The 484,669-nt window shown below is 35.6% G+C and overlaps 49 protein-coding genes and 10 long non-coding RNA genes across 101 annotated transcripts; 21 read left to right on the top strand and 38 right to left on the bottom strand.

The window, feature by feature from the left end:
• Positions 1 to 6,709: 6,709 nt before the first annotated feature.
• On the bottom strand, positions 6,710 to 10,735 carry LOC135794467 (uncharacterized). The gene is made up of 2 exons (XR_010548897.1): positions 10,513 to 10,735; positions 6,710 to 7,016 (listed from the first exon to the last, which is right to left on the bottom strand). It is a non-coding gene; the product is annotated as an uncharacterized lncRNA (long non-coding RNA).
• An 848-nt stretch (positions 10,736 to 11,583) lies between these two features.
• LOC135794920 (cytochrome c-like) lies at positions 11,584 to 12,213 on the bottom strand. Its single transcript, XM_065306407.1, has one exon. It carries the CDS (start codon positions 11,994 to 11,996, stop codon positions 11,682 to 11,684), a length of 315 nt encoding a protein of 104 aa, XP_065162479.1. The 5' UTR covers positions 11,997 to 12,213; the 3' UTR covers positions 11,584 to 11,681.
• An 86-nt stretch (positions 12,214 to 12,299) lies between these two features.
• On the bottom strand, positions 12,300 to 22,560 carry Msr-110. The gene is made up of 5 exons (XM_065306404.1): positions 22,283 to 22,560; positions 14,809 to 15,018; positions 13,507 to 13,922; positions 12,810 to 13,444; positions 12,300 to 12,747 (listed from the first exon to the last, which is right to left on the bottom strand). The coding sequence occupies exons 1-5, from the start codon at positions 22,379 to 22,381 to the stop codon at positions 12,656 to 12,658; spliced, it is 1,452 nt and encodes a 483-aa protein (XP_065162476.1). The 5' UTR covers positions 22,382 to 22,560; the 3' UTR covers positions 12,300 to 12,655.
• Positions 22,561 to 23,063: 503 nt separating this feature from the next.
• Positions 23,064 to 25,449, bottom strand: LOC135794921 (uncharacterized). Its single transcript, XR_010548978.1, has 4 exons — positions 25,375 to 25,449; positions 24,974 to 25,306; positions 24,661 to 24,763; positions 23,064 to 24,586 (listed from the first exon to the last, which is right to left on the bottom strand). It is a non-coding gene; the product is annotated as an uncharacterized lncRNA (long non-coding RNA).
• A 103-nt stretch (positions 25,450 to 25,552) lies between these two features.
• Positions 25,553 to 27,047, top strand: Alg1 (ALG1, chitobiosyldiphosphodolichol beta-mannosyltransferase). The gene is made up of 3 exons (XM_065306405.1): positions 25,553 to 26,345; positions 26,403 to 26,694; positions 26,754 to 27,047. Exons 1-3 carry the CDS (start codon positions 25,553 to 25,555, stop codon positions 26,962 to 26,964), a joined length of 1,296 nt encoding a protein of 431 aa, XP_065162477.1. The 3' UTR covers positions 26,965 to 27,047.
• hoip (NHP2-like protein 1 hoip) lies at positions 26,982 to 27,736 on the bottom strand. Its single transcript, XM_065306406.1, has 2 exons — positions 27,552 to 27,736; positions 26,982 to 27,443 (listed from the first exon to the last, which is right to left on the bottom strand). Exons 1-2 carry the CDS (start codon positions 27,552 to 27,554, stop codon positions 27,063 to 27,065), a joined length of 384 nt encoding a protein of 127 aa, XP_065162478.1. The 5' UTR covers positions 27,555 to 27,736; the 3' UTR covers positions 26,982 to 27,062.
• Positions 27,737 to 28,263: 527 nt separating this feature from the next.
• LOC135794013 (cytochrome c oxidase subunit 6B1-like) lies at positions 28,264 to 30,714 on the bottom strand. 5 transcript variants are annotated; one of them, XM_065305142.1, is made up of 2 exons: positions 30,475 to 30,659; positions 28,264 to 28,649 (listed from the first exon to the last, which is right to left on the bottom strand). In XM_065305142.1, exons 1-2 carry the CDS (start codon positions 30,572 to 30,574, stop codon positions 28,408 to 28,410), a joined length of 342 nt encoding a protein of 113 aa, XP_065161214.1. In that variant the 5' UTR covers positions 30,575 to 30,659; the 3' UTR covers positions 28,264 to 28,407. The 5 variants fall into 5 exon arrangements, with proteins under 5 accessions (XP_065161214.1, XP_065161215.1, XP_065161216.1 ...); XM_065305143.1 differs by lacking the exon at positions 30,475 to 30,659 and adding an exon at positions 30,150 to 30,298; XM_065305144.1 differs by lacking the exon at positions 30,475 to 30,659 and adding an exon at positions 28,757 to 28,885.
• A 4,983-nt stretch (positions 30,715 to 35,697) lies between these two features.
• LOC135794326 (uncharacterized) lies at positions 35,698 to 36,429 on the bottom strand. The gene is made up of 2 exons (XR_010548868.1): positions 35,933 to 36,429; positions 35,698 to 35,875 (listed from the first exon to the last, which is right to left on the bottom strand). It is a non-coding gene; the product is annotated as an uncharacterized lncRNA (long non-coding RNA).
• A 3,834-nt stretch (positions 36,430 to 40,263) lies between these two features.
• Positions 40,264 to 43,762, bottom strand: Xpd (general transcription and DNA repair factor IIH helicase subunit Xpd). The gene is made up of 13 exons (XM_065305444.1): positions 43,624 to 43,762; positions 43,462 to 43,561; positions 42,997 to 43,251; positions 42,704 to 42,937; positions 42,431 to 42,651; positions 42,043 to 42,176; positions 41,805 to 41,988; positions 41,409 to 41,754; positions 41,258 to 41,356; positions 41,024 to 41,203; positions 40,789 to 40,965; positions 40,524 to 40,733; positions 40,264 to 40,469 (listed from the first exon to the last, which is right to left on the bottom strand). The coding sequence occupies exons 1-13, from the start codon at positions 43,626 to 43,628 to the stop codon at positions 40,335 to 40,337; spliced, it is 2,280 nt and encodes a 759-aa protein (XP_065161516.1). The 5' UTR covers positions 43,629 to 43,762; the 3' UTR covers positions 40,264 to 40,334.
• A 214-nt stretch (positions 43,763 to 43,976) lies between these two features.
• Positions 43,977 to 49,211, bottom strand: LOC135793657 (alpha-tocopherol transfer protein-like). 2 transcript variants are annotated; one of them, XM_065304692.1, is made up of 5 exons: positions 49,140 to 49,211; positions 47,184 to 47,392; positions 45,264 to 45,485; positions 44,998 to 45,191; positions 43,977 to 44,518 (listed from the first exon to the last, which is right to left on the bottom strand). In XM_065304692.1, the coding sequence occupies exons 2-5, from the start codon at positions 47,383 to 47,385 to the stop codon at positions 44,147 to 44,149; spliced, it is 990 nt and encodes a 329-aa protein (XP_065160764.1). In that variant the 5' UTR covers positions 47,386 to 47,392; positions 49,140 to 49,211; the 3' UTR covers positions 43,977 to 44,146. The 2 variants fall into 2 exon arrangements, with proteins under 2 accessions (XP_065160764.1, XP_065160763.1); XM_065304691.1 differs by lacking the exon at positions 49,140 to 49,211 and adding an exon at positions 47,859 to 47,922.
• A 1,007-nt stretch (positions 49,212 to 50,218) lies between these two features.
• On the bottom strand, positions 50,219 to 51,970 carry LOC135793822 (uncharacterized). 3 transcript variants are annotated; one of them, XM_065304932.1, is made up of 5 exons: positions 51,834 to 51,964; positions 51,667 to 51,777; positions 51,031 to 51,606; positions 50,919 to 50,962; positions 50,219 to 50,862 (listed from the first exon to the last, which is right to left on the bottom strand). In XM_065304932.1, the coding sequence occupies exons 1-5, from the start codon at positions 51,877 to 51,879 to the stop codon at positions 50,857 to 50,859; spliced, it is 783 nt and encodes a 260-aa protein (XP_065161004.1). In that variant the 5' UTR covers positions 51,880 to 51,964; the 3' UTR covers positions 50,219 to 50,856. The 3 variants fall into 3 exon arrangements, 2 of the variants coding, with proteins under 2 accessions (XP_065161004.1, XP_065161003.1); XR_010548724.1 differs by having other exon boundaries at positions 50,219 to 50,962; positions 51,758 to 51,777; positions 51,834 to 51,970; XM_065304931.1 differs by having other exon boundaries at positions 50,219 to 50,962.
• Positions 51,971 to 53,446: 1,476 nt separating this feature from the next.
• Positions 53,447 to 54,632, bottom strand: LOC135794707 (transmembrane protein 208). The gene is made up of 4 exons (XM_065306077.1): positions 54,352 to 54,632; positions 54,148 to 54,300; positions 53,947 to 54,083; positions 53,447 to 53,803 (listed from the first exon to the last, which is right to left on the bottom strand). The coding sequence occupies exons 1-4, from the start codon at positions 54,355 to 54,357 to the stop codon at positions 53,581 to 53,583; spliced, it is 519 nt and encodes a 172-aa protein (XP_065162149.1). The 5' UTR covers positions 54,358 to 54,632; the 3' UTR covers positions 53,447 to 53,580.
• Positions 54,633 to 54,758: 126 nt separating this feature from the next.
• On the top strand, positions 54,759 to 56,787 carry LOC135794706 (palmitoyltransferase ZDHHC3). The gene is made up of 3 exons (XM_065306075.1): positions 54,759 to 55,297; positions 55,359 to 55,580; positions 55,635 to 56,787. Exons 1-3 carry the CDS (start codon positions 55,028 to 55,030, stop codon positions 56,004 to 56,006), a joined length of 864 nt encoding a protein of 287 aa, XP_065162147.1. The 5' UTR covers positions 54,759 to 55,027; the 3' UTR covers positions 56,007 to 56,787.
• A 196-nt stretch (positions 56,788 to 56,983) lies between these two features.
• LOC135794704 (probable cytochrome P450 305a1) lies at positions 56,984 to 59,593 on the bottom strand. Its single transcript, XM_065306073.1, has 7 exons — positions 59,280 to 59,593; positions 58,737 to 58,991; positions 58,169 to 58,675; positions 57,934 to 58,114; positions 57,762 to 57,879; positions 57,348 to 57,489; positions 56,984 to 57,287 (listed from the first exon to the last, which is right to left on the bottom strand). Exons 1-7 carry the CDS (start codon positions 59,365 to 59,367, stop codon positions 57,097 to 57,099), a joined length of 1,482 nt encoding a protein of 493 aa, XP_065162145.1. The 5' UTR covers positions 59,368 to 59,593; the 3' UTR covers positions 56,984 to 57,096.
• A 998-nt stretch (positions 59,594 to 60,591) lies between these two features.
• Positions 60,592 to 62,642, bottom strand: LOC135794705 (probable cytochrome P450 305a1). The gene is made up of 7 exons (XM_065306074.1): positions 62,468 to 62,642; positions 62,148 to 62,402; positions 61,580 to 62,086; positions 61,347 to 61,527; positions 61,165 to 61,282; positions 60,953 to 61,094; positions 60,592 to 60,892 (listed from the first exon to the last, which is right to left on the bottom strand). The coding sequence occupies exons 1-7, from the start codon at positions 62,553 to 62,555 to the stop codon at positions 60,705 to 60,707; spliced, it is 1,479 nt and encodes a 492-aa protein (XP_065162146.1). The 5' UTR covers positions 62,556 to 62,642; the 3' UTR covers positions 60,592 to 60,704.
• Positions 62,643 to 62,778: 136 nt separating this feature from the next.
• LOC135794702 (putative fatty acyl-CoA reductase CG5065) lies at positions 62,779 to 69,745 on the bottom strand. 2 transcript variants are annotated; one of them, XM_065306071.1, is made up of 8 exons: positions 69,609 to 69,745; positions 65,906 to 66,114; positions 65,542 to 65,850; positions 65,284 to 65,479; positions 64,639 to 64,834; positions 64,327 to 64,566; positions 63,409 to 63,666; positions 62,779 to 63,247 (listed from the first exon to the last, which is right to left on the bottom strand). In XM_065306071.1, the coding sequence occupies exons 2-8, from the start codon at positions 66,104 to 66,106 to the stop codon at positions 63,112 to 63,114; spliced, it is 1,536 nt and encodes a 511-aa protein (XP_065162143.1). In that variant the 5' UTR covers positions 66,107 to 66,114; positions 69,609 to 69,745; the 3' UTR covers positions 62,779 to 63,111. The 2 variants fall into 2 exon arrangements, with proteins under 2 accessions (XP_065162143.1, XP_065162144.1); XM_065306072.1 differs by lacking the exon at positions 69,609 to 69,745 and having other exon boundaries at positions 65,906 to 66,177.
• Positions 66,208 to 67,970, top strand: LOC135794708 (uncharacterized). Its single transcript, XR_010548937.1, has 2 exons — positions 66,208 to 66,519; positions 66,692 to 67,970. It is a non-coding gene; the product is annotated as an uncharacterized lncRNA (long non-coding RNA).
• A 1,327-nt stretch (positions 69,746 to 71,072) lies between the features above and the next one.
• On the bottom strand, positions 71,073 to 72,334 carry Surf1 (surfeit locus protein 1). Of its 2 annotated transcripts, XM_065305555.1 has the most exons (5): positions 72,186 to 72,334; positions 71,973 to 72,119; positions 71,601 to 71,920; positions 71,372 to 71,545; positions 71,073 to 71,311 (listed from the first exon to the last, which is right to left on the bottom strand). In XM_065305555.1, the coding sequence occupies exons 2-5, from the start codon at positions 72,099 to 72,101 to the stop codon at positions 71,110 to 71,112; spliced, it is 825 nt and encodes a 274-aa protein (XP_065161627.1). In that variant the 5' UTR covers positions 72,102 to 72,119; positions 72,186 to 72,334; the 3' UTR covers positions 71,073 to 71,109. The 2 variants fall into 2 exon arrangements, with proteins under 2 accessions (XP_065161627.1, XP_065161626.1); XM_065305554.1 differs by lacking the exon at positions 72,186 to 72,334 and having other exon boundaries at positions 71,973 to 72,179.
• Positions 72,335 to 76,319: 3,985 nt separating this feature from the next.
• On the bottom strand, positions 76,320 to 77,017 carry LOC135793474 (stress-associated endoplasmic reticulum protein 2). Its single transcript, XM_065304455.1, has 2 exons — positions 76,934 to 77,017; positions 76,320 to 76,799 (listed from the first exon to the last, which is right to left on the bottom strand). Exons 1-2 carry the CDS (start codon positions 77,015 to 77,017, stop codon positions 76,689 to 76,691), a joined length of 195 nt encoding a protein of 64 aa, XP_065160527.1. The 3' UTR covers positions 76,320 to 76,688.
• On the bottom strand, positions 76,320 to 82,034 carry pins (G-protein-signaling modulator pins). The gene is made up of 10 exons (XM_065304451.1): positions 81,895 to 82,034; positions 81,606 to 81,838; positions 81,275 to 81,553; positions 80,975 to 81,214; positions 80,649 to 80,913; positions 80,309 to 80,512; positions 79,829 to 80,177; positions 79,486 to 79,771; positions 76,934 to 79,427; positions 76,320 to 76,799 (listed from the first exon to the last, which is right to left on the bottom strand). Exons 1-9 carry the CDS (start codon positions 81,937 to 81,939, stop codon positions 79,373 to 79,375), a joined length of 1,956 nt encoding a protein of 651 aa, XP_065160523.1. The 5' UTR covers positions 81,940 to 82,034; the 3' UTR covers positions 76,320 to 76,799; positions 76,934 to 79,372.
• A 13-nt stretch (positions 82,035 to 82,047) lies between these two features.
• On the top strand, positions 82,048 to 83,616 carry Blos4 (biogenesis of lysosome-related organelles complex 1 subunit 4). 3 transcript variants are annotated; one of them, XM_065304454.1, is made up of 4 exons: positions 82,048 to 82,184; positions 82,803 to 82,904; positions 82,966 to 83,271; positions 83,335 to 83,616. In XM_065304454.1, the coding sequence occupies exons 2-4, from the start codon at positions 82,845 to 82,847 to the stop codon at positions 83,434 to 83,436; spliced, it is 468 nt and encodes a 155-aa protein (XP_065160526.1). In that variant the 5' UTR covers positions 82,048 to 82,184; positions 82,803 to 82,844; the 3' UTR covers positions 83,437 to 83,616. The 3 variants fall into 3 exon arrangements, with proteins under 3 accessions (XP_065160526.1, XP_065160524.1, XP_065160525.1); XM_065304452.1 differs by lacking the exon at positions 82,048 to 82,184 and adding an exon at positions 82,363 to 82,504; XM_065304453.1 differs by lacking the exon at positions 82,048 to 82,184 and having other exon boundaries at positions 82,513 to 82,904.
• Positions 83,617 to 84,747: 1,131 nt separating this feature from the next.
• LOC135794018 (F-box/LRR-repeat protein 16) lies at positions 84,748 to 89,654 on the top strand. Its single transcript, XM_065305148.1, has 5 exons — positions 84,748 to 85,768; positions 86,757 to 87,048; positions 87,116 to 87,311; positions 87,420 to 87,568; positions 87,648 to 89,654. The coding sequence occupies exons 1-5, from the start codon at positions 85,046 to 85,048 to the stop codon at positions 87,794 to 87,796; spliced, it is 1,509 nt and encodes a 502-aa protein (XP_065161220.1). The 5' UTR covers positions 84,748 to 85,045; the 3' UTR covers positions 87,797 to 89,654.
• LOC135794020 (uncharacterized) lies at positions 86,292 to 86,772 on the bottom strand. Its single transcript, XR_010548771.1, has 2 exons — positions 86,636 to 86,772; positions 86,292 to 86,545 (listed from the first exon to the last, which is right to left on the bottom strand). It is a non-coding gene; the product is annotated as an uncharacterized lncRNA (long non-coding RNA).
• A 333-nt stretch (positions 89,655 to 89,987) lies between the features above and the next one.
• Positions 89,988 to 91,057, bottom strand: Polr3H (RNA polymerase III subunit H). The gene is made up of 4 exons (XM_065305149.1): positions 90,691 to 91,057; positions 90,451 to 90,634; positions 90,116 to 90,384; positions 89,988 to 90,052 (listed from the first exon to the last, which is right to left on the bottom strand). Exons 1-4 carry the CDS (start codon positions 90,799 to 90,801, stop codon positions 90,002 to 90,004), a joined length of 615 nt encoding a protein of 204 aa, XP_065161221.1. The 5' UTR covers positions 90,802 to 91,057; the 3' UTR covers positions 89,988 to 90,001.
• Positions 91,058 to 93,643: 2,586 nt separating this feature from the next.
• LOC135793819 (uncharacterized) lies at positions 93,644 to 103,049 on the bottom strand. 4 transcript variants are annotated; one of them, XM_065304926.1, is made up of 7 exons: positions 101,913 to 103,047; positions 96,824 to 97,754; positions 96,010 to 96,228; positions 95,602 to 95,739; positions 95,429 to 95,500; positions 95,177 to 95,368; positions 93,644 to 95,021 (listed from the first exon to the last, which is right to left on the bottom strand). In XM_065304926.1, exons 1-7 carry the CDS (start codon positions 102,575 to 102,577, stop codon positions 94,980 to 94,982), a joined length of 2,259 nt encoding a protein of 752 aa, XP_065160998.1. In that variant the 5' UTR covers positions 102,578 to 103,047; the 3' UTR covers positions 93,644 to 94,979. The 4 variants fall into 4 exon arrangements, with proteins under 4 accessions (XP_065160998.1, XP_065161002.1, XP_065161000.1 ...); XM_065304930.1 differs by lacking the exon at positions 101,913 to 103,047 and adding an exon at positions 98,460 to 101,857; XM_065304928.1 differs by lacking the exon at positions 95,602 to 95,739 and having other exon boundaries at positions 101,913 to 103,049.
• A 3,165-nt stretch (positions 103,050 to 106,214) lies between these two features.
• On the bottom strand, positions 106,215 to 114,716 carry LOC135794478 (titin). 2 transcript variants are annotated; one of them, XM_065305783.1, is made up of 2 exons: positions 110,863 to 114,716; positions 106,215 to 110,711 (listed from the first exon to the last, which is right to left on the bottom strand). In XM_065305783.1, exons 1-2 carry the CDS (start codon positions 114,708 to 114,710, stop codon positions 110,654 to 110,656), a joined length of 3,906 nt encoding a protein of 1,301 aa, XP_065161855.1. In that variant the 5' UTR covers positions 114,711 to 114,716; the 3' UTR covers positions 106,215 to 110,653. The 2 variants fall into 2 exon arrangements, with proteins under 2 accessions (XP_065161855.1, XP_065161856.1); XM_065305784.1 differs by having other exon boundaries at positions 110,867 to 114,716.
• Positions 114,717 to 122,641: 7,925 nt separating this feature from the next.
• LOC135793465 (uncharacterized) lies at positions 122,642 to 123,590 on the bottom strand. Its single transcript, XM_065304440.1, has 3 exons — positions 123,283 to 123,590; positions 123,067 to 123,189; positions 122,642 to 123,001 (listed from the first exon to the last, which is right to left on the bottom strand). Exons 1-3 carry the CDS (start codon positions 123,438 to 123,440, stop codon positions 122,818 to 122,820), a joined length of 465 nt encoding a protein of 154 aa, XP_065160512.1. The 5' UTR covers positions 123,441 to 123,590; the 3' UTR covers positions 122,642 to 122,817.
• Positions 123,591 to 123,769: 179 nt separating this feature from the next.
• Positions 123,770 to 124,431, bottom strand: mRpS28 (mitochondrial ribosomal protein S28). Its single transcript, XM_065305792.1, has 3 exons — positions 124,213 to 124,431; positions 124,043 to 124,164; positions 123,770 to 123,982 (listed from the first exon to the last, which is right to left on the bottom strand). The coding sequence occupies exons 1-3, from the start codon at positions 124,429 to 124,431 to the stop codon at positions 123,832 to 123,834; spliced, it is 492 nt and encodes a 163-aa protein (XP_065161864.1). The 3' UTR covers positions 123,770 to 123,831.
• A 60-nt stretch (positions 124,432 to 124,491) lies between these two features.
• On the top strand, positions 124,492 to 170,193 carry LOC135794484 (uncharacterized). The gene is made up of 3 exons (XR_010548901.1): positions 124,492 to 124,620; positions 168,829 to 169,007; positions 169,157 to 170,193. It is a non-coding gene; the product is annotated as an uncharacterized lncRNA (long non-coding RNA).
• Positions 124,956 to 132,065, bottom strand: LOC135793914 (uncharacterized). The gene is made up of 7 exons (XM_065305042.1): positions 131,850 to 132,065; positions 127,490 to 127,799; positions 127,271 to 127,430; positions 127,038 to 127,214; positions 125,933 to 126,981; positions 125,654 to 125,863; positions 124,956 to 125,597 (listed from the first exon to the last, which is right to left on the bottom strand). Exons 2-7 carry the CDS (start codon positions 127,778 to 127,780, stop codon positions 125,463 to 125,465), a joined length of 2,022 nt encoding a protein of 673 aa, XP_065161114.1. The 5' UTR covers positions 127,781 to 127,799; positions 131,850 to 132,065; the 3' UTR covers positions 124,956 to 125,462.
• Proc-R (Proctolin receptor) lies at positions 133,292 to 140,543 on the bottom strand. Of its 2 annotated transcripts, none has more exons than XR_010548899.1 (7): positions 140,037 to 140,543; positions 136,772 to 136,916; positions 136,547 to 136,722; positions 135,564 to 136,120; positions 135,351 to 135,507; positions 134,715 to 135,186; positions 133,292 to 133,982 (listed from the first exon to the last, which is right to left on the bottom strand). XR_010548899.1 is itself a non-coding variant. In XM_065305791.1 (7 exons), exons 2-7 carry the CDS (start codon positions 136,906 to 136,908, stop codon positions 133,896 to 133,898), a joined length of 1,344 nt encoding a protein of 447 aa, XP_065161863.1. In that variant the 5' UTR covers positions 136,909 to 136,916; positions 140,037 to 140,540; the 3' UTR covers positions 133,292 to 133,895. The 2 variants fall into 2 exon arrangements, 1 of the variants encoding a protein (XP_065161863.1); XM_065305791.1 differs by having other exon boundaries at positions 134,957 to 135,186; positions 140,037 to 140,540.
• On the top strand, positions 141,450 to 142,773 carry LOC135794482 (uncharacterized). The gene is made up of 2 exons (XR_010548900.1): positions 141,450 to 141,560; positions 141,675 to 142,773. It is a non-coding gene; the product is annotated as an uncharacterized lncRNA (long non-coding RNA).
• ckn (CRK like proto-oncogene, adaptor protein) lies at positions 149,192 to 271,140 on the bottom strand. Of its 5 annotated transcripts, XM_065305788.1 has the most exons (10): positions 197,436 to 198,227; positions 173,334 to 173,524; positions 156,627 to 156,797; positions 154,075 to 154,259; positions 153,786 to 154,007; positions 153,487 to 153,699; positions 153,140 to 153,379; positions 152,610 to 152,780; positions 151,695 to 152,390; positions 149,192 to 151,576 (listed from the first exon to the last, which is right to left on the bottom strand). In XM_065305788.1, exons 2-10 carry the CDS (start codon positions 173,350 to 173,352, stop codon positions 151,268 to 151,270), a joined length of 2,226 nt encoding a protein of 741 aa, XP_065161860.1. In that variant the 5' UTR covers positions 173,353 to 173,524; positions 197,436 to 198,227; the 3' UTR covers positions 149,192 to 151,267. The 5 variants fall into 5 exon arrangements, with proteins under 5 accessions (XP_065161860.1, XP_065161862.1, XP_065161861.1 ...); XM_065305790.1 differs by lacking the exons at positions 173,334 to 173,524; positions 197,436 to 198,227 and adding an exon at positions 270,135 to 271,140; XM_065305789.1 differs by lacking the exons at positions 173,334 to 173,524; positions 197,436 to 198,227 and adding an exon at positions 263,663 to 264,108.
• A 1,460-nt stretch (positions 271,141 to 272,600) lies between these two features.
• Positions 272,601 to 283,248, top strand: mRpS9 (mitochondrial ribosomal protein S9). 2 transcript variants are annotated; one of them, XM_065305519.1, is made up of 9 exons: positions 272,601 to 272,753; positions 272,810 to 273,028; positions 273,096 to 273,269; positions 273,325 to 273,410; positions 273,464 to 273,708; positions 273,770 to 273,885; positions 280,532 to 280,694; positions 280,752 to 280,857; positions 282,602 to 283,248. In XM_065305519.1, exons 1-8 carry the CDS (start codon positions 272,697 to 272,699, stop codon positions 280,841 to 280,843), a joined length of 1,152 nt encoding a protein of 383 aa, XP_065161591.1. In that variant the 5' UTR covers positions 272,601 to 272,696; the 3' UTR covers positions 280,844 to 280,857; positions 282,602 to 283,248. The 2 variants fall into 2 exon arrangements, with proteins under 2 accessions (XP_065161591.1, XP_065161590.1); XM_065305518.1 differs by lacking the exon at positions 282,602 to 283,248 and having other exon boundaries at positions 280,752 to 281,138.
• wtrw (water witch) lies at positions 273,904 to 280,400 on the top strand. 2 transcript variants are annotated; one of them, XM_065305505.1, is made up of 2 exons: positions 273,904 to 275,340; positions 277,052 to 280,400. In XM_065305505.1, the coding sequence occupies exon 2, from the start codon at positions 277,064 to 277,066 to the stop codon at positions 280,034 to 280,036; it is 2,973 nt and encodes a 990-aa protein (XP_065161577.1). In that variant the 5' UTR covers positions 273,904 to 275,340; positions 277,052 to 277,063; the 3' UTR covers positions 280,037 to 280,400. The 2 variants fall into 2 exon arrangements, with proteins under 2 accessions (XP_065161577.1, XP_065161578.1); XM_065305506.1 differs by lacking the exon at positions 273,904 to 275,340 and adding an exon at positions 275,355 to 276,106.
• On the bottom strand, positions 280,866 to 283,057 carry ArgRS-m (arginyl-tRNA synthetase, mitochondrial). Its single transcript, XM_065305516.1, has 5 exons — positions 282,922 to 283,057; positions 282,284 to 282,737; positions 281,515 to 282,228; positions 281,111 to 281,459; positions 280,866 to 281,046 (listed from the first exon to the last, which is right to left on the bottom strand). Exons 1-5 carry the CDS (start codon positions 282,955 to 282,957, stop codon positions 280,896 to 280,898), a joined length of 1,704 nt encoding a protein of 567 aa, XP_065161588.1. The 5' UTR covers positions 282,958 to 283,057; the 3' UTR covers positions 280,866 to 280,895.
• Positions 283,249 to 283,726: 478 nt separating the features above from the next.
• On the top strand, positions 283,727 to 300,090 carry LOC135794293 (phosphatidylinositol-binding clathrin assembly protein LAP-like). 7 transcript variants are annotated; one of them, XM_065305511.1, is made up of 14 exons: positions 283,731 to 284,210; positions 294,315 to 294,457; positions 295,024 to 295,099; positions 295,417 to 295,437; positions 295,784 to 295,883; positions 295,943 to 296,258; positions 296,328 to 296,464; positions 296,760 to 296,877; positions 296,934 to 297,225; positions 297,302 to 297,394; positions 297,613 to 298,080; positions 298,218 to 298,434; positions 298,500 to 298,671; positions 298,735 to 300,090. In XM_065305511.1, the coding sequence occupies exons 1-14, from the start codon at positions 284,069 to 284,071 to the stop codon at positions 298,834 to 298,836; spliced, it is 2,397 nt and encodes a 798-aa protein (XP_065161583.1). In that variant the 5' UTR covers positions 283,731 to 284,068; the 3' UTR covers positions 298,837 to 300,090. The 7 variants fall into 7 exon arrangements, 6 of the variants coding, with proteins under 6 accessions (XP_065161583.1, XP_065161581.1, XP_065161582.1 ...); XM_065305509.1 differs by having other exon boundaries at positions 283,733 to 284,210; positions 296,712 to 296,877; XM_065305510.1 differs by lacking the exon at positions 295,417 to 295,437 and having other exon boundaries at positions 283,733 to 284,210; positions 296,712 to 296,877.
• Positions 299,914 to 303,829, bottom strand: IleRS-m (Isoleucyl-tRNA synthetase, mitochondrial). Of its 2 annotated transcripts, none has more exons than XM_065305507.1 (11): positions 303,527 to 303,829; positions 303,348 to 303,470; positions 303,134 to 303,284; positions 302,882 to 303,080; positions 302,714 to 302,824; positions 302,294 to 302,654; positions 301,900 to 302,136; positions 301,671 to 301,843; positions 300,974 to 301,616; positions 300,471 to 300,917; positions 299,914 to 300,341 (listed from the first exon to the last, which is right to left on the bottom strand). In XM_065305507.1, the coding sequence occupies exons 1-11, from the start codon at positions 303,689 to 303,691 to the stop codon at positions 300,123 to 300,125; spliced, it is 2,829 nt and encodes a 942-aa protein (XP_065161579.1). In that variant the 5' UTR covers positions 303,692 to 303,829; the 3' UTR covers positions 299,914 to 300,122. The 2 variants fall into 2 exon arrangements, with proteins under 2 accessions (XP_065161579.1, XP_065161580.1); XM_065305508.1 differs by having other exon boundaries at positions 303,348 to 303,483; positions 303,527 to 303,647.
• Positions 303,830 to 303,846: 17 nt separating this feature from the next.
• Positions 303,847 to 304,825, top strand: LOC135794297 (mitochondrial import inner membrane translocase subunit Tim29). Its single transcript, XM_065305521.1, has one exon. It carries the CDS (start codon positions 304,073 to 304,075, stop codon positions 304,670 to 304,672), a length of 600 nt encoding a protein of 199 aa, XP_065161593.1. The 5' UTR covers positions 303,847 to 304,072; the 3' UTR covers positions 304,673 to 304,825.
• A 1,213-nt stretch (positions 304,826 to 306,038) lies between these two features.
• On the bottom strand, positions 306,039 to 308,164 carry Vps45 (vacuolar protein sorting 45). Its single transcript, XM_065305517.1, has one exon. It carries the CDS (start codon positions 307,883 to 307,885, stop codon positions 306,203 to 306,205), a length of 1,683 nt encoding a protein of 560 aa, XP_065161589.1. The 5' UTR covers positions 307,886 to 308,164; the 3' UTR covers positions 306,039 to 306,202.
• Positions 308,165 to 313,188: 5,024 nt separating this feature from the next.
• On the bottom strand, positions 313,189 to 320,465 carry ltl (larval translucida). The gene is made up of 7 exons (XM_065304881.1): positions 319,571 to 320,465; positions 316,730 to 316,898; positions 316,272 to 316,667; positions 315,986 to 316,216; positions 315,664 to 315,885; positions 315,296 to 315,509; positions 313,189 to 315,235 (listed from the first exon to the last, which is right to left on the bottom strand). The coding sequence occupies exons 1-7, from the start codon at positions 319,969 to 319,971 to the stop codon at positions 314,358 to 314,360; spliced, it is 2,511 nt and encodes an 836-aa protein (XP_065160953.1). The 5' UTR covers positions 319,972 to 320,465; the 3' UTR covers positions 313,189 to 314,357.
• A 5,439-nt stretch (positions 320,466 to 325,904) lies between these two features.
• LOC135793806 (nucleolar protein 58) lies at positions 325,905 to 328,252 on the bottom strand. The gene is given in 4 exon segments (XM_065304912.1): positions 325,905 to 326,844; positions 326,847 to 327,847; positions 327,928 to 328,004; positions 328,076 to 328,252. Coding segments are annotated over 4 exon segments (1,686 nt in total). The 5' UTR covers positions 328,121 to 328,252; the 3' UTR covers positions 325,905 to 326,281.
• A 512-nt stretch (positions 328,253 to 328,764) lies between these two features.
• LOC135793808 (tubulin alpha-1 chain-like) lies at positions 328,765 to 331,191 on the bottom strand. The gene is made up of 2 exons (XM_065304914.1): positions 330,408 to 331,191; positions 328,765 to 330,225 (listed from the first exon to the last, which is right to left on the bottom strand). The coding sequence occupies exons 1-2, from the start codon at positions 330,408 to 330,410 to the stop codon at positions 328,876 to 328,878; spliced, it is 1,353 nt and encodes a 450-aa protein (XP_065160986.1). The 5' UTR covers positions 330,411 to 331,191; the 3' UTR covers positions 328,765 to 328,875.
• Positions 331,192 to 331,335: 144 nt separating this feature from the next.
• On the bottom strand, positions 331,336 to 332,210 carry LOC135793810 (large ribosomal subunit protein eL38). The gene is made up of 4 exons (XM_065304917.1): positions 332,009 to 332,210; positions 331,865 to 331,925; positions 331,660 to 331,788; positions 331,336 to 331,415 (listed from the first exon to the last, which is right to left on the bottom strand). The coding sequence occupies exons 1-4, from the start codon at positions 332,009 to 332,011 to the stop codon at positions 331,390 to 331,392; spliced, it is 219 nt and encodes a 72-aa protein (XP_065160989.1). The 5' UTR covers positions 332,012 to 332,210; the 3' UTR covers positions 331,336 to 331,389.
• Positions 332,211 to 332,527: 317 nt separating this feature from the next.
• Ubc7 (ubiquitin conjugating enzyme 7) lies at positions 332,528 to 333,743 on the top strand. Of its 2 annotated transcripts, none has more exons than XM_065304915.1 (5): positions 332,528 to 332,687; positions 332,871 to 332,945; positions 332,995 to 333,076; positions 333,136 to 333,254; positions 333,316 to 333,743. In XM_065304915.1, the coding sequence occupies exons 2-5, from the start codon at positions 332,903 to 332,905 to the stop codon at positions 333,573 to 333,575; spliced, it is 504 nt and encodes a 167-aa protein (XP_065160987.1). In that variant the 5' UTR covers positions 332,528 to 332,687; positions 332,871 to 332,902; the 3' UTR covers positions 333,576 to 333,743. The 2 variants fall into 2 exon arrangements, with proteins under 2 accessions (XP_065160987.1, XP_065160988.1); XM_065304916.1 differs by having other exon boundaries at positions 332,684 to 332,745.
• On the bottom strand, positions 333,744 to 336,963 carry Socs16D (Suppressor of Cytokine Signaling at 16D). 2 transcript variants are annotated; one of them, XM_065304910.1, is made up of 6 exons: positions 336,854 to 336,963; positions 336,521 to 336,687; positions 335,062 to 336,435; positions 334,818 to 334,986; positions 334,549 to 334,747; positions 333,744 to 334,420 (listed from the first exon to the last, which is right to left on the bottom strand). In XM_065304910.1, the coding sequence occupies exons 2-6, from the start codon at positions 336,650 to 336,652 to the stop codon at positions 334,210 to 334,212; spliced, it is 2,085 nt and encodes a 694-aa protein (XP_065160982.1). In that variant the 5' UTR covers positions 336,653 to 336,687; positions 336,854 to 336,963; the 3' UTR covers positions 333,744 to 334,209. The 2 variants fall into 2 exon arrangements, with proteins under 2 accessions (XP_065160982.1, XP_065160983.1); XM_065304911.1 differs by lacking the exon at positions 336,854 to 336,963 and having other exon boundaries at positions 335,062 to 336,254; positions 336,521 to 336,659.
• A 761-nt stretch (positions 336,964 to 337,724) lies between these two features.
• On the top strand, positions 337,725 to 340,184 carry Nop60B (dyskerin pseudouridine synthase 1 Nop60B). The gene is made up of 5 exons (XM_065304913.1): positions 337,725 to 337,886; positions 337,998 to 338,131; positions 338,210 to 338,426; positions 338,596 to 338,850; positions 338,913 to 340,184. Exons 1-5 carry the CDS (start codon positions 337,874 to 337,876, stop codon positions 339,809 to 339,811), a joined length of 1,518 nt encoding a protein of 505 aa, XP_065160985.1. The 5' UTR covers positions 337,725 to 337,873; the 3' UTR covers positions 339,812 to 340,184.
• Positions 340,185 to 340,532: 348 nt separating this feature from the next.
• On the top strand, positions 340,533 to 348,368 carry Mgtor (nuclear basket protein megator). Of its 5 annotated transcripts, XM_065304906.1 has the most exons (11): positions 340,533 to 340,698; positions 340,756 to 342,009; positions 342,077 to 342,505; positions 342,571 to 345,915; positions 345,979 to 346,286; positions 346,349 to 346,547; positions 346,608 to 347,060; positions 347,115 to 347,297; positions 347,365 to 347,618; positions 347,684 to 347,906; positions 347,964 to 348,368. In XM_065304906.1, exons 1-11 carry the CDS (start codon positions 340,533 to 340,535, stop codon positions 348,080 to 348,082), a joined length of 6,933 nt encoding a protein of 2,310 aa, XP_065160978.1. In that variant the 3' UTR covers positions 348,083 to 348,368. The 5 variants fall into 5 exon arrangements, with proteins under 5 accessions (XP_065160978.1, XP_065160976.1, XP_065160975.1 ...); XM_065304904.1 differs by having other exon boundaries at positions 342,571 to 346,286; positions 346,635 to 347,060; XM_065304903.1 differs by having other exon boundaries at positions 342,571 to 346,286; positions 346,626 to 347,060.
• A 496-nt stretch (positions 348,369 to 348,864) lies between these two features.
• Positions 348,865 to 353,033, top strand: Nbr (exonuclease mut-7 homolog). Of its 2 annotated transcripts, none has more exons than XM_065304908.1 (9): positions 348,865 to 349,053; positions 349,344 to 349,551; positions 349,606 to 349,958; positions 350,012 to 350,217; positions 350,283 to 350,814; positions 350,872 to 351,486; positions 351,666 to 351,896; positions 351,993 to 352,332; positions 352,470 to 353,033. In XM_065304908.1, the coding sequence occupies exons 2-9, from the start codon at positions 349,350 to 349,352 to the stop codon at positions 352,661 to 352,663; spliced, it is 2,673 nt and encodes an 890-aa protein (XP_065160980.1). In that variant the 5' UTR covers positions 348,865 to 349,053; positions 349,344 to 349,349; the 3' UTR covers positions 352,664 to 353,033. The 2 variants fall into 2 exon arrangements, with proteins under 2 accessions (XP_065160980.1, XP_065160981.1); XM_065304909.1 differs by lacking the exon at positions 348,865 to 349,053 and adding an exon at positions 349,119 to 349,290.
• A 353-nt stretch (positions 353,034 to 353,386) lies between these two features.
• On the top strand, positions 353,387 to 360,560 carry Pdp (pyruvate dehydrogenase [acetyl-transferring]-phosphatase 1-like protein, mitochondrial). 2 transcript variants are annotated; one of them, XM_065303976.1, is made up of 6 exons: positions 353,387 to 353,868; positions 358,679 to 358,820; positions 358,912 to 359,162; positions 359,222 to 359,435; positions 359,498 to 359,907; positions 359,980 to 360,560. In XM_065303976.1, exons 1-6 carry the CDS (start codon positions 353,614 to 353,616, stop codon positions 360,190 to 360,192), a joined length of 1,485 nt encoding a protein of 494 aa, XP_065160048.1. In that variant the 5' UTR covers positions 353,387 to 353,613; the 3' UTR covers positions 360,193 to 360,560. The 2 variants fall into 2 exon arrangements, with proteins under 2 accessions (XP_065160048.1, XP_065160047.1); XM_065303975.1 differs by having other exon boundaries at positions 359,498 to 360,560.
• Positions 353,885 to 355,992, top strand: LOC135793155 (uncharacterized). The gene is made up of 2 exons (XM_065303977.1): positions 353,885 to 354,355; positions 354,412 to 355,992. The coding sequence occupies exons 1-2, from the start codon at positions 354,320 to 354,322 to the stop codon at positions 355,894 to 355,896; spliced, it is 1,521 nt and encodes a 506-aa protein (XP_065160049.1). The 5' UTR covers positions 353,885 to 354,319; the 3' UTR covers positions 355,897 to 355,992.
• On the bottom strand, positions 356,103 to 358,352 carry LOC135793156 (uncharacterized). Of its 2 annotated transcripts, XM_065303980.1 has the most exons (3): positions 358,153 to 358,352; positions 357,151 to 358,089; positions 356,103 to 357,075 (listed from the first exon to the last, which is right to left on the bottom strand). In XM_065303980.1, the coding sequence occupies exons 2-3, from the start codon at positions 357,680 to 357,682 to the stop codon at positions 356,201 to 356,203; spliced, it is 1,407 nt and encodes a 468-aa protein (XP_065160052.1). In that variant the 5' UTR covers positions 357,683 to 358,089; positions 358,153 to 358,352; the 3' UTR covers positions 356,103 to 356,200. The 2 variants fall into 2 exon arrangements, with proteins under 2 accessions (XP_065160052.1, XP_065160050.1); XM_065303978.1 differs by having other exon boundaries at positions 356,103 to 358,089; positions 358,153 to 358,351.
• Positions 360,561 to 360,630: 70 nt separating the features above from the next.
• On the top strand, positions 360,631 to 363,598 carry Tom40 (Translocase of outer membrane 40). 4 transcript variants are annotated; one of them, XM_065303983.1, is made up of 6 exons: positions 360,631 to 360,753; positions 361,386 to 361,640; positions 361,747 to 362,009; positions 362,074 to 362,303; positions 362,372 to 362,559; positions 362,617 to 363,598. In XM_065303983.1, exons 2-6 carry the CDS (start codon positions 361,508 to 361,510, stop codon positions 362,754 to 362,756), a joined length of 954 nt encoding a protein of 317 aa, XP_065160055.1. In that variant the 5' UTR covers positions 360,631 to 360,753; positions 361,386 to 361,507; the 3' UTR covers positions 362,757 to 363,598. The 4 variants fall into 4 exon arrangements, with proteins under 4 accessions (XP_065160055.1, XP_065160054.1, XP_065160056.1 ...); XM_065303982.1 differs by lacking the exon at positions 360,631 to 360,753 and adding an exon at positions 361,077 to 361,235 and having other exon boundaries at positions 361,370 to 361,640; XM_065303984.1 differs by lacking the exon at positions 360,631 to 360,753 and adding an exon at positions 361,081 to 361,235.
• A 70-nt stretch (positions 363,599 to 363,668) lies between these two features.
• Positions 363,669 to 370,788, top strand: LOC135793158 (uncharacterized). The gene is made up of 7 exons (XM_065303985.1): positions 363,669 to 364,052; positions 368,762 to 368,849; positions 368,906 to 369,022; positions 369,081 to 369,260; positions 369,313 to 369,421; positions 369,486 to 369,582; positions 369,650 to 370,788. The coding sequence occupies exons 2-7, from the start codon at positions 368,809 to 368,811 to the stop codon at positions 370,024 to 370,026; spliced, it is 921 nt and encodes a 306-aa protein (XP_065160057.1). The 5' UTR covers positions 363,669 to 364,052; positions 368,762 to 368,808; the 3' UTR covers positions 370,027 to 370,788.
• A 1,889-nt stretch (positions 370,789 to 372,677) lies between these two features.
• LOC135793159 (uncharacterized) lies at positions 372,678 to 373,368 on the bottom strand. The gene is made up of 2 exons (XR_010548546.1): positions 373,227 to 373,368; positions 372,678 to 373,115 (listed from the first exon to the last, which is right to left on the bottom strand). It is a non-coding gene; the product is annotated as an uncharacterized lncRNA (long non-coding RNA).
• Positions 373,369 to 381,449: 8,081 nt separating this feature from the next.
• On the bottom strand, positions 381,450 to 415,433 carry LOC135793526 (ras-GEF domain-containing family member 1B-like). Of its 2 annotated transcripts, XM_065304527.1 has the most exons (9): positions 414,622 to 415,433; positions 414,016 to 414,541; positions 412,032 to 412,082; positions 384,903 to 384,962; positions 384,445 to 384,519; positions 383,680 to 384,375; positions 383,467 to 383,610; positions 383,196 to 383,398; positions 381,450 to 383,082 (listed from the first exon to the last, which is right to left on the bottom strand). In XM_065304527.1, the coding sequence occupies exons 1-9, from the start codon at positions 415,152 to 415,154 to the stop codon at positions 382,851 to 382,853; spliced, it is 2,520 nt and encodes an 839-aa protein (XP_065160599.1). In that variant the 5' UTR covers positions 415,155 to 415,433; the 3' UTR covers positions 381,450 to 382,850. The 2 variants fall into 2 exon arrangements, with proteins under 2 accessions (XP_065160599.1, XP_065160598.1); XM_065304526.1 differs by lacking the exons at positions 412,032 to 412,082; positions 414,016 to 414,541; positions 414,622 to 415,433 and adding exons at positions 385,248 to 385,999; positions 410,066 to 410,492.
• LOC135793528 (uncharacterized) lies at positions 410,647 to 411,572 on the top strand. The gene is made up of 2 exons (XR_010548645.1): positions 410,647 to 411,282; positions 411,346 to 411,572. It is a non-coding gene; the product is annotated as an uncharacterized lncRNA (long non-coding RNA).
• Positions 415,434 to 426,234: 10,801 nt separating the features above from the next.
• Positions 426,235 to 427,463, top strand: LOC135793529 (uncharacterized). The gene is made up of 3 exons (XR_010548646.1): positions 426,235 to 426,670; positions 426,952 to 427,033; positions 427,262 to 427,463. It is a non-coding gene; the product is annotated as an uncharacterized lncRNA (long non-coding RNA).
• Positions 427,464 to 473,425: 45,962 nt separating this feature from the next.
• On the bottom strand, positions 473,426 to 475,598 carry mof (males absent on the first). Its single transcript, XM_065305170.1, has 7 exons — positions 475,373 to 475,598; positions 475,191 to 475,288; positions 474,958 to 475,124; positions 474,680 to 474,896; positions 474,531 to 474,620; positions 474,333 to 474,473; positions 473,426 to 474,007 (listed from the first exon to the last, which is right to left on the bottom strand). The coding sequence occupies exons 1-7, from the start codon at positions 475,527 to 475,529 to the stop codon at positions 473,543 to 473,545; spliced, it is 1,335 nt and encodes a 444-aa protein (XP_065161242.1). The 5' UTR covers positions 475,530 to 475,598; the 3' UTR covers positions 473,426 to 473,542.
• Between the last annotated feature and the right edge of the window lie 9,071 nt (positions 475,599 to 484,669).

Raw genomic sequence — 484,669 nt, 5'->3', positions numbered from 1 at the left:
CTGTTGTTTATATCTGCGTCGGTCCCCCCTTTTATGTCAATTATACTTCCTAGATATAGGAATTCCTTGACCTCTTCTATTTCCGTATTATCTATTTGGAGTTTTAAGGTGTTGTTTGTATTTATACGCATTTCTTTTGTTTTGGCAATATTTATTCTTAGGCCAATTTTACTTGCCTCCCTTGCTAATGTTGTTAGCTGTCGGCTCACGCCTTCGAACGTATGTGACATCAGGCAGATGTCGTCGGCGTAATCCAGGTCGCTGAGGTGCGAGGTTAGTGTCCAGCGCAACCCATCCCTGTTCTGGTCTACCTTTGCTAGTATGTAGTCTAAGGCGATGTTAAATAGTAATGGGGATATGACACATCCTTGTTTTACTCCTCTGTGTATCGTAAAACTTTCGCTTTTTCACCGTTGTGTAACACACTGCAGTTTGCATCAGTGTAGAGTTCTTGCAGGATGCTTATTATCTTTGTTGGTACACCTCGCGACTTAAGGATCCTCCATAAAGCGTCGTGGTTCAGGCTGTCGAATGCTTTCTCAAAGTCGATGAAGGCGATGAATAGTGGTGATCGCCATTCTACTGATTGCTCGATAATTATACGAAGGGTATTGATATGATCGATGCATGAGCGATTCGGCCGAAAACCTGCTTGGTTCGGGCGCAGGGTGTTTTCTATAGTTTCCGCTAATCTTGTTTGGACGATTTTCGCGATAATCTTATTAATTGTGTTTAATAGCGTTATGCCACGCCAGTTGTTACACTCGGTCAAGTTACCTTTTTTGGGAAGCTTGATGATTAGCCCTTCTTTCCACTTGGTCGGAATCTTGTTGTTGTTCCATGCTTCCTTAATACAGTGGTATAGTTCATTTGCCATCCATGTGGCGTTTACTTTTAGTAGTTCCGCTGGAACGTTATCAGCTCCTGCTGCTTTGTTGTTCTTAAGCGTCTTTATAGCTGCAGTTATCTCCGCGACTGAAGGCGGGTTCGAGTCAATGTTCAGTTGTCTACCTGGGTTATTCTCTGGCTCCCAGTTAATTGTTTCGTTTGCGCTGAGCATGTCGGAGAAATGTTCCCTCCATCTTTCGAGCTGCTTGTCTGACTCAACTAACAGGCGGCCGTTTTTTGACTTAATGAAGTGTGTGCGTGTAGAGTACTTATTGGCCAGTTTCTTTGTGAGGTTGTAAAGTTCTCTCGAGTTGTTGTTGAGCATTGCTTCTTCTGCTTGTCTGCAAATATCATCTATCCACCTGCGTTTGTCTCTTCTGGCTTCCCTTTTGACCTTTTGGCAAAGGCCTGTGTACTCTACCTGTGCCGCTGCCCTATATTCTTGCGAAAGATTTTGGAGTAGCAGGTGTTTTTTCCTCTTTCGGTCTTCTATCAGCAACCACGTGTTTTCGCTGATCCATTCTTTCCTTTGCCTGCTTTTCACTCCAATTGTTGTTTTGGCGACTTCAATGATGTTGTCGGCCATATTTTCCCATTTTGTGCTGATTTTTGGTTTATTGTCTCTTGCATTTTTCCTTGAAGGATTTTGCTATTTGTGGAATGCGTAGCTTCTCTATATTTAGTTTTATTCGTTTCATATCGGCTGGTTGCTTGGGTACTGCTAGTTTTATTCTCAATGTGCCAACTATTAGGTGGTGGTCACTGGCTACATCAGCACCTCTCTTGTTCCTCACATCGAGTAATGACGATCTCCATTTCCTAGAGATTGTGATATGATCGATTTGGTTGTGGGTTTTTGTCTGGCGAGACCCACGTTGTCTTGTGAATCTGTTTGTGGGGGAACAGCGTACCCCCTATTACCAGGTTCGCGTTGGAGCAGAACTGTGTGAAGTATGTGCCGTTTTCGTTAATCTGCCCAACGCCGTTTTTTCCCATAATTTCTTCCAAATTCTCGTTTTGAGCGCCTACTTTCGCATTAAGGTCGCCCATGAGAATTTTTATGTCACCGCTGTTTACGTCTTTTATAGTTTTCTCGAGGATGTCATAGAATTCATCTTTATCCTCTTTAGAAGCGTTATTGGTTGGGGCGTAACATTGGATAAAAGTTACTTTTCTGAACCTGGTGTAGAATCTTGCTGTTATTACTCTTTCGTTTATTGGTGTCCATGAGATTAGACTCTTTTTAGCATGTTTACTGAGTAGAAATCCTACACCGCTTTCGTGTTTTCCAGATTCATTACCACTAAAAAGTAGTCGTTCTCCACCTTGTGTGGGATGTTCTCCTTTCCCCAACCAACGTACTTCTGATATACCTAAAATATGTAGATTATATTTGAGAAATTCCTTAGTTACCTGCTGCAATTTGGAGCTCTCGTATAACGTTTGCACGTTCCAGCAGCCGAAACGTATCTTGTGTTTAGTATTAGCCAGGGTCGTCCTCGTATTATCCGTCCGGGTTTGCTTAGTTGAAGTTTCAGTAATAGGTTTGATTTAGGGTGAGTAGGTTATTAGCCTTCTGCACCCGAGTTTGGTGCTGGGGCTGCCAGCTGGAGCGTCCAAACCCGCCTCAGTGTACCTGGATGTTTGACGATGTTGTTGATGTCCCGCACTTGACGTGGTGAAAGTGAGGTTATACCGCCTCATATTCGGTCGCCAGAGCCTCGTTTGTCGAAATCAGGGCGCACCACGTGAAGGGAGGTTGGCAGTTGGCACCCACGGCCCTTGCGCCCCATTTGAATTGCATAGCGAATTATTATAATGAACGATATTCAATCTACATTTGTTAAATGTCTTTATACAAGGTAGTGAGTGACTGTATCATTAAACTTCTATAAAACGGTGTCTTGCTTTTATTGCTTTGTGATTTTACAGAATTTGGCCAGGAACAGTATTAAGTGGTTAAGTGGGTGTTTTAGTCACGAGATTAATAAAGAGCGAGTGTAGCTAGTGTTTAACAACGTTTAGCCACGCAATGCTTACACAATGTACGTCCACTCTATTTCTACGTTTAGGTTTTTGTATTTGAACTTTTGTATTTTAAATCATCGAAATTCGGTCGTACACTACTTGGATTTGAGGTTGTATGCCGTGCCGCGCGCCGAGCCATGCTTCGCTTTGTTTGACTAACGGCGCATTTCATATGGTATTGTGCTGCATCGTTGGCAAATGCGCAAGTGCAAGCTCCACCCCGCAACTAAAGCCCGTGAATAAAGTACTTTAGTTAAGTTTATCTACTTCCACTTTTAAAGCGCCAGTTTTTCCACGGTTTTTAGCCGTAAGGTCAATACAACTTATTGAATATACCAAAACGGAAACATTTATTTTGCATCAAGGTATGATCTCGCATTTCTTCAGCCATTTGAAAATTGTAAATAGTGTCTAAACGGTTAATTTTATCAAAAAAGATGTAGAATTAAATTATCTATTAGGTTTCCGATTTCAAATTTAATCGAAATTAATAATTCCATGCATAGTACGAGTACTATTCATGTTTTTATTCATGTTCTGCACTACCTCACTGAAAGTGTCAGTGTTTACAAACAAACTAGTTTTCCTTATCTCGTGCAATTCTTGTGCGATCGCCACGCGGTTGGCTTGTGTACCACGTTAGTCTCATTTTGTCGTCAGGTGATCTGCACGCACATTTTCTATATTATTCTTGAGTTTCTAAATGCTTCATCGATTGTGCACACGCGGATTGTACATACTCAGAGGTACAGCGTGAATGATGTACCGTCGGTCGCCAATACAACTTATTGGATATAACAAAACGCAAAAATTTATTTTGCATCAAGGTATGTTCTCGCATTTCTTCAGGCATTTGAAAATTAAATCCATTATTGACTTTACTTGTTTGCACTTTTCTAATTGTTTTACATGATTCAAAATAAAATTCTGATTTGTGCTTCAATTTTTAAATTTTGTATTTGGATTCTGAAAGTAAATTAAATTCTGAATGAAGTGACACAATTATAGATTAAAGCTATTGACATGTAAAAACTAATTTTTGTATTAAAATTGCAAATTGTATCAAACCCATTGACATTGATATACCTATCTATAAATAATAAAAGTATACAATACTACAATTATCTACCTGGTGTCCCCAACTAGATGTTTACGTCGGCTGACAATTCTCTTTCCTGCTTAGTCGGTCGTACGCGATGGCGTCGTGAGCACGAGTTTTGTTTGTGAGTCTCTCTTCATAGTTATTAATCGCGTTTCTTGAAATATTATTGTGATAGTGGCATGGTAGCCAATGAATTTGAGGATATGTGGCTTACAGTTATTGAATTGTCGCGCATAGAATCGGATATTGAGTGACTTATCCTAATATTTGTGGCTGCCGTCAGATACCGTTCCCTTGATAATATGTCAAATTGGTATTATTACTATTTATTTATTCAACGGTTAATTTGTTCAAATAAGCAACATATCTTACTAGAAATTATATGAAAAGTCTGTTGCTAGCGGAAGGACAATTAAGTGCGTGACGATAATGCAAATTAGACTTAACGTATTCATTAATTTTAATATTTATTTGTTCTTATTTATTGTGTAGTAACACAGCTATAGAAAATGGTTTCACCACAAGTTAAAGGAAAACAATTACAAAGTACTTTCTCTCCATATAAAAGACGCTCCAATAAAAGACAATTTAATGTTATATATGAAAGTTTATTTATTTTTGTATCCTCTTTATCGTTTTCAGGAATCGTTCAAAAATAACATTTGGTGTAATTTTTGTGTGCGCGTGACAAAATATAAGTGTTGTTCTTTTTAAAAACATGAATAAAAGTGCAACATTTATACCTGAAATAAATACAGTAAGATAAGTGAGCTCGATGGCTCAGGTGCATGTGCCTATACTTGCGTATCGGAGATTCATGGTTCGAATCCCAGTAAAGCAAGGATGTTTTCTTAAATATCAAAATAAATCTGAGTAATGTGGGTTGCATATTATACAACAGAGTTGAAATTCAAATGGAACTTCGAATTACAGCGAAGAACGAGGAAACGGAATACAGAGAAAGAGGAGAAGTCGGAAACAATACGAGTGCAGAAAGGAGTAGAGTAGTAGTAGGAGAACAAGAAAACAAGGTGGAGGAGCAAGCAGCAGCAGGAGTGAGAGTATAGGAGAAGTGAGAAGAGAAGAAGAAGAGTACAGGAAGAAAAGAGAATGGGGTGATAGAATTTTTAAATTTTTTGGCACGTGTCGTTATAAGACAGTCTACAGTTCCACTGCTTCGGTGCGTTCATTGCTCCCGGCCCATCCTACAGCTACGATGTCTCTGCGCTTCATCCCCGAAATACTCAGGCATATCAACAATTTTTATGGTGGGGGATCACCCCCAGAGAGAGGGAACTCCTTATAAGGACAATCCTTATAAGGTCTTGTTAAAATATATCTAAGTTTTAAGTCGCCTCAAGAGAGGAGACACTTAAAAATATACTAACAAGTTCTGACCTGTACCTGAAATGAGAGAAAGAGTACACAAATCATACAGGATACCTTAACCAGTTTTATAGTGGGGATCATCCTCTGAGAGAAGGAACTCTTCCTGAAATTATAGAGGGGATACACCAATCAAAGAAATCAATATATTTTACTGTTTCTCTTATAACAATAGAATACAATATTAAAAATATTTTTACAAGTTCTGGCCTGGACCTGAAATGATAGAAGGGGTGCACAATTGATGTCAGTCACAACCTCCTTTAATAATTCTTTATTTACAAATTCGATACAAGCATGTAAAATACATAGCAAATTCACCTCGCCATTTTGGAACAAGTCTTACGACCTGCATAATCGCACACATACAGACAAATACCAAATTATAAACACTAACACATAAGTACCGGAAAATAGCAATTTATCACGGAAAACTAATATACAGGGTGTTATAAAAAGAAAATCTAAAGTTTAAGAAAGAAAACACTCGAACACAAAAAATTGGTCAAGCATTGATTGGGAATCAAAGAAAACAAACATACAGGGGGTTGCCAAAAGATAATAACAATATTTAAAAAAAATTCTCAGATCAAGCAAAAAATATCAGGAATTAACAAGGTTGATCAACTTTTGGTAAAGGAGTAGGAAAATGAAATATATAGGGTGAAACAAGAAGCAAATCTCTACATACGAGTAGTGCGGATTGGTTTAATCCCGTAGACGTGTGGGTTGGACACGCGAAAAAAAAGTTTGCTCGTTTCGGGGTCGTTATGCCTCATGGAATTTTCCGCACATGAAAATACAATCGTGTTTTCGACCGTCAGCGTTCGGGAACGGGAAAACAATAAACGGCACATAATATTGCGCGAAGAGCCGATGCTGTGGAAGGATTTAGTTGGCTCGTAAACAATTTTCGCCGGGCCGGTGTACGAGGAGCATGCAGTCAAAGCATTCTCATCGTCTAGTCTTATCGTAGTTTATAGTTCGCCGGTATTAACAAGCTTTCAACTACCCACGTCTCGAGGCTGTTATACTCTACCACCCAAAGTGCAAACAAAGTGTCGTAACGACACCCGAATGATAAAAAATGGTTTAATTTCCTGGAAACAAGATTCTCTTCACACATAATGTGAAGCCCAACGATCATAAATGTTTGCACCTGCGTGATGTACAGTATTTTATAGATGCCTTCGTATAATAATAATACTCAAAATTCTCGAAGGAGAACATTGGTCAAATAAAAATGTTACAATTTTCATTATGGAAATGAAGGAAAATGCAAGAGACGACAACACAACAACAATGCCACTAAAAGATTATATTTGCGACGCAATCGCGAATTACATACATTTTTACGGATAGTAATTAATTGTCAAACTACTAGACGTATCAACGCGATTACAGAATAAAGATTGCAAAACAACAGAAAAATGTGAGATGAATAAAGATAATAAAACCAACTTTCTGCAGCGAGGCCAAAAATGTATCCGACGGCACGCGACAATATTAAACTATAACGATACTTTCACTACACGCGATTAAAAAGCAAAATGTAATAATGATGTAATAATATTTACAAACTTACCCCTGCATCGGGTAATCTAGGAATTCACTGAAACAAAAGAAAACATATGTGTAAGAACTCGCACTACTCTGCGTGCTAATTAAGTCCGTCCTGTCGGATAATAGACTTGCATTACAAGCAATATTTCGGATATAACAGAAAATGTTACATTCTGACGAGGACAGACGATGATTATACGTTCTGGTAATTGGCAGAAGTATGAATTTCAATTCATATTCTCAGCATCGAACTAATTCAATGGCCGACGGACCACTAACACACAAATGAAGACACGAGTTTTGTAAATGTTCAGCGTACAAATTAATAGCTAAACCCAATGCACATCTATGTTCATTAGGTGATGATTTTAATTCATAAAACGTAATACACTTCACTGAATTGAAATGAAAAGAAGAAAGGTGAACCGCCGCGTGCTGATAGGAACAGATTGAAACGATCGAACGATTGAACGTTCCTAGCGTGCACTCAGCATAGAACTGGTTCAAAGCGATAAAAAAGTTGTTTATACACAAACCCCGATAGAGGCAACATTAAGTTGTGTCAATATAACTATGCACTATTCTGCACACATCCACAAATTTCTATATAACTCACATTAAAGAATTATCTCGCAAGTAAATTTAAATACAGGGTGATAGAGACTTAAATTCTGCATCTGGAAAAGTTATTCCGAAAATATTTTCGAAATATTGAGACACCGTGTTTGCGTGTTATTCCAAAAGAACTACAACTACCCGACAAGTACTAGGGCGCACACACACAACTTTCAACATAACTCGCGTTACGGAATTATCTCGTAAGAAATTTAAACACAGGGTGATAAAAAAGACTTATACAGTTACCTTCTTATGGTGCCCTGAACACAAGTCACTTTAACAGGCACCCTCAAACGGGGCCCGGAATACGAGTTACTTTTACCACTACTTTTACCGAGATATGAGCCAATTTCCACGTCAAGACAAGAAAAATATTGAAAACTACCAAATTTTGAAGGCATTTTATAGGGTGTTCTCAGCCAAGTTCCAGAGGTGTCAAATGCGTATCATTTAAAGTGACTCTTCTTCTATAATAATAAAAAAATTACACCCCAACAACGCAAACCGAGATATGAGCCAATTTCCACGACAAAACATGAAAAATATTGAAAATTGCTTAATTTTGAGGGTGTTCCAGACCAAATTCGGGGGATGTTAAACTCATCATTTAAAATGACTCTTTTACTACAATAACAAAAAAAGAAAACCTCAACAACGCAAACCATTCCGGAGATATAAGCCAGTTTCCACGACAAAACATGATAAATTTTGAAAATTGTCCAAATTTAAAGCTAATTTTGGGGGTGTTCCCGGCCGAATTCGAGGGGTGTCAAATGCATATCGTTTAAAATGACTCTTCTTCTATAATAATAAAAAAAGAACGCCCTCAACAACGCAACCGTTCTCGAGATATGAAGCAATTTCCACGACGATACATGAAAAATATTGAAAATTACCTAGATTTGAAGCCAAAACATGAAACAAAACAAAAAACAAAACAAAACATGAAAAATATTAAAATTTGACTCCTTTTGATGCCAATTTTTAGGGTGTTCCCGGCGAAATTCGGGAGGTAATAAACGCGTATCGTTTAAAACGACTTTTCTTCTACAATAATAAGAAAGGAACACCCCAACAACGCACACCGTTCCCGAGATATGAAGCAATTTCCACGACAAAACATGAAAAATATTGATAATTACTTAGATTTAAAGCCAAGTTTGGGGGTGTTCCGAGTGAAATTTGAAGGGTGTTAAACGCGTATAGTTTAAAATGACTCTTTTTCTACAAAAACAAAAAAAGAACACCATCACAATGCAAACCGTTTCCGAGATATGAACGCATTTCCAAGACAAAACATGAAAAATATTGAAAATTACCTAGATTTGAAGCCAATTTTGAGGGTGTTCCCGGCCAAATTCGGAGGATGTTAAACGTGTAACGTTTAAATTGACTCTTCTTCTACAATAATAAAAAATGGGCACCCCAGCAGCGCAAACCGTTCCCGAGGTATGAGCCAATTTCCACGACAAAACAAGAAAAATATTGATAATTACCTAGATTTGAAGCCAACTTTGGGGGCGTTCCGGATTAAATTTGAAGGGTGTTAAATACGTATAGTTTAAAATGACTCTTTTGCTATAAAAGCAAAAAAAGAACACTACAACAATGCAAACAGTTTCCGAGATATGAGCCAATTTCCACGACAAAACTTGAAAAATATTGAAAAGTTACTAATTTTGATGCCAATTTTGAGAGTGTTCCCGGCCAAATTCGAGGGGTTTTAAACGCGTATCGTTTAAAATTACTCTTCTTCTACAATAATAAGAAATGAACACCCCAACAACGCAAACTGTTCTAGAGAAATGAAGCAATTTCCACGACAAGACATGAAAAATATTAAAAAATACCTGTATTTGAGTCCAAATTTTGGGAGTGTTCCCGGTGAAATTTGGGAGGTGTTAAATGCGTATCGTTTAAAATGACTCTTTTTCTACAATAACATAAAAAGAACACCCCAACAGCGCAAACCGTTCCCGAGATATGAAGCAATTTCCACAACGAGACATGAAAAATATGGAAAATTACCTAGATTTGAATCCAATTTTGTGGGTGTCCCCGGCCGAATTCCGGAGGCGGCAAAGTTGTCTCATATAAAATGACTCTTCCTCTACAAGACTAAGAAGAAAACCAATTTCCAGGATGAAACATGAACAATATTGAAAACTAGGCGTTACCTGGATTTTATTGCATCGTGTTCAATTGAATAATCTGTAAATTGAAAATCACGCGGTGGCCGTCGGACGACGGCAGGTCACGCGCGCACAAATTGAAGATCGCCTCAGAAACACGCTTAAGAGTACACACGACATTACGAAAACTCGATAGGTACACTTTTGTTACCGCTAATTACTGGCGGTATGCGATTGTACTCGTATTAAGAAACAAAATTACCGAATTAAATTAAATACCTAAGCATCGTAACAAGCTGAGGCGCAACACACGAACCAACCGACGGTAAAAATGAACTGACCTCTTATCATTTAAGAATATACCTGCGTGCGCGCAGGAAGTAACATGCGCACGTCAAGGCTGAATATGAACAACGTAAATATAGATAAGACACTACTACACACAAGGCAAATCTATGAACGCGACGTAAAAGAACTCAAATGCAAAATTTTGTTACACCTAGCGCAGCGTGGCGACAATTTTGTTTTATAAATAAAAGTATTATTTATAAACATAAAAATGAAAGTGGAATAAAATAATTATTTTAAACGATGTCATTGATATAAAATTGCAAAGCGTTCCCGAGATATGAGCCGATTTCCACGATGAAACATAAGAAATAATGAAAATTGTCAAATTTTAAAGCCGATTTTGTGGGTGTTTCCGAGAGTTGCAATGGCGTGGTGTTAAAAATAAGTTTTCCCCTACAATTGATTGAATGATTTATCCACTATATAATTTTTTTATAAACTCACCAACATAACGCTCAATATCCGACGGTCGACGGAAACTCACTTGCAACAGATATGAACTGCACATTCCCGAAAGTTCCACTCGTTACAAATTGAAAACAAAACATAAAACGTGTCCATTGCCACTAAATGCACTTGATTGTTGATCGAATCCACCGCAATGTTCCAAATTATTTACAATTTAAACAAACAAGACGACTTGTGAAACGCGTATCGACTAACCTACCGTACAACAACGACTAATACTACGTAGAGAACATTTTAGCGACGACTAGCGACGATTTTACGAATTGTGCGCGATAAAAACTTGTTTGTATGCACTGATAAACACTGGTAAACGTTCAAAATAGTCACAGAGCCAAACATGACAAGTAAAGGTGACGTGCAAGTCTATCAACACCACCACCTAACCACATACACAGAAACATATCAGGATTTACAATTCGTCTTGAATATTTATGAATTAAGCTAGTGGACCCAACAGACTTCTGTCAAAAAGATTTGAAATGCTGCAAATGTTAAAACACTCCGAATTGTGTCACATGCAATACTTGTGATCATAGATAATTACACACTTTACACAAAACACGAAATGAAACAAAACACGAAATGAAACAATCAAACAAAAAATGAATCGAAGAAAGCTGCGGAATTTGTTTCGTTTATCAGTTGACAAAAGAAAACTCAGTAAGAAACACTTTGCGCAAAACACCATATAAAACAATTAATCAAAAATAAATCGAAGAAGGCTGCGGAATTTGTTTCGTTTATCAGTTGAAAAAGGGAAACTCAGCTTTTCCTCGTTTTCCTGGCAATTATTCAAATTTTTCTCGCCGTAAAAATCCTCCTTGGACTTTAACAAACATTAAAAAAACAGGAATTTGCCAAATTGATCTAGGCGTTGTTGAGTTATGCGGTTACCAACAGATTTTGCGATTCATTTTTATAGTACAAATGATTTCACAGTTGCACAGCTGCACAGTTGCTTGATTATTAGACTTTACTTATAATCAAATAAGGGATAAGTACGACATTTTATTCAAATAAAATACTCTTTTAAAATAAAACACACAATCCAAATCCTGTATTTATTTCCTGATTGTTAAAATATAAAGGGCACTTATAAATTCTGGAGAGTCATGAATCCTTTTTCCATTTATTGGGCGATGATATTACTTGCATGCTTTCTGCAAGTACGCGATTAAATCCTGTCTTTCACTGTCTTTTTTCAATCCGGCGAAGACCATTTTGGTACCCGGTATATACTTCTTGGGATCCTTCAAATAGGTGTCTAGTGTGTCCTTGCCCCAAACGATTCCTTTTTTCTTGTTTGCTTCTGTATACATAAATCCAGCAACTGATCCAGACTTTCTTCCAAATAACCCGTTTAAATTTGGTCCAACCTTATGCTTGCCACCAGCTTCAGTAGTGTGACATTGCGCACAAGATCTCATAAAGATCTTCTTCCCATTATCTGCATCCCCCATGGTGCTTTCATAAACATACGACGTTTATGAAAGCATATACTGGAATTTGACATTTATAGTATACAAGTTTGAACAAGTATTATTAACTCTCATTTCCATAGCAACGAAATGCAAATGTCACTAGTTTTAATTTCTCCTATCAAAGTTTACTGCAATTCATCAATGAATTGTTTTTTCATCTTTCCAACTAATTTACATTTTTTGCCAATCTTAATTAAAGGACTGCTTACAATATAAACTATGTATTTTAATAACTTTGTTTTAAATTAGACCAGGTATTTGTTAAAAGTACAACAAAACAAGTTTAGTAACGTTCAAAATAATTAATTTATTACAACGGTCAAATACATATTGAATGATACTTTTATTACTTCTGTGGTAAAAATGGTAGCATTAAACTTTTATAAAAAATAAAAATAACGTTCTACAAAACCAGCCTATCACAAATTTAAAAAGGACAATTTATAAGTATACTCACATTTAACGTTTTGTTTGCTTTAAATTATAATCAAGATTGCTTCAATTTGATTTCTCATATTTTAAAACCAGTAACACAATATATGTATTTTATTTACAACGTCAATATAATTTTCAAGAAAATTGCTTTTAACAGCTGTGAATTTGTTAATATTTGTGAATTTACCCAAATTTCCAAATATTTAACATGCGCAGTCGCAGTTGCAACGTTTAACGCGCTTTTGGCTCTTCGGCAACAATGCATCAACAGATCTTACAGATCTCGGATGGACAACTGTAAAAAATTAGATATGCATTCAAGTCTATTATACATAAGTCAATTGACCTGTTACTTACAGTGAGGACGTTGTTCCTCTGTAGCTTGGGCATGTGGTTCTTGTTCATCTGCCTCCTGCTGCATCATTGGGACGGGGATATCAACTGGCAAACCTCTTGCGTATGATTGTCTTCCGGTAATACCTTGTGCACCTTGACGTTGATGTTGCACAACTCTTACTTCCGGGTTTTCAGACTCTTCAGACATGTCTTGATGAGACACGGCAACAATTACATCGCGATTTGGAAGGCGATTGATTTGGGTGAGTACTTCTTCTGGAATCGGGATGCGGGCCATGCCTAAACCGCGTTGCAGTTCAATGCGGTGCAATGGTGTTGCTTGTTCTGATCTGAGCTCGTTGTTTTGGATTTCCTCTTGAGCTTCTTGTTGCAACTTTTGAGCAATAATTTGCTGGGCAATTTGGTGAAGGATTTGGTTTGGTGGTAACTGACTCTGAGCTTGTTGTTGCATCTGAGGTTGTTGTGGGTGATGCGGCATTAACATTGGATTTGGCATTGGTGGACGCATCGACTCCATAGGGTGCATAGACTGGGCTTGCATTGGCATGTGGGTGTGGAACTGTGCTGGTGGAATTGGAATCATTACCGGTTGGATCATGATTGTTTCTTCTTGGTCCTGATTATCAGGTTGTGCCCTAAAAGTTTTAACAAACATGAGAAATGCTTACTTTAGACCAAGCTTTGTTTGTTTTACAACCTTTGTTGTTGCTGTACGTTGCCGCTTTCACAGAAAATGGCAATTCTTTCACCGGTGACTCTTTCGTAATGCGGATCGGTCGTCAGATTCAATCCGAACGGCAGATTGACTGTTTTAGGTTGATGATCAACCACCTCCACAGCGTGTTTCTTCTCAACGACGCAATTCATTTTCGATCTTTGGTTATTCATCATAGCGCCAGCCAGGTCATCGAAGTCGATTGAAAGTGGTAACTTAATTTGTACTGGTTTGTCGTCCTCCTCGGAATCGTCGCTGCTATCACTGCTTTCGCTACTGTCGGAGCTATCTGATGATTCTTCCTGTGTTTGCGAATTGGCTGCGTTATTCTTGGTAGTTGCTTCCTTGGTTTCGGCCGTATCTAATTGCTCTTTAGTTTCCTGCTGCTGAGGTTCCTCCTATTAAATAAAAAGAGTTTACTTGATTAATATTGTAATAACATCGACTGTATTTATTCGGTGAGTACATCGCATCGCAGTTGCATCTAATCGGCTGTAGTCTCAATGACCTGCTTTTAAATACAAAGGAGTAAAGACCTCTCGCTTTCACCGATGCCCTAGTCACAGAAAGACGCGCATTTTAACGAATAACATGGTGATGTTTATTGCCAACCAGCTAGCGAACGTGCATCAGGCCAGAATTGAGTTTCATCGAATTGGTCATGTAAATATTAAAACTTTGATTGCAAACGTCTTATATTCCAACAGAGTTTGATTTTATTATGTCGAATTAAATTTAGGTACGCAAAAATGAATCAAGAAGATTGTTGTGGGAAAAATTTCAATTTGCCGTTTAACGAGTACCTATTAATGTTTACTTTATCATTCCAATTGCTTAGTAGGTATAATTTCTCACAATTATTAAATGCCTGCATAAGAAACTGCGACAGAATAAAATCATAGGTATATTACTCGACCGAGACAAAAGAGATTGCAGTTTTTTATTATTATTCCTGGTTTCATTTAACGTTTGTTTTTTGCATGTATTTAGATTTCTTAGTCTTTATTAATAAACCTAACAACAAGGTTGTAGCCAACCAACTCTCAACGTGCTTTTGAATACCTTCTCCAAGGTTTTTTTTAACTTCATAACGTCGGAGAAGTTTAACCTTGTTCAAATATTAAAAATCTTTTTGTTAGCTTTCTGAACACATCGTAATATTAATTTATCTTTAAACAAGATCATAAAACGTCTTTTAAACTTTACGTCTTTTAAACTTTAAACTATAAACTTGAGTTTAACTAAAGCTAGAAAGTTTATGTTCATTGTACGCTATCAATTTACCTGAACCAGTGCCTCGGGTTGTAGTGGTTGGTAGCGATCCATAGTTTCGGACAACAGCTGCAATTCCTGTTCCAAATGCCTGCAGGAAGCATTCGCAGTGATGTAAGCTGATGCTAAAATACATCCTCCAAGGATAAACGACACTAAAACCACGGTGACTGCGATGATCCTCGCCACTTGAACTGACGCAGCTTTAGGACGCTGGTAAGCCTGTAATAGAAAAAACTCAATGTTATTACGTTGTTACCATATAGGTATGTTTTTTACATATTTGCGTGCAACAGCATGTCATGACTTTTACTGCATACGAGCATATAATTACTAGAAAAGTACTAGTCATTTCTATTTTAAAATAAATAGCACATAGCTCTGTGCATCATTGCGTACGATTAGAAAACCAAATCAAATCAAATCCACGACTACATAAATATTTATTTAGAAATAATACTGGAGAGAGGAAAGCTACAAATGTAACAGCAAATTAACGTAAAATGGTAAAACGAAACAGACGAAAGCGTACAACCATAGTTCCGCTTCCTGATCATCGTGCGCTTGTGAACGAGTATACTTGGTGTTCTGACGTTTCGCATAAATAAACAAGCAAATATTAATTCTCCCACACGAATTGGCAGCATCATCAAACTATGACTTTATAATTTATATGAGGATTCGTTTAAATCCTTTCATACAAATATTTATATTGTTGTTTGTGTCAGGAAATTTTCTATTGTGAATGAAAGTACTCGTAGTTGTTAGAGCGCAAAATTTTTGTTAATGAACAAAACTTGCCTAAGTAGTGATTAAAAAATTGATGAATACATTTGGATTTATATATTGAATAAATTGACTAATTGATTTCAAATAATGTTATTTTCACTTTCATTATAGCAAAAAATGTAATCAATTACAAAATATAATACAATGAACAAGCGCAATGTTTATTCGTTGTTGTTGATGATACATCATGTATGTGTAGTGACGATTAGTGACAACTTATCTTTCCTTTCCTGCTATAATTAAGGAAGAGGAAAAATCATATGTACAATCAACTTTCATCGACTTTAAATAAACGTACGAGTATAATATGAACAAAGATTTGCAACGTCTTCTCTTTAAACCTAAAATCTAAAGTTGAATCAGAACACAACATGCATAAATAAATCGAAGAAAGTTGAATTGGCGCTATGATGACTTACGTAAGTTTATACCGTTTAAACCACAGCTCTTTTACGTTTTACGATTTTTCTTGCAATTTATACTAAGTGTGAAACTATGTTCGATGTGATTCGGTTACAAAAATGGTATGGGTGCATGTAGTGAAAACAACGAACCTTTTACAGGCGTAACGATTAAGAGAAACAAAGAATAACTGTTGGTACTAATTTGTTGTCACAACCGGTGTATCACGCTGCTTTCTTGAAGCGCACGTACCTCTTATTCATGCAACATGCATACTCGTGCATCAAATAAGGAAGACGCAAACCAGAAAAGAACCCACATAGAAACCCATCATGCATTTAGTGAAAGTGCAAAATGTTAACGGCACATGTATCGCCTCGCCTGTATTCGTCACGAGAAAAGTGCGACATGAAGATGGCAACTTTGTACAGCGGTAAGAGCCATTATTTGTCCCAGTGTTAAAAGCGCCTATTTGTCGTAAACCACTAAAATTAAGATAATTGCTTTCCTAATTGTAATCTTACGACTTGTCTTAACCATACAATAACCAAACAATACACAATAATAGAACAATGCGACAATTGGAACCTTGCAGCGTCGCAGAACCGGAATGCATTGGAACAGATGCGCTCCTAATACACCTACCGAGAAGGAACAATCGAATAACGAAATAAAAATACAATGGCGTTTACTTGCGCAACCGTACTGTGGTTGAGGTGTACGTGCTTTAAGATAGATGAAACACACACTATCCGACATGTTCGTCAGACAAGAATATCTTCTTCTTCTATCAAATGCTGAAATTTAATTTTCTGATTCAAGACTTCTTGGTGTTCATCATTGTGGTTGATGATGATGATGATGGGAACGTGACAATTGTTATGTCTTAACGTCCATGCTTACTTCTGAGTGATTTTCATTATTTTTAAAATTGCAGAGACCTATGTCTTATTTCATCATCATATTTCTAATATTTTTTATAAAATTTATTTAAGTTTGCAATCGAAAATAATTGTTAAATTATGTTAATAATTAAATTAAATTACCGTGATTAAAACTGTAAAGTTAGGCACAATAAAACAAATAAAATTCATTCATTTATTTGTTTATTCACACATGTATTCATTTACAGAATTTATCAATATTGATACCAATTTCTTTGTTAATAATAAATATTTTGAAAATATAAGCTTCAAATGCATGTAATATTAAACCGTGCCTTTCCTTCCAGCAGTGCGGCGATAGTTTATTGTGAATTTTTCCTGCGAAATCGCTCAACAATCCATTATTACTGCTTTGCAAATGGCTCCGCTCAAATTAATGCATAAATAAACACGCATATCCGTGTCTAGAAAGTTCCAAGCGCAAATAATTGAAAAGTTAATTTATAAATTTGCAGCTATATCTGCATTTATATTCATTTTTAACTCAAAATGATGGTAAAATATTGCAAAATTCAGAATGTTTCAGATGTTATTTTTATGGTGTCTAACTTTTCGAATATTAATTCGAAAATATAAATCAACGCGCACAAATATTTATTATGTAATTACCAGCAATATAATTATATAAAACAGTAGACACATAATTTCGGCATATGTATATAATTATAAAGAAATAAGTTATGATAGTTTATAGAAATATAAAACTTTCAAGTGAATTATTAATGTGTACTTTTACCTCCGGTTATCTACATAACAAATGTTACTTGATCTATTTTTATCGCAAGACAGCTCGACACCTACAAAACACAAATATTCCATGATCCATTAGATCATATATAAAATCGTATATATCTTCTTTGATTACATTGTAATAACATTGTTGCAAAATTAATGTTCACGATATCTGTAAAATGGTTTGTAAATGTTGATGGTTTCTTATGTTCATCATTGTAGACGTCGCTGCCTGATACAGGAATGATGAGTTTGTTTGTGATGAACAATCATAGGTACACTAGTAATAACGCTAATTTGTTGCTTGCGCGGTACGAAGGTTGTTCGTAAGTGTACAATTTTACTTATTGCTGCGCAACTACATTTAATTCCAATCGCATCGCGCCGCCTTCATAAATTTGTACAACATAAAAAAAACAAATCTCTGATTGATACAAACCATTAAAGAGCCACAATATGACGAGTATACAAATCAACGTCATTTTACCACTTAATTAAAAACTTGTCTGTGAAGCATGGGTTTTTCAAGCAAATTTTATTATTATTATTCACAGACGAATAAGCAAATAGTAAGTGTAAGTTTGGAATGTGTTGCTTGTTATGAGTTTTTTTTCTTAGTGATTACTAAAATGCACCTGCAGTAAAAAAAAGGGTTTTTAATTGTAATTATTAGAACATGAGATGAAAAGTAACGTTTTCACAGCCATGATACTAAGGTTTACACTTAGATGGTTCTTATCATGCTCCCACTAATATTAGCTCTTACGGAAGTGCCAAACAACCTGAACAATTGCAAAACATATTTTTTGTCTATTATATTAAAATTATAATTTTTTTGATATTTGGCGAAATAATTTCACTTGTAATTAATAGTACTTATAAATATTTCATTCTAATTCCGGCAATCAAATATAATGAAGGACCACAATTAAATTCATAACATTCACTAACGAAATGTTCATATAATCAACGCAATTGAACCAAATTGCGTAATGATGGTTTGCCGATCTCGATTTTCGACCTGACTGCAAATGGCAAAAAGTGCGTAATTGCATAATTGAATTTATTACATAAAATATGTTCATGTTCAATAAAAATATATTGTAATCTCTGCATTTGTAAATAAAAACAAAGCAGAAACCACCAATCACACCAAACCAAAACAAAACAAATCTACTGTGAAAGAATTGTTTTTATGAGTATACCAACAAAGCGGCAAGCTGCAAATTTCTCTTTACATTTATTACCGTGTTATCCAAAGCCACATTTTTTATACTTTCAAGTACTAATTTAATTTTTTTGTGGCAAAACATAGTCATGTAATGTAACGCTTCATTTGCAAGCCCGAGATATGATATTCATTTTAAGCATTTACAAATTAAGAAGTCGGATACCGATGTGTTGCAAAACATTTCACTTGCGTAAATCGCCAACTAGGTTTCCCAATGCATGAACAGTATTGCATGTAATATTTACGTGTTGAGTTTGGGATTTTACAAAATATACACTGTTCATCATACAGTTTGCTGCCGATTGTTGAAATTGTGTTAACCATACTAAATGCAATAAACGATTTACGCTAAATTTGGAAATTGCGTTGTTCCGTTCGCTGGGCCATTTTGCGCCATTTTGAAGTCGTTTTCTGCTATGTGAATACCAAATCTAGCAAGACCATTTCGTATGAATATATTTCGTCAAGAAACTACAACCGTGCATAAATGTGTCATTGCCGCAAGAGTTATTAAATAAAACACTTATTTTGCTTTGTCGCTTAGACATTCCAATAATTGCAATTGAAACCATATAAACAGTTGTTACATTAAATTATATGTTCATCCAAGCTTACAGGTGGTCAAAAAATATGTTTTTATTTGTTGCCTACTGACTTGAAATAATGAGGTGACCATGCAGGTGACACACAATCATCCATCAGTGAAACCCAATGAAACACGAACGGTAATCATAATAAACCACCTGACCTTGGAGAACGTTTAACACAGATTTATAGCAAACTCTTGAAGTAGCTTTGCCTATGCATCCAAAATATCTTCGGTAGTTTCTTTTTATACTCAACAACATTGCTCGGTTTTACGCCTCACGGTATAGAAATTTTATACTAGAACTCGCGTGAAACACTCACAACTTAATATGAGCCGTACGTGTGTGTCAATTAGAAATCGAAACAATGAAAATTTAAGTCAAAGAGTGTCGGCGTACATTTGTTATTGTAAAAACGCGCAAGATATAACCGTTCCTCGGAACTCAGCAACGTATTAACGTTGCTAGCATTATATTCCTGAAGCTGGCAGCACTCAAGTCAGCGCTCGACTAATGTTAACGAACTTTACCATCCAACTTTCTATTTTGTGAGTTCTCTTTAAGCGCTCTTTATGTCTTGCTACCGAACACTGTTCAAAAATGGTAGTTTCAAGCATTGCATTGCTTTGCATCAAACTCAGATTTAATTGAAACAAAATGTTTCAACGTCCATGACCTTACCATGAAACAAAGTTAATTCCCCCCTAAACTATTGTCGAGTAGTTAATTAAGAGTCATTGATTACAAATTGTTTACTTGCTTGATTCAAGTTCAAGAAAGGATAATGTTGAATCAATTAAATTATATAAATTTAGTCATCCTCATATATACATACAAATATTAAATTTGTTAGCAACAGTCAGTGTTTGCACGATGAAATCATCTCGTATCTGATCAAATGGTTTGCATCCGCTTCGAAAGTTAATTTGTTTAACTCTGGGCACGTACTGGTTGCTCAAACCAGTGCGATCATTCTGCAAATATCCTCCTTTTGGCAAGTCAACAATCAGAATTATCATCTTTTGGCAATCCAATGTTATTTATGTCACTTTCCGCAGATGCGAACATTTCGTGTCGTCGAGAGAGCGGAGAAGTGAAAACATGCGAAAAAATGTGTCAATATTCATACTCTGAATGTAAACAAGCCGTATAACTTTTCTTTCTCATTGCGCGTCACTTATAAGTTGTTTCCATGCCATTATTACTGTGGTTAGCATTTTTACTACAATTTCCATTCAAATTAAGCGCATCACAAACGAAGCGTTAATCAGTTTTCGTATTATTGGAGCATGTCGCACAAGTACAGCGTCTCGGGAGTATTTCATTTTTATTCCGCCGACATCAACCGTTTGAAAGCTGTTAGTTCTTCACAAATACAAAGCGTTCTGCATTCGATGTCAAAAGGCTTTATTCCAAAAATATTTTTTGATTATTCTTATTTTAACACTCTGTCTATGGATAGTACATGTATTGTTCTTTACCAAATTAAGGAAATAAGTGTTTAACACAACGAAAAATAAGAAATAAACACCAGCAACAATAAACTTTTAAGTACTTATGCAGAGATTCAGAGATCGCGTAGGCTTTTATTTTGCTATATGACCGCTGCATAGTGAATGTATCAATGTGAAATCGTTTCGTGATGACTTATATTTATAACATTGATATAACGTACGTGCCTCAGTAATATTTTAATTCCAAATAGTAAAACAATAAACTTACTAGCAGGTTTCAAAAAGAAACAACAAATAGAGACAATAGGTGCTCATAATATTGAATTTAACTTAAACATTTATTACTTCAAATTATAATATAAGAGTGTGCACATTTTAGCATGTATATTGCCCCCAGAACTGTACTCGGTATTTTGTTGATGATGATGTCTAACGACGTATAAATGATTTGATTTCAATTAGTAATGCTTCAATTATATTATGTTGGTTCCTTTAATGCGGTATTTTATTCAATTTGTTTAATTTAACGTTTGTTAACTTTAAAATGATTCTAACGAATTATTTATTTCTTTAAGTTGCACAAAAAGCAACATATGCAAGTAATGTCTCTCACTAAAAACGTATTAGAACCAATACACATCATTTAAATATTTTGCATATTTAAAAACTCGTCTTGCAGGTTCTCGTGGTTTTTCAAAGTTCATAAGGCACTGTAAAAGTCTGACTAATTTAATGAAGTGTGTTTCACAACACTCCTCATATTAGTAGTTAATCTATGACTATAACACAAACTAAAAACAAACAATTTCAATTTTTTTTAACAAAATACTACGCAAATATTTCCACATGCAAATGTAACCGCAACAACCTTAAATAAATTAACATGTAGGTAAGGCTGTCGAACAATTTTATAGAAGTTACATGTTGACGTCGTAAACGACGATACGTCCGAATGTCCTTCCTTTGAGAGAGCGAGGTGTTAATTAAATAAAGAATTGCACATAACACTATTCTATTCTTTCTGACTTTTTCTTTTGTGATGACTAAACACACCTTTGAAATGCTAAATGAAATTAGCTTCTTAGCTGGCGTGCGGTTGTATTGCAAAATTATACAAACGCGTATTAAATGAGACAAAGTGTGAGAATTGTTAACAACGTGTTTACTGTAAAAATATATCAATACGTGGGTACTCGTTAATATTAAAAATTTTAGAAGTAAAAAGTTTATAATTCGACGTCTTGCAACAAACCATGCACTTTCACTACGGTTGGATTGAACGCAGTAAAATCATCGTAAAACATGCGCAAAAACAATTAATGACTGTATATGAAATGCTGGACTTACTGGTGGCGGTTCGGATGCTGCGTAACTTTCCGACGGCGCGTATTCCGGTTTGATCTGCACGGTGGTCATCGAGTCTGGGGGCGGCACCTCTTTCTCCATACCGGCGTTTATATAGCGCTCCAGATTGTACACAGAAGAGAAACGAGAAGTTCTCAAGTGAGCGTTTTCTAATACGGGAGATTCTTATGGTTTGTTTTACCGGTCTCCACGACCGACTGACTGCGAGGCCGCAGAAGTCGTGTAACTATCTATCTAGTCCCCTACCACACGAGTACCACCGCACCATCGCCTCAACTCTGCCAAGTAAATACTGCACAATGTTATGCTTACCAGCTTACTAGTAGGTACACATAAACAAAACAGCAAAATAAACTTTACAGTGTACATTACATATTTCAAATTTTGTACATTTTCAAGACCGATTTGTCAAATATCTTTTTTATTATTATAAATGCTACCGAATAGCAGATATTTGCGCTAATTGCGATAATATTTTCGCCAAATTAATGTCCTCGATTAATAATATGCAGTGAAGACGGTGAAATCTCCTGAGTTAATTATTAATCTGCTGCTGTACTTGGCTTTTAATAATATAACAATTGAACTATATAAATATGTAGATATAAGTAGATCTAAACCGAGTTTTTCAATCCCAACAGCATAGAAGCTTTTGAAACCGATAACATTGCTCAAAAAAGAACTATTATCTGATCCATGCTGTTGATGTTATTCAATTAATCGACTGTTTATTATTGCAAAAGAAATGAAAACCAATAAGATGTTAACGGATATAACGTATATTGAAAAGAAACTTAAATGAGTGTACAATATAAACTTGACGTGCTTACGCTAAGACGGCTTAACAAGTAAGAGATCGAGTACAGGGCTGCAGCATCCGTCATCCCACAAGGGTGCAAGAAGGGCGGTTACTTGTCCCTAACAAGTGCTACCAACATACATACATTTAAAAATATGGTGGAATTTATTTACAACACATGCAATTGCACAATTGGTTTGCATATAAAATTAACTTGACAACATGTAATAAGACCGTACAATCAGTCAAAGAACAACGAAATCGAAACTGCTTGATCAGCCAGCTAGGAAGCTTTTAGTAAAACTGCGGTAAAAAAATTTTACATTCCTTTCAGGGCAGATTGGACTTTTCAACCCCATTTTCATAGTACTCTTAAGTGTTCCAGACTAGTGTGTTACCAAAATACAAAAGTTATTCGCGCAAACACCACTCCTTGTATAATAAAAAAACATATAAGAATAAGTAACATTTACCTTTCGCAACGTTTTTCTCTTGTTTATTTTCCGTGTTATAGTATTGTTTGATAACAGCTTCCTTGATTTGTTTTATTGGAAAGCGCCATGTGGCGCCGCGCCGACACGAGTAGTAGCAGAGCATGCTTTTATTTGTTTGACTGGCGGCACATGGCATTTAACATGGTTTAGTGCTGCATCGTAATCAAATACGCAGGCCCAAGCTCCACCCCGTGACTAAAGTATTTTAATAGCCCGCTGCACGGCATTTATACCCTTACAATTCCCAGTAGTGTTCGAGCGAGTTTCGAAAATTTAACGTACACACGTTCAAATACAAAAACCTCAACATGCTATTGTTAAGCCCTCGTTTAGCCATTTGATACTTAATATACTATTAAGAGAAAATAATATACTAAGAACCAAATGTGAACATTTTTGGTAACCCAATGAAAAAAAAAATTAAGCATATAATGGGCAAGTCAATACCTAAAATGTATAAAATATATCTTTGTTAACGCCTTATAAAATAATTCAAGTATTATTCTTCAGGGTCCGCAATTGAATCAATATAACTCAATGAATGAAGTTTACGTTTCTTAACCTTTGTTGCTCCATTTAAGGATGATAAACAAGAAAAATTATCTTCTTCTAGTGCGCCATATTTAATAGCTAACTTATCTACAAATTTGCTCATTGAAAGCATTAAGTCTCCTGAACTATCAGACCTTTCTAAAACTTCTTCAAATAAAGGAGCAGGTTTCTTCAAGGAAGTAATATTTTGTTGCAATAATGTTGTCAATCGTTTTCTTCCTTTTTTTGGATTACTGCTATCTTTTTGTGATGGTTGTATCTTCTTGCCAGCCATTCTTCCTTTTAAGGCTTTGCTTTTTTGGTTCTTTGAGCTTTTAGTTATTCGTGGTGATGACTTAGCACTACATGAGGTTGGCAGGTTAGTGATATGCTGTAAATTAGTAAAATCACCTTGTTTGAGATTTATTTTCACTCTCTTCAGAAATTTCTCATCCAGGTTATCTGAAAATATTGAGTGATGATTTTATCTTGTCATTAATTATACATAATAAGTAATAATAGATTACAAGTATTACCTATGTGTTTACAATACTTTTGTACTTCTTGTTGGGATTTAAACAAGGGGTATTTAACTTCCAGTAGTTTTTTAAGTTGAGGTACACTGCATGGCACAGAAACCTGAAATTGTTATTTTAAATTCCATTAATTTATCTATTTTAGGAGGTTATGAATTTCCAAGTTATTAAAGACATATATTTCACTTCAAGTATTTATTTTATCGTAAGATCAGAACTGAATTAAACTCAATTAATAATTAATTCCAAACATTTATTGATGACCTTGTGCGATTTAGGCGGGAACAGCAAACATTAGATAAAAATTACTTACTTCTGAGGGATCACTGTGAGTATAAAATAAAAACGTAAATGGACGATTAAATGAATGTGCTCTAAGAACATCAAGTATAGTTTCAGGCATTGTTTTTATTTATTTTGATAGATTCAATCACAAAAGAAAACAGCATACGCATATGCACAAGATGCCAACTGACAAACCAATTCAAAACTGACGTAACCTTCAGACTGTTATTAGCTGCATATTAAATTTGACGACACTAGCGACACTTGAACCGGTTCGTAGGTTTATTTTGATTTTCATGAAAATCATGATGGGGGTTTAATTTCTCTTTGTCACTGTGTATTTGCAAAGACTGTTCCCATGCTGTTCCATTAATATGATTAATATAGCATTAATTTAAAGCTTCTGTACTTCTCCTGTTGTAATCATACCTACGTTACGTATGTGTGTGTACAAGCTGTGATACACGAGTGCATACATATGTACGTAAGGCACATCCATACAAATTGAACAAAACATTTATCATGCATTTATCATTTTGAAGTTTGCGTGTCAAAGGTGTGTCGAAAATTCCATATAACAAGTAATGTTAATTATATCACCATAATCATGAGTAAAAACGTGTGTGTTGTGGTTTTGGGAGACATTGGTCGAAGCCCACGAATGCAGTATCATTCGATATCATTAGCGGAAAGCGGGCACAAAGTGGACATCGTAGGATATCGGGGTGCAGCGCCTGTGGAAAAATTAACATCGCAACCGCACGTTAGTTTTCACTACATGATTGAGTGGCCAAACCTTCCACTACCAAGGTTTCTCAATTACATTTTGAAAACAGTCTGGCAGATGATTAGTCTGTTGTTTGTATTTTTAATTATCCGGAAAGCAGATTTCATCCTGGTGCAGAATCCACCAGCTGTTCCATCACTTTGCGCATGCTTCATATATAAAATATTCAGTCATGCAAAACTGGTTATTGATTGGCATAACTATGCACACACAATTATGGCACTTGCTGTGGGACCAAAGAGCATCTTGGTCAGAATGACTAAAGCAATGGAAAAGTTTTTTGGTCAATGTGCAGATTATAACATGTGTGTTACAAATGAAATGAAGTTGGATCTAGAGGGGTCATGGGGCATTAAAGCATGCACCTTATATGACAGACCACTTGATATATTCAAACCAATTACGCTTGAGGAGAAACACCAACTATTCATTAAGTTAAAGAAAGATTATCCAGAATTATCATTTGATGGACAACTTGAAACTGAAACACTTGTTTCTGCTGAGTTAGATAGCAATCAGATTGTGGATAGATTGAACAGGCCAGCCATCTTAGTTTCAAGCACCAGCTGGACAGAAGATGAAGATTTTAAGGTTCTTATGGAGGCTCTTCAAGGTAATTTATTTATACGATTCTTAGCATATATTTCCTAAAAATATTTACTTATTTAAGCATATGAGAAGCATTGGGAAGCAGGAAACACCAAAAACTTACCCAAACTGGTATGTATTATTACTGGCAATGGACCAATGAAACAGTTCTACAAAAATTTAATCCATGAGTCAAATTGGAAGCATATAAAAGTAATCACGCCATGGCTTGAAGCAGCAGACTATCCTAAGATGTTAGCATCAGCTGACTTGGGTGTTTCCTTACACACCAGTTCAAGTGGCTTGGATTTGCCTATGAAAGTGGTTGATATGTTTGGATGTGAGCTACCTGTGTGTGCTTACAATTTCAAATGGTAAAATTATGTGACCTATATTCAAAACAATAATATAACAAACTTTATTTATTTTTTAGTTTGCATGAATTGGTTGAACATGACGCAAATAGTTATGTTTTTAATTCAGTTGAAGAACTCTCTGAACAACTCCAAACTTGGTTCAAGGATTTTCCAAATAATCCTGAACAAAAATCAAAACAGGAACTGTTTAAGAAGAGTTTAAAGCAATTCAGGAGCATACAATGGTCTGAAAACTGGCAATCCATTGCTTCCCCAATTTTCACTTAACAGATAATAGAAAACAATTTGTATAAATCAAAGTTTATTCTTAATACAATTTTGAAAAAAGAATATATAAAATTATAATCTAATGCCCATGTAATAATTTACACAAGTAAGCGTTCAATTTCTTGTTGAATGGAAATGATCTGTGGCTTCAACTGAGATCCTTCATTCACTGTCACACTGCAAGCAATGACTGATCTTGAGACTCCACAGGCGCGACCCAAAGCCTGCTTTGACCTGACAAATACATAAGGAACGTTTTTATCCTCGCAAAGAAGCGGCAAATGAAGCAGAATTTCCAGTGGCTCCGCATCCGCGGCCATAACAATGAATTCGGCAATACCACGATTTAGAGTTTTTGTAACTTCATTGGCGCCCTTCCGCAATTGGCTGTAGTTCATGCCTTGTTGCACCAAGTTGAGAATTTTCTTGGTGAGAACAGCGTCCGCAAGAGGGTACGCTTTTGGGTTGACTTCTTCTGCCTATTCAACAATAAACAAAACATCAGTAACTGTGAGGGAGCGTAACGTATAACAACGTGTTTTTGTTGAGGTTATGATTAAAAATCAAAATGTAAAGTAAAATATTACCATTGTAAATCGTTGACTGTTTACGTAGTCGGTAGCAAAAAATGAAGAGTTTTGAGATTATTTCTTTGCTAATTTGCAACCTCTCGGCGATTAATCGCTTCACTGAGGAGCGCTTCGAGAAATTAAACCACGTGCGTAAACAACGCCAGCAGAAAATGGATTCTGGTAACTGCGCCAAGCCATGCGCATAGAGAAAATGCCATCTAGTTGCGCATGCGCAATAAAGTACCAAATAAAACGATGATCGTACTTGAAATATTTTTTTATTGGTTTTCTCCGTAGAATACGTAATTCCTGGTTTATATTATACTTATTTATTCCTTCCAATTTAAATAAATATAACTTTTTTTGGATTTGCCGATTCCGTTCTGTTTAGTCAACGTTACAGATCAAATCTAAGGAAAACGCATGATATTAAGCCCGGTTTACACGATGATTTTAGTACAAAATACATTTCGGTAAATCAATGTTTGTTATGTTTTACCGAAGCTGATGCCAGGTTGAGCTTGAGGTTTAACTCGTATTCGATACCCGATATTCACTGGCAAATAAAAAAATGTGATTAGCTAGAATGAACTTATCAGTAGCAAAGTAATTAAACTGAGTTTTAGTCTCATTCTCATTCTACCTTTATGCTGCTGAATTTTTTGTTATTATTTGCATATAATCACCTAAAATGAAGAAAGGATTAAGTAAGCATAATAAACCGGTATTATCACGAAGAAGAAATAATTTATTATGTACAATATTTAAGTTCTTTATTTCATTGAAACATCCTGGTATTGGAATTGGACTAAAAAGTTGTAAGTGTACCTACAGGTTGAACTAAGTGTTCTGAACAACAAACAAACAGCGCTTAGATGTTGCCAGGGAAGGTACCCTCGTCACGCTGACCATCCCACTTCTCTACCCATCCATTGGGGCAGATGGAACCGTAAACCTTCTTGAAGTACTGGCAGGGGCTGTAACTCTCGCCCTTCACTTTCTGGCAGCGATGGAAATCCAGGTAACTCTGGTAGCAGTAGCGAGTCTGGTTGGTGTTCGGGAACCTAGGGTCAAAAGGAGCGGTCTGCAAAGTGGTGGCAGCAGGCATTTTGTCTGGAAGCAAAACGAAAAGAACGTAAATAATACGGTCACCACTCAATATCGTTTGATTAGAAATTATAGAGAGATAATCATGCGAATTTGATAACTTTATGAATTACCTATCTACAAGTTTTTAGTCAGCATCGTTTGTAGATAAAGTAAAAAATAATCGCGTTAATTATATCCAAATAGCGGGTAACAACTAAAAACTAAGTGAATGATTTTGATACAAAAAGTCAATTGTGTAATTGCGCATGGCAATCACTTAACGAGAGGTCTCGTTTTTGAATCGTCATCACAGCAAGCTTCTTTATATCGTTTCACTTCCTTCAGATAAATCGACCAGGGATCAGTCGCATTGGCCAGCTCGTCATCTTCCACAGCTTTGGTTTTCTCCACCATCCCGGTTTTCAACACCCTGCCTCCTCGCCGCTTTCCAAAAGCGGGTAATAGCTTTCTAGCTTCACTGGTTGTAGCCGTTGGCGTTGCAGCCACCGCCTCATTTTTCGCAGCCTCTTCCTTCTGCTTCTCTTCTTGCATCTTCTTAAACATTTCTAAGAAGGAACCGTCGTTCTTGAATGCGTTCTCCTTGGTGTCAGCTTCCTCCTCTTCCCCTTTCGAATCGTTGGCGGTGTCATCATTCTGCACGGATTCACGACGTGGTGGATCCGCATAGTACTTGCGTTCGGCCCGCCGTCGATCGTGGCTGCGAGATCGGCTTCTAGAACGTCGCGATTTTTTGCTCCGTTTGTGCTTGTGTCGATTGCGCGCTTGTGATACGCTTCTGCTTCTTGAGCGGCTCGTCGAGTGCGAGTGACGCCGATGTCGCCGGGTTCGTGAGCGCGAGCGTGATCGTCGATGTCGGGTGCGACTTCGGCTGCGTGAGCGATGCTTCCTTCGGCGCTCCCGCGATCTCGATCGTGACTTCGAACGCGATCGATCGCGATTAAATGAGCGACTCCTAGATCTTCTGTTAGGTGCACCTCTCTTGTATCTTATGTACTCAGGGTTTTTAATGTATGGATCGATCTGGTCCATCAACACTCCTGAGTAACTCTTTGGAGAGGATACATTGGAGCCTTTGCTCTCTTCATCCATGTCAATGCCTGGAGGAGGAGGGTTGCACCATGAGGATGGATTCATCATTAGCTTTATTACTGTGTGTGAGAGCAACCTACAATAGAACTTGCAGGTATAGTTAACCATATCTGAGCATATACATGTTCAAAATTGAGATCTTCAGTAGTCAACTCAAATCGTTGAGCGAGCATCTTGTGATATTTGATTCCCTTGATTAAAAGAGAAGCTACTTCTGATGCGATTGCGGTGTAATTTTGACGATTCGGAAGTAATTGATATTTTGTGAAAATGAAATGTTAGGTAATCAGGTGTCACGGCTAGGATCATCCGCCGTAGAATTAGCATCGCCACAAATTTCGAGAAATAGTGCTCGGCGCAGACAGTAATCAGTATGAAATAAATCAATCGTATAATATCCGTTTGTAATAATACCTGATTTGTTAAATAAGCGTTTCTCCCTTCAGAAAATGAACAATATGGCCGCTCAGAAACACACTGTGCACTGGCGGGCGGAAAGGGAAATCAATGTGAATTTTACTTCTCAAATCACCGGTAGAGGCGCTATTTCTGACGTATTACAAGTTGCCTACGTTACAAACATAAACAATTTGTTTTTGTAGTTTTTTTTTACTTGATTTCTTAACTTTTCAGGTGGCTATTTTTTTTTCAAAACTATCTAAATAATATACAATTTAGTTAATACTCTTAGATAAAAATAAAAATACACATCACATACATATTAAAAACATCCACTTACTTTCAGTAACTTCATCTGCTTGCACCTTATTTGTAACTGGAGCTTGAACCTCGATATCCACGACTTTTACGGTTTCCTGTGCTGTTTTTCCCTCAACCATTTTATTATATAATATTATTACAAATCTTTAATAGAAACTAACAATCATCCTCTTGCAAACCTTCTCACATACTAAACTCAGAATGCCTTTGATAAAATTCTTATCAGTGGATCGTTTACATGTGAAGTTCAAAGTCCGAAATAATTTAAGTGGCGGGGAAATTTTATTAGATTTGCTGCGTCGTTTGTTTTGGCAAAATGGTTAGACTTTTGTCAAAGCACAAAACAAACAAAAAATTTATTAACAAATTTTGTTCGTGTATAAATATTGCTTGGAAGAAATTGTATCTATATGTCAGTTTATGTTTGCTTTCGAATACCTAATTCATGTGTTAAATTTTAAAGTATTGATTCTGATACATATCCTATATTTTAATTAATGTAGATCAATCAAAAATTTACGAAACTTTATTGTATCCAAATAAATTTATTTTTAATAATGTAAACACCAAATATTATTAAATTACATACGCATGTGAAAGCTTCAGTTACATTTAACTGATCGTGGAGGAAATCGCTAAGTATAAATGAAAATAGAAAAAGAGACTTTGATTAAGAAGTCTTGGCCGGACTCCAAAAGCCCAATGCGGGCGTGCTTGTAAATATTCGCTGGATACGAAATTAGGCGTTGCGCGAATTTATGGATGTCTCCGTTTTCCGGTCGAGATTCTGCAGGTTGCGTGTGCAACTTCCTCTCGGCGAAAGGCCGCAGCTGTCAGTCTATTTCTTTCTATATTTTGTAATAATAACCTACAGGTAAACACTTTTATGAGCAGTTAAAATGTATTGAAGATTACGGTTTAATAATCTCGCACATTATAATCTAATTCAGTTGGATAAACAGAACATTCTTTCGAGTTCAACAGCACAAATCTATTTGGAGCATTTTGATCACCATAAGCTACCGACCTAAGAACAAAAATATCCCAAGTTCATAGGAATTGGGTCTGTAAAGTTTTCAGTATTCATTCACTCCGATGGACTTGATGGTTAAGTGCTGATCCAATTATCTTAATGGGCAAAGTCATTTATTAAGTCGCAATTAGTCTGTTAACTTTTGTTACTCACTTTAATTGACGATACCCGATCCTTGAGCTCAAAATCTGTTAGATACTGTTAACTTCTTGAAAAGTAGTTTAATTATTATTTTAAAGAAACAAAACGTATTAGTTTTTAAATACATATGTAAAATTGTGCAGACATATAAGGCGAACATTAAGATTTAAGCAACCACTGCAATGCGAATATTTTTAAGAAACAATCGCTTTGCAGTTTTGCACGTACGCTAGACACAAAGCAGTAAAATCGAACAAATTTGATTGTGTTTTACACGTAGAAATTATGACGATGCCGTCGAATTTTAATTGTGCTTTTTATTTTATGACTTTGGGTTTTATTTAATAGCAGAGTGTTTCTATAGCATAATGTAATTGTATGTATTGCATTGTTAATTGTTAGAATTTACATCTTAAAATAGATTTTAAATGGGTGACTTTAATTTTGTATTGAACTGCAATTTTTAAAATGGTGCACATTATATATATTTTATTTTGGGAATAACACTAAAAAGTTTTGTTTTGGGTTAGTTAGGTGTGCGTTTAAAAATTGTCAGTTTTGTTTGTGTTTTATTACTCAATAGTAAAACCAATAGTACCAATCTATTTTATCATTTTGTTGTAATAAAGGAATACAGAATACGTTTAACTATTTTTTAATGGCAGTTAACTCCAAATTAGCTTAAAGCTAAAAAATATAAAATGGATTTAAAAAGCTCCTCAAGTTTTTGAGTGTGTATATTTATGAGCAACCACATATCATAATCGTTTGATCTATATTTACGTTATCCCGACATTTCTGACGTCAGACTATCGTTGAATGAAAATATGCAAACTTCTTGATGAACAGATTTCAGACGTGTCGCTAGTTGACTCTAATTTAATAAACTATCCGAGAAAACCTTCAAACGTAAAACTTTTAATTATTTCACAGTGTTATGTTTACAGCTACATCTAAATAATTAATCTGATTATTTTCCACGGTTCTTAGACACAAAAAGTGGAACTTTATATACGAACGGCCAAGCCGTGAATAAAGTACTTTACTCACCGGTATTATTTACGGAGCGGAGCTTGCACCTGCGCGACTCGACCTTTATAACATTACATTTCCGTGTAGTGTGTGCGCGAATTTCAAAGATTTAAAATACAAAAACTAAACTTGAAAACAAAATCGAAGTAGAAAAAATAGCGTAAGCATAACGTGGCTAAACGTTATTAAAGCCCTCGTTCAGCCACTTGATACTTAATATACTATGTCAAGTTTTTAACACGTACCTTAATTCTAGGCGTTTTATTAAATACCTATAGTTAATTAGATTTACATGTTTTTATAATATAATTTTAGTTGAAATAAAATAGTCTAACTTAATACTTAATGTTGCTTCGCCCTCATGTGTAAAAGCCTCTTCCTCTCTGCTGTCATCTTTAATATTATAGCGGCAGCAAAGCGGAAAAAGACACATTCACAAGTGGCTTCACGGCTTTAATTTATTGGTGCGATATGATGAAAAAATTCATCGTTTGCACGCTGACGATTTTCGATTTCATGCCGCACGGTTAATGTTCGACTCGTGGTTTTATAGTTGAGAACGTGATGTATTGCAAAAATATGCCACGCTTTTATAACCTTGGACTATTTCGCACACTGCACAAATATCGTTAAGTAACTAATCTATTTTGCTACTACCGCCGATGAAAAATTTTTGGAATTTGCGTTATAGGAAAACCCGAAAATTTGCACACAAAATATTATAAGCGTTTGCAGGAAGTTGTAAAAAGTAGTTAGTATTTCTATATCAACGGTGATTGCATTTGCCTTAATCGCAAAATCACTTTTCATGCCGAGCACTTTTAAATCCCCCGCTGCTTGCTCACTTCTATAATCATTGATTGCACTATTTCCCGCGATGCGTTGATTCAATTTTCATGTTTCCTTCGCGAAGGAACAGCATGCCCTCATGTTGGCATGGCATGCGGTTGTTTTGAACCACTTACTGCTCGAAAACGACCCCTTCTGGTGCAAACATTTTATCCAGCCAATGTCCACAGTCAGAGTAAATACATCTAGCGGATTATATTCTGTAACTTTAAAAAAATAAATTAGTAATTTGCTCACTTTAAACTTTTAATGCAAGTAAAATTATCAGCGTCGATTTATCAGTATCAACTAGAACAATGTGGGAGTTATGTTTTTTTTTCTCCACCTTTTATCGTGACTTTTAATAACATATAAATATAAAATTAATAATAAAATGAATAATTGCATTGCCAATGGAATTCCCTGCGTGTGACGGTGAGTCGGTAAATCGGTAAAACCTTGATGGTTGTTTTAATGATTTGCTAAACCTGTCGCAAAATTGTATTTATTCTTATCCGGTTATTAGAAAATAATCGTACTTTCATAATATTCTTTATCAGTAGAAATTAAATTCAATATTTAATGAGTGTTGACATGTTGACATTACCAATACAGGTAAATTTTAAGATAATATTAATTGTTGCGGTAATTTACAGAATTTAAAGAAAAAAATTATCGATACAACAATGAAAAATCGTTGTTTCTATCGCTGAAAACCCAAATTTGATTTCCTTGTATATAGAGGTTGAACATAACAAAGATTGGCATGATCGTCATTGAGTATTTTTTTGTTCATCGAATATTTATAGCGTTATATAATGTTGCATGTGCAACAACCATGTGGCAGCGACATTATCTATTCAGCGAAATAAAACGGAAAACATTGCAGCCGCCTGACTGCCGATGTCGATGTCGGCGGCGTGCATTGTGTGTCGTGTTCATACTTACCAATCCGTCTCCTAATGGGCGATGTTGCGATCGTTTCCAATGTGTGTGCACTCCTCGAATTCAATTATCAACCTTGACTTAACTAACTACTACAGAATGAACATAATAACTGGAATTGTTCATCGGCGCTGTCGTCATCGTAGTAATAACAATATTAAAATGCACTTACAATCAATTGTATAACAATATACGATTCCCACCTTTTTGTTGCGTGTCGTTATGATTCGCGTGCGTTTTCAGCGTTCGACTAATTCTCTTGATTTCCTGTATTGATGGCAATGAATGCAGAGCATATGTAATAGACATATCCGCTTACATGAGTCGATCCAATATGCTTCAATATTCGGTATTAATTGCTCGTTTCATCACACATTAAATGTTTTATATTATTTCTTTAGGTGCACCTTAAGAAAGTAACTGACTGGTAGAAATATAATGTGTTATGATAAGAATTCCAAGTAACACAATACATTACTCATCTCAACAACACAGCCGGTGCGGTAAGTTCCGAGAAATGCCCAGTTTTACAAAGCAACTGCTAAAATCAAGCATTCAACAGTTGAGCACTCAAACTGTTCCAGCTCCGGCAGTTATCAACGCAAATGTAATTGCTAACTGAATTAACTGGAACGTAATGTTTATTGAACAGCGTTTAGCCACATTTAGTCAGCTCTATCGTTTAATGACTAAGTTGTATGCAGTTGTAAACGTTATCACAGCTATCATAAAAATAGCACATTCATCATTCATGATTATGAGTAAGTATATTAGTCATTTCAGTAATTTCTCCCTGATGAGTGTCACCTGCGCACAGAAATTAATAAAGTATAATTGTTATTTTACAGCGCTATATATATAGTATATAGAGTAGTATATAGTATATATATTTATTAAACATGAGGAATTAAATGTTCTATTTTTATTCTTATCGCCAGTGCGTCGGTAATGTATCGATAAATGTGTAGTTTCAACAATCTTCATAATAACATAAATGTGCATGTGCAGTGTTTACAAAATTTGCATGTCGCGTCAATATTATTAGCTACTAAATTTCGCCTTTGTTGATTGAACATTAATGTTCAACGAAACAAATCGAATAAGATTACAAAGGTAAGAAACGTTATCTGAACATTGTTTGAATAATGTTACTCATACAAACGATTCGGATTAGTCGCAGCTTGCGAAGTACGCAAAGACCTTAGGTATGTGAAATTGGAAAATAGGAGGTAAATAATTGGAAATTTCTTGCCGATGGCAACATATATACCATGCCGTTCATTCGTATTGCATTTGCACATAAACCAAAAATACATTTTATTGCGTTGGCTTAACTCGGCGCAAGTATTTCCGTGGATATCCACAATTCGCGTGAATCACGTCAACGGGGGCCAAATGATATATAGGTACATTGGTAGTTACACGAAATTAATGTTATGTACTGCAATTAAGTAATACGATTATATTATAATTCCAAAACTTGCTAAAAATAACTTACCGATTATTTTAACGGAAGGAAATCGCTGTTACCGTTTCTATTTGCAGACTCAGAAAAGCACAAAAGTTTAAACATAGTTCACTAGTACTTTTAGATAGTTTATAATCCCATGGCTTGGTTTCGAGTTTAGTAGTAGAATTTAATTCAATGTAACTTAACTTGGGTTGTGCGCAGGTAGCGTTAGTGTTTCAATCGCAGATGAAAATTGCCTGTTTCAGATTAAAATTGTTGCCACTGTGAAATGTGTGGCAATATGTGAGTTTTATAAAATGATGCAGAATAGTGGATTTATGTGAATGTTTTGGAGTACTCAAACCGGAGTGGGCGACGTTTGAATTGCGAATGAAGCGCACGCTTACGGAGCGAACTGGCGGCATGAAAGAGAGGAGCCACATGCGAACGCGTGAATTGCCGTCATTGCCGTCGTTAGTTTCTATGAGTTTCTATGGTAGGCGCGGAGCGAATGTGTAGGAGCGTAGAGGAGTCGTAGGAGTAACGCCGCCATCACCGCGGCGGCGCGCGACCATCGGCGTTTGTTGATGCAACGATATTCTACGATGTTCAGTTTCCAGCATTTACGAGTACTTGCTAGAGATATGCGCGCGCGTAATCTACTCAAATATCATTCGATTTTCTGCGCATAGGACTACGAAAATCAGGAGTAGTACTAATAGAGCACACCTATGAAATTATACTGCAATTTCAGTGATAGAGAGAGATAATGTGCAATTTTGATTCATTTATGACTTACTTATGCTAGTTATTGAATTTTGATCATTATTTAATTTTGTTTCCGATTATATTGTTCACTTATTTTTAAATTTAACACTACTTTAATTTTTTTAATTTTAATCAAAACTTTTGCGATTTCAGCTGAATTTTTCACAAAATAAATATAACTCCTTGGCTTTTCTTTATGAATTCTTAAAAGTAGTTTTTGTCTCGTAGTACTAATAAAATGTTCTAGTATTACTTAAAACCACGTATTTCATTATTGTTTAAGCATATTTTTCTTTGATTTTTGACTTTAACAGTTTTTAGTAATATTTGCAATTGGTCAAAATAAGATGAGTGTTTTATGAAGACTTAATAGTATTTTTGCTGCATCATTGAATAAATTAGATGAATAGATTAGAGACATGTTTTAAGTATTATCAGATTTCATAAATTTTGTTACTTTATTGTGCTAATAATATCATGTATAATTTAGACTACATATTGAAAATGGAACATAAAAAATGCACCATTTTAATCACGAAGTTACATAAAGCCTTCGCATACAAGTATTTGTACACATTTTCGAAATACATCAGTTTTTCTTCTCTAATTAAACTCCCTTTCAGGCTAGAACATTTTTAAATAGAGAAAAAGGAGTAGGTATCACGTACATACCTACACGTGCCCGCAATTTTGCGATAATGAAACGGCCGTAGCGTTTACAATTATTTTCCTCGCAATCGCTTGGTTTGCTTCGTACAAATTTCAACATGTAACATTTATTTTCCAAAAATATTTACAATGTTACCGACAGGAATTGCCCGCATATTCACAGTGGGCACATGTCCAACTATTGAGTATCGCCAGATCGATAAAAAGTGGTTAGTAACATTTACGAGCGTATGGAAGTTAGAATATTTGCTTCTTCCAAAAATAATACTGTTTGACAGTTTAGTTTGACTAATCAACTTCCAAAACTCCTCAATTTAATTTTGAATCGAAATAAAAATAGAAAGTTGGACATAATTAGCAAAGAGTGTAAATTCATTTATCTAGGTATATAAGGATAAGTGTATAAGTGTCTAATTTTTCCAAGCCAAAATCCATCATCTCCTTTAGTATTCAAATCACTTAAAATTTCAATTACATCAACCTTATAAACATCAAGACTAAATCATCAAAGTAATATGATTGTTAAATATTTATCGTAAATATATCTGTGTTATTCCGGGTAAAAATCTTATTTTCGAGCTTCTGAACTTGAAGTTAAGATCACTTATAGCTATTTTTAATACTAATCATACAATACACTGGCACAAAACTGTTGCACACAGAAAAGATCAATTTCTATAGTAATCGATTGTAGAATAATATAATATGACTAAAAAACTCTAAACAAACATCAGTAAAATTTGCTCTCTTGAACAAACAAAACCAACGTAATCTATTACACTAATTAAACCGCAATAGCTTTCTTAAGACTTCTGAATCTCGAACTCCAAAGTAACGAAAACATTGACATATTTATGCTTTTAGGTATTGCGTGGAGGATGCGCGCCTTAAGTGTGCGACTGCAATTGCAACGTGACGACTGCAATATGCCTGCCGTAAACTAAAACAAGAGAAGCTTAAAATCGCTTCCAGCGTCAAAAGTATGAGATATTGTCGGAAATCTTTCACTGGGTCGTGATGACGTCTTCATTGCTACCGGCGGGCTCGTCGCGACTGTAGTGCCAACAACAACGGAGCCCAGTGTGTGCATGTCAAGAGCAACACAAAGTTGTGGGGCTTAACAACTGGAATAACCGCGAGCAACCCGAACGCGAACACGAGTAGGTACAACTTCTAAAGAGTGCAGACTGCACACACTCGACCAAGTCCTCATCCTCATTTCTCACATTCATTTCCCAGTATCGGAATGCCTGCGCGACGAAGGGTGTCTTGAGCGCCTTGAGGATAATATTGAAGAGTCGGTCGCCAGGAATCCAATAGGAGTAGATGAAGTACTTTGTCTTGTGTGGCGCTAGAAAAGTGTGCAAGGCATCACTTTAACGTTTGCGGCTAACTACTCCACGTCGCTGAATACGTATCCTAAAAATAGTATCACATTCGAGTTTGTTCTCATGGTTGTAGCAAACATCAAGAAACATCAAGAGTGGACGTAGCATTGCTTAGATTCTACATGATGCCCTCATTTTCTAGTAGTTTGCTAGGGTTCTGATTTTCAGTTTTTTATTGGATTTAATGTACTCGTAAATCTTGTATGAACTCCTTCTTATAATATTAACCTTATTTGTAAGATAATTGGTAATATTCGCTTCCTTATGAACCTGAAACAACCAACGTTTTAATTTATTCAGGACTGTTTGACACAATTTTCTCTTGGCGAGCTCTTTCAAGTGAACACTAGTTTTCCGCGAAACGTAATATTATTATGTGACCATTAATACTAATGAAATACGGATGGTCGTTATGGATATGAACGAACGCAAGCCGTTTCGAAATAAATTCGGCAATTCGATCGTAAACGCGTCCCGGACGTCGAAAACCGACAGAAAAAGTGTCTATAAATTACGCCTCACCCGCCGGAGCTAATAAGAAGCAACTTTGACGCGATGCGCTAATTCTAAACTGCAATTAAAGTTTAAAGGTTTATGATTTCAAGAAGGTATTACGGAAGCGTCGTTAAACAGGGATGGTCGAAATGAATCAATGAGCTCCAAAACTTATAACGCGTTTGCTATTTAAAGAGATCTAAATGCTTACAGTGTGTTTCCGACTTGAAATAAGTTAATAAATTAAACTATATCAAGACATCCAATATAAGATGGAATTGCATGTATTTTAATAACTGCAGGAATTAAGTGTTTCGAAGGCAATTGAACTACTTAATTCAAAGCACATGACGTGAAAGTTAGATCATATTGTATATTGCAAGTATTTTTCATATACCGATCGGTTTTCGAGATGGTGAGCGAATTAGTTTAAATTTACGTGAGCGTGTGAAGGATGCAAGCGTTTTGTTTCGCCGAGATGAAAATAAACTTCTCCCCTTTCGTACGGTGCAACAAAAAATCCATTTCTCTTGCTCTCATTGGATCCAGATGTGCGTCCGCTGGGAAAACTCTCTGTATACAACAACCGATACTATATTTGTACGCATTGCTACTCCTACTATGAATTATTAACACTTAATCTTGCCGCATTTAAAAATAGGCGACGCGGATAAAAGCCGCCGATGAAAGGATAGTTTATGATTGAGTTATATACGCGCATGTTTGTGCAACATTCATCACACTTTTGGTAAAAAACGCAAGTGCGCACCGAGTGCATAAATTATTCATGGCAGAGTGTAAACAAATCGTAGCTTCCAATTAAGAAATAAAAGGAGACTGAATCAAATTCAGGAATTTGCGTATAATCATTTTTTAACTTTTGGAAGCTTGGCGATATCCAAATATGTATACGTGACGTAATGTCAGGATTGTTTTACTGCAGGGCGACAGACATACTTTTACATCTGGGATAAAATATAAAAGTGGTGCAAAATAATAACGATACGTTATGCATAAATTACACAGCTAAAAAGAAAAGAATGACAAAAGACAATGTCATATTTTTAAACATGGTACAAAATAAATTGTTAAATGTATTTAAAACATTGTTCTATAAAGTTTCAAAATAATTACATTTGCTGAGCTTGTTTCTCAATCTTACTGGCTTCCATATTCTCAAGTTGTTCAAGAGTTAAGAGCGAAACCCCAAGCTGATCTTCTCTTGTGAATGGTTGTGCCATTTGGCGCAACCAACGTTTGGCCATCTACAACAATAAGTAAATGTAATTTGAAAAGCTAAAACTAACAAATAAATGTACCTGTACTGATTCCTCGGTGGACAGATTACAATATGAATCTTTCAAATGTTCCTGGATCCACTTAGGCAGCTTGGAGCGTTTATCTGCACGTGAAAATCGCTTATCAGCAAATATCATAATACCGTAGTCGGTTTTTCCTCGAATTACGCGCCCAACGCACTGTGCAGCATGTCTCATTGCGTCAAAAGTGAGGAAATCATTTTCTTTTATCTACAAAATGATTAGTACTTAAAATATTGCAATTATTTTGAAAGAGTGGACTGACTTGAAACTGATCTCGTAAATAATCCAATCTAGCTTTCAAAATTCGAGATTGCGTGTAAACGTATGGAATTCCAAACATAAGTACAGCACGTCCAAGATGATGGTCAAAATCTACTCCTTCTGATACTTTACCTCTCGCGACTGATAACAAAACTGCTCCTCTGCCGGATTCACATGCCTACATTTAAATAACTTTAGTAAATGTCGAAAGTGTCATCTCATTAAAAGTGATCTACCTTGATATAATACATTAGTGCAAAACTTGTCTCTGCAGAATCTTGTGTTTCAATAAACAACAATTTGTATCGTTGCAAACTATCTATCACACCCTGATCATACCAACTTGCCACAACTGATTCCAAATATAAATATGATGTAAAGAAACAGACGACGCCATCAGGAACGTTAGCGGCAATCTAAACATACAAATCAAATTTTCATATAGAACTTAAATTGAGAGTAAACATTACCTCCACTAAAAGTTGGCCATAATTTCTTATCACTGCTATATCTTCACGTGTTTCAAACTTTGATGAAATAGCAACTTGATCATTGCCTTTCGACACAATCTATAAATATAGAAATATTCAATATTGAGAAAACATTCTGTAATAATATTACCATTGGTAATAAGCACGGCCGGGCTAATGTCATAGTGAACGACGACATAATAACAGGATGAAAGTTCAATATTTTCGGATACATATCCAACGGAGATAATGTACCGGAAGTGATAACCACCGATTGGAATCGATCAAAAACCGGTTTGATGGCAATTGAAGAATCTAAGCAACTAAAATATAAAACTGGATTTGAGACTGTGGGTGTTTTGTCGTCAAATGGTTCGACGATTATTGTAAATCCCTTCGTGTATGTTGAGACCAGAGTGGCTAAGTGAGTTATTAAAACCAAAGGACTGAAGTCTGCCAGGTCAGCAATTTCAAGAGTTTTTAATAGTGAAGATAATCTATAAAATAACATTAAAACCAAAAGTACTATCACATCAAGAAAAAATACCTTTCAGCACAAAACCGTAAAGGTTTGCGTTCTATACACACTTTGCTTTGTACATCTTTAAGAAAGCCTGCAGGAGATTCTTGTACAACATGTTGCACTCTTAAACGAGTCTTTAAATATTCGATAAATCGTTTTAAAAACGATACAAAATGCTCTGCATTTCTTATATTTCCAGGTACAACCTCTAAAAAAATATTAGCAGGTAATTCATGGATGAACTGTTTCAATTAAATTATACCATTTAATATTTCATCTGGTAAAACTGGATTGGCTAGGATAACGTCAGTTTCGCGTGCGGTACTCGCATCCCTTAATCCTTGAACAAGTTTTTGATACTCATCTTGTAATTTATTTTGATCATCTTCTCTCATTCTAGAATAACAAAAATACAATGTAATTTCCATATTAATAAAAAGTAAAAAACGAAGTAAAGAAGTAAGAAAAGTAATTTGTAACAACATTTTTGTTCACAGTTGGGCGTATATGACAATCACCCAGTCACAACGCGCTCATAATAATTCACATCATTTCTCATTTTACAACTTGGAATTTAAATATGTAATGTAAATATAACTCCTAAACATAAAATTTAAATATTCGTTAGTTAACATTATACATTTACTTACTCTGCAATAGTTTTCTCCAACAAAGTAATATTAGCCGAAGACTTTTCGATAATACGACGATTAATCTTTACACTCATAGAATCAATGCATACATTATCGATGTTGTGGGCCTCATCAAAAATAACTACCGATTCCCGAGCCATTTCCTTTGAAACAACATCTGCAATTTTAGGGTCTAGCAGATAGTGATAACTGTACACAACAATATTTGCATGGATAATCTGGAAGGAAACAATTATCAACTGTAAAATCCGTAATAAAAAAAAGACTTACAGCAAATCGAGCTAAGAAGTAAGGACACCAATTTTTTTTCCTTCCATACATCTTCAAATCATCAATAGTGTAAACTCCATAAGGTAAATTACTCTCTTTACCATCTAAAGCAAAACCTTCATAATACTGACAAACTGGTGTAGTTTCATCATAATTGTGTCTGTCTCTAATATATTGTGCTGTTAGTGAATGACACCTTCCATCTACAATTTTTCCTTCTTTTTCCGTGCTAACCTTTAATAGATTTTTAGAGTTACAGCATCATAATTTAATTTTCGAGAGTATCATGTTACCTCTGGATGAATGCATAAATTCTTTCTTGATGTCAATACCAAGCCGGTTAAATTTGGATACTCGCCGTTCTCTTTTTCGTAAAATTCTAACAATTTCTTTAACTCCTCCATGACTTTCTCAATTTCTGGTACTGTACGAGAGCAATAAATAAGTTTCCGGACATCAAATGGATGCTCCAACATGTAGGCAACAATTAAAGACAATAATGTAGTTGTTTTGCCAGTACCAGAAGGCATCTCCAGTAAACAATGGCCCTAAATAGTCACAAGAATTATATAAAATATATTCTGAACCTGAATGATAGATTTTAGTTTTAATTGTAGCATGTTTTGGTGGATACATTAATATGCTTCAAAATATGTCCCACCATAAACAAAGCAGTAACACCACATGCAACAAATTAAATCCAAAAAAGAAAAAATATGAATTAAGTAATTCTATTTACAAAATAAAAAATTAATTACCTTTGCATCAAGTGCTCTCTTAAGTTCACACATGTATGCATATTGTTCAGGATATATGTAATCATATGGGAAATAAACAATCAAACCATCCACACTTAACCTAAAATAACAACAAATTATCATTTAATTTTAAGGAAATTGAAGGGTTTGTGTATAACTGACCTCATTTTATTTTCTCTTTGGGGTGTATTTATATATTTTCTGCAATGGGATCAATTTCTGTCACCCGTTTCTTTGTAAAATAATTTACAATTTTTAAGATACCGGCAATAACAACCTCGCACACCGCACTTCGAAACCAATATGATTTTGCGAGGTGCGCATGCGCAGTGTCGACGAATACCGTACATTTATTTTGAAATTTGTTCAAAGAATTATTGAAACCCTTGATAAAAGTAAACTGCGTTTTCTTTGATGATTTGAAACTCCAGTCTTCGGTAAAAAGATGTAGCAAAAACCAATACTTCACAAAGGAAAACATACACAAAGCAATTTAAAGCAAATGTAAGCAGTAATTCCAAATATCTATCACTTTATTATTATTGTGTTTTTATATAAAAATTGAAAATAGTAAAAAGTATAAAAATACTACAACATAGTGCTAAAATTCACTACAATACTTTAGTTTTTCTAGCTCACAAAACAACTGGAATCAAATAACAAACCAACATGATAATTCTTAGCATTAGTCAACCTCTAGTTTTCTGAAGCTGCCCTGCATTTCAGAAATTTCCCCACCGCCGGGTTGATTTCTTCGGCGAATAATTCCTCTATCCGACAATAAATTCATTGCATCATAAGATAGTAAACGGTCGCGCTTGGCAGCCAACTCCTTTTTCCACAACTCAATCATATCGGCCATTGGCATAACGCCGCCATATTCTTTTGGAAGAACAATTGATGGAAGTGATTCATGCATTTCGCTAATTGAGTTATGGATCTTTAAGCGATCACGCAGTTTTGGGCTTACTCGGGACGCTCCAAATTCGACCACGTATTTGAATGCGGGCAGTAAGTTGATAATGTGAAGAACCTTATGACGCATTGGGCAAGATTGCTAAAAGAGAAAATATATAAATTTCATTACATTATTAGTACTAGATGTTGACATATTTTAGTATAGTCGGCGACTAATTGTAAAACGCACCGAAATTCGACAATTTATTATATTTATAAAAAGTATAGAATTGTAAATTGTAACTATGGCAATGACTAATCTCGGTACAACTACTTAATCAAATCCGAAGGAAAGTCAACCAAATATCAAAGCATAACGCATTATACTAACCACGCAAAATATGAAATGAAACCCGGAAATACGAATGCCGATACCGCAAAACATGTTTGGAAATACTATATGGTTAATTCACGTCACGCGAAAACAAATTAAATCAGATGCAATTTTAACTCTTAATCTCGAGTTTATCAGCGTAAAAAACTGCAATTTTAACTGTTATAGGTTTGTGCCTAATTGAAACTTTGTGAACTGCTCAATAAAATGGCCCAACAACAATTGTTAACCATATTTAATATTACCTCTCCCCATTTCATCAAAGTTGCAAACTCCGTAATGGACCAAATCGCAACATGTTGAATGGTAACGTTGGCCCCGTCCCCGAAGTAACTAAACCCTAGAATTTGATTCTCTTCCTCGTCGATCAATGTCTCGTAAGTTACCATGTGAGCACGAGTCATATCTGTACTTGAATATCGACTGGGATCCAATTTATCTATACACATAAGAGTTTCTCATAAATTCACTTCGAATTCAACAACGTATCAATATAAAATTTATTCATTACATGGAATAGTCAAGATGACACGCCTCCCATTGTTATCTCTGAAGGGGCTCGCAAAGATGTAACCATTCGTGACGAGCTCGTGGATTTTCGCGTCCTGGCAGTCCAAGTCGTAGAAGATATGCTTGAACTTCTTGCGAAAGTTGAGATACTTGAGCAGTGTTTGCTGTGCCATGGCGAGGCTGAATTTTCGCGCGCGTAGAAATCGAAGCAGGAAGCTATCGTCTACAGATTGCAAGCGCACACATGCATGTATTACTTACTGACATACTAACTCGTTTATCTATCGCCGCAATGCGATGCATTTAATACAATGCGCGACCGAATTGAAAATGCAAGCGAGCGCGCAACTTATGCAATCTGTTTGCATAACACACATCTGTGGTGTAACCTCCACAGGGCACGAAGAAGTTACAACATTCACCTTTATCCAATCATACTACTTCCTGGTTGTTGTGTTCTGCGACGAACAAAAGTGCACAAAAAAATATTCTCCTGAACACGCAAGTAATAAACCAGTACTTAAAGTGTAAATCTGTCTGTTGAAGATGAATCTCTATGATATATAAATTACGTAGAACATCAAAGTTTTTTTTGTTAAATGATGTAACTTTTACAATCACAGTGTTGGTATGACCTATTATTATATTATGTACCGCTTATAAAAAAATAATTAGTGCTTTGCGTCTTAGGGGCAAATCAAACTTTCTTTTTATTTATTATTTATTGCATTCCGTTTACTCGTCAAAATTCATATTATTTTGTTTGTGGCAAATTGATTATAGTTATGGACGGTTATAAAATTTTCGGAAAGTAACAATCCGTCTGAATGTATCCGTACGTTATCTATAATTATCTACTTTCGTGAAAATTGTCGAATAGTTAGGTAATTGCTAGACCTGTCATAATTCGCGTATTTTATAATACTGAGATGTTTTGTTTATGATATTAATAATATGTCCAAGTTAGAAAGATTTGCGTCTAAAGAGTTTGGATCTAGGATAATAAACATTTCTTCAGTATTATTCTAAATTTTAGCTATTGTGTTGATATTTTATCTAAATCGTTGAGTTAAATTTTGTCTTGTACCTTCGTAAAGAAATTGTTTTTTTTTGTTACTTGTTTACCTGGTTACCTTTAAATTGTATCTAAATTGCAAACATACATACAAGGTATAATCTTTGAATATTATATGATTAGCATTTAGAGAGTAGCGAATAGAACTTTCATAATAGATCTGAGTGTGATGTCACTGCGATTTCTTTTGTTGAAAAATATCCTAGCATATTTAATTTCATAGTATTAATTACAATTCAAATGTAAATATCACTGCCTTGGCTATTTTGTATTTATATTCCGGATACCATGCTCATAGATCCAATAATTATAAATTATCTAATTATTAATATTGTATGCAAACTACTTTTTACAAATTAAGTTTTTTCTAACATTATTTTAAGTCTTATCTAATATCTAATGTGAGTAGTAACAAAAATTATGTTGGTTAGTTTATAGTTTGATAGTGATATTTAATGGCAAATCTTTAAAAATAGTAATTGTTTTTGTTGTATCAACTTCTATCTCCGTCAAATTTAATTTTTTATTGCTTATAGTAGTCTGTAAAGTGATCATAATGTGACAGCTTTGTTGCTGGTAAACGATCGTAAGTAGCTGAATTACAACAATCTTAAGCAACACTTATTTCATTAGTAAATTGCAGCTGTAAAATAACTTAAGAATCGGCAAACAATTACGAATTGAGAACACATTTTTTTCTCTAAGCTTAATTTTAAGTATAAGTCGTACTAGTACTTGAAAAACTATGAGTCGAAGAGGTATCAAATGATTATCGCCATATAGTATCTAATTGTTCCCATAGAAATGTTTTGTAGATTTCGAATGAGAAATATAAATTTTTCTTACCCATTAGACAATTTTGTATGTCAGAATTGCTCTGAATCCATTCCCGAAATTGTGCTAAACACTGTCGACGTGTAGCCTCATCTTCGCGAAGCTCATCCACCGCAGTTTTGGCCACTACATCCAAAAAATTCCCTTCCTCAGCTTCCTTGTCCTTCGAACTTCGCGTGTTTTGATTGGGCATGATTAACTTGGTCGATGTCATGATGTATCTATTAAGATTGTCACAATACAATATAAATACAAAGTTGTCATTGGTATAATATACAAAATAAATGTCATAATGACTATAATGACACAACAAATCTTAAAAGCTCGTAAAGAGAGTGAAACGTCAAATGAGCTCAGTGCCAGGTTGTTTCTTCGGTGTCGCGTTTGATGAAAGTGTGCCGTGTTAAAACGCACATGTACTCGTTAAGAAATGTTACACACGCAAGGTTTGCAAAGCGATAAGTAAAAGTAATGTTTGGCGAAGTCCGAAGATAATTACTATTATCTAAGATTGTTGTTTATGTGCCTGAAAGTCATACATTTATGAAGTTGTACAATTCGTTTTTTAATGTTTTGGTTAAAATTATATAGGGACTGATAATGTAAACGTAAACGTTTAGTACGCAGTAAATTATGCATTTTTATTATTTTTACATAATTATTATGTGCCGCTATTGCTTTCCGTACATTCTCATTGTTTCATGATAATTTAATCGTTTACTTTTTATAATTAAACTTTCATAAAATATTTACTAATTGCTACGTAAATATATTCGCAAAAAGTTGAGAAACTTTGATTCATTAAAAGAAAACGTTTTCGTTTTGTGATCAGCGTGCCAATTTTAACCGATGGGCAAAAGTTAATCTAAAATATCAATTTGATTAAAAATTTTATTTTCTAAAAGTTTTGTTTAGAGATTTTTGATATTCAGTACGTGTTTGTATGTAAATATTTGTGGTTACGTTAAGTTAGGTTAGTTCAATGTTAAAGGTCAGATTTGTTTAGTAAACAAATATAACTCATGACAGAAGAGGTTTGAAATTTAATCTTTGGCATTTAAAAAGTTACGAAATACTTTCACACAAAACTGCGTTACGTTATAACTTATAATCACAAAAGTTTTACGCACCAATCTTCAAAAAAAAAAAACAATTCTGCGTTTGATTCTGCGAAAATATTTATAGTATTATTAAGAAAGTTTAAGAGGAATTTATTGCATTTCCGCTTTGACTGAATTGATAATATTGCATAAATTTCTTCCTAACGTATTTCCCATTGTACTTCAAATTTATATGTTGTTTATAGTGACAACTTTCTTTTCATCATTCATACAAACCAAATCATAAATCCTTATTTCAATTAAATTGAAATTTGGAATTTACATAAAAGCAATATACCACAAAACCAACGTTGAATAATAGTAACAACAAAATTTGATTATACAATTAAATAACAAATGTTATTGCAGTTACACCAACACCTACGCAGATTTTAGTACCTATTTAGGAAGCATAATAAGAAAAACCATGCAGCTAGTTTGAACAAATAGTAAAAGTCTAGTTTGCAGACACTAGGTCGCCAGCGTGTTTTCTTCTGCTTTCACATCAACTTTAATGCAATTCAAAAGTAATCGTTTTATTTGTGAAATGTCTTGAAAATGCCTAGCGCGGTGGTTATCTAACTCTTCTCGACATATGATACGTGCAATTGGACAGTGAGTGTTTGCACTATTAATTACAGTTATGGATGGTTGCTAATGGTTGACAACTCTTGTCTGAATTGCAACAAACTATTTGCTTATTTGTGCAAAGTTGATAATTGCTCTTTAAAATTAGCTTAATATTTTAAGTTGACACCTTGCAAACAATTCTAACAGCTTATTTTAATACACAATTATTACCAATTTCTAATTAAAATTTGTTATTATCTTTTAAATTTATGAATCTAATATTTTAAAAGTTACTCACATGCAGATGCACGTACTATTTACACAATAATCGCCAAATCAGTTCGGAGGAAACTGCACCAACGATTAATCTGAACTGAGAAAGAAATTAGACGTCTAGCGAAATATATGGAGTTCCCGATTCCCATTCCACCATTTCGCCGGTATTCACCTAACGCCAAGCACAATAAACGCAATATTCAGTAAAAGTTTTACTCGCTGCGCCGCCAATTGAGACGAAGACATTGCCCATTTAATAACAAAACATCAATCCAAAAAAATATAACATATCATTAATTTGCGGTTTGCGCTCGTGCGTACTTGGAGTAATAATTCTTATATAATAATCTAATTGTACATCATTACGTCGTTTTTATATATGGAGCATTTATTCAACTTTATTTTTGTTGAAATTGCCGATAAAATAATTAGTAAAATAACAGAGATGGTGTTAACGTTGGTCACATAACATTAAGCAATGTCTATTACCTAATGATTTATATTAAAATATTATATAAACTAATTAACTTGATTCGAATTACCCTATATTCTCTGTGGGATTGATAAAAAACGGAAATGAACATAAACATACCCATTGTGTTGCATTTCTTTTGAAATTTCTGCTCTAGTAGAAGCCAGTCATGGTTCGGCTGATTTTGTACATATTAATAATGACTTACGTGTTAATGAGATTTCAGCATGCGGTGATATTTATATTGTTCATAAAAAAATTAAGTATTGTTTTTTCCGTGTTGCATAGTCATTACATTGTTATGGTGTGAGTGATTTGTTTGGTAGCATTGGATAGGATAGGGTGGATTGTTTGAATTAATTTTTTTGTGCACCAATCGTTAATTTTACATAGAAGTACTACCTACTTGTAAGTAGGTACGTATCGTACATATGTATTATTAACAGGAATTTTAAAAAATTTCCAATTATTGCAACAGGGTTTATAACTATCATAAATGATATATATCATCTAAATATATATCATTTAAAAATTGTGGAAAAACGATTTTAGATAATTCTTTACACAATAACTTTTTACATAATAATTTTCCAATAAATCTGGCAAAAAAGTTATAATATGCAGGGTGCTTTTATTAAAGATATATTTCAAACCCATTAATCGAATCACATCACAACCCAGGTTTAATCAATAGAATTAATGATTTAATAATATATAAATCATAAGTTAACTCATGCAGTAACTCATACTAGACTATTTATAATATCGTGAAGCAATTATATAATTTTTTTCATATTCGATATCAACTAAAAACAAGTTGCAATCATGTGAAAACTATTTAACAACGTATTATTCCTGTTAAATTAAAAAGGCGAGTAATTTTATACATATTGAGATACATGCCAACATTTCTCTAAATCAGACGAAGTGCAGACTAACTATATAGCCAACTTATAGTCAACTGGCACATGTAAAGTTACCATTTTAAATGAGCAATATGGTATAGTAAGTCATCACCAAAAATTTTTCAAAAGCAAATGCCAGTGTTCCAATGATGTTGCCAATAATCCAGATACCAAAGACAGCACGCACATGATTAAACCGTAAAATAGTGGGCACACTCGCTGGTTCACGAGAATCCATATATTCAAGTAAGTGCCCTATTTTATTTTCACACATATATGTATCCCATTCCCATTTAATCATCAAACCAGCATCTTTGCACCTCAATATAAATTTGTCCAAAAACGGAATGAATAGAATATAATCATACCTGGATATGCAAATGGCACTGTACGATTTTAGGAAAAAATAATTCATTGATCTTACAAATGGGAGGATATTTAGATTGTGTCGGCTCAACGATGTAGATACTAAAAAAACAAACACAAAAATAAAGAATGAATTAATAAGCGAAACATTTTCATAAAAGAACACATACGTCTTGTAATAGTGACATAGTGTGCTATGGCTTTCTCATAATAAGGCAATTTAAAATTTGTTAATGACCAACGTGAAAATGCACGAACTTCAGCTTCCGTAAACGCGTTGGATTCGAAAAAATTTAACGGGTTGTTTGACCATTGCACCATGAGTTCTGAATCAGCAAGTTGTTCAATGGTCAGCACCTCGCCTTCGTAACTAACAGTCATCATTTTTTGAACAACACCCGAAGAAAACATAGACGATACCAAAACGGCTATAACCAATACTGTCGCAATTAGGCAACGCGTTCGGAGATTGGGTGATATGCTTCGATGATTTAGTCCTTGAAGAAGAAACAAACCAGTAATTGATAAAAATCTGGGAGAATTTACATTCTGATTGATAATATTCTCCATCCAAAAGTAACATCCAATCAAAACATAGCAGGAAAATATTAATATCCATAGTTTTACTTCAAACACTTGAAGCAGTGCCAACCAATTAATATATGATCTTGATTTGGGTGTCAGAAAACTCAAATCCAAATTTGAAACAGGGTATGTGCTAGCCCCAGTCGGACGTCCCAAATAGCCTACAAATATAAAATTGATAACCATTTTGGTTAAATTAGTGCAATTTAATAAAGTTTAACCCAAAATAAACATAGGCACAGTTGGTTTACAGTCGTGGCAGATTATGCCGCTCATATTCATTGACTTTCCAAACTCAAACATCAGAATTACCTCAGATCCCATTGACATAGCTAAAAAAATTTACAAAAATTACAAAAATAACCAATTAATAAGCAGAAATCTATACATGTAAGAATAACTGGAAGTTGGTCTGTTATTCCAACAAACTTCATCACTCCTCCAAGACGCTTCCTTCTCCTATTCGAAAAGAAGTCGTCGATATTGTCATTTTCAAACTTGTTTTCTAAAATATTCCAACGATTTAGAACGCTGTATGAATCCAACTCCCAGTTATCAAAAGCACTGATAACAAAATCGCTTTTAACTAGTTTGATAAAAATAGAATGAGCAGCATAAATCGGTAATATTGGACTACGAAACTTATTAAATTTATAATTGTCAATTGACGTATTTCCAAGAAAAAATACGCCTTTGAATGTATACTCTTTATTCACTGTTAGGCAGTGAATTATATAGGCATGGTGTGCAGCTAATGGGTCAGAGATAATATAATGGTCACATCCCGTAACACATGACGAAGGGTTTACATATTGTGGAATTGTCGTATTCAAAGCACCAACTGAAAAGTCGCGGAAAATATGACTAAATTGCACGATACATCTCGCATTTTGAAAATGAGTCGATATAATAATATTGATCATGACTTGAAATGACTTCACAACGACTGAAATTGAGGGCATTATGAATATGAATCTTTCTTTCAGTCCCGTTGCCTATAATACACTGGCTTTTGTAGATATTATCTATAAGTGGCATTTGTTAATAATATTTGAAAGTATTTATACGAAAAATAATGTCAATTCTGTCAAAATTAACTAATGTAGGTAAATCAGGTGTATTTGGTACCTAATGTTGCTTAATTTCATAAAGTATGCTAATAAATCAGTATTAATCACTAAATTTATTACATTGATGGGGTTTGTATGACACTAAGTAGGTCACCAGTTCAGCTCATTTTTAAAAGCTTATAATTCAAATATTGTCAATGACAATATACAATACAATGACAACTATTTAGTTTAGTTCACAAGCCAATTTTTCCGAAATTAAAGTTGATTGTTAATAACTCATGCAATTTTTATTTCCAGATATTGATTGTAGATTTTTTATTGGTATTTAGATCACGATAAACCAAGTTGTAAGTCCACGAAACGATTCTGCGTCATTTATCGTCGCTGAGGGTCAATTTTTATTAATACAGAATTATTGACGCATGTTAATGTCCTGTATCTAAAGGTTGCTAAGAGAGCATATGTTGGAATTCTGAGTACGACGTAGCAAACGAAAACGTGACATAAACATGGACAAAAAAGAAAACAGAAAAAGCTTTGACCGTACATAACTTTTTGGAAGCTGTGTGACCGATGAAGACTTTTCATAGTCTATCTATAATCATGTTCCCAACTGTTCAACAACTTTTCAACAAATTATTTTTCATTTAAATGCATATTATGGCTGAACTAAATAGTGAGAAAATCAATCAGTAATTTCCACACAAATCATAACTACCAATTCGGCAGTAATTTTCAAAATCATTTATCAGTTTATATTTACCATCTACAGAAATCAAATACCTACATGTTATGAAAGTATGTTGTTACGTGTTTCCTTTTGATTTGACCAATTTAAATCATTACAAACACAAATAGCTTTTCACACAGATGTTCCAATTTAACCAGAACAAATCCGGAACAATTCAACTATCCTTAAATTCAGAACTGTTTGTTCAATATTATATATTTTGTACACATAAATACATAATTGACTTGCAGCTCTCCTTTAAAATACAATAATATATAACACATCCCGTAAAACAATTAAAAAAGAAATAATAACAATTTAAATAGTCTTTATCATTGCTGTCGTCGCATACGCCGTTCCATTTTCTTTTGCTTCTTTTCACTAATCTCTTGCTCAGGAGGTGCTTCTTGGAAGAAGTATGGTGCAAGAATGTTTTTCCACAGAATCCACATAGCACGAATTGGCGCAAACAGCCACAGGTACCAGAAATAATTTGAAATTACTGAGGCTAGCACCTGACAACCTGCTGTGAGGATAATTATGTCCTTCACATGTCTGAAAATAAAATATATAAGAATGTTCAATAATATTTGTATGTAAATGTGTAAAGCAGTATTTTATAGCATTCTATTATAAATCTTGCAATTACACATTACACCTATACACACAATAAAAACCAAAATCAGAAAATTACTTACTCAGCAATTCCACCCTCCATGTTAAGATCCACCCCACTATCAATAAGCTGACCATTTTCAGTATATTTGGGACGAGCCATGTATGCCATAAATTGATATGAAGCTATGTAAATTGCACATGAGAAGAAATATAAAACCTGTAAAATATTAATAACAAACATTGATACAAATAAATATATACATCAAATTAAAGGATCTTACAATGCTGATTGTGGAGTTGTAAAAGACAAGAATAATTAATGAAATTGCATTAGCTGCAATTGCCATATTTCTGTAGAAATTCAAGGTTGACACATTTTCTTCTACAATTTGTTTGGCCCCCTTGGTTGCCACCTTAGCGGATTTCTGTGGAGGCTACAATAAAAGTATTAATAATATATAATAAATTAATTGGGTGATAAATACCGCCATGATTTAACAATTTTAAGTGATAATTTCTGTTATGTTAAAGCACAATACGTGAGTTTTATGAACTCAATCCAACTCGATTCAACAAACTCACTCCTACGTATTCTGAACACATAACCTCCACGTTGTCGCCAACTTTCATTCTGTTAGTACAGAGGGTAATTACTGCGCACCTGATGATGAAAAAACAGTTTATTCAGTAAAGACATAAATATTGCATCTTATTTAATTTAAGAAATAATAACATATATGTAAATATAAATAAGAGTAAACTTAAGTAAACATTCTGATATGATAACCATTGAACTATAAATTGCATATACTCTCGTTTTTGTAAACACCCATTATTTTTGTTCGTTCTACTGTCTGCCGTCAAATTCAAATCATAATAAATCAAGGTCATAAAGGTCAATTGACTTGCAGATGAATGTGTGTTCATAGGAATTGGAATACAAACCCTAGACTCGAGTGCTTATAATTTATGAAAAGATTATCATAACGCGAATATTTTTACGAATATTACACAAGCACATTTGCGCCGGATAATAAAGCGTGAAAGTATAATGGCAATAGTGCAGCAAGTAAGCAAATGTTATTAAAATGCAGAAACTATTAAGAAGTTCTGGTAACCTAAAAGTGTAAATATCATCAAACAAAATGTTTTACTGAAACGATGATGGAATACGAATACACGGCGTTTCGACGAGAGGTCGACCTGCATAATAAGTGCTGCGGCGGTTCGGTGTGGTGTATTCGAGACATTTGTGGAATAATCTGTGCAATATTAACATGGATGCTGATACTGTATGCAGAGTTTGTTGTGATGAATGTTATTCTATTACCAAGTTTTTATCCATTTTACAAAGTCATTAATATGGTGATATTTCAAACATTTGCCTTTTTGGCATTTGCTTCACATCTAAGAACTATGTTCACTGATCCAGTAAGTGAATTTTTTGTAGTAACACTTTGTACTTTTTTTTAAATTCCCATTGTGTTTATAGGGTGCAGTTCCAAAAGGCAATGCAACAAAAGAAATGATAAAACAAATGGGATTTAGAGAGGGACAAGTAATTTTTAAGTGTCCAAAATGTTGCAGCATTAAACCTGAAAGAGCACATCACTGCTCTGTATGTCAAAGATGCATCAGAAAGATGGATCATCATTGTCCATGGGTAAACAATTGTGTTGGAGAAAACAATCAAAAGTACTTTGTTCTGTTCACAGTAAGCCACAATAAAGCATCATTTATATTAGTTTTCTATATAAAATTATTTCAGTTTTACATAGCAGCCATGTCTTTACACTCATTATTCTTGGCTGTAAATCATTTCATGGTGTGCATTCGACATGATTGGAAGGAATGCTCAGCATATAGTCCACCTGCAACTGCAGTGTTCCTCCTATTTTTATCCTTTGAAGCACTGCTGTTTGCTATCTTCACTGCTGTGATGTTGGGCACACAAGTCCAAGCAATCTGGAATGATGAGACAGGAATTGAACAGTTAAAAAAAGAAGAGGCCAGGTGGGTGAAAAAGAGCAGATGGAAAAGCATACAAGCCGTCTTTGGGCGTTTTTCGATCGGTTGGTTCTCGCCGTTTGCTAAGCCTACGCCGAAATCAAAATTCGAAAGCTTTTTGTATTCCGTTTAACAACGGTATTGCAAGCAAACTAATGTCTAATCTAAGTGAAATCAACAATGAGCAACATAATTTTATTACAAAACAGATTTCATCTGATTTATTAAGTAATTATTGACATGCAATTTCAACTTCAGAGCAGTTTTAGACTGAGTATGAAAACTGAAAGGCAACACTGTTTATCAGCTCGTTTTAATTTGTCCATAATCAATATTTTAGAGGTGTAATATTCAAAATTATCAGTCCTGACTCCTTTAATATTTAATTTGCTCAGTGTATTCATTTATATTCATAAATATTAGTCGATTTGGTTAATTAATAGTTGATGCACTAAAAACCAGGAAAAGGTGAACTTATGTACATTAGAAGAAGGGCAGGCAACCTTATTTGATATTAAATTATATTGTTAGCCTTAGCAAGCTATGATTGTATGTATATTCTATGCTGTAACATGAACCTGATCCAATTAAAATGTTAGTGGACACTATACATAGCTTATTAACAGTGTTGCAACAAATGGCTCTATATTTTACTCAAAACTTTTTACATTATTTATTATTATAATTTTTAAAGTTCATTGAAAGCACTGAATTAATTAATAATAGTAATAAACGAAATGCAAGATAGCATTACTATAATTAGTCAAATTTTAAACTAGTTAGTTGAGAGTTCAAATATTATCACTGCTGAAAGTAGATATGAATGTGTTCTGATGTAAATGAGATTGAAAATTTGATTTAATGGCATTATCTATAGTATATTAAAATAATGATCTATAGTAAGTTAAAACCTGCGAACTGACGTTTTACTTTACTTAATACAGGTATTAAGCATTGTTACTATTTATCTTGTTTTTGTAATCATTTGTACAGTGTAGTATCTAAAACATAGATAATTTAAATTCACAATAAAACAACACATACCTATGTTGGCTTTTGGACATATGTAGAGAGTCTCTACTAGAGACGTAATATTTAAGAAAATAAGCATATCATACAAATGTTTAATAAATCAAATCGATAAATAGTAATAAGGATTATTAACAAAAACATTAAATTTTATGTATTTCTTCAAGCAACAGGTTTATAAGTATACTTAGTAATTAGTTCTTGCTACATCTGTGAGTGAAGCATGGTATGTACGGTTCAGGTGAGATGGTTATCCCCGGAAGTGGTATACCAGTGAGTGGCTTCGATTTATCCGCCAGTGACAGGGTATAAGTTTTCATAATTCCAGCAAAGAAGGTGAAGATGCAGCTACGTGCTAGTGCATCTGCTAAGCATTTTCTTTTTCCTGTAATTAATTAAATTTAAGTTAGTGAACTTAACTTAGTGCACTCAATTAAAAATATACCAATATTGAATGGATTAAAGTGTTGAGGAATTGTTACGTTGCCATTCTGATCCAGAAATCTTTCCGGTTGGAAAACATCTGGATTTTCCCATAGTTTTGGATCGTGATCTACTGCGTAGTTGTTTATTAGCACTGTGGTTCCCTAGAATGTTAAGTCGCATTTGTTACAGTCAAGAATAGCGGGACAGACTTTGTTGGTCTATGATTTGTTGAATTGGTCAATGCCCCTATTCGCAGCATTACTATTGAGCTTTCAAAAATTATGATATGTTAAATAAGGAATGAAAATTGGTACAAAGCTTCAATTATAGATATAACTAAATAATTGAATTCGCAATAGTGCTAAAATACATTATTAGCTATTGTCATTTCTTTAAAATTAGTAGGCAAAAACTAGTTTACAATAAATAGTACCTTTGGTATGTCGTAGGATTCTAATTTTGTATTTGCGAGCGTAATTCTCGGACCAGTTATTGGTGAAACATTATAATAACGTTGAACCTCACAGATGACAGCCTCCACATACGGAATTCTAGAAAACATTATTTAATTTACTTTCTAATGACTAAAGTAGATAGCGACTCACAAATGTCTGTCCTTATAGTGTGGCAAAGTGCAATTGGTATATGCTGCATCAATAGATTCATGTACCTTCTTTTGAATATCTGGGTATAGAATCATGCACATTAACGCAAAATCCAATGTGTTACTTGTTGTTGTGGCACCCCCGAAAAAGACATCTACACACAACATCAAAAGCTGATCCTCTGTGAAAAACATAAAATTGCATTAATGCACAAATTCTGATATATTCTACCAACCAGTAAAAGTTTCATCAGAAGATTGATGCATTTCGGTCAGAAAGGCGTAAATAACATCATCTTTTCTATCTGGATACCAAGTATCACTATGCTCTTTAATCACAGACTTAAATAGTTCTTTCATTTCGTTATTGATATTCATGATCAATTCGTATCCTGATGCCTTGGGTGCTATGAATCGAATCCATGGAAACAAATTCAGCCAGGTCCCGGCCATCTCAAATACTTTGGACCGCCTGTTCATCAGTGTGAGCAAATTTTGCAAACGTTCATTACTGTATTCTAAGCGTTCGCCGGCAACCAGAGTCCATAAAATGCTCAATACAGACGTACCGATGATCGTCTTGATTTCATGCAAATCGTTTTGGCCCATAAAGTTGATAATCTTGTTGACTTCGTCGGTGATCATAAAGTCCATCTTTTGTTTACCGAAACCGAGTTCTCTCAAGTGCCGTATGAAAAACCGGCGTTGTGTTTTCCAGTGTTCGCCATTTGTAAAAGTAATACCTGTGTTCATTTAATTAAATGCAATTAAATTCTATTACATTGTATGCAATATTGTTCTTACCTTTATTGGTACCAAATGATCTTAAATTGGAGAAAAAGTTGATAGGTCTAGCCTGATATTCATCCTGCATTAAAACTTCTTTTAGAAGTGACTCGCCGGACACGCACACTGTTGCCTCATTCCCAAATTTTAAACCGATTACATTCGAATCGTAGATTTCCGATAATTTCAGGAATGCTTTGTGTGTGCCACCAAACTGTTTGGCAAATTCTTTTACTGTTGGCGTACTGCCTGTAATTGGATGCCATTTGGGGCCTGGGAAAATAGATTAATTCAAAACTTAACACATAGTTAATAAATTTACGAATTCACGAAAAATCATTAATTAAAAAATGCTCACAACGGAATGAAATAAATTTTTCTATAATATTTTATTGTTACATAAATTTGAATTATATATTTTTTTCAAAAGAAAATTATAATTTAAATTTACGTAAAAAGAAAATATTATAAAACCTAAATCATGCATTACCTAAACGGAAACGAAAACGGAGACAAAAACAGTAAATAAATGATTTACAACCAACTGAGAAAGATGCGTACCTGGTGGGAAGTTCTTCGGTTTTACAGTCTTTTCGTACAAATATAGCAACACACTAACTCCAATTAAAAATAGCGTTAATAGAATCATTTTTGATGTGGCGTTATATTACAGCAATGTGTTTAATTCTAATTCTATTAAAGCACTTGTTGCCGAACTTTAAGCGTACCCGCGTTTGCGGCAGCGGCACATGAAGTTAAACTACAAGTCACTAGAGACACGCACAAGCCGGTGGCTACAAACGGATAAACTTTCATCAATTGAGTGGCCGAAGGTCGCCTCTCTGCGTTTTTATACAAGAGATTCTAACCGCGCCGAATTTTTTATAAAGCTTTGTTTTTTATTCGATTTCGTTTTTCTCACGCGTTCATGTACAGTGCAGAGTTTATCACTTGTTTTAAATTAAACAAATTGGCGCCACATGTTTAGTATTGAGTGCTTTTAAATAGCGCTAAACTTGATACTGAATGCATCACGCTCATTAATGTTATCTTAATAGAAGTAAAATGATTAAATATTTGACTGATACTAACTGACTAAGAATTTGATATGCCGCTAAACTGCGCAACGCTAGTTATATACTCGAGGAGCAAATATTGTATATGGCAAACAAATAACAATAATTTTACTAATTACTATAAATTCAAATCTTTGTATTGGATAATATTTACCTCATTAAAATATAAATATATAGGAAACCTGCATGTACTGAAGTATATTGAAATTGTAAATATATAAAGAGTTTCCCAACGCGTCAGTACTATAATCGTTATAGCACTTATTATTTATTTATATCCTGCAAACAACATAAATATACGCTTCAATGAATTTATTCAGGAAATGCTGACATACCTGGACTATTAAAGTTACAAAAAGCAAAAACTGCATAATTAATTGCAGTTTATTAACATCTAATGTACTAACAATTCATAAAATTAATCAATTCTTGTCATGATTCAGTACTTTTTTTTTACATTCGCTCGTGTATAAGTTTTCTACTAGGAAAGTAGAAACTGAACTGCTAGGCGCCCATTTTTTAAAACAATCATTTTTATCCTGAGAATCTGTTAAATCAATTGAAGAAGAAATGCCTTGTCGCAATAACGTATGTAAGTGCGTAAGTAGTTCGCATGGTATGTCTTAAGAATTGTTTGTTAGTAGGTACGATTAAAAGAGCAAAAAGGAATTTATTTAGATTTTCTTAATGTAAAGCTCTAAGACATAACCTCAGACATAACTTTGTCTAGGAGTTGCCTAACGTTATGTGGGATGACATTTTGTCTTTTCATTGAGTACATTTAATAAAAATAACAATAACAATACAATTGTATATTTTACATCATTGACTGTTAGATCTGTGTTTTCATTTAATATTAATTTACATATTCAATATAAAACAGTCGTTTAGAATATAAGCTAAAATGCATTTAATTGGCGTGTCTTTTTTTAAAAGATGCTTTAAAAGGTTCCGGCGATATTGTAATGCCTGGAATCTCGATTCCGGTTAGTTTTTGTGACTTGTCATGCAACGATATCTCATAAGTCTTCATTACTCCAGCAAAAAATGTGAATACGCAATTTCTGGCCATTGTATCTGCCGGACACTTCCTCTTACCTATAATCAAAAAACATCATTTCAATTAAATCATCTTATTTATTATTACCAACTTATTACCAATATTGAATGGGTAGAAGTAATTTGGGACAACAACTTTTCCGCTGTCGTCCAAAAAACGTTCTGGGCGGAAAGTTTTTGGATCTTCCCATATTTTTGGATCGTGATTCGATGAATAATTGTTGATCATGATAGTAGTACCCTAAAAAATATTGATGATTGTTGTATTACACAAATATACATAATAATCTATAAATCAAATTAATTCATACCTCAGGAATGTCATATGATTCTAATTTGGTGTTATGCAAAGCAATTCGGGGACCGGTTATTGGCGTCACCAAATAACACCGCAAAACTTCAAATATCACAGCTTCCACGTAAGGCAACCTGAGCAAACAATTATGTTTTAATACATTGTTATTCATATAATTAAATTAAAACATATGCTTACAAATGTCTGTCTTTGTAGTGTGGCATAGCTCCATTTAGATATGCCTTGTCGATACATTCATGAACCTTCTTTTGCACATCCGGATATAAGAGCATGCACAAGAAAGCAAACTCCAATGAAGTACTCGTCGTCGTAGCGCCACCAAAGAAGAGATCAACGCAAATCATGACTAGTTGATCCTCTACAAATTAAATAATCAGAATAAAATTTACCGAAAATCAAGTGAAACACACCTGTAAACGAATAATGCTTTGTTTCGTTCATTTCGGTGAGAAAAGCATAAATTACATCGTCGTTACGTCCTTCATGCCAATTTTTGGTGTGCTCGTTAATGACTCCCATAAATAACTCTTTCATTTCTGAATTAATGTGCGATATCAGCTCGAATCCGGTAGCTTGCGGGGCAATGAAGCGCAACCAGGGGAAAAGGTTCAACCAACCACCAGACATGTCAAACCATTTCGTACGTTTGGCCATTAGATTCAAAAGGTTCTGCAACTTAGCGTTATCATTATTTAAACGTTCACCAGCAAGCAAAGCCCAAATAACGTTCAACACGGATGTAGCAAAAATTCGACTGATAGGAGGTGTGATGTTGTTGCCAATTTGTTCAAGAATATTGTCCAGCTCTTCAGCCACCATAAGATCCATCTTTTCTTTTCCAAAACCGACATCTCGCAGTTGACGCAAGAGGAATCTACGCTGGGTTGTCCACAAATCTCCATTAGTAAATGTTATTCCTTTAAAATGATTAAAAAATTAATTAGATACATAATAGACATGTTTGTAATCATCAAGAACCTTTATTTGTTCCAAATGATCTTAAAGTTGAAAAGAACGTGGTAGGCCTAGCTTGAAATTCGGGTCTGGTTAAAATTTCTTTAAGGGCTTTATCATCATGAACACATATCGTAAGTTTTTGTCCATATTTCAAACCAATCACATTTGAGTTGTAAGTTTCGGAAAGCACATGCAAGGCTTTATGGACGCCGCCGTGTTGTTTTGCAAGCGCTCTTATCACTGGTGTATTACCGGTGAAGGGATTCCATCTTGGTCCTAATTGAAAGGAATATTAAAATCAAATTAACCATTTTTTTTTTATTAAAGATATTTAAATTTACCTGGAGGAAAATTCTTTGGCCTCAATGTCTTTTCATACAGGAACGCCAACACGGTAATCGAGATCAATATAAGTGTGATGAAAATCATTTTGTCTTTTTACTTTGAACACATTGCTTAATGATAAACTTGATTTCATTGGAGCATGTCTGAATAAACTGTAATAAAGGTCGCGAAACATTTGCTTTTATATCATGCAAAACTGTTTAGAGGGTATTCTAATCTATATTACATTGCTATACATTTTTTGCATTTGCACTTGATTGAACGGACCGAGTATTTGGTGTGTTTGTTAAATGTCTAAAAATATGTATCTATTTATTACATTTATTTGCATTGTAGATGTCTTAACTTATATTGTTAAATAGTATATTATCTTTATTACAATTAGTACATGATTTCTTTACATTCATTTTTCTAGACTAAATTAAAATTTAGCAAGTTCATAGATCGTTGCGTTAATCAGCTCTCCTCATGAATTCGAACTATGTTCCATTTGATAAGAGTTAGTAAAAGTATAAAAAATATGCACTATATTCAAATGATATGCAACAGTAATTGGCACACATGTTTAATGCATGCAATAATAAGTCTATATTTATTTATTGTACCACCACCCAATTTTATAATTGATTGTTTTTGTGTATTACATATTAAGTAAAGTTGCAAAATACATCATAACGGTGTACATTGAGTCAATTATATCCTCTGAATGATTCATGATGGTACAAAAAATGTAGATATAAAATGCCAGTTTCAGGCCTCGATCCAATATGTACATGCTGAAACAACATTTTTATTATTTTATTATTTATTTTAAAAATATGTTTACAATACGAATTGCAGTATTTCGCGATTGTGCAACATCTCATATGTTAATATTTTTTGTATTTTAAATTAGGTTTGACTGAATTTAGACTAAATACATTTGAATAATACTTACAATGTTTGCTGCACGCGACATCTCGGCAACGATTTTAAATCCTCCTTCATGCAGTACTGTCGAGTGCCCAGTATGCAATGCGTTAAGTACTGCTTGACTGACATTATCTTAAAATTAATGTGGAATGTCTTCTTTTCTCGCTCGTCGAGACCCTCATGGATGCTCAAAAAACGCTCACTTGAAAACTTCCAATTGCGGGTGGTGAAAAACTGTAGTAATTCTAAACCATCATGGATCTTCTGTTGAACGCGTACCATACTAAAAAGAATATTTGTATTAATACTTCCATAAACAATATCTGTTATGAAATCCTAGTGTGTCCTATATTAAGTGTGATATATTTGATTTCTAAAAGTCTGACTTTACCTACTCAAATTAAAGATGATTAAGAAAATTATTACAGAAGAGCTGCATTTGAATTTGTGAATTGTTGCTACATTTTGGTTCGAGCAAATTAATTGATTTTACTTTATAAAACTAACATAAAAGTTTTAAACAACGTTGCAACTGCGCAACATTGCGCAAAAGACACAAAAGACATAAATTTACTTTCGAAAATTGCGGTTAATTGCTAAATTTATATTATATAATATTTTTGCAAAAAAAAAACACGATATAAATACTAAGCATCCGGATCACCAAGCATTTGTTTTGATGTAGATAACATATATGCCATTTCAGTAAAAATGAAATTTGAGCAGCCAAAATAAATCTACGTCATCATAAACTTTATTCTTAACAAACATCTCACAGGTCTTATTTTTCACTTTTCTGATATAATTTAACCTCCGAGGTTAACGCGCAATCAAAACCAAAACTTCCCAAACATAGTGTGATTGATATAAATGCATCGTTTGAATGCAAATGTGTTATCGCCATCAAGAAACAAGGCGATAAAAATTTGCATAAGATACTCACAATCGTTTTTGTCGAAATATGAACATTAGCATATCGATGAGGTAGGCAGGTAGCCAATGTGTGAAAATACAATATAGCCAATGCACGAAGTAGCAGCTCCGCATGTCACCATCCGGATACCAAATCATCTGCTCAAAAGGATATTTATAGTATACTTCTTTTCCGAACTTGAGTATCTCGCCCCATGTAATGTGGAAGACGCCATCATTTGTGAGATTATAAACAGGCACTTCGTCTCGTCTGGAATCGAGGAAATTTCCGAATTACAAAATACAAAAACAAATCATCAGTAAATGACATTAATGTGCACACCTTTTCTCAGAGCCGGTTTTGTATGCGATAATAATCAAAGCGTTTATAGCGACATCACATGGCACAGTATGCGCATTGTATTCGCCTTTGCAGTGCATGGATCGCAGGACTCCCTTCCCGGAAGCTGCGATTAATCCCATTGGTCCATTGAGGGTGTCTACCCAGCCAGGCACAGGATCAATTCCACATGGCGTTACTAAGAAACAACAAATAAGATAAATAAACTTAATTTATACTTAATTCTAAAGCCCGGTTTACACTATGCATTTTAGCGGATAATTTTCACTACGTCAGGATATTGATGCATACCAAATGCATCGTATAATCAGCGTATTGTCAAAATTGGAGTTAGGTTGAGCTGGTATGCACGATGCATTTAGGATGTCGCGATATTCTGATGCAGTGAAATCGTTTCGCTAAAATGCACCGTGTAAACCGGGCTTAATATTGTCTACGTACTATAAGTGTTTTTTTGCATGGAAAACTTTATCTGACTGACATTTACCCCTTCCATTTTGTTTTTGACGAAAATATATTATATATTTCTAGGTGAAGAGGTGAACGTCTAAAGCAGACCATATTTGTCTGCCCACAAGTTTTCAGCTCGTTTATAGTGAATAAAATAAATTGTGAAAAGAAATTTACCAATTGATGGACGTACAATGGCCACATTAATATTATCAGCTTCATTGGCGACTAAAACTTCCGCCAATCTTTTACTATAAGTATAAGTGTTCGGATGTGGTTCAATCAGTTTCTTGGTTATCGGAATTAATATTTCATTTCTTAAATATCTTGTGATGTCAATAACGTGCCGTGGGTCGTCCTTAGTTTCGTATACCTGGAATATTATTAATAAAAATTTGCAACAATATTATACTTTTTTGTTATAAATTATATTACTCGTTCTTCAAAAACTTCAAGATCAGCAGAACAAAACGCCGTGCTCATATGAATAAATACATCCAGTTTACTGAATTGTTTCACGACGTCGACCACCCTTTGAGTTCCAGCAGTGTTCTGTTCGATTGCATCTTTCAGCGTCGCTTCCAACTTCAAAGTGGCACCACAGTGAAACACCACCGAAACGTTCTCAACAAGCAGTTTCATTTCAGCATCAGAAATGCCCAAGCTTTCAGTGACTAAATCGCCGTGGATTGGGATTATTTTCGATTTTAAGTGTGGGCTACCTTCCCGAAGTCTTGAAAAGCACTGCAATGGAATACAATTCGTAATGAAATTTCAAGTTTTTAGACATAATACATACGGGTAGTTTCCAAATATCATCAATGCGTTGCTCCACGGACCTTCCTCGTTTAGGTCGCATGAGAATATATAAGTTTCCGATATCTTCACATGAGTACAGTAGTTTTTCGACAAGGACTTTGCCCATAAATCCCGTGCCACCGGTTATGAAAATGTTTCTGCCGCGGTACCATTGCACTACTTTTCCGGTCGCTTCCGTCATGATTCCTTCTAAAAAATATTATTGATACTCATAAAAATGTATAATACATAATTGTTTTATAACATTATAGTAATGTAAATTTAAAACTCAATGCATTACAAGTTAAATTATGGTAAATAGTGATTTGTGCAAGTTTTTATGCTGATCATAATCTTTGATTTCGTTTGAACACGCAAACGGTATAATAATGGTTTACGCATCGTATTTAGTAATGATTAATAAATTAATGATATAATCAATTGTTTTATATGATATTTGTATAATTATTTAAATCATTGTGCTACTTTCTGAAACTAATGAACTTTTTTCTTCTGTTTTAAATTACAGACTTTTGCTGTCGTTACGGATTTGTACCTAATTTAATTTGAAGAATGTTCTGCAATGCAAATTTGAAAGATTCATCGCTCAAACAGGTAAGCGACATATTCCGCAAAATGGACGAAATGATAGAAAAAAAATTTGCAGAACGTATGTTTTTTTTAGTGTTACTATTGTAGTTAAATTTAAATGCAGTTAAGGTATTTATTGTAAAGATCTGAATACATCTTATTTTATACTTTTCTGATCTTTTTTGCTTTGTTTCAGTTAATTTAATTATAAACAAAGTGTTTTGGTTTGGTTTTCCGGAAACACTCATTAAGCCGAGTAGCTTCGACATTTATTTTATGATCACAGCTTACAATCCGTAATCATCACACATGATTATAGCTGCTTTTTTACCATTTACATTTTCACTTTCCTGTGCTATTACTACGCCTTCCTTAGTTGAAAACTAAAACTTTACGTGCAAATAAACTTTTCACCATATAAAATGCCAAACCACCAAATTATTTATTTGCTATTTATTTCCAAATGCAATAAAAAGAAATGACCACGATATATTTTATATTTGCAGTTGAATTAGAAATTTAAACTTCTTATATAAGCTATTCAAACATTTCTTTTATATGACTATATATTGTGTCAATAACACTTCAATAACTTCAATCTCAATTTGAAGTACGGCATTGAAGCGCTTATTACGCAATTTCACACCAATCAGGCTGAATATCAAAATATCTATCAAGATTTTATATAGAGATTTGTTGATTTCTAATTTTTTATTGTCATTTAGATTATTACATTATAACAATTGTTACCAGAAATAAATAAATAAAGTTAAAAAAGGAAATAGTTTTGATGTTGTGAAAGTAGCAGTTGTAAATCTGAAGGTCATCATATTTAAAAGTACATTAACATTTGCAAATTTTGAGAATGCATTAATATCGACAATGCAGTTAACGATCACTATGTCTGCAATTAATAGAAATGTGTGTTAAATGTGGTGCTTCACCGCTCAGTAATTTAAATATTTATGGTGCATTTTCATGTCAGAAAAACAATTACTGTTTTGTGCAATAACTTAAGCTAGTGCTATAAATTCTTGTTTTACGCAACTTTCAAAGAAAAATATTTAACCATATTAACTACAGAACATTGCATATTGTATATTAGGTATATAAAATGAAATTTTTACAGATGTGTTAGATGTGCACTACGCACTTATGCGTAAACGAATAATAAACAATTAACGCAGTACCAAGAAAAATTGCAACTGTGTAATACTTCTTCGCTGAACATAACATTCGCAGAAATATTTTAACCTATGTTTTGTATTCATGCTTGGCATATAATAAATACAATTAATAAATTGTATAGTAGATAAGTTTAGACACACTGAATATAACATTTTTTGAGACGCAGAATGCATAAAAATTATTTACTGCTTTATGATAAACACTATATTCAATTGATAAAAACTGAGCTGATTCAAATGATGTCCATAGTTAATTAAAGAATAAAGAGACTATATTTTTAAAATTTATTTTATCTTTCGTTTTTGCTTGATAATGAATTAGAATTGGCTTGGATGTTTGTGGGAGTCAAAACTCAAATATAATAAAATTTAAAAAAATAATTAGGTAGGTATTTAAATATAATTTTTATGTGACTTGAAAACTAATATAAAGGTTACTTTTACATAATAGTTCCTAGTACTAACTGCAGTGGAATTAGCGTATGATAACTTTTTACCTCCGTAACATCAGTAGAAAATTTTGAATTTATTACACACACCGACATCACTTTTACCATTGCATTAAGTACCGCATTCTCTCGTTGTCACTACAACAAAATATCATACAAAAGTAAAAGTCTATTTATATGCGTATTTATAATTCTATTAATGCGTAATGAAATGCCGGAAAACTCTGCAATGTCAGAGACAGATTTACGAATTAAAACGCAAATAAATGTTCGACATGAACAGCATTAAACCAGTTTTTCGCTTTTCCTGCTGCAATATATTTAAAAGGGAAATGGCCACTTTCACTCGAAACATTCACGAGATATATAACTGGCAATAGGTTGCAACTGAGTGCAAGAAGTGCAACCGATACCGGTAAGACTAAGAAAGTAAAATTTGCGGTTCAAGTATACAGTTAGGCCGGAGCGTTTGCAATAAATCTGTGGTTTAACTTGTATGCACTAAGTTTGGAAAGAGTTGTTGCTTTACTGTCACGTAAATGTTATGCTGTCGTTTTCTTGTATCTTCCTTGTTTTTTGTGTGCTTGTGTTTTGTGAAAATAAAGAAACATCTATTATTAGGTAGCTATTATTATTATTTGAAAATTTGTTAAAATATTTAAATATTCATTTACGTTTAAAGGTATAAATTTGGTAAATAAATTTATAATATATTACTTGGGTATTTTTGACTGCATTTCTTGGAACAGATTTATTTAAATATGCAAAGTGAATATTGATTATGCAAATTATATCCCCACATTATTGTTTTTGATTATTTTTGCTTTAAAAATTATATCGAGTTCAAGGTTCTATTATGAATTAAAATTTTAAGTAGTTATCGCATCTGCCTATCCCGAAAATATATTTATTTGTTAGTAATATAAGTTATAAATGAATAACGAAAACTACTGTAATATGTTCCTATAATTTTTTTTATAGAGCCATGTCCTAATATAAATTTTCACATCGTTTTGGGTAAAACATTTAAGACCAGAACAGTATCTTATAAAACCTATGAGCAAAATGAAGAAACAAAAAAATGTATAGATGCATTAGTTGTTTTCTTGTACGAAATTTTTAAATTCATTTAATTTTGACAAAAATTTTAAAATATTAAATACTGTGTTTCTTTTAGTATTTAACAAACAATTAATTTTATTTAAAAACTTGCCAATGTAATTTTAAATTACACAATTCAAACAATTGGCAATGCGTTAATGGCTTATTGCATCAGTGCAATTGCAATTACGTTATTGCTTTTCGAACAGCTTCATACGCATAAAAGGATTAAACCCATTAAAATCACTTAGTGTTATAAGTGAGTGTAAGTTATAGGCAAAAACAGTAATAAACAATAAAAGCGTATAATTGTTTTAAATTTTTTGTCAATTAAACAAACAAAAGTAGTAATGTCACATTTTTAAAGTAAGCTTACCTTCTTAATACAATAACAATGACGTAATTTAACGTAATTTCAAATTAAAGAAATAAGAAATATAAAGTACACTTGACTGGAAGTATTGAAAATGTCTCAACTTGCACTTTCACGTCCTCGCTTAAAGGTAGAAGACACACTAGCAATAGTCTAGCTGAGAACAATAATATATATGCCTATAACGCAGGCTGCTAAGCGCTAATATTACCATTTGCTTTCTGCAAGACCGTTTAGTAAAATAGCAATGGTGGGACGCTCAAACATGCGTGTAATATAATTACGCTGTATTAAAGATTGGTTGCGATTTTATGATTGATTTTAATTCCACAAGTTAATTGGAAAATCCAGTGAAAAGTGAAATTACCTCGTGGAACCTCTATCGTAAATAGAAAATAAATACGTTTATATGTTGTAATAATTTTTTTTTATTATATCACAATACTAATATTTTTATCTATATTCGATTTGATTCGTAAAAATCTTCGACGCGTAGGATCTATTCAGTATTATGATGTCATTCGACATTATATTTTTAATGGCCAATTATATTTTATAGAGTAGGTACGATATCTGTACCTGAAAATCACATAGATTATTAAATCTTAAATTTAATTGACGATTATATTACAAAGTTCAGCTTATATTCTCTTCTTTGGAAAGCAATCACACACTTTCTTCAGATTAAGTCCAATCAAGCATCAAGTGTACTATTTTGTTTACTTAGCGTTGACGTCACAAGCAACGCTAAGCGTTTTATAAAACAGTTGGCATTTTTTCAAAATAAGTCCAGAAGCCTAAAACATTATTTCTATATTGTGCAATCCCCACCAAATCAGTCATTTGGCTTTTGTGTCTTGTTGTGTTATCCATATTTTTTAACTCATTTTAGTGGCAGTTTATTAGGATAACATTTCATGAATATTGACCAGTACGTATTAGAATAATTCCCAAACGAAAATACGGTCCGAAATTATGACCATTTGGAAAACATATTTTATTGGAAAAAATAACAATATTTTTAAATGAATATTTGTATATCTTTGGAAAACTATTTACGCCCCCTAAGTGACATTCAATTTGGTTTAAAATATCTGATCTATTCTTTATGTATGTGTTTATGTGTTTTATTTATGTCTAATCTAGTGAACAAGAACAATTATTATGAAAACTTTTTGTTGGTTGCTGCATCATGTCTTCTCTGATTTCTTCTGCGACAGTAGATTCTCCTTAACCCCCCTCCAGATGCTGAAAATCTAGTTTAACTTCGTCACACATAGTCTTCTAACAACACCAGTTTGAGTCGGTACGGTAGCAACTTACTTCGGACATCCTCTCTTGTTTATTTTAATTTAATGTCTATTCATGATGAGAAATAGGGCTCATACTGTTTTTAATGATCACAGACATGCTCGCCTTTTATCAACTGTTAAACATAACAGACATAAACCAGCAAAAATACATATGTAACACTTATAAACATTTTATTCTACAACTAGCAAAATTACTTCCTAATAAACTGTGTATACCACATAAAACTTGTAATCATACTCAATGAATACCAAGTTAATACATAAGATAAATGCTCATTTCTAAGGGAAATTCGTGTTTGGCCACCAATTGGTGCATGTTCCTTTGCAAAATCAGTAGTTGCATCTAGAAATATTGGTGCTGCACCAGTTGCAGCAGACATTTGAGTCAAGTCCCTAGAATGTATTTTGTTTGATCATTCTTCCATATTAAATTAAAAATATTAACAAATGTACCTATAAAACCATGCATCCTTAGCTTCTTTATTTGCAGGCATAAAATTAGGCCTATTTTCATGTAATCGAACAATACCAATTACATCAACTTCACCTTGTACTTGTCCCTTTGGTCTGGTGGATGGATCTTTATACCTACCAGGAACCCATCCTCTGTTGATCAAAATTGTTTCTCTACAAATAATAAGCTGATTGCTACCTTCTACAGTCAATTACTTCAAATACCAACTCTCTGTCTGCTAATTTAAATGGAGTTATGACTAGATATCCCTGGGATTTCTTATGATCCTTAGAAAATAGTGAACTTTCAGTAGCAGCATCGCCTTCAGTTATCAAAGTCCTGGGACCCATATGTAACTCTTGATTATGCAAGAAATGCCCTTTAACATGTACTGGATGATATTCTAATTTCTCAATTTCTTCTAAAGTTTTTGGTAAATTTGTTGGAGTTGCATGAACACAATCTTGTAATTCCTTTATTAAACTTTCTTTCCATGTTTTTCTCTGGATTTGCCAAGTTCCCAAAGCAAAAGTAGATGCAGGAACTACCTATAATTTACTCACTGTAAAAATGTATTATTGTTGATTACAATATATTTACTAAAAGAGACCATCCAAAGACTCCAATTTGTTTGCCAATATTCTTTCTCCTAAATGCTTGAGAAGAGAATTGCAAAAATTGATCGCTTTTTGTTCTGCTTCTGAGCATATTTAGCATACTGCGTAACATGATTTATTCCTGTAGTTCCTGTAGGGAATTAACTATGAATTACTTCTTATTTAATAAAATTAATAGATGCACCGCAGAACAAACCGTTTAAAATTATATTTAAGGATTACAGGTTATAGTGTCCAGAAAACTTGGCTGCCTAACAACAAAATCATTATTTCTTTGAAACTGCTTACAAGTTACAAGTAGGTGCTGTGCGTTGTACCCATTACAGATGATTTTGCTTTTAATGCCCTGTTATTTACGATTTCTACTCCAGATAAGTTATTATGAATATGTAGTAACATAGTATACTTCAGAGAATTGAAAAAGGGACTTAATTACACTAAAATCAGAACGAAACTGAAGCCATATTTTATAACAACATATTTAGTAATCGTATAACTAAAAACAGTCTTTGGTTAAAATTTAATTACACTCCCAGGCATATATTATATTCATTTACATCCATATAAATACATATAGTCTAAGAATACGTGACGGCCAGACATTCGTCATTTTAGAAAATGAAAATGTTTTCAAATTCAAATGATGTTAAATTCGTTATTTTAGCAAACTCTATTTTTGCATATTTTATTCGTAATATTATTATAACATGCGCTGCTCATTGCCAGACACTTGGTATGGTTCCAACCCCAGCCAGACACCAATAAACATTAATATTTTTTAATTATTTTTACTTCATATTAGGACGTCAATCAATGAACTAATTTTCTTAATTTGAGTTTTTTATCGCCATATTATAGTTTAAAGGATTCTTTACACGATTCTTATTTTTCAATCATCCTAAACCCTTAAAAAATGCGTTAAAATGTACTATTAATAATAAAAAAAAATTAACATTCTTGCAGTTTCTCAGCCTCCAATTGTCCATCAAGAGACTCTCTCCAAGATGGTTCTTATTTGTATGGGATAGCGTTAGACTGAAGATCTAAAGCTCCCTGGTTCAATCCTTGGTTTCGACATGTTGCTTTTGACAAAGATTTATCGTAATACTGGAAAATTTCGTTATTACAAACTATATGACTTTTTTTATAGTTTCTTATCGCAATGTTAGAGTTAGAGAGTTTCTCTACACGATGCATATATTTGCACCCCCCCCCCTAGCTCTTCTGAAAATGCTGTGTTTTTTAGAAAGTAGCATTTTTCATAAAGTATGTATATATGGTGCAGAAAACACCCTGTATCTCGTGAACTAATTGACATTAGTTAAAGCTCGAGAGTTCCTCTATATGATGCATACCTTGTGAATCTTCTCGCCCTTTTTGAAGTGCCCCAAAACTGTCTTTAAAAATTTTTCATTTTTCAAAGAAATTTAAAGCATGGCGCGCAAAACACCCTGTATCTCGCGAACTAATTAAATTTTTTAAAGTTCGTCACTGCAATTTTAAAGATCTAAAGTTTCCCTACTCAACACATTCCTTTTCAATCTTCTCACCTTTCCGGAAATGCCCTAACATGCCCGTTAAAAATTGTCATTTTTCAAAAAAATTGAAAACATGGTGTGGAAAACACCTTGTATCTCGCGAACAAATTAACTTTCTTGAAAGTTTGTTACCGCTATTTTGAAGCTCAGAAGTCTCCCTACATGATGCATACCCTTTTGATTTTCGTGTCCTTCTGGAAATGCCCTAAAATGCCATTCAAAAATTTGAATTCTTCAAAAAAATTGATAACATGGTGTGCAAAACACTCTGTATCTCTCTTAAGATTCTTAAGTGAAATGTGCACTCCCATCGAGACTTAAGAATCAATTATCTGAGGAACTAATAGAGATAAACAAAACCGAAAACACCCCGATGTTCAGCGTCAAATCCTAGATAAGATAACATTTTAAAAATTTGAAATATAACATGTGCCTAAAAAATTTCCGCTGCTATTTTCTCGGAAAATAATAAAGATTGAAAAGAATTTTCTTCATTTTGTTTATGCCGTGTTATGGATCTATAAAATGGCAGATTTAGTTTTTCCATTTTCCAAATTTGACCAAAGACCTCTCAAAAGATCAAGAGATTACACTTGACTCTTTTGGACTCAAAAAATTTTTTTTAAGCTAGAAGAAAATGGAAAATGCTAATCGATTGAGTTTTCCAAGGGGATGAAAGATATCAAGTCAGTTTTCCGATAACATCATTATTTTGGAAAATAGGTGGTGAAGTCTAAACTGATCAAATAAAACCACCCCTCCGATTTTACCCAAATGTTTCTAATTGAAGTAAGACTTCAACAGGATTATATTAATCAAGGTTTGGTTGCTTTATCTTAATTAGTTTTCATGTTATTAACCATTTTTAATTAATACGTAAGTGTTCATACCTAAAAATTTTAACATGTTATATAATGTAAAATGCAATTCTACATACAAATGTGAAAACCGTTTTTCTCTATCTCTAATGGTTTTCAAGATAAGTGCGAAAAACGGGTTTATTCGTTTTCTCTATCATTTCCTAAGCAAAAAATAAAAATAGGAAATTACAACCTTTTATTACCAAATATAGAAGAACATGTGATTCTAATTACTTTATTTTAATAAAATTTTGTTCTAAAATAAAGCTTTTTGATAATAATAAGCCTAATTAAGTCGCTATTCAAATTACATAAATTTTTAATAAAATTGCAAATAGGGCCTAAACGATAAATGCTAGCCAAAAAAGTTACTAAAATAATCAATATAGAATTAAATAATCTATCCGAATCCGAAAACAAAATTTAAAAATTCCAACTTTTAATATCGAACATAAAAACGAGAAATCTTTTGCCTTTTTTATAACAAAATGTTTTCTTAAAATTTTTTCTGGAAGAGAATTCTTTAAGGATCAAGAATATGAAGTCCTTTTTTTCGTAGCCCTCTTAGTTCTCAACATAATCGCAATTTAATCTCGCCGCTTTCACGGGAAATTTAAAAAAAATGTCCGGCCCTGTTGTTCAACCGAAATTTTTTTTAAGAAAAAAGTTCGACCCTGATCTTCAACCGAAAAATTAAAAAAAAGTTTGACCCTGTTGTTCGACCAAAAATATTTTAAGAAAGTAAGTTCGCCCTGTTCTTCGACCGAAAAAAATTTAAACAAAAAAGTTCGACCCTGTTGTTCGACCAAAAATATTTTAAGAAAAAAGTTTGACCCTGTTTTTCGACCGAAAAAAATATTAACAGGGTCGAACTGTTATTCGACAAAAAAATTAAATTTTTGGGGCAAAAGTGGCTATTTTCAAAGTGCTTTTTAGGGCACTTTTAGAAAGGTTAGAGGGTTAGAAAAATATGGATCGCGTAGAGAAACTCTCGAACTTCAAGATTACAGAAAAAAACTTCAAAAAAGTCAAATAGTTCACGAAATGCAGAGTGTTTTGCACATCATGTTTTCAATTTTTTTGAAGAATTCCAATTTTGGAATGGCATTTTAGGGCACTTCCAGAAGGGCTCGAAAATCAAAAAGATATGCATCGTGTAGGGAGACTTTCGAGCTTTAAAATAGCGGTGACAAACTTTAAAAACGTCAATTAGTTCGCGAAATACAAGGTGTTTTCCACACCATGTTTTAAATTATTTAGAAAAAAATGCCAATTTTTAAAGGGCATTTTAGGGCACTTGCGGAAGGGTTAGACGATTGGAGAGGAATATTGCTCTATATATATGTATACATATAAAATTCAGCCGTCCTAATATGACGTAAGAATAATTAAAAAAATATTATAGTTTAGGGGTGTCTGGCTGGTGTTGGAACCATACCAAGTGTCTGGCAATGAGCAGCGCATGTTATATTAACGTTATGAATAAAATATGCAAAAGTGGAGTTTGCTAAAATACCGAATTTGACATCATAATTGGTACATCTTTGTTGGCTGTTAACTGCCAAAGGAACCACTATCCAGGTTTCATAATTGGGGATAGTTCTTACCTGTGTTGGAGACACACATAGACAAAAATTCATATTTCCTAAAATGACGAAAGTCTGGCCGTCACGGGCTCTTGCTCTATTACTCTGATACAGAAGTATGCACATATCAATATTATCAATATTTTGCACGTGATCATAAATTTGCCAACGCAAGCAGCAAAATATCTGCGTTTTAATTATGACCAGACTTATTGCGTTCTACTTTTAAATGGTTCGTTAAGATTACACTAATGGATTGTTGTAAACAATCGTTTTATAACAATATCTTATCAGTTACTACCTATCAAATAATAAAAAAATAGTTTCAGGTAACAAAATATTTAAATCTAGATGGTAAAATATAATTTTATTTAAATTATATATATTTAAACTTATATTTCTTTACATATTTTTAAATAAATCAGGGAATGCAGCTTTCCAAACTCTTCTTTAAATTTATTTAGTTTCATATTGAAATGCAATTGTCAATTTTGTTCAGATTTTCTTTTGCCTCCCAAAGTTGATATAGGTTTTAAAAGCAAATTAATTGATTCATAATCTCAGTATTGCAATTGTCCACAACACCATGTAGGGTAACATGCACACATTGTATAAAACATTAAGTGGATGAGCATATTATTTGTAAATTATCATAGCTTAGGAGAATATTCATACACATGGTGGAACTTCATCATCATTTCATTGTGGAGGGTTGTTATGCCATTCTAATAGACTGGATTATTTGGAACACTGCAGAACCACACACAACGAAGATGAAGAGTGCCAACAGCCATGGTCCAACTGGATATGATTCTTTTTCAGATTTCTAAAATTACAAAAATTATGTTTTAAACCCATGAATATCAAAAGCAGTAATACACTGAACACACTCAATTGAGTTGAAATGCACCCAACATAAAAGAAATGTGTACAATATGGTAAGAGATCGGCTTAACTTACGACTGTTTTGGGTACGTTGCCTCGGTTGAGGACGTTCTTCATCGCTTTCTCGTTGGCGAAACGCATCCTTTGCACGGGAGCCATGGTTTACTGGTGTTTAAGTTAAAACAATCGACCAAATTAAGAAAATCAAAACAGAATGTTTGACACGTTTCTACACGATTAGTGTGTCAAACGAATAGCGCGCTTGCTAGCTTCGCTGGCTTGTTTACGGTGAATGTGAATGTGGATAATGGCAGTTGCTGGTTGGTCGTACTGGGGAACAAAAAGCCGACAACGCGACAAATATTCACTGCGCATGTGGCCAACACGGAACCTCATTTGCTCCCACCATGACGGAGCTCCACGAGAATTCGATGTGAGAGCAATTCAAAATATGTAGTATCGTATGGAAGCATAGATTAATTTCTTGAAACCGTTTTTTTACTAGATTTTTGTTGTTACATGGCCATCTTACCAGTACCTTTGTTTTTATAATTTAAAAAATTGACAAAAGTTACGTACGCACCGCCAGTGCATCATACTATGTGTGTATGGTGTACTGCATTGATGGTACAACATTAACTAGCAAAAAAATCCTAACTTACCTGGTGTAATTTGTTTCCACTGAAATGAAATGTCTTATTGCGACTAGAAGGACAAGTTCCCTGCATAAGAATAATAAAGGCATTCCATGCTAAATCTTTTTGACTTGTACATTTGCGATTATTTAATTTTTTTGTGTTTTGGCATTCACTGAGGAAAGCTTCCATGATTTTTCTCTTTTTAACTCTCTTTCAGTATTTTTAGTTTTTAAATTAAAGAAAAATGGATCTGTAACGACTGACAGTTTATTATATTAAAATTTCAAGAAAATCGATCGTTTCGTGTTTTAAAAAAATCAAATTTTTGTGAGAATAAAACACTATAATACATTATAACACAAATGCAACATTGTGGTTATTATCAGTATGTGAAAATTAAAAAGATATGAATAGTTTGCTAATTCAATAATATATGATAAAAATTACTAAAAAAATGTACAATACACATCTTTGCAACTTTTTAATATTTGCATATTTAGGTATACCTGGATTTAACAAAATATATTTATAATAAACTTGTAAAATAATATATGAAAATAGTGATTAATGATAAAAGAATGGTTATATTAATGTAAGTATCATTATTGTTCTTAACTAAAACCTAGCTATTGTTCCAAATTATTTTAAGTGGGTTCATTATAAGGTAATTATATATTTCTGTTCCCAAACTTTCCCTTTGGAGCTAACAGCAACAGTAAAGATTAATAAGATAAAATTGTGTTAAAACCTAGTCTATTAATCAGACGAGACTTCAAAATCAGTCACAAATCTTTGGATAACCATACGTTTAATAGAATAATATCAATTTGTCGGTTTCTTGTTCATAAACATTTATGGATACCATCGCTTATCAGTCAATTAATTATATAAATGCAGCGAATAAACAGTAGCTTAACAATGTTAAAAGTTTGCCATGGTCAACGGATTTATGTGTGTAAGCTTACCTCATTCTACTCTATAATCAGTGCTGGCAACTTCAACCCTTAGATAAATGCAAGTTGCCACAATATAACAATTTGTCCAACTCATTCGATGACATGATAATAGTAATGATAAATGATTTTACGTTAGATATAGTATAGGCCGTGATCAAGACGCGAACATCGGGCAGCAATAGTTGAAGATGAATGTTTATATGTTTAGTTAATCACTGAAGTACTGCTTAAACAGCAGTAAGAATGTACCCTGCTTCAAACTTAAGTCGAATAAGATAACAATCAGATATCTAGATACATTTCAAATAGAGAGCACATACAGCAATTACTTAATTCTACTTGAAGAATTATATTGCAAAACTTGGATGGTTTCAATAACATTTTAACAAAGACTCCCTCACTCCCCTAATACCTAATTATTTGTTTCAACATCTACATATATATCATTTTGTTTGTAAGTTATATTTTAAAATGAGTTTCAAGCGTTCCCTAGGACGTTACGTATTTTGAGGCATATGCTATTGTTCTGGAAAACTACACTTCCTATCTGTTTGGCATCTTTTTGATAAAACTACATTCTTCTACAATTGTTATAACAGTGGCTCCTTATCTATATACTTTGGCAGTCCATAAAGTAATGATTTTACCATATGCCTTAATGATTTTTTTATAACATTGTGATTAATAATATATATAATACTGACACATACTTATTTAAGAATGGTTATTTAAAATACGATCAATTAAATAAAATGATTTGGAAGACTATCTTGCCAAAAAATCAACTTTTGCAAAGCAAAATAGCTTTACATGTTTTTGAAATGTCTTACAATGGGCGACATACAAATTAAAGCTTAATCCTCTGCAGCAACACCATGGAAAAGCTAACATGTTTTCAAAACTTACACTTAGAACGAAAATTAATGGTTGTTGTTACGCACGTTGCCATTTTTCGGTATGGTCCCATTTGCAACACTAAAACATGAAGCATTTAAATATTAAATTTGTTTATAAATTAATAGTAAATATTTACCCATGATTGGAACGTGGAACCGCTGCACGTTGATCGTCCATGCGTCCAGATGATTGGAATCGCATGATCAACGAGAAAAAGTCCTCGTCTGGTACGGTTGCACCACGACTGGCAGCTGGTGGTGGCGCCTCCGATTCTGCATCGACCATAGGAGCCGAAGGTAACTGAGATCTCTGATCATCCAAGCGCGAACTCTGACAACGAGCAAGTTGCTCCAAAAAGTTGTCATCTGGTATGCTATTACTTCTGGACTCAGCTAGTTGTTGTAAAGAGCCAATTTGTAGTCCTTCAAAATAATTTCAAGATGATTCGTGACACACAACACGGATTAATATTAACTTACCAGGTAATATTGGTAATGCAGCACGCTGCTCATCCATACGTTTGCTTTGCATACCAACAATCATATCCAATAAGTCGCCGGGTCCATCTTTTGGTGGTTGCACGTTTTGTTGGTTGTGTACATTCTGTGCATTTTGCACATTAGTCTTGGATCGTGTCGAAGGGTTCGCGTTTTCTTTATTATCAACCGTCAACACGCAGCGCTGATCATCCATGCGCTTCGACTGAAAACGCGATAATAAATCGAAGAACGAATCTTCATCATCACCCTGCTTCCCTGCCACAGAGTTTTTATCTACAGTGCTATTTTGCAAAACGCTTAAACCACGTTGCTTTCCGTCCGGTGTCATCTAAACAAAACATTAAATCATCAATTTACAATTTTAAAATATATAAACACACTATTACACTGCAACAGAGAACATCGCAACATAAATTAAAACAGCTAATATACAGCAACATAAAACAAAAAGCGGACTACCTTAATTAAATCAAGCTGTTCCATGCTTTCGCGTCTCACCCTTAGCTTGTTGATTGAATGTGAGGACTCAGTCTTGGAATGTTTCGCACTTGCACTGCTGGATGTTGAGCTGGTATCCGAATCAGGCGACTCCGGCAATTTTAAAACTTTCTTCAAATCGGAGATGTTCATTTTCGCCGTCGCTTCACCCATCGGATCGACCAGCTATAATTTATAGTCGTTATCATTGTTAATAAATATTGCCAATTTTGACTTGCACTCAAGTGTTTGATAAATATCAAGTAACATAGATAGTGCAAAATTACTGTGTGCTATATGCGTCAAACAAACTATTACTCACTTCTTTGCTAATTTCCAAATGCTTCAACGCATACTCGAGGGCTTTTTCGTGATGTGATAATGCAGCGTGTGCGTTTCCAAGCGACCAGCATGCTCGCCCTTCACCTATTCGATCACCCAAATGTTGCGCGATTAACAAGTGTCTTAAATGATATTCGATGGCGGTAGAATAGTCACGCAAAAGCGTGTAAGTGTTTCCTAAACTGTAGCAAGCTTGTGCCTCAACAGCACGATCACCCAACTCCTGTGCCAAAACTAATGTCCTCCTGCATGATAAACATAGAATAAGTTATCAAGATAGCAAGTCGTAAATTCAATATTTGTTACTTATAATGGTGTGCCGCTTCGGTAAACTGTCCCATAAAGATATGAGAATTTCCAAGATTACTGTGTGCGCGACGTTCCGCCGCCCGATCGCCAAACTGTCTTGCGATTGATAATCGCTCCTCGTGGTATTTTATTGCTTGTTCAAAATCACCGAGCAAGTAATAGGTGTTTCCGAGGTTACCACACGCGCGACCCTGAGCAGCTACATCTCCCAATTCTTGCATTAATGTCAGGTTTTCCCTGTTTTAATCAAATATATTAAAGACATTTTTAGCTTCCTCAATATGGCATATAACTTACTCATAATATGAAACTGCTTGTTGCAAACAAAGCTTAACATCATCTGAGAATTCACCAGGATCATTTTGGCCAACTCTACCTATATGCTTTCCCTTTGCATGATATACATTACCCAGATTATACAATGCACGTCCTTCACTAAGCTGATCCTTCAATTCTTTAGACAAATCTAAATGAATTTTGCAGTAAATAACTGCTTCATCAAACTTTCCCATTACTTTCAATGTGTTGCCCAGATTGCCTGAAGATTTTGCTTCTCCCAATTTATCTCCCATGGTTCTACAAATAATTACAATAGATAACCATGTATAAAATGAAGCTATTTCAATACCTGGCTAATGTTAGATCATGTGTATGATACTGCATTGCTCTGGAATAATCTCCCAGGTAAAAATATGCATTTCCTAGTTGACTGTAAATAGCACTCAAAGTACGTAAATCATCAGTGCCTGCTTGTATTGCAGCTTGGAAGAATGCCACACCAGCTCTGCAATCTCCTGCCTTGCAGAGCCTTTCACCCTCAAGAGCCAACTCAAGACACATGTTGGTGGTTCCATCGTAACCCTATACAGAAAAATAACATATTAATTGCTTTGTTTGGATAAGAATAGTTTATTTACCTGGGAGTCAGTGGATAGATTTTCAGCACTTGCACTCAGCGACATTATTATCGACGAATTTAGGAATCAAACATTAATTTCTCACTCAATCCACAAGAACGTTTTACCTACTACGTGTTCATTACTTCTGATTGTACTTATTAAGTCAAATGAATACGGACGGTCGGATCACAGTATGCATATAGAAGTTAAATGAACGAAAAGCGAACGAAACGAATGAAATGAGTCAAGAGCGTCCAGCCCAAGCACCGAGTATGGCGCTTACAGCGTAGAATATATTCTTCAATCGTGTGAGTTATTAAAAGGCAGCACTATTATTCATGCTTGTGTTCACTTATGTTGCTTTTGACTGTATGTGTAAATGTATCGCGCTATGTGTGCTACGCTGCGTGCTACTGTGCTAAACGAGTCTAAAATGCTTTTCCTTTCTACATGTATGTACAGCTGCCGCTCACTGACTGTGGAGAGTGCATAGGAGTTCACCTAATTACTTAAATACAACTTGTGGATCTTCGGAGAGATCACTGAATTGTATTAACAAGAGAGATGCGTCATTACAATCACAATATCATGCTTTGTTTAATAGTTTATCATATGTTGTATTAGGATGGTAGGTACATAAGAGATTCGTGCGTACAAAACAACAGGTATGGACTTGTAAGAATTTAAACTTTTCCCACATTATTAACCTTTAAATGATTTGTAATTAGTTAGTATAAATATTTTAATAAGTATACGAACATAGCATTCGAAAGACAACTTGTTTATTATAACGTCAACATTATTAAAAAATTATTTCTGAAGTATTTTTGTCCTGTCCTGTGATTATGCGCTGGAGTTGTGTTGTGGTTGTGTCAAATAGCGAAATGTAATGCACTGTTTTGGTTTCTGTAAAACTTTGGTTTCAGTTCATAGATTATACGCACTGTTATTACAACAAAAACAGCAAAATGATTGAATCAGCGTGCAATGATTACTCGGAATTTCTGAACTTGGATTTAAATACGAAGGTACGTTGGCAATGTTGTGTTGTCAATAGCTAAGTCAATTGTTTTTAAATATTCATTGCAGTTTCAGCCCATAAATCAATCTGTGGATGATATTCTAACTCGGTTAGAAGAGTTTGAAACCATGGTTTTGTTGATACAACAAGAAAGATGCAATGCAATTGGTTTAACTGGATCTTTAACAGACTGTGTTGATATACAACCGCAAGTACAACAATTGTGTCATCGAATTGATTCCTTGGAGGCCTTGACAGAATATTTAAAAACCTATGTTAATTCTTTGGAGAATAAGATTGATGTGATGGAAGAAAAGCTGGGATTTGGTGACAATGCAAATGTGTTTAAGAGTTTTCTAAAGTCTTCACTTTTTGTAAGTATAATTAGATCATGATTTTTAAAGCAGTTGAAATATGTGTTTAATATTTGATTCAAGAAAAAAACAGAGGTAAAACCAGCATCCACAACAATTAGTGCACCACTTAGTGACATATCTGTTCAACAATTTTTTACAAGTCAAGAAGGTGGTTCCCAGTAGTTCCTAATTTTTGATGCAATTTGTGTGATAATTAGAAATTTAAATGCCAATAATGTCAACAAAACAGTAACATTATTGTTAAAGGTCAATTAAAGATTACCATTTTATACATAAATATCAAATTGGTACTGTATTTTGTTAGCTATATAAAATATAGAAATAAACTCTAATCTAACAAAAGTACTATGAATACATATACATAACATTCAACTGTTCCAAATGTATGTTAAGTTTGTTTTATGTATTTTATCAATTTATTATTTACTTAGAGGGCTAAGCTTAGGATCGAAATAATAAATTGCATGTCAAGACTTCATTTCGTCATTGAATAAAGTCGCACTTAAAACATCGACTCACACTTAAAATGTCAAAAACTATGCAAAATATTTACATGTATTTTTGTTTGTCATATTTTATTCACCTCATGTAGAAGAGTTTTGAACCACGTATACGTTGGCATATAAAGTAAAGGTCAGAAAATACTAAATATGGAATACTAATTTGCAGTCTCCGAAAATATGATTAATCTATATATTACCACAAATTAAATTTGTCGTTTGTTTAGAACTCATTCACCTCACTGTCGCAAACTTGTGGTATATACACGTACACTAAAGTGCCTAACTGCTGTAATAACAATTCTCCAATACTCCAATACGTTAATCATTTACAAAAATGGTAAACAATACACTTTCATTGAGGAAATATTTTCTTATTACTCAGGTGGTAATTTTCACATTCCTAATTACAAATGCTATTTCAATGCTTTGATAAATACTAACTATTATTCATGTTTATGACTGATCGAATTTTTTTTCAAACACGTAAAATCGGAATATATAACTCATATCTGCAAATAACAGTGTAGATTGCTGGGAGAATTCCGGTTTAACAAAATAATTTTGGAATTCTTCCAAGCAATTTAACCCCACCAACCCATCACTCCTGATATTCCTGCTGCTGATAAATGTTAAAGGTTACATGAGCCGCGAATAAAACAAGGAGAGCGCAGCCAATCTCGCAGTCGGACTCAGTTACTAGTGGGCTTTGCTTGAATCATTTGAAACGCTTGAATGCTAAAAGGCCCTAGTATAAACTGGCAAAGTGGAGGCGAGCATGCGGTGCGCTGTGCCGTAAGCGTATGTACTGCTTCGGTTGCTTCTGTTCAATATTGATCAGGGGCTGAAGGCTGAACGACTTGGCGTGCGTGGGGGTGCAAAAAGGACGAAGAGGGGTCGGGCAAGTACTGCACACTGCACCGTCCACGATAATATCGACTGGGCGCAAGCGAGCATCCGACGCATACCTACCCGCTCGCAGCAGTAGTAAACAGTGCGGCGTCGCGACGCGACATCATCGAACGCCCGACCGACTTTGTGATACCGTATACGCGTTGCACCACGCACCCTGAACTAATAAAAACCTAACGTTGTGTTATAAAGACAGAAAATACTAACTGTGACGGTGGGCGTTGTGCGTGGCAGGATCTGGGGACATTTCCGGATTTGAAAATCGCTATGGCGTCCTAGAGTGGAAAGCAAAAAGGAACGCAAACGTGTCACGCAGGTGGGTGGACCATCCGAAAACTGACACGGGCGCCAGGAGTGTAATGTCCTCGATATCCGCCCAGGGGGTAGTGGAGCGTGCGTCCGCCGAATTAACAAAACGCATCAATGGCCTCCGCGGCAGCAAGCACCACTCTAACAAGGGCAGCGTTATGGAACGCGTCACGAACGTCTTCTGCGGCAGCAGCAACAACGCGGCGGTGGCGGCGCCGCCGGAGAAACCGTCCCGCCTGCTTCCATCCAGGGGAGGCGCGAAGAACGCGCATCACCTCCACCAACTGCAGCACCAACAACAACAGCAGCAGCATCCACCGCTGCCACAAATGCACAACCAACACCACCACGGAAAACGGGCGCCGCGCTGTCTGCCGCACACCACGCACGTCACGTGGGAACAGCTGATAATGGATGATCGCTTCCTGATGCGCTTTTTCCTGTACTTCAATGCCCATGAACGATGTACCCTGGCGCAGGTGTGCTCAAGGTGGCGTGACGTGCTGTATCGCTGCCCACGCTACTGGTCCGGACTGATTCCCGTGCTGCAGTGCAGAGAGCTGCGGTGCGCCCAGGGTCCCGAGCGCGCAAGGCTCTACTCGTCCTTGATCCGACGAGGGTTTCACAATTTGGCGTTGATGGGCGCCTCCGACGAGGATGCCCTCGACTTAGTTAGCTCGTTTCCATTAGCTTCCAAGCACGTCCACTCCTTGAGCTTGCGATGTTCGAGTGTCACGGACCGGGGCCTAGAGACACTCTTAGACCATCTTCAGGTAGGCATTATTGATATCTTTTGTTTTTGTTCACTTGACCTTGCCTATTGTATTTGGATTATTTTGGTACACGGTGAAGATATTGGTTTTATATTGGGACGAAAATGAGGAGGCACCGGGCTAACATGTGTTCATTCATATGGCAACAAAAAAATATCATCAAAAATTCATTATTTATTTCTATTTGGATTTCAGAATTTCGGATTTATACTTTGAAAAATTGAAATTTGAATAATTTAATATTTCCATTAATTCTTATAATTTGAAACATTATACTTTGCTAACGGTAACTATCAAATTACAAGCAATAGCCATCACTTTGTATCTATTTTTGGCAAGCAGAGATCTTTTCTGATTTATTTATTACGTTTACATTGCTACAAAAACACTTTTTAACACCATATGTTTGTTCCTCGCTTACTTTTCATATATTCAAGTCCTGGTTCATTCATTGTATATTCTTATATATAATTAAAGTATATAATTATATGAGTATTGGAAACGGTTTGAGTAAATATCTGAATTAACGTTTAATGAATAATAAATTTACTTCAGATTTAAAAACAAAACAACATAATTTTACATAGGACATATTTTAAAAATTTAATGCTTAGGTCCAAATTATTTACAAGTCAAATATCATGTTTGTTAGGCTGGTGACACGTATAGGAAGTGGTTGAAAGTTGTCAAACGCCCAGAAACAATTTGGAATTCATCCAAACTACCCAACCATTTGTGACAAAAGCATAACATGAACTTTTGCGAGAACGATTGATACTGTAAACAAGAATGGCATTTTGAGAGGCAATTTGCTTATAGGTACATATTCTGTTGATAAAATCGATTGGGTTACCTATTTATACCTACAGAATGGTAAACAGCAAATGCACCCATCTTCCACTACATTGAACTTACGACTTGATTATATTGTTGGCTGACTGACCGACATTCGTATTGTCGAGTTCCTGATTGTATTTTTTTATTGCAGGCACTCTTTGAGCTTGAGCTGGCCGGTTGCAACGAGATTACCGAGACTGGTCTCTGGGCCTGTCTAAATCCTCGTATTGTGTCTCTCACACTTACGGACTGCATCAATGTGGCGGACGAGGCGGTTGGTGCCGTTGCCCAACTCCTGCCGGCCCTGTATGAGTTTTCGCTGCAGGCGTACCACGTGACGGACGCGGCATTGTGTTACTTTTCACCAAAACAAAGCAATTCGCTCAACATCCTCAGGTTGCACTCGTGTTGGGAACTGACGAATCACGGCGTTGTAAATATTGGTAAATAATCAATTGGTAATGAGGACGCTGTATTTTAACGCTTGTTTTTGTTCTTGGTAAATGGCAGTTCACTCGTTACCCAATCTGACCGTGTTGAGTTTAAGTGGATGCAGCAAGATTACCGATGACGGCGTCGAGTTGATCGCCGAGAATCTACAGAAGCTGCGTTCTTTGGACTTGTCCTGGTGTCCGCGTATCACCGATGCTGCCTTGGAGTATATTGCTTGCGATCTCAATCAACTAGAGGAATTAACATTAGATAGGTTAGCACTTATCCTAATTTGATCCCTCCTAACTCAAAGGACATGTATCAAGCAAACATATAAAAGTTCGTTTATCTTGTAATCCTAATTTAATTAATTTTATCGCAGGTGTGTCCATGTGACTGATATCGGTGTAGGGTATATTTCGACAATGCTCTCTCTTTCCGCATTGTACCTTCGTTGGTGTTCCCAGCTGCGAGATTTTGGTCTCCAGCATTTGTGCGGGATGCGCAACCTCCAAATATTATCTCTGGCAGGTGAGCACTAGTTAATCGTATTATAGTTGGGTTTTATTTTAACATTACACGAGTGTAATAAAAACTTTTGCTGTTTCAGGATGTCCACTACTAACTTCCAGCGGTTTGTCTAGTCTCATCCAGTTGCGACACATGCGCGAACTTGAATTAACGAATTGTCCGGGCGCGTCGCGTGAACTCTTCGACTATTTGAGGGAGCACCTGCCACGGTGTCTAGTCATTGAATAAATTGCAACCTACCTTTACAACCAAAGTCTTAAAGAATTTTCGTTAATTTTGGTTTCCGGAATTTATAATGGTACAATTCGATTAAAGTTTACTGTAATTGACTGCGTAAGTTGTAGTGATAACAAATTGAGGGCCGTTGGAACATTCGAATACAGGATTGAGTACTGAGACAGACTTATGAAAATTATAAATTTCATATGCATCTTAATATGCGTTTTTTGCTAATTATAAATACAATTCTTATTTTATAATAATTTCCGGTTTGCAAAAAAAAATTGATTTTGCGCATTAGTTTGCTTCAGTACACCACCTTGTATAATAGACTGGTTTCCCTCTGAGACTTTAAGTTCTAAGTTGAATTTGATCTAAAAAAGATACTAGTAAAGTTATACAAGCAATAAGTCTCAGCGTGGTTTTATCGCTCTACAACGTTTTCTACTGAAAGGGAAAAGCAAAACAAACTTGATATTTACGATTTAGGTCGGTAATAAAAGATACTTGGATACTTCATACTCCTTTATACAAAAATATATACCAAACTATGGCTTTCGACAAAACGGGAAGCATGCAAGTGCTACTTTGAGAAATGAATTACATATACGTTACAACCTTTTAAAATACCTAAACATAAAAAGCTTTATAGCCGAGTTGCAATTTATACCGTGTATACATATGTACCGTACTAACTTGTAATGTAGGTAGAACGATAAAATGAACACTGATGTAAAAAAAGTACTTAAATGGCCGCTATTCGCAGGCTCACTGTCGAGCGCATCCACCATGACATGAGGACGATAAAATGAAGGCAGGTAACCAAAAATCATTGCTTCCGCAAATAATACTGAATTAAATATTTTAACAAATACTACATTAACGACGCGACACCCAAATAAACCAAAACAAACAACTGCTACTGAATGCTGTTCTAACTGTTATTACTATTTAGATGGTATTAAAAGTATATATTTTTATAGAATAGTTAAAAATGCGCCCTAACCACAACCTGAGACAGATTTTAGCGATGACGTTGAATAAAATACCTTGTGTATATGATTATATCATCATGTAACGTGAGAGGTTTTGTTTTGAATATAAATCGCACGTACTATGCGCTTTTTATATCAGTAACAGCGCATGCAGTTCAAAAGAACATAATATCTTATAATTGGGTTGATTTTATAATCATCAATTAGCTACTAAATTATCCAAGTTTAAAGTTTTACTACATTGAATTTACTACTCGCCAACAATCGGAAACGCACTAAACTAGACTGCAAAGGAAATTGTTCTGTATTGAAGTCCTTTGTTTAAAGAAAAATGTTAGCGCAATGAATTTAACACAATTATAACTTCACTTACTTCACCACCCTTGTTAAACAACTAGTGCAATACCCGCAAACACTCATTAATATCAATCAACTAAATAAATCAAATTAACTAATGATACTAAAATTTACCAAAGCAAAGCCAATTTTAAAACTATACTAATTATGATAATTAATGCATCACGAAAACCTCACCGAATCACAGCAATTGATTGCAGCTGCGGCAGTGCTCCCCTATAATAATTTAACCAACAGAATATCCTAGCTAATGCTTCAAAACAAATTCATAGAAACTAATACAAACGAAAAAAATCCTAAGCAATTTTATGTGTAAATTATGGTTTTCCAAGTTTTTATTTAACCTTTACCATAGTTAGTTATAATCTTAGATTTTAAATTATGTAAATGTGATTTTCTGTACATTTCGGTATATTTTATAATTTGTATAAAAGTCCAAGATAAGTAATGAAAATTTTATGATAGAACAAGGGCATGGACATTGTTCATGGCACAATTATATTTAAATCAATTGATGAATACTTGTTTTTATGTGAATACATTTGAATGTTTTCCAAGAAATAACAAACTAAAAAATGGAGAAAACAAAAAATAAAATAGGTATTTTATAAAAACATTAAGAATCATGGAGTTTTTAAGCACAAAGTCTCAAGTAAGAACAACAAACACCTACTGTCCTGCACAAAACTATGCACATTCTTTTATTATTTGATGAAGATGAGGATATTGACTGGGTGCTATGTGAAAGATATTAAAATATTATATTATGATTAATCGCCCACCAGATGATCAGTATTTACATAGACTTTTTTTATCACATGGCATTTGGAAAGTGTTTGGAAAGTGTTCCAATATGTAAAGATTAATTTTCCCACCATGACAGTAATCCAAGTCCTGGTTCATTGATGCTACCCTATAAATATAATTTATTTACATTAAGAAATTTTAAAGCAACATGGAAATGTCTTTCACTCACTGTTAATGTATAAGGTACTTTTGCTTCATTCGATACATCAGCATTTTCAACTTTCATCATGTTCTGTTGTGGCTGGGTTGGGCAGGTCTCTTTGAAGGACTCTGCTGTCACTCGAAACCTTATTGTTTCTCCAGCATCCATAAATAAGTCATGTTTACCTTCACCAGTTTCATACTCCCAAACCCAGGCCTGTTCAGTTTCATCAAATCTAGATGGATGCTGAAGTGCAGTTGGAGGGATTATAATGTCATCAAAAAATCCCAGTGAAACTATATTCAACAATAAACTCAATGTTTATAGACAATATAGAAAATAATGCATATTGTCATACTGACCATGGACTCCTTCTTCACTGCAACATCTTATTTTTCCTAAGAGGATTTCTTCAATAAATGGTCTAAATACAATGTATCGAAATGTAACCCTTGTATGTGATGATCCATCACCAGGAAATATAAAGGAATCTTGCAGTTTCGTGATATCAAATAAAGCAATGCACAATCCAACATCTAGGACAACCTTTAAACAAACTCTTTTATATATTACAAAATATTTAATGCATATACACATACTACCTTGTTTGCAAGTTTCTTGTTTAATTCGCCGGCTATTGCATCATTCAATTTGATATCAAATTGTTCTGGTAAAATCCTTGTCACGTTTTCCATTTCTGCCAAGACAAACATTTTTTGAATTTGTTTTTCTTACTTAAAATTTTCGAAGGCGTGAAAGTTTAAAATTTGATTTCAGGTTAGAGTAAATGTCATGCCAAGTGTAGGGTTTGGTTTATAATGTAAGGTAATCTAAGTACAGGGCTGTACTATTGCATAATCTATGGTCGCAGCATGGTCACAGCCTGTGGTCAAGCAATGAACGCATCAAGATAATAATTTTAGAATTGGTTCATCCCCACACGTGGTATAGTAGACTATATACTACTATGTATGTGTATTTACATGTTGTATACATAAACATTTATCAAGTTGCCAAGGCAACAACGATATTGTCAAATCGTAAATAGAAATGTATAACATCAAATATGTATTGAAATTTTAGTAGTTGACGTTATTTAAGAACATCATTATAAATTGATTTTTAATTATTGTTTTTATTTTATTTTGCCATAAGACTAGTACAGTAAGAACCCGTAACGGGCAGACTTTAGTCATTTTATGAAAATGTTTCTATGTGTGTACCTAACACAGCAAAGAACGATCCCCAATTATGAAACCTGGATAGTGGTGCCTTTGGCAGTTAACAGCCAACAAAGATGTACAAATGATGTCCTAAGTTTTGTTATTTTAGCAAATGTCTTATTTATTTAATAAAAGTCATTACTTATGAAAAAAATTGGCGGAGGTACCTGACCTGATTATATTTAAAAAGTTGTTTAATTACATCATTGTGTAGAGGGGCTCTTAATGATACAATTTAAACAACTTTTCACCTAATAGCAGTAAGGAATTTTCCAGTAAATCTTATTAAGTGAAATGTGCACTCCCATCGAGACTTAAGAATCAATTATCTCAGGAACTAATAGAGATAAACAAAAACCGAAAACACCCCGATGTTCAGCATCAAATCCTAGATAAGATAACATTTTAAAAATTTGAAATATAACATGTGCCTAAAAAAATTTCCGCTGCTATTTTCTCGGAAAATAATAAAGATCAAAAAGAACTTTCTTCATTTTATTCATGCCATGATATGGATCTATAAAATGGCAGATTTAGTTTTTCCATTTTCCAAAGTTGACCAAAGACCTCTCAAAAATATCAAGAGGTTACACTTGACTCTTTTTGGACTCAAAAAAATTTTTTTAAGCTAGAAGAAAATGGAAAACGCTAATCGAATGAGTTTTTTAATGGGATGAAAGATATCAAGTCAGTTTTCCGATAACATCAGTATTTCGAAAAATAAGTGGTAAAGTCTAAACAAATCAAATAAAACCACCTCGCTGATTTTCCCCAAATGTTTCTAATTGAAGTAAGACATCGCCAGGATTCTATTAATCATTTTTAATTTACGTAATGTTGATAACTGGAAATTTTAACATGTTATATAATGTAAAATGCAATACTACATACAAATATGAAAACCGTTTTTCTCTATTTCAAATAGTTTTCAAGATAAGTGCGAAAAACTATTTTATTCGTTTTCTCTATCATTTCCTAAGCAAAAAATAAAAATAGGAAATTACAACTTTTTATTACCAAATATAGGAGAACATGTGATTCAACAGACTTTATTTTAATAAAATTTTGTTCTAAAATGTCCTAAGTTTTTGATAATAATAACCCAAATTAAGTTTGGTTTTGTCGCTATTCAAATTACATAATTTTTTATTAAAATTGCAATAGGGCCTAAACGGTTAATGCAAGCCAAAAAAGTTACTAACAGAATTTAAAAATTCCAACTTTTAATTTCGAACATAAAAAAGAGAAATCTTTTGCCTTTTTTATAACAAAATATTTTGTTATTTTTTTTACGCATTTTTGGTCGTTTTTTAAGAAGGGTGCCATCTTGAAGAGAATTCTTTAAGGATCAAGAATATGAAGTCCTTTTTTCCGTAGCCTTTTTAGTTCTCGAGATAATCGCAATTTAATTTCGCCGCTTTCACGGGAAAATTTAAAAAAAAGTCCGACCCTGTTGTTCAGCAGAAATTTTTTAAAGAAAATAAGTTCGACCCTGTTCTTCGACCGAAAAAAATATTTTAACAGTGCCGAACTGTTATTCGACCAAAAAATGAATTTTTTGTACAAAAGTGGCTATTTTCAAAGTGCTTTTTAGGGCACTTCTAGAAAGGTTAGATGGTTAGAAAAACATGGATCGCGTAGAGAAACTCTCGAACTTCAAGATTACATTAAAAAACTTCAAAAGAATCAAATAGTTCACGAGATACAGTTTTGCACACCATGTTTTCAATTTTTTTGAAGAATTCTAATTTTGGAATGGCATTTTAGGGCACTTCCGGAAGGGCTCGAAAACCAAAAAGATATGGAGACTTTCGAGCTTTAAAATAGCAGTGACAAACTTTAAAAAAGTCAATTAGTTCGCGAGATACAAGGTGTTTTCTACACCATGTTATCAATTATTTTGAAATATGCCAATTTTTAAAGGGCATGTTATGGCACTTCCGAAAAGCTTAGAAGATTGACAAGGGATGCATCGTGTAGAGGAACTCTCGAGCTTTAATATGGCAGTGACAAACTTTTCAAATGTCAATTAGATTTATTTACATAAATTCTGAGTTCGTTGAATCCCATTGGTCCTGTTTAATTCTATCCGTAATGCTGAAAACATGCTCTGTTCATTGCAATCTGGGCATAATAGAATTATAAAAATCATCTTACGTGTGGAGGAAATTCCTTAAATTAGGAATGCAGTTTTAAGGTGTTAATTTGGCGTCTTGATAAACCAAGACCCATGGTCCGGTTTTATTCTCATAGACAAAATCATTAAACTAAAAAAAACATTTCCACACTGCTGTAATCATTAAAAAGGGTTGTAGAAAAAATAAGTTCATCATTCTTTGAAATCTCTATTATCATCAAAGTGTAATATAATATTCCAAGTTAAAAAGATACTGGCTCTGTTAAATTTCATTAAACACCTTAAGTAACTTTCTCTTTATTTTTGCTAGTTGTCAGGGTGATTGTAATGCCAATAGAAATTATATTTTTTGAAAATAACTCTTTTAGAAGAATATCTGTTGATAAAACTAGCCTTCACGGGTAGTTGTTATTTTAGTTCTCCCTTCTATAAAAATACCATCTGCTCTGCCTGTACAAAATAACTACTTTATTATCGGTGGCGTTTTTTTATTCTTGCGAATGGAAAGGTGTCACCCTGACAGCAGTTCAATTTTATTTAATTGTATTTTCTTTTCTTATGGTAAATTTACTGATATCACAGAATAATATCTTACTTATACAGTAAAATAAAGATATTGTTGACAAACCAAGTACTTAAGTCATTCATTAAGAGTTTTGGGGTTTTGCTTTTTCGTAATGGCACTACACAAAGTAATACACGTAAAATAAAATTATACTACTTACAGAAAATATTTGTTGCATGATAAAAACAAACAGGTTTTGCTTGGAATACACCGATTAACTAACTTACAAGTAATGAAAAACTTTTAAAAAATTTATCGGCATTAAATTGTTCTTGAAACAAAATTTCCCTAGGAGATAAAAACACATCCATACATAACGGTAACTAAAACAAAACGTTTTCCAATCCATGAACGAAACCTAGATTTCGATCCCTATTACTTTTAGTTTAGTGACTAGCAAGTCGCTCGCATTTAAATTTAGTTTATACCAATTTGGCAATTTAAAATGATATTGTAATGGCCAAGATTATTTAATGTTTACGTTATAGGCATCACGAAGTGAAAGAAATGAAGAGAAAACATAAAACTATTAGCAAACACATCGTAACTGTACGATATACTGCTGAAACTGGCGAATATACTTACAAATAGTATAAAATAATTTAGATTTGTTTTTATCATAAACGATCATTTCGAATGCAATTAAATTAATATCTTAACCTAAGTACTGTTGTTATTTTGTGGTAGGATTAACAACAGTTTCTTGTGTCTGTGATTCGATTGCAAATAGCATGGTAAACAAAATCATCCAGGTTTTAAATAGTCTTTGGTTATATCCGCGGCTCGCGCTGAAGATTCGTAAACGTAAAGTAATTAGACTTGATAAAGATGAAGTCAGTCGGATCGCCAAGCCTTCTCCTGGCTGTAACTGTAACTCCCCGCGCGGCGGCCTTGGTTTAGTTGCTTTGGTTGGCTTTTCTATTCGATGTTCGTGCACATGCACATGCTTCCAACTCCGAAGCGTCTCTAACCCGAACATACGTCCGAATGCTCGTCCCAGGCAGTCACCTATAACAGGATTCGTATTTTTAGCAATTCACCGTATTCATGCGCGGCTTGGTTAAATGTGCATTTAGTTATGTATCTCAATCACATAATCTATGGATGCCGAATAATTCGACAATTAATGTAATAACACAGATCAATAATTAAAACATTCATACCTGGCATTCCCGACTGCAATACCACTGATTGCCACACCCGGCGCAGACAAACTGTGCCGCTTTTTGATTGCATCCTTGGCACTGTGGCACATCGTCACCTGCTTCAGAATTGTTGTCCGTTCTCGACTCGCTGAGATCGTTGCTCTCATCAATGACTAGACGATCTACGCTATCTTCAGTTTCATCTTCCACCTGCAAAACATGGATATATAAACCATATTTTAAATATACGTATTATATTGCCAAACTTACATTATGTTTTCGCTTGCCTCGTCCTTCTTCATAATCGCCGGTGACTGGAGTAATGGTAATCTCGCTGCGAGCCTGAAAATAAAAAATTCAAATATAATTGTCCACAAGATTGATTCCAATGAACAAATTTTGGAAATTACACAAATGTCGAATGTGTCGGGTGGGACTCTTACCTTGTTAGTGCTGAGGATGTCAGAAATTGAAACATTAGATGATTTGTTTGGATGCGCGCCTTGGGTCTTGTCGGGTGCTGTTAGTAAACGGGCTAGTGTCGGACTGAACGTCGTGCGGCTATCCGTTTTCACTTGCGCCTGAAAACGATCGGGTGGAATTTAATCGCAATCTAACAAGCATCGACACACGCAAATATTAATGACGCCAAGCATACACATTCACTTAAAGAGTGCTAAGAGTGCCTAGAGATACAGGTATCTGATATCACAATGACTAAAGACCTATTCACGCTGGGTGTTTGCACTTCAGAGAGGGATGTGAAGAATGTATGTTGTTAGGTGGATAAAGCCCGTGATGTTGTTAGTATTTTTTTTTGAAGGGTAATATCATTATTACTGAATTATTACTTTGGTCAATATTCCGTGCAGCAACGAATTCGTCGGTGCGTTCGAAGTAGACGACGATGTCACAGCGTGGACAGTAACTTCCGGATATTGTGATGTCAACGGTGGCACTGGCTGTTTCATAAGCGATGCTTTCTTACGATCGCTATGCGCAATTTGATCGAGAAATTCCTTGTACGTACTGGATTCGTGACATTCGACTTGAGCGACATCAGGATTTCCCTGCAAGATTCATTCCTCGAACGTTTAACGACATCATTTATGGAGTTATCATTATCAGAAGTTGTTAAAAATTAGGCGGTGTTGTTAGTAAAGGCAAAAGGTGAGTAAAGAGATATTTTAGTGACTAGTTGAGTAGCATATTTAAGTTTTTTTCAGTATAAAGTAACAACGCAAAAAACCTATAATTAAAGCAGTCGACATCATTGCAACTGCGTCCAATGATGCATCGGATAGAACTTTATTGAAATAACTCCACAAATCTGTTTGCTTTCATTTTAGCGCGACCATTGACATAAATTCATTGCAATGTCGGTAATAAATTACCACGCGTTGACTAATGAACGAATTGCACGAACACAAATACTGATAAATCTGATTAACTATGAATCTATTTGCCAATCGACATTTGTTATCAAACTGTTTGCATTCGCTGGTTTCGCGTCCTACATAAAAGCGCGCAAAAAGGAAATGCGTTCGCGAACATCAATAATATCACTCCTATCATGCTAATGACCGTTAATGTTAGTCATACAGTGATTATCATTTACATGGAATGAATAATTGTAGCAAAACATTACCAAATATGAACACTTACATTCTCCATGGAGCTAAGCAAGAGCGCAATCTCGCTGTTGGTATCAACGGGTCGCACTTGTGCTCCGCTTCCTAATGCAACATTCGCCAGCGTGAAAGAGCCACCGCTGGACGTGAACGCTGCCCGGCTGGCGCTGCTCGAGTCACTGGAGTTACCATTGACGTTGCGTATCCGCCGGCCGCGCCTTGGCACGATTTCCGGATGGCGTTGACGATAATCAGCAATGATTGATTGCACGTTGCGTACGGCACCCTTGGTACGGCCCTTGTTTGGATCGTGCCCGTTCATGTCTAAATTGTGCTGCAGCGCCCTCGCCAGATTCTGGGCATCCTGCTTGCTATGTTTGTTCGGCATTAGTGAAGAGCGCTGGCCATTCATTGTGGCATCCTGATGATTCGATGACTCGCCATCAGAAATTTCCAGCCCATTGGTCATCATGCAGACCTGCTTTTGACGCTGAATACGCAGCAACAGCTCTTCTTTCATTTTTTTCACGTGTATGATGTTGTTCCATTGGCGCTCGCGTTCCTTAGCGATCTCATCGAGATTTTGAATTTCCATTATAAGCTTATCCTCCTCGTTTTGAATCTGTTCGAGGTTGGACATATCTAAGCCTTCTGTGTATTCCATGAGAATTTTGTTGCGCAAATAGGTCTCTTGTTGGATCTCTTTTTTAAGCTTCTTTGTTGGCTCGTCGACGTCATCGTCATCATCCTGATTCTTGCGCTTTGTGCATTTTTCATCGTCGGAGTCTCCTTCAATTTTAATAGAATTCGCTGCCGAAAAGGACTCCTGCATCTGATGTTGGCCATCATCGCAAACGGATTCCGTATCGCGTGTCAGCTCCGAGCGCAGCTCAGCGTGGCCGGGCGACGAGGGCTGAGCGGTGTCGCATCCCTCCCGAACATCTTCCATATGCATCTTGTTTAAGCTGGAAAAGAGGGTTGTACGATTAGAATCATGTCGGGAACAAGAAGGACGCTATGTCCACGCCAGCGCCAAACGACGGCGATCAATATAGTGGTCCTGGTAGTCGCAAGATTTAAATGTGACATAGGGCGGAGAGGAAGCCATAAAGGGCAATACTCAATGCATAGGTGAATGTAAATAGTTTCAGCTCCCCTTTTCATATCAAATAGCTGTAGATGGGCCGTATTTAGATTACCAACAAATAAAATTATAACAACTATTGAGATAAATGAAAATTTCGCCAAATGTTAAGTGAAATCGATTTACGAGAATACAAAACGCATTATTAAATCTAACTGCGCGGTGAATATCTCCGACTTGGAGGTCTTTGACCGACGTCGTGCGTCGACCCAATTAACTACGCTCCTGGCTGGTGTGGCGACCAACAGGAGCGAGCGATAATCTAATCCCAGCGCATATCCGTGCGCGTCTGCATGACCATACGTGCGCGAGTACAACAGCGGCGCGCTGATGTTGGTTGTTCTCATTCTCTCACGCAACGAGCGAGAATGTGTGCGGTGCAGACACAGATCGGGATGCAGGAGAGATCGTCACCACGGTAACATGCCGGTTGCGCTGGTAGCTTGCACCACCGCATGCACGCGCGGATGCCGGGTATTTTAGGGACGGTGCGCGCCTGTATGAGCATTGTAGCCATATGACTCACTCTTGTGGTAACCCTCCGTTGGCGCGTCGTTCGGCAGCCGGCACCAGGCCGACAGCCAATAGGACCGCAATCGCGCTGTCGGTCGATGGCGATGGCGGATGATTCGCACTCGATATGGACGAAGACGGAGACGGAAAGGCGTCGTACGTAATGTAGCAATTGTCATCGTTCGGCAGATGTCGATCAGGCATGGCGCCTTTCTTCAACCGGCACCTGGTCGGTAACCCAAGCAGCTCGTGCTGCATATCCTTCTCATAGCAATCCGGCGAGAAATGCAGCGAACAAATGCGCGCCGTAGAGGTATTGGGCACGTGACGTCCGCAAGCGTTCAGCCATTGCCGGCGGGTCTTCTCATCGCCTGGGAAGCGATGATATTTCACGGACCCGCCTTTCGTTTTCCGGTGCGTATTGTTGCAACTCGCCACCGCACATTGCGGCATAGTGTAAACTGTTTGTTATCGTTATTTGCGTTTATTCGACACCGAATTGACTCATCGCACTCGCATAGAATTATTTTTAGGTCTTTACACTGCACCACGAAGCCCGGTTCAAACGCGCACGTAGGATACCGAAACAATTCGATGACTTTCCAGCGGCCTTCTGTGTTTTAAGGCGTGTTCGATGCGAAGGCGACTGGTAACATTTGGTACCGAATGTGCGCCAAGGTGAAAGAGCGCGGATTACTCCTTGCGAAGGAGGACACACACCGCTTGCGACAAGAAAAAGCAGGCAGATACTCTCACACACACTAGAAAACGCACGCGCGCACACATTCAAGTGGAGAACGCGCTCTTGGCGGGTTCATCCCTGCCAGACGTCGATGCAACAACTGCGCGACGCTGCGATTGCTGCGATACCGATTGCCGATGGGTCGCTCTGTCGCTACCTCCGCCTGTGTATCCGCGTGCACACTAGCCTTGCTCGCTTGCATTGTCGCACCCCACCATTTGAGCACCGATGACGTCACGATTCGCCGACGTCTGCCGACGTCCGCCCCCTCTGTTACCCCATTGATTTTGCCGGTATGTCCGACATCCTGGCCTACGAGGCATTCGGCCCACGCGGCGTGTATACTTCTAAGAAGCTTGGTGGAGTCGGCGAGCATCAATCAATTGGCGCGACAAAAGATGGGGACAATCAGAAAATTTCGCAACCGGATTCAGTGCTAATCGCCATCTATCCACCCCATTTCATGCGGTTTATAACCGGGGTGTTGACCTTCCAGATCCGAAACTAGAGGATAGCGATTTTGCCGAATATAATAACATTTTTAAAATAGAAATCTGTTTTCGAAAAACAGGCAGACTATATTTGTAAATATTATTATGGCTGTGGTGCAATACTATTGGGAGGAAGCGTTTGTTCTCGGAGGGTCGCCAGCACCCTTGCATCTGTGCATTTTATTGATTTTCCCAAGTTCATGACTCATCTACACTTAAGACAATCAACATCCAGCTAGGTTTGCAAACAATGCCATTATTACCAAAATGGCATACACTCGGGTAACCGTTGAACCTATTATAATAAAACTATAAATTCTCAGTATATTGCCGAGACGTCTGGTAACATCTTAACAAACGCTTCAACATGTTCCACTTTTAAAATTCAATATTTGCCGTAGAAATTTATACTCTTTATCAAGCAATTTGTGATCGAGGGCACTTGCAGGTCTCAATTGCATCATTTTCTCTCACCTCGTGTTTCATCTCCGGCGAGCGTGATTCTTTCGCGCGTTGCAAGCGCAACAATTTGGTTACATGCAATTGTCGAAGTCGAGATATGTCTCAACATGTCAAGGATCTTTGGTGCGTTGTTTGTTCACTCCGTCCGGCGTCAGCGTAGAGCTTTCGGCCTTGAACCTCTATGTGGTATCGGTAAAAACCGATGGTTTGTCCAAGTCTCCACGACGAACAATTGAACGTGAAACTTCACGCGCCGTTGTCGCCGTGGTCATCGTCAGCAAAGGTACGCGCCGTGGTGCAAAGGCACACGGTGCGACCACATGGGCGCTCAGGTAAAGTAGCTCAAGGGCGTTGCTGACAAACCGTGTTTGCCGCGCTCGTTAAAACACGCGTCGAGTGCGCCAGCCCGGTGCGCAATCTCTGAACTCGTTACTGATACCATACACAAACGAGAAGTTCACTTAAAACTAAATTTAATTTTCAACAAATACTGTCGTCAGGATGGATAGCTAATAGAATCAATTTTACAATTTGTGTTTGAGACATTTAATCAAACAGGTACCACAATTGGTTAAAGATAAACGTATTGTTTAATACAGCTTTAGTTTTCAACTTTTTATGCCATGAACCTATCAGAAAACTAAGATAGAAGAAGTTGGAGATGATGCTGGAGTTGACGAATCAACGATGTACACCCGCATAAAGTAGCTCAAGGACGTTTGAACAAACATGCATTCCGCGTACTAGCAGCTGTATGCACAATGCACAATTTGTAATCTCAAAATTTGTATATATAAAGCACATACACGAGTATGTTATCAGCACTTCGCGAATGCATTAATAGAGGTTAGGTTGGGTTTGACTTTGGTGTTTTGCAATAAACCGAAACCATATGAAATGTTCGTGTTGGTTAACATCCAAAGGAAATTGTACCATCGCAAACGTGCAATAAAATTGAATAAACATTAACACTACCACTGGGAATACCTAAAAGCCTTATCTTATCTTTCGACCCAACCGGAGGAAACATTTTCTTGCCTGGTAGAGGACACAATCAACTCACTCACCTTGCATTGTACTCTGATCTCCTACACGTATTCTCATCATCTACCTCCTCAATAAGAACGAAATCCTTCTCATAGGCACTGCTCGTTCCTTTGCGAGTGTTGGTCAAATAATTAAGCTCCAAAAGACGCAGGTACTTAATCTGGCGTGACAAACGTGCACGTTTGCGTTTCTTATCTTCCGGCTTGCACTTTTTTATTCGCGGCGAGAGTAAGTCGGCGTAATTTTCCTTGACACTCTTCTTGGCGATACGCAGGCTGGATCTTTCTGGCGCCTTCATTTTCCGAATGTTTTATTTTTTAATTTGAAATCTCATTGAATTCATTTCGTAACGTCTCACACTCAAACTATTTGCTAGGATTACTTGTTGGAACTTATAACCGGATTTTTTTATCACTGCGATATTGTGAAACGTATGCTCGCTAACATTTTTTTACGTGTGTTTCCAATAACGTTAAGCTTGGCTTTCTTAACGGCAGATGTACTGTCAACCCCTAATGTGTTAGCTCATGTCTAGCCTTGGACTTGAAGCTGACATAATAAAACTGTGCAACGTTTAGTAATGAAATGGCCTTCTGGGAACCTATACAATAGCATGATCCAATGCCGAAGACATTTTACTTATACATTTGTGGTTGAAAGTGAGAATCACTTAATATGGCGGTCCGTATGAGTAATGAATAAATAGCAAGAGAAAATTACTTACGTCACAGGATTCTCATTATTGCCGTTTTTCAAAGCGTCTTCTAGAATGCTGCTGTTGACAGCTTCAGTCTGCTGCGTGCTATCGACATCTTCGATAGCGTCGGTATCATCTTCGAGATCTTCACACTTTTCGTCGACATCAACGCGGCCTTGGGAGCCGTCGTCCCCAGCATCCAACTCCACATCTCCCTCACCACCTGGTTCCTCCTCGTGGCCAGTTTCGGCAGCCGCATCAAAATCGTCAACGTTTTTGTTATCCATGTGCGGCAATTCGGCGTCAGTGCATTTTGAATCTCCCGCCGAGCTTTTGCTCGCGGCGGCATCAACAATCGGCTCCTCGTGCTGTGACTTTTCCTCAATTTCATCCGCTTGAAGTTCTACTTCTAGTTCGGATTCCGCCTCTATCACTTCATTGGTGTCAATGAGATCTTCCGGTTGTTGTTCGACATCGTCGGCATGCAGCAGTTCGTCGTCACCGTTCATCATAATCTCACCGACCTGGTCATCATCATCATCGTGCAGTTCTTCGGCATCGCTCGTCGTTTGCTTCGCCTCTAAAGTGTCGGCATCAGTACTCACAGCAGTTGGGTCACTTTTCTTGTCCTCGATTCGTACGGTCGGCGATCCAGCGTGTTGCTCGTCCATTTTCATTTCCGATTCGCCCATTCCACGCCGGGCTCAGCCGCGAGTCGAGCCAGCAGACGCTTCCAACGCAAAACAAATAAGCACGCACGCACCACGAACACGTCGGCGTCGCGGTCGGAGTCTTCGATAGTGGCGTTCAACGCCGCGACGTTAACATTAAACCAAAACACTGCAACTCCACCATAAATAACTTGCGCGTCTGTGTTGTTCTCACGTCGTGTTGAATTTTTGGCGTATCGGAGGTGCGCAACTTTACCAATAATCTAGATGAAGCTTGACGTTTTTAAAATGAAGTCGTCGGAGCATCGAGTATACACGCATCTTTATTAAAACGAAAACGGCAGGACACTTATGTATGTACTACGCGGCGATAGGACAGTTCCTCGACTCTTTGACCTAAATGTATTGATTCCGCTGTATGTGCACAACCTAACAAACGGCAGTAACAGGCAGCAGGCCTCCGAACCAGCAGCAAAACAGTAGACCAATCAGCATACGCTGCAACCGTTTATAGTAGCGTCCTGCAACACCATATCACACTGACGTGTCATGCGCAGCAGTTATACTTGCTGGTGGGTGAAGTTAGCTTCCTTAAATCTAGGCCACTAATAATGCATTTATTTAAATTCTTGAACAATTGATTATATGTTGTTTTATTGGTGTTTTGTTTTCAATTGTAATTATTTCGTAAATGCTTAAAGTTGTTAGGTTCATAACGAGAACTCGTTTTGAATTAAAGCAAAATTGTATGTGTTGCCTTCTACGCGTGTTGCCGGAAAACTTGAGGTATTGCCTTCAATTAAGTAATTAATGGAAATTTTGTGGTTTTGATGCAAATGAGTGCTCGTCATTCAATAAAAGCAGTAAACACAATTTTTGCGTCGCTCGGGATGTATTTAGGAAGAGAAAGACGAAAGGGTCAGAGCATGATCATCGGTTATTCTATTGCCAGATAGATGGCACATCAGGTACGGAACAATTCATTTATTTGATCCTAACGGCAGTTATAGCGTCGTCTGAGTTTTGACTGTTATCTAAGTTAGATAGTGTATTTGGACTGATTGGCGGTTGTAAACATTGTGTTCTATTTCAGAGCTATTTTTGATCTATTTATGCAATATTTGATTTTTCTGTTGGGTTTATTTCTTTTTGCATGCTTAATGTTTCCAAGTTTAAGATAGAAACAACGAAATGAAAAGAAATCGATCATAATTTACAATCTTTTATAGTAAAATTCATTAGAACGAATTAATTATTGATCAATGTCAATAATTCTCCACTGATTTGATATTCTCCTGGACTGGCTTTAATTTTGGAAACGTAATTTATGTTTTATCAATATACTTGGAACCAGAATAAGAAAGAAAAATCATAAAATGTTCTAAAAGGCTTGTTCACTTCGTTGATCTATCAAAAACTATCAAAATGAACTATTACGTCATAGCATATTCAAATATCATCTTAAATTTTTAAACATCAGAACAAAAAATTAACGGGTAATTAAGTAATCGACAATTTAAACCAAAATTGTTTCTAGTGATGAATTATTACTTATTTTAAATATGAGTACTATGAAAAAATCTAAAGCGTAAACTTGTTTACGAAGCCTTTTTACATAACTTTTCTAAGTAAGAATATGATTCTTGCTTGCACGTACATGCGTCTTGTTTGGGCGCGATGTAGAAGTGGAGGTCAAAGTTCGACCTTCTGGAAGACTCCCCAAGCGGCATCAACGCGTTTACACTTTTAGATAAGTATAGTCATGAACTCATGCTGGAAGCAACTCGCCTTGCCTTCTTGAGCTCTTGCTGTGCGCTTCGACCGCCAATTGCTTTGTTGAGCGCCGCGGTCTCGCGAAGCGTGTTTAAATAAGAACACCATTACGTACAGATTTAAAATCTCTTCATATGGTATTGCTTGAATATGATCAGCCGTTGGTGCTATGAGAGAACATAAATAAATTTAAATTTAAAGTGATTCAATGACGACCCTTGGAATCAACCAAATTGGAAACGCAGACAAAATGCTTTTCAAAAGCGAGTCGATTACCATAAGAATTAAATTGAAGGGACGTCCTATTTACATGCAAACACTATTCTTTGCTCATAACCACTGAAATTCTTTTTACATTTGTAGTCTGCCTATCATGAGAATCATCAATCATACATTTTTTTTTAAAATTGCCAACGTACTCGTACTTAAATTTCCAAAATTGATATTTGTATTAACAATTTACAATAGCTTGTAATTCATACCAACATTAATTAACATTGTCAATGTCATTGCCATTTATCGCCATTACCTAATACCATTACCTATTAACTTATTACTAAATACTAGTAAATACATTATTACTAAAGACTAGAAACTAGAGACGCTGACTTGAAACAAGGAATTAATTTTAAGGGAAAATAAACAAAAACTGATTTTTTGATATGAGTATGTATAAATTTAGAATAATTTGATTCAGTAGAAACACAATTTACCGGACTTAAGGCTGACAATAACAATTGGATATCTGAAAATTATTATTGATTGTATGATTATGAACATTGAGGAAATTGGGTTGGTGGTGCGTTAGTTGTACTCATAGGTCCCAAATTAGTTGTTATTAAGGTATGGTATCATTGATTATTGTTAATTCTGGGAATACTAAATTAGTAAGCAATCAGTTTTGTAACCAGCAGAGCTATTTCGCACAAAATTCGTGAAAATGTAAATCCAATTTTATAAATATTTGTATGCTTTCTAATAAAGGGAACTAAAATAGCATCCAATTATACGAAATTCTATTTTAAATGAAATATCTACTAATTGGTATTAAGTTACACTGACATAGGTACGTATATTGCGTTTGCAAATATGAGTTAACACAATTCGATTAAGTTCTGCCATTACATAACAGTACGATTATTTTGTATGTATTGACATTATATAAAAGGAATTATATATTTACATAAGCTTACCCATTTTATATATAATCATTAATCATGAATAATCACATCCAATAAATAATAATATTGGGCGTGTTTGCTCTTTTTATAAACGACGCGCACAAAAGTTTTAATTTTTGCAATAAAATTTTAAAAACATACTTCATAATGCTGGCATAGTTTACAATTTGGTTGAAATTAAGACATTTTGTAGTTGGCAATAAACTATAAACTATAAAACAAATTAACAGAATTTAACTTCGATTAATAATCAAATTTGTATTTGCTTGAAGTTTGAAGAAAAAATTGAAAATAAAACAAATAGTTTTTAAACAATTACGAAAATAAGGTGGTCAAAAATCACGGATAAGTCTTATGATGTAAAATACGAGTATAGTGGAGATTCGAATGAAAATGGCTTAATGATTAGGTAAATTAAATATTTTTGAACAAATACGATATTTTTTTCCAAAAATTTCAAAAATGTATATAAAGCAATTATGTTATTTTGATAAGATATTGTGTACCTATATTTAATCTCCTGAAAATAATATAACATCTATCCAGTTCATACATGTTTAACAACTGTTTAAGGTTTGCCTTTAGGCTTTAAAACATAATTCCATGCCCAACTAGTTATTTAATTTTTAAACCATTACTACCTGCAGCCGACTGTACCTGAAATAAATTCAAAACAAAGGAAAAGGTTTGAGATAACGAGAAAATTATAATGGTAATATATATTTATTTATTTCATTATATTTAGTTTTCATTATTTCTGGTTTGGATTCATACGTTGTATGTTCAATTAAAATCGCAATTTATCGTAACTAGTAAATACATGTTGGTGTAGGAAAAGAAAACACGAATATGAGTACTACGCGAGACCTTCGATCGACATTTCCATTTGTTTCTCATTTCACAAGATCGAAAATTTGCTTTAATATAAAAACGTTCACGATGAACCAACGCAACATTAAACGCATAGATATTAAATGGAACATGTACATTCTAGGCGCGGCACAGGACACAGGATCACAAGTCATTTGATACACATCTACTCTAAAGTGTAATAACTTATGTAACAACGGTAACAACAGAATTTCAGCCAAATTCTCAAAATGTATTTTCGTAAAAGTGGAGATATATATGAACAAACGATTGTGATGTTAAATTACCATGACTTGTTGACCATACATTAATTTAACTAATTTAGCATCAGTTGGAATAAATATAAAATAAACATTCGATGTTTGCAATCGTTTAATTATGTTTTTTTGTTGTTGTCATTTAAAAGAAAATTACATTGTTTTTACATTGTTCTAGGGTACATTTTAAAGTATTGGTGTACTTTCTAGTCATAGACATAGTATTTTTAACATCACAGTAGTTACACAAATATTAGTTTCCAATTCGTTTCCTTCTCGAAAGTATATGTTCATTAAATAGGAATAAAACGATTTATCATCATAGAAATAAACAAGTACAAATAATCTTTGGTTTGCTGAAAATGATGACCATTCGTTTTATAAATTGATTCTCAATTCCTTAAAAGGATTGTTCAAAACTGTCACATTACAGTATAAGTACATGTTAATAAGAAATAGTGTACAAGTTTGAGAATTACAATATAATTGGTTGAAAATAGATAATCCAATTCGAAATAAAACAGAACGTACTTACAAACTAAAAGATCTAACAACTTAAAACTATGTAAAACATTAAATATTAAATTAGATTCGCAAGTTGTGTTGTTAAATTAATACCTGAATTTAAGGGTTGCTATCGTATTGGTAAACATAGCAATTGATTTTCTAAAGAAAACAAACATTTGTGTTTTGACAGATATTGGGACTAACATTAATAACATTAAAGTATCCTTAATCGCTCCGCCTTTTGATTCACAATATTTGTAACGCAATGGTAGAATATACAATTAAAATCCTTTGCAATATTTTGCCTCATTTGCATTCTTTCCACTGGATGAAATATTATATGTTTTCTTGTAACAAAAATATGCCTATACACCTAGGTAAAATCTTAAAAGTAATTTAGTCAAGCGTGAAACTCAATCGTTAATGGTTTGCAGTCGTAATTAGTATTCAATCAATAAGAAATCACTTCTTTTCTTTTTCTGCATTAACTTAATCAAACGCAATAAGTGTTTGCTCTGTATTTGTAATACGTTTTGTCTTTATTGTCTACACCTTACTTTTAAATGGGTGAGTTATAAATTTACGTCCGGCCATTTTTATTTTTATCTTGTTAAACATTTTAAAATTCAATTTCACTTAAAACGCAATCTCGAATGCACCCGGAATGAAATGTATAGGAGATAATACAACTCAAAAGATAAATAAGTAACAACGAAAAACATTTATACATTTACATAATATACATATGCCCGACTTGCGTGCATCAAAAAAATCTCACGCAAATCCAACAAAAGTTTGTTTGGTTGATGTGTGAATTGTGAAGATTTTTCTGACGTACGCCCGACACTGAATATAAATATATAATCAATAATATCTCAGTTCATATTAGGGTTTACCATCTCATGTTCATCTTTTAAAAAGTTTAAATTGTAATTATAGTCGAAGCGATATGTACGTTTTGCCTTACAATTTGGTTTTGCAGTTTGTTGGCGTTTCCCGCACGGCAATTCAAAAAGCAGCGATTCCTCCTAATTGTGTGAATGGTTGTTAGGCGAGAAGTTTCAGCTTGCAGATAGTTTTCAGTGTGCATGCAAAGTTTTCGACAGTAGCCGCGTATGCGCATGCGGCCGAATTGTTCAATTTGCGCAACTTTTCGGTTCAAAAACTTCGGAATGCTAATAGGTTCTTCATTGTTATTTCCGGCTTTGAAAGCGGTAGGTATGCAGGAAAATAATTACAGCCGCTATTAATCTCTGGTAACCATATTTCATGAAATATCGTGTATTTCAAAATTGAATTTTTGTTTATCCGATGAATGTTTTTGATCCATTTTTAAAATGATGCAAGTATTGCGGTTTTAATACGCATCATATTCGATACTCATTGAATACTATATAAGCACGTATGAAAAATCGTATGGTTTTAAAATGTTACAATTATTTTTTTACGAATGTATTCTTTTTTTTTTGTTTTCATCCAACCGCTCGCAATATGTGAGATTGTTCGATTACCTATTTTTATTATTTTTTTGCTTAAATTGTAGTTTCAATTTATATCAATTAATTTATTAGAATATCAATGTTATAATCAATTCGCTAAGATTTTTATTTATATTTATGTATATATTTATATATTTTATGAATATTTTCATTCGATTCTCGCTTATAGTACTCGTATAGGATGCGATCAATTTGATCACACTTCTATCAATTAGTCATTGGCATAGCTAAAATATCGATTAGTTTGTCTAATGTGTGTCCTTCATTTCATCGTCGCTTACAGCATTTAATTAACTTTGTACATGTTGTTTTTTTCATCTTCTTATTACATTTACATTAATATCTATGTTTTTGTCTTGTACTACTCTGGCTGTTCAACGCCCTCGTTAGTTCGCTTTGACCACATGTTTCGTTATCGCTAAAGGAAATTCATAACCGAAAACAATATTGCAGATAACGTAAAGTGTGTGTCTCAAAAATACTAACCGTAGTTTATCAAATACATGAATTTAAACATAAATGATTTTTAGGCCAAAGTAGGGCCTCGTTAACGAAAGTAACATTTCAATCAATATGTGTTAATGTTTTCTTGGGACGGACATTCCGCAATAAGTTTGGCATACTCGCGAAAAGATGTTTGTGTAGTACATATACGAGTACAAGAGACGTGTGTGTGCAGTGGTTTTGTTCACAATAAGTGTGCGTGCCACTTTTTCCGTTGTTCAGTTGCAATAATTTTGCCAATATTCCGAATATTATGCAGATACAATGAGCATTCATTTGTCAAATGTCTTATCAATACATGTACAATTAATTTTAACTATATGTACAGCGAGGAACATTTTTATTTGTTTTCTTTCCGCGTTTTCTGTGTTTTATCATTTTTTACATGTTTACATGCGATCGTAATGTCAGCTTTGTGTAGGTACAGATAATGAAAGTGGGCAGCGGTACACGTTATTTTTTTATCTTTAGTGCCTAATACTATGTTTTTGTCAACGACAAAGTTCCAATCGGTTTTATTTGGCCGTGTTTTAAAATGTTTTCGATTGTTTTGTTGTTGATTTATCAAACACTGTGTAGTAATATTATTTGGGAAACATTAATTTCATCAGACATCGATTTCCGGCCGCGCAGACTCGTTTGCACACTTCACATATATCGTTAATTGCGTTTAGCATTAGATATTTAAAGAAAGACTTCTTTTCGCCCCGGCAACAAATTAATTCAATTTCCGTCATTCAATTACGAGCGTGCGCGCGCGCTAACACTCGAGTGCTCGTCGCCTTGTGTTTCGTTTCCGATCCGCTCGTCGTGTACCTCAGTGTGCGCGCTGCCTCCGTTTGTATGATTTGACGTGTTTCGCCTTTTTTTTTATTAAATTTTGTGCGCGCAGCACAGAAACGCGACCGACGAACAAATGCGGATCCGAATGGGAAGCGGTGACCTCGCGAGACCTGGTTCGCGTTCTCCTACCCCCTGCACTTCGGCTTCGTCGTACGTCCGTCTGACGTATTACAGCACTCGCTCTTCTATCGATTTTTCTTCACATTCGGAACTGGCCGAGCGCGCGGAAGTGGAGTGGAGACGTAGCGAGCACACGCAGCCTTTTTTATTTTTATTACGAAGCTGCCCGTTTTTTAGACAACGCTTCGGGAATCGTCGCTTTTAACTCATCCATCCGCGTTGAGGGTCGTCTCGCGTCTCCCAGACGGCAATGGGGTGTCGTTTTCTTTTCATTCAACATCCCGCACCACGGCAATTCGTGTTTTACCTTCTTTGTCAGGATTTGTGAGCATCTAAAAGAGTTCGTACCGATTGACGCCATTGGGATTCTATAGTCGGTTTTCATTTTGACAAGAAATCAAAGTCGAAGCCGGAGAAAAGGTCCATGTTCTTGTTCGCCGGCGGGTCTTGTGAGAGTGGACCTACGGATACGGACTGTCTGGGTGGTGTGACCATGGTTGGCAGCGCCTGTTGCCTCCACTGAGTCGGAGGCTGTTGTCGCTGTTATTCTCCTGCGGCCGTCACCGTCGTCCAGTTCCACGGACTCGTGTAGCTTTTTTGGCTGTAAAGGTTACAAAATGCACATCTTTTATTAGTTTCTTCTTTGTCCAAATTCATTATACTATTATTACTACTCTTTCAAACATTCATCTAAGAAAAGTAAGTGGAAGATAAATATAAATATAAATCGTCCTTGGTAGCAAAAAACTTACTTGCCAAATAATGGATGCCAAAGATGTTTTTGCGCTTCTTGCATCTCGTCGATGCTACTAGTTGTACTGCCCACTTCGGCGATGTCATCGTATTTCAACAAACGTGCAGCATTCTTCGGATCAACTAGATGCTGCGGTTGTTTTACTTTGAGCTTGCCTGTCGGTGGACCGCCAGATAAATCGATTGGTCCTTGCGATACCCTGTTTCGTTTTTCGTGCAGCGGATGCGGTTGTTGTTGATGCGAATGTTGCTGCTGTTGTTGTTGTTGTTGTTGTAAAAACTGCTGCTGTTGTTGCTGGAATATCCTGTATTGATCAATTTGCTGCTGATGATTCAGCTGCTGCTGCATTGGTGATGGCGGTGTGCTTAAGCCAGGAAATAGACCCAGCTGTAAATGCGGTTGCACCAAATTGGCAAACGGCTTGCACGCCACTTTCGGTTTGTGGTACATTTCCTGCTGTTGCTTTAACAACTCTTGTTGTTTGAGAAATTCCTGGCGGTGCAATTCTGCTTGTTGTGCCTGTTGTTGCTTCTGCCGCTGTAATTGCAATTGTTGTTGTTGCTGCTGAATCTGCTGTTGTAGCAGCTTTTCATTATCGTATTTCCGCTGAGATGCGTCTCGATGATGCGAAGGATGGCTCTGATGATGATATGTGTTCTGCTTCGATTGCTGATAACTCGTCGAGGATTTACTCTTACTCGGATACTTCGGCGTTTGATGATTCGTCGACGGCGGCTGATATTGCTGCGGCAACGACCTGGGCACGTTCGGTTGTTGAAATTGATGTTGATACGAGCTATGCAAGCTGTTCATTGGACTTGGACTGCTGTTGGTGCTCATTGCGTTTTTGCTCATCATTTTCTGCGAGTTGAGAAAATCTATTTGGTTTTTCGTCCGCGCCTGTTGCAACATGCTTTCTTGCCACATAGATAATTCGAGAGGATTGTAGTTGAGCGCCGTTTGTGGAAGCGGAAACGCAGGTGGTGGGAAAGGGCGCATCATATGCGACATATCCGGGGGGACATAACCCGGCATCATGGTGCTCAGAAATTTCAGGAATTCTGGATTATTCATCGCTTCCATTTGATTCAAGTAAGGTAACCACATCATTTGTGAAAAAGCTGCATTTGTCGCCGCGTCAATGTCGCTTGATAATTCAGAAATCTTCGACTTTTTCGAGGTTTCTTTCTCTTTAATGGCGTCCCGAATTTCCTTATTAGGCATACTAGCAACTGGTGGTTTTTCTTTCGATGGTGTCAACGACTTTCGCGGTTCCGGAATCGAAATAAGTTTATGCCTCTCCCGCTCGGCGAGTGGCTTCTCTTTCTCCTTTTCCGCAACAAACTTTTCTTTCTCAACAACTGGCAAAGACTGACTTTGCTTTTCAACAATGAGCTTTAACTGTGATAGAGTAATCACCAGAATGTCGGGATCTTGAAGCAGATGAGGGAAAGCAAGTGCTTCCGGCAAGCGTAATTCTGGTCGTTGCTTCAGCAGCTTTGGTATTTCTTTGGCGGGAGCAGACAAAATTTGGCTCAATCTATCCTTGGGAATTAACATCGGATCCGGAATGTTGAACGTATTATTACTTAATACCTGTTTCAGTTGCGCAACGGGGTCCATTTCCTCTTCTTCCTGCGTCAGCAATTCTAGCAACCGCGGGGTGTCTATTGCGTTATTATTGTTATTTTTATTATTATTATTACTGGCCTTGTTATTTGTAACCGAGTGCACAGTTTGTTGAGGCTTTTCGTCTTTTCCGGTCTCTGTATCTAGAAGGGTCTTCAACGTAATATCCTCGAGTTTTATTTTTTTAGAGGGTGGTTCCTCTTGCGAGCACGTCACTTTTGGACTATCTGACTCTCTGAGTTTTCCCAGATCCAAGGGTTCCTTTTCTGGTAACACAATAGCATCTTTGGTAGGGGAAAGCAACGATTCTAAGTAAATATTGGACTTGCTATTGGATTGGGCATTGTTTTTATTGGCACTGTACAGGTCCGGGGATGGTGGAACGGCTGGAATTCCACTCGGTTGTGGTGATTGTATCGTCTCCGAGTTTTGCGATGCGGGTCTTTTTGACTGTGGCGAAGACTGACACTTCGGTATGCTCAGGTCTGTCGGAATTAGGTCCTCGTCAGTATCACAGGCTTTTGTAGTGTGTACTCTCAAATCAGTCGGCGTTTCCTCCGTTGATTCAGGTTCTTCTGGGATGGCAACTTCTTCCGGGATTTCCACTTCCGGCGCTTGAGACAAATCTACCTCTGGAGACGCCAGAGATGCCTGATTGACTGCTTCTATTATTTCAATTGTATCTATCTGCGGTTTAGCTTCAATTTCTTCTACATCCTCTTCCTCTTTGAGTACATGGAGGCATTCCACTTCCGGCTTACAGTCGGCGGGTGTCTCAGGCGGTTCAATCAGCGCATCCTCGTCTTGAATAACCTGCGGACTGTTCAATTCAACTTGTTGGTTGTCATCATTTGCAATTGTTTCCAAGTCCTGTTTTATGATGCTGTCGATGTCGGAGTGTAAGTTGTCAGGACTCTGCAATGACTGCTCCAACCTGCTGAGAATATCATCCATGGCTAGATTATTGTCATCGTCGTCGTTATAGTCAATTTCGCAATCTTCCTCGTCGTTTATCTTGTCTCCGTTAGTAGTGGAAGCATTGCAGGACTCGATAAACATGTCGAAATCTTCCTGCTCATTCGACTTGCTGTTCGTCGTCTCCCAGCGCTCTGCTTCGATTTGCTGGTTGAACTCGAGTTCGGCGACTGCGAGTAAATTGTCCAGCGGCGAAATGTTGTTTTGACAATCATCCTGCGCACTGGCACATCCACTAGTATCCACACTGACAGCACTGGCACTACACTCCCGATTGTTTACATCCGCCTCCGGCAACAAATGCGGCGGCGAGCAATCCTGCTGCGTAGGCGGTTCACTCGTCACTTCCGAATCGTCCGCGCTCCATGTGGCATCGGGATGCGGCTGCAGCTCGTTCTCGTCCACCTGTACGCCGAAGGACTTCCGTTTCGGCCTGCTGTTACTGCGCCGCTTGGACTTCTTGCAATAGCGACCGGAAGCGTCATCCTTCTGGAGAACGGGTGCCAGCGTCTCGGTGCGCGGGATGGCCCGCCATCCCTGCGCTGTCTTTGTAAGCAGAATCCGATTCCGCTTGTCGTAATCTTCGCATTTAACTTCCACGATGTGAGTGTCTTTTTGCCGGACCCACACGAATATCGGATTCACTCTCGGCGACGAGGAAGTGGTATCACTGCACGACGACGAAGACGTCGACGTGTACGCGTGGTGGTGGTGATTATGATGATTATGTGCATGCGACGAGTCGGAGGCGGCGGCGGCGGCGTTGTTGTGGTGGAGGCGTTTGGACGAGTTCGAACGTTTACGACGTTCCCGATCCCGATCGCGATCACGTCTCCTGTCTGATTTACGATGCCGCTCGGTTTTCCGGGACGCTCCCGGGGCGGCGCCGTCCCTACCACGTGACCGCGGCGTATCGATCACCTCCGCCGCCGTTGGTTGCTTCGTCCGCCGCGAGCGCTGCTCTCCCATAACCTCTCCGGAGCACTGGGTCGAGCCGCAGGGGGCGCGCTCCTTCACCTGCACGTCCTCTTCACAGTCACTATCGTTGTTGTTATTCACAAGCGCGCCGACCCCATCGATACTATCGGCGCCGTCAGCGCTGTCATCGCCGTAATAGGTGCCATTGTTACTGGGCGTGTAGTTACCGCTGTAATCACTGCTCGCGCTATTTGAACGATTGCTGCCCTTCCGCAGCGCCGAGATGGGAATTAAATCGGGCACGGGGGGCAGCGCCGCACTCATATCTACGACGCGCCACACTCACTAATCATGTTACAGAATTTTGTCCACGCCGCATTCGTAGCTGCACCCGTCGGCGGCCCCCCAGCACCTGGACATTTTCCGCGACTTTGTCCTCGATTTCCGCGATTTATTATTTACCGACGACGATACCGGCAAACTCGCACATCACTATTTCTCGCGATTGGCCGGCGCGAGCGCCTCGCTTTGGTTCCCGACCGTGGCAGCGAAATTAAATCGTAAACGCGATGCACGTCGGCCGCCGCTCCGTCCGCAACTCGAATCGCTTCGTAGCGCGACTCCACTACAATAATCGAGTCAACGTACTCGCGTTCAACGCTAGAGCCACTGCCACTGCCGCGTCTTGCCCGTGTTACGTCGTCGTGACCGATCCACGATCCGCGATCGCATTCAACGAGCCACACACACTACGACGTAGCGAAGGCCGACGGCGTACGACTGCGGCCGAACGTTTCGGGAAAACCACCTGAAACAACCCCATTCGTTGCAGGAATTTTCACCCCTCGTGCCGGCGCATCCTCCAATAGCGCGCGCGCGCGCGTGCACGAATGCCAAGGGTAAGGAAATTACACCAGCGGCTCGCAAAATTTCCTCAAACTCGCTTCAAGTTGAAAACCTTCAATAGCACCGATTGAAGAAGTGAACGACACGCTTGTTGGCAATGCACAAACACACCGCCGAGCGAACAACCTTGACACTGCGAGGTTAATTGACCATTACGTGTACTTACAACACAACTATGCACAATGACTGAGGGCAGACAAGCAGAACCCACGGACTTTTCCCTTCGACGTACTCAAGCGGTGTGAATTAAAAAAATATAAGCCCATAATATCATCAACGCAACACCTAGTAGCCTGTTTTCGGCTTTTCAGATTTCCAGTCTTCCGCAAGTGCGCCGCAAATACCACAAATTGGAACACGCTCAAAAACAAACGCAAAGCGTAATATCTATTAATAGCCTCCCCACAAAAATCACTCTCAATCCTCCTGTTATTTTCATTTTGTGTATGTGTGTTTTTGCAGCGCAATGTTTCGGCATGTGGAAGAGGGTGGCTTTGCCTAACAAGATCAAGAACAAGTGTATAAGAACAATGAAACGTAGTGCCTTGTGTTGAGGGACCTTGTGGGGGGGCCTCGAAAAGCGTGCGGAACGAATCGACACCCTCGGTTATTCCACCTCGCATGTGTTCGCGTTCAATTGTCGCTGCAACTGCGAGTCACTGGGGTGTGCTTAGAATTCTATCCCTCCGACAAAACCACAAAGTGATCAGGAGCGTGAAAGCGATAATTGACATATTGATTCCGTCAAATGATAGAAGAGAACGAGGCAAAGCAGAAGTGGAGAGAACTCTAACTAGCTCAACAACATCTGAATCCCAATTGTGGAAAACAAAGCATCTACATTTTTTTCTTCTTCAAATCAGTAATTTTATTTTATTTATGTCGCGCAAAGTTGAATAATTTAGGCTTTTAAACACTTTGTACTTGACAAGTCCGCACATGTGTTATGCCCAAGGTGTAAATATTTGAATGGAATTGATTTTTACTAGTGTGCTCGTCATAAGTCATAAGAATAAGAAGTGTGCTCAATATCGATTGCATGTTTCAATTGTACGTTTCTATTACGGTATTGTTCCATGCGCTTTGAATTGAAACAGCATTTATTATAAATGGCCAGCTGTTTCATGTCGTTGTTTATGAACGCAACATGTAACATAGCATGTTCTCGGTAATTGAATATATTGTTGGAGTGTTCTCCGATAATAATAATAATTGATCGGGGACCTGTTGTGTTGCGAGTTGGGAGCTCTAATACGAGCATTTACTTAATTAGAAAACTTGTGTTTTATAAATCGCGTACATATTCAAACACTTGGAAAGTTGAATATGCAAAGTACTTGTATGTAGTTGAAGTAAATTAACTGTGCTCGATCAGAACTTTTCATTAGTAGAGAAATATTCTGCTCTGTTAAATTCAGGTAAAATAAAAGAGCATCAGTTTTTATCTACCGCAAAATATGCATTGATTAAAAAATATTGGGAAAAATGTTTTTTATGAATTTGGTTGGTTTTGGCTTTTGCAGCTGTGCAAAATTAAAATTAATAAATAACTTGTTATAAAAAATCAAAAACTTGCATTGGTTACAACGTTTTTCCAAAATAAACAAAACATTTAAAATTAAAAAAAAATTATTATGAGATAAATTTATGACCTTGCCAAATTTATCTATTTACAAATAGAATATGAAATAATAAAAATATATTAAGCGTGAATCAAATTCATATCAAATATTAACGAGTTTTAATGACAAAGAAAAAAATCATTTTATGATTCACTCAAAAAATTCAACCAATAAACAATATGGTTTTCATAATATTTGCAACATCCTAAATTGACCAAAATTTATTTTAGCATTAAATCAAATTCGATCAATATCCGTAATTGCAATATTTCTTCACTGCTGTTGAGTAATGCTTCAACCTGACTACACTGTGAACTTATTAGTTTGATCTGCTCGATAGTGCGCAGCATTTGTGTTTCGAAGGGGATTAAAATAGCTTAGCGCAACCCTAAATCGAGTTATAATAAATAGGGGGTCGGCTATAGTAAACAAGGTCCGCCGCGTCGCGCTTCATTTCATACGCGAAATTCCGCTCGGGTGCGGGAGCGATGCGTAAGCGTATGCAATACACTTTCGGTTGTTGCATTAGTTACGTCAGTTACGCGTACATTCTGCATACCCTCAAATAAGCGAGTATGAGAGCTGCGTGCAGATAGATAGAAAGGAGATGAATGAGTGGCGCCGCGCCGTGTTTGGAGGGTATTTGCTATAGGGCTAGCAGTACCGGTCCCTAGGGCACGTGTGCACGCGCCGGTACAGTCATTACGCATTGATTGATCCGTCTGCTCCATGTTTGCTATATGGAGTGTGTGCTGCTAAATGAATGGCTTTGATTGGTATTGCGTGATGTGTTTACTTTGTTTCGAGGTGTGCAGATTTGGTAATCGTTTTTGTTCTCATTGCATAATAGTTTGACCATGCTACATTTTACAGTGGATTGTTTTCTACACCTGTAGGATAAATCCATCATTTTGTTTTGGTTTTGTTAGAGAAAACAGGAAAATTAATTGTTTTGTTTTAGCTTTGTTACAGAAAGTAGATATTCATATTGCATGTAAGTTTGGTTATGTTATGTTAGGTTAAGTTAGGTTAGGTTAAGACATAGGGAAAGTAGCCATATTTGGACCATTTTTATATTTTTCGATTTATAGAGCCACATATAAACTGTCAATAAAAATTAAGTAGCGGAAAAGTAACTCACAAGGCTTACCAACAAAATGATATTTTTGATTTAAGTAAAAATTATATTTATACCCCTCAAATTTCAATTTAAAAAAATTGTGTTTTGGTCCAAATTAAGAAACCGGTTTCCTAAATTGGACCGCGCGGTTTCCTAAATTGGACTATGCTTTTTTAACGGCAATTGACACAATAGTAAATTTTAGTTTTAGCAGAAACACAAGCACATTTTGTATAAACCAAAGTGCGGCATTTCATACACTGCATCATTTCGAAGATTTGTGCTCGTCCACAAGCTTTTCTAAGAGATCAAAAAAATGATATACGTTTTCCCTGTTAAAACCCGGTGCCTGTCTCCGGTCCAACTTGGGCAACTTGAAGAATTTTTATTTAATGATCAACGACAATATTAATATAACATAACCTCTCCAAATTAATACTATAAATTATAGATAAATAAATAAGCTTTCTGATGATATAATTATAATCGTGAAATCTAACGTTTAAACAGCTTGACAGCTTATGCACTTACGTCGTTATAATAGATTTGATAATCAAGGATACGAAAAGTTGATGTCACGACGAAAGCATGCGGCAAGTTTTAACCCAAATAGTTGCATCAATTGTTTATAAATACGAGTAAAACAAGGGTCTATTTTTGCAAAAACATCAACAGTCCGCGGATATCGTGGTGGTCCAACTTAGGCGCTGGTCCAAATTATGCTACCTTCCCTACCTATTTTTGCAGATATTTTGGACTACACACAATTTTCAACCCTTGTTACATAATTTGTAGTTTGGTAGTTAATTTAATACAATTGTAAAAGGTGCGAAAGCAAAGTTTCATTCCATGTGAATACTTCAAATGTTCAAAAATGCAAAAGTTAATTTCCACGTGGGAGTACCACTGTTTCAAACTTTTCAACAACCACAAGCTATATTTTGGAGTTGCAATATTGTAATAAAGCGTAATTATCAACATCAACACGAAGCCGTCGCACTGAAACACCTCTTTCCTTCCAAAAACACCATGTACGTCAGCATTTGCGATCGCGATGAATGCGGCTGGAATTTTGAACGATTTGCAACTCGTTCGTGCGGAACAATCGGGCAGTCTTTATCAAAAACGCCGGCGTTGTCCGGGCGGCGGCCTATCGTCACCATCGTAACCGTCATCATTCATTTCATCATCGCAATGCGACTGACGTCGGTGTGCGCTTTGTCCCGTTCATTCATTTATAACGCACAATGATGGATAAAACTTCCACATTTCCACCGACACCATGCACGGACATTGCGCCAACAACAACTACTCATCCAACACACAACATGACACATTGCAACCGAACGGGAAAGCAGAAACGAATATACGATGCAGACATTCGAAACACGCGGTTGTGTGAATTGGTTGAGTATTTGATGGTGTGAGTATACGACGTGGAGGAATCCTGAAGCTCGTTGCTATTAGTGATGTGCATCATGTGTGACGGTTTCTTCTTTCCTAAAGGGTGCGTTCGTAAATAGATAAATATTTATAAGTATGTACATATTTATTATATACTTGCTTCGGTAGAAAATACATATTTAACAAAGAAATCTTCTAAAAAAAACATTTAAAAATGTTTACGTTATATTATTTAAAAAATGCTGTTGAAGCACAATGAAAAGTTTTGATTGTCTACTTTTGTGTTAAAATTGATTCATTCGACAAGGCATAAGTTAAATTTAACAGAAAAACGATTTTTATATAAACTTTCCACTTTTGCGCATGATAAGACTTTTATTTCTGTGCTTAAGCGTTCAGTGCCGATTTTTTACTTTCATTGCTATTTTATACAACTTCATTGCCATTTTCGAAACAAATTGGTCGATTTTTACAACAAAGAAATGTTTTTTATTTGTGTCTGTATTTGTACAAAATGGATTCCATTTTAAAAATCAATGACATTACCAGTGAAACAAAAATAAAAACTGCAAATGAAAATTTTTATATTGCAAATAAAAGTTCGAGCTTTATTTGTTTTATTTTTGCAAACAAAATTGTTTTTCATTTTGATGTTGCACTCTCGCAAATGACATAAATATAAATGCATTATATTATATTATATGACATGGTAGGCATTTTTTACTCGCGGCAGAAATATCCAGCAAAAATATAAAAATATAATCCGGCGTATATCCTACGCGCATTTATGTTCATCATGCATGCTTTTAATGCATGTTTTGATATCGTCGGGAGAGCAGGCAGGACAAACACAGCGGAGGGCTACATATTTTCTTCAACGATCAATACTCTACCACACTCTCTATGGACAAGCTGCCGAAGAAGGACGAACGGAAAGCAATAGTAAAGAACTTGATTTAGAGATATGTGCGATGAGTGTTCTGAAACGTTCAGTAATATGTATCCAGCCTCTACAAACGGATCAAATTTATACTCAGAAATCAGAAAAGAATTGAAACTTAGAATTTTTTTGTTGTGCTTTGTACTTAAAGTTTAGTACAATGTATGCAGCGAAAATAAGACAAAACAATATTTTGAAATTTAATGATTCATAAACCAGTTTTTGTAAGCAATATGTTGTTGCCGATGTGACGTTCCGAATATTATCTGCATGATTACGACATGGAAGCAAGGAAAAATGAGCAAAAAATGAACTTTGTTGCGAAATAACATGCATAACAAATAATAAAAAATATTGCGAATTTCATCGTAATATTGTATTGTTATACACCGTAAAAAACAAAAACTAATAAAAGGCAACCAGATAATCTACACTACAACCTTTGGTTGAAAATAATACTAAAACGTTTTTTTGTAAATTGAAATCACGTATTTAATAATATTTAACTGATTGGATCAATTACCTTTCCATAAAAATGACAATTTACGAAATTAGGTATTAAAAGTTTAAATATTATATACTATTATATTACTGCCAGGTTATTAATAATAAAACTTTGATATTAAATTTCAACTCTCATAAACTAGTTATTAGTTGGCGCACATAATGATCTGTCATCAACACTATAAATTTTAATGTAGATCATTTTATTTTTGGACGAAGTTTCAGAAAATTGCTAATCCATTCTAGCGTACATGCTATAGGAGTTTAGCGATAAAAGCAGTGCGCAGATAAATCTCTGATCTCTAAAAAGGCGGTTTAATTGGCTGGTCCTTTGTTTCGAATTCCATTTTCATTATTACCTTCGCTCGACGTGGTCGCTTCGCGCGCCTCTGAGCGCACAGGGCCTTTGTGAATGACTGGCAAATTGCAGGATGCAATGTTCATCAAACTAATTGCATTAGCTCAAACGAATGCATAAATGCATTGGGCAATTTTGCATGTCGCGTCAAATATCAAGCGGACAATGATAAAATTGAAGAATTTAATATAGTCCGATTGTGTTCCATTCATACATATTTGATGCATTTGGAAATATGCGCACCTAATTGTGTCTGTTATTGATTGTTCCATTTTTAATCGCAATGTTTTCTAAATTAGGATTAATTTATTACAAACATTTATTTTCAACAAAAAGTCTCATAATGCAAGCTGTAACAACTAATGAAATTTTAGGTAAAATTCGAAGGCGAAGCTGTTAAGCAATATTTTATAAAACTATTGCAAATCAGGTGTTCACGTGAAATGCAATGAATGCGTGTAATAAGCACACGCAATATTTGCTGAAATTTGTATCAATTTGTATCAACGAAGTTGATATAATATGATGAAACTTGCCTTAACATTTTACTTATATGTAATGAGCACCCCCAGGTAAAAACCAATTGTTTATTCCAATAACACAATTATATTTGCGTCATGTTTCGTCATAGCATGATCGGAAAGATGAATATTTATTATCATCTTTCTTTAACAACCCTGAGGGTCTTCACATTCTAGATTATTTCGTGTCCATCCGAATTACATTTGTTTTTATATAATATGCTCCCATTTTACAGGGACAAATATTTATTGCACGTTATTATTTTAAATTTGTATGAAGGTTTCTTTCAATCTTTGCTTCTGCGAAGAAAATCAAGTATGTCAGTAATATTTACAAATGCTCATATTACTTGTAAAAATTAAATTTAGTTTACTAGATTACATAATTTACATACTGAAACTAAATAAAATTGCGCATATTCTAAGATGACTCAAACATGTTACTTTTTAAATATTGTTCATTACAAGACCCTTTCAAAGGAAGTTCTTTTTATTTTTATTATGTTACTTCTATTAGTGAGAACAGAAAATTTTATTTGTCAAAAATTAAAAGTGGCAGACAAAGCGACTCACCTAAGTAAGTTGTTATTACACATTAAAGTTAGATACAATTGATAATGATGATTTCGTAAATTACATAATGTGGATTGTCACATACACATACATTTTTATTCAAATAATAGTGTATTCATTTAAAAAATACATTATAATCTTTTAATTTTACAATTCAACATCGTAGATACAGATTATAACGCATATTGCGTGCGTTTTTAACACATTTTGCACATCACGTTACGCTCAAAATTCAATAAATAATTCATCACCTAAGTCGGAATAAAATTCGTTTTTAATGGAAAATTCACTACAAAATAAAAATCAATTATATTATATATTCAATTATTTAATGTCAAAAACATCAAACATTCCACATTTTCAAACAAAACTACAAAATTATTGCTTGAGACTTATACTGAGTGATAATTTGATAGTATGAATATCTACAAAATAACAAAACAACAATTTTATCAATGGTTACAGTTCATACATAAGTATACTTCAGTGTTTCTTAGTTACAGCAAGACTATCAATATGTTCAACATAATTTCGACCAATTTTCAAAAGTGCCAACCCTGAGCCCACCCCACACACTGTGCACAAGGCCACATTTTGTGGCACTACACTCCTTAAAATTGCCCAAATAAGGACAGATCCCAATGAAAATGTGACAGATCCAAAAACACTAAAAACAAACAAAAATGTATAATATTAATATTTCATTTAATTTAAAACTACACTCTCATTTACCTGTATAAAATGCGTTCCTGTTTAGATAGGTTCATCAAATGTGGTCGATTGTATAAGTATAAACTGCTGCCCACAAATGCATGAGCAAGAAGCACATTTGTAATGTCCCTTCGAGGAAATAGCCTGCAAGTTGCATAAGAGTAAGGTTAGACAAAGTCAATATTAAAATTGCAATTAATTATGGCATCAAGAAGATAACAGCACATGTTGGCTTACCTCAAAATTAAAGAAGGATTCATAACATTCACAGAAAGGGCAGTATAGCTGATAACTCCTTGAATCGGCGCATAATAAAACATGATGTTGTTGACATTTATGGGTTTTAGGCCCAATTTACCGCAAAGGGAAACGCGCGCGTCGGCTGCTGATGCCATTGTTTCACTGAATTTCACAAATAATTCCACTCGAGTTATATAGAACCGAAATAAATAGTTAATATCGTCAACAGCGGCGCGTTTCGAAGATTCTTGAGAGAGAAATAAAAAACTGATGCTTATGACATTGGAATCGCAATGAAAAGTTTGTATGCAACCAAATGTACATAGTAGTTACGTTAAAAACTATGAGTACAATATTACACATTTTTAAACAATATTAGTTATTGAATGCAAACAGAGAAATACCTACCCATATAACTATGTTAATTTTAAATATATCTATTTAAATTTGCTTGTTTTAAGCAGAGTCAATCAAATTCACTATGTATAATACAAAACAAATTTTAATTTAACTTCTATACAGAGTTTATACAATGCTAATAATGGATTAAGTTTTATTTTCTTGTCTCTCCTGTGATAACCCTAATAGTACACAATCAGCTTCCAATAATGTAAGATCTTTTTCAAAACCCAGGAATTTTGAAGAAAGTTCCAAATCTTTAATTAGCAGCCTAACTTTGGCTCCTCGTAAATAATTTCTGAAATAAAGCATGAAACATTACACAAACATACAAAAAAATTGATTTAAAAATACTCACTGTCCATTTTTCTTTGGCCTGGGACACACACAGTGAAATTTCCATCCAAAGTCAATGTACAGATCATCTTCAATCACATGGAAGATTTTTCCAGTAACTATTTTTCCTTCTGGGTCTCCTAACTAACAATTAGAAGTTATTTAAGAATAAATATTATATTTTATACATACATCAACAAACTTGGAGTTGCTCAGCAGACTAGCAAAGGTTTGTATTGGTTCTTGAACTTTTTGTTCACTATCCAAATTTTCAAACTTGGTAAATGCTTTTGCATAGCCACCCTGTTTGTCAGTAGGTGTTGTGGTTTCCGAAGGAGCGGTACATAAAAAACGAGTTACGATAGCAGGCTTGTTCAGTGAACGATTAATTAGTGTCCTTAAGAGAGACATTTCGTGTAATAGTTGGCGATTAGTGACTTGTTTAAATCAAAATGTTGTTAAAGTATTAGATAACCTCACAAATTCAGCATCGGATTACGGTTTACTTCGGCCATTTGGTAGGCGCTTCGTATTTCATCGTGATGCCTAACCTTTCAAAATAAAAGTTTTGTTAAACATAAAAGTGGATTTCAACATTCGGTAAGTGTACATTTGGATTTATATATTGTGGAAAAATATTTAGCGTTAAAGGAAAGGCACAAGTTCTACTTGCTATCGACTTAGTAAATACTCGCCCAACTCACTCACTAATTTTGCATAACCGACGGCTATGGTCAAACCCATTTGGAAAATAATATAATGATTAGAATTCATTGTTTTCCACTCTTAGTCTGTAATATACTATTAATATTATTATTATTATTGAACTTACATGCGGCAGGGGTTATTTTTCTATCCAATAAATAGTAAATTTCAGAAAAAAGTTTCTGTGCACCTGAAACATTTGTATCTGGTTTGAAGGTAAAAAATACAAGTAAATAAGTATAATTATTATTTCGTACTAAAATACATTTTAATGATTTAACTTACTTCATGGTTAATAGGAATTAGTGAAAAACGTGCTTATTAATATAAATAACATATCATAATTACATTTTTAATAAAAATACAATATGTATAGTACATTAACAAATCAACAAACACTTCTTAAGTAGTGTTGTGTTGTTTTAGTTCTTTTCCGATTTTTTTCTTTTTGTTTTATGTACAAGAACAATAAGATTGGCAATATAGATAATAGTTTCGTTAAGTAGTTACGTGAACAAGTATTATTATAATAAGAATAAAAATATATAAATAATTAAACTTGTAAAATCATCATACGTAAATTCATTAGATAAATAAATGGCACCTGATATTCTCATCGGATTATCTCGTCAAAAGCAAAACGCTACGAATGTTCCTTACGATACATAAACATGAAAGAGATTTTATAATGTAATTGATAACATAAGTGTTTTTATCATAAAACAAAATATATCTTCTTATATGATAGTGCACGGCAAGCCGCAGCATAATGGCAAACAAACTGGAACGATTGCAGCGCCAGAACTGCTTTTACTTTTGCTCTTGCTTTCTGCTTCGTATTTGTATTTACCACTTTCTTTTGCCATGGCTCCCTGCAAATAAAATAATCAGTTAGAGTTGGCACTTCAATAAATTTGAGATTGTTTACTTGTGCTCGCCAAGCTGCTTCCTCTTTCTGAGCAAACATTTGATGTTCAGGTGGATAGTACACTGGTTGACCAGTGATATTTTTAGATAGAGGTTCTTCTCGCTTCTTGCGTTCGTAGTCTTGCGATGCCTTTAGTGCGTCGATTTTGCGTTGCTCCTGCAGTTCACGTTCGTGAGCACTCCAACCAGAATTGTAAACATTTGTTGGAGGCTAAAAACAAAAAATATATAGTTATTCTTTTAATTAGCATGTCATTTACGATTGTAAATATTTGCTCACTTCATTGCCAATTTGCGCCATTAAATCATCTAAACGTTTCGGTGGTCCTTCAACCTCATCTGTAGGAAACTTCCTTGGCAATATTGGTTCATTATCGTACCGTTCCGTATTGTATTTGTTCGTAGTGTTAGTGGTCGAGCGATATTTATAAGTGATGTTCACTTCTGGCTCTTCTGGATACACCTGTACGGGATACTGTTGTACTGGGCTGACATTTCCATTACCCGGAGGATGTTTGGGATCGAAAGTCTCCACATCGGGATATTGCCTGGCATTCAAATTGGACATTGAGTCAAATTTGTGAATAGTTGTAGTTACCGGCGGCAAGCTAGTCCTGTCTGGAGAATCTTCACGTGGTCCTCGGCTAGAACTGCGATGTGTAGTCGTCTCTGTATGATACTCTCTGGTTTGAAACGTGTCGTTTCTGGGCGTGTGTGGTCGCGAAACATGACCGGTCTGATGAACGGGGTTAGGTGTCGAACGACCACTGGGACTTCCGGGGATAAAGTCTTTATAATCTCTCGTCTTCACCGTCTCGTTGTAAATGTAAGTGCGCTTGCCGTCGGTGTCCGTGTAGATTTTGTTATCAGGATGATAGTTTTTCGTAGTGATGGTTTCCCGAATGACTTTGCGATCGCTGTGAGGGCTGGTCGGAGTGACCGGACGAGTTCCCGTACGCGTCAAAGTGCTGGCGTTGGATGCATTCTCATAATTCTTAGTTGTGTAAACAAAACTTTTACTCGGCGTCGTGATTGATTGATTTGATTGTTGGCCTTCGTATTGATTGACTGAGTGTTGAAGGGCTTTCTGGATGTATTGATCGGGGTCAACATTGCCGGGTATTTCATAGGTGTAGGTTTTAATTGTTGTGGTGACCTTAGTGTTGCCACTTGGAAGGATTTCGGGATCCAGGCCAGCAAGGACTTGTGGGTTGATGTCTGGATTGGTGGTTTCGATCACCTCGACTGGATATTCTTGTACATTGACCTTCTTGGTAAATGTGGGCGAAGGAGTACGGGTACGCAATGATTTAATGTCACCGTAACTACCTGCAGTGCAAGAAATATGATAATGCACTATTTGTTTTTGTTGATTAAATACATACCTTCATTTTGGTGGTAAGTCTGCGAACGATTCTCACTGCGTTCCAAAGACCTGGTTCTCTCGGCATATGATGGTACAGCGCGTTCAACAATAGTCTTACCGCTACTAGTCCTACTCTTATGATATTCAGCTTGATGCTGAATTGAATTGTTATTTACATTTACTCCCATAATTGAATCTAAATATACCATGTAATAATTACATACATTACTAAAAAATATATAAAAAACTCACCAGATTGTTTAGCCTGCTGTAAATCATCTAATAACGAATCCAATTGATTGATGTTATCTTGCATTCGTAGTTTTTCCGGTGGTAGTTCAGTGCCGCCTTTGCTGTTGTAATGATAATGTTGAGTTTTGACTGTTTTGTAATGTTGAGTACCATCTGGATCCTAGATTCCCACAAGCAATTAGTCTCTCATTAAATAAATAAACTAATTAAATCACTTACAGTATAGCTATATGAATCGTTGATGCTGTAATCGGTGACTGGAGTAGCGTTGATCAAATGAGGACTCTTCAAAGAGGATTTATCTACCCGCGATTCCTTATAAACGTTGCTTGTTGTGTTGCCGTTGGTCAATGGACGGGATACTGTGCTTTGCAAATCATCCAGCAAATGATCCAGACTGTTGTCGAATTGTGTGCCGCCATTGCGTGAGTAACTTTGAGGCGACAACGTGCGACTGCTGCTCGTATGCGATGATTGATATTCTTTTCGTTCGATCCTTGAGCTCGACATCGTGGATATTTGTTAAGTACTGAAATTTTTGAAAAGTTTTAAATTATTTCTCTGGGTTTGTTAGAAGTTTGCGTGAATACTTGAAAATTACCGAGTAGTCTCCGACTTGACAGGAAAGCCGAGTATTGTATTACTATGATTAATATCGTCGGAAATACGAAGCAAATAAATACTTTTTTCTACTTTCACCTATAAAGCGCCATGGTTTTCACAAAAAGTGGTACTTTATACATGGACGGTCAAGCCGTGAGTAAAGTACTTTACTCACGGACTGTATTCATGACGCGAAGCTATGTATTGCCTTTTTGAATAAAAGAGGACGTATTTTGCATAAAACACACGAAACAAATATAATTCTAATATGCAGCAAAAGTGATACATTTTCTAGATTACCTAATTTAATCAATATTAAGTCGATGCTCAATACTAAACATCTTCATCAATTTAAAAGATTAAAACTTTAAAAGATTTAAAAACATATCTTTATTTAGTTTTAGCCTATAATTTTTCCATAATCGCCAAAATAAGTTTCCAATGAATAAAATTTTCTTTCTTTTTGTAAACTTACTTCATTTATGATATATACCTTAAAATTATACCCTTAAAAGAGTATTTGTAAGTATTACTCGACATGTAACGCAGTAAAATTAATGACTTCTTAGTAAAACCATACATATGAAATCTGTGCAATCCGTCATTCTGCTTTCATAATTAATATTCTCATTCATCAGTCTACATAGCTGTTAATACTAATTCGTCAGAATTAAATTCAGTATTTAAAAACTGCATTGCAACATGCAAAATTTAGCATTTACAGATTCATAGAAATATCCTATTACTAATGTTGAAATGTTCATTGGGTATGCACGTGCACAAAATGTGCTCACCGTATGTGGGTTTACTTAATATAACAGCGATATATACTATATCCGTTAATTTCATCCTTCTTCATACACAACTTTCGGAAAAACGTGTGATCTCAAAATAGATTTACGGAAGTATTAAATAACATGTGTATTATGAGTAAAAACAATGTGTCTGCGTTTCGACCAAACCTGGGTGCGTATAGTCCACAAACCTCAAGCTTAAAAAACATTGAGAAAATTTTAGATTTAGAGTAAACGGAAACTGATTCGCATAATATAGGTCACAACGGCGGCGATTTTTTCCAACTAACTTCTGAATTTAGATCGGCGCCTTCATTAGCCAGCATTTCCACTCGGTGTGACATACACAGAATACGTTTCGATACGCGCTTCCACAACATGGAAATGCTGGTACAAATAGTGTGGCGATTTATTCATAAATTATTAATTTTTACTTTCGAAAATATCTAAAAAAATAATACCAGTAGGTGGCAGTTGGTATAAATATATTGTCCTGTTTAAATTTAAACTTGAATAAACATTTTACCATGACTCAGTTTTGTAACAGTTTACACCTAATTAACTCTGCGGAAAATTTGCCGAAAATACGAAACCAGACGGCCTCGATTTTCACCTGCCCAAAAGCAAACGGATGCAGACTTGATTTATAATTTTTTGAAAATAAAATTTTGGCTCACGCGCCGTACAAAAATAAATGTTACTGTTTGCAATTTCGCGGGCTTACGACAACTCTGAACTTGTAACAAAGCACTCACAAACATACATCTGCGAGTTGCAAGCGATTTCTCGATGTTTTGAAATTTACTGCACTGCTGCGTGAAAAACAATCTCGAGTAGTATTGTTATTTTTAAATTTTGTCACATTCGGTGACAACACCCTGCGCCGCCCACGCTATAGCAGACATCTGTTCGGAAACCTACTAAAAACCTACTTGTCTGTCGCACTTTTTTTTATATCGATTGAATCAATGTTAACACATCACAAGTGAATGACGTAACGAATATGATTCGTTATTCCTCGTGCTAATTATTTGTCTTATTCGCGTCTGATATTGCCTTATTTGCACCGCTCGTGAAGTGAGTGAGCGTTCTGTCTAGATTCGTGTATGCAACCTACACCTTCAGTGCGACTCAATCACTTGTCTTCCACCACAAGGTGGATTATTCTCGGTAATGAATGAACTTGAAACCGGTATTATCGTCGCAAACGCTCACACGAATTTATTTACGGGTTTTACGAGTCGGTCGCATGGAATGTCGATTGCGATCGCGCGATTGATCGACGGATACAGAGCGATAGAGACGAATGATCTGCACGCCCACATGATTTGATATTACAACTTGCTTATGTTATGCACAACCTAACTTGTTTTACATGTTTTGCATTGATTTATAATAAAACAGATTGATTCTTTTAATTCTCGTAAAATTCCAAGACATATCTTTGTTTATGTGATCTGTTTTATGATGTGTTAAAATTATGAAATGTAACAATATGCGTGCCTGAGTAAACGAATTTTCGCAGAATCTCCACGCCTTCGGTCTGGCCGGATAAGCATGTCCTTATTAGTCCTCTCAGTTCTTTCAAGTTTACACTTGCGCCGAGGCGCGACCATTGTACAACTGTTTACAATTGCAATTATAAATTGAGCGTGAATCGAATTGCCTCGTTATTGAATAATTTGTGGAATTCCTTGACGCATTGTGCCAAATATAGCCATCTTCGGGCAGGTACGATGTCCTTGCAAGTCCGAATACGCGAAAAGAGCAACCATATGGATGCTGTGCGTCCGCTTTGTGTTTCGCAACGTAACGTTAGCCGGCGCCGACACAAGGTTTGTTTACGCTGACCTAATTTTAACGCGTCTTTTCATCATCCGCTGGTCTGATCTCTTATTTATCATTACTTGTCATAAAATTTCATTTCGAATTCTATTCAAATTTTCGCGTTTTTGAGATCATAATGTTAATCATATATCTTCGGTTCATCTTAACACTGATTAAAAAGTTCCTTATTGGATGTCATAGGACACATTTCATTCAGTCGCCAAGAGTCGAAAAATGTCCCGATAAAACCCAATAATTACCCATTTTTAAATTTTATTTCCTTTCCCTTATAAAAAAATAACGAGAGAAATTCCCAGCTTTAGTTGTTTGACGCTACGTCCCAAAATAATTCCCACTCCACTTGGCAAGTGTTCAACTCGTTTAATTATTATTGGGTTACTAAGCCATCCAGTTGTACTTTCATACCGCACGTACGGGCGCCTTGCGAATAAAAATATTATTATCCATGTGCAATGCCACTGTTTCAAAACGCGATCGGTGCGCAAAATGTGGCGGTCAATCTGATTCGGGATGATATTTATTTTCGAAATGTTTGTCGGTGAAAGCTGTGTGGATGTAATTCAAATAAACAATTTAAATATAGAGGTACACTCATACAACGCGTAGCCACTCATTGTTTATGTCAACCACTGAGTATGACCAAAACTTTAGGTAATATTTGAAAATTTATTAATTTTGTTAACTTGATAACAAAATTAGATATAATGTTTTAATCTTGCAAAAAACAATTTTTAAATACTTTTGAAATTTGAAACTTCTATAAATAATTCGTGTGTTTACTCCCAAGAATTTGTAATGTAAATCATGCACGATTCTGGAATTTTATTTGCATAACAAATTTGTGCCTGCTGGTTGTAACGTGTTTTGTGTTACTCGGTGTTTGTCAGAAGTGCTAATGGATAATTGCAAAGTACGAAGTGGAGATTCTTCGACTGAAGTCAAGCGTGCGAAATTCAAACAAAACGATTGTTAAGAAAACTATAAATTAGAGACATTCGGTTTCGTTGTTATGTAACTTGAGCAGATGCGCAGCCTTGTCAAGGTTAAAACAATAAAAATAATTTTGCAAAGTTTTCTAATTAATTCATCAGTGTACGAATAGCGACACTCTCGCTAATCTAGATATAGTCTCGAGATCTAGCGATATTTATTCCTCTATAACCAGTTAAAATATTTATCAATATTTTGTGATTCTTGTAATTTCCAACTTTTTTCTTATATGATTTTATTGAAAAAAGTGAGAATCTTAAAGTTATGGTATTGAATTGGATGCCTTTCTATAATTTTCCACATGATAAATGCAATGATATTAATAAAAAGAAAAATGCAAGTACCTGCGCTTCGGAAAAACGAGTTTAAATCTCCGGTGTTTGTAAAATCGCGCGACGCACTCTCAATTTCACTATGCGCGCCGTGTGCACCAATCAAACTAGCAAACTAACTAAAAGCTGCTGCCGTTCGCGCACTCACACAGCTCGCGCGCACCTCGATCGCCCAGAGTCGCAGCGTCGACTTAGCACGGCGCAGACAGAAAAGTCGCGGTCGCGGCAGGACGGCGGCGCTGCGCGCTATTATCGGTTGGCGGTGCGCCGGTGCGTGCGTCCCGTCGCCGTAGCGAAAACACACATTGAAATGTCAGCGCGTAGGATCCTGGGACGGAGCAGTCGCGCATGCCTGACGCATTGAGTAAGAGAACTCGGGAGCGTGGGTGGAACAGCGTAACGATTCGGGATTCGAGACGGTTCGCGGCGGATTCGGTTTAACCACGCGCTTGGGTCCGTGCTGAAGTTGTGTAACAAGAGCCGCGCTCGCTGCATCTCTGTCGATGGAAACAGGTAGCTGGCCGCCTCCTACGGCGTGAGGTTGACTTAAATTTGTTTTCGAAGAACGGTCGGTGCAGCTACTATACTCGTACGTGCGTCAAGGCTTTGCTAGATTCATGGCAATGCATGCAGCGAGAAGAATCACCGCGCTTAGTCAGTATTGTTTACCTACCAACCTACTGTACTCGTATTTTATATAAATTCACTTTCATGTCTGATTATTGTGTTCTGTTAGAGACGGTTAAAAGCATATTCTGGTGCACTAAACTTTAAGATTAAATTTATGTTGAATAATTTCGAAATTTCAACACAGGCGCCTTCACCATTTCTTAAGTTTCCTATTTTATGATTTTAATATCAAAAAAGAATTTGCGTTTGTTTAAGCAGCAAATAGATAAATTCTTTTGTTTTATTTAAATAAGTAGAACACAAATTCTAAAAATGCATACAATGCCCTGCAGGAATTATTTCTTTATAGAAATGAATTAAATATTAATTATCTAATATTGGACTTTACAGTGGATACAAAATATAGTCAGTGAAATTTATACCTATATGCTACTAGATAGTAATATTTAAAGAAATCATTAATTCAAGTTCATTGCTTTTTTTTAAATTCATTCATAAAACTCTCATTCAACAACTAATTTAACAAAAAAATTGATATGTACAGCCCAGATTTAATAATACATATTTTGATGAAATCAGTTAATTCGTTCTAAGTAAAAAACGCTCTTGAGCTACACCTTCACAATAATAAACGGTTTCATTCATGAATAATGACATAATCAAACACACATTGTAGAATTTAACCAAGGAATTTAAAACAGTTACCTAACCAACAGTAGATATATACCAATACCAGATGCTTAAATCGTGATCAAAGGAAACCTACACATTTATATTAATGGTTTTCAAGTGTAACCGAAGGGGAACGTATGAATGAATGCGTATAAACATACTCTGGTTTTATTACAAATACAACAAATCAAAATACTATCAATTGTCATACATTAAACAAATAATTAGGTACATTCATGATTAAAAAGACTAGATTCGATTTATTACATAATTCACACGATACCTATATAACCGTAGGTTAACACTAAACGCACAATTAGAATTGTATCAATGCAACTTGGCAACCATTCCGTGTATCCGTGATTAGCATGCAAGACAGCTTAAACTTGACATATATACACTGATGGACTATGATCGGTTCCAAGTATTCTGTATTGACTTTTATGACCGCAGTGAAGATGAATTAGTATATATAAGTATAAGTATATATTTTGATTTGATTACATATGCAATAAAATTTTATTCTCAACATCCTTGGTTCTTTTCGTCACAAAGGCACACACTGACACGTAGCCCCTACCACCAACACCTATGTCACATAACTTATTTATATTATGCAAATTGCGTATGATAGGTATACCACGAAATCTTTTTGCACACATGAGTTATGTTGTAGTTTAGGCGGCGTGCTGCAAAGCAATTTATCCACTTCCAACTGCTTTTGCTGACATTCATGTTGTAATCGTAAGATGACTGTTAAACAACCAGATCCGTTGATTTTGCATGTCCTAGCGGTCTTGTCATTAACGACTTTGAGCGTGGTATACTCGTCAAACTGGTGGACTAAAAAATATTCATTAATATTATATGAATTATTAGACGAATAGTTGTTTTTGAGTATAACAGTGTGTTAAAAATAAAAACGTTATACATGTTGCGATTAATTATCATAACAGCATAATATATTTGTCAGTGTTGCCAGTGCATAATATGAATTTATAACTTGAATAGGTAGATTTTAAATATGATATCATTTTGTGATTCAGGAAGTTATTAAATAAGTCTTATTATTAGTGTTTCTGGGAATTGGCAAATTATAGTGAATGGTTATTACAAAAATATGTACAAAGTCACGACGATATGTGGTGTCAGAATGCTATAAAATTCGGCCAAAACAATTTAATAATAAATTTGTATTTTGCACATATGTTTTAGTTTTCTGGTAAAAATATTCAATGAGATCAATGCTCTTTTTTTTAGAAAAAAAAATGTATCATAGAAATGATGAAGTGATGTGAAAACGTAGAAATTATTATTTAAAATCGATTTATATGATTAATAAACGAATTATTCTAAATCTTATTATTACATTCCAAGAATCATTCCTACTCCACATATGGCCAACCTTAAACAACATGAGACAATTAACACATAACTAAAGTAATCGTTATCATGCAAGTTTGAAAGTGTAAATTTCATCCAAAAATAAACAACGAATACCGAGCAAATATTGGCAAGTCTAAATACTGCACTCAAAAAATATTTACAAGCATAAAAACGCACGAATTTAATTACCAATCAAATAAAAGGAGAAGAAAAGTAGTTGCGATGATTATTTCGTTGAAGGTATTTGGATCATTGCGTTCGTTTAATCGTGTTATGAGCCTATAACTAGATCTTGCTCGCACTTTTCGTCCCTAATCCAATCCGGCTGATTGATTGGATTACTTTGAGCGTCAAAACCGCAACACTCACACCCGTATACACACATTGAAGGTGTTCACGTACGTGGCGCGGTTAAAGACATAGATAGTTACCTCCAAGCCTCTTGGAGTGCGCTGATATTCGCTCTGATTGCGGCGAAATCCGGTCGTGCTCGTCTGCCGTTCGCGGTAGTAGCGCGAGAACGCCGTGTCCCCTCGGTGGAGCTTTTTAGCACAGAAAACCGAGCGAAATGTGCTCCGGTAATTGGCCGACAGTACGCAGTACATTAGAAAATTCAAGGATGCGTTCAGTGTGATCAATAAGTTGAAAATGTTGCCCAGCCCTGCAAATTACAGTGCACATATGAGTATGAATATGAATTACGACCACACCAAAATCATTTACTTCCGCTGAATATATACACGATTAAATATGTATATATTTTTAAATAAACATACGATTTAATTAAATTAAAATAAATTATCCTCAAACACATCATAAACATACCCCTTTTAATATTTTCGCCACTTTTGCTTGGAGCAGTAGTATCCAAGGCATCATAAATTAAAAATGCTGCGGTTGGTGTTTGGCACACAAGAAATAATACCACAATCCCAATGAGTAATATGGTAATGCGATTTTCATGTCTTTGTCTGGTATTCTCCTAAAACATTCCAAAAATTAGACTTATTGAGATATATGCATGTTTTTTTATCATACAGCTGCATTAGTTAGAGCTTTCCGTGTCCGCATGGAACGATAAACCGCAGCCACCAGAAAGCTATTGAACATAGCAATTAATACGAATGGAAGTAATCCGAATGTGATCGATGAGAACCAATAGAAGATGGTTGTATATGTAACATTTTTGCTGAGATCAGTTCCCTCGGTATAAATAGTATGCGTTTTCTTCAAACAAGTTTCTACTTCGCTGGAATTTGTTGCATTGGCAGCTGTGGGACAATTTCCATTGCATGACGACTGGTCGTGTTGGATTTCCTCGTCGCCTTCGTCTAGATATTCCGTCGTTGGCGTAATGTACGTATCGTTTACGATTGATGTTTGCGTCGCATTGTTTACTTCTAGACAATGTGCTCGGACTGAAAGTTGATACTCAAAGGTTGTGGAGGCCGTAGAAATGAGACAGAGCAAACTTATCACGGTTATGATGCTTTTCGCACGACTTTCCGTACAGTATACTTTTCCTCGTAGGGGATGACAGACTATTATGTACCGTTCTACGGTGAAGGATACTATTAGCCATACTGATGTACTACCTGCATCAAAATAATATAGAAAATATTACTGATTAATTATTTGAAACAATGTGTAGAGTGTAGATTATTGTTTAAGACGATTGGTTGCGGGTGTCGGGGAATTAAAGTAATCTTACACGTGGTTTACTTCATGCCGCGCATTACCGGCTTCGAGAGGTTTGATTGGTAAGTGAAGTGCATAAATGGAACAAGAGCGCATATGGCGATTATTTATTACAAATATAATGTTGTAATGAATTTTTAGAAACCTGCACCAATACTTCACAATTTTTTTTATGTTTTCCATTACTACAATTGCAAATTTCCATGATAACTAATCAACTGACCATATCCATTAATAAATTCCAAAATGTAGGAATTATTTCAATTAGGTGTATTGTCTTTTGGTATATATTTATGATATTAAATTTAATAAATTAAACCTACTTGCTGCATCACATAACCAATGCGTCATGCCATAAAATCTCCAATATAATACGAATCGCCCGTCGTGAATGTTGGAATAATGTTCAAATGATAACACGAACACGAATAGCAAATAAATCAGGTCCGCCACAGCCAAAGCAGTCAGGTAGATGTGTGTGGTGCATCTCATTCGCCTCCTAAAATACAATTGAAATAATATTCAATTTTTGTACCATTTTCGATTACCTTGTTAATATCATGACCGTGACAATGTTGCCACCCACGCCGATGATAACCAATATCGGCACAAACACACGTTGCACCCAAAAACGCGTGCTATCCAAAAACCCAGCCGAAGGATCTTCAATCTCGGTTGTTTCCATTGTATTCGCTATCAAATCAAAGATTTCTAAAATATATATCTCATATATTTATATCAATAAGTATTTGGTTATTGACATGTGTTTGTTAATTAGTATTTATTTAAGATTCAATGTCATTAGGAAATAGCGTCTTTTTAGTAGGGAAATTGTGGATATATCTGCTTAACGTTTAGTTAAGATTTGATAGTGTTTACGCAATATTAACGGCATGTTGCGCTCGTGCCAAGCGAGTTCGAAAAACTTAATGTTACTTTAAATTCGTTTTCGCATCCTTGCCAGTTGATATATTTTTTGTGAGTAACATGTTGGGGTGCACTCTTTATGGTTTTCTTCAGATTTAACTAGCGCAATTTTATAGAATCTTTACGACGCCATGACTTACGCACGTACCTAGTCATATAACTAGAAAACTATCAAAGTAATTTTATTTGTGGGATTTATACTAACATTTGCCAGATTTATGCAATAAAGGTTATTTGGGTATTTTGTGTTTTCAGAGTTAATAAGAGCATGAAGGGTTATTATTACAGTAAGACAATTTGAATATAGTAATTTCTCGCATTTTGGATTTTGCGTGATTCAGACGAGACCTAAGCCACTGTATACAAACATGTCAATCGTGCGTAATATTAACTTGGACTAATTGCAGTAAAAAAGCAAAACAACACGCGTATAGCGAGTATTTACTGGGATTACCAGTCAGCTAAAGATAAATTTGTTGTTTCAGAAAAGCTGTAAATGTATTCCAATTCAGCAGTTTCCTGGAACTGATTATAATCATAATTATGAATGATACAGAACTCGATTAAATCAAATTTAAACTGAAAATTTTATAGTTTTTTATGTTAAAATGGCGCCGGGAACCGCACGAAATTGCGGTCATAAATTCTATGTAATTTCCTCGGTACATTCATCAATCACGATTTAGCAAAATGCCAAATGATAGCCGCAATAAACCTTGTTTTTCCTATTAATGTTTTTGGAACATTTTATTGATTAACCGTAATCGTTTACATAAGGGAACGTTTGTTTAATGTACGTACAAAATTAAATTGAGATGCATTTAGCATACGTAAATAAATTTTCTATTTATTCAAAATATCAATAAGATATTATGCTATTTGTTTATATCTGTTAGGTAAAGGTTTTCACTTAATATGCCCTTTTACTTAATTTTTCTCTTTGACATTGATCAATTTTTTTTTCAATTTTCTTTCTAGACAACAAGAATCCGCATGAAAACTGAATGTATTCAGGAAGTTACTTAGCGCCTATTTATCAATTTAAGAGTCATGATATAATCATGATATAATCACATCAACTTAAATAAGACATTAAAATAACAATGCAGTACCATATTTCCTATTACTTAGATTAAAATAATGAAAAGAATGAACTGAGTTCTTAATCAAATGCCATCACGTTCTCTTCAATTTAATGATAAAAAAAACACAATAATATACTGTAATATATATGCCTGTTGACATTATACTTATATTTTAGATCCTTCCACTTTTAGATTTAAACCTATACATGTTTTGCTTAAGTGACGTTACAAAATCAAATCAGGAATACCACACGCAACAAAATTGAATCCAAAAATTAAAGAATGTGATTTACATGACTAAAATATACACGAAAACTTATATTTTCTTACATCGACAAATTTGTCTTAGTACAGAAATAATTATTACTAAGTTTATTAAAATGTTGTCACATTCTCAATTTTATGCGTTTTGCTGGAATTAATGGAATTTAATTTGAGAACTTCACCTATAGTACTAATCGTTTCCTGGTTTCAATAAAATATTTTTTTCATACAAGTTTTCATTTTATATTATTGTCATGCATAATCGGGCAATAAAAATAAAAAAAAAGTGCAAACTAGCGATAGAACATCTTTCTCTAAACCACAAATGAAGTCAGCATCATTGAAGCAACATTTTTAGCGCTGACAAAATTCACATGCCTTGCACTGCCTGCTTGAACTGTCACAACATTCAAACGCCTACCCACACTATCCACAAACGCATAAAATACATAATGCTAAAACACAATTTATTTGGTTGTAATTTAATTTTAACTAGCCAAGCATCCATGAACTTACATACCGAAAGCTGTACGTACATACTACCAAATTAGTTTTAGTACCACAATTTCAAAGGTATCAATGTTTCGACAACGCTTAACTCGTCAAAATTTCATAAAGCACAACGCGAATTTATTGCGCCTTGTTTTTATTTGCATGAACACAGGCGACACCGTTATTACGAAGGTGGACGTCATGCGAGCGCTGAAAGTTTTCGTAATCGAGCGAAACCGAACCGAAGCAGCTTGTTTGTAATGCGTTTTGTCTTCCTTGATGACTATTTTCGACCGGTGGTTTTTTTCTGTCTTGACGGATATTATTAGAGATCAAACCTGTGAACGGTGCCAATATTTATTCGCGTTTTAATATTTAGATAAATAGCACGATTACATTTGCATTACCGGTCGCACTTAGTAAATACGTTTTTCGGGAAAAGACATGAAGTCATAAAAATAATTCACTACAACTGGTTTGACAGAACGCAGCGATAATTCAACAAAGGCCAATAAAATTCACAACTTAAAAATAACATCGCTATAACATAACGCGTGTTAATAGGTTGCAGTTACAATCGAGAAGTACACGAAGTTTTCTTACACTTAGAATACTTTTTTGGTGCATGCATTTATTTTTTTAAATATCTACCACATAATTTAATTTTATTCATTTACGTAGACCAAAAACAAAAATGAATATTTTAAGTACATGGCTTTTCTTTCACGATTTTTTGAAAAAAGTACACAAATCAATAAAAAAGCATTTTCAAATTTTAATTTCTGAACAACTTGCCAACAATTCTCGTCGCTGATCAGTACGTAAAACGAATAACATGCTTAACGATATTTGAATAGCTGGAGACTAAATAAAGACAATCATAAACAACTGCTAATTATTTCGGTAGTGTGCAGAAGATTAAACGGTTTATTTAATTTACAATTTGCCCGGGAATTGTTTCAATGCCATTTCGATTCGATTCTACTTGTCCAAATAGTGGGCGTTATTTTTTTTTATATAGAACATAGAATCATGGAACACTTACACGTATTGCTTGCAGCTAAACTGGCGCACAATTGAAGCTTCGAACACCTGGTGGCGTCCGCAATGCTCGTCCTCCGAACATTTTCTGACGTTTTAATCGCAAAGAAAATCTGTTACAACAAAAAATCCGCTGCCATATTGGAAAAAGGAAGTTGTTATTGAAAACATCACATATTAATTATTTGTATACAACTTTCTCACTGAATGTTTATTAGTTTTCACCGAAAGTACAAGTTCCAGAAGGTTATGGACTTCTCAACGAGATTTGCAAAGTAAATGTTTACGTAGAAGATTGTTAATTGCGAGCAACGATGTATCGCTGCACCGATTGATTGATACACTAATTAGTGAATTAACGGAGGTCGCTCGCGATGTAAAATAAACCCGATATTATTTACGTACAGCTTGTTTGGACCGCTTTTCGTTTGATCGCCGCGACTTTGGATTCGAATGATGAAGGACCGACGAGAATCGCGGCTGTGGCGGCAGAGGCGGCACGAAGCAGCGCGACCCGACGCAAATTTTAAATTTAGCCGCGGGTACACACGCTCACGTTTTCGCTCCCTACTCTGTTCGACGTACTATACGTCGCGAGATTACGTTGCATAATAATTGCCATGTACAAATTCGTTGGATACGAGATTGATAAGGATTATGCTCTGCCTTTGTTCCATAGACGCGGCATTTTTATCACCTTGGTTTCCCGATAGTCTGCTCCTTTGCAAATCAATTTTACGCTTTGCACCTTCTATTTACTTTTTATCTTCTCATTTTATCGAAGGGTACGTGGGCCTGCATTTTGATCAAAATGGTTTTGCTCTTAACTTTTCTTATAAACGCCTAATCATAATGTCAAACTGTATCATTTTGTAATTTGTGAGTCCAGATTTCATAAGAGGAAATTTTAAGCATGGAAGAGTGGAATGGTACGATAAAAACATCTTAATATGTTTGAAGAAATCACACCCAAAGCTTTGGTATTTTGCCTCGCAAAAAATAAAGCTTATACAACATATGTTTTAACATACAAAGAATTATACAAACAATTATAACAAAGAATATATATCAAAAATCACACACATCAACTTCGGTTTTTGATGCCATCCTGACGGGTACCTCTGCCTTTGTACCTGCCGTACCCCTAACCAACAATTTTGTGCAATTTTTGTGCTTCGAAGGACTAATTTTTGTTTGTTTTTGGGATTTTTGCACTTTAACCCGACATCGTATGAAAACCATTCTTGCATCAGATTGTAAGTATTGAATTTCTTTATCACTTTCATAAATAACTTTAGTGATTAGCTTGTTAATTAGCAGCAAAAATTGCATTTTTGTGTTTCCATTGATAAATTTTGGCTTGTTTTAGCGGTTTAGTATCTGAGCCCAACTTCGTAGGAGAACAATTCTTTCATCAGATTGTAGGTATTGAATTTCTTTATCATTTTCATTGATGACTTTAATGATTAGTTTATTAATTAGCAGCAAAATTGCATTTCCGTGTTTTGAACCATTCTTTCATCAGATTGTAAGTATTGAATTTGTTTATAATTTCCATATATAATTTGTGTGATTAGCACAAAGGAAACCCGCAAAAATGTCATTTTTCTGTTACGATGTGCTAATTTTATATTGTTTTTAGTGTCTAGCAGGCGAACCGAATGATGTAGGACTACGATTTTTTCATCAGATTGTAAGTATTGAATGCGTTTATAATTTTTGTAAATAATTTTCTTGCTTCGTACAATGGAAAATGAATTAAATTAGTATTTTAAGTTTAAGCAGACCCTTGCAGATTTCTGGGTTAATTGGAAGTCACAAAACTGGATGGCGCTAGTCGGCTATGTTTAACTATCTTTTGTTTCGTCACATCTAGAATGCGCTAGTGTCCGCATATCTATTTTGTTTTGTGCCGCCACCGCTAGATGACGCTTCCATCGATTTAGTTTAAATTCATACTTAATTTTTGTTGTTATTTTTAGAACGGTGAGTTACTACACTTTTATACACAACTTTTATGTTTAACAAAACAAGAAATAACAATATTGCATACTTAGGCTTCGAATTCTGTAATTTTCGATTGATAAGGTGATTAGCGAGCAAAGCCGATGTCGTAAGACAACCTTTATTTCATGTGATTCCAAGTGTTCTAGTTGTTTACAACTGTCATATACAACATTTATGTTCAATACTAGGGTAAGCCACAAACGCTATTTCACCACAGTACGTTAATTAAAAATCGTTTTACCAAATAATCTTTTTTTAAACTACCTCATAACTTGTTAACTTGCAATAATTTGTAATCGAATTTCTGTCGTATGCAGATGGATGAATGCCCCTCCAACCGCGGGTCGGTTATCAATTCTCTGGTTTGCTTAGATCGGCTTAGTTGGTTGAGCGCTGTTGCGTGGTGCGCACGTCTTATTCTCATTAATCAAACGTGAAGACGAATTTTGCGTTTCTTGATATTTTGTAGCATTTCTAGAATCGATGGACATAATTTATATGTTTGACGTGAGTACATTTGGAATCTCCGCGTGGAATAGTAACGAAGTGCGTATCATCAATTCTACATACAATTGGCGAAAACGTGTTTGTGCGCTTTAGTCATTTGATAGACGAACAAAGGTGTAAGTAGCATCAAATAAAACTTAACTTTAACTTTTAAAATCCTACAGTTACCATGTTTTGCATTATAATAATTGTAATATAATAAAGAATAAAGAAAATTTGTAAGGAAATTTTACATTCTTGTAAACAATGAGTCTCTAGTGTTCACTTTGTCACGTTTAGTATTAAGTCATGTTGCACTCTAAGAATACACCATTGTATAGCATACTATAGTACAGTGTAGTATAATAAAAAACTGTTGTTTTATTTTACTGTAAGATTTGCAAACATAAATAGAAGAAACCAATAAGGTTTGATAAGAAAGCCGCGTGGCTCTCAGGTGTGCACCATATGATGCTATACCGCAGGTCGATGGTTCGATCCCCAGATATAGGAGGCATTTTTCTCAAATATAAAAATAACGGGTGTAATTTGGGTTGCATATGTAAACTCGAAATATAATATAAGAAATGTAAGAGGAATTGAAATACAAGTGAAGGCAAGGCAATAAGAGAAGTAAGAAAGTAAGTGGAAAAACGGGAACAGAGAAATAGAAGAAGGAGTAGAAGAGCATAGGAGAAGACAGAAGGAAGAGAACAGGGAGTAGAGTAGAGAGAAGAGTCCTCCTCGATAGATAGAAGAAAAGAGAGAAGGGAGGATCGGATTTTTAAATTTTTTGGTACGTGTCGTTATAAGACAGCCCACAGGTCGATGTGTCCATTGCTCCCGGCCCATCCTACAGCTACGATGTCTCTGCGCTTCATCCCCAGGATTCTCAGGCATATCAACAATTTTTATGGTGGGGGATCACCCCCAGAGAGGGGGAACTCCTTATAAGTACATCCTTTTAAGGACTTGTAAAAATATTTCTAATTTTTAAGTAGCCTCAAGAGAAGTGACACTTAAAAATATTCTTACAAGTTCTGACCTGTACCTGAAATGAGCGAAAGAGTACACAAATCATACAGGATAGGATACATTAACGATTTTTATAGTGGGGATCATCCCCTGAGAGAGGGAACTCTTCCTGAAATGATAGAAGGGATGCACAAATCAAAGAAGTCAATATATTTTACTGTTTCTTTTATAACAATAGAATACAATATTAAAAATATTTTTACAAGTTCTGACCTGGATCTGAAATGATAGAAGGGGTGCACAAATGGTGTCAGTCACAATCTCCTTTAATAATTATTCTTTATTTACAAATTCAATACAAGCATGTAAAATACATAGAAAATTCAGGTCGCCATTTTGGAAAAGTCTTACGACCTGCATAATCGCACACATACAGACAAATACCAAATTATAAACACTAACACATAGGTACCAGATAATAGCAATTTATAACGGAAAACTAATATACAGGGTGTTACAAAAAGAAAATCTAAAGTTTCAGAAAGAAAATACTCGAACACAAAAAAAATGGTCAAGGATTGATTGGGAATCAAAGAAAACAAATATACAGGGTGTTGCCAAAAGAAAATGACAATAATTAAAAAGAAAATTGTCAGATCAAGCAAAAAATATCATGAATTAACAAGGTTGATCAACTTTTGGTAAGGGAGCAGGAAAATGTATTATATAGGGTGACACAAGAAGAAAATCTTTACATATAATAATAAAACTCTAATTTCTCGAAGGAGAACATCTGTCAAATAAAAATGTTGCAATTTTCACAATGGAAATCGAAGGAAAATGCAAGAGAAGGCAACACCACATCAATGCCACTAAGAGATTATATTTGCGATGCAAGCTCCCGACAAAGTGCCGGCCGACGGCACGCACACGCGGAAGAAAATATTGAAATCGCGTATTACATACATTTTACGGACAGTTATTAATGGTCAAACTACTAAACGTATCAACGCGATTACAGAATAAAGATTGCAAAACAACAGAAATATGTGAGATGAAAAAAGATAGTAAAACCAACTTTCTGCAGCGAGGCCAAAAATGTATCCGACGGCACGCGACAATTTTAAACTATAACGATACTTTCACTACACGCGATTAAAAATCAAAGTGTAATAATGATGTAATAATATTTACAAACTTACTCCTGCATCGGGTAATCTAGGAATTCACTGAAACAAAACGTATAAATAATTTCAATTCATATTCTCAGCATCGAACTAATCCAATGGCCGACGGACCACTAACACACAAATGAAGACACGAGTTTTGTAAATGTTCAGCGTACAAATTAATAGCTAAACCCAATGCACATCTATGATCATTAGGTGCTGATTTTAATCAGTAAGACGTAATTCACTTCACTGAATTGAAATGAAAAGTAGAAAGGTGGACCGCCGCGTGCTGATAGGAACAGACTGAAACGATCGAACGATCAAACGTTCGTAGGGTGTACTCAGCATAGAACTGGTTCAAGCGATAAAAAAAGTTGTTTATACACAAACCCCGATAGAGGCAACATGTTGTGTCAATATAATTCTGCACTATTCTGCACAAATCCACGAATTTCTATATTTACGTTACTACTACTTACGTTAAAGAATTATCACGCAAATAAATTTAAATACAGGGTGATAGAGAATTAAATTCTGCATCTGGAAAATATATTCCGAAAATACTGAGACATCGCGTTCGCGTGTTATTCCAAAAGAACTACAACTTCTAGCGCAACGAGTACTAGGGCGCACACACACACAACTTTCAACGTAACTCGCGTTACGGAATTATCTCGTAATAAATTTGAACACAGGGTGATAAGGAAGAGTACGAAGAGTACGATACGAGTTACTTTTACCACTACTCTCGTACGGTGCCCAGAATACGAATCACTTTTAACCAGATTTGAGTCAATTGTCACGACAAAACATGAAAAATATAGAAAACTACCTAATTTTGAAGCCATTTTTAAGGGTGTTATCAGCCTAATTCCGGAGGTGTCAAATTCGTATAATTTAAAATTACTTTTCTTTTACAATATAAAAAAGAATACCGCAATAACGGTTTGAAACGGTTTGCTCCCGAGATATGCGCCAATTTCCACGATAAAACATGAAAAATATTAAAAATTACCTAATTATGAGCCCAATTTTGAGGGGGTTCCCGGCCAAATTCTGGGGATGTTAAACACGTATCGTTTAAAATGGCTCTTCTTCTGCAATAATAAGAAAAGGACACCCCAACAACGCAAACCGTTCCCGAGATATGAGCCAATTTCCACGACAAAACATGAAAAATATTGAAAATTGCCTAATTTTGAAGCCAATTTTGAGGGTGTTCCCGACCAAATTCGGTGGGTGTTAAAGATGTATCGTTTAAAATGACTCTTCTTCTACAATAATAACAAATGGACATCCCAACAACTCAAACCGTTCCCGAGATATGAGCCAATTTCCACGACAAAACAAGAAAAATATTGAAAATGACCTTAAAGCCACTTTTGGGGATGTTTCCGGCCAAATTCGGGGGCGGTGTTAAACGCGTATCGTTTAAAATGACTCTTTTTCTACAAAAATCAAAGAAAAGTGAAAAGTAAAAAAAAAAACAAAAAATAGAACATTTCAAAAATTGTATTTTCTTTGGATATGAAGGAAAAGTGATCGTTTAAAATGACTCTTTTTCTACAAAAACATAAAAAGAACACCACAACAATGCAAACCGTTCCCGGGATATGAGCCAATTTCCACGACAAAACATGAAAAATATTGAAACTTGTCTAATTTTGAAGCAAATTTAGAGACTGTTCCCGGTCAAATTTCGGGGGTATCGAATGCGTATCGCTTAAAATGACTCTTCTTCTATTATGATAAAAGAAGAGCACCCCAACAACGCTAACCGGCCTCGAGATATGAGCTAATTTCCACGACGAAACATGAAAAATACTGAAAATTGCTTAATTTTGAAGCCAATTTTGGGGGTGTTTACGGCCGAAATCGGGGGATATCAAATGCGTATCGTTTAAAATGGCTCCTTTTCTACAATAACAAAAAAGAACACCCCAACAACGCAAACCGTTCCTGAGATATGCAGTAATTTCCACAACAAAACATGAAAAATATTGAAAATGAACAAAATTTGAAGCCAATTTTGGGGGTGTGCCTGGCCAAATTCGGGGGGTGTTAAACGCTTATCGTTTAAAATGACTCTTCTTCTACAATAATAAAAAAAAGAACACCCCAACAACGCAAACCGTTCCCGAGATATGAAGCAATTTCCACGACAAAACATGATAAATATTGCAAATTACCTAGATTTAAAGCCAATATGGGGGGTTTTCCCGGCCAAATTCGGGGGGTGTTAAACGCGTATCATTTAAAATGACTCTTCTTCTACAATAATAAAAAAAGAACACCAAAACAATGCAAACCGTTCCCGAGATATGAAGCTTTTGTCAAATTCACCACGGGAAATTACTATACAGACAATAAGAAAACTCCAAGTTTTAAAAGCAAAACTCCCAAAAACTAATAAATACGGTCAATTAAATGATAAGGAAAATATATCTACTGGGTGATACACAAAGAAAAATTAAGATTTAAGTCGGAAAACGGATGAAAGCAATTAACAAAACGACAATAACAAGATAATATAAGAAGAAAACTATCAGGAATTTAAAAAAATCAAAATGTTTACACCAAAAATCAAAGAAAAGTGAAAAGTAAAAAAACATAAAAATAGAACATTTCAAAAATTGTATTTTCTTTGGATGTGAAGGAAAAGTGATGGGTTGGATATTACAAAAATAAAGCACAAAGCAGAATTTTATTTTAAACCATGTAATACAACCAGCGACCAGCCCGGAAAGCCGCCGAGGATCAAGAAGGCAGCCGACGGCATGCGACTATCTTTATATTTTTAATTTGTACATCAAACAAAAACAAAACAAGGTATCAAATACGTAATGCAAATCAACGGTATTGAAACAGGGACAAAAATTATTTGTGTGGTTAAAGACCACGCGGTTGAAGTAAAAACAAGTAAAGGCAATAATGGATTTGATTTTCAAATGGCTTAAGAAATGCGAGAACATACCTTGATGTAAAATTAATTTTTGCGCTTTTGGCCTATCCAATTAATTGTAAGGACGTTAATTATGCACATTGTAGAAATGATGAAATACGCGTATGATACAAAAAGAGTATCCGACGGCCGACGGAACATCACTCACATTTTACCCGCCGCACATCACTCGCGCACAATGGAAGGAGCATTTAGAAATATTAAGTAATGACGCGAAGAAATTAAGGAACTCAAATTATTATGAAGAAAATGTGCATGCAGATCACTCGACGACAAATATGAAACTGACGTGGAAGGCAAGCCAACCGCGTGGCGAACCACGTCGCGACCGCACAAAAATTGCACGAGACAAGAAAACTTGTTTGTTTGTAAACACTGATACATTCCGTGTGGTAATGCATAACATGGAAAGAATTGTACTCGTACAATGCATTGAACTTTTAATTTCGATTAAATTATGAATCGGACACCAGCAACAAAATTATAGATTAAAGCCATATTGGCGTGTAAACACCTATTTTTTTTAATTAAAATTGTAAATAGGCAATGTTAGGATAATAAATACTTAAACAGTTTTTTTAAATCTACATCGATTATTTTAGTAACTCTTTTTTCCTAAGATTAACCGTTTAGGCCCTATTTGCAAATTTGAGTGAAAACTGCATTCGACATAAAAGAGAAATCTTTTGCCTTTTTTATGACGAAATATTTTATTTCAACAAATACAGATTTGGTAATAATTAGAATTTTTTAATCCCGGTTTTTGTTTTTTGAGTATATATATATATATATATATATTTGTTCATTAAACGAAAACGAAACAATGTATCGAATACGTATTGCAAATCAACGGTAGGTATTGAAACAGAGACAAAAATTATTTGTGTGGTTACAGACCACGCAGTTGAAGTAAAAGCAAGTTAAATCAATAATGGATTTGATTTTCATGTGGCTAAAGAAATGAGAGAAATGCAAACATACCTTGATGCATAATACATTTTTGCGCGTTGAACATATCCAAAGAAAATACGAATTAAATATGAAATACGCGTATGATACAAAAAGAGTATCCGACGGCCGACGGAACATCACTCACGCTATACCTCTGCGTGTATACAATTCCCGCTACGAACGCCGCACATCACTCGCGCACAATCGAAGGAGTATTTAGAAATAGTACGTAATAACGCGACAAAAAATTAAGGAACTCAAAATATTGTAAAGAAAATGTGTGTCCACATCACCTGACGACAAAAATGAGACTAACGTGATACGCACGCCAACCGCGTGGCGACCGCACAAAACTTCAGGAGATAAAGAAACTTGTTTGTATGTAAACACTGATACTTTCAGTGTGGTAGTGCAGAACATGAGACGAATTGTACTCGTACTATGCATGGAACTCGTACTAATTCATATTAAATTCTTAATCGGATTCTGATAGATATTTTAATTCTACATCGTTTTTTTCGTAACTTTGTTTGCTAACATTAACCGTTTAGAGTCTAAACGGTATTAGAATCTAAGGGTTGCTCTGGTAATTTGACAATTAAAAGATTTTGATATTTTTACATATTCTAGTTTAATGATTTCTCATTTCATCTTGTATAACATAATATTAATAAGTAGTTTAACATAATAATTATAAATCAATCAATGAACAAGATATCAATTTAAAATTTGTAAAATTGGACGCACCATATGGTATTTAACAGCTAATCTTATATAAATGCATGTATATTATGATTTGATTTTCAATTTACTCAATCATAAGCTAGTAAAATATCAATTACATAAAATATAAGCACAAAAATGTAGTTAAAAAAAATATTTAGGCTTCACTCTATTTACAAATATAACACAAATCCAGAAGATAAGTCACATGCAACATGTCAAATCAAATTTTTATACATTTGTTACTCAAAAATAAATGTAATATGCATCAAAGCAGTAAATCGAGTCACAAAATCATGGAGCACAAAACATTTAAAAAGTAGCAACATTGGCATGTTTCATTTGTTTAATTTAAGTACTATTCTGTATTTGTAGTACTCTCTTTACCATTTAGTTCTTATGTTGATTTAATTATTCTGCTTCGTATAAATTGGCTAGTTTAATAGTTGTTGTAAAGTGTGAAGTACAAAACTTTCTAGTGATCAACGTTGCATTAATTACACACTTATCTGAAAACAACAATGGTACTTGTAATATTATGGCACCAACCAAAACAAGCATTGTTTCATTTGCTGTGTTTACAACAAAAAAAATAATCGTAACTAACTTGTAAATTGCTTTGTTTTGCTTTATACTTAACATTCTAGATTACAAACAATATCAAATTTCAATCTTATGAAATTAATGAGAAGTGAAATTACTACCAGTCTTTTGCTTAGTTGATTTAATAACATCAATGACAGCAATGTACCAATCAATTCAGCACACCAAACCACTTGATGTGGAATGCTGAATAAAGGCACATTCTAGCAAAAAATATAAATTTGTAAATTGTCAGCTTGTATCAAGAATTGACTTGAAAATGGCTTCTGCAATAGCAATTCTTAATTCTCACAATAGTTGTGACAATGTACAAGTTTGCAGTTAATGCAGTTATAATAATTAACTGTATGCACACCAAATATCAATTTTAAAACGAATATATTTTTTAGATAATCTTGCGTATGAATTGCTAAGTAGCTAAAAGTAATGTTGAAATTTAAGTATGTATCATCTTGTTCTGCTAAATAGTTAAATGCTTCTATTTTACACATAAACCGTATACTAAACTTGGCTTCCTCAAATATTTTAGTTCATTTCTCATTTTTCATCTAAACATTGTTACTGATTTGTACAAAAATTGGTTTGTTCGTCCTCGAATCATACATCATCCCACCTAGTTGTACCCAGCGCTAATACAAGTGAAATAATATGAATTATTATTACTTATTTATTTGTTAAGTAGGTTATCGTTTTGTTTTTCGTATCAAGTGTACCAAAAACGTACCAAAAATCGAATCTATTATGTCATAATAGAAAGCTACAAAATTATCGTATTTCATTTTAAATATAATTTTATAATCATAATAAATTCCTCAATCCCTACTGATAATATTTAAATTTTAGTTTAGTTGTCTCTAAGTTTACCCTTCTCTCTATATACATATTATTGTGTTTCAAAACAAAGTTGAAATTTTATCTTTACAATCATCTCAAATCATAAGTCTGGCCTAAACATACATGAACCCTGTCTCTAACTTTAAAATGTGAAGCTTTTTAAAATTTCTAAAATAACCAATAAAATATTCGTGTATCACAAATTCCGCCTAATATTTCTTGCATTATGGGAGATCCAAATAGAATATATTAATATCTTTTACTAATGAAACTCTAATAATTAGTCTTTTAAACAATAGTACATGCTTTACAATTCAAATCATTGAAACTAAATGTAATGTACGCTATATACAATATTTATATGTATAAAATAATTAATCAATAATTAAAATTATTAAAGTGACCGCAAAAATTCTTTCTTTGATTTTCAAATAAAAAGACGCTCGCTATCAGTCTTGATCTGTATATATTTTGTTTCACCTTGCGTGTGTGCTTCTTCTGATTATTCCTGGAGTACTGCAGTTATTCACAACATTGTTGTTGTTCTAACCGCTTCTCTTCTTCTAACATGGCGTCCAACTCATCGGTTAAATTTGCGAGCATATTACCGATGTCGTTTAGCACATCAGCAGGTTCGGTTCTTTGAGCTCTGGGTGTTGCCGTCGCCGATGACTGACGTGATGGTGTCGGGGACGGATGAGGCGGCAGACCGGACGATGATCGTGGCTTCGCCGGTGAATATTCAACGCCGCGACTGCCTGCGCGCGTTCTTATCGTACCGGCGTTTTCGTTTGCGAATGGCAGTGAATCCGATTCGGTGCTTGAACTCGACTGAAAAGTATCAATACAAAAACATTAATAATCAGGTACAATAACAAAATCAATTTACGTAAGACTAAATGAAATTGTTGGTATGTAAGTTGACAATTTGTATCAATAATTTATTTACTTTAAAACTAGCATCCGATCCATTTCTGTGCTGTAGCGCTAACGTTTTGATCAACTCCTGTTCTTCAGCTCCCCACGAACGAGACGAATTCATATGTAACTGAGCGCCCGGAGGCGTGCCAGGAGCCGGCGGCGGGGGCAAAGGAAGATCGCCCTGACTATCTAAAGATATACTTAAACTATCTGAACTCGGATAAGCTGGCAGAGGCAACGGGCTCGACGTCTGTACGTGATGAATCTCCACAGTTGTAGTATTTTCATTACTCTCCGAGCACGAATCTAATCGCTTGGGTGGATTCGGTGGCATCTTCTTGCCCATCATAGGACTATACGGATATTTGTTGGCATCTATAATATCTCTAGAAATTGTCTTGTACTGTGGAGCGTATTTCTCTGAATTGAATTGTGGCTTTTCATAATCGGGAAAAGACGGATCTCGCTTTGTTTGCCCTTGTATTTTCGCCACAGGACGGGGCCGTATGACCCCACGAGGTCGCGGCAGTGTGCCGCCTCCTTCATACATAAGTCCTGTTTCGTTCGTAGGCGTAATGTCTCCATCATCATATGACCGTCTCCAAGGCATCGCCTGCTGATAGTAATATTGCTGTGTTTGAGTGTTGTCCGGATTGAATGTATGGTGAGTTCGTTCGTTTGGATCTTCCAATGACTCCAACGATTTACCGCGCCCCGTGCGTATCTGAAACCCAACAAACAGTATGAGCACCTGATTGAGAGATGCGAGTTGCCACGCTCTGCTTTCCTTTGAATTGTCGTGTAAATCTAACAAGAAACATGCTTGGATAAACACGTAATTGATATAACAGTCAAATCAAATAAAGATTTGCTTAAATATGAGAAATCAAGTTGACACGAATAAATGAACAGAAAAATGAATAAAGTGGATGTGGTTGTGTACCTTGATGGGAACAATGTCAGTGCAATATCCGGATTGCATGTAGTGTGTGCCGACGCCTGCAAGTTGCCTTGTCTGATCCAATTCCCAGGTCTGATGGAAAGAACGGAAGGTGCTGTGGACTGCTGGGACACCAGGCGATGGCGGGCCCAAGGGTGCGTGCACCACCACGTCCTTTACAACAACAAACATGCACAGCGTAAGCGACTAGCGGAAGAGTATTTTTCAATGGCATGTACAATCCTGTACGTACATGCCAGCGGCAGATATCTCACATTTTCAGTTACTTCATTATTATAGAAATAATGATGAACATTTTCAGGTATTATTTTTTTCTTTTTATACAATTACAATTGGGTATGTTTATACCAAATTATCGAATCATCATGTGAAACACCTCTAGGAAAGAGTATATTTCGCATCACAATAATTAAGTAAAAAGAAAAATGTCATGCTTGAAATTTCGAACGAAATGAAACAAAACACGAATGTGTCTCGTGATCTAAACGAATGAAAATCTCGTTGTCGCTTACTTGTTGTGTATAGGACCGGTTCATGTCTGCCGTACTTATACGCTTGCCAGCACGTAAATCTTTAAACCGTTTGATGGCCAGCATGATCTTTTTCTGATGACCGAGTTTAACGATGCCAAACTCTTCCAAGTCCTCCCAGGTCAGTTGCGCGACGGCATCCACTGTCTGATAGCCTTGATCTAAAAAAGCACTTTGATATTCCTCTAATCTCAACAGTTTTAACCATTCCTCCAATGAACCCTGCAACAAAAAAAAAAGATTGATCATGCTTTATTGCTCTCTTGTGAGAACCAAAACTTAAAACACACAAGATATTATTGATTGCGTCCACAGCATGAGTAACTTACGGGTATATATTCGGGTAGGTTGTCGGGCAAGTTGAGTAGCATGATTTCGGACTTGAGCTTCTTACGATGATTCGGTTTCTTAATGCCTATCGCGGTTAAATCTTCGGGCGTCATCCTGCAAATGGTGGGCAGGTCATAGCCAGCCTTTAAGAAGTGAGGAATGTAATCCTCAAATTGAAGTTCAATCAGCCATGACTGAATAATCTCTTGGTCCTGGATGCAAAATAAAGTGGAGGAATTAGTTAAGCCGTAATTTCAGAGTTCCTCGATTTCGTTGAGCGGTAATCTTTAATACATACCGGTACACCTTGATTGATCATGCGCTCGATGCGTCCCTGATCCGAACCGATCGAACACGAGCTCAGCGAGCAACGAGGGCTGTTTGCGGATCCGATGGTGCTGCGGCCCGCCGTGCTCAATGGATGATAGGAGGCTCGCCCACTGTCCAGAGAAGCCGTACTGTGTCTGGAACCAGAACCAGCACTTCCACTTGAAGAACCGGGACTATCTCTACCGGGCGACTGTAAATGAAGATAAATAAATAAAATGTTTGTTTTGCACTTATGAGACAAGATCCGATCCACATACTTGTGTCATATCAATGCCCTGATCTTCCTGCAGGCTTAACTGGTGATGGTAGTAGACGGCAGCTTTATGTGTAAGCACGGCACCGGGCGGTGGTGTTGGGTACGTGAATGCCGGCGGTTGATAAACGGGCCCCGGTGATTTACCGGTGCTGCCGCTGATAGTACTCCCATAGTCTGAGTGATCATCTAGAAATAAATAAATTTATATAACATTTAGCTTCGTATGAGTGTGTATATATGCAAGAAGTTTTATAAACTTGAGCTGGAATATTGAAATTGGCCATAAGAAAAAACTGGTAGCATTAGAAAAGTGGATAAGTTGAAAATGTAGGAAAGTCTTATAAAGTAAAAGCCAGTCAAGCATTGAGCTAACATTGCCTTTTCGGTCGCAAATGTGGCGGTAACCTACCGGCCGGTTTTGCAGTAAACATCTTCAACGACTTGGATAAAGTACCTTTGGCGCATTTAAAATAAACCTCGAGTTGACACGAATGAAAAAAATCGTCTCACAAGACAAGCGTCAGAAGTGCTTGTCCATTGGAATGCCTATTGAAATATGTCATCCTCAAATATTTATAAAGGTCGTTGATGCGTACCGTAATGTGTGCTTCTTTGCGTCTGCGTTCGAATATATTCGCATTAATAAAAACAAAAATGAATTGCAACTGCAGCATTGTAAATTCAAGGGCCATTTAAATCGAATCGAAGTTTATATGTTGTATAGATTTTATCGTCGTTTTCTTTATAAATGACCTCCATAGCGGTCGAGAAATGCATAAAATAAAATCGCATGAAAAACCATCATCGGGTATGTTTAACACTGTAGCTCACACTATTTTGCATGAACTGTTATTTATAAAGTTTGTCCCGCTGCCTAAAAGCCTATCCAATCTTCCATTATGTTTCGATCATCAATAAAGCAGGCGAACCTATTCGACGCATCCTTTATGTCAAATCGACGAATGGACGAATGTGGGTAGCGGGATTGCCCGACGACAGAAGAAGCATCTTCCATGATATACACAGTACCGTTAACAGATTACGATTTTTACCTTCTTCCAATGACTGACTCATTGCAAATAAATGTGACGAAAAATGAATACGAAAGTAAACTATGAAAAACCAATTTTGATTATTTTTTGTCGTTTAAGTGTGTTATCGCTTTGGCTCCCTGTTTTCATTTCAACTAACTCATTCGTTGTGCTAGACACTGGTAAAAGGATAAGAGATGAACGTTATGAACGTGCGGCTGGGCAACGCACACGTGATTGATATATGAAATTAGTTCCATTCGATGATTACAGAGTAAAAGTGGTTCCTGCCACTATAGAAGTTATCAATCGACTACTGTTTCTTTTGCTTCCATGCGCTGTCTTCGACATCCTACAATTCCAGTTTGATGCGGTGGAATTGATATAGTGCCGTCCGCTATATTGCCGAGCGCTCCGCACAACTGAAATAATAGAGAAGCAAATGACTGCTGTCGAGGCAAGCGAAGATTTCATTGGGGGGGCTAACAACGCGTTTGCACAAAAATGTTCGATTTATCAGCCATCGATGACAGAACACGCATTCTTTCCTCGATTACAAGAATTGCCGCACAAACCTAACTATTACAGCTAAAGGGTATTTCTATATGGAATTTGATATAGTGGCCATTGGAAGTGGTCATTTAGTAAAAATAGCCTACTAGGGAATAAATGAGTCAAAAATAAACGTTATTGTTGACAATTGCCAAACGACAAAACGAAACACTAGTCTTTTTTCTTGAAGCTTCTAAAATGAATGACTTAACTAAAATAAGTTTTTAAAAAATTCGCTTGGTCGTTTAGGTTAGTCTGTCTCCTTTTGCTTAATAACGCTTGAAAATTGTGTCCCGGAGCGATAACGATCTCGAGGTAAATTGGCATCAGTTGAATCGACTCATTTTTCCCTGTGTACTACGCGCGTGCATTACCACCGACAAGCAACGACGACTTCGACCACAAAGGCAGTGAGTCTGGCTTTGATGTCATCGCTGTGCATCGCAGCATCGAAGAGATGAACATCAACGCCAGCAGACGCACTCAACTCGACGCCGAGTTGCCGCCGGTTATATTCTTCTGCTTTTAATGAAAAGGCATTATTATGCCAAGGACGTGTGTTTGTTCTCTTTATACCTACGCCTAATACGTCTACTACCTGTCGTAGTTCTTTTAGAACGCAATAAATAATAATAGAAAAAAGCCCTATAAAGCAAAATCCAGAGAGACGAAGAACAAAGACTGAAAGAAGGGAATCGCAGCCGTGAACGCTTGCCCGCTGGGCTTCTTATTTCTTCTAGAACTACACTGCATTCCCAGTGCGAAACTGATACGAATTGAATTGAACTGTATCGGCGGGAAGAAAAATGCAGAAGCCAGGTTCGGCCTTGGTACTATGCAAATGCTACCGGTTATTAAAATAAAATCCGTGAACTGGATACCATCATAAAGAAACTGAATTCCATCATAACTGGTAGTAAAGGCACTAAATATGATTCTGTATTATTGCGAGCACAATGTGGTTACATACCTCTAGGCACTCCTGGCGGTTCGGATGGTGCTAGGAAACCGGCATCCTCAGAGGAAGCGTAGCCTGCCGAGCCAAACGAGCTACCGGAATGCCGGAACTCGTGTGGCACCGCCGGTGGCGCGACCTTCTTGGCAGTCGCTGCCGGCTTCGGTGGCCGAGACATGCCGCCCACTGAAATAACACAAAAACTTCAAATTAGCTACGCACATCATCGTCATAATGTCACATAAAAATAGCATAAACACAAAATGTAATTAAAGCGGGTAGATTGCGACCCCGCAGTGAAATACATTATGTGATAACATGTATAAATGTGTCCCGATGTAGAGTTAAGTCGCATGATAAACGAGCTTGTTTTGCGTTTGCGACGTGGTGGCATTCTTTTTTCGTGTTTCCGAATCAAAACACAAGCAAAATAATGAAATGCACAGTGGGACTAATGGGAGTGTTCGCCGGAAGTCGATCAATCAAATGCGTTGGACTTGCATCAAATTTGAAGATTTCTTTTGTTGTGGTTGTATAATTGCCAATTAAAAGTTTGCTGCTATAATTAAGACGGAAAACTCTTCGATAGGAGCTTGAACTCGGGAAATGAAATTAATGCACTCGAGGTTTACAGTGCAGGATTTCGCGTTGTGTGTTTGTACATAAGAAGCACATTAGTAGATGATGTTCATTGCTCTTGGTGAATGCGAACTGCTGGCGGTTATTACTAATAGTGGGTAGTTACGCTTCCACAAGTAGCAACGCAACTGCTCCACATGTACTAGCATTTATTCGCCAGAATAAGAAACTGGCGTTTTGCGTTGATGGTAAGTGAGCTACTAGGCGCAACTGTTGCCCAAGTAGACAAAGCATCATCAACCGCAAAGGGAGATTGAAATATTAGCCCAAATTGTAGCAAGTTTTGCTTGGCATTGCTGCTTCGCCCATTGAAGATGCCTGCTTCAGAAAATTATGCAAATCATATGGCCACCCATATTGAACAGAAACTACTACTACCACTGGTAGTTGCATGCAAGTAATTTTGTGCACAAATGTTACTAAACTTACTGGAAATTTATTATTTCATAATATTTTTGTAATAATATGTTTTGCAACTTTTATGCCACTTATGCTTATTTCATGAAGGAAGCGTTAAGCATCAGTTAAATTTTAAGAGAATCCTGATTTATTAGTCAGTTTGGCTTTCTCTATGTTTTTCCAAACATTTTTATTAATCTCATGTTCTTGTTTTGTTTTTTAATTAATAATCCTATATGTTCACCTGCATTCAGTATGTAGGATCAGTGAGGTCGCGACTGGCAGGCTCAAGAACGGCTCCACAGAAGTGACGTAAGGCAATTTAATATCTTCGCCCACGATAGAAGAATGCAACCGTGCGACGGCCCGGCTGGCGCCAATTTTACTTTTAGTTCCACTCACATAGCCGACATTAATTACAATAAAGCCAGGATCACGTTTACAAAACCTTAGCGTTCGAAAGTGGAAGACGATTTTTTAATGTGACATTTTTTGGACATCATTAAAAAGTAAATAAATCACAAAAACGAAACAAAAAAGAATCAATTTGTCTTCCAGGGTCAACCAAGTTTTAATTTTTGTGCAAACTAATGCTTGCGCTTGTATAGTTTTTCAACACGATAATAAATGCGACACATTAAAATATATTTGTAAATCCTGCGAGAACTTTGGTAGAGTACAACCAGCAGAGTTCGTAGTCGCCGGTTGAAGAGAGAACATTGTGAGAATTTCAGTACAAGACGGCTGCGACGCGTTGAAAGCGACCATATGGCTTTTTGCCACCAACACACTCCGTCGCGACCTTTTTCTCAACCGAACCCAGAATACAAACTTTGCCAGATCAACAATACTGGCAAGTAAAAAAATCTACACGTAATTTACTTATTGCGATGCATGCATGTACCTTATTATTATCTAACACATACACACAAAAAAGCTTTATTATTCTGTTTTCAATTGAAATTTCTTCATTTCAAAATCAGAGTTAAATATAATTTTCAATATTAATAATTTAATTGTATATTATTTAGAGATGGTTATTTGAACATATATTCCAAGCAGAATGGTATAAAATATAAAGGCAAGAATTTGCAATTTGCCGGTATCAATCGCAATATATTCTATGGTTAGAATATGTTTAAGATAAAAGCTAGTGATCAATTAATCAATCGTCATACAGGAATCTCCAACTGTTTAATCATTAAATGCAACACCTCTGGCCGGGACTCAGCAGGCTTGACTGTGCATAATTTATTATTCGATAATTAATTAAATAATACTTAATAAATTAACGTATTTTATGTACACACTTGATTTACTCACTAGAAATATTGATATACAATTACATAGTATTTTCATCAGCTATTTCTCTTCTTTAATAATTAAAATATTTATCAAGAATTGAATAAATTGCAGAATTGGCTCTATATGTTAATTTTTTTAAACGTACTTGAAAATTAAAAACGTGTGTCACAATCAATAAATATTTCTTCTGGTCAGGGATATGAGGTGGGTACAAAAGTTTACCACATCAACAACTTCGCATAAACAATGTATTAGTGTATGTGGTTTAACAAAATGCCAGTCAGAGTGAAAAGCTGGTGTGCCTACGAGCATTTCCTTAATAGTAAAAAGTTGCGCGGCGGCGCGCCGTATGCGCCTCGATTCAAGAACGCAAAGTACACACATGCAAACACAACTCGCCACAAATAATTTGCAATTCATTCAAGTTGTTTATTAAAAATCAGTATCCCATTCATTCATTATTCATTCATAAAACGGCGGATAAATGCCGATCGACTGTGCTGGCCATTAAATCGTACACCCAATCGGACAACCAACAAGTTGCTTTCATCATTTGCGATTTCGTATCCATCACTATTTTGCATTATTGCATATTATGCACATTGCATGTTGGCATGTTTATTTGTTCATTCATAACGAGCGCAAAATGTCTAGCAATTACTCACGCGTCCTGTTACGCATTTGATACTCAACTAATTCATTTGCTGAGGATGAAAATGCGGTTTGGCCACGCAGAAATCCCAGAAAGTTGACCTGAATTAAATGTATTCGCTTCAATGTTTTAAACCGTTATAGGACAAAATGTATATGTGTTTCTGGTTATGTTAGGTTAGGTAATTAAAAATACTTAAAATCTAAATATTAGGTAAATGTGAATTTCCGCATTGCAATTTTAGCGATGCACGTAGAATACAAGATAGGGGAAACAAGAAGTTATATGATTAATTAATATCAAGCAGCGTTTGAATTAATGGCGTATTCCTAGATTAATCATTGCATCATCGTGATAGTCATGTACTGACATCCTCAGGTTCCAAAGTCGTGAAGTTTACTATTACCACGGCGAGAAAAATCCGCAAAGTGTGTGTACTGGGCATGTCGTTTCGAGCCACGATAAGGAAACGAATGTGACTGCAGGCCGCGCGACTCGTGCAGTGCGCGAATAATTTTTATGAATTAATGACCGCCGCAAATCAGCGATGATAAATTACATACAATTAACGCAAATAACTTCGGCAATTTATTATGCACTTCAAACGCACTAAACAAATATTAACCATAAACGCTAGCAGCCATTTTAATCGCACATACAATATATAAATATAAAACTGTCAAATTAGATATATTTAGATAGCAATACCAAAATAAATAACTAACATGCCATTGTTTGAAGTACAATTTGGATGCTTTCCAAACAATTTGACATGTTATTGTTGTCACTGGCGCGGCCACAGCTTTTGCATCGGCTCATTTCATTATGTCAAATTAATAACAGTGACATAATTATACCAAAGCTATGTCATTGTTAGAGCACACGCCTCTGAGATAGAAGTTTAAATGGTCAAGTTGACACTTAAAGACTAGTCATTTATATTCGAAGTAAATAAGTCACGAAGCCGCATGAAAAGATCGAGTCCGAAGATGTTAGCTAAAGAGGGGAAAACGCACCACTCGAAAATAAATGGTGATTATACAATAATTGCACTTTAAGATCTCGAAATGGTTCCTTCGGATACGACTTTTACCCAGCTCTATGTTCCTTCTTAGTTCAACTCACTCGCAGTATTGTTACTTTTGCGTTCTTGCTCCAAAATTTCTTTATTTTTTCGTTTACGTTCCGGTGGCTGGCATCTCCTTGGGCATGTCTGAATCGCTCACAGTGCGTCGTTTATCTATGAGAGGAGATCGCATTATGTAAAACGTTCGAATTTTGCAGCGAAATTCACGTTTTGGGAATCGTTATATGCGGATAACAGCTTCTATAGCTGGCGAGATTTTTTTTCTGTTATTACTGTTTCTATTCGAGTTGTGCGATAACACAATTCCCAATATGAAAATTCCAATTTTGAAATTCCTTAGGAAGTTGGTTGTTCGCTGCAGAGATGAGAGAAAGAAACACAAAACATCTTATTGAATTTGCCAGCGTTGCTAGTGCATGCCTGAAATGCTGATACTGATGTGAATACATAATTGGAAAGAAGTGCACATCAAGAAATCCATAGAGACGTTCTGCGAGTAAAACTTCTTGATAGTTTATGACTGGTAGATATTCAGAAATTATGTGTGATGATGTTTCTTTTTTCTGAGTGAATCGAAGAATTTTGTTTAGTAACGTTTTCATATATGTGTAGTTTTGAAACTAATGTGATTCACGCCCTGTTCACACATTAACATAATATTCTTTCACTTCGTGGGTGGTTACGGTCGTGGCTTATGGAAACAAATAATTCACCCTTCTACTTGAGCACTACACCATTTACCACACATTAGACCAACGTGAAAATGTGAGAATTCGATTCCAAGTCATGAACCTGCATGAAGCTTAACCCACTCGTGGTTTTAATAGGCCACTATTAGTTTCAACCCTATAATTATCCCTTCGCATCAAAGATTTACATTTACAACTTTTCAAAGGCGCATAATTATCATAAATTATCAGGAAGATATATTATATGGAATATCCTTTAACCAAATCATAAAACAACAACTCGACAAATATAAAATTCTAACAATCGTTCAGTTGTTATTCTTATTTGGACAAACTTAATTTCACATATCTTAAAACTTAATTTAAAACCATAATTAACTAACCCTTTCTTGAATGATGTAAAACACCAAAATAGATACTTTAAAAGATGACAAAACATATTGACGGACTACTTAACTTTAGTTCAACATAATAAAAGTGCAGCATATGACAAGCGAAAGTAATTCGCAACGAGTGGTACGGTAGCTAAGTAATTTTAAACCAATATTTATAGAAGTAATTACTTTCGGTTGAACATTTTCCACGTTACGACAATTTGCGCTCGATACAGTGGGTGAATTCTTCTTTATGACATTTGCACGCATTTCGGGTCGACGTCATTTTAAATTACTGCCGTATGACCTCATCTGTATTTGCACATGTTCAACATTAATAAATGCATGTGATGTTTGTATAACAAAAAAAAAAAGGAGTTATCGTTGACGTACAAACAGTCATGGGATTTTAGTTTCTTTGGAATATCGAACAAAAATTAATTCAGAAAAACTTGAGTATCCTGCTAAAACACACAAAACCTTGTTATTTCAAGTGTCACTGATACTGGCATAAAATAAAAACCAGTTTAAAACAAGATTTGAACCAGAGAAGATTTTTTAATTACATCAGCAACGTTTGAACGAGTTTTCTGTAGGTCTTTTTAGGTGTTTTATTTGAATGTTATGCCCTATTTAAATACGCTGTTTCCATTGTCGCCGAGCGTGTATATTTATTTAGGAAAACTTTACTACCAAAACGTGCCTTTCATCCGGACGCAAAATTATAACGTTCCGCAAAGCAGGTTTGTTTGCCCTTATTTACGATTATTACGGAGCTATTTTAGGTTAAACTTGTACAGATCCTTTTGTGCGAGTGAATAACGTGCGCTGGTAATTAGTTCTACGCTGGGTTAGAGAATGCAGAATTGGTTACTGGAAAACACTTACAATTCAGCAGATTCTTCCAACTGCCGCTCAACACCTTGATATACCGATTGATGGTCATCGTGTTCATTTCAACATTGTCCTGTGGCCTATTATCACACTGATTCAAATTGCTATCGGATTGACTTCGTGTCATCTGTTTAATTTTGCCATTCTTCGCTGAGTTGGTGCAATTGTCGCTACCGGCGAAGCTGAATCGACTCAGCGATCCATTCGAACCATACGCTGAACAACTGCTTCTGGTGCGTGGTCGCTTTTCCTTGCGTTCTTTTTTTGTGGTGCACTTTTTCTTGCCCTTATCGCTGGCGCTTGACAAAATGTCGAGCGCATCTTCGCTTGGATCTTGAAAGCTTTGATATGTTGATGAAAGAAGGCAATTCTTACGGCCACGATTGACATTGCCATTGTGGTTGGCATGCGTCAATAGTGATTTCTTGTTGGGGGGAAGAGGTGGCGGTCCGAAGCACATTGTAGCCATTTCCACGTATTATGTCTTTCTTTACGATTGTTTAAGTTTAACTGTTGTGTTATTGTGGTTTACACTTTTAACCGCACGCACTTGCCATGTGTCAGAATATGAAAATTATTTAACGAGAGTTAACAAACTCATGATGTAGAAATCCAACACTTGTGTTTATTATACGCCCAATATCAATGTTTTTCTGTTGTTCTATTCCCTTCACGGTTACCAACTAAATAAAAAAAAAATCGTAAGAAACTGAATGGTAATTAAATTTTGAATATGCGACAGCAAGGAATTCTTCTATGCTTGAACTTTTATATTTTATGCATTATCTCATTTTACGCAGCTACTGAGTGCAATTTGCACATGGTACTAATTAGCCTGCACTCTAAGAATGCTATTTTAAGATACCATGTAACTCCAACATAAAAAAAAACGAATAGTTGGGAGAAGAAAGTCTGGATATCATTATGACATTTCATATTTTCTAAAAATAATCATTCTGATTAATATCTTCACAAAAAACAAACAAGTTTTGATTCATTATCATGAAACAAAAACGTAGAAATAGGTAATTAATGTAAAAACCATTAGTAAACGAATAGTCGGAAATCGTATTTAGTGAAAAATTCATTCTGGTTACAGCAAAACGCAATTATTATAATTATCTCAATTACAAAAATAATTAAACTCACGCAACATTTATATAGAAAAGACATTGCATCGAACGAAAGAAAACTAAAAGTTTGTACATTTGGAAATATCCAGTAATACCTTAGTCACGCAAATCCCAGAAATAGTCTAGGCCTACAATGACCAGAATGGTATAAAAAATTAAGAAAATAGTGTAAATTTATCAATAATAAAATAAAAATGACTTCTGTATGATTCATAGTAGTAACGCACCAAAATATAACCGAAGCTTCCTAGTCTCCCCAATTATATAGTTTAGAGTTTAGCGGCGAGTAAAAAGTAGTAATTATTAATCAACCACTTTATGTAGACAAGTTTAACGCATGAGTTTTAGACCCTCGTGTAATTAGAAAAAATCTGAATAAAACCACTGCACGCACTCCAATAACCAACCTATACTCTTTACATTATAATAATGGGGTTGGAGTTTCACTTCCTACGGTTAACCACCATCCTGCACCATACTGCATCAAATATATTGACTCCTGGTTATTTTAGGGCAGGGCACCTGCCTACTGCTATTAATATATGCCTTTATCAAACTGTACGTAAACATTAATTGTGACCTAGTCATGCCAAATAATACCAAAGTGTAAATTACAAAATGATCTAGTGTGATTTTCAGTGAAATTGCCTGCATTAAACGAACATTCACTGGCATCGACTTAAAAGCGTCCAGCAAACATGAGAGTCTCGAATTTCTTGGGTGTTATTTACACAGCTCCAGAGTTAATCTCAATAGATACCACGTGGATAAATAAATATGGATTTTGTAACGATGTGCCGCGATGCGTGTACGCATCGTTACGTTTACTATGTCATAACAACCGGGGGCTTCCATTCTCGCCTTGTAATGTAACTGATCTATCGATGGTCTACAATCGACGGCAATGCGATCCCCGATCGATAAAATGTAAATTATCGGGTTCAGTAATCTCGCCGGGCAAACAAACCTAATAAAACGTGTACACACACTCACATGCGACGCATGTCTGGCTGGCGCTAGATTTCAAGATTCCATCTCATGTTCGCCGCATGCCCAAAATCCCCAGCACATATTTTGATTGGTCTTATAGTAGACGCCGGCAACAACGCGAGAAAAACGCATTCTAATGTTGACGCGCGTGTTTTCCATGGTTGCCTGGAACGCGCAAACAGAATCTCAAAGGCACGCAGAAACAGGAAACGCTTTGACAAAATGTCTCATTTCGTCTCGTCGCTCTAATCTCCGGCTCTAGGTGCAGTCTCCACGAAAATAGTGTGCGTGTGTAATTCATAACCGTGCTCACTTATATAAATAACCGTTGAGAAAATTGCGTTACGGTGAGATATCATCGCGCCCAAGGTAAATAAGTGCTTCGTCTTTCATTCTTTTGATCTATAATTGGTTTCCAGACGCCTATTAGCTTTTCCGCGCGAAATCTCATTATAATAAATATCAAAATGCACCACACACACACGAAATATCTAATTCCACGCGGAAATCGTATCAAACACATCACATAATATAAATAATAAGATAATAAAGGTACTTAAGATGGACAACTTATGACGCTATAATTTTGTATACTTTACTTCATTTACATTTATGTTTCATACTAATCTCTTTACTAAAATCCTTGTAATACTCATAAATTTCAAGTTTTTATCTCGGTTAGATTATTCAATAGTTTGTGAGATGCTTTTTATGTTTGATGTCAGTGTAATAACGTTAATTAGTCAAACAGTTACAAATTGGCGATGGCTGGAAATGAGTTCGCATACCGTTTTGATGCGTCTTTGCATCTTCGAACACGTTCATATTACATGATGCATGGCGTTTATGACGTCGCCGACTCGATAAACGTATTTTTAGAAGGCCACTGGAAGCAACTACAAGAAGAAGCATCTATTTCATGCGCGTTAAGTTCTTCGCCGTAAACTTCCACATTGAATTCGTTTGCCTAGCCATAGATTAGTGCTAATGTCATTTCCACAATCACAGGCTACGTCAGTGAAAGACATCTACATGTAGTGAATGATTATGTTAAAAAAAACGTCGAGCGTATTAAGTTTCAATTTCTTGAAAGTGGTATTTATAAATAGCATAGCGTTCAAGTAACTTCTTAAAGAGATCAAAATTACAATTACCATTCATAAATTTCTTAATATATTTATAGCACACATTTTTAAACAAAGTTATAAACTTTAACTATTATCACATCATTTTTAACTAGTTATTCTTCAACTTCGTATTGCACTTTTGTAAACTTTCGGCTTGGTCGGCACAGAACTAGGCAAATCGTTAGCAAGTGTTCATGCGCTTATGCACTTGCCGGCACGAGAGGCGCGCGCGAGCTCTCGATTCTTGGAAGTTCGACAAATTTGCCAAAGAGTCGGGGCGACGCGAGTGAAGAGTCCGGAGGCTGGGTGTTGTGTGCACGTCGCGACCGACCTTAAACGTATGAGTATTGCTGCTCTGCTGAGAGCAGCACATGGCCGCTTGGGCAAAAGATGTGAGTGGTACGATATATTCCCGAACCCACGTAATATCATGTGCACAACTTCGTATTACCGCGGAAGCAAGACGCGCCTGCACGAAATTCGCCCAACAAGCGCGAGAGTGAAACGAAGACAGCATATAACAATGTGCATATGTTTTGTTAAATAAGGTATTCGCCCACCTGTTGGCTTTCTTTCTAGTTGATACTGTCTTATATTGCAAATGGTTGCGAAAATTATGATAAGAATTTTATTAAAGTTATTTCGGTAATAAAAATTAGACTTTTTGGAAATTTTTAAGAAAAACTTGTTGATAAATGAGATTTTTGTATTTATTTTTTTTAATTGGTATCAGTTCAAAATGTTTGTTTTTCAACTCACGCCATGTCACACATGAAAGATTTTATATGACTTGCAAAAACTTAAGCCACACAAATAGACATGCGAAATCTGTATACATCTGCCGGAGACGCTAATGCAGGCAATTTTAATGTATTATCCTTGATTGAAAACGACTGACTCGAGTAAGCGCAATAACGCCGGGTAATAATAACTGCGCAACCCGTACAAATAAACCCTTCACACATTGCGGACACACACGCCATGTGCGATTGCAAACACAATTGGCTAGCGAGTGAAACAAAACAATGTGCCCGGCGCGCAAACGTCAATGCGCGCGTACATGTAAGCTCCGTGTGTACAACCTTCGAAAGTGTGTTTATGCTTAATAGTCGAGACTCGAGCCTACGCACTCCAAAAACTTTTCGTTTTTCCTCACCATTGTTGGGCGTCATTTAAATTTCCATGTGCTTTCTTTTATTCTTTTTTTAAATGATCAATTGTTTGCTTTATTATACGTTGCGCGACTATTATTCCAGAACTGGGCGCTGCACTGTGGCTCGAATGTGAACGATTTGATGAGACAACATGTGCGCGCACATAAATATACATAATGCGCGTGAGCTTTTGTGTGCTTTGTCGCCGCGGATGGCACACACAATTACAAGACAAGACACTTTTAATTTCTCTCTGCGTTTTTTTTTTATATGATAAAGAAGGAAACGTTAAAAACAAGAAAATGCGGTAAAAAAAACTTTTTGTAGGCACGTGGTTCATTGCATTGTCTTCAGACTGTTTTGCATAACTTTGAATATCGTTTGATAACAAATCACACACTAAGTGCTGTGTCTTGTGTTTTTTGCATTAAACCTACGTTGGATTAAATTTTGGACAATTATCAGCGATAGTCTGACAGTACATTATTCATAATTATATTTTATGTTAATTACGAACTCACATATCTAATTTCCCATTAACGCCTCTCCTATTTAAATAGTTAGATACATAATTTCAAAAGTTAGTTGACTTAAATTTCTAACTGCGGCGAGGTTTCTCGCAATTGCTAGAATGTGCATTAAAAAGGAAATTTGTAATAAACATAATTGTAGCAGTATTCTCAAAGCCAGTGCAAAGAGCACGATTCTAAGATAAATCTTAATTAGACTCAATTTTAAATTGCGTACAATGTAAGTAAATTAAATTCACTTTTTGCGACGTCCGCAGCATTATAAAATATACAAAACAGAAAGTGGTAATGAAATAGAAACTTAAAACTAGGTTAATATTGTTCATTAATATTAATATCCCACAATAAAGTAATAAAATCATCATAAATGCGAACAATTAAGCAAAGAAATGCACTTGGAAATGAACTGCAAATGGACTCGAAGTCGTTATTAAAATTGCGCTTATCTGAAAGAGGCTTTAAAGTTAACAATTTCTGCAGAACGCAATGCACTCTGGTTGGTGCTTATCCGTTTCAATTTTCATTCGAGTTTAATATTACGCTTTTGTGGCTGATTCATGCTTGAAATGCGTTAAACCAAGTTCAATTCAATTGATTCTAGTTTAAAACAATAGAAGCTAGTCTAGCTTGAATTTCAGAAATGTCATAAATAAAACAGGTTTAAATTGTTTAATTAGAGAATTGGCCATAAACTGAAACGCCTTTTACCTAAGTTGATGTGGTTGCTATAAATCGAACAATTGTGTTCGGAACTAAAACCGCCACAAAATAAAAAAGGTAATTAATCAGACACAACACATTCCAACGAATATTCAATAAATTGAGATTCTGCTGGCTGAGATCAGCAAGTGTGACACATTGGATTGAATCATTTTTCTAAAAATTTCTGATGACTGTGAAGTCCAAATGCTGGTAAACAAAATGCTTTATAATAACCAGTAAATAAATATTGTGTAATGCTTTGCAACAAGTGATCAAAGTTTAAAACAATCACTATAAATAGAAGTTATGAAATAAATTGCATCAACACATACAGAAAAGTATAGAAAACTCATGAAAAAGACCGAAATGTCATAACATATTTGGATTTATATCAGAATGACATTTGAAATCGCGACTTTCGGCCAGCGGAGCTGAAAGCAAAAGGGTAACTCCCATTGCAAACCAAACTGATACATTTGTTATGGAAACATTAAACATTCTAAATGTAAATGACGCATAATAGAAATTTTCTCCTTTTACAGAAATTTCCTCGACGCGAAGAGCAAATATTATGCAGCACGACGCAAATGAACTCCACGTTATCTCGAACGTGTTTTACATGACATTCTTGTCAGCCATCAAATTAACTCGTGCAGCTCGTAACTTCGTAACCATTGCGTCTGCGAAGCACAACTAGCAGTCGGTATAAACGGACTCAAAGGTAAAAAAATAAATAAATAAATCAAAAGACGAAAAAGAAAACAATAAAAGATTGAACAGTAAACGAACAGTATAAGAGAAGAATCTTGCGGGACTCGTTTGGACTTCATACAGCTATCAAAAAAATAGAAATTCGAAAATAAATTACAGGTGGAATAACAGCGTCTTCCTGTGAACCTATTACCAGAAGAATGGGTAAGAAAATGAAACGAAATGAAAAGAAGTCACCGCTTGTCAAGTTACGAAGTTAAGCGAAGCTGAAACGTCCGCGTAAAAATCGTGCCTCAAATGTTAATAATTTTACGTGCAATGGTTTCACGTTGAGTCAGTCATTCCAAACAAGGATGCACTCGACTGCAGTAGGAGATACATGCAAATAATGAAGACGCACCAGACCGGGAATGTCAAGAAACTGAAAACAATTTCAGCAAGACTAAACCAACTAATTGCATTTGAGTGTACAAACTTCGTTTGATAAACTTTACAAGACATTTAACACATTCTACGCTAATATTTCTGAGATATTTTTATATAATACTAATATTTTTCTCAATTTCAGCAAGCTAGTTGTAATCAAATCAAGAAGAATTCGTCGCTGTCGCATTAGACAATAAAACACAAAACACGTGCGACTGTGGTTTGGGTGTACTCACTTTTTTTAAAAATTTTATATCATATATATTCACATAACTTACACATAATTCACACACGCACACACTACGTATAGCATACAAAGGCTGTTCTTGACGAGTTCACAAAAGTATTGTGTGTGCATCCGATGTGCACGCCTGCTGTGCTTGCCGATCGGCTCGTGAACGTGGGCACGACGACGAAACAAAGTCGACGCGATGTGTATATGGAGGACTGCAGGAGTGCAACGCGCCCGACGCCAGCGAACCGGCGACTGGAGAACTCAACGTCGAATTAACCAGTCGGGCCCCGGCCCCAGTCTGGCCTGACCTGGTGTAGAGCACACGAGCAATGACGTCGAAGTTGAAGGTGTAACATTAAAATCGATGTCGTATGATTTCATACGTACGCAAATAAACGAAGGTTAATTAGCTTCTTTATGTGCCTTTTGTACATCCAAACGTATTTACCTGCCCTAACCTCAAATGTATTTCTATCCTGACCATCCTGTAGATGGCTTAATAAGTGTAATGTTAGTTATTCTAATTAATCCCAACCTTCACTCATCATCATCACATCTTTTACATTAACGCGATGCTGATTATCATTTGTCATTATATTCGTGGATAATGAGACGTCACGATTTCATGCATCTTGTTGCGCACTCCCGTCATCAGGGTTGTCAACAGGAAATCATTAATGCGTGTACTAGCTTGGCGCTGGCATAATATTCGTCCTTTTGCTATCATTACATCTCGAGCATGTCGTGCGCAAAGAAATCTCAAATCTCACAGCAAAATGCAAGTGGACGTTTGTTTTCGATGCCTTAATACTTCAATTTACTTAATGTGCTTTATTTGAGTCTCAGTGCACAGTGCACACTGCATGTGTGTGGTAATAAAGCCACGAAGACGATTTGCCCTCTAAGAAAACCGAAAGCTTTTAGCTTTTTTTAGCAGCGCAAACACGTAATCGTTGTGGCATGTCACTGATGTCGCAATATGTATATAAATACATAAATACGGAAATGATAGAGGTTTGCTATTCATGGGAATCGGACGTAACGGGTCGAAGGAAGACGTGGACATCAGTTAAGTTTATGTTCCGAACAAAATAGAAGGAAATCTATTTCTGATATTATCCAAGATGACGCATCGGTTTTATTATAATACTTATCTTAGGCCATATGCAAAATAATTGACTTAATACATATTCTTCAAATTCAAAAGTTATAAGAGTTCCTGTAAATTTTAAAAAAGTTCGTTGATGGTATCATTTATTAGATTTATGATGAAATTGCGTTGTCATAGCTAAAATATATAAAATCCCGATTAATAAATAAAATCCATAACGTCCGTTCATCCACTTTCTGACATTTTTGAAAATTTGTAGCATTATTTTTACTCGTAAATGCTAATGGTAAATAAAGCTGAATAAAAGGGAAAAGGTCAAAGCTCTTGACTAGATTTTTTGATGCCCTACCCGTGTCAACAAAGTAGGGTCGCTCGTTTTATTATACAGAATGTGGTGAAATGTTAATTACTATATAAAATGTTTATGATCTAAGTAAATCAATACGGACAACCTAAAATTTCATAATTCCCCAGTAACACTAACTGCAAAACGGAAAAACAGGTTGGTAACCTTTTTTAAATATTAAATGCGTTACTCATAATTGTATTGTAATTTAACATCGTTATACAAGCTACACGAAATCTACATGTATCTGTATGTTCCTCATATTTACTTTTTACACGACATGAACCAAAATGCAAATGTTTGAAGTAGCTTATATGAAATATACACCATAATAAGATGAGAGACAAACATGGCCAATAGCAGTTACCCAAGAAGAGATAATAAGCACAAATAAAGTTTTAAAAGTATCAACGTTAAATTTCCAAGAAAATCTGATTTAAGCATTAAATAAAATATCGTTGTTGACAACTTTTTATCCAAGTCAGTTACTTCTGAGGAAACTTCTCCATCATCCACAAACTTATTAAATTGTTCTACTGCTTATCATCGTATTTGCTTTCAATGAATTATCACATCCAATAAATAAAACAATAAGCTACGATAAACGAGTTATTTCTTCCCCTTAGTTCATAATGCATTTTTTGTGAAGACACATCCTTTCATCAGCCACAAAGAAAAACCAAAGTTTTCAGTCGGAATTATATCTATGCTCACAGATTGGTTTGTATGAAATATGCGATAACAAAACCGAGTTTATTATGTGATTGTTATTCGGTTAATGCAAATTGAATTTTCAACTTTCTTCAGCGGATATTTCCATTTTGAAAGTGTGAATTTTGTAAGCTACAAATTGCATTTCAATGTTCGAAGTTGTTTATTCTAAGGGTACGAAATACAACTGGTAGACAGGCGAAAATAATACTAAGAAAACAAATAAGATTTAAATATATAGTATTTTTTCTTCGGCGAAGAAGAGCAAATTAAAGTTTCCAGCCCGTCATTTAATGCGTGCAATCATTTAAAACGAAATCGAAACTTCCGAAGGATTTATCGCCTCAATCTGAGAAACGCAGACTCCCCGACCTCTATTAGCACAGAAGTACAAAAAGCTCGGACGCTCGAAGAACTTTTAGAATTATATAATATTTCTTAAACCCACGGCATCTAGTGTTTCATTAAAAAGTCTAAAGTTTCCGGAAATTTATAGCCATTCTTATGTACACAGATTCACTTAGAGCCGAAGTCGAGTAAAGCTCTTGTCTGTTAGCGATGGCGGCAGGCGTCGCGTTTGGTGCGCATGAAAGAAAGGACTCCGGGAAGAAAAGGACTCCGAGGACGGACGGCAAATTGAATTAAGAGCGTGAAAATGGAATGCGCCATGCTCCACGACCGCGCGTCCGTGGAATATCAAATAGAGGAGGATCCCGGTGATGAGGAGGCGGCGAGGAAGAAACTTGCGAGAAAAGCGAATTCCGAAGGGTTATATTCGTGCGTGTGCGGCCAATGAAGGCAAATAATAATAATAAAAGAAATAACTTTTTTAATATGGAACATTTGTCAGAATTTCATTTTTGCTAGCGCCGGCGGAAAATGTATGTAAAAGTTTGATTTGAAATGCTGGCACTTGCGAGTAAATCTCAGGGAAGAGCGAGTACTTCCGGTGCACGTCGTGTTGCATTTAGTATGCCGGAATTACGAACATACATAGAAGGAATACCAAATGAAGCTGTTTGACTTTCGAAACTTTTCGCATGCGCCTCTTCCCGCGCACAAATGTTTCCACTGTTACATTTTAGTCTGTATTCTCCTCTTTAATATCCAACTGGAAAATAACGTCCTACAATAACATGTTCGGAGTATTGACGGATATATGTCCAAAGTTAAACAAATTATTCACGAGTTTAAGATTTCGGCTTGAACGCACAGTGGAACTGTGCTTTCCGGAATCCTAAATAAATAACATCGAGCGTGTATTTTCACACAAAATATATGAATGTGTATATTTAAGGACTTTGTGAACAAACGGCTTGGCAGCAAATCATGCCTTGAATTGAATCCGTACGTCTCCCATTTGACATGCAAGTAGGTGTACTCCGCTTTCCCCAGGAGAGTACGTACCGACGTGGTGCTGGAGTTTGTTTGCACAACATTTTCGCCGCTTTTTACGACGGCCGGGAAAAAATAAAAGAAAGGAAAAAAACGTTAGAAAAGCACTTACTGTTCTTGAGGAATTTCATCCTGCGCGTCTACAGCAAACTTAAGGTTGGCCCACGCGCGCAAAAACAGGCGCACAGGTATGGGGAAATGATTGCCGACGACGGTATGCGCGAAATCAATGTTTCGGCGTCGTCCCTCTAGGCGTCAAATCGATTCGCAAGCCGATGGAAGGGAAGAAGTTGCTTCACTTACCTAAAACAAAAGAAACACGTTAGTGGATATTAAAAAAAATCGCGCCCTTGCTGACATGGGTAAAAGGTACGTAACCCAATTCATGCATTGTCACGAGTAAATTTATTGCATGCGTTGCATAATCATGCAGTGGCTCAGGGCTCTCTTGGCAAGGGCAGAGAACAAAAGAACTCGATAAATAGGTCGCACATGATTTACTAGTGTCTCGCTGCGCGTGAACTTTGAACCAAATGAAGAGGCCAGTTTCTGCCATGTTGTTGGCTCGCACTCTTTCTTTGGCTGCTCTCGGCGGACACTACGGTAGTGCGCTTCACGTGAGACGAGTGAGTGACCCCATTAGCAACCCTTCGCCTGGACGCGTAACTTATTAGACGCGCCTATCGGAAATTGCCAATTAGTCCAACATTTTTGGTGCGGGAAGAACAGTCAAAAGTGTACTGGTGAGACGCTTTTAATGTTACGCACGTCTACACATAACAAACGACGTTACAAATTTTACTTTACTCAATTAATTCGACATTTCGATATATTTCTAAATTTCCGCCCAAGGTATATAAATGTTTAATTAAGTCAACTCGGGAGAATGTAATAATATTCAATTATCACAAACAATACCAGAACCAATTGCTTGATGCGGCAAAGAGCTGAGAATAATGTGCAAAGGCAATAACGAAGTAAGTGCTCGAAAAAGTGCCGTATGAACAAATCAATAAGAGGATGAGAAAACGCTAATCGACGCGGAAAGTGTTAAAGCTGAGGTGGCAAAGTGTGAAATCCAATTTGTGCTGCATCAGATGTGAACGACAAAATGAAGCAGGACTGGGTGCAAACTAAATTAAAATCATTTCTACAAATTGCAGGGGCACGTTTAATTAAATTGATATTTTCATGGTTCCGTACATCCCATTAAAACCAAAATAATCATAAAATAAAGTTAATATATTTCACAGTGGAAATTATGCTTTGATATCAAATATGTGCCACAGTCACATTATCACAATATTACGAATAAAGATTATAATAATTGTGGGATTAAAATTCAATTTTCAGATTTCTTATTACAAACAACAATAATTAATATAATTTATTCTCATTCCGTCTAAGTAAATGCGTTATAATGAAGTATAAACTGGATATTGATTGATACCAATCAGTATTCTTACATTCCTCAATATAGACTAATGAGTTATCATTTATAAAATGCACTCGTAGCACTTTTTTTATTGTTCACACGACCTCGGCCACGGAGCGCGTAAACAGTGAAATAAACAATAAATGTCACCATTAATATAGGCGCAATATACTGGAAAATATGCACGAGTGCTTTTGAAATTGAAAGCAGCCATAATGTTTTAATACTTGCCGATTAAAGGCATATTTTAATTAATGAAAATCAATTATTACTCATTTGCACTTAAATCCACATTCTGTTTAATTAAAACGCTGAATTGCTAAATTGAAGCTATAATTCTAATTATTCGATTTAAATATTTATAACATTCAACAAAGAAACAGCCAAGAATAAATTGCACATGCGTTAACTCTGTAACTTTGCATTATGCAGATGTGTAAACGGTCGTTTTGAATTAGCATCAAACAAATCAAAACGGCAAATCTAATCCACCATAATTTACAAATAAACAAACAATTCAAACAACAGGCAGGTATTACTGTATGCGCCAATTTACACGAGCGTTCCGACATGCTCGACACAACTTCTGTTCATAACGGCCGAGAGATACGACCGGCGGCATCGCATATCTTATGCAATTGTAAATTGCACCTACTATCTAACTCGCGTTATGATCACCTCAACTGCCATTCGTGGCGTCGGTATCAAGGCGTCGTTGTAAAGCTCGTCCGGGCCCATCCCAAGCTTTGCGTAGAAAATATACAGGGTAATTCATAAAATAAAATCAAGAATTTCTTGAATGAATGCCGAATTGAATATATTGAAGACATAAAATGAACAAAATCAATTGACCTATGTTGGTAGTTAACGATTATACCTATAAAACACCCTGTATATACGCATCCGAGGGAACGTTACACCTTTTTGCGCGCTCCCGGCGCGCCGCTTATTACACTTCGGCCCATTCGCATAGTGATACGACATGGGAGTGCAAGATCTGTACAAACTGCGCTCGCCATCGCATGCGAACGAGATAAATATAAATCTGCCACAAACACGCGCGGCCGTACAGGCACTGTGCAGAAATAATGCCGACGCAAGAAAACAGAGGCGACAGCGGAGAGGACATGCAAAAGCGACGAACATTTTGCATCCTCTAGGAGGTGGGTAAGTGAAAGAAGCTTGTTGTACTTACAAATCTACAGGATGTTCAAATAATTGCTTTATAAACACTAAAGAAATTTGCGACCGCCATTTATAATAAATACGAGTATCCTATGCATACAATAAAACTAACAGAACGTTAACTTTATTTTTGTAACACGCAAGTTTATAGTCCTGGAATAAAATTAGGAAATGATATACGAAGTGCACTTGAAAATGGATCTTATGTATTTAGATAGCTCAACATCCGCTATCATAAATATCTTCCAGCGCTGCAAGTTGGCGCACAATCTCAGCATACAACTCGTAACAACACCAACACGCATGACAAACCAGCCATCCCACACCGAGCGCGTCGTGAATGCAATAAATAAACAATTCGCGTTTCATTATTTATAAATATCGTAAATCCGCATCGCAGACGGAAGCGCCTAAAATAGAACTGACTCTATGCCTAGCCCAGAGCTCCCTCCTCACATCCCCGCCACTAGAAGCAATTCAATTTCCTCGTCTTGTTCGCTTCGCTTTTCACTTCGCGGGCTCAATTAAAATCGTTAAGTTGAAAATTATAATTGATGCACTGTGCGCACGGCTTGGTCATGACTTGCTGAAAATTTTAGTTGGCTGCTGTCGCTTTTAACTGACAAACCTGTGGCTAATTTATAAACCAAGATGAAACTCGCCGCGAGATTGTTGCGCGACTTCCTGCACGACTTAACAATTTCGCTAAACAAAGATTCTGCGAGTGTACGCCCGAGTGCACGATTCCTTCTGCTACGTGCCACATTTTTCTTCGCCCGCGCGGGAAAATCGTTAAGGTGCATCTAACGACCCTGGCCTGCCGCCTGCAACTTTCGCAGCGAAACAAGTGTACTGGTAGCTGATAATGCCCGTGATAATGTTGTACAAGTGTACGGTATAAGCTCAAATGCGGCGTAATAGCAACGAGAGTCGCAGGACAAAGGCGCTCTAGCGAATTGATAAAAATCAGCGTGTTCCATTGGCGGCGGTGCGCGCGTTCTGCGGGCAGTAGTAGGAAACTACGAAGACAAGACAAGTCGATTCGTCGCAACTGCTTTATTGTTCTATTCTTGTGTTGTCTTTCCAACTCATAAAGCGTTTTACACAATAATCATCTGATAAATGATAATAATCCACGACTAAAGGTACTATGTGTGTATAGTTGGTTGCCTACAATCGAGCTGTGCGGCACAAAAATGTAGAGCATGCAAATGTGAACACCTACGTACAGAATATTTTAACCTTCCTCCAAGCAAAGTAGCTTTCAAGATCAATGTTACGAGTTATGTGAACGAGTCATGTAATGCCTCAACGTAGAGAATTTCACAATTGGCAGATATTTATGTTTCACACCATTTGTTTGAAATTCTTGAAAACGTGTAAAATGCGTAGATATGTATTGTCATGATGATGAGGGCGATGATGAAAGGAAATGTTTTGGGTTTTCCAGCAAGCCCTCCCATTCCATTTCCGCATATTTGGCCATCCATCCAGTTTACAATCCCACTACACCATCATGCACACATCTATTAGTCGAAACCGGTTTCGTGTCCGTTTTGCTATTTGTTGTATACGCACTCGGTGGTATCTATCCCATTTGAGTTTTACGGGCGAATGGTTTAGCAAAACGGCCTTTTGGCGCGCGTGTTGTGAATTATGAGCTTCCACTACACCGCAGGAGCCGCTTGAAAAGCCGGAAACGGCGGAGTTACAGGAACATCGAGAACAACATGCCGCACAACGAATGCGATTAATATAGGCAACACTACATACTGCGTGTATACTAGAAAAGCAGCCACGTCACCTTTAATAATCTAATATATTCCGAGAAAGAGAAAATCTTGAAAAAAGTTCAACAGGGATCGCTCATTTTATATCGCTCTCCCGGAAACGAAACAACAATGTCGACTCCCCTCAGCAAACTCCAGAAAGAGCCACACAATGGCGGATATAACGTCGTCGTCCAGAGTTATCACCGTTTGTCCTTGTCGACCTTATTCGTCTTTCACGGTGAGCAATTTTTGTTATTCCGCAAAATTTTTGACTTTTTGTTCGCTCAGTGTTCCAGAAAGAAGTGTAACCAAGTGGGCAATCATAGCGTAAAATCCCAAAAAGACTGTGTCCCGCTTTATTTTCCAAGGAGTAAGTTATCTTGGATATTGCTGCTCAACGAGCTGGATAACTTCGTACACTTTTAATTGTAACAAATTTTTGCGAGCCAGAAAAAATTTCCTCCCATACAAAAGAGATGAAGATTCCGTCGGCATAAGTTAAGTGACACCCGAATCGTATGACAAGATGAGATGAAATTCCAGAGTGTACAATCTTTGCGAATCGACGAAGTTAATGGCAGTCATGAAGACTTCGCGTTTAAATTTCACTTTTTTTTTAGTATTAATGCTGAACGTGCGATTGCCACACGCAATAACAACCAGATCACATCCGAAAATGGTGCAACGCCCGGAAACAACGGAAATCTGAGACAAGCGTAAGTTGGTTTCCATTTCTACCCTCGTTGCATCAATACTCCACCCGCCCCGCATGCGAGAAATAAATAAGAAGACGTGAAACAAAAAGAAAACCTCATTACCTTCGTTGATTTCTTTTGTTATTCGAGAAATGTATTGGGGACCGAGGTGGGAGTTTCGGCCCCGACGCGTAAAAACGTAAAACGAGACGCGCAAGTGAGTGGCGTGGACGAGGCATTTCGAGTTGTAAAAAGGCGAATGAAATAAATTGAAAAAGTTTTATAAATCACTAGTGTACTCAGCAGCCTGTATTGTTGAGGGAAAATGCGCGAGAATGGAAAGGTTACGACGTGTACAGAGAGCAACGAGCCACGCGCTCTCGGTGTGTCGATAAATCACCGCTTAGCAACAAACTTAATAAAACAAGAACAATTTTTGGGCTCGAGTTGATTTGATTTGCGCAACGCCGAATACACAGCCGCTTTTTATATTAAATTCGTGGGCAATGAAATTCAGGAGCTGCGTAATAAATGGCGAAAAATAGAGGATACAAAATAACAACCGAGATGTAATTTACTCGGATTTAACACTTAAATTTCAATCAAGTATAAATCTTTTCTCAAATATATGCCAGTGTCGTGCGGATAATAATTTGCAATCAAATGTAATAATTAATTTGCAATTTTATAATAAAAACTAAAAAAAAAACTCAAATAAATATACGTCTAATAAGATACTAGTCTACTAGTTTCAAATAATTCTAATAATAATATTTTATCATATTATGCAAATACCATACGCGTTTCTCTACAAACAAGTAGGTAATTAACAACGATTAGCTAATAAACTTTTTCTGTAAACTGCACGTGCAAATATTAACAGGATAATTAGATACAAAGAAGCAGGTCATGGAGGTTCTGTGTGGATTTTTATTTGAGGCGCAAATTAAATTACGTTCAATTTGCCAATATTTTTCACGAAGAGTGAAAGTGAAACCAATCATGCTGATATGAAAGGAGTCACTCAAGCGCTTATTCGTGCTAATCCGCTAACATTTATTAATTATTATTTTTTCTAAATAGAGAAATATGTTACGATAAAATGTTAATTATCCATTAAATCTCCTGATACGCATTGCTGAGCCTTGTAAATTTATGTCGAAAGAAATGCAAATTTGTTCCGATCGATTCTATGAAATTAATGACCAAAATCTAAATCTAAATCGACAGACATTAATAATTCGGTGTGATAATTTATTTCGAGTCTAAGTGGTATCGAGTCATGAAATAAATGCAGCTTAGGAAGGTAAAATAGGCGCGCTTACATAATTAACAAATTAGATTAGCGTCGGCGAAGAGCATCGAACGACCAGCGCTTGATTGTTTATGAAAAACATGGAGTCCATCAAGCTGAAGCTTTTAACGTGTCACAAATGTCACGCTTATTGATTTCGTTAAGTCTGACTTGCGCGCACTCGCTTATTATAACTCTGTGAACGTCCGAAGAAATTATCGTCGTTTGGGACGCTCGGCGCAATGCTAATGACTTTGAAACTGTAGGCCTGCGGGCATAGGGAAGAAGTCAGTCAAAAGGAGCAGTTCGTTAAGACGGCATTACTTAATGACGCCCACGATTAGCTAAATGAAGAAAACAAGGTGTGTAACGTAACGAAGCAACCAGTCACAGCGTTTCTTTTTTCGTTCGACTCGAACACGTCCCTTAATTATTTTAATTCAAGCCAAAATACTTAATTAGGTATAATTTGCGTGTTATGGGGTGGTATTTATATACAGAAGAAATAAATTTTGTGACATCTTATATATTTCATTAAAATTCTAGTTGGCGACGAGTAGATAATTTAAAATTGTGATGATATCGACCGAAAACAAAACTCGCTGCAATGGCGAACGCATCGGAACGCACAGCAGGCAAACCTGCGTAGAAATGCCCCACGAGAGAAGAGCGAGGACGACGCTCGGGGGAGCCGGAAATAAATTATCCCAAAGGTACAAAAGGGATAGGTTTGGCCGCCATACATTTTCCACGTATTTCCCCAACACCCTTACGCGGCCATAGCTTTTCCCGCAAAAGTCCCATTGTATTTTCGGTTACAGCTTTTGAATGCACCCGATGAAGGGGAGCGAACGAAAAAGAGCGGAGCGCATTGAATGTTTGCAACAGTAGAAGACTCGCTATCGAAACTGCAGGGACGTTTGGAAAAGGATATCCTTTCCGTTGTCATTACGGTGCAAAAGGAGAAACTAAGTTATCACCTAAACCCTCTAACCCTCGGCACACTGGCAAAGATTAAATTTATAGACTTAAATAATCAAAAAGATTTACCTAATTTATACAAAAATATTAAATTAACAGAAACAGGGAAGGTTAATCAAATTTAATTCGAAATACAACAAAATGCAAATATTTTAACTAAAAATTCGTCTCCTATCCGATTAGGCAAAAAAGCAAACGCACTCACAAAATATACGCTCAAAACCACTGATAGTTTAAGGCTGTAAGATCCTAGAGAGGGTAGCACGAAAGGACCCGCAGATGTATATCCCATTGGCGCACATGCGTGCACCCCCGCTACCGTAAACCGTCATAAAACGCAAAAGATCGCGAGATCTTACAGCGGGCTTTCAGATTCCTTAGCATGCGCAGTCCTTTGCAGATAAGACCCAACTAGGATATTTTATTCATATGCGTGCGGTCGTCCGGAATGTGCCTAAATAAGCAGAAATAGTAATGATAATGATGAATATAACGAAAAAAAAGCCCCAGTTCCACTTTAAACCCACGAAATAAGCCAGAAACAGGCACACACTACGTAAAACATGAAAAATAATGTTTAGAGATAACAAGAATTTACTTCCATCCAGTTAGAGGGAAATGTTATATGTTGTAGGCCCAGCATACTTAAAAAATGTGCCTTTTTCGGTGGCTTGGTGGAGAAAAAATAAACAGACGAAAAACGTAATACGTTAACACAATCAAGATTTTATTAAATTACAAGTAGACATGACACAACACCGGAGAGTTTCATATTTCGGACGTGTTTTCCAAGGTGATATGCAAATTGAATTTATCTTCATAAATTACTGTCTCTTGTGGCAATTTGTGGATTCAAGCAATTTCTATGACAATTACTTTGTGGGAAAAAAAAAACAATGAGAATAGTCGACTCTTCTATTCTAAAGGATACATTCGAAGAGTTTTTCTTTTGATCATCAACAGCTCTTGAAGTCTTGAGGCGTTCTCGCTATACTACGCATTGTTATTGCATCGTGGTTGCGGTAGCTTGCGGATTTAACAAGAATACAAGAAAGGTGCAGCCGCAAACGTGCGCTGGATAAGCTCAAAGCTTTCCGGTTTATTCTGGCGCGGTGCAATGTAAGGACGAAGTAAGTATAAGACCCTTGAGGCAAACCCGTGTAAAAAGAAACGGGCGCTAGGAAGAAGAAATTTATCGATTTATCGAGTAGCAATGATACCTTAGAGCAAAAAAAACTTAGAACTAAACAGAAGCTGACAACAAAGTGGAAAGTTAAAGTAAGTTTAGACCGGGGTCCAGCCTCTTTGATTTCTATACGTCTGCATAAAGATATAGAATGACAAAGTAAATACGGTTTGGAGTTTCGGGGTCTGATTGAGTTATTTTTGTAAATTTTACGTGCATATAGCTTTGAAAAATATTGCCAACATATGCCCGGTCTTTCACGGTCCGTTTCCCGTCTGCTCACTTCCACCCGCTTTTTGCCATCACGGTGGCAATGCAGCTTGAAGAAGCGAAACATCTGCTTCTAATGATCCACATATGAATATAGCTCAACTTTTCTATATAGCCATACAATAAACCCGTATTTTTCGATCGAGTGTCACGGGACATAACTCTGGTTCGCGTTTGCATTTATGTCACGCACGCGCTGCTGTTCCGCATCCCAGAGGCTGAAATTATTAGATTAAGCTGTGCGTTGTAGTATATCCACAATACAAGAGCGACATGGGCAATAACAACAAACGGCGACATCGTTATCGACGTCAGTCAACGATAACAAACGTCCCGAGCCGTCTGCCTGTGCTCTCCCGGGCTAAATGTTATTGGCAAATATTTAATGCGTGTCATTATAATTATGTGCTTGGCGTGGTTACCCTCTGGATGTATTTGCGGAATGTGTTTTGCTTTGCGTACCCACATTTGATATGAAGTACGCACCGTCGCGCACAAGTTTAATATCGGTCTAAAACTGATAGGGCTATCAAGTTTCGTACGTTTGGATAAAGTTATGGGCGAACCAAAATTCCAATTTGCAAACAAGCCTGCATAAATCAACGATATTTCAACTGAAAGTATCTTCAAACTTGGGCATAAACCCCCGAAATAGAATTTCGGATGAGAGTTTATTGTCTTTTTTCTAATTGAGAAACGAAAAAAACGATAATAAAATAAAAACTCCAAAACTCAATCACGTATAACCAAATAAAATTCCCCAGCGATTATTTAAGCATAAGCCAATCGACGATATACAGGTTTATAGTAACGAATAAAACAGACGCTTCGCCCCGGAAAACCCCCAGGGGTCTTTGTAACTAGACGGGTCCACGTGCATCGTAAACCAAACTAAACCGAATCAAACGAATTGAATCAATCGCGTTTAATTTGCTTTCGAGCACACACAGCCGATCACAACAACAATCATTCGAAAATCCAATCGCAAGTAAATCAACGAAATTAACTTCAAAAATACTTCAAATGAAATAACGTATTTGTCGGTTTTATATTTACACTTTACAGAACTGGTGCACACGAGTGCATTGCTGTTGCACTTGTTGATTGAGTTTTCCGGAACACACTGTATAAAGCGGGGGAGCCACCCCTCAGTGTTCTCACTCTTCGGCGTAAACAAAATGAACCGGTGCGAACTGCGCGACCTTTCCCCTCTCTAAAATAGAGAATAATTAAAACGCCCACGGGCACTCGATCCCATTTCGCTTCGTGCTCGTATATTGGCAGGATACGCAGGATGCGTGCGTGGAGGGCTCGTGCGCTTCAAGTTTATTAAAGCCAAAATATGGTTTATTGCTATGCGAGGTGCAAATTTGAATTCAATGTGCGGACGTATCGAGCATCATGCAAAACAAATTTTAGAATAGAACCCCAGAAAAAAGTGCGTGTTTTGTATTTTGTAGTATTTCCGGAAATGCAGTCTTTCTAATTGACTATTGGGCTTTTTTGCACCAGGTGCGCGTGTGAGCACGTACCATATGCCTCTGGGCAAGAGAAAACAAAAACGTTTTCCACTGCGTTGCGGGCCCCGAATTTCAAACGTATGCATTATGCCTTTGTTGCGGTGTATACGTACGTGCGACGCGTCCCCCATCAACAATGCGTTTGTGCTGCTGCGTTTAGTCTGAACCTATTATGGCACAGGGGGAAATGCATTTTGTTGTCGCCGTTGGATTTCGACTTTGGTACGAGCTTTTGAGTTTCCGCCTTAACGCGCGTCTGCAGCACGCTGCACGTTGTCAGCATGGGCACAAGCATACGCAGGCACACGTCGTAGGCGTATTAATGCAAATTGGTTATTTATAGGATCGCGCGCGCGCCCGCGCTAGGCACATGCACCTTAAATTATCGAGGCGAGCGTCTGTTGTTATCGCGCCGGCACATTATTGCTTCAAGAAAGCAAAACTGCGGTGAGATTCAAGTGGTGCTCATTCGCCAAAAGAGCGCTTGGCTTGGTTGCAGTCGCGTTGAAGTGGCATTAATCATTTTTATTTTCTGGTAACAAGCCTCGGCATGCTGTGGGACTGAAATCATGTGCGTATACGTTAATTCATGTGGCTGTGGTTATTGTACAGCATTTTGCAAGTCGTTAAGAAGACAATATAATGAACGCCTTGAATGTATGCTGCACTTTTCTTAGTCACAAGCCGATCATTTTACATACTGATTTGCTATTTTAGAAGAACTATATTTCTTTTATTTTTGAAAGGTGCAACATAAAAAAATGTTAAAAATTTAAAATAAATGTGGCAAAATTCTTGTAATAATAATCGAATTATAATATAATAGAATTTTAATTTTCTTGTGCAGAATATTCTTCTTTTATTGATGAAAAATAAAAATAATAAGAGCTGAATGCCTCACCGCCAAAAACGCACATATCGAATGGATTAATATCAGACGGAAAAAAGCAATAATTCATTTCGGGAACGGCACACCACCGCCTTGTCATGTGCATTGGCGTGGCATGCCCGGCGCAAGTTAAACCAAAGACACGCCGAAAGCAACGAACAAAAACAAAGCTTTTCGCCCGATGCAAATGTATGGCGTTGATTAATTAGTCGCAAATTAATTTGCATAGATGATACATTAAGTTTGCGTTTTATATTTTGTCTGCACATTCATTAGTGAATTAAATTTGCATTGGGCGTACAATTTCACAGAACTAACCGACAAACTCTCTTCTACACGCTAAAATTACATTTTCCTAAAAACACGCATTTCCAATACACGAAATAAAACTTATTTACTGAGATTTTAGTTTGAAAGTCGCATCTCGTCCACGATGCATAAGTTAAATTAAAATATTACGTCACGCTTTCCGACGTTACAACTTAACTTTGTAAACTCCGTACAAACTTATCTCGAATACTTTCCCTTCTTCCTCATCCCCAAACTTTCACTTCGCTATTCCATTTTCCATTACTCCACCATCATTTGGCTTTGCTCGGCGTGTTTCTGTAATTCTACCCTTCCGTAACTTTCGGATGATGTGCTACTCTGCTCCTCCGCACTTTTCGCGTTAGTTCTTCGCACAGCGGCGACAGTGGAGGAAAAGAGCATTGAGATCACCGGAAATACTAAACTCCTGCACGTCGCGCTTCCCCGTCGTCCGGTCGAAGACCGTTACTATCCGGAAGGCAGCGGCACAACGTCCCGCACCCTCGCATCAGGAGTGCCCCGAGTGTCGATACACATTCGTACACGCAGTCTGCCACTCCTGCAACTGACAGCTGAAACGGCCCCATCAACCAACCAAGGCGCGGAGGACCTCGTTTGGTGTTCCTTGTTGCGCGTTACGAATGCGAAAGATTTTTCATATTTTTTCCCGCTGCTGCTTCCGTCTTTTTTCTCTGGGGGTGCAATTTATTCTGTTTTCTCTTCGTGAGGGGACACGTTTTCATTTTTGGGCTTGTTTCACACTTGGGGCGAGTGTCGCATATATGGAACGTATGACAAAAAACAGCATTCTGACGCATTTCCCAGGTCATATAAATTCTCATTCGCACAAAACAAAGTGGCATTTCATTACAGAGTCAAGTCGGCAATACAACAACTAAACGATGTAGGTTTACAGATATTTTCAGCCCAAAAAGAATATTTATTTATGTGATATAAATCTCTGGTTCTAAACGAGGAATATTCATTCTATTGATGTTTCCACTAATGGAAATTGAATGTAGCTACTGTGGCTCCTTTTTAATATATGATAACTTGTAACATTCCGCTGCGCGCTTGTTTCGTGTTTGCATTCTTTGTTAGCGAGTTCATTCTCCCAAGTCAGTCAGAAGCGGATTCGTATTTCGTGTTTGCTTCTCTACTAATGGGGTCGAATCGAGTCCGTGCGCGCGAAGCACTCGCCTAATGTTGATTTTTGCGGTTTTCTCCCACTGATGGCGGCCACTTTCCGCCCGAGGGGTCGACGTGAAGGGTTGCTACACATTTGCGCAGGCTTTATTTATTTATATTGAGCACAACAACAGCATAAAGTAAAACTTGTGCGGTCGGCCGAAAATTTAAACACCCATTCCTCAAGACCTCTTGTCTGCGTACGTCCCACTATTTAGTACCCTAATTTAAAACGATAATAAACCTGCCCATCCTAAGTAAGTGCCCTCGTTCAGAGTTGGGTTCATGAACGTTTAACTAATTAGAAGAAAACTATTAATAATCCAGTACACCGATAAATAATGGAATGTTAATGCATAAAGGTTTCTTCCAAAATTGTCGACGAAGTAAAGTATCGATTGTAAACTTCGCTTGTCAATAATGCATGCGGCATCCACGTGCCGGCTGACTTTCTTGCTCCGTGAACCACGACACGACGAACAGGTAGGTCATTTGGATAGTTGTAGCTTGGATAGCTTCCAGCGGGGTCTGCGGAATATTATCCGGACGTGAGTTTCATTTTGAAAAGGGTCATTTTCGTAAAGGTCGTGATTGAAGAGTGTCGAACGAGTCGAGGCGAAAAGGAAAACTCGTCCGCCAGACTAGCAACGCGTCACAGGCGTTAAGGGCAATTTAGTTTGGAAAGGCTCTGAACATGTTTGCTTATTTAGTGGCACAAACCCATCAGAATTCTGACCATCATAAAAAATCTAAAACGACTCAACAAAATTTATAAATTTACAAAATATCACATCAAACCTACTGGGTTAAAACTGATTAGCAGCGGACTAAAAAATCAACGACCCTGTATAACAGTTCCCAAAATGAATAAGGCACACCACCTAAAGTGGCCAGCGCACATAAATCACCACGGTTATTACAGAACAAGGCACCCAAAATTGATTAGTTCCACCTTTTCAGCGTCGCTCCGATTTTTCTCATCATCCAGTTATCTGCAGTTATTTATTTCCATAGAATTTATACGCGGAGCGGTTGTGAATCGCGCACGTGATTTTCTATAGCCGTGGTGGTTTTCATCCGGTCGGCGGCCATCATTTATCTATATATTCTATAGGCACAACCAAGTGCTACGCCGGGCGTTATACAGATAGACTCGGGCGATTCCAAGGATCAGGACGTAAAAGGGCATAATTTCGGTATATTTGCAGTCGAGTCACACACAATCAGACATCAAGCCTCCACCACCCCGCCGCTACCACTTCAGCGCTGGTCGTTCGTTCGTGCGACGCCGATTTGATGACGCCAATCGACCAAAAACGAACGCCTAGCACGCGCAAATAATCTCAGGAGCTTAGCAATAATAATCTCTTTTCTAATGCGCGGCCTCGCCCAAGATTGCAGTCACATCCTAACGATGTATAGATCTAAATAATGGATCTCGGTGAAAAAGACTGGAGAATCCGTCATAGCATGACTTGATGATGATGCCACCACGTTCCTTCTGACGTGCGCGCCTCAGCATCCAACCCCATATTCAATGTGCATGCCAGAAACTCATCCTTCTTGCCTTTTCTGGTGGGAGGAGGAAAGAGGAGTTCGTTACGCCTCACGTGGCGGTGGTTTTGTGCGTGCATCGTGATCCTGATCACGGGATATTAAGTCCCGGCGTATTAAGAGAACCGTTACGTGCATCCCATTGGCAATTTTCTTCCTGTACATTATAGTGCGATCTAACCAAACAACTAACCGAAGCGTACCTCACCAGCTGTGAGCGCTACGCCGGTGAAATTGCTACGAAGCCCGAAACTCGGTGTTAGCGATGGTGTCTTCCGCTCGGCATACGAAACATGTCGTCGACGGCGGCGCCTTACTTATTATTCCGTGACTATTGTTCCTAGTTTTGCCAGCACTGCGAATTGCACCGACTTGCTATTTCATTTTCACTTTATAGACGTGGAAACCCGCCGACGTGCACATGCGGATGCGGTAAGAACATCTTGTCTTATGTTCTTTCATTAAAATTTCGATCTTCAAAATGCACGTGCCGAACCATGTCAAATATTACAGAAGCCACGACAAAAGAAAGATGATAAGTATACGAGCATCAAATTTAATTTAGTTTTTGTTAACTTTATTATTTGCCACGTGCATGTGTAGAAATAATAGTAACTGTCACGTCAACGCTATTTTTATATTTCCTTTCCATGTGTAGTGAATGTAGTATGGAAACACAAAGTCATATGCAAAAATATTCCAAGAAAATTCAAATGAGGGTGAGTGTCGCGTTTGTGCATACACATCGAGTGCTTTTTGCATTACTTCCGTTTCTGTTTTGAGGCGTTCTTCGGCAACATTTTCGATTTGCACGTTTTTTAAGAGTACCCTTGTGTCAGCCGTAAGTAAAAGTGCACTTAGCAATTAAAATTTTCACATCTATTTTACCACATTCAGCTGTCGCAAAAATAAAAATAAAACTAAAAGAAGCAAATCTGCTAAAAAATTAAACGAGCGAAAGACAAAAACGTAAATAATAGGTAAATTAAACGCGCATTTGCCGGCGCTGCGTCAACAACATATTTTATAAATCACCGCTTATGCAATATATTAAATAATAAAACACCCCCCTGCTACTTCATCCCTTGCCGTTGGCTTCGACTCGATTTTCGGCAGTCTTACCCGCCGCCCTCGTGCGTCCACAGCAAAACGGTGCTGCGTACAAATATGAAAAATCCCTGGAGATGTAAAACGGGAGCGCGTTTCGAGGCCTGGGTATCACCGGTATCACGGGTCGTTATGGCAACCAAACACGTCCAGGGTGTCTGTCTGCCTAATACGACCGTCGCCGCCGCCAACGAATGAATCTCGCTTCGTAGCGCGTGTTAGCACCGTTACTCGCACTTTCCGCCCCCACAACGTCGACAAACAATATGGCAACGTATCAAGCCGTTCGCTTTGTGATCTTGTCATCGCCTGCATCGCTGCAGCAAAGTTATGCTTTAGCGCGCGCTGCGAAAATGGTGATTACACGAGACACAACAGATCAAAAGTGAGAGGATGGCTTGATTAATGTATGACATGATTAATCACTTAACTACTCGAGCACTTTTCATATTGTTTGTCATAATACGATTTGTAAATGTAAACGTTTCACTTTCTCAAATCGAAACGAAGATCTTACAAACACGATGACAAGATGTAAAATGGCCATAGCAACGTCGCGTCGACGATGTCTCTTATTCATATTTGCGCGACGCGGCGAGGTATGAGATGAGATATGAGAAGCACTTAGAAAACAATTTTGAGTAGCAGATGCACTTACAACTATTGTGCATTATCTATGGCGGCGCATCTGCACGTACGGCGCACGCATTTAATAACGGCGGTGAGAGGAGCAAACAAACAAACCATGCCTTTAAATTTCCACTTTAAAGTAATTTGTATGCCATAAGTACTGCAAAGTATTTAAGGATGTTGTCTCTCGACAAAGTGAGCCGAGCAACGTGGAAAATTATAGCCGTGCGGCGGGGCACATGTAAATTCAAAATAAATATTAGATAATCGCTATGAAACAGGAAACAGCGGCTCGAATTAATACACAACATAAATAAACAATATTTACAAACAATAGAAGTTTCGAAGAAGTAAAAAAGCACAGCACAAGCTTGCGTTTGAATTTTCAATGAATTGTCATAAATTCAACGTCGGCACTTTTGAGAACAAGTTCAGGCATTGAATAATAAGCAATTTGATTTGACTTCAACTCCTCGAACAATTGACTATCTACTATCTCGGCGAGAACAACTAGTTACTTATTGTAAGAAATAATAATAATATATAACTCTTTTTTATTCGAATTTTTACATTGAACAGCATATGTGCAAACGCCTTTTGTTCAATTTTTTCTCTGCTTTTGAAAAACCTGTTAACCTACATTAACAGCAATGTCTTCAATTTGTTTCACTTGAACGCGGAAATGAGCTCAAACCACAGTCAAGTTTTTCTTAGGCAAACTTGTTTGAAACTGTTGAATATTTTTTAAGCAAATATCTGAAGATGTAAGATGCAGATATGTGAGAATGTTTATCGTACCACCCGCATATGTATGTCAACGAAATTTCATTGTGTCACTCTCTGTTCAAAATGCAACACCAGTGAAAGTGAAGCAATTTCTCGAGCAATGTCAAGAAGTTCGAGACATTCTTTGAAAGCACGCGCCCGAGGTGAGAAATGAAAAATATGCTCGCGATGCCTTTAATTTTCAGCCGCATTAACAACGTACGCATACCTGATTGTGATTTAAGATAGGAACACATTTCCATTACGTTAAAGGCACGTATCATCAGCAATACCGATCGACATCTTTTTTTGTGTGTCTTGGAAATCCTCGGCATATTTGGCGTCTTTGTTTCGGCCATGCTTGTTTACCATTCAGAAGTATGTAGACGGTAGAAAGTCAGTAGCAGTAAATTAAAGTGAATGAGAGCCAAGTTCGAAAAACGATTCTTCGTTGTCCGTGAAGATTTATTTTCGCTTGGTGTTTTGTATCGGTGTTGGACAAATGCAAGAATTTGCGGAATTTATTTAGTGTGCGAGTAATCTACTGATGTATGCGGGAAATTTACTGACGTGGAAATCTACGATATTTTCGAAGATTTATGAAATACAAAAAAGCAAAGAAATTGAAAACAACATGATTCATTGTGTCTACATCATATACAATCACTACAATAGTGAAAATCGTCATCCGTCATCAAATAAATAAATTTAAAAAAAGTGCATTTGTCATTTGCATTTTGAGATTGAGCTAGCAAATTAACATTAGTTGCACTGCAATGGCAATTTAATGCCTAGACAAGAAAGTTAAGACTTGTTTAATTGTAATAAATCTATTAGGATTGATGCACGTAAAAGAATATTTTTCTAGTTCGATATGAATACAGAATATTTTGGTATCCACAGCGTAGAATAGTTTCCCACATACACAGAAGTCATAAAGATGATTAACGTTGAAGCTTTGTGTTCTTAATCCTTTTAGAACTGCATAGTACAGTTGAACATAACATAAAGATTTTCCACGAAGAATTGCGCCGAATATAAAGCGCACGCAAGAGCCGCAGGAGAAACATAACAGAGAACCGCCGCGACTATGAATAGCAAAGGCAAACCAGACACAATGGTCATAAATAGCCGATAAATCGAATTAGCAAATAACAAATCACGAAATCGAAACGATCTTGCGACACATACCTATCTACAGTACGATTGCACGATTGTGCAAAAAGGGTCATAAAACACAAGCATGCGGTCGAAATGTTTCGAAAACAACAAATTGCTAACAACTCTTCGAGAATTATTATCATATCATATTTAATAAACCAAGCAGAGATTCGAGTATAAAGCCCAGCGGTTTTAAACGTTAATATTTTATGCTATTTGCCGTTTTTGGGGCTTTAAGGTTAAATGGAAATGATTTAGCAATTTAAACTCAATCGGAATAAGTGAAGTCGTGCCCTTTGATCGCAAGCAGGCAGAGTAATACGCGTAACGAATCGAGAGCAACCGTTTAAAACTTTTTAAAGAGCGAATTAATGCATATAAATATGCGCCGTAAAATCGCGCAAAGCAAGCAAAAATCAGACTTGCTCTTCTCAACGTTGCCGTTCGTAATAAAACAACCCGGTAGCTAAAACATTATTATCTGACACTAAAAGTCAGCTCATATTTTTGCTATTAAATACGGCGTAACTTACACATCGTAAAAATTGCATTGGTTAATCTTCTCACCAAAAACAGGATATACAAAGGACTCACCTGAAACAAAAAATGTGTTAATTAGACAATTTATATTGACAAGCCGCAAAACAGTTGTTACGATGCAATGTAAATTGCACCTTTAATTGCACTAATACACAGAGCAACTAGGGCAAAAAGACAAGTGTATAACATAATGAGTAGAGATAAAAGAAATTCCAATGCACACTGTGAAGTATTTTAAACATAAAATTATAATTATTAGTGTGCCCGCAACAGCAAAACACTAAAGGATTTAAGTGTAATTGAACAATTTATTAAAAGAAACTTGGAGTCAGCCTGTCTGACGAGTAGAGTGACTGACGTACCAAGATGAAAAGCTGATATAAAAGAGATGAAACTTGACGTTTTAAAGGTCGCATGAAAATGGAAGCGAATTAAAGTGTAGGGACGCAACTATCGATATTAATAACCAGTTTATAGACAAACTTTTTGAAATAAAACCAATTTTATCGCCAGCGTGCAAACAGCAAAAAGTTTAATTACGTAAAGCGAGCAAAAAGTAGTTTGCACTCACTAATGTGCGAAGTGTTAATAACTTCATATTCAGATGGTATCAAATAAATTGATTTTCATAAATGTGGGTATTATTTTTATATCGTTAGACTTTTACGCCGATAACAAAAATAATTCGTTTAAAAGTTTAAATAAATCAAAACTTTTTGAATTATTCCAACCAAATCATACATTTAGCTCTGTTATAGCGAGAGTTTCATTATACGAATTAACCATATTTACATTATTAATACTAATAACTAATAAATTAAATAAAAGTTAGGTACACAAATTCATATTAATATCACAATATACCCTGAACTATAAATCATTATTTACTGCACAATGTATTATAACTTAACTTTATAGTACTACGATTTTAACTTCTTAAAGCCATAAAACCAGATCAAAATAAAAGAAAAATATAATGAATTAAATATGAACGTGTAAATTTCACATAATAAAGTCAATTTTATTAAGCGGTTTGTTGAAGCTGTCTGATACCACTACAGTCCATTTACAAGTACCAAGACCTTGCCTTTTACACACATCTCACCCAAACAAAAAAACCGCTTGATCTTTGCAGTGATTCACGTGCGAAAAGAGTGCACATATGCGTAAGGATAAATACAAATGTAAATAATCAACGCAGTGGAAACGACTCACTGCTGCGACGCGTCTTTACGATTTCTAATAAAAGTCGCGAGATAAATTCATAAATAAAATGCTGAAGGTTAGTCCACGCAATATGATACAGTGAATAGCGCTAGTGAAGAAGTCATGAGATCGTTTCGTCTGACCATTGCGACCATTGAAGACGGGTTCGAGTTTTCAGGTGCACTTCAACCGCAAACAACCAAGTGCAGTTGGAAATTTATCGTTATTGCAATAAGTGTATGTATAGTAATAATATTATTGCGCCCAGGATACTAAACCACTAAATAATTTTAAAAAGCAAAGCTTGGATATTTAATGGCTGTTCTTCAAATTTTTCATTTTCTTCTCATCCAGTTATTTTACAATTTATAGTTAAGTTACACCGTGTCGTAAGTTGCTTGAAAAAGTAGATAGCTATGTTGTAATGCGTAACGAGACCTACTCGTACTATGTAAAAAATCTCGGACGAGTCTTACTGAAGTATAAGGTAGAACAAACTGACTGTCGATTAAACATTTTTCCTGCGGTCGCAGCGTCCACACAAGCCGCAAACAAGTAATATTTGTTCTCGGAAACAGCCTGCATGGTCAAGTTCAAACTCTTTTGCAATCAATACATATCAACGGTGAGCATCACCGTGATGCAACAAAATTACATTTAAACCTGATACAAGAAATAGAATAAAAGTAATATTAATTATTTTTATAAAGAACAATATCATGCACAATCAGTCAAAACGGATATGATATCTCATAGCCGAGTTACCTACCAGTAGAAAACGTGAGAATGACAGTTTTAATAGTCGTAGTTATTAATTAATGAGTAATAAACATGAATAATTTTGGCAAAACTAATAAACATGCTTAAGTGAATATTTTTTTTTATTTCTAATAGGTTGTTTGTATCCAAAGATACAGTTCAAATTTATGACTTCTTGCAATATTAAATTTTAATTATTTGTAACTTGAAGTCAAACAAGTTAAAAAACAAAGTCGTTAAGCAATTATATGCAGAATTTAATGATGAATATATTTCTGAAATAACAAATTAGTAGCAAAGGGTTTTTAATCATATAATTAACAACTTTTCGTAGCGTCTGTGAGAGTAATATAGTCGTTAACAATAACTAATAAATTATCATTATACGCTAATTATGCGTTACTAAACGACTATGACACAAAATGTAAGAAATTCACTTCATGATTTATTAGTATATTTTTAAGATATTAAAGAATATATAAATCTATATTTATCCCGACTTAACTGTAAATGTTTTTATATCCGCATTTAACATCTAACCTCGTGACTTAACAAAAAATCTCATAGTGACTCAATCACATCAACTTTAACTTGCAGCGTGTGCAGACAAAGTGTTGCCAATTTATGATAAAGCGATTAGGCAAATTGAGCCAAAAATTTATTTGGTGCTTGTGCAAGAGAAACGTTCTCGAATCTTGCGTGTTCCATTTTGGAGTTTAGCCCGCGGCTAAGAAACGAAACGTGCAAAAAATAAACAAAGAACTTCATTCGGTTACGTGGATTTACACTGCGTAAATCGATTTGACGTTCATTTAGACACTGATTTTTGCCGACAAAAGAATTAATCGGTGGTATTCTGCGTAGAATAATTCAAATGAAATCAACGACCGTTGTTATGCAAAATCCAATCATATTTCAATTAAAATTTATATTACTGATGATTTGATATCAATTCTGAATCGTTTCAAGAGGCGGATACTCAAAGCACAAAGTACAATTAATGAACATAATGTACGCTTGGAATTAGTGATGTAAACTTTAAGTGAAATTAAAATTATGTGCAGCATACATTTTCTAGTTTAGCAGTTTAGAAAATCATGCAAAATAATAGTTCTCAAGACTTTATGATCATAAAGTAGGAAAGTCTTCTACGAAACGCATGCATATAAATAAATGTACCTACGCGCTATTGGAACATGTACACAATGCTATGCCATGCAATTTTTTAACACTTTAATCTGTGTGGCCAAATCAAGAGACCGTGATGAACGCAAACTTTCTTTGCCTTTATTTAGAAGCTAGCTAAGCATGAATAATGGCGACGCGTTTATCTTTACATTGAGAGACGCAATACAATTGGTAAACGAAAGAATTTGTCATAAAAATGTCACCGTGCTCACGGAGTGTGAACAGAAAGTACAAGTGGAAGAATTGCATGCTTTCAACAACTTGGCCCAAAATTGAAAAAAGTACGTTGGTAAATACCGGAAACGTAAATGAAACGTAACCTTTTAATTACAACTGGTATTATTGGTTTCCTTCCTAGAATATTTATTTAGGAGACTTCAGGTGCCTATCAATGAGTAAATCTAAACGATTCGGAAAAAGAAATGGGTTTTCTACTTCCTACCTGCTTGTAAATGTTTCGACGAGCAGTACCCGAGGAAAGTGCAACTTTGGCAAAAATCAAAACATAATTTTTGTATTTGACTACAGTGCTGATTTGAATTTTAGCCACTTTGCAATATTGCGTTTGCTGTCGTTTGGTGGCTGGTTCGTTAGGAGTGGAGCTCATAAAAAGCCATCGCGTTAACCCAGCCGAAAACCCTCATTTGGCCCTCGTTACGACGTCGCTTTTTACTTTCCTCCGCCGAGACTTCAAAAGTCAACGGCCTAATGTACGTCATGTATATACATTTTTCATTAAGTTAAGGGACCAAAGCCACAATATTCGTCCGCCAGCAAAGTCAACTCATCGGAGCAACCCTCTGCAAATGAACGAGTCATATATGCTTCCTGTGCTTATGAGTGGTGTGGGGCATGCCTCATGTATGCGATTCTATTCTCGCCAATGCAAGATTCAAGGGTGAGAAATATGCAAGAATACAAAATTTCCGCGAAGGGTGGGTGAACTGTCGTAGGCCACAAATTACATGCTCACGCACGGACAAGGATCATATAAATTGCTAATTAATTATTCACTTTCGTGATTACCCTTTATTCACGGCGCTGAAATATAAATCGACCAACACAACTCAGCAAGTTACTAGCCGAAGCATGAATTGTATTTTAAATATTACATTAGAACGTCTAATGATATGAGATTCGCTGTCATATTCAATATAATAAAGCAATTTAAAGTTGAAAATTTATTCACTTCGCATAATTTGATTTCATTGTGAATGCACCGCCGCGCACAGCAGCTGATAAATAGTTTCATAAATATAAATGGAGAAATGTGAGGAAATATAGTGCCGAGGTCGTGATGTCAAAGATCGTAAACAAATCTCTGGACAATCTAACCTAACCCCAAGCATGTATCTCCCGAGAGATGATGCGTACTTTGAGTTTCGTCGAACGTGGCAGTGGACTGAATAGTTCATTAAATAAGTCAAAAACCACATTTCCCCATACTGCTTCGTCCAAGTCGACATTATACTCATCACATCACATTTCGAATCGAGCTGCGTAAAACATGACATAAGCTTTTGAACTTTACAACCTTCATATGGTCGATAGTATCATTGGCGGTCTATTACAAACAAATGTATTTATTTAAACATTTGGTAAAGCCTTTAGTTGTTTACGTCGTAGTCATATGATACAAATTTGAAACTCACAAACACGTGGAATGAACAGAAAGTGTAAAAAGCTAAAAGGAAATAAAATTAATGTTTTAAAACCCGAGAAACATCTGTCTTTCCGTCCCGCACCCCATATTTCCTACAGGATGTATCAAACCACTTTAATGGCAACATTCAGTTTTAACCTGAGGTTCAAACCTAGATTTCCAACGTGATAGCAATTAGGCAGGGCGTAACTAGTGGATTTCACTCGAGAGGTGGTTCTCAAGGAAGAACTCTCATTATCAGCCTGGAGAAGGAATCACTGTGGCAAGGAAACTTTTTTATATTCAACTATCACATGTGTCATAGATAAAGAAACGACCAAACACTTGCGAGTGCTGTCTTGCAGAAGGGTGCACACACTCTCGCACGCAGGATGTGAGTAACACAATATTCTAAGTTTCCACCGTGAGATCTGGAGGAGGCACACGAAGAGAAACATCCCGCACGCAAAACGAGATCTCACTCCAAATGCAAACCGTAAAACCAACAAGCACTCAAGATCAAGACACACTGCGGAGGCAAATTGAATGAAGATGAAAGCGGGAGCGCGTCGCGACATGACAACATGACGGAATTAAACGACAAGAGACTTCTCGAACGCATCTCAGAAATTAACAAAAAAAGATGAGAAACGAGCAAAGAGGCGCTGGAAAAATGAGTGAAACCGTTTTTCCCCGCTTTGTGAAAAGAAATGAGTAATTATAGAGCATTAAAATGTTACTATTACAGTGATGTGCAGCAAGATGATGGAGAGCAACAAAATTATACGACGTGAATAATAAAAATGTTTTAAGTACTCGCATTTAAGTTCACTTCTAATTAGTTGGACACTTGACAATTTCATTCTACTTGCTTAATAAACACCCAACAGTACAATACATACATATTCTAGAAATAAACATATCAAATAAAAACTTACTCAGTAAGTGTAAATAATTCCTCATTCTTTCTAGTTAAAAATCCAGTGTGCTTTCTATTAAGTGTTTTTGCACACAGTGTTAATTTAAAACCCGAAATAATTCGCTGCGTTTGTTCACTTTGAAAAATAATATCCATCATGATAACACACTGAAACGGACAGTCGGTTGGAGGTTCCACCTTGCCTTCAGATATCCGTTGAAAACACAGCACACAAATGTACGAGCAATAGCTCCGCCATCAAACGCACGACAACGAACACCGAGAAAAGAGCATAAAAATCCCGTAAAAACGCAAGGGCCCAACTCTGTCTGCGTGTATGCAGCAAACTCCCTGGTTGTTACAACGGTACGACCAGATAAAACCCTTATCAAAGCGCGCACACACACATCTATACAACACCCACAATAAAACAAAAAAGCACCCACAGCAAACCCGAAATGAACGACGACGACGCACTGCAGCAGGCACACACCAATATTTTATAACGTTTCAAGTCACAATGTATTATTTTTCGTATCACGAGTATATATTCTAATGTGGCGTGATAACGTTGATGTTTGTCCGTTGGTTGTTTTTCATCACCGTGGTTTATAATTTGCACGTTAAACGTGTGGGTTTTGTGCGATTGTTTGTATTTTATACGCTTGTATGCAATTTAAATGCACGTGCATGAAAATTCGCAGTATGCTTCTCTATTCGAATGCGCGTAATCGCAATGCTGTGTGCTCAACACGCTCGAGAGCGATCTTGCTGTACCGCCAACGCCAACAGCCACCGAACTACTGAGCGGCGTGCGCGGCAAGCGCGCGCCGGTTTCGAGTTTCCAGTTCGAGCGGGCGCGTCGAGCAGGCAGCGGTGCGCCGAGCACACCGAACTTCGAAGTTGGGGCAACAAAAGCCCAGCACTCGACGTCGACATCAAGAGTTACAAACAGGCAGAAAGCGAACTGGAAGCGTCGTCGACGGCCGGCAGCACTGTGCAGCCAACAACCTCGAGTTACGAGCCAGAGAAGAGACCAAAAGAAACGCGAGATTACGGTCGAGTGCAACCAAACTCGCAACATGCACACGCTCTAAAATGACTTTGAAAACAAAACGAATTCCAGCAGCACCTCAATTGATATTGGTAACATAAATTTATTATATTTTTATTTATAATAAAAAAACGAAAAAATTATCGCGTTCAAAACAACTCACATTATTTATGCTATTTAATATTCAAATTAATAGTACAATTGGTTATGTACCAATTTACACATTAAATTACTCCTGAATTTACGTTTAATTTTCCCTATCATCCACTTCTAAAATTCCCTAATCGGTAATCCAAAACTAAGCACACATTGGAGCCTTCACCAGCCGAAATAGCAGTAGCAATACCGACCAGCAACATTGAATAGAACTAGGGGCAAGCCCTTTCGCGTTTTGGGCGCTTCTCCCTCGTTCTCGATTTTTCGAGCCAGCCGAATTCGGAAAGCTGGCTCATGTATGTGCAGCTACAAAAACATTGAGATACATAATGCACGACGAAGCCCACAAGAAATCCAAACGCTACTCCGCTTTCTTCGCTTCCGCCAGTCTCCAGGTTACGTTTACGAAATAAACATAAGAATAAAAAAAACGCGCTCGGCGAAGGTCTGGAAGGACTGAAAACGTTGAATACTACCTAGGTTTTGAGTTGTGACGTTGCGGTCGTCCGACGACCTTCTCGAAGTGAAGTGAAGTTTACAGCCAGCAACCGGGCATCGCACGCGCTCACATGCACCTAGATAGATGTAGAGAGAAAAGGTAGAGGTAGCGAGGTAGAGAGGTAGACGACGCAGATCTGGAAAGAAACGCAACAAACGCAAACGTTTCACCTTGGCCATGAAGCAGAACTCAGAACACTTGGAAGAGCGGAGCCGCAAACTACGCAAACAACACATGTACGCTCTTTTCATAACGTAATGTTAGAGTGCGGTCAAATAAAAATTAGCTGTTCATTATACCGAGTGATAATTTTTTAACATAAAATATTTTAAAATATTTATTAAATTAAAAATTTAGAATTTTTCTATATGCTGATTAGCAAAATCATAATAATTTTGATTTTACGACCGATTTTTGCTTAGTTTAGCAAAGTTAAGCTTTAGTTTAGTTGATTTTTTAAACTTGTAACCAAATATTTTTCCTAGAATCTAAAGATTTAGAAGTTGTAGCCATGCATATTCAAACTCCAACTTCAGAATATTTTTACATAACCATTAATAATTTTCACAATAAATAATGTTAACGTTAACAAATGTTGGAAGATGCTCGTTATGAGAATATTTTTTATCATTAGCATTAATATTAACTGCTTCTATTTCTGTAAACCACAAAATAAAGTGTTCAAACTGCTTGAACCATCCAATTTTATGTAAATCTATTAATAATTACGACCACATTACGATGGGAATTTAAACTTACATATGAAGAAGCGTGAGTATAAATATTAAAATTCACACAAAATAAGGTGTTAAAATCTTGCAACATTAAAATGCTAAAATGTTTTTTATGAGCACCCGCATTTTACAAGTCATAAAATAAAACTCTTGCACTTTGAGTTTGAATAATGTAATTAATTGAACTCTAATGATGCGTCATTTCACTAATGCACTGGAATATAAATATAGTTAAAGTTGAGGTCAAGGTCTAAAACCGGTAGATAACCTATATTCAGTTTCACACATTTGCATAAAATACCCACCAACATTTTCTTTGATGTTTTTATTTTTACATTAATGCAAACTTGAAAGCCGGGTGATAATAAAGTAAAACATGTATCCTCGAAGAAGAAATATTCGTGGTATGTATGAAAAGGCAATTTTGCAAATTGACCTTATGGCGCTTGATTTTAAAGTCAAACAAGTATCATCTTTACCATGAATATGCGGTATTCCGGAATGCATTACGTACAGAAATCTTTAGCACGTTGCTACGCGTGTACCGCCTCCGGTGGCATCAACTTTATGCTAAATGAGATAATTTAATTTTCGGATGATGCCTAGTCGGCAAAGTCTAGGTACGTGCCACTGTACTCATTCATATGTATTTAGAATTTACCCGTTTGCCTGTTCCAACGAGTGACGTGCATTTATTTCCACGCTACACTATGCTCGTTTTGGCTTTCAACATGGTTCCCCCTAAATTTAATGGAAATTTGCTTCAAATTATGCATATTGATTAATTGACAATAATTGGAAAATTTTCACATTCGTGCGGTAAATTTCAATTGAGTAATAATCCAAAATTAAAAAAAAAAACATTTTGAGCTCCCGAAAATCTGCTTATATGCCAATACCAACTTTTATCTTATAGAGAAGGGTTGTTTTTAGGGGTTTCCCGGCAATTATTCGAATTTTTCTCGCCGTACAAACCATCCTTGTACTTTCACAAACATTAAAAAAGAATTGGTCAAATTGGTCTAAGCGTTTCATTTTTAGATTATAGATTTACAATAGAAATAGAATATATTCAACCTCAAAAATAATTTTCAACCCTTGCTATACATTCATACTTATTTCCTAATACAAAACAGTCCCATAAATTTACCTACCATCCAGGCTGAAGTTACAAACGGATTTCACGCCTATTAAACCCATTTAGGCCCATGCAAACCTTGAATTCCCAATAATGCAATGAAAAATGATACTAACCAAGCGATGTGCATCGTTCGTAAGCATTTGCGCTTGGAATTGCGTTTGTATGGCACCTGTAGGAGTATTTATGCGCTTGTATATTGCCTACTTACCACAGATTCGTGGTCAAACGATAATCGCAGCAAAATATTCATGCGAAACAAGTTGCGACCGAAACGGCCTCCACCATGCACGCACACCAATTCGAAAATGCTGCCCATACGCATACACGCGACGATGAGAAACATAAAGTAAGCGTTTTAATGAAGCTGGCAAGCGTTGTAATTATGCGATTATCGAGTTTATTTTAAGGTTCGATTTGACGTGCGAAATTAAATCGCTTTACCGTTAACAGCGGACAATAATCTTAAATTTTCGAACGGAAACGAGTTGCATGTTATAAATAAAATATTTTCACAACTCAAAAGAAAGAAATTAAGGACTACACTTAAGCTGGAAAATAATTGAGAAATTACACACTGAAAAACTATTTTAAAACACAACAGTTCAACAAAACAAATTGTCAATATCGATTGCGTTAATCGATTTGTGACATTCGAAATTGGTGAAAAATGATCGTGACGATGCCCGCGTTGACTTGACGATTATTGATTTAAACGTTTATTACGCTGGTTGTATTAATTATTGAAATTATTGGCCGGATTTAATGCGCGTGAGCCTGCAGTGTGTGTCTCAAATCGGGTATCGGGACATTGGAGCGCGCCCGACGTGACTGGCCATTACGAGCAGGGCTAAAACGAAGCACAAACAACAATCAATCAATGCACGAGTTCAATCGGGCCCGTCAAGTCGGTTAATTTAGAGGCAATTAGGTATACTGCTGGTACATGTGCCACGCCGCAGGCAAGCGACAGGCGGCAGAGAGAGTCCACTTAGGACGCGCGTCCCGAAAACCACGCCGAAAACGACATGGCGGACATCTTGAACATGTCAAATGCGCAACACCACATCAACCTACCATCCGAACATCCTCAAAGGCTACGTAAAGATCTTTGTAGTACTTACTTACATATACATCGTTCAATCTACCAGCGTCTGCTGATGAGCAACCAAAAATAAGAAATAGAATTATCTACGATATAATGCGAACAAGACTATGTATAAAAGTATGTAACATCATGCACTGTTGAGATGAGATAATTTAAAGATGTGATTGCAATGTTGTGCTCGTTACGTACGTTATGTTGCAACAAGGGGACTCATATTGAATTAAATAAAGATTGATGCGTTCGCGCGTCCCGCCCATTAACTTCACTTTTATGTCGGCTGCCATTAAAACACCCTACAAAGTGTTGTGCAATTATATACAAAGTCAAGCTCTCGAGTTATTGTATCACAAATGTGTTCAGTATGAAAAATTTCAACACTCGGTGTGCGTGGAAATTAATTAGTGGCTACAGTTTTAGTAAATGTAATGTTTTTACGATCAGCCCACCACCTTCCACCTACCACTAGGCAATTAAATTAAAATTAAGATTTTTAATGCAAGTGTGGCAGGCAGAAAACATTACACACTTATAAATAAAGTTTTAATGGTAATGTTCACTGTGGTGGAAAATGTTTATACGTACTCGTACACAGTAATAAACTGTAGACATTTTGTCCAAAATATGTAACGAGCTTGCAATCTGCATGAATATTGTGCGTTGTAGTAGTTTCATTACATTTTGGTAAAATTAGCCGCTTCATAATATGCATGAGGTGCACTTAGGGGAAGCGACTGCCTATTAACGAATTAATTTGCAAATAATGAGTCGTTAGCTTGACGTTTCACGTGTTTTGTCGCGGAAAACATGCAAGTTGTTAAAAAATTAATTAATTACTGGACTTCAAAATTGCTATAAATACTCGTAGAAATATTAACCCGAAATTTTAGTTTTAGCTACGGAAAAACAAACAAAAAAGTATATTTTCTACTTCCACCTATAAAGTGCCAGTTTTTCCACGGGTTTTAGACACAAAAAGTGGTACTTTATACACGGGACGGAACAAGCCGTACATAATATTCATTATGACGTTTAATGCATTACTAATTATAATAATACTAATATACTGGCGCCGATAGGCGGATTTTGTCATAATACAGAAAACTATACTAGATTTGGTTGATTTTTATTTAGACTTTGTTGTATGTAATTATTTGATAGTAACTTTAGATTTTATAGAAACAGCCGTTTAAAACAAATTAAACAACTACACCAAGTAAAGCTCAATGTTATTCCTTGACTCCAAACTACTATCAAGTTTATATCTAATAATAAAACGACTCCATTCTCAATGACACGCTTTGTTATCAAATAATGATCCAACATTTTATCACTATCTCTTGTACTTGACAGTTTCCACAAAGTAACACATACAATAATAAAATCTTTTACAGTCTTTATCTAGCGAGTTGACGTTATGAGCATGTGCTCATTGCGTAAGCACTTTACTAATTAAATGTGACACAACAACTAAATTAATTCCTGCTACTTAATGTCCGTCAGACAAATAAAAAAGACACATGCTTGCAAATATAGTAATTGACACACCAAGCAAATTATTTCTATTGAGCATTATTGAGTTACGAACGTTTAGCGCGTGTCAGTGGGAGGAATCTATACATAAATTATGTTTAATTGGTGAACAATTTTATCCTCTCCTAATGTAGCGCAATTATTACACATTAGAATATCTTTTTTGTGGTGGTTTAAGTTTCAATAATTGTAAAGCTTGACGAAAATAACCGAAACAAAATTTATGACTTAATTTTATTTTCTCGACGCTTTTTATTGCGTTGGCTATTTTCGTTTGAACACTATACATAAATGTTAACTCGTTCAATATTCACGACGCCCATAAAAATCGGACTGTTATTATAAATCGCTAGGAATTCAAGCAAGACCACAACATACGCACTAATTATGGATGATTTATTGTTCTCTAACTATTACAGCTTGCTCAAAGAAGTTCAATTTCCAGCAAAGTCACTTTTGGTTTAAAGTTTTTAACACTTCAAAATTCATAGGTCATTTTAGTATTGCAAGATGCTTATGTTTAGGGAAATATAATAGTTTCAAACCAATTTATATGAAATAATTAAAATATAACTAAGAATAATAATTACGGATTTGAAGTAATATTAAACTTATACTTATTGCAGAGTAACCTAATCAATCTAGAAGTCAGTAATTTACCAGTAAGAATAATCGCTATGTCACAACAAATTTTCGAATATTAAACAAATTCAAGTCAACGCTGCCCGTTCTGCAAGTTGTTAAGTGAAATCTTAAATTTTCTTAAATATCTCCAAACTTAGTTTCCAAGTTCCCATACATGATATTCTACAAATCGCCAAGAGCAATGTTCTTATACTAACAAACAAGTAAATAATAACCATATCATTCTATCAAATATTCCCACAATGCTGGTTTTAATTAAGAGATTTTATTAAATATAGCAGAAATTCTTGAGTATTTTTTCAGCAACTCTGACAAATAATTCTTCCAGGCTGACTTTTTGATTTGAGATTACACCTGACTAAAATTTATGTTTATTCGCTTTAAATCGCTAAAAGTAGCAAAAAAAACCTCATGACATATTTATTACAGCAACATAAAAGAATAATGATTGATGCGTTTTACGGGGCGCACCTATGCCGTGCGAGCCAACAAAGGCTGTGGTAAATAACTTCGGTGGGCATTTCCACTCTGCCTCTTTACGGTTTATTTCTGACAGCACCCTCGATATTCGGCAATTTCACCTTTAAGGTTTCAACCGTGGGTATTGTTTTTCATATTTTTATGTTTAACGCGCAAAATGAAATATAGTGTGTAAAATTACACATTTAGGCACGCTAACAGATATTAGTACTTTGTTGTAATTGAATTCCAAGGTAAGTTCAATGTCAAGAATAAGTAGTGTATGAATATTTTTTTAGGTGGTTTTGAATCCTAGTGTGAAAAGATATAACATTAACTATTATACTGGATTGTAGATTTAATTATTTATTTATTAGAATTGCTCAACGACTCGCTTGCAAATAGTTATGTACTTCTTTATGTAAACAAAATTTTTAAATCTGCCAACTGGTAATAATTTTCTGAATTCCAAGAATTAGTAAATTATCCCTCGCAGTGTGAACTGTACAATAACATGTACCAAAAGCGCGAAAAAATTAAGCAAAACTCCAAACTCAAGTAAAACAGCAAAACGCATAATTTGCTTCAAAAAACGTGACGATGTCTGGGCGAGGAAATATAAATTACAAATTCAGCTGGCAATTTTTACAAAATCCTCAGAAACGAAACAATACTTCTGGTTTAAGCTTGTCCCAGTGGGTAATCACTGCTATTATGCTATGATTTTTAGTATTCGCAGTTTGCCGTTCAACATGTTATTACATACAATACCTATTTACTAACATACTTAACCAAAATACGAAATAAAAGTCATGTTCAATTTTTTGAAAACCAAAATGTTGCAAAAAAAAAATCCCGTTACATAATTGTGTTGTACAATTAAATATTATATAGTTCAACAGAGTCACTTTGCGACATCATATATGAGTTCCTTATGGAGATCGAAATTACATTTGATTATCGTATTACGAACTCGCCAAAGAAAACACAAAAACCAAATCCATCTAACGGGAAATCCATATATTAAACTAAATATTCCAGTTAGAGCGCTTGACAAACATCAATTGAAGATAATATTTCCGGATTTTCCACGCTGGTACTCCGTTAAATTCATGGTAAGTAGATTTATATATTCAATGCTGAATTGTATGTGTACGCTCCAATTTATTATTACATCGTCAAAAGATATTAAATTACTATAACGAGGAAAATGATATAACTTAATACACTTTAAGTTCAGGTAATTTATACAAAATTAAATTATTATTTCTTAGATGGAATTCATTACATTTATATTAGGTATCAACTAACAATCTTCATGAACAGAGTTCATAAGAAGACATATTTATTGACAACAAAAATAATTTGCTTCTTTCACGCATTGAGAGTATCAAAACATAAAAATAATTTTTTCAGGTATTTGACAACGAAAGAAGGGCTAAAAATTGTAATAATACATAAAACAAAATAATTATCTACTTTAAAAAATAAAGTTTCTATTAAACTTGGAATTGTTTCTTAATTTATTGACCTTAATACGATAACTATGAAGAAATGCACCCGTAATATTAAAAATTAAATCGCGTGTGGCTTCGGACGTTGTTTAATCCATGCTCACGTCAAATTAAAAAGACATTTGAAGTTGACTTAATCAACTTTCCGAACCGCTGCGTATGTATGTACTTGCGTTGCGTTTCAATGAAATGTGAATTGTGCGTGCACCGATTTTTGTGAACAATTTAACAATTTATTCACGACATTACAGGCGCTGTCTGTTTTACGGCTCGCCTTCGGGCACGAATCATTTTTTTCTGGCGTGCGTTACGACAATTTAAGTAACTAATTTCGTTTCATTGCGATGTGCGAGTTGTGGAACGAATTGAAATTAACCTAACATTTAAAAGTTCAAGGACGACTCAACCGCATGTGGATAACATTTTAGATTTTTCGAAAGAATGCTTGCTCAAACAGTGTTACAGCGAATACAAATGGACGAAACAGGTGGTAATTTAATAATAATTAGACTCGCATTGTGTACAAAGTATAAAGTAGATTAAATAAATATGGCAGGAAGTACAACTCAACCAAAACTTGTTAGTTCAGCTAGCTGTTTCATAAACTTTTTTTTAAATCTTTAAAATTCATTTTGAATATTTGGATCGAAAGCGTAAATTGAAAATTACTAAAAGCTTTTTATGTTTTAAGTCCTAGGAGTTTTTGATTGAGCATGACGTAGAATAATTTAAGCGACTAGTATGTATAATTCTAACGCAAAAAATAGTTACTGTAGTGTTGTGAAAATTATTGTTGCCTGCATCGAACAACATTCAATAAAAAGTGTTGGAAGTAATGAGGTTTTGAGAAGTGTGTTTGTTCCTCTCATTAAATTCAACGAAGAGAAGGCCGGCAAGCAAGGACGACCAAGTTGCTCAAATCTTAGGGTATGTAATCATGATTTAAAGTATAAAGTGTATACAGAAGCCGTGCTTTGATGCTTACCTGAAACAAAAACAAAGAATTGCAATTTAAAATAATAATAATAATACCAAATGGAAACAGTTATTGACTAAGTTCACGACAGATAACCAAAACAAATAAGAATTTATTGAAAAAATATCAAAAATTTGTGTATTTTTGTTGGAATTTTTTGTGAAAAAACTCAAAAAGTTAGCACATGAATTAAAATCAATAAATGCTTATTTAGCACAAGGGAGCGTATTATATAATAAAACTGAGTTACAATTACTCCATATTCAGGGAATAATTTCCCAAGAGGGACGGAGCCAAACCGGCATGCATGAAAACACCGACTGAAGAATATCTTCGAGAAAGGAAGCGCGCAGAGCAAAAGCAAACGTCAACAGGAAAGCCGTTCGACGGTGAAAAGCCGAGCGAAAGTGCGGAATGCAACGTAATTTTAGACGCCCTGCAAGCATGTAAGCCACGCGGATAATACAAGACTGGCGAATCACAAAAACTCGGCACGCAGCGGCAGCGTTGTGCCCATGAAGAATTGCCTCGAACAAAAATCCGATGGAATTTATATAAAAAGTAAAGTTAAAATTTCTAAGCGCCGAAAATCAAACGCTTTTTACTTTGTGCGCATAGAAATTTTCGAGGCGATTCAACTTGCCGTATAATCAAAACGTGACACAGAGAAACGTGTGCGGATTAATAGGATGAAGACTTGTCTCTCCAAACGTCGAGTCATTGGAAACATTAGTATCATATATGTGGTAAATAAATTTAATAACGATTGTGCTCAAATTAAATTTTAGAAAATAAAAAATTGAGATCGACGAAATTTTCGCTCTAGGCAATTATTATACATCTACAATGTTAAGAAAGTATTTTTAACAGTATGTTTATATGTTTTTAACTGATTAAAACCCACATGATTTAATGAATGCGTCATAAATTAAAAATTTAATTTGCCGCCGACTCATTTAATTTGCTATTAATCGCTCATTTCGCGACCATAAATAGAATCTTGTTTTTCGCCAACACAAAAGCCAAAAATTAATCGCATCCTTCCGGCTGAGATACACATTATCATAAACTTCCTCTTCTGGAACCACGAGTGACTCCGAAAATAAATTGGTGAGCACTAATGACGAATCGATTTAGCCACACTGGCGGCACTGTAATCGCTCTGCGTCCAGTGTGGCTGTGCGCCCAAATTGGAAAACTGGAGCAAATATTAAAAAGCGAAAAGGGACCAGCCGTCAAGCCTTCGTCTTGTCAGGTGTCGTGTGGGCTTGCTAAATAAATCAATCCGCACGATTCGGTCCATGTGGACTTGCAAAAGTGTGACAGATAAGTAACCATAACAAATTGTTCTTAAGTGGAACGCATGATCTCTAGGGTCGTATTAAAAACGTCCGAAATTTATCGAAATCTATAATATAAAAATCGCAAAATCTGTTAGTAAGCGCATAACTCAACAACGCCTAGACCAATTTGGCCAATTCTTTTCTTTAAATGTTCGCTAAAGTCCAAGGATGGTTTTTACGGCGAGAAAAATTCGAGTAATTGCCGGGAAAACCCAAAAGATAGCCCTTTTTTATAGGATAAAAGTTGGCATTCAGATTCAATCATGGCGCGCTGAAGATAATTAGCAATTCTTTATTTAATTAATTTGTTTAAAATAAAATTGCGAATCTTATTGATAGAATTGACACATACTATGCCTAGAACAAGAAAGTAAAAACGAATTACATTTTTATTTTTATTTACACTACCAGGACGAAGTCGCGAGCAAAAGCTAGTATACTAATAAAATTAATGTAGGATTATAAAAAAGTATTATATATGGGAAAACAAATACCTACTTCCCAGATGATCTCACCATTTATATCTATCATTTCGGAAATAAAATTGGAATTGTACAAGTTAACAGAATTTAATATACCAAAATGTATTACACGTACCCAGCCGATAGCATCTACACGTTTCGCCGAGCGTAATGCTTGTTTTATCAAAATTATTAATCTATTAATGTTTCTTCGTGATCTTGGAGCTATCCTAAATACTCGACCGGGTTGCTTCGTGCGCTTCCTTGTTCTCTTTGCCTTTTTATTGCAAATTCTAAACTGTAAATTTCAATTATAAACTGTATCGAGATTAACATTAATGTCAAATATTTCAATGAGCTTATAACATTTTCTTCTACTCATTAATCTATTAATTCAAACGGTATTCTAGTTTTTATTGTTGTCTTTGTTGTTGAGAGCTTTTTGAATTCATAGAATTATAAGAAGCAACTGGTTTCGCCATTTCTATTAAATAAATAGAATATAAAAATTGGGAAATGTAAGGTTATAAATGCGCAGGCGCAGGCTTCAGCCCGTGACTAAAGCCCATGACTAAAGTACTTTAATCAATTCTTTGACCGTCCGTGTTTAAAGTTCCACTTCTTATGTCTCAAAACCGTGGAAAACTGGCGCTATAAAGATAGAAGTAAAAAAAAGTTGTATTTATTAGTTGATAAAATAATTCGGTTATTAGAAAAACATGGTGAATGTTGATCGTTCAAATACACCTTGTTTTATCATCACTCTTTTATCTCACCTGGAAACCCGTTTAATGTTTATCTAGATACCCAAAAGTTCCAGTTCCAGCCAGCATTTTACCTCGACCGATTCTTATCAGTCCAACGCTTCAGTGTATCTTCATGTACATCACTATTGTCGCGTCGTGCGAGCGTGCGGCGCGATGCAAGTTATGCGTTATATTATTATAATGCCTGTATTTAACGTTCTCGCATTTCGATTCGACTGATTTATCGCGGGTGAAGGATCGTAAAGTGTTGTTTAATTTTGTCATGAACACCAAAATTGGCAGTTAACGCCATGCATCTCGCTAAGGCTAGACAAATTTATTGTTATATCATTTTAATGACGACCCAAAATCTAAATCTAAACTTTTTATCTGATACTAAATTAAAAGACAAAAAAATAATTCATAAAATATAAGAAGAATTTTAGTCGTATTTTTATTCAAATGATGTTTTAAATGTGTATTTCTTTATTAACTTGTTTATGACACACTGTATATTAAAAATATTCATGTAGGCCAAACTTGTTAAAGCAAACAAACGCAACGACACAGGGTGGACAGGACTATGTCCAGAGTAAATAACAACCGATTGCAATCTTTAAGATTAATTGCATACGACCGGCGAGGGTATTCGATATTTATTGCTTGTTATAGGCCTCGATCGTTAGCGAAATCGGTCGTATCAATGAATAAAAATAGACGTATTGAAATGTACATTCAATTTCGAAAACCGTAGATATTAATTATAAAATATCATAATCACAAAGGGTTTCAGTAAATAAATAAATTCAGAGGATCATTTATGATGTATAAAAACGTTTTTGAAATATGAAATTAAAATTGGTCAAAGGATTATTGAAATCATGCTTGCGCCAAGCACAGTTTGTTGATTTAGCTTCATAATCACTTTTAGATTTACGCGTAATCCCACCCAGCTATTGCACATCAAAGAGCTTTACCTTCTTGTACTAATTTACGTCGATTTCAATCAATTTGCTTGAGTGCTTCTTCCATTCTTAGCAGTTCCACATCTATTTGCACGCTTTTTCGATTTCCTAACAAAATTCGACAAAATTGCTTCAAGGTAAATAAATTTCATTTTATGTGAAACATTTCATTTTGTTTCAATTTCACAATATATAATCGATTTTTGCTTAACGCTATTATTACCAAATGGATTATTATCCAATAAAAATAAATAAAATATTAAGAAAACATAAAAAGTTTCAAAGCTAGTCCGGGAATCGAGTTTTTCTCCGTGACATAGCAAGGTCGTCTCATACGTTTTATTTGGGCATTGTTCGCGCCCAGCATGCATGCCGAAAGGGCTCGTTCTTCTTTTTTCTTTACAGTCCTCTTTGCCATTGATTTCCAAGAAGACAGGTTATGTGCGTTGTTTTGTATTTATTTTCTCTCTTCACATTTTTCCCTTGTCATTTATATGTAAATCCATTGGTAAGTGTGTGTGCGTTGGAATGTTTGAAACTCCATGATAGTGAACAGGTAGGTAGGTAGAGCGAGGAAGGCACTTTTTATCGTTTGATATTTGCCAAGTCAGGTGAAGTTGGCACTCTAATGCGTTGGAAAGGTAAAAAATGTATTGGTGAGCACAAAAACGATGGTGTGAAATGCGAATGATCCTAAGCGCCTAAATATTTTTTTCAAGGTAAGGCAAACCTAATCGGGCACACAGAATCCAATAAAATGTTGGTATGCAGGCCACTCTAATCTTTTTGCAACTAGTTTATGATAGGGTTTAAAACAGACAAAAATCGAACTAGTTGATTATTATACCAAAGGCATAGCTTCACTGAATCTCTTCGGTTCTTGGTCTCCTAGATTTACTTGTTTATGAATATTGTATAGGACGGCATGGTGTGAAACTAATAACTTTTCATATTTTATAGTTGACAAAACACATTTGTTACACTAAGATCTCAAAAGAAGATAACTCCACTATTCTCTTGTGTACAAAAAAGAATAGCATTTTAATGTCCTGTTATATATCTAACGCAATCTTACTTCATATCCAAATTATCTCAAAATTGTCTTTTTATTATTTCGGTCTCCACTATCGTCAAAACTCGACTGCCAATCATAATAAAAACAGGCTTGTTTCCACTAGTTCATGGTGACTATTTCATCGACTAACTTGACTTATTTACACAAATGTGAAAATCTCAAGCCCCCACAAGATTCACAGGTACAATGAACCGCATTGTCATGTCAAAACGATGCCATAAGTCGTGGTCAAACAACATTGGTGCTGTCTAGTTGGAGGCAAATGGATTTAAACTGCACGTGTGTGGTCAGTGCTCACCCAAAAATACGAAATAAATAATTACACCTTTTAAAATCCATTTCTCCTCGGTCACAATGAGATATTAAGTTGTATTGTGGTGTGCGCGACATAATATACAATTTGAGGATGCGTTCTCGTTGAAGTCTCGTTGAAATTTCGTACGTGAACGTGCTAACAGCGCGGCGCAAGCGTGTTGTAAAACATATAATAAAAGATTTAACAAACCACCGTACCAAGTTCCCGGTCACGTAATGCAATATAATGTTAAGCTTAATATCATCAGGATTGAAAATGACTAAGGGCACGTAGATGACGCATAATTCATTTGCGTCATGAGAAATATTCAAGTAAATATTTAGAAATAAAGTACAATCTATAATAAATCTATAATATAAAAATGAATAGCAAAATCTGTTAGTAAGAGCATAACTCAACAACGCCTTGACCAATTTAACCTATTCTTGTTTTTAAATGTTCGGTAAACTCCAAGGGTGGTTTTTACGGAGAGGAATATTTGAATAATTGCCGGGATAACCCTAAAAACAGCCCTTTTCTATAGGATAAAAGTTGGTATTGAGATTCAATCATAGTTATAGTTGAATAGTTGAATCCAAGATGGCGCGCTGAGGTGCATTATGTATGTATGCATTATGTATGAAATATGTATAAGTAAAATTGAGAAAAAAACATAAGAAGATGATATCATGAGTTGTAATCCTAAATCAATACAACTGAATTCAACTCAACTAAATGATGATCATGTAAAGTCAAATAATATAAATTCTATGTGAGAATGCAAACTTTTATGAAGCTTTCCTGAAGTGATATGCATTTATGGCACTCAGGCATGCATACACACATTAAGAGAAAACGAAAACAACAAGCAAAAATGCATGTCTTATTGCCATGTCCTTGTATTGCATGATGATTCGATATTGCGGGATGAATGCATGCACAAGTCGCATGCACTTTTGCACGTTTTCTCTTAAGTCATATTATGCGCCAACATAAAATAAAATATCCAATAACGACGAAATGTAACGCAATGCAAAAGCATTGTGTTGAATAGACCCGTGTGTGGTCACGGTACTTATATTTTGAGTTAACATTTACAAGTTTTTATGCGCGGTACTTGGCATAAATATACTTTTTATCAATATCGCGTTGGCGCGATAAGTTGAAGGTTCGATTATGCTCAATGCATGTACTACATCGATAATAAATTACGCGAAACTGTTCACTTTTAATGCGAATGCTACCAGGTATTATTTTCATGTTGTATAAAAATATTTCAAATTAATTTTAATTAATAAATAAATTAATAGTTCAGAACTATATTTGCATATTATGTTATCTATCATAATTCCATTGAGTTCATTAGCTTTTTAATCACATTATTATGTTAGTTATTTAGAGTAATTGAGATGCCCTGATGAATTCACTAATCTGTGCAAATTATAACATTGATGGAATTTCATAATTAAATGATTTGGATTCTCTTCCAAACTCGTAAATTGGTTAATCAATAAAAAATACTACAAAGATTATAATCTCTTAAATTATGTTAATAAATATTTGAATAAACTAATTTAACAAAATCATTGATATTAATTCCCACGTTCCATCTCAACGGAATGCCAAAGATGATTTAGAACGTGTAGCAAATAAAGTAGGATATGTACTTCAAGTAACAATGACAAATGAAATAAACAAGATCATCATCACCAAAAGTAAAGTTAAATTTTTACGAATTGTTGAACAAATGTGCTACAATTGTAAATGTCACCTTCCAATGCTTATACAGTAGAATCTTGATAACTCGAACCTTGTTAAGTCGTAATCCTCAGTAACTCGAAAAGATATGCTATTCCCTTCCGCTGAACCCCGAACGACGCACTAACTCGAATTTTTTAGACTCAGTAACTCGAACAATAAGTTATTTCCCTGTGAGGCATTACTCGTACATTTTAATACTCAGTAACTCGAACTGCAAATACTACCTCAGTAAGTCGAAGTTCATAAAATTTTATGATTTCTTACTCGAGATTCCCGGAGCTCAAAACTCGGGATTCCCGGAGCTTAAAACTCGTGGCAATAAAATCAAAAAAGGAATGTTCGGGGCTCGGGGCCTCTTATCTATTGTTTTTGTTTTGCACACGTGCAAGGAATGAATTCATTCAATAAACTTTCTAATTTCTAAGAAACACAGATGTTAGTTATGTTTCTTCATTTTTGGTCACTTTTGGTTACTTGGCTCAGTCAGTACATATTTGTTTGGCTGTTAACAAGCAACAACATGAGTACAATACAGCAATTGATACACTACGAACTTACATTGAAAGATGTAATGATATCGAGTATCATATATTCGGTTCACTATATGAACTAGAAAAAATAATTGATAAAAAATCTGTAAATGGCTTGAATCAAACGAAGATAACAGAGTTTTTATCAATTATTTAAAACATACAGTGTAAGTTCATTCATTATAATTATGTACTTGACTTTCATTTTATGTTACCTAATGTAATTTGTCGTAATAAATGTTCTATGACATTGTGCCTTTTTATGTCGAAATTTGATGAGTTAACTCTTCATATCTCGAAATTCTTGTTAAGTCGAACACTTGCTATCTCGAATTTTTTTTGGTTTCCCTTGACATTCGAGTTATCAAGATTCTACTGTATAACAAAAAAAATTAAGAATTAATTAATATTGCCGAATGAATGATTGTTAAAACATAATTACCAACAGATGGCATCCAAATATTCGTAGTTCAAAACATATCGAAGTTATAAAATCAAAATCTCTGTTTTATTGTTAGTACGTGCTGCCATGATTATAAATCCAATAATACCGATGAGTATTCATATTTTTTTTATTCAAAGCGCCATCGTCTATTCACCCATTCCATTGTATTTTACGACAGGCCGCGTGTGTTTCAGGAAATCGCCTTGTGTGTGGCATGGATGCGCGGAGAAATTACGAATGCACCGACAAACATATCATCCTGCATTCGACATGGAACACCGTTGCATATTAGGAAGGTATTGAAAGTTCGACCACTCCACGTAAATGAAATGAAATAAAAGCTGAGCGGAAAGTACCGTTACGATTGCATAAAATAACAACACGAAAGAAAACTCCTATCGTAAACTGGGAATAACCTCACTCACAAACAATTAAAAGACATTCAAATATTGTGCAAACGCAAAAGCACAAAACCCACTTTCTTTATTATTATTTTTCTGTTGATAAAGAAAATCGTGTGTATTATATATAGAGACCGACCGAAATTTTGGTTTCGGTTTCGGTTTCGGCCAGTTTCGGCCAAAAATTCGAGTTTCGGCTTCAGTTTCGGTTTCGGCCAAAAATGGCCGAAATTTTCGGCCTCACCGAAACTCACTTTTCGTGAATTGTCGTGCGTTGCTCGGCTAACTTCGCGGCTAATAGCGGTCGTTACTTGCCATCTTAGTTCGCTCATATTAATGCATACTATATTAAGTATCAAGTGACTAAACGAGGACTTTACTCCCGAAATGGATTATGTATCTAAAAAACGTGGAAAAACTGGCGATGTGTAGGTAAAAGTAGAAAAATATGTTTATGTAAATTAGTTTCGGTTTCGGTTTCGGCCGAAACTGATTGCAGGGCCGAAATTTCGGTTTCGGCTAAAATCCAGTTTCGGTCGGACTCTAATATATATAAACTGAACGGCTTAAAAATAACAACAATTAACAAGCTGTAAAACATTTAATGCGTGGGCACGATTATGCAAGTCAACTAACGAGTGTTTTACGACCGACGACCGAGGTCGAACTGTATTTCCACGTACGCATGAGGAAAGTGTCAAAACAAAACATTTCCTAGATTAGCCAGCGACATCTATCCAGTATCGACTGAAATGAATTAATACCACACGCATTCACGACAAAAAATCAGGAATATTTACAACTGTTTAGCAAAAAGCGAACGCAGATGTTGATGTTAGAAAAGCCGACAAACAAGATCAAATCGAATAACCGCTTCGGTAAACAATGAACTTCAATACGTGCGATTAATAATAACAACCGTACGTGAATAGATTCATGACATGTACAAGCAATTTGCCACCCAATGAGTTCCATTGTAGGAACTTTATGTGACTTCAAGTACCAATAACACCGCAATTCATGCGACAATTTTTAATTCGTCGTCTAGTCGATAAACATCAACACAGCTATTGTTTCAACATTGAATACTAACAAGCAAACTCTTTTATGTTGAAAGCACGGATTGTAGGTATTACTATTGCATTGATTGGAATTTAAAATCTTTTGCAAATAAAATATATTGTCCTGTACACACGTCTAAAAATTCGAAAATTTCAAACTTTTTTGAATAGGTTGTAATTAGGGCTTCACGCGATACCGAGACTTTTCTCGTATCGTCTCGGTCTCGTCTCGGAAAAGCGAGACGATACCGAGACGAGACGTGTTTCAACAATTTCTCGGCGATAGCATTACCACAATCCGAGTCACGTTTTTGGTCTCGTTATTGGTCTCGTTAATTTTTTTTATGAAGTTGTTATTAGAAAAATGAGAAAAGGTCCAATATATGAAATCCAATATATGACCATCTGTGAAATATTTCTTATGTATATTCAAAAGAACAAGTCAGTAACCGAATATCATGACCTTTTTGACTTTTTGAAAGTTTTATGAAAATGTTGTCTTTGTTTACACATCCGGAGACATATTTTTGTGTTTTTCTGTACTTCTTGAAGCAAAGATATTGTATACATCTGGGTAAGTTAGGAATTGTAGACGTGCGCCGCTTACTTTCAACACAAATCAACTCGATTATTGTACCCTAGTATACATTAACGTTTAAAAATTTGAAATATTAAAAAATATATTTTCAATTAAAAGTGATGCAATCAAAAATTAATATTTTATACTATTTATGTATTTTGGATTTAGTTTACAATAAAAGCAATTAGCAATTAAATGACTAAATTTTGAACTGCAAAAATTTAAAACTGAGTTCTACTTAAGGCTTCACACGATACCGAGACTTTTCTCGTATCGTCTCGGTCTCGTATCGCTTTTACGAGACGATACCGAGACCGAGACGATACCATTGATAGTATCGTCCAGTCTCGTCTCGTGTGAAGCCCTAGTTGTAATGAAAAGTTGTACAACGCAACGCCAACAATCGGGAAAAACTGAAATTAAAATTGAATTCTTTGAATATTCGACATTGCGACCGCAGCGCTGTCTGTTGAATACAATCACATATTAATAAATATTTTTTTAATTTATGAAATATTGTCATTAATGAGTTTGAGAAAATATTAAATGCTTTTTATGTCACGAACTTATTATCTTAAAATATATTATCTTGTCATGAGTGGTAATTCATGTATAAAGTTATGTATGAGCACCGAAAACAAGTTTCCAAGTCCCCAAAATGTAATTTATAACGCAAACTTGCACTTTTGCATCTTTATCACATTTCTGCCCGCTTAGACGTTCACAAATGAATAGCAAACGCATAGAAATGCAATAAAAGCAGAGGAAATCCATCGTAACCCCCACCATCTCCAACGGGAAACCCACCATGTAAGTCGACTAAAGCAGGAATTGCGTTTCCGACGTTTTACTTTTAAACCCAAGTTGGTTTCATTGTGCGTGTCCACACTTACTGTGTTCCCGCATAAGTTTGAAGGTTGTAAGAAGATGGCTGAAGGCTGGAAGTGGAAGGCAAGCATATCAGACAATGGAACGTCCTTATTATTTTTATCGTTCCACCGTGCTATCATCTAAGCCAGGACGCAGGACGCTCTTTTGTCATTTCTGTCTGGTTAGATAGTTTATGTTCGCCGGCGAGTTGCAGACTCCATTGTGCAATGTGAGCATTCACAGCGCGATGCGACGCTTTGTTTTTTAATTAATTTAAAGCCAGCTAAATTATAATACCATCCGCATTATTAGCATTTCATGCAAACAAAATGTGTTTTCATTGCGGCCCGCCGCGCAGTTAAAAATCGATTAGGTCGCAAGGCGTGACAGAGGCGTTTAGAAACTTTTAGAAGTTTAATTAAAAACGCGTCGCCTTTTTTTGCGTTGCAGCAGGCGGAAAGCCCCTCTTTATTTACTGGCGCTTATTGATGGCGATCGCGCTGCATTGCGTCAGCGGGGGCGGTGGCGGTGATGTGTCGTTTGGCGATACGTTAGCGCTGCACACCCCCAACCCCCGAATGACAATGCATTTGTGCGAAGCGGAAAAAATAATGTCCACGTCGACATTCGCATCGGGACATCGGTAACCACCAACCACTCTTTTATACTGTGTCTGACAGCTTAATTCCAGCGCCATTTTACTGAAAACATTGAAGATGGACGTATTGTGTGCACTGCCCAGATATGCGCGCTGATAACAATCGAAAACTTTTGAGCAAATCATCGAGGAGAGGAAAAGCGTACCATTACCAACGCAGACAAACTCAGGAGAACTCAATGAAGAAATTTAATAGTTCGATGAAAGTTTTGATGTGAAAAACTATTATTGAAAGATAAAGTTGAGGTAAATTTATAGATAAATATACTAAAACAGACCTGTACTTAACTATAACTATGATTGAATCTCAATGCAAACTTATATACTATAGAAAAAAGCTGTCTTTAGGGATTTCCCGGGAATTATTCGAATTTTTCCCGCTGTAAAAACCATCCTTGGACTTTAACGAACATTTAAAAAAAAGAATTGGCCATATTGGTCGAGGCGTTGTTGAGTTATGCGCTTACCAACAGACTTTGACAGAATTGGATGTAAAAACCAAAAAAGTTAAATAACACTCAAACACAACTTATCCGGGTATTGATTGCACTTAGGGGTATATCTATAATGAGATATGCACTCATTGTCAACTAGCCGATATGTGCTCGGAATAGGTAGTCGCTCTATCGGACGCAGTGAGCAATAGTAAAATCCTTCCCGTGTCGTCGCCGGGTTGCACAATGCGAATGCTAATGCAGTCGTGAATCGTGTCTCCCCCATGCGGGAGGACGTACCCACGTCGGCGATAGTTCATTGGTTCAGTGCTAAAGGTCTCCTTTTAATGATTAAACTTGTTAATTTATCGTTTTAAACTGTTAGCTGACTTAAACTTCCACCGCCGAGTAAAGCTGCATGAGATCCACCACACCGAAGCAACTAAACGAAAAACTAAACTAAAAGAAAATCGAATAAATGAAACTAAACTAAGAAAATAGACTTATCCAGAATAAATATAAAGTTTTAAAATTTAAGAATTCAATTTAACAAAGAATATAATGGAATTCTTGCAACACTTAGTGGAGTAGACGCAATTTACGTATCATTCCTATCGGGGGACTGGTCGAACTTAATTACCATAAATCGAGTAAACGGCCTCAGAACCGCAACGATATAAATATGGCACCGTCATGATTTATCAATTTGAGGGTGCATCCAGTTCTAGTACCTTCGGCGCGTCGAGTTCGAAAGAAGTTGCCCACGCGATATGCCGAGAGACAGCCATCCATGTGCAGTGCGCATCTTGTTTAGGGCGCTAAACGACGCGCATATGTCTGTCACGCCGTGTGCCGATTCGAGATAAGTTAATATTGTGGAGCAAACTGCGCGTTCGATATACAGCAAAGTGATGCCGCGTCGTAAACGACGATTGCCTTCGTCTTTGGTTTTACCATGTCGGCGCGAGCAAAATATTCACAGTCGATAAGTCCATTGATGCCAGCCTGCAGGCGTGTAAATTATGGGACCGGGAATTTTTTATTTTTTCGCTACATACAAATTCCAAGTTTAATATTTCAAAAATTAATTATTAGGGTTCGTTTTGTGTTGTGTGTACTTATGTAAAATTTGTGCAAATTTGTACTGACTGCGGAAATTGTTAATCTGAATAATCCCGAAGCGCACACAAGGTTGCTTCATAGAATAATCATTGGATCACGTAATGCGAGTTTGGTGGGTTTGTGCGTTTTTGACTTATGTTACATGTGATGGCAACCAACGTAAATAGGTACACAAAAAGTTAGTTAGATAAACATTATTAATTAAAATTCTAATACATATTAAAAAGGGTTAATCTCGCAGGATCACAATTCCCCGCGAGATGCGGAGAGGTGAGTTTCGGAAGAGCAATACGTTTCATGTCAGTAATAACATACCTAGAGCGTAATAAACTTGAAACTGTGTAATGGGCTTAAAATTCAAATTGGAATTTAACATTTTGTACCATATTTATAAAAATAACAAAACATAACGACTCAAAAATCCGATTTATAGACTGGTTTCATAGAAAATTCTTAAAAAATAAATACAAGAAATTGAATTAAATCTTAAAGTGACATTTTACGATTAAAACTTAATTGGAATAAAATCGCTATTGGTTCACAAAATAATAATTGTCAAAGAGTTTACAAAGCAATGTAATATTGTCCGGTATAAATTTCATTCATTGCAAAACTCAATTCAAAACAATTTTACTGCGTAGTAGCCGATTTCTAGGTATTTTTATGTTGCATTTTTCCAAGGAATGTAATTAATGCCAGAAAATAAGAGAATTTCTACGCATAAAAAGTATGAAAAGTGCACTGGAAGTAATTTCATTGCGCTTTCCTGCGCGCACCAAAAACTACTCAAAGTGTGCGCCAAGAATAAAGTAGTTTCACGTGTACTTTGCATTGAATAGTAAGCAGTAGTTTTACTTGATTTTGTTGTAGGCGACGGCATAATCGATGAGAAAATTTACGGTTCATCGCGTCGCACTGAAAGTCAAGCGGGCAGAATGGCATTGCATAAATTACAACAATTCAAGCAATAAATCGAATTACGCTTACGTTTCAATGAATATGTCAAAAACTCAAATATCGCCGACCATGCAAGCACGCAGCCATTTAAAGAAATTGCATTAATGCCTCCCCTTAAATTAATTGCTTTTTGTCATGAACGTCATCGGCATCGTCATGGGATAAGAAAGAGTGGTCAGGATATTACCAGTGCATTGCCACAAAAATAGATACAGAGACAGTAACATAAAGGTTAAATGGTGCAGAAAACAGTCTTTTGCATGTATAAACTCACTTATATCTTTGAATTTCTTTTTGAGCAAAAGTCCTATAAAAACGTCATCTTTTATGCTTCGTTTAAGGAAAACGGCTTACATGATTCAAGCAAATGTAAAATATGCAATAATACCGAAAAAAAAAACAACAAAATATACTTTCAGCAACAACGATAACGTTAAGCACAGATAAATGTTTCTTTTCATTTTTTTTTTCTTCTTCTTTTTCTGGGTACGAAAATCTACAAAATTGGTTTTCATTTAGTGCACATTCTGTCCCATTCAGGCATCCAATATTCCTGCTGTTTCGACAGTTTTGTCCACTGTGATTTCTACATTTTCCTTGTATAGTTTGGCCAACTACGCACATCGCGCCCGGCAACTCCACCAATTTCTCGTCAACTTCCCGCATGCGGCGTTACGCTGCATCGGCTCCCGATTCCTAAGGACTTTCCTCATTGATTCCGATTCCAAAAACTACACAACCGGACCACCCATTGATCTCGCTTGCCGTATTATTACGAAGAACATGACGCGACATGGACTTTCCTTGTTACGGTTGTTATGCTCGACGCAGGGTCCTTGGATTAGTTGAACAGAAGCCAAGTCGAAGTCGACAGCAGTTGGGGAATGCAGCAAATGCGACGGAAAGCGAAGGTTATGGTAGACAATGCGTGTAACAGCCGAGTCACACAAGGCACGCGTTAAGGACGCACGAAGAAGAAGCCGACGAAGGATCAATATCATAAGTCAAAAAGGCGTTTAATAAAGCCCCACGGCAAGGCGGCGAGCATGACGCCGAGATGCTCGTCGACTTGCTGACGACCAAAGGGGAGAATATTATTAAAATATTGATTTTCTCGCTTTGCAATGACAAACATTCGATGCTCGCTTGCACTTCGACAGTAACTGCCGTTGGTGTGAATCGTGCGAATGTGATCAATGTGCAAGAAGGAAGACGAAACGCTCCAAGATTTATTCCATCATTTTTATCTTTCCAGGCAGTCTACTTCCAGGACAAAAGACTTTATTTTATTCAATATCCGAGCAAAAAATACAAAAAGAAACAATACGAAGATAGCAGCTCACAAAACGAAGTGAAACATCTTGATTATCACGTGGAAATTGAGTTCAAATGCTATTGACATGTCACAGCAGCAGTGAAGCACTGTAATGTATCTGAATCTATTGATTACACGTGTTGTGTTGGCAACGAACGTAATCATGAATGAAGGACCCGATGACATGATTTCCGACGTTGTAACAATGAACAATGTCATGCCACTATTACCTATATTAACACCACACCATACCACAATGCAACTCGAGCATAATACTCATCAACATTTTAATATTTTTAATTTCCAAGCGAGAAAGTTCACATAAAATCCAAACTGATTACATGCGTAAACGCCCACCGATGATATTAAACTTTTATGCACACCATTTACAGAAATTGCGAGCCGACAGTCGTCATGCAACCAACCGCCCCCCGACGTAGTTATACACATTGACGCGCAATTTCAACGTAAGCGCGCAAGTTTTCCTCTTTAGCTTTTGAGCTTGTGATGCGTAGTTACAACTTCCATCGTGGTTCAGTTACGTGCCTCGCGCAAACGTCTGCCAGTTACGCGCTTTATAGCCACACATTCATTACGGGGAATAAGATTACGATGAAGATTAACGCGCTCGAAAATCTCGGTCCTCAAACGCGTAATGAATGAAGAAAAAAATGCACTCAATTTTGTGGAAACTGATTTCTTGAAGAAATTTTTTCCAAACTATACTTATTCATTACTTAAAAAAAAAAAACATTTGCTTCATGCGGTGTAAAACTCATATTTATTAAAAATATTTATTTACTAATAATATTTTATTGCCTACACCACGAAATATTCCATTTTCACGAATTAACTAAATGAAAAAGCACCAATTTCGTTTATTAGTTTCCTATGAATCGATTAAAAATACTAAAACGATATATTAGTCGATTAATCTTTATTGCAAAACGATTTACCTTAAATGATTTACGATTCGATCAGTATTTGATTGTCAACTAATATAAAAATAATTTCCAGCCGTGTTTTTATTGCCGTATCCGCGTAGAATTTCATAGTCCGCCATTAAAAAAACTGAAAACATAATAAGTTATAAAATTATCTTGACATTTGTTTTCATGTCCACTGTCGAGTTATCACCTAGTAGCTGTTGGCCGTTTTCGAATTTCTGATGTAATAAAATTATCATATCAAACAATTTACGAGCTCGTGCATTGGTAATTGATAATAAGCCTGTGCGCACACCAGACACTATCAATGCGGAGAGAGTTATGTTATTTGCTCTTTGAAGAGTATGCGGAGTCTTACAATATAACGTAAAGTCTTGGTCCGTAATCAGTAATTGCCTAAACTATCTAAATGCCTGCGGAACGGTGAAATAAATCAATGTAGTATACATTAGTTGTTGAGTGTAAATTATAAAGCAATGGAAGTTCAAGTCAAATATATAATTTTCCTATGTTAAAGATTGAGTTCCGGTACAATACCGAAATTGACAGTTTATATTGATTTAATAAAAATGTACCTAATTCGTTTTTACTATCTTCTTCTAGACATAGTATGTGTCAATTCAATCAATAAGATTCGCAATTTTATTTTAAAGAGATTAATTATATAAAGAATTGCTAATAATGAACATCAGCGCGCCATCTCGTATTCAACTATTTAACTATAACTATGATTGAATGCCAACTTTTATCCTAGAGAAAAGACAGTGGCGGATTATGCTTCAGTGGGGCCCTAGGCGCAAATCAAGTTTGGGGCCCCTAAATCCGAAAATTTTCAAAAACGGTTATTAGCCCAGTAAAATTAATAGTTTTAGCGTACGCGCGCTGCAAAGTCTACTTCAACATTCGTTTGTGCCAAAAACTCATTTCCACACCACCATGAGGTAGCGTACGTGGCGCGTTTTTTTTATCGTGGTATCCCCAGTAGGCTTAATCCACACGCACTATTCCAAAATTTAATGGATTATCTTCCGATTCGCTCTTCGCGATGGACCAGGTGTTGTGCGTTAATTGTTTTCAGGACCGATCGAAATATCACAGGTAAAATTTTCTGCCATACTATCCGCGATGGGATTATCGTTTTCAATGCTATCTTGGTTCTCGAGTTCATCGTACGTGTGCTCAAAAACGGTAATCGTATTTAAATACAAATTACAAATTTTCTTTTCTTGTCTTCTCTTGGGCAAAGATTTCAATAATTTTGTCGTACTTTAGTTTTTTAAAAATATCATTTTCTATGAACATTAATGCGAAGTCATTTAAGTGCTCTTGTGAAAGACTATTGCGCAGATAGTTTTTGACTCGTTTTAAAACTGAAAATGTCCTTTCTCCACTTGCATTAGAAACGGGCAAGGTCAAAAAAATTTGCAGTATTGTATGTATATTTGGAAAAGTTGATTTTAGACCATTAATATCCTTAATATTTTCTTCTTGTATGTATTTTAGAAAATGAGTTAACTCATCAGTGAAATATTCTGGCTCAATATCTTTTTCATACTTAAGACAATAATCGCTCTACACAATTATTAGTCTCAACACGGCTTAATTTTAAATCAAAGAACATTTTAAAATCGTTAAGAACTTTCATATAGACATCGCCCCTTCGAGTAATTTCTGATGTTAATACATCACATACAATATAAAAAATGTTGACAATAAAAAAATTTCTTTACGAAAATGCTGTATCATTTTTGTTCGTTTCATCATATGGATATTTGCGTTTTCTTTGTCTCATTTAGCCTCCACTTCAACAGTTTCGAAATTATTTCTGACCTCTGTTATAAATTCGTTTAATGATTCTAATAAACTAACACTATTAAGACACTTTGGTTCCTGTAAATATTTGCTGGTAATTTCGATTCTCTGTAGGAGTTTGTTCCAGAAAATTGTTAACAGTGCCGTCTCAAATTGATCGAACTCTTTTGATAATTTTTTTGCTTCTAATTTTGAAATTGGTTTTCCTTTTTTTTTTCATTGATACCTAATTGAGTCTTAGGGCTAAAACAGCGTCAGCTCTTGCGGACCATCGTGTATCAATTATTCTCTTGATACTTTTAGAATTCTTATCCTTCATGCATTCAGTTAAAATATTCCACCGTCTTGTAGATGCAGCAAAGAAAGTTATATATTTTGCAAAAACATAAAATACTGTAATGCTCCAGAACAAGATTCCGCTGTAGTATGCCCAGCCAAATTTAAAGAATGACTTCCACATGGTATGAATTCAGCTGATTTGGAATGTTGTTTTATGCGTGCCTGTATTAATCCACTGTACTTGCCAGACATGTTAGAAGTGTTATCATAAGATTGGCCCCTACAGTTTGTGATATCTAAGCCATAATCATGTAACTTTCTAAGTACAATTTCTTCTAACGACTCACTGACCACTCTCTGTTTTTTTTAATCCAACTACCACCCCAAAAATCTAGATAAAAATTGTAGGAGGATAAACGTTGGTACAACGTGTTCCGCAGATGTGAAAAAATGATAGAAAGACGAAATAATTAATATTCCAAAAAAGAGAGTTACCCGCTATTTTACAACCTCAATGGAATATTCCTCAACTCATCTCCTCCACAGATGTTCGAAATTTTAAAAAATTGGCAATATACTACTCGCATTATAGCTACAACTTTCTAACGCAATATTCAAGAAAAGGTCACAAAAATTCGTGGCAGAAAACATCCAAATTTTATTTTAAACAGTTTGCCATAAAGAAATAAAATCGGAGATAAAAAGTTTTAAGTCAGCTATATATCCGTGACGGTTGCTTTGCGGACACGTGTGAAATGCCGTTTTGGTCGCCAAGTGAAAACCAATACGCTATTCATAAAGGCTGAGGTCAAAACCAACTGATGAAGTATTTGTGGAATTACTATGTCTATATGGGACATATAAGTGCCAGGGGCCCCTCAGGCAGCCGGGGCCCCCCAGGCAGCCGGGGCCCTAGGCGCGCGCCTAGTGCGCCTAGGCCGTAATCCGCCACTGAGAAAAGAGCTGTCTTTAGGGTTTCCCGGCAATTATTCGCATTTTCTCGCCGTAAAAACCATCCTTGGACTTTAATGAACATTTGAAAAAAATAATTGGTCAAATTAGTCTAGGCGTTGTTGAGATATGCGCTTACCAACAGATTTTGCGATTCATTTTTTAATTATGGATAATAATATTCAGTAAAATATTAGCCCGTCTTAATTTCATGATTACTATTAAAATACAATGCGTGTTACTTATCAAAAACTCTGCAGAAGTAATTAATTCGCTGCTAGTATTAGAAATATCTTTAAATATCAAATTTATAGAAATTTATATTCTGAGATACAGAAATTCTTCCGTATAAAGAAGTGCAATCAATCACTCGCGCATCACACATCAACGTCATTAAAGTCAGTATATCAATTTCGACTCGTTTCCAAATCGATTTATCTAATAATGCTTCCATTATTATCGAGGAATCTTCTAATGCACGACATACCTACACCAGGCGCACAAGCGCACCTATAACTTATTTCAAATTCACAATCTCGTAAATAATCACACATAAAGTGACATTTACATATTTACCTCGTTACATTATTCATCGTCCATTTTTCACGCAGTGATTTATTAATCCTCACTTGTTGCATTATTGCCTTTTTTCAAAATCAATGTGACATCGATAAAATACCGCTTTGGATCTTAGTTAGATTTATTATTTATCGCCTTTACAAGTGCAAATGAAGAAGCACTGTGACGAGTATAAATTTAAATGATGAGATACTTCTGACAGCCATATTTAAATATAGCGGAATTTTTATTAAAGTACTCGTATCTTCCAATATTCACAATAAATGAATATCGGTGCAATATGTGAATCAAATAAAAATTCCTAGGCAATGAAAAATCAACAATGTGTTTAATATAATCAATGTGGTCAGACTCTTCCGTTACTTGAGATACATAAAGAATGAAAATACTCTCACAATGGTCGTAAATTTGTAGAATATCAACATTCGAACAACATGTTTTTCGATATGTGCCCAGAAATACGTTTTACCACTCGGAATTGATTGTTGCCTCAAGTTTTGATAATGGATCCTCTTCCTTCGGTCGACCATAACCGGTTAACTGGTCGTTTCGTTGACGTGCCTATCAGCGCGATAAATAAATAAGCCGTAATGGATAGGTATGCATAATAGAAATCAATTATTATCCACGCAACCAAGCGAGCCACTTTTACATTTCAATTTCATTATTTCTAGCGTTGTACTGCCAAGCGCATTGTTATTGAACATTCGTCGGAATAAATTAGTGTCTACACGTAGGTAGAATGTGGAATCTTTAAATATAATAAAATGAATCAACTGACAGAACAAGAAAATCATATAAAATCCCATAGAAGTCACAATAAATTTATTCAAATTGAAATATTTGTCGAATCAGTACTGCATTTTTTTAAACAACGAGTTGTATTACATTGTAACCCAGAAATGAATGTAAAAGTTAACCGAGTATCAACTGCCACCATCTTTATGTACATCTTTAACTCTTTAGCAGTTTGCTGCATTCGCATTGGCAGCCAACTTGCATTTCGAAAATGCGCGCAGTCCGACGCACATGCTCGTAATTAATCCATTTGCGGGCCTTAAACGAATGCCGTCCACATCTCGCTCACATCAAACGATCGTCGTGGACGTAAATTTGGTACAGTGAATCAACGAGCTCCGGAACGCAGCGCAAACGAGGAGTTTTTATCGAAATCTTACAGCTGGCACATTCTTGCATTGCACACTCGACGTACGATGCTATTACACAATACTCATCCCGCACATTTTATGTTTATGATGAGAAACAAATGTGTCGGATGTTTAAATATATTTTAATTATTATTAAGTAGAATTAGTCATCATGGCATGTAGTCGTAAGAAGTGTCAGATCGAAAGAAGAAAAGGCGTTTGAATTGTTTAGGTGTAATAAGGCCATGCTGGGAACAGGAAATCCATAAACGGAAAAACGTTTAGTTTGGTTCTGACCTGATTGGCATACTTGGAATTTCAGAAAACAAATAAGTGCAACAAAACAAAATAAAACCGACGTAAAATGATTCAACGATAAAATTCCTAAGATATCTTCTTGTTTTAATACAAAAGTTTTTATTTATTTTTTTATCGTCGAGTTTACTGGTGAGTTTTTACCGAATAGTGTAACCAGTTTTGAAATACGAAGAAATCTAACATCTCTGCGAATATCGCGTGGCTGAATAAAGTAGTGCATCCATTAACTGCACAATCTGCACTCAGCAGGAATGACGATCAACTTCGCGAATCAATCAATCAGCTTGGTCATTGCGTTCGATCAGCCTACATACACGTACCGAGCGCACACGGGCAAGAGTAGTAATAGCCTTCGTAATCGAGACCAATAACAACCAGTTGCAAGAAAGTCAGAAAGTACTTATCACAGATTATATACCTACTAATAAATCAAATAACCTGTGTAGCAAATATTTACAGCACGGAGAATTGGAGTCACTTTTTTGATAACTGCGATTTAGAGTTGCAACTTGCAAATATTTCTGTCGTTAAATTGAAATTATGTTTAAAATTTGTTTTAATTTCAATTTTTTAAGACGACACACTTTAAAACATGATAATTAATATATAAAGAATATGATTAGGTGATTATTGAAAAGTTTCCCACTAATTTCACCTCTTTTTAAAAGGAGATGGCGTCACTTGCAGTTTTCTTTAAACTTTTATCGATGCAAGAAAAATTAAATATTTACCACCTTATAATCATGCAATTCCCAATTCCAATTACATCAAAGTTGAACAGGTCGTTAAAACGTGTTAAATTTGTGGTACTTGCGTAACATCGATGCAAGATCGATGATTAAAATTCGCCTGCACGTTGTTATTGTCCGCGCCCACTGCATTACGGCACCAAGAAAATTATCGCCATCTTAATGTGCCCCTTCACGCACATATCGATTCAATTGCACTCCGAACAAAAGCAAAAGTGAACTCACCTGAAACAAAACAAAAACGCAATGATTAAATGTTTATATTTGATTATAGAACATGCGTTGCAATAAGTCATATTGTAAGTACCTTCATGTGAATGATTCAATTAATTTAATATTAGACACAAACTCATTTATTAAAATAATTCAATAAAGTGTCGAATTTATCACATTAACATTTAATTTAAATTCGGTGAAATTGGGTTGAAAATAGCAATATGTGATGCATATGATTACTCAGTATACAATGTGTTCAAAATAAGTTTTACATTTCACTGCCAAGCAATTAATATGCGGCCAAGAAAAGCAAGAAAACCGGTAAATTCATATATAGATTGACGGGAGTAGGGTGTTGTAATTGGCTGCATATAAGACGTGATGTGTAATTAACGTGGATCGTGAATCGAGGGATATGTCACACTTTGATTAAAATTTACATAATGTTTTTTTCTTCATCCCAATTCACTTATCTTCACGCTACAAACGTATCTATCCACTTAACGTTTCCATCCTTTCAACTTCTTATTTTATCTCAGCAGAGGTTAATACATTAGTGTATTTTAAAAATCCGGGTGACTGGTTTGCCATTAATATCGATTAAATTCACAGTTAATTAATTAAATCAATCTTCTAACTCATCTCATCTTAATTCATCTTTAATCCAAATTGAATTCCGTCTTAGACTTTAAATAAATCCGTACACATTAATAAATTAAATTGATTTATTTATTTAGAGAACAGATTGTCTAAATATTTTTATAATAAAAATGAGGTTAAATTAATAATCAAAATATTAAATTATTTTAAAATAGGAATTCGTATTTTTTGTTTATCTAATGATCTAAAAGTCAGTTTGGGTTGGGATAATGTATTCTGCTATTTGTTTACAGTTGCCATGGTAGTAACCCCGCGTTTAAGCCCTAAATCTTCATTCCAAGTTGAAATATTCCTCATTAAAATTCGTTTTTATGAAAGTCATGTTTCCAACGCTGTGTATACAGTTGTAGATGGCACCGAATTGATACGCAAGTACATACACGTATTACACGTATCGGCCGTCATTCGTCGCGCACTACGATAAGTTCAATATTCAACACATGTTCGAACAATCATGTTGTTACCTAACACGCGTATTTGCATAGGACCCAGACACAGTCTGGTGGCGTTCAGCTTTTCTTCGCTTCTCACATCTGCCGCTGCATCCGTGCGCAAGCATTTCAGTTCAGCAACCGTACGCTTTCGAAGGAAAGCACACCTGAATTTACACTTTGGTTCTTTAGCGCTGTGAGTAGTTGTGTTTGTGTACACAACGCATACACGACTCACACGTCGGATGTTTTCTTTCAGCGCTGGATGAAGTGGTTGCGCATCGGAGGCAATTGATAGCGGAGCGCGCAAGCAGACGGGTGAAGAAAAGAAGCTTCGACGAAATCGTCCGGCATTCCAATCAGATAAACGTTACGACGCCTGCATAGAAATCGTCCGAGGTTATGCTTAAGTCGCGCGATGTGAATTGAGAAATTTGCAGCTTTGCAGCGCACAACAAGAGAACAAGCTGTAAATCTAGCCCGCACGATACGAATATGATACTTGCACGGAAAGAAGATGCAAATTGAGGCGATAAGATAGGGATTTTAGAAACCATTGAAAATTCGATTGTCGCCGATTGGCTTGTTTCACGCATGATGTATTATTGGGCTCAATTAAAGAAGCAGCTTGTTTTTTTTTTCTCTCGATGTGAAATTAAAGTGAAATTTTAATTATCTTAATTGCGCTTGACGATGCCGAGCGCACGCGGAAATGTTTCTGGCGAGTGCATCATATCACATATGCCAAGCTCGTGTACTAACATAATTAGGAATTTATAATTAACGAATGCTTGACTGTGAAGTTACAGCACCGTCCTAATTAAAGGCAGGTATTATTATACAAAGTGTTGTCACATTACACAGAATGGTATAAGTTTCGTGATAAAGAATAAATATTCTGGTACATATTAACAAACTAAATATTTATTGCAAAATATGATAATATGATAAAATTTGCAAGTCAATATGATTTTTTCTCACACTTTCTATTCATTAATCTGCTATAAAATTTTTGCAATTTGATTTTAATTAGGACAGAGTACAAATTAAATTGATATTAACAAATATTAAATTAAACTTAAAAGTAGCAAATTAGTGGCCAGTTTTTCCACGATTTTGAGACACAAAAAGTGGTATTTTAAACAAGGACGACCAAGTCCTAAAATACTTTAGTCACGGGCTGGGTGGGGAAAAAGTATTTCAAAATAACCTAAACAAAAAAATAGAAAATTATCAGAAAAATAACCTAATGTAAGAAATACTTGAATCCAGTAATTTGTCCAAAATTTCTACAAATCGACAAAATTATTGTGAAATATTTAAATTCTACGTATTTTACACCAATTATACCAAAATAGGAAAATTGCAGACGGATTATCTATTGTGCAATTATTATTCTATGTCAACGAAGAACACATCCAGCAGTGGTTCGTGTTTTTCTCTTGCGTTTTGGATTTGGTGTACATGTTCCGCAGCTACGTGCCTTGTAGCCGGTAAATGGCACATAAATTCACATTAAACGAAACCAACGAATCTAACGAACGCGAGACCGCAGTTTGCACGAAAAATCGATCTTGTTTTGTGCTTTTGCATGCATTTGCGTATGCACGTCCGTGGCGGCGCTTTTTCCTCCTGCTAATAATAAATTCCACCTCTATCGCATTAACTTCAATTGAATACCAATATGGTATCGACGCCGGGCGACTGCAATCTGAACGGGAATACACGAAATGGGAGTAGCGCGAGCAAAAAGTAGATCTCTGCACGGACATCGCAACAATACCAAATGCAGCAGCAGGAATACGAAAGAAATGAAAAGGAGGCACGTTTTACTTTAACCTAAGAGGTTTCTAGTTTGACCAGAAAATATTACACTTACAAGGTTTTTCGACAAAATAAAAACATAAATATCCAAGTGAAGATTACGCAACATTTTCTAATTGCTATCCGACATTAAAATTAAAATATGATGTTAACCGTTGCATTAATTTAAATATACATCTCTCTCTGGTTGGACATCCAATGACCCGCAAAGAACCGGTAGATAATATTTGAGTTAATTACCAAAACTTCTGGTTAGCCATCATCGCCATGCAGACGTGCCTAATATTGTAGTTAAATATTAACTGAGGCCCAATAAACGAGCGTGTTCGTGACCAGCACACATGCACGCTCTTCGCCTGCAGTTTCCAAGAAATTTACACAATTGTCAATGTCATGGCATTGATGAATAAGCAAACAGAAACCACATCGTAAACCGCTCGCCGCGGACCATCCTTCGACTAACTAGATAAATACATAACTCGCGTCTCTCTAGAGTAGACTCCCAAAGAGCATAACGACATTCACAACACATCGCTTTGCAAGATTATCACACGACGGTATTACAAATCCGTGACAAACCTTTAGCGAGGACCCAACAGCACGATCTTCCAACTTGGATATTCTAAGCAAAGGATACTTGACTTTGGACAACGGCACGTGAATTTAGCTGGAAGCTGTGACACCACCACAACGTGCACTTGCGACTTGGGAATTTAAACACTTGAAATGGTTTTTCGGAAAGAGTGGAAGCACAAGTAAAGTGCTTGCTTTTGTTTTCTAATTGTACACAAATATTGTGCAACACGACAGTTGATCACTTCCAATAATTTGTTTTGTTTCAAGTACTAATTTCAAGCATTGTGGAATGTACAGTCGATAAAAACGATTTTCTTCTACTTTGTATGTCCGTAAAATATTGCCTTGTTGCGTTGTCTCGTTGCCTTTATTTAGCGAATCAAGCACGGCAAAAGCGCATGTTGGAAATAGTCAGGCTAAAACCATTCACACATTGCACGTCGTACTCGTAACATTGTGTAGGAATTGTAAAAAAATCATTTTTTCGTCCCAAACTAAATCATACTAAACATTTTTTGCTATAATTTGGTATTATATGGCAAATTCTAACTAAAACGGCATTACCCTTGCAAATAAGTTAATGCAAAAATAATAGGTATGCTTCTAACACACGGAAAGTGTTGCAGCTGTTAACAAAACCAAAACTTAAACAATGCTAGTTAACTTGCAGTCTGGTATCCAACGTTAGGTATCTATGTCTGCAAACCTATCCCAAACTCCAAAGCTAATCCGTTATGGCCAACATGAAATACATTCTGCGAGATCATGATCTGCGGTAAATCACCAATTATAATTGATCAATGTTAGCACGATCCAAGTCACGACCCTGCTGTACCTTCTCTCAACAATCGGCTTTCACGAAATGTAAAATTTTAACATAGACTTTGACGCGATAATTCAAATATATACAAAACTAGATTTTACCCGCAACAAGTTTTTTTTTTTGTTAAAATTATATAATAAGTCGATTCCATTAAAAAGATTCGCAATTTTATTTTAGCTACAACTAAGATTTAATCTCTTTAGCAACTTTCATTCCCTATTTAACACCCTTTAAGTAATAATTTTCTATATTTTAATAGGTATTCTGCTATTCCGAGCCTAGATGAATCCAACAAATCATTGATCATCAAAATCTGTTCAACCGTTCTTAAGTTATAAAGGTTGTAACTAACGCAACACTCTTATACATATAAAAAACCAAAATAAAATTTTACCAAATCTGTAGACTCAGCCCGCCTAGAAATAAGTAAACTGAAATCTTTATTGTGTAGCAACGTAGGTACAAAAGCAATTTGTAAATGAAATTAAAGTATTGTTTCCACGTTGTTATCGCAAAACGCGTTAAAGTTTACAAATGCAACATGTTCGTGTGAAATGCACATTAATCACACCTCATTGAAACAAGCAAGTGCAATGCATACGGCATGAAAAATTGCGCTGGCTTCCAGCGGCTTTGCACTGATGTACGTCATATATATGCAAACAGGTATCACACACACACGAAAATGTTTAAACTACAAGCCTTAATTGCGAACATGCGGTCAACACATTAATTCATCATTAATCCGCAGTATAGTAATTTAATTAAAAAGCAATATGATGATATCTATTTTAAGATTCATTATTATTTATTATTGGAAGAAATGTGCATAAACTTTTTTCGCGTTTTTTGTTGAAGTGAAATTCCCCAATAGTAAAGTACACTAAAGTTAATGTTTGTCTTGTGACATATCTAGCGGCTGAGCAATGTTGCAAATAATCACTGCATTGAAACTTCAAAAGAATTGTGCTAATTTAAGAGTGTACCTTTTTTATTCATATTAAGATTTGCCTTAAAAAAATAAACAGACCTGTTATATAATTAATTAGTTAAAAAAGTGACATTGAAATGAATTTAAATGAACATTGCAGATCCGTTATAAAATATAAATTGTTACAAAAATGACTGTGATTGTTAAAGAGATTGCCATCTCGTTGCTAGTAAATCGTGAGTAATTAATTATAAGAGAGATACAATTATGACAGCTAAAAATCGCGTACCGTATATTATAACGACTATTTCATAGCAGGTAGATTTCACTAAAACCAACAGACAAAAAAATCAATGCTATAATAAATGCTGCGAATTTATGGTCGAGTTGGTTTGGTTACCGATGCAAATAATTTTTCTTGTACAGTATGTTTTTACGATAATCCTATAATTAATGACGGCATATACCTAAATTATATTCTATTATGAGCAAACTGTTTATATAATTTAAAGCAGAAATACAGAATATATCATTGTTGGTACATTGTATCATAAGTCAATTTCACTTTTCAATGCGCTATAATTTGTATTTTTTTCTGGATATGCGCATGCATTACTATTATTAGTTGCATTTGCATTAATAGTTTAGTTAATAGTAATATATTGTGAAATCTAAGACGCCGATGCTTGCCTTGCAATGATAACGAGTGACAATTTGCCCGCAAGGTAGCGATTTGCATAAATATAATTGCTCATAATTGAAGCTCTTAGAATACATAACATTAATGTTAAACGAACATATGCACATAATATTTAAAAGTTACTAAAATGCAGATACTTTATAAGGTAGTGCCTATATAAAAATGCGGCGGTATGTATATTCATGAACAATAAATTTAAAAATTTTAAAAAAGTATAAATGATCATATCCCTTATATCGCGAGTTAAAACTTTAATTAAACCATTAAAAACCATTAAAAATTACTATACTTAACAATTTTTTTATTTCTTAACTAAAAAAAGAAATAAAAGTCTAAATCTGTATTTCATGTCCTAACCCAGCGTTAAAGCTAATATTTAAAACACTATTACAATTCTCATTAAATTATAAATAATGTGCCCGCAATATACGCTGAGGTTTAGGTATACACAAGCACGGATTTCTGTTGCCTTTTGTATCCGACCAGTTGCGCAATGCATACCGAATTGTTTGAAGAAGAAATTGGCTTCCGGCGAATAAATTCATTCATGTGGCGAAAGTTTGCAACTTTTGAACGTTTTCTTTTTTCATCACATCTTATGTTAACTTTCCGTAGTTAATGTAAATATAAACACAGCGCCGATCCAGCCCAGCTGAAGTGCCAACATCCGCAACATAGGAAACGCACGGGATGGAACTAGAAAAGTTTTAATGCAATTTCCATTTTTAATGAACCGAATGTTGAAGTAGCTGAGGGAATCTGTAAGTATCCATGAAGAAAAACAACAAACGGGTGGACGAATTTCATACGGACACATGAAGTAGGCAAAGTGTTAAATAAAAGTAAACCAACACGTCATTATACTAATAGCTTTTCAAAATGGTAATCAAAATTTAAGTGCAAATTTTATGACGGCATAAAATTTGATAAACTTTAATTTTTAAATGTTAAGTTAATTTTTTGGCTACTATGTACTTAGTTGGACCTACATTTTGATATGACCGCACTAGTGCAATGAAAGAATTCAGCGTTACTTCCCGGTATTAAAAGAACAACATGACATGAGGGTATGGAAGCAGTGCAATCAAAAGTAACAAACTTTATCGTCCGTGACCGCCAATGCAGGCGTAAAGGTAATTCATTGAAAACGTGCAATTTAAAACTGCAACCGCATCTTTGACCACATCATTTACGCCATTTTACAGTTACCTTTCATCTTACCAATATGCTCACATAAAATACGGAGGCATATCAGGAAATCATTTTTAATTTTTCCTGCTTCACCAAAAACATTTAATTCTAAAACATCAGAAATTGTTACCTCAGCAATTATTTACCAGTAATTCATGGTATTTTTGTTGTTTATATGAATAAAACACTTCAGCATTTTTTAAACCAATTTGCTAGAAGTTATATAGTTATAAAACCCATCACAGAAAAATATTGGAGCTTTTTGATTCTCTAAAACCAAACCAAATTCATACAATTTTAAATGTTAATATTTTGATATCAGAAAAACAAAACTTTTGATTTATATTATTCTCAACGAAATCCAAGTTAACACCAAGTTGGAAGTGGATTCAGACATACACATAATTTGAGTCATGTGCCATGTGTAATTATCGATTAATATAGCACGGTTGACTACCTCAACATTAATTCGAAACGCATAAACAACATTATGAGAGGCCGGAACAAGCGCTGTCAAATCGAACGTGCGCATGGATGGACGATCCGGTATACTGCTGACAGGAAGCGTGCCATATCGTTTCCGCCCGTAGCGAAGCAGCGGATCCATGAGCATTTCAATTAAAATATCGAATGAAGCATAAAGTTGCAGCTGTGTATCGAAGAGCGAAGACCGCCAACTGGCGACTATGAATCGAATGCAATTGCTAAGATTCCATTCAAGGAAGCTTATACGGTAATAGCAATGAATTAATTATTTGAAAACAATGTATCTTATGCAATGATAACACAGATGTGAAATAAAGGGTAGATACATCTGAGAAATATTATACCTATATAAAATACCCTATAAACAAATTGTTAAAATTCTTCCATGACGAAATCAAATTCCTCACAAATGCAGATTTTTTTTCTTCGCTACGTCAATATGAGCAATTTTAATCCCAAATTGAAGAAAAATAAAATATAAAAATATCGCCCACTCTATAAATTTACAGATACATGGTTTGGATGCAAATCTCTAATTAGAACGCATCCGAAAGCAATCTATCATTTGGAATACCAGGTAGCAACATTTTATTAGTCAATTACTTGAGTATGTGCATGAATTACATTAATTCTAATAATAGTAAACGGTAATTGATGAAAGTGAGCTTTCTCTCCGGCCTAGCGCCATGCCGAATGTAATCGAATTACTTTCCACCACTTCGCAATATTGAATATGAAATGCTAGTCGTAATTAAATCGGTACGTCCGTCTGCAGCGAATTGCGCGCGTTGCACTCGACTTATTGTCGGGCGTATATTACGCACCGGCACACTGCACACGTCGGGCACAATTGTTGAAGTTAAATGAGCTGACAGAAAATTAAGCTCGGATTCTACACCTAGATGCTCATCAGGCTAGCGGCGGCTTTCGCATCCTAAATCGAGATCCGGATGTGCACGCAGCTCGCACGCGTTCAGTGCAGATGGAATTATGTTTGGCTGACTTGATGAGATCCGGTCGTTGCGGTGGAACAACAAGTAGGAAAATAATTCCAGACGGATGATGAACTACGAACTACACGCAGAATGCTGTATTTTAATATATCACGATTTTAAATCTCTTTTTGTCATAATTCAGGACTCTATAATAAAAAGAAATGTGTTTTGACACCAGGAAAATCAAAATAAATTGATATTTAACTACAATTTTGTTAAAACTTTCAAATAATAAAATAAAAAGGGCTAGGAACTAATAACAATTTAATTACATTCTTTTATGTTCCCAAAACATTAATTTTCGTACTTTTTTCGAAAAAACTCGTATAAAGTACCAGAAATAAAAATTAGCTCATACCTACATACCTACAAATCAGAATCACCATGACGCCAATATATGAGCGCCCATAATTAAATGCATCGCAATATTGCATGCCATGTCTATGGGCCTCAATACTCCTGGAGCTGACAAGAAGTTAAATATACAAACGCGACGTGCGCATGCAAGGCAAATGGCTTGCATTATTTATTTATATCTGCCTGCGCGTGCATACTGCATATTATCTACATATGCCCTGCGCCGATATATTCATATATTTCCCATTAATCGTAATCACGAGTGTGATAAGTAGCCGTTTCCTCGGCATTGTTTTACAAGCGCGTAATTATGCAGCCGATGCACAAAAAGGAGAGCGTACCGAACGACCCGCCAGTTAATTACGTTGATGTATTAATTGAAGCACTCCTAACTGTTTTCCCGTCGTCATAACTCATCGTAACTTTAGATAGCCACTGCGTGTACCGTTCGAATCGCATAATTTACATCAGAGCGCACGGTATCGGCGCTTGTGATTTCTGCGAGGTATCGGATTTTATTTTTCCTTGCTTTCATTCATATTGAGTGCATATGAAGACATTCGAGCACATTTCATTGCTATGAATATATTAATCGTCTATTTGTGGTTAGGTTTAATGAAATAAAAATAGAATAACAGCAAAATTCAGAAATAAAAAAAAATAAAAAGTTTTGTGTTCCTTACACCAGCTTTCCTATATATTAATCCCACTATAAATTCTAACCTAAAAAAGAATGAACTTAAAGTTTTAAAATATCTCGCCAACAATTCAGATTCCACTTATCATTCAGTGAAAAAGTTGAATATTCAAAGTAAGATCGTATTTAATAATTTATAGTTCAACTTTTTTGGCATGCGCTCCTTGGAGCGTTCTCCGTTTCGGCGTTACATGTGATTACAGGCGTATAAAGAAAAAATGAGGTTTATAGCGGTGCTGAAAGTGCCCATGGGTGGTTTCTCTGTAGAGTTTCGAATGATATAAATTCGGCGAACGCGCGCACGCACTTCACACCCAGACGCGATGACAAACAAGCAAATTGCTTTTAGAATTACACGGGTTTCTTTCGTTTGGCAATTTTTCATTCGAACGCCAGCCCAGCTAGTCTACTGACAACATAATTATTTAAAACGCCATAAAAGATACGCCATCGATAACACAACAGCAACAACAATGATTTCGAAACCAGATTATGTTGATGTTGTTTACATCCTGCAAAAATGCTGTCATTTTAAATAGATATCCATCATATTATGTGTAATTATTACACAGGTATTAATTTTCTTTAGTTTTACATTTACGTATTAATATACAGGATGTGCAAATATTTCAAAATATCTTTCATTATTCTACATAGTAATAATTAATACCAGCCAGTATAAAGTTATTAGAATGGTTGAACACGATCCCGTTTGCAATTATAAACTATGCACATTTAACTGACTAGAATCCTAGATGAAAGGGTATATCAAGGTCCATTGTGTCAGCGTACGTGACGCTTGCGGCTGCATAGATGAATAAAACGCCGTGTTCTAAATATTAACAACAATATTTTGTGCATCTCATGTATTTACGATTTCCATTTCAGTATTACTAAAGCGTGTCGTTGAATAGTTCTACATCGCCAACAACAAGTGTGCAGCAATAACCAGATTATGAAAATGTAATGCACGAAGATTAAAAACAAAGTGGAAAACGTGCCCAGTACTGTATAACGCAATATAATAAAAAAAAAACGAAAAGATTAACAGTCGACGTGTCGTACGACGAGTGCGAACACCACAATTGCAATTATCACGCTGGAAAAAAATAAAAGTGATCAAAACGAGTACCGACCGTAGTGTGCCGCTAATAACACGTTTGTGCTTGCGCCGTTCGCGCTGTTTTCGCTACCGATAGCATCTGCGCGAGCTTATTAATGAGCCTACGCAATGTCAATGACGCACATGCGCCGCAAAGCGATGTACGTGCGTAATTACAATATGGAATGCTGTAATAACATTGCGTTTTGTTTTGTTTAGTATTATATGATTCCAAGAGACGTTATACACTAAAATAACGTAACCCAGCGATAAGATGAGATCATTTGATTTTTATGGGAAAATAAAGAAATTTTACAAAAAATCAATAATTAATTTGCATCCTGTGACTACCAATGATTAACAAACAACAGTACATTTTAATTTTAATTTTGGTTGCGCTCAGCGGTCAAACCACAACTGATATTCAATTAAATTTTCATAATTAAATTATCAATACCATCACTTTTTCGCGACATGTCTGGGTAAGTGCAGAAGAAACTAAATGTCTATTTGATGCTAAATTAAGTGATTAACAATGCTTACAAAAAGTTAATTACATTAAACGATGATTGCGGCAATTAAATTGTTGTTTTTGTCGAGTTTAAAAATAAAAATGATTTCATGATTTACCATTCTCTCAGAATCATAAAATAAATATGTTTAAACTTAATTATTTAACTTTATGCCTGTGACACTCAACGTAGGAAATTCCAACGTACTTGCGCACAATTCATTTCATTCTCTTTAGCTTTGTTCACAAGTTGTAAGCACTAACAAAACCGGAAGTTTGTGCCAAAACTCTACCGCGATTACAATTCTCTATTTACCCTTCCAACCTAATATGCGCAAACATACCAAGAACTTGTAAGTACATCTTGAAGATGATCCAGCAAATAGAGCAACGCGAAATGCAACCAGACTTAAGTTTCTATATACACACTTATAGAGAATTTCTGGCATGCTATACTTGGATGTCTAAGTTCATCTTAGCCAAAGTGTTCCGCCCAAGGAAAAAGCAGTGTTTAATGCAATTTCTTCCGCACATCAAATAAAGGAAATGTTCCAAACCGCACACTAACCGAAGTAAAGTAAACCGCGCAATGCATGCCCTCGTTTAAGCAAAGCAAATAAAGTCGAAACTCGAAAATGAAAATTTTAATTAGATGCGAATGAAACGCCACGCAAGGTCTATGACTATGGCAAAACGTTTACAATTACAGCCGACGTATGTTTTTCTCCAGTGTTTGAACTACAATAATACGAGTATACGTTAGTGTCGTTAGTTGTTAGTGTTGAAGCGGTTTTATTACATTTATAATTTGTGCAAACACACTTGAATATATATGAAACGCCACATAGTGTTATGGCGTAAGCTGGATTATAATTGCTGCTGGCTGTCGCGCAAAGATTTTCGCTAGGAAGATTGTAAGTACCTGTGCATACACGATTACATACTCGGCCAACAATGTATTAAATGTGTTGTGTTGAGAATAGCTTTTCAAAAGCGAATTTAAATTTGTGGTTTAAGATGATAATTTCATTTCATCGACATCGACATCAAGTCTCATCAACTCATCAACTGTAAATAGTAGATACTTGTATTTGTTTTTTGTTTGAGTTCAAATCAAATTGCCAATTTTACTACTTAACTATTGGTCAAAAGTTTTAAACAAATACAATTAAATCTCAATTGCTAAGAGCTCCTAATAATGTCAAAATGTTAAATTTTATTTTATAATATATAAATTTATTTGAAAGCTATTTTTTTGTTGTGGGTACAAGTTTTCTGCATATTTTCAAGAGATGAGATGCCTTATGTGACTATGTCAAATGACAATTACCTACGTATTAGCAACAAAACACTTAATTAGCCGACAGTCATTATAACAAAATATCCATTAAAAATTACTGTAAATATGAGAAAGATAATGATGTTGTTTATTTTCAAAACGTTTTCTAAAAATAATAAAAATATAGAGATTATCGAAATGAGAAATTACAAAAACGTCGGCATTAATAAAATAATATCGTTTTACAGATATTTTATGAAAGAAAGTTTTTGGCCGTCGGGTAATCGTTTTTTTTTCTGCTATGTATCATCCTTTATAAAAACTTAATTACGTCTTTTTCGGCTTTATCTTAACACTTTCAGGCGATTAACTTCAATCTTCATGTTTATCTATAAGATTGCACATAGATCGCTGAGCTCCGCCACTTAATCATGAATTGTTTCTGAGAAATTCTCCACAAATAAACTCATGATAAAAACCTCCTAGAGTAGATACGTACTTATTAATTTAATTACTTAATGGTTATATGTAAGATGTAATTATATTTTTGCAAATCAACAAAACAAAGCTGTACTATTAACATTGAAAAGCAACAAAAATTATTTATACCTTAGTTGATGCTGACATGTAAAATATATTTAATCGTCTTAATTGATTTTCCACGGTGGTTAAATGCACAAGTCATGCACAATGTGCACGCCAGCTGCATAAAAACGTAATTGTTTGCTTTTCAATGGCGGTCCAATTAGCAATGCTTCAAATATTTATTCACGTAAAATAAATATTAATGTAGCACATCCCAATTATCGAGAATTTTGAAATTAAATTTCAATGTCAATTCATCCTCAAATCAAAAATCAAATAAACTTCGAGTAGGCAATACAATCATCAAGTGGTAAAGATAAAATCAATGTTTTAACAAATTAATGATGACTTTGTTTATTTGGACTTTCAATTTAATATCACTCAATTTGTTTATTTCATGAGTTTTTCAATCGTAAACAATATTAATTTGAAAGGATCTACTACTAACTTATACTAACACGTATGCATGCAAAATTTATTAAAAATTTAGTGCAACATTGTACCAGCTAATTACAGGAACCATAAGTGATATTGCTAAGTATAGTTTATTCAAAGAAAATCCTGAAAAATGTATTTAACCCACAATGTGTAAAGTTGCGAACAAAATTAATTAATTTCTGCAAATAGCCAACGTAGCCAATGGACGGGCACCTATCAAGCGTAATAAAATTACGGCATTAAATGCGCGCGTTAGTCGTGAATGTAAGCACCGCAAGCGTCGAGAGCATTCCCGGCCTATGGCGGGCACTAAATAGTTCCATATGGCCGCGTGCCCCTTACATGGCTCGCCCCTGAGCCACTGCAACGGGAGTGAATACATTTAATCCTTTAATAGTCCCAAAGCCGCGGACATAACCCTATATAAAGCCGCGTTACAATTTCTCCCCGAACGTTACAACGAGCCCATCCAACCCACACCAAGTGTCTAAAGCAAAAAATCACAAAAACGTTTGAAAAATTTTGCAAATATTAAAAATGATCTGTGTTAACAAAAAAAATTAATTAATAATTTTGTGAGTGTTAATGAAAATAATGACATGTTCCGAAGATTGAAAGAGAATATAAAGTATACACTTCCGTATTGTCCGTTATTCTGCAGCACTCAGTACATTTTTTCACATTGTAAGACCTCTGTTAAAGCACTGCAATGTTGCAGCTAATAGGCGACTAGCCAGATCAATGCCCCATAATATAATGACTGGATTTAACCAACAAGGACCCTATCAAGTAGTGCAAGAGTGCGAAAGGGTTGCAAGCGGCGAGCAAAGATGGAGAAGGTCGCCCGATGAATACTAGCCTAAGCTGGAGTGTATACAAATAAAGGGTGTCTGCCCTCGGCTCGCAATCCGCCCGACAGTGGAAAGTGGTTGGTGCAGCACCCACCATACCACCAGCCCGACAACAACGACCAAGTCGGTGACTGTCTGTGGGTTATGTGCCGAGAGAAGCCTGCGTCCAACGACTACATATTTAATAAGCACATAAGCGGTGCGTCTAATAAGAGTAATCAAATTTTGGGCTTGGGGCGACTGCGGCTTTGTTTGGCTACGAATTGAGAAATCCGAAACAGGAAAATGTCGACATTTGGGCATGGCCACGATTATAATTGTTTTTATTAACCCAACGGATTTATTCCACGCTTAAACAAATAGGTACATTTTTCGAACCGGTACATTCACGCATGTTATTGCAGTCAACATAATAAAGATTATGCTAAACGAATTGATTACTTAAATGGGGCTATACACCTCTAATGTTTAGAATTGTTAATCGCGTTTCGATACAATAAGCGACGACAGTAATAATAATTCCTGTTACAGCGTTTGAAAAGCTCATTAATTCATTGGATAAACGCTGCGAGCGCTTCGGCCTCATCCAATTTCATACTAAACAATAAATAAATGTTAATGTCATGATGCGTAGGCATTGCCACACGTGATTTCTGGAGCTTGGAAGTCAATACATATGCGCCGACTAATTTAAGGATTGGTTTTTATGACTAACAGCACAATAGGTGTTTATGTTTTAAAGAAAGTCGATATCACCAATGAAAAAAAGAAATGTTTGAAAGTGTAGCAAAATGAAGGAAAATCTAAAAATATTTTGATTATGTTATGAGAATTTATCCATATTACTGTAGAAAACAAAGCTAGGTTGGTTAAAACGTTTATAACTGAAAAACGGCTGGACAGATTTTGTTGATCGAATCGTTTTCGCCTCGAAATCAAGAATAACTAAAAATTGAATCCAAACATTTTTCATTTCTTTAATATAAATCTTAATGATGGAATCGACACATACTAAGTCTTGAATGCAATAGTAACAATTAATTACATTTTGTCTAAAAACTACGGAGATAAAATCGCGAGAAAAGCTACTTTTGCATCTTTGTAACACGGAATAAAATGATCTCAGTCCTAACACCTTTATTGTCGACATTAGAACAAAAAAAAAGCTTTAAAGTGTGATGACGTTCACACTTGAATCAAAGTAAATTTGAGCTGAAGCCAGCGACAGTAAACTGAAAATTAAAATGCATTGCGCACGATGCACATCAGAATCGTTCTCACGCGATTTTTATTCACTGAAAATCTTTTCAAGCATCATGTGGCGGGCGTGTAGCAAATAAATCGAATTGGCTTAGAAAACATTCGGCGAAAATCCGAAAACAAAACCGGATCCGAGTGTAATTGAAACAAATGCTACTCAATCGCAATTCATTGAGTTGCGAAAAAAACTAAAAAGACACGGGTAGCGTGTAAAAATTTCCACAACACCAAATCCAACGGAAGGAGAATACCTATTATCTTCTTCTTGGGTTTTGGAACTGGTGAGACTATTGGGAGAATTTGTTTGGTTAAAGCAGCTGCGTCTCGACTGCTTGGTTGCATTCAGATGTGTCGGCAGCAGTCTGCAATGTAGTGCACCAAACATGCACCGAGCACCGTGCGCGCCCCATGTGCAGGGAATGATAGGGCGGCATTGAATATCGTCAGTGCACTGCACTAATAACTTTGTTCGCTCGCATATTGAAAATGCATTCGCACTTACATTCGACCGGCACGTGCCGCAGTTTATTTTAGCAGCTTATTGTATTGCGTGGTTGGTACATGTGGCATTTTGCTGGCAAACACTAGTGGTAGTAAGTAAATATTACAAGATTCTACTTGTGACTAAAGGGAATATTTGTGGGGCAAAATCACCAATCATATGAAATAGGTAATTTAACAAAGGAAACTGGTGAATACTTTCTTATATCTATAATATACAAATGAATCGCAAAATCTGTTGGTAAGCGCATAACTCAACAACGACTAGACTAATCTGGCCAATTCTTTTTTTTTTAAATGTTCGTTAAAGTCCGAAGATGGTTTTTACGGTGAGAAAAATTCGAATAATTACCGTAAAAACCCTAAAGACAGCCTTTTTCTATAGGATAAAAGTTGGCATTGAGATTCAATCATAGTTATAGTTAAATAGTTGAATCCGAGATGACGCGATGAAGGGCATTAGCAATTCTTTATATAATTAATTTCTTTAAAATAAAGTTGCGAATCTTATTGATAGAATTAACACATACTATGTCTAGAACAAGAGAGGGAAAAACGAATTAAATTGTAAACACGGCAATTTGTTATGAAATTTGTAAATTTAAAAGATTACTTTACGCTTTAATGGTTCAACAACCTTGGTAGTAGATACCTACCTAGTCTAAAGTCAATAAAATTCCAACTTCAAATACCGTCTACTTATCTATAACTGATACTCCCAACCGATTCAAAAAGCAAATATCCACTGCTCTGCTTTCAACAATACGGGCATTATAAATTTCACTCCGCTGCCAAGGTGGCGAGCAGCTGAAGAATTTGATAATGGTGCGCCTGAGGTTAAGCCGCACACGCGTGCCATCAGCAGCTGCGTCTGCAATACGCTCAAATTGATTTCATTATGTTCACCAATCTTTCCAAAACGGACATGTGCACAATATAAACACATTAAATACACCTCAGAATATAAGTACGTATGGAACCACTTGAAACATTTTCGAAAACCAATGTAAAAATGTTAACCTAGTGTTTCAATTAATCTGAAATCCATGTTCTGAGTGTGATAGGTGCGATAATGGGCCGGGAGTTGAATGTCATATCACAGGATTCGATCACCTCTGTTCCGGAACTCAAAATGTGAAAATGAGAATGTGAACGTCAAGCGCGCGATACTTGCTTGCCTGCATGCATACAAATCGAGTACGGCAGAATCGACATCCGCATGTGAACATACGAGTCGATCACATATCACTCATCTGCAGAAATTCAATCCATTCATGAAGCCGGTAGCACATCGCGTTGGGAGTTCGAAGTACGCTTCCAACTCGCGCAATTTAATCCGTCGTTTCGGCTGTCTCGCGCTGTGGATGCTCGAATATTGAATTTTCGACTGGGAATGACTTTTGTCATTCGATATTTCATATTTGTACCGGTACATAGTACATGATAGGATTAGGTATGATATTTCACCTTTGGATTTAACATCATAATACGCACATGTTATTGAAACCTAATAAAAAGAGGTCAACAAGCTTCGGGTCAAAATATGGAATTAATTAAAGTGGTGCGCATAGGAAATATAAAATCGCGTTAGTTTATCACTGAATTTTGGTTGTATAATAATAATAACAAATTATTATATTGTCAAAAATAGAAATCAGAAATCAAGATAATAATCAAAACGTTAAATTTTCAATTTTTGTTCTCATAGACCTCTAGGCGTTAGTTTTGCCGTTATCACTACATAGTATAAAGTAAAGTCGCTTTTTTTTCCGGTCCCTTTGTTCGCTTAAATATTTGAAACTACGCAACGGATTTTGATGCCGTTTTTTTTAATAGATAGAGTGATTCAAGAGGAAGGTTTGTATGTATAATAACATCCATTAAATAGTGGAGAAGTACTGTTATTTTTGAGGTTTCTAATGTGATGTCGTAAATACAAAGTTTTCGATTATTCCCGTCTGCTCTTTGTGCGATGCTTCGTAGCTTCCCCCTCCAAGCATAGACGTGTGTATGTGTGTACGTGTGGGTTGAAGTTGACCGGTTGATGTTTTTGTTTGGAGAAGGAAAGTCGCTTTCTCTGTCTGTCTCTTTGTATGCTTAAATCATTGAAACTACGCAACGGATTTTGATGCGGTTTTTTACTTCCGTGCGAAGCCGGGGCAGGTCGCAGGTTTAACAATAAAATAATTATTAAAAAAATGGAAAATTGTTTAGTGATGTTTTAAATTCTGAGAATTCCCTCTGCTGTCTCATAAATAATGCTGAAATAATTCAAATTGTGATATTTTAATAATATGCGTATTATTAGATTTGCTAGTGTAGTCAATTTAATATCTGTTGCATGCCCATGCCGGCGAACGCATACGAAATATGAATACGCCCTAGGTGAAATACTAGTACACTCTATTATTCATTGTCTTGTTATTCTTCGTTGCTCAAAGCGCTAACGCATCATGTTGAAATTATAAATACGCATAGTCCACAAGCCTAACGCAATATGAGATACGTCCACAAAGGCATCTGGAATGATTCCGAGGAATCTCTACATATGACTGAGGTTATAATGATAATGCACATGCATGCGTGAACGTAAACAACAATTTGTTTTATGCCCACACATAATTTAAAACAATAATGAATTTTCTTGCACTTGTGAGTGCCCTGTAATCAAATCGTCACAGCACGTGTGAGTTACAAGGATATTTTCTTTGTATAAGTGTAGCATAGAATTTAATTGGCGATGAAGTCGGAATATAGCCCGATTAATATTTCATCGCGATTCAAATTGGCATTACGTTCAACACATAATTATATTCGGAGGAGTACGCATCTAACCAGATGAAATCAATCAACATGTTTCAGATTTCCAAATAATTCCCTCGATTAAACACATTTCACTGGAGACTTTCTTAATAAATTAGCCACTGCGCGTCGCTAATTTGTGTGTTGATTCGCGTGGATGTCGACAGAAATATTCTTGCGAACATGTAAGGGGCTGTCCATTAATCACGTGATCTTTTTTTTTCATTTTTTGGACCCCCCCTCCCCCTTGGTGATACGTCGTGAGGTTTAAGATTACCCCCACCCCCCACCCCCATCATCACGTGTATTTTAATCCCAACAACAACACGCCGCTTTTCTCTTTAGAAATCGTGCGTTTGACGAAAAAATAAATACACGTGATATCTTACTCCACTCCCCCTCCCCCTGGTGATTTTTCGTGATTTTTAACAAACCCCTCCCCCCCCCCCTTCATGACTCACGTGATTAATGGACAATCCCTAAGTGAATGTTAATTAACTTACATAGGGAATGGTAGCTTGACTGCAACACGAGTGGAAATTTGGTGAACTTACCTGAAAGCAACAAGAACAACTTTAATATAAGTATAAATATGTGAAAAAACTTGAAAAGTAAAATATTTAATTATTAATGTTTTATTTTTGATTTGCTAACGTAGGTAGGCACTGATATCCATCATAAGATTTCAAGTGAAACATACCGACAAAAATTAGAATAGCAGCACAACATAAAAGTATGAAATGTAGAAAAAAATACATTCTTAATTGTTGATAATTAAATAATATTTGTCCTACACAACAAATGTTCAATTACAATGATTGAGTTAGAATTTGCAAATTAGGTAGGTACTTAATCCTTAATATTTTTTCAAATTTTCATAAACGTTCATTTTTTTAATAAAAAATGAATTTAAAGTATTAAATATATTCTGGTAAACATATTTTACTGTCTCCAGTTTAAATTTCTCTTCGTCAAATAAGCATAAAAGCATCTTCTTTCAAACTATCGTTATTGGTTTCACAATAGAATAGAAACAGCCCGGAAATGCACAATGGCAGTAGAAAATGTTGGCTTTTTCTGAAGATTTAAGGATTACTAAGTGAACAAACTTTTAGAATTAACCCAAGCCAGGCGCATCCTCATTACATTGATTAATTAATTTAAGCACATCATTAATAACGCAAAGTAAATACTTACAATTAATTTAAACACTACCAAATAACACTACCATTTATGTGATTGATGGTCAATTTATTTATTTAAATATCCATCAATATTTTAGAAAAAATTGCCTACAAAAATTAAAATTAGGCATTCCTAAACAACAAATGCAAAATATAACAATAAATCTAAACTGCTTTTATGTCCGCTTCCTGGTTATATATTGAATCATTTATTTCTAAACAGGAATGTGAATAATGTCATTAATGATCAATATTTTGCAAATTGAACACCAAACAAAGCGTTTTAAACACGTATATTTCACTACGCCTTATCCAATGAATCAATTGGCATAGAAAAAATGTTTAAACAAACAACTGGTACTCGATAATATTACCGCAGTTTCAACGTCGTGCCCCCGGTAGAATTATGGCGAAAGTAAACTTGATTAATTGCCTGTCAAAACAAGCTCATGTTCGTGGATAAGCGTAAGGAACATGAAATCATAAATTTTTTCAACTGTTATCGTGTTACATTTAACAGGTTAATATATCCGATACTCGTAAATGTTTAACAGACAGCCACAATACAACAATCAGCAACCTTTAATTTTTAATTACAACTTGTATTAAAGTTTGTTCCCAAGACACTATTATCTTTGAAATTTATGTCTGCGTTTAAATTAGGAACACGATGTGTAAATCAAACTGTGAGTTCATAAGTCAATGTGTTTTATTATTCGCTAAAGATATTAATTACCATTACCAATTTACTAATAACACAAATCGCATGCATATGCCAAGGCATTCCAATCGTGGAAACATCAAAGCACACCGTAACGCAAATATACCTCGCATTCCACACGCCGCGACATTTTCGTCCAAGTACAACTAATCCGGCGTGCATAATAATACAAACCGCATTTGATTATTATTTATCAGCGTACAATGCGCGGACATTTATTCTCCTCCGATAGACGGACACATCAAACAGACGAAATACTTATTCGCGTGCGTATGCCGCATGGTTATTATTTATTGCACGCCAGGCAACGGAGTGTTCGGCGTTCGGTGCACGCCTGCAATGCGCCATAAATTCGCGTCAACATAATTATTTATATACGCACGCATTTATGCATTTACGCTTTTATAGGCGCGCGAGGATGCGCGATGTGCGATTATCGTCGTGGTCGTTTTGATTCAGCCGACGGGAGTAGATAATGTGCCGTTTTCGCGCGTGTTTTTATTTCTCTTGTTATTTAGACGTTTAACTGATGTCCACCATTGGGTGGAAAATGTTATTTAAGGTCTCCGCCATATACAGCAGAGATATGTGTATAAAATTATATTCTATTAATAAGGGAATAGTTTAACCGACCAGCCACATTTGTTATCGCCTAAAACAGGGGACCTAAATACTGTCTAAATGATTTATGATTTTCTAAGCGACAAACATTACTGATTCCAAACTTATAGTAGGTCAAGTCTCTAGAATTAAATATAAAATTAAAGAAAAACTCAAAACTCAAGGTAAAATAACAGTTAATTCGTTTTGGTACTATTGAAAGTTTTAAAACGTCTCCTGATCCGGATACTAAAGTCTTAAAGTTGCATTAATTGTTATGCCTTAATCAGATGACTAATTTACATAAATTTCACGTGTGTGTTTCAACTTTTACATCCTTGAACAAAATTTACTCACGCGTGTAATGACCATTAACACTAGCCAATCGGCAATGCCGTGTAATGAATACTTTAATGAAGCTCTTGCTGGCCGAGAGCAGTTAACAGTTCTTTTCTTTATTGCTGATGCTGTAGCGCCGCCGCGGATTCCGGTATTGCGATTAATTGATTAACATGGGCGATGATTTCAAGAAAATACTTGCATTTCGACCCAAATTTGAAGAATGGCTCTATCTACGAAATATAAAGATAAGCAGGAAAACAACTTAATATAATGTATGATAACTTAACATAAAGTTGTTGGTATGCATCTATTATCAGGCAGATTAAAACCGTAAAAACCCGAACCCATGATTGTTATCTTTATTTCGATACTTTATTCCCGCGACGTGAGTTGATCTGCCAAAGTAAATGCAACGTAACGGTGCATTTTTATAGGCTGGTCTCGTATAATTTTATGACGAAAATGAAAAATATGCAAATATTAAAGGAAATTAAAATAGTCGTTTAACAAATTTATCTCTAACTCTGGCTGAATTTATATGCACATGCACAGAATTGTCATCAGGAGAAACCTGACTCAATTATTTATTTTTTGGGTTAAAATTAAACGACGGTGATGCACCAAGTTTTGATGCCTGTTTGTAATAAAAGACTAAAATGGAAACTAACACCGGATGTGAATGTATAGGGGTGAGCATTTAACGCGTAACATATTGTGCGGGGTGCAGGTTGCATTTTTATTTACACAGCTACTTCTTGGTGGTAATAGTTGTCTGTATACTTTTTTGTAAACAGTGACGACACCAGATGAAGGCTGAAGAATTACGATGAAATTGAGATAGCTAAATACGATCAAGAATTACATGTTATATATGAACGAAAAATAAGTTGTTTAATTTTCTATTTTATTTTTCTAAACGCAATAAAAATATTACTTTTCTAAGTAGAGACAAGAAATCTGATAACTATTTAAATAACTACTACGTATATTTTAATTACTACTTATAATATTAAATTAATTTAGTAATTAAAAAATTAAATATTAAAATTAAAGTTCTCCTACTCAATATCAACTGTACAAGAAAATTTATTTTTAAAAAGTAGAGCATTCCGCATCCCTTCTAAAATAATATTAGGTAAGATATATATTGATCTTGTAGAGTGAATTAACAGAAAGTAATAGGCATGATAAAAGCTAATTATTCCGTTTTATATTCATCAAATAACATAAAAACAAGAACATGTTTTATTTCGACATTCAAGTCAAGCAAATACATTCCCACTGCCTGAGACCCAACGCTAAGGTCCCGATATTCCTGTTTATTTCCTTATTCCATTAGATTCATTTGACGTGAATGATTGACAGACGCACGTGGACCGTCAGTAAATTAATATCAGAAAAGCACGCACATAAATACGCATATATTTCTACATTGTTACACTGCTTTCGTACCGAATAGATTTAATGAAATTTTAGCATGAAGTTACATAAAAACTATTAAGTAAATATGCATGTTGACATTTTATTACTCAAATAAATCAAAACAACAAATTGCATTATAAAATCTTTCAGAAAAATTACCCAGCTCGTTTGATATTTTTCTATAATTTTTTTTCTCACAACATTTTACCAATCTGATCCAAAATATGAATGAAATTGAATTGGCATTATTAATTCCTCTTATATAATTTAACTTTAACAAAAAATGGGACTAGTAAAAGTTATTATGATCACAAGTGCATTTTATCCAATTAATTGTACCAGAAAAAATCGAAAATATTCGATATCAATTAATGTGTAAAATTTTATGGTCTCTGTGATCATTAAATATTTATTACTGCCTATTTACTACCCTAATTAACAAATACAATAAAATAATTCGTAATGCAGAAGCAAAAAATAATTAGGTTAAAATTGAAGCATAAATTGTTTATGACTTATGTTAATTCTTGCAAACGAGGAAACGCAGAATTGATTATAATGCATTCGTCGTAAATTTCTCTACTACACTTTTGTGAACTGCATAAAGTGTTATGTGCAAAGTGCAAAGTATGCGCAATAATATTACTGTTGATTAATTAAAAGCGCCCACGGTAAAAACGGATTCGCAACTTTTTGTAGTTTCGACCTATGGCAAACCACACCATGAAACAAGCTAAATGTAACACTATACACAATAATATTGTAAATACGCAAGATATCGAATCAAAATATGTATTGCACAAATAGTAATGTATTTCACAAAATTCAATTATTCAACAAAACAACCAATAAACCATGAAAGGAAATGCAGTTTTCGCACAACAAAAGTAATAAACAAGAACGAGTAATAATCATTGCACAATGTTAATTCGATTAAAGTGTGTAGCTGCAATCGTAAAATATAAAGCCACCTAAACTACTCACCACCACATGTGTTAATAATGATAATAATTAAAAATGTGCGAGCAAAAGCTCGCGCACTTTACGAGCGCTGTTGAACATATAAATTAATTATGAAATTATAAACGTAATAAAGCGCAGTGATCATAGCTTGATCAATCGATATCATTACGAATTCCACTTTCGAGCGTTTTAAGTTATTGCGGTAAACTTAATAAAAACGATTGTGAATAATATCCAGCGGAATATGAAGTTACAGGTACGATAACGTACGATCGCGTTATCGCGTAGGCTGATCGACAATTTCGCATTGGAAATTATTTCATTGCGGCTGTGCCGCTGGGAAATGAAAATTATGCCCACGAGAAGTTGCGCGTTTCACATTCACTCCCAATAAATAAATATTTCAAATGCTATAGACATTAAAAACCATTGGTTTTAATGACATATACCAACTCTTAATATCATTGTATCGCACAGAAGTTAACCGATTACGCCGAATTAAATGTGTGTTCTCATTTTTCCCAGCGAACGCGTAATTATTAATTAGAAAAAAGATGAGAGCCTCCTCGGTCAACACGCTCAACAGCTCAGTTGCGTAATAAATCTTTTGATCGTTTCGGCAAAGCGATTCGAATATGATGTGCGAACACAAACAAACAATACGCTGTCGAGCGGCGTGTTACAAGTGTGCGCGACGACAACCATGGGTAATTAGGCATCTACAAGTTGTGTCGAGACTGCAGTGTGTTCTTCATTACGCCGCGTTTAGCGTCATTAGCGTAATTGACACAACGTAACACCATATTTCGCTTAATGGCGTAGAACACACAGGGGCGACACAGAACAAATTTATGTCGTCTTGTTATTGTGTTGTTTTGTTTGCTCTTGCGAGCGGAAACTAAAGTAGTACAGAAAGCTGATAAAAAGTAAAAAAATATAAATAATAAAGCAACAATATTTTACTGCCTAGGCAGCGTGTACCATCGCCTGTAATGACAAAATTATTAACAACTGAAATCAAGCCACCTACTCACAAATCCCCAACAAGATTTATTAGGTTTTTTCACTACTATCAATGAAGGCATAAACAAGGTGGAATAATTGCAATTACAATTGTTCAACTCACAGTTTCCGATCAAATCATATTCCTTGCAATAAAAACCAATTACATCGCGACATTACCAGCGAAATCTCGCAAAAAAAAAACGAAATAATTACGGCGTGCGCGACGACAAGCGTTCGGTGAAACTTGCAGTTCGGCCGATTATTAACCGTAAAGTGAAAGAAAAACGCCTCAGCTTATAGCTCCGGTAACGAGATTTCGGAGGACATTCAAGATACGAACGACGCCGACGGCATGAAGACAATGCGCGAGTTAAGCCAAAACCGCATTGGGGCACGTACTCACTGCTCGCGGATGCATTTCGCGGAGTTGTGCGCGTCGTCAACGAAATGCGGCTAGACTGGCCGCCGTACGCCATAGAAGACTGCAAGCGGTGCAAACTTAGGTGAGATCGGGACAAACCGCTTGTCATGAGTGGAAATCGTGGTTGGTTGCTTAGTAGAAATGTACGTACTTACCATAAACTACCATAGACTAAATACAATTCCATGCTAGTATTAAACATTCATCTTATCTCTCAAAATAACGTTTATAATTTGTAATTATATATGAGATATTAAAGTTAATAAATATTTAGATCAATTAAACCTCTTTTTCAATGCTATTTTGAGATACGCAAAATAGTTTAAAATTTATTGTGCTTAACCTCGTTAAAATCTACGCCGTTTAAAGATAAACGCCGGAAAATTGACAAGCAATTCAATTCTATTCAATTTCCACGTTGTCAAATAAAAAAGCTAATTTTACTTTACAGGTTAACAAAAACAATGCGGTAATTTCGCAGTCATATGGTAGCCAATAGAAAATGTTTAAATTAAAATTAGTTACGTTCGAAAATTGTGCCTAAATGAGGTAGATTGACTAGCAATAAATAATTATAATTGCACCTTTCTGTAGAATACTAGACAGTAGACGTCGACTCGGATAAGTCGCACATAAATTGTATAAGAATTTCCACACAGCCAGCCGCCTCGCCGGAGTCTCTCCGACATTCGCACTCGCTCCTAATATGCGCAAATGAAGTATGAAATGAAGTGTGTGTATTCGGTATGCACATACGAGCACACACTCGACAAAGCGGACGTCGACGCCTGGCGCCAGCATTAAGAAAGTGCATATGCAAATTTCGATATCGTTCAATAAACAAATGAACGCCGTTTTAATTCCTTTATGCTGCGCGCTGATATTACTATCGAGTTAATGCCAAAAGTAAACTGTTCGCCAATAATATTGCGAAATTTATCGATAGGAAATCGTTTGTGCATCATTATTGCAAATAAACCTCAATGATAAATAAATAATCCATACAGCATACAGTTTATTCCTTGTTAAATAGAATGTGAAACGACACAAGATAGAAATATTTTATTTCTTACTTTATTATTAATAAAATATTGTTATGCAAATATAAAAAAAAATCTATTTATTTAAAACAATCAGTAAAAACAGATAAATATTTGTCAAAATGTAAAATCAATAGTTTACTAGGACAAAAAAGTGAGTCTACAAGTGCCGAAGCAATTATTACTTTATTTATACGCGAATAATATGCCGACGGAAAATGTGTAGGATGCTCTTGCATTCATACTCTGAGATTTTTCTCACTACATAAGCCCCGCTCGAATGCGCAGGCGATTTTAATGATTAGATTCGTATGCAGTTTGATTGGCGACGCTATGATTGCCCAACTGTCGCCGTTTGACTGCTTAATATTTACTAAATTTATAACATTTCCACCGTTTTACCAGCGTGTTTACAATCGTTACCAACTCAAGCCGAGCCAAACTAATCATTTACCACTTACCCACCGATTTACCCAATAAATCACTACTTTAAAAGGTGTGCGTAATTGCAGTAGTAAATAACTTTGCTCATTTCGAATAATTTATCAGCTCGATTAGATTTTATTTCAACGTTTTATGAATGAAAAATAAACAATTTAATACAAAAAAATTCTCATAGTGCGTTTATTTTGCGCATAGTTTAGAAATACCCAAACACGAGTCACGCAGGTAAGTCTTGAAATGCGCATAATTATGAAAAGACCTATTAATCGAATTAATAGTCGGTAATAAACGCAGCAGCAGGTCGCACTTAATAGTTTAAACCGGAGATATCAGAAGGATATAAATCAATAGACCAGCAGAAATTGTCAAATTAATAATATTATTTGTCTACGCAAAATTTATGTTATTCTTTTATTGCACACGTGCAGGAAATGCGTTCATTTATTTATAGCATACGTTAGTTATGTACTTTATTGTAGCAATTTGTTCGTATTTGCTTTATTGACTAAGTACTTAATAAATGGCAGGTTTATATTTAGAACAATTACAAGTACAATTACTTCAATCAGTGATTAATGATAAAACTTCATGCAATTTATTGCCACATAATGCAAATACTGAAGTTTTGTATACGTTTAACAAGCTTAATTATTATGAATTAAATTTAATAACTTTAATATTAAAAATTAAGACTGCCAAGGCATAAAACACAAATTTACTATCTAATCAATGTTTCAATGGTGGAGGCGCCGGGCTTAAACGTTCTATAACGCTTGTATCTCAAATTGTAAGACAATTCTACACCAATATAACTTATTACACCAACACACTATTTATATCTTACATTAATTCATCAGTATGCATACCACCTTAATTCAGCCATGCGCTCTGGCTCACTTTAAACCCACTCGACTCTATATCCGCAACAGTACCTACGCGACGGTATGTCATACCAAATGAAATCCTTCAAGTGTCTGTCAGCCGTCTCAAGCTTAATTGCTCTCCTAGTATCATCCCTCTAGAGCGCACGTAATGCAGAAATGCCAGACACTTCATTTCGATCATAAAGGTGTACAAAGCCCAGACGCTCATCTGCTCAAGTCGTCCGCACATGTGGGGGTAGTATGTGACACGTGAGATTGTGCACAATAATGTCAAAAGGAGCAAGGAAACAAGCAGTAATAGAGTGAGCACTATACTATAGAGGTATGTGTAGTAACATGTCTGTGAATTATTTACACGAATTGTCGAAGTGGCATAAGTCTACATCGTCTACGATTCGTAGGTACACTGAATCAACACAAATTGTATAAAAACAAGAAATAAACAAAAAAGTTAATCTTATCTATCAATGAAATAAATCAATTCTATCTAAATGTATGGGTAAGTAGACAGATAAATTGTTAAGCAGTTAAAGCAACTTTTTAAGCCTTGAGAGAAAGAAGAAAAACACTTTTAAATAACGGATCCTATCGACAAAGCATAAAACTTTTTAAAATATCGACTGGCAAACGGGATATTCGGGGATCAGGCGCCGAAGTTTCACCTATCTACCTACTGTAGCAAGTGCTGGAGTTAGGGGTTTATAACTGAAACGGTATTACGGTCGGTGGTATCAGGGGTGTTGCTATCTAGAGCTTGGATAACATGCAGGACGCGACCCTCTTTTCGAAGCCGTAGAAAAATTTATATCGGCTATTAAAAGTTTGCGTAAAGTGAAATTACTTTCACTTGTTCAAGCTTCCATCCACTCCATCCAATATTATCAAGTGGAAATTATCAAATAACCAAGTAACTAAATAACATCAAATAGCTATATTAATGCAATATTTTAGATTAATTTCTTAACCAAAGTCAAAAATTAAAATATTAAAATTTGGATATTTTTACCTGTACGGGGAAATCTTACAGGTTCGAAGTAACTACCATCATCCAATATGCCCTTGATGTGTTTGCGTGCATGATTCCCCAAGAGTGAAATAAAGAGGCTGCCGCACTTTACATAGTCTTCGACTTGAAGCCAGAGTGTACAAAACCACTGATATAAAGAAATAACAAATTTGACAATTTATAAGACGGCGCCGCCAAAAATAGCTATCGTACATAAAAATAACTAAATTCGCAAAAATAAACTAAAACTTGAATTCACCAAGGAATACAGATGAAAATTGAATGTTTTATGCATAATTAAATTAATTGATCCTATTTATATCCTGTTTGTGGTATACATCAATCATGTCACTCGTGAAATTCATCTAACAAGAAATATAATTATTTCATGTGACATTTGGCGGTTTAGAAAGTGAAACCATTTTGCAAAAAAAAATGCAAAATGTAAGATTTCCTTCTTTATTTCGTTGGAAAAAGATTATCTGATAATTACACAAGTATATCAGTATGAAACTATATATGAAACGGCGTAAATCAAATTTTATTGTTAGTTCCTCACAAGTACCTATATTTTCAATGGAAAACAGAATCATAACAAACATGATTAACTTCTGTGGTAAAATATGACTAAGACTTAATTTTCCGCATGAAAAATTCACTTGAAACAACTGGATCATATGATAAGTAAGTACGTAGAAGTTTACGCACCAAAGTTAATTAAATACGTTACGTTCTAGCAAGAACAATGGGCAGGCGTCAGCCATAATAACTGTAGGTACACATAAAATACTCAGGTGTTCGTGAATTCGTACAACAATCACAACGCAACAATCAAACGCGCGCGCGATACGTTTCCGCGAAATGAGAAAATATTGAACGCACATAAATTGCGTCCATTCGAAACGCAGCATTCACAACAATAATACATACCACATCATTAAGATGAAGATCGCCGATTCACACTAGCAATTATTTTCTGTCGTGCATACAATTCGGGCGCATTTTCCAATTACCGATTCACGTGTATGCAGCTTCTTGTAACACGAGAGAAAAGTATCCAGTAGTAAATGCATCAAGTTCGGAACGTCCGATTTCGTTTTTTGATTGACATTTTCATGCTGGCATTCGGTGGCTCGACACTCCGACTTTCCTACGTGTGCCCGTTTCGTTGAGGCCGTGCTCGTATTCCGTTTGCCTGCGCACATTCGTTAACCAGCACTGCGTGTGTATGTAGGATAGGTATGTGTACTGGACAAGCACACGGCGCTGCAATTATTCTCGGACAACTTACATGCTCCACTTTATACCGTTACGTGTAATAATTAGTTATTAACAGCATTAAGATCGCCAAATCATCGACATTGAAATAAATTGTTCTGGATATAGATTGAAAACGGACAATTTTACATTCGTCATCCGTGTTTTCATGTTTCGTTAATTTTATTGATCGGAAACGGAAATACCAATGCAATATTTATAAACAAATGAATACCAATAACAAATTTGGTCAACTTTTGTTCATTATTAAATAATTTTTAATGGAACAAACTGAGTTGAATAAATGTCATGTACAAATATAAAAAATATATAAAAATATTACCAGAATACATTAATATTTTGTTTCATTGAAAATTGCAATTTTAATTTCACTACACAATAAAGAATGGCGATGAAACTTTCATAGAAGTGAATGTAAGCTAAAAATATTTCAATAAAATGAAAATGAAACGCGTAGTATTTTATTTTTAAATAATCTCCAGGTAAAATGTTGGCACAATTCAATTTCCCGTGAAATATCCTCCATGTGTGTGCACTACTAAATGAATTATAAGAACCGCACAAAGCGTAAACTCCAGCTCGAATGCGTCATTTCATTCCGCACATTCCGACGTTAAATTATTCCGCGTTTTGTACATTCGAATTGTTTTAATAGTTACATCCCTTTCGCCTCCGATCAATGCAAACGGCGCATATTCTCCTACCAACCCTCAGGCCCACAAAATGAAATCTCATTCCATTTGCATACACTCCTCGGCCCCCTGTGGCAAAACGGTAAAACATCCCCGAATGCAACGTTGCTAATAAATGCAAAACGAATATAGGTATATATGGCGAAACAAATGCAATATGTGCACATTGTTTTGCTCGCGTCGCGTCGCTCGCGTCCTTTATGCAGATTCCTCGTCAAATTCCGCATAACATTTAAAATTGTTTTGCGCTCAAGTTTATAAACACGTATTTGGTGTTTCAGACATTTAGACGTCTCTCCCGACGTCTTGAAATGCATTTAATGACCGACCAAATGCAATCATACACTATGTTCCACTATATTCGTCTAATCACAATAAATCTAATTTAGTCATCTCCACAATTGTCTCAATAATAAATGTGTAAACTATTTATGGTATAAACTATGTAATAAGTTGACGATTATTATAAGTACTGCAACAAAGTTTTATAACATTTTGCTCCTATGCACATTGTAGAACTGTGGATGAAAGAATGGTACGTCAAGCATGCGTGTTCTGTTTATATTTGAAACTATAAACCTGCGCTTATTTCGTGTTATTTCCAACGAAATAATGGAAACCGTTTGGATCCTGCAGCGATGTGTGTGTGCGCGCGTGAACCAAACGGGCGGCGATTTTGATTTACGCGTCACTTTTATAGCGCGGCACATGCAGCGATGCATTTCACTCCGATTTGCATTGCATTTCATCACATCAGCGCACATTAAAATTTCAGTTTGTTCTGAAACGCGTTATTGTTTTGAGCGCAGCGAAACGAACCTTTGTCCCTAACACCGTACAATGTAAATTACATGTAAATTTCATATAAACAGAAATGAAAACAGAATTCGTTGATTGGTGGACATTTCTTTAATTGATTTTGCCGAGAAAATCTGAATATTGAGATAATAATCTTCATATTTTGCTATATAAGTATTTACATAGACTGACATAGCGGAATTGTCGCAAATGTAAAGCATATTTTTACCTTTTTTTGTTTACTGGCAATTAATATTGAAATAAACAATAGTGAATGTATTGAAACTGTAAAATGTAATGAAATTGTCTGAGACTGATAGTGCAGAGTTGATTTTAGAAATTTTATCTCATTTGTGTTTACGAGATCCTCGTAGATCCCGTTAGTTTTCCGACCTCTATTTATATTTAAAATAAAATATTTATATTTCTGTCAGGATTTAAATATAAAAAAAGAGTGATTTTGATTTCTAGTATCTTAAGTAACGCCATGACTTTACCTCCTTTTTCTAAAGTTCGGTTAAGTCGTCATTAGTGATAATAAGTACCGAAATTGGAAAAAATATAAAAAATTACATATCTACCTACATATTAAACTCTTTTGCAACTTCAACAGCTTTACTTGCACAATGTTTCGTGAATATGTTTTTACAAAAGTAATACACCATGGCAAATAATATGAACAAAATAGCACCATCATGGAAATATCATGCGCTATGTCGAGGCAACAGCACTTATAATTGATTACGATAAAAGCCCACAGCAATGACGCTATCCTATCAATGCGAGCGATGCGTTCATCATTCGACGCTCCGCCAATCGGCCGTGTAATACAACCAGAGTTCATATTTCGTTATAATTATTGGAGTATCGTTGATTATTTATTCCAGCAATTATTTATGTGACGCACACATTCAATTCACCACTCGCTCCTACACCGTGTGGCGGCATTAATGCAAATGTACATGTTCCGCTCGAGACGGTTATTCAATATCGGAATCGGAATATAGACCAAAGTGCAACTTGTGTGTTTGAAAAATTACGTTGAATCAAATAAACATGCGAGGCGAATGTGACAAACACACAATCGTAATGTTGCTTTTGATATAAACAGTACTAACAAACAACCGAAACGGTGGGTTAGCTGTTATTAAACGTAAAAAGTTGAAATAATATGAGAAACATTGCAAAATAAGAGAGGACCGCAAAATATGACTTCGTTTCCAAATTTAATTTGTTTGTATTAATTTGGACGTGCTTTAAATAAAAAAAAGTAAAAATTATTATAACCAGTGCTAAAATTATGTTAAAATAAATAAGAATAAACTATACATTATAGATATGCTTTTCGGTCTGTTGTTTTAACATTGCTAATGGCACCAGTTGAATAACAAATATTATCGGTCGATTTGTTATTTACATTTAGTGAATGTATCGTATACCCTACCCCACCTTTGACATCATGCCACAAAATCTCTAATCAAAAACGCACTAAATTAAATAGTTGAATTACATGTAGTACATACACATAAATTTGCTATGATAAAGTTGAAAGTTATAGGTTATCATCAACATCAATAATAACCATAACAAAAAACGAAGCACACAATGTGTAAAATTTAAATGTAATTTTCGTATGCAAATATTCTTCGTGTCCTCTATGTGAACAACGAAATAAATGTCACACAAACATATGAAATCGATGCATAAAATGCAAATGTAGCAAATAATTAATGCAAAGAGCGAACATCAAGGTCATGCACAAACAGTCCGCGAGTCGTGTTGCGTCGGAGTTGCGCAAATTTATCTGCGGACTAAGTAAGTAGATTAAATTTTGCGAATAGTTTACGTTAGTACTTCCTATCGTTTATGCGGGCTTGCAAATCGCTAACAATTCTTGTTATTATGCAGAGTATGGTTGAACCGTAAACACGCATTTCACACATCCTCTAAACCGACTTTCAACGCCCCGCAAATCCAACAATGCATAAATGTGCAATACATTGCACAATAAATTGAAATTGATAAGAAAAAAAATATGATCAAGACTCATTTGCCAAAAGTGTTAAGGCGATAAGACGAATGTGCTTGCATTTGCATAGCAACAATAAATTAATTTCTCGCTAAAAACGTCGGGGAAAATTTGATGACGCAATTGTTGCTAAATAAATGTACCAACAACTGTGCTTCACACACCTTGTGTTATTTATCAAGTTCTCCTACTTTACATTCGCGAATATGCAATGTGTACTGTGAATTCGCTTCTCATTTGCCTTGAAAAACTCTTTACCATTAAAAATTACAATTGATAATTTTTATCTTATCTTTATAAACACCTACATACGATAAAGAGTTTATTTTCGAATGAATTATGAGCCTTGGGGTCATATTCATATGATTGTAATAATTAAATTCGAAATTTGATCGAAATTGATGTTGGAATATTTTGTGACTGTGAAATTATAAATACAAGTCTCAAAAAAGTTCCCATGGGAACAGGTAATTCCAATATATTATATGTGAATATTGTTATCACTTGCATATTGTTCTTCGATGTTTGCGTAAAAAATCCGATAGCAACTTTTGCGAACGTTGTTCATATAATATTTCCAACTCACCACTTATTCTCCTCATGCTGATTGTTCCCCGAACACGATAATCCTACCAAAATCTCAAGGTCGCTTCCCTCTCAGACGAGTTAACCGTGTGCAAATTAATTTGTAACCAGCACATAAACAACAACTGTCCAAACTTTGCGATGACTTTGAGTCAATCCAAGCAGCACTTGTTACACCTCACCACCACATTTCACCGGCATAATGTTACCGGAAAACAATGTTTTTCCAACTAGTTGATGTGCAAGTCCCAAATGCATGCAAAGTATTATGTTAATCCAATTGGAAGCACTATATCATAACCTTGTACGAGAAATGCAGTACGCAATGAGATGCGGCGTTGATTTAATTTGTAAACGATGCAAACCGATATAACCTGTAGCCACGCAATTCACGCGCAATGAAATATCGCGAGCGCAGCGCAACCGGTCCCGCGGCACACCGTGGACTGACGCGTACAAGGAGCAACGGGTTATACAGTGGAGTGAATGAGAAACGCGCAGGAGATGGCAACGCGGCGCGAGTACGCCATGAGTACGCGAGTACGCCGCGTACGTTGCCATGTGCGCGGCGCGGCGCACGGTTCAACAAACGATGAAGAGACAGCGAGGCAGCAAATCGCGGTGCGCACTGCGCTCCATGGCGGCTTGCAATGCGCGCTGTGTAATCACATTGTTTAGTGTTTTCGGAGAGGTTTCTGGTCGGGCGAGAAAGTGATAAAGTCGGGGTTTGTATTATAGAGTTGTCTGGTGACTAATGCATAGAAAACTTTTAGTGAAATTGTCAGAGATGTCGGAAAAATCGGCATTAATGTAAAATTTTATTACAGTAGAGTCCGGTTATAATGACATCGAAGGGAATTGACAAACACGTCATAATAAGCGGACGTCATACAAAGCGTTTTGTGAAATGAAAACCCTTTTTTATGTAAATATGTACATATACATACATATTAAATCAAAATCAAAATTGCACGTAATCAGCACATTATAACACATACAAGTGTATTTTTTACTGCAAGTAATCTGTAATTTTTGTCTGCTTTTGTTTTTTCATTTCATTAATTTTCTTGTGATTTTCGAAGCCTCTTCGGTTTCAAAACATTTAAATTGAACGATTGCTGAATACGGTTCTTGTTTTTTAAAAAGCATTGAGATTGTCGAATGACCCCCGCCAAATTCGGATTAATGGAAAATACGGATTAAGTCGTGGTCAAGGTGCTGCTGCCCGAATGCTTATATTTATTATTTAAGCATTTGGTCTTTCCGATAGTAAATACATAAAAGTAATTTGACAATCATAAAAGAAATGTAGCAATAAATATAAAAAGTTCGCCATGTGTCGAACGTCGTCGGGTATCAACGAACATTACCGAAGGTGAAAAGAATCATGTTGGTCATTATAACCGGACATAATCTATTAAAAATGGGTCATAATAAGCGACATGTCACTGTAAGCGAAGTCATTATATCCGACTTTTTTATAGAGAATTTTATATGAAAACCAAACTTGGTAGTGTAGTTACGTCATAATAACCGGTTGGTCAATATAAGCGGAGTCATAATAAACGGATTCTACTGTATCTTGACAGTAAAGTTAAGTTATTGTGTTTTATTTAATCAAATAAGCTTTAAATTCTTGTAATTATTATTTATGCTTTCAATAACATTTAATTTTTTAATTTTAGCACGTTGTTCAACTAAGTATCACTACAAAACTCCAATTATTTCCGAAATATTCCTGAACAGTTGGTAATAACAATTCCAACGCTTTATTTGCACAACTTCAGCCACATCTTCAAATTCTACGCCTCGTAAGTCCTCCCAATGTCTCAAGTCTCAACATCGCCTAGCCTGCACCAAATCACCTTCACCTTTGCTTAAACGAGTACATCTTGCAGGTCTTACATCTTCCAAATTAGAAAACACTCGAGTGCGTGAGTTCGCTGACTAAAGTCAAGCTGCAGATACAACGATAATCCTTCGCACTCCAGAAACCTACACTACACCTGGACCAGGACCTGCACCTACCTACCTACTTAGAAAGTGCCATTAGTGTCCCAAACACTCCCGCCTTGCCTAGCGGCGCTTGAAAACGACAAAAACGTGTCCCAAAGCCACTAAAATAAAACCAAACGACCGGCACCAGAGCGAGATACGAGTACACCTCGACGCTTGCCATTGCGCACTACCGCTTAATGCGTTTCACTTATATCGAACTTGGGGAGAGGCTTAAACGAAATGACGAAGGAAATTGCCGTTGCTTTCCTTTGAGGGGGACTGGAATCTGTTGAAAATCCAGTATTTTGAGAATTTAAGTAAATCTGCATGACTGCACTTAAATTAAATTATTACTGTAATATGGATTTTTTACATAAATCTGCCATTGGGAGGCATTTAAATGCTGGGTTATTATTTATACGTATGTATGTTTGGATACGCCACATCTTCATTCCACAAATATTTAAGACTTAAGTGGTAAGTCGTGATGGGCCGAAGTTGCTCACATTCCCATCTATGAGATGGGAATTTTAGGAGGTTAGTATTGTGAATAGTAAGTGCATGGGCACGGGAGATGTGAAATGCTAAGTAAACGTATTTTTAGGCGGTAATAATCCGAAATTTATGATTTCTAACGCCTAAAAGTGCTTCGGTAGTATTTTTTTGGGCCTTGGATCAAAGAGATGCATTTGTTTGTGTTACTTCAAAGTGAAAACTTTATTTTTTAGGATTTTGGTAGGACACTTTATGAAGTATAACTATAAAACTTGAGTAAACCAACATTCTTTCGATAAAAATCAAATATTTAGCTTTCTAGATAGTATAAATATCCCAAATATGATAAAGATTTGTCCCTATTCATTTTGTCATCCAATCAGTATTAAAGAACGCAAAAAATGTATCTATAGTATGAATTATCCCATAGAAAATCATTTTCAGCTATATAAGAATCAATGAAAATTGAAATGTAATTTTTACTGTGCAGTAAATTTCATTTATCAGGAATCGATTTTTTTTCATCAATACCTAAGTATTAAATATTATTATAAAAGATTGAAACTTCGAAGATTTCATTTTTTGTAATGAAAGCTATTAAGATACCTTCTCATACTTTATAACAATGTGCAGTCATGCTTGACATATAAAAATTCCGCCTTAGAAGTTTTACCTCGATGAGTTTATCTTGACCGGCGCAACTCTTTGTACTTTTCATTATGTTTCGTTAATTTTCAAACGTGAACAATTAAGTGCTTCCAGGCATAAGTTCCGATAAACGACAAGGCTGATCAAACCGGTGATTTATAGCCTGACCTTGCAACTTGTATCTTTGCGTAATGCTCGAGCAGTGAGTTTGTTACAACATGACGAACATGTAACTCAACTAATACTATGCAGTAATATTCGCAAATTCACCTCTACCAAGCATATTAAACCTTTCTTACACGCTCCTATACACTACAACAATGTTAATATGCAACAATTAAAGTAAAATCAGACATAACAATAAAGCTATTTATTTAATTTTATTTATATTTGCGTGTTGCTTGTTGTCTAGAAACAAATGCATTTATTTATCAGTCATTGTGTTCGAGCGCCATGAGCATGGGGTACATGAATTGCAACATTAGAAAGCAACTGCAATCGAGAAGTTAAGGAGCCAAGCCTTTTCAAAGACACGCTTGACAGTACTTGATCAATATTGGCAAGCTGTAATGTTATTACTAAATTTGTAATTATATTGTTTTTGTTAGCAAATTCATACATACGTCCTAACTATAGTTTGAGCATTACATAATACGTATGAGCCGGTAAAAATATTGAAAAAAAAAACGTATGTATAGTGTACGCAGTATTTTTGTGATCAACGAAGAATATTGTGAAACCTAATGATAATTTGTACCTAAAATCTGTGTACAGCTGCAATTAACCATGAAGATATAGTTTAATGCGAATATAGAATACGAAACCAGATGGAAACCACAAGAAAAAGAGCAAAAAGGACGAAAGTTGATGATGACAGACAATTTGCGGAAATAAATATTGTATACAATGAATAAGAAATTATTGCCGAATATTTTGATTAGTTGGTAAAAAATTACATTTTAATTTTTAAACTCACGCTAAAAACGATCAGCATTTTTAATAAAATAGGAAGTATGGCGCAGCCATGGAGTCCTTGAGGGTTATGTGAGTATTCTTCATCATAACCCTCTTTAACTTTTTCCTATCTACCTTTCCTTCGTCTGTATTTTGGGCGCGACTATAATGAAATGATATTGATATTCTCAACAATAGGATTCTGCCCCTCTAAGTATTTCCCAACTTCAAAAATTGATATCTTTACCCTATTAAAATTATTATAAAATCATAGAGCAAGCTGTGCGCACTTAAACTTAACATATTGTGGAAACATTCAAATGATTTACTACTTGTAAACACAGCAACGTGACATTAGAGCACAATAACATTACTAATGCTTGTTCAAATGGCACAAATGCGTATCGTCATTTACTTATTTCCCTTCCTCAAGTAACTAACTCTTCTACTCGGTGCGACTACTTAATGTGTTCCGCATATGTGTACGTTATGTACCTACTCGTATTGTACTCGTTATGAAATGTGTATTTCTGTCAACGACCAAGCACGCATCGGATCTTACATCAAAACAATAATTCTTTATAAAAGTTAGCATTACATTCAAAGATTAACTACAGTGCATGTTATAAAAAGCTGTATTTAAAGTTCTGTATAACGATGATAACAGAAAAGTGTTACATTTTAGATTTTTAGAAATTACTTACATGAGCTTAGAATTATTTGCGTCGACCGGAAATCAGTGATTTAAAGTGTAATTAAAAATTCCCTGTTACGAAAATATAAGTTATGTCACTTTATATTTTACACTTTGCAAAATAAAGACGAAATGGACAATGTATCAATAATATATAATTCCTTCAATACCTAATATTTAATTTAATATCTAATGTTACCACTACCACCAAAATCAGAAATGTTATATTTTAAATTTCTGTTTTAATGTAACATACTATCTCAGAATCTAGTTTGATATCAAGGCTTCCGTTTTGGCACAACTTTATCATTAACAATAAACGACCTTGCTTTTTTGTCGTGTTTGGCAGCGACTTCATACACCCCTTGGCGTTTTACCAAATAAAGTAAAAACTTATTGTGCTTTCTGCAGATATCATGCAGCCTTTTCAGTAGAATTTCCCGAAACATGAATCAATTTTAAAAGCTTCAACACAATGGGTGAGTTATAAAGCAAAAATATGGATATATATATATATATATATATTGGATTTCGTAATTAATATTCATCAAAATACGTCTTGCATTTTTGTATATCTCACCTCAAAGTAAATTTAGTTTACATCGAGGAAACCTCAAACTCAAATAAACCCCATTTAAGATGATTTTACACACCAACTTTTAAGATATTATTGTACCGGTCAAATAATAATCACTATAGAATCAATAAATATTAAATTAATAGGAAATATCTAGTCATTGTACATCAGTGAAATATTTTAAATTAAAACGTGCTGAATCTGATACAAATTAGAATTTAATTAAAAATGTAATTATAATAACAGAATAAGTTTGATGCCATCTCTGAAGAGAACCGATTCCATTAAAATAAATATTTAGCATGTTTTAGCTTCTAATTAATTGCAAATTTGCTTAAATTTGAATAAACGCAATAATTAATTAAGCTAGGAAAAAATTAGGCTCATTCCTAAAATGTAAGTTCAAAGTTTTAATTTACTAAATTTAACTAATTAATGATTCTGAGAGTAATTTAATACATACATATTTATAAACTAATTATTAATCAACAATAAATATATTTTTGATAAAAACAACACTCTTTTAGGATCTGTTTTCTTCACTTGTCACTTCGATAAATTCAAATTTATATCGTGAAATAATCACTGATGATGTTTGCCGTGAATAATTTAAAATCAAATCAGATCGCAACCATACTCGTATAAGCGGATTACATGGTATAATTTGATAGTTTTTAATTAGTTGTCAAATTATCAAACTATAATTTTAACACGTGGCTAATAAAAAAAATATTCGGTGTCAAACTGTTGCTCTCTAGTGTCGAATTGCTAATTGTTATTTATGAGCAAATTTGCTTATCATTAATTGCTAAGCATGGAAGAATTAATTTAAATTTAATTAACGGATCTTTAAATGTTATATTCACATAAATTATTATTAAAATAATTTCAAATATTTTTTTGTATTGAGTATGTGCAAAGTAGGTTATTATCATAAAACTATAAATATTATATAAATATGTTATTTGTTAAATTTAAGAATTAATTCTTATTTCCGGCGCATTGTCAAGACTATAAATTAACAAATAAATTTTTGCATTTGCCTTTGTAAATCGCATTAAATACCAAAATACTACATTTTTAATGTAAAAATATTAAATTTCTTACCTTAATAATGACGAAGTTCAATTTTGTTCAAGCCTCCAGTCACAATTTCGTTAAGTTCACGGATATTAAATTTTGTAGATAGAATTATGTAGTACCTAGTAATGCTTAACATTTATTTATTGCCATTAAATTTAGTTCCAATCCTTTCCACGGTATACTCGTATAATTATATCTATATCTTAAAGGATAATAACAATTTACTATCCTACTTTAAGAAATAAAACGTTAAATCACCCAGTTTTTAAAAGAATACCGTTCAGAACTTCTCCAACAGCCTAGTCTTCTTCGTGAAATGTTCACTCGCGAATAAAACGAAAAAGGGTAAACTTTCAACATTAAATTCATGAAAGTTAGAATAAAGTTGAAATAATTATAACAATAACGCCAGACACGGTAATTAAGAAGACGATTTTCGGCTTTTTAGAGGTGCTTCAGGCGTTGTTAAAATCGGCCTTAATTCGCTGCTGTTAACCCTTTGCTGCGGCGAAAGGAGCTAACCCAAGAGTATTCGTCCTTCGTGCGCGATGCCCGAGATGCCCGAGACCTTTAGCAACGTGCCACTTGACATTTGTGTAACACATTACAAATACAATGTTTAGTTGTAAACTCAGCACACAATAAATACACTTTTACACTGATTATAGTCTTACAGTTTCCTTTCTTTTACACTCTTCGATGAATCATGTCTTTTAATTAATTTAGGGTGTATTCTTACATTGTAATGCAATTTGACAGTTGTAGGTGTAGAATCTTGGGTGGTCGTATATTCACACCTTACACCCTGCACATCAGATATTAAGGGTTCACTGACACGATTGTTTTTATTTTAAGGTTATGCGAGTGAATGGACGAGTGCTGTCGTCCTGGTGAATCCTCGCGAATGTGGCACACGGTGGGGCGCTCGCATTCACACGCAGAGAAATCAAAGCACAAACGAAACCGAATGAAAATAAAACATGCCGGGCGGCGGCGTAATTGCGTCGTTGATTGTCGCCGTAGTTTTGCGCCGCGCTTCACATTAATATATCGACTGGAGGCAGCGTAGATCGCGGCGTCGTGGATGCGTGCGGTGCACACGTACGGCACACAACCAGCCCCAGACGCGTGCATGTATGTTGAGACTTGTGTCAGACTGTTATATCGATTAGGAGGCCGGCATCGCGACGCCGCGCCGCGCGCCACGCTCTCGCCCTCCGCGATCCACGGCCGAACGAGGCACGTCGTTCTTCACCATCGTAGGGTATCGGGCGCCGACGGTTGTTAGGGGGCGGCTGTGTGGGCTATGTTTCGAAAAAGTGCCGCTCGGACGCAACTTTCTACTGATTTTCCATCGGTGGCGATGGATAAATTATGTCTTGAGAGGTCTTGCCTTCAGTTTTATCATACTTGGGAGAAAGTGCAAGGGATTTTTTTAGGCCCACATCAATTTACAATTTTTAAAGTTAAATTGATACATGATATCAAACCGTTATCATCAATCAAATATTTCAACTCAAAAATATTTTACTAACTAATTTTTAAATAACTTTCGCTGAAATTACGCTCAAAATATAATAAAACACATTTTTTTACTTCGATTCTTATATAAACTACAATTAAACTACACTTGAGCATTTTCAAGTGCATTGTTCGTTTGATTCATGATTTTCCAAGTTGTTAACAAAAAGTTTACCACTTTGTCTACCTTGTTAAAGAAGTATAACGACCATAAACTATTTCACTCTGTATTAATGTCTACATCTCAGTAAAAAGTGTACATTTTGCGGTGTGCATGATGACAAACCGAAAAAATAGCGATATATTTTTATACACATGCGGGTGTCGTAAAGGACAACAGCATTAGGTAGATATAGGAAGTTGGTGGAAGGTGTGATCATAAAGGCGTTCATGCAGGTCACATTCATGTAGACCAGACCGACTAAGACGTCAGCGTCGTCGGCGCACAGCGGCGCTTTGGTGCTACTGTCGTATACGTAAATCGATTACTTCAGGTGTTAGTTTATGCACTTTACGTACTAAGAAAGCCTGCAAGTGCTGCTTATCCCAGCGACACTGTAACTACTTGCAATTTATGATAATATTGGAAAAATGGGAAAACCCTAGGCGAAAATGTCACCGCCACGTGCTCGAGACGCTTTTATCACATGGCTGCAAAGTATAAATATGTGTGCCAGTGGAAAATAAAGTTTATGATCTACGGTTATTTATTGAAAATTCTAATATCTTTATTTCAAACAAATGAGAAAATTTAAATAGCGTTGGAAAAGTTTTGAGTTTATTTAAAATGACAAACAACACTAACAAAAGTTATGAAAGGTACATAGTTTCTGATTTTCTTAATATATTGTTATACATAATAATTGCTATATGTAGTTATTTTATGTTAATATATGTAAAAAATCAATTAGATGTATGCATTTTATTAAATTTTATCAGGTTTTATTTTTATTTTGGTACACTTTGCGCCATCTACTTTCTACTCAATAAACTATTCCATGTGCTGTGTACTAGGTTATATTTATTTCATTTTGTAGCTCTTTAGACACAAGACAATTATTTAAAATGTTACGGCAACTAGGCCGAAATTATTTTAAATTAAATCGGCAGCTTACAAGCTCGGTATGTACAAGTATAGTTTTGTTTATGTTAAAATTACATGTTATTAAAATTTTTAGAATAAATGCTATTCATTGCCTGCCAGCTCAAGTCAAGTCGCAACTCAAGATGAGGCAGAGAAGAAGGAAATTTCTAAAGCAATGAAGTCATACTTGGAACGTGCTAGAGCACATGATGAATTTATGAAGGATCAACAGTCAAAGTTTCAAATTGGTAAACGACATTTAGCCAATATGATGGGTGAAAATCCTGAAACTTTTACCCAGGAAGATGTAGATGTATGTTTATAATTGTGAATTGTTATCATAACATCAATGATTGTTTATAATGTTTTTGACATTATAGGAAGCCATTGCATATCTATTTCCTTCTGGATTGTTTGAGAAGAGAGCAAGACCCATCATGAAGCCTCCAGAGGAGATATTCCCTGCAAGAAAGGCTGCTGAATTTGATGAAATGGGCAGGCCACATCACTTCTTGTTCTATACATCAACACCCAATTTCTATCAACTACTTTATGTAAGCTGACATATGCATTTTACAAACAGTGATTAAATGTGTTTCTTCCTAATAGGATGCAGTTCATCACATGATTGAATTAAATAGGTTTGAGGATGCTATGCTAAGGAAAAATAATAAGCCAGATGTCAATTTACAAATGTTAGTAAGATATATAAGAAGTTATTGTTTATATAATGAAGTTGTTACCACAGGCAGGAATCTGGTTATCAATGGATTGATAAACTGTCACTGGAGAAGTTATTAGTTGAAACAATAACAGAAAAACAATACAAATCATTTCTAGTGACAATGGAACGCTTGTTTGCTTTGCCGTATTCGTATCGAATTGCTGAATTTATTGAGAACTACCGAAAACCCCTAATGAGTCAGGCCAAGAGCACTGTAATTCCAAAACCACAATATGAAGCTGATGGAAGTGCATTTATTACAACTTATGGTGAATAATTATTTATTTTATTCTTTTGGTTTCTGATTTATTAAGTTTTTCCTTGTTACAGAGTGTTTGCGGAAGAAAGCACGTGGACACGTTACCGTTAGGAGTCCTGGAACTGGTATAATCACAATCAATGGTCAGGATATAAGATATTTTGCAGATACTTACTGCAGAGAACAGGTGAGTGATATTTTCGTATTTCATTTCTATGGAGAGTCACGGTGTGAGATTGTGTAATACATTAATTAATGACGGCCGTCTCCTGTGTTAAATTTGTATACATTATAATTAGTAACAGTCTCTCACATTAATAATTCCGCGCGTCAATGTTTGGTTTACCATCGAAACACTTTGTACACCAAGATTCATTACTTTTATTGTTGCTTGATTGCCAGATAGACGGCTGGTAATTACCGAGAGTCATTGTTAATAAAGTTTAGCAGTGCCGTATTCATAATAAATTATTTAAGGTCGGCGATTTTATCAACTTACAATGACTTTAAATTCGTTGTTGATATACATTTATTTGTATGTTTTTGCATTTCAATCACTTATTTCTGGAACTAAAAGTTCAGAAAAGTTTAATTAGTGGCCGGTTTAAGCGTCACAAATTGATGCACATCAAATACATATTCCTAGTGTATTTAAGATTAGCCGGTTTATTGCTTCAAGGATGATATAATTATGGTTAATCTCATTAAGTTAATCCAGTGTGGTTATTACATTTTATTTACAGAGGAAATTTTGCTCTGATACATTTCTTAGAAGTGTCAATCTTTTATAAATTTTAAATTCAAAATTGTCAGGACAAATTGCTTGTTTTCATAATTTTGTAACTTTACAAGAGTAGTCAAGGTGCAATTTGTGAATTGTTGTTTCGGCACTTAGCGAAACAACGGAATAATCAAATAAAAATCCCTCCCCACCTTTGAGGAGTGCGAAAAAAAAAACGCACCACAGTTGCGATATTAAACTCCGTGCACCATTCACACGAACAGAACGTCGAAATCACCGTCGGAGTAGTCAAAGTCGTTTCTCGTGGTGGCGTTTGTCTGCCTCTGGGAATACTCGCGCGCACACATGCTACACGTGAACGTGTCCGACGGTGTGCACTAAATTCTAATTTAACAATTTGCACTTTGATCGCCTGGACCGACGACAAAGTCGCATTCGAATTGCCGAAGTTTACTCGCACCCGGATCGAGATAACGGTTATTATAATTTCATAGTGGAGCGAAACTTTGCGATGAAACCCTGGATCGTCTGGTTTTAGTGTGTTGCTACATACCGCAGTTTTGGAAACACATATTTAATAAGTTGCGTTTGGAGTACGACTTTTGCATACAGAAGCAATAAACATAAAAAAATAAGTCGAGTATAACAAACAACCGTTTTAAATTAAAATCAAGTGTGACGCATTCGCCGCAATTGGATCAACAATAACATACAAAAGGCTGCCCGGACTAGTTTCTTGGACTCGAATAAAACTGATAAAGATTCAGATACACCGTCAACGTAACTGGAAAATGATGCGTTCGAAACTTTTAATTGCGACTTCGCCGGTCGAGTGCCAAAGATACGGAGGTGGTTGTCGTTTCCGCATGTGAAAGTGATAGTGCTACGTTTAATTAAATGGTGAGTAATACTGCATTTTAACATTTTTAAACAATGAAATTAACGGTACCTTAAATTCCAATGTTTATATGTTTTATTTGGTTTTGAAATTTTACAATGCAACAATGACTTATCGAAGAAATGCTTGATGATGCCAAGGGCCCATTAGATAGATTGTAAATATGCGCAAGTTCGTATTACTTTCAGCATCCGTAATTGAGATGGAAGGTCACGAAATCAAAATGTGAATTTATTTTTATGTCCGGTACCCGCTACACTTAGACGCATTGCAACGCGCCTCTTATCAACAACACGGACACTTCTCGGTAATCACTTCAACTTTGACACTCTATAATTTAGGCTTTCAAGAAAACAACACGGTAATTTGATTACGGTTGAAAAACATGAATTAATGAATGAGAAAGATATTATATATTTCCCAAGAGTAAATAATTGCATTATGCAGTATGTGTCTCATCTCACAGACATTCGAAGTGCGCTCCAAGGTTGAGCCGAGAATATCGCAAGTTGAAAGAGAGGAATGTTTTGCGATATATAACGTGCACATCGCGTTCGCAATTGTCCTGCTGAGCTACTAACACTCGATTAATTTAATTTAGTTATTATTCTTGAGCCGCAGTACTGAAAAGAGCAATTGAGTCGATATGCGCGATGTGCCAAATGTCTTTCTATTCAGCGAATATTTTCGGACTACGACCGCGAGTATTTTGCTTGCGTTAAAAGTACGTTCAACAGGAACTGATCGCGGATTTATTGCGCAACTCAGGTAAATGATTCATTGATTGGATAACACGAGTGACCGTTTAGTTGAAGATGAATGAGTGCTTTGAATTTCCCATAATTAAGCATTAACGATTTGATTATACAATGGCGCTTTGCACACCTATAAAATGTTGCTGTAATCAGCATTCAGGGCCTCTATATTTTCAACGCCATTTCCGGGATTGATTTATCAATTCTATGAGCACGAGTCAATGTCAATTTATTTTTATAAACATGAATGGTCTACAACAGTCTACAATTTCATTCGGTTAATTATTAGGATGTAACGTTATTTACTTGTAAAGAATACTGCGTAGAAACCAACCTGTAGCACAGCAAGTTAAATGGTAAGGAAGAAACGACTGCGAAACAAAGAATTAAAATTGTTACGCCGTGAGTCAACTTAAACGTGTAAAGTTAAAGACATTTTGCGATTTCTTCCGGTACCACAAAAAGTTTTTAAGTTATGTTTATGCATGAACAGTCATCTTAAACTGTTCTAGGCTGGAGGTCGTTAACTTGTTGAGCTATGTGTCATTTACTGGAAGCCTGTAGGCGAATGTTTCGGGTTATGACCGAAAATGTATATTTTATAAAGATAAACTACTACTCTAGGACTAGTCTACTGTAGAATTGTATTGAGCCAAATTTATAAACTTACGTGAAATAATTGAGGCATAAAAAGATCATTTGTGCCAATGATAAGCCGTTGAAAAGTAGGTCTTTACATTAAGTTCAAAAATGAGAAGTGGCACGCGACGATAATTGGACTCGTGAATTATAGAAACTGCGACTTAAGTAGGGTTTCCATAAAGAAGTGTTTCTTGAACTAAGTTATTTTGGCAAATTATGTCAATACAATCTGCTATTTATAGATAAGTCGTTGTTGTAAAAGTTTAAACCAAATAAAATACAAATTATTTTACGGTTTTGAAAAAATTATTTGCAGGATACATCATAAATGGTGTCTGCATCGAAAGACAGTTCAACATTAAAAATGGACAACCTTGGCTTCCAAGATTCGAATCATTCCAATAAGAAATTGGGTCGATCGGTGAGTGTCAACGCTGAGGTAGAGTCCTTTCCGTTGTACAAAACACCCACGGCATCAATGCTTATTAAATGGAAGCGTAACCGCGGTGATCCGGAGGAAATGCTGGAGGAGGATTATCCCTCTGACGATTTCGAGTATATGCAATGTGGGCCGTCGCCTCCCGCGGATCACACCCCCAATATATACGAAAGCTTCGAGGAATTTTCGATGAACCACGAGCTCACTGTGCAGATATGTCACGATACCATAAAGATGAACTTGTTGGAACATCTGAAAAGTTCTTCGGGGAGACATCAACTATTTGACGACATTGAATGCAAAAAGATTCAACAGGACACGCTAGATGATGCATTTGCTGGCGCCACCAAAGTGGAAATCAACATTGCTTTCCTTTGGGCTGCTTTTATGAAAAGGTGGGACATCCTGGAAGGATTTTTAAATATGGGAGCGCAATTGAATTATTACGAGCCTAATCAAGGTTTGAGTGCGTTGCATTTGGCAGCGTTTAGTGGTGATATTGCGGGTACTCAATATTTGATTCAGAAGGGCGCTGATGTGAATGCTACCTACAAGGCTTATTCGCCGCTTCACTGCGCCGCATTTGGCGACAGTCCTGAGACGGCGATGATTTTGCTCAGCAGCGGCGCAAAGGTGAGCGCACTCACGAATAATCCGAGCAATTGTCACGAAAGCGTCCTGCATTGCGCGGTCCGCGCGAATGCGATCGCGTGCGTCCGTTTGTTCACCGCGCAAGGCGCTGATGTGGGTCAAGTGGAATATTCGGGAATGTCACCGATTCATCTTGCTGGCGACCTTGGGCATTCGCAGTGCTTAAAAATTATGCTTGAAGCGAAGGGGAACAATGTGAATGCGAAAACGAAAGAAAAGGATCTGACAGCGTTGCACTTAGCCGCCGAGGGCGGATACGTAGAATGTATTGAGATACTTATGGAAAAAAGGGCTGATGCTAATGTGCGCAACCATCGTGGCCAGACTCCATTGCATTTGGCAGCACGCGCACAGGCTTTTGATTGCGTCGAAATATTAATGCGCAAAGGTAATGCAGACCCGAATATACCAGACGTTGATCAACGCACACCACTGCACGCCGCTGTAGGCAAGGCGACGCGTTCATACGATATCATAGAAATCTTAATTAATTGGGGCGCCGACGTGAATTTTAAGGATCAGTACGGTTACACTCCGTTGCATATCGCTGCGCTAAACGAACTCAGCCAATGCGTCGAAGTGCTTATTTACCACGGAGCTGATGTAACAGCAAAATCCAAGTTTGGTATGACGGCCCTGGGCATAATCACCAGGAAGACGCCGGCATCCTTGGCAATGGTCACACAGAAGTTGGACTCGGCGATCAGTTTGCACCACCATCCGGAGTCGTCCAACAGAGAGGTGGAATTGCGCCTTGATTTTCGAAGCATTCTACAACACTGTCACCCGCGAGAAATCAGCTTTTTAAACACATTCGTCGATGAAGGGCAGAAGGAAGTGTTATTGCATCCGCTGTGTTCGGCGTTTCTCTATTTGAAATGGGAGCGCATTAGGAAGTTCTACATCGCGCGCATGCTGTTTTGTTTGATATTTATTTTAAGTTTATCATTATACGTCCTCACCGCACTGGCACACAACTGTTACAATCACGGCAAGAACATGAATGAAAGTCAGCCGCAGAATGTTATCGAACTATGCGAGAAAAAGTCCATGATGGGACATATGCTGAGGAATAACCCGTTTGTCATCGAAATGCAATGGTTTGTTTTGGTTGGGATAACATGCTGCGAAATTTTGAGGAAAGTTTATGGAATAGCTGGTTATCCCACTGTGAAACAATATTTATCGCACCCTGAAAATATTATTGAATGGTCTGTCATCGCTAGTGTATTTATTATTTCTTTTATTTACACCGGACGCACATACACGTGGCAAAATCACGTGGGAGCATTTGCTGTATTATTCGGTTGGACCAATTTGATGTTGATGATAGGTCAGCTGCCTGTATTCGGCTCTTACGTGGCAATGTATACCCGCGTGCAAGGGGAATTTGCAAAATTATTGCTCGCATACTCATGTTTACTCATAGGCTTTACAATCAGTTTTTGCGTCATCTTTCCGGATTCGTCCACATTTGCTAATCCGTTTATAGGTCTAATAACAGTGTTGGTAATGATGACGGGCGAGTTGAGCTTAGATTTATTGGTCGACGACGACCCTGAGGACCCGCCATTCCTGCTCGAAATTAGCGCCCAAGTGACGTTTGTCTTATTTTTACTATTCGTTACCGTCATACTGATGAATTTGCTCGTTGGTATCGCTGTACACGACATTCAGGGGCTGCAAAAAACCGCCGGACTATCCAAGTTGGTGCGTCAGACGAAGCTTATTTCGTATATGGAGTTGGCGTTGTTCAACGGCTATCTGCCGGCATATCTACTCAATTTGCTACATTGGACGGCGCTTGTCTCGCCGAAGGCGTACCGCGTGGTGTTGAATGTGAAGCCGCTCAACCCAAGGGAAAAGCGTCTTCCGCGGGACATTCTTAAGGCGGCCCACGAGATCGCTAAGCAGCGCAAACATTACGGCCACACGATCTCGTCGCAGGGCACGCATATTTCGACGTACACGGCGCACAAAAAGTGGATGAACAATAACATCATCAACGATCAGAACAGCGAAATACTCGCTGATTACGGCTGTAGTATGACGACGTTGCAGAGCAAAGTCGAGAAAAGCACCGAGCAAATTGAACATTTAAGTGGCGAGATCAGAGAGTTGAAGATTGCCTTAAATAACAATCAACAAGTTATTGAACAATTGCTGAACGTGCTCGCACAAAAGGGCGCGTCGCACACTGCAAATTGCTGACGATATACTTTTGGCAACATGTGTATGTGTGCATTTTGCAAACTGTGCCTTATTGGATGACTAGGTATATTAAAATGTACACGGCAATACAAGCGCAACAACGCAATAAACAAATGAGCAAAGTTTTTTAAAAGGATGCGAACACATATTTCGTAAATCATTGTTGAGAGAAAATTTTTATGCAGTGTGCCTTTCTATATGAATTTTCTATTTGTGATATTAATTTATTAGTTATATGACTAGTTTCTATGTCAGTGCCTTTAGATATTTGATACCTGTAAATACAACCTTAGCATCGTTTTTAAGTGATAACAAGTTATCTTATGCACTAATAAAGAAATAAACCTACAATTACGCAATAAAACCACTTTAATTTACGCATGGGTCCAAGTCATATGTCAATTAAAACATTAATTATGAACATCTCACACCTATGACGTCTAAGATTGTTTTGTAGTTGAAAATTATCGCTGAAAATTAATCAACTCTTTGCAGCTTTTGTTTCCATTAATATTCACAAATTTGCACACCAAAATGAATGTGGAGGCTCACGTGGAAGGTGGAGGTCCTGCAGGCCAAGCGGGAGCCATACGTTGGGGCATTGCAATGGGATTGAGGAGTTTTGTAGATGAAGAAATGGTAGAAAAAATGCGTATAGGTAGGTCGTTCACCATGAACTGATTTCAGGATGTGCTAATCATTGATAATATTTTAGCTGGCTTGTTAACTCGTGACTACAGAATAAGAGAAAGGAAGAAGCCAGGCCAAGCAGGTGCCCGTAAGAAGTACACATGGAAGAAGCGTTAAATCATAGAACAAAAGTAAAGACTTAAAGTAATGACTATTTTATTTTCGTTCACTACATTTCCTTCAATGGCTGAAGCCCCAAAATGGTCATACCTTGTCGCAGTACTTCTCGGGCGTTCTTAAACAACAACAGCCTTTGTGATGCCAGTACAGCCTCTTGATCTTTTACGTTGAGTACTTTTAGGGCTTTACTGATATGATTGCTGCAAAAAGATTATATTCAATATTAGACACAGTTGCCAAATAAGCGCAAATTAAGAACCTCACCATAAGTGAAATAAATAAGTTACTAGTATACATGCTTCAAGTTGTTCTTCCGTTTGCGAAAGAATATCAGGATATTTAGCAAGATGGCCGATTAACCGCAATGCCTCTGGTTCCAGAATCATTTCCGGTTTGCAAATGCTAGCTGGTAAAATGCCACAGTTTTTCTCTAAATTGCACAGTCTGCAATGAGTGTATTGCAGTTTTATGCCACTGTCTCCTTGAACCTGCAGTGCTTTATCCCAGGAAAAGTCGTAGTCTCTCTGTCGGCGTTGCTTTAAATCGTTGATGATAACACATGAAATTCCCAAAATGTCCGATGTTTTAGAGTCCGTTATGGATGCTTTTGTTGCTATAAATACAAATATGACAGGAGTTTCTATTAACACACATTTTTATAAACTTACTCAGTGATTTTAGCTGTCTTTGCATCGTCAACTCTCGAGTTTCATCTAAAATATCTTTGAGAAATACTACATTTCCCTTCCGCGTGCTCATTCCCCTTATTCTTCCAAACTTAACATGCTGTAACCTGTCTACCCAATTTATCTTCATTTGCCCAAGAATACCCTTCAACGCCACAAAATGGTCCGTTTGTGCATTGTCTACCACGTAGATCATTTTATCAAATGAGAACTTCTTTTGTCTATCAATGGCTGCAGCAATATCTCTTGTTAAATACAAAGTCGAGCCATCCGATTTTACAACTGAGACTTTTCTATCATTAACGTTCGCCACTCGTTTTCCATCCTCAAGCGTCATCAAAATTTTATTCGCATCAAGTTCTTTCAGCACGTTCTTAATGTCTGCTGCACTATACATTGATTCATAGTTATACTCATTAAATTTGACACCAAGTCTTTGATACATTGAATCTAATTCTTTGGTTGTATATTGCATGCACATCTTCCAGTTATCAAGGTCCTCCTTTGAGCCTGCTTCTAATCTATTGAACGCTTGCTTTGCGCGCTCCAAAATACTGGGATCCTTTTCACCTAGTTTATTAGCAAATACATAGGATTCAAATAATATTTTGAGCGGATTCTTCTGAATTTCTTCAACCTTATGCTTCAATTCTTCTATTCCTACTTTTATAAAACCAAATTGTGTGCCCCAATCGCCTGAAATTAATATTTTCGAATGAAAATGAACTCGTTTCAATACCACATCACACACCTAAATAATTAAGCCTTACTACATTATGTTTTCTATGTTCATATAGATTAGCAATAAAATTGCCGATAATAGTTGATCTTAAATGCCCCACATGGAAGGGTTTAGCCACGTTCGGCGAACTAAATTCCACAACAATATTTTGCTTCTCTGTTGCTACATCGGGCTGAATGCAATGCTCTACGATCTCTTTGACAAATATGTTTTTATTTATTTTAAAAGTAATGTTCTTGTGTCCTTTTCGTTGATCGCTAATAGTCGCAATGTTCTCTATAATATCATCAGGTTTTATATTAGAATTGAGAAGTTGTAAATTTGCAGGACCAATCATTCCTTCCAGTTGATCAAGAGGAACTGCCAACTCAACAACTCCATTGGAATTTGTACTTTGAACTTGAATAATTGGCTTTAATTGTAACGATGTCACTGTAATGTTCTTTCCAATACAATCTAATATCTGAAATGCATAAAAAAATCTAATAAGATTTTTGAGTTTTTAATACAATATTCAAATTTGTGCATGTGCTGCCACCAGTGATTAAGTTGTGACACCACTTAGAAACATTTCTAAATAAGTGTGAGGTTATTTCTCGCTATACGGTTTTCTCGCAAATTTATGTACAACATTAACAATTACTTACCCTACGCCCAATATAGAGTTTCAATTTGCTCGCCATGATTCGTGAGAGGTGAGTTATTAAATCATGGTTCGCATGGAAAGAACTTGACGATAAAAACTTTGATGAAAAGCGATTGTATACTGCAGAACACTCATCGTACTACTTTCCTCGCTTGCAGATTCCTACTTGTTGTAGATTCAAAGCGTGATATAATTCGAAATAGTCATTTTACTTTTAATTTTGCTGTTTTAATGTTAAATTACTTGAAATTTAATGAATGACAAACATTTTGATGAATAAATAATTTTCGACTGGTGACAAGGATAACTTGTCAGGTTTGAATCGGTTTATGTGCCAATCTTTTTTAAGTTTTAACCATTTTAACAATGTTTAACAATATTACATAGTGGTACCAATGGTACATATTTTAATTTGTAAGAATTTTTGTAAGAAAACAATTATAAATTTACTCCTGAGTATACTAACTAAACTGTGCTGCTATCTGTATGTAATAAAGTATGCATAATTACTTTTGTCTTCTTTAAAGTACTTTGTATTTGATACAACTCAAAATTTGACACAAGAATCCAGTGTCTAAATTATTCGCCAGTAGAATAAAATTCATAGTAAGTTAACTTAACAAGAATCTTGCCATAAATTAAACGATTTTTTGAAATTCGTTCTCGCGTTCTGGGTTTGCATCGTTTGCATCATTCCTAGCGACTCGCGGCGCGCCGGTTTGCGCCGATTTCTCGTTTCATACACAACCAGCAACCAAGCTTGACGCAACCGCGCGATCGCGGTAGTGCGGTGGCAGTGGGATCGTTCTATTCCGCCCGTCGGTGCCATCGGTGTAGCGGCGTACGCGCGCGGCCGCCTTGTCGCTGTCAGTTCAGTGCAGTCGCGTTGTGGTGGTTGTGTTGACGGGCGTTTTTGTTTCGTTGCTGTGTCGCGGCACGTCACGGTGCATTTTCCTTTCGCCTTTGCCCCGCGGTGCTGCATACACCGCCACCGGATGGTCAGTGGTCGGTGCTCGGTCGCAGTGCTTCGTCTCGCTTGAATTTTTGGTGCGTCCGAATCGAGACAAGTGCGCTCTCCACACGCCGCGCGAGTTCGTGTTTCTCTGGTGCCTGTTGACGAATAAGCGAATACATTTTTTCCGGTGAAGATGGCTGGTCGACTCGCCGGTCAGACGATCAACGACAGGCTCTTAGCGGCGAAGCATAGCATCGCTGGTCAAGGATTAGCCAAGTCCGTATGTAAAGCGACCACCGAGGAGCTGATACCACCGAAGAAGAAGCATCTTGAATGTGAGTTGCTCGCACAACACTAAACACACTCCACTATTCGCTCGTTTCTACGAAACAATCACGTTTGAGACCTTTCACTTGCAAAACAACTTTTTGCGCAATCGACATAGTGAACTATCTCTATCATGAGGCATCGAAATGAGTTGCAACATTAACAATCATGCGGAAAAACAAAAATCGTTGATGCAAACAACTACGTGTTGCTTTGTGTGTTTTATGTCTGATTATGCTTGCGTTGTCTGATATCGCGACTGGGCACAGACAAAACACACATATTTTATACATTTTTTCACGGTGAATACTGAATAACATCCTACCTGTTCCTGCGTGGAGTGCCTTCAACCGCGACTTCGGAAAGGGTCATGTGATCACACACCATGCTCCAAACAAACCTAACAGGTGTATCTCGTTCACATCTCTCAAATATCTCGCAGGGTTTGGGTTTGAGTTAGCAATGAGTCAGGAAATCCTGTGATCATATTCAGTGGTTTATATAATGATAAGTAATGTCTTGGAATTTTCGTGTGATTCATAACAACTTATAGGATAAGTAAAATCTATTTTTAGAAGAAGAGACAAAATTGTCACATGTGGTTGACACATTTACATAAGTATTACAAAAGTTAAGATATTTGATTTTGTAATTAACATCAATTAAAGCAAAGGTCCGAATATTTTGAGCTGAACTTACGTTGCATATGGTTAGTTGATTAGTTTTATGCGTATTTATTGCGATTTTCCTAACTTCCTCAAATTTTCTTTTCAAACTCAAGTGAATCATCGTATATGCACTTGACACTATTGTAAAAATTCATCGTAGTATATTTGATCGAGTTCTGTTTGCGCAAAATGTAAATTCTCGCACTATTCATACTCTATTATGGATGAAAATGATTGTCCCATCAAGTATTGTATTAATAATTATAATGATTCATACCAACGAGCTGAATGACATAACGACGCATTCTACTTGAAATTGTAAACGAATCCATTCAGTCGGAAACTTGCACGTATTGCCCGTGATAAATCTGGTATTGTTTCCGCCACGAAGTATACTTTCCAGTACCTACACTATTTTAGAATTTTTTGATTTTAAGAAAAAGTAAAAAAAAGTATTAAAAGGTGAGAAATTTTATGTAGTGCAGTTGATCTAAGAGCTCACTGAACATTGTTTCAATGAGAATGACAATACTGAAGAAATTATGACACTGCACAAATCCTTGATTTGATAATGGTTGATGGAATCATGGAATTGCCAAAAGACGACGGTTGATGTTATTAAAAACATAGTGGCAATGATATTTGCGTTCCTCCATTCAAAGTCGCGCTAAAGAAATGATGTTCTTTTATATTTGAAGTGGCATAATACGAAATGTCAAAATATTTGATTTCAAATAATTTGCTTCGTGGTGTTATAAATTACATTGAGCGGATGTATGTCGTCACGTCCTTTCGCCTTGCAGCTGTCTAATCGATTGTTTGTTTATGTTTTGCATTTATACTGATTCATGAGGTTAAATATTAGTTTTACTTGGCTAATATCATGGTAATGGCGGATATTTGATGATTTTGAAGGCATTAGGCTTGAATTTAACTCTGCTAATGGTTTAACATTAAATAAATCAGTTATAAAAACTGAAATTCACTAAATTCAATGCCAATGTTACAACAGTTTTATAAGTTACCGTTAACTGATATTTGGGTATGAAAATTAAACACCAGTATGTTAAAATGTTTTAAGTTACGAGTATTATTACTTATACTGTGGTATTTATTTTGCGACATTCGTACGTGTCGTAGAAATGGTACTGTGTTTTTTGTTGTAAATTACTTCAAACGCAATAAAATGAGTTTAATTCTCGTTGCGGAAATCAATTAATTGATAACAGCTTTTAATCAAAAGTTATTGAGCAATTTATATCCCCATACCTATGGATACCTATTGTAATTAATAAAATAATTATTTCATAAATTTAGTAAGGTTAATTTTACATTTCATACATTTGTATTTGTTTTAATTAAATTCTAGAATATATTTTTATGGCGTGCGTTTTGTGTTTGTACACTTTCATTTTTAACATTATGTTTTTGTGTCGCCAGCGTGCGCTCGCAGTACAAACACTCAGCATGTGTAATTACGTTAAAACATAGTCTGTGCCTGCGCCTTGTGCGAAATCAAATTAGAATAAATTTTGTGCGAAGGCCGCGGTCGTGATAGCAGCACACACATTGCTTGTTTTGAAAATTATTTATTAAGGTCCTAATGTTAAATTGGGCAATAATTTCATCATGCTGTGTACAATTTATATAAATTCACTTCATAAATTGCCTCAAAATTCTTATTAGGCACAGAATTTAATCAATTAAGTACCATTGTTTTGGGTATGATTATTTAAAACTTTGTAAATGTTATGTGTCCTTTGCAAATCCATGACAAATTAACATAATTCTTGTTTTCACTTACAATGCAAAGCTGGATGCTTCGCGTATGGCATTTTTAAACCTGGCGCAACGGAAAAAAACATGTTGACAAGCTCTTTAACTTTTAACTCTGGTAACTCTGTTGTAAATAAAGGACTGCTTTAGATATGCCGGTTTTAGTACGCGCGCACCATTTGGTTTACATTCATTTGTTTAACATTGAACATTGAAACGTTATTGACGACAGCATTGAACTTAACTTTGCGCACGTCGTTTGCTGGCAATCGACGAAAAATGCCAGCCATCCGACGCCGTTCCGTCGTTTGATTCAATCGACGAGCGAACGCGTATCCGTCGGGTGGCGAATGGTGCTCGTGGTCACTAAATATAAAAGCTTGATTGGCGGCCAAATTATAAGAACGTGCATGCGTTTACATGTTTACGACATCAATTGCTGGCGTATGTTGATTTGCGACATTTGTGCACATCGATTTCGAAAATAAACAAATTACCCATGTTCATTCATCAATCAGAATATAATGCATCAATAGGGAAATTGAAAGAGGCAATATAAAAGACAAAAAACTCAATATTTTGATTTTCTTGGTTTGTTTTGGGGCATTTAGTGTTACTGTTATCATTATTTAATATATTTTTGTTATGGTGCAGTAAATTTTATCTTGTCTTTTATGCTTGTCTATTTAGCATGTACGTGTGCTTTAATTACATTGTTATACAAAGCTTATTTATCAATACATATAATGTTGTTTTCATATTTGCATGCTCGGAAAATAAACTCATTTGTTACATTTAAGTGAGATATATTAATATAATCTATAATGTATTAAAAAATATACAAAGTATTAACATTTTCGATATTTATCTAACAATTTTGAAGGTCGGGTATCACAAACCTTAAGGTGAAATAAATTTTCACATACTAATTTTAAATTGGTATGCTTTTTTTACATTATTCCGCAGCATTTCTCTATGAATACACAACTCTGATGAACTTTGAGTGACGACAAATGTTATTGTGTTGTTTGTGATGAAATATGTCATTATAAAATCATTAATTATATATTTGTTCATATTTGCATAGCTGTCACTCGCAAGAATTTCGTACACTATGCTGTATGCGTCGTTCCTAGATATGATTCATTTTTACACGACTCCATAACTACTCCAACATAACGTCATTATTTGATAACATTCATATCTGCAATTACTTAATCTGTTCATTGGAGTGCAATTCAAGCCCAATACCCGGCTACACCTTTGTTTTATAAACTGCATGAGTTTATGCCTTGTTTTTCTTATTTGTGTACCCACTGAATATGAATGACGTAGGTATCCACGTCATTGTCACCAATGTTTCCCTTTTTCACTATTACTAAGTGTATATAGGTGCGAGTACATAATATACAGCTTGGCCTAACGTGCATATTGATTTCGTCTGGCATCCTATTAAAATATTAACCTCGTTACAGGTCGTTTCGCATCGCGGTGTACACATTTATGCAGCCGACTCCATTCACACTATATTACCGCGTTCGTTGCGTTACACTTTGCATATTATTGTCGCACGTGAAACCAATGTTTCAACGCGCATTTGATCGGCGCGCTGGCCACGTCGCAAAGTGCGAGTTAAGTGGTCGAGTAAACAGTGCCAACACACATTTATCGAACCGAATCTTCGCTTTTCCATTTTCCGCGTGCGCTGGCTTGCTGTGAATTGCTAATTATTCATACAACGCCCCAAAACGAACAGCGGCACGACACACCGCATTGCGTTTTAGATTGATTTCGAACCGTGGTGTATTGACGTCAATAAATATATTCATCGAAAATGACGTGGGATGTGGAATCGTCGTTTGCCGGATTGATAACTGCAAAATAATTTTAAATGCTTATCTACTGGTTGTTCAGGTCGTGTTATGCTAATATAAATAACAATAGGTGCTGTTCGCAATTGCCAGCACATGATTCACGCATTCAATGTTGACTGTTGGATGTATTAAAAAAAAAACAGTCAAAATATTAAGTTACAGTATCTTAAATGCAAATTTGATACTGGGACGATTCATACTGCCGCAATGAAATTATTGATGAGTTGATTTGGACTAAAACCTCGAACCTCACAGGCGAAAAACATGAAGCATCGGTCAGTGAGCTTTCCTGGGATTTTAAATCGTATTTTTTAGACGCTCAGGTGAGTATTTATTCAATTTAATTTTAAATATAAGATGTTCATAAAGATTTTTTTTAAATATGGGAACAGACAGTTATGTCCAATACAAATTCATACGGTAAATACAGAAGAAATAATATACACAAAAAATCTTAATATTTACCATTTCAATTATCACTCACCTGCAGAAATATGTTTAGCAAAAAAGAATGTACTGCAGTTTAAGAAAATTGAGTTTAACGAAAATTACATGCGTTTTACTGTTTATACGGTTAACAATTTTTATAAATCTCAATGATTTGCACTCACAATTACAATCGCAACATCTATATTTGACACAAAGATTAAGGCTGTATACTTAGGAAAATGTTTAATAATTAATAGAATACAAGTTACTTGAGTTATTGATTTCTATGGGACTCTAGTCGGTATTAAATTCGGGTTGTAACATTGATCAATATTTTATTAATAACAATTTTTGAATGGTGTCTTAAGGCAGGTTTAAGTAAATAATATAGCCTTTTGTTAAAGTAATTCTAAATAATTGTAAAACAATCAAATTATTAAAATATGTATGTTGTTCAATGTTCAATGTTGTTCAAAAATTGACTCTGCGTGTGTTTCATACCAACCCTATTCGTGTCAGTTCAAATTTATGAAGTTTTGCATATGTATGTCTTTCTCTGGTTCTACATCTAGCTATATTTAAACTCAGGAAACATTTACATCTTTGAGATATTTAAAATTCGAAAGTAGGTTTGCAGATGACAACATTTGTTACTTAACGATTATAAAATTGGTTTCGATCGTTACTTGCTTACTGGCTGACACACTGACTGTGAATGCATTCGAAAGTTAAAACCTTGATATACTTTTTTCAATAACAATCAAAAACATAAATAAATGTAAGAATACGTTAAACACGTCGTCAATGTTATTCGATTTTGAATTCGTTGCTATAAAATGTGTTCATGCTTTTATTGCATGCATCTATTTTGCATTTTTAGTTTCTTATTGCACAAAATAACTTGTATAGGAAAAACTTTGAATTGGTTTAGTTTTGATTGTGATTTTAAGTGACTAAAACGTTAACACTTTGCAGCTTGGATGCAAATCAAATTTAAAGTTTTATTCAAATCTATTCGAGTTATAGAGAATAGTCGTATGCACACCTCGAAAAGCACTTAAACTGTCATGAAACAAATTTTACTAACGCTTGAATTATTGAGGGAAGCGGGGAAATCAAATGTTTGCATTCCCATGCACCACAATATGGAAAATTCAAATCAGATTCACCAAATGAATTCTAAATGACAAAAGTATTAAATATTATAGTTTTTAGTTAAGATACGAGCTTGTCATTGAGCTAATGATGGTTGCGGAGACAAATCATCCCAGCTGATGACTGCCACTGTTCATTTCTCTATAAAATATGTATACTTATTGATTGAATATGAATATACATACCAACGTACTTCAAATGCTTCAAATGTACCTAGTCTGTTCGAAGAAAAGAGTTCGATAAACGAATATTATGTACCCATACTTTCAAACTTGTTGTGGCGTCCTCCGAGCGCCACACGCTTTGCGTCGAGACCGCCTTAAGATAGATGATCGTCCCGAACACTCGCCAATGACTAGACTAGACTTACTTTACTGGGCATACCAGCACGTACGTACGTACGTAGTTAGTTAGTGATCGTATGTTTCTGCAGTAAAGGAATTGATGTGAGGAGTTGCGACCGACTACTATATAGGTGTTTGAACTTTGAAGGTCGCAGCATCTCGTGAACTCACCCAACCACGGATCATGTACCTAGCCATGTTGATTCATATATTTAAATTATTCTGTTGTTCGTGAATTTGTAGACGTGTTGTTGTAAAGTTGGTTTTGTGGGGCTTTAAAATTATTGCTATTGCTATGAGATATGTCTATGTTGATTTTTGGCGCGCATCTTCTAATCGAATTAAATAAATATTTGTGTTATCGGCATGTGTGAATCCACTTGCGTGTAAACTATATTAATAGTACCTGCTGTATCTAGTACTTGGTGAAAGTGTTCCATCCTACTTTTCTATCCTCCATGACACAGTGCAATTACAATATCTAGACTCGATTCGCGGTTAAATGAGGCAGTTAACTGCGCGTTTATTACTTGCTTCTATCTAATCTGTCCGTATGACATACTGGTTACATAATCAATCAACGTGAGCACGAGCCCGCGACGTATGCGCACTGGATTCTTGGTGAACTGGTGGTATATTGGATCGGATCACGATCTCGGTGAGGAGGTGAACATGAGTTTGACATTTACTCAAAGATTATTTGTCTTAAAGCAAGCGTCTTCGTTTTATGAAAATTGAATATTTTGTACTATACATTTATTATGTTTGCTTTAGTTTACTACTTCGTTTACTACCTATAGGTAAATTATACAAAAATAGATCAATTTCCTTGATAATATTAAATATTATTGCTTATTTTTTTGTCCCAAAATGTGTGTCGTCGTAAATGCGCACTACACGGACATTTATTGAAATATATAGGAATAGCATACTATAAAATGACACATGCGTCTGTTGTAGCACTCTGGAGTCTCTAAAAGTTGGTCTCTTATGCTCTTCGCTATGTTAATAATACCAGTACTTTTCCGTATTCAAATATTTTTTCCATCCATACTTTTCGGTGTAAACTTTACGAAATTTCGTTTTTCTTTATACGGAAAATCTCACTTTTTTCTGAATTAATTTTTTGTTGATTCACATACGTAGAATATTTCATTTTCGAAATAATACGAATATACATCTTGTGCATCTAATTCCTTTACTCTTCTGCCTTTAATCATTAAGTGAAATTAGTCGTCATATGTGGAAAGAAAGTGAAATTAAGATGTCTCTTCTCTTCTCTATTGTGTCATTCATGTAAGGAAAAATGGCATTGCGGAAACAATGCACTTACCACGTTATGCAAATAATTGCAGCGGTGCTGCTTGTAATTCACAATAGCAGGTAGTTGAGCGGTAGCTGCGAAAAGCGACAATAAAACCATAATAAACTTACCTAACACATACATTCTAAAGAAATTTAACAACGTTATTATGATGAGATCTCATAACGAACAGATGAACGGCAAATTGTCGTAATATATTTCATTACACATTATTTTCATTTTTTAATTTGTTACAAAAAATGGTAAAAAATTACACTAAGGGATTGTATCTTGATGCCTTATAGTGTCCTAATAAAAAATTTGCTGACCAATGTTCGCAACATTATACGACATAACATACATGTTCTCTGGGTCATTGAACAGGTACAAACTGTGTGCTTAACATTAAACTGCGTTTTTTTTACATTCACATCATATAAAAACATGACAATTTGCTCGCAGCGCATAATTCTCGAATGTGGGTTTATAAAAGATTGGACGCCACATTCGTAGTGGTGAAAATGTAAAGAAAATCCGAAAATTTCCCAAATTACAAATAACGTACTTATTTTTATAAAGAAAAATAGAATGCATACATTAGACGAACGATAGTTAAACATTATTTTGGATCTGTACAATTAATTTAAGTTGGAATAAATCAAGTTACCAATTCAAATTTAATTTAAACGAACATTTTGTCTCATTCGGAACCGCTGAATCATGATAAATATTTTTTGTTGCTTGTTGCTTGGTTTTTTCAATTGAACGTACGTGTGTAGTGCTTGGTGGTTATTCATATGGTTCATTGGACGATCGTATGTATTTGGATCACAATAGTACTCGAATCGATGATACTGACACGATTGTAATTAGGACAAATCCATAATAGGACGCCCATAAAAGTGTCATTCAGCTGTTGGCCTGTTAGTGTTTATTTATTAAAGTCGTGATATGTTTGTGATACGAATTTTGACACGAGCAATATTTATCATCATCATCAAATTGACATGTAGTAGAGATTACAGAGCATTCGTTAATTAAATGATAAGTTTTGAGATAATTCACAGATGATTAATAACAACGAACTTTAATTAATATCATTAACGAGGTGCAGTTATGAAGTATTTTACTTTTAACAAAGTATTATAAATAAAATACTATTCAATTTTATCAATACCTGTGAAAAATATTCAAAATTTTTGATAGAAATACGTTTTGAAGGCTTTTTGAATTATAAAACAGTTTAATTACTTGGCTTAACAATGTTTTTACATAAGTTTACTTCTCAGATAAAGTTTCATATCACCATGTATGCAATACTTGTATTTTAGTACACGCGTTACACAATTTACCTTTTAACCACTGTGACACTGTCTCTGTGTGTGTATTGCGGCGTGTATGTGCTTATTGTTTCCACGCTCAACGAGACAACAATTACGTCGCTCAGCGGTGGTGTGTACGTGTGCGTACCACCTTATTTAAAATCACCCTGACCCCTTTCTCGGCACAGTTGATTCAGACGCTCGATTGCCTTATTATAACATATCCATATCAGCTTCTTATTTTGCTTTAGTTCTTGCGTTATTCCTGGGCGGTGCCGCGTGTTAAACGACGACCTTATGACATTAGCTTCGCTTTGACCTCGTAAACTTTTGAAACTCTTTGAACACTCTGAATTTACTGACAATTAATTCTGAGTAATTTATGTGAGTGTGGCTCGGGTTTATTTATAGACTCATATTTGAAATTACTTACTTTACTTTTTAATATTGACATAACTTTCAATTCAATTGATCTAATTGTGCGCACAGTTACGATAATTGTATGTGTTACGCATGCGTATTTGTTGATTGTGCCATGTTTTTAACCTAACCGCACTAAGTTAGGTTAGATTAGGCAAATATTAATAAGATTAATTTTATCATTGTTTGTTTTGAAATGTTTAACGGAAATAAATTCTTTGACTTGTGATGTTTCGCATGGAAGCACCTCTTTTTATTGTTTTCAATTGTGAAAATGAACGTGAGAATGTTGGAGTATAGGAGTACTTAATTTTGCTCGTCATACTTGAGAATGCGTCGAGAGTAAGGAACTTCTTACTGGTGATGGCAGAGTTCCTCATTTAATAACAACACGGCGAAAGGATGCTACAGCTTGAGTGCTCTTTCCTAGTTTTCGTTTAAATTCACTTCTAACTTGGTAATGCACATGATAAATACACTTTCTGCTCATTACATGCTCGCACACGTATGTCGTCAAGTATAATTTATAGTAGCATCTGAATTATGTCATCCCGAAAGCCGCGTTTGTAATTAAATTATTTAATTCTATCAAAATGTCAATATAAATAAGCGGGGCCATACAGAATGGCGATATTACGGTTTTTAATGAGTATTTCTGGTGGCTGACTGATAAGTGCAACGCCCACCGAATATTTTGATAAGTTGCCAACAGTTGCTGGTCTCTAACAGTCTCCGCATTGCGCTTCCCTCTGCAGCGGATAAAATTGCGTGATATATTTCAGTTTGTTCTGATTATAATAACATTGTATGTCTGCTTCCAGATTTGGTACAATGCACAAACGAGCCGAATGTCAGCATACCGCAGTTGGCGAATTTACTTATCGAGCGCTCACAAAACACCAACTGGGTTGTTGTTTACAAGGCCCTTATCACCGTGCATCACATCATGTGCCATGGTAACGAAGTAAGTATCAATTATAATTTAACATTTTTCGATTGCAGTATATGTTTATTTTGCTGCGTTTGAAAAATTTTGTGGTTTATCGTTATTCTATTGTTCACACTTCCTGATTTCCTATCAAGTTGTTTCATTACTCTTTCATATCCTGTATAGTAAACATCAATGTAAATGCAATGATTAGTTGGCAAACGGTTCCACATGGAAATTAATGCAGATAGTTGCTCCGGCACTGTAATTTTATGCGTGTTGCTACGCTACAGCATATATTGAATACATTCGCGCATATCTGATTACCGTGGATTGGAGAAAGTGATTTTACATAACCAGATCTCTGCTGTAGTGCGTTGCAACAGCGTTGCTTTAAAACAAACAATGCAAATGTTCGTTGCCTTATTCTTTCATTTGCTCTTGCCTGAAAAGGAAATGTTATCAACGTATAACACACAAGCCCAAGGACAATACAATATATGTTACTGCATTCAAGGATATAAGATTATCTCAGTCAAAGCATTAATGTACTATTGTATTATATTATATTAACATCTAATATATGCTATTTTCTTTTTCAGAGATTTACACAATACTTGGCTTCAAGCAATAGCAGTTTTCAATTAAGCACTTTCCTTGACAAAAGTGGCGTACAAGGTAAACATAACCAAATTATTGCTCTATTCTTGTGCTTGTAAAGCAAATTTGCTTCCTTTAAGGAATGCGATTATTTATCAATCATTTATTACTCTATACGCTTATTTTATCGTATATCTCTCGGTTGAATATTTAATTAATATCAAATGACACATGAACTATGGCTTCTAATTGCGATTTATTCATTCAAGCTTTACTTTACATAACATAATAATACAATTTCGTTGTAAACGGTTCTTATATCTTTTTGCATTCAATTCACGTTAGGTGTACATAATAAAACATACAACTAATTTAATTTTTCTTTTGTTTCAAAGGAATGCTGAGTATTAAAACTGGTAAGTGGTATTTGGTAGTTATGTTTGGCAGAGGCATTGCATGCTTTCTAACACATTAAAAGCAGTTTACGACACTTTTTCACAACCTATTCGAATCGGCTGGAATGGCTAAATAATCTTTAAATGATTTCATACAAAACTTACATATTCTTCCACACTCACTCTATACTTTAATAGAATATATAAATTTTACTTGAAAAGATGACTTGGGGTTTGGCCTTTTAAATAATTCAAAGTACTATCATTAATAAATGCAAAATTTGATTCAGTGCATCGTAGTATCTTAGTGTAGATAAAACTTAATTAAATTATGATATGCATTAATTAACATTGCCGAACTTTATAGGTTACGACATGTCACCTTTTATCAGAAGATACGCTCATTATATCAACGAAAAAGCCTTATCGTACCGAACGGTTGCATTCGACTTCTGCAAGAAACGAAGGTAGTTCCTATTATAACATGTTGAACAACAAGTTGAATGTGTTCGTATTTATTGTATAGCAATGACGATGGTCTTCTACGCACAATGCACACGGACAAGCTCCTCAAAACCCTTCCCATCCTGCAGAGTCAGCTCGACGCTCTACTCGAGTTCGATTGCACCGCCAACGACCTCACCAACGGTGTCATCAATAAATCCTTCATGTACCTCTTCGGCGATCTTATTAGGCTGTTCGCCTGCTACAATGGCGGTATTATCAATCTGCTAGAGAAGTACTTCGATATGAACAAGAAGCAATGCAAGGAGGCACTCGACATCTATAAAAAGTTCCTCACACGGATGGATCGGGTCGGGGAGTTTTTGAAAGTTGCCGAAGTATAAGAAATTTAATTACACGCAAGTGTACGCTGTACGATTAATTATCTGAATTGTTTGCCGGGATAGAACGTTGGAATCAATAAGGGAGAAATTCCTGATCTCACAAAGGCACCCAGCAGTTTACTGGAGGCGCTGGAGCAACATTTGGCACACGTTGAAGGGAAGAAAACTTCGGGCGCTAGCACACCATCCCAAAATGCCAGGTGCGTTATACATACCTAGAGTATCAGGGCCGGTGTCAAAGATAGTAGTAATTATAGAAAGGTAGAATCATATAGTTAATTAGTTTGGTTTCTAGTAAACAAGATTGTAGTTAAATTTCGATTAATACCTGGCCTTGATAGGAAAAATTGTTGTTGGACAACTGTATGATTGATATTTTTTTGTTTTGTATGTGCACCATTTTATTTCCAATTTTTGTTGCGTTTTCCGTACAAATGCAATGAGTAGTAATCAGAAGAATTTGCGTTCGGCTGTAACCGCATTATCTTCCACCAGTTCGAGCTTCGGCACGGTAGTCGCAAACGGGCGCATTGACCAGCACGCGAATGGGCTCGACGAGCACATTAAATTAAAAATACTGGCTGAGGAAGAAGCTGCCATGAATCAATTTAAAGTGAGTAAATATTGTTCTTGCATAACACAAAATTTATGTATTATTTGCCGTACCAGACAAAGAAACAGTACTCGCCGCCGACAATGTCCACCGCCAACAATCCTTTCTTCTCGTCGACAGCGACGACAACTTTGGCAAATATGCCAGCGGAAACGCAATCCTCTGCGGACTTCTTCGCCGACAGCGCGACCACAACGACCACTCAATCACGCCCGTCCGATGATTTGCTGCAGTTGAACAATCCGTTTGCGGACGCATTCGCGCAGCCAGCCAACGCGTTTGCCGCTCCACAGTTGCCAATGATCCAGCAGCCAAATAATATCAATGCGTGGATGGCAAATGGCAATGGTAGGTCTATTGGGAATCTATCAATTGAATGCTTATTTGTCGTTTAATTGATCGTTTTGAATTGTTTTTGTTGCAGGATACACAACCCCCGCTAGCAATACAAATGGCGGCGGTGCCTTTGTGTCCGAATCGAGTTTCCAATCGGTATTCGGCAATACCGAAGTTAAAAGTAAGCAATGTCTCGTTATGCGCTTATCATCTTCATTAATCAACTTCATTTTTCATTACATGCTCATAATCAGACACTTGTTCAAGCTTGCATGCTAATGCTTACTAAACCCACTACTCTGTATTATTCGCTATAACTTCTAGTCCCATTTATTCTTATGATGTGTTCGTATGTTCTGTAACTAGCATTTAAATGTGTGTGATTCTTTTCTGTGCAAGCTGCCGACGGCACCAAAATTCCCGAGTTAGACTCCTTCAATCCTTTCCTGGTCGAAGATAAAGAACCCTCTTTGCTCCTGGACACTTCATCTCCCTCGAATTGCGCACAACCCATTCAAGAGGTGCTCAATTTCTTCCAAAAAGACAATACACTAACAATACATTTAAACGAATCGAACGAAAGGACTGACGCAAACAAGTCTGATCATAAGTTAAGTTTTGGCGAGAGTCTCACGTTGAATTTCTCGACGGTCGTCGCCAACGGCAGTGGTGCAGTGGCACCATTGCTCATCGACAAACAAGACAATATCACCAAGTGTAATCGTCCCCCGCGACCGCCGCCTCCCTCACGCCGTCCCTCGAACCTATCCACGCCTGCCAGTCCTCCACGCTCATTCTATTCCGGTTCCAATGACAACGTTTTCACTGCTACTACAGACGAGCAACCGCATTGTTCACAAAGCATTGGTAAAAGATAAACTCATTTAACATTCGACTAGGTTTAATGTATCTGTAACGTTAATCTAACACTAATTTATGCCTAGCGGTAATTATTTCCACTAGCGCCCCGTTATTATGCATGTGCTAATTGGTTGCGCTTACAGATTCCGGATTTGACGCGTTGGGTGGCGTGCTGCAACCGATGCCCTTGGCGGGCAATCAAAATAATCAAAACAATCAGGCATCAAACAATAACAATAATAATAATAATAATATTCAAGAACAACAGTCTGGTAGTGCCTTATTGACCGGCGATCTGGAGTCGAGTCTGGCTTCTTTAGCTCAAAACTTATCGATAAACAGCCGGCAAGTGCCCGTTAAGTAAGTATTCTTTAACTAACGAATGGATAGACACTCATTTATATGATATTTTGGAATTATTGTAGAGAAATACAATGGAATTCGCCTAAAAATGGTTCTAAAGTGGGTGCTAGTTGGACACCTGCACCAGTGTCTAGCACTACTGGTGGGGCAGGTTACAAACCAATGAATCAGTCCATGTCCCAACAAAACATCATGCAAACCCCTATGTTTACAACACCTATGCAACCAATGATGGTAAGAGGAAAATGTTACTAATTGCTAAAGAGTGTACTGTCAATGATATTCGCTTCCTTCCAGGGAATGCGTCCAATGGTAGCAAACAATATGATTCCTCCAATGGGATCGTCACAACCACCTGCAGCACACCCAATGGGCCAGCAGTCTCTTCTGTTCCATTAGATCACTTATCACTTATCTCACCAATGTACGCAAATCCCCAATATTTTCACCAACGATAATAATGAAAAAATATTTGTGCTATATTCAATATTTATTGATATTACTATAGCTAGATTTAACTTAAATGTTTTGCCTAAAAATGGCAGACGTTTGTTCGGATTGGAGGGAACATATGATGATTTTTTCACGATTGTAAGTTCAACTTTCAGTGCACTACTCAACTTTATCTCATGAAAGGCGAGCATTGAATAGATAAACACAATTAACACTGATTGTGAGCGCATACTTTTTCACGAATGATAAACATTATCGGTAAATTGAGTTGTTGCTGTAGCTCAATTGAATGGTATAAAGGAGCATTCATATCAAGGTGATAAATATCGGAAGCGGGCGTTTTTTGATAACTTTACAAAATTATACACGATGTTAATTTAATCAATACATGTCCCAACATGTTAGAAAGAACGACTGTCAATTTACACTTGAAATTAATCGTTTCGGACAATAATTCCAAATTCCCAGCAAGAATACGATGTAAAATGTACCAAGAAGACAATGAACTAGACATTAGCTTTTAAATGTTTGACGTTTAACGTTGAATCAGACATAAATAATTCTTGTGATTTTTGCGCCATTACACCACTATATTCTTGTACTGGACTGTACATTATCAATATATCTTTGTAATACGTACTCTTGTAAAGAAGAACTTATCATGGATGCAATTTAATAACTATGCTATTAGGCACTAAGTAAATGATAATAGACAAATTGATAATGATGTGTATGCCATACGGATATATTTTGTAATGATTGTTCCACGAAATTGCGTTTTACTCTAAAGCACTATTATTCGCTGGGGGAAGAGGATAGATAGAAATATGCGCCATACATTATTTTTTATTATTGTGAATGAAGTAATATGGAAATTTATATTTGCACTTTTGATGCAAGAACTTAAAAGCAAACGGAGTTGGTGTAAATGTTAAGGAAAGAGATTAATAGTTAAATGTGAGTGTGCTTTTGTCACTTGAAATGCAATTTGAAAAACAAGTTGCAGAAACATATCAAATAACGTTAATTGTAAATGAACTTATCTATTTGATGTGGTACATTTTAATAGTGAATGCTGTGCTTGTTTAAATATTTTTAGTCCATATGATACTATTGATAATTGCAAAAGGCAAGACCAACAGGAAGCATCAATATGATTAAATTGAGAACGTTTGTATATAATACATATTATAATTGGGATATCTGACATTTTGTTTGTAATTTAGATACCTTTAGTTCGGTATTTGCTTCCTGGTTTTTATATTCTCAACAACACTATAGCATCTGTCACATAAAGTCTGTGGCATTAACGCGGTGAACTTTCGACATCTCGCACATTTAAACTGTTCACCTTTAGTTATCCGTAGTGTAAATTTCTCGTCGACGCTTGGCGTGACTATTACTTCAGAGACTTGCAAGACATCACAGAGGTCATCTAGATTACCGTGTTTCTACAAAAAAAAACACATTATAGCATCTTAAACTTCTATTTACTACTGCGGACATTTGACCGACAATGAATTTTGATATTTATTCGGTTTCTTATTTTATTTGAGCATAAGAAAGTTAATTTCACAAACCTGAATTAAGCTGATGTTGTCTGGATTCATTAAAATCTCAACTTTACTTTCAAGAGCCTCGCCAGCATTTGTTTGTTTGTTGATGTCTTTTCGAACATTCAGTAGTAAATCCATTATATATTTAACTTCTTCGTTTTGCCAACTCTTTTCAGGTGTCAAATGCTGCAATCTAGTGAAAAACGCTGCGGAAGTCTTCAGGCACTCTGGTAAATGCAAATACACTTCCTCAGCTAAATGCGGAACAATGGGCGCAATACTCTGCGTCAACAAATTAATCAATTGATAAAGAACAAATTGCGCCCCCAAACGATTGTTACTATGCTCTTCATCACAATATAGCCGATCTTTAATAGCAGTGTAATAAATCGCTGAAATCTCATTAGTAGTCAAATTGATTATCAAAGACGACAATTTATTAAATTGATAGTCTTCTAAATAAGACTGTGCCTAAAACATCAAAAATGTAAATTTTATTTAAAAAATCCGATTATTGGCATGTTTACCTGTTCATGGAACTCATACAACAACCCCAACATATACTTATCAGTCAAGTTCAACTCATCATATTCAACTTTTTCACCTTTATAATCTGCGATACTACCAAGAGCAAATCTCAAGGTACTACGAATTTTCTGGACCTCGTCTGCGCTGGCTTTCAAAACATTGTCACTAACATGAGTTGTACTATCTTGGTTAGCATGACATGCCACCCACCATCGCAATGTATCAATGCCATACGGCTGCTTCTTTTTGGATCCTTTGACTATATCATGTGGGTCAACCACATTTCCAAGTGATTTGGACATTTTTACACCTTTTTCATCCAGGGCAAACCCATGCACGTAAATTGTTTTGTAAGGCGCACAATTTCTTAGTCCAACTGATGTAATTAATGAGGATTGGAACCAACCAGTGAACTGATCTACGCCTTCCAAATACATGTCCGCAATTTTCGGTTCTTCCAAGACACTTGACCAGGATATTCCACTGTCAAACCAGATATCTAAAATATCATCACCTCTGCAAATATTGTCAATATTTTCTTTGGCCAGCAGTGATGTCGGTAGAAGGTTTTCAAGGGGTTGTTTCCACCAAAAATCAGGGTCCGTCTCACTCAAAACTTTGCATAGATGGTCAATTGTTTCCCTAGAAACATGTATTTTCAAGTAATAAAGTATGAACGTAATTAGACATAAATACCTGTTTAAAATATGATCACCGGAATTTTTGTAATAGAAGACAGGAATAGGCACCCCCCAGGACCTTTGTCTTGATATACACCAATAGGGTCTCTTCTTAATTTGATCTATTAAATTCTTTTTATATTTGTCTCCATTTAGCTTTGGAATAACAGTTGTTTGTTCCACATGGTCCTAAAAATGTATCATATTAATATATCAACATTCTGATTACAGTTTTCAATTAATACAATTGCCGCCTGTTTTATTGGATTCATATCAACGAACCACTGTTGACTAGCTCTTAAAATAACTGGTTTCTTAGTTCTCCAATCGTATGGATAACTGTGAACAAAATCCTCTTTGTGGACTATAGAATCGTCCAGAATATCAAAGATTTTGTCATTAGCACCGTCTAAAACTGAGGTACCTTCTAAGTTTGATCCAGTTTCTTTGGTATAATGGCCATTTTCATCTACCAAACATTTCTGCAATAAAAGAAGAGATTTAATATGAGACTGCTAGAAACACGATAATGTAAAAATTTCAATTAATTGCATAATATTTTGATTTATAAATACAAGTTCAAGAATTTAATTACAAACATATCATTCTATGATACTAGAGTCTTTTTCAAATACTTACAATTTTAATATTATTTTCCAAAGCAACTAAAAAGTCCTCAGGTCCATGAGCAGGTGCAGTGTGAACTAAACCAGTGCCTTTTGTACTTGATGCATGACCGGAATGCAACAATTTTAATTCTTCATGATATACTGGTTGACAATAAGTTACATCCTTCAATAAATCACCACTAAACGTTTCTAATACTTGATACTCTTTTCCTAGCATATCGCAATGACTTTTCACTAAATCGCTTGCAATTACAAATGAATCACGTTCATTTTCATTCTTTACAAGGCTGTAAGATAAGTTTTTATTATAACACACTGCTTGGTTCCCAGGTAATGTCCAAGGTGTTGTTGTCCAGATCAATAAATGTACACTAAAAGTAAATAACGAAATTTTGATAATATTGGTACAGTTTTAACCGACATGTCTTACTTTTGATACTTCTTAAAAATTTCTGGTTGCTTTAGAACCTTTAATTTTACCGTAATGGCGTTGCTCACATGATTTGTATTGTATTCTAATTCTGCTTCTGCTAATGCTGTCCTGTTATTAAAGTTGAAATAGTTATCACTTCATAATTATTTAGGTGAAAGAACTTACTTTGATGAGGGAGACCAATACACAGGTTTAACATCTCTATAAATCAACTTCTTTTCATATAAGTTATAAAACTGCTTAAGTTGATTTTGGATATATTCTTTATCAAAGGTTCTATATGGGTTTTTCCAATCTCCAATGACACCCCAAGATTCAAAAGCTGATCTTTGTGTTTCAATTGTTTGTTTTGCAAAGTTTCTTGCTAAAATATTCAAATTATATTAAAACTAAATGTGTTGAAATATAAATTCTTACCTTTCTGACGAATTTCCAATGGTTTGAGTGAAACCTTTACCTGTTTAATTGCTTTCAGTTCAATTGGAAGTCCATGACAATCCCAGCCAGGTATATAATTGATTTGTTTGCCTTGCAACAACTTAGTCCTAATTATTGTGTCTTTCAAAATCTTAAAATGTATAATATTAGCAATTTACAATCCCTTTTTCTTGTATATATACCTTATATATACCTTATTAATTGCATGGCCCATATGTGGCAAACCATTTGCATAAGGAGGACCATCATGTAAAACAAAAGTTTCCTTATTTTTTAATGTTTCCTTCTGCCACTCATAAACATTTTCATGGACTTTCTACAATCAAATTCTATCAAACAACATTAATTAATTACTTACTAATTAATTTGTACATTCATATCATTGTCACGTTTCACAAGTTTTTCTTTTTCCAATCGCAAAGGCATTTTTGTTGAAGGTAACAAAACTGTACTTGAATAAACATTCGTGTTTATTGTACTAAAATAATATTTATATCTAAATGGCACTTGCTTCAATCTCTGTCTCAAAATGAACATTTTGTTTGATTATTATGTATATTCTCTTTTAAATAATTATCCGGTTCTTTTTCAGAACTTATCACCCATTTGTAGGTTACATCACAAACTGTTGTTTTTAAAATAAATTTGGCCGCTTGTGTACATTTGGTTCATGATTTCATTTAGTTCAGTTATATAATAAAAAACCAAAAATGTTTTAAACCAAATTTTGTAGACTTGCTATTATATTCCTCTTTCTACTTTTATGATTATAGTTTTGGTAATTGTCTATAATTTAAATTTAAAAGTTTGGTACACAATTACTTCAAAAAGTTTAGAAACATCATGTGCCATCATAACCTATTTGGCTTATTAAATCAATCAAAAAGCTCAAATAATCTAACACAACATTAAATAAAAATGTTTAAACTAAGAAAGAGTGTTAGTTTATTTACTAGAATTAAACAGCGTCGTGACTTAATAGTGGACGGTACGAAAACAAAATTCGAGGCGTTGGAAAAGCGTGTCGCTGGCACATTCGCAGAAAAATGGTTACGATTTTGGATGAATCTTGCACGGGATTATCGAGATGTTTCCCTGGATTTAGTCAAAGAGATACGTGCGAAGCCGTCGAAGGCGATAATAATTGGCACGTCTGGCTGGCTGGCAACGGCATTTGCCCTACACAACCCCAATGCAACGCATTTTCGAGACACCTTCCTCCAAGCTGCTAATGACTCTTCAGTTGTGCACCACACTTTGGTGAAGCCTGATGTGTTAGAACATTTGAAATTTGTTGAATCCTGTTATAATTGTAATTTAATTAGACACACAAGTTTTGGACTGTTTTCCATTGTGTGGGTAGATCAAAGTTCCAAAGAGTGCAAGGCATTTGCCACACAGTGTAATTACTTAAAATTGGGATACACAGATATTCCTAGTAGAATTATTGATATTGGATTCTTAGATACATGGTGGGTTTTAGTAAAGAAAATGAAAGATTTTGACATTAATTATTAATGTAGATATGTATATTATTAATTAAATTTATTGTTACATATGCAATCAATGTTTTCTAATTTAGAAATATAGTAAACATAAATTATGTTCAATGTAAAGGATTATATGTCTAAATAGAAATTATAAACAGAGTAAATAAATCATTGGTATGTATTTGAAATGCATAATTTACTCATAGACATACTAGTTCAAAATTAGTACACCAACTTGAAAATCCACTGAAGGTTTAAGTGGACTTTTCAGTTTACATAATGGAATAGAACATTGACATTGTTCTAATTTATTCGACGCCATATACAATATGAGTTTATATGTAATATACAATGTTGCAACAGTTGTGAAAGTCGTGCTATTCGCAATGTTTCTACGCATGCGATGACAATTGCGATTACGGGGTTATTTTTGAAAACGAAGAGGAGGATGGGTACACGATTGGCTATTCTGGTGCATACTTTGTTTAAATTTGATGCCATTTTTTTATATCCGTTGCACATGTTCTTATATCCTTCAATATTGTTGATAAGAATAAACCACGTTTTCAGCAAATTCATTTTATTTTAATTTGTGACCGTATCAGACGTGCTGCACTTCTCCTAAAATGGTAAAAATAAGACTTTATATGACTTTTAATATCCCGTTTATTATATTTAAGTCAACGCTTATTTTGCATATTTTGCATATTTTCAGTCCGGTAAGCGGTGCATACATATGGTAGAAAGCAATGCAGGTAAATGCATTACTTGCTTTCAAGGAAATAAAGAGGAAGATGAACCATCGCGCCAAGAACGTCGCAGGGAGCGAATGGAGGCCAGAAGACGTCACATAGAAAAGCACGAAAGGAACACGAATACAAAACCAACTGTTCCATTACATGTCTATGAAGCCTTAGTCAAGCAGTACAACGACACCCTTAAAGAGACCAAACTACTAGAAAGGATAGCAGGCTCCTTAATAGAAGAAGCATGTAAACTACAGAAATGAATTTTATTTTAGTTAGATACCAACATTGGTGGTATCTAAAGGCTAGAGCTCTTGCCTACTAATGCCTAAACAAAATATATTTGCCTATAGACTTAAGTTTTCCAATCACATTACTGTTGAATCGTTCAGACTGCAGTTTTAATTAATGACGAATGTAACGCTGATATTTATAATCAATATTTATAGATGTGACTATAAAATAAAGACAACATTTTAGATAATTTCCTACTACACTGAACCTGAATCATCTGTAAAAATATATTAGCAATTTATTTCGGGTGGTTAAACTTTGTATCTTGGTGGGTAACTTAAAAGGACTGAATATTTTCATACGTTTTGACGATACAATGAGAATTTTGAATCAAGGTAAAAATACTGCAACCGGTTTATAATAAATAAGCGTTTAATTCATATGACTACATGTATGAAGGAATAAAAGTCATGTTACATAACATTATTTTATCGTAAATATTCGCGAAAATAGAATTCGCATTAAAATGCACAGAGAATCCCATGGAATGTGTGATATCGGTTATGGAGCAACAATATTTACTGATAATGCGCTTTTTGTTGAACAGCCAGGTCAACTTCCTCCAGAAAACTCCTCGAATTGTGAACCGTAGTTCCACCTAAAATAATCTGCGTACCCGGGAAGTTCTTATTAAACGAATGCACAGTCAAGCTCTCTTCATACGTGACACCACCGATAATAAAAACGATCAACTTCTGCGGCTTGCCGTTCGTCTGATAATACTGCGTCGCAAATGGAAATTGTGAATCTTTCAGTCGGCCCTTTACGATATTATCCAATATCTCATGCAGCACTGGTTTATGTTGTGTGTAAATATTCTCCACACCATTCAATCCCTTGAAGAATCGCTTGGTAATTTTAACTGCATTCTCGACATTCATTTGTTCAGATGGCTTGAGATGTGACTGACTAAATTCTACCACATTGTTGATGTTTTTGATGTAAATATCAGCGATTCCTTTTCGCTTCAGCATTGTTTGTAGACTGCGAACTTCATTATTACTCTGGTGTCTATAACGTAGAGCGTACAATGTAACTAACTTCGCAATGTCCGATTCGCGAACAACCGACGATGGATGGTTGATTAATTTTTTTATACTTTGGAGATGTGCGGAGTGGTCATATTGTGAAACAATTTCTTGTTCGATTTCGGAAACTTCCAAAAGTGAATAGTTTTTCACACATGACGATAATTCACCTACAACTGTGACGTGTTTGGAGACATTTCCGGAGAGTTTCTTGAACTGTGGATAAGCTTCAACGAAATTCTTCATGTCAGCTATGCTTTCAATTTTCTGATGCGTTTTCACTTTATTCTGGAACTGATCCATGAGATCTTTGATATTCTGACCGATTTCACCGTAGTTTAAAAATACGTTTTTGGCATAAAACGCGTCCTGCTCTGCCGAGAGAACTACCTCTGCTAAGTCTTTGGAAATTCCTGGCACATGAGACAAGTTGACTCTATTGTTATGGATAGTCAATAATTCATGAACCATTGCTTGGTATGTCCACTGATTTAGCAGTGGAGTAATTGGATCATCTCTTCTATCCAAAATTAGAAGCATTGTTGAGGAGTTTTGTCCAAATGAAAAGAGTGTGGTTTCTTTATCAATTGTTTCTTTGACTCTATGTGCTAAATCGCGAGCCGGTCGGGAGTTTTCCTGATATCTAATAACTGGACATATTTTTAAGGATAACAAGATGGATATTAATCCTTGTACACATCTAGGTAAAGCCACAGACTGCCAATTGGCATATGAACTTGGAATTCCCAGTGAGAATAAATGTGGATTCACAGCTAAGTAATCAATATAGAATTCTTGTACCTCCTTGACCACTTCTTGTTCATCATTCTCAGCTAAGATTTTCACATCAGCTTTAGCCAATGTGTTGCTAAAATAGATATAGTAGGCACCATACTTGGGATTCCTTAGTTCCTGGCATAATAATTCAATATTTTGCGTTGTTGGCCGGATGAAGACTAGACACTTTAAATACCTTAAACCCATATTGCTGCTTTGGTTCCTCGCGTCCAGGCGTTCCAGTAGAAACACTTCTTTCTGTTGTATATCAGATTGGCCAAAGACCATACTGATTATGCTGGTGGTATCTTTGTCCATCAAGAGCAACTTCATCCCAGGTTCACTCTCTTCAGTCATTTTATTGATATATGCCTTCACTGCCTCTATTACGTTCATCTTGAATTGCCAGTAAAAGATGTTTATAAATTATTCACTATTCGCATCAACTATCCACTGCTGATAAATAAACAAATCAGCTGAAGGGCTTGACAGATCTTCAGTAACATAACCTTGAACTGTGACAGATTTTGAGTTGTGATTTCTGCGACATTTGAGTAGTTAATTAAATCATAAACGGTTTGGAATAGATATTTGTAGTTAGTTTAATAAAACTTCACCAAATATGTTATTAGAACTATGTGAGATGTCATTTGTTAAAGTTGATAAACAATAAATATAATTAACCTTAATTACAGGTGGATTGGTTTCAGTGGCAATTTTATGGGGGGCAACAAATCCTTTAATTAAAACGGGGACAACAGATATAGTGCGTGTAAAAAGTGATTCCAAAGTAAAACAATTTCTTTTAGAACTTAAATATCTAATAACAAATTATAAGGTATGTCAAATGAGTTGCATACGTTAAAAGTTGCCAAATGCATTCATTCATCTTTTGCAGTATATCATTCCAATGGGACTAAACCAACTTGGTTCGGTGGTATATTTCTTTGTATTGCAAAGGGTAGATATTTCTTTGGCTGTTCCAGTTACAAACTCATTGACATTTGTATTTACTGCTTTAATGGGTTGGTTTTTAAATGAAAGGATGCCAAATAAAGGTATGCAAGTAAAAATTATTTAAAATTTAAAAACTAATTCAAGTAATTGCAGATGTGTTGCTTGGGGTATGTTTGATTATAATGGGAACATCATTCTTATGTTATGATAAATTGGCACAAGAAATATCGGGAAAATGAAATTCACAAAATTATTTTTGTAACTAGAGTAAGTTTGTAAATAGAGTAAGAGCCCGTGACGATCACGGTACCCAACATAGCAAAGAACTATACCCAATTATGAAACCTGGATGGTGGTTCTTGTGGCAGTTAACAGCCAACAAAGATGTACCAATTATGATGTCAAATTCGTTATTTTAGCAAATTTCATTTTTGCATATTTTATTCGTAACGTTAATATAACATAATATTACATTTCTTAGTCGCCAGACAGTTTGGGGGTTCTATCATCCGGCCAGACGCATTGAATGTGTATAATAGTTGCACTAAAATTACATAAAATCTGTTATGCTGTTAAAAGATCAATAAACTAATTTTCTTAATTTGAGTTTTTTATCGCCATATTATAGATTAAAGGATTCTTAACATGATTCTTATTTTTCAATCGTCCTAAACGATTAAAAAATGCATTAAAATGTACTATTAATAATAAAAAAAAATTAACGTTCTTGCAGTTTCTCAGCCTCCAATTGTCCATCAAGAGACTCTTTCCAAGATGGTTCATATTTGTATGGGATAGCGTTAGACTGAAGATCTAAAGGTCCCTGGTTCAATCCCTGGTTTCGGCACGTTGCTTTTGAGAAAGATTTATCGTAATACTGGAAAATTTCGTTATTATTGTGGTCTACAAAATAACACCCAATGTCTCCCGAACTATATGACTTTTTTATAGTTTCTCACCGCAATGTTAGAATAAGAGGGTTTTCCTACACGATGCATATATTTGCAACCGCCTAGCACATCTGAAAATGCTTAAAAGTGTTTTTTAGAAAGTAGCATTTTTCATAAAGTATGTGTATATGGTGTAGAAAACATCCTGTATCTCGTGAACTAATTGACGTTTTTAAAGTTTGTCACCACCATATTAAAGCTCGAGAGTTCCCCTACGTGATGCATACTTTGTCAATCTTCTAGCCCTTTTAGAAGTGCCTCAAAACTCTCTTTAAAACTTGACATTTTTCAAAGAAATTTAAAGCATAGTCCGCAAAACACCCTGTATCTCGCGAATTAATTAAATTTTTTAAAGTTTGTCACGGCAATTTTAAAGTTCAAAAGTATCCCTACACAATACATTCCTTTTCAATCTTTTAACCCTTCCGGAAGTGCTCTAAAATGCCTTTTAAAAATTGGCATTTTTCAGAAAAATTGAAAACATGGTGTGGAAAACACTCTGTATCTTGAGAACTATTTGACTTTTTTTAAGTTTTTTACTGCCATCTGGAAGTTCGAGAGTCTCTACGCGATCCATATTTTTCTAATCCCCTAGCCTCTCCAGAAGTGCTCTAGAAAGCACTTAAAAATAGCCATTTTTGTCCCAAAAATTTCATATTTTGGTCAATTAACAGGGTCGAACTTTTTTGTTAAAAATTTTTTCGGTCAAAGAACAGGTTCAAATTTTTTTCATACTTTCTTTTATAGAACAAAGTCAAATTTTTTTGGTCGAATAACAAGGTTGAACCGAACTTTTTTCTTTAAATTTTCCCGTCGAAACATTAAAAAGTTGGAATTTTGAATTTCTGAATGATAAAACAGTAGTTTTCTTACTTATTTAATAAAAGTCATTAATTATGAAAAAATTGGCGGAGGTACCTGACATTTAAAAAAGTTGTTTAATTACATATTGAGAACTACCTCATTGTGTTGAGGGGCTCTTAATGATTAACAATTTAAACAACTTTTCACCTAATAGCAGTAAGGAATTTTCCAGCAAATCTTATTAAGTAATGTGCACTCCCATCGAGACTTAAGAATCAAATATCTCAGGAACTAAAAGAGATAAACAAAAACCAAAAACACCTCGATGTTCAGCATCAAATCCTAGATAAGATAACATTTAAAAAATTTGAAATATAACATGTGCCTAAAAAAATTTTCGCTGCGATTTTCTCGGAAAATAATAAAGATAGAAAAGGACTTTCTTCATTTTGTTCATGCCGTGATAAGGATCTACAAAATGGCAGATTTAGTTTTTCTATTTTCCAAAGTTGACCAAAGACCTCTCAAAAACATCAAGAGGTTACACTTGACTCTTTTTGGACTCAAAAAATTTTCTTTAAGCTAGAAGAAAACGGAAAACGCTAATCGATGCAGTTTTCCAAGGGGATGAAAGATATCAAGTCAGTTTTCCGATAACATTAATATTTCGGAAAATGAGTGGTCAATTTAAAACCGATCAAATAAAATTACCTCCCCAATTCTCTCCACACTTTCCAAAATGATGAAAAACAATGCCAGAAATCCATTAATCCAGGTTTGGTTGCGCTATCTTAATTAGTTTATAAGTTACTGACCATTTTTAATTATTACATAAGTGTTGATAACTGTATATTTTAACATGTTATATAATGTAAAATTTAATTCTACATACGAATATGAAACCCGTTTTTCTCTATCTCTAATGGTTTTCAAGATAAGTGCGAAAAACTGGTTTATTCGTTCTCTCTATCATATCCTAAGCACAAAATAAAAATAGGAAATTACAACTTTTTATTACCAAATATAAAAGAACATGTGATTCTACATACTTTATTTTAATAAAATTTTGTTCTAAAATAACGCTTTTTGATAATAATAACCCTAATTAAGTCTGGTTTTGTCGCTGTTCAAATTACATATTTGTTTTATTAAAATTGTAAATAGGGCTTAAACGGTAAATGCTAGCCAAAAAAGTTACTAAAATAATCAATATAGAATTAAACGATCTATCCGAATCCGAAAACAGAATTTAAAAATTCCAATTTTTAATTTCGGACATAAAAAAGCGAAATCTTTTGCCTTTTTTATAACAAAATCTTTTCGTTAAATTTTTTTATGCATTTTTGGTCGTTTTTTAAGAAGGGTGCCATCTTGAAAAGAATTCTTTAAGAATCAAGAATATGAAGTCCTTTTTTTCCGAAGCCCTTTTAGTTCTCGAGATAATCGCAATTTAAACTCGCCGCGTTCACGGAATTTTTTAAAAAATAAGTCCGATCCTGTTGTTCAGCCGAAATTTAAAAAAAAAATTCGACCCTGTTCTTCGACCGTTTTTTTTAAAGTTCAACCCTGTTGGTCGCCCAAAAATATTTTAAGAAGGTAAGTTCGCCCTGTTCTTCGACCGAAAAAGTTTAAACAAAAAAATTCGACACTGTTGTTCGACCAAAAATATTTTAAGAAAATAAGTTCGCCCTGTTCTTCGACCGAAAAAAATTTAAACTAAAAAGTTCGACTCTGTTATTCTACCAAAAAATGCACTATTTTAAGTATGTACTTTTTAGGGCACTTCTGGACAGGTTTGGGGGTTAGAAAAATATGGATCGCGTAGAGCAGTGGTTCCTAACCTGGGGGTAATTACCCCCGCAGGGGTAAAACGGAGATTCTTGGGGGGTAACACATGATGGCACGAAATAGTATTAAAATAGCAATAAACAAAATAATTGTACGGTAACTGATAGCACGGCGCTATTTATATATTATATACATTTATATATTACTTTACTAGTCACGTAAACGTGCAATTTCTTACATAATAAGCATGTTTTCGTTCGAATTTATGTGGTTTTAACTATTTTAAATTAGCTAGGTGTAAACTCAATTTCCATACTTGTTCACAGGGGTAGTGACCTTGAAAAGGTTAGGAACCACTGGCGTAGAGAGACTCTTGAACTTCAAGATGGCAGTAAAAAACTTCAAAAAAGTTAAATAGTTAACGAGATACAGAGTGTTTTGCACACCATGTTTTCAATTCTTTTGACAAATGCCAATTTTTAAAGGGTATTTTAGGGCACTTCCGGAAGGGTTAGACGATTGAAGAGGAATGTTTTATGTAGGGAAACTTTCGAACTATAAAATTACTGTGACAAATTTTAAAAAAATCAATTAGTTCGCGAGATACAGGGTGTTTTGCGCGCCATGCTTTAAATTTCTTTGAAAAATGTCAAGTTTTAAAGGCAGAGTTTTGGGGCACTTCAAAAAGGGCTAGAAGATTGACAAGGTATGAATCGTGTAGAGGAACTCTCGAGCTTTAATATTGCGGTGACGAACTGTAAAAATGTCAATTAAGTTCATGAGATACAGGGTGTTTTCAACACCATATATACATACTTTATGAAAAATGTTACTATCTATAAAACACTTTTGAGCATTTTCAGAAGTGCTAGGGGGTTGCAAATGTATGCATCATGTAGGGAAACTCTTTAACTCTAACATTGTGATGAGAAACTATAAAAAAGTCATATAGTTCGAGAGATACTGGGTGTTATTTTGCAGATCACGCAAGCAAACGCTAAAAGAACGAATTTGATATCACAATTGGTACATCTTTGTTGGCTGTTAACTGCCAAAGGAATCACGATCCAGGTTTCATAATTGGGGGTCGTTCTTTGCTGTGTTGGGTACACACATTTTAATCTTTCCTAAAATGACGAAAGTCTGGCCGTCACGGGCTTGTAGACTAAAAGTAAAATATAAATGAAGTGGCAAGTAGGCTCGTGTCACATCTAACTTTATTAAAATCTAACGAAAATTCATATACAATATAACATAAATATACCACACAGAAAAGTACAATGTTACTATAATACACAAACATGTTTGTGATTCATTATCAACGGTTCAATAAAACTATTTCGCTATAGCCTTTTGCAGTGTTTCTAGTGCCACGTCTGCCCAACATGTTCATTTGATGACATTTCAAAGAAAATAAAAATGAAGGAGTAATTCGATCATAACTCAAAACCTAGGAATCTAGGGAAAGTGTTAAAGCTATTTACATAAAAATAATATTTCTATCAACTCTTCTTAACTAAACCAAATAAAAATAATAATAACTAAATGCGCGTTCCCAGTTCTTGCTCGAACAAATTTGTATGACTGCAAATTCAATGAACAATATTAAATCCAGATCTGCACGTCCTTGAATCAACTATTTCCACTAAAGTATTTCTTAATAACGTTCTATAATTCATCATATTTACAGTCTTTTAACTAACGAAATCAATTAAATAGACCCACAGCATCCTCCTGCTCGCCGATAACACCTAAATGAAATTCCATTGCTTCACATTAACAAGTTAAAAAATGTTAACGGTTATATTTAAAACTTTAAAATACTCATAATAACTTGTAGTTTGTTTGTCCTCTTTATCGTAATCTTAATTATCGATCACGTAGTTCTATTAATAGGAGTGGAATTAATCGATCAGTTACCAGTAGTTAAAGTAGTGACTAGTTATATATAAATTCTCTAAATAAGTTAATCAATTGTCGATGCAAACTGCTCTCCGTTTCTTTTTATCCCTTTTCATAGCTTTCTATATAAAAATCTAATCTATCGTTATGTTAATTGTTATTTACTTATCAACTGATAATGAAGGCACACGAAGGCTACATGTTTTAGAAATTTCATTTCCTTTTTGGGTGGAGGTTATTTTTAAACTCTCGTTGTGACCATCTCGGGTCACTTCATAATTGTCATCCAATTATAATAATCGCTTTTTTAGTCAATCATCGCTGTATAAAATTATTTCGACCGATTGCACGCCAGAGTTAAGTTTCTGTGCGTTCGTGTACATGAATTTCCTCGGCCTGCTCGTGCATCTGGTCTTCCACTTGGGCAACTTGTTCGGGTTCTCCTGCTTGCTGTAACTGCAGCGGCATTATTTGCGGGGTTCTTCATAGATTATCCGCTCGTTGTTATTCTCTTCGTCAACAGTTTTGATTACTGCGTTCTTGTTACTATCATTATCGTGTGGATTGTTGGGTTGATCAACGCCGGGCAAACTACTGCGGAGATTCATTGTTAAACGTGCGTTTTCTGATTGCAATTCTTGCACCCGCGAGCGGAGCTGTACTAGTTCTGAAGCAAGTTCGCTAATCTGCAACTGCTGTACGTGTGGATCTACATTGGTGTAAATAGCTTGATCCTTCATTGGTAATTCCGTGATCATTGACACGCTTGGTTGATCATCCAATGTGGGTTCATCATGGGCACGAGTTTGATTTTCGGGGACTATTGCTGGCAATGCGTTGACAGGTTCATGAATTTGTACGGGTTGTTGATATTGTTGTTCGTAATTCTGTGGCTGGTGGGTTTCCGGTTGATGTTTGTTGTAAGTGTCTCGTATAGGTGTGAGTTCGGGCTGCTGTTGTTGAATTGGATTCGGAGCGTGGCTCATAACAACGTGATTCGGATTGTTGTATTTCTGATAGGGAAGTGGCGTGTCCAACGGACGATGTAGGTGTTTACCATGTCGCATCGGCACAAACTCGTGTTCACCTATTGAAGGATAGTTCAGGTCTTGCAGATTGCGCGCGTCGTTGTTCGACTCGACTTTGTAAATGGGCTCATTTTGAATAGGTAACACGGTTTGCGGTGTGGTCACTTCTGGTATGTAGCCGAGGAAGGCATTGGGTTTGCTTGTGACTGGCTGCTCGCTCAAGGGTGGACAATGCGAGACACCCACAATCTTAGTATGGTTGACTTCCATTGAAGAGGTAATTTCGGGAAGAGCGGCATCGCATAGAATCGGATTATCTATTCAGAGATTATATTATAAAGCTTTTATAACTTGAATTTAAAGAGAGTTGAACTCACCTTTCAGGTAAATCTTAAGCGTTCCAAAGTTAGACTCATGTACGCCATCATGTATTCGGCAGTGTGTCTTGCTGACCAAATCACGCCCCAATGCTACAATTTGATTGTTTGATAAATCAGCCCAGCATAAAACGGGCAACCCATGAAAATCTTTGTCCAGCATGGTAAGGTAGTTGTCCGACGCCAGCAGCTCTTGCAGCGCAGGCAAGAAAGTCTGTAAAATAATTGCGATAACATTTGCAGCCACGAAAGTTTTTATTTGTTGAATTGACCCAAATAAACGCATGTAGCTATTTATAACTGTTAACGGTATCAATTCGAGCAATTAAATTAAATCGGAGGCCGATAGTATTCGTGCCGACGGGTACCTTGCTTGTCTCCTCGAGTGTTGTCAATTGATTGTGCGATATGTCCAGCATGGTGAGCGAATCCAATCCAATGAGATCGTCCGGCGAGATGCGTGAGAGACTGTTGCAGCTCAGATTTAAACGCAGCAGGCTGCGCAAACCCGAGAGGGCGCCATTCAATGAATGCAGTTGATTGTTGTCCAAGCGAAGATTCGTCAACTTCGTCTCCCATTCGACCATATTCTACGCATAACACAACAGGAAATGTAAAGAATGTGTATCAAATAAGAAGCGTACAAATTCGCGCGTGGACGAACCGCTTGGCAAATGATTTATGACTCACTGGCGTCATTCCGCTGAGATGCCTGATCTTGTTCGAAGATAAGTCCAAGTGGCGCAATTCCGTCAGCGTCCTGACTTCGTGCCAGGAAAACTCGTTGAGCATATTGTGCGTCAAATTGAGAGATCGGAGGCGCTTCAGTGGCAACAGGGAGCTGTTGAGGGACGTGATCAAGTTGTTCTGCAATTCGAGTACTTGCAAATTCTCCGTTTCTTCGAAATCGTCTGGAAGCAACTGCACAATGGTCATGTTAGACGGTCCTTTATTTACGCGCATTATATATACTTACCCTAGAAATTCGATTGTTTTCTAAATGCACCCGTTCTAACTTTCGACTTTTGCTTAGCGCGCCATCCAGTGCCGTTATTAGATTGTTCTGCAAGAAAAGATTATCCAAATTCGGATAGGCTTTTATATCCTGAGGGATGTTGGTAAGACTGTTGTTCGCCGCGTGCAACATAAGAATCTTTATGCCATTGATGGGCAATTCTCCATCCAGCGAGGTCAGTTCGTTGGTATTCAGGAAGAGCCATTGGAGATCAGTCAGATGGCGCAGGGAACCATTTAGATCCCTAATCGCATTTCGCGCAAGATGCAGTTTGATGGTCGTCGGCGGTATAGCATGCGTGTCGATTCGATAGATTTGGTTGCCGGGCAGTACCAAGGTATCCAAAAGCGGTAAACTCTGATAAGGGAAGGACATTTGAATGAGTATTTGCGAATTCGCGAGTTGTGATTGGTGCTTACTCTGAAACTTTCCTCGGGGAGTTTTTTAAGATGCATGCGCCCGATGTCCAACGTTTTTATTTTTGGCATCATCTCAAAAACTTGCACCGGCATATCGGGTATCGGATTATCCGCGAGGCTCATATAGCTGACATGTTGCAATCCCGAAAATGTAAATGATGTTAATTCACTAGAAACAAGATATTCATGTAGTCAACTTCAATTATAACTAGGTTTTAAAAATATGGAGATCGTCAACAATCATGAAACCCTACCATCAAAAATTTTATTGGAAACATTTTTTACTCCAAAAAAATCGTCATCCTATTTGAGTTAAATTATATATTTTATATATTTTCTGTAAAGTTTGTTGTAAGTAAATTAATTAGTATCAGTGAAATCATTCGTCTACTCAAATTTCATGTACCTACTCAAATCATTTATATAAGCAAAATCAAAATGTTTATTTAAAAGTTAAACGCATGATTCATAGTAATCCAACTCCCAAAAATAATAAAACGATTAACTTTGTATGGTTTCAAACAAATCAAAGTGTCCATGTTTTTGGGAGTAAATTGAGGTTATGATATATTATCAAAAACAAATATTGAATGTGAAAGGTTATGGTTATATAGATATGCAGGTCTATAAAAAAATTATCTGTGATCATCAAAATTGCCAATAAATATTTGTTATGGATTATTCGTGACATTTATATAAGCAAGTAAAATTAATTAAACCTATATCCCGTGGGGGGTCAATGTTCCAGTGGCGCCTGGCGAGTATGGCGCCTATATCTCGTCGATGCTACCTAACGCCGATATAGAAGCAAACTTTCGAAAAACCCGATGACGATAAATGAAATTCGATGTAAAAACGACGCAGAGCCTAGCATTGGTAATATTTTAATTTAATTAATAAAAGTCAATAATAACAAGGTCGTAAAAATGAGATGATCGAAGCTAAACTCTTTCTACAGGACGAATGTGTTTGTTCATTGCGTAATTGACAAGAAAAAGCTAGTATTTAACATGGAAATGTGGTGTATGTGTGATGAAATGACGCAGTTGCATGATTATTACATGGCGCCAATGATAAGGTTTATACTACCATCCCTAATTAATAAATCAATGTGAACAAATAAATTTTTATAATGGTCGTAAATTATAAACAATCTATTATAATGCTTAAGTAAATAATCAGTATTCGCATTCCTATTGTAACCGAACCACACTGCAACCAAACGAAACCAAACAAGAGATTGAATTCGTTTCACGTATTGCAATTTATAAAATCAGCGTACCTTCATAAGTTGTAATTTATTGCTTCAATTGGGCACTGCGAGCAGTCAATGTAAAACTTGATCTTGACACATTTACTAATTATAACAGCGATCCCGGCTTGAACGTAGAAAAGCACACAATTGATTTTATTTATCCGCATATCATAAACAGTCGAAAGTGGGTGTTATTACATTGCGCTTAATTAAATGCACAATTAAAATTTTACGAGCGGCGATTATGGTTTTCTGACGACTCGTTGGCGAGACATTTCTCGCATTTCGCCAATTTCTGCACCCGATATCTCGTCCAGGCGCGCCATAAATTAATGTGTAAAAACACGCGCGCTTATCAACAACAATTTCAGATGTAAATTGAACTGGCGGAGTGAAAGAAATTTCCACGCGATCGAATTGTGGCGCTTGGAAAAAAGTGCTAATGCAGTTAATTGTTGCACACAGACAGATTAGCGGCGCCAATGCGCCGGAGCTCCTTCGCCATTTGACATGTAATTTCTAACCGGCAGCTCGTGACCGCGCGCGTGTGTGTTATTTGCGCTATTTTACCATCGCCGCCGACGAAGAGGCGAAGAAAAGTCGTCTCGGTCTCTAATTTAAGCCATCGCCGCAATTAATATGACATTATTTCAATCAATCCGCGCTGGCTGATTCAGCGCACGTCGCCGGCATTAAATTGGTACCTGTTGGCTGCCTTTCAATCATACGTCAATAGTTTCCTTTAAGAAAGTGTCCGCGCCTTCCATCGCAGGAACAGAATTCTGGTGGGGCTCAGAAATGAAAAAGTGAATATTTATATTTCACGGCACACATTTAACTTAGTTTTGCGTATTTTACTAATAAAATGTTACTTTAAGGCCTAGGCATTATTGGTTTGATCAAGTTGCACCTCGAAATTAATGAATGCAGGCGATTGAATGAAAAACAAGTCATTTGACAATTAGTGAAGTAACGTGATTAATTGCCGCATGCATGTAAGCACATGCAAATGATTGGAAAAGAAGTGTACGAACATAATAACAGTTCAGGAGTTCAAGTAGGAGCGTCGGGACTGCTGGTGCCAGGCTGGTGCGCGCTGAAGCGCCACAGCTCCTCGAAGGCAGCCCGGCACGCCGGCGCAGGATAACCCCTTGACCCAACTATATTTCAATTACTCAGTTCTGTCGCCTACTTGATTTACATTCAATTCCAATTCAATCGTGCACGACAAATATTCCACATCGCCGCCGATCGTTCGCACGATCGGCACATCATTCGTTATTTGCGCTCGTTATCGTCAATTCCGATCATTCGCAAATAACCGAATTCGTCATTGCGAGAGCATCACTGCCAGTCACCACCGTGAGCCAATCAGCATGCAGGGCAATTGCTCCGCGATTGGTTAATGAACAATTTGCATCGATTAACGACTGACCGATTGGTAAAAAACCAGTAGCGTCGGAACGACGGCCGATTGGATTTCGCATTATGAAGCTGCCGCAAACAAAATGGTCGCAGCGGTTTGTTTGTTTGTTTTTGTTTATTTATTTACGACCGACAGATACGTAAGGGGGCTGGATGGTTACCTTAGCTCGTTGTGATTGAGTTTCAAGTCTTCGATTGTCATGTTTAGCTCTTTGAAGCTGCGGTCCCCCAGGTCGGAGAGGTTGGACTCCCCGATGCTCAGAATGATCCGATCCTTCGGCTGGAACTTGTTCTGGAGCAGCGAGACAACCTGCCCGAACGATTCCATCTTCATGCATGTCACCGAGATCTTGGAGGTGTACTCCTTCTTGCAGGTGCATGGCGCAATCTCGCGCCACACGGCACATTGCTGAATCGCGATGGACGACACCCCCAGCAGGGACAGCAGCAGCGTGGACATGATTAATCCGCGAACGCCCCTTGCACCTTGCATCTGCTCCACTTCGCTGTTGGTCGCGCGCAACTTAAATTTAAAAATGACGACCGCCGCGGGAGGAATCATTTATTTCGCACTTGTGCGCGCACAAATTCAAATGTTGGAAAGTCGGCACCTCTTGCGGCAGAGCGATCGCGCCGAAGAAATTCACACGACTGATTCCAGTCTGTAAAACTTTTCGTTTGGTGCGTGTCGTTCGTCTTGTGTGTCGTCGTTGTGGTCACCCTATTCGCTCTCCGGTCTGATTCAAACTGATGTATCTCGTTGTGTATCTGTATCTCCTAGTGTAAATGTCGGCCGTGTATGGGTGTCCGTGTTTCTGTACGCACGGACCGTCCGTCGCCAATGTGTTGCCGGTGCCGTGTCCGTATACAGAGTGTGTGCTTACGCAGTTTCTTGTCAGCATTATTGGCATCATCGGCGGTGCCCGCGTACCCGCGTTGCGTTGCGTATTATTTACGACGCGCCGCCAGCGCCGTTCGTTATTATTGTCTTCTTCGCGGGACGGCGTGCGCGTCTGGCGCCTAAATTTCCTCTTTTTCCACTCGCCGATTGGGAATCGCGCGCTTATTGCACGCGACCAGCTTCTTGATTGATGTTCGCGAACGCAAGCGCGGAGCGCGCACGCCGCGAGTGGAGACAGGCGCCAGTCAGCCACTGAATGTGTAACAAGTACGTGATTTCTATGTGGTAATTAGGTACGGCACGCCACGGGATCGCCATGCAATCCATGCGGCTATGTTTATACGCCGCGTTCGCATGCGGCTTCTTTTTTGCGCGCTCGCGCACGTTTTCCAATTCCAAATCGCGCACTTTGTGCACTCTTCCAGATATCGACTGATAACCGCGCTATAAATAGCGCGGCCGTCTGGGATGCTGGAAATTATTACATAACCAGCGTGTTGTCAAGAAGACATGCTGAAGACTGCAACGCCTCAAATCACCGTTCGATCTGCGCGCCTGAGCGTCGCGGCTCCGGCTGCATATTGATGCGCGTGCGATGAGGTGGATGAAACTTTTCGTTTTCTTCCTTCTTCGAGCTTAACTGCGAGGAGGCCCGATTTCAAAACCGTGATGGTAATTATCTATTGTCTGCTCATCATATGGCGCGTGTGTTGCAATATGTTCTTTTGTTTATTAAGTTATGTTCATGCGATGCACATAAATTGTCTCCTTTGCTTGCATTTCGACGATGACGAGATGACGAATGAATGTCTTAGGCGTTTTACTTTTGTCTCGCGCCTCTTCACCTACAACCTACAACTTTCCTTACTGAAGCGAAATCTCTTCATTACATCATAAAACAATCGCATTTAACCCAAAATATTTCATTTTTGTAGCATGATTCTAGATTCTTCTCGGTTTTTATGATTTTAATACATCTCTAAGCTTTGGACACTTGGTATAGAGGAAAACATAAACGTAACATAACTAGCACATCATCATAATATTTAACTGCATCCACTGCCATCATATGTAATAGTCACGGCCAGAAAGTTTTAATCTTTGTCTGATGGAAACTGCTAGTTCTTTCTCTTCCATTATCGGTAGAAGTCCGGCCCGGTCGCACAGTTAACTTATTCATCGTCGATCATAAAATGTTCAGGGCGTTCAGGGGGTGGCAGGGCGCGCAGACCCGCTCGCCCTTGACACCTTGCTTTGTGACGCACAGCTGGTTTCCAGTCACCAAAGCACGCACCTAGCGCAAACCGATCACTCTTTAACCAACATCGGCACGTTTTTATGATTACGATGGTGGTTTTACGATTTCGGGGGCCTCTTTCATCGCATTCCATTCTCATAGCCAGGACAAATATCTCAGGTGTATAACCGGGTGATACGTCGGCCCTTTCAAGACCTGACACTTCCGTTACTAGCTTATTTTTTCGCATTTAACGTTGGGTCTGACTTTAACTATTGTTGCATTAGTCTACCAAACATCTTATCATTAAACAATCTAAATACGCATTTGTACAAAGCTAGCGTACCTACGTAATATGCAAGTTTGTTTTTGTTATTGCTTGATGACATTGGCAATTACCAGACAAAGGCAGTTTTGATTCGTGCTTCTAACGTAGTACTTTAGACAAGATCGTCAAAATCCATGAGTGACTTTGAGTGATTTTTTTATAATCTGTTATTTTCAATTAATATTCTTACTTATATGTGATTTCTATAAAAGCATTAGCGAACAAATGCCCAACATAGATGGTGAAAAAATATTGTAATAGTGCGTAACAAAGGTAACCAGGAAGGAATTGAATTTCTTCGTATTATAATTCTTCGAATTTAATTGATCATTCAGTATATCAATAAATTAAACTTGGCTCTGTTTAAGCCTGAATGCGTGGCGGGCAATAAAATCGTCCGAAAGTCGTAAAATTCAATTCAGATTAAGCTGGTTTTCTAACAGTGCCTTCTCGCTTTCGGGCCGTGCACAATCACAATAACGTTTCCTGACGACAAACGACAAGACCACGTGAACTGATGGACGCCGTCGCAGATGCGTTGATGGCGGCGCATTGGTTTTGTCGTCGGCGTGACGCAAATCTGATGATGTCTGCATGTCCCCCTGCGAGTCACGGTTGCCGAATTATTATGTACTAAACATGCTGAAATATGATAAATCTATAAATCCGTATCTCTATGTGGCTTATTATCATATTCGTATGCGCGAAAAACAATGTTTCATAAAAATGCCGTACGTGTGTCGTGTGAATGGCGCCAGTCGGACCTAAACATATATATCTGGTCGAATGTCCAAAATGATACCGAAAGATGTAAAAATTTATCGCCGCGTCGCAATGCTCATATAATAGAAGTTGCCCCGGATGGAAGCGTTGCTAATGCTTGCATTTTTTAGGCGTGTGTATGCGTGTATAAATTGCTAAAAATTCACGACATCAGGTTATTCAATTTACGTAGTTCAGTGCGCTCGTTGCTCAGTTTTCGTTTGTAAAAGAGGTTTGCAAGTGAAACGGTAATTTACTTCATCGCTGGTTTGTTCATGTTAATCAAGCGTATGTCGGTTAAATTGAAATTGCGCGTGCATTCGTTGGGTAATTCGATAATTACCGGAATTCGTGGGCATGCTGCTTACTCTTTGCTTTCTGACCTAATGATTTTTTCCTAAATGATGTTGTTGTTAAAGTTTCTGTGGTGAATCGCGTTTCTGAATCGACTCGACTAGAATGCAACAATTTTAATGCAAATTGCATACCGTAAACAAGCTTGAGTTAATATCACTTATTTAGTAGTAGGTACCAATATATTACAAGTTGTTCAAATATCATGTCGACATTTTTATAAAACGTACATCTTTTATTAATTACTTTTTGTTACCTACTTATTAATTACACCTTTGCCAGTCGGCATAGTTATTAGAAAAAATTTACTCAATATGTACTTTCTTGAACGGCTTACAATTCTATTTTAAGGAAACGAGAAATGTTAATTCTTTAGCGCCATCTCGGAGTCAAATATTTACTTATAAGTATGATTGAATCTCTATATTAATTTGCATCCCTTATTTAATACCTTTAAAATATTAATTTTTGATATTTTAATAGTTATTCTGCTTTTCGGGGCGGCGACAAATTCAAAAAATCATGAATAATCAAAATGTATCCAGTTGTTCTTGAGTTATAAGTGGTGTAACTAACCCGGGTTAGTTTTATTTATATAGATAGATGAAGATATCACCTACGGGAATTTATACGATAATTAAACATAAACATAAACACGAAACGTCCTACCTACCTACGTCGCTGTTCGTCTGCTTTCAAAACCTACCTTTCGAAAGTACGTAGTCAAAATACTAATTAATTACATGGGTTTTTCCGTCTTGTAGTTGCAATTAATTGTAATTAAGCTAAAAAATCTAATATTCTAACAATATGCACCTACCTCAACTTAATTTTACTAATCAAATTAATAGCTAAAATCAATCATTACAAAATAATCTGTATTTAAGACGCTTTTATTTACAATATGTCTCCAAACCTCTTTCAAAATTCCTACCAATATAAATACTGCGAGAATCAATCACTTTTTCAACGTTTTACTTCACATACTCAAATACAATTATACTGTTTTAAATACTGTCGTGTTTTCGTTTTAATAAAACTGCTATTTGAATCGCATGTAAATTACGAGTTATACAAAATACCAAACCGTCACATATTTGTGTATTTGTAGCGCAAAAGTCCTTTTCCTCTGACGCTGCGCATATGAATTGTGTGACGTTTTGGTATTCGGCGTTCGCATCTTCATCTCACGTTTACGTAAACATGTGCGTAAATTGTAGAAAACGAAACGACTCTCGAGTAAGCGCACTATTCGAGAGGAAACGCTTAAAATTGTTGAAATTTTTCGGAAGTTTTCCAAGCCGCACACGCTCCTGAGTGTTTACGAACTGATATTGGCCAATCCATTTTAATTCACCTTATATGAACATTTCATATTTATTCATACGTATATGAATACGCAAAGAAAGCAAATAAATTCTAGTCACTGCGTTATGACAAACATAAAGAAAGATTATACCAAACTAAAATTCTTCATTATAAAGACAAAAAGAACAAAGGTCATGAACGAGGTTAGGGAGGCCCAACTATAGGTCTTAAGGAATTCGAGCGATGATAATTCTGCATCGTTGTCAACAAGCGTGTGAATGACGCCGGCCGGCGCCTAAATATTTTCCTCGGCTATTTATACAAGACGTCGACATTCTCTGCTGCACAAACTATGCAGAGAGCGCAAAAATGATGCGAACTGTTTCTTTTCTTTGCAGCCAACGCTCAAATTTGTAGGTGTTCGGAATGTCGTCCAATAAATCACGCCAGTAGCATATGTTTACGGTTGTAATTTATAAACGTGTTTCAAGACTTCTCGCGATTCGCCGTAATTTGACAGGAGCAATCAATTCTAGACGCATTGCAATCTGAATGGTGTAATGAGACAAGCCCATAAATACATTTTAATACCGCTCCAATGAAACTGCAAACTTTAAATTTTTTCTAGATCTGTTCGGCGGATAGACGTCTACATTCCGAAACAGGCTGACGTATATGAGTTACGCTGAAGGATAATTCATTGATTTTTTTTTCTACCTTGTTGTGGACCTATGTCCATGAGTGAGTGCTGCATAGATGGATGCTTGAGTTGTTGTTACTATGGCTAATATTTATTCATTCAAGTCGATTTGAATTCATCAATGAACATAACAGGCCTGCTAGATTTTAATTTACGAGTGTACACTGACTGCGGCATAATCGGAACTATTTGGATATTTTAATTTGTTGTTGAAATGGACATTGAAAGAATTCTGTACGGCGCAAATATGATAATTTTTATAATAATCCAAAAGAACCTTTTTTGAGGGTCGCTAGCGTCACTGTAAAACGATATTAGTTTTACTTCTTCCACCTATAAGGTGCCAGTTTTTTCACGGTTTTTAGACATAAATAGTGGTACTTTATATACGGACGACCAAGCCGTACGTAATACCCATTATCTACGGACATTATTTACTTGACGGAGCTTGCGCCTGCGTACTCGTATTTGCCTACGAAGCAGCGAGAGGCCGCATGAAATGCCATGCGAAATCAGTTAAACACGTCAAAGCGGGCTGCTACTCGTGTCGAAGCGGCGCGCAGCATGGTATTTATATCCTTTCAGTTTGTTGTAGTGTGCGAGCAAATTTCGATGATTTAAAATACAAAAGTTGAAATACAAAAATCACAACGTAGAACTAGAGTGGAAGTAAAAAGAAATAGCGTAAGCAACACGTGGCTAAACGTTGTTAAACACGTATTTGCTTAAACGCTCGCTATCAATCAATCTCATGAGTAAAGTCCCCGTTTAGTCACGTACACCTCCTTTAAACAATTCACCACTATTACTTATTCCATTAAATACGGCAGATATTCGCGGGCTAAAGGTAACTTAAGGATATTTGTCATTAATGACGTGAAATTTTCAGGAAAATAAAGAAAATATAGTTTTTAATTGGATGTATTAAAACTACAAGTAGTATACAAGTAGGATTAACAATTTTTTAAACTAAAAATGATCCTTATTTAAATTCTTCTTTATGTTGGCATTGCAAAAAAGTATGCGATTGGAAATCACAAAATGAATGTCACAACTTGTACAAAAATTAAAAATCTTCCGTCCTGTTCTTTATAAAAGTAATTACATTTAACGAAATAGCTCTTTAAATCGTACTCGCATAATAAAATATGTGATTACTATTTAAATTGTGATTTAGTTTTAAAAACGGACTTTCATACTTGACTTATGAAAACTATGTAAGCCCATTTTCCTCCAATGGAACTTGGAGATAAATGTAAAAATATCTCTTCTCATTTTGAATCTAATCATCTTCGGCTGCTCCCAGACTTTTCTTCTTCTTCTTCTTTTTCTTTTCGGAAGTCGGCTCTGCAGCTTCTTCCACAGGTGCCTCCTCCATGGCCTCGCTCTCGGACTTTTTCTTCTTCTTTTTCTTTTCGGACTTCGGTGTCACAGTTTGAGCAGCGTCTTCTTGTGAATCATCGTCGCCGGTTGAAGGCTTCTTCTTCTTTTTCTGATGTGTTACTTCCTCTTGAGAATCGTCTTCAGCCTCGGACTTAACCTTCTTATCCTTTTTCTTCTTTTGTTTAGGAGTCACAGGAGCAGCTTCATCTTTTTCCTCCTTCACCTCAACCGGAGTCTCCACTTCAGATTCGGAACGCTTACGTTTACTAGTTGACGGCAACGTGCTGTCTGCAGCAGCCGGATACTGTTTGATTTCGCTGACACCTTGATATTTTTCAAATTTGGCTTTCGCTTTGCCAGTGCCGCTAATGCGTTTCAGGTTGCCTTCTTCAAGAATACGCAAGCGAGATTCCAGCTTGGCTTTATGCTCAGCACCCAAATCAAATGAACCGTCTTCCCCAGTGCATCTACACGCGTGGCTAACGCAGCTTTAGCGGCCAGCATTCTGGACATTTTACCTTTATTCTTCGTGCTGCACTGACCAACTAATTGGGAATGATAAATAATACCATATTTCGGCGTATCTTTCTTGGTTTTCAACGCCCGAAACAGAGCTTTTTCAGCACCGAGTATCTGCACAGTTGAAGCAGGATGTTTAGCGAGATTTATCAACGATCCTGCATGGGAAATCAACCGAGCGCCGACCAAATCACCAACCAGCACTGTTAAATTTGGAGCCATCGCCATCATTCTGGCCTTCAAATATTCATACAGTTGCGTGCGATAACTGGAAATTTCAATGACTTGATCGCACAGGTGCTGAATGTTCAAGATATCGTCGTCGGAAATTTCCGTGCCCATTGATATTTCGGCTGCTTCTTTAACTTGTGCTTCAATTTCTTCTGGCAAAATATCAGATAAATCTGACGTCGCAACATTTTCCCGAGTGCCGATAATTTTAACGGTCTTTACAAAAGCAACATTGTCTTGAACAATCTTTCCTAATTCAGGGAAATGCCAACCATACCACTCTCTGCATCTCATAATGTAGTTATTCAACTCCTTGTCAAGATCATCAAGCAGACACACTGCTTGAACAATCATAGTGTCAATCTTATCAGGCGAAAATTTCAGCTTGTAGCGCGAAAGTGAATGAGCAAGACCCAAGGACATAGCTGTGATTTCCTTCTTAGGAAGACCAGCCAATAAACTATCCATTTGGGAACGAATGCATCTCATTAATTCCTGAACTGATGTATTGGAGACACATTGCAGATTCAACTTTTCTTTGATGGCACTGCCCAGCTTTGCATCAGCAACCAAGAGTTTATCTTGCACCTCCTGATCCACATACTGCTTGAGAACTTTCTTTAAACTTTTTGATAGTTTGCCTTCAACTGCAGCAGTGGTAGCAGCCAAAGCCTCAGTTGTGTCAGCAAACTTCTCAAAATGCTTTAATTTTACACTAAAAAATTACAATATTTGATCAGAACAATAAAATTAACGCATTTGTTGTTCAAGTTTGAGTATTAAAAATTAACTTACACTTTACTCGCTGATTCGGGACTATTGAAATGAGTGTATAAATCATCAGATTCCTTAAGTTTCTTGTCATCAAGAAGCTAAAGCATGGAAAAAATTAGGTTAGTTTAGAAGAAATCGAATTAATGTTAAAATTAAATAGAATTTCTACCTTAAAAATGGCGTAGCCGGCCGCGGTCTCGAACAGCACCAACATATTGTGTTAGTAATTTAAATCAACTCAACAATAAAAAATGTACTTATTTATTGTCGAACGAAACAACAATCGGCGTCGTGATCAACGCGACACACACATTTCGAAAAGGGAAGTCTATCGAGCATGTGCTATTAGCGGAAACGTGCTTTTAGTGATATTTACAGACACAAAGTCCCTAGCAACGTTTACCACACTGGCTTATCCCGAATGGTATAATCCACTATCCACGACAAATGTCCGTGGTACATGATACTAAATGCAAAAATAGAAATATAATGTGAATTAAGGGCAATTAAAATAAAAACTAATTATTTACAGTTCTATTATTACTCCATAACTTTGGAGCGCATGCGCGCGTTTACGTCCGATGGTTAAAATCAAAATTAATATTTTTTAAGAATACATAATCCATTATTTACCATTCCGCAAGTCTGACAAAACAAGTTGTCCCATTATTATTTACACTTAGAATTAAAACTTATGTACAGGGCAACTCGCTGCTGCTTTACCGTTGGAAATGTAAGTCTTAACAAACAATTCCACCAGCCTTACAACACTTTCTTTTATATATTTTTCTTTTGAAACTACATTCAAGAAACAATTCAATAATTGAACAAGATAATTGTAGGATATTAAGGTAGAAATTCGTTACAACAGAAAAAGTTTTTTTGTTTTGTTTTCTTTTATTTTTAATTTATTTTCAATAAACTGGAATAATAACAATAAACAGGTAATGTTGCATCGTGCATTCAGAATTAATACTCCTCGCCACCTTCACCTTCACCATCTCCAGAATCCATACCAACCTCTTCATAATCCTTCTCGAGGGCAGCCAAATCCTCACGGGCTTCGGAAAATTCACCTTCCTCCATACCCTCACCAACATACCAATGCACGAAGGCTCTCTTTGCGTACATCAGATCAAACTTGTGATCCAATCTAGCCCAAGCTTCGGCGATAGCCGTAGTATTCGACAACATGCAAAGAGCACGCTGTACTTTAGCCAAATCACCACCTGGCACAACAGTTGGTGGCTGGTAATTAATACCAACCTTGAAACCAGTCGGACACCAATCCACGAATTGAATCGAACGCTTGGTCTTGATGGTCGCAATAGCTGCGTTGACATCCTTGGGGACAACATCACCACGGTACAGCATGCAACAAGCCATGTATTTACCACGACGTGGATCACACTTAACCATCTGGTTGGCAGGCTCGAAACAAGCGTTGGTGATTTCAGCCACGGACAACTGCTCATGATAGGCCTTCTCCGCGGAGATCACCGGAGAATAGTTGACCAACGGGAAGTGGATTCTTGGATATGGCACCAAGTTGGTTTGGAACTCAGTGAGATCCACATTGAGAGCGCCGTCGAAACGAAGAGAAGCTGTGATTGACGATACAATCTGACCAATCAACCGATTTAGATTAGTGTAGGTAGGACGCTCGATGTCTAAATTCCTCCGGCAAATATCATAGATGGCTTCGTTATCAACCATGAAGGCACAATCAGAGTGCTCAAGAGTGGTATGCGTGGTGAGGATTGAATTATACGGCTCGACTACAGCGGTGGATACCTGAGGAGCTGGATAGATGGCGAATTCCAGCTTGGATTTCTTTCCGTAGTCGACGGAAAGACGTTCCATCAATAGAGAAGTGAAACCAGAGCCGGTACCACCTCCGAATGAGTGGAAAATAAGGAATCCTTGGAGTCCACTGCATTGGTCAGCTAGTTTACGGATGTGGTCGAGTACGACATCGATAATTTCTTTTCCAATGGTGTAATGGCCGCGTGCATAGTTATTCGCAGCGTCTTCTTTGCCGGTGATAAGTTGTTCTGGATGGAAAAGCTGGCGATAGGTACCGGTACGTACCTCATCGACGACGGATGGTTCGAGATCAACGAATACAGCACGTGGCACATGCTTACCAGCACCGGTTTCGCTGAAGAAAGTGTTGAAACTGTCGTCACCACCGCCGGCGGTCTTATCGGACGGCATTTGCCCATCGGGCTGGATGCCATGCTCCAGGCAGTATAGCTCCCAGCAGGCGTTGCCAATCTGGACACCGGCTTGACCCACGTGGACTGAGATGCACTCACGCTAAGAATTAAAAATTAATTTAGGTACATTGTGCAGACTTAAAAACACGTGTTTAACGTTTGAATGTGTTACACGAATTAAGATGGCGAAAGAAAACGTTACTGGTGTAGCAAATTTACTTTAACAACTTTATGAATGAAAATTGAGTCGTAGGCATAAAAGAATTGAATATATTTACGTACCATATTTAAAGATGATTTGAGGGTTGTTGAAAAAAGAAAGAATTTCTTAACTTAGTGGGTAAACGTTCAGCTGCGCACACGATGAGTGGTCTCTAAACGAATGAAGAGAAGAGTCGGCCGACTTTTATTTATAACAGGGATGCTAGAATGAGAGGGGAAAAGTGTCCCCACTATGTAACACTTTGCACATATATATTTCTGGATACATTTGTTATAGCATCCATTCAACATCCAAGTAGATGTGGACCATCTCCATGCAAATGTAAAATCCATACAAAATCTTAGAGATGTATGAGCAAATTTTATGGCCATATGAAGACACATTAAGTTTAAATCTCGCGCTTTATGCCTCGTCTTCGGTGTTGAGTTTGGGACAGTTTTTTTCGGGTTCTTGCTGTCATCCTCCACCCATACTATGCTACTATTAACTATTTGTTTGCTATGCAAACAAAAAACGTAACGCTGCCTAATATATTACAATATACTAATTGTTTAATGCAACAATTAAAATAATAACTCGCAAAACAAAGTAGCAATTTCCGAAATATCTATATTTTATTTTAATCTTTTTAATTTACGACAATCCACATTTCAGTTTTATACAGTAAACGATTTATAGCAATTTTTCAGATATGGGTCATTTAGCAGTGGAATCCGACACATTATATGCTAGATTCTTCAAGATTGAAAAAACAGTTTAATAATCTCATAAATTCACTCATTTTTCTGGCGCGGATAGCTACACAAATTAGAATATAGTAACAATGAATAGTTAAGACTGCACAAAATTTATCATATCTCTATGAAACAGGTTAAACCAATGCACATGACAGGAGTCTCAAAATTCCAGCAACAAAAAGATTCAGGAATGGAAAAAAGGTATTATTCTTATAATTTTTGAAATATAAAAAAAACTGACAGCATAATCTAAATTTAAAGTAATTTACTTTAATATCAGGAGACAAGCTTACATTTAAAAAGATTACTTGTTTTCCTTAACTTGCAAACCTGCAATAAATAAAAAAGTAATCAACATATGACAAAAATCATCATTTAAATTTAAAAAAAAAAAAAAACCTATTTTGTTTAATTGCAACTGTGGCTACTCGAAATTACGAATGAAATACAAATCTCATCCGGGGTAAGTGGAAGCCCTTCTTTACTCTACCATCAAATTCCAATCCATGTGCAATTGAAATGCAAATGGATCAAATAATTTATGGCATAAACTAGGTTATAAAACTGAACTAACCTGGAGGCAGGGATTGCTTCAATTTTTCAGCCTTCTCTTTGTCGAAGATAACAAGTGTGTAGAGGAAACGCGAGCAGCGGACCTTGAACTTGGTGTTACCTTTCTTGGGGTTGTTCTTGATTTTTACAGCTATAATAAATTAAACAAGATAAAACAAAATAATTATACCAGTCTGCTCAAACACTAATGATTGTTTATCACTTACATTTGGCATCCTTCCTCCTAGCGCGCAGAAGGAAATCTTTGATCTCCTTGATTTCGCGTGGCTGTAAACAAAATAAATAAGACGAATGAAATAACCTGCGTTCTAACCTATGGTTTGGTTTGTTGTTTCACACAGCGTACATACCATGTTGAATATCACTTATTGCCTAGTGGAATTCACTAATTACTGTAAATATATGATGGAAAGGGCCAACACCGTTGTTATCGCTACGTTGGCTAGCGATTTGCCCGAGTTTGGGCTCTATCGAAGCGGATGGCTTAGGATTTAAAATGGAAAAGGGAATTGCGCATTAGGTTACACCATTGACAGACCCCGAAATTATGGTCTCCCTCTGTATGTCAGAATGAACATTAGTCTGAAGCGCGGTAAATTTAAATTTACCATGACAAATACAAATAAAACCTGTAATTTATATATTAAAAAACTAACACACTGTTTTTTTTATTTTTGTATTAATGTTTCGATATAGTATGTTCTGCTATAATGTATATTTTACTCGGATATGTTTCATCTGTACACCATTTTGAAACAAAATGAAAATTTTGTTTTTATAAGTTCAACGCCGATTTCGACTCGGTTATGAGTTAATTGTCACATAAAAAAATAATATTTCATTTATTTGTGAAATATTTCAGCGGATATAAATGCACAATAACAAAAAAATTTCTTTTCGAAAAATTAACATTTGTGAAGATGACACTTTTTGACATAACCAAGTACTTTTTGCATATAACCTATCGGCGAAAATTTTAACTAACTTGGGCAATAAAAATATAGGAACAAATCAAGGAATGAAATTACGGTGAGTTTCTACAGTACTGTTATGAGATTTGTACGCGATGAGTTTGCAACGACGATGAGTATGTGTTTGTGTATGACCCGTGTGACTCGTATGGCTTGTTTTGGCCCGTATTAGCGTATTTCTGCATAGACCCAGAGCAGTAATACATTCCTTTAATGTATACTCTTACCTTTGATGTTTTAGTAAACTAAAATTTAGCTCAATACATTAAAACTATGGCTGGATCAGCTCTGAGGCGGCTCATGGCCGAATATAAACGTAAGTTGAAATTTATCTATCTTCTCTGGTTAATAATAAACACTTTTAGAATTAACATTAAACCCACCGGAAGGAATTATTGCGGGGCCAATAAATGAAGAAAACTTCTTTGAATGGGAAGCTCTTATAACGTAAGCAATGCCACATAGCAATTATTAATTGAGTGATTAATTATTGTATCATTTTTAAGGGGACCTGAAGGTACTTGTTTTGAAGGTGGTGTGTTTCCTGCCAAACTTATATTTCCTCCTGACTATCCTCTGAGTCCACCTAAAATGCAATTCACCTGTGAAATGTTTCATCCAAATAGTAAGTATTTAGCATTGATATAAAAACTTAGAAAAACTTGTACTCATTGAATTTTGTTTAGTTTACTCAGATGGTCGTGTTTGTATATCGATTTTGCATGCACCAGGAGATGATCCAATGGGCTATGAATCCAGTGCTGAACGATGGTCACCAGTACAAAGCGTCGAAAAAATTTTACTTTCAGTTGTGAGTATGTTGGCTGAGCCAAATGATGAAAGTGGCGCTAACGTAGACGCGGCGAAAATGTGGCGTGAAAATCGTGACGAGTTCAATAGTATAGCTGAACGAATTGTCAGACGTACTTTAGGCATACCAATCTAATCTTAATTTGGTAAAAGTTGACAAATCCTAAGTTTGGTTTATTTATTTAAACATGTTGGCGTTCCATATATGTCCGAAAAGCGAATCTGTTTTTTAAAAACGAGTTAATCAAATCCGTGTCCATTTAATTGTTATTTGTTTATAAGAAACTGGAAAAAAGCAAACAAATTTCTTTTACTATTTATTTCAAGAATGAAAAACTCCTTTTCCATTGTAATTTTCCTCCGACATCGTTTCTTTGGCAATACAAAGTACATACACACGCAATGTCCCAGACACCTGGGACTTCATTCAATCATCTGTCACTTTTGATTCCTTAAATCTACATGCGTATTCCCGTGCGTTATTTATCTCCGCCGTCTCATAAATATCGATTCAAAATAAATACTTGCAAATTAACTGATCGTGGATCCTACGCTTATCAGTATTAAGACGCAACGTTAAAATTAGCATGTTGCACAAACAAAATAAATTATTACATTAAAACTATCGACTAAAATCTACTGATCACAATGTATAACTTTGGTTTGAACACAAAATTTAAAAACTACGAGCTTCAACTTGAGAATCGAACCATAATTTGCCTTGCGTGAATATTTTGCAGTTAATAATCATAAGTAGAAAAACATTCGTTCTAATCGTGTCGACCGATTGTCTGCTCATTGCCGTATTCCTCGGACGACTCGTGCGCATTGGAACGCGCCCGGAAGTGGTCCTCTTCGATGTCTTCAATGTCCACCAGATGCTCCGAGTAATAGTGCGGCGTGCTCAAGTAGTCTATCATTCGTCTCGGTAGTGGTAGACTGGGTATTAAATCTTTGCGTACTTTTTTTAATATAACAAATCTGCGATCAATAAAATTATTAGAACCACATTAATTACACTCGCAATCGAAGTAAAAATTGATACCGAAGCCGAAAAACTTAACTTCGACAACTCCGACGTTTCTATAAAACATATGTATAAATATTACCTGCACATATGCTGTAGGCTCTGCGTCTGCTTGAAGCGTGACACTGGATGCAACAATTGCACGCGTACCGGCCCAATGGTCGGCCGTCTATGCAGAAAGAACAAGTATCTACCGCTACGCGAATGCTCCACTGCATTCTCGATAAAGTCTACGATTGTTTGGGACTTAAATTTTGTACAGCTCCCAAAGCTAAAGTTACCTGGAAGATCATTTCATTTTATAACTTCAATGTCTTAAAGTAAAGTACATATTAAGATAAACCCACTTACCCTGGTCATTTTCTATTCTAACATGCCTGACGGTACTATTTAATTTAAACGTTAGCGAAAATATATAGTGATCGTCACTGCTATCTCGAACTATAAAAGATCCAGCTGGTTCATTTGATAGAATCTTTTCAGCAGCCTCACTTGACAAAGGTCCCCAATACCAACCATACTAAAAATAAAACAATAGATAACAATAGCGTTCGACCTTGAGAAGTCGGAGATAATTGAATATTTGCAAACTTACATCCTTTACTTTTCGTATACTTGTTGTAAAATCCAAAGTGGGCGACTCATCCATTCCCTCCGCAAGCTGCCCCTGCCCCGGCAACGGTGGCAGAGCTCGTTTTGTGATATTTTTATTTCCCTCGCCGTTCTCCATACCCTCGTGAAAGTTGAACTCGCAGTCTGTGTCATTTTTCTTCGCCTCTTTGCCGTGCACAGGCGAGATGATCCGCCTGAATCGAAACATATTGCACAGCGTTTGCTTCAGCCAAAACACTCGCGCCGTGCCCTTCTTCTGTTTCTCCTGACGCATTGGCGACAGTGCGCTATTCGTTATTTGCAGCTGCTGCTGCTTATCAATAGTATTATTATCACATAAATCCTTAACTTTCTTATTCTTAATATTAATGAGGAATGTCGATTTCTTTCTCGCCTGCGTGCAGGCGTTGTTGTTCGTGTGCGTCTTCAACAAACTCGGATCAGAATATTTATTATTATTATTAATGTTCACCAGGCCGTTGCGGCTCGCCACCTTCGCGCCCTTGTTCTCACGATGTTCAGACGAGTCCGATGAACTGGAGTATAACGTCTGCAAGTACTGGCGCACTTCCTGCAGGGTCATATGCACCGGCTCAGTCGCCTCGCCAGTGGTTGAAGACGTGCCGGCGACGCTATGTCGCTTCGCGTTGTTTCCACTACAAAGCGCAAAATGCTCCGATTTTGAGGTGGTCTTCTTCACCTGTTTGGCGTGCGTTTTCTCAAGCTCGCGAAAGCCGGACGATGTATTCCGACGGCGCTTCTTGTGCGCTAAGTTCCGCCTCGGACGCAACGGCGGCCTTACCGTGTCCACTGGCACAGCATATACATCGCTGTCGAACGGCACATTGTACAGGTCGCTGATGCGATTCGATGAGAGCGTGTCATGTGAGACCGCCTGCGTGATAAAACTGGAGTCGTCGGCGCGGTGTGCTGTAGGAACTGATAACGAATTGTGCGAGCTGGAGAGACGCGATGAACCGAGGGAGCTGCGTGAGCTCGGTCGGCCGGCGTGGCACGGGCTGAACGGGAGGAAATCCTGCGTCCAGTAAGAGCGCTGATACACCTGGTGAATAGGCCGAAAGACCTGCAGGTTCATAGCATTGATCTTCTGCTGTCGCGTGTGCTGCTGTGACGTTTCATTGATTGCTTCTTGAATAACTGTGCATGCTATGTCTGCTGCAAATGAATCATATACAATTGGATGATCCTGAAACTCTAGTGGTGGTTCTATGGGAGATGTCTTAGTCTCACTCCAATGTGGGCCCTTCTTCAATGTGTTGAAATTCTCACCACAAATAATATCTGACATGCCATCTAATGAATCTGCTTGTGATAATGACTTGTCACTGTCTTGCAACTACAACAAAACAATGTGTATTCAAAACAGTGCCAACTGTGAATTTATGAAATGATATGAGTGTTCTTATTTTATATCAATTTACCTCAAAAGTAAATTGGCCCATGCCAGTGCGACTTTCTCCACTTGATATTGAGCTGCTGGTCAGAAGCAAGCCACTGTCATCACTTAGTATAAATGCCTCTGACCAGATTGAAGTGGACGGAGGAGACTCCATTGCTGGCTTATCTTGGTTCAAATCATATTGCAAAACTGCAAAATATACACTTGTGTTACACATATCCTCAAACAAATGATCCATTGTTCAAATATGAATGCAAACAGTGAATATCTGTTATTAGTCTTGCATATAACGGCGCGATGAGTGCGACATTATTGTATTGCGTGTTCTGAGTTATATCTGGTATTTCCAACTTACCTAAATTACAAAACAATTAGAAAAGAATCTGCTAATCGCCCAATGAATCAGTAGCATCGGCCATGTTGAACGGCTATTGAAATAATTGTGTCTAGGGATTTTCGTTGTTTACATCTCTTAGTCACAAACTTTGATTCATGGGTTGCATATCATTCTGCCAAGAACAAACAATCGACGCAAATTATAAGTTAAAATTTTAACTTTCGATCATTTTGTTAATTCATGGTAATATTTGCTACTGCTATAAACACTTTGTTACTGAAGAAACGTTAGAAACGCACTTGTAGCAAAATTAAAGTTAGGATAATGCAAGGGCAGCAAATATAATTGCTCTGCAGCAGTGTGCAACAATAAATAATACAATAAATAGACACAATTTATATGTATGTCTTCAATGACACGACGAATGGGTGCCGGATCGCCATGCATAGATGACTCGGTGTAAGTAACTAAATCATTTCTTTTTCTTTCATAAATCGAAGGTAAAACTTTTAACGCATTTTTCATAAAACTATGTTTTTTAATTCGATTACCATTGCCATTTAAAAACTACTTTGTGGATTTGAATGAAATATTTACAATTTTTTTAAATAGTAAACTTGTGTCTGAATGAAGGTTTTTTTTAAGTTTTGTTTTAGTTCACTTATGAAAAATTTGAGTCATTTGTCTTACGCTGCCATTTTAATAGTTTAATAATACTATAACCTGAATGAATGATCTGGGTATAAAACAATTTAGGCACAAAAAATGAACAAAAATTGATAATTTTTCGCTTTATAATGCAATAACAAACTATAGCATATTTCAAGCAATACGAGGTGGCGCCACTTTCATGTATTCCTGTTCTCCATGTGCTGGCTTGCCTGTTTCCTCTAGCAAAGCGTCTTTGCGTCCGTGGTTCAGCGGCGTGTTTGTAAATTTGTGTGTTCCTAACCTGACTATTGCGTGAAACACGTGCTTTGACTTCGGCTTCCGACGCTTGCTATTTCTATTGCTAGATTACTTAAAAAATAGTTCATCATGTCTGAAGTTGGTAAGTGATCCAGAAAGTTGTGAAATTCACTAACTAATTATATAAATCGCATGATACTGAATGAAATAAATAGGTATAACAATTTCTAACAAATACAAAATTAAATTACAGAAGTTAAGAAGGAGAAGAAAAAGAAGAATAAGGATAAGGCCATCGCCGAAATTCAAAAAACAAATGAGTTTCAGTTAGAGACCTCTTCTAAAAACCCTACCCTGGATAGTTCAAAGTGGCCTTTATTGTTGAAGGTAACTAAATTGATTTTAAACACTTATGACTTTTTCTTTAAAACTATCACAAACTTTATAAAATTATGTTTTGCATAGAACTTTGATAGGTTGAATGTAAGGACAAATCATTACACCCCATTGCCATTTGGTTCATCACCACTGAAAAGGGACTTGACTGAGTACATCAAGTCTGGTTTTATCAACTTAGATAAACCCAGCAATCCCAGCAGCCATGAGGTGGTTGCATGGATTAAGCGTATATTGAAAGTGGAAAAAACTGGTCACTCAGGCACACTTGATCCTAAAGTCACAGGTAGATATGACCAAAGAGCAAATTTCTCATAAGTTGTTAACATACAAAATAGACAATACTAATTGTATGATAATGATTGAGGTACATGATTCAGCTTTAAATGTTATAGTTTTAAATTGATTTATTGAGTTTGCTACATTGAATTTACTTAGTTTTACTTTTTGTCCAGGTTGTTTAATTGTGTGCATTGATCGCGCAACTCGTTTAGTAAAATCTCAACAATCTGCGGGTAAGGAATACGTTGCCGTGTTCAAATTGCATTCCAGTCTTGAAGGCGGAGCCGCAAAAGTATTACGCGGTTTAGAGCGGCTACGAGGCGCGCTTTTCCAACGGCCGCCATTGATCTCGGCGGTCAAGCGTCAACTTCGTGTACGCACCGTGTACGATAGCAAACTTTGTGATTACGATGAGAATCGTAATATGGGTAAGTGATTCAAAAGTAATTAAATTATAATGGAGGTATTGATATTAAATTGTTCAATTTAGGTGTCTTCTGGGTTAGCTGTGAGGCCGGTTCCTATATCCGTACCATGTGCGTGCATTTGGGTCTCACACTCGGCGTCGGTGGTCAAATGTTGGAGCTGCGTCGTGTGCGCTCTGGAATCCAGACCGAGATGGATGACATCGCTACCATGCACGATGTGATGGATGCCATGTGGTTATATGAGAACCACAAGGACGAAAGTTACTTACGTCGCGTTATTCGCCCGCTGGAGGGCCTCCTCACTAAGCACAAACGCGTCATCATGAAGGACAGTTCAGTGAATGCGCTTTGCTACGGTGCGAAGATTCTACTTCCAGGTGTCCTGCGCTATGAAGATGGTATTGAGATGAACGAGGAAATTGTCATTATCACTACAAAGGGCGAAGCTATTGCATTGGCAATTGCGCTCATGACGACGGCGACGATGGCCAGTTGTGATCACGGCGTCATTGCTAAGTTGAAGCGTGTCATTATGGAGAGGGATACTTATCCGCGCAAGTGGGGCTTGGGTCCTCGTTCGTCACAAAAGAAAGTCCTCATTGCTAAGGGACAGTTGGACAAGCATGGAAAACCGAACGAAAACACGCCGAAGGAATGGCTAAATAGTTATGTGAATTACAACATTGTAAAGAAGGAGAAAGATGACGATGAGGATCCTAGCAAGAAGCGTAAAGTCAGCGTGGGCAGTGAAGAAGGTGGTGCTGCTGCGGATGCATCTATGGAAGTAGACGCACCCGAAAAACAGAAAAAGAAGAAGCGTAAGAAGACCGACGAAGAAGGCGATAGCACTTCCGCACCTGAAGTCACCGAACCTGAAGTTGAGGCTGAAGAAGAGGGCAAAAAAGAAAAGAAGAAGAAGAAAAAGAAGGATAAATCGAAGGACAGAGAGGAGGACGAATGAAGTTAAACCAATTGCTGTCACTTTTATTGAATTGACGCAAGTTTCAATTTGTGTGTACAATTATTTCCAATTGTATATTATATCTGAGTAGTTTGTTTCAGAATCGCGTTTAAATTTATAAGCATGAACTTCACGTGGATTTTTATATATAACCGAATATTGAATAATATTTTCTGTTTATTACGAATCATTTTTAAGTACATTATTTTTGTTAAATCCACTCCATGTTGAAACATCTGCATTGTTATTAATGGTAAAACATTAATTTTATACAACTGAGTGTTATAGCAACAGCGACTGTTGAACATTAACTAAAAACATTGAATATATATTTGTATGATCATGCGTAAATATAAAAATATTCTTCGAGTAATTTATGCTTGATTATATTTATATATTTATTATTTATTTTTATCTTTGCTGTAATATGTTATTACCAGTGATTTGTACAATGTAGCGGCGTACGTATCTGATTTCGCGCGTATTCTTAACTTCTAGTTACATTTCATCGCAGTTGGTAACACTAACCGCGTTGAACTCTGGGTAATTCACCAGTAGAAGCCGGCATGTTTTCTGTTGTCTCTCGGTGTGCGAGCATAAAGCAGTCTTTTTCAAAGTAGATGCAAAATTTCCATCGAATTAAGTATCATTTGCTTACTAATATTACCTATGAATCTTGAGATATTGTAATGCGTTGAGGGGCACATGAAATTTGCACAAAATGGGTGATATTAGCGGTCGCGAGGTTTTACGAGCAGCGTTCAGCGAAAAAGAGTGGCGGCGAGTTCCCTCCGAAATCGCACAAAAGCTAGAGACTTACATCGGCAGCAAATTCGATGAACTGATAACTAGCAAGGCGCTGCAGGAAACCAAGAGTTACAATGCAGGTAAGAAATTTTGATATGTTTTTGAATTTGCCGTTACCTAATGCGGTTTTCCGTTAGTTCATAATCTAGCTGATTTGCAAGGCAAACATGAAGCCCTCTGCCAGGAACATGAAAAAATAAACAAAAAGCTTGATCATGCTAATAACACCATCACAGAGTTGGAGAATCAGTTGGCCAATTCGGTGGCGGATGTTGGTAAACTGCAAACTAATTGCAATAGGCTGGAGTCTGACCTGAATGAGCTAAGAAGTCAGCGAAATAATCTGCTTACTGAAAAGGAGGAAGTCAGTAGAATGGTTGAGCGCCGTACTTCCGAACTTGACAGAATGCAATGTGAGTTGAAGGCATTGACAAAACAACTGGAAGAGTCAGTGTCAGCCAAGTGTGATGCACTTAGTAAGATCAATGAGGTTGACTCCATGAAGTTTGCCATTGAATACAAGGAAAAACAAATGGAACAAGAGAAGGCTTTGATGAAAAGTCAAATCATGATGTTGACAAGGGACTTGGAAGCCAGAACCAATGAATTACTACTCATGCGACGAGATAACAGCTCACGCTGTGTACAACTAGACATTAAATTGTCAGAAAGGACTCAGGAATTGGCCAATGCAAATGAAAACATCAAGCAATTGACTGAGAAGAATACTACATTGAATTCCAAGACTGAGGAGCTTGTAGCCAAAATGGGATTGGAGAAGGAGAACTTCATCAAGACACTGGAGGCCTATCAAACTGAGGTCGAGGCGCAGAAGCAGATTGCCGAGCTCTATAAAAATGTTAGCGAGCAGCAGACCAAACATTCAAATGAGCTCACCACAGCCATGCACGAGTTAAGAGAAAAACTCGATGATGCGTTGGAGAAGTATGGTGATTTGGAGACCAAGTACAGGGAAGCTGAGTTGGCTCATGAGGAAATTCTCTCTAAGAAAACCGAATACATTACCATGCTGAAGAGAGAACTTGAGACTGCTAACGATTTGATTACTAACCGACCCACCGACATTCCAACTGATGACGATGAGAGTCTTCCGAAGATGAAGAGCGGCATGAGTTTCACCGAAATTTACAGCCGTTATGTACAGGTAACTGAACAAGTCGCACAAGAAAGGGCGGAGAACAAGCGACTACACCAGTACATTCAATCAATTATTCAAGAACTGGAACACAAGGGACCATTGGTTGCAAAGCAGCGTGAGCATTACGAGAAGGCGATGGATTCAATTGAAGATTTGACTAAACAGGTAGAAAGACTATCGGCAGAAAATCAACAAATGAAGGAGGTCAGTTCGGATCTTAGACGATCTGCAGGTAAGATGCAAATTTCTGCAAAAATGTTAGTAATAAGTTTTGAAACATTTTTTCATTTAATTCTTAGTGTCGTATGAGCGTGAAAATATTCGTCTGAAACGGGAAGTATCAGACTTGAGCCGACAAGTTTGTCATCTTCTTAAGGAGGTCGAAATGTCTCGTACCGGATCGAGTATTACGTCCATGGACCACGATCGCAGCGACAGTACCTGTTCCGCAGACATAATAACAAAGCGTTTGGTTACCTTCAGCGATATCAGCGATCTGCAATCGACCAATGCGCGACTTTTGGCGCTGGTACGTGAACTTAGCACCAAACAGGAAGAAGCCGACGCGATGGATCCCGAGATGATCATTGAGATGAAGGATAAGTTGGACAAGATGCGCGAACAACACGCCTCCTTGCTCGAGGACCAAGAGAAACAAAACAGCATGGTGAAAATGCTAATGGAACAACGGGACACATACAAGGGGCTTTATCATCAATTTTTAAAAGGTAAATCTTAACATCGGTTGGTTTGCGCGTATTTCTAATATATTTATTAACTTGTTATAAATTAGGAAACGGCGATACTTTGAACGGTGAAAAATCACCTACATCCAAAAATAATGACGATTCAGATATACAATCCGATGAGAAATATTTAGAATTAGAACAAGCTGTTCAACAGAAGTCTAAAGACCTGACGCTTCTTAAGGAAGAGCTGGACACGTATAAGGTCGAGAAGGCTATCAATGAAAAGATGATTTTAGAACAATCCGAGAAGCTGCGTGCTGAGTTACAGGAGATGATGAGGCAAAATACTAAAATGGGCGCCAAATGCGAAACTAATGATGAAATGATCAGGGTTCTGAAAAACAACGCTGACGTCTACAAGAGTCAAATCGAGCGTTTGGAAGATCGCATCCGCATATATAGCGAATCGATTGTAAAGCACGAGGCTTCGCAGCAGTTCTTGAAGGATCAAGTAATGGAAGCACAAACGAAACTCTCGAAGATTGAAGGTCAATTGGCTGGCGCGCAGAAAGAAAATATGCTTCTGCGCGATTCTGAAATGCGTATCAAATGCGAACGCGATCATTTGCTGCGCGAACAACAATCAAACACTACAATGTTCGCCAACATTGAGCTTATCAAAGCCACACTGGAACGAAACGATGCAGAGAGCAAGATGCGTTTGGAGGATATTCTCAAGGAAGCACACAGGGAATGCGCTGCGCTGAGGCGTCGACTTCAAGAGGAACAAGACAGATTCCGTGAATTGGGCGATAACCTGAAGAAGAAAACTGAAGCCGCGCAGAAACGCATGGAGGAGGAGAAATCTATTGCAGATACACTGCGCGAAGACTTGAATCAAGCCCGCGAGAATATCTCTGTCAAGTCGCAGCAGTTGGAAGAATTATCGAAGAGACTTAAAAATCCAATTTTGGATGATTTAGAGGTGTCTGTGGAGAGGCGCAAGATTCGGGAGTTAGAACAGAATCTATTTGATGCACAAGCGAACATCGATGCTTTGACGCAAAAGCTGAAAATCAGCAAGGATGCCGTTGAACAGCATCGCAATGTGGCTGTAGCTGCCGAAACTCAGCTGAAGGATTTAAGTCAGAAGTTTGTAATGGACAAGAACACCTATGAGAGTCAGATTGCGGCATTGCAGAAGAAGATTGAAGAACTTGAGGAGAAAAATGCCGAACTCCAAGGCGAGTTGTCATTACAATCAGATGGTCAAGTTAATGTTACAAGCAACTTGCACACTAGACTTAGCCAGCTGGAAGTTCAGAATAAAGTTCTCAATGATGACCTTCTCACTACCAAGTCAACTCTCGATGATGCCAAGGAGCATATCAAACAATTACAGGATAATGTTAATTTAGCAGAGAATAAGTACATTCAGGAGATGAAATCGCGTTCGGAAGACTTGCAAACCCTTACGGCAATCAAAGGTGAACGCGTTAAATTGTTGGATGAGTTGAATGAAATTAAAGCTAATCGTGACCGATTGCAAGATTCTTTGGATGAGTCTAGAATTTCATGGGATAATCAGGAAGCGATCTACAAGAAAGCTAAAGAAGAGCTTGAAACGCGATCCGATGAACTGAATAAACAGAATTCGTTATTACTCAATCAGTTGGAAGCTCTCAACGAACAAATGACTCTGCTTCACACCAAGATATCGGATCCTAACCGATCATTCGGTGCTGATTCTAGCATGAACAAATCGTTCAATGAAGATGAGAGTAAGTCTAGCGATCAATTGGTAACGGTTATTAAGTATTTGCGTCGCGAAAAAGATCTCGCTATAAACAAGTGCGAAATTTTGGCGGCTGAACACAATCGAATTTGTGCCGAGCAAGAGTCTCTCAAGCGGCAGTACGAGGATGCAAAGAAGGCACTTGAAAGTGAACGTCAAGACAGCGAAGTTGCCATTGTCACTGCCGCTAGACACGCTGAAGTTTTGCGCAAGGTAGAAACGCTTAACGCACTCACAGACAGCAATAGAAGCCTTCGTGCTGAACGTGATACGCTCATGGCTGAATTAGAGGAGCTCAAGAAACGTACATCAATGCTTGAGGAGCAATTGTCGCCATTGCAGGAGAAGAATAATGAGTTACAAAAGAAAGCGGAGGCAATGCAAACTGAAAACATCACATTGCGAAATGATGCGACAAGATGGAGGCAACGCGCCAATATTTTACTCGAAAAGTCGAACCGCACTAGTCCTGAGGATTGGAAAAAGTTGCAACATGAACGCGAAACTCTCGCAAAACAACTTACAATCGAGCGTGGTAACACTGCCAAATTGACTGACGAAAATGCCAATCTTAGGGGCGACAATAGCAGATTTGCGGAACAATTACGTCAATTGTCCATCCAATTTGAAACCAGTCATACTGAAACTATGAAGTTGAACGAAGAGTTGACTCTTTTGCGCAATCAAGTAACCGCTTTGAGCAATGATTTTGATCAAGCGAAGGTAAAGAACATCAGCATTACCGAGGAGAATAGGCGATTGAATGAAAATATAGCGAACAAAGATACAGCAATTAACGATGTGAAGAACAGCATGTCTCAGATTCGAAAGATTGCGAAGAAGTACAAGACTCAAGCGGAAGATCTGCAAAAGGAAATTGAAGTGCTCAAACAACAAGCCCAACAGAACGAGACCGGAAGCAATGTTTCGGATGAAAAGCGCGAAGAGATATTGCAGGAAGGGCGTAGTCAGATTGAATCGCGCATTAGTCAACTGGAGCAAACTCATACTGAACGTATTAACGAGCTAAACGTGCAAGTACATTCATCGCAGGAAGAATTTGAAAGGAACAGAAAAGAAATCGAATCGCTCAATGAAAAGCTTTCGAGCAGCCATGAAAAAGAGGAACGGTTTAAAGTGCTCTTTAAGAATGCAAAGGACCGTATAGTTGCTCTTACGGAGCAAAATGCTTCCCTCAAAGCGCAAATGGAAAATCGCGATGATGGCGGAAGCTCCCAACAGGGTAGCAGTGGCGACAACCCCGATTTGCAGAGGTGCTTAAAGGAGAAGGAACAGTTGATGTCCGACAACCAACAAGATAAAGAACGCCTCTTGCGTGAAATTGAGACATTGACTCAAAGAGTGAATCAACTCCAACGCCAGCTGGGCTTGCAACAAGGTAGTAAACCGAGCACGAGTTCCGAAAAGGAAAAATCCGTTACCGAGCCGCCAACCGCCAATATTAAGCCGATGGCTGGTCATTCTACCAACACCCAAACCCAATCGGTACCGATCCAGCCCTGGCGAAGCGTCAATGAACCACCGCTGGCGAGCATCCGTCCGATGTCTCAGCAGCGTACGGCTGCCGTGCTGCCCACCAGCCAAAGCCCAAGCACGGTCATGGTGCCACCGCAGCAGCAAGTTCACACTACGGGTAACAGCGGCATTGAAGCAATGTCGAGCAGCCCGACTTCATCGCACACGGATTATGTTCCAGCTACGAGTTCCGCAAACCTTTTGGGACCGCGCCAAGTAGCCGTTCCGCCAACGCAATCCAACCAAGACAACGAGGATGATGACAGTAATATGCAGGTGCAGCAGGTTCAACAACAGCAGGTAGTGGCGATGGTACTGCCGCGGGTGGAACCTCCGTCCCCGGCGCAGGAACAAGGGACGAGCAGCAGTAGCTCTTCGAATACTGTAACCACAACGCAAGCGGGACTCAAGCGTCCCAGGGAAACAGCCAGCAGTGATGGTGGCGAAGATAGCAAGACAAACCAACAACCAAAACGGACTCGAATAGTGGTAAGATGTAAATATATTTTGGTTGCTAGTAGAGTACTGCACGTATACTTAATTGTCCACAGCAAGGGACCAGTAGCAGTGGAGCCGAAGGCAGCGTCAGCGAAAGTGGGCTAGAGGTAGAATATCAAGTTCCTACGAGTAGCCAACGTGATCACGAGGAAGACGCTGTTATTGTGGTGGAAAGCGACGAGGAAGGTCCAGATGAAGGTGAAGGTGAGGACTACAACATGCCCTACGAGGACGCCGATCAGGACGACGAAGGTAAGCGCGCATTTGAAGTTTGTTTGCGTCGCAAACATGCTTATAATGTGTAAATTTAAGGCGGTAATGAAGTTGAAGTAATTGAAGATTCGAGCGAAGTGCCAAATCAGAGCGAGCGTGGTGAGACGGACATGCAGCCCGATGGTGATGACGAGGAGGAGTGTGACGTTGCTGAGGAGCGTGTGGAGGAAGAGGAAGCGATGAATCCGGAAGCGACTAGCAGTGGCACGAACATTTCTACATCTGTGGCAGTGACCCTTCCATCGTTTTCACGAACGCGCGTTGTACCCTTAGCGAGGCAGCAGGGAAATCTTGTCGTCCTTCCCGTGTCTGGTGAAGTTGGTGAAGATGAGAAAGCTATGCAGCCGGAAGCAACAAGTAGCGGCACGAACGTTTCCACCTCAGTGGCAGTGACTTTGCCTTCATTTTCACGGACCCGCGTCGCACCTCTTGCGAGGAGTCAGCAAGGAAATTTAGTGCTTCCGGTGATGGGTGATGAGGGTGGTGATGACGGTAAATTATAAATGATAATTGCCAGAAGTGCTTTTATAAATGCTCAATATTTAGGTATTGTTCCTTCGACTCCTACATTGGCAACGGCGAGGAGATGCGATGGTTTCGGCGAGGCTGTTAGTTCACCGCACGTACCAAGTGGTAGGTTCACGTTTATGGAATCCACTGCACCTAACACTGCTTCAAATGACGTTCTGCCCGAACAGACTCTTGAAATGACACATGCTGATGATAACAGTACGTTGCACATTTATCTCAAGAAAACCCTCGAATTTTCCATATAATCGCGACATTATAATTTTAGGTACTGGCAGAAGTGTACCGAACACACCTCTGCAAACATCCCCGCATGAATCTGGCCCCAGCTCTGAAGAGCAACCATCGCATCATCAAGTCGAAGGTACCATACCATCAATAACGATAAGCGGTGCTGAAGATGAGGTTGAAGCTGCTGAGAGTGGCGATTGTATGGGCCCACCGTCAGTTGCCGGCACTTCGACAGATGGTAGCCAACACACAGAGCACCAATCCGAAGAGATACAAGAAGGAGAAGATGGCGTATGTTTTTCTTCTATTTTTATTTCATATGATTAATTCAACTGATGTATTTCTATTGTTTACAGGTGAGTTCTGAAGGTGAGAAAGCAGCTAGCACGGAAGAAGGCGAAGAAGAGGGCCGTGAGGCCGAAGCTTCTCCCAGCACAAACACGCGTTCCCGACACCAGAGAGGACCTGCACAGGCAGCTCGCCGCGGCGTGCGCGGGCAGCATGTGCGTGGAGTAGCTCGTCCTGGACCACAGCCCATTGTTTGGGTAGACCCTCACAGTGAGATGCAGCGCCAAGGAAGTAAGTTGAAACATGAATTACTTGTTTTAAAGATGTGCTTAACTTTTCCTCTTTTAGACATGATGAGTCAGCAAATGCATCGGGGTAGAGGAGCCAATATAATGAACTTTTCTCCACGAACAGCGCGACGTAGCAGAGGTCGTCAGCAGCGTGGTAACTATACGGGGCGTTATTAATCATTCCAATATTTCAATCCTTCATTATTTCATCAAAACAATATGTTCGTTGGTTTCGTTTATTGTATAGATTCATTTCAAGTTTGCGTACATGTTTCATTTCTATGATTGGAAGATGAAAATCACATCAGTAATACTGATCTGTATTCATTAGCATGTAAGTTGCTGTTTATATAATAGATATTACAGTTTTCGGCATAAACCTTCATTGCTTATTTTTATTGTGATGGTTTTGATATGAAACTTTTAAATTAAAAAATACACAGATTTTTGGAGTAATGCTGAATTAATGTGTTGCCTTTTTTCTGTAAACAAGTGAACATTTGGAAAATGTCTTACGCTCTAGAAACTGCCGAAAATTTACAATTTAAACACTTAATTTCCTTATTAGTTCCTTTAGATTTCTTAAGCATTCGGAGTCCGCGAAATACCTTGATTAAAAATAGAAGCACATATTTTTAAAAGGTTTATTTTGGAAAAACGTTGATAATCATACTGTAACAAGGTAATATTCATCCTACGGGCAGTTTTACAACTACGAAATTGATTTGAATATCTGCAAAAAAAAGTTGGATATAAACCAATTAAATGACCCAAGCCACTTCCGCATTTTTCTGTTACATATTTTGATTTTGATTTGGGTTTGTAAACCTGCATAATATATGTATGTATATGAAATACTGTACGCACATACCTGATGAGATGTGTGTGTGTGTGTGTGTGTGTGTGGTAGTAACCTTCTCGGTTCTGTTTCGTGCTGCTCATGTGCATGTGTGGCATGAATGGAAATGTCAAGTTATGTCTCAGTTAAACAGGTCGAGCTCATCGCATTGTGTTTTTGTTTCGTTACGCCTTTTAATTTAGATGTTGTGTGAAATATTATAATTATTCCTGCACCACTAACTGACCATGTTATATTGAGTTATCTATTAATAAGTGGTGCAAATTGGGATTACAACTCTAAATACGTGGTAAGTTTCTAGGTTATTTATACTGCCTGCTTTATTGGGAACATTTTTGTTTTGCTAAGCAATAGATACGTCGAAATTTCATGTCACAATTATCAAAACGATGTAAAATTTAAGATGTTAGATTAGCCTTCATCACCCAGTCATTCTGACCATCATGTATTCATTATATACAGTTGCATCATTAATTCAATGCAAGACATTCAATTCTGATATCAGATTTTTTACATTTCTCGTCAGGTGATTACCAATGAGTAGGATTTGGAATAATGTTTTATTTTGAATTGTTTTAGTTCACTATGAATTATAATCGCGGTCGTGGAAGAGGTAGGGGAAAGCCTAGGTATACCCAACAATATGCAGCTGGTCACCAAAGTGGGCCTAGTCCAAGTACAATTCCTATACCAATCAACAAAAATTTAAGTGTTATTACTGTAGACTTAGAACTTGATGAAGCTGGTTCACAATGGATGTCTCAACTGAGGTCAAACTGGAATTATAGTAAGTTTAAACATCACCTGTCTTAATGAAGTTGTAATTAATATGCAATTGCAGTTAAAAACAGTCCCATTGTTGTAAATATGGTACTAAGGAAGTTTGAGCAGGCGGCTAATCCATATGAAGAGACATTACGAATTGTTTACAACTGTCCAGATTTTAAATATGCGAAGCAGAAGTCTCTGGCAATTTTTGTGATTGACGAATTTAAGAAGTGGTGTCAAAGAGTTCGGAGTGAAATTATCCATCTTCTCACTGGAGATGTAAAACTTTCCGCTTTCAATGTGGTGAGGCAACAGAACAACTTTTCCATGATGAAGTTGGTTGCTGAGGTGTATGAAATGCTGGAGGACTGTGATATATTTTTTGATATTATTCAGTGTATGATTCAGCAAAAACAGTACAAAGAGGTAAACAATTAATTTACCAATCAGTAACAAAATTTGTAAGGCAAATTTTCTAGGCTTGTCAAAGTGTAGCCTTGTTGGGTTTACACAAAAAGTTTGGAATTAATGAATTTCTTGTACCATTGGTGCTTCAAGACAAAACTGCTGTAGTTGAAGATTTCCTAGCTGATAGCATCGAACATCAAACGGAATTAGTTAGTTTTCTCGATTCAAAGCTAGGAAAAAATACTTCTGTGCGAATGGCGTGGGATTCATACATTCAGTAAGTTGCTGATTTAAAAAAAAAAGAGATTATTTTTAATATGTCTGTTTTTATTTGCTTTGTAGTGAACATAAAATACCTGAAATAAAATATGATAAAATACACACTAAGCCGTTTAGGAAATTCATAACGAGGTACAAAAAGATGTACAATCTACTTGACGAAGTAACCCCGAATTTAATCAAGAAACAAAATGAAGGCGCCCTGCAATTCCTGCTTCAACGCCGGTACGTGAAAAACGCCATCGGTGATGAAAGTTTCAAGGAGATGGTGCACGAAGCAGTACAAAATGATAAATATTTACAATTAGAATTGGTGCTTCTTGCCGCGCAATACGGTGATACTGAGACGGCGTTGCATTTTGCTCTCTTGTATGGCATACCGAAGCATGACTGGCCGTACAACGTGCGAATGTATGTTGATAATCCGAATAATGAAAGGCATCAACAGCAACAACCAGCCAATCTATTTGAAGAAGAAAATTGGGATGAACCAGTGCAACAGGTCGATTATTACAAGCTGAATTTACCTATTGGGAACATATGCTTAGTGGATTGTCATACAGAGTTTAACAACTTTTTGGAAAATAATTTGAAGGTAGGTTTAATATTATTAATGTGACTTCCTATATTGGTAAATAATTTTTTTAATCAGCATGCACATATTGTGGGGATTGACTGTGAGTGGAAACCGAGTTTCGGCTCGCAAAAAAACGAATTGGCATTAATGCAAATTGCGACGCGTGATGAGGTATTTATACTGGATGTCATTCAACTCGGTTCGGGTGCCGGAGCGGCACAATTATGGGAGAATCTTGGACGCTACTGCTTCAATAACTGTGATATATTAAAATTAGGTTTTGGCCTGACTAGCGACATGTCGATGATAGGCCAGTCCCTGCCACACACGAACATTAATCAAAAAATTGGATTCTTGGATCTACTGAACATTTGGCGGCAAATGGAGAAGCAGAACATCAAGTTACCATTCGAAGTACAAAGCGGTGGACCCAGCCTGAGTACGTTGGTGCAGCAGTGTTTCGGCGCGCCGTTAAACAAAGCTGATCAGTTCTCGAACTGGGAAAAACGGCCACTACGAGACTCCCAACTGGTGTACGCTGCACTGGACGCGTACTGTTTGATTGAGATCTACGACGTGCTTAAGCAGTGCTGTGAGAACACGACATTTAATTTCGACGAAGCTTGTTATCATTTAATGACATCATCGAACTCATCGTTGAAGAAATCCAAGAAAGGATTAAATAAAAAGGTAACAAATGGTACTTTTCTTGATTTTTTTGGATTTCAGTTTGTATCGTGTAATGTTACATGTTTAATAAGGGCGCTTTGGAGCAGCTGTGTAAAAAACTACACATTACAAAATGAGTCCAAAAATTGAGACAAATAATGCATTATTAGTTCCAAACTTGAGTATTTATATTTTTATAGAAGACTGTAAAGCCTGTGTTGAAACAACCACCCAATACAGATTTTCCTGTGGTTGATGCAAGTGACATTACTTTTGTTTGTGATACAATGCTGCAAGGACTAGGAAAACTGCTACGTAAATGCGGGATCAGCACAAAAATATTGGACAATACAGATGATCATATGACATGTTTGAAGATTTATCAAGATGAGGGCAGATACATTTTAACTAGAGGACAAACTTTTTCAAATGTATGTACTATGGGAGAATGTAAACTATTATCATGTGTAATCTTGATGGTGTGCACAATAATTAGCATAACATTGGTATTCTCTTAAATGTTGTAGTTTTATGGTAGTGTGCCGAAGGGACATTGCTTTAATGTTATCTATGACGATTTGGAAGATGCGCTGAAAAGCGTATTGGAATATTACAAGATCACCGTTCGGAAAGAACACGTCTTTTCGATTTGTCAAGCTTGCAATAGCAACAGTTTTCTAAAACTGTCCAAATCGACAATGCAAACATTGGTAAGAAACGACAAGTTTAAAATGCAGAATCCAATACCAGCTGGGTTGGAAGAGGACGATGAAGCTACAGGTTTTTCCAGTGAGGAGGAGGTGGATGACGATTTTTATATGACTGCCAAGTTGCCAGATCCGCCAATTTCTCGCAAATGGGATCTGTGTAAGTATTTTCAAATTTGACCACAATAGTTTAGAGTTATTTTAAGTGTTACATCGATCAAATACGAATGTACACTTGGCACAGTGGTAGTTTATAACACAATTGACACACAACTTCACTATTGTATTTTGTTCTAGGTTCTGATGAACCTGTAGATGTTGGACTGTGCAGATTACGGAATGGCGTGAAAATTAACGTTCAAGCAGTGCCGGACGGTGTGCTGGAAAAGCAGGACATGTACTACGTCTGTGAGATGTGTGGTAAAGTATATTGGGACGGCACCCATTTTGAACGGGCTTTGGCTGGCAAACTGCAGGAAGTAGTTTTGTAAGTAACTAGCTATTATTGGAAACGATCATCTTGACAACTTAATCATTGCTTTCATAAAAAATTATTACAAACATTTCGAGTAACTGATAACACGCAATTAATATTTTGCTTAAAAATATGATTAAATTTGTTATAATTGAGAATTAGTCCTGACGACATTAACATTTTTTCATTACGGTTTTATTATTTTATTTATTACATGATAAGAAGTGCAATAATATCGTTAGGTATTTTTTCTCGTTTAAGAATTGCTTTATATATTTATTTGAACTCTAAAAATATCAAATTTATAAAGCTATTCGTATTTAAGAATATGTATATTATTTTCATTTTTGTATTAATTGACAATATAAATGGTATAGTAAATTTTACCACCTGTCTTTGCACTAATAAAATGCAACCAATCCAATGAATATTAATTGTGTTTAATTACGGTGTTTGGCAGGTGTGATAATTACTGATTATTCGTGATTGTTTTGTATGGTACTAATGTTATCACAAAAAATGTTATTAATGTGTATCGGAAATTTTGCGTATAACAGGTAATTTTATGCAAATGTTCGAAAAGGTTACTTTTGGTTGTGTTATTAGATCGTTTAGATTTGAACGTAAAAGTGTGTAAAGATGTTCCGATATAATTTTCCAAATGTGTTTTTAAGAGATTTGATAACATAATTTGAAAATCGCGCCTCTGATAAAGTTGACATTTTTCGCTCATGTCAAAAAACCTGTCGGCAAACCAAACCTACAAAATGATCGTACGCATAAAAATGTCAATGTTCACATTTTGAAATGACCAAAATAGATATCATCGAACCGAACGTTTGCTAGCACAAATGTTAGCCAAAGAACAGCTCAGTAAACAAATAGTTGGTGCACGAATGAGCCTGCCTGATAAATTACATCGTTCGGTTGTGCCACTCGGTCAAAAGTCTCGCCAAATTGCCAAGAATGGTCGTCATATTCAGAACTCGTTCCCTACTCAGATTACTCAAGCGAAGTGTTGTATTGCAATGGACTGCCAGTTGTAAACATGCGAACAAACGAAATTTCAGTGCAACTAACAACAATAATGGAATCTACGTACGACGCGCCAATAATCCAACTAGTCAATATGAATACAAATTTGAATATAGGTTATATTATCGAAGTTCCCATAGTTCCAAAGAATCTAGATCGTCATATGCTAAGTTATCTCCACAAGAGGTGAGTGTGTATTCATGTATTACTAATTTTATGTGTAATTTGTTGTGCTTATTGTCTTTCATTGCTTAAATATAGAAGGTCCTCAAAGTTGCTTTTTGATTATGTTTGCTGCATGTGTAATTTTACTGCAAGGCTTGTGACATCATGGTTATATCACAGCATTGAATAAAGTTTACATTTAGTATGATGTAGATTGTGTCTTGCATTACATAAATTTATGTTATCTCTTGCTCCATGAGAGTATTACATAAAATCATAAATGTTGCTTTATTGCCCGACATTGAATGTATATTGGGTTGCATATGTTTAAAATTATGCTGTTATTATATTTACAAAAACCTGCGCACGCGTTAATTTGAATTTAGCGTGCAACCTTGGATTTTTATTTGTGAACAATGATAACATTTTAAATAAATGTAAAATTTAATTTTGTGAAAAAGTGTGATGAAAAATGTTCTCAAAAAACGTGATAATTTTAACTTTCGTGGTAAGTGGCGTGAAAGTATAACGATTCATATAAATATTTATTAATGGGACTTTTAGTTTTTTCTCACTAAAACAGGCACTAGTTTTTATCATCCAACATGCACTACAACCGGTTGGTCATGTATCGATTGTTATACACGGAAATTGTGCAAAGGCAATCGTCTCTGGACGACTGCAAAGTGCAAAGACACTACCAATGCAAATGGGATTTACTGTAACCCGACAATTAATGATTGCGCTGCGTCCGAACCAGAAGGTTGTGCAAGTTTGGATCCCCCAAAATGCGTTAGAAACGAATTGTATCCAAACATAAAAAATTGCTCGCAGTATTTTGATTGCATTAATTCGTCTTCTTCGAAAAGCCCACAATTAAAGTCGTGTCCACCTTTGGAATACTTTCATCCCAGTTGGCGTAAATGCGTGTTTCACACTAGTTACAAAGCATGCAGAGCTATCGAATGTCCTTTAGGAGTTCGAACAACCAAAGCTCACCCGATCGAAAAATCATTTTATTACGAATGTAAAGACCAACTCACCACTTTGAAGCAATGCATTCATGTTGGCGAAGTTTATGATGAGAGTTCTCAGACGTGTGTAACCACTTGTAATTGGAAGAGCGATGGTCATGTTTTCTCGAATCCAAAGAACTGTACATCGTACTACATGTGTAAGAGGAATCGCGATAGGCTGGAACTGGTTAGTTATGATTGTCCTATTGGTACTGGATTTAACAGCATATCACAAAAGTGTGAGCGGGATTTTCAACATATGTGCAATGAACTCTCTATTTTGGAGAACAGTTTTGAATATATCTTACGAAAGTTACCGTTTGGTAAAACTGCGAGTAAACTGGCTGAGTTGACGATGGACCTTGCGGATTACAATCCTATCACCTTTGCACTGAAACTTGGCATGCAACAGGATCTTGTGTCTAATATTATTGTTGTTGGTGATTATATAATTTCATCGAAGGCTTTCCCACCGACTATTCTCGCGGCAATTTTATTCAAAACAGTGGAGTATTTGCCAATTGAGTTAAGAGATGTTGCGCAGTCACTTTTAGAGCTTATTGCGCTACCACAAAGCTTATCAAGTGCACATTATTCTCTACAAATGGAAAGCGTTGAAGATAAGGAGCCACAATTTCCAATTAATTTTCGTTATATATCTAGGGTTATTTCCGAGAAATCGGTGCCACAAATTTTGGAGGAACTACAGCGTTACTTTATGTATCATCTACAGTTGAATGGAGAGAATTTGCAAGAAATGCAACGACTATTACGAATATCAGTGCCTGATATTATCAAATTTACTCATTATAACATCGAACATGATGTTTTTTACTTTACTAATGAAAATTTGATTGGAATAGATACTGATAAATTATTTCGAATATTTGATCATAAAATTAATGAAATCACGCAGGAATTACGGGAAAATGATGCTGACGTGATTGCTAAATATGTGCATCCCATTTTGGTTCTACATCGATACTACTTTTTAGAGGGTACAAGAGATTGGATTGCAAGTGTTAGATTTTAAATGTTTATAGAATTTTACTCTGAATTATGTGAACATTATAAATTGCGTTATAAAAATATGACGCAAAAGTAATAAATGCGGTTGAGGCAAGAAATATTTATAACTTTTTAAACATTTATTTTGTCCCGATAAGAGGCGATAAACATTGGTTGTGATTTGGTAAGGAGGTCAAATTACCAAGATACTAAACAAGACCTGCTAACATGTTTTCAATTTGAGATTAAATTTATTTTGGTTATTTTTAAACAGAAATATCAATATTTTTAAGCGAGTACTTCTGTACTTAACTAAGGCATCATTCTATTTAAGAATCCTTCAAAAATAGCACAGTCGTGTTCACTCCCTGAGCAACTATATTGCCTACGAATGGAATCTTTCCGACCGAATTTATTATGTTGTTTCCAATGCCTCGAACAAATGACCTAATAGAGTTTTTAATGGGATTTGTAAACGCTGTGAAAGGATTCATTCCTCGTGAATCATCTTCCTTGCCCTCTAGAGCATCAATCATCGGATTGAGCACATTGTGCATCCATTTCTTTCCTAGGTGGATGCTATCAATCATTCGAAGTACAGCAAAATTTTTCGGATAATTCATCACGCGTTCGAACCAATTATCTGGCTTTGTGATTACCGACACGGCCAACTTGTTAACTCCGTCAAACATACTCCCGGCTGCTTTACGTCCAAACTTAAGCACTCCTGCCAATCCTTTTTTAATGGGATTGGTCATGAGTGAGAAGAATCCGCCGGGTTTGCTATTTCCGCTTTTCTGGTCGATGCTGTCAAAATCATCTTCTTCGGATTCGTAAGGAACGAAGAAGTCCCGGGACCCGGGCGTTTCATCCGATTCATCGGATACGGCAAAATCACGTCCTTGAACGGTTTCATCAGATTCTTCACTTTCCTTGGGCTTGTGGGTTGTGGGTGTTTGGGGATTATTATTTGGTTTTGGTTTGCTGCTTTCGTTTTTGTTTTCCGACGGTTTTGGCTCAGGTTTTGTTTCAGTAGGTTTGGCGTTGCGACCATCTCCGTCTTCTTTGGATTCCTCGGATTCAGAATAGTCCATGTCGCGAGTATTAATATGATAGTTTTTATAATCGTAATCATCGTCTTTATTAGCATAAGCATTCCTCGCTGCGTCTTGTTCAAGTCGGGCGCGTCCAACATTGCGAATACCTGCATAGTCAAGATCGTCGGCATCATAAAGGCCTTTTAGTTCAAGGTTATCATTTGGTATTTCTCTAGCCCTACCTTTATTTGCATCAATGCGGCCTCGATTTTCTTCCTGGTTGGTTTTTTCTAGTTCTTCTTTGAGTTTCTCTATTGGCAAATCGCTGTTTATAAATTGATCAATCAATCTTGGCTGGTCTTCATCTGAGTCATTCTTAGTTTCTACAAGCACTTTTTCAGTTGTTACTATAGTAACAACTTTTTCAGTCGTAGTTTCTTTAGGTAATGTAGTTTCTAGCTCAATTTTGCTTTCGATTTTACCTGCAGTTGTATCGGTAGCTTTTTCTGATGTGGTGTCGGGGACTGGAGACTCGCTTTTATTATTAGTCAATTGTTCATCGAAAAGAGTAAACTCATCATCATAGTGATATTCATGTTCTTCATAATCAATCTCGTCTCGCATTTCATTATCTCTCATAAACTTATGATAACTGTCAATGGTCGGTAGTAATGTCAGGAGTATCTCTTCCGCTGGTATCTGAATCCTTGAAATGTGTTCCTTGAGCACTGGGTAATTGGTTCTGTTCTGCACATCTAGCAAGTTTTTCAGCATGTATGCCGCTACTTTATTTTTTCCCCGAATTGTTCTACACTGTAATTCGCCGTCTTCTGACTAATGCTGTTGAATCCGTATATGTTTATTGTGATTATGTCGTTTTGCAATTGCAGAAGTTCGGTGTTAAACAAACTGTTGATGCGCTTGATGGCGTAAAACAAATCACCGTCTGATTTCAAAATAACTTCCGCCAACTCATTCTTACTAGTCCCGTAGGCATCACAGGCTAAGTCACATGCTGTTATGTTATCGATGTCCTCTTTCATATGGAAGTAGTTTATCAACTGATTGATGGACTTCTTGTCAATGTGGATTAGCTTGCAATGATCGTCGATAACGTTGATCAGTTGCGCTTTTGCGGTCTCTTCATTCATTGGGATGTTTCTGGCTGCAACCACGAGTATCTGAAACCAGGACTCTTAATTGTTAAGACAATTTAGATATGATAAATATTAATCATTGCGTACTGTTGTCAGGAAGAAATAGATTTTTAGTTTTTCCATCTTTGTATCAAAGATTTTTTACTACCATGGATACTGTTTGCACTAGAATTTTGTGTACGTAATTTTTCTTTAAAATAAGCATGAACTCATAAGGCAAGAAATGAATTTCAGTGCGGCGTTGATGGCAGCAGGTTTATCTTGGTTTGGTTTGATTTACTACCTCTGACGTAGTTTCTATGTTTATTAGTAAATTTCAACAAATTTGAAGACGTTTTATTTCATGTGATATAGTGCGACAGTGACGCAACAGTATATGTTTAATGATAACATATTATATTGCATTTTTATTGTTCAAAATAATTATTAAAAAAAAAGGAGCGCTGTTTTGTATTACAAAAACTACTTTGAAAAGAATTGGCAAGTTTAAGTGTTGTGAATATAGTAATAATAACATCTTAATTAACAGATATTTATCCGTTTCAAGCATTTCAATACACTTTTTATTCAGTTTTTAGTTTATTATCAGTATTTTGTTTATGCTTTGTTCTAGGTTGACTCCATCTTAAGGACTAACGAATATAATCATGAATTTTCACCAGGCAGCAGTGTTAAGTCATACGATTCTAATCAATTGGCATCTAACAATCCCATGGAAGACACCCGCGCCGAAGCATCGTGTTTACAAACGACAGGTAACTGGTCACTGATTTGTTTTTATCTTATTTGGTTATTAGTAATTTATTTGTTTTTATTATATATTACGATTTTTCTGTTGCTTTTCAGGACTATTAGTTGGCGTTTTTGATGGTCATGGTGGAGGCGCCTGCGCTCAAGTTCTGGCGAAACGTCTGTTTCGCTACATTACAGCGTGTCTTCTGCCACCGGACAAACTTGAAGAATGTCATCAGGCAATTGCGGACAATAAATCACCTATGGAACTTTACAAATCATATAACGATAAGGTACAATTCGTAGATGACGTGCGTGACATATACCGCAAGAGTTTCGAACAATTTATCGAGGAGTTATCTTCTGTAAGTTGGAGACTTACTATTAGAATATTGTTGTTTCATTACTTATACTTGAATTGCAGGCAGATAAGCCTCACTTTGACATGACGAAAGCTCTTGAAACCGCTGTCATGCGTCTTGACGAAGATTTATCTAGCGAAGCCCTCGCTCGCGTCGATGGGAAAATTAATTTGAAGACTATGGCTGTTGCTATGAGCGGGGCAGTAGCGTGCGTTGCACACATCGATGGTCCTCATTTACATGTTGCAAATGTTGGTGATTGCAATGCGGTTGTTGGTAAAATATATGAACAAACTGAAATTTAACATTTTTCAAATTAAATCATGTAAAATATTTAGGTGTTCGAACAGAGACCAATTCTTGGGTTGCAAAAAAGCTCACCACAGAACACAACACCGACAATCGTGATGAAGTAGAGCGCATCATCAGCGAACATCCGTACAACGAAAGCAATACGGTAATAAAAATGGAGCGACTTTTGGGGCAGCTGGCACCTTTGCGTGCATTGGGTGACTATCGCTACAAATGGAGCAAGGAAATAATGCGTAACGTGGTGGCGAAACATTTTGGCGATCACATGATTGCACCTAATTATTATACTCCACCTTACCTGACTAGCAGGCCTGACGTCATTTACCACCGACTGACACCGCGTGATAAGTTTCTTGTTCTTGCCACGGATGGGTTATGGGATTGCATCTCCCCGTTGCAGGTGGTGCGCTTGGTCGGCGAGCACATGAGCGGCAAGGTGACGCTTAGTCCGCTAAAACTGCCTCGTAAAAACATGAAATTATCCGATATTGATGAAATGCTCTTACAGCGCAAAGAGGGACTCAAGACAAAGCCGAAGGATACGAACGCCGCGACACATCTAATGCGCAACGCACTTGGGGGCACGGAGTATGGCATCGATCATGGCAAGTTGTCGCAGCTGCTCAGCCTGCCAGACGATGTCGTTCGCGTATTTCGGGATGATATTACAATAACAGTTATATACTTTGATTCCGAATATTTAAGACATTGTCCAGTTTGAAACATTATTCCTAGAATATATTCGCCACAAACTATTGCTAATTCAAGGGGCTTGCATTTATGTTTATTGTTGTGCCAAAAACGCACATATTACATCTCTGCACATTGTCCATTTCTCTTTACATTTTTGGTGAGTAGTAACTGTTTAATCAAAACATTACATTCTATTACTAAATGCTAACACAAAAATTCTATTTTTACGTGCATCTAGAGCGATTTTCGTATGTGACTGTTGAAAAGAGAAAACAATACTCGATATATTTTCCGAATATACCTATATATATATATATATTCCTATTATGTTATAGTTGCAAAATGTGATTTAGTCATGCATTATAATTGCATGGAATAAACAATTGTTCATTTAAATGTGTAACCTAATCTATTCTAGAAATCCAATTAATTAAACTATTTTGCTGAACTTTTTTGTTGCTAATTAAACACATCAAATGTTCTGTGTATTTTTTAGGTTTTCATGGTATCCAAATTAACTGTCACATTGATATCTTGTGTTATTCGTTAAGAAACATTGGTCCTCCTGTTAATGCTGTTTTTACATCGAGTAAGTAATCAGACGCATTATACAATATAGCTAATGTAATATATAAGATTAATTTGAATTTCTTAATATTGAACTTTGCCAACGAACTTTTCTGTGGGTGAAGAGTAAACCCTACATTTGGTGCTTAGCTAACATGAACACGTGCATTGTGGTCTTTACTCCTTAAAATGTCCGATATTGAGTTTAAAAAATTCAGTTTCACTTATTTTCTTGAAAATCTATGTCATCACGTGCTTGGGGATTATTTTGGGGATATTCTGTACGTTTTGATGTAAATTTTAGTTGGTAGTTCATTCATAACTGACAATTATTTTGAAATCTCCATTGTTCAAAAACAAATTCTTGTCAAGATAAAACGCTTTGCAATCAAAGCCGAATATCTCGTGTCTTTCATATTTCATTACATATATTTTATCATATTTTGTACACAGTATTTTTTACACATTGCGAAAATTCTCGTGCTGTATTCTCATCAACTCAAGGTAAAATTTTGGTTGCGACCTCAGCGCGCTCTGAATGCTGCCGACCTAAAGTATACGGCATACGATCAGGACATCTATTTACATCTGTCAAACGAAAATTGATCAAAATGTGTGACTTTCTGCTTTACCCTTAGTTATCGATCTGTGTAGATACCAATATCCCATGTGCGTGTAGATCAGCATCGCAAGAATCGTTGTTGATAAATCGGGTCGTGCGAGCAGTCCGTTGATTGAGTCTGATTAAGCCGCGTACCTATCAGTCCACGAACAAAATGGGGAACGTGCATGCCTATTCCGCGCCGCCACCACCAAGCCCACCGCCACCCCAAAAGAAAATCCTGCCGCCGTTGACCGAAGAGGTGGAAAACCCCGGACCTCTCGAGGAGATCCACTCCAAATGCAAAAGTAAGTACACATCGTCAGTAAAACATAATCATTTCACTTTCAGTCATTGCTTGCGCTTAAACGTGTGCCGCAATTCTTACATAACCTCAACAATCGCTATTTGCAGATATATTTCCGACATGTTTCGATGGGGCGCGTATTATGCTTACGCGGGGGCTGAGCAATCACTTTCAAATATCGCACACAATAAATATGAGCTCAGTAACACCGAGTGGGTACCGCTTTGGCGCTACCTATGTTGGCACAAAGCAGCTATCACCCAGTGAAGCATACCCCATAATGCTGGGTGATATTGATCCCACTGGTAATTTGAATGCAACCATCATCCATCAACTTCGACCAGCGCTTCAGGCCAAATTCGGCGCACAGGTAATATAAAAAGTAACTTTGATTATATGAATTTAATTGAAACAATTGAAAATGATTGTTTCAGGTACAAAATGGCAAATTTACTGTTGGTCAGCTTTCCATGAATTATAAAGGCTGTGATTATACTGCCAGTATGACTGTGGCTAATCCAGATATTATCAATAGCTCTGGGGTGGTTGTTTTGCATTATCTCCAGGCTATTACTAGTCGTTTGGCATTAGGCACTGAATTGGCATACCAAAAAGGACCTTCTATACCTGGTGGAGAAATTGCTCTTCTTAGTCTTGCTGCAAAGTAACATAATGAATTTACATGGTCAATTGATATAACAATTAATTTATATTACTTTTCTTATAATGTAGGTATGCCACAGATGACTACCAATGTTCTGGAACATTAGGAGTCTCTGGCATTCATTTGTGTTATTATCAGAAGGCCAGCAAACAACTACAAATTGGTGTGGAACTTGAAGCCAACCATAGGATGCAAGAGGCCGTTGCATCGATAGGTTATCAAGTAGACTTGCCGAAGAGCGATGTGGTTTTCAAAGGTGATCAATTAAGATTTTTGATTAACTTAAGCTTATGTTTTGTTCTGAATTTTATAGGCCATGTTGATTCAAATTGGACTGTCGGCGCTGTTTTGGAGAAAAAATTGAATCCGCTGCCATTCACACTTGCGTTGAGCGGACTGTTAAATCACAACAAGGGTCACTTCCGTTTGGGTGTCGGAATTATTATCGGATAAGTCATTGTGTGTGTCTTTTAGTAAAAATAAGCTAGTTTAAACATCATAACTGAAACACGAAATTGAACATCCAGACGCAGATGTACTGTAACTACTATTATATCATTCATGACCATGTTTTTGGTTTTCGAAGATGATTCCTACAAATGCTATGCATTCTTAGTGCCACCTTTCTTTTGTACATAACGACCAGCAGCTGCAATATTCAGGAAGAACTAATTAAAATGAAACGTATTGAAGGTAATGTGTTCGACTTGTATATAATTATAGAAAAAGCAATTGTCCGACAAATGTCGCCAAATGGAAGTATTTCCTCGTAATTTGCAACCAATGATAACAAAAGCATGTTTTTTGTTGAAAACGTTTTATTTAATTGTATTATTTTTGAGGGTGCCGCGCTGTCTGGACAACCTCTAGCGTGTTTACACTACCGTTTAACTATATTATAAAGTGTAAATATGAGCTGGATTATAATCAAAGTATAATTGAAGACGCGCATCGCTACTGGTTATTAATATGTGAATCGCCAAGCAAATCGGAAATGTAATGTGACTACTGTAACAAAGTGCTTTTTGTTTTTGGCGACTCTGATATCAATAAGACATTTATCAGCTGACATTTTACAAATTTCGTTAAACGCATTTTTTTCTGTTTGTTAGTAAACTGAACAAATAATTAGTTCGAATGCATTTAAATAATTATATATATAAGGAACAACAAAAAATATTACCAAAAGCGGATTGTTTCACAATTACCCAGTGTGATGCATATTTTTCCATCATGATTCAATCATAAAACATCGTTTCACTCTTTAAATTTGATTAAATAAATTGTTGACATAACGTTGTTTATTAGATTTTTTCGGTTCCGTCATGTCTTAAGTGATGTGAACATATATTTTAATATTTCTACTCCCATCTTTAAGCACCTGCGCAGGTGCAGTACGAGACTATATGTGCTGCGCGCCGAGACACAAGCAACTCCCAAGTATTTATAACCTTCATAACTCAGAAGTGCGAAGTTCGTTCGAGGATTTAAAATACAAATACTCTAATAAAATCTGAAACGTGAAAATAGAAAAAAATAACGTAAGCATCACGTCGTTCAACATTATTGAACACTTTGTAAACAATCTCGTGGTTAACGTGTCGTATAGTGTGGTATTCTATATTTTGCTTCCACCTTTAAAGCGCCACTTTTTACATGACTTTGTGACCGATAAAGTGCCCCTCGGGTAAAGGATTTGCCTATAGTGTAATACAAGGATATATTGAACAACAATAGTTTTACGAGAGGGTGAGTATTAATAATAAGTAAAAGTAAACACTGTACTGTACGCTATACCATCACAAGTATCGTTATGAAAACGATGCTTTATTAAAACCATTGCAAATCAATGCGGTGCTGTAGAGTTTGCCGTATGTAATAGTATATTAAGTATCTAACGGGGCTTTACTCCATTGTTAGTTGCTTAACAACGTTTAGCCACGTTATGCTTTCTAATTTTTTCTACTTCCACTCTATTTCCACGTTTGTATTTTAAATCTTTGAAATTTGCTCTTACACTATGGGGAAATGTAAGGTTATTAAGGCCACGCCATTTTGCCAATACTAATACCATTTTGAATAAAGTACTTTACTCACGGCTTGGCCGTCCTTATATAAAGTATCACTTTTTGCATCTAAAAACCATGGAAAAACTGACGCTTTATAGGTGGAAGTAGAAAAAACATATTGATGATTTTTTTTTATATTTGAGGAATATAGCTAATGATAGTTTGTTATTACAAATTCTTTTTCACAGTAGCACAAATGGTTAATTCTGGCAATTCTAACTAAAACATTGAATTAATGTTGCATTTAATAGGCATGGAAACGCTTCACACACCAAACAAAAGAGGTGCTGCTGCGCTTGTATAGCAAACACATACAATCCGAAACGACTTGCACCGTGCCACTTTTTGTATTGTAATTGTTAATTACATTAATCATATCTTATTGTTTAAATATTCAAAAATCTAAAATTTGTGGATGTGATTATTGGCTGAACAGATTCATTGAACCTACTAGTTTTGGACAAATTTCCGCAAAATTTACGATATTGTTTAGATGAAGTAACTTATTTCAATGTAAATTATTATAATGCGTTCTAAAACAAATCCCAATATAGCCAGTGAAATACCAAAGAACCAAAATATAAACGCAGCTCGTAAATGTTTTACGTTTAACTCGGTGAGTGCAACATCAAATGACACGCGATAGTTTACTCTTTCTCCTGAAGGCACGTATCGGTAAACCCTAAGCATAAATTCCCACTCCCAACGAATATGTAACCCTGCTGCCTTGCATAGTAACATAAAATAATTTAGTTTCGGCACTAGATGAACATGTGCTGTATTATTTGATACCAATTTATATTTTGAATAAATACGTGAAAATGATTCATCCATTTCCATTAAGTCATAGGACAACAATTTCCATACTGCAACAAGCACGAAAATACTCGTCATCTAGTGCTTATTATGGGACAAAAATTATTACTTTTATTTTCCGTACGCCTGATTGTTGAAGCTGTATAATTTACATCTTTAATATTGTTACGTTTTGCATCACGGGCCTTTGAGAATATTATGTGTTCCAATTGCTGCAAAATTTAATCAAAAATAGTCATTTATGTATGTATGTATTCAGCTTACGGTCATTTCATCCTCCTTTATATTTGCATATCTGTGCCCAAAGCTAAATATGAAATATAAGTTTGAATGTGCTAAATCCTCCATAGTTATAACCAATCTTTCATAGCTAAAACAAACATTTAGGTTCGAAACTGTACTGGCACAAATCAATACCTTGGATAAATCATTTTGCTGACAATTCCCGATGAAAACAAAGATCCGTAAAGAAGTCCCAAAATTAATAATAATGCAAGAACCATCTGCGCCATTAATTTGATTGGAATCTCGTTATTACTAAATGGTTGCATAACGAAGTATGAACACACAGTTGTAAATTTAGGGACTGGTTCATTTCTGAAATTAATTACAATAATGTAAAAATAAATTCACTTTCTTTTTACATTGCTTATCTACTTTTTAAGTTTTTTTAAAAAGTAAAAATATATCCCAATACATAAATAAGAAGTAATAATCAGTATCCATAAACTTGGTTTAAACACTTTAATCAATTGCAACCAATGATTATACATCCTTAAAATTATTAAATAAAATTAATCCTTTTCACAATCATATTTCATAAAAATATACAAACTTTGGTTTTGGAACTAAAAACGACATTTCAAGTCCTGTCATTGGATATGAATAAATACTTCCATTGTCGTAGGATCCTGTATCAGTAACTTTAAAAATGGAATTTAGCTTAAGACTCATTTTAGGCGGGGAATTATCAATTATAAAATTATTTGCTGTAGCAAATTCCTTAAGTACATGATAGTCGCTTCCTCCGTAAGTGTTGCCGCCCCATCCTGTTTTTTTATAAATAGGATTAACTAAGTCGTAATTTAAGAAAAACGGTTTGTTTTTATAAAATTTCCATACGCCATGGAAGAAATGTTCAATACTGCGAATCGGTGACAAAAATCGTCTAGTTTTAATACACCAACGATTCAATATAACGGCCTGGGTAACTTCCCAATCTTCAAAAGCAGCGATTGTAAAAGAATCATTTTCTTTATATATAAATATTGCATCGACCGAGCATGCTCTCTGTGCGTATTGTTTGATGTTATTCGTTTCAAGTAAATAAATAACTTTAAATCTGTAGTCACCATTTTTTAACAAACACTGATCAATCCAAGATGGTTCCTGATATTTTGGATCTTCAATAATGTAATGGAAACATCCCGGAATGCAATGTGGTGGATTCACAACAACTGAGAATTGAGACTTAAACCAGATAGGCATTTGAATGTTTGTGGAGTTTAGATTAGAAGTTGATAAAATTACACATTGAGCGTTTAGAAAATGAGTTTGAATAATTAAATTCAAAAGAAAGTGTATTGCTGGTTCTGCTGGTAAAATATCCATTTTTAACTGAAGAGCACAGTAATACAACTATCAAATTGTAATAAATGTTTTAATATGTTTATTTCATTAGGATTTTTCTTAAAATGCTTAGCTTTTACTACTTGTTGGCAAAATATGTTTTACTATTTGTCCTTTATTAGGTATTGAGCGTCGGTGTTCAATATAAATACTGTTACACGTATGCCACATTATAGGAACACATACGCATTTAATGTAAAACTAAGGTAAAAATATCAAATAAAGTTGGTAATTTATTTTTTGTGTCATTTTATATAAGTATATGAAAACAAACGTACGTAATGCAACAAGAAAATAACAAAAAGTAGTAGTACATAATTAACTTTTGATGAGTTTCAAGACAGTTTTATTTTCCAGTTTCATACTCAGCGCTGAAATGTCTGATAAGTATAATTGTCACACTTAGCAAATTTGCGAAATAGATACTTAGGTCACAGATTAAGTGACTTAAGATACAGGTACATGCGTTTTTTGGAGTTTTGATGTTTTGCAATGTACATTCTTAAATAATGGTGTTTATATGGGGTATTCCATGCCAAATTCACCACTTTTGAACCCGTCCTCTTTTGATTTAGCTGTATAGTATACCTATTCTCTCCTAACCATATGCATAAATATTTTTAAATATGTATGAATTTTAAGTATTTTTGGGGAAATAAATGTTTAAATTCTTCTTCTTCTTTTCTTCTTCTTTTAATAATAAACAAAAACAGCAAAATATTTCAAAATTCTAAATGATCAGTTAGACCTTTAATTTAGTCCCAAGACATTTCTTCGTTTCTTCATTATCATCAAGCTTTCACGCTCGTATATCATTTATACGAGTACAATTATTTAATTCGATTTTTTTCATGGTTAGTGTTTCTCTGGACTAATTTAGATCTGAATACGGCGATATCGTATAAATTGCATTATTATTATTGCATAATTATAATAACATTGCCGCTAACAGGAAACGTTTATTGGTAATCTTGCTAAAATGTAGTTGGTACATTTATTTATTTACTTATATACATTACCCAACGCATTCAACTCGTTAGTAATGATAATTTGAGTTTTTGTAATAAAATTTTATTAGATCATTGCTTCAAACGTTATTGACCACTGTATAAGGTAATAAAATTGGCAATTGCTCGTTATCCCTTAATAAATATAGTGTTACTTACCGCCAAGTTATAGTATTTTGAAATTGTACGGCCTACTTTATGTATGTGACAATTATAATTCACCACAAATAAGGCATACCTTTCTTGACAATGTATAGCGCAATGGACCTTCTGGTTGAAACCAATTTAAATATTCTCTTAAAGTTAATTATACATACAAATTTTCAAAATGCTAAATGTGTTATTCAAACAATTCCAAATCAAAATTTTACTACTCTACAAGTTCCTGTTCTGTTTGATACACACTTTTCATCTGTGGTCAACCCGCAACATTGCATTCCCGGTTGTTCGCATTATATTTTGCATGATCCTAATTGTGAGAAATCATCCTGGTTTAATACATGTTTACTACAAAATGGCTACCACTTTAAAGCAATATTTTTCCTGGAAAACCAAAGCATGGATAGATATGCCAGAAAAGCATACGCGGCTAATGCAATATTTATATCTAGAGAAAAAGATGATTTTATAATAAAGGCATTTAAAGATTGGGAAGTTACACAGGATATTGTATTAAATCGTTGGTGTATTGAAACGGGAAAGTTTCTGCTATCACAATACAATATTAGTGATTTTTTTTACGGGAGATGGAAATATAATGGCAATATTATAGTATTGCCATATAGGTCAGACGTCCCAATGTATCAAAAATCTTCGTTTGGCGATGATATCCCCTCTGGAAGCGACTATAATATCCTGAAGGAATTTGCAATTGCAAACAAATTTACTATAGATAACTCATCGGCCCATGATTCAGAGAATAAAGAAATGTTTATAGTTACAGACAATGGAATATACAAAAATGGAAGCATTTATTCATATCCAATGACAGGAATTGAACTGACGTTTATAGTTCCAATACCAAAGTATATAGATAGAAAATAAAATTTAAAAAAAACATTTAAATCATTTTATATTTTAGGATGTATAATCATTGGTTGCAATTGCTAAAAGTGTTCGATCTAAATTTATGGATATTAATAATTCTTTCTTATCTATCTATTGGCGTATATTTTTGGATTTTGGAAGAAATTGGAAGGTAAGCAATGCATACGATTCGGATATTTTTGGTATAGGTATATATATTTCGATTTCAGCAATGAACCGATTCCACGGTTTTCTTCGATTCTTTCATATTTTGTAATGCAGCCGTTTAATGAGATGGAAGTTCCAAGCACACTAAGATCAAAATTAGTATTTGCATTTCTATTAATTTTAGGACTATTGCATGGTTCTCTGTTTTCTTCGGAAATTGTCAGCAAAATGATTTATCCGGCGTAGCGGTTTTTACAAATAATATAAAATAGGTATAATATGTATTTATTTTAGGTATGAGAGATTAATAATCACCCTAGAAGATTTGGCGAATACTAATTTATATACCTATATTGATTATGATCATGCTAAATTTTTGAACATTTCGGAGGATGCCATGACAGTATGTTCTTATGTTACTAACTCTTCGTTGAGCAATTTTCAACTAACTTATATTTTACTCATAGCAATTCGAACGCTTAATATTTGCTAAGGATCGCAAGGCCAAATACGATACAGATCGTGATGAAGTCGCGGTAACAGTACAGCGTACAGAAAATAAAAGTAAAGTTATACACTTATGCACATATATTCAAAGAGAATTATTTTATGAATAATTATTTTATCACAGTTTGGAAGATTCTTTCGGGTTCTTACATGGAATTAACGGAGTCGTTTTTTTGCATGTATTCAAAATATCAATTGGTTTCAAATAATACTGCATATGTTCATTTAATACCGAAACTCAATAATTTTATGCTACTGTGCAAAGCAGCTGGATTGCATCGTCGATGGGAGTGGGAATTTACTTTACACATTTATCGCTTCGTTTCGTCGGAAAGCAGAGTTGAGTATCGTGTGTCTTTCGATGTCGCTCTTACAAAATTAAAATTAAAACATGTACGTGCTGCGTTTTTCTTTTGGAGCGTTGGTATTACTGTATCCATTCTCGGTTTTACAATGGAACATCTGAAAAATATGTTTATGTCAAAAGTTCAGTATGTATAGATCACAAGTTTGGTCACACCAGTGTGGAAAAATCGTTTTATGATCTTATAACCAATGTAACGTAACTTAAGTAAATGTGACTTAAGTGAAAGTTAGGTTGTGTCGTTGTGTGTACTAGTATGTAGTGCAAGTTTTTCTAGATTTCTCATAATTTATATTTACATCCTCAGATAATTGAAGAAAATTTGATGTTTTTAAAATTTTAAAATTAACGAAAATTTTAGTTTATTTGCTCTGAGTTTATTCCCAGATATTTCAAAACTTTAGGTGGAAAACGTCACATCTCGCAAACCCTTCGTGATATTTTTATTTTTTCCTTGAAATTTATTTTGCGCAAGAATGGTTTTGGATGATGCATTTCTTACTTTCCGCAATATTTTGTTGTAACTATTTTCAAATTGCCGCCACACTTTGCCCTTTATTCGCAATTTTCAAAACTTTTGGTGGAAAACGACTCATATCTAGCGAACCCTTTGCGATATTTTTATTTCTTCTTTCAAATTTAATAGCGCAAAAATGGTTTTTGACGATGCACTCTTTATTTTCCACAAAATTCCGCCCTAACTGTCGTAAAATGTCCGCCAAACTTTGCATTTTTTGCATTTTTTAAAATGGAAAACGGCTGATCTTTCGCAAAACCTATGTAATATTTCATTCTGCACCTTTACCTATCGGTATACAGTGGTTGTCAGTTTTTTTTGTTATAACATGAGTTGTCATATATTTATTGTTTGTTTATTATAATAAACATAATTTATTTGCATATAATTTGAATTGGGGCACGAGATCTTATGGTTTCAATAGGTGTATGTGACATTACTTATGGTATTTCTTTGATTTTATATTATAATACATTTTGTACCGTCGCAAGCGGCCACATAGTTTCAATATGTAATAGGATATGGCATATCCATGGTATATGGTATATCCTCAATTTTACTAATAAATTTTATTGTGCTAGAGTAGGACAGTAGTGATGTTCACTATCAATGTTCTATATATAATTTTGCCGATTGTTTTAAAAACTTTTTAATGCAATTTTGCACGCGAAATTCCAATAAACAAGTTTTATAGTCGCATTAATTGAATTGGCCATCCTGCATGCGATTTTGTCTCTTGCAAATAGTGCGCGTGTATGTATTTCGGCGTGCGCGCAGAACCACTGCGAGGTGTTCTCAACGCAGTTTGGGCCGGTCGTTGGTTGGGTCAGGCGTGTTTCTCGCGGTTGTTATCATTTAATTTTGAGTTTGTAATTTGGTAAATCGCGTTTTATTTCGATTATTCATCGGCTACATTGAGCCATTACTGACGTGTTTAGTGTTTAATTACAAAATCAGCAATTTTCTTTGCATTCGTTGCAAGATGTCCACGTGTTATCAACTTGTTTACACTGCACGTTCGCAAGATACAGGTAGCATGCAACGTTTGTTGTTATATTATTTGGACATTGGATTGGAACATGGACAATGTTCTGCGTGGAAGCGAAGAAAGTGCTAATTTTTGGTGGTTTTAGGTGCCTAGTGGGCGAACGAAATATCCTAGGGCAACGATTCTCTTATCAGATTGTATGTATTGAATTTGTTTATCATTTTCTTATATATTTTGAATGACTAGCATAGGAGAAACCTGCAAAAAATTCATTTTGGTGTTTTGATGTGCTAATTTTTGGTTGTTTTAGGTGTCTAGTGGGCGAACAAAATATTCGGGGGCAACGATTCTTTTATCGGATTGTAAGTTTAAATTTGTTTATCATTTTCATATATAATTTGTTATGATTAGCATAGGAGAAACCTGCAAAAACATAATTTTGCTGGTTTTTGGTGTCTAGCGGGCAAACGAAATGTCCTAGGGCAATGATTCTTTCTTCAGATTGTAAGTATTGAATTTGTTTATCATTTTCGTAAATAATTTGTGTGATTAACACAAGGTAAACCCGCAAACATGTAATTTTTATGTTACGTTGTGCTAATTTTTGGTAGTTTTAGGTATCTAGCGGGCGAACGAAATGTTATAGGGTAACGATTCTTTTTTCAGATTGTAAGTATTAAATTTGTTTATCATTTTCATATATAATTTGTATGATTAGCTTAGCGGAAACCTGCAAAAACGTCATTTTTGTGTTACAATATGCAATATTTTGGTTCTTTTCGATGTCCAGCGGGTAAACGAAATAGCCTAGAACAGCGATTCTTTCATCAGATTGTAAGTATTGAATTTGTATATCATTTTCATAAGTAATTTGTGTGATTAGCACACGGGAAACCTGCAAAAATGTCATTTTTGTGCTTCGATGTCCTATTTTGTTGTTTTAGGTGTCTAGCAGGCGAACAGAATGTCGTACGACAACGATTCTTTTACCAGATTGTAAGTATTGAATTTGTATATCATTTTCATAAGTAATTTGTGTAATTAGCACACGGGAAATCTGCAAAAATGTCATTTTGCATTCGCGTTGGACGCTTACGCGCTGTGAGCGTGCTTACATGTCATTTTCATCGTTCGACTTGGCGCTGTGAGTGTCACATAAGTACGCTCATGGCTGAGTTCGTAGCACAGACTTCGCGCTCATTTATGCTCACGCCACAGAGGTAGGGCAGCGAAAGCGTGAGCGCCAATTTTTATTATCTGTCAAAACGAATGCAACTTGAGCATAAGCTAACCAAAAAATTTCATTTATTTCTAAATTGTTAAATTCTTTACAATCCCGCAAAAATGGCAAGCAGTCAACCAAAATTAATTTCTGTTGAGCTAACTGATCCAGAAAGTAATAAAATTTACACAATTGTTGTTACGGACCGTGAATATGAGCGACTACAATCAGGTATATATATAAAATTATAAATTAAAAGGAAAAATATTCAAGTTTTTTATTACGTTTGGTTAAGGATGAAGTTTTGTTTCTACTTTGTTCGTTTCTTTCAAAATATAAGTAATATTTTTTATAATACCGATACGAATCTGGAGTAGCCATTTTCCATAAAGCGATGAATAACTGTTTGTCTGGTGATATCATTTCACATCCTGGGGTTTTTCTCATTAACGATGGTTTAATTTTTTCACGAACAAAATCAAATGTTGATCGAAACACCCTAAAGTTTAAAAAAAAATTATTTACGTGTGATTAATACAATTCAAAATTAAACTGAAGGGCTAAGATAATTTTGTGTTAACTAAATCCTTAAATTGTAATACATATTTACCTAAAATGAGATTTGAATTCTGTATCAGAAAATGCTGGTATAACCTCTGCAACAAAGTTTTTAATTCTTGGTATAGGTTCTTTTTTGAAAGATAAATTCAAATGAGTATTACAATACTCCCATTCCATGTCATTATCACTATCTTCAAGTTGTTTACCATTGTCAAAGTTCAACACTTCTGTTTAATACTAGGGAAAGCTTAGAAACTGCTATTTGTTAATTAAAAACCTTTTTGCCATTAATTTTTTTGTAAACTTCACCTCATAACTTGATAACATGCAATATATTTGTAGTCACATTTCTGTTGTATACAAATAGAAGAATACCCCTCCAACTGCGGGTCTGTTATCAATTCTCTGGCTTGCATAGTTCGGCTAGTCGGTTGAGCGCTGTTGCGTGGTGCGCACGTGTTTTCTTTATTAATCAAACATGGTGACGAATTCTTGCGTTTCTTGATATTTTGTAGCATTACTACAATCGATTGACAATCAGAGGCATTTAGTTGGAACAGCCCAGTGTAGCGCATAACGAATGATTTGAGTGATTCTTAGCGGTGCGCGCGTGGAATCCGTCGGATATGTTCCGGTGACTATGGATACAAGTGATTGTATCCAAGTACAAGTGAGTACATTTGGAATCCCCGCGAGGAACAGTAAAGAAGTGCGTATCATCAATTCTACATACTATTTGCGGAAACGTGTTTGTACGCTTTAGTCCATTGATAGACGAACAAAGGAGTAAGTAGCATGAAATAAAACTTAACTTAACTTTAACTTTTCAAATCCTACAGTTACCTTGTTATTGCTTTATAACAATTGTAAATGTTCAGTCAATAAAGAATATTTTAAAGGAAATTTTACATTCTAGTAAACAATGTATCCCTAGCGATCACTTAGTCGTTTTCAGAATTAGTATTAAGTCATGTTGTACTCTAAGAGTATACCATTGTATAGCATAGTAAAGTACAGTGTAGTGTATTTATACTGTTGTTTTATTTTACTCTAAGATATGAAAACATAAATAGAAGAAACCAATAAGATTTGATAAGAAAGCCGTGTGGCTCTCGGGTGTGCAGCACGTGTTGCTATATCGTAGATCGATGGTTCGATCCCCAGTTATATAAGGCATTTTTCTCAAATATAAAAATATCAGGTGTAATCTGGGTTGCATATGTAAACTCAAATAAAATATAAGAGAAATTGCAATACAAGTGAAGGCAATAAGAGAGGTAAGAAAAGTAAGTAAGTTGAGAAACGGAGAACAGTTGGAATAGGAGGCGTAAAAGAGGTAGGAAGGAATAGAAGGAAGAGAACAGAGTAGAGAAGAGGGAAGAAAAAGAACAGGAGTGGATCAGATTTTTAAATTTTTTGGCGGCGTATCGTTAGACAGTCTCACTACTTCGATGCGTCCATTGCTCCCGGCCCAACCTACAGCTACGATGTCTCTGCGCTTCATCCCCAGGATTCTTAGGCATATCAACAATTTTTATGGTGGGGGATCACCCCCCAGAGAGAGGGAATTCCTTATAAGGACAATCCTTATGAGGACTTGTAAAAATATTTCTAAGTTTTAAGTCGTCTCAAGACAAGCGACACTTAAAAATATTTTTACAAGTTCTAACCTGTACCTAAAATGATAGAAGGGGTCACACAAATCATAGGAAGCACAGTCACTTTTAACATTTCTTTATTGGAACATGTATACAATGAAAACTTGAAAAATATAATGCTAAACAATATATGCGCCGCCATTTTGAATCTAGTTATAAGAGCAGTATAGCCACGTACATGCAGACAAGTACCAAGGGTAAAAAATAACAAAGAAAAGCATATAATACTAACCAATTATGCATAATTTTCGCGAGAATTAGAAAAAACTATTATACAGAATAGATGCAATATAATAACATTTAAAAAGGAAATGCAAAAATCAAGTAATTTATATCTAAAATCACAGTCAAAATAAAATCAAAGGAAATTAAGATACAGAGTGATGTAAAGAGAAAGCGACAAAATGTTAAAGGAAAATCCTAAGTTTAAGTGGTATGACACATATCTTTCTTACCTTTGACAAACCCATTACGGGAAATTATAATACAGGGTGATACAAAAAGAAAACTATAATATTTTAAAAGAAAATCCTAAGTTTAAGTAGGATAACATATATCTTTCCCCTTTTGACAAACTCACTAAGGGTGATTAATATACAGGGTGATACAAAAAGGAAACTACAATATTTTAAAAGAAAATCTTAAGTTTAAGTAGCACAACATATATCTTTCCCCTTGTGACAATGCACGTCTATGCCCTGGGGGGGAAGCTACGAATCGCACAAAGAGGAGAGGGTGATAATAGAAAACATTATATTTGTGTGCTCCTTTTCTGTTATGTTCTATGTTAGTTTCCTTTTAGTGTCGTTTAGTGTTTAGTGTTCTCTAAAGAAGCTTTCACTTCAAAAAGTATCCTAGTAACCTTCTCCAAACCAGTCAACCAGTCAACTTCAACCCACACGTACACACATACACACGTCTATGCTTAGGGGGGAAGCTACGAAGCATCGCACAAAGAGGAGACGGGGATAATAGAAAACTTTGTATTTGCGTTCTCTTATTCTCCCGCAAGATAATCCATATACGCAAATATGTTTGTCTCTTTTTAGTGTCGTTTAGTGCCTTTTTAGAAAAGTTTTCACTTCAAAAAGTATCCCATTACCTTCTCCTGGCCCTAAGCTACCTCTCTTTTAGCTAAATTGGATTAGCCGTTCTTTAATTATAATGGAGTTAACCAACACGACTTTCTTTTATATATATATAGATCATGTAAAACAACCTGCGACCAGCCCGGAAAGCCGCCAGAGGATCAAGAACGCAGCCGACGGCACGCGACTATCTTAATCTTTTTAATTTGTACATCAAACAAAAACAAAACAAAAAATCAAATACGTAATGCATATCAACGGTATTGAAACAGGGACAAAAATTATTTGTGTGGTTAAAGACCACGCAGTTGAAGTAAAAACAAGTAAAGGCAATAATGGATTTGATTTTCAAATGGCTTAAGAAATGCGATAACATACCTTGATGCAAAATTAATTTTTGCGCTTTTGGCCTATCCAATAAATTATAAGGACCTTAAGTATGCATATTGTAGAAATGATTAAATACGCAAATCATAGAGAAAGAGTATCCGACGGCCGACGGAACATCATTCACGTTTTACCTCTGCGTATAAACAATTCGCACTTAACGAACGACGCACATCGAAATATTACGTAATGACGCGAAGAAATTAAGAAACTCAAATTATTGTGAAGAAAATGTGCGTGCAGATTACCCGACTACAAACATGAGACTGATGTGGTAGGCAAGTGTGTGGCGACCGCACAAAAATTACACGAGATAAGAAAACTTGTTTGTTTGTAAACACATACATTCAGTGTGGTAATGTAGAACATGAAAAGAATTGTACTCGTACAATGCATGGAACTTTTAATTTCGATTAAATTATGGACACCAGTAACAAAATTATAGATTAAAGCACTATTGGCGTGTAAACACCTATTTTTATTAAATTAAAATTGCAAATAGGCCTTTTGCTTTTTTTATGACTAAATATTTTATTTTAACAAATACAGATTCTGTAATAATTAGAATTTTTAATTCTGTTTTTGGTTTTTGAGAGTATATTAAATTCTAAATCGGAAACAGTAGAAATTGTAGATTAAAGCCATTTTGGCAGGTAAAAATATTTTTTTTAATAAAGTTGCAAATAGGGCCTAAACCGTCAATGATAAAAAAATAATTACCTATATAATCAATTAAGAATTAAATTATATTTCAAAATCCAAAAACAAAATTTAAAAATTCCAATTATTTCAAAAGCTGCACTTGCTGAAAAGATTTTATCATAAAATAGGCAAAGGATTTTTCTTTCTTATATTAAAAATTCTATCTAATAGTTGTGGGTAGTGGGTTTTGAGGGAAAAGGCCGTCAACGAACTAAGAACGCAACCGACGGCACACGATAATCTTATCTTTTTAATTTGTTCATTAAACGAAAACGAAACAATGTATCGAATACGTATTGCAAGTCAACGGTAGGTATTGAAACAGAGACAACAATTATTTGTGTGTTTTTAAAGACCAAGCGGTTGAAGTAAAAACAAGTTAAGTCAATAATGGATTTGATTTTTATATGGCTGAAGAAATGCGAGAACATACCTTGATGCAAAATAAATTTTTGCGCGTTTGGCATATCCTAAGAAAATACGAAATAAATATGAAATACGCGTATGATACAAAAAGAGTATCCGACGGCCGACGGAACATTACTCACGCTTTACCTCTGCGTGTGTACAATCCGCGCTACGAACGCCGCACATCACTCACGCACAATCGAAGGAGCATTTAGAAACAGTACGCCATAACGCGGCAAAAAATTAAGGAACTCAAAATATTTTAAAGAAAATGTGAGTCCAGATCAGCTGACGACAAAAATGAGACTAACGTGGTACGCATGCCAACCGCGTGGCGACCGAACAAAACTGCAGGAGATAAAGAAACTTGTTTGTTTGTAAACACTGATACTTTCAGTGTGGTAGTGCAGAACATAAGAAAAATTGTATTCGTACAATTAAAAAAAATTATAATTCTGATAGATAATAATAATCAATTTGTTTACGAGATACAGGGTGTTCTCCACACTATGTTTTCAAATTCTACATCGTTTATTTTAGTTACTTTTTTTGCTAACTTTAACCGTTCAGACCCTATTTACAATTTCAGAGAAAAATGCATTCGTTTTTCGTAGACCTTTTTGTTCTTGTCATAATCGCTTAAAAATTCAACCCTGTTCTTTGACCGAAAAATATTTTAACACCATAGTTCGACCCTGTCCATTGACCAAAAAAAAATTAAGTAAAAAAGTTCGACCCTGTTTTTCGTCAAAAAAAAATTTGAACATAAAAAATCGACCGAAAAAATTTTATGAAAAAAGTTCGACCCTGTTCTTCGACCGAAAAATATTTATTATAAAAAGTTCGACCCTGTTATTCGACCAAAAACTTAAATTTATTGGACAAAAATAGCGATATTCGAATGGGATTTTAAGACACTTCCAAGGGGTTTATAGGGTTAAAAATGTGTGCATAGTGTAAACGGTCTCTCGAACTTTAACATGACATTGATAAACTTCAAGAAAATCAATTAGTTCACGTGATACAAGGTGTTTTCCACAGCATGTTTTCAAATCTTCATAAAATTGCTCATTTTTGAAGAGCATTTTAGGACACTTCCAAAAGGGCTGGAAAGTATAAAGGGTATGCATTGCGTAAACAAACTCCCTGACTCTCTTCTGGCGTAGAGAAACTAGAAGATAGTCAATTTGTTTACGAGATACAGGCTGTTTTCCACACTATGTTTTCGAATTTTTCTAAAATTGCTCACTTTTGACGGGCATTTTAGGTTACTTCCAAAAGGACTGGAAGGTTGAAAAGGTATGCATCGTGTAGACAAACTCCCTGACTCTATTCCGGCGTGGAGAAACTCCAAGAAAGTTAATTAGTTTCGGAGATACAAGATGATTTCTGCCCCATCTTTTCAAATTTGCCTAAAAATGCTGATTTTTGAAGAGCTTTTTAAAGCACTTCCGAAAGGGCTGGAATGTTGAAAGGGAATTCATCGAGTAGAGGAACTTTTCGACTCTATTCTGGCGTAGAGAAACCCAAAAAAAGTCAATTAGTTCACTAGATACAGGGTGTTTTCCACACCATGTTTTCAAAATTTCCTAAAATTGCTCATTTTTGAAGGGCATTTTAGGGCATTTCCGGAAGAGTTGAAAGGTTTGAGGGTATACATCGTGTAGATAAACTCTCGAACTCTATTATGATAAAAAGAAACTTCAAGAAAGTCTACTAGTTCATGAGATACAGGGTGCTTTCCACAGCATGTTTTAATTTTCTTTTAAAAACAGCTAGTTTTGAAGGGCATTTGAAGGGAAGAGTTGAAAGATTGGAGGGTATACATCGTGTAGATAAACTCTCGAACTCTATTATGATAAAAAGAAACTTCAAGAAAGTCTACTAGTTCATGAGATACAGGGTGTTTTCCACAGCATGTTTTAATTTTCTTTTAAAAACAGCTAGTTTTGAAGGGCATTTTAGGGTATTTCCAGCCGGGTTATAGGGTTGGAATAGGGTGTATCATATAGATAAATTCTCGAACTCTAATATGACGTTAAGACACTTCTAAATTCTAAATTTATTAGTTCACTACATGCAGGTTGTATTCCACACCATGTTTTTAAGTTTTTTTTTAAACATTTTAAGGCACTTCCAGAATGGTTAGAGGGTGGATTAGGTATGCATAATGTTGAGTCACTTTCGAGCTCTAATGTTACAGTGGGAAACTTAAAAAAAGTCAATTTATTCACAAGTTAGAGTGTGTTTTCCACACTATATTTTCAAATTTTTTGAAAACTGTCAACTTTTAAGAGCATTTTAGGACACTTTCGAAAGGGCTAGAGGGCTGGAAGAAAGATAGGGCAGATACCCAATCAAAGTAAATAGAAAAATAAAACAAATTATTTCAATTCTGGTTGAAAGATCAATAAAAATTATAAACTGGTTGTTAAAATCGGGAAATTACTAATTTACCAAAGAAAATACCTAGTTAAAAAATCAACACTCGGAAATAAGAAATCAGTTCAATACTTAAAGGGAAATCAAGGAAAACGAATAAACAGGGTGAAGTCACCCTTGGCTCCGGCGCCCTCTAGCGGCGAATCGGCTACGAGCACCGCCGACTAGACCGCGCTAAGGACGCTCAACTAGAGATCCTAGAGTGCTAGGATCCTAGGGAGCTGTCCTCATGACAAGCGGCAGCCCACAATGACACTCGTGCTTCCGACCTGGCCAAGCAACCACACATTACGAGCCAGCTCGCCTCTCAGAACAGCGACACTCTCACCAGACTACCAATACCCAAGCCCCTCACCACCGCTGACAGACAACCTACGCATCACAGGGTGTTACAAAAAATCACAACATTAATAAAAAAATATAACTATATTTTGAATTAAGCAGAAGAAAAATTCAAAATGTGCCGGCTGATGTCATCTCCGACACACACGTAGAAGTAAATTTAAAGCGAATTTTACACATATATTACTTTTAACAATTAATTGTTCAATTACAAAACCTGTTAGCGTGACTGCAGAATTAGGAAATCAAAAGAGCTGGACAAATAAGTGCAATTAAAGCCACGATCGACATGGAATAAAATATAATCTGCAGCGAGTCTCAAAACGCATCCGACGGCAAGTACGTGTTCTACAACTCGCACTATGCTGCACACTTACTTAACTCCGTTCCTTTGGATAACGTACTTGAAAGACCAGCGCTATTTTAACTATTTCCGTAAAATCGGAATTATCAAAAGGACACATATTTCCAATTCTCAGCATCGAAATAATTCATTAGCCGTCGAAACACTAATGCAGAGGTAAACACACGAGATTTATAATTATTTCACATGTAACTTGTCTTCATCAAAACGCTGACACGTCTATTGACATTAACTGCCGATATTAATTGATAAAATGTAATGCAATTAATTTAATCAAAGTGAATGAAAGAAAGGTGCCGCGCCGGATGCATATGTGAACAGACTGAAACGTTCGTGTCTTCGTAAGGATGAGTGCAGCAAGAAGCTAGCAGGCTTGCGCCTGCGCATATACCTACGGCGCAGCACATGGCCAAATGAAATACCATGCGCCGTCAGTCAAACCTCCCATTATACGCTGCTGTTGCTCGTGTCGGCGCGGCGCGACGAGACTCGAGACCGTGCTACATGGCATTGATAACACTACATTTTCCAGTAGTGTGCAAACGAAGTTAGAAGTTTGACAATGCAAAAGTTCAACTACAAAAACCTCAACGTGAGAACTCTCGATTGATTAAACGCTCGCTACGCTCCCTCTCAACAATCTCGTGAATAAAACTCCCGTTTAGCCACTTGATATTTAATGTACTATTCGCAATTTGAACGCCTATTTTTCTATTTCCACTATAGGTTTTTGAACTGTATTTTAAAACAACAAACTTCGACAGATCGACAAGTTAATATATACTTATTTCGCTATTTTATGCAGTTTTATTTTATATTTATTAAACGTTTACATGCGCTTTTCTGTCCTTGTTCTTCATACTGCAAATAGTAATGGTAAATTATTATTAATTCTTGGTTTTATTATTCACATAAATCAATACAGACGATTTATCAAGATATAGTACATATTTTTTAAATATATTGATGTGGATTCACAATTACAACATATATTAATATAATATTAGCTACAATTATAAGTTGTATAATAGTGTAGTTTCTTGCATTTTGCCATTCATCTTGGTAAGCTACATATATTTAATTTGTTTTTGCGACTATTCTTAACTAATGACTAGAATACTGATAAAATTAAGTCTTTTCTTTTTAATAGATGAGTTGAAGGTGAGTATGCAAAGCACAATATTCGTATCGGGAGAATTTGGAATCTTTTGCTTAATTAATTACTCTATAACTATCTTGAGTTTGTCGAATGTTTCTGTTTATGATGTCCAGTAATTATACTTACGAGTTTGTCGCTTATGTGTGGACACCAATTTAAAATTACAAACTTTGCCGCTTCATATCTACTTCAGAATATTACTATTTCATAATACTTCTTTAAATAGTTTGTGTCACATTATATAACTAAATACAACTTTTAATAAACCCATGAGTAATTGTTTTGCGTACTAAATACTTTACTATTGTGTAAATTGCCTGCCATTGTGACTTCTACAAAGCTAATTTCGTTAATACAATATTCCAATATATTGCAGTTACATTCGCAAGCTACCAAGAACTAATTGCAACTGAATTCACTCATATTTTGCACGATAATACTAATTGTCATGCTCGTGACTTTGTAAGTACATTTTTCGTTTTCATATAAAAACACTGAGGTATAAAAAAGTTACAAAATTCGTCAAAAATGTATAAAACTATATAGAAATATTTTTCTTCCTATTATTTTGTATGTTTGAATGATTCTCAAAATCGGCAGGCTATATATTAGCGCTCAGTTCCAGCTATTTTGTGCTCCCAGATGTTCATCACTTCTATTATCTTATTAGTTTGTGCATATGCAATAACTTAAAACTAAACACAGCTTCAAAAATTTGTGGCAAATCAAGTGATCACTGAGTAAATTTGTGTAGTAAGAATCTTCAAAGTTAATTGTACATTGTGATAAATGCAAAATACTAATTAAATATTAGTCATTTTAAAAATAAACCACTGATCACATTTATCATAACTAATTATAATATTGCTGCTTGTCGGGGTCACCCCACAGCAAAATATACATAGTATTTTTGATATAAAAATTAAATTTCCTCTCTGTGTCATAAAACTATAATAATACAATATATTATCAATATCAACAAAACCTCTTTTAGAATAAAGAAGCTGAAGTAAATTAATAAATAATAAACAATTAAAATATTTGTTTGTACAGATACCACTGGGTGTATGCCAAATAATTTAACAAAAAAAACTTTACAAGCATCGCAAGTTTAGGCTGCGTCTCAAGCTTTCAACAACTTGCACCGTTCCTTCTCCTGATTGTTTTCGGGCGGTTCGCACTCGAAACTGGCGAGCGCTAACGAATTTTCGTTGAGTATCGGACCATTCTGAAGGAGAGTGATCACTTTAAGATCCTTTTCAAAAGGGCATGTGACTTCCTTCCATGCCATGAACTCGGTTACCTGTTTGGCCAATTGCCAGAATTTGTCGAAATTTATGTGTCCATTTGGCAATCTGCAAAATGAGAGTTTATGAGTCTCAGCGATATAAATCTCAAGTAGATAAATTATACATTTGGACTATTAGGTTAAAAAACAAAACTGAGTTATTGATCAGGTTTTACTTACTTGTTCGAGCAGCCTTGGTTCAAAAAATAAATGTCCTTGACTAGAAGACTGAAAAATGGAATAACAATTCTCTGCCTCTGATCGGTGGCACCTGCACTACGCCACATTGCTGCTTTTAAAGTTGACCGATAACTACTAAAATTACTGCTCGGGTCCATTTGATGTTCGAGGATCGCAAACTTGCCAGATTGAATTTTTAACCACTGCAATTTAGGTAAATACTTAGGATTCCATCCAAATCCAAATTTAAATGAGAGTGGTAGAAACTTACAGTTTTCTTTAGTCGAGAAATCGGAGATAGGTTGAGACCAGCAATGATAGCCATCAAACTATTAAAATTGCCAATGTTGAAGCACTCACGCCCGACTTCAATCCAGTATTCGACGACTTTGACTCGCTGTTTCTTCTTAGGGTACTAGAATAATATATTACAAAATTATTGTTGTTACACATATGTATTCTCGTTAAATGAACCGTGCATTACCTTACAAACTTGGGTGGCCACCAAATAACTTAACCTGTTGAACCATTGAACATATTGTTCCAAATTGTGGGTCTTCTTCATATCCTTAAAGGAAGTCTCCAAATGTGGATTTTCCTTAGCGAAAGCTTGCACAAACTCCTCCGGTCCAATGAACGACAGTCTTTCCAGCTCAACATGAGTAAGTTGCTGTGCTAATGTGGCGGGATTTGGACACATCTCGGAAATATCCGTAGAGTTCTCGTCAGCGACCGCGGCTAAATCCTCCAGGGACTTCTCATAAGCTTCGAGGGCGCTCCGACGCTGCTGTAAGTTGTGTGACATCGCTGACACTTGGGACATCAAGCCGACATTCAAATCTATGCAATGCTTCGTAATTCCGCGCACGTGCTGCATCACGCGGTCGTCTCGGAAGTCATACGGAAATATTTCCGTCCACTCGGCAAGTAATTGTACCAGGTGTTCGGCAAAGCGAGCCGTCGCCGAAGTGGCAGGTTTACCACTGCCTAGTCCTTGTTGAGCTTCGCAAAGCACCCTGATCCTGTCCAAGAGGTCGTGCGGCTTTATAAAGAGGCGCGACGATAAAAGAAAGGCAAAAATGTAGGTGCGTTCGGGGTAGTAAGTATCGGTAGGCACCATGTGCTGAATCAAAGCCTCAAGTGGACCTGATATCAAATTACCATCTCGGTACACTAAAGCCTGAAAATAAAGATGTGTTATATGGAATGCCTGATTCAAAAGTAATTAAGCAATAAAATTAACTCTTACATGTTCCTGTTGAGTAGCAGATTCGTTTTCGTTATCTCCGTTAAAAATTTTCGTTTGTGGAGTTTGAGGGAGACTCTAAAAAGTTAAATTAATCTAATTAGTGGAAATACGCATAATTTGTAAAATGTATCATATTCAATTAAAATAAGTAAATGATATATAAACACAAAACCGTTAACATTTTGCCTTGATTTGCCTACGTGAATACTTTTCAAGTTCTAGGCCTATACTTGAAACCGTGTCATAAGTTATGGAAACATGTAGGAAGTTCAATACATGCGGAGGCAGATAAATTGAATTGAATTGAATTGAGTAATAATAATATACACGCACACCAAATACGCAAACCTCAAATTTCACAGTTAGGAAATAACTACAATTTTTATTATCTCCTATAAATTAATAATTGGCTCTTATTACGATGTAGATAAGGACATTGTTAAAAATAGAATACTTGCCCTTCTATTGGAACAGTTCTTCGGCGTCAGGTCTGATGCGACAGTTCCAAAGATGGTAGGCTATAAATAAACAAATCAGATTTAAGTACAAACAATTTTTTCGGTCACCTACGCTATAGCTCTAAAATCTTGTTAAGATTTTCTGTTACTCCCAAACCAATATAACACCTTAGTACCTTCTCAAAGTAAAATTGTTGCGCAAATAGAATACCACACAAATGACGCATCACAAATAACGAAGTATAAACTCCAAAAGTGTTAATTTAGAAAATCTTAATTCCAATAGCCTAGCAATCTTTTTAAACATTCACACAAATCCTATTTATCCTGCTTGATTCTACTCACCACATACTCTTTCAGGTACCCGTTTGCGCCATTCATTCGATTATTATGCAATTTGTTCGAACCACAATGCTTAAAATCAGTTTCGTCCAACGAACTCAAAGAATCCGCTGAGCTGGGTGTATAATCGGCTTTGTTGGTCATGGTACCAATAGTGGAATTGCTCAAATTGCCCGAATCTTTGCTGAGTGATGACTTGGACTTGTTAGATTGCTCAGACTGTTGAGATTCGTAGCTAGATGCGCTCGAGTAACTCCCGCATTTCCGATGATCGCGATCGCTACCGGTCTCATACCCGTTCTCGGTGAACTTTGTGTTGTACTGGGAGTTGAGCAGCTCTGCCGTTGGAATGATTTTGATAGGTTCGTACACCTCGGTGATAGCAGTTGTGTAGAAGTTTTGCTCTTTAATTTCACGACTTCGTTCGTCAACAACTTTACCATGTCGCGAAACAGTGACTTCCTCCTTAGTCACTGTGGTGGACTTTACATTCAAAGTGGTGTCCAACTTCACAGGCGCCTTGAGGATACCAGCGTTAATAAGCAGTGCATTGAGCAAATCACACGGTGGCACCTGTCCGGTGATTAGAGCTTGTTTGATAGCCAATCCATCAGCCCCTTCTAACTCGACGGGCACGCCATTGATGTAGAGAACTTCTTCTTCTTTAATGGAAGACTTCTTTTCGCAGTCAACCACCTTTACGCCCTTGCCCAAGATTGATTCCACAGTTTCCTGTATTTCCGGGTCATCCATTTCTGTCAAAGGGAATGAAACAAAATGTTTGCGTAACCTTTGCTTTTTTTCGAGATGTACGCCAAAGAAACAATGCCATGTTATATTTACCAAAATCAGAATTCACTTAATACCTATAGCTTTATTTTTAACATAAAAACTGCGTATTAAAATGGAGCAAACGGAAATGTCTTTAAATGCAACATCTCTGTATTTACATACAAATATCAGGGTCATCCTGCTAGAAACCCGAAGTCTACTTTTTTGTGGGTTTTGGCAGTGATTCAAGACTTCATTAATCATAAACCAACGTGTATGAAACTTTGCCGAACATCATCATAAACTGTGTTTATATGGTGTGTGTATTAAAAAACATACGCCATGTGCAAATCTACTTGAAAAAAGTAGTGTACTGTTAAACGAAGTTTATTTTTAATCCCATTTTACGCCTTGTTTAGCATAGATTCCTAATGAAAATAACTAAAAATTCTTCACATTCAACCATCAATCAAATATTTGTATGAATATACATTTGAAGATTTTGAAATAAATTAACCAGACATGACTATCAAACCTATGTGATTGACGAAAATACCTGTATTCTTAATTTAAAGTAGTGTCAAACGAAGTGTTGATACCTGGTGAAAGTATAGTTATGCAATTCGATTGCACAAACAAGTATAAATATTTATTTCGCACGTTACTCTGAAGATATTCACCTATTTGCAGCGGTTTGATGTTTAATCATACAATATTCACATTGTCTCATTATATACGTATGTTCATTGCAGTGCAATGTGGGTACGTGGCGGGTATAATTGTTTCAAAGAATGCGATTTCAATATCAATTGCGCTAGTCCAATTTGTGGTTGGTAACTGAACATTGCGTGTCGCAATATCTAACTGTTAATACACTCGGGTGGATTTGAAGGCATTTGTTCTCCTCTGGTACACCGTCGATTTCAGCACCAATCAATTGCGCGCACATTGAATTTGCATGTCACAGAGTTCGGGAATTAGGAACGAAGCGAATTAAGTGCGTATTGCCAATCGTCTACCTATTGTCATGTATTGATTCCCGTTGCGATTCTCGATTGGAAGAGGGTACGGACTGCTTACCGGATTTAAATTATCAGCTTGCCGAATCCAATTTCGAACGCAATTTTCACACTTTCACAGAATGTCTGAACATGGATTGTCAATTTTTAGATACTTTTGGTTACTTCCTTAAACTATAAATTATTTTGCAAATTTGTTGCAAACTTGAAATTACTCCGGAAGAGAAATTTCCAAAGCGGCTATTCACTTACCCAGGTTAGACGAACAATGGACGAATTTATGGGCAGATATACATTTTGGAAATAAAAGAGCACGAGCGGACGACGAAGAATTGCCGAAGCATATTGGATTATTCATTGCCGAACTACTACTTAGCCACATGTGTAGCTGGGGGAGAAGCTCAGAAGAAACATGTAAAGAACGAGTAATGCGGAAAATAAATCGTCGTGTGTTGCCGGCCCCAAGCCGTGGCAATAAAAATTTATTGGCGGAAATTTGTTCTTAATTAAGTGAAACTAGATCTATAGTTCCAAAGATTGCATATAGACACTTGGCGACAATATAAATTTGTCGGATGTGGAATTACTTTCATTTTCAAAACTTTCAACAGAAAGTTTTAAATTGTTTGCCTAATGTAAGCATAAAAACTTTATAAAAATCTGAATTTTGAATATAATGTTAATTTAATTGTTATGTCCTTATTTGCTTTCACAACGTATTTAGCAAAACCCAATTATCACCGAAAATATACAACACTAAACTAACGAACAACGAAGTTATTAATAAAATTCAAAGTATTGTTGATTCTTGTAACCAAGCCTTGTCTTAATTCGTATTTACAATACATTGTGTAATGACTGTAATGATAAACAATTTGTATTCCGGCGGAAATATTTAGGTACACCGATGTTTAAATGCAGACGACTTTTTGCTCAGAACGTAGTCACCGTCTGCAAAGCCATCACTTATTTATTTTATTTTTACCATATAATATTCAAGGTAAATTGAATCAGTTATTTAAATATCAATGTTCAAACACGCGCAAATCACACTCATCCACTTCATTATTTATTCACTGCGGTAAATAAAATGAATTCTTATTTATATCTCGAAATTATTTGTGCCTTTCTCTCTATCGACAGCTATTTATATCCTTAAAATTTCAGATCTGTAGAGTGCCGCTATAAAGAGTTTGCAGGGAACATATCGAACAAACATTATTTCGGTGAATTTTCTGGGACAAATTCCCATAGGACTGTAACATGTTGTCTTAAGCCATAACGTGATGCCATCAAAAGCTATGCATTATTGTATATACAATAATAAAATTAGCAAATTATGCATTATTATGCGATCCGGGAAACACATTGCATTATAAATACAGAAATGCAAATCTCAAGATGAGAGAACAACGGCTGTTCTTAACATAACATTAGCAACATAACTGGCTGCTATCGATTGCTATGCAGGAAGTATTAAATGTGTTTGTCACGTGTAAGTTGATGAACTTTAATGAATGAATCTTGTAACTATCTAGGCTTACAAATATTGATAATTTTCATGTTTGTCCATAGAGTAAATAGATTTAGTTTTCGATGTTTACTTTGACACGTACCCTTCCTTATCAATCCGGTTATTTACATATTTATGCAAATATTTACGTATTTGTATAAATAATGATTTTTCATACCTTGAAAATAATAAAATTTAATTTCTTCCGTCAAATGCACTGATAGTAACGCACAGAAGAATATTTATTACCCGAGAAATCTTGACACTGAAAACGATGAGTGAGCAATAAAATGCGTTAATACCACATTCGATTAAATAATTCCACCAAAGTACGGCTCCAATTCCTCCAACTTTAATAGCAATTTTTCATTTTTATTTTACATCTTCGCGACCTGGCTGAATCTTTCCTTATTAAAAACATGCTTAACGTATGTGTAACTATGCAGAACGATTTAATTTATTACGTCGTCGAGGTGAGTTGTGGATTGCATTCAGACCTCGAAATGGTAAATTGTAAATGAAGCAAAATGAAGTGCAAGTAATATTAGAGGTCAAAACGTAACTGTGGAAATGCCCATAAGACGAAGCAAAGTGCACGTGGTACTTAGTAACGTTTCTAGGCAAGATTAGAACCGATAGTTTAGAAAAAAAATGCAAAAATTTGTTTATTTTATTCCTCATCTTATAGGCCTTGTATTTTCAAAATGCCTTCCCTATCCTATAAATGCCAAGCAAAAAAATATTACGAATGTCGCTTCGAAGACACTAACTTCCAGACCCAATTTATTGGTTAGACCCAATAAATTAATGGTCAACCTGGTCATGGAATTACCTATAATTCACAAGGCTTACATATTGAATAATAAGGGAATAAAAACGCAGGATTATACCTCATTAAATAGTACAAGAAATTGATCAAGATGAAAGTTATGAGCGTGTAATAAAAAGCCCGTAAGCATAAAATGAACGTAAAAGAAGGCAAGAAAAAAACCTAATATACGAGTACAGCAAAATAAAAATCTTTCTAAAAACGCTATTGATGGTATACACACAAATCACCTGGTTTTATAATTTACTTTGTGAGTCAAGTCAATAGGTAAATAAATACCTAATAACAAAGAAAAAAAATTGTAATTTAAAATTGGTCCCAAATAAATGCTGATGATACTCATTGTTTTCAATTATTCAATTAAGATAAATATTCTGTAATTGAATGAATTTCAAGAGGTGGTGAAGGAGTTCCTTTGCTTGATAATTTTTTGTAATTTTTGTTTTGTAAAAGTTATCTAATTGGAATATAAATAATACTTTCTTTAACGAAAAAGCGTAAATAAATGAAAGTATACCTACAATAAATTTTATTAATATATAAATATTAATGCAAATATGTGACCACTTGATTCCTTAGCATTTATTGAGTGCATGCTGGCCAAAGCATTGTCCGAGCGCTGGGAAATTACAAATCTCAATATGTGTATCCGTTATGAAAATAATCTGCTCGCCACTTTCCTCAACGCGAACATCTCCATATGAATATGAGCTAAGTGTTTGCGCATTTCGACTGGAATTTAACACAAGTACAGACGTATGGCGCCACAACACATTAAGAAATATCAATATCGTGAGATTAAGAACATATTCTGGTTGGAAATTGCGCTTAAGTTTATTTAATCAACAAACAGCAAACGAAAAAATAAACAGAAAGTGACCAGTAAACCAACACACTTCAAAAATATACTCAGATTATAAAATTCCACTTCAACAAGAATAATTTTCTTTGAGCATTTATTAATAAATGTAGTACTCGCAAATAATTTCTGTTGGGTATATTTTGTAGGCACCTCAAGCTTAATCTTTATATACTTTTTAAACATGACATGTTCGCATAGCATTAGTAATTATCTCTTTACATGCTATTGTCACAGATTTATATTTTCCATTAGGACGTTTTTGCCGCCGTCGCGTGGCAGTCGTTCGTGTATTAAGAATATCAATCTTGAGCGCTGATAAACACCACGCGACACGTTATAAATTAACGACCAAAACGATTAATAAGCCACCAACGAGGAACACGACAACCTCGCCGACGGTCCGTATGAGCGAATAGTGTTTTACATTTTAACACAATCTATAAAGCAGCTTATAAATTGTTTTCACCCGTAATTGCCGAAACATATAGGTAGTATAAAAACATGGAGGCCGTAGAGACATCTGCAATGGGCCATTCATCAAGACTCATTTGTATCTTTCAAGGAACCACCATGATGTTATTCCGTGGTGTTCGTCTACAAAGTATCTAAAGTGTAGTCTACACCAAAGTCTGAAGCTACATATATTTTAGGGGGCTGTTAGTTCTTATTCTCGTTTTTCATCCTCCGCTGCGCTTCGTTTGAGTTAGTTGCGTATATACACCGTGCATTATCTATCATCTATTTCCCCTTTATTATTGGAATCCAGAAGGGGATGGTTGGAAATGTCAAGTCGGGAGTATCGTACCAATAATACAGGATTAACAGTAACAGACGAGGTTTTGAGACGAGGTTGAAATAGAAGAAAGCTTACCAAAACTTAAGGACAATGATGAAGTGTGACGCCTTCGGTAAGCATGCTTTTGTATCATAGCGCATTATCACAATGAATCTGTTTCTTGTAATAAAATTTCAAATTAAGATTTAGCCTTGACAAAAAAGGGAGTTTAAAAAAAGTAAAAAAAAGTAGACAATAAATAAAATGGGCCATAAATTACAATTTCGGGTGGATTTACTCGGAATTAATCACATGAAGTAATAAATCACATAAAATTAGAAATTCGTCTATTTAAAGAGTATACTGCAACTCACCAATTAACAATTTCACCAAATACTTAAGTATGATATATTTATTCAAAGAAAAAAAAAGTTTCGTGAAAAACAAACCACTGATAAAACTGTGTTTACATGTAAATTGAACCTGCATTAGAATTATTATCACGCCCTTATCAAGTTTGGAAGTTTGTTTGAATTTAGAAATGAAATTTAACGTATTATGTGCTCATTTATACGTTTGTATACTCAAGCGCCGATAAAGAGGTTCTTCCGCATTGCGAAGCAAAAGCCAGAATAATTTAAACTATCCATTAGATGCACTTCGTTGTTTTCGTGTTTACATCCAGTTGGAAGTGAACATTTGGTGATTTCCAGCTGGTTTCCCACGAGTTTTATTTTTAATCCTCAGTAAATTAAAACTAGTCTCCACTTGGTTCCGCAACCCAACCGGGCGCTTTGTAAATAGGTACATCCAATCCTTCCACATCGCGCGGCGATACATTAATTATTCGTTTGGCTTCAATGTTACTGTCACGGCAAAGATCCTAATCGCCACATTTAACCTTTTCGTTTCATTTTCAGCTCGCACTCTTGTTACCCAGACCGTTCGTTCCGACGCTTTGAATTTGCATTTCGTTTGCAATTTGACGCATTTTATTTATATCTACAATTCAAATCATACACTTGCGACTTTTCTAGTAACGTACGACCAGTAAAGTAACTCCAGTGGATACTTGGTCTGTCTAAACATAGTCGCAGACAGCAACGGGCCTTTTTCGTTTTATTTCGCTTTTTTAACGTTTGTGGTTACGGTTTGATTTATATTTTGCAAGGAGCTGTTGAATTATTTCGCAGTAAAGAACAGAATTTCATATTGAAGTTGCATCGCACAGACACGATAGGCGAAGCGGCTATTAGAGATGCTAGTGCTAATAGTGGAATTCTGTTGTAACCCAAGAGCGCACGAATTGGATGTAGTGAAATCACAATAGCCCCCTCGTTGTAAAACAATTTCTATAAACGACTGTCGTTTGCAGAAAAGTGACTTGAAGTTGAATTATGGCGCAAGAGTGAATTGTAGATGGCATTTTCAAATCGATTTTTGTCATCTATAATCCAATAATAACGTGAATATTTCATAATTCATCTCACGTGCGGAAGAAACTAAATGTGCGAGAAGCAAAACGATTATAACTATATGAAATCTGCAATTTCTGCAATTACAGTGCCGCACTGTCATGATTAACAAACTAGTTAGTTATATAACTGCGCGCTGCGCTGGCCACAATGACCATTAAGCATAAACGTGTACGCAAAGTTAGTTTTGAAGTAAATGAACGCGCGAGTAATATTGGCAGAATTAAATTCAATTGAAGTCAGTCGCTTGTACGAGTAGCTTGTTGTACAAGGGCGAGTTATATAAAGAAAAGTATACGTTATAACTTTGCTCGAGTCTACATGACCAAAACGTCATAGTTTTGCATTGCATTGCTAATGCACTTTAAGGCATTCGCATAACCACGCATAACTTATTATCTTATTATATTGGAAAGTGTCTTGTTTTCTGGCTGCTTATAGGTTTTTTTGCGTCGGCGTCTTTCTTGTCTATTTATGTCCAAACTGTTTAATATTGCGGACGTCAATTTCGCATCGAATGTGTACCTACATTGGCAATCACGCTAAACTCACTGGCGGCTATCGCACATTTCTGTCCCCATTACCAGACCCCAGACGAGAGAGACCCCAAGCGATTTCGCTTTGGAGTTTGCGATCGACTTTTGCTTTGTTTTAAGTAACACATTCGAAACGCGGAACTAATAAACGAAACGTTACGATCGAGGTTTGCAACCCGAATGTTGTCTAGAGTTACGTGAGCAAACAAACACACTGAATTTCGGACAAATAACACGCCAACACGTAACAAGCCATAGTACGATAATGAAAAATGAGCGAATGACTGCGCAAAAATGTTATTTGGACTTCACGTTTTTAACACACGACTTGCACAGAAGTCCCCACAATTTCCTGTTCCCTGACAAAGTTCCCACACCATACGCCTTTATTCAGCAATTGCTCGCCGTGTCGTCATTTTGGCTTATCATGATTCGGTTTAAATATCTTCCTTTTCCGTTCCATTGACTACGATACAATGACACGAAATGAAGACGATGACACGGTAGATAAAAAAACATATTCTTTGATGTATGAGTCGAGCGGTGTTTCCGTCACGCTGAATTAAATTCGTCAACTCATCGCAGTCCTGCGAGAATTTGCTTCCTCTGCTTCACGCATAAATAATGCACATCAAGTCGGTGGAAGATAATCGAAAGTGTATTTTAATTTCATTTGACCTGCACCTCCCCTACCTCGGTGGAAACCGTGAGACTCGTGCGGTTCGCCGAGTGCCTAATTAACCTAAAGTTGCGCAGGTCACTCGCAATATTCGCATCGATATTCAGGACTCCATCGTAACCTTCATGCCAATGCCGAGAGAGAGAATTCAAATTCGCTCGTACTCGTATATTCATTGGGCGTGATCGCTGCCGACCCGTAACATACCTCCATCATTATATTCTGCGTGTCTCTCGGCGTTCGATGATCAAAACACAGGGACGGACCCAAAGACATGTGATTACTACAGATAATACCATACCGTTAGCATGCGTGAAAAAATAAATGAAGTAAAAAGATTCGCAGTCGCGTGAATGATTTACGATAGATGGAATATTCCATATCTGGCAGTACGCACGAGGTATGAGCTACTTAGATAAGAATGAAAAATAAGAGACGCGTCGCGTGTAATGCGTGTGGCCAAAAATTGCAGCCAAAACGTATGGAATACTGAGAATTAGGTCTAAGGTCAAGAATAATTTAGGAAGCGGTTTCACAATAACGGACAAAGCGCATGCCACTTTCACTCAAATGCTCCAACGAAACAAAATACGCCGATGATTCAACTCAAGTACGAGTGTATTAATGTTTCGACGTGCAAAGAAATGTTTATTGAAATGCGCAATAAACAACTAGTTTCACTATTGCAATAAAAACCCAACATTAATGGCGTTAAATTAGGAACATAAATTTGTTTTAAACACGTATTCACTTCGTGACACGCTACTGTTACACAATAACACAATATTCATAGTTTATTGTATATAACTTAGAGTTACGAATGTATATTTCACCTTTTTCCAGTTTTATTTGAAGATAATGCGTACAAAACACATTTTCCTTCCTAAACTTCTCAACTCTCCATTATATTTAGCGTCAAATGAGTTGCAGATATAAGATTAAACATTTATTGTCAGTCGCAGAGGTTTACCCTACACGTTGAAATGCTTTCTTGGACTGCAAATATTACCCAACATGACATTATGCTCATATTTTTCTCGAGATGTAAAGTTTATACCATACGAACCTTGTTTGTATTTAAGAGAGTCTGCACACGGTGGTCAGCGGGACACGAATAAAAACATTTGAAAGCTAAAAGCTTTTTCGCAACGTCCAAGACGAATGACATATGCAATTATGCGCACGTCGTGATGCAAAACAAAACGCAAATATTCACGACACACGTGTGTGTTGTGCGCGCACAGCACGAGGAGAAACACGCGCGAACGTGCTGAATGCTAAGTGCACGATTCTTTTACTCATTTTTTTATGTTCGCGTATGTGTTCTCTTATTATGCTAATGCAACTAATACTCACATTTATACAGTCATTGGCATTGAAGTCAACACGATTGTTGGAACTATAACAGCTTAAATGCAAACAAAATGCAGTAATGAGTATATTCACACCTACAATTACGTGATACATGTAGATGTTATAATTATAAATCGTTACTTAAGAAATAAATGAATTCTTGCTCCAATTCTTGCAATATGGATATAATGCAACGATTGTAATGTAACTTGAATTTTATCACAACTTGTTATGCGTAGCATGGCAACCGGCGTAATCTGATCTTGATTCTAAGTCCTGCCCTCAGTAATCAATTATAAACGCGCCGTTTGCAGTGTTATTTGCAAAAAATGAGATAATCTTTTATCCAAGTCAGCGTTTTCCAGCACGCATATAACCCATAAAAATGGAATCAAAGGAATCAGAAAACAAATGGTATGTCAGCGGAATAATTATCACTGGTTTTATTTTCAGTTATTTTCTGTGTTGCTTTTTATACTGATATAAAAATTATAGTTCGTCTGCCTTTTAAAATAGAAAGTAAAACGATATGAACACTCTTACTGAAGTACAATTTTCCAGTACGATTCACTGAAATCCTTTATTAAAGTAGAAATATTTAATTTTCTTAATGCAACACTGCGAACTCGTGTACTGGCAGATGTTCAATAAATTTCGGCGCAGTGCAGCTGCGATTTTCATAAAACTTCCTCGATTGAAAGTGCGACAACGCTGCATCGAGCAATTTTATTCTTCCACCGTCACATCATGTTTTTATAAAACTCATATTCACTTTTACGTTCGCATACGATGGCAGCAACGAGGAACGACGTAGGTGGAGTAGTGCTTTTCATCCTGCAGCGTAAATTGTGTGTGCATACAATCACAAACCCCTTCAGTACCATCTGTTACCCCACAACAAACCAACAACACAAAACCAAACATTGTATAATTCCACTTATTACAAGCGCATGCATAAAAGGGCGTGTTTTGTTGCTTGTAATAATCGTTATTAAAGCAAGCATCGATCACATTCTCGATAAAATCAAATTTGGGAAACGTGAAATTGTCATCGAAACGAGCCTATGTCATCAACACGATGTTTCTGAGGGGTTGCTGTGCAAACAACCGAAGATCTTCTCCATCGTAACTTTTCCTCAACGGCATGGAATTTTGAATTTTTAGAGAAATCCTCCGATATTCTATCAAGACTCCTTGCACATCGTTCTAGACTTGGTATCACAACAGTTCTGAGTCATGCGAAGATCGCTTTCATTTGGGGCAGGAAAAACGTGAAGTTGGCATGTGGGGTGCAGGGCGCCGAAGATTCGCTTACCAAGGGGAGCGTTTTATTGACACATCGCCCGTCTTCGCTATCGAATATTTTTCGTGCACTCGCTCAATCTGGGCACGCATTTCAGGTCTCCAGGCAGTAAATTTGTTTATGCTATGACAGATGACTGTAATTTTCGCCCTGTGTGATTATAGGTGCAGCGTCGCACTAATGTCGGTCTACATTACCAACCAGTTCCGTGATAACGCATACGTAATGAATCATAAAATTCAGCGCGTACTAATGTGCAAGATAAGATGGTTAAATATTTCATTGTGTATAGGCGTGAAATTCTTACGTAATGTGCATTATTCGCACGACTACAATGTGGAGGCAAGAGTGTAGACTACCAAAATTAATGAATGTCGTTTGTATCTGAATGTCACGTCGAAATATGTCCCCCACAAGTCATGAATATAATGAGTCGTATGCAGCGTAGAATTTTTATATTAAAAATAGTAATTAATCACTTGCTCATCAATCACTTTAGTTTTCATTGTATTAAACCGCATTGCATAAATTAAAATTTTATTGTTGGAGAAAAATAATGTTATATATTTTATTTTAAGTTTTTGAGACATTGTTATTCGGTGCCAAGTTATCAAAAAATTTAAAACGTTTAATTTAATTTCACGGCAAAGTTGGTCCAGTGGAATACTTAATTAAATTACGTTTGGAAGAAAGGACCCTTGAATTTAAAATTAAATAATTCATTTCCTAATGCACGTCTGTCACCTCGTTGCAAACCCATTGGAGTTATAATACCAGACTAAGAAAGTATGAATTCATGCGGTATTTCCTCTTCTTCCTTTTTTAATTTCACGATGTTCAACGCAAATTTAGCATTCCTATCCATCCCAACCGCAGAAATTACTCTTGATTGCAAAGTGTGCAGCGATGCCTTAACGTCCCGAGTTCACGCCACATTAAATCGTTCCAGCACTTTATTTCAATCGACTGGGTGGTAGGCGAGTCCCCCAGAAAGCGACACGACGTCCAAATAAAACAGAAAGAATTTTTCCGTCCCGTGCCATATTATACATTCACATATATATTTACATTTTAAGAATGCCATGAAAAGATCATAAAAAGTTTCTCATTCATAACGGGTAGTTTGCATTTTTTCACATTTTTTCTTTCCGACTGTAATGACACCTTCTTTCAATTTTGTTTGCTGATATCAACCGTCAACATTTATATGTATGCATAGCTGAGATAAGCTTTATATACAGCTTAGTTATTAAGGTCGTGGAAAGCCAGTCCCATAGGATACTAACTTTGAACGCGTGTACACACTCTGACTGGCCAGTTGGTTACAAAAGAGGGATGATTATGTCAGTGACCTCTGCGATGTTTAAATGAAAGGAATTCATTACTGCCGGAAAGTAGGAAGTTGCAAGGCTGCGTGGCTCGGTCAAGCACCGTTGGGATTTTCTGCGAGCTAAAACGAAAACAATGCCACTGCGCAAAAGAACAAAGTGGACAGGAGAACCTTTAATGTAAGGTTAATTCGTTAAATACCAGCTCGTCCTAAAAAGATAGGAATGGATTAAAATGTAGGATCTGGATCCAGCGGATATTATTTTATAGATCAATGAGATATCTTCTTTCCCAGTTGATATATACTGATTTCATTCAAACCCTCTTTATCTTTAACAAAATTTATAGTAGAATGCATTATGCTGCTTGGGGTAACTTTCCATTAATTTGCGTTTTAAACCACAAAGTTATTGTTTTGGAAATCCGGAAACAGGGAAGCTGTCGATTTAATATCCGACTCGTGTCAGCGGTTTTCCAATATGCGAAGCGCAGCCAATTATTAGGCGAGTAAGCGAAGCTACCCGTGAACGCAGAATTTGCAATAAATAACGCTCGGTCTAGCGCGAGAGGCGTGCGAGAGCATCGATTAATACGTTACATCGAATTAATTTCACATCATTACGCACGCTTATTAGACTCATGCCGTTCGTTAGCCTACCTATTCATGAGAGCATAGACATGTTTTTCAATGCTCGCACAACTTTCATCTCGCCATTTCAATTTTCCATAGGCCGCTTTCCACCCTCCCAGGCAAAATATTTTACGCAAAAGGAAAAGAGCAAAAACAAGGTCTATGAAAAAAAAACATCGCCTGCTTTTCCCCAAAATAATAAACAATATAAAAAGAGCGCACAAAGTAGGAAAATTTGCGCCTCGTGAGTTTAGAGTGCGCGGTGAATGGGTAGGCTTTGCAGACTCCTCGTTACTACGACCATTGTGGCGGTTTCCTTGCGCATCAGGACGGCGAAACCTTGAACTTGAAACGTCGGATCCGGACGAAATACCGCACGCACGAATCGGAAAAGTCGATAGACGCTGCTGCACACGTATTACGATGAACCCTGAACTTGGGGGGTTGCTGTAGCTAGAAATAATAGCTGAGGGTGACGTAGAAAAAGTTCGCTCACAATACCCAAGAATTTTACTACGCCCAGAAAAGGTCTGACTGTAATTGTGTTTCGTGCTGACCATTTGGTGGAATTTCAGAGGCTTAGGGCAGGACTCATAAAAAAATCAAATTGTATTAATAATTTAGCTGGATTTATTACCGTAGGTGGAAAATATATGTAATTTCCTCGATGCAATGAAAGAAGTTTTTAAAATAAATATTTAAGAACTTCTCAAACTCAAGTTATATTGCATCTGCAAGGACAGCACGATATTTCCTCCCTCAAATAAATTCAAAAGTCAGAGATCGGAACTGATGAATATTCAAATTTAAGCTCTTGTGGGTGCAAATATGCAGAGCACTAAACTCCTATTTACTCTACGGCCCAGCACCGAGCTGAGAAACAAACGCTCTGGAATGATAAAGAGACGAATATCTACGAATATGAGAGCTGCAGCCCACCACATCAGGCACGAATATAGCCAAATCAAGTTTAATCACATTTCCATCCGAGGATCTCTTTCGGTGCCAGCTCTATTTTATGCAAAGTTAAATGAATATCCACACAGGGACGACGACATTCAAATTACAGACGCTATCCAGCGACTAGACGTGACGAAAGTGTTCACTGTTCACGCTGTTGAATGTGCGATGCGCCCAATGTGTAAACAAACGTGTTGGCGCGGAGATTATAAACGAGCGATGACTTACAGTTGAGTTTTATTGGAGCATCGCACATTTGCGTGTACGCTGACGATGGGTTAATGTTGGCGATAATTAAATTTTAATTGAAAGTTACCAGCGCGTTTGTAGCCGACGAATTTTCTCTCTGTACACACATTTGAATATCATTCATGGAAAGAAATTATAATGTCAATTTTATTAAGTTTAGGCGTCTGGTTGATATGTTTATGTACTTTTAAAATGCAGTTTTATAGCTGGCGCCAAGCCCTACAATAAAGTTTACATGAAGTTTATTGAGTTCTTTTTAGTGGCTGTTTTTTCTTCAAACAATGCGGATGTAAGTGCTAATTCAATGGAAGTTGAATTTAATCGGTGAAAATCTACAGCACCTACCAAGCGATCTACACACGCTTGTTTAATTAAAACGTTGAAGATGCTACATTTAATTGCTATTCACGCAACATTTGCTACTCGCTGATAGGTAGCCGTCTTGCACGATCAAAAGTGCTCATTGCATTCATGTAAAATTGGTGGTTTCATTATTTGCAAATATTTATTATGTTCTATTGAGTGATCTGTATTTATATTTGCGATTTAATGTTGAAGTTTGCAGTTGTTTGAAGTTGTATAAATTGCCTGAAGCGGGACGAGAGAAATTACGAAGCGAAATTTAACTACCTACACAAAAATGATGGTAAATTTAAACGTTCTTGCAATTAATATTTGCATAAAGAAAACAACGCACCATTACTCATTAGCAGGAAAGAGCATTAATGTGCCTGGATTTAACGAAGAAGTGTTTGCTTACTAAACTCCAGGATCAACAAAGTTACGCGCACGTCGAAGCCACGCGAAAACTTCAATTTCGCGTTATTAGTTCATTAGCATCACGCCTCGAAGTGGAAATTGAGGCGGAAATCCCGCCAACTGAAGCATGCCAACTCCACTTTCCTGCAACACTCTTAAGATGACATCATTCCAACACAAACTCAATAACAATGCAAATTACTAATTTCCTGATAACGCAATCAATTTGTCATTAACCATGATTACACATCGACATTGAATACGAAACATTATTGATATCAGAAGTAGGTACACGCTATAAATAAATAATGAGTAATATTGCTTATTAATCAGAGTTTAGCGCCTTGATAAAGCGGGACAAATTTAAATATTTGATAATGATGCTTCCCGCAAAGGATGAAATTAGAATTTGTTTACGTCTACACATAAAACAGTGGTTCAAACCCACAATGATGAGTCATTTGCATTTATATTGCTATCGTAATTAAATTTTAAATTCATTACCAATATAATCATAAAACGCGTTGATATCAGCAGCGATTCAAGAGAAACATGCATAACAACAATTGCATCATGGCATCTACTCAGTAATGACATTGATAATAAAATTATTCTAATATTAAACTTCATTTTCTTTTATAATTCATTCAAGCATAAGAAAAATATCGTGGCGAAAATGTCTAATTAATTTTTCAATGTGTTAACATAACAAGTGTCTGTTGAACATTTTTAAAACATTTATTTTCTTTTAATTTATTTCACCTGAATAAAACCAACACTTGTATATTGCTCAAATTGAGGAAGTAAGCTAAAAGTTTATTATTCATATTCCCACGCAATTTGTACGAAATGCTTTGCAGTATGTGTGTTATGTATTGTAATAATATAATCGTTAGGATACGAGATTCTTCTGCCGCCATTAATTACACACAACTGTCGTTATGGAAGTGACTTGTGAACGCTCCGTAAATATTTAAACAGCCAGACGATGACGACGACGACGTGTCGTGTTGGCTTGCATCCTTTTAAACAATTTGCATTGTTATTGTTTTCTGCTAATGTTATTAGGTTCTTATGTGTTTCGTGCTCGTGTTTTGGCTCGTTTGTTACACATAGTTGCCGCATTCGTTTAATTGTAAACATTTACATAACAGTTTATTCAATTTACAGGAACGTGGTACGGACGTTCAAAGGAAATAACACGTAATTATGGGATTGGCTCGATAGTTAAAAAAATGTCAATTGGGAATTTGGATGATTAGAATTCAAGCTCAAATAAAATGTGAAAATTAAAACCTAGACATTAAAAAATTACTTTGTGTACATTCCAAATGAATTGGTACAATCCAATTGGTAGAATTGGACAGATTCGGTTGCACAATTTGATATACAATACTGAAACTATAATAGATTTAACAAAATTGTTGCCGTAATCTATGCGCGTCAGTTAAATGGAATTTAAATTTGCATGTCACTCCTAAATTAAATAAAAGCCGAGGGATTCTCATTGTGGTCGCTTGCTCGCAATTTGAATAAAAAAAGATTTCAATTGTAAATTCAATTCGTCCACAATGGGATGCACGCAGGAAAGTGTGCACAATTTAACTCATGGGTTTTATTAAACTCATTTTCGCCAATTTAAATTTAAAAGCCACTGGTATGCTCAGTTGAACACATCGAACAAATTGTATAGAATGTGTATTTATTTCTGGAGTCGTAAATTGAGCCAATAAATATGCACAATATGTAGAACCACGTCATAGGTACACGCTACTTTTTCAATTTGTTTTATTCAATTACTTAGCCAAGCAGCGAAGCGCAGTTCCTACAACAAATTTTCCAGCGTGTAATTAAGCATCCACCTTAGTACATTACATACGCATACTCGGTACGTGGTACGTCGTATGTCGATTTCACCTGTAACAATAACACAATGCCTTTGATTGTTGTTATTCGCTGTTTGTACTATTGTTACTGATGTTTGCTCTTTGCTTTGTTCGGCACACGCACTACATCTAAAAGTTACTACATTCAAAACTCGAATATAATTTCAGCAACATTAAAAATACGTAGTTCTCGTTTTGACTTCCTCATTGAAAATCAATTTATCGGTCGCTCTCTAAAGCATGAAGTGGGGAAATAATGAAGTTGCCCATAAACTCGGATATTTGAGATCAAAGCATTGGCAAAATCTGGCTCAAGACCAGTTTAGAATAACTATTTATGCACTGCCTTGCAATTATAAATAATAAACCAAGCATAGCCAATAAGTGAACAACGAGAGCGCACTTATTGCAAACTGATTTGAAATTTAAATTGGCAAACCGCACTATGGCAAAAGCTAATTCTTTCTCCTTGCTTTTTTTAAGAATAATATATTAATGCTCATAGAAATGTGCAACCATAGAATTTTCATCTTAAAAATGTGTAGCACATCTAAAAATCATCACTGTGAACATGAGATAATGATAATTATTATCTAAATGAATTGTCTGATAACGGAATACTACTCAAGTCATGTACCACGTGACCACTTACGAATGCCGCAGATTACGTCGGCTGTATAATTAAAAAAAAAACCGTAGACATTGATGCTGGTCGATGCCAATTCTAATTTTTGACAAAATTTGGTTATAACAAATTTATTTTTATATGGTCAAATATTTTGTTTTCCCCAAAAGATCAATTTTACGTGGCTGGCAACTAAGGAATCTTGCCAATACGAGACAAAGCTAAAATGCTATCAACTTGATTAACAAGAACCAGTATTGCGGAAAACGAAAGTTATTTATTAGTGTTACAGCACAACGACGCCAAACGTGTTAATTGGACGTCAGCGGGCGCAAATCGCCAAGCAATAAATTTCGGTCTCGCACCGACTCTCACAAGGAATTAAGTCAAGCAACTGTATGAAATCGACAGTGGTAATAATTCAAGGAGAAACGAATAAAGCCAATTTATTGCAGGTATATTTAACTCTATCACACAGGCCCCCTTTACACTAGCAATAAAAATATATAACTCATTAATACCACACATAAATTTCTGTCAAAAGTCACACAATTAGAAAGTAACTAGGAATTTGCAAAAATCAAAACTAGTGTGATGCATAGTTAATAGTAGAGCATTAGCATTTGACGCGCGCCTATTGTTTTGTTCATGGCGGACATATATTTTCTTAGTGAAAAGAAAAATAACCAATTTATGCTAATTGCAGGATAAATGTCACAAGCAAAAAACTTTCATGTTTGTTGGCCTTATTAGGTATATATGTCGTTTAGCATATCCATTAAACATGCGTAGAACGACTCTGAAAATAAAATAAAGTAAAGTGGACAATGAGAAATCATGAAACGAATATGAAACCAACAAAGACCAAAACGTCACATTAATGTGCAAAACGTATGTGTGCACATGGAAGAATTCGAATAACAAATAGACTTGCTTTCGTACGACACACATTGTTAGGAGGCAATTCTGGGTCGAGGTCGATGACGAATGATTTCATTTTGCGCGTCAGCCATCTTCGTTTCGCCGCACAAGCAATAAAATCTACAGTAGATTGCACGATGACAATAAAACTACCATCTTTTTACGAAAACGGCTACATTTGATTTGTGGATTAAGCCATCATATAACATAAGTTCTGATTATAATCAAACTGTTTATTCAACAATCGACAACTTACCCTCATGATAAAGGTATTGATTGTGTGCTGAAGCCTATGCACATTAGGATGGGGACATGTGTCCCATTTCTAAAACCTCAATATTAGGCTTCCATTATACCTCAAGAGTGGGTGCGTCGTACAAAAATCGCAAAATAATATAATGGTTATTGTTGTGGATTGTACCCATGCAGACCCAAGCTGTTCAACCGCACGTGCCCTTCTAGCACGTGGCCACTACATATTTATCGTCTTAATAGAACCAGAGGCGTATAAGCAAATGGGATAATAACAATAATAGTGCTATACTATAGCACAATGCGGCACAACACACGTGTTATACTAATAACGGCGTGTAATAGGCAATAATCAAGGGAATCGCTTTGCGCCTTGTGACCATAAGTATTCAAGTACTTGTGCCTATATTTTGCTTCTGAATGTTAATAGGTTGACCATATGGTAAATTCCATACCGAAATTCAACGTTTTAGATGTCACGCGGACACGAATCTTTCAAGGCGTTACACATACATGTTTTTTTCACCTCACGAGACAGTAAAATTGGTAATAAAACCAGTTTAGCGATAGTACGCACCCACACCTTGAGCACAACATTCAAAGTCCATGAAACAACTACAACTTTAATCTGTATCAAAATAAGCGCATTGTTCGCGTTCTACGTAGAAAAATCGACGGATGTATTGTGCCTTAATCAGAAATTGGTCACGTTTTACCATGCGCTCTTGCAACCTCGAAATTCGATTAAATTATGCACATCGAATCACAAATTTGTTAAAGCAGGAGGAAAGCAAATATCCTTCTGGATACTGTAGCTAATGTCTATGATATGGTTGGTTTGCGTCCTGTATTTTATCGATTCCAACTCGACTCATAATCATAAGATGATTGCATGTGATATGCTTTAGTTAGAAGCAACGACATGCTGCAACCCTGTGTGGTGCGCGATATATTTTATTTTATGACCGATTCTTAAGTGCTGAACTTGATTCCCCGCCGCAGATTCACATATTTCCTGGTGTTATGCTGCATTATGTTACACTTAGGACATTGATAAAACGCACACACACCGAAAACAAACGCGGGCGACAGAATGTCTAGCAAAAAGCGTGTAAACGAAAACCTGACGAACCAGATATTCTTCCTGTGTTCCCTATATTCCTGCCGTCTTGTGTTTTCTGGTGCTTCCTTCCCGACCAGTTTTCTGTTGACGCACTCGTTCTCTATCCTATTCTTCATCATGCAACTGCCTTTGTTGGGTGCGTCAAATTTTGTCTGGGCTTTTGTTCGCTCGACTTGTTGACGTCTTACATGTTCGCAAAAAGTTAGATGGATTTTTATACTAGAGACAATGTGATAACGATAGCAAACAAGACAAAATTTCGCGACAAATGTAACAAAAATTTATGCGCATGGGGAACAAACATAGCAGGTTTAAATATAAACAGTAGACACACGATTGTCTAACGTTGACCATTTCATCACTTTCGACATACATACATACATACATCGTACATCCGTTTATGCCGCTCGTTTCCTTCCTTTCTTCGTGTGCATGTTCAAATTGTTTTGGCTTCTTTGGCAACAACCTAACATACGTAATCATAAAATCGTCGTCGGCGAAGCACAATTTAGGAATGTATGGAGAAACGAAACATTTTGACGCTGGCATTTTGAATATCTAAATTTTGTTGATAGCTTAATCTTACAAACAAACTTAGCGTGGGTTGTTTTATCGCCTGAATTTCCTACATGCACAACATAAAATAATTTAAAGGATTTATTCATGACGCTGCTGCGCAAACGTTACAACACGATAACTTGCATGCACTCTAAGAAAATATAAAAATCGTACAATGCGACAACGACAACGACGACAACAAAACTGTGAGGTCTTAAATCAAGATTGTGGATGAAAAATAATCCTTGTTTGGTTGTTATGTTGTTAAAAGTATACGGCAATTACACCGTTTAGTTATGAATTTAGGCAGACGTGGAAAAAGTCGTTAAACTCTCGTTACGACCCAAACACGTCGCGAGGCGAAAATGCGATGGAATTCATTACAACCAAGGCAGCACGGAAGAAACGTCGTCCAAAGTGCAAGAAATAAAAAATTCAAGTCAATAAAAAAATACAATTGGGCGAGTCGAAAACACCAAACATACATTTTATAGATTTTCAGATAATAGGTATATAGTTTTCGCTGTGTACGAGTACACGAGACACACGAGATCGTTAGCTCACAAAAAAAGTTAAAATCCTTTTACCACGAAACTAATTTATTAGCCATTTCCACGAATAAATTAGTGAAAATTAATGCTACTCATCCACAGGAAGTGTTTCCGTAACTTTAGCCAGTATGTGCACACTTTCATGAGTAAGGGCTAAACCGGATTTATGAAGTTGTAAGTCTTAAAGTGTGCTGAGAGTTTGAAAAGTGTAGAAGCACCGAACATTCAACTCCTCTTTGCTGCTCGAAGGAGACATAAAAATAAAATACTGCAAAAACAACAAATCAAAGGTAAAAAAGAGTTAGTAAAGAAGCTGACAGTCTGAAGGAACTATAGTTGCCTTTGAATCTTGGGCTTTCCCTATAAATTCCACAGATGCTGAAATAGTTATCTCACGATCACGAACGTGGAACAGGCGATCGTAAAACAAGGCGTATGATATAAAATTACACGCATCTCGTATGCGCACGCTGAAGTGTCTCAAGTGACATAAATGGCTTTTGGCTCAATTTGATACAAACGACATAAAGCACTCCCCAATATTAAGTCTTGCACACATTTGGCTATGCCTAAAACACATTGATCCATATTTCTAAAAATGTTCGTTAACTTTCTGACGCACAACATTTCCGTACCTTACACGCCTCTATAATATTCAACATTTTGTACTTAATTCAGATTTACGTTACTAATTCATTGTGTAATAACGAAGCATTTAAACACATTATATTCAAAGCATAAATCCTACTCTACATTACCTAAACATAAATTAGGTCATCTGTAAATTTACTTTCCCTTCATTTTTCCGCGTTCAGGCATCTTCTTTCATATTTCATCTGATACGCCATGTCGAGCTAGTGAACATTAACCGACCACCATTAACACTTTGAAGTAACACTTTCGGCTTTGATCTTTCACGCGTTATGATGAGGCATGAAAAAAATCGTGTTTGAACGCCATCTCGACCAATTTCTCCACGTATCGCTTGTTCTATTCGCTTATTCATTCAGAGATAAATACTCACAAACACGAAAGAGTTACTCGTGTTACTCAGACCAGACACGAAATCTTGACACGACCACACTTGCATCCAGAACTGCACTCGTGTATTCAGTGCTCACTCTTCATCAATATCTGATAAGAACCATGATTTTTTTTCTTCGTTTTATTGGATGAGTTTCGTATATTTTCAATTGACATTAATTTAATTAGTTCGTTCCATCAAGGCACGGAATAACATAAGTTATGACCGTTTAATGCCTGCTATGCTGTCTTGTCTTTCAATATTAGTGCTTTATTAATGTTTAACTGTTATAATCAATGCGTATTCTAAGTGATATTACACGTAGACATAAAATTTAATTGATGGCTATGCAACATGCAGAATATTGTATTGATGGAAATAGTAAATTTATTTACGTATTCAAAAAGAGTTAGATTATTTATTTTAAGAAATCAAAAACAAAATAGTTGAATTTAGGATTATTATTGAATGAACTACAATGTAGCTCTAATTTATATTGACAGTAAATCATCGTTTAGCTCGATGTTTGTTCACTGAGAAGCGCGCTTTTGATATATCGTGATTTATACTCGCTCATAAATTGATTTTAATTCGTGTCAATTCAATAGTTTGATTATAATTTACAATAAATATCTCCTTAATTATTAATTTATTTTTTGGGTTAAATACTTCCTGACCGAGATCAAAACATTCAAAGTATACCTATTAATAAAATTAGTCATTAAAATATTATATTGAAATAAAAACGTGGGAATTTGGAAAATATATCGGCTACTATTAGTTTGTGGAATAAATTTGATATTCGCTGTATTTTCCAATTAACAATTATTATGAATTTTAAAAAAGGTTTAATTCCAAAGCATGGTGAAAAAGCTATACTAAAACAATAAATTCTGAGGTAACTCTGCGTGCATTGTTCGGAAATGGAAAATGCCGTAATATTTAAATCCGCCATCAATTCTAGCTGTTTATTGCATGGTGATAAGGTTTAATTGCCGAACTAGCATCGAAAATATTCAGTTTTAAACAGCCTAAAACGGCGAACGTTAAAACTTTTGTGATTTACAACAATTAAAAATAATAAATATTTAAATAATGCTTTATTTTCCAGAGATTTCCTTAATTGATTTCCTCGAGAATTTAATTTAGCCAAGCGTATCGTGCAGATGGAAGTAATTTTAAAAAACGAAACTCGTGATAAACACAAACAAAAGAGCGAGTTCTAAAATCAAAGTTCAATCAAACGCAAACGAACGCGAACAAAAAGATAAAACCGAAAAGTTTTTTGCAGTCAATTTTCTCGAAGAAGTATCGGAGTAAATTCTTTGAACATAATTTGTTAATCCGATGCACGCCATAATCTGTGGGTTTGACAGGTATAGCACGTTCAGTCGGAATAATGTTGTGAGGGATACGGGACGGTTCCAGTGTAGGTGTCAATCGACAACAATCGAGTAACGTTGTAAACGTCCCCATTGTAAAAATCAGGTGCAACATATCGCGCATTCTTTTCCATTCTGGCGTTACACGTGGATTGTGCGGCCTGCCTTTTGCATTGTCAAGCTGTCGGTTTAGCATACCGTTATAAATGCCACCAACGAATAAATAAATTCTAAGTGTAACTATCTGTACGTTATTTGACACGACGCACACCAAATATTTTATTAAAGTCATCATAAAATGTTATTGACTTTTATAAACCACCTACACAGAGAAATTTATATGATTTAAAGATAAGTCAACTGCAGGAACTGCAGGAAGTGCAGATATTGCTGATCAAAACAAGATCAGATGTAGCTACATTCTAAACCTATGACATGTGACAGGTTAAAAAGTGTTAAGAGTCGTCAATTGAGACATCGATGAAAAATTACTCAAAACTAAAACGACATTGATTTTAAGAGTCACATTTCCGTTCTTCAATTACAACTAAGTCTGTTTTTCGAGGTTCTCCACCACAAAATTTCAATTACTACTCGAAATGCATAAGAATATCGAGTATATAAATTACTAAGCAAATTTTCAGTACAGGTAAGTGAAAAACTTAGTAGATCTTTTTAAATACAAATTACCCTGCTGTACTTTTAAGTACAAAAGTACATTACAGTTTATTATTTCAATGAAGTACTTCGCGCGTGCTTGAGACAGATGCACAGAAAAAGATTTCCATCGTTGAGATGTCAAATATACGCGGCTGGCGGAAAAAAACAGCACCGTGAAGCTAGTCGCACGCAGGCATGAAAACGTTCAGCAACAGCACAGAACAAGAACTAGAAACGCACGAAAGCGAGAACAAGAGTGCAAACCGCACAGCGTCTTGAGGTGCACAAACGCACGGAACACGCCGCGCGTGTGTACCAAACGAGACGAGGACTGCACCACGGTCGGGGTCGAAGAAAACCGGCTTCAGGAGAGTAGTCGTCGAATATGCTTCTTTACGTTCCCTCGTTTACGCGTTTGTTGTTGACGTCGGTTACTACAGCTTTACAGGACATGTTATGTGGCCGTGCAAACGCAACAAATTTACACACGAGACGAAACAAAAAACGCCAAGGAAAAAACACGAATCAAAACATTAATAAAAAAAACTAATGACAACCGAATGTCAGCGTTCAGTCGCGAATGAACGAAACGAAACGCTTTGTAAACATACTTATATTCAATTTGTGATCGGTTCATTTCAAGTTTCCAGATCAAACATTCAATTAATTCATAGATTAATCATTATGAGGCTGTTATTAATTTGTAGCAATTAACAATTTAATTCCGTATTCAAGACTCGTATTGCTTTCTGATTTTGGTAAATGGCATTGTATCAAAGTGAACATAAGCACTAACCTTTTATAATAATATAAATGTCAACAGATGTTTAATCTCCACTTCTTGTAGCCTGTTGTAAAGTTATGTTGATAAAAAACACTCCTACTGAGGAAAATCACTCCACCAGCCCATAACGTATTGTCTTCCAGAGTTTTATGAGCCCAACTGTCGTAAATATAATCCCAAATCCGAATTAAAAACGCAGTCAACAAAATGCACCACTGCACCACACACAGCGTATATTTAACAAATCATAAACCTCTCCCAGTTGGAACAAACAAAAGCTTTTTAGTTTTTAATCACGAGAAAACGTAGTTTGTTTCAAACAAATTAAAGCGTACAAATAAAAACGCGCGATTCGTTATTCGCCGATTTACACACGCGCATGTTATCCGAGCAAAGCAGACACACGCCTCACACAACGCTTACGAAAAACTGACTGCGAGCGAGAAACGAGGATATGCGCGCAGACAACCGGCGGCAGCGCGCAACTGCTGAATGTCGAGATCGGTCGGGAGTATCGGCGCTGATCGGCGCAGCGTGTCTGGTTTGGTCGCACGTCGCACACGTTCGGCACTCCGGCCGACTCCGGCACGCACACCAAGGTTCGCAAACGTTGGCAAGAGCAAGCGAGCAAACTAGCAAGCACAAACAGCTCGGCGGCACGAGCGGGTGCGCGTACGTGCATCGAAAATACACAGAGTACACTCGTGCCACTGACGAGGATAGAACAGTTTTGGCGTCATTGAAAACGTTGAATGCACGAAGGTACGCAACGCACAGCGGCGGGTAACTCTGATGGTTGTTGGCGCGGTCTCGCGCTTCGAATGTGCGAGGCGTGCAAGACTGCAAGAGCGGCGCGACGGCGTGAAGCGGGCAAGGTAAAGCGGCGCTGAGTCAGAGGGGGCCAGCGAGCGCGCCACGAGGGAGTGAGACGAAAGCAAAACATTGCCGGCGAACCCGGCATGATTCATTTCTGAAGTCCTCTCGGGTGGAAAGGTACCGGGCTCGCGCGTATAAAAACATTAAAAACATCAGAATCAATTTTGGAAATGGAGTTCGTCCTTGATACTTCTTCAACGTTTGTTTATCACATCGGCTTAATTACGATTCGTAATTAGACACATAATTAGACAACGTCGAAAACACTTTTTTGTAATGGTTTTACTCATAATTTGTTTCTTGTGCATTTCTCTAAAACATCGAGGGGAAAGTTCAATCCTTTAATTATGTTTGTAAGTACCTGCAGACTAATACCATGTTTTTGTACCTGTGTAATAAGTAATTGTTCATTACAGCCGTTTCCAACCAAGGCATTACAAGTGAGTGATTGACGAAAACATCAACGGTGTATTTCGTTTCGGCCACAAGTTTTAAATTCTAATTTTGGCAGTGTTTGTTGAAATTTCTATATAAAATATACAAAATGTCCAATGCACAATTAGTGCACAACTGATAGATGAATGCATAAAATTCTTACTTAAAAACGTAAATTCGAAATAAGTAAATTCTTTATGTAGCATAACCCTATGTAAGTATTAAATACTTATATTTTAAAAAATGTTGGTGTTATAACCCAATTACAGAAAATTTTATTTTCAAAGTGAAATTTTAAGTATTTGAAATATGAATTAATTCTACAATAATTCACAGTCCTGCCTTAACAATGCAGATAAGAAAATAGCATTGTTATATAACCCTGATTAGTAAATATTAACATATACCTTATTGTTTAAATACGCACTGAAAAACAAGGCAAATTTAGTTGTAGTTTGTGTGGTATTCTTTGTGCAATTAATGTCGCTAACAAGGTGGTTTCCCTTTAACGTTGTTTACTCTAAAGTAGAAATCCTCCTAAATTGATATTTCAAGTTAACCAACCAGAACCTGTATATTCGTGGAAGGCTCTCGCTTGAGCACGGCGGTGTTAATCGGTTCGAGAGTAATTTAATTAAATACATGGGATAACGCAAATTGCACTCACCCTTGACTTCGGCGTGTGTTTGAGCCCAATCGCCGGCTGACTTCTGTTGCTCTGTAACATAATAAATAATATCAGAAGGTGTACAATCGATTAGCACAATACACTTTGATAAAAATAGAAAAAATATATAATTAGATCTATTAGTGGAGATATTTTATATTTGATCATAATTTTAATTTTTAATTTAATTTTAAATATTTGCTATGACCACAATAAAACAGCAAAATACTCTGCACCCAATCAAATAAACAAATTATAAATGGATTTAGAACTTGATGTGCACAAAAATAAAAATAAGCAAACATAAACCAAATGTTATTATTATTAAAAATTTAAATTATCGATGCGGTGCGTGCGTGAATCCGTCAACATTTTTTTGTTTTTTGACACGTCCACAACACTGTAAAATTCAGCCATGCGTCGCGGTTACTGCGAAAACAACACAAAGAGAAGCATTGATCTCTAAAATAAATATAGTTTTAACCGGTTAACTAGTTGTCCACGCAAACCGGCGTGCTGTTATTGTTACCATATGACATGCCAGTGACCATACTCGACGGGTGACACGTTACATGACAAAACATTATGTAAACGTAAAATATAATTTAAAACAAAGTAAATTCCAATTGTAAAATTAATAAATTGTTAATACAATTATAATTACTGGAATATTTTTTAGATACGCTTAGTTTATTAGTCATCTTTAGTTTTTTCTCATTATCAATAATAATTTACCATTGCCATCACGCTCTAATCATGTTTAGAAATCTTGTTCATCGTTAATTTCCATTGTTTTGTAAACGATTACGAAAGTTTTTAAAGAAGCGGCCATTTCGTGCGGATGGAACACTTGCTTGCCTCGCGGACACCAGTTATCGACTAATGTGATTGAGCACACGTAGCGCAGACATGCGCAACATTGATGACCACAAATTTAATAATAATATTTACATAATTCAAGGTTACGTTTACGTTTACATTGGTCGGGCGTCAATTTCCATGTTGTGGCAAAACGTTCATTGAGTCATAGACAAAGAGTTCGAGTTTTGTGTTTTGAAATTTTTATGCTGGCATAGGAGTATTATCTGTGCAATATGGGCCTAAATTTTATAACTAATGTTAGTTTTATCATTTTGTTGAACGTAGGTAATTAGAAATTATAAAATTATGTAAGTGCATGAATAATGAAGTAATAAATGGTTATACGTAAAAAACTAGTACAAACTTGATATGTTTTGATGATTTAGATGTATGTACTAAAATATTCTCTCCATAAATTATCTCAGAACTTTATATTATATCATCGCTTACTTGAGATCATTGAAATACAAAACGGAATGTGTACTAAATAATTTATTCATCATTGTACTAATTTCTACTGAATACTGCTGAAATAAGCGAAACGTCGAGAGCACTTAGTTTGTAATTATAACACGAGTGGTTTGTGCAAACTCGCATACTCCATTGTGCCGGAGGATGGTTAATGAGAGGTGCCAAGAGAAGAGCAACGGAGTATGCCTCTGCTTCAACTTCCAAGTACCTAACAATAAACTGAGCCTATATATCCACTTCCTTGTTTCGTAGTAGTATACAAGCACATTCCTATACTCCGCAATGTTCGAAAATAAACACGAACCTGAGTAAAGCGCAACCCGGCAATATTCGCATTACACAAGTGGATAGGAATTTTCAATAAAATGACACAATATGAATTACATTTCCGAAACTCCACTTCGGCATATCGCATTTTGGTTGATAACAGTTGGTATCCATTTGTACGTTGAGCATAATACCAAGTGAAATATAGAAATATATGCGCTTTAGACTCATAGTACAGTACGAGTAAGGGAATGCTGCCAAGTTTAGACTTTAATGAAACTTCCTTTTCACAAGTAGAACAATGTTCTCCAGTAAAAAAAAGCAAATAAAATTTGTAGTAGTAAATTATATTAATACCGAACCAGTAAGGGTTTCAACTTCCTACCTCATTCCACTTCCGATTTTGCGGCAGTCTATACTCGATGCTCTGTTTCTCCTGAATATGTTTGACAGTCTGCTGGAGATCTGCTTGCAACTTCTGCTGAAACTGCTTTTGCACGAGCAACTTCTGTTCGGTGTCACTGGACTCGCCTTCGATTAAACAAGTTGGCCCCTTCTTGATTGGCCCGCCGATGCGCTGTGACAGCATTTCCTCCAACTTCTTCGTCGACTGTTGAAACTGTCCTTGCGATATCAGCGGCGCCGGTTGTTTTGGTTTGACATCCGTCTTCTCCGAGAACAATTGGCTCGCCTGCGCCAGATTCAACTTGTTTATCTGTCTCGGCGGCGGGGGTGGCAACATCTCGCCATCAGTTGAGTCGATCTTCAGCAGTTTGTCCTGCGTCTGATTCAGGTATGGCGTCAATGCCTGTGCGTTAGCGACGTATGGTTTTGATTGTCTCAAAGGTTGGTGTTGATTGTAATGCGGTGCATGATGTTGTGACTGTTGTTGTTGTTGATGTGGAACATTCGTTGCAATGGAATGTTTTTCGTAATTATAAGAGTAGTCGGAAGTTTTTCGTTGGTGTGTCCTTGCGGCGCAATAAGCAATTTATTAAAGTCTGGTTGAGATATTTGGCGCTGGTGATGTTTGGGTACGTCTTTTGTCAGATCCAATTGGATGAAATCCTTAAAGCCGCCGGAGTCTGACGAGTTGGAGTCTAACGACTCGTTCTTGCACAATTGCTTACCGTTTAGGTCCTTAATCACTCCACAGCAGTCTTGTGCCGTGTTCGATAAAATACTACAACATACTGTGCTCGGGGAGTTCGGTGCCTTCTTAATGCAATCTTGATTGAAGCTGCATGGCCGCTGTATCACTGAATGCACTTTATCGTGTTGCAATTGATGATGGAACTGCGCTTGTTGTTGATGGTACGAGACATCCTCACATTTCATTGGTGGACGTTTCTGGGCAGGATGTGGTTGCGTCGATGACTGTTGCTGATAGTGGTGTAGTTGAAGTTGTTGTTGTTGTTGTTGGGGCTGAAGCTTAAGGTTAACCGGTGGGATAAATTTAGGTTTGTTGGCTATGGTGGGTTTAGGCCCTAATATTTTGGGTTTCTCTGGCTTGTTATCACTCATATTGCACTAACCAATTTTATCACGTTATATCTTATATTACTATGCACTTATTGAATTAGATCATCTTCTTTGCATCATAAATACAGCGAAATCGATGATTTTTCACTTGCGAGCATAATTAATGATAAACTATGCTATTGTTCAACACGTCGTTATGCATTCCTTGCAAATTTGGGTTTTAGATTAATGATATTTAATAAATTTATATGAAAACACTACATCGTTGCATCGGCGGACGGCGACACACGAAAACTCATACACAGTTGGGTTATGTTTGGGGTCGACTCCCTTCTAGAGAGGGTTGCTGCATGCACGTCCGGTTTTCAAAGGACGACGCATGGCGGCGCGACGTGCGACAGCGCTGGCTCCTTCACCAAACAGTACCGTGCGTTCGATAAACGAAAACCGTCTGTATGGCACCACGCAAGCTGCTAAACGACTGTTTCTGGTTCTTAAATAAAAATACTAAGGCGTTGAATTAAGAGAATCCAGTTCATGGCATAACAATATCGTCACGTTTCATGCTAGTGGGCCGCTCAATAATTGCAAATATCTATTCCAAGAACAAATGATGCATTCATAAAGATCAAGCAGCTTTTTATGCAGTATAACTAATTCATTATGTGTCAATGCATAAAAGACGCATTTTGCCAAGCAATTTAGTTTCTTTGTTATAAGATCTTTAGTACAACGCTTTCGCAACTATAAACGATTCCACACATGCATCAGCATTATGAAGGTGACAGTCATTTGGCTGCTGTCATTCGATGTTTGCTTGTATATCAAGTCCGTGCAATTCGTGTATACTATTCTTTTTATCACCCCTTATAAGATGACCCTGTTTATAGAGCTACATGCCATCAAATCAAGCGGAGATGTGGCGTGTACCGGTTGCTTTCTAATGCAATTTGTAAAAGGTATATTTAAGTACAATAATAATATGCCAGCATTGTTTAAATACATAAAATGCGTAACAATCTTAAATTATGTTTAAGTTACATAATTAAGATAAAATCATTTTCTACAATTTATGTTAATACATTTTCTTCTAGTCCAGGATTTTTTCAATTTTTATGGCAAATGTCCAGTGAGACCCATTTAAACCACTATCATTGGACTTTGAGAATCTCTCCGCAATCTTAAATTTTTTATCAACGCTGCTTTCAAATCATGTTGTAGGACCTTTTGGACTTTTTGTGGCCGGCCTAAACCTAAACAAGTATTGCTCTTGGGAGCAATACATTCTTATTTCCCTACTTCGGTGCACTCTGATATATCAAGCTCTATTCTACACGATTTCCCTATAGACACTTCCAAATTACAAGAAAAGCCTACAGGGTAGAATATTAACCACTGATATTAACGCTAGGAACCCATTACAACTTGTATAATAATTGGGGATATGAAATTTTAAAACAAATTCGACTGAATCCTTTCCCTTCCAATCAAAAGTTTAATCACTCTGTTCAAAAGTGATTTACTATTCATTGTTTATATTATTTTAGTTGTATGGAATGGTAGAATATAAGTGAAAGTTTTTATAAATACGTAATGTAGTGGTACACTGCGCGCCATCTACTACCATATAGCAGAATGTATGGAACAGTTACGGTGAAATGCTAGTAAAAATCTAATACTACATACAAATAGCTAATGTAAAACTTACCTTCCCACAGCCTCTGCTATTCGCCGATAAGATGGCGCCTAAAGCATGTTCTCTATATTCCTTATCCAAATGATCATATTGAGCTTGAATCCGACTAAAACATGGAATAAGCGTAAATAGTACTGGCTATAAACATACCTTACTTAACCATTTTAAAAAATATTGCACTTACGTGATGGCAATTAGTAATTCTTGTCGTTGATGTTCCTTGGCTTTGATAGACCCACCTTCCTCAAGAGCGATTTTTAATTCGCGCTGTAAAACATTCAATTTTCGACGCTCAGCTTCAAGCAACAAACTTGTAACCTGAAACAAAATTTTATTCATCATGTAATGAACACGCAATTAGAACATAATAAGGATATAAAATATGGTGTTGTTGTGTGGAAAATAAAAATATGTTTTTGAAACATGAAAAAGGTTTGTATAAAAGTTAGAAACTATACTCCGTTGTGTTGGAATACATGCTGTCGTAAAACAGCCACAAAAACATGCTGGATCAATGAATTATTAAAACTGTACGCATACATACTTATTGTTTATTAATGCAGTTGTCAATTCTGAGAATATCAATTATAGTTGAAAGCCTATGGCTGCAAATGCTTCGATATAATCTTATTATTGCATAATTGATGTTTTTTCTACAAATAAGTATGAACTATTTATAATATATTAAAATTTGTTTAAAATAGTTCAATTTAAAAATTATTTAATTGGTTTCACTATGGATTGATGTTGTAGGAACTAAAATTATAATTGTAATTGGAATTTTCAAATTTCAAGTATTTTAGTAGATATGTCGCCAGCATGATATATTTTTTAACCCTAATATTTGAATTTTGATTTTAATTAAAGTTTTAGGGCGGCACATTACTTTAAACTCCGAAAAATCAATGAAAATTATAAGAAATTATACTATCATTAGCAACATCCATCTGCAGAAAATCATTAAATGCTTCCTCCACCTTTCCCTATCAAAAATAAATATTAGAAAATAAGATGATGAAATCGAAACATTGTTAATTGACCCTTTAATTGGCAATTAATTGAGTTTTATATCAAAGCAATTAATCTGTTCACAATAACACGCACGATTACATTAACTCTTACCTAATAACAAGAATATATTTAATTGTAAACAATTTTATTTGCAACTATCAAAAGTAATTAAATTTAACATTTGCATGTTCAATTCCTACCTTCAATGCTTCCATGCGATCAACCGCAAAAGTATGAAAATACAATCGGGTCATTTATGAAAACGTTTCGCACGTCTTACCACGATTGTAACTAATAACACAGGGCAACAAAATAAAACTTTTTTTTTGTTGCATGAAGTTTTTCTACTGCTGTTTATTAATTTGGGTGCGCTGATTTCAAATCTACCCTTAGATTTTTTGTAGCAGCTCTAGTTAGTGAGATACAGCTCTTAACAAAGATGGCGAATGTTTCAAATACATTGTAAAAGTGTTTCCAAAATTGAGTAGTGAGAAAATCAAAATCAAAATCAAATTTAAATTATAATTTAAAATTGTTGATAGATAGGTACGTACGTGAAAGGTGCTTGCATAAACAAGTTTTATTTTTGTATCAAATTCGGTATTTTGTACGTGCTAATTTTAATCCACTATAACCTTTTAAGTATTATATTATGAATACTGCGGTCATCGTGATTTACAATTAAAAAAAAACCTCGATGTAGCTTCCTACATGATGAGTGAATCAAATTACACCAACCAATTACGAATATTGCTAACTCCTACACACTTCGACTACGCGGATTTCTTTGCAAACTTTGAAGAAGATTCATCAGCGACAATTTATTACATGAGCATGAGAAAGTTTCACATGCAAATAGCCCCGCAGCATAATTCGGCGTGTTCTTTGGTATAACAATTGTTTCGCATTGTAACCACCATGCAAGTCAATTGGCGAGACATAATTTACAATGCACGATAATGAAAGGTAACAGTTTTCGCGTTAGCTTACGTGCAAGAAACAATGTTGATTGCGCAATTATAATGGCTTATTATTCGAATTATTAGCGGTTCAATAAACCTAATTGGACGGTTAGCAGCGAATGCCAATACTTTAGCAATCAAAAATCGAATGTTCAATAATTATTATTCATTAGAAATATTAAAATAATCTTGCAGTCTAGGTGAATATCATCTTTACTCATCAATAAAACAATGTGAAATTAATTTACTAACTGATTTGCTGGCTTCAATAAATAGGTATATACAAGTATTTCTTAATACAAAAAAATATCAGAGATAATTTCTACTGTTTAAGGACATACCGATATTCAAAAATAGCTTATTTTAATTTTGTAATATTTTTGTAACAGGATAAAATTATTATGCATAATAGATAAAAATTGTAGTGTATTTTAAAGAGCGTGGTTCAAAGATTTTTGTCAAATGAAATTGTTCGTTCAAACTGCTTCCAGTTTAATAATTTTTCAGTACCGTGGTATATGCAAGTAATAAAGTTGTAAAATCAATTAAACTACCTTTAATATTAACATATTACAATATAACAAATGTAAAAAAGTTACTTATTTTTATTACCTGCTAATGGCTACACATTTTCAGAAAAAACAGTTTCCTTTGTCATATTTTATTATTCCACATTCGTAATAAAAATTAATACCTTGCTACGTAAATAACTACTATTATCATTTTTCCTGATTAATGATACAATAACAATCTAAATAAAACTTGTGAGTTCCAAGAAGGAGTTTCAATAATAATTAAAAACGGCTCTTCATTTATCATTATGCTGCATAATTAAACGAAAATGCCGCTACCGTTACCACCCCATGGAAAAAGTCGGTTATTGTTTGATCAAGCATTAGTAAAGCTGGAGGAACACGCGGTTTTTTACTCCGACTATCAATCATTTATTGTCAATATTCGTATATAAAGTAGGTATAACTACTTTAGAACTTCAATTTCTAGATTTTACATTAATGAAAAAAATACATCAAGAATTTGTCTTTAAAGTAATATTTTAATAAATTGTTTTAATGCTGTAGAGTTTTATATATTGCAAATATTGGGTTTTAAGGTTTTAAATATTAATCAGTAAACACATTATAAGTTATGTCGAGCTCGCGAACGCCATTAGATATCTATCTAATTTAATATTCAGGGTACCCAAGTCAAAAATCACTTAAAAATCACAACTTAAAATAGCAAATATGAAACTTTGCCAAACAGGTACATTTTTGAAAATATATTTGATAAAGTAAATCTATTTTGGAGGCCCAAATGTTTTTACCATTATGTAAACTTTAGTTGGACACCCTGAAGTTGCGGTAATTTATTCAGTGTGTCCACAAAGGTAACAGCAGCGAAAGCGATTTATAAGGCCGTCATCATCAATCCACCCAGGCCAATCAATTCTCACATAATATAGACTACCATGTACACAAACGCGCATGCATTATTATCAGTACAACAACGCTGACAAACATTCCGAATACATGCGTAAATCCTAATAACACCAAAACGCCTGAAAGCAAAAGCAACCACCCTTGCCGTGGGACTTGTCTAGGACAAATTGATTTTCCCGGGGGCGAACGCTTCGCTTCATCGATTATTTTCCTGCCCGCACTCCGGTTTTTCCAAGCCGCTAATGCACCAACTCGCCAAGCATATCCGCGTACGCGTGTTTTCGTGTTTTTCCTCGGGGTGGGCAAATGGTGCATTTGCTGGCACGCCACCGCCGTAGGGTGGTTACTAGGCACCATCAACTTCGTGGCACCATCGATATGGTAACCATGTAAACAACAACCGAGTGCCACTCGCAACTCGCGCACCGATTGAAGAATCAATGAACGCTACACGCCGCCCTAGCGCGCTATTTGTTTGTATTCGTTACCTGGATACCTTGTTTTACATTACATTTAACGGTGGTGTAGCTAATATGCTTGCCTGCTTGCTGGCCGCGCTGGTGGTCGTTAGGGAAATTGATGGTGGCTTTCGTTCTGTTGCTCACTGCAGTGATTCGTTCATGGGACTCGAACAAAATCGTTTGCAAAGAATTTTATATATAGGAACATAGTTTATTTTGTGGTTTTTGAGGTTAGGCTTCCAAATGTTCATGAATGCTTTGTTTGGTTTATCAACATAACTCTTTCAGGTGAATGTATATTATTTATGATTTTTGTCTGTAGATGCGCCTAAACGGATTTTCCTAGCTTTTATTGCAAGAGACGCTATTTGCAATTCTTCAATATTATCATCAATATTTTGTAGTTTTGCAAAATTGCAAAGTAAACTTGCGCTTTGAAGCGCCAAACTTTTAAAAATACAAATTTTAAAACAAATTCTCTGTGGAACAGATAAAAATTTATTGTTTTTATTTTTTTCACCTTTGGTAATGTCGTTAAATGTTCAAATGCTTGTATCTCCAACCAGATCAAATGAAGTTTTGTCCTAACAAAGTTATAACTATCTAAAGTGAGGTGTCATTTATTCACTCCATCCAAAAGTCAACAAGGATTTACACGGTTCGTGAGGTTCGTGTGATCCGTGAGTCCTTCGTGAGCGATGTAGTTTCGGGCTAACGTCCACAACCGCCCAAGCAACTCCTGTTTCTATTTCGACTTCCACCACAATCGCATCGCAGCTCTGCATGTACATGCTCAACCACTGCAGTGCGCTGGTGGTGGTGGCGTTTTATTAATGTTTATATTGCTTTCCATATGCGCTACCTACATTAGCGCTCCGTTCGCGCGGTGTGCGTGCATAAGGGATTATGTGTCGGCGTAATTGCGACTGTATAGGAATACTGACGAGAACGCGGGCGATAAGAATCGCGTGTCGTGATAAGAACCGCCATTCTCGTGGCCTCCTATTATTACCCCCATCGACCTTAGGAAACGCGTCGCCGCCGCCGCCGCCACTTCTGCGCGGTTGAAAATCATCTATGGAAATGTGAAAAAGTGCCATTGCACTTGGTTGCTCCAAAATACAAACATTCATCAGTTGTTACATAAAACATACTAAAAGCATTCTATTGACATATTATTTTACTGTATTTCGGGTGGTCTTTATTTTCTAAACACAACTGCAGTTAATTATACTTTTATATTCCATGTGGCTATTTTCAAAAAGTTTTGCGTTTTACCTGTCCAATTATTTAGTAAGTAAATATAATTATTTAATGAGGAAAGAACTAATCAAGTATAAGAATTTAAAAATGAAATCTAAATCGCAACATATTTTATATTCTTACCTCTAACTGAACCCCAAAAAGTTCACGTGAGCGTTCCTTGTGTTTTATTTCGTTGTGATTTGATACTATATTTGGCACGACGTTTTCTATTGGACTCATCTGAAAATAAAATAATATTTATTAAAAATTATGGTTTTACAAATTTATAAGACATAGATTTTACATATTATCACTTATAAAGCCTTATCCACAAAATTGGATATAACATGTTCAGTATTAAAAGAGTCGTATAAAAGGAAAGATTTGAAGCAAAAATGTATCAACATAATTTTCGCACTTAATAACAAGAGTTAAACTTGTTGAATTTCAATTTTCACATGAGTACCCCTATAAAAGTGTCCAAAATAAGACAATAATCTTTTATTATTTAGTTTTCTGAAATTAATTCACATAATGATGGATTTACATTCGAATCGAATGATTTATTTAAACTTAATATAAGTTAGTTAATGAAGAACAAATTTAATTTGAACCCTGTGTTTGTTTTTAGTTGCTACTGCAAGGATATTCCGTACCCGTCGAATAATACGTACGATTCACGCAATACATAGATTTATACGCTAGATTCGTGAATTTACATGCAAACTGTTGTAAGAAGAAGGTTCGAATGGCGATGCTCGTGAATTTAACAAGCAGACAAACGTTGCGTTTGTGTCGTAATCGATTCGACTCATCAACACTACCAAGCTATTTGCATCCTGGGAGTTATTGCCACCGACAAAGCTGGTGTGCGAATACACCGATATCTTCGTTTTTCCAACGTCTCTACTTTCTGCACCGGTTTCTTTACCGGCGCTACTCAGTTCTATGAATATTGGCTTACATAACAACCGCAAAGTGCAGTGAACAATGCGGCTTTTATTGTGTTGTTGCACGGTTTTGTTTTACAATTACGATTTAGAACATACCACTTAAATAGCATGTAATTTTAATTTATCTCTGATTTACACAGGTATTAAACAGATTACTTGCATCAATTATTTATTTCTTATAAACCACTTAGAAATATTGTAATATCAAATAATTATAACAAAATAATGTTGAAACTATCAAAAATATTATTTAAATGTATTTATATTCCAGAAGTTGTAACTAGAAGTTTTGTATAAAGTTCTCGTATCCTGCTGTATCTTCACTTTTTAGATTTAAGCGATGGGAAGTGGCGAAACAATGCAGAAAGAGTGTTGAAAATTAATTAACTTTGCGCATTGGCTCGTCGAGGTGGTAAACGAATAAGAAATTACGACCATGAAACGCGTAGAGTGAAAACTTTTCTACTTCCTAATTTTGCGTGTGCAACTTGAGTATTGCTTTGAAATTACTATTTAAGTGCTTACATATTATGGTAATACTTAATTGGCGAATAATATAAAATAAGTGAAAACATGACTTAACTTTTAATTATTGAATGAATGAATTTACACCGATTAAATTTCACTCGCATGTGCTAATGTGACATACAAAATTGCAGGCTTTTTAAGTTATCTGAATTTTAGTATTAGTTGAGATAACTTGTGAATTAAAATTGACTTTAATAAAGAAGCACTTTACACATCTGCAAATTTTGATGAAAAATAATACTATAAAAAATTGGGATGGTATTACAGCAACGTTTGCAAATTATTATAATTATTACGTAACATTTATTTAAACAAATTACTGATTAGAAGTGCAGTTCATATTATTTTCCAAATTGCACTTGCCGTGATTACCGTTCGATAGACAATTGTATAGGTACTACAGATTACGGTACGATATTGTTTAGTGCAAGCAGGTCTGACAATACAAATGAATGCGTAGGCATATGACCATTAGTCCACAACATGATACTTTACATCGAACCACAATCGCAATCGCATAATAAAATCATAGACACACGGAAGGAACGCAAGCGACGTCGAATGAAATATACACAAAAAGAGGTATTACAAGAGCAATCATAGCGACAGACATGGCGGGCAGGAAGACACGAGCGCACGTTGTCGGAAAAGCAATAAATAAATGCTTTGGGAATAAGTGTGAGTAAGCACGATGAGAAACGGGACTCTTTAACTCTTGGCGTTGAAATGTATTGTGATACAATCTTCACATTGTGTGCACTGGAATCATAAATTATTTCAGGTTATAAAATATAATATATACAATTTTCAGGTTAAGTTATGACGATATAATTGAGTACTGAAAAAAAATATTTTCATGTTTCCAGCAAAGCAATTGTGGCTTTGTTTGTTTTACCGTTATTCTACACAAGGGCGTAAATTGTTCGATTAAAAAATGTTAGGTGCTCATATAAATCATTATCTGTGTGTTGATTGGAACAGGTTCAAGATGATGAATAAGTCAGAACAAAAACTTTGAAATTAATATTTTATTTATAAGTTAACATTACATTTATTTTTAATTATGCGTGTTCCTGTTCAAAACGTTATCATTATGATGATTTAGTCTGAGCACATGGTATGGCATTAAAAGAACCACGATCCTTCTAAACTATCTGTGAATTCTTCCAGTGCCAAGCCACGCGCACCAGCTGTGAGCACCAATTCAATTCAAAACACTATCAGCACCAAATCCAATACGCAAAACTAACTTGTGTTTGTGTATCCTTCAATTGACATCAACATCAAGACCGTGTGTGTGTGGAGCGGGTCATTCATTGCCAGGAATTGAACAACTTCTGTGTTATTTGTTTGAGCGTAGGCAGTACCTAGGTGACCGCGTAATAATTCCTCGCCGGAATTGATATGTTGACGATTAGAGCGCAAGTGCACCCCACCTCGTCCGTATGCTTTTTATCCGGGCGCTATTATCGTGCCAACCCCGGCCGAATATGCACGCACCCCTAATCTACAATCAGATTTGACGTCATTCGGTCACGACATCGGTGGCGCGGTTGCCTGTTTTCGAAGAATCGAAGCAACTGCGCCCCCACCGCACGAATCATAATGGTGTATGAGCCATGAGCTGTGAGGAACGAGGAAGTCGTCAAGTCGTCAGCAAGGAAAAGATACAAGGGTCGGTGGGGGAGTGTAAACGTAGGCGAGCGCAATACGCATACGACACGCAGAGAACTGCGAAACGAAGAAGTCGACGGAAAGGTGGAAAGGTGAAAGGATCGGCTTTTGATGGCAGACGGCACACGATGGCACCGAATATAGGGGGGTAGTTTGCTCCCTTCCTAGGCTGGCGCCAAAGTAGAGCAACACTTAGCCAAATTACCCTCGAAATCCACAAAACCCGTTAGTATTTCTCGATGGACAAATACTTTTTAACTGGCTGTTTACAATGATGCAAAACTATAATTTTGAAGAATGGATGTGCTAGGTTGTGAATTAGCTACAGTATCGTGCAAATAATAACAGGGGAAGATTTCATAGATGAACACCGCGAAGCAACGAAGGATAGGTCGTCAGCTAGGCGAAAAAAATCAATTTTAAAGGTTATTACTACACGTCGTGCGGCTGTTATTGATTAGTTTGATGGCCTCGTCGGTCTAGCCGTTAATGGAAATGAATGAAATGAAGCACTAAATGTAATTTACTTTTCCTCATCACTGTTGAGCCTCCACCTACACCTGCATACGTATTATTAACAAAGCAGCTTAATTACTGCTGATTACTGTTACTTAATCATTGTACCAAAACACAAGTTAGTTTTACCCATTCGATTTTTGCGCCGTAATGCCGCACCTTTACTGAACCGCATTTCGTGTAGCGGCTGAAATATTTAACTCTTATCAATCGCAACATTCTGCGAGCGCTTTTGGATTTCCCGCTGCGTATTATATTAACGAAACACTTTTGTTTAACGCTCCGTTGGTTGTTTGTTAATAAACCAAAAATAAATCAAAACACAACACAAAACAAACTTGATGTCGCGATGGTCTTGATTTCTTGATTTGTTGGTTGAAGTTAAAATATTAAAGCAAACTTTCGTATTCAAAGTCTGGAGTAACTTGGTTGGTGCGTGGTGGAAAAGCGGCCAGAACCGAACTGAAACCGATGGATTTCACATGAAAACTGTAAGCAGTTAGGTGGAAACTTTTTGACGTCGACGTTGGTTGATATTCAAATGGTACGACAATGCACATGACAACAACGCAGGCGTACTGCACCTACCTACCGCGCCGACAAACAACACACACACTCCGCGCACAATAAGAACCGCCGCACATGATTATACCAGGCGCGCAACGCGCACAGCGCCACGCCGTTTTCGTGTGTGTACAGAGTGTGGCGAGGATGTAAGGAACGCGCGATGCGTCGTTTTGCTATGGCGATGGCCATTGGGTAGCGGGTATGCGCGGCGCGGCATCCAAGGTTTTCGCCGATGCCGGAAGCCGGCCGTCATGCAACAGTGCTATTTTACGTCCCCGACCATAGTTTAATACACTCGCTCTTAATTCGAACCCGCATCCTACGTTTATATGTGGATAATGATATAAAACCTTAAAATATTTGCAGAATATCAACATACTCGTATGAGAAGTTCATAGAACTTAGAAACATCTGACCTGCTGGTAAGGGACAATTTGCTACAAGATTGCCAATGTTTTGGGATTTTACTTTTGGGAACTCTAACGGTTTTTTATTAGGATGATTATGTGAGTCATACCATTATTAAAAAATTATTGTTGATATTTGTCATTATTCATTAAGACTGGTGCATAGTGTTTGTCCGGTAGTTTTTGTTTCTTTGTTTGTTTGCACAAATAATATATGTAATAATGGTACTGGTTATTTGGCTTTCCATGCCTTGACATGCAAATTACGAATTAGTTGTGTTCACTCTGAATTACGTTTCTTTTGAAATAGTTTTGTGGCACAATTTTGTATTACATCGTTTTTTCAACGGGAAGTTTTTAAAATTGCAATTTTATTTTAGAGAATGGTAACTAAGAAGATTAACTGGTTAGATTATTCGATCTTTGCAAGATATAAGAAAACGGAAACTAGATACTAAGCAGGTGTGTAGTACCTAACATGTGCTGATACGGTTTCAAAATAGGGTACCATAGAATAAGGGTGAAATAACGTTAAATTGATAACAAAGATAATATCAATTATAAAATTAACATTTTAGTTGAATTTCAACTGACGGGTACTCATTTTGTTTTCAAATTAATTTAAAAATTGATATATTCATTGTTTTGGGTTAGTAAATCCGGTTTTTTAATGTTTTTTCTTAATTTCAGCTCTCCGGAATTCATTTGGCAATATGTTGATCACAATTTACTATTGACCAAACTAAGAAATTGTCAAGTTTTTGGTTTTTTTTTAATAAGAAAGTAAAAATTAATTACATTTTTACTAAAAACTACAGGGACGAACTCGCTACTATAAAATAAAAAGAATTCTGTATCAGATTACCAACAAATGATTAAAAATAGTTTTTTTAATATTTATGGTTCTTATTTCCATAACTTTTTTATATTAAAAAATATCCCTATATAACTCAAGTTCGATGATTACGGCATTATGTTAATTTAAATTATTATTCTACCTACGGTCAGCCACGACCACATTACGCGTAGATTACACTACAGAAAAAAATCAAGGGGTGGATATTTGGTAATTACCCTAATAGCAATCGAAATAACGACATGAATGTGTTATATTTGCATAGTTTTGTCATAAATTATCAGAAACCAGTTATTATAACACACCAGACCTAAAGTAACGCGATTTTTTTGCTTCTAAAAATAAAAACTTACCTTTATTTCGTTATATAACCCAGGTAAATGATAAATCCTGAAACAAATCAAAAATACAAATTAATACACGCCTTAATTTATATTAATACATTTATTAATTTATTTATAAGTTCAATAATAAAAACTATACAACTAATTATTAATCCTGCAATTAAAATCATAAACCCTCCAAATAAATGTGAGAGTGTAATTTTTCAGCTCTCCGATGTTCTTTCCTAGGCCTCGCATGTTTTTCAATATTAAAAGTGTCCCATTTTTTAATTAATCCTGCCTCGGACATCAATAGCAGTAATTTGTTTATTTCCCCAATAATAGGAAGTCCCTTACGACCACAGTATCCATGAAACAATTCAACTCGATATTTACTGGGATACATCACATTCCCCCACTCTTTACTCAAATACTGAGTTCTTCTCCTACTCACAGCCACAGCCCGTTTGATGAGTTGAGGAGCGGTGTTCAACACATCCTCAATGCATTCCTGTGCTTCAATAGAACACAATACGTAGTCCTTGAGCACAGCATTAGATGTAGTACTATTCTCTGCCTTTAAAATACCATGCACCAAGTAAGAACCACCAATGCTCAATTTGGAATTGAGTATTTCTTCTAAAGTGTTAATTTGCTTCTCATAGGCAGGTTTGAACAGAGCTCCCAATAAAGATCCTTGATAAGAGTTGGTTATTAACAAGGCAAATATAATCCACATCAAATAAATCCTTCTGATTATAGGAGGGTATGAATGTGGATCGTTATACATATTTAACAGAAGTCTGTAGATGTTAAACAGATGAGGAATTCCTGGAGATATAATACGACAGATTATGGCAATACTTATTAACGTGCCTAAAACAGCAAGCCATAGTTTGAGACTGAAAGTATGAAACATATTTCGCCATGGTTGTATCCGGTTTGCTACTGGTACCCAGAATACGTAGCTATCGGAGAAGTAACTGTAGGTGCAAGAGAAGTCTTCAAAGTACGATGCGTTCATTTGAGCACCGACAATCAAATCAATTCTGTGATTGAGGACGTCTTTAAACATATTTGTATAGTTGCCGTTAAGGTTTTTGTAGCCCCAATCAGAATAATTATGAGACAGAATATTTATTTCAAAATGTAAACGAGATATCAGTTCTTTTAGCACAAGTGTGACGAATCCATCACCTTCTAGATGTTGGCCGTATGTGTATGGTGGAATTTTATTTAACATTGTTGTAAATGTCCAGTTTTTAAAGGATTTTGCCTTTTTGGCGAAAATATTAAATTTCTTGCTTCGTAAGATGATGTATTGGCATTTTGATCGTTATACTTTGAATATATACTGGGAGTGTAAGTATATCCAATTGGATTGTATACATATTCATCAAATGTGTTTATATCCAATTGATACACATCCATTAACAGATAATTCCAGGTTATATTGAATAAGTCATTAATATCTTTGTTGGTTAAATGTTCTTGTATAATAAATAGTTTCATGTGAGGATTCCATGACTGACCATTATACAAATTCCACAGAAATTGTTGTAAAAGTTCTGTATTGCAGTAGAAAATTATGACGTTAAATTTTACTCTCAAAACTTCAGTGTTAAAATTGTCTGGATAATGATTTGACTGCAAAATAAATGTTGAAGTCGCATATTTCAACAATGATTCGAACAGATTGTCATTTTGTGAATTTTGCGAATTAGTCACAATTAACGTGTTCCTTATTTCTGGTTTATTCAGATAGTTTAAAATACAATTACACATTTTTGGTTCAATTTGAATTTCTTGACCAAACACTAATATTTGACACACATTTATCCATAAACATAGCACTATCTTTATAGGTATAGAAAACATTTCAATATTTTCAATCTTCAACAGTAATATATCTTGTAAGTTATTTTCTCGCGTGGTGCCTAAATACATAACAACACAGTTTAGTTTTTTACTGTTCAATCTACATTTTCTGATGACATATAGTAAGTACATTAAGCAATAAATTTAATCATTCAACGGAATTCATCAAACCCACAAAAACAACAAGTACAATATGTACTTTAGTTTTAGTAAACAAATAACTTGCTCATGTGAATACGTTTTGAAAATACATATTTATAATTGAAATTATGAAACAAAGTTATAAAATTACTTAATATAATTGAAATAATTTTAAAGACATTTGTTTTTGTTTTAAACGTCTCGACGAAATATGCGATACCAAAATAGATGTCTGTTGATGTATTCAAGTAGTTGGTAACAAGTAGGGATATAAAAAAATTAAGAAGAAAAAAATGGAAAAAGTAAAAAGAATGATAAAAAAAACACGAAAAACAGAAGTAATTCAACAAAATCAATTTTGTAGTTAATTAACAAGCTCATGTTTACCAAAAAGGCCTTCGTTGGGAACTTATCAACTTTACTTCCAGCCACCGAATTTTCCAAAAGTCGTCCTGAAGGTTTGTTTAATAAAAATATATCTAATTTAATCTAACCTATTTCCAGGTAAAAATTATTAATTTAATTATTTTAAATTAAAATAGAAATTTATGACTATCTCAATAATAAGAATGTAAGTTGCAAATGATATCCCACAACCATATATAATGCATACTCCTAGAATTTGTTGCAATCTTATTGGTTGATGTTCAATTGATGTTTTCGGAACTTTATGAGTCCTATATGAGTCCCATTTTGAAATCAATCCATTGGCCTTCATCAAAGTAATCAATTCATTTATTCTATCAACAAACGGAGAACTTCTATGAAGATACATCGTTCCCATGAAAACAATATTCTTCTGAATACGAAAAGCCACTTTTGATCTATTATGTTGCATAATATAAGTCATAGTCCGCGTATTCTTCCAAAGTCCAAAGTTTTTAGAAAATAGTCGTTCAAAACAATCAACACCAGAAAGAAGGCAATCTTTCCACTTTGTACGGATAGCAATTGAAGTGCTATCATTCGCATCATAGTATTTTTGCCTCCAGGGTATCCACCAAAGTCCATTCCGCTTGAGGCCATTTTTTCCAGTGAGTTAATTTGTGCTTTGTAACTTGGTTTGAACAAAAAGATTGTTAGTTGACTTTGATAAGATGCTACTAATATCATCGCAGTGGCCAGCCAAGCTGCATACAACACTTTCAACTTGATTCCTTTCCTATGTATTGGTGGTTGAACACTCACTAGTAATCCAAGGACTATGAAACATGGATCATACCAATGATTCAATGGTTCAATTAATATCCACGTTAAAACTACTCCTATCAAAGTTACAAAGACTAGGATCCATAATTCTTTATAAAATATAATAAAAATGTTTTTCCATGCAGGCACCTGAGTAGCCATAGGAACAAAAAATGACACTTCCGCAATAGTATGAGGATAAATATATCTGAACTCTCCTTGATACTGAGCATCAAAATACATTGTGCCAAAAATAAGATCAGCACGTTTTTCAAACAATTCTTTAAACATATTTGTATATGAACCATTCTCTAAACGTACTCCCCAATTACTGTACATATTTTGTTTATACTCATAGTCCAAATGTAGGTAATGTATCACTTCTTGTAAAACTCTTACTTCAAACCCGGAATTATTTTCAAATGCTCCAGGGAAAACATAAGGTACATTAATAAATCCTAATAATCTAAGTGTGCAATTATTAAATGATTGTGATTGACTCTCTTGGAACAGTTTTACACTCTGGTGTTTATATAAATCATTATCCGGATATTGATTACAGTGCATAACGAAGATAGGTGTCAGAAATTTGCATTTACCCTTAGAAAGTGGTTTATATGTCCAAATATCCAACTCGTTAGAAATCAAAATTGTATTTATCAAGTGAATGGTCCAGAGTATCTCAAACACCTTTGGAATGTCTTTGTCTTTACCCAAGAAACTCACAATTGTTTTGGTTGCAGCATTGAAATACTTGCGCTGGTACAAAATAGTTGTTAAATTTTGTAGAATATCAATGGATTTCAATGAAATCACGTAATAGTCCAGTGTTCTTATATATCTTATTAGCGATGCATTGTTGAACTTCATAAATGTTTGTTGTTGTGTAGTTTTTATATGAATATAATATCCAGGTTCGAAAAAATATAAAATTCGTAGGTTGTCGGCCTGTGATAAAAATTTACCCAGACAAATATTCAAATGATATGTTGTATAATCCACTATTGGAAACATGGATGATGATGGTACTATACACAGCAGTAAATACATAATCCGTGCAAATATCATTTTAAAAAATTTTTATTTTTTATTTTCTTGATTTTGTGCAGTTTTGTTTGGTTCCGGTTTTTGTGATACTCATCAGTTCAATAAGGAAAGTGCCCAATGCAGATACAAGTCCAAGACATAAAATAAGCAATGCCGGTAGTAAGTGTTTTATACTTAAACTCTCCGCATCGTGTTCGAAAGAAGATCGATCCTTTTTAAGTGTCTTATATTCGTCCCATTTGTCAATGAGTCCATTTGAAAACAACCAGCCAATTATGTTGTCAAATCTGGTTTTGAAAGGACTGCCCTTCTGCAAATACATGGTTAAGTACATTGTGACACATTCTTTAAATATGAAAAGTGCTCGTCGCTTCAATTTCTTCTTCCGTCCCAGAATAACTCGATACAAAACACTGCGTTTGTTTTTGAAGAAGCCAAACTTTCCTTCGAACATGCGATCAAAACATTTAGAACCTTGAAGAGTGCAATTCTGCCAGTTGTTATAAATTTCAGGATCATCAACAAAATGATTTCTATCAAAACCGCCAAATGCTAAGTCGCTTTTTGCTAATTCAGCTAACGTAGTTATTTGTTTATCGTAAACTGATTTCATCATCAAAGATATCAATCGACTTTGAAACCCGGTTGATAATACCAAAACACAAATGGTCCATAAAATGAATAAAAAACGTAGTTTATAGTCTCTGGGTTGATACTTGGAGCATGTCAACATTAGTGTGTAATTCATAAGAAGCTGATGTTGCAATGACTTCTTACTGAACCACCATGAAAATATGGATACAGTCAAATAGGATAATATTATCAAAAACCATACTTCTTTCTGAAAGATGAAAAACATATTTTTCCAAACTGTTGCTGGTTCTGCCAATGGTACAAAGAAACGAATTTCTGTTATACAATGCGGTTGCAAGTAAGTGAATTCAGTGACTAAGGGTTTCTTCATTGGAGTAGAACCTAGCACCATATTGGCTTCCCCATCTACCAGGCTTTTCATCATTGATGAATAAGTTCCATTTGGCATGACTCCAAACTCCGAATATGATGCTTTATTAATCTCAAAAGTTATCTTGCTTTGTTTTAAAATCGATTTCATAATTTCTATTTCAAAACCTTCGCTACTGTCAGCACTAACAAACGGATCAATTTGAGCGGTGGTAATCTTAAAATGACATCCTGGAAATATCTTCAAATTACGTTCGGCAAAGAATAGTTGCAAATTGAGAGGTCTGGATATGGATACTTCATTGCAATTGTAAATAATTTTTGGAATGGTCAAATTACATTTGCCTTCCGTCATTGGGTAGTAAACCCATAGGTTCATATCAATGTCAATCACAAGCGCGGATAATAAATACACATCCCACAACATTTTGAAAACCATCTGTATATCCAATGGATCTTTTAAAACAATTATCGTTGGAGTACTGCTGTCATAATGGTACCCATGTCGGAACTGAGCAAACATGAAGCTTAGATATTTCAAATTCCACGCTGTGATTATGTACATATCACTTTGATCAGCTCGGTCTATTTCAACGTTGCCAACATTCATGGTGAATGGAAATCCAGTAAGGTCGCAGTTGCATGATTTTGATGAAAAATTGGCTACTGCTTCATTGATGTACAAAACACTTCGAATAGGTCGGATTACATCTTGTATGCGGTGTATTAAACGATTTACGCACTCACCTACTGCGTCGTCTTTATGAAAGGGTGGTTCTAGCTCCAATTGCGCATTGTGAATACAGAAAACTATGTAAAATAAGATCCAAATTAAAATTGATTTCATATTTATAAGTAAGTCTAGAACTGATGATATTAGCGGTATTGGTGCTTTGCTCAATCAGATATGGATATTAATGTGATATTGTAAATTTGTGATGAAAGTGGGATGACAAACAAATTAGAGTGGAAACTTTTTAAATATTTGCATCTAGTTATAGTGACACCAAGGAAAAATATTGTCAGTTTATTATTTCCATCTATTTTTAATAAGAAATACGTTTCAATTTTATTACTTTGTTTATTAGTTAGATTTAATTTCTGATATAATTAGTATAATGTTGTATTCTGTATTAAAATCATGAAAAACTGCATAAAATTAACAAGTAATTTTAACATTTATTAAAATAACTAGCTTTTACCCGCGACTTCGTCCCGGTAGTGTTTAATAAAAATGTAATTCATTTTTACTCTCTGGTTCTATACATAGTATGTGTCAATTCTATCAATAACATTCGAATTTTATTTTAAAGAAATTAAGTATATAAAGAATTGCTAATAATGCATTTCGGCGCGCCACCTCGGATTCAACTATTCAACTATAACAATGATTGAATCTCAATACCAAGTTTTATCCTATAGAAAAGGGCTGTCTTTAGGGTTTTCCCGGCAATTATTTAAGTTTTTCTCGCTGTAAAATCCATCCTTGGACTTGGACGAATATTTTCAAAACAAAATTGGCCAAATTGGTTTATGCGTTATTGAGTTATGCGCTTACCAACAGATTTTGCGATTCAATTTTATATTATTGACAAATACAAACTTTGCGTAGAATTTGTCTAGAACTTTTGTAATTCCGATTATTTCCTAATTATTCTACTAGTTTTTGAATTAAAACTTCACACAACAATGTTAGAATTGACGACACAATTCCAAAAACATATAATAGTAAAGCTCCATTAATATGTTTCAATTTTAATGCTTCAAGAATCGGTACTTGCTGATTATTACCAACAAAAGTGTTGAATTCATCCCATAATGAAATTAACCCACTTTGATGTAATATACCAATCAATTTGTTAATATGTCTGCGATAAGGTGATCCTCGCTGCAAATACATAGTGTTTGGTAACATGTTATAATGATTTGTTCTATACGCCGTCAAACTACGGTTATTTTTCAAGTGATACGAAATTATTCGTAAATTTCTCCAATAACCAAAATCATGCTTATTAAAGAACCTATCCAAACATTCCAGACCACCCAATGAGCAATTATGCCACTTTGTTATAATACTCTGAAACACTGGTGAATCCAAATTGAAATATTTGAGTCCTGTCATATATCCACCCCATGCTAAGTCAGACGTAACCAATTCTGCTAAATTCGTAACCTGATGCCATTGCCTTGGCATAAACATAAGAGTCATCAGTTGACTTTGAAAAGACGAATTGATGATGAATGAAAATTTCACCCAGATTATAAACAAGGCTCGGGCAACAATTCGTGTTGGTTGTTGTACTGTTGCGCATAACAAAATTCCAAAAAATAGAAGAAAATTCCAAGATATTGTTCGGCCATTAAGTGCCCAATATAAAACTGCTGATATAACGTAACAAACAATCAAACCCAACCATATCTTGATTGAAAACACGTACATCATTGCTTGATATGATTCCATAGATTTGGCCAAAGGTACAAACATGGTTATCTTCACTAAACAGTGGCTATCCGTATAATCAAAATCAAGCATGAAAACTTCATTCATGTTGCTGGTTCCCAATATAATATCAGCTTTCTTTTGTTCTAATTGACCCAGTAAATTAGTATATGTGCCATTGGGAAGCTTCACTCCCCAGCTGTTGAATGAGTGTAACTCATATGATACGTTGAATTTCAATTGTTTGGTAATTTGATTTAACATCTTAATTTCAAAGCCTTGGTTCAAGTTGTAACTGGTGTTGGGTTGCACAAAAGGCATAATTCCAAAGGAGTATATTTTAAATTGACATCCTTCGAAATCTAAATATGAATTCTCCATCATATTACGAATATTACTTTGGATATTTTTACATGTTGCTAATAATACAGGAGTGGCACTGGAACAGTTTCCTTTCGTTATGGGATAATACGTGTATATTTCACTTCCATGCTGTACCAATACTTTGACAAGGTGATATTTCCAAACCAATTCAAATATAACAGATAGTGATGAACCATTAGCTATTAGGAGTATCGGAGCTTCGGAATTATAATATTTCATGTGGTAAATACTTTGTAGAGCCATATCGATGAGATTAACATTGTCACTTGCCACCAGATAAAAATCATATAAATAAAGTTCTCTTACAAAATGAAGATCTGCTTCAATTTCAAATTTTCCATAAACGTAGGTATCACACAGCTTTTTAAATTGAGGTTTATATAACAATTCCCCGATTATGTCATGATAATATTTATCACACAATATTAATGATTTTGGTTTAATGAGATTAGCAATCAATGATGTTGTACACATTATTGTTTCATTATTATTTTTCTCATTATTATCAATACCTGCTACTGTTACAATATATACAAAACAGTACATGCATATTGTGATATTGATAATATGCATTATATTAATATATTACTTAAATTTGAACAAGAAAGAATACAGAGGTCTATTGCAAACAAAACATTTCAAACTCACAAACGTCTGAAGCCGATAATTATTTGTGTTGTGACCATTCATTTTCTGGCGGTCAAAGACTACTAATTTTGTATAGTGTCCAATTGTCAGCCAAGATTTATAATAATACTAACTTCTAGTTAATAATTCATATCACACCTAATATAAGGGCTTTATGATTATTGTTATTATTCCAACGATATGTTTTATTGGCCCTTCCACTAGGATTAAAGTGATTAATTTCTTTCTATTCTAAGACTTATTTTTAGATAAGCGAGGCTAAATATTTTTACGAAAACACAATACTGACCACAACTGCCCAACAACAAAAAATATCTGATTATTTACCTCGGATTATTTACTGATACAAACATTTGAACTATTTTAACTAGATTATAAACTAAACAATTTTAAACATTTACACCATGTTTGTTATATATTCACTATACATTCATTTGCAGCAACTTTAGTATAATATCCATCAATAACCAATATTTATTATAAATATTGACCATAAATTATTTTTCTATCGTGGCTGCGCATTAATCGCACTTCGAGGCTTCAAAACTTAGAGCACAGTTTGCAGCAGATTATGGAAAGCGCAGGAGTAATTAAGTTATCTTTGATACTAGCTTCGCACATTTTGCACATTCATGAGCATTTAGCTCCAGCTCACTAAAACAATTCATAAACTGTTTTTATTGCTAGCAGATATTTTTTTTTAGATCATAATAACTTTTATAATAATAACCATTAACTTTTGATTACATTGTTATAAATATTGCTTACATTGTTTTCTACTTTCGTTAACATTATAATACATGATATGCTTATTTACATGGTTTGTTGATATATATCTTAAATCATGTTCGAAACGATTTTGTTTGGTTGCGATTTTTTTAAATGTCATCTAGAAACTCTAAAATATGAAAAAAAAATTGTATTTTATAATTACTTAAGAAACAATAAGTCTTTTCGTTCTTTTATTTAAAAATAGTATTACTATTTTTAATGCAATTTATAAGTAATATTTATCATTTATGGTCGCTAATAATAATTACATTTACTTATATAAATATTACTTAATTATATCTTTATTTTTATTTAATATTTTATGATAGATAGTCTCATAAATTAATGTGACAACTGAGCATGAAATTCCTGCACCATAAAGGAATAATGCCCCAAAAATATGTTTCAATTTTAATGCCTCACGATCCGGAAAGGGTTGTTTACTACGAACGATTTGATTGAATTCATCCCAATGCGAAATCAATCCACTTTGATGCAATAATCCGATTAATTTGCTAATATATCTGCGATAAGGTGATCCTCGCTGCAAATACATAGTATTGGGAATCATATTATAATAATCAGTTTGGTAAACCGTCAAATTACGATTGTGACTCATATAAAACGAAATCGAACGCTTACTTCGCCATAAACCAAAATTACGTTGATTAAATAATTTATACAAACATTCCGGGCCATCCACGGAGCAATTATACCATTGTTTGTAGATTTTCTGATGCACTGGCAAATCCAAATTGAAATACTTCAATCCGGATTTATATTAAATTGGTTATTTGATGCGATTGTCTCGGTATAAATATTAGTGTCGTCAATTGACTTTGAATAGATGAGTTTATAATGTAAGAAGAAAACACCCATAATATAAATATGGTACGCGCAGTAATTTTTGTTGGTTTTTGTACTCCAATACTCAACATAATTCCATAAAAGTGAATAAAATTGTTTGATATTGAGCGACCATTATGTGCCCAGTATAATACTGATGAAAACACATAGCAGAAGAACAATGCCAACCATATCTTCATGGAAAATACATGCATCATGGCTTGATAAGGCTCAATTGGTTCGGCTAAAGGCACAAACATTATAACCTTTGCTACAGCGTGGCTTTTAGTATAATCAAAATCAGTCATAAATACAGAATTCATGTCGATTGTTCCTAATATAATATCAGCATTCTTTTGCTTTAATTGTGCGAACAAATTAGTGTATGTTCCATTCGGTAGTTTCTCTCCCCAGGTGGAAAATGAATGAAATACGTAGGTTACGTTAAATTTCAATTTTTTTGTAATTTGATTCAAAATTTTAACTTAAAACCTTTGTTTTGTTCGTAAGATGTGTTAGCTTCTACGAAAGGCATTATCCCCACAGCGTATATTCTAAAAGGACAACCATTGAAGTCCACATACGCATTTTCTACCATATTGTAAATATTATTAGGGATGTTTTCACATGTTGTTAACAACGTAGGAGTAGCACTGGAAATGGAACAGTTTCCTTTGGTTACCAATACTTTGATAAGATAATAATTCCATACCAAGTCGAATACAACTGATAATTTATTTGATATTGTCAGGGTAAGTGCCAAAGAGTTGTAATATTTCATGTGGAATATACTTTCTAGTGCCATATTAATAAATTTCACATCGTCACTTGCAAACAGATAAAAATCATACATGTCTAGTTTTTGGACAAAATTGAGGTCTTGTTTGTTTTCAAATAATCCATAGGCGTAAGTTCCATTGCGTTCTTCAAATATACGAGTATCATCATGCAACAATTCGTCACACATTTTAGTGTAGGACTTATCGCATAATATTAATGATTTTGGTTTAATTACATTCGTAAGCAATGACACGGTTCATCACTTGTAGCTGTGACTATTTCCCTGGCAGTAATATATACAAAGTAGGAAATTATATTTATTACATGCGTATTATTTGTTAATGTGTGCAAGAAATTAAGGTATTTAAGAGTTATTAAGTTGATAGCTATTCATTTTACACAAGAAAATTATTACTAAAGCATTATTATTAGCTATTTATTATGTGATTAAATTTTCATTATTAAAGCTGTAAAATGGACTAAAGAAGAAAAATATTATTTTGTTAATTAATGCATTATTAATACAATACTTTGTTCAAGAATTGCGTTTGACTTGTAATTGTTTTAAATATGAGAAGAAAGTTTACTAAGCAAACTGTAAACAAGTAATTCGTACGAATAAATTGTGTTTTATAATATATAAAAATTTATCAGAAGCATCAAATCATTTATGGACTACTTTTCATAGAAATCGTTTATTGCTACTAGGTATTCCAATTTTCCAGAAGTTTATAAATCATATAAATACTGATTATATCTAAATACATAAGACTAGAATATATTGCAATGCATTGCACGAAATATTCTCATAGCTAGGTTATAATTAATCGTTACAGGGTTTGTTACTTAACTTTGCATCGAAATAAATTGTAGACAATATTAATGTAAGCTTCATAGAATAAAATAGAAGATAATGGATAATATTAATACTAATAACGAATTATTAAATTATAGTATCTAGTTAAAAACATAATAACAAAAAAATTTGTTTTGATTACCCTTTTAAGTTTGTTTTAGTTTGTTGTTGGCAATTACGTTTTCATAACAATTAGCAAAACAAAATTAGGTAGAATTACATTAATTCCTATAAAAAAATTGCAGAGATGTTGGGTATCCCACTACAAATAAAAACTCAACAGTTTTGATCGATTCGGTGTGTATTGATCAAAATTTTATAAAATAAGGTTTTAGCATTTTCGGGTGATATGATTTAATTTACAACTAAAATAAGTAAAACAAAATATTAAAATATACAACTTTGTAGAAATTAAAAATTTTTCCTAAAAACTAATTTTCTTAAAAATTATATTTTGAAATTGTTGAATTTATTATACATTATTTCACACAGGAATGCAAAAACTGAACAAGTTATTCCAAATCCATACACTAATAAAGCCCCTAAAATATGTTTCAAATGAAGCGCTTCATTATTCGCAACTTGTTGATTAAAACTAACAAAAGTATTATATTCATCCCAATGGGAAATTAGCCCATTCTGATGTAACAATCCAATCACATCGTTAATATGTCGTCGATAAGGTGATCCCCGTTGTAAATACATAGTGTTTGGTAACATATTATAATGATTTGTTCTATACGCCGTCAAACTACGATTCATAGTCAAATTGTAAGTAATCACTCTTAAATTACGCCAGTAGCCAAAATCATGTTGATGAAAAAGTCTATCCAAACACTCCAGTCCCCAAGTGAACAATTCACCCAGTCTTTAATAATTTTCTGAAAAACTGGCGACTCTAAATTGAAATACGTCAAACCGGTAATATATCCACCCCATTGCAAATCCGACGCAACCAATTCTTGCAAATTAGTCACTTGATGCAAATACCTTGGTATAAACATCAACGTCATTAACTGGCTTTGAAAAGATGAGTTTATAATTAATGAAAACATAACCCATATTATAAAATAAACCCGTGCGAGCATTTTTGTCGGTTGATGTACTGCAACACTTAAAATAATTCCAAATAGAAGTAACAAATTCGTAGTCATTGAGCGTCCATTAATTGTGCAGTATAATACAGCTGAAGCAATGTAGCTTATTGTAAGACTAAACCATAATTTATCCGAAAACACGTACAACATACTTTGGTATGGCTTCATGGGTTTAGATAAAGGTACAAACATTGTTATACGAACTATGCAGTGACTGTCCGTGTAATCAAAATCAGACATGTATTTATAATTCATATTGCTGGTTCCCAATATAATATCAGCTTTCTTTTGTTCTAATTGTCCCAGTAAATTAGTGTATGTACCATTGGGTAATTTCTCACCCCAGCTGTTGAATGAATGAAATATATGTGACACATTGAATCGCAGTTTTTTGGTAATTTGAGCCAAAATTTTCATTTCAAAACCTTGGTTTATTTCATAACTTGTGTTGCTTTGTACAAATGGCATTATACCAAAACCATACACTCTAAGGGAACAACCATTAAAGTTTGAGTAACCGCCTTCCATCATGCTGGTTATCTGACTAGAGAAGCTTTTACAAGTTGTTAAAAGTACTGGATTCACAGCACTTGAACAGTTTCCTTTCGATATCGGGTAATAAGTGTACACATCAGTTCCATTTAATACTAATGCTTTTATTAAATAATAATTCCAGAGCATGTCGAATACCACAGAAATATTTGCTTGGTTTGTTATTATTAAGGTTTGAGCAAGTGAGTTGTAATATTTCATATAATATATATTTTTTAATGCCTTATCGATAAGAGTTGTATTATCACTTGCAATTAAATAGAAGTCATACAATATAAGATCTTTGATAAAATTAATATCATTATTATTCTCGATTACACCATAAATATATGTTCCATTGAGATCTTCTATATTTTCGGATAACATCGCATAAAACTCTTCATTGTAATATTTGTCAAACAGTATGAGCGATTTTTGTTTTATTAATTCCATAAACATTGATTTTTCGCAGGTTTTTATATCATCAACTTCATCAACAATGAGAATTTTGGTTAATACGATATTTAGCGTTGTCAGAAGAGCAAAGCACAGGACATTAACAAAATTCATCTTTGCAATCTTACCGATGTTATTGCCAAATAGAATAAATGTGCTTCTTCGAGCACTCTAACATTAGTCAAAATGAATTGGACATCTATTTTTATAAATAACTTATGCTCACCTCCCAACTAGTTAGTATAACTACGAGTATATAAGTGCTGTAGATGTGTGAATGATAAAGTTTCATATATTCTCACCCAGTAATTTGTACCTAATGTAAATTCGATGTATACATAACACTAACATACAATAAACCAACATGATTAATTGGTAGATACATTTTAATAGCTAATGAACAAATATTAAATATTAACAGTGTTTGAAACTTTACAACTTTAAAATTGATTACAGCTTAAACTAAATGAACAGAAAGTTTCCATATAAATAAACTTTATATTATTTATATGGAAAGTGTATCCTTATCAATCAATCATGTGTGTTATTTGTTAATATCACTTTAAATTACTACATTAATTATTAGGATTCTCATCAGAATCTTTACAAAAATATCTTTGGATGATACCCCAGAAATTATAAAAATAGCCAATTTCTACAGCAAATACAACGATAGAAAAACAAATTCCTCCTAAATAAATCCACCATACATCATTATAATGCACTAATCGTAATGGCTCAAAAGACTTATCAGCAAAAGCTTTATACGAATATTTATAGCTATTGTCTTTGACCCATTTATTAAGTAACCCGGAGCTTAGTACCTGATATATGACTTTATTTAGTAACTTATCAAGACCAGTACCCTTATTTATAACAATACACAAATGATGACGAAAGACAGCAATACTATCCATAAAATAATCAAATCCGCGAAATGCCGAATTTAGAAATCGACTATCTGCAAACAACGCAAATTTAGCAAATTTCCAGTGCTTTATTATGCATGCAGTTATATTTGGACAATCTTCCCAACGTTGATACACAATATCATAATTTGGATCATCACGATTTAAAAAGAAGTCCCTTGACTCCGGAGTACCAAATGGTATTAAATTGAATCTAACAAGATCTTCTAAATTCTTCACCGGTTTGACTTCTGGAGGTTGCATCAGATATGAAGTGAGCGTTGATTCATACATCGCAGTAAATACATATGTAAACAGTGCCCAGGATATGAAGATAATCCTTGTAGAAATACCCCTCGGTTGTCTTACAGAACGTGCTAAACTCATGCCCCAAAACTGCAAAGCCGCATAACTTATTTGATTATAATTATCAGAATCACGCGGCTTTAAAATTCGTAATAAAAAATATATGATTAAAATAAAGCCAGCAGTTGTTGCAAAATACGCCTGGATTGTATTGGTAGCAAAAAACTGCAGTAGTTTTAGATCGCTGTCGAACACTTGTATTCATAGACATGTAGAACATGTTATGCGAATCAATGTATGATTCGGTAACACCAAAATCTTCTAGGTGTGTAAGATTGACGCTGATTAATCCAATAGCAACATCTCCGATTTTGTTTTCCAAGAGGTTTAGTAATCCATCATAGACCGGTTGATTTAAATGTCGTTTAGGGTTATCTGGTTGTTTATAACCCAGTATACTTGTGTTATGTTCAACGTATTCAATATTGAAACCATATTGTCTTGTAGCTTGTTTTAAAATACTTATAGCCAAGCCAGAGTAGGAATTTTCTTGAAGTTTAACGTAAGGAGGTGTAGGTACCGCGAGAATTTTAATATTACACTTGTGAAGATTCAGAGTTTTGTCATACACTTCTGAAACGCTGGAAATATTCCTATCCTGGCAATTGAAGAGCAGTTTCGGAGCTTCAAATTGATTGAAGCATTTGTATACAGATCCGTATACATTATGCTCAGTGGTCATCACAATAACTCGTGATATACTGTATGAATAAAACAATTCAAAGACTTCAATGAAACGTTCAGGTATTCCACGGAAGATGACCATTAACTTGGCGTATGCATTGAAGTACTTGGTGTAATATGTATTGTCTAAGTATGCTTTTATTATCAATATGTTGTCCACGATGAATAAAATAAAATTCATCGGTCTATTATGGAAAAATTCGTGTGGTATGTTAAGATTAAACACCATTCTTGATTCCATACGTAATTTTTGCACCACATCGTCGAAATAGTGATAAAGTAATATTGATTCATGATCACCATATGCATCAATTATACTGTGTGCACAATATAGTGTAATAAAATCTGGTAAATTCAGAGATGTTGGTTGGAAAAGTGTTTTGCCGATTATAGGTGGTTCAGTCGGTGGCGGAATTGTTAGATTTTGCAAGATTGCTAGAGTTGTCAAATTGTCCATGGTTTTCAGTAGACTGATACGTTGATGGAGAAACTACACTACACTAAAAACTAATGTTTTTAATTGGCTTAACCAACACAACAATTAACCAACTAGTATTAGTATGTAATAGAGTATATGTAAACTATAGGGTAACCATTTTACTTTATTTTACAGCTTCAGCTTACAACTACACATTTAGCGGTTGTGATTTATAGACTAATTAACTTAGATGCGCATGAACAAACGTTATAACTGATACTTAAAGGTATTTACTTGGAACTAAATACTTAAATTATTTACATAGCATGTAATTTGTTGTAATTTATTATTATGTTAAAGTATAGAATGGAATATACGCATAATTTTCATAATGTGACGTCAAAAAATCCCCTCAACTTTAATACTATATAATTTTAAATATTTAATGCATTCTTAAATACACGATGTCTTAATGCTTCATATTTTTGTATTTGATCGTTAGAAACTTCTCACTTTACCGAGTTTAAAATCTTTTTCTTTTGAACTACTAATAAATACACTTCAAAATGAGCAATATTTCACCCCAAACCTTAAAACATAACAATAAATTCCTAAAACACCTTCAGAATAAATTATTTGAAATCATTTTCGACATGTTTTCATCAACTATATTACTCCTAACTTATTTAGCATATATTAAAGAAGATTATAGATGTCTAAATTCAGTTTTACTGTCCGCAAACAACAAATTAGTGTTTATCTACGATAATGTTGATTTATTTTTTGATATATTTGAACAAACTGATCTAAAAATGTCTGATGAAGTTATTGAACTAAATATCATAAACTATGAAACTCTAGAAGAAATATTAAAACTCGAATCCAATTATATCTATGTTATTATTGTAACAAACATTGTCCATTTTGAAGATATCATATTAAAACTGCACAGTTCTCCGGCATATAATACAACTAGTATAACAGTGGTCTTTTACAAATTCACAACATCAACTTCAGATAAAAATACTACTACTCAACGTATATTTCAAAAATTATGGCAGCTAAATATATTGAATGTTTTGGTGATTGACGCCTCTCTTACAAATAATGTTTACACATATAAACCTATAACACATGACAGAAATAATAAACCTACGATATTATATTTAGGAGAATGTGCATCGCTACTGATAGACTTAGCAAGTTTTCAAGAAAAAAGTAAAAAACACTTCGATAATTGTTCAATTAAAATTAGCGCCAATCCTGTTCCATTTTATGTCGATAAAACAGATAAATTATATAATAATAATGGATATGAAATTATAATTTTAAAGATGGTTTTGGATATGTTGCATCTTAACGGAGAATTTTTACAATTTGGAAATGATGAAATAGGTTCAGAGGAGTACATAAACAATAAATACTCTTATAAAGGAATGATGAAACAAATTTTTGAAAAACAATCTGAGTTATTAGTAGGTTATATTCGTGTAATCGATGGTAAACATCTAAGAAGTTTGTACCCGGCTATACAGGTACAACTATCATTTGTGGTACCAAAAGCCAAACCAATAGCGATGTGGAAAAACACATTGCTAATATTTCAAGAAAATACGTGGATTTTGTTCTTGGTGACTGTATCTGCATCAGCTATCACTCGATATTTTATGCTAAAGTGTTCTAATTATGACAAAAATGAATCACTCACCAAAAGTGCTTTGTACATCATTCAGAACTGTATCAATTCAGTGGATAAAAAACCAAATTCAAATCAGTTACCTACGATGATATTTTTTGTATTCTTTTCGTTTGGCAGTCTGCTAATAGTTACTTATTATCAAAGTCAACTAAGCTCATTTCTATCTAAACCAATTTATAAAAAGCAGATAACCAATATGCATGAACTTGCCGGCTCCGATGTGCCGTTTGGTGGATACAAAATGTTTCGAAAAATGTTCGTTGATGTGCCGCCTGTTTACAATAAATGGTTTGACTGTGGATTTCCAGTGGATTGCATAAATTACTTCAAACCTAGAGGAATTACGGAGTATGCTATTTATGATGATGTACGACGAGCACCGATGTTATTTCCGACGCTTATACCTCTAGAATACGACAGATCCACGCTGCAAATTGCACCGATTGTGACAAAAGGATGCTGGTTTGAAGAGAGTTATAAGGCAGCAGTGATGCGTGTGAACGAGGCAGGATTTACGTTTCTACACGAGAAACGTAAAATTCAAGAACTTTGCCATAATAAATTTCATGCACAGGATACCAGTTTTCAAAGACTAACTTTCGAAAACTTGCAAGTATCATTTTTAATTTTGGTGTCAGGGCTTCTGTTTGCAACGACTGTATTTACGTTTGAAACAATATTGATGTTTCCAAGTTGCAAACATCTATTATTCTATATTATTCTACATAAATGAATGCACACAATGCTTAAACGTAATCGGTAACAGATTTAAAGAATAAAGCACGAAATTGCAATCAGTGGGAGAAATTTAAATATAACCAAAATAAATATGTTTGAATATTTTAAAAATAAATCGGTAAAATTAATTTATATACATTTGTCTAAAAATAAGTATGTATATAGGTAGTATATATATAATCTTCATTCTGTACCTATTCCTACCTTCAAAATAAATATGCTCTATTCATGCCTTATGCAGCTTTTCATAGAAGTGACACAAGTTGTGTAATAATCACTTACCTATATAGGTAAGTCTACTCGTAGGATAGTGAAATACATTGTTTTTGAAAAATAAAAGAATAACGAAACATGTCATTTTTACAAAATACTTATAAAACAGTGACTGCTGATAATATTGTACGACTAGTTTTTATGCAAAATAAATATATAAATAATTGTTGACATTATTTCTACTGTTTCCACAAATATAATATATACTTTTTTACTAACATATCTAATCCCTATAATATTTTACTAAAATACGAATGTCCACGAATAATTCATTCAATAATTATTCAAAATATTTTATTTATGGTAGTTATCATTTCAATCACAACAATCGGGATATAGTTCACGGCAGTACGACTAGGTGACATCAGATGACGATTTGGCTCGTATTCTGAATGTGCTTCAATTCTATATTAACTACAGTAGCAAATAAAAAAGCACTAAAATTTAGCCAAAAGTTAGCCTTTGAGAACTCCTAAGATAAACATATAAATTTGGAAGACAACAGTCAATTAGTGTTAATTTGTGATTTTAGATTGGATACTTAAAATCACGTACATTAAATACTAAATATTTTTATGGTTTATAAGTAAAATTTACGTACTTGCTTAAGTACCTGATGTTATTTAAATATTTACACTTTTGAAACTTTCTACTTCAAATAAACAAACATTAATTTTTCAGAATTGATATCAATATCTAAATACTGCAAAAGAACGATTAGGTGAAAAGAAGAGTATTAGATGAAACACATTTATGTCAATAAAACCACATAAATTATCTCCAAACTAATATTCTAAAAATTGACTAGACATATTATTTGAATGATTTTTGGAAAAAGAATATTTATAACAAGTTTTGGTTTATTACACGTTAAAGCAGAATATTCATGTCTCAAATCAATAATAAACTCTCCATACAATAAATTGTCATTTATCTACGACAATGACGATCTATTCAATAATATTTTTGAAACTTTTCTTCAAACAACATCTACAGAAATTATTTCGCAAAGTATAATACACTATAAACATGTTAGCATTTTGCGAAACCTGGAGTTAAATAATGTGTATATTGTTATAACAACCGATAAAGAATCTTTTAAAGACATTTTGTTAAAAATGCATAGTTCCTCTTCATACAATTCTACATGCATAACAATTGTTATACATAATTTGACTGCACAATTTGACGTAACAAACAATGCAACCGAATATATATTCCAAAAACTATGGCAACTAAACATCATGGATGTTCTGGTAATTGATACAAGCAATAAAAATATCGTGCACACTTTTAAACCAATAACCCATGACAAAAATGGTAAACCCACAGCATTATACTTAGGAGAATGCGCATCATTAGAAATTGATCCTTCAAATTTTCAAGAAAAAAATCAAAAATACAATTGTACTGTTAAAATTACACCCAAAGTTGTAACATATTACATTGATAATACAACAAATTTAGATGAAAACAAGGGCTTTGAAGCCATGGTTTTACGAATGACTCTAAAAATGTTACATTTAAAAGGGGAATTTCTTCCATTTCAAGAAGATATTGGAGGTATTTCTTACGAAAATGACACATACACCCATCGCGGAATGATGCAACAAGTTTTTCGAAAAGACGCCGATTTGTTGCTTTCATACATGCGACTAATTACCACATATGGGCACATACAAAATTTATATCCAGCCTTTGCCATTCAACTGTCTTTTATGGTACCTATTGCTAAACCGATAGCAATGTGGAAAAATATAATATTCATTTTTCAAAATAAGACCTGGATTCTTTTATTTTTCACGTTGGTAATAACAATATATACCCGATATTCCATAATGAGATATTCCTACTTTGATCAGATTGAAACACCCATGGAAAGTATTTTATACATTCTGCAGAACTGCATCAATACGGTGTATAAACAACCAAAATCAAATGGATTACCAATGATAATATTGTTTGTATTTTTTACATTTGGTAGTCTACTAATTGTAACTTATTATCAAAGTCAATTAAGTTCATTTATGTCAAAACCACTTTACAAAAATCAAATCACCAATTTGGAAGGACTTGCCAAGTCGGATGTAATTTTTGGTGGATTCAGTCTGCATCGTGAGATGTTCCAAGCAGAACCAAACATTTATAAGAAGTGGATTGTTTGTGGAGTTTCGGAAATGTGCGTAAAATACTTCGAATCGAAAAGTATCACAGAATTTGCTGTTTTTGATGATATTCGTCGAGCTCCAACTATGTTTCCGAAGCATGTACCTCTTCTGTCGGACGGAGGAATATTATACATTGCTCCGATTGTATCCAAAGGGTCACCATTTGAAAAACGCTATAAAGAGGTAGTGATGCAATTAAACGAATCAGGCTTCATATTAATGCTTGAAAAACGCAAAAATCAAGAAAGGCGACAAATTAAGCGAGATGAAAATACCAACAAAACACTTACTTTCGAAGATTTACAATTATCATTTTTTATATTATGTTCAGGCCTTTTTCTAGCCGTTGTGATATACATACTGGAATTGTTTTATATTCATCTTCGAAGTGTTTTCTTTATCTAAACTTTATTAAAAGCGTGTTAGAATTGAATTGAATTCAATTTATGCAATGCTAATTTGTAAAACTGATATTACAACGGAAGAATAAATTGAACATTGGAATATCTAAAGAAAACAGTAAGTTAGCGGCTGTTACGATCTTTCGTGAATGCACACGGTAGACAGGTACACCTAGGTGTAAGTTTATCTAGCTCTAAGACAATGCCTACGAATGCGTGACTCACGATCACGCTTCATGAGCATCAGCTAAAAACAACCGTACTTGACGGAATAACAAGTAACCAGATACAAGACTACGGCCTGAAGTCTCGCAAAGAAAACCCAACCAATATGAACCGAGTAACGTAAGTAAAAGTATTTTGTTAATGGGCATTGCAGAACAAGAACACTTCCGGCAAGCGATACACTTTCAAGGCGTATTTAGTGTTACTTAATTTTTAATTGTCAATGAATACGTTGCAAGCAAGTAAATGTATACAAAATTGTGACAAGTAACATCAACGTTAATAATATTAAAAAAAACCATTGTAAATCCATGCAATAAACAATAATAACATGTGATAGTTAAAGCGTTTTCTTTGATTTTTACGTTAAAAAAATTGTTAAGATAATATTATTAAGTATATTGAACAAACCAGTTGCTCCAAGGTCATAACGATTTTTCTTCATAAACTCACCTGAAACAAATTTTAAAATATTAGCAAGGTCATACTATCACAAAATAACACAGTATAAACAAAATTAATCTTTATATCAAACAGAAAACTGTTTAATAACGCCGGGTCCGATCAATCTACATTTCAAATAAAAATAGTGCAGGATGTAAAAGTTGTTTTCACACTATTCTTAACAACTCACTCAACGCTTTAATTTACTATTCTTTGCTGCTTCTATAATTATTACTCGGTGTTGGCTTTTATTTGTTATGCAAAAATACAAAAATACAGACAGCGTTTAATTGACAATTTCCTGTTGTTTTGACGCGTTCAAAAATGAAGCTGGTGAAGTCAATGATTTATTCCGAGTGTAAAACAAATTCATTTAAATGATACATAAAATAAATTAAACCAACGAACTTGTTTTAATTTTATTTAAAACAAAAAATTGTACTGTGTTGACTTCTTTAAATTTCAGTTTCATTTGAATTACAATATAGGTGTATTAATGGAGCTGTAAAAGTGCATCAGTGCATGAAAGGGTTTGCTGGTGCGTCATACTCGTACTCTTGTTTTTTGACCTTGTGGTATAATCATAAATACGGAAAGTGACAAAAACGATTGTTTCATTCATAAAAGCGAATCCAGTGTCACAACGCGAGACAACTTCCGGACGGAAATGTCTGCTGGTGTTGCACCTGCCCCCGCAGCCGAGTTCACACGCTAAATGCCCCTCTTCACACATCATGCTCCACATCCACGATGCACTCACCGTGTCGGTGCATTCAATTGTATGATTTTTTTATATTAATTTAATGTAAATGCATTTGGCTTAAAAAAAACTATATAAAATTTTGCACAGTTTTAGTTTAAAAGGCGTGCATTTTTTTAGACGCTTGTAGGGGCAACGAAAGAAAACTAAAGTAATTTTTTACACAATTAATAATTATATATATATTATTAGCGAACTCAATAGACGTTGTCCTGTACACACATTTTAATTTCGAGAATATCAGATTTGAATTTTTTCGAGTATAATACAGTAGAATCCGTTTATTATGACTCCGCTTATATTGACCAACCGGTTATTATGACGTAACTACACTACCAAGTTTGGTTTTCATATTTAATTCTATATAAAAAAAGTCGGATATAATGACTTCGCTTACAGTGACATGTCGCTTATTATGACACATTTTTAATAGATTATGTCCGGTTATAATGACCAACATGATTCTTTATACCTCCGGTAATGTTCGTTGATACCCGACGACGTTCGACACGTGGCGAACTTTTTATATTTATTGCTACATTTCTTTTATGATTGTCAAATTACTTTTATGTATTTACTATCGGAAAGACCAAATGCTTAAATAATAAATATAAGCATTCGGGCAGCAGTACCTTGACCACGACTTAATCCGTATTTTCCATTAATCCGAATTTGGCGTGGGTCATTCGACAATCTCAATGCTTTTTAAAAAACAAGAACCGTATTAAGCAATCGTTCAATTCAAATGTTTTGAAACCGATGAGGCTTCGAAAATCACAAGAAAATTATTTAAATGAAAAAACAAAAGCAGACAAAAATTACAGATTACAGATTACTTGCAGTAAAAATACACTTGTATGTGTTATAATGTGCTGATTATGTGCAATTTTGATTTTGATTTAATATGTATGTATATGTACATATTTACATAAAAAAGGGTTTTCATTTCACAAAACGCTTTGTATGACGTCCGCTTATTATGACGTGTTTGTCAATTCCCATCGATGTCATTATAACCGGACTCTATGTATATAAAGATTATTGACAAACCTTGTTTAAAAAGCTATTTTTGCGCACTTATTGCATTTTTATTTCAATTTTCATTCGCGAAATAAAAATTAAAAACCATGTAATACATTCAAAACGAAACAATCATATTCAAATCATAATGTATACCATTACCTAATAGTTGATGCGTAACTCTTCTTTGATTATTGAAGATTGCACCAAATTATTATATTGATGTATTATACAAGAATATAATAAATGCTTCACAGAAATAAAAATAAAAGTAAAATCTTTTATGTTGAAGGAAGCTATTAACGTAAGAAAAAGTGAAAGAATACGCCGCAGATCGAGGAAACAATGGCAGAGGAAGTTAGGTATTAAAACGGTCAGTGTGCCTATAGAGATAGGTTTTTTATGGAAGTCATTTGAAAATTAACCAAAGCAATTTCCTTATTACGTAAACCAATATAAATCATCAAATACAAATTAAATAATTGTATTTAATAATTAAATGATTAAATATTAAACATTCTCATTGGTAAAGATTAAATTTACGATAAAGGATCTAAAAGTGGTGATTTGTAGCAAAAACCATTCACATAGTTTCCTAAAAATTTATTTATCAACCGTTTCTACACCTAGTAAAATATCTATAGATATAATTTGATATACTCGTAAGGTGTATCTACGAGTACTAAACCCATATTGTAAGACAACGCCACCGATGAACAAACAATGCGATTTAACAAATGTTAAATTGCTCGAAAGTAATTGTGATTGTAGGAGAATGGGAAGAACGATAAGTGGGGCACGCCTTTTCATTATATTTGCCCGCACGATTAATTCGTACGTAACCTGTTCGTGTCTGTTCATATTAAGTTCAGACGATTGTTGTTCATGTTAGTTGTCATTGCTCGTTTCTTGTGTGGTTATTTGTATTTTTGTAAGTTCGAAAACGATTCATGATTGCTCTCGCAGGTTTTAAAGGCAGAGCATTGTGATGTCTTCACTTTACAATTGGTTTATATTGTATGTAATATGTGATATGTATAATATAAAAATGAATCGCAAAATCTGTTGGTAAGCGCATAACTCAACAACGCCTAGACCAATTTGGCCAATTCATGTTTTAAAATGTTCGTTTAAGTCCAAGGATGGTTTTTACGGCGAGGAAAATTGGAATAATTGCCGGGAAAACCCTAAAGACAGCCCTTTTCTATAGGATAAAAGTTGGTATTGAGATTCAATCATAGTTACAGTTAAATAGTGGAATCCGAGATGGCGCGCTGAAGTGCAGTATTAGCTATTCTTTATATATTTAATTTCTTTAAAATACTATGTCCAGAACAAGAGAGTAAAATCGAATTACATTTTATTTCAGAATAAAACATTCTACTTATCTTGGTTAAAAAAAATGTATGTAGCTTAACAAGCAAATTATTAATTCCAAGATACATTTTTGATAGTAGCAATTATGTTGGTTGCCTAACATTCATAAGTGTTCGGCTGCATAAATTTCGAAGGTTATATTATTTTAAACATTTAAAACTTAAACAAGCTTCAAGACACTATTCACAACGCTCGATTGATTTATGATAATTTAATGATTTTGAAAGTCGACTTGAAATTATAAATTTTATACATTCGTTTTTACACAACCACATTATTTTATACAATTGACCATAGGAAAAAATGGCTGATGAAACAATCGAATTGTAAGTACGTGTGCAATGAAGCGATGCAATAATTACCTATCTTGTTAAGCATTTTTTGTAATAAACAGAATCGAATCTTGTATCATTTAACTTTTGCGTATCAGTACAACAATAAATAATTATTTCAATACAACAAGAGCGAATGTCGTCAGAAGTATTTGACCTCTTCAAAAAAATGATCTTTTTTTGGAATTTATTGCAAATCGCGTAACCTTAACAGGGTTGCTAAAAAAATGTATGAGAAATAAATTATTTCAAGCAGTAGTTTTAATGGGCCATTCAATTGATTATAAAATAGAGTATTTTATTGTATTTAATCAATTCGTTTCAGTGATGTAGGCTTGCGTAGGATGATTGCCAACAGAAAATGAAAACGCTGCCTTCACCTTGCGATCACTTATTAGGAATAGACAAGTAGCAAATCGGGCAAATATTTAAATCAATGAATAATTATGCTAATAAATTTAAATAGTACAATAGCGAATCTAAGTATTTACTAACAACAATGAATTGTTAAGTATTATGCAGTGCACCTATTTCTAAATTGCTTTGATTATTATAATGCTTCTTATTATACGGAAATCGATTTAATTATGTATAAAAACTGGGTGGATATTTTTTAAATTAAATATTATTCTCAATTCTAAACATAGTCATAGATCGATGGTCCGTAAAGGCACATTTACGTTCACGCAGAACATATTACATTATTTGTAAATAAATCTGCGGTTTAATTGTGGTTTATACAAATATCAAATTTTACATAACGTTTTAAATTATAAAGTATTATTATAAAAAACACTATTTGCTTGATGCGGATATAGTTTGTTATAACAATTAACACCGAACAAACATTTTGGTTTTACCACGCATATAATCCCAATCGCGCAATATTCGTATACACAAGATATAGTACAATGTGACGTCTAAAAAGTTTTAGTTTATAAGATTATGTATAGTATTTTATTCCCACATGACAATGCTCATCTATGAGAATCGTTTCCGCACTTATGATTTAATTCAAAGTACTAAACAATTTTTTAACATTATGTACATTGTAAGATCTAAAAAAATCTAAACACTTAATAATATGTGAATATTTATACATTTTACATAAAATTATTTAAGTTTAACCAGAAATTTGTTTTATTTTCTTCAAAAATCTAATATCTATATTTGCAAATTAGTACGTTCTGTATAAAGATGCACAAACCAAATTCTCGTAATTAGACTACAGACAGAGACTGATATATGTATTTTAAAATTTCAAACGTGGTTATTCAATGTGCTTAAATTTTAAGTGGCAAATTAAGTCAAACAACGTTAACATGTTTTTGGAAGCTGCTAGGTGTGAAATTAAGTGCAGAAGCAAGCCCACTTACGGCAGGCTCAAGAACCTCATTTATTACTAATAGTTTAAACCGTTTTTTAACTACAAAATTAAAACAACAAAAGAATTACACAATAGTTTGCCAGTATGCTTCTGCTTTGAATAACAACGCTATTCTATGTATACTAAAACCAGTAAAGTGATTAACTCACTTAACCAATTCAATGTCTATTGTTTGTTTATTAATTAGCTTAACAGATTATTATAAATAACGCTATTGTGAATATGAATGTCAAATCAATTACCTCATCCCGAATATTGTAATATAGTTTGCGAAGTTGTCAAATTATCTTTCCTGCTTCAAGATAGAAATAATTTTAAGCTTAATTTAGGTTGTCTGTGTATATGAAATTAATAATAACAATAAAGTATCTATCACCAACAAAAAATCTACTTAATTCCATGATATTGCTTTTTAAAAGATTTCTAAAACCTTGTATTATTTTGTGACTTTAAGTAATAATTAATGCATTCATTAATGGAAAAAGTTTCCTTATGCATTACCTCGGTATATTTCCTAGGGTCAAAGAATATTAAGTTACTATGCCAAAGTTGCAGTGATGGAAAAGAAATTGGCGTGTCTATACAAACGAAACTCTGAAACAATGCATGGCTTTAAATAAAAGAAAATTCCTTCATTTTCATTTCTTGTAAAATTTTCATACTCCAATGAAAAACCAAAAATATTAACATAAAAAGTCATTAGCTAGGCAAAGTAGGTTTTTATACGAATGAAATTAAGTTTATCACTTGCAATTTCAAGTAAATTTTCATCGCGTTCACGAATTATTATGGTCAGCGCTCGGTGTGCATGACGTGTGCACGAAAATGAGAAACATAATGTGCTTTCGGCTGCGTGCTAACTGGCAGAGAAATTAACCAAGTCCAAAGCCAACCAAGCAACAACGCCGCACGAGCAACGGACTACATACTTAGATTTCATAATTCTCTAGGCAGCCAAGAAACAAATGTAACCACGGAACCAGTGGAATGAACCAGCAGAGTTCGATCGCCACAACTGATACCAGACACGATATATTTCGCTTGTTGGTGGAGGTCTTTGCTTTTTCCAAGGAATCTTCCACATGGTCTGAATTGGTGCTTTTGCACATGAAACTCATTCAACAAAAAATAACAATAATAAAACATGTTTGTAGTCAATTATTTTCTGCACCTATTGTGTCAAACAACAAATTTTTGTTCGTTTTGTTTGCTTTATTTATGCTTTGCTATTATTTACTAATTTCCTCATGCTAATAATTTTCTTGAAGCGTAGGTATATGGGCAATGTGTCGATGTGTCGCATTATGTCGCACGAACTTTTGCATCGTTACACATGCCGCTAGAAACGTTATTACCTGCCGTAGTTCAATCTCATTTCGTTCCTGCTTTAATGTTCGCAGTTCGCTAGTCATTCGACCGCACAGTGGAATCGATCCATCAAAATCCACGACGTCGAGTTTGGTGGTAGCGAACCAGCACACACCACGCAAACTGCCCATTTTTCACCCCCCTTCATTACCCCGCCATACAGTAACAATAACACTTGCATACAATAGGCATGCAGGATTCCGAAAAAATACAAATTACTCGCCTTCCAAATGTGATATTAACAAAAAAAAAAAACAATGGATTGCAATAATCCTCAAAGTAAACATACAGTCAGTAATTTTACTGTGTGGTAATTGAATGTATGGAATAATCAGATGAAGTAATCTAGAGAAGTGCTACTGCCTGAAGAAAATCACATTGAATTCGAAGAAATGTAACGTTGTAAGATAAAATACCAGGAAAAGGGAAAAGAGGGTAAGTTGACGTGTGGTGTTTTGGGTCGGCAGGGCAAGCGTTATCAAGTATCGCGTGTGAATATATGTATAACTAGTGAAATTATATTTGGTAAAACGAAAAACATGGTGGGTTCTTGGCTCAAACTGGAAGGGAAACATTTGAGTGCCCCTGTACTGTTTACCACGTACGAAAGCTAAATTCACCCACATGATTATTTTTTAATTTCCCCTCGAAATGTTAGTCCTTGAAATTCAAGCACGAATCCATTAATACAACAATAATAATAATAAAAATAACATTAGGACTGCAAACATTCATTTTTTTAAAATTCACATTTTAAAGACAGACAATACATTTCCTTTATTTATTTCAGAACTAATTTGTATTTTATGTATGTACACTTTTAAGTTATCGTAAAATATTTTAAAATAAAATATTTTCATTGATGTAAAAGACCCGTTGTTCTTTCAAATCAAATTGTAAGGGCACATATTACTAAAATGCTTAATAATGACTTTTTTTTGGCTTGAGATTCATTAGCAATAAACGCAGTATTTTTTGAATATGCAATAAAAAGAAAATATATTTTAGATTACAGTGCTACAAAAATGAATGTTCGACAAACGCATGCCATCGTCCTCCAAAGATACCAACATGCTCAGATGAAGGTATGCGGTACTGCATGTTTGTCTAATTGTCGGTTAAATCCAAACTCGATTAAGTTGAGCACTCGGAGTTGCGCGCATCGATGCGATCACTAGAAAGAGAGTATGAAGGTATGTTGTTGGGAATTCTGCAATTGTGATTAATGTATACCACGGAGTTGTAAGCGCCGAGCATTAAAAATCGAGGCCGTAAATTTGTAATGCGATAGACCGATAGAAAGGGCTAGGTACGACGCCACATAAAGTCAGTTCTTGCCGAGCAGTCTGCTTATTCGCCTCTTCAGGCTTCGTTCAACTGGAAGGTAGATGAACCTTAACACTCTTCCTGCCTACACTTTTCTTAACCTATGGCCTCGAAGACCGATGTGTACCTACTAACAATTTAGTACTAAAAGTATTTCTTCTTCGTTTTAACAAAATTTTGTTTATGTATGAAATATGAGAATATTCATTGAACTAATTTAATTGGAATTCTTAAAATCTTAAAAGAATTCTTAAAAACTTTTATTTTTGAAATTTTTGAAATTATTGAATGTTTTGCATTACAACGACAATTTAATGAATTAACATGATTTAACAGTATTCAAATTATTTATTAATTTATTTAGATAAGTAATGATTCATAAAATGTGAAAAGCATCAACATTCAACTCTCACCAAATAAAGATTATAGATGTAATAAATATTTAATTAAGTATTTAATGAAGAACGTTATCACTAACTGTCAATGTAAATATTTTCAATAAGTATTCATTAAGCTTTCTCCCATTTAATTAAAACATGTTTCTTAATCATATATTTATTGTTGTCGCTGATTGTTTTACTTAAATTAAAGATTACCTTAAATTGTAGGTAAGTTCCAATTTCTCTTGCTCACTTTCAACAACAATTGCAAATTTCTATATACGAGTATATAAATGTGCCTTACTTTTCGTACTCGATGATTTATTACTACGCAATTAGCACTGATTGGCAAAATTTTCTAATTTTCATTTCATTGCAAGCAGCAGGAATAAATACATTGACCAACTGTTTCTTTTTTAATGATGAGTTATTAAATTAATGCATCATAAAATGGCACTCGATCATTTGATCATAACATGTCGAAAGCACGCCTACAACTTTATTACAACTCGATGATAAACACGTGTTTCTTTATGCGTCTTTGCAGATGCAGCAATTTAGCACATAATTTATCGACGAGGGATTTCTAATCGTATAAAAGTTATATACCTTTTTCATGGACTACTTGGAAAATTATCATTTCGCTTTTACTTTTTTGCGGAAATTGTCGGCGCACAAAGAGGCATAAACAGTGAAAGTTGCGCTTTGAATCGGCAAAACGTTCGACGTGAATATGCGTGAAGACGTTGCTGCATGTAGGCAATATCGGTGAAATTTCAAGTATAAAGTTTATTTATTGTGTACTACATGCATTCAAGAGAAAACATTGATCCTGGCGTGACCTGCCCATAATCGGATAGCTTAAGAAACAATTGAATAAAATTTAACTATAGAAAATGTCACCAGAAATTTATTTCATTTTACAAATGAAAGTTAATCATTCAACGAATGTCTTCAATGTTTTGTTAACATCGCACACGGAAATTCGCATATTTATTACTTATCTGTGTACTTATCTATTTTACACCTTTAATAAACTCTAGAAATACGAATAAATAATCTAATATTATAAAATATGAATGAGACAAATAAAAAAATAAATTTTTACTTACATTTATATATTGAAAGTGTGTATTTTATGTTTGTTACTTGATTTGGCGCTAATAAAATATCTAGCAGAATATAAATATCAACTTTACACAAACCGGAGGTGGACCGTTTGCACGGAGAGATAGACAGATAGATAGTCTAGTGAACTTTTATGGCCTGCACAAAGTATAAGAACAACACTCTCACATCCTGTCATACTTCATTCGACCAAGCCGTGCGAATAAATTTGGCGTAAAGTAACCTACCAAATGATTCGGCGCTTTATTTATATATTGAGCAGAAAACATGTTTTCGCTTTTATGTTTTCTTTTTGTACATTTATCAAGAAAAACAATAAATCTCTACTCTATGCTTAACAATTATGGTATATAAATGATTATGATCAAATGATATAAATATAATCAGTTGTAGCGATTTGGTAAAAATCGAAAATAAGTTAAAAAATACACTTTTTTTCTACCAAACAAGAATTTAAACGTAAATGTATAAGATGTATTTATATTCTCATCAATTTAATAAAAAAAAATGTCGTTGATGAATCAATTAATTTTCTGTATTATTAATTATATTCGATATATACTAATATCCTGGTTGTAATTAGTTTACTTTTTAAAATATATGTATGTACCAATATGTATTTTGTTTAATATTTTAGCTTAGCAATGATTTGCGTATGGATATAGTTTTAAATGGCAAAATGAGAAGGTAAAATAAAATTAAAATAAAACCCCAGATTTGCTCTGCAAGTTGCTTATGGTTGTTGATAGCCATTCGAAGCACGTAGGCGGAGCACTTAAACAAAGCCAACATCAACGTGTAGGAATCACGGCCCGAGATAATATTCGATTATTGTTTATGTGCATTGTGTTCGGTTGTAGTTTCAATCTATATGCTCGTAGATTTATATAATATAGCTTAACTGTTTATTTCCTTTGCAGGTAAATCTAGAATATTAAGATTAAACACCCACAAATTTACTTTCATATAAACTATCTACAACAAATTACTAATGGTACTCGGCGCCGTTAAAGGTGCTGCTGGCTGTTGCTATTTTATTTTATTCTTGACCACATCAAGCAAATCATTCCTCTGATTCGATGATTTGCTTTATTCAACTGTGCCAATCTCTCCATATCCCCATATCGACAATGTGATTTTTTGTGAGTCTACAATAAAATAATAGAAAGTCCTCTCGTAAACGCAACTGTTATTTATTTATTATTTTGTGGTTCATATGATCATTTATTATATACCAGAAATACCGACGTTAATTAAGGTCGCAATTACTTTTGTTGTTTCACTTAATTGTACCCGGCAGTCCACAAATAAATAATAACAATATATTTGCATTAATGATGATAGTCTATATTCAATAGCAAACAACATGTTGGTTGATACAAATATACAGTTTCGGAACAGTACAACATGCAAAGCATAATATAAGCAGTGAGAGTTTTGACCGATTCCAAAACGACGAGCATGTATAAAAATCACTTTCACAAAATCACCGCGACGATGCCATCGGCAGTCGATGGAAGGTATTTTAATGAGTCGATGCCGATGACGATGAATGTTCATTTATAGATTGAATTCCTTTTCGCCGGCGAGACGATTTGAATGCGTGTAAACAAATCGATTTTGAATGCGTGAAATTATTGTAAAATATTTCTTAATCATCTTCCATGCTTGATTATTCTTGGTTCGCGTGTGTATATTTTTAGTATTTTTACCTTTAAACATATTTATCTTTTCTTATTTCCTTTAAATAAATTTTGAACGCATATTTTTATTTTATTGCGAAAGAGACATAAAATTGTTTTATGATACGTTTTATATCCACCCTAAAAATACTGCATGATAAAAAAATATTCGCTTGCAACTGCTATTAATAACGCAATCGTTATCGTTTTATTTTAACGTTGAGTTTGGCTTTTAATTTTTCCTCTGTCGTATTGAAAAAAGTCATAACATTTAACTTTAATGTGTTTCCGTAATAATTGTTAATAACACGACAAATGTACTTATATGGCAAGCGCTATGAGTTCACGAGCACGAACCTACGAGAAGGTTCATAAAAACAGAGCACAATGTTACCGGCACTATTCTTTGTGGGTATAAAACATAATAGAGTACTTGTATACACGTAAATTTTAGAATGGCTTCTTCTGTTTACTTTTCAAACAGGTCCTTTAAATTGTTGAAAGGGACAAAAGAAAGGGTTGAACCATACTTATGTAGGTCAAGTAACTTGAAGCTCGTTTTATTTCGTGAATAAAACTACTTCTGCAATTCTTAATTTTTTAAAGTTTTAAAATATTGGAAATTAAGTTTGATGGGAGTAATAGTACTTTAATATTTTTGACGTTGAAATAGTTATTTTGCTAATCAAGGCAAAGACAAATCCAAAAATCAAAGATGACAAAAATCGGTGAAGGTATTCTTTAGTTAACAATTTGATAAAATTAATTTTTAGTTAGATCGATCTAAACACTGATTGAACATGTTCAAAATCGGTGCAGCCATTTCGCAGTCTTTAGAGAACACGTCTGAGACCTTTCTTGCAATCTATTCATAGGTATTTGAAAGTTTTCAAAAAATATTTTCTCGTTACTTTTGCATATACTTCGATTTTAAGAATATCACAAATAATGACGACCATAGTTACCAACAATTGTAACATCTCAATATTAAAACGATATTAAATAAAAATGAGCATTTAATGAGAGGTGAATATCAAAGCCGCCCATCTAATGTACATGATCAAGTATTGCGTTCATCTGTTTGGCAAGCATTGTATCAATGCTAAAGAATATTAATATAATAAGAAAACATTCTAATGCAGCGCAGCCTGGCTGCTTCGGTGCAGATTTACCGTAATGAAACTGTATCGGTATGTCGAGTAGTGTGGTGTATGCATCACGCTGCGAGATAACTGAAAAACACCCGTAACGCAGTATCCGAGGAGGAACAATTTTTCCACGACAATCGGCATCACAAAACACTAATTATTTATTGTTATTATTATTTCCCATTGTACATCCGGCGCGAGGAAAATGTGCGCGTAAAATGTGGTACTAAAATTAGAAAATTAGCGTTAGATACGGTTTTAAGTAATTTTATTGCACATTTATGCAGTGTACAAGTAGAAACACAATGGGTGTTATAATATCTCGTACATGTGACAAGACGGAGATAATTATTCCAAGACAAGGGGAAGGATGATTATTTATATGGATTTAATTATGAATAAACCAAGACAGGACATCAAATATATAATTATATGTGTTTACTATGACCTATAACTTGTTTTTATATAAAAAAAGAATTTGTTTGACTTTGAAGAAATTAAGACAATTGTCAAATTATAAGTGTCCTTTATCCAGAGTGTCTTCAAGGTAACATCAGTTTATGACAATATATTCTTCCATAATAAACCATGGTAATAATTTATAAAAACGTTAATATATAAAAACTCCTTTTAGTAATTGTTATAATAAAATTTTACGTTGAACATCTTTTTTTTTTCGTTTTGGTGAAATGAACTCATCAAAACTATCACAACTTACAGATCTCAACAACAGTCAACATCAGTTATTTTGAAAAATTTAGATGTACGAGTATCGCTTACCGACATATACGAGATTTCATCAATTTACCATTCCATCAATTCGTTTGTTTCCACTCGCTAAGACAAGTTGATTTACGCTATCAACATGTTGATGAGTGTTTCAGCCTTAATACGTTGTGCCTCCACAAATATGTACCATCATTGTACAAGAGTACAAGTCACAGACAGATGATCATGAGAAAGAAATGAAAACGTATGAAATGCCAAATGAATGATTGAGGCATTAATTGTCTTTTCAGTTGTGTCTTCACATGGAATATGGAAGTAAGTAAGTACATACGGATGCATCTACGCATATGAACCATGTTTTTGGTGCTGTAGTGTTTGATGGCATAATTACTGCCTGTCTTCAGGGTCAACTTAATTAACTAATACACGTATATTGCCGCGGAAGAAATTAATTAAGTTTTGTTTGGTATACTACTGAGTATATTCTGTTTAAAAAAATATTTTTTTTACATTGCAAAACTATAGTTCAAAATATTATTAGCCATATTGCATTTATAATCTTGATGGACTTAATTTTTTACTAATGCAACTTAGATTGTAATCAATCATTCATGATTGGAATGAGTTGATCGTATCCACCAAAATTAGTAACCATCTGTTAGACGTGAGAATAACGCAAACTTAAATTATTAAAAATTAAGAACACTAGAAATAGCACTGAATATAATTCTATTATTGCCCAAAATTATATTGTCTAGCACAATTTGAGTGTTTCAAAATTCATAGAAATGGTAATTTTGCGTGAGTTTAGTAATAATACGTTTTGAGTTTATGCATGCCCATATTTTGAATATCTTCACTTCATTTGCAATGCATTGTTGTGTCCATGATCATTCATCATAAAGTATGCAGGCGCATGCATACATAAATAACACAACACCGGAAAATTGGATCCACTTTCTAGTCTCGTATATATTGATCTATACTCCATTGCAAATAAACATCCCTTAATAACTTATTTAAGAGTTTAGAATAAGCAGATAATATTTAATTAAATATAATTATTGAGAATAATGATTTGTGTTTAGGGAAGTACTATAATATAATATTATTAACATTAATCGGATTAAAACACTATGATTTTATTAATTTGTACTAACAAATAATAAATATGAATCAAAATAAAACAGCATGTATTGAATAAATTTTAATCTTCACGAATGGTGGCTACGTGGAAATTTATAGGCCGTTCGGCTTCCGCAATCAGAACGCAGCGTAATCATTTCTTATCATGCAATAATACCGCATTTCAAGTGGCTTACAAGCTTCAGCAACCTCCACCACCATGTGTTGTGGGCGCCCATATAGTATACTAGTGCTAGAGTTCGGCTAAGTTTATCCGCTTTAATTTTCATACAAGTATATAATTTTTTCCTGCAGCCGAAACCACCGTTCGCCTGTTCACCTACTCAAGAACATTAAAAAAGTAGCAAATAAAAACGTGTTTTTTGCTTTTTATTTGTGTTATACGCTTAAGGGTTTAAAAATAATAATAAACAGAAATTTTGAAAAGAAAAAAATTGCTTATTCAAATATGCATAATGCGCACAAAATCCGTTATCATGACAACTATAGATAAACAGTAGTCTTATATCAAAACGTGCAAGAACAGCGGCTAAATCATGATCTGAGAAATTTCTTCTTATTATATACCAATTCAGTACGGCAGAATAATCTTGATTATGACATTATTTGAACCATCTAATTATTTGATTCAGAAATATTGAAATAAAAATAGTAGTAGATGAATTCATATTCAACGCGGTAACAGATTACTAGTTTAAACCCTAATCTATATTTTAAAATTTATATACTCAAAACCAAAACATAGCAAGATAAATCAGCATCAATTTTATTGCCGACTTGAAATTTAAAATTGATCCCATATAAGGTATGATTACGCACATTTTTTATTTATTCCAACTTTTACAATCAGATATGAATGGAACATAAAAATAAACAATGATCAACTATAATTTTTGATGGCAAAAGTTTGGAAACAAAAGTTTCGTTGATACGTAGCTGTAGAAAGTAGGAAAACAAGTAAACATCAAAATGGTAATAATAACTAAGTAATAACTTGTTGTTGTGCGCAGTACGAGCACATGTAATTTATTTAGTTAAAGATGAGCGAATACACTGATGATCGTGCAAGAAATTTCACTTTTTAGTAAACAAACAGAAAGGATTTTTGAACATTCAAATCAAAACAAAAAAAATACGAAGTTGTAAGACACAAATAATAACTGTTGATATATAAAACAGGTTTAATAAATTAATTTCTGTTATTAAAAAATATACTCTTATAAGTTTAACTGTATGTTGAACATATGGTTTTATAACAAGATATAAACGTTGTTGGCTTCTGTCACCCTTGCATCTCGTTAAGACCTGTCTATCTTGTTAATCTAGTTAAAAATGGACGCCATATTTCGTATATACGTTAACTAACTTAACTTCCAAATGCAGTTAACTGACCATGCCACCTAGTAAAACTGCTACAAGCTACGTGGTTTGAAAATTGTGCTAATAAGGCGCTGATAACGGTACAAGAACTTGATTTACAAAATAAACATGTATCGCACGTGCTTCAAATTTAATTTTAACACGAAATCCTCGAAAACACAACAATTTTGTTTTAAACCTGTGTAAATTGTTGTTTCGTGTTCTTTTTTATTTGTTCCGAATTTATAACAAAATAAGTTCGCATACGTTAAAGTTCATTAACATGCATGTAATAAAATTTAATTGTTGCTTAAATTTAATTAGCCACCAATCACTCAGGTTATATCATGTATATCCGTTTATTGCTGGTTAGATATTACTTAACAATTAATCACTTTAATTTAAGCTATGTTTGCCAAACCCAATATGCGTGAGAATTAATGCTATCGTTTTGTTTCTCTGGCAAATTTTTCAAATATTTTATCAAATTGGTAATAAAGTGCTCTCACAAAATTGGCATGCCATAGCAGTTTCCTATGTACGTATAGTATTTTATTGATGATCTTAAAATTATTATCAATTTCCAAAACATTTAGTATTTTATTAATTGTTTATACTTTCTTACTGCGTTTAATCTATATGCTTCCCTTGCAGTTTCTAACATAGCCTTAACCTACTGCACATGTACGTGATGTGCATATGCACTGTGTGTGCAATCACAAATGTAAGCTAAGCACACAATAATGGAGATAACTACCGGTGCGTAACTTTCCAAAACGTGCAAACACGCACCTGTGTTCACTCCATTTCTTTTTGTTATTATTATCATCATCACTTCGCTGCTAATAATACCTACTTCTAATTCCTGCATCTTCTTTCCGGCTACATCAAGTTGTTTCCATGATTAAATGACACTGGAAGTGTTTGGTAAAACGTCTTGTGTACCACACATAAATTGTTCAAATACATACGTAGGTACATGTATTGTATACACAATGCAAACAATTTGGATAACGAACTTTTTGAGAGTCATATTATGATCATTATGTTTTCTTGTGGGCTCAAATTAAACCGTAATGTCCGTGAGTGCGCGTTTAAAGTACGGATGTTTCTTTGTTTTTGTTTAATTTGTTAATAGTAAATATTGTCATCATGTTTATTCGTGACCTTGTTTGATGTGTATATGTGCTAAGAGCCATGGAACATGTTGGTCATGAGTAGGTATTCAAAATTGCTCTAAAAGTGCAGCTTTTTGAGATGTGTATTTGTGAAAGTTTTCAAATTGGAACTAAGCGAGATGATGATTGATCGCTGAGATTAGTGTCATTAAAAATATGTGGTATAAATATGATCAAATTTGTAATTTCTCCCAATTACTACCTAAAAATTATACCTATTTAATAAAAAATTAATTGATTTGCGGCAGGCTAATGATATACTGATATTTTAGGGATTTTTAATTTTTGAATTTAATAATAGTTTTATATTGAATGCACAGAATTGTCTGCAAGTACTACATCATAGAATAACCGGCTGTGTGTCAACTAGACCTAAAACTAACAATAAACGCACGTATTGGCTCACTGACTCGGGTCGACACGGTGAAAAAAATCGGAGAAAGCTGAATCCAATAGATTTTTTTAATTGTATGAAATGTGTTTGTGGATATATGGATGTCATTTGACATTGAATGTTTGGTGATATCTCTGCTGTGACTTTAACATTGAAAGCGCTTCACCAAAATAGAAATCTCTCGAAATAAATTGTATTTAGCAAATATGTGATTCGAAATAATTTACGTACATATTTTTTAAATTCATAAACTAGGTATTATAAAATAGTGAACATATTCTTCATTCCAAACTTTCATCCAGGTCAAAAAGAAATATACATAATTTATTTTTTAGACAGCAAAATGTCATTTCATTTTCGATTTCTTTGAATTCCATTTTCTGACTAAGTTTATCATATTTTTAAACACTTTTACTTTTGCAATACTGAACGAAAATAAAAGCATAGCTCAAATATAAAAATGAATTTTCATGCACTGATAACGAATCTTAAATATGTCTGAATATGAATATGTCTTACTTTCATACAACATTATAATAGTCTATAGGTACGCAGCATTCTAACATTAGGTATATTTTAACTATTATAATGTTACAACTAGACTTGCACGTAATTTTACGAACACGTTATTATGAGAATGTGAAATACGGTCTGTGTAGTCACTAAAGTTAACTACATAAAATCATAAAGCAGAAACGCGTGATATACTCTTACGTTGTAATAAAAGAAGTAAAGTAATACGGATACAAGATATGTAATTATTTCAAATTGTAAAAATAAACTTGAAACCCGAGGTAAACGTAAAATTATTTACAAGTATTTTCCGGCCGTAGTTTATACATAACTATGTGAAAATAATTTAACAAATTCAATAAAAGAATATCAATATCATAGATTAATTATTTGAAATAATTAGATCAAGTTATATTTAATAGCATAGCCAAGTAAATATCTATGCTATGTCGTAGCTCCACATATACATTTATATGTATAAATATGTATAAATTGGGTGTTTACCCTGAGAGGCAAAACTCAAGAATTTACTTTGACAAGGTAAATATCGAGTATTTGCTATTTAGTGCTCAAAATTAACTCTTAAGGAAAAATTGCAAATATTTTTTCCAGCTAATTTCAAATTATATCACTAATATTTAATACAATAATACTGCCTTTCAGTAGAATCTCGCTATTGTATCTATAGATACGTGTTGTCAACAAATACTTTTAAAAAAGCTAAATGACCAAGTTGAAAAAAATGTTAGAACTCTTAATGGATGTCACACGCTCAGTGTAATCAACCAAAAGTACTCGTAAATCATTCCAAGTCAAAATGTTTACATAGAATCATTCTAACCATATCCATGCACTTTCTTTGTTATAGGACATATTAATACCTACATTAATACCGACTATCATTGTGACACAAATTAAATATCCCGATTCACTTATTAGTATTTTACAATTACAATGCTTAAGTTTGAGTTTGTTCAATTCAATACAACCCAAAGTACTCGTATTTTGGCGATTAAAGAAAAAAAAAAACTTTTTATGCCAATGGCACCACCAAAACTTTTATTGAGCTGAAACAAATATCCATTAAGTGGGCTATCTATTTTTAGAGCAATTCCCAATGCAAATAGCAACAATTACAAGCTGAATTACGTTACAATCAAAGTAATGTCAATAAACTATCATAGACCTGTGACAGTTGCAAGCACCGTGCACAAGAACGTTGAATGTCGTTATTCCTTTGTGGTCTGTGCTCGCTGACCGTTTATTATTAACGGTTAATTAATTATTAATCAAGCTCGTGGAGATAATTACCACAGTGGCAAGCATGTTCACAACATACGAGAAATCACAATCAGCAACGTTATTAAACTGTTTGAAATGCTTGTTCCGATTGAGTACCTGTTCGTACGCACTTGCAGTTAGCATTTGTTCCATATCTGCGCGTTTCATGAGTCATGCATAAAATAGACGACTTTATATTTGAGTAATTTCGAATGTTGTTAAATTGTTGCAATTGTACACATAAGCACACATAATTGGTAATAAGCGTATTTGTAAACCAACCAATTTAATTTTTATTTAAGATTTTGATCGAAAATAAAGTAAAAGTCTTTAGTGTTATGGAGTTACATTTATGACAATCAAAATCGAAAGTATTACGGATGTTATTATTATAGTCCACTTTTAGTAACCACAAATTTAATTCAATGAATTGTGTGTCATACTTTAACCTGGTAAAAGCGTCTCAAATTATAATACGAGAAGAAATATAGGATAATAGAATAAAAAAATTGCAGGGTAAAATACCAAGAGGAAGGACCTTGAGAAAAGTTTTGTAAAAACATAACAAATCTCATTATCATTGTCGCAATGATGGTCACTGATAAGTTATTGCGTAATATCTGATTATTTATTAATTATGATCACGAATTGTGGTTTTGGTGACACGACTTAATAATTTTCGGCACATATCTGACCATTTATCCAAATCAGAAGCATCAAAACATTGTTTGAAAATGAAATTTTTAAGATCTTATCCACATACCCATACCTTACATGACTTCAAGTATCATCCATTAATATTCACAGCATGTTATAAATCAATAGCACTTCGCAATAATAATAAACATCAATTTGCAACTTACATTAGCACTTAATAATTTCTTAAATTAAATGTGAATTGAATACAAATGAACTGTCATTAGCGCTTTTATTTGTTGTCAGACAAATTATAAATATTTGATAGAGCAAAACAGTGTATTCCCAATTGAAAATGAAATTAACGCAATACGTGCAAAAATAAAATAAAACTTTGCTTAAAATTTAATATAATAAGATCGACTGCCAATATTATTAAAAGTGTACCCAAATAATACCCGAAATAATAATACCCGATGTACAGAGGTGCTTTATGTGAACCACAACTTGAACAATAAAAAAGGGGTAAATTAGTATTACACCTCTTTTGATAAATCTACAATATTTATAACTGCTCATTTTTCATTGAAACTTGATTACAGTCTAAGTAAAATGATCTACAGTAAAAATGAATTATTTCTACATAGTAACAATCTTAATGCATCTACTAAATGAATACTGATTTACGAGACGAGATTTACCATTATAATGATACTGCAATTACAATGCCCCGCTTTTAGCTAAAACTGCTAATAAATCTTATTAACATATAATTGCAGATAATTATGGTCATGAGTCTATTAAGCCCTAGAAAATTAATTTTGCGATAAACAAATAACAGAGATTATCTTGACATTCTTAACAATGCATTCCTATAAATATGGAATTAGAATTGTGCCCAAACCAAAGAGGAAGTTAACACTTAAATACGGCCAATTACAATAATTAACTTTACATCATAATTATTAGCCAAATTTACATTTTTCTTTTTTGATTTACAAGCAAACCTCTTAATACTTGGAACTCTGATGGTTTTCAAGCAGGACCATATTTAGAGTCAAAGATATAACCCAGTTAACCAAAAACAATGCACAACCTTGATTGTGGCTATTTAATTTTATAGCCTTTTTGCCGAACCACGGTGAATACTAAAGATGAAAAAAGCGCATACTTGCGTAATCTCTTCATCATGTGCTCGGTCAATTCCATTTTTATGAATAGGTGTTCAATTCAATGTTCGTATCAAATGAGTAAATGTTTTATAGTGTTGAAACATGTGTGTGTCCAATTAAATTTGAACATTTATTCGAATTAGTTTTACAAATTTGGTCTTTGAAGTCGTTTGCGACTTTTTCTTGCATTGAATCGTTGACTGTTGTTCATTTTGGCAAATGGAGTAGGTTGACTTGTTTTTTTGCTTGCGTTTGCTTCATTGCGCCTATTTTGCCTTCAAATTTGCTGAGTTACATAACTATTTTGCTTGTGATTTGTCAAATTGTTTATAGCTTTGCTAATAACTCATTATTTAAGCAATTTAAACTTCCCAAACAGCACGCAAGTCAAACATGTACTCGGAGTTCCATTAAAATATATTTTCGATGTAATTGGGTAGACTGGATGCAATTGTCAAAAAATAATATGAAGGATTTGTGATATAACGCATCCTGTTATTACAAATATTGCAGTACGAAGATTATTTTAATATATTTATCTTATTTTTATTTACTTTTGTGTGAATAAAGAAATGCATTATTCTGTATTGTTGGATACAACAATTCCGTATCATTCGTAATTGGACTGCATAATTGATTCGTACTTTTATTAAGAAAAATAGCTATAATATTAAACATATTGGTGCTTACCTTAAACGTTTGACATCCAGTAAAGAATCTTTGCATCGTACACAAGTAACTTATTCCCTACATGAAATTTCCCTATCCTGTTTTGGGCTGAGCCTCCAATATTAATCCTTTTTTTGAGTGCACTTCACGCAAATATTCACCAGTACAATGCGTGCGGTAATTGAACACGGCATGCACAATCACTTACAACCCACACCGGAGAAAACAACAAAAACACCATAAAGATAAACTTTTTAAATTGCGTACTTGTTTATAAAGTTTCCTTGTTATTTTTTTTCTGTCACACACTTAAAGTCAAGCATACTTAACATTTTCCATGTATTAATATGAGATTGTCAGTAGAGACATTACAACAAATTAAGTACTTGTTGAATTGTTGCCAAATGCAAATCGGAAGAAAAGCGCGCGTCTTTCTAATCCGCAGACGGTAGACTTGAGTCGATAGCGCAGGTCACGATCAATGCGCCAACGAACACGGTGTACCGGTAACTGACTGAGCGACCGAGCTGAGCAACATCACCTGTTGAATACAGTGCGGTGAGCGGAACGCCGGTGCCCGTGTGGCGGTGGAAGTAAGCGCGAGACAGAAGAAAACATATGCTATTTAAAAATTCGTTGCGCACGGTCGAATGCGTCGAAATGTGTACTTCCCGCTCGTTTGCCCTATCTTGGTGTGATAACGTTTTCTAGCCATTGTCATCTGTTGTCTCAAGGTTGAGTAAACACTGGTGTCTTGTGTATTCAAAATGTAGGGAGTAACCACCCTTATTGTAGCCAAGAAGGCAACTTTTTTTTTCTAAAGGTATGAACTGTTTGGAATGTTATTAATTCAATTTCTCGTTGTTTCAATAACAGTGCCTAAATTTTATCTTTTGCGGTCTCGTTTATTACGCTTACTAAATTAAGATGAGCGTAAAAAGTGAAATGATTTTGCGCTGACCTACGTGCAAATTTATTAATTCATGAAAAACTACACGTACCTATACAATATATTATTCTTGTATCTTCAGCGGAGTGGTCTTTGCGTATTGCACTTTTCAAACGAAACGCAATTTTAGTATTCTACATAAATTTTCAATATTGTTTTTCATATACTTAGTTGTTAAAATTTCAATAATTTATTCTCAAACAATAATCTTGAAATATTAATATTGGTGTAGATATTTCGATTGTTTTCGACACGCTTGGCTGTTGAGTCATTATGACCAGACTGAATAATTTTAACGATAACGAAATAACAAGCAGAATGGTACATTTGCATATAAGCCTGCGATGCTTTATATATGATTAAAATATATTTTGCCGGTTCGTTTTGAATGTCGGTAAAATTGCAAATTTTACCTATCAAAAATTATTGCTGATTATGTGCACGTAACTGAAATCCAGTGTACCTGGATAAGATGCATTTATTATATACTCCTTAATAGTAAAATAGGTAGCCCTGGAAAAACCGAAACTACCGACTTACTCTCAATCGTTTGTTCTCTGGGAGGTTTATGACTTTCGAGTTGCACCGCAAGCGATTATTGCCATGTTGGGTTTGATATGTCGTAAACATAATTTGTAGTTTGCGCCTCTGCAATGGCGAGCGACCACCGTCATGAGACTTCCGACCAGGCGTAGCGTGCCTTGTCGGGGCCCCGTATAAAAATTTTTTTGGGGGCCCTTATATGGAGGTAAAGGTTTTTCCTTACACACTTTGGGGGTCCCCGTGGCCCGGGGGCCCCGTATAATTGATACGGCAAATACGGCGGTAGCTACGCCCCTGCTTCCGACCTTATACGACGAACCCAAGACAAACCCGAAGAAATGATCTTGTATTATAGAACTTCTTCCCCGCAAAGTCAAATACATTCCGGTGAATTTGACTGGAAAATGTATACATTACCCACGGTATTTAGTGAATGTCGATTCAATGTACATGTCCCATATGTAAATGTACATTGAACGTACATTAATACTCTATATTCACAATCACCGCCACATGAATTAAAGCTAACCGTATCTTTAAATTTATAGAAGTGCATTTGTTACTTTGCAGAGCATTGATGTGGAATTGTTTTTATTATCCGTACAACCCGCAAGAGATATACTTAATAGCTGTTATAAACTTAAGCATTCGGGCACCATGTCGAAATCTGGATTTTTCCAAATTTAGGCCTTTCTAGATATACATGTACCTGTATTAGGCACTACGGAAATTTCTCGTCCTTAAATGCCGCAATTTTTAATGCCTTCTGCCTACATTTACCAAGACCCTAAGGGTAATGTACACATTAGCCCGTAAATGTACGTACAAAGCATATTGGACTTATGTAGTTTGTGTTCATGTAGTTTTATTTTAAAATGAATTGTGTTTTGACATTATGTTATGAGAAATTCGTAACATATAGATTTAAATTCTTCGGTTCATCAATAAATTACGAAGCGTCTTAGTTATTTCTTGGCACCAACTTTGTTATGCCGCCTAGGTGTCCATCTCAACGCACCACTGTCCACGCAAAGTCGTGGGCGTTTGTATTGACTCGATTTGATATGTTCCTCCACCAACTTGGGCGTCACACAAATAACATGTTGTCCTTTCCAATACTTGACCATGTTCATACATTGCAACGTATAAATGATGTCCGTTTGTGTGATGCTTGTCATCTGGCTTAAATCCTTTATGCTCAGAGTGCCGCCGCGAAAGTCGCGTAAAATTTCTAGCAACACCCAGCTCCAGTAACTTCGATAACTAAGCTTGCCCAGATCACTAAGCGGCTGTTCCGGACTGCCCACAGTCTCTTCTCTTCGCGACAGTTCATAACTGAACGCTATAAGTAATTTGCCGTAACCTTGTCGTTGATACGGCGGTAGTGTTAAGATGCAGGCAACATTATTTCCATCGGGAGATTCCTTTTCCTATATTTTAAAACCAATTGTTATTATTCTATTACTTGCAAAAAAGTAATTGTTAAAGGTACAAAACTTTTAAGACAACATGATAAATGTTTAAAAAGAACTATAAAAACGGGAATAATACAATATTAACAATTAATCAATAACACCAATAAAAGAAAGAAGATTTTACTAACGGAGTGGAATCTGTAGCCAGATAATATCCCGAAGCAAAGTTAGAATAAATTTGGGTTAAAATTGTGGAAATTATAAAAAATAACATGCAACATAAAAACAATTTCAAATTCCAGATTAAAAAACAAAACAAAACTTCTAATTTAGTACTCACCTTCGAAAAATATCCCACAATATGTGCTCCCTGCTTGTCCACTTCACACAAAATGTAAAACAAAAATGGTTCCACATCAAAATACAATGTTTTATGATCCAAAAACAACTTTGCAAGTAAGCACAAGTTTTGACAATAAATCTAAAATAGGAAAATCAATTAAATTAATTGAAAACAAAAAGAAGAATTATTACACACCTTATGATCTTTACCATCCACTTCATAAACTGATAGTGTTCCTCTCCTATAAATCTCTTTACCCACTGGTTGCCTCCATGTACACTCGCCCTGGAAAAACCATTTAAAATCAATAATAATGTACAAAAATTTCATTAAATACTACATACCATATGATACCGGTAACTTTTTTCGAGCCTCATGTACTTTAAGCAATATTCACATATCCAAAGTTTATTTTGACTCCCATACTCTTCAGGGTATGGACTAAAATACCAAGTGTCAATTTCAAATCGCCCAATTTGAATTCTGTCAATATATTTAACTTTTGTTATCTGTTCATGTTCCTTTTCAAGAGCTGCAGTTGTGGGATCCATCTCTGCATACCTGATAATAATACACATTAGTATTAATAGGAAAATGAGATATTCTGGTAAGTTTAACTAACGTTTTTTGTACATGGTTAATTTCATCATGCCTCCTCTTTTGATTTCTCGTAATTTTCCGATCAGTGTCTGTCAGAACATCTGAAGCAACTGGTATCTCTTTCCACATTTTTTCACTCATCTTTGCATCCATATTAAATTGAGATGACATTACCCTGGATCTTGGAACCTAAACTTATACAAATTCAATTATTTTGTGATCACAATAAAAATTAAACTTAATTAAAAGCTGTACCCATTCATCCAATCTTCTATTAAGTCCTTCATAATGCACATAGTATTCATACTGTTGCTCGGTATCATTGAAACGTGTTTGAATAATTTCAGCGGGATCTGAAATGTAATAAAAATAAATAGAATATGCAATATTTTGTAATTGTGACTAAGGTATTCTTTGAGGTTATATATTATACATACGCCAAGTCTCGTCTGAACGCTGAACAACATAATGTTCGCCAATATCTAATGGTTGTTCTTCGCCACTTTCACCATCCTCTTCATTTTGTGCTTGCTTTGGTTCGACTTCTTTCTTAATTTCAGTTGAATCTGTTGTTGATACTTTGTCTTCCGCCATATTTCTGCTTCGCAGCAACTGGCTGTGGCGCAGGAGCGTGGTATGCAATTCAATTTCAAATCCATCGAATGAGAGAATGATACCCATGAAACAAAATAACCTTAGGCAACCCAATTGGCACAAGCATTTGAAAATATTTATTTATAACTTTACGTGAATATTGGATTTACAATTTTTATATTTTGAGTTAACATGTTTCGCCCAGAGGGCATCTTCATAAACTGGCACAAGTACCTTTAATTGGCACCGTGTAAACGGTGTATACGTGGTGTAAACAATACAAATTCTTCAATTTTTTAAATTGCTATTCGTTTAGATAGGGTGGTGCATGCGCAGTTGCGTGTACGTTTGACACACGGCCACTGCCACTTAAGTGCGTGACCATACACTGACTCATAGCCAATCACTCACTGGCAGAGTTGTCATTTATGCCAAACTGAGGGAATAATTTGGAAAAAACTCAAAAAAACATTTACTTGACCCTCCAGTTAACTCGAGTTACGTAATTCGAGTTCAACCCGAGTTGCGTGGATTTTAACTCGGGTTAAATCGAGTTTTGTTTTTTCTGAGTTGGCACATCACTACTCACTGCCTCATATGCACGCCACACATTTTGATACACTTTGTATTTCCTTGAAGTACTCAAAAGTAACCTCAGATGGCACAATAATACATTTTTTCGCTAAAAATATTCCTGCGAGTGAAAGTCGACTTGCCCAGATGTAGTGTGGCCGGCACGCAACTCTTACTTCATGCGATAAGTACTAATACTTACATTGATATTCGTGTTTCGTGTTGTAAATTCGTTATATCGCGTTATATTTGCTGGAATTTAGTGTTAATAGACGGGTTTTAGTCGCTAAATATTTATCGCGTGTGGAATCTTCGGAATTCAATGTTTTGTGTGTTTATTAGTTTCGCGTGTATCTGGGATCGCTTGCCGTCGGACGCCAGTCGGCCATGTTGTGTGATTGTAAATAATATTTTGAAGTTGTGCGAACCATTTTTGTCTTCAGCAGAACACGACTGGTAAATATTATTATTTAAATAATTATGGCAAATAAGACAATTTTTAAGGCAAGGTTTGGGTTCCTCCGAAACTCGGATTCATTTCAACATTGTCCGAAACTGTATAACTAATGTTTTGTTTCTTGTTTATTTCAGTATCTACTCGCATTTGATTTACGGTGTTCGACACATTGGTGAGTGAAATTTTTCATCGTTCATAGTATCTATTTTTCGATTTTACGGATTCCTGCAATTAGAGAATGAATATCTTAAACTTCTTTTTGCGGAAAGTTCGGCCAAGCATTCCGCAGGAAATTTGAAAATGGAAATTCAAACCTTTTATTACGGATGTTCAGAACGACGTTTAAATGAAAAAACGTAGCTCTGAACACTTTATCATAGTAAAATTTTAGTCTAGGACTCCCAGCTTTAACTTTCATTTTTCGGAGAAAAATTAAATTTATAAATTTAAACTTTTTATTTCGGAAGTTCTTATAGAAGGTCTCCCTGAGCATTTTATTTTAATATAATTTTACTCTTGGACTTATAGTTTTCCTGCAATTTGATCAAATGTGTTGTCACATTTTCTACAGAAAAATTGAATTTGTAAATTTAAACTTTTTATATTGAATGTACCTGTAAGAAATGACCCTGAACATTTTATTTAAATCAAATTTTACTCTTGGACTCATAGCTTACCCGTAATTTGGTCAAATGTGATAATTTTCTGCAGAAAACTGTCAGTTGAAATTTATAATTTCTTCTACTGAAGTTGCAACAAAATGTTTTTACGAGCCTTTCATTTTAGTATAAATTTTCTTTAGAATTCAGTTGGAATTGTTCATTGCTAAAATATATACCTAAATAGTATAGCAATATATGTTCAAATTAAATTAAATATTTGATGTAAAATCCATCAATCTTTTAGTATAAGAAATAATAATTTCATGATTTGAATTTTTAAGATGCACCCTTGAAACCCCGCGAAATTCGGTCGTAACAGCCTCAAAATGACCTCGAAAATTTGCCCTTTTCTTGCAATTTTCAAAACAGGCCGTGGAAAACTGGCCATATCTCGGGAGCCCTTTATCATATTTTAGTTATTTCTCGATTTTAAGGTAGGATAAGAGTGCATTTTTAAGGTGCACCCCTGAACCCTCGCGAAATTCGGTCGTAACTGCCTCAAAATGGCCGCTAAAGTTTCCCCTTTTCTTGCAATTTTCAAAACACGCGGTGGAAAACTGGCCATATCTCGGGAACCCTTTCTCATATTTAAGCTATTTTTCAATTTTATTATAGGCTAAGAGTGCCGGAACCCTTGCGAAATTCGGTCGTAACTGCCCCAAAATGGCCGCTAAAATTTTCCCTTTTTTGCAATTTTCAAAACACGCGGTGGAAAACTGGCCATGTCTCGGGAACCCTTTGTCATATTTTAGTTATTTCTCGATTATATTGTAGGGTAAGAGTGTATTTTTATGATGCACCCCCTGAACCCCCGCGAAATTCGGTCGTAACTGCCTCAAAATGGCCGCTAAAATTTTCCCTCTTTTTGCAATTTTCAAAACACGCGGTGGAAAACTGGCCATATATCGGGAACCCTTTGTCATATTTGAGTTATTTCTCGATTTTATTATAGGGTAAGAGTGCATTTTTAAGATGCACCCCTGAAATTTCGCGAAATTCGGTCGTAACTGTCTCAAAATGGCCGCTAAAGTTTGCCCTTTTTTTTGCAATTTTCAAAACATGCGGTGGAAAACTGGAGCCCTTTGTCACATTTTAGTTATTTCTCGATTTTAAGATAGGATAAGAGTGCATTTTTAAAGTGCACCCCGAAACCCTCGCGAAATTCGGTCGTAACTGCCTCAAAATGGCCGCTAAAGTTTGCCCTTTTCTTGCAATTTTCAAAACACGCGGTGGAAAACTGGCCATATCCCGGGAACCCTTTGTCATATTTTAGTTATTTCTCTTTTTTATTATAGGGAAAGAGTGCATTTTTAAAATGCACCCCTGAACCCCCCCAAAATTTGGTTGTAACTGCCTTAAAATGGCCGCTAAAGTTTGCCCCTGTTTTGCAAACTAATTGAATTCTCCAAGTTGGCTATTCTGCATGCGACCTTGTTTGTTGCAAATAGTGACTTATCGCGTGTTCTCTCGTGCCGCCTCTGATTGTGCTGCGCGGTGTCCTCAACGCAGTTTTGTACCGGTCGTTGGTTGGTTCGGACGAATTTCTCGCGGCTGTTATCGTTTTATTTTGAGTTTATTATTCGGTAAATCGCGTTCATTTCGATCGCCCATCGACTTCATTTAGTTATTATTATCGTGTTTAGTGTTTTATTAATAGGTAATCCTGTGTGGAATATACAAAATCGTTAATTTTATTTTCGGTCGTTGTGCGTGTTTCAAGATGGGTGCGTGTTATCAACTTGTTTACACTTCATGCTCGCGAGATGCAGGTAGCATGAACCTGCAACGTCTTACATCAGTTTTGAGATTTTATTTCGATTAATTACATGCCGTTGTCAAAGGTCCCTAAATATATACTTATATATTTATATTTATTTGTATACGAGTATATTTGGGGACATTTGACAATTAATTTGATGAATGCTTGTGGAATAACATGCAGTGTAAACTCTTTATAACGATACTTACTAAGATTTGTTGATTTAAGGGCGGATTTCATTCATTCAGTCATTTACCACGAAACCAACCTTCTTTTACATATTTCTACGTCATTATAAAAAAGGTTATCAAGAGTTTACATTATGTTGCACATTTAATCGCTTACGACTTTTACTATATTGTATTATTGCTTGTCGGACTAATTGCCGTGCGTTTTATTTGTTGGTAGTAAGGCGATATGGTATTTGGCAGTTGCCACACTGTCGTTGTGTAGCTTTAACTCGCGAAGACTTGGGCTTGTGCGTGTCATCCTCTCGAGCACATTTCCTTGATTGCTCTTTGTGTTATGTAATTGTGCATGTAAAACTTGAGAACTCCTTTTATTGTGTATATGACTTTGCTGTATTGTCTTGAGTTTTAATGTGTACAGTGTACATACATGTTTGTTGTACTGTCCACGTAGAATTCGTTTTTATATGTAAATGTTTTGTACGTTTTTATTTCGTATTGTGTTGTAGTTGTTTGTGTTTTAATGTTTGCTTGCACCTTGTGTGTGTTTTAATTTGTATAAATAAACAACGTTGATGCCTGTTGAAGAAGTTTAGGAGCACTTGTGCCAAGTAGTCAATGCAAGTTTTACTTTCAGGAGATTTAAGAGCTGTCTATGATTTTTGATTTTAAATAAATGTATGTAGTTTTTAATGTTGCTAATAAAACATAATGTAATATTATATACTTCTTCATATTTATTTCTAATTTCCCCTTTACTGTTTGCAGGATTGATGACTTAAATCATATTCCATATAAATCTTAAGTGCGTCAAGCGTGTACAGTATATAGTTGTTTATGTTGGGTGCATTCGCGTTGGACGCTTACGCGCTGTGAGCGTGCTTACATGTCATTTTCATCGTTCGACTTGGCGCTGTGAGTGTCACATAAGTACGCTCATGGCTGAGTTCGTAGCACAGACTTCGCGCTCATTTATGCTCACGCCACAGAGGTAGGGCAGCGAAAGCGTGAGCGCCAATTTTTATTTTCTGTCAAAACGAATGCAACTTGAGCATAAGCTAACCAAAAAATTTCATTTATTTCTAAATTGTTAAATTCTTTACAATCCCGCAAAAATGGCAAGCAGTCAACCAAAATTAATTTCTGTTGAGCTAACTGATCCAGAAAGTAATAAAATTTACAATTAAATTAAAATTTAAAAAATAAAAATTTAAATTATTTGATAAACAGTTGCCATGTTGATGATTATTGACGCTCACAATATCCAAAACGAACGAAATTTATTTATTGATTCTAAGCGCCTATAGGCCATCTCGAACACTAAAAATTTGTGCTTATAAGCGTGAGCGCTCACAGCGCGTAAGCGTCCAACGCGAATGCACCCGTTGTGTTGTTGTTTTTAAAAAGTTGAATAAAGTAGAAACATAAATAGAAGAATCAAATAAGAATGATAAAATCGCTCGGTGGTCGAGTGGGTACGTGCACCTGCTGGCATGCTAGTAGATACGGATCGAACCTCAGGTGTAGAAGGCATTTTTCTCAAATATAGAAATAACAGGTGTAATTTGGGTTGCATATATAACTGCAACGAAATATAAGAAAAATTGCAATACAAGTGAAGGCAAAATAAGAGAAGTAAGAAAGAGAAACGGAGAACAGAGAATTAGAAGAAGTAGAAGGAGCAGTAATAGCAGAGAAGAATAGAGAAGACAGAAGGAAGAGAACAGAGAAAAGGAGGAGATAGAAGAAAGAGAACAGGAGTGGATCAGTTTTTTAATTTTTTTGGCGGCGTGTCGTTCTGACAGTCTACTGCTTCGATGCGTCCATTGCTCCCGGCCCATCCTACAGCTACGATGTCTCTACGCTTCATCCCCGGAATTATCAGGCATATCAACAATTTTTATGGTGGGGGATCATCCCCGAGTGGGAGAACTCCTTATAAGGACAATCCTAATAAGGTCTTGTTCAAATATTTCTAAGTTTTAAGTCGTCCCAAGAGAGGTGACAATATAAAAATATACTTCAAGCTTTGACCTGTATCTGAAATGAAAGAAGGAGTACACAAATCATACAGGTTACTTTTGCAATTTCTATAGAGGGGATCATCCCCTGAGAGAGAGAACTGTTCCTGAAATGATAGAAGGGGTAAACACAAATCAAAGAAGTCAATATATCTTACTATTTCTTTATTAACAATAGAATACAAGTTTAGATTTTACAAGTCAACAAAATACATGCCGCCATATTGACACAGAACTTACGACCTGCATCGTCGCGCACATATAAGCAAGTAACACGTCAAAATGTTCTACCGGGATAAAGAAATTAGCAAATTGCCCATTTTCTAGGTGATGGAAAATGGAAACAAATATACAGAGTGTTACAAAAGAAAAATTTTAAGTGCAGAGAAAGGAAAACATCTAAACACTCTAATATCGCTCGTTTTCACCGTTACCCTGGGAAACAAATGTGCAGGGCATTACAAAAGGAAAATTCAAACAACTACAGGTCGATCGACAAGAGCGCCGGAGGCGCATGCCCGTACATGCAGATGAGTATCAAGGGTAAAAAATAACAAATAAAAACATTGAAATACAATGGTAGTACGAGAGGGTGAGTATAAGCAAAGTAAAGTTCAAATAAAAACATATACATATAAAATATACATATAATACTAATAAATTTTGCATAATTTTCGCCGCAATCATGGAAAACTATTATACCGGGTGTTCCAAAAACAATATAGTAAAATTTTAAGAGAAAATCCAAAGTTCAAGTAGGGAAATATACAGTGGAATCCCGGTTATCCGACAATCACTTTGCAGGGCAATGTCGAATGAGTGAATTTTTCGGATTATAGAAAAGTACCTAAAACCCCTTACAGTCCGGAATTTTTTACAAAAAAATACCTGTAATCCGACAAATTACAAATCTTAAAGTACAAACATATGGCATATGACCATGTCGGATAACAAGGTGTGCCGGATTAAGGCGGGTCCGGATTACCTGGATTCCTGTGTATCTCTAAAACCACAGTCAAATATCAAAGGAAATTAATATACAGGATGATACAAAAGAAAACGACAATATTTTCAAGGAAAATCCTGAGTTAAAGTGGGATAACATATATTTTTCACACTTTTGACAAACCTACTACGGGAAACTATACCTAATACAGGGTGATACAAAAAGAAAACTACAATATTTTAAAGGAAAATCCTAAGTATAAATGGGATAACATACATCTGTCACCTTTTGGCAAATTCACCACGGGAAATTATTATACTGGGTGTTACAAAAACCTATGTTTCAAAATTAAAACACCCAAACACTAAGCCATATGTTCTATTAAATGAAAAGGAAAAACACATATGTACTGGGTGATACACAAAAAAAATAAGATTAAAGTAGGAAAACGGATGGAAACAATTAACAAGGCGACAATGACAAGATAATATCAGAAGAAAACCATCAGAAAAAGTAAAAAATAAGAAAACATAAAAATAGAACATTTCAAAAATGGTATTTTCCTTAAGATATCAAGGAAAAGTGATGGGCTGGTTATTACAAAAATAAAGCACAAACCAAAATTTTATTTTAAATCATATTAAACAACTGACGACCAGTTCGGAAAAAAAAATCGCCAGATTACTACATTAAATGAAAACGAAACAAGGTATCAAATACGTACTAAAATCAACGATATTGGAACAGAGACAAAAATTATTAGTATGCTTAAAGACCACGCCGTTGAAGTAAAAAAAACATTTCATATGGCTGAAGAAATGAGAGAACATACTAAAAATAAGAACATACAAAATAAATTTTTGGGTTTGGCGTATCCAATAAGTTGCAAGCACCTTAATTATGCATATTGTAGGAACTATGAAATACACGTATATTACAAAAGAGTATCCGACGAAACTACTCGCTTTACCTCTGCGTATACACAATCTGTGTTAAACGAAGCGCAAACTAAAAAATATTTTAAAATATAACGTAACAACAGGAAGATAAATTAAGCAATTCAAGAATAATGAAGGAAATGTATGTGCAGATCAACTGACGACAAAAATAAGACTAACGTGGTACGCAAGCCAACCGCGTGGCGACCGCACCTTAAAAATGCACTCTGGCCCTATCATAAATTAAAGAGAAAACTAAAACATGACAAAGTGTTACCAATATAAGGCCTGTTGTCCCCCGCGTGTTTTGAAAATTTCAAAAAAAGGGCAAATTTTAGCAGTCATTTTGAGGCAGTTACGGCCGAAATTCGCGGTGGTTCAAGGGTGCATATTAAAAATGCAGTCTTACCCTATCATAAAATCGAAAAATAACAAAAATATGACGAAAGGTTCCCGGGCTATGGCCAGTTTTCCTCCGCGTGTTTTGAAAATCGCAAGAAAGGCGCAAACTTTAGCGTCCATTTTGAGGCAGTTACAACAGAATTTCGCGGGGGTTCAGGGGTGCAAATAAAAATGCAGTCTTACCCTATCCTAAAATCGAAAAATAACTAAAATATGACGAAGGGTTCCCGAGATATGGCTAGTTTTCCACCGCGAGTTTGGAAAATTGCCAGAAAAGGGCCAACTTTAGCGGCCATTTTGAGGCAGTTACGACCGAATTTCACGGGGGTTCAAGGGTGCATCTTAAAAATGCACTCTTATCCCATGATAAAATCGACAAATAGCTAAAATATGATAAAGGATTCCCGAGATATGGCCAGTTTTCCTCCGCGTGTTTTGAAAATCGCAAGAAAGGCGCAAACTTTAGCGTCCATTTTGAGACAGTTACGACAAAATTTTTCGAGGGTTCAGAGGTGCATTTTGAAAATGCGCTCTTACCCTATAATAAAATCGAAAAATAACTAAAATATGACAAAGGGTTCCCGGGGTATCGCCAGTTTTCCATCGCGTGTTTTGAAAATTGCAAGAAGAGGGCAAACTTTCGCAGCCATGTTGTGGCAGTTGCGACCGAATTTCGCGGGGGTTTAGGGGTGCATCTTAAAAATGCTCTCTTACTCTATAATAAAATCGAGAAATAACTTTAATATGACGAAGGATTCCCGAGATATAGCCAGTTTTCCACCGCGTGTTTTGAAAATTGCAAGAAAATGGCAAACTTTAGCGTCCATTTTGAGGCAGTTACGACAGAATTTTTGCGGGGGGTTCAAGGGTGCATCTTAAAAATGCACTCTTACTCTATAATAAAGTCGCGAAATAACTAAAATTTGACGTAGGGTTCCCGAGATATAGCCTGTTTTCCACCGCGTGTTTTGAAAATTGCAAGAAAAGGGCAAACTTTAGCGGCCATTTTGAGGCAGTTACGACCGAATTTCGCGGGGGTTCTAGGGTGCATCTTACAAATGCACTCTTACCCTATAATATAATCAGGAAATAGCTAAAATATGACAAAGAGTTCCCGAGAGATATGGCAAGTTTTCCACCGCGTGTTTTGAAAATTGCAAGAAAAGGGCAAATGTTAGCGTTCATTTTGAGGTA

This window comes from Atheta coriaria, unplaced genomic scaffold (genome assembly GCF_025399875.1).
Source record: "Atheta coriaria isolate IRGN ID8LTWV9N9 unplaced genomic scaffold, Caltech_Dcor_3.1 hic_scaffold_6_pilon, whole genome shotgun sequence".
NCBI classification, from domain to species: domain Eukaryota; kingdom Metazoa; phylum Arthropoda; class Insecta; order Coleoptera; family Staphylinidae; genus Dalotia; species Dalotia coriaria.
This window is presented reverse-complemented; position numbering and strand designations above follow the sequence as displayed.

Coding starts and splice junctions, on each gene's coding strand:
- LOC135794920 (XM_065306407.1), bottom strand. CDS start 11,996: ATGGGGGATGCAGATAATGGGAAGAAGATCTTTATGAGATCTTGTGCG.
- Msr-110 (XM_065306404.1), bottom strand. CDS start 22,381: ATGGAGAAAGAGGTGCCGCCCCCAGACTCGATGACCACCGTGCAGATC. Junction 15,019..22,282: donor CAGCATCCGAACCGCCACCA/GTAAGTCCAGCA, acceptor TTTCTATTACAG/GCTTACCAGCGTCCTAAAGC. Junction 12,748..12,809: donor AGAGGAACAACGTCCTCACT/GTAAGTAACAGG, acceptor AATTTTTTACAG/TTGTCCATCCGAGATCTGTA.
- Alg1 (XM_065306405.1), top strand. CDS start 25,553: ATGAGTAAAAACGTGTGTGTTGTGGTTTTGGGAGACATTGGTCGAAGC. Junction 26,346..26,402: donor TCTTATGGAGGCTCTTCAAG/GTAATTTATTTA, acceptor TACTTATTTAAG/CATATGAGAAGCATTGGGAA. Junction 26,695..26,753: donor TGTGCTTACAATTTCAAATG/GTAAAATTATGT, acceptor TTTATTTTTTAG/TTTGCATGAATTGGTTGAAC.
- LOC135794013 (XM_065305141.1), bottom strand. CDS start 29,783: ATGATGAATCCATCCTCATGGTGCAACCCTCCTCCTCCAGGCATTGAC.
- Xpd (XM_065305444.1), bottom strand. Junction 40,734..40,788: donor ATTTACGAGATCAGTTTCAA/GTCAGTCCACTC, acceptor ATCATTTTGTAG/ATAAAAGAAAATGATTTCCT. Junction 40,470..40,523: donor CCACCGAGGAATCAGTACAG/GTACATTTATTT, acceptor TTATTGTTGTAG/ATGGCCAAACGTTGGTTGCG.
- LOC135793657 (XM_065304691.1), bottom strand. Junction 45,192..45,263: donor TGTCATCTTGACTATTCCAT/GTAATGAATAAA, acceptor TTATGTGTATAG/ATAAATTGGATCCCAGTCGA. Junction 44,519..44,997: donor CTTTGATGAAATGGGGAGAG/GTAATATTAAAT, acceptor TTTCTCTTTTAG/CAATCTTGCCCAATGCGTCA.
- LOC135793822 (XM_065304931.1), bottom strand. CDS start 51,879: ATGAAGTTTGTTGGAATAACAGACCAACTTCCAGTTATTCTTACAT. Junction 51,607..51,666: donor TGTGCCTATGTTTATTTTGG/GTTAAACTTTAT, acceptor TTATATTTGTAG/GCTATTTGGGACGTCCGACT. Junction 50,963..51,030: donor CTATGTCACTATTACAAGAC/GTATGTGTTCTT, acceptor TTGTTTTTTTAG/TATCTACATCGTTGAGCCGA.
- LOC135794707 (XM_065306077.1), bottom strand. Junction 54,084..54,147: donor ACAACTCCACAATCAGCATT/GTAAGATCCTTT, acceptor AATATTTTACAG/GTTTTATATTTCTTCTCATG. Junction 53,804..53,946: donor ATGGAGGGTGGAATTGCTGA/GTAAGTAATTTT, acceptor TTTTATTTTCAG/ACATGTGAAGGACATAATTA.
- LOC135794706 (XM_065306075.1), top strand. CDS start 55,028: ATGATGGAATACGAATACACGGCGTTTCGACGAGAGGTCGACCTGCAT. Junction 55,298..55,358: donor GAACTATGTTCACTGATCCA/GTAAGTGAATTT, acceptor TTGTGTTTATAG/GGTGCAGTTCCAAAAGGCAA. Junction 55,581..55,634: donor AGTACTTTGTTCTGTTCACA/GTAAGCCACAAT, acceptor AAATTATTTCAG/TTTTACATAGCAGCCATGTC.
- LOC135794704 (XM_065306073.1), bottom strand. CDS start 59,367: ATGATTCTATTAACGCTATTTTTAATTGGAGTTAGTGTGTTGCTATAT. Junction 58,115..58,168: donor TTCTGATGAAACTTTTACTG/GTTGGTAGAATA, acceptor TGTTTTTCACAG/AGGATCAGCTTTTGATGTTG. Junction 57,880..57,933: donor CACTATAAGGACAGACATTT/GTGAGTCGCTAT, acceptor AATGTTTTCTAG/AATTCCGTATGTGGAGGCTG.
- LOC135794705 (XM_065306074.1), bottom strand. CDS start 62,555: ATGATTTTCATCACACTTATATTGATCTCGATTACCGTGTTGGCGTTC. Junction 61,283..61,346: donor CACTACAAAGACAGACATTT/GTAAGCATATGT, acceptor TTGTTTGCTCAG/GTTGCCTTACGTGGAAGCTG. Junction 61,095..61,164: donor AATCATATGACATTCCTGAG/GTATGAATTAAT, acceptor AATATTTTTTAG/GGTACTACTATCATGATCAA.
- LOC135794702 (XM_065306071.1), bottom strand. CDS start 66,106: ATGACGGAAGCGACCGGAAAAGTAGTGCAATGGTACCGCGGCAGAAAC. Junction 65,480..65,541: donor TTGAAGTTTTTGAAGAACGA/GTAATATAATTT, acceptor ATAATATTCCAG/GTATACGAAACTAAGGACGA. Junction 63,248..63,408: donor TGTCGCGTGCAGCAAACATT/GTAAGTATTATT, acceptor ATGTTGTTTCAG/CATGTACATATTGGATCGAG.
- Surf1 (XM_065305555.1), bottom strand. CDS start 72,101: ATGTTACGCAGTATGCTAAATATGCTCAGAAGCAGAACAAAAAGCGAT. Junction 71,921..71,972: donor TCTTTGGATGGTCTCTTTTA/GTAAATATATTG, acceptor AGTAAATTATAG/GTAGTTCCTGCATCTACTTT. Junction 71,546..71,600: donor TTTAAATTAGCAGACAGAGA/GTTGGTATTTGA, acceptor TATTATTTGTAG/AGAAACAATTTTGATCAACA.
- LOC135793474 (XM_065304455.1), bottom strand. CDS start 77,017: ATGGCTCCCGTGCAAAGGATGCGTTTCGCCAACGAGAAAGCGATGAAG. Junction 76,800..76,933: donor GCAACGTACCCAAAACAGTC/GTAAGTTAAGCC, acceptor TTGTAATTTTAG/AAATCTGAAAAAGAATCATA.
- pins (XM_065304451.1), bottom strand. CDS start 81,939: ATGTCGCTGAGTGCAAGTGCTGAAAATCTATCCACTGACTCCCAG. Junction 81,554..81,605: donor CATGATCTAACATTAGCCAG/GTATTGAAATAG, acceptor AATTATTTGTAG/AACCATGGGAGATAAATTGG. Junction 80,178..80,308: donor AACAGCTTGATTTAATTAAG/GTAGTCCGCTTT, acceptor TGTTTTGTTTAG/ATGACACCGGACGGAAAGCA.
- Blos4 (XM_065304452.1), top strand. Junction 82,905..82,965: donor ACTTGGATTTAAATACGAAG/GTACGTTGGCAA, acceptor TATTCATTGCAG/TTTCAGCCCATAAATCAATC. Junction 83,272..83,334: donor TTCTAAAGTCTTCACTTTTT/GTAAGTATAATT, acceptor ATTTGATTCAAG/AAAAAAACAGAGGTAAAACC.
- LOC135794018 (XM_065305148.1), top strand. CDS start 85,046: ATGTCCTCGATATCCGCCCAGGGGGTAGTGGAGCGTGCGTCCGCCGAA. Junction 87,049..87,115: donor TCACGGCGTTGTAAATATTG/GTAAATAATCAA, acceptor GGTAAATGGCAG/TTCACTCGTTACCCAATCTG. Junction 87,569..87,647: donor CCAAATATTATCTCTGGCAG/GTGAGCACTAGT, acceptor TTGCTGTTTCAG/GATGTCCACTACTAACTTCC.
- Polr3H (XM_065305149.1), bottom strand. CDS start 90,801: ATGTTTGTCTTGGCAGAAATGGAAAACGTGACAAGGATTTTACCAGAA. Junction 90,635..90,690: donor ACAAGAAACTTGCAAACAAG/GTAGTATGTGTA, acceptor GTTTGTTTAAAG/GTTGTCCTAGATGTTGGATT. Junction 90,385..90,450: donor CAGTGAAGAAGGAGTCCATG/GTCAGTATGACA, acceptor TGTTGAATATAG/TTTCACTGGGATTTTTTGAT.
- LOC135793819 (XM_065304926.1), bottom strand. CDS start 102,577: ATGGGCGAATCGGAAATGAAAATGGACGAGCAACACGCTGGATCGCCG. Junction 96,229..96,823: donor TGCTTAGCTCCATGGAGAAT/GTAAGTGTTCAT, acceptor TGAATCTTGCAG/GGAAATCCTGATGTCGCTCA. Junction 95,369..95,428: donor GAGGCAAGCGAAAACATAAT/GTAAGTTTGGCA, acceptor CATGTTTTGCAG/GTGGAAGATGAAACTGAAGA.
- LOC135794478 (XM_065305783.1), bottom strand. CDS start 114,710: ATGAGTGCGGCGCTGCCCCCCGTGCCCGATTTAATTCCCATCTCGGCG. Junction 110,712..110,862: donor TGGCATCCATTATTTGGCAA/GTAAGTTTTTTG, acceptor TAACCTTTACAG/CCAAAAAAGCTACACGAGTC.
- LOC135793465 (XM_065304440.1), bottom strand. CDS start 123,440: ATGGCATCAGCAGCCGACGCGCGCGTTTCCCTTTGCGGTAAATTGGGC. Junction 123,190..123,282: donor AATCCTTCTTTAATTTTGAG/GTAAGCCAACAT, acceptor TGCAACTTGCAG/GCTATTTCCTCGAAGGGACA. Junction 123,002..123,066: donor CAGGAACGCATTTTATACAG/GTAAATGAGAGT, acceptor GTTTGTTTTTAG/TGTTTTTGGATCTGTCACAT.
- mRpS28 (XM_065305792.1), bottom strand. CDS start 124,431: ATGTCTCTCTTAAGGACACTAATTAATCGTTCACTGAACAAGCCTGCT. Junction 124,165..124,212: donor GCAACTCCAAGTTTGTTGAT/GTATGTATAAAA, acceptor TCTAATTGTTAG/TTAGGAGACCCAGAAGGAAA. Junction 123,983..124,042: donor AGGCCAAAGAAAAATGGACA/GTGAGTATTTTT, acceptor GCTTTATTTCAG/AAATTATTTACGAGGAGCCA.
- LOC135793914 (XM_065305042.1), bottom strand. CDS start 127,780: ATGTCGAGCTCAAGGATCGAACGAAAAGAATATCAATCATCGCATACG. Junction 127,215..127,270: donor ACAGCAGGCTAAACAATCTG/GTGAGTTTTTTA, acceptor TGGTATATTTAG/ATTCAATTATGGGAGTAAAT. Junction 125,598..125,653: donor AAGCAGCTTGGCGAGCACAA/GTAAACAATCTC, acceptor TTTTATTTGCAG/GGAGCCATGGCAAAAGAAAG.
- Proc-R (XM_065305791.1), bottom strand. CDS start 136,908: ATGGAAACAACCGAGATTGAAGATCCTTCGGCTGGGTTTTTGGATAGC. Junction 136,121..136,546: donor TTGGTTATGTGATGCAGCAA/GTAGGTTTAATT, acceptor ATTTTGATGCAG/GTAGTACATCAGTATGGCTA. Junction 135,187..135,350: donor TGGCGAAAATATTAAAAGGG/GTATGTTTATGA, acceptor TGTAATTTGCAG/GGCTGGGCAACATTTTCAAC.
- ckn (XM_065305786.1), bottom strand. CDS start 163,119: ATGGCTACAATGTGCTTCGGACCGCCACCTCTTCCCCCCAACAAGAAA. Junction 156,798..162,644: donor TTGGAAGAATCTGCTGAATT/GTAAGTGTTTTC, acceptor GTGTTATTTCAG/TGGGCGGCATGTCTCGGCCA. Junction 153,700..153,785: donor TGATCAATCAAGGTGTACCG/GTATGTATTAAA, acceptor TTTTGCATCCAG/GACCAAGAGATTATTCAGTC.
- mRpS9 (XM_065305519.1), top strand. CDS start 272,697: ATGTTACGGCAACTAGGCCGAAATTATTTTAAATTAAATCGGCAGCTT. Junction 273,270..273,324: donor ATTTCTATCAACTACTTTAT/GTAAGCTGACAT, acceptor TCTTCCTAATAG/GATGCAGTTCATCACATGAT. Junction 273,411..273,463: donor CCAGATGTCAATTTACAAAT/GTTAGTAAGATA, acceptor TTGTTACCACAG/GCAGGAATCTGGTTATCAAT.
- wtrw (XM_065305505.1), top strand. CDS start 277,064: ATGGTGTCTGCATCGAAAGACAGTTCAACATTAAAAATGGACAACCTT.
- ArgRS-m (XM_065305516.1), bottom strand. CDS start 282,957: ATGGCGAGCAAATTGAAACTCTATATTGGGCGTAGG. Junction 282,738..282,921: donor AACTCTATATTGGGCGTAGG/GTAAGTAATTGT, acceptor TATGCATTTCAG/ATATTAGATTGTATTGGAAA. Junction 282,229..282,283: donor AGTAAGGCTTAATTATTTAG/GTGTGTGATGTG, acceptor TATTAATTTCAG/GCGATTGGGGCACACAATTT.
- LOC135794293 (XM_065305509.1), top strand. CDS start 284,069: ATGGCTGGTCGACTCGCCGGTCAGACGATCAACGACAGGCTCTTAGCG. Junction 294,458..295,023: donor TCATGTGCCATGGTAACGAA/GTAAGTATCAAT, acceptor TTTCTTTTTCAG/AGATTTACACAATACTTGGC. Junction 296,465..296,711: donor ACACCATCCCAAAATGCCAG/GTGCGTTATACA, acceptor TGCAATGAGTAG/TAATCAGAAGAATTTGCGTT.
- IleRS-m (XM_065305507.1), bottom strand. CDS start 303,691: ATGTTCATTTTGAGACAGAGATTGAAGCAAGTGCCATTTAGATATAAA. Junction 302,655..302,713: donor ATTTTTAAGAAGTATCAAAA/GTAAGACATGTC, acceptor ATTTACTTTTAG/TGTACATTTATTGATCTGGA. Junction 300,342..300,470: donor ACAACATCAGCTTAATTCAG/GTTTGTGAAATT, acceptor TTTTTTTTGTAG/AAACACGGTAATCTAGATGA.
- LOC135794297 (XM_065305521.1), top strand. CDS start 304,073: ATGTTTAAACTAAGAAAGAGTGTTAGTTTATTTACTAGAATTAAACAG.
- Vps45 (XM_065305517.1), bottom strand. CDS start 307,885: ATGAACGTAATAGAGGCAGTGAAGGCATATATCAATAAAATGACTGAA.
- ltl (XM_065304881.1), bottom strand. CDS start 319,971: ATGATTCCTCCCGCGGCGGTCGTCATTTTTAAATTTAAGTTGCGCGCG. Junction 315,886..315,985: donor ATCTCAGCGGAATGACGCCA/GTGAGTCATAAA, acceptor TGTTATGCGTAG/AATATGGTCGAATGGGAGAC. Junction 315,236..315,295: donor GCTTAAGATTTACCTGAAAG/GTGAGTTCAACT, acceptor ATCTCTGAATAG/ATAATCCGATTCTATGCGAT.
- LOC135793810 (XM_065304917.1), bottom strand. Junction 331,789..331,864: donor TAGGAGGAAGGATGCCAAAT/GTAAGTGATAAA, acceptor AATTTATTATAG/CTGTAAAAATCAAGAACAAC. Junction 331,416..331,659: donor GAAGCAATCCCTGCCTCCAG/GTTAGTTCAGTT, acceptor TATTTATTGCAG/GTTTGCAAGTTAAGGAAAAC.
- Ubc7 (XM_065304915.1), top strand. CDS start 332,903: ATGGCTGGATCAGCTCTGAGGCGGCTCATGGCCGAATATAAAC. Junction 332,946..332,994: donor GCTCATGGCCGAATATAAAC/GTAAGTTGAAAT, acceptor AAACACTTTTAG/AATTAACATTAAACCCACCG. Junction 333,255..333,315: donor TGAAATGTTTCATCCAAATA/GTAAGTATTTAG, acceptor AATTTTGTTTAG/TTTACTCAGATGGTCGTGTT.
- Socs16D (XM_065304910.1), bottom strand. CDS start 336,652: ATGGAGTCTCCTCCGTCCACTTCAATCTGGTCAGAGGCATTTATACTA. Junction 334,987..335,061: donor GTATACGAAAAGTAAAGGAT/GTAAGTTTGCAA, acceptor TTTTATTTTTAG/TATGGTTGGTATTGGGGACC. Junction 334,748..334,817: donor TAGAATAGAAAATGACCAGG/GTAAGTGGGTTT, acceptor ATGATCTTCCAG/GTAACTTTAGCTTTGGGAGC.
- Nop60B (XM_065304913.1), top strand. Junction 338,132..338,209: donor AGTGGCCTTTATTGTTGAAG/GTAACTAAATTG, acceptor TGTTTTGCATAG/AACTTTGATAGGTTGAATGT. Junction 338,427..338,595: donor ACTTGATCCTAAAGTCACAG/GTAGATATGACC, acceptor CTTTTTGTCCAG/GTTGTTTAATTGTGTGCATT.
- Mgtor (XM_065304902.1), top strand. CDS start 340,533: ATGGGTGATATTAGCGGTCGCGAGGTTTTACGAGCAGCGTTCAGCGAA. Junction 342,010..342,076: donor GGATCTTAGACGATCTGCAG/GTAAGATGCAAA, acceptor TTTAATTCTTAG/TGTCGTATGAGCGTGAAAAT. Junction 346,548..346,607: donor CGCCGATCAGGACGACGAAG/GTAAGCGCGCAT, acceptor TGTAAATTTAAG/GCGGTAATGAAGTTGAAGTA.
- Nbr (XM_065304908.1), top strand. CDS start 349,350: ATGAATTATAATCGCGGTCGTGGAAGAGGTAGGGGAAAGCCTAGGTAT. Junction 350,815..350,871: donor TTTTGGAAAATAATTTGAAG/GTAGGTTTAATA, acceptor TTTTTTAATCAG/CATGCACATATTGTGGGGAT. Junction 351,897..351,992: donor GAGGACAAACTTTTTCAAAT/GTATGTACTATG, acceptor TAAATGTTGTAG/TTTTATGGTAGTGTGCCGAA.
- Pdp (XM_065303975.1), top strand. CDS start 353,614: ATGGTCGTCATATTCAGAACTCGTTCCCTACTCAGATTACTCAAGCGA. Junction 353,869..358,678: donor CTAAGTTATCTCCACAAGAG/GTGAGTGTGTAT, acceptor GCTTTGTTCTAG/GTTGACTCCATCTTAAGGAC. Junction 359,163..359,221: donor TTATCGAGGAGTTATCTTCT/GTAAGTTGGAGA, acceptor CTTGAATTGCAG/GCAGATAAGCCTCACTTTGA.
- LOC135793155 (XM_065303977.1), top strand. CDS start 354,320: ATGTTCTCAAAAAACGTGATAATTTTAACTTTCGTG. Junction 354,356..354,411: donor TGATAATTTTAACTTTCGTG/GTAAGTGGCGTG, acceptor TGGGACTTTTAG/TTTTTTCTCACTAAAACAGG.
- LOC135793156 (XM_065303978.1), bottom strand. CDS start 357,682: ATGCTGAAAAACTTGCTAGATGTGCAGAACAGAACCAATTACCCAGTG.
- Tom40 (XM_065303983.1), top strand. CDS start 361,508: ATGGGGAACGTGCATGCCTATTCCGCGCCGCCACCACCAAGCCCACCG. Junction 362,010..362,073: donor AGGCCAAATTCGGCGCACAG/GTAATATAAAAA, acceptor TGATTGTTTCAG/GTACAAAATGGCAAATTTAC. Junction 362,560..362,616: donor GAGCGATGTGGTTTTCAAAG/GTGATCAATTAA, acceptor TGAATTTTATAG/GCCATGTTGATTCAAATTGG.
- LOC135793158 (XM_065303985.1), top strand. CDS start 368,809: ATGACAGGAATTGAACTGACGTTTATAGTTCCAATACCAAA. Junction 368,850..368,905: donor TTTATAGTTCCAATACCAAA/GTATATAGATAG, acceptor TTTATATTTTAG/GATGTATAATCATTGGTTGC. Junction 369,583..369,649: donor ACAGCGTACAGAAAATAAAA/GTAAAGTTATAC, acceptor ATTTTATCACAG/TTTGGAAGATTCTTTCGGGT.
- LOC135793526 (XM_065304527.1), bottom strand. CDS start 415,154: ATGAGTGATAACAAGCCAGAGAAACCCAAAATATTAGGGCCTAAACCC. Junction 384,376..384,444: donor CTGCTACTCAACAGGAACAT/GTAAGAGTTAAT, acceptor CTTTATTTTCAG/GCTTTAGTGTACCGAGATGG. Junction 383,611..383,679: donor TGGCCACCCAAGTTTGTAAG/GTAATGCACGGT, acceptor ATATTATTCTAG/TACCCTAAGAAGAAACAGCG.
- mof (XM_065305170.1), bottom strand. CDS start 475,529: ATGGCGGAAGACAAAGTATCAACAACAGATTCAACTGAAATTAAGAAA. Junction 475,289..475,372: donor GCGTTCAGACGAGACTTGGC/GTATGTATAATA, acceptor ATTACATTTCAG/ATCCCGCTGAAATTATTCAA. Junction 474,008..474,332: donor TTGTGGGATATTTTTCGAAG/GTGAGTACTAAA, acceptor TTTAAAATATAG/GAAAAGGAATCTCCCGATGG.